The sequence below is a fragment of the Lissotriton vulgaris genome, chromosome 5 (genome assembly GCF_964263255.1).
Source record: "Lissotriton vulgaris chromosome 5, aLisVul1.2, whole genome shotgun sequence".
Lineage (NCBI taxonomy): Eukaryota > Metazoa > Chordata > Amphibia > Caudata > Salamandridae > Lissotriton > Lissotriton vulgaris.
In genome coordinates this window covers 1,320,576,708-1,321,153,423 of record NC_141693.1, presented here as the reverse complement: position 1 = coordinate 1,321,153,423, position 576,716 = coordinate 1,320,576,708, and the positions used below count along the sequence as shown (strand labels likewise).

Sequence of the window (576,716 nt, the reverse complement as noted above, 5' to 3'; positions counted from 1 at the left end):
TAGGATGGCGGACGGATTGCCTCCGCCAGGCCGGCGGTAGCCACCGCCGGCCTGGCGAAGGCAATCCGTCCGCCAACCTCACAGAAAAGACCCCCGCCACATTAGGATGGCTGGGGGGTCCGCGGCGGATGGCAAGACCGTCCGCCGCTTTTCCGCCGGTCGCCTTCGCCACCCCCCCTTCAGGGTGAAGGGGGATGGATGGTGCACATGGGTGGTACCTATGATACCCCCCTGCATTTACATGCACAAAGCGGCAGGCACCGTGCGGTGCCTGCTGCTTTGTGCTTGTAAATGTGATACATGCTTTTTTGACCTTGCGGCGGGTGCTGCTTCAAGCAGCACCCGCCGCAAGGTTAAAGATCCAGGATGTGACCGCCAGGGTGGCGGTCACATCCTAATTTGCATGGAGGGACCGCCGCTGCCCCTGCGGGTGGTCCTTCCACCTCGGGGGTGGCGGACGGACGCAGGTCCGTCCGCTATCCTAATCGGCCCCCAAGTACCAATACTAGGGTGACAAAAACATCTCATATGTAGGCAGGACGCTGTTCACGTATACTATGTAAATGGTCTAGAATATTAAGAATAACAAATACTCACAGGATATACACTTTTTCTAGGAAAACCTATATGATTGTTGCTTTTCACACGAAACTGGCATTTCAGCTGCAAGAAAACTGATTTTCTTGTTAAGTAATGTTAGTAATATTGATAAACATTTGATTGTGATTTCAGGACAGAGTCACAACCACGCTCCTCCTCACCCCATTCCATACCCCGGTTGCCGGTGGGACTGCCTATAGGCCCTATTGCCAAATTAATCCTTTACACTATTCAATAGGGTAAAGGATTAATTTGATTGCAAAAGTTATGGACCATTAAAGAATTAAGATATACGGTGGAACAAATAATACTCAATTTTTTTTAAAAATCCCCAGATCCCCTGTGCAAGCGTGCTACCAGTGGCAAATTATCAGACGTTGTAGCCTTTTACAATTAATGGAAACAGAAATGACATTCGAGTTAACATGACAAGAGCACAAGTAGAGATATTGAACTACGGTTTATGATGCAAGCGTTGGAAAATTCTTGCATAGTGCATCCAACTAATAAGGGCACATTCTGGGGGAGAGCGAAAGTTGTTACATACTTTTCCTGCTTTAGGCACTCCGTTGGACAATAAAAGTAAATGCTTTTCTGTGTGGTATCTCTATAATCGATCTAGCGCAGACATACTCCTTTCAAGTTAAAGTTTGATCAGAGCCACGACAACCCGGGGTAAAAAAAACAACAGGCTTTTACCATCTCTCACATTTTAAATGACCAAATGTTGTTGTGAAAAACGGCAAATGCTAGCAGTCAGCGATAACACATGTCACCTCCAGAGCCACCACCATTGGGGGGCCAGTTGAGCCAGGGGAGGCGGGGCAACAACTGATAGAAAGGGGCCGTCCAAGTTCTGGCAGCCCTGACCCAGCTGTGAGGGTAGGGAGGTAGCGTCAGCAGTACCAACTTATGCCAAAGATTCCAACAGACACCGAGGGGGAGGAGAGCGGGACTGAGAAAGCATATCTGGTCGGGAGAAAAAGCGATGCTGGATCTCCACCCCTCCATACACAGCATAGGTCTACTTGCCCGCGGAAAGGCGGGACACAAACAGGCAGCTGCAATGAGGGCGGTTGCCTTTGTCCTGTAACCCTAGGGGTTCACACTGCCACACAGTGCTCTAACTCCCACAGAGAAGGACTGCAATACAACAGACTCCCGGTCCCCAGAGCCACAGGAGGAGCTTACACTCCACTTGCAGCCAGGCCTCCCAGTGTTAGTTCTACAACAGAAAAATCTCTCCTGCAGTGCTACCACACACTGCAATACAAAAACACTCTGTGGATGTGGGTCTGTGCTAGCTGACCCATTAGAGTGCTGATACGGCACTACTCTTAGTACAGGCATTTTCTAGGTAAATCAACTTTTATTGAAAGAAATGTGCACAAGAAAGTTTTTTCCCCCTCTGAGTGCACAATTATGTATTTATTGAAAAGGCATTTTTTAAATTTTACTTTGATAAGGAATAACTGCTCCGGTCTAATTCGATGTGGCTTTCTCACTCTTGCCTATAGAGCGGCAGAGAGCACACACAGCGATTCCCTTACGGGAGCTAGCCTTGGGCACCATCTGTTTGAAAGTTAATTACAAACAGATGTTGCCAAAGCTCGCTCCCGCAAGGGAATCGCCAAACGTGCACGCGTTGTCATTAAAAGCAATGCAATGCGTGCACGTATTTGGCACAAAAACAAATTAATTGCTAAAGGTCTCCTTGTATGCAGCGCATGCGCTCTGCGTAGGCGAGACCTAAAACTAGCAGGTTTTACAGTGGATTTGGGGTTCTGCCTTAAGGAGGTTTAGCAGAATGAATAACAAATATTGTACTGGGTCTCTACACCTTGTAGGATGCAGAATTGTGCACTCTTTTTTTCTTTTCAAAATTGTTATTACATTTTAGAAGAGACAAATACAATGACATAAGAACAAAACAACATATCACATTTCAAGGATCTTATTACAGCATTTAAGGTAAATCATACATAGTCTGAAAAGTTTGGTTCATCAGTAGCATTGCTGGTGGTTTCAGCAATTGGAATGGAGGGGAAGAGAAGAGGTGACTGAGATAATGAGGGACAGGGCCACAGGGGATTATTATCAGCAGGGGTTTTATGTGTTGTTGTATGATGAGTTCCGTAAAAGTAGCAAACTCAGAATGAGATATGGGGAGTTATCATGGCAGATTCTTGGGGTTTGAGTATGTATAGATGTTATACATGTCTCAGGAGGTTTGGATTTTTTATATATGCAAATCCAATGTATTCCATAGTGATGATTGGAAGTGAGTATTATTGCTAGATACTGAATTGTCAGCTCTTGTAGTACAATAGACCCAAGCCCACCAAGTTTAGTACAATAAGGTATTGTACAATTTCCATTCACGTAGGATGATCTTTACCCCTACTGTAAGGAGGAGGTCCAGCAGAATATATACCCTTACAACGCATGCAAATACATCACATGCCATTACAACGCGGTCCTTACAACAACCACATTGTTAGAACGCATACCATTACATCGCAAGTCATTACTACGACTTGCTGTAGGGGGCGTGCTGGACTTAGGAATAGTATTATTTCCTATTCCTACTCCAGTTTGCGCAACAGCACGGAAGGTGTTGGATTCTAAATCCAACACCAGTGCGCCCCCTACAGCAAGTCGTAGTAATCACTTTAGATGTAATGGTATGCGTGGTAACAACCCAGTCGTTGTAACGACTGCATTGTAATGGTACCAGGTTGTGGAGACAGTGTTGTAAATGCTGTTTCCCGTCCAGGAGGCATAAATCTAGAGCGTTAAAGGTTTGAGGCAGTGATGTGTTACATGGTCCTAGTGTGATAATGGTACGATGAAGGGAGATGTGAGTGTGGAATACCTTGTTGATAGCTGTTGTATCTTTGCTAAGAAGGGTGTGACCAGTATCCAGTGAAATAACATTTGTTCAATAGATCCCAGTGATTCGTGGCCGTTCCAGCCTTGGCCAGAGTTTATGAGCCCAGTCGTAAAATGTTTGTCAGTGGTCCAGTATGACCGGTGAAGTGTCCAGATTTTACATCGCATTAGGATTGGAGACACCTTGTGCACAGTGAAGAATTTCCATATTTCCTTCCATGTCTTTTCAGATAAAATTAGTGTGGGAATGGATAAAGAGAATTCGTTCCGTTTCTTCTGGATCAATAGTGCAAGTTTTTTTATTTTAGTTGCTGGGGTTAAGTATTTTATATATTTTGCTGCTGTGCGTTGCTGCACGGAGAGCTTAATGAGAAGTTGAATAAGGTCTAAGCAGTGAGATTTATTATGCTTGTTCAGTGATACTTTAAGTTTCAGAAAATTATAGAAGTCGATGTTATTAGGTTGTGCATTTATGTAGCTCTACGAACGTTTTGGTATCAACTGTTTGGTCCAAATATTTGATAAATAGGATAACTCTGCTAGCCCAATTAGTCCACAGGAGAGACTTTCCGTTTATTTTAATGTTTGTATTTCCCCAGAGAGGTGCGGCTTCGGTATTTAGAATTTCATGTTCTGTCTCCTGCAACAAACAGGAATTAATAGTGCATTCTAGAACACACTATTCCATTAATCTCAAATTAATAGAACTTAAAACATAATGAATAAGAGCTATTCAGCACCCTCCACCCCATAAACGTTTGGCAAAATGGTGGTATGTGGCACTGCTTAAGCAAAATCCTATATGTATTGTTCTGTTCATATTGCATTTAACAGCACATGATACAAATACGTTATTTAAAAGAAAGAAATAGGTAACAGAAAAACGTGCTTTGGGTCTGGGGGACCTGCCTTAAATCGCTCAGGGTATTAAATGTGTACGCCATGGTTCTACATAATACACCGGGGTCCTCATTTATGAGAAATGACGCATCGCTGCGTGAAAGCAGCAATGTGTCACTTCTCAGTGCGCACTCCTTGCGACATACCTGATGCGTCATATTTAATGTATGACGCATCATGACGCAAGGAGTTACAGATACGTCAGTATTTCTGACATATCTGTAAGCGGAAAAGTGACGCATTGCTGGAGAGTGTCACAAAAGTGACGCAACTCCAGCAATGCGTCCTTTCACATGGGGCAAGCCCCATGTGAAAGGGCTTGCGTCAGTCTTACGCCTGCTGTGAGGCAGGCGCAAGATTTTGACGCAACAGCGTCCTTGAAGTGACGCAGTGAAATCTCATAGATTTCACTGCGTCACTTCTAAGAGGCTTTTTGCGGGGGAAAGCCCCCCCCTGCATACATTAAACCTGACGCAGGTATAATGTAGCGCAGGGGTTTACAAAGTGACGCATCTGCACAAAGTGACGCATCTTGCAAAAAAACCGATGGATTTAGGCCCAGATCTTTGTACTGGGGTGAATGTAAGACATTGTTCTGCATTTTGCCAATCAACTGTGTTTTTTGCAATTTTCACCCCGAGTGGGCTGGGTATGCTCAGACGTGAGTCCCAGGCTCTCCACATCACTGGAGTCAAGCTATCCAGGCTGAAGAAGGCTGATAGCCAGAAACCGGTCCTTGGATGCTTGATTCCGGTCTAGGAAAGACATGGCTTGGTAGTTCGGCTGGACTGTTCCCATGAGGCACAGGGTCAAGGCTGATTTGCATATAGCCAGTGTCTGACCTAGGGTGATGTGGAGTGCAAAAAAACGATGGATTTAGGCCCAGATCTTTGTACTGGGGTGAATGTAAGACATTGTTCTGCATTCTGTCCATCAACTGTGTTTTTTGCAACTTTGTAAATAATGCGCAACAGGAGGCATGTTTTACTTAACAGCTAGACTAATCCTCAATATCCCACGGCACAACCACATCACTCAACACCTCTGCGACCTCCACTGGCTCCACGTCGAAAGAAGAATAACTTTCAAGCTGCTCACGCACGCCTACAAAACCCTACACAACACCGGACCCCAATACCTCAACAACCGCATTTCCTTCCATGCCCCCAAGAGAAATCTCCACTCAGCCGACCTCTCCTTAGCCTAGGCCCCACGCTTCTACAGGACCAGAGCAGGTGGAAGGTCCTTCTCCTACCTCGCAGCCAAGACCTGGAACGATCTCCCCCTTCACCTCCAGCGAAGCCCGACACTGCACCAATTGAGGAAGGACCTCAATTGCTTGGCTTTCCGAAGGACCCCAATGGAGCTGCTCACTCCACCCCTCAGTGCCTTGAGACCCTATCGGGTGAGTAGTGCGTTCTACAAAACCTTGATTGATTGACTGATTGACAACCAGGTGTGATCAAAGAGTGTTGGAAAATCTGAGTTGCAGATTAACTCAATTCTATTGTGTTACTGCGAACAGGAACGTGTGCACACTAGATAGACCCAGCAGTCCTAATCCCAACTTCATCTAACTTTTAGAGACAGGAAACAAGTACTACGAGACAGTAAATACTTGCACTTGACACTTTCCATTTCAAGAACTACCCTTCCTGCTAATGGAACCCTCTCCTTTGCCCACCGTATACTATAAATACAAATCTGCAGTGTCTAACCCGGGTCACTCATTCTGTATCACCTCTTTCTTCCTTTGATTAACCCCCACCATTCTTTCTCCACAACTTGTTTTGTCTCTTTTTTCTGCTCTCTCTCTCTCTCTCTCTCTCTCTCTCTCTCTCTCTCTCTCTCTCTCTCCCTCTCCCTCCCTCCCCTCCCTTTCTATCTTCTGTTGAGGGAAACAAGTAAAGCCCTGTCCCTTCAGTAGGAATCATGTTGCCACCACCGTCAGCCCCACAAAGCCCCTACAGAGAGGACAGTAGTCACTCTCTCCATCAACCTCAGACTACAGAGACAAACCGACAAGGGCAGGGCCGTGTACGGGACTTTCTGTCCCAGGACTGATCTTCCTTCCTTGGAAGCTTTAACAAAACAAGCATGTTGGTCAACATTTTATCACCTGCTCTTGAGGTGACCCGATATGTAATTGTGTGATTGGTGTCTGCCAATTTCTTATGGTTAACTAGTGCCTAATTTGAACAGACAAATAAGTGCTGCTCCCCTCAATTGTTCTTGGGAAGTTTCTGCCCATTGTCACTGCTAGGGTGACCCATTCAACAGCTGGGATCATCCACTGAACCATAAAGGCCGACTTCACATTGGGGCATATTACCAAGCAATAGCGATAATTATCGCTATTGCTTGGTTAGAGACAAAAATTTACCGCAGCGCTGCGGCGATTTTTACTGCAAATAAACCTTGGTATTACCAAGGTTTAACGCAAATGCGGTAAAAATCGCCGCAAAGCATGAATATCGCTGAAAAGTCAGCGATATTCATGCATTAGCGAGCTAATGCTCTTAGCCATGTTATCCACCTCCCATTGGATAACATGGCTAAGAACTGCTCAGGGCAGGTGTTAGCTTTTGGAGATATTCCCGCTTAGCGCGAATATCTCCAAAAGTTGGTAATAGGAGATAGCGATGTTAGCGACTGTTTTCAGTCGCTAACATCTTGGCACGCCCACTTTGCATCTCATTAGTGATAAATATCACTGACATGCAAAGTGGGGCCCAAGATGGTCGCTATCTCCTACTAGCTGTTGCTAACTGGTGTTAGCAGCAGCTAGGTAATAGGGAGATAATTTTATCTCCGCTTTCTTGGCTTTTAAAGCCAAAAAAGCGGAGATAAACCCCCTTGATAAAATGCCCCTTAGTTCTCTCCTTTCTGTAACTCAACTCTCCTCTGTCCTCTCATCTCCTCTCCTCTTAGTAGCTTTCTCATCATTTTCAAGTTTGTTTTAATGCCTTACCCCGTCTACAAATCATATACAACCAAAGACGGACAAATAAGATACGCTACCAAACAGCTGCCATTTTAAAACTCTCTGCAATTTCCCATTCAAAGAGCAGGTGATAGTAACTGCACTTATGAGACATATATTCAATACAAAGGTCCCAGCCTATCCCCGTCCTCCATTTGTAACCATTATTTCCAGTGTAACAAACAACTGACAAAATAATGTAATCTTTGCTACTGTTAAAAAACAATGTAAATGCATGTAACATACAATAATGTCTGATGAATTGCTTAGTACATTAGAGAAAGTGAATGATTAGTTGGTACTCAAATATGGAGTTGTATCACTCAAAGCAGTGAATCATTTTTGTCAGCACCAAAAGGATAAAAACTGAAACAGGCCCTGCAAAAATTCAAACTGGTTATCTATACGTTGAACATCTCTGGAGGAGGTCTGCAAACCCACAGTGCTACCTCAGTGAGTTTGGAAACTGTACCCTGCCATATATACTCAACTCTCAGCAGCAGGTGCACAAACCGAGTGAGACATTTTAACGAGATGTAAAATCTGTGTGAAGAAGGCTACAGAGCTACTAGCTGTAGGTGCACTATCCCAAAGAGAGGACCTACTGTCACCAGAAATTGTGACCTGCGAATGACACTCATATCTGCAGCAGCTGCTTTATTGAATGAGCTGTTTTAAGAGAAGGCTCCATAGGAGAATGGGATTTGCGTTTATTAGGGGATTGGTGGGTTTCCAAGTCCACCTGCCCTTAGAAAAATTATATAACCCTGGGAGTGTACAAGCAGCCATGCCTGTCATCTGAGAAGAGAGAAGCCCCAGGCAGTAGATGTAGCATGGACGAGACTTTTTCAGCCCAGATGCAAATACTAGCTGACACTGCAGCCGAGAGACAGTCAGCGCAAGGAACAGCAGCAGTAATGCTCCCAGTCCTAGGAGCCCTCCCTGGAGTGGATTTCCATGCACGTCTGAACGAGGGAGAGTTGGAGGAGGTCCCCTCAGAGTGGATCATTTGTGTTCTCAGGGGTTAAGAAATCTCAAATTAAATATAATGTGCTTTTTAATTGAATAGAGTATTAGTTTAATGATTCAAGACGTCCAGTGCTTGCTGGTGAGCTGTGGGGCCATCGGCCCTTCAAGGCTTTACAGGCTAACTATGCCTTGAAGGGCCTACATGAGGATGGGACAGACAGCCTCCAGCTGGGATTCTTCCTCAGGACTGACGTCCGCAGGAGGGGTTCAAGTCCCAGTAGGCAAAAACTAAGTGCCGGTGGCACCCACCGACTGAGTGCGGTGCCAGCCACCGGCTCAATTTAACCACTGTGGTTGCCAAATTTCACTTCTGGGAGGACCTTATATAGATATGTGCAGGCTGCATCGCCTGATATGCATAACACGTAGCATCTTCTGCTCCTGGACCCAACAGACCTTTCGTTGGTTCCGTGGGGCTGCAGCATCTCATCGTTATTGGGAATGTTTCATGTTGGTTTTGTTGACATTTTCTTGAAAAGGCAAAATGCTTCTTTCTGTCATATCACTTTTGCTTAACTATGATGGTAACTCACATTCTTTGTCTTTTGTTGTGACATGCCATTCCTGCTCATTTGGATGTGACTAAGATGTGATCCTATACAATTCTAATCCTAAAGCCAGGCAGCGTTGTGTTTAGGCTTCGCCTACCAGACAGTGGAAGTTGCCTGGTTGCGAAAAACATTTTGTGGGCTTACCAAACCTTACAGTGGTCTTACGGCAGCTCATTACTTACTATTGGTTGACTTTATTATCCCTCTCATCTGCTTGCTTCTTATTTGATGGCTTGCCTTCCTCTTCTTGTGTTTGTCCCTCCCTTGGAGAACAGCCTCTTTATCATCCTTTTGATTGTCTGACTTGAATTTTTGTACTACTAACATTCAGGAAATTACTTTTGTCTTGAAGGGCCTACATGAGGATGGGACAGACAGCCTCCAGCTGGGATTGAGTGCATATATTTTCCAGCTCCTTCCCTTGTGCACATCTCCCCTGCTAAATGCCCACCCCCAACCCTCCATGTTGCTCTCTCCTTTGTGTCCTGCTTTTCCTTCCTGCCCCCATGCAGCTTTATTTTTATTGTATCCCCCACTTGCTTCCCGCTGCCTCCCCTCACCATTTCCTCCCACCTGCTCCTCTGTTGCCCCCTCTACCCAACAGGCGTTTTTAAAATATTTTATTTATTTATACTTTTGGAGAACCAGGGAGCAAAGTTCTGTTGATTCTGCCGCCTCCAAAAAATATCTTTGTTGCTGGTTAAATTTCAGGTTTAAAAATAAATAAATAAAAAAATAGTCATTAGAAAATGGCTCCTGTGTCATTTTGTAGGCGTGCATGTGCATGGTAATGCATGCATGTGTGTGATGACGCATGTGCCCCATATGTCATTATGCATGCTCTACCTATGAAATGATGCAGCCACGACATCAGAGGTTGTTTTCTTTTTCTTTGTGCAGAGGCTGCACAGCTTCGGCAAATCCAGTAGGTCCAAAAGACGAGACTTGTTAGGTTACCTTACTTGCTTATGGTGCCGATGTACCGAGAGAGAGCATGGGATGCTGGGGGGCTCTGGAGTCATGTACAGAAACAACCGAGACTTGACGAGTTGTCAATAACTTTAGAGTAGAGGTCACACAGCGAGCTAGTGAGATGGGGCTTGGCATCTTAGCTTTGAGGCTCAGCACAGCAGCCAGAACCTGACCAGGAAGGGGCTAAAGCCCTCTAAGTCCAATGGATGTGCATGCATGAGTCGTTGGGAAGGAACACAGAACCTGAGACCTAGTGGACACAGGGACACCTTCAGAACTTTGGGGGCCCTGGCCCATATGTATTTTGGGGCCCATTTTCGGAACAGCTTTGAATTTATGATCCAATGCCGGATTGTCATGCCTTCTTTTGCCAGATCACTGACACTGCACAGGCACACTGGTCCAAATTCCAGATGTGTTTCCATCTAATATTCAGGGACCGTATGTGTGTTTTCAATATTGTAATACAGCAGCAGCTCACAAATATTATTGCAAATAGCCTCTGCGACCCACTGCAATTTCTCATGTGCGAGGTCCTGTTTTGATCTAAAATGAACTTTTATTATGGATGTTGCATGACGCTGAAAAACCTAAACACAGAATTTCTCTACAAAATGCCTGTAATAGACTGCCATACATTACCTGAACAATTTAAAAAAAAAAAGAAAAGTGGTATTTAGAATCTATGTTTAAGAATCATTCAATGTCATCAGGACAGGACTGTCTGTAGAAAAGAGCAGATGGAGCAGGGGCCCCCCTGAAAGGCGGGGGCCGTAGGTCAGACCCATGTGTGAGGACCTGTTTTGATCTAAAATGAACTTTTATTATGGATGTTGCATGACGCTGAAAAGCCTAAACACACAATTTCTCTGCAAAATGCCTGTAATAGACTGCCATACATTACCTGAACGAATTGTTTTTAAAGAAAAATGGTATTTAGAATCTTTGTTTAAGAATCATTCAATGTCATCAGGACAGGACTGTCTGTAGAAAAGAGCTGACCAAGCAGGGGGCCCCCTGAAAGGCGGGGGCCCTAGGTCAGACCCACTTTGCCCATGCATTAAAACGTTTCCGAGTGGACAGGATTGTGTGGGGGGAACGGGAGGGGAGTTTGAAGCGGAGATTTACTGACAAGCAAGGCGGTATACCTAACTTAAATGGATGGTGTGACAAACATAATGCCTTGTAGCAGTAATGTATAGAATAAAATCTACTTTATAAATAAATATGGGACTCCATTAGATTGTCTATTATCTATTTGCAAAATGTAGTACAGCCAACTCTAAACATTTGTTTTATTGTGAACTAAATAACATTGGAATTGGAAACATTGTATAGTACACCAATCAGACCAATTGTGACTATGCAAATTAAGTCCATTACATATATTCTCAATGCCCTGCGATTTCCGAGCATGTACTGATATCCCAGTAAGGAGACATTGTGATCGGATGTGTAATGTTGCTCCAGTCACATTGGGGCTGCTGAGAATAAAGCTACATTGATGCCAGGCTCTAGCTCAGCTGAGGTCCTCGTGGACCTTGAGCCCAAAGTGAACCCAGCTTTCATGCAGCTTCCTTCTGCCACCATCGCTCTACCCTGATGCCCAAGAAGTAAAGCACAGCAGTAACCATTGATAAATAACGGGGTAGAGAAAGAAATACCCATATGTATAAAGCGTTTTTATGTTTGCAAAAGGTCAGATTTGCAGAATCAGATCATTTGAGGCCGTAAAAAGCTTTTTATCATGTAAGAAAAACAAATTGCAATTTGCTAGCGAATCACACTTTGGGTTTGTGACCAAATAGCAATTCAGTATATGGGAGGGGTGTGTCCTTCCAAATACCGATTCAGAAAGGTATATATTGATGTTTTGTGCCTGATATCTGGTCACAAAACAGTAATACTTAATGAGTACAAACATGTAGTGGTAACTGGGGAACCAGATGGTCACTTTGGATCAGACATCTTGATATCTATATTGCTGCATTGGGTTTCCATGATGAGAAGCATAAGAGAGACCTCCTACTAGATGGTGCAAGTTGTAATACACAGGATATTGTATTTGATGTTCCTGAATCAGACACTGGCACCTATGAGGGTCTCAAAATTATGTACTGTATATTTCACTCCATGCGGGGGTACTCTTGGGAGTGTTTTTGTTGCATGATTGAAGGTCTATGTGAAAAATTGTGATTTTGATAAGTACACTGCTTGCTAGTGAAGCCCTGAAGTTGCATTTCATCACTATTTGCAAATCTCCTGTTTTTTTGAAGAAATTGTTAGTGACGCTCAACCAGCAAGAAAACATCCTCATGACTTAACTATCACTGCATCTTGTACTTTGTGTGCACTGATGTATGCCCCGGTTACTTACCGGTAAACTTCATTACTCTGAGTCCAGGTCTTTCTCACCACAGCTACCCCATGATGTGCAAATGCTCCTGTAGACCGAACTCCAAAGCACAAAACTATGCATAGTAGTTTCAAATCCCTCATAGATAGCTGACTTCCTCTTCCTACCAATTATCCTATAAAGGAAGACGACCTTTAGCTCTCCTGTATTATATACCCTCATTCTAATGTCTGAAGCCATATCCCGGTTGGGTTGGAAGGGAAACCCTGACTGTGGTGAGGAAGACCTGGACTTATAGTAATGAACATTACCAGCAAGTAACCTCCCCGCCGGTCTTCCTCACCACAGTCATCACGTGATGAGCTGATACCAAGCAAACATCAGCTTTATGACTTTCTCAAGAAAGTACCTCAAAATCATAATATGCACTGAGCAAACATAGCTGTTTCATCTCATTACATGTAATCAGAATTTTCACAGTTAATATGTTACTTCACATAGTAGAACTCTGATAATCAAACCAACACTGAGACAGTATTTTCGCCCTGTTGCAATCTATAGTGGCCTATAGTTATATGAGAAGCCCAAGTGACTGCATTACAAATATCCTCAATCAATGTCCCTTTTTGAAAGATGCTCTAGAAGCAGATACACCTCTTGTAGATCTCCCTTCAATTTGATCCACCACCTCTCTACCCCGAGATTCATAAGCTAGCAAAATAGCTAGCTTAATCCACCTGTTCAACATAGAGTTAGAAGGTTTCAAACCAACAGGACCAAACATAACAAACAAGGTATCAACCTTCCTGAACTGTTGTGTTCTTGCAAAATAAATCAAGAGGGAGCTTTTAACATCTAAAAGATGCAACATGGATTCTTCCCCTTTCTGAGGTCTGAGGATCTAGGGCTAATTTTCTCTTTGATTCTGTCAACTGTCTGTGGTAGAGGTTGAGGGCTGTGTTTTTTTTTATTTCACAAAATTTTTATTGAGAGAGTTTGGTAGTGATATGAACAGAACAAATAATAGCAGATAAAGTCCATGGTACAAGTACATAATAAATCGAGAAGCGGTGAAGTAACATAATATGGAGTAAACATAACATGCGGGGAGGAAAAAAGTAAACAGGTAAATAAAGAAAATGACAATTAAGCATCAAGTCTGTACAACACAAAGGGATATGTCAGCAGGCAGATAGATCGGTCATATAGCACAGCAGGGTGAATCACAACCATCAAATGACATATTGAGAAATTGCTTGCCACAACAAAGTTTTAGGTGTCTCACGGAGGTTTGAAGAGATCAAAGTGAGCGTCAAGTGAGACCCATATTTTCCTGTGTTGTGGGGGCCAGGGGTGAGAGGCAAGTGCAATGGTATCGGCACCCCTGAGGTTAGAAACCCAGTTGAGCCAATGGGGGAAGGAGGCTTTGGCTGTATTTTTCCAGTTGGACGTTATGACTTTAACCGCCGCCGTCAGTAAAAGATCAAGTAGGGCTTTGTCATTTTCATTTAAAGTGACAGCTTTGGAAGAACCCATAACTAGAGTAGCAAATTCTCTCGGGAGAGAAACGTGCAGGGCTTTGTTAACAAAGTCAAATATCCTGTCCCAGTATGTGGCAACCCGGGGGCATTTAAATATTAGATGTTCAAGGTCTCCTCCCGCTTCCAAACAGTTCCAGCAGGAGTCATTGTCTTTGATGTTGTGCAGAAAAAGTCTCCTGGGGGTCCAAAAGGCTTTGTGTAGGAGCCGGAATTTAGTTTGGGATAGAGTTGGGCTAATTTTGTGTCTTGTGGTCGATTCCCAAATTCTGGCCCACTCGTTATCAGATGTGGGAGTGGAGGAATATGATTCCCAATAGGATTGTAATGCAGAGACCAGGTTAGATGTCTGTGGTTTGATCATTTTGTACATTCTGGATACCTGGTGGCCAAGTCTATTAAGGGTGGATAAAAGGCCAGGGAGTGAGGGGGATGTGTTGCCCAAGTTTGCTTTGGTTAGGGCCACCTTAACTTGTAGAAAATAGTAGAAGTCAATGTTCTCGAGTTGAAATCTATCCTGTAATTCCTTGAATGTGAGTGGTGTTTGGCCCTCGTAGAGGTGGTGAGGGAAGTGTATTCCCTTCCTGATCCAAGAAGGATTATACAGCGGTTTACCTTTGTATGTTATAGTGTTATTCCGCCAGAGAGATTCCCACTTTGAATTGCGAAATTGATGGGGTAGAGATTTACTTATATGGAGGAGGGAGTTCTTAGTGTTTTTAAATATGATATTAGAGTCGATATCGGGACGCACTTTGATGGTAAGGAGGGAGGAGGGGTCAAGGCCTTCCACTAGGGATTTTTCGATGTGTAACCACACAGGTGTGTAATCAGGCTGTGGTGTGAGCCAGATCGCACCTTGTCTGGCCAGGAAGGCGGTCTGGTAGAGTCTAAAGTCGGCCAGATTGACGCCACCCAAGGATTTATCTAGTCGTAGCTTTTTCATGCTGATCCTGGCTTTTTTCCCCTGCCAGAGGAAGGAGGTAATTACCTTATCCAGTTTTGAGTGGAAATCGTTAGAGAGCGTTAGGGGAAGCATCGAGCTCAGGTAATTGACCAATGGGGAGATCATCATTTTTATCGTCTCTATCCGACCCCACCATGTAATGAATCGCGGCGACCAACCATCCAAGATTCTTTTAATTTTCGCTAGTGTGGTCGATTCATTGTGCTTGAGTGTACTTAGTATGTTGTCGGTGAATTCTATTCCTAGGTACTTAATGACATCCGGTTGCCAGGCTAGACCTGAATTTCCAAGGACCTCTTTGGTAGTATGTACATTAAGGGGTTTAACTTCGGATTTGTCCTTGTTTAACTTATAGCCGGACAATGCCGAGTACTTACTGATGGAGGACATAAGCCCCTTAATTGATAGGGTTGGGTGTTCTGTGGCTATTAAGATGTCGTCGGCATATGCCGCTAGATTTATCTGAGTGTTTCCGAATGTGACACCTGCGATGTCCTCATTTTTCTTGATGTCGGTGAGTAGTGGCTCAAGAGCCAGCAGAAATAGAGCCGGTGAAAGTGGGCAACCCTGTCTAGTTCCTTGGAATAGGCGGAACGGGTCAGAGAGTGTTCCATTAATAGATATACGGGCAGAGGGGGCGGAGTATAAGGCCATCACCATTTTAATGAAAGAGTTACCCAGATTGAATGCGCCCATACAATGCTGAAGAAATGGCCATGAGACTTTGTCGAATGCTTTCTCAGCATCTAGGGTTATTGCAACCATCGGCATTTTGCAGTTTTTCGCTTTTTCAAGTATGTGGCATAGGAGTCTGGTGTTGTCATTCGACATCCTGTGTTTCAAAAATCCTACTTGTGACGGACTTATCAATTTGGGCAGCACGGCGTTTAGTCTAGTTGCTAAGATCTTGGCATAGATCTTGCAGTCAATATTTATGAGTGAAATGGGGCGGTAATTTTTTGTCTGGAGGGGATCTTTCCCTTCCTTGGGTATAACAATTATTGTGGCTTCACTCATCGAGGGAGAGATACTCCCACTGGTGGCGGTGGAGTTGAACACGGTTTGGAGTGTCGGGGAGAGTTGGCTGTCAAAGGCTTTGTAGAAAGAGGCAGAGAAGCCATCAGGGCCCGGGGCTTTGTTGCTTTTGAGTGTTTTTATGGCCGTCGAGATTTCTGTGATGCTGATGGTGGACCCTAGATTTAATTCGTCTATCTCTGAGAGTCTGGGGAGGTCTAGGGCCTTTAGGTAATCTATACATGTCTGTGGGTCCAGGGGCTTATCATACCTGTATAATTCTTCGTAAAATTGCTTAAAGGTATCAAGAATCTTGGACTGGTTGGTGTGCGTATTATTAGTGGGATCTTTTATAGAGGATATGGTTGTTAGTTTCTGCTTGTGTTTAAGGTAGGAGGCCAACAGCTTCCCGGCTCTGTTTCCCTCACACAGCTTCAAGGCTTTGAAGCGGTTGATCCACACGCCTGCTCTCTTGCTCACAATGGAATTATACTCGTATTTCTTTTTTATGAGTTGGTCAAGGGGTTTGGAGTCTTGAGGATTGGTTTTGTGTAAGGATTCTAGTGATCTGATCTCCTGCTCCAATTGCTCCAGTTCTTTGTTTATCGCTTTGTTGGCTCTGGTTCTTATATTAATAATAACTCCAATAATAATAACTTATAATAATAATAACTTGAGGGCTGTGTTGAAGGTGGTCTTGTCAATCGTGTTCTTGCTGGTGCACCATCTCCTTTCCAGCTATATTTATATGAATAAAAAAGACAACTTCAGACCACATCTTAAAATTTCAACACATGACCACTCAAAAAGATCCTAGGGTAATATTGCTGCTCACACAAACATTTAATGGTACAAAATGGGGTGGTGACAAAAGGGGGAGGTGATGGACAGAGCATTTGAACCAATCAAACACTCACACCCAGTCAACAGATCTGGGTTTAATTCATCACCGTTCTTTAGCCTACTCTGCCACCCCAGTTCAGACATGGCCATATGCAAATCAGTCTGACCCTGTGCCTCACGGGAACAGTCCAGCCCGAACTGCCAAGCCATGCCTTCCCTGGACCGGAAACAAGCTTCTGAGGACCGGTTTCTGGCGTTTCAACCGTCTTCAGCCCAGCTTGCTTGAATCCAGTGGCAAAGTGAGCAAGGGACTCACGTCTGAGCATACCCTGCCAACTTATGGCGAACAAAGCGGTACAAAAGGGGGTGGTGATGGACGGAGCATTTGAACCAATCAAACACTCACACTCAGTCAACAGATCTGGGTTTAATCCATCACCGTTCTTTAGCCTACTCTGCCACCCCAGTTCAGACATGGCCATATGCAAATCAGTCTGACCCTGTGCCTCATGGGAACAGTCCAGCCCGAACTGCCAAGCCATGCCTTCCCTGGACCGGAAACAAGCTTCTGAGGACCGGTTTCTGGCATTTCAACCGTCTTCAGCACGGCTTGCTTGAATCCAGTGGCAAAGTGAGCAAGGGACTCACGTCTGAGCATACCCTGCCAACTTATGGTGAACAAAGCGGTACAACACATACATATAAATAGTAGCAGCACTACCTAAATAGCTGAGGCAGTTGGAACCTTACACAAATGTCATAGATATTTCTACAGCTAATTCTAGTAACTTCATTCCACGTATAGTGGGGGGGGGGAGCGAATAGCATCATTGTTTGTACTTAATTGGTCTTGTGATACTTCAGCAGAGAAGTAATTTGGACCCACCTTCCCCATGCACATGTGACATCACTCTTTGAAGCCCGCAGTCATGGGGAGTTTAAACTCCATGGTGGGCCATTAGCTCGCCATTTTGTTCTTGGGTCGGGTGTTCCGAACCTGTTTCCATGTATCCTGAACACAGTATCTGTGGCTACGCTAAAACACTCATCCACTCATGCCTGCTTTTTTATAAGTTTTGTTATGTAGAGGGGAGGTAAATTTCAAAAAATATAACATGGCTACCTCAGACATATTACTAAATAACTTTTATTTCCCTAAATTAGGACACAATTTGCCCACATAAGGTTGGGTGGAGGGATAAGACACTACAGATGGCTTTACTTCCATGATCCTGTGAGGCGGATGTTCAATTGTGGGCATAATGTTCCTGCCCCTGCAGTGATGTGAATAGGATTCTGTGTATCTGCAATCATACAAATGTAACAATTTATACAGCAGTGTTTGAAGTGATAATTGTGTTTAATAAAAAGGTTTTTGTCATTCTGAGCTGTTTCTGCAACTGCATGAATCTCTAATTTTGCCTGTTTTACTTTACTGTTCTATTATGCATTCACTGTTTTGATTTTAGATTAAACTAAGCTACATCATGCTGGCCACACTTCATGTACCTGCTGCTCTCTGTCATGACTACCAAACCTACTTGAGGAGCGATAGGACTTAATGAGACACATTGTGATGGTACTACTTCTATCTTACATTCATCGATGGACAGTGAAGTTCCATTGCTGGCTGCCCTGTGCATCTGTTGTGTCAGTTGAAGAGATATGTCTCTTGTTTATGGAACAAAAAAGAAGAGTCTTGTTCCCCTTGACTGCAGCTCTAGATGGTCATTGGAGAATTTCAAAACAGAATTCCATAGTACTCACAAGGTTGGCACTTTGTTTTCTGATCTATCAGATTTGTTATCTACGTCGATGTACATTGCCTTACTATCAGACCTCAATGAAATGAAGGTGAAGATGGATTTATATAGTTTGAATACACCACTTGTTTTCTAAATGCCATTTTTATTTATAACATATGCAGCTAGATATCCCAATATGGATTTATAAGGACTGTCTGCTGGAATGCATATAAAATCAATGATTATGCTGATAGAGTTGAGAACTCTTTTCAGATGCATCATATGAAGGGGTACACTATAAAGCTAGACTATTAAGGGGGAAATGTATTTGTAAACATATGATTCGTACTCACTTGCTTACTTATGCCTACCCCTCTCCTGGGGTATAGGCCATCAACTAGGACTCTCCAGTCATCTCTTTTCTAGGCTTTTCTTTCAGTATGACACCAGGTGAAACCCATCTCCTTGCAGTTAGCCTTGAGGCCTCGGCACCAGGTGTTTCTTGGCCTTCGTCTTTTCCTTTTGCCTTGCGGATTCCAGGAGAGGGCTCGCCTAGTGGTGTTTGGCATGGGCTAGCGGAGGGTGAGACCTATCCCGCCACAGCATCTTTTCAGTTTTGTTCCATGAACAGGGAGCTGGAAATTCTGCTCCCATAGATCGCTGTTGCTGATGGTGTTTGGCCAGCGAATTTGGAGGCTTTCCTCAGACAGGTGTTGATGAAGGTCTGCGCTTTCTTTGGTGGTGGTCTCTGTTGTCCTCCAAGTTTCTGCTCCATACAGAAAGACCTTTTTTACTTTGGTGTTGAAAAGCCGGATTCTCTTTTTTACCGCTAAGTTCTTGGAGCTCCAAATCTGTAGCCGGATGAAGGCTGCCCTTGCTTTGCCTATTCTGGCCTTGATATCTGCATCTATGCTGCCCTGCTCGTCTATGACGCTGCCCAAGTAGGTGAACCTCATCCAGTTCATCACCTCAGGAGTGACTACAGTTATGCTGGCTGTGTTAGCTTTTAGGATCTTTCTTTTTCTTCTGCTTAAGTTGAGGCCAAGTTGTGCTGATGTGGCTGCCCCCTTGTCGGTCTTCTTTTGCATCTGTAGATGGGTATGGTAGAGTAGGACCAGGCCATCTGCAAAGATCAGGTCGTCAAGCTACATCCAAGGTGTCCACTGGATCCCATTTCTTCCTCTTGCTGTGGATGTCTTCAAGATCCAGTCCATGGCTAGCATGAAGAGAAAAGGTGAGAGCATACAACTGGTTCAGATCTTGGTTATTTTTTTTATGTCTGAAAATGTATGCCCAATCATTCAGTGCATTTATGCTTCTTATTTTTTATATGTAACCTCTAAGGTCCCAAATTTGTGGCTTATACTGTCAAATCCAGTAGGTATGCTCTACACATCAGTCAATTCTTTGCTTGTTTTCTGACAAATACGCATCTAATTTAGCTAATTCTTGACTGATATCCTGAAATGTAGGGTTGATGTATTAGTACAGCACATTCATTGCTTGTAGATTACAATTTAAATGGAAATATTTATCAAATTACAGCTGTATCTATTTTGGTAAAGCTAGTGTTGAAATCCAGACTTTTGGTATATATGTTCAGTTTAATAGATGTGTGTAGAAATGTAATGGCGGTACCTTTAAAGAATCAAATTTTGCATCTGGTCAAACACATACACCTAGTGTTCATAATTTGGGCACGGGACTTTTAACACCCTCATGACTAACAGGTCGGTGTGTACTTCACAAGTACCAGGGACATCCTCTTCAGAATCTACTGGCCTCCAACAGATAGACTAGTGATCCACTACTTCAAAAATGCCACAGCGTAGAGTACAGTGTCCCTGGTCGCTGGTCAGGGAATTAACCTCACTAATCCTGGAAGCTCTTCTTGGGCCTGAAAATGACTCATGGTAAGATAGTTCTTCACTGCCTTAGGATGTATAGTACCCCTCAGAGGATTTAAAGTCTGTGCCTCAAAGCCTGGGCATAAAAATGTGACTTGGGATTGCTGCTGGCTTCCAATCAATAAATCCTGAAGTGTGTATTCTCTTTGTAATGGAATAAACATAGCGTAGGCACTAGTGTGGCTAAGTAAATATGTGTAAACACAGACCAGAAAATTGGAATACTGCCATTCTTATCTCCTTCTCCATCGACAGGACAAACAAAAAAGATTCACCACTTGGGGAAATATTTACTCTTTCTCTAAGGTAAGTGGCATGGTTCCATATATTTCACAATACAATGTTTTGGCCTTTCTTTCAGGTCACCGTGCGGCTGATGCTTTCCCTTAACTGACAGCAGAATGAGAACATTTTGGCTCTGTAAAAGTAGAATAAAGTTGTAGAAAATATACAGGTGCCTTGTTGGAAAAGAACATGTGGCACGTGGTACCACTGATAATCTATTATAGCTTCGATATTAATACAAATCCTGAATTATTTGATGACACTGTAAGAGATAGGTGTTGTCAATTAAGAACAACAGGGGCTTGAGGAAGGAGTAACAGAGGTTTGTAAGACTAGCAACTGAAAAAGTTAGGCATTCAAATCAATATTTCAAAAACATTATCACATTTAAATAGTGTGGAATATTTCAAATAAAATGGCAGATGGTGTTTGATGTCATTAAGTTGAAGGATATATGTTTCCTGTGGTGGATAGTGGCTCAAGTAGGCAGCAGGGGTGGTGGGACACTGGTCAATGGCCATCCAGCAGCAGTGAAAATGAACAGATGAAGCATTGAAAATTGCGTTTAATTATTTTCCTTTCCAATGTAAATGGTTAAAACAGGAGCCTGGTAAACAACACTTTGACCATATGGCCAGGATATAGGAATTTAATCCATGAGAGGAACTGTGGGCTAAAGTTTATTTTTCTAAGGAAGGCCATCATATACAGTTATTTGACTATATCACATGCTATGGCTACATCAAGTGACATAATTTCCTTTGGCCTTACAAGTTTGTTGGCTTAGTCCAGATATCCAAAAAGGCACCTTAGGTTATGTCTAGTGGTCTTAGAGGGTACAAAGCCCAAATGATCACCTTATCACCACTAACTTCAGGCAGTTCACAAGTACTTTAGCCAGAATTTCTATTTCTAGGTTCAATAAGGAGATTGGTCAGTATGACTAGCTATCAGTCCTTGCTTTCCCAATTTCAAGGATCAACATAATAGCCATCGGCAGATCTTACTGGAGTCGTCCTACCTCTCTCAGGTCTGGACAATGTTTGGTTTTGCAGGTCTCTCATGAAATCAAAGAGGTCTGTGGTTTCCACCCTTTATATTACAGTGTGGAGTATCTTGAGGTATGCGCTGAACTCTTGTGACTATCCTAGCACGGTTTGTCAATAGCAATCCCTTACTGTCCCTTCCGGGTACAGATCTGTCTCTGAACCTCTTCCTCCCTTCTACTAAACCATGCAAGTAGCTTCCATAACTTGTTTCATATCTCAAAGAACCTTTTTGATGTCATCACACATTGGGTCTGGCCCTCATTATTTTAAACTAAAGTATAATTTGTCTCCTTGGGTTTCAGTGTTACATATCTGGGTCTTTCTCCTCCACATATCTCCTCTCCATTTCTAGAATTTTATTTATGTATTTATTTTATCAACTTATATGGCGCAACAGCTACCCAAAAAGGGTTTCCCGGCGCCTAACACACAGACTGGTATTGAGTGTAGACAGCATAGGTGATCGGATTACTGGTTAAACAACCAGGTTTTTATCTCCTTTCGAAACCTGAGAGGGTTTTGCTCTTTGCGTATTTGAATTGGGAGTGTATTCCAAATGACGGGACCCAGGTAGGCAAAAGATTTGCCTCCCATCCTGGCCAGCTTAAATCTGGGGACACAGAATTTATCAGCTGCTTTGGATCGTAAATTCCTATTAGGGATGTAGGGGGAAGCTAGTGCCTGCAAATATTTAGGAGCGGTACCTGCTTTAATTTTAAACATGTAGTTTAGTGCTTTAAACCTAATGCGATTCTCCACCCTCAACCAGTGCAGTTCACGCAGGTAAGGGGACACGCTGCTGTTTTTAGGTATGTCACAAAGAAGACGAGCAGCCGCATTGAGGCTCCACCTCAAGCTCTCCAACGTATTTCTTACGCTATTACCATCTCACCACTATGCTGGAGATGGCGTGCTTTCTCACAGCAGTGTTATGTGCCTTCCATTGGGACACTGCAGACTGAACTTTTTCCAGATTCTCCTTTAAGTAGTTGCCTGTAGTATCCCCTCAAATTATCCATTATTGCCCTATCCTCCATTTTCCTAGACATCTAGACACCGTCCCATCCACAAAGACAAGTGGTCCAATATTCCTGGAGCCATTAATTGGACATTCTGGAATATATGACCACTGAGTACTATTAGAATTGCTTTTCTGTGGAATTCTTTCCCGCACTATGTGCATGAAATTTAAAGCGGTGATGAACCGTTTCAACGGTGTAGCTCCTTTCTAATGTACAGGGGGAAGAGGGGAAACAAGGGAAGGAGAAATGAGGTATCTCGGTGTGATCAGGGCAGCAAGACATCGTCACTGGGAATTGTTTGTGACCCTGCAAACAGAGAACCAGAGTAAGACTGAGCAAGGCGAAGAGTGTGACAGGTTATATGAACAATTAAATATATAACTATCTTCACTACCTGATTTATTCCCCTCTTCCACTATAATCCAAAAGAATTCCCTCAGGAATCAAAATTAATCTATAGTGAAAAGATGAAATGCAAAGACAGAGATAACCCAGTGTACACATTTCCCTTATGCAATTTAAGAGTTCATGGCAACTTTCTTACCATTAATAAAGAATATGGAAAAGCAAAAATATAGCCTAAAGTAATAGGGGCAGATTTACAATAACTGGCGCATCCCCAGGGATGCACCAGTTATTGTGCGCCGCAGCTCCGTCACCCATGGTGCGCCGCATTTACAATGCTCAACGTAATCCTGTGGAGCCATCACTGTATAATTTCTTTGTCACTTTGCGCCGTTCACGCTGTTCACGTTCAGCACTTACTTGCATCTTCACTTTTCACCAATTGTATATATCACAATTCACCAAGAGCCATCGGGTTGTCTCATGATTTTTTCTGTACAGTGCTGCCTAACTGTATTTCCATGTTAAACACCCTCCTCTGAATTGGTGAATAACAAGCTTTTAAACCATTTGAGCCTCCTTGTTTCTTGTTTGTGTAATGCTGACTGCATACATCATTTAACTGCCTTAAACTGATACCTGTTGGGAATTGTTGTTTTATATATACTCTACACCCATCCCGACGTGGTCTATGGGTTTTACTCCTGTTGTTTCTGCATTTACAATGCGGCGCACCATGGGGCATAAACGGACAGATGCGTGACACATCTGAGCCTTAAAGGCGGCGCATTGCTGGAGTTGCATCGCAAGTGGCGTGGTTGGAGCACGCCCCCGCCGCGTAAAAGGGTTGTCCTAACACCCGCCCGGAAGTCCGTGCACTTCTGGGCGGGATGGGGATGCTGCCCCGCCTTCCCGCTGCAAGATAAAAGGCGCGGGAATCCAGGCAGGCGTCCTCTTGTTCGTGCGCTCCGAAGGCTGCACCACTCGTCGCTCGTGAGCCCTCAAGGGAACAAGCTGTAGTTTTTTGAACGTGTAATCGTTGTTTTTTCTGTTTCAGTCGTCAAGGCGTAGCTGGAGTTCGAGTCGCTACTGGAAAACAGGCAGAGACAAAAACAGAACGCAAATATGCCTGGTAAGAAGAGTGGAAAGAGCTCCGAGATGGAACGAATGCTGTGCACACTAGTGAACCAAGTGTCGGCGATGGACAGGAAATTCGGTAAAGTAGACCAGCTGGGTCGCGGCCTAGCGGCCCTCCGGACACAAGTGGAGGCCCAAGTGGGGCCCTCAGGGCGACCTAAGAGGATCGTGGGGCCTGCTTTGCCAAACATTACCCCAGGGGGGGATAAGGGGAAAAAGAAGAAGGGGAAAGAGGGTCCTAGCAAGGCCCCAGTCCCGATGGAGGTCCCGCTGGTCCCAGTAGCACCAGCGTCCAGCCCAGTACCTACACCGGATGGGGAATTGCCAATCCCCGTGGTTATCACACAGCTGGATAATGACCAAATGCCTCCCAAGATAGCGCTTCAGTTGGCGGCTGTGTTACCCTGGTTGAAGAAGGGAGCGGGGGGATCCACGGTTGTGGAAGACCCAGCCGAAGAAGCTAGGCAGATTATCGAGCAGCTCAGGCAGACAAGGGCGCTGGGGCAGCAAGCGTGCCTTCTATTTTTTCACAGGTGGCGACCTTGGCCGCGGTCGAAAACCGGAATAAGTCGACAGACACGACCGGAGGTACAACAGAGACCGGTAAGAGACCGCTCCCAATAATGGGGGAGGGCGCTGTACCCTCAAGGCGGGAATACTTGGCGCAACATGTCCCTATGGCAACTAAAGAAGTGGTGTGGGCAAACAAATATATCAATATGTTTTCATTGTTGACAGACAATCGTGAGTTAGAATATGCCAAGACTCAGAAGGATTTATGGCACCCCAGTGTATGGAGGGCAAAAATGGCAGAATTCAGGGTCTATGATGAACTGGATCAGGGCTTTTTCTATTTTTGTAGCAATTATGGGTGAGCGATCACCAGAACTGTTGGGAGACCTTGCTTGCTACCAGAGCAGGATCATGGGCTTCAATGAGAAGTATGGAGGATAAGAATGGAAAGGGTATGACGTGGCATTTAGAAAAGTGAAAGAGTTTAATGAAACATTGACTTGGGATTGTTTGGATACTGTATCTTGGCATGCGCAGTTCTTGCCGGGCTCAGCGGGTGGATCAGGGTCGAGTCCAAACGGCTCCAGGGCCTTTCAGCATAAGCATCCACAGCCCTTTCGACCAACCTACGGGGGAGATACTCAGTCTAGATCGGGCAGGAATGGGAATAAGCAAGGGGTATGTTGGGGTTTCAACAAAGGAACGTGTAGCAGGCCGCAGGGAACATGCAGGTTCAGGCATGCCTGCGCAGGTTGTGGTAATACCTCCCACCCCGAGACTAGCTGCCAATCCAGAGGCAATAGTACAGGAGGGAAAGGGGGTACCAAACAGGATTGACACGGTACCCCGGAGGTCCAAACAATCGCCCGTGGATATTATGGCTTTGACTCCCTGGCTGAACAAATACCCTGATCATGTGTCCGCTGAGATCCTGCGAGATGGCTTCTCGTATGGCTTCAGGATCCCGGCAGGTGATTTTCGGGGGGCCCCCTCATGCAGAAACCAATTGTCCATTAAGCACAATCCGGCGGTGGGCGCCACAAAAATCGCAAAAGAGGTTCGCTTGGGGCGGGTTGCAGGACCGTTCGGTGAACCACCAACGGCCAATTTTGTGTGTTCCCCATTAGGGGTAGTTCCCAAGAAGGAGCCGGGGAATTCAGGCTCATTCATAATTTATCTGCACCAAGGGGAGATTCAGTTAATGAGGCGATCGATGCAGACATTTGCAGTGTGAGGTATGCATCATTCGATGACGCAGTGGTAATGTTGAATTGCCTAGGCCCCGGTGCATTGTTAGCAAAATCAGACATTGAATCCGCATTTAGGTTGCTTCTGGTGCATCCCCAGGATCAGCACCTGTTGGGTTTTGCATTTCAGGGGAAGTACTACATGGATATGTGCATGCCGATGGGTTGTTCAATTTCGTGTGCCTATTTTGAAATGTTAGCTCATTTCTGGAGTGGGTATTCTCAAAGGCCTCAGGGCACCAACATGTGATGCATTATCTCGATGATTTCCTGTTTCTTGGCCCAGCGGGCTCTCGGGACTGTGCACGGGCATTGTGGGATTTCTGCGTGCTCATGCGGGGTTTCGGGGTACCATTGGCGCCAGGTAAGACGTGGGTCCGACTACCTCCCTGGAGTTTCTGGGTATCGAACTAGACTCCGTGGAGGGTTGCTTCCGTTTGCCGGCGGAGAAGATCGCCAAATTCAGGGCCTCCTTGTTGCAATGTCTCCGGAACGACAAAGTGACACTGCACCAACTACAGCAAACAGTGGGTCAGCTTAACTTTGCATTGAGGGTTATACCGATGGCTCACCCCTTCTCCCGACCAATTGCCCAGGCCATGGTGGGCCTCAACGAAGGGCACCATTGTACGAGGCTGTCGGCAGAGGTTCGCCAGGACATGCTCATTTGGCTGGCATTCCTGGTGGATTTCAACGGCCGAGTAGTCTGGAGCAAATCCCCGACCTCGTCAGCAGAATTAGGTTTATGGACTGACTCTGCGGGCAGGGTGGGGTTTGGCGCGATCCTTGGTAACAGATGGTCGGCCCAGAAATGGCCAGCATGGTGGGAAACAAGTGGTTTGACGAGCAACATTGGTTTACTAGAGTTATTCCCTATCTGGGTAGCGTTGTCGGCCTGGCCAGAAGAGTTCTGAAACCGCTCGGTGATATTTTGGTCTGATAACATGACTGTAGTCTAGTGCATTAACCAGCAGGCTGCACGCTGCACGCTGCAAGTGGATATTGCGGTTGTTGAAAGAGATTGTGTTGGAATGCTTGAGACTAAATGTACAATTCAGGGCAAAACATGTGCCGGGAGTACTGAATAATGCAGCTGATGCGCTCTCTCGTTTCAAAATGCAGGCTTTCAGGGATTGTTTACCCTCAGCGGAGCTAGTGGCAGCGCCATTTCCCGAAGCACTATGGCAAATCGGCGCCCTGGACTACAAAACCTCGTGGCAGCCAGTTTAGTGCCCAGGACAAGAAAAGCTTATGAAGGGGCGTTCCGCTAGTACTGCGCCTTTTTGGGCCCTGCATGGGAACATAGATGGGGTCAGGAGGGGTCCTTTACCCAATTTTTAGTGGCACTTCATGAGGAGGGCCGGTCGGTGGCAACCACCAGTCGGTATAAGACCGCCATATCGTTTATGGCTCAGCTCCAGGGGATTAGGGACCCGACGGATTCCTTTATAGTCAGAAAGGCGCTGCGCGGCTGGCGGCGCCTAGAGGGTCGCAAAAAGGATACCAGGCACCCGATAGGTTTTGACAGATTGACCTCCTTGTTGTCTAAACTAGAGGAGACATGCTCCTTACCTAGTGAGGTCGTCCTATTCCGGGCAGCATTTGCGTTGGCGTTCTATGGGGCCCTGCGGGTAAGCGAACTAGTGGCTGTCAACAAAAGAGATATTGATGGGGGTCTGCGCAGGGACCACATGCAAGTGAAGGGGGATTCCCTGCTGATCACGATAGCCAGGTTAAAGACAGACCAGGAGGCCCAGGGGAATAGCATTGTGTTGCAGCGCGCTCTGGGTAGTCCCTGTTGTCCAGTAAGGCATGTTGAGGCCCACCTAAAACAAAGGGTGACGACATGGGGGGGGGGGGCCTTGCTGCGGCATGCTGACGGCACCCCGTTAACAAAGTTTCAGTTCCAGAGGGTGCTGGCAATCACGATTGCAGCCGCGGTCTTGAACCCGAGTGATTTTGGGACTCATTCATTCATGATAGGAGCCGCTACAGAAGCAACGGCTGGGGGTCTGCGGGCAGACAATGTTAAACAATTAGGCCGCTGGTCATCGAATTGTTTCAAACGGTACGTGCGGCTGCACATGTTGTAAGTTACTGAAGAAGTGCGCTCACGCTTGTTGTCTTTTGTTTGGATTACAGTTTCACGAGCCTGTGACGCAGGGCGGAAATTGGGACCGGCCCAGTATCAGCTAACTACCACTTCAGGAACAAAGAATGGAAGGCGAGTGGTCTGGGTCGTGGGCCACTCATACGTGAGGCATGCCGCGGACATATTCAAGACAGGTGATGCGATCCACACATCTGAGGAATATGGTTCCAGGGTGTCCTTCCATGGGAAGGGCGGTCTATGTATTGACCGACTGCAAAGTTTTGTCGAAGAAGTGTTAGGGCGGCACAGGTCACCGCCATCAGTAGTCATAGTGCATGTTGGGGGCAATGACTTGGAAAGGTTGGGCTGACGAGCTCTAATCGAGCACATACTTTCAGCAGTTAGTTGGTTAGCATAGACGCTCCCGGGGTGCGTAATAGCGTGGTCACACATGATCCCGAGGAGGGTATGGAGGGGTGGATTGTCCACGACAGCATTGAACCATTCGGTAAAGAGGGTCAACAATAAAATGGAGAAATTGTTTCGCCCTGCTCATCTTCAAAGCATACCTCATGGGTGCATCTGGGGGGACCCCTGTTATTCAGACGATAGGGTACACCTGTCCAGGGTGGGCGATGACTTATTGATAGGGGACATGATAGCTTGGCTAGTGGGATTGAGGAGACATGACCTTTAGGAGGTGTGGGGGGGCCAGATAGTCGGTCAACTATCTGGCCTGTGGCGGTAAGGTCATGATCGGTGAGCAGTGATTTCAAGGTCCCTAGTGGGGACGCCACCCATTATGGATGGGAGCGCCCGGGGGAGGCGGCCATTGGCCCCTCCCACGGGGGGCGGCATCCATTACGAATGGGTCGCCCAGGGGGAGACGGCCATAGGTCCCTCCCAGGGGGAGATGGCTATATGCCCCTCCCACGAATTTCCCGGGGGCCGGATATCCACTCCGGCGGAAGAGAGTGCGGGGAAAGGGGGGGAGTCCACGCTGTCCTTCTTACGGATACCCCCGCACGGGAACTCGGACGACCTTAAGATGGCATCGAGTGAAAGGGGGCCCCCATGACAAGGGAAGTTACAGTTGGCTACGAGGGTAAAGCCCTCTGCGCATGCGCCACTCACACATGAGGGCGGGAATTTGGTGATAGGGATCTGACACCGGTTAAGACCTTGCCGTTGGCCCCTAACGATAGGATGTACAAAATTTGTATGCAATGCATTATGTCATGATGTTAGACTCGGTTAGGAAAATCTTTGTATTAGAGATTTGTTAAGGTTAGCCTGGATACCTGTCTTCATCAAGTTTAATGAAAGTTGAATTTTGTACATGATACATGAAACGTTTTAATTTAAATTTTTAAATTTTGTTTCATATTTTAATAAATACGGCCGGGGGGGTCGTGAGGCCCCCCTGCCTTCCAAAAGTTCAAACTGTGTCTGTCTCCTACCATTGGGATTGGTGGTGGAAGGGGTGGCGGGCATCCCTGACCATATGAGCCTTTGGCGGTCTGGATCCTCTGGGAGCCTTCAATTCGAGGTAGTCGTTGGTCCCCTCAGGTAGAGAACCGGATCTCTTTATACGCGGATGACATTCTGCTCTATTTAACCTCACCCAGAAAGTCCTTAATTGTCATCTGTGATGTTTTGGCCTGCTACGGTAGGAATTCGGGGATCACTATAAATTGGGGGAAATCCTATTTGTATGTTCTGAGTGGTGACACCCCGTTTCTACCACGAAATTGCCTGATTCAAATTGCTACTGATGGGTTTAAGTATCTGGGGATCTTTGTGTCAATGGATCCCACAGTTCGATACGAGAGAAACTTCCTTCCCCCTTTAGTTAGATTAAAAAGCGACGCAAACAGCTGGAGGAAGCTGCCTCTCTCCCTGTTGGGAAGGGCGGCCCTCTTTAAGATGATGTCCCTACCTCGTTTTCTTTACGCCCTCCAGAATACATTAGATATAGTTCCGGCCAGTTATTTCAGAGAGGTGGAGGGGGTGCTGCGTAGTCTATTATGGGAGGGTAGACCTCTTATTGCTTTGGCTAAATTGACGTTACCGTGGTTTGATGGTGGTATCGCCCTCCCTGACATCAGAAGATACTATTGGGCTTCTCAATTGGCAGCCATAAACCAGGGTACTTATGGGCCTGGCTCGGACCCTGGATATGCAATGAATAGGTGGCTACTCCCGGTGGAAACTGTAGTAGAGCTTTATATGCCTAGTCGGCAGGGAAAAGTTTGACGGGACCGACGAAGGTAGCGGTTCGGATATGGCACGACGCCACTAGCTCTTTGGGGTGGAGAGGCCGCCTTATGCTGGCCACTCTACTCTTTGACTCGGACAGACTGGGAAAGCTTTGGAACACGAAGGGCTTCGATAAGCGGGACTTGATAGGGATTGCTAAGATTGGCGATATTTGGGTCAAGGGCAGGATTAAGATGTTTGCTGAATTACAAACCAAATTTGAGTTGAATGGAGCGGAGTATTTCCGCTATGCGCAAGTTCGGCATGCGCTACAATCGGCGATACTGGCGGAGGAGGAGATACCCGAGGCTTCGCCATTAGAGGATAGAATATTGGATGGGCATTTGCCGGATAGAACTATTTCCCTCATTTATAGGAAGTTGATCAACCACAGAGCAGACCTCCTTGTAGAGTTGAGGGATAAATGGATGAGGGACGGTATTGAACTAGATGATGAAGACTGGCAATCGGCCGTGTCCTCCCGAAGGAGGTTGCGATTTCAGTGCGATTGAGGCTAGTCCAGTTGAAAATACTACATAGGGTGTATGTCACAGGTCCACGGTTGGTCCGGATGGGGCTATCTGAAGAAGGTTTGTGCAGGGGAGGATGTGAGCAGGTAGGCACGTTCCTCCATATCCTCCGGGAATGTCGCTATATGGTGGATTACTGGAGTTCGATACATGATGTTATGCGAGAGGTATTGGGGGTGACAGTGTTACCAGAGGCAAAGAGATGTCTCCTTAACCACATGGATGCTGCACTGATTCCTCTGCTGTGCTGGACAGCAATAAAAACGAGTGTGGTCATGACAAGCTTAGCTCGTCATGAGCACCTGAGAGGTGTACCTCATGACGAGCTGAGCTCGTCATGAGCATCGAAGGGGTTAATATCTGGGAACCTCTAGATGTAAATACAGCACAGACCAGGTGGGCCACTCTAGGGGCAATGATAGTGAAACGAAAGATAGCACAGCAGTGGGGATCCAAGAGACCGCCCACGCTTGAGGAATGGAAAGAGAGCATGGACTGGTGTATGTTTCGGGAGAAGACCGTCTATCTGACCAGAGGCCGACCTCGTAAATGGGTGACTGTTCGGGGGTTGTGGAATCAATACAGGGGGGAGATTTGTGTACCACCGGTTGACTCTATTTTGGATATACTTGCATCCCCGTGACCCTTGTATGTAAAAGTATTTCGCCCCCCCTCCTTTCTTTTCACATCCCCCCAAATGTTATTGATATGTTGTAATGATGTGTGGGAATGTTTAACCTCTGTTCTATGCACTCATTTGAATGCCTTGTATTAATAAAAAGAAATATAAAAAAAAGCATGTAGAATTGAGGTAAATAAAAAATGCAAAAATGTGCAGGCTAATATAATGTTTCCTTAACTGCAGGAAACTTCTCACAACAGCAATACTTAGGCACAGCCATCAACAAGCAACAAAAAGAATACAGATGCCCAACAGAGCCAAAAAGTGACATAGTTAGATAAGTATTTGTGCCTATTAAGCTTTCTGAATATTGCTGCAGTGCAAGCACGTTATCAAATCAGCATTAGCTTTGATTCTTTTCATATTTTCCTCCTTTTGTCATTTACCGGAATATCGCTGAAGTTTCACTGGAGGAACAGACACCCGCATCACCGGGGGAGGGGTGCAGCTAGTCTAAGCAGTACCAAGGGACGCTGAAACCAAAGACCGCCGTCTGAACACACCGGCGTAAGGAGCGAGGAGTAACAAGGCAGACGCTCTAAGACCAGGAAGTAGGCAAGTGAACCCTGACGCGAAGGACACTCTCGCAGAACTAAAACGCGAAGCACTCCTTGGCTTCCATCTCTTCGGGTGCTTTTAAACCAGAGCGGCTCCGCCCCAGCTGCAACCTGCGGCAGGAATGGAGCAGTCCCAACAGGTCCATTGGGGTTTGCCCTTCCCACTTGTAAACTCTCTACTTCCCCTGACATCACCAGATAACCTGCCTGCTTTCCCTAACATCCCCATATTCATTTACCCCCACCATATCCTTAAATGGTTGTAGTATTCGGGATCCCACCCTATCCAGTGTAACATGAGGCAGTCCTGGTGGTAGCTATACTGCCATGAGAGCAATGTGTTCTGTGTTCTCCAACCTAGGTACCAGTGGTTGCAACCTGAACCATGCACCCCTGTGGGATGCCCTGGCTTATGCCTATGAAACCATGTTGATATGATTCCCCTTTAATTTTTCTACATCATTCTAATCACATTCCGTGACACACATTTAAAGGATTCGCCCATCGTCTGTCTTTGCATACTAACTTTGAATCTCCGAAGGCTATAACCCGCCCGCCACGTCCCATGAAAGCCTTTCCTAGTAAACTTGAATGTAATTCCTATGCATTCCCTTCAGCTACACCTCACTGTAGGATTAGAACTACCCACATGCCAAAGTACCTGTCACTCAGATTTGGTAATAATTGGAAAATGATTCTCAGACTTATTTAAACTGTGCTGTGCAGGGTGAGGCAGTAGGCCTATCTTCTCCATGGTTCCAGCTGCATTCATTTACATACATGCCTGCCAACTCACACGGTGCCACAGTGTGACACATAATATCGGCTCCCATCACACGGTTACCCTGTGAGGAGCCAATATCACACTGTGGCAGGGATAACGAGCTGGAAACCTCTGTATATATTGGTTTTCCATCGCGTTTTTGAGAGGCTTTGAACTGCTGTTGCCATTAAGCGGTGTGAAAACACCCCAGGACATCGACACCAGCCAGGAAACAGCCTTTCGATCGCATGCTTTACATTGCATGCCATTACAACGCCGTCGTTACAATGACCGCGTTCTTACAACGCGAGCCATTACATCGCAAGTCGTTATAACGACTTGCTGTAGGGGGCGGAAAGTATTAGATTTAAAATCCAACACCTTCCCTGCTGTTGCACAAACTGGAGTAGGAATAGTAAATTATAAAATTCCTAAGTCCAGCCCGCCCCCACAGCAAGTCATTGACATGACTTGTGATGTAATGGTTTGTGTTGTAAAAACGCGGTCGTTGTAACGACCGCATTGTACTGGCATGTGATGTAAAGCATGCGTAGTAAAGATATATATTTGCACCAGCCTCAGCAAGCCTTTTTTTTTTTAGGAGGAGGGGGCTTGGGGGTGGGGTGGGGTTCAAAAGTGCCTCCTTGGTACTTCTTGGCACGAGGCCCCACCCCCTTTAAGGCCCCACTCCCTTGTCATACTGTGAGATAGTTCTTCAAGTTGGCAGGTATGCACACATCTCCCTATCAACAACATCTGGCACAGAAAAAAGTGGAATATTTTCTTTGTGACTCGTACCTTGTGGGCTTCACCAAGTCAGGAGTGGAATGAGCAGACTTCAGAAACCCACCCTCCTCCTCCGCCAGCTCCAGCTATGCATGTCTCTCTCCCTACTCTGCCTCCTTGATCATAGCGGACGGTGTCTCTCTTCTCTCTCCTGTGGCCCTTTCTTTGGTTTGTTCTTTCTTCTCTGGGCCTGGCGCACCTGTAGACCTCCCGCTCCAATGTCACCTGCCACCTTCCAGCCATTCCCAGGTATCCTCCAGTGTTACAAAGTGCCAGGATCCCCGCTATCCCTACCCGTATTCATATCTTGACTGGGAGCAACATCATGTACGTTAGGCCCTTTTTTCCATGGTTCTGTCATGACTCTATTCAACATTCTCTGTTGATATTGGACCATCTTGGTGAAGTCCGAAAGAGGAGATAGCGACTCCCTTTACTATATGGATCTCTTCACTCTTACCACTTGCAGATCAAATCTCTGTCTCTAAAAGTGAGGTAAAGAGCAAGGAGTGCCCTAGTTCCACCCTCAGGATTCAAGGAAGGAATGGACCCTAAGCACTTCCTCCACTGAGAAGAATTAGGAGATGCCCTTTACCAGAACTGTCTTTTCAATCACCCACCACCCCCACTTTCTCGAAGATTGTCCACAAATCTGGCATCAGCAAGTTGAGATTCATTGCCATGCATCTATTTTATTTTCAGAGTCTCTGCCCCTGCCAGTACCTCCTTTGATCCTGGATCTGGTTGCACACTCAACTCTGGGCCTTATTTAGAGTTTGGCTGCATGGATACCGCATCACAAACATGGTGGATATATTGTCTGCTGTAGGACAAGTGCATTATAGGCTATGGCACTTGTAATATGGCCGACGAGATAATCACTGGATTTGCGATAGAATATACTGTTTACTAAACTCTAAATTAAGGGCCTCATTTACAATATGTTGATGCACTACCGTGGGTCTAAAGAAAAGGGCAGGAGTGCGCCGCATCTACAAGATATGGCGCATTCCTGTCTTTTTCCCCTGCGCTGGCGCACAATGGACTGCCACGCGCCAACGCAGGCCCCCTTGCGCCATTATGAAAGAGTGTCTGTGTTAAAGGGGTGATTGTTTTTGTTTAGGAATGGACACCTTCCTGCACAAAAACAAGCACGAGAGGTGTTTTCCTCTTTCTATGTGTGCTGCAGATTGCAGCACACATAGAAAAAGAAAAAAAGGAGGAGAATTAAAGGTATTTCTTCTCATTGCACCTCCCTAAACCTCCCCTGGGGAGGTGTCGGAATCTGAGGCATTCCCAGGTTTACAAAACCTTGTCAATCTGGCAATGTGTCAGGTTTCATGGACGTTGCGTTGGAACACCTGTAGCAAGACCCAAGGAATGCCCCTTTCACACTTGAAAGTGGGCCATATTTACAAGGCTATGAAAACCGACACATGGTGGCTTTTCATGGCCTTGTAAATATGGCCTGGCACACTGTGCTGCTGGTGCGTCTAAAAAGGTGACACACCAGTGGCGCAATGGGCTTGTGAATAAGGCCCAAAGTGTTATGCCTCTCTGGCATCTATTGTAGTGGGCCTTTCACATTTCTCTCAGTGGGCTTACTTTTGAAAGAGATATGCACCTATTTTATTTTACTGTGCGTCTTGGCTGCTCTGTCTCAGCCCATGGTGCTCTAAGTCAAGTGTCAGGGTCACTCGGATCATGTAGGATTCGTGGCGTCTCTTACAAAAGCACACTGCGGCGTTTCCTTCACTATAGAGGAGTGTCTCCCCCCCCCATGCCCCCTCGCCAGCCTCAAAATGTGAAAAATAAAACAATAATAAAACGTGTTTATTATTGGGTTTTTTTTAGCTACTGCACAAGCTATTAGACAAAGCGATGCTATTGTATTGGGACATCATCTGATAGTCCAGGTCCCACACGCTGTAGAACTTCTGCTAAACAGAATGCAAACACAGCATCTGACAATAGCCAGACTCACCAGATATGAGATGACGCTTTTTCAGCCACATATTGAGACTAGACGATGCAACATTTTAAACCCAGCAACACTGTTGCCACTGACCTCTCCTACTGAACAACTTCACGATTGTATTGACATAATTGATTTAGTGACCAAACCCAGACCAGATTTACAAGATACTCCCCTTTCTAAGGCAGAAATGACACTTTTTGTTGATGGTTCTTGCATGAGACTCCCCACTGGAGAACTAGCAGCAGCCTATGCCGTCACAAATGGTACAAACACCTTGGAAGCACACAAGATAGAGATACTGTTGGCACAAGCAGCCAAACTCATAGCACTAACACGAGCATGTCACTTAGCAAAAGGAAAATCAGTTAACATTTACACTGATTCACAGTACGCTTTCGGGGTTGTACACAACTTCGGCACATTGTGGAAAGAGAAAGATTTCCTCACATCACATGGGTCTAAAATACAGCATGCTACACTCATCTCTGCCCTCCTAGAGGCCAGTCAGTTACCAGCGAAAGTTGCAGTATTAAAGTGTAAAGCACACACAAAAGGAACCGATGAAATATCAAAAGGAAATGATTCTGCAGACAGTGCAGCCAAATTAGCAGCAAACACAGAATTGAATATACTACACCGCCAATACGCAATACGAGACCGCTTTTCTGACATCCAGGATGTCCAAAGTCACACCACACCACAGGAACTGCTAGAATGGAAGGAAAAAGGAGGGGTCCTTACAGATCAGGGTTGGATGACACCTGAAAGAGCAGTATGGTTTCTGCCGGATGCTATGGTACAGGTTATAATAAACACCATACATGGAACAGCGCATCTGGGAGAAAAAGCAATGTTAGACAGCATACAGAACATATGGCACAACAAACATTTGAGAGCTGCAGCCAAACAAAAAGTCAAAACGTGCATGATTTGTAATCAGTTCAACCCAGGTAAAGGCACAAAGGTGGAGCAGGGTGGATTCCAACCCACTGACCATCCATTTGAAGTTCTCCAAATGGACTATATCCAGATGGAGAGATGTAGAGGTCACAAGTATGTGCTAGTTGTAGTATGTGCTCTGACCAGATGGACAGAAGCCTATCCCGTCCCAGATTACACTGCAACGACAACTGCTAAGCAACTAGTAAGAGAATATTTCCCGAGATATGGGTTGCCCCGCATCATCTACTCAGACAACGGCCAGCCCTTCTCCTCTGAACTCATAAAGCAAGTGTCTCTTCTTTTAGGGTACACTTGGAAATTTCATTGTGTAAGACATCCTCAAGCAGCAGGTCTAGTAGAGAGACACAACCTGACTTTGAAGACAAAATTGGCCAAGATATGTACAGACAAAGGCGTGGACTGGATGGTAGCCTTACCGGTTGCCCTTTTCTACATGCGTATAGTAGCACATTCCAGAACTGGTCTATCTCCGTATGAGGTGGTCTTTGGCAGACCACCAAATATGTGGGGTATGCCAATGCCTAAAAGAATTACTGATGTAGACAGCAGAATTGTGACTGATTACCTGGCTTCCTTGATGTCTGCACTCCAATCTTGTCGTTCACAGGTCGCTGCACCCTTCCCTGACAAAACCGCCCCTGGAGAACACACCATCCGACCCAGCGACTGGGTGATGATAAGAAACTTCGACAGGACCAGTCCTCTTCAGCCCAGGTGGAAGACTCCGAAGCTCGCGCTCCTAACCACGCGGACGGCGGTGAAGTTCGAAGGCAGGAAGGGCTGGCTACACGCGAGCCACTGACGGAAATATTTTGGACAAAGAGACACTGTTGCTGGCGACGCTGCCAACCCTAGTGTCATTGTAGCAGAACAATCTTTTGTGCCCTTGGAACTGACCCCACAACAAGAATATAAATCAAAGTTGAGATCTGCCATCCGGACTCTGGCTAATTAAGTCCACTGGGCGCAGGTCCAGTGGTGAAGCGGTTGGAGCATGGGGATGGATTTAAACACCTTGACTATGTGGGAAAAAGATAGAATGAAACGCAGAAACAAGAACATTAAGAACTTGCGTAGTGGTTCTATCATATGTTTAATGATATTGTTTTTCTTCATAACCATTATGACGTGTCTTGGTTGGATCCCCCACACTGTTTTTCTTCCAACACCACACACCTCTCATACACCCAACAGCACTCAGGAACACACATATCATGACCTACCCCCTCATGAACAAGCCCATAGACTAGCCTTGCAAAACAATACCTTTATACAGATGTTACACTACACTCATCAGGCCAGCAATAGCACAAATTGCTGGATATGTGGCCGCCTCCCACCCCATCAGAAAAAGGGAGGGATGCCTCTTTTCCCCTTTCCATTTTCCTACAATGGGACTTGTGAAGCCTGGTTCGCCCTAATAACAGCTGACGATACTACCCCCACCTCCTGCCCTGACGGAAATAATTCATGCAAGAATGGGTGGCCTTGGGGGGACTTAAACAAGGTACTTAATGCTGCCTGTTACCCAAATAAGGATGGAAATCCTCAGGCGACAGGTACAGTCCTAGAAAGTGAAGAATACAAGCAAGGGAACATGACCATGTCCTACAATATGTTAAATACCAAACCTAAAAAGAATGCTGGTCCCCCTTCCATCTTGGTCTCACCAGTAAAAGGACACCTGTGCATCCAGAAAAATGGCTCTGTTCCATTAGGGCACAGTGACTGTCATACCACTATAAGTTTTGAAGACAGAGGAAAGTCCTCATTTCTAGCATCTCGCCATACTTATTTCGTCAGTGGCAGCTGCCCTTGAACTGGGGGGGAACTTGCTATATAGCATTCCTGTTACCCCCTGTCTTTGTGGCCCCATCCACTTACCACCGAGACCTCCTGGTGCCCCATGTCAGACATAAAAGAACGATCGATACCTCCTTGGTTGACCAAACAGAAACCTCATGGGAACAGTATACAGATTTTAACAAAGGGTTCTTCTTCTTTGTTGGCCCTGTACAGAACAGCAAGCTTATACGCAGGTTGACAAGGACCTTAGAGGCTGTTGTAAACCAGACGGCGTCTGCCCTGGGGAGCTTAACCCAGGAGCAGTCCGCCATACGATTGGTTACTCTCCGAAATCGCCTTGTCCTTGACATCATCCTGGCTGACAGAGGCGGAGCCTGTAAAATTATAGGCTCTAGCTGCTGTATATTTATTCCTGATAATTCCCCATCTGTATACACGGCCATAACAAAATTACACAAGATAGCCGTAAGTTTACATCAAGAACCTGGCACTTGGACGTGGTCTGATTGGTTCTGGAAGATAATATCGTCCTGGGGATGGCAACTGCTGTCAGCAGCAGGTATAATATTCCTGATAATAACTGTATGCTGCCTTTGCATCCAATGTGGTCCTGCCCTGTGCGGTCTATGCGCTGCAAACTGCATTCCTAAACCACTTGTCCAGCAGAGAGAAAGGGAAAGAATTATGCTACAAGAATGTATAGATGATCTCATGCAAATTGAGATATAATGTAGGTACACTCTGGGGCAAGGAGGGAATGTGGAAATAAAATTGACAATTGTGCCCCATCATTTCCCTGTTTCTGCCTGACAGCCATTTTTTTTATTCAGACAAGCACCCATTTTGTGTGACATCCATTTTGTCTTCAGACCCACAAGCAAGACACCCTGCTTCTGGTACCCCCGTTCATTGACCACACATTTCTGTGGTTCTGCCAATTCTGGGAACCAGCAGCAGATAGTTCCTGTTTTCTTAACTGTAAGACACCCTGCACCTGGCATCTTAGTTCATTGACCACCCCTTCCTGTGCATCAGCCAATTCCCAGAACCAGCAGACAGTTCCTGTCTTAAGAAATAGTTCCTGTCCTTGACTGCAAGCCAGAGAGCAGATGGTCTCTGTTTTACACAAGATAGTTCCTCTTTTTGACTCTTGTGGTTCGGCCAATTCCCAGAACCAGCAAGATAGTTCCTGTTTTACACAAGATGGTTCCTGTTCTTGACTCTAAGCCAGAGATAAACCCCCGAATGAGTAAGGGCCTTCAACTGAAAGAGAACACATTTCCACACATCACATGCCCTCTCACGAGACACAAGACACGCCCCTACCTTGACACATCTGTTGGAAATTACTGCTTGTCACTTCCCTTTTTCTTGTCACTTCTCTTTTCTTCTTTTGCCTATTGACTGAAAACTGTATAAATATTCTGATGTGTGAATAAAGCTGCAGACCACTCCTGTACCCGCTTGGTGCTGGAGCTCTCCCCTTAACTCGAGTTACTGGACCCTTTTTTTTACTCGAGCACCACGGACTTCTCTCCTTGCTTTGACTGAAATTATGATTATTAAGTATAGAAATTCTGAGATGAGGTAATATTGAATTAATTTACCACAAGGGCAGGGCCATCGTGAGGCAAGTCACAAGGGTGAGTGGTGGGCACTGCCTTCAGTGCACATGTGGGTTTGGCCAGCTGTCTCAGGATGACCAAACTTACATGCACACTGAGGTTGTTTCCAACCCAGCTGCGTTGCTGGCTTGGAGACAGAACACACAGGATCCCAGTCTCCTTGGGAATGCAAATCGAGGGCGCTCAGGCCAATCCTGACGCTGCTTTCATGCATGAGAGCTTCATCAGGATTGGCAGGGAGCATTAGCTGAAGCTGGGAAGAAGCAGAAGAGCGCCGTTTCGACAGGCGGTGATGCAGCAGGTAAGATCTTTTTTAAAACGTTTTATTTGAGTGTTTTCTTCGTCTGTTGTCCTCCCTACCCTGCCCCCCACCACCCGGCCACTCTGCCGGTACACCAGCAGCTACTAAAAGCACATATGCCCTGGGATTCTGAAGTCCCTGCCTGGCAAACACCACACTGCGATCTCCCTCTCTGATGTCACACGGCCCAGTCCTCTAAGCAGTAGGCAGCCATCTGGCTACTGAGCCTGAACACAATCATCTCAAACTGAGAAGGTAATTAATGCTTTGCTGCTTTCACCTAAGCCCGAGATACTGCAGCAAGCATATCTGACAGCACAGGTGGCCACTTTTTTTTCTTTCCTCCCTCATGTACCAACCACCAATAGTTCCAAGGGGCCTCATGGATGCAAGTTACTATATGGCACCTGCCCTAACTATATTGTACTCTATTGCAACTCAGCCCAGCATCACCTCTATTGCAGTGGCGGCTCGCAGAGGGAGTGCTGTGTGGTGGTGGGCCGGGTGAGGGACAGGGTGGGGGGGGTAGTGGACTCGGACATACAACGGAACATAGTAAAGTAAGTAAATAAATAAAATGATTTACCTTGCGCTTGCGATGCAGCGAGCGCAAGGTAAATAGTTTTATTGATTTATTTACCTACTTTACTCTGTTCCGTTGTATGTCCGAGTCTACTACCCCCCCACCTAAACCTGCCCCTCCCCCACCCCGCCCGCAGCACTCCCTCTTTGAGCCGCCACTGCTCTATTGAGCTCGGACTTGACTGTACATTTTTGTCTACCCGGAGAGTCAAGGAGGCCATTTTTTCCATTACACTGTTGAGCTCTGGTGAGTCTACCCCTCAACCCTTTTTCTACCCCTCTACCCCTCTTCTACCCCTTTACCCCTCTACCTCTCTACTACCCCTCTACTACCCTTCTACCCCTCTTCTACCCCCTTCTTCCCCTCTTCTACCCACTTCTTCCCCTCTACCCCTCTTCTACCCTGCTACCCCTATTCTACCCTTCTACCCCTCTAACCCTCTACTAACCCTCTACTATCCCTCTACTCTTCTACCCCTCTACCCCTCAACCCCGTTTCTACCCCTCTACCCCTCTTCTACCCCCTACCCTTCTACTACCCCTCTACTACCCTTCTACCCCTCTACCCCTCTTCTACCCCTCTACTACCCCTCTACCTCTACACTACCTCTCTTCTACCCCTCTACCTCTCTTCTACCCCTCTACCGCTCATCTACCCCTCTACCTCTCATCTACCCTCTACCTCTCTTCTACCCCTCTACCTCGCTTCTACCTTTCTACCCCTCTACTCTACCCCACTACCCCTCTACACCCCTACCCCTCTACTACCCCACTTATACCCCTCTACCCCTCTTATACCCCTCTACCCCTCTACTACCCCTCTTCTACCCCTCTACTACCCCTCTACCCCTCGTGTATCCCTCTACCCCTCTACTACCCCTCTTCTACCCCTCAACTACCCTTCTACCCCTCTACTACCCCTCTACCCTTCTACTACCCTCGACCCCTGTTCTACCCCTCTACACCCCTACCCCTCTACTACCACACTCATAGCCCTCTAACACCCCTCTTTTACCCCTCTACCCCTCTTCTACCCCTCTACCCCTCTACTACCCCTCTACTGCCCTTCTACCCCTCTTCTACCCCCTTCCACCCCTCTACCACTCTTCTACGCCTCTACCCCTCTTCTACCCCTATTTTACCCCCTCTACCACTCTTCTACGCCTTTACCTCTCTTCTACCCCTATTTTACCCCTCACCCCTCTTCTATCCCTTTACCCCTCTACTACCCCTCTACCTCTACACTACCCCTCTTCTACCCCTCTACCTCTCTTCTGCCCCTCTACCTCTCTTCTACCCCACTACCTCTCTTCTACCCCTTTACCTCTCATCTACCCCTCTACTAACCCTCTTTTATCCCTCTACTACCCCTCTACCCCTCTACTACTCCTCTACCTCTCTACTACCCCACTACTCCTCTTCTACCCCTCTTCTACCCCTCTACCCCTCTTCTACCCCTCTACTCCTCTTCTACCCCTTCTACCTCTCTTCTACCTCTCGACCTCTCTACTACTCTTCTACCCCTCTACCTCTCTTCTACTCCTCTACCTCTCTACCTCTCTTCTATTCTTCTACCCCTCTACCTCTCTTCTACCCCTCTACCTCTCTTCTACCCCTCCTCTACTCTCGACCCCTCTACTACCCCTCTACCCCTCTTATATCCCTCTACCCCTCTACCACCCCTCTACTAACCCTCTTCTACCCCTCTACCCCTCTTCTACCCCTCTACCCCTCTACACCTCTACCCCTCTTCTACCCCTCTACTATCTCTCTTCTACCCTTCTACCCCTCTAACCCTCTAATATCCCTCTATTCTTCGACCCCTCTACCCCTCAACCTCTTTTCTACCCCTCTACCCCTCAACCCCCTTTATACCCCTCTACCCCTCTTCTACCCCTCTACTCACCCTCTACTACCCTTCTCCCCCTCTTCTACCCCTCTACCCCTCTTCTACCCCTCTACCCCTCTTCTCCCTCTACCTCTCTTCTACCCCTTTACACCTCTTCACCTCTACCCCTCCTCTACCCCTCTTCTACCCTTCTACCCCTCTTCTACCCTTCTACCCCTCTAACCCTCTACTATCCCTCTACTCTTCTTCCCCTCTACCCCTCAACCCCTTTAGTATCCCTCAACCCCTTTTCTACCCCTCTACCCCTCTTCTAACCCTCTACCCCTCTACTACCCTTCTATCCCTCTTCTACCCCTTCTTCCCCTCTTCTACCCCCTTCTTCCCCTCTACCCCTCTTCTACCCCTCTACCCCTCTTCTACCCCTCTAACCCTCTACTATCCCTCTACTCTTCCACCCCTCTACCTCTCAACCCCTTTTCTACCCCTCTACCCCTCTTCTACCCCTCTACCCTTCTACTACCCCTCTACTACCCTTCTACCCCTCTACCCCTCTTCTACCCCTTCTACCCCTCTACTACCGCTCTACCCCTACACTACCTCTCTTCTACCCCTCTACCTTTCTTCTACACCTCTACCTCTACTCTACCTCTCTTCTACCCCTCTACCTCTCTTCTACACCTCTTCCTCTCATCTACCCCTCTACCTCTCTTCTAACCCTCTACCTCTACTTTACCTCTTTTCTACCCCTCTACCTCTCTTCTACGCCTCTACCTCGCTTCTACCCTTCTACCCCTCTACTCTACCCCACTACCCCTCTACACCCCTACCCCTCTACTACCCCAGTTATGCCCCTCTACCCCTCTTATACCCCTCTACTACCCCTCTTCTACCCCTCTACCCCTCGTGTTCCCCTGTACCCCTCTACTACCCCTCTTCTACCCCTCTACTACTCCTCTACCCTTCTACTACCCTCTACCCCGTTCTACCCCTCTACACCTCTACCCCTCTACTACCCAACTCATACCCCTTTAACACCCCTCTTTTACCCCTCTACCCCTCGCCTACCCCTCTATTACCCGTAAAGTACCCCTCTACCCTACTACCCCTCTACTATTCCTCTACCTCTCTACTACCCCTCTTCTACCCCTCTACCCCTCTTCTACTCTCTACCACTCTACCTCTCTTCTACTCTTCTACCTCTCTACCTCCCTTCCACCCCTCTACCTCTCTTCTACTCTTCTACCCCTCTACCCCTCTACTACCCCTGTACCCCTCTTATACCCCTCTACCCCTGCTTTACTACCCCTCTTCTACCCCTCTACCCCTCTACATCTCTATCCCTCTACTACCCCTCTTCTACCCTTCTACCCCTCTAACCCTCTACTATCCCTCTACTCTTCTACCCCTCTACCCCTCTACCCCTCTTCTACCCCTCTACCCACTACTACCCCTCTACTACCCTTCTACCCCTCTACCCCATTCTACCCCATTCTACCCCTCTTCTACCCCTCTACCCCTCTACTACCCTCTACCACCCTCTACCTCTCTTCTGCCCCTCTACCTCTACACCACCTCTCTTCTACCCTTCTACCTCTCTTCTACCCCTCTACTTCTACTCTACCTCTCCTCTACTCGCTACCTCTCTTCTATCCCTCTACCTCTCTTCTACTCCTCTACCTCTCGTCTACCCCTCTTCTACCCCTCTACCTCTCTTCTACCCTTCTACCCCTCTACTCTGTCTCTCTATCCCTCTTCTACCCCTCTACTTCTCTTCTACCCCTCAACCCCTCTTCTACCCTCTACCCCTATTCTACCCCTCTACCACCCCTCTAAACCTCTACTACACCTCTACCACCCTGTACCCCTCTACCACTCTACCCCTCCTCTACCTCTCTACCCCTCTTCTACCCCTATACCCCTCTTCTACCCCTCTACCTCTCTACTACCCCTCTTCCCTTCTACTACCCCTCTACCCCTCTTCTACCCCTCTACCACCCCTATATCCTCTTCTACCCCTCTACCCTCTCTTCTACCCTTCTACTCCTCTACCCTCTTCTACCCCTCTACCCCTTCTACCCCTCTACCCCTTTTCTACCCCTCTTCTACCCCTCTTCTACCCCTCTACCCCTCTACTACCCCTCTACCCATCTTCTACCCCTCTTCTACCCACTGTAACTAGCAAAGACACTGTCACAGCAGCATCACTCAGCACCACCACAGCATCCCTCCGCACCACCACAGCATCACTCTGCACCACCACAGCAACAATCTGCACTACCACTGCATCACTCAGCGCCACCACAGCATCACTCAGCGCCACCACAGCATTACTCAGGGCCAACACAGCATAACTCCACACCACCACAGCATCACTCATCACCACCACAGCATCACTCAGTACAACCATAGCATCACTCAGCAGAGTGGAGAGGTGTGGCTCAATGGTTAGAGCGGCAGACCCTGATGCAGAGATCTGGCCCGGGACCAGGGTTCAATTCCCCGCCTTGGCGGGTCTTGGGCTCAAAATTCCACGGACCTGATAATTTTCGCCTAGGTGCCTATTCCAATCATGGAGTCCCACTCTGCAACTCTGGGCAATAGCTTGCTTAATCTCCACAACAGCCCCCACAACGCTAAGGATGCCTGGCCTCCACCTTGGGGGTGCCCAGGAGTGGACGCCTCACATGGAAAGCCAGGATGGGTTCCACACAACGGTATTCGTACAAGCGCCTTGAGACCCTTGCGGGTGAGTAGTGCGCTATACAAGTATCAATTTACATTTTACATTTACTCAGCACCACAACAGCATCACTCAGCGGCACAAAAGCATCACTCAGCACCACCGCAGCATCACTCAGCGCCACCGCAGCATCACTCAGTGCCACCACAGCAACACTCAGCACCACCACAGCAACACTCAGCGCCACCGCAGCATCAATCAGCGCCACCACAGCAACACTCAGCGCCACCACAGCAACACTCAGCATCACCACAGCTTCACTCAGCACCACCACAGCATCACTCAGGGATACCACACCATCATTAAACACAACCACAGCGTCACTCAACACAATCACAGCATCACTCAGCACCACAACAGCATCACTCAGCACCACAACGGCATCACTCGAAACCACCACAGCATCACTCAGGGTCACAACGATATCACTCAGCGCCACCACAGCATCAGCCAGCATCACTCATGACCACCACAGCATCACTCAGGGCCACCACAGCATCACTCAGCATCACCATAGCTTCATTCAGCACCACCAAAGCATCCTTCAGCATCACCACAGCATCAGTCAGCAGCACCACAACTTCACTCAGCACCACCACAGCATCACTCAGGGCCACCGCAGCATCACCCAGGGCCACCACAGCATCACTCAGCACCACCACAGCATCACTCAACGCCACCACAGCATCACTCAGGGCCAGCACAGCATCACTCAACGCCACCACAGCATCACTCAGCGCCATCACAGCATCACTCAGGGCCAATACAGCAACACTCAGCTCTACCACAGCATCACTCAGCAACACCACAGCATCACTCAGCACCACCAAAGCATCACTCATGGCCACCACAGCATCACTCACGGCCACCACAGCATCACTCGCCACCACCACAGCATCACTCATCACCACCACAGCATCACTCAGAGCCACAACAATATCACTCAGCGTCACCACAGTATCACTCGGCACCACCACAGCATCACTCAGCACCACCACATCACTCAACACCACATCAGTATCACCTTTGCAACAGTACACCACCACATCATCACTCAGCAAGACCCAAGTATCATTCAGCATCACATCAGCATCGTCTCAGCACCAGTCACCACCACTACCACCTCAACATCACTCAACACCACCTCAGCCTGCTCTCGGAATCTGCCATCTGCTGATTCTCCCCTAGCGTCTGGCCGCTGCTAATGTTATAATACAGGTACTAGTTCACAACCTTCTACCTCAGATTGTTTATGCCCACTCAAAAAGAAACTTTAACAAACAACCGTTGGAATAGGCAAAAACAAGTTGCCAGCATTGCAAGTACAAAAGAAAAATAAGGAAATTTTTTATTGTACATATATTTTTTAATTTGGCTGTTCTGTTGGACATAATGCATTCTTGGTCATATATAAGGTAACAAAAATGCTTCTGGCACTTTTTTATTACAACTTTTCAGCATGCTGCACAACAGCCACACTTCTCTACAGCACAGCTTAAACACATTGCCAAAGTCAATAGCTCTGTCTAAACAAGTATAAGGCCCCAAAGGCGAGATCTATTGGTTATGTCAATGCTTGTTTAAAAACTGAAGCCACTCCTATAATCTCAAAGTTTTTAAAAGTTACTGATAGCCCGGCTCTAGGCATTGAGGGGCTCTGCTTGCTCCCCATCATGCCCCACGTCTCTCAATGGGCCACATTTTCCTTGAATTTGTGGCCTGCTCTGTGCACCACCCATTACTTGAATAACATATTCAGCAGCCTACCAATCGGTAAAAAGGGGTGTGAGTCACTAATCAAAGCATGAACATTGCAGAACATCAAGTGTACCAGCTAGAATACTCTAGGTACTCTGGAAGGATGAGGAGAAGCAAACACAAAGAAAGGCTTCATGACCACAGACGGCCATGTAGTGAGGAGTATAGATATACTACACACGCCTAAATGCGTGCCAAACTGGAGCAGCAGTCAAAGCAGAGCTTATGCTTTCTAAACAGACAGACCATGTGAAAGGAAAGAGTATTAGCTTGCAAGGGACCAGGTGCATCCAGAGGCTTAGAGGTTCAGCTTTTCGGACAACCGCTATGTGCATTTTACCCCATGTCAGCCAAAACTCAATTCATAATGTAAGCCCAGAATTTGAGACAAATTTTATACAAGCTCAAACTATTAGTGTTTGGTTTTCAGCGAAATATTGGTGCCTTCGAGCATTTTCTTTATTTTTTCTCCTTTCACCAGTCAGTTAACTGTTCTCAACAGAGTGGCAGCCATCTTTACATTTTACCTACAGGCAGGCAATATCCTCTTGGGGATCTTGCAAAACCCTACACTGGGCCTAGAGCGCATCCATTGCTTACCCACGGTTACTTGGTAGCATTTATTCTCCCTCTCATTTTGTTTGCTTCTTGTTCAGTGGCCTGCTTTCCTCTTTTTATTTTCTTCTCACCCCTGGAGTATAGCCTCTTTACCATTATTTTAATTAGCTAATTTGTGTGCTTCCACTGTTAACTTTAGGGAAATATTTTTTGCGTTTTCAGTTAGCACTTCATGTGAGTGCATGTGTTTTGCAGCCCTCTCTCTTGTGTGCTTCTCTACTCCTCAAGATCCCTTCCCCCGCTCTTGGAGTTGCTCCCCAGCTCCCCTATGGCTTCCATCACCGCCCCGCGTCCAAAAATATGCATATAACCATTCTGCCCAACTCCTCCATTCCTTCTCCTCTTGCTGCTCGGCAGCAGTTACTTGCCCCCTACCCCAGGCCACTGTTGCTCCACTGATGCTTGTTGAAAGATGGTGCTTCGTGAGGTGGTGCCTCAATCTCTCTCAACCCAGCGGTGGCTCCTCCATTGGGGCGTGGGGATGTTGCCCCGCTGCTTTCTCGCAATGCGAGAAGAAGAAACATAAAATGGTGATAGACACTGAATTTCTGTTCTGTGGGAGACAACGCCCGGGAGGCGAAGCTAAGTGTTTCCACTGTGTCATCATCTCTCTCCCGAGCTAGCACCGCTCCTAACCCTTTTTCACTGGTGTCGGTTGTCAAGATTGTGCGACCCGCGGGGTCGTATCCATGCAGAGGTACCGCCTGACTTATGTTGAGTTTCAGTTCTTCAAATTCACTTTGGGCTTCCCCATCCCATTGGAACGTCGTCTTGTCTCTTATTAGTTGTCTGAGCCTGTGAGTCTTAGTAGCAAAATGTCTGACGAATTTACTGTAATACTCCGCCATTCCCAGGAATGACCTCACTTCATCCTTATTGACTGGAGCCCTGGCGTCACAAATGGCTTTCACATTTTGCCTTTTTGGTGTGATTCCCTGACTCCCAATCTCATGTCCAAGATAGGTGACTGCCGACATGCCCAGCTTACACTTGTTCCACTCAGCAGTGAGGCCCTTCTCTTGTAGCACCGTCAACACTTTGGTCAGTTTCTTATCGTGGTCTTCTCGGTTTGTCCCCATTATCATGATGTCGTCCTGAAAGTATTGGATGCCGTCTAGATCCTTGAACAGGCGGTGCATCAGCTTTTGGAAAACAGCCGCTGCGGACGCCAATCCGAACGGCATGCGGCGAAACTGATAACACCGAAGGGTGTGATGAAAGAGGTGAGCCTCCTGCTCGCAGGGTGCAAGTCTTTTTGATGGTACGCCGAGGTGAGGTCGATGGTGGAAAACCATGTTACCCCTCTCGTTTTTGCCAACATTTCTTCAATCCTTGGTAATGGAAATTTTTCAACTATCAGGCATTTGTTGAGTTTGCGCAGGTCAACGCATAGGCGTACCTTGTCGTTGGGTTTTCTGGCCACTACTAAGGGGGCCAACCATTCCGAGCTGTCGATTGGTTCAATTATATCTTGCTTTTCCAGTCTCTGTAGTTCCTGCTGGACGGCTTCCTTAACTGCAATGGTAATGTTTCTGACTTTGTGGGACACCGGGCTCACATTTTCTTTGAGAAGTATTTTGTGCACAAATTTCTCAAGTTTGCCGACCGTGCCTCCGAACACTTTGGGGAAGACTTGCTTCAATTTCTCCAGGACTGGCCAACCGCTTTCTTCCGTCAGTAGTATTTGTTCCTTGCCTCCTGGGTCTAATTTTATTCTGAGGTCACCCTGGTCTCTCCAACCTAGCACCGAGGGTCCCCGCTCCGCTACATATAGCTTGCATAGTGCCGATCTCCCTCTGAATTCGAATTTCAGGGTGCGGTACCCTACCATGGGGATTATGTTGTTGGTGTAGGAAATCGGTTGTATGTCCGGCGGATTTAATTGCGGGCCAAGACTGGGTCTGAATTCTTCCTCCCATACTGATCTCTGCACAATGGAGTATGGCGACCCAGAGTCTATCGCTATTCAAATTTTCACCCCTCCAATCAGCATGTCTGTTCGTGGTTTGTCTGAACGTTTGCCCGTTACCTCCAATACTTGTTCTTCGACACATAGAACCATGTCATCGTCCTCCAGATCTTCTTCAGCTGGGTCCTCTGACTGGGATTGCGCTATGCATTTCACCATGGACTTCGTCCCCTTCTTGCGGCACACCTTCTCGTAATGTCCAACCAGCCCGCAGAACGTGCATCTGGCGCGAAATGCTGGGCACCGCTTGTCCTGGGCTGTGTGTGCTGTGCTCCCACACCTGTAGCACGAGAATCTGCTGTCCGTGGACTGTTTCCCTGGCTGTCCCGGTTTGCCTGCCCATTTGGGCTCGTGTCTCCCCTCTCCAGTGGTTTTTCTCTGCCTGTCTGGGGTTCGAGCTTCATCGATTTTGTTGACCATTTGTCTTTGGGTGTTCTCCTTCTTCGCCGCTTCAGCACAACGCTTTGAGAGTTCAGCCTTCTTTACCATTGCGATCACTTCTTTAAGTGTTGCTTCTCCTTGTGCCCACAATTAGTCTTGGACTGATCTGTTTGTGGTGTGCATTACAATCTGATCCTTGATGAATTCATCTTGAAGTTGTCCATATTTACACGTGATCGCTAATAGTCGCAACGCTGCGACATAATCGTCTACCGATTCACCCTCTTCTTGCTTCCGTTGTTGGAAGTTGAACCGATCAATGGAGACGCACACTGCCGGGCGATAGTGATTATCTAGGTCTTCTAGGGCATTCTTGAAGACATCGTCGTCCGCTGCTTGTCTCGTCGCGGGTACAATGTTTGCAAACACTCTTACACCTTCCGGGCCTAGGTTGTGTAACAGTAATCGTTTCTTCCTGGCACTAGGAAATGGTTCCCCATTTTCGTCCTCCAAGGCTTCCACGTAGTTTTTGAAGTATTCCCTCCAATCCTCCCATTTCATCAGGGGTTCGCCTGGTCTTGGTAGGAATGGAATGGGTGCAGTGAGGGATGTCGCTTGGTTACTCATCTTGGGTACTACTTCTGGTCCTTCACCTCGGTTCCCGGGGCTGCCTGGTGCACTGTTGTTTTCAGCTTGGTCCGAGTTTTCTCCCTGGCTTTTGGGGCTGCCGGGTGCACTGGTATTTCCGTCTCGTGACCTGCTGGGAAGGTGTTCTTTTTCATCCCCCGTGCCACTATCTCCTTTTTCTGCCAGGGTCTCAGTTGTGTGTCGTCACAGCTCCCTTTTATTGCCTTGGAGACGCTCAGTGGTAGGCCCTGGACCACGTGGCGCCATTGTTTCTGGGGTTGTGCGCTGCTGCTGCGCTCTCTTGTGAATAGCGTGCTTGCACCTTATGGCGTGCTCTCTTTTCTAGTGCCCCTTCAACGATTTCTGACCTTGGAGCGTAGCTGGCGTCGCCGTTGCAGCAATTCCAATCGTCGTTTTTTCTGGGGTGAAGTTGGAGGGGTATCCCACTCCTCGTCGCCACTGTAATGTTGCAAGTTCACCCCCAATTGAGGACACAGAGATGCCAGGTACTTCTAACAGGTTCCTTTATTGATTTAGAACTTCGCTATGCAAGAGAGCGCCGAGCGTCTCCACACGACTGGCTCCGGTCGCTTCTGCCGTGCAGTGGCCGTTCACGCGCTTCGCCACGATCTCCTGCACAAGTGTTCCGCTCTCCCTCCGGCGCACCGCGTCATCACGCGTGAGCGTCGGAAGCTAGAGCGCAACACTACAGCATGGAGTCTACATAGAGAAAATGGCCTCCCTACAGGTGCCCGGCTTCGCACCTATCACAACACTGCCATTGCAGCGTTGTGATTGGCTTAGGGGAGGGGAAGGAGGCTGCCTAGCTAAAACTTAGACCCGGCAAGGAGCAGCAGGAGCTGAAACGGGGGCGTGTGACCCGGGGGAAGGTAAGTTTAAAAAAAGTTTTAATTACCGTGCCCGTCCTGCTTCCCCCCTTGTGCGAACCCGCACGACCCCCCGCCTCAGGAGCCCTGCTGTCCAGAACTGGCTCTACCCCTCATTCCCTTTTGTTTATTGCAGGCATTGAATGCCCTGAAACCTCGAAGGCTCAAGGTGGATGTCCATAATCACAACGTACACTTTTGTTTACCAAGAGCAGCCCAGTTCCATATACACATCCAGCCCCCTATTACTTATACATATATAATGTAACACGTAGCCTAATACAAGCAACGCAATTCTCTTTCATATACACATGTTGCCCACATTCCCATATCATCACAAACGAACCACACTACTTTTCAAAATACATATGGAGAACACCACACCAGTAGCTCTCTACAAATCTACTGTTTGATTGATTGATTGATACAGCTCTAGGTAACTATGTCCTTCCATTTCCACAGACAGTGCACAATCTCATGTACACATATGGAATAATACCCTATCCAATATACAAATGTAACACTGTATCCCATATCTAATGTACATACTCTTCAACGTGGCAGCAGAGGTGGCCATCTTGGACTGATTTTATCAAACTATAACAAAAACAGCTGCCGGTCCATGCAAATTAATGCTCATGCACGGTGGTCATTTTGCAAGTATACCTTTACAAAAAATTTCCCCAAGATGGATATCTGTGAGTCGGGCACATCTACATGGAAGGACGTCCATTTTGGAATGCTTTGGTCATACAGTATGCCTGATCAAACAATCACTGGCAAAGTGCTTTTAAGCAGTGAAGTTAAGGAAAAATAAAATGATAATTTTATTATCATTTTATTTTGTCCTGATGTCCGACAGCTTTGCAGAGCGGGTCTGCTCTCATGACAGGAGCAGGGGGAGTGGTGAGCACACTGTAAGTGCGCATGAATGTTTTTCTGGCCTTCTCGGGCCGGTCAAACATTTATGCACACTTGCATGTTCTCCATGCAGGCTGCATTACAGCCTGTGTGGAGACAGGGGCGTAACACAGACCCCCGCAACCCATGCGGTGCGGGGGGGCCTCAAGCTCCAAGGGCCCCCCTCGGCACTGCACTCTGGCCCGAGAGCTCATGATTGAGCCCCGAGGGGGCCCCTCTACGAACTGTGCAGGGAGGCCCCCTCAGTTTTCGTTACGCCAGTGCGTGGAGAACATGTCCAGGCTCCCAATCAGCGTCTGAGTGCCGAACAACGGCGCTCAGATCAATCACAACACTACATTTCAGCGTTGTGATGTGCTGAATGGTTGTCTGGGTGGGCTTTCTGTTCCGGGAGGAGCGAGTGACTACGTAAGAGAGGCGCGGCGAAAAGGTAAGATAATTCTTTTTTTTAACACCAGCTTTCCCTGGGTCCAACCCACGTCTCCATCCCTGATCCCCCACCACAGATCCGTGCTGGCCGCTCCTTGTGCCAGCATATTCAATGCAAAACCTATTGGTTTTCCTAAGGCTTGTTATTTCTTGTACTCGTGGTGGTCTACATGTTTTAGACTCCAGGAAGCTTGTGCCGCTCCGCAGACATGCAATTATTCAGACTCATGTTGCTCCAGTTGACCACTTGATATTACTTGCTGTACCTCTGTTGCCTGAATGATTAATTGTATGGTCTTTGTGTGTTTTGCTAGTGTGGTGAGACACTGATTTGTTTTTAGCTTTCACTCTGCAGTTACATTTAATGGTATTAAATGTAATGTGTTTGGTTTTTAACTGACTATTTGCTGCCTCCTGACACTTTTCTCCTTTTTGCTTTTCCATCAACCAAACTGAATGTTTAAATACCAGCCACAGGATGTGTTTTTAGGTTGAAGGCCGTCTGGTTGCAAAGACATAGTGGGTACATGCTGAATGTCTAGGTAGCAATGCATTCCACCCATTCCTTACCATTGGCTTTTTGTTTTGTCACTCACAGTTGCTTTCTTTTACTCGCATTCTCTGTTATAGACTAGCTAGCGTGTCTTTGTCCTCCCATGGAGCATAATAACCTCTTTACCACCTCTCTGATTGACTTCATCGTTTCTTCCACAAGTGCTTGCTTTTAGGGAACTCTATTTTTCTTTTTTATGAAACACACAATGAGAGTGCATGTTTTTTCCAGCTGTCTTCCTTATATGCACTTCTCCAATCTTCTAATTCTATGTTTATTCAAGAATGATGTTTCTTTTTTGGCACTTCACAGAACACATCAGAGAGAGCCCCCTGCTGCCCTCTGGTGGCCTTTATTTTTTTCAAAATAGCAGCTCAAACCAAACTTGACTACAAAGGAGTTTATAGACATGCGAATTCCTTGCTCTAGGACTAGGTAGACGACAGAAAATAATGTTCTCATGCAAGACATTCCACTTTAGTGGAACACCTATAACAACATAGGTCACCCCTTGACAAAGTGGTCCAGCGAGGCAAAGACATGTTGATATGTAGGGGCAGATTTACTACTTCTGGCCCATCTCTGCTTATCAGCAGGGATGCGCCAGAAGAGTTGCAATGCAACTGCCCACCCGTAAATACCCTGTAAATACCCCGCAGCATGGCGCTGGCTTTGCGCCACCGCTGCGTCACAAAAGTGACGCAACGGCAGCGTAAAAGAGGCACAAGGGGCTTGTAAATCTGCCGGGTAGTCTCTAATCGCTACCACATTGGGACATCCTTTGGGCGTGCCCCCTCCTGACTCATGTTTTGTTTAACCTCTTTTTTTAACTGGTGCGTTGTTTACAACACGTATAAAAACTCTGAGAGAATATTCTACATCTCACCTGCTGCATTGTTGGGCGTTTCGCTTACCATTAAGCACAGGAGTTTGCCGCTTTATGGTCTGATCGTGCAAACGCGACCTGATCCACTTGCCCAAACTGTCTGATCCTGGCCAGATCACAGTAAACCTCTGTGCCTAAGTCACCATTTCAGAAATATCAATTCTGACCACTGGAAGTGCATATAACTTTGTATTATTCATGTACACCTTAATTTAGGCTACAGACATGGAGCATCGATTGCTTTCCTTCCTGGGGGGGTTGGGGTGGATTACTTGAGTGGAAGCCCAAGGTTTTCGCAGCGACTTTCTTAAAGGCTGCTTGCAGAAGCTGCCGGCATAGGGTGTATGCTCTCCATTACCAAACTGACCAACTAACCTTCAGAAAATAACTCCAGAAGCAACTGTTCACCCAAAAGGTTAAGTAATGCCGAAACTAGAGCTAGTGCTAGTGCGGTCACATCATGGTTACTCAAGGAAAATGGTGTTGAATCAATAGAATGTTCGAGAAACCCCACACTGGAAAATATCAGTTATGAGTCAGACTCATGGACATCATTTGGGGATCACCAGGGGTCACAGCTGCGACCCCTGGCTTGCCTTGCCGCTTGAGACCCGTGGCACTGCTTTGCAACCCCGGCCTCAGAAGGGACAAAATCAAAACCTGGAACATACTGGGAGCTCGACTTAATGTACTTCCGTCCTCTCTCCCTCTTTGCTCTTATTTTTTGCATTACACTGATAGTGAATAAAAATAGAATATTTACTATTAGTGTAAACCAATTGAGTCAGTTTGCTGCAATGTAACCTGTCCTGGCAGCTGAGGTAAGTAAAATAATTGATTTTAAACGTATGTTGTGTGGGTGTTTGCGACTGAGAGTGGGTTTATGTGAGAGTATGTGCATGTCTGCATGAGGGTGTATGTGTAAGCTAGTAGATATGAATGAAAGTGAAGGTCAAACGACGTGTGATGTCACTTCTGCTACGTCCATGGTCAGACTCCTCAGTGTAAGGCCGGGTCCCACCATTTGGAGGCGGTTCCTCGTTTTAAAAGACAAGCCCTTAATTTAGAGGAGGATACGGAGGTTCCAAGGTGGCTAGACCGGGGAAGAGCTATCAATGGTGCTGCAGGTGCAAAGGCACCGAGACCCCGGGGCTCTAGGGACTGACTGCACTCAGTTATTACTGAATTTAACCACCCAACTGAGGGAGTATAGGGCCCATTTTCTTTGCATGTTTTAAAGCCATTGAAACCCTTGCTAAGCTACCTTTACTAGAGGAGAGATTTACTTGCGTCCAGTGGCACTTAATGCCTTAATTCTACATGGATCAATGTCACACTGAGTGGATATTTTACAAAAAAGTGAGGGATCGAATGCTTGAACTAATCTTAGCCACTGGTGATTTCTAAGGGCCACATCTATGCCATGATTATTTTGCACACCATGCTACCTCACGTTGGAACCAGCCATATGAAATCAGACTTGAACCTAGTCCAATGGGAACAGTCCACCCCAAACTGCCAAGCCAGGTTCTCCCTGAAAGGGAGCACAAGCAACCTACGATCAGTTCTGCCCTTGTTAGGGTTCATCAGTCAGGAATTCCTTGATCCAGTGGCAGAGTGTGCTCGGGACCCTAGTCTGGGCATACCATCAATAAGAACGCAATACCTGGATACCCCCCTGAGGTGATAAGCTGCACTAAACAAATACTGATTGATTGATACTTGGCCAACTTAGGGTATCTCACTGACGAATACTGAAAAGTGATGGATAGAATGCTTGAATTAATCTTAGCCTCAGGTAATTACTCAGGTCGCATCCTAGTCCATTGTTATTTTGCAAACCATACCACCTCGGTTTGGACCTAGCCATATGCAAATCAGTCTTGACCCTGAGACTGAGTGGATGCTGATATAGAGAGAGTAGCAGATTTGGTGGTTAGTAGATGACATTAATGTCAAGACAATGCACATATGATGTTTTGCAAGGGTGTTTTTTATGTCTCACCTAAAACAGCCCGTATGATACATGTAGTTAGCTTTCAGTGGGCTTAGAGCCCGCACATTATTTACCATTGGTTGGCTTCATTGTCACTCTCATTTGCTTGCTTCCTATTTGATACCTTCCAGAGGCTTTCCTTTTTCTTCTTGCGTTTTTCCCTGTCCTGGAACATGGATGCATTTCTTACTTATTTTTCAAGCATATTTTTATGTTTTTGTTTACGCACTCTGTCCCTGTTCCATGTTCCTGTTTCAAGCCCTCCCTTATTTGCCGTCTTTGTTTTCTATCCACTCTCCTTACCTTTCCGTTCTTGATTCCCACTATCCACTTACCCGTTTGGGGCCCCAGTCCCTCTCACCTACCCTCCATTGTGAGCTTGCTTATTCAGCCCTTTCCATCTGCCCCCGTTGTCCGCTTACTCCCCATCCACTCCTACCCGCTCTGTTGTCAGCTTGCTTTGCCATTCACTCCTCACTTCTCTCCAGTGTCAGCTTGCTTCCCCAACCGCTCAAGCCAACCCTCCATTGTTAGTTTGCTTCCCCTGTCCCTTCCGCCTACCCTCCATTGTCAGCTTACTTCCCCTGTCCCTCCTGCGAATCCGCCATTGTTTGTTTGACTCCCCAGTCCCTCCTGCGCACCTCCGTTGTCTGTGTGCTTCCTCAATGTCTCTCATGTGTCCCCTCGTCCACTCATGTCTTGTGTTGCCTCATCTCCCAACCGACTCTCCTGTCTGTTTGTTTTTTAATAACAAGTCTGCATTAGTGCTGGCCAAGTCATAACACTGTAAAAAATGTAGCCATGAGTTTGAGTTTAAATTATTTCTAAAGCGCGCGTACACCTGGCGGTTTCATGGCGCTGCAGTTACTGAAGCCTCGAAGGACGGGGAGGACCGGGGGGCATGGGAGGAATTATTGTGGGAAAGCTTGTAAAAATAGAAAGGTTTTTAGTGCCTTTCGGAAGTGAGAGTATTGGGTGGAGGATCTGAGGTGTACCGGGAGAGAATTCCAGAAGGTGGGGGCAAGTGTGGAGAATTTTGAGCCTCCCCATTTTTTACGCCGAAAACGGGGAACTGTCAGCAGGTGTTGAGAAGATGAGCGCAGTTCCCTTGCGGGGGCATAGGCTTTAATCTCCGAGGAGATAAAAGCAGGGGCGGAGCCTAGCTGAGCCTGAAAAGTGATGCAACCCATCTTGAACTGGGAGCGTTCACGGATAGGGAGCCAGTGCAAGGATTTTAGAAGTGGGGTGACGTGATGGGATTTGGCCAAGTTGTAGACTAGACGGGCGGCCTGGTTCTGAACCAGCTGTAGTCGTCGTACGTTGTATGCGGGCATGCCGCATTATAGGGCCTTGCCATAGTCTAATCGAGAGATGACCATAGCTAGTACAATAAGTTTTAGGGCAGTGAAGGCGAAGAAGCGGGAGACCTTGCGGATAGTACGGAGTGAAAGAAAGGAAGAGGACACCACTGAGCTCACCTGGGAGTGCAGAGTGAATTGATCGTTAAGCTTGATACCGAGCATTTTGACAGAGGAAGAGGGGGACGGAGGGGGACCGAGGGAGGAGGGCCAAAAGAGGGGGGACCGGGGACTGGTACAACCAGCATGGCTAAAAATCATTTCCAAATCCAATAGCTTTCATAGGTGAGACCTATTGGCTTTTCCAATGCTTGTTGTTTCTTCATATCTCACTACAATGGTTTTGCACTTCGGTGGAACCAATAGTTGCGTTCTGTGGGCGCCGCAATGACGAGCCAAAGTAAGCCTGTCTTGCCCAGCTGCTAGCGAACTCTGCATTGTGTGCTAAGCAGGAGCGCAATGCTCATAGGGCTAAACGGGCTTTAGCCCACCCCTACACTGGCGCGTGCCTTAGCCCGGGCAGCTGCAGCTTGAGCTGCTGTGGGCTCGGCTCGGCTGGGCAGTGTCTGGAGTCTTATCTCCACCACATCCGAGTTTTTCACAGATCTTTAAAAGACCATTTACATATTTACATGCCTTTGTGAAATCCTTAACCAAGCTTTGTGTTTTCTCACTGTTTCCAGGACCCCCTGGGTCCGCACTATGGCTATTCCTTACATTTGTATTTTATTTTTACTGCCACAGTGAGAGAATGCATTTAGTAAAAAAAGCATCTCAGGAGTAGGGATGCAACTTTTCCAAGAGAAAAATAGCACCCATGTGTTGTTTAAAGAGTCTGCAAAGACTTCACATTAACACTAAATAGGGCTGTAAATAAAATGGCATGTATTAATTTGTAACATGACATTTCTGTCTTTGTTTCCTTTAATTATTAGTCATGGATCATAAATGCAGCCCTCGAACACATTTAAAAGTGCCATTTACATTTTCTGTTTAAAGTATGCACAAACAAGTGCTAAAAGTACTGGCTTTATCATATTGTTGTACCGGCTGGGACAACAAAATACTGGTGGTGTCAGAATAAATCAGTTCAGCAGGCAAATCAAATCAAGGGACTAAAAGTTTATTGCAGGATAAGCACATCATTTATTTCCTCGACCCTCCATCAGGGCCGGACTGGGAACTGAAAAAGGCCCTGGCAAAGTGCTTGGCCGGCCCCCCCTGGGGGAGGAGGCGGGGGGTGTCCAGCTGAGCTAGGGCCGACAATTTTGTTACAGGGGGCCGATATTGCTGGGCCACCGGGGGAAACACCTGGTGCCTGCTACGGCCAGTCCGGCCCTGCCCTCCATCCCCGATTGATGCCAAATTAGCAATAGTTTAACTTATATCCTTAACCCTACACCAGCCATCAATACAATGCGGAGTTACTCCTGGTATCTGAGAACACATCCTGCATTCAGGCAACTCCCTCCTCATTCTCACCGCTTACCCTTCACTTTCATGTTCACTCTGCACTCACAGCGATCACACTGTACTCACACTGCTCACCATGCAGTCACGCTATTCACCCTCCTCTTACCATGCACTCACACGAGCACACCGCTCACCCTGCACGCACATGACCCTCTACTCATTTGTCACTTTCACTGCTCACCCTACACTCACAGCGATCACACTGCACTCATGCTGCAAGACTGCACTAACACCGTTCATCCTCCTCTTACCTCTGCCCTCACACGAGCTCACCACTCACCTTGCACTCACAGTGACCACACTGCACTTATGCCCCTTGCAATGAACTCACGCCATTCTCCCTCCACTTACCCTGCGATCACATGAGCACAAGGCTCACCCTGCTCTCACACTACTCACCATGCACTCACGCTTTTCACCCTCCACTTACACAAGCACACTACTCACCCTGCACTTGTGTGACACTTCACCCACCTGTCACTCTCACTGCTCACTCTGAAATCTCACTCAAACAAGCACATCACTCACTATGCATTAAGTCCCCCCACTCTGTACTTTCACCCGTAACCAAACTCATATGTCACATCCCTCACCCTGCAGTCGCTTCTCTCACCCTACTCTCACACTGTCACATTGCTCACTACTGTGTGCTCACATTGGCAATTCTGTCACTCACACAGCTCACCCTTCCTCATAGAGGCAAGCACTCACCCCTGCACTCACACCATGCAAACAGACACAGCACTCACTCTGGAGTTACATCATTCACCCTGCACTTACTCCTCTCACCCTGCACTCACATGGACAAATCTCTCAGCCTGCATTCATACGGGCACTCTGTTAATCCTACCTGCACACAGGGGCAATAGTCTACCGGGACTCATAGAGACACACTACTCACTGTGCTCTAACTCTTCTTACCATGCACTCACCAGTCACTCTTACAGATCACCCTTCACTCTCGCTGCTCACCCTGCACCACACACAGGCACACCACTCACCCTGCATTTACACCGCCCACACCACCCTGCACTCACTCTTCTCACCTGACACTCACATGGGCTCTCCTTTCACATTCCATTCATGCAGCTCCCCCAACACTCACATCGGCACATTTTTCACCCTACACTTGCACCACCCATGCTGCACTCAGTCACACTTTTCGCCATCACCCAGCACTTATATGAACATACCTCTTACTCTGCACAAATATAAATTACACAACTCTCATGAATAATCACATATTTCTACAAAAGCACCCACAGAATACCCGGCCTTACTGTAGTACTAGATGACTACTTAATTCCATCTGCAACAATGGGGCTGGTGCAAGAGGGGAGAGAAAACTGACAATGTGGGATGGCGCGTGGAGGGAGACTAGGGCTGAGACTGTGGGGTATGTTGATGGATTGAGGATAATATGACATATGACACCTTCAGCCATTCCTGGCTTTCAACTCCCCACAATGCTTCATTCCGGGACAGTTTTTGTTTTTTACATTTTAAGTTGGGTTTCATAAACCCCAAAATGCAAAGTGTTAGTGGATAAAATCAATGGTTGCTGAAAAAGTCAAGCATTTCTTGAGGTCAGTTGGATGCTGTGATATTACATGTTACAACGTGGATTAGTTCATTTCCAATACTGTAACTGCTTGATCCACAAGTGAAACCAAATATAAGCCCCCTACAGCTATTTTAAGGAAGTGTACTTTTCATTCACATCATACCTGTAACAAACATTGACATGGCAATATATTATTATTTTTTAATAGCGTATAGAGAATATGTTTTTATTAAGCTGCACTAAAAGGCAAGGTAGGTATAGCAGAAGCCGCATGGCAAGCTTTTCTATCACAATAAAAGCAGATTGACTTATGGAAGTGTGAGTGGCGGTGTGTCTGTGTGTGAGTGTGACAGAGTCCAAATGTGTGAAGGAGTGTAAGAGATATAGAGAGAACGTGTGTGTGAGAGAATGTGAGCGTCAGTTTATGTGTGCTATGCGTGCAAGTGTGCCGCTGATCTGGAATACTGGAGGTTATTCTTGCCTCAGGGACAAGAGCACTAATAGAATATGGATGGGAGGTGTCACTCATGGCAAACTGCAGGCCCTGACATGCTTCTATTAGACACCGTCATTGGCTGTAGGGACTCGAACTGTCTAACTAAAAAAGCAGTTAGCCCAGTCACACCCAGTGGCAGGGACACAGACCATGTGACACCACACCTGGCCAAAGGCCCTGATATGATGCACGTCATTCTTAGCATATTAGGTGGATCCATAGCAACCTTTGGAACTGATATTTGAGGTAACTCTTGTCATGAGATTTCCTGTACTCATTTTATAGGGGGTGTAAATGGCAAAATGCTGACCCTTGCCTGGGCCGGGTTTGGAAGATTTTGTTGTGGGGCTGATTTTGCAGCAATGCTGCAAAAATGGCCCTGTAACAAAAACGGCCCACCAGGGGCCAAAACCCTGCCCCCACCTTGGTGGCCCACCGGGAAATGCCTGGTGCCCGCTACGGCCAGTCTGGCCCGGCCCATGGCTGAAGTATCCATAGTACGTTTCCAGCACTGTCATATTGAACGTACTCCTTGGCATAAGGGGCTCACCCATGAAAAAATGATTACCTTGGTATAGTGGAAGTAATTTCAGACTCAAGACATTTGAAAAAAACGTGATCTACCCCTAGGAAAGTTTAAGATGATGTGGGTGAATAAGGGAAATTAGGCACACAAGGACATTGTAACCAAAATATTTGCAATCCCAACAGTCAGCACTGCTACAAGAGTGGGGATGTCAACCCTCATCCCCAAATAATAATAAAGACAAAAACAAATTCTCTGAGCACATGCAATATTTAAGTCCAAACAAAGAAGTACTCCAAACATCTTCCACTTTCATCAGATCTTCTTTTTAAAAATCTAATATTATGCTCCAGCCTTGCACCAGCCAACACGTGTTTCATTCTCGGGTTGAGTCAACCTACGACTTCCTCGGGCTAGTATATAAATTAACACAATGTTGCCTAAGATTATGACATCAGGAATTACTTATTTCTGATACCATACCCAGGTGCTCATTCATTACACCTAAAACAGTGCTCTCCACACTGTGATGTACCCAGAGGAAACCTCAAAAACATGTTAATGTGAAGTAATTAGGAGCTATCAGAATTACCATTGTTTGATCTTTTCAACGCCACCTAGATTATGTTGTAGATCAAAAAAGAGAAGGACAGGTTACTGCACGGGTTTGTCGCCTGGCTATCTGCCTTTTGAAATGTACTCTTGCTCATTGTACGTCTCTTTGTGGTCCATATGATGGTAATGGCCACATCCTAAGCAGGTATCTGGGAAAATTACTGGGTGGTATCCCCCTTCTTGTACAGTTTGGAATCCATGTAGTGGGCTTATGTGCATTTATACGCATTATCAAGTGGTCTCAGGACTTTTCTTAAATGTCATCAGTTGCTGGAGAAGCCAACCTGGTTGTGGTTTAATATTTTCAGCGTTCTTCCCCTTTTACACCCCTGATTTTGCAGGTAATTGACAGTCACCTTGTTGATACCTAATCTTAGTTTCACCTTTATAGTTTGAAGCTCCAACACAGAAAATTGTTTGGGCTGTATGGGTGGTTCCACCTCTTAGTAGGAATTCTAAGAGGCTGATAGATAAGTCTTGTGATGCAGCTCTGCTTTCTACTTCAGAAGGCGAGTGTGAGGGCCCGAGTATCCACTCACTGAGGGCAAGACCCTTGTGATCTGCAAAACCATTGTGTTTTAAAGCAGGGTGAAAGTATTGGCTGGTGTGAGTGTTTGGGAGTATGGAAAAAGGGAAGATGGGCTCACAAGAGCAGATAGTTATTGTAATTGTAATTGCATTTATATAGCGCTTACTACCCCTTTTTCAGTGAGTAGCATGCTACTCCGGGACCCATAGAGGATTAGTGTTGAATTAGTATAGTGAACCATGCATGTACATTTTAAGTGGTGGATAGGTTAGTCAGTTATTTGGGTTTGGAATGATAGCAGAAGGATAGAGGAGGAAAAAGGTTTGTATTTATATAGTGCTTGTTGACGCACACTATTCAGGAAGCCCATAAAGGATTAGTGGTGAATTAATATGGTGAAATATGAAGTAATTTCAGTGGTGGATATTTAGTCAGATTATTTGGAGTGAGGATAGGTTAGTCAGTTATTTGGATTTGGAATGATAGCAGAAGGAAAAAGGTTTGCATTCATATAGCACTTGTTACACTTGATGGGTGTTAAATCGCTTTTCTGGTGAGTAGCACGCCACTCTGGAACCAATAAAGGATTAGAGTTGAAAATTAGTATAGTAAAATATGAAGTAATTTGAGTAGTGGATATGTTATTCAGTTATTTGGGTAGAGAAGGGTAGGTGGCAGGATAGAAGAGGGAAAGAGGTTTGTATTTATATAGTGCTTGCTACCCCTGATGGGGTTTGAAGCGCAAGTAGCACGCTACTCTGGAACCCATCAGGATTAGTATTGAATTAGTATGGTGAAACATGAGAGTGATTTTAGTGGTGGATATGTTAGTCAGTTATTTGGATTGAGAAGGGTTGGGGAGGGGTAGAAAAGGAAAAAGGTTTGCATTTATATAGCACTTGTAACCCTGATGAGGTGTTGAGACTCTTTATTGGCGCGTAGCACAGTACTCTGGAACCCAATAAGGGATTTGTGTTGAATTAGTATAGTTGAATATGGAATTTGAGAAATGAACATATTAGTCTGTTAATCTTGATTGAAAAGGATAGTGGAGGGATAAAAGAGTGAAGGATTTTTTTTTTGGTCTTAGCAGTTGGAGGAGGCTTTTGGATGAGTAAAAAGGAGTTTTGGAGGCGAGGAGTCAGAGGGAAGAGTTTAGAAACATTTGTTTTAGGGGATCGGTATAGTAAAAAGAGGTGTCAGATGATGCAAGGAGGGGTAGAGTAGGAGAGAGTCTAGAAAGGGTTATTTTGGCAATCATAGTAGTGGTATGGGGTTTGGGATAAATGAGAGTGGATGTAGAGGATATATTGATAGATATATAGGATGGGAGATAGTGAAGTGCATTGGAAAGAGTAGTAGAAAGAAGTTTGAGATGAGTCAGAAGGTTGAGCTAGAAGATGTATTGAGCGAAGTATAGGCTGAGAAATAGGGTAGTGCATTGGACATGCTAAATTAGAAGAAAGTGATAAATATATAGCTCCATAAGTACATTGAAAGTATATAGATACATAAAGGAGGTAAGTATATGTAGATGAAAGATATTGATAGGAGGCACAGGATGAGAAATAGGGTAGTGCATTGGATATGCTTTTTCAGGAGGAAAGTAACAGACACACAGATCTAGGTACATGGAAGGTACATAGATGCACAATGGAAGTATGTACATGTAGACCAAAGATGATTTTTTTATTATTATTTTTTTTTATCTCAACAACATAATTATTTTACATGTTCATACAAAGTAATATACAAAGATAGGTACATATCTATAGTGAAAACAAATGTTTATATACAGAGGGAAATGCTGTAAATTTCTGTTTGCATATGGTGCTTATGTGGGGAAGAGCCAAATCTTGAGTAGTTGTCTGAAGATAAGGTGGTTGTTGGTGGACCTTGTGTTCGGGGGTAAAGAGTCCCATAGTTTGGCTGCTTGAACAGAGAAGGATGTGCCACCCATGTTTTTTTTCTTGTATGGTGGGATTTTGAGGCGAGATGCTCCTTTAGGGCGGAGGTTTCTTTGTTGAATGTGTTTGGTGATTTTATTCCTGATGAAGTGTGTATCGCTTTGTGGGTGATACAAAGCAGCTTGAACGTGGATCTTCTGCGACGAGTCAGAGTTTTATCAACCAGTCAGCAAACAAAACCAAATTGTAATTTGAATGCATGTAGGAATTCAAGCAAAAGAGTCAGGAAACAGGATGAAGTGAATAGAGCATTCTCCAATAGTCTGGGGGGGCAAGGCCCCGGGACCAGAGGGAGTGCCGGTTGATTTATTTAAATCTACTATCTCCCTTTGGGGTCCCATATTAACTCAAGTCATAAATGCCAGATTTAGAACTTCAATACCAAAGACTTGGGTGGAATCAATAATCATCCCAATATTTAAAAAAGGTGATCGTCACAACCCGGGGGCTATAGGCCGATTTCCCTTCTCGACTCAATGGTAAAAGTGGTGAGACGCATTGTTCTGGAGCGCTCGCAAGACTGGGGAGAATACAATCAGGTCTTGATAGACCTACAATATGGCTTCCGAGAAGGGCTAGGCACTACAGAACAAAGCCGAAACCTGTCCATTCTGATTGTCAAATATACCAGAGCAAAAAAGGGCTGTCAGTTTTTGGTGTTCCTGGACCTTACTGCGGCCTTCGACTCTGTGAGGCATGGGTGGCTATGGGAGGTTATTGTAGCAGTGGGGGTTGACCCAAATATGATAGTTATGCTGCAACAACTGTATAATGGAGCCTCTACCAGTGCTCGCTATTGCATTAGAGTGGAGCATACTGATTCATTTCCCATCAGGAGAGGAGTCAGGCAGGGTTGTCTCCTGGCCCCCTTCCTTTTTAATTTGTACATAAATGGTCTTGGCAAAACACTGATTAGGCAGGGACAAGATTTCCCACAAGCTGGAGGGCGACCTATTCCTGCCCTTCTATATGCAGATGATGCGGTTTTAATGGCGTGGACACAAAATGGCCTGAAGAGGGTCCTAGACAGTTTTAATAACTTCATGAAAGACCTGGGACTTAGCATTAACGTTTCTTACTGCAGCAGGTGGAAACTTTTTTTTTGCTGTATTTTTTGTCTGCTCCTCCCAGCATGTCCTCCTTTATTTGCCATGAGGAGCGGGGTCGATCTTTCATCTCTGATCTCATCAGATTGGAACCAGTACTCCTAAGACATAGAATCTGGACCAAGGAGCAGACAAAGTTAAATAGAGTTATTATGCAGGATAGAGTTAGTATGCAGGATAGTTTGGGTTTGCTGCAAAGATCCCTTGGATTAAGTTTATTTGTAGTTCCATTAGGGACCTAGGTCATCCGGAATATTTTATGAATCCCACCACTATGTTAGCCGTGTCGAGAAAGGCACTGAGAATGGAGGGTTTACAACTATTGGGCTCGTTCAGAATGGCAGGGGAAATGGTGAAACCTAGCGTTCTGTGCCACCAGTTTACGCTTTCCTGTAAACGAATGGAGCCTTACCTTCTATTTGTACCTGGAGCCTTTAACAGGATGCTTCTGACAAGATTTAGATTGGGTAATGTCCACAGAATACTGACAACACCAACCATGAATGATTGGTCACGAAACTTGACACTTTGCCTCTGTGACAAACACTCTGAGCAGTCCACGATTCATTGAATATTTTTCTGTAAATTTTATGTAGAGTTGAGGAAAGTGTGTATACTTCCACTTTTAAGACGTCAAGGTGTAAGGTAATGTCATCCAGCTTACGTTTTTAAAGAAGGTGATCCAGCAGCGGAAACATATGATATTTGATGTTCTGTAACCTCTGGGCACTTCCTTTCCAGTGAATAACAGGTTTTAAAGTATAGCATTTGTATCTGTATGGTTTCATGATACCCTCAACACATTGTTTAGTACTTTTAGTTCCTATCTTGTGTAACTCATAATGAAATTGTATATGAACTTTCTTGTTGTGTATGTGCTTTTATGATTAGTACAATAACAATCGAATAAATCTTTCCTTGACTTGAATAGGGAAACACAAAAAACAAAGGTAAGGAACACAAGTATGGTGAACCAACTATAGCTAATATAACAAGGAATATTGCCAGACACCTTCCCAAGTGGAGTGTGCATGTTATAAATCCCAGTTGTGTACTCAAGACCTGGAAGTGCCTACCCTTGACATTCACGAGTTTGCAATCTTGATGCTCCAACCGCTAAGGTGGTCTTCCACTTCTTCACAGGATTTCTCATTCACATTTGATTGCACCCTTTTCTTGGAAAGATACATATGTTTCTGACCAGAGGACTTGATCTGGGCACAACTGAAACATTGCTTGACATGTTTTCTCACATCCATTGTTACAGTGGCACATCCAAAATGTCTAGTAACTAAATCATCTTCCTTTCTCCTGGATGCCCTGCAATGGGAGGGTCATGGAACCAAGATAATTTTTTTTCTCTAATTCAGATGAAGGAAGTTTGTTTTCATTGAAGAATAGCCCTTCTAAACAAGCATTTACAATGCAATGGTTTCGCCTTTGGAAAAGTTAGAGTTATTGGCATTGTAAATGACAAAATTTGTATTTATGTGTTGGTTTTGAAAACAGATAAATAAATGGCATTGTCATTTACATTGCCATTAGCTTAATCTCTGCAGTCACTCTGCACTCTCTAGCACTCCCTACTCACTCTGCACTCTCTAGCACTCCCTAGCACTCCCTACTCACTCTGCACTCTCTAGCACTCCCTAGAACTCCCTACTCACTCTGCACTCTCTAGCACTCCCTATGCACCCTGCACTCCCTATGCACTCCCCATGCACTCTCCACTCCCCATGCACTCTCCACTCCCCATGCACTCTCCACTCCCCATGCACTCTCCACTCTGCACTCTACTCTCTGTCGTCAGCATGGCGTCGCCGCAATTTGCAAACACGGCCCTCAAGCACGCATTCAAAATACTTCTGATGTAAACAATCACCCGCTCACTGGTAAACTCGCCCACGAAATGTGAATTATTTAGCACCGAGCAAAGGCCGCAACTCTAAGAAGTTAGCAGATCTCCCAGAAAACAAAGGTCTGCTATTATGAAGGGGGAAGAGTGTGCGTCAGAAGGCTGCCGGAGACAGGACCACAGGGTCCCCAGACCGACAGGGGTGCGCCATCTCTCTGCCTGAGCCCGCGGAGACTCAAGTGTAAATTAAAAACAGCCGTCGCACTATCAAGAAAAGTAAAAATGTTCATGGGTGGCAAAAAGTAATGGGTAGCATAATAACCAGGACATTTGCCCTTTATTTCTATTCTGCCAAACCCCTCTCACAGTGCTACCTCCTCCTCCTACTGGCGGCAGTGGAGTTGTCCCCGCCCATTGTTTCTGTTCCCGTGAGTGCATTCTCCAGGGCTCCCGTGACTGACATAGGGGAACTAGGTATGAAGCATCCACTCAGTACACAGGGCAGGCTGCATCTGAAGCGGATGATTAAAGTCCATGAAAAAAAGACGTAAGTAAATGAGGAAGTGAATTTACACAGGGCACCAGTGCACTGCACACGAACGGTTGATGTACTCACCTCATTTTGAAGCTCTATCAATTCGCTTTGCGGTCTGTGGTTACGGTTCAAAATAATGCACAAACAGGATGTCAGGAAGCCCTTTGTCTGATGATCCCCTACGAACGGCGGTCTCGGAGCAGGGATAGTCACAGCTGGGCAGAGCAGAATTCAACCAGTAACTCGTAAGTCTTACTCAGCCCCCAGCTTGGCCTGCAACGTTCAGTATAATAATTGGAAATGTACTTCCTAGTACTTCACTTCACACACTCTCTCTCTGCAGGTACAAGTCTTATTGGACAGATCCGAGCTCGTATCTTCTCCACTGTTTAAGGACTCCCGGTCATCAAAGAAACGGGGGGTGTTCTTTTGTTGAATGAGTTTAGTGCTGCATCGCATTACCATGGTCTCACGGCGCTACTGGGATTAGGCCCCATCGCGCCCTGGTTTCGAGGATTCCGTCACAGGCCTGGCCTTGGCCTCCCTCGTGGGCGTGTCCCGTTTGCACCGCCCGTCCTTGGCCGCTTGTTGGACACTGCTGTTGTGCACATGCTAGGAGAATGATGTGAGTGCTCCACTTCACCCACCGTAAAGCGCCCAGTCATGCTGTGCAGAAAAGTGAAATATGTAAGCGTGACGCGGCGTTACACAAGAGCATCCCAGACTCTTCTTTGTGAATCCTGTGCACATACATAAAATGTGCATTCGGGGAGAGGGGCAGCTGCACTGAGAATTTGTGATACATATTCCCTTTGTGGGGCGGGCTCGTGGTGTTTTCATGCAGTTGCTCTGCATGTCTCTGCCCTACGTACACCAACGCACACGTCTCTACAGACACCACTGCAGCCCATCTCGGGTCATCACTGATGACAGGGCAGGGCGGCGCTCCCAGATCTGTCCAAAAGAAGACGCAATGAACGCTGCAAAGAAACTGCTCAATATTTTCAGCTCAACACCCAAAGTCCGCCTTCTCATCTGTGACCACAGCAAACCTTTGAACGCTAGTCAGCTGCGGTGGGGCAGCGAGCTGAGCTGCCCAAGAGCACTGCCGAGTCGTCTCTGGCGTTAGAAGCCGTGACCGCGGAACGTCTTTGTGGGGATTCAGAAACTGTAGACAGAAAGTGACAGGAGGCTACAGCACTGCCTAGTTTTGATTATAGATGCTCTCCCACAGCACAGTGAGGCGGAGACCCACAGCAGTGCCCACCGCTGGCTGCAGCAGCTCTCCCGCTTACCCCACAGCACTGCCCACCGCTGGCTGCTGCATCTCTATTGCGCACCCACTGCCCACCGCTGGCTGCAGTAGCTCTCCCGTGGGTCCTACAGCACTGCCCACCGCTGGAGGCAGAAACTCTCCCGTTGGTCCCACAGCACTGCCCACCGCTGGAGGCAGCAGCTCTCCCATGTACCCACAGCACTGCCCCCCGCTGGCTGCAGCAGCTCTCCCGCTTACCCCACAACACTGCCCACCGCTGGCTGCTACATCTCTATTGCGCACCCACCGCTGGCTGCAGCAGCTCTCCCGTGGGTCCTACAGCACTGCCCACCGCTGAAGGCACCAGCTCTCCCGTGAGTCCCACAGCACGGCCCACCGCTGGAGGCAGCAGCTCTCCCATGTACCCACAGCACTGCCCACCGCTGGAGGCAGCAGCTCTCCCGCTTACCCCACAGCACTGCCCACCGCTGGCTGCTGTATCTCTATTGCGCACCCACAGCCCACCGCTGGCTGCAGCAGCTTTCCCGTGGGTCCCACAGCACTGCCCCCCCCGCTGGAGGCAGCAGCTCTCCCATGTACCCACAGCACTGCCCACCGCTGGCTGCAGCAGCTCTCCCGTGGGTCCCACAGCACTGCCCCCCGCTGGAGGCAGCAGCTCTCCCATGTACCCACAGCACTGCCCACCGCTGGCTGCAGCAGCTCTCCCGTGGGTCCTACAGCACTGCCCCCCGCTGGAGGCAGCATCTCTCCCATGTACCCACAGCACTGCCCCCCGCTGGAGGCAGCAGCTCTCCCATGTACCCACAGCACTGCCCACCGCTGGAGGCAGCAGCTCTCTCATGTACCCACAGCACTGCCCACCGCTGGAGGCAGCAGCTCTCCCGCTTACCCCACAGCACTGCCCACCGCAGGCTGCTGTATCTCTATTGCGCACCCACTGCCCACCGCTGGCTGCAGCAGCTCTCCCGTGGGTCCCACAGCACTGCCCCCCCGCTGGAGGCAGCAGCTCTCCCATTTACCCACAGCACTGTCCACCGCTGGCTGCAGCAGCTCTCCCGTGGGTCCCAAAGCACTGCCCCCCGCTGGAGGCAGCAGCTCTCCCATGTACCCACAGCACTGCCCACCGCTGGCTGCAGCAGCTCTCCCGTGGGTCCTACAGCACTGCCCCCCGCTGGAGGCAGCAGCTCTCCCATGTACCCACAGCACTGCCCCCCGCTGGAGGCAGCAGCTCTCCCATGTACCCACAGCACTGCCCACCGCTGGCTGCAGCAGCTCTCCCGTAGGTCCTACAACACTGCCCCCCGCTGGAAGCAGCAGCTCTCCCGTGGGTCCCACAGCACTGCCCCCCGCTGGCTGCTGCAGCTCCCCCGCTCACCCCCAGCACTGCCCACCGATGGCTGCTGCAACTTTCTTGCGCACCCACCGCTGGCTGCAGCAGCTCTCTCACAGCTGCAGGCACACTGACGAAGGCACCCACAGCACTGCCCAGCGCTGACGGCAGCAGCTGTAGCACAGCTCCAGGGCATAATGAGCAGGAGAGCCTTTGGAGCAGCCGTATCGCGTTCCCAAACCAGATGCTGAACTATCCCCAGGCCCTCCACCGAACTGACCCGTCCCCAGCCCCTCCACTGTTACACGTCATCTTTAAGGTTTGGAGTGTGACGATGAGGTGATTCTGCTGTGAAGCCAAACAACCTCAGGACGATCACACTTTGGAGACAGTGGGTCAGAACGAAGGGAAACACCTCAACTCTCATTTGAAATGCAACGAAAGGAGAACTTTCAAAGAACACAGAGTACACGCACACAGAAGTCAATATAAAGTCTATGATTGGGGTGCATTTCTAAAAGATGGGTACTCGATAGATAGCGCCTGCCCATTTAGAGCACTAGTATGGTCTGATGCCAGCCTAGTGCACCCCAGCTAGACCCAAGACCAACCATCTGGGCAGGCGGCTCAGTGCGGTGGGTGAATCCGTGGCTTGTTAATGAGGAGAATAGAGCAAAAAAACAGGAGCAAAGTACAGGATGAGAACGCTGACGGATGAAAAAGAGATTCCCTCTTCCCAAACTTTCTCTTCCCGGCCGGGACCGGGCTTAAGTTATTCTCGGTGCGGTATAACTCGCCAGGGTACGCATGCCAGCTCGTATTAACATATAGGTGCCTTACCTGTCTCTGGCGCGCTCCTCACACTGCCTCGCGGCGCTGGCTGGTCCCGGGGACTGGCTTCTGAGACCGGCAGGTACTTAACAATATATAGACATTAGTCAGAAAGCACCGACTTCATGACTCAGTGGTTCTCCACAAAAGCCCTTTCAGAGCGGCTCCTTCACAATAAGAGTCCCTCCTCCTCTCGGAGCTCCTCGGCCAGCCGGGATCACAGCGCAGATGGCGCGAAACTGAAGTTAAACTCCGAGCATCCCACCCTCATCCCTTCATAACATTACTGCTGTGATGACGCGTCGTGTGATGCCAGCCACTGCCCCCAGCTACCCTCCGGCTCATCTACTGGACTGGTGTCCAGAGGCACCGAGTATTCCCCGCCTGACCCCGCGGGTGCGTCACCGCTCAACTCTACACACTTACTTTACATTCTCCTCTCGGGTTGTTTCTCTTTCAGGATGGACAGGAATCCCCGCGTCAGCCGGACTATCCAGGCTCAGAATGAAAGCATTTCTGGCCATGCAGGAGCCGGCGTGCCGTGCCCGAGCAGGAGGGCTGCTGTTTCCGTCGCCCGCCTGCCCAACGTGCACTTGGAAAATGTCCACGCCCGATGGCAGGGGAGCAGTTGTATATTACAGGTTATAACTCTAGCCAGCCGGGCACGAGGCCAGGCGGGAGAGGACACGGACGGCGGGAGGGAGGCGGGAAACGTGCACAGGACAGCGAGGAGGGGGGACAGCGGGAGGAGGGACATGGAGGAAAGTGAAACTACAAGACAACAAGCACCTACGAGGACACGCGGGCGGGAGAGGACACGGACGGCGGGAGGGAGGCGGGAAACGTGCACAGGACAGCAAGGAGGGGGGAGGGGGGACGGCGGGAGGAGGGACACGGAGGAAGGCAAGACAGCAGCAAGCACGGCCCGGCCAGACCAGATTCGGGGGCGTTCCCGGCTTTTGGCTGATGTAGCATGACGTAGCCAAAAGCCAAAAATTCTCGGGAACGCCCCCGAATCTGGTCCGGCCATGACGGACGCCTCTCTGTTCCAATGGCTAGCCTCCATTTATGGAGATAGCCAATGAAGCAGAGGGGCGTATTCAAGGCACCCATACTGGAAACTACAGATTTCTCTGGGGGCGGAGCTAAAAGCTCCGTTCCCCAGTCGAAACCTAAAAAGTGCAATAGTTTGTGTTCCTTATTACTTAAAAACAACTGAAACAATTCAGATCAAACAACAGAAAGGACCCTTTCCACTCCATAATGTATATTGCTGCCAAATGTTATGTAAATCTGTTCAGTCATTTGTCACTACATCAGTGTAAAAAGTCTCTGGAAAATGCATTGGTGGAAAAACACGTTTTGGGACCCCCCTTTTGTCTTTGCGCTGCTTAACTAATCAACATGAAACTTTGCATTTTCAGCTAATGTAGGAGAAAGAATTGGTGTGCAAAGTTTCCTGTAGATTCATCAAACGGTGACAAAGTTCTTAAAATCTGAGAAATTCCCTTCTTTCTGAATCCTAACTGTAACTACAGAGTGGCTACCGCCAAATATACTTCTCTGCCAAACAGCCACAACATTTGACTACTTAACTTGCTACTCTACTCCAGCATTTATGACTATCAATGAACATCCTGCGATGCAGAAGGAAAGTTCTGGTTCTGCATCATAGGACTCCACTGAAGTCATAAATGACCTGCCTGCCTTCCTTGCTACTTAACTATAGTGAAGTACTGTATAATAATTCTCTATTCTCTTACCTTAAAAAAGAGACACTGCTAATGCTATGCACTCTGGGAAGGTGAGCCTCCAACGTTGTTAAAGGAACAGGCTGCCTTTCTCTCTGTTCTCAATGCAAGCCTATCAGGCTGCATTTTCACCTTCACCATCACTGCTTAAAAGGGCTTTCTCTGCATTTGCAATCTGAAGTGTTATTTTGAACATTCAGGAAAAATTAGGCCTTGGTTAGGCTTTCATTTCACATAACTAAATTTGAACTCATGGACAAAGACATTCTATGATGCTGTTTCTATGGGAAAAAAATATGCAAAAAGGTGTTCTTGGGCTTGCACGCGCCACAGGGGAATATTCAAGCCTTAATGACTATGAAAATTGATATGATGCAGAACCAGGAATACAAGTACTTAACCTTTTCTTATGTATGTACTGTAGAAAAGTGAAACACTTTGTGAAAAAATGACAGACCACGGTCAGGTTCGAATTTACAAGTGTCTGTTGAAAGTAGAGCTCATTCCGGGTCAGTGGACTGTTGGGCATTACTAGATCAGGAACAGCAGGTAGTTTTATGGAATTCAAGTGGATTATCTTCATGATATTCCCACAAGAAGAAAATAAACCCCTGAACCCATCAATGGCATAGATTGGACACTGTTAACTTCAGAGGAAATGTGTGATTAGACGTCAGAGCTCGTAATTGCTGTTGATCTAGAACATTGTGAAAAGAGTTGCTTTGGTTTGATTGATACTTATTTATTTATTTATTTATTATTTTATGTAGTTTGTAGAGCGCGCAGCTACCCCCGAAGGGGTGTCCCGGCGCTAAAATCCAGAGTTACCAAGGGAAAGGGGGAATGAAACAGGGGGAGCAGTGGAGAGACTAAAGTCCGGAAAAGAGCCAGGTTTTAAGTTTGGCTCGGAAGATGGATTCAGAGGGACAGAATCTCAGCTCAATTGGAAGGGAGTTCCATAATTTGGCAGCAATGACACTGAACCCTCTGCCACCAGTTCTAGATAATCTAAAACGGGGCGAGATCAGGAGGCGGAGGTCGTTAGATCTCAGGGATCTGGTGGAGCGGGAAATCGAAACCCGTTTTTTCAGATAAGTAGGTCCGCAGTCGTTGACGGCTCGATAGGTGAGGGTGAGGACCTTGAACTGAATGCGGCTAGCCACTGGAAGCCAGTGGAGTTCCCTCCGATAAGCAGAAACAGATTGACGGTACGGGATATTACCGATCAGTCTGGCTGCAGCATTCTGGACAATCTGCAGCCGGCCTATCAGGTACTGGGGGGCACCAGCATAGAGGCTATTGGCATAGTCCAAGTGGGACGTGATGAGGGCTTGGGTGACTGTACGGCGGGAATCCAGGGGGAGATAGGGTAGGATTTTTCTTATCATGCGCAGTTTCATAAAGCAGGCGGAGGTGACTTTATTAACCTGGGTTTTGCATGACAGGGAGTCGTCAAATTGGAAACCTAGATTCCGAGCCGAGTGAACGGGGGACGGGGCGGGATCAAGCGCCGTGGGCCACCACCAGGAGGAGGGGATGGAGGTTTTCTGATTAAAAAACAGAACCTCCGTTTTATCTGCATTCAATCTGAGGTGGTTCGCGGTCATCCAGACACTGATGTTGTTAAGGCATTGGCGAAAATTGACGAATGCGGAGTCCGAGTGGTCCCTGAAGGAGAACACCAACTGTGTGTCGTCAGCGTAAGAGACCACCCTGACTCCGTAGGACTCCACAACGTCGGCCAAGGGGGCAAGATAGACGTTGAAGAACAGGGGGCTGAGGGCAGAGCCTTGTGGCACCCCACATGACAGAGGTTTTTTCTCAGACTTGAAGGGGCGCAGCAGTACCCTTTGACTTCTGGATGAGAGGAAGGACTCGATCCAGCTGAAGGCAGTGCCACCAATGCCTATCTGCTTAAGCCGGTCAAGGAGGATGGGGTGAGAGACCGTATCGAATGCTGCGGACAGGTCGAGGAGAACCAGCATGGCCTCCTCGCCCCTGTCCACGCATTCTCGAATTGTTTCGGATACTTCCAGCAGGGCCGTCTCAGTGCTGAATCCGGCTCTGAATCCGGATTGTGATCCATGCAGCAGAGAATGGTTTTCTAGGTATTCCGTGAGTTGTAGCTGCACGGCTTTTTCCAGAACTTTAGCGGGTTTAGGAAGAAGGGAAATGGGACGATAATTAGAAAAAACAGTGGGATCTGCGTCTGCTTTCTTTAAAATAGGGATCACTAAGGCCTCCTTCCAGGTGGTGGGGAAGAAGCCATGGTGAAGGGAGGCATTCCAGATGGAGAGGAAGGGGCAGGCGAGTGAAGGCGCCAGTTCTCCCATGATTTTTGCGGGGACAGGATCAGAGGGGGCACCGGATTTGCAGTGAATAAGTAGTCTGATAGCCTTGTCCTGGTTAAGTTTGTTAAATGAAAGAAAGGACGGTGACTCTGGGGGACTAGTGGGAGAAGGCAAGGTGACAGGCCCTGTAGGGAAGGAGACACAGAGTTTGTTGATCTTTTCGAGAAAGTAGTCTGAGAGTCCCTCGCAAAGAGCCTGACTCGCTGTATTCTGGGGGGCCCTGGCCGGAGGGTTAATAAAGTCTTTAACAATGCTAAAGAGCGTTTTAGATGAATTTTTAGCTTTATTGATTTGAGAGGCAAAGTGGTCTTTCATCGCGCTTTTTTTTTGTTTAAGGAATTTTTTTAGGGCCGTTCTATATAGAAGTTTGGCTTCGAGGTCGTAGTTTAATCTTTCCACGTGCATATCTTTTCGGTAAACTCTTCGTTATGACATCATAATCCGGCAAAAAATTGGAAATCTTCAGTAGTACTGTTCAATTTGCTACTTGCAAGGGACACTGTTTTTCATAGATTAGAGTCCCCCATTATATCCATTATCGAAATGTTCTAATTTGAACACAACTGAAAATGTAAAGAACAATCCAGAAACATGTGCCTTTGTTCGGGATGTGTTTAGTGAGAACGATGCAGATTCGTTACCTCTTCATGGGGAATATGACGGTAGGATAGGATAGATTCCTAAAGCCACGATTCTGCAGGGTTGGATATATCCTTTGACCATTAAAAAGAATGAACATTTATGATTCACATCTTTTTATTGAGTTTTATATCATAGTAACAACAACTGTCACCTACATCCAAAGGCCGGTGGGGAATAGCAACCATTTCGAAAGTGAAACCTAAACAGGGAGAGAGGAAGAAGAGGTGTATAGAAAGATTGGGATGAAAGCACCCGAGAGCCGAGACTGAAAGGCCCCCGTGAAGGGGTGTGTTAGACCAGCGACCATATAACATGCACATTCAAATTACTCCGCCATTTGTAGTGCTCTAGTGAGGTGGAGCACCTGTTAGTATTGCAGACATGTTAGTTTATTTTTATTTTTATTTTAATTTCTTTTATAGCGCTGGAATCAATCCCGTAAGGGTATCTCCGCGCTGAGCCAGCTATAGAGTTCTCAGTCAGTGCATCTAGGGGAATTAAGTGGACAGGAATGCTTCTTGATAAAGAAGGGTTTTTAATGTTTTCCTGAAAGATAGGTAGTTAGTAGTTGATCTAACATCAGGTGGCAAATTGTTCCATAAGGCAGGTCCAACCGATGAAAAGGCACGGTCTCCTTGTCTGGATTTCTTTGTGACCGGAGGTTTTAAAAGCGTTTGGTTGCTTGAGCGAAGAGACCTGCTCGGCTGATATAACACCAGAGATTGAGACAGGTATTTAGGACCTACACCATAAATGCACCTATGGACCGTGCAGCAGATCTTAAAATCAATGCGCTGTCGTATGGGAAGCCAATGTAATTCCTTCAGCAAGGGTTTGGAGGGGGTTCTAGCTGGTGCGCCCATGACCAGTCTTGCTGCCGTGTTCTGGACTACCTGCAAGCGACCTATTGCATCAGCATTTGCTAGTGTCAGCAGGCCGTTGCAGTAGTCCAGACGACTGGTCACTAGAGCCTGCACAAGTGTCTTTCTGTAGGTGGCAGGGAGATACGGGAAGACACGTCTAAGTAGACCAATAGTATAAAAGCACAATCCTGCAATGTAGTTGGTGTGCTCCTTCAGGGTTAGCTTTTGATCCAACTTCACCCCGAGATTCTTTACATGATGTTTAGATGTGGGTGCAGGGCCAAGATCTACCGGCCACCAGTCAGGGGACCAGAGAATGCTTGCTTTACCAAAGAGCATGACCTCAGTTTTTGTGACATTGCATTGGAGGCAGTTCGTCGCCATCCAATGTGACACCGCCCTCATACCCTCAGCAAAATTCTCTTTGACTCTAGAGTCAAGGGAATTAAAAGGGTAGAGGAGCTGGGTGTCGTCAGCGTAGGAGATCGGTGTGAACCCATACTTCCGCACAATCTCAGCAAGGGGGGCCACGTATACATTAAACAATGTTGGGCTAAGACACGAGCCCTGTGGCACCCCCTTTGTGAGCCCCCTAGAGGTGGAGCGGAAGGGGCCCAGGCTGACAGATTGTGACCTCCCGGAAAGGAAACTCTCCAACCAAGATAGTGCAGGGCCTCCGATTCCTACTCCTTGCAAACGGCTGAGAAGGATGTTATGATCCACGGTATCGAAGGCTGCAGACAGGTCCAACAGCACTAGAATCATGGAGCCACCTCTGTCCTGTGACATTTTGATCTGATCAGTCACAGAAAGAAGGGCTGATTCAGTGCTGTGGTTGGGCCTGAACCCAGATTGTGATTGGTCCAGGCCCCCTGTCGCTTCGATAAAACTGGAAAGAATGGTGTTTACATGCTTCTCTGCCAGTTTGCTGATGTAAGGACAAATTCGGTCGCTAAAATTTTTATTGTGGAGCCCCAAGTTTTGGCATAAAGTGGTAGGGTTGTGTGCAACGCTGGCAGTAAGTTTCTCCATACCCACAAGATCCCATATTTAATATAGCCAATCCAGTCAGGTCGGGATTGCGTCAGTGCCCCAAAGGGATAAAATAAGCTGTTTAGCTGCACCCAGCGCCAAGGTGATAGCTCTCCCACAGCAGGATCTAAGGGGGTGGGGCAAAGCATTCGCCAGCCCCAGTAGTATGCAACTTGGGTATCTGGGTAAGTCTGTCTCATAGATGGTGTTGATCTCGGACAGGACCGCTGTCCAGAGCTGCTGGATTTTAGGGCAGCCCCACAGTAAGTGAGTCAGGGTGCCCACTTGCCTTCAACCACGCCAGCACTGCAGGTCATAACCCGCCTTCCATCATACCACTGACACTAGGGTGTAATACCAACAATGAGCAATTTTAAGGAACAAGCTACATGAGGTGGCCCTTGCTCTATGGACAATATCCTGCCATTCTGAGAGAGAATTTGCGCTCACATTCAGCTTCCCACCAACGCTGGGCTGGAGTTTTTGTACGGTGAAGTGGTGTGGTGAAAAACAAGTATATGTCTGAGAGTAGACGTTTATCCAAATGGCGAGTGATAAACCATTCTTCAAAGGTTGTCAAGGACCGACTAGAATGTGTGACCCAGTGTAAGAGGTCAAGGTATTGCCAGTAAGATTCTTGAGGTATGCCATATCCCGTGCGGAGCTGGCCGAATTCCATCACCCCCAACATGTCAAAGAGGTCCCCATCGACTTACAGTTGGCTTCTTGTCATTTAATGAATTCCTCGCCCTTCGGTGCCGGGGGGAACTCCGGGTGGCCAATGAATAGCATCAATGGCGATGTTAGTGTGGAGAGGTCACGCACACCCTGCAACCTGCACCCAGTCCCACACCCTCACTGTGGCCCTTGTTACTGGAGAGATATACACTCCCGCCGGTCGGTTTATCTTCAGCAGCCAGGGGACTTTCCAAATATCAATCCGTGCCACAGCACGATCGATAAAGCACCAATGCTTTTCAGACTCCGTGGGATACTATTTTACCATGTAGCACAGTTGGGCTGCCTGGTACCTTTCCAGATGGGGACTCCAAGCCCTCTGTCCTTCTGTTTGAGATAGGTCTGTTGCCGGACCATGCACGGTCTTTTGCCAGACCACACAAAGTCTCCGATGAGGTGCTGCAATTTAGTGAGGATCGATTGGGGGCGGGGTTGCAATGTTAGTGTCTGTATAATATACAAGATCCAAGGAAGTAGGGACATCTTTAATGCTGCCAGGCTGCCCAGCCAGGACATAGTGTGTTTCTTCTAGACCGCAAGTTCCGATTTCGCCATGGTGAGCAAGGTGGCGTAGCTTTCCCGAGACGTACGCTCAGGCGTGGAAAAAATCCATAGTCCTAGGTAAGACACCCCCTCTGGCACCCAGGCGAAGGGAAACAGAGTTGTCAGACGTGTTTTGTCTTCGTTATAGGAATAATCAGGCTAAGAGCTTGTGTCTTATGAAGATTAACTTTAAAGCCAGACACCACCCGAACTCTGCCATGACTCGCAGCAGGGGAGGTAAAGAAAGGAACGGTTGAGTCAGAGTCAGTAGTCCGTCGTCAGCGTAAAGTGAGATTTTATGTTCCATGTCCCCATGCGGATCCCAGTGATGTCAGCATGTTGGCGAATTCGCTCTGCGAATGGCTCCATGTACAGCACAATTAACAGGGGAAATAAGGGCCACCCCTGTCGTGTTCCATGCAAGACCTGAAAGGTGATGATGATGTACCGTTCACCCAGACCCTCACCACTGGCGAAGTGTAATTACATTGTATCCACCTCCTGATTCTCTGTCCCAGCCCAAATTTAGCTAGTACTGCTTGCAGGCAGGCCAATGTACCCTCTCATAGGCTTGCTCTGTATCTTTTGACAAGAGTAGGGTCGGTAACTGGGAACGTTGTGACTTGTCAAGAAGGTGACACAGCCTCCGGGTGCCATCGCTACAGTTCCTCTTGGGAATAAACCCAGATTGGTCTGGGTCGACAAGGCCATGCATATAAGGGGTTAGGCAGGCCGCCAGGAGACTAGTAACGATTTGAAGATCTACGTTTAATAAAGGAAATAGGTTGGTACGATGCACAGCTCTTTGGATCTTTCCCTGGCTTTGGCAAGACCACAATTACTGCAATTTGCATAGAAGGGGCAAGGCTCCCAGTATTGCTAAACGAATTGTAGATGCGAGCGAGCAGGGGGGCAAGGATAAGTGTAAATGTTTTGTAAAAGTCGGCCGTAAAACCGTCTCCCCTAGGTGCCTTAGCCAAGGGGAGCCTCTGGATGGCGCAGATCACTTCTTCTGAGCTTATGTAAGTGTTTAATTTAGCAGCTTCAGCTTAGGAGAGTGGGGTGATTGGGGATTGTGCAGCATAGTCTTCCTCCGTCGCATCGTAAAGCGTCTCTGTGGAACCGTGCAGAATAAAAATGTTTGAATTCACCTGCTATCTGATCATCCGACCTCCGTTCTTCCCCTTCCAGGCCTACCAGTTCCTGAACTCTGCTTTGTGTTGTTTGCGCACGCAGCTTATGAGCCAATATTTTACCCCCCTTGTCTCCCCTTCATAATACTTCTGTCTAGTGTGCAGGAGTGCATATTTGGCCCTGTCCATATCCAAGGCCTTCAACTTAAGAGCTGTTGTCTCTCCTGCATAGAGCCTGTGTGTCGATGAACACCCTCCCACTCCCTGACCTTGTCCTCCAGTTGTACCCTCTTCTTTTCCTGTCCCCGTTAAGCTTAGCCGCAATGGCTATGAATTGCCCAAAGTGCTGCATTTAATGTGTCCCACAGCAATGCAATTGATGAGCAGCCATCAATGTTGAGGTCCAGGCCCGTATTGCTAGTACATTGGGATCGTATGAAAGTAAACTGTGGTTCAGCCGCCACAACTTGTTGGGAGGGGGACCTTTTTGAAGTGGCACCGAGATTGTGATAGGCGGGTGGTCTGGCAGTGCAGCTTCCTCAATTTTGGCCTCAACGGTAGCCCGAGTCATGCAGTGGGCTTGATCTAGCATGCCTTCAGCCCCATGTGTTTATAAACTTCAGTGTTCACCATGTTGAGGGGGGCTTTAGAAGACGTAGCCATCTCTGCACTTATAGGGGGATATATGCGTACAGCTCCTGTGACCCCTTGGGACAAGTAGACCACGCCCAATTGAGGGTTCAAAGAGCGGGCAAGTCAGTGTGAGCATCCCCTGTGTGCTCCTTGATATCACTGTGTATGTGCTCTTGTTAGCAATGTTGCGAGTCCAACTCCTAGGGTCCCTTGCTTACCTTTAGCCCACAGAGCCCCAGTCCTTCACATTATAAGCCTGGGCAGCCGGGCCCCCACCCAAGGGTTGCTTTCACCCAGTGAATTATGTCTCTCTGCCTCAGTCTTTTTCTGCCCAGGGGTCATGTACGCTGCAGCAGACCTTGCATGCCCACAATGAGATCTGCACGGTCGTCCTCCTAGCTGACAGTTGTTGGGAGGGGAGTGGACAGCTCTGTATTTGTCGGAGGCACTTCTCGGTACCTAATCCGGGCCGCATGACATGTCTAGGCACCAGCCTCACCCTTCAGAGACTGCGTACACAGGGATACCCAAGGTAAATCTTGAGCGCCACCTCAGAACCACATAGCCTCCTCCAGGCACAGTGTCAGTCCCTCCAGGCGTGGGAGCAGAGCATTGCTCCACGCCACCATCGCAAAGTCTCCAATCATCACAGGGCGGCAGGCAGGGCCCCGCCACAGCAGGGAGACCTCTGCTGCCTCCCTTTTGTACTGTACTAAGGGTGGTACTCCAAAGCATTTGCCAAGCCTTAGCCTCTGGTCAGCTCCCCGACGTCCACTCCTCACTTCACCAGGCTTCACCTATGCTTCAGGCTTGTTCCTGGCCCTCCAGCTAACTCAGCATCACATTATAATCAGCACTTGAAGGCCCCTCTATTGCCTTGGAGCCACTAGTCGGACATCTCCTCCTTCAGATGTGCGTCAATGTGCAGGATGTGGGCAAATGCTTGTCGGGCAAGGTCGTTTGCCCAGAGCTCTCAGTAATTCGACTTACACCATCACCACCTTGGACACCGGCAATCTTGTTTAGTAAATGTACGTACTGACTTCCATGTTGTGGCTATACAGATGTCAGAACTAGGGACATTTATTATCCATACTGTAGAAGTCAGGTTGCCTCTTCTGGAAAGTTTTGGGTTTTCCTGGTAGTGGCTTGATTGAAAGCTGGTTACAAAGAAATAAACAACACTATTCTTCTCGCAATGGATCATTTGGAAGTGGCAAGCAGTTATCTAATGTAGTCAAAATTTACATGTAGCTGTTTCATTTTACTAATATCTTTGGGTTTATCTTGATAAAACTGTAGCACTCTTTAAATGTCTAATGAGGCATGAGGTAAGAGCTCTCCTTGCTCCTGTAGTCAGATTAGAAAAGAAAGTTGGTAAGGGAACCGTCTCATTTACGTGGAAATCAGACACCAGAATAAAAGGTGAGTTCTTACCCTATTATAATGCAAGATAGTAAACAATTCTACTGCTGTGACTTGCTGATCTGACTAGCTGGGGTCACAACACTTAAAAAGGAAGTTTTCTATGAGACATACTGCAGAGTTGATTAAAGAATAGGTTGAAAAGATGATCTCAACAACCTTGGCAGTACTAATCTGAGTTTCCATGGTGTAGATAGGCTTTTCACTGGTGGTAAAGCCTTCTTGAGTACTTGCAAAAAATCTTTAATCATGGAAATTGTAAAGAATGTAACTTGCTGCTGTTATAGTTGCCCGGTGGGCTTGTATAGAGGAGATGTCTAGATTTGATTTGTGTAGATACAGCACATCACTTCTTCTTGGCAAGAGATAGGATCATGTCCTTTACTGTAGTACCAGATGCAGAATATCTTCCATTTTAGTGCATAGCATGGTCTTGTTGAGGGCTGCTTTGCCTCCTTAAGCATTTCAATGCATTCCTGAGGAAGAATCAGATGTCCGTACTACTTGACTTCTAAAGGAATGCCGCCAAATTCAAGGATTGTAAGCTCGGTGTTGGATTTGGCCCTGAAGTTTGGTCAGAAGATTTAAATCTAATATCTAAATTTAGTATTTGGAAAGCATGAACGTCTCACACCTAAGGGTCTCAAGACGCTGGGGGCCGTCAGGGAGATTAAGTGAGATATTACCCAGAGTCCCGTGGCGCTGAGCTGCTGCCAGGGATCGCACTTGAGCCCTGCTTTCCGGAGTCAGCTGCCCTGGCCCCTGTGCCACATCTCTCCCGCAAGAAGATTTGGTGTGGAAGGTAGACTTCTACGTTACGTGATTAACAGACCTAAAAAGTCAGGGTACCACCACCGTTTCTACCAATCTTCTGCTTTAGAAACATTTTCATTATTGATTTACATCGCTCCACAATCACTGATGGTATCGGTGGGAGCTGAAGGAAAGGTGTGCACAAACGGTATTGGCCAACTGATTAAAAGGGCATTGCCCATTGAGTCCCGTTTTGGTGCCCTAGATGTGAGAAGTGTCAGTGTTATGTTTTTTTTTGCCTTGATGAATATACCTAATGTTGGAAATCCCCATTCTCTAAACATGTTTGTCCATCTTCTTCGTTCAGGAACCATTCATAGTTTTCCTTGTTATGTTGACTGAAAAAATCCTCTTCTTGGTTCTGAGTACCTGGGATGTGTGTTCCTATCAGCATGATCCCTATGGATAAGGCCCAATGCCACGTTTTGTACTTGAAGAGAGAGCTGTCTTGATCTTGTACCCCCTTGCTTCTTGGTGTAATGCATGGTGGTGTTTGTTTGAATAGTGATGTTCTTTTATTCCAAAAAGGGTGTAATGCTTTGAGGGCAAGGTGTAATGCCTTCAGTTCAAATAGTTTATTGTAGCATGTCTTTTCCTTTGCTAACTACAGACCTTGGATCCTCAGTTGATTCGGATAGGCTCCGCATCCCGACAGAGAAGCATTTGTCACTATGGCCGATTTTGGCATTTTTTCCCGGAAGAATACCCCTTTCTGTAGATTCTGATTGTTGAACCACCATGCTAGTGATAGAGAATTAGATGGCCCTCCGAATTGTATCCCCTGTGACCACTGATCCATGAGATACTACTGCAGTGGTCTCATAAACGGTCTGGCCTTTGAAAGAATGTATAGGCAGGATGCCATAGATCCTAGGAAGGATGCGACTTTCAAGCCATAGGAGTGGTGTTTCATCTCGACTCAAAGCATTTCTTCAGGACTGATCTAGCTGTGTCCTTCTAAGGATACACTGTTTCTCTTTTTGCATCTCTTTTCACTACAAATATGTAAGACATTGGACGGCATTCAAATTGACTTTTCCATGTTGATATTCAAGGCTAGTCTCTTTAGCAGTCTGACAGTGGTTTTGAAGTCTTGAGTTGCCTTTTGCCGTGAGTCTGCTTTTATGAGCCAGTCATCTAAGTACAGGTGAACAAATATTACTTTCCTTCTTAAATGAGCTGCGACAACTGACATGCACTTTAAGAAATGCCCTGAGAGCAGATTTCAGTCCAAATGGAAGGACAGAGTATTGATAGTGAATGTCTCAAACAAAAAATCTTAACTGCAACTGGAATGTGTGAAATATGTGTCTTGAAGATCCATGGAACAAAGCCAATCATTCCTTTTCATGTGTGGAGAAATTTGAGGATGGGCCAGCATCCTGAATTTTTCTCTGAGAATGTATTTGTTGAGAAATTGGAGACCTAACATTGGGCGATATTGGTTTGTTTGACACTTTTTCAATACTAAGAACAACCTGGAGTACACTGCTTTGTTTTCTTGTTCTGATAGTACTCTTTCTACTGCTGGCTTGGCTAATAAGAGCTGAGAGTCCTCTTTCAGTACATGTAAGAAGTGATTTAACATTGGTTGTGGTGGGTAGGCAGTGAAATTGACTTGATGTGAATCAAGTAGCCTTGTCTTATGGTGTTCAATACCCATATTCCTTGTTATAAACTTTCTCTATTTCAGATGAGTCATCACCATTCCCCCTACAGGAGTGGGTAATTGGAGGAGGGGTGTTGGAACATTGTTGCCGATTATCACAGGAATTCCTTCCCCTGGAGTGTGATGTCTTAGGTGAAGACAATTTTCGTTTCTGGTATCGCTCCTGTTACTGATGTTTATGGTCTTCCTTTTGTTGCTGTTGCACCAGATAAGACCATCTTGGGGGATTGAACCCTCAAAGGACAGAAATTGCACTGTTTAAGTCTGTATTGTCTGAAGAACTTTTTTTGTTCCTGTAGCCCAACAGCCTTCAGGGATTCTGCTTTGTTCTTCATGCAAAGTATCTCTTCTTTTGTATTTTGCTTGAAGACAGCTGTTCTAGAAAAAGGCAGGTTGGCTACTTTGAGTTGGGCATCAGACTTTTGGGATGGCAGTGTCAGACACAAAGTTCTTCTCAGGGAGATACCATGACAATACTCTGTAGGGGAAGTCTGGCTGAGTCCACCTCAGTGCTAATGACAAGTTTTAAGACCAGGGAGCCTTCTTTCAGCATCTATAAAATATCCCGTTGGCAAATTCGGAGCTGACATTCTTTGAGTGAGCAGATGCTGTACCACTTATCTTTTTTCCCAGTGGAGTGGAGTTTTTCACTTTCAGGCATGGTAGCCGATTCTAGAGCTGGTGCATGCGTACGCCTCACAGTAGTTACAATAGCGGCCCAGCTTAGGATCTACCCTAGGAACTCTGGTACTTGTTGAAGTGGTCTATATTGTTTTCTGTAGGCATAGTGTTACTGCCTTCACAGTGGCTGCAGTCATACATATTTCTTTGGCTATTCCTAGTCAACCAGGCACCAAATGTAATAATGGTTTGAGAGCGGCCCTTGACTGAAGAGTGTCCGATATTATGGACACCACTGGTTGTAGAGTCCCAACAGAATATTATATTTTGCTGCTCCCCTCGCAAGTCTTCATGGAATGTGAGGATATCATCACTTGCAACACTTTAGATGAAGAATGTGCTGGAGAAATGGAAGTGTATAATGAGTGGGATACATTTGAATATGAACAAGGAGAGTGAGACCAGAAAAGTAATCTGCATCCTCTGATAGTTGGGGAATTTTGCAGTGAAGCAATTCTGCTCTTTTGAGATCCATTTTTTGTTTGAATCTATTTTATTTTTCCAGTAGAAACAGGGGTAAGGAATCAATATAACAGGAAAAATTACATTGTCAAGCATACATTAACAAAGAAGCACATTGAAGCACCTTTACGGCACCATAAATGCAGTAAACCATAGTTTCAAATGTAACAATGGATAGGCATATGGCCGTGCTCAAAGGTCAATTGGTGCTACTTTCCCAGTAATGGGGTCGCTACTCCTTTGAGATCCTTATGGAGATGATGGTTTTCCACTTTCTTATAGGAGACACAGAAGTTGCAGTTGAAGTGTTACTAGCTGGAGAAAGATCTAGGGTGTCAAAGTTGTCTGCTTTGGATCATTAAAAGGGATCATTGGCCTAATTGGGCGGTACGGTAAAGGTGCAAGGATTGGAGGTGATGCTGTCTTCGGACAGCCAAAAGGAATGGAGCTTGTCTCTTTTAAGCAGATTCTTGTTCTTACACATGTGGAGAGATCATTTCTGCATGTGGAGATGTTAAAAAGGATAGACTGGACAGATGAATGCGATACTGACCACACATTTGACATCTGTGATTTTTGTTTCTTCAACATCAACGGAGATGTAGTTGGCGGCGATTTGTGTCTCTTCAACGTTGACAGTGTCCGACTTGATGTTGATCTGTGTTTCTTCAAGGTTGATGAAATTCTCTTTGAACATGAATGTCCTGATGATGAAGGGAGTTCATGTTCTCCCTGCCGTCAGTGTGTAGCCATCTTGTAATCATGAACATGCCAGTACTCAGGCTCTCAACAGTGACGCCTGTCTTCGGTGCTGGCAGGAATGATGATGGTGTCTTTCCCTGCCATTTGATATTCTCTATCTAGAACTCCCTCTGTCGTGGTCTTTCTCATGCGGTAGTAAAGTCACTGAGGCTGACTGGGAGACTGACCTTTCTAGCCTTCTCTACTTCTTTTTCCCCTCTTCAGCCCTCATGTCTTCTAACGTACATATTAGTGTCATGCCCCCTCTATCCTTGAAGGTTCATTAGCATCCTACAGATGTCACATCCAGCCACAGAATGTGAGGCAGGAAGACAAACCACACATACTTTGTGGATATTGGTGACGGCTTTCTTTCTCATATATGAGGGGCACTTAGAGAACAGGGATGGCATTTTGACTGGCAAAGTATGGTACCATATGCCGAGTGAATAAGGTAAAAAAAAATTCTTGACAGGAAAAAGTACGATATTTTGATGTATGAAACCTCACACATGTTCTGAGGTCTTTCTCTCATGAGCTGGAAAAATGAACTGGCTCTAAGAAGCAACCACTGATACAACACACACTGAAAAGTGTAGTCTCCCAAGTACTTGAAAAAACAGGCTCCCTTTTCCCTCTGTTTTCACAGTGCGCCTATTGAGCTACTTCTGTACCTTAATGTTCACTGCTTTAAGGTTTTTCTCTGCATTTAAATGCTGCAGTACAGTTCTGTGATGTTAATTTCAAGCATTATTCAGACAATTCAGGAAAAAAGGGGACCTCTGTTAGTCTTCCACTTCACGGAACTAGATATGAACTTATGGATAAAGACATTCTATGAGGCTATTTCCATGGAAGAAAACTATGCAAAAAGGTGTTCTAGGGTCCATACATGCAGGCAGGAATTATTCAAGTATTTACGACTATCAATAACGCTCGTTCAATAGCAAAACCTGTTTTCCTTCTTCAATCTTTTATCTCTAAGGACAAAGGTTTACATCAGTTCCCAATCCGCATAGACTCTTCAGCAGAGGAAGCTTAAACAATATCTACCGGAGCTGGTGGACCTGATAGATGCCAACTTTCTTGCTTTTTTGCTTTCCTCTCGTTTTGCTGATGATCATTCTGAAGTAAAACATTCCATGTAGTTGATCTATTGGTTACCAACGAAATAGCTTCTTTATATCCTTCTCTTAACCCATGGTAAAAAGCAGTGGCCGAAGTCTCATCCGTTCAGGCTGCCTCTGGCTGTAGTTGAGTAACCTGACTTATGTAGGTGATAATATCCTTCAAACTCCGTCAGAGGCAGACTTTAAGACCATTGCTTCATAAATCTCGTCAGGGTCTCCCCTAGACCCCATTCCCTCTGAACCTAAGCCAAAGTCAAAGGAAACCACTACCATCAGCGGTGGAACTCCAGATCTTAGAACTCAGGGACTAAGCAAGAGAACAACCACAGAAACCAATACCAAATCATAATCCAGGAGCCAAGTGTTCAAGCAACTGGTCAGCAAACAAACCCAAATCGTAATGCCAAGGAGTTGAGGCAAAAGAATCAGGGAAGAGAGGACATCAAAGAGGAAAACAAAGCAACAATGTACGGAACTCGAATATGGTAAACGAAGTAGAGCAATAGCAAAGGAGCTTGTACAACATGGAAAGATGCCAGGCACCTTCTCAATTGACTCTTATGAAGCCCTTGTGCCACTCATGACCTAGAAATACCCCCTGAACTATAACCAGTTAGTAATGCTGATGCCCCAGCACTCATGGACAAACGTATAGGATTTCTCATGCAGACACTAGTGCTTTATTTCCTTGAAACAAATCCACGTCTCCTCATTACCCCTTAATGCTTGCACCAGTCCTATTCTCTCTCTTTATCAATGGAGATGAGGCACGGCTGAAGGGTGTTGACATGAACTAATGCAAGATATGGTCTAGATTAAATTATACTCTTCGTCCTCCAGGATGCCGCCGCCCTGATTTGCAAAATCCAAAATGTGATCTATACATAAGTAGCCTATGTAGACACGCTGGATATTTAAACAGGCCTAAATAAGAAGGGATCACAAGTCGTTCTCGAATACCTTTCCAAAAAGTGTGAATGTAATCACATTTACCAGGGAGGAATGCTGATGTTCGCATGAAGTGACGGCAGGTATTGCCCAAGTGACAGGCATGCTCCATAGCGCCAATGTCTCCAAGCCCAAGGAGACATTTTAGGTTTACAGTCAAGCTTAATATTAAACTATTGCACTCCAGGATTATATAATGCAAATATATTTTGTAGCTGTATGTGGCACAGGGTTTTTGTGGCTGCACAAACTCTTCTAGCCTCCAGGTGGAAACAAATAGGTTATCGTGATGCATGTTATGGTTATAGTTTTCCAACTCATCATATGTCGTCAAGTGTATGGCTGTCTCTCACCTGGGGGATATTTTGTCCTTTGCCCGGTTGTCTCTGTGGCTAACTATCTAGTTGAAGTGAACCTTAAATGATTCATTCTAATAGAAATGTTAAGGAAACATCATGTTGTTCACATACCCTAGCTAGCTTATGTAAGAGGCACATGTAATGTCTTAGGGTGCCCTTCTATGTATTCAACTTTGGTCACACTCAAGTCCATGGTTAAAATGTGCTTTAGGGAAATGTTCTCTACCTTATAAAACACCAATGGATAGCAGTAAATCTATTAATCCTCCATTGAGCGCAACCGTCCCACTGAAAATGCCTCCAGACCGTGAACTTGCGCTCTCTTGTTAATTAAGACTAACCAGTAAAATTGTTTGGCCAGATTTAGGTTGGGCATCATAAAGTACTCCATTTTCTCAAGGGTGGTTCTCAACAATGCTATGAACTTCTGCCAATGTGACAAGTAGGCTGGTCAAACTGAAATGCACTTTGACTTTTTTGACACAAATACATCTGGGGGCATATTTATTAAAAGGTCACGCAGCCCAGCAAGTTACCTCGCTGCGCTGCGTGAAAGGGCAGGAATGCACCATATTTACATAAAACTGCGCATTCCTGTCTATTTTCAGCGCTGCCGCACAATGCGCTGCCTAGCGCCAACACAAGCACCCTTGCTCTGCTTTGTAAGAAGGATTGTTATTGTGCAGGAAGGTACACCATCCTACACAAAACAGTTCCCTGAGGCATTTTCCTCTTTCTGTGTGTGCTGCAGAATGCAGTTCACATAGAAAGAGGAAGTAACGAGGAGAAATACAGATATTTCTCCTCATTACGCCTCACCTGGCAATGCATAGCATTCTGATGCATTCCAAGGTCTAACAGTAATGATACATCTAGGAATGCTTCAGAATCCATGGGTCGATGGATGCATGGTAACACCCAAGCTCCACCCATGGAACGTCTTCCCAGGGCAGAGTAACACAATGCAGTAATTTGCGCTGTGTTGCGTTGCTCTGAATTTATCAGGCCACTGAGAGCCACGCAAGGTGGCTTTGCGTGGCTTGATAAATCCTACTGAGGTTTTGTGTCACCCTTGCATCCCCTATGTTATGTTATGTTAAGTTGTTTTATATAGCGCATGGCTACCGCAGCAACGGGGCGTCCCTGCGCTTACAGACATGCGTGACAGAGCAGCTGCGAGGCTGCGTGTGGAGAGGGAGTATGATACCGGCCTCCACAGCACTGCAGGTTAGATTGACGAAAATAGCCAAGTTTTAATTAACTTACGGAAACACTGAGGATGCGTAGTGGATCGTACTTGTAGAGGGATAGAGTTCCAAAGTACTGGAGCCTTGTGCTTAAATGAGCGTCCTCCTGCTCTGCTCCTTCGTACCCTTGCAGTACAGGCCAGGTGGAGATCTGCAGAGTGAAGATCGCGCGTCGGGGCATAGAAGGTGCAAAGTCCCTTCAGGATATGAGGACCCTGTCTGTGTAAAATTTTGTGAGCTACACATAGGGTCTTAAATAGGATTCTCTGTTTTACAGGGAGCCAGTGCAACTGAACGAGAGCATGTGATGCGGAGCAGTGTTTTGGCAGGGTAAGCAAAGTGCGAGCTGCAGCATTCTGAGCCCTCTGAAGTCTTTTAATGAAAGTCAGATCGGAGCCCAGAAAGAGAACGTTACAATAGTCCAGATGTGAGAGGACCATGGACTGGACTATTATCTGCCGGCTTGGAGGTTCAAAAAATTCCAGGATGGGTCTTAGGGCACGAAGACGCCCAGGCCTGTAGCTATCCGGCCTTAAGGGGTCCAGAGTAGATTTTTTTAGCAAAGGGACAACCTTAGCTAGCTCTTCACATTGAGTATTGGATCCTATTGCACTTTCAGTGGTCTCAGGAGCTTTAGACAAATACTTTATCAAGGAAAAGATGGTTTTCGAACGATTGGTACTCGAGTTGATCAAATTGGTGTAGTAGATGGCTTTAGCCTTTTTTATCTGCTTGTAGTTTGGTAGCAGATCTATAGCTGGCTTTTGCTATGGGGTCATATGAGCGTCTCCATTTGCGCTCGAGAATTTTACATTGTTTTTTCCCAATGGCCAGTTCTTCCGAATACCATGGGTGAGCCTGGTCGCGATATGGCTTTGACAATTTCTTGGGAATAAAATGATCCAGTGCATCAGTGATCCATTTCCTATAGGCTTTATCAGCCTCCTCCAGATTGCTAGACCATTTAGGCCGTGAAAGTTTGAGTCTGGATTCAAATAGGGCACCATCAAGTTTGTGCCAGGGACGTCTCAAGAGGGGGGGGGGGGGCTTGGGCCTGGGGCCAGCTGGTATCCCTATGGAGATATGAATAAGATGGTGATCCGTCCAGATAAGTGGGAGGTGAGGGTGTGCAATGATGTCTTGGATATTGGAAAATACGAGATCCAACAAATGTCTTGCAGAGTGCGAGGTTCCCCTAACCAGCTAAATTAGTTGGCAGGCCTCCAGGTCGCCCACAAAATTCAATATGGCAGGAGAGTCAAGACACTCAAGATGAAGATTTAAATCGCCCAGGACACTAAAGTTGGCTGATTGCAGTGTTAGAGTGGAAATAGTCGCAGCCAGGGAGTCTTGAAAAGTGCCAGCTGGACCAGGGGGGCGATATATTAGGAGACCTGTAAGGGTGCAGATGTCCGAAACTCTGATCTTAAATAGGACACTTTCACAGTCAGCTATGTTAGCCAGGGAAAGGGTGCAGGCAAGACTCGATTTGAAAATAATAGTCAGTCCTCCACCCCTCCCCTTCATCCTATTCTGGGCCCGAATAGAGTAACCTGGGGGTAGAGCAAGGGCTAAAGTAGCGCCAGACTCGTCAGTTAACCACGTCTCAGTAAGATATGATATGTCAGGATTATGAGCCAGGAGGAGTTTGGAGATATCTTCGTGGTGTTTAACCATAGACCTGCAGTTTAAGCTAAAGATCTTAAGTTTTTCAGTTTTTTGTAATGTGCAACTGGGAGTCAGAGAGGTCGTAGAGGCCTCAGTGGCCTTATGACCGCAGTGCTTGCACCATAGGCTGAGAGTGCCCGGATGCCATAAATGGGGCATGCAGGAACTCTTCCTGCGAAGGGCCAATAGCTCCCCTCGCGTGTATGAGGCCATTATTGTGCTATCAGGCAGAACTCCTGGCGGCTAGCAACGGACCAGCGCGGACGGGCGCAGACGGGCTCGCCTTTGGCGACCCGCCGGCTGCGGAGATACCTAAATAGGCACCGTCCCCGCCTCTGGCGATGTGAACACCCTCAGGGGGCGGGTCCATGGTCGTGAACGCCCTCCACTGCAAACCGCGCTTGCCGCGGTGGAACGAGGTGCCGACCGGAAGATCAACAGGTAGGGGCACAGAAGTTTAAAATACACGATTCACAATTGTTTAAAAGCACTAGTTAAAGAACACAAGTATTGCCGATCAGCACACTTCTCCGACAGCACCTCAGCGCCTTGTAAATCAAGCGCGTCCGCTGCGCGGGAAAATGCGGAGATACCTAAATAGGCACCGTCCCCGCCTCTGGCAATGTGAACACCCTCAGGGGGCGGGCCCAAGGTCATGAACGCCCTCCACTGCAAACGGCACTTGCCGCGGTGGAACGAGGCGCCGACCGGAAGATCAACAGGTAGGGGCACAGAAGTTTAAAATACATGATTCACAATTGTTTAAAAGCACTAGTTTAAGAACACAAGTATTACCGATCAGCACACTTCTCCGGCAGCACCTCAGCGCCTAGTAAATCAAGCATGGCACAAGCCTACATAAAATGCCCCTGGTCTCTAGCTTGTGTGCTTGGTTTCGAGTTGTTAGACCTCTGTTTTTAAGACTCATGATGTCAGATTTCCATATACTTGCTATGGGATGATGAAATTTCTGGTGGCTGTTGTAAATATTAGGAATCCAACAGAAGTGTTTTAGTTTCTTGAACTGCTATTGCGTGTCTAATATTACCATGCTCCAGCAAACTCTTTAGAGGGCTGCTAGAGATGAGGTGATATATTGCCTACCTGCATTGTAGATCTGGATATTACTAAGAGAATTATATCATTTTCTTAGGGACACTACATATTAAAAACTCCAAAACATGTGTAGCACAACTTAAGAGCTTCAAAACTGCCTATTGATACGTGATTAAACTCAGTCGACCGAGTTGGCATGCAGATAACATGTACAACAAAGAAGGTTGCAAAGTACCTCAGACCCTTTGCAAATTTTATTCCACTTAAATATGACAGTCCCAAGAAAAAAATGTCTGGAACTCAAATTTCCCTAATGCACATGGAACTGCATAAATTATGCAAAACAAATAAAGAGAACTCTGGGATGCTAACGTTTAGGAATAGTGCATGCCTCGTAAAATTGATGCGCCACAGGTGATCGATTCAGTTTCTGAATTATACTAAAGTAATTTGTAGTGGCATTTAGAAATAAGCCAATAAAATCATGAATCTGTTAATAACACAAATATTGCTCTATGTATTGCTATTTCTGGCAGAATAAAAGTGTTTTAGGCATTACCCTACTCCGAGACATGTCTTTATAAACATGTTGTGCTGGCTCATCTTCTTTAATGTATTCTACAGGTTTAGCCCAGTAATGGTGAAATTTAAGGTGAGCGAAATCCGTACTTGGTGCTATTTTTAAATAAAAACAGTTTAAAGTAAAAAAATAAAGCTGTAAAAAACCTATCTCATCAACTTATATTTTGCTGAAAGTCATATAAATCGTTCCTTTGGCGGCCGGTGCTGGAGATATCGCTTCAGACAGTTCAGTTTGACTGTTCATGCCTCAGAAGGCCCCTTGGTTCTTTTTCCAATAACCTAAAACAGTTTGATTTTTCACGGTGCTGGGTCCAACATTTCTGCCGTGGACATGTGAGATAGAGGCTGGTTCTCATCTCTTTTCGCAGTCTCTTTGCAGTCCAAGCCGTGCAAACTGGAATCCTTCTCCTCAGTCTTCTGAACTGTTTTCACTGAGGAATTTCTTCGGTTCAGAACAGGGCCACAGAAAGAAGGGTACACACTGCTGGGGGCCAGGCGCTTTTCTGCAGAGAGAAAAGAAGGCAAAACAGTTAGCTTAACACTAAACAGATCAGAATTTGCGACATGCATCTGCAAACCTGTACTCAGTCAGTCAGTCAAAATAACTTTATTCGATTCTTAAGAATCATTAAAGTTTACATGTTTACATAGTATAGTTCTTAAAAGAAAACCTATACAAAAAACTGTCACAAAATACATGATCAGGCTTTAAAAATGTAAGATTTCAACACATATATCATCCTCCAGCATCATTCTAACTCCCCCTGCAAATATGTCATAATGAATAACATGAATTCATCATATTAGTGTTCCACACATGAATAATAAATAGATAAGGCTATAAAATCATTTAAAAGCTTAATTTCATATTGAGATTCACACTGTTTCCTAATTGATAAGGCAGTTAGAGTAAAGTTAAGCATGGCAATACAGATAGCAGTTGTAGATAAAGAACGTAAGAAATTAAAACCCTCCTGATAGAAACAGGGTCTAATATCACGCAAAGCAGGTTTGATAAAACGTGTCCTTGGATCTTTGTAGAGATTGCAGAACAATACAAAGTGCATTGTGCTTTGTTGGGCTAAATTGTTGCACAGACAGGGAGTTAGTCTCTCACACCAACTCACCTGTTTAGGGAAAGCCACAAGAAAGTGCACTGTGCAGAGTCGAAATCTGGTCATAAGGAAACGTGAATGAACTTGGAGAGTAAAGGACAGATAAAATTGCGGATAGTTTGGGCGTCCATCTACACAGTTGCGTGTTCCGCAATCCCGACTAGACATACTTAATTCAGCATAATAGGCATTTTTTATCATCAATGTTAGACCTGGCACCTTGGCGTGAGTCTCCCTCCCACTTTTTGCTGATGTGCCTCCGATGTTTTGCTGGTTTTCCGATACTCAGGGCACTGCGCCACGGCTGATCCGTGCCGCAGTGCAAGTGCTCCCTACTGTAAATTGTACATACGATTGGTATCCATGATTGGTGCATTGGATTTACTGTTAGTCCCTAGTAAAGCGCACGAGGGAGTGCCGGGGCTTGTAGATGCCAATACTGCTGGTGGGCCTGCAGCGCTGGTTGCGCCACCCACCGAAGCAGCCGTAAAGATGTGTCTGGGAACTGCGACCGCAGAACCCGCGTGCGGTCTCGTACTGTCACGCTAGCTGGGCAAGTGTCCCCACTTGCCAGCACCGACCCTTCCCTTGACTACATATTAGTCACCCCTATGGTAGGCCTGCGGGCAGGGTGTGTTGTAGGTGCAAGGTAGGACAAGCCCTGAGATGCGTGGCCTGTCCTAGTAGTGACTTACAACGAAGACCGTATTTCACTATTGAAGGCTACCTGCTCCATTAGGCCAGACTGAGCTGCGAGGATTATTACACCCTATAATCCCCGCAGGCTCAAGGAGCATGGTAGCGAGTCATGTTTAGTATGCCTGAACTCAGGATGATAAGATATTTCTTGTAGTCAAGTTTATTTTAATATCCTGGGTTTGCAAATGCTACTTTTAGAAAGTTAGCCTTTGCTTGCTTAACCATTTCAGCCGCCTCTGCTGGTATGTGTATCTGACTGTCTGGGATGTGTGAGTGACAGGGCTGGAGGGATGACAGGTGGTGAATGCGCAGATTACACCTTAGTGGGAGGTAGGAGTGCCTCTTGACTCGAACTGTCACTGTGCTCGGCCACCACAATGCTGGCTCCACCCTCCTGGGGAGCGGCGGATGACTCTGCCGGCACCTGGCCCAGGAAGGGCGAAGCCCCCATCAACAAGGTACCCTGGCCACCCCTGTCCGGACAATGCTGGCTCCACCTCCTGTGGGGCGTCTGATGCGCCTGCCCCTCACACTGAAAGCAGAAGCCGGAGTACACCCGCCGGGGTACTCCAGAACTGAGGGTGGCTATGCAAAGGCCCCCCTGACCTGCGAGAACAAAAGAATTGGCCTATAAAAGAAGGAGCCCTGCTCCTTGAAAATTAGATCCGGTTTGGGCCACAGAAGGACTCTGCCCTACGAGAAGGACCGTGAGAGACAAGGAAGGGTGCTGACTCTTGCCTGTGTCTGGTGCCTTGCTGCTGAAGGAGAGGAAGACAAAAAGACTACGAAAAGACTTTTGCTCTACTTGTGCCAAACTCTGCTAAAGAGATCTCCAAGGGCTTGCAACTGAACTTGCCCCCTGACCAGCGTCCCAGGACTAGTGGACGCTACCCCCTTGGAAGAAAGCGACTGCGGGTGCTGGCCATCGCCGCAGCACCGACGGAGGAATCTCCTCCAAGGCAACGACCTCCCGACCACCGTGACCGGGGCCCAAAGCAACAGCGGAAGCAAAGTAAGGACCAGCCGCCGCTGGCCCGAACACCGTGACCGCAACTGCACCGGGAGCCCGAGAGCAAAGCAAAGGAGGACCCGTCCGGTCCGAGCTCCCGAGGTGACTGCATAACGAGCAGCCACTCACCTGCAAAGACGGACAGTTGCCCTACGAGAATCCGCAAGGTCGGTAGCCTGCCCGACAGCCCAGCTGTGAGCCCACAGCTGCACCGACATTTGGCTGGGTACGTCCTGCACTTGGGGACCGTACTGCCACTTGTCACCACCGCACAGCCGCCACCTCCAGGGTCGGAGCGGACGACGAGGAGAGGACCCTGCCGCCACAGAACACCGCTGCCCCGGATGACCAGTGACCTGCTCGGCTGAAGAGCCGCAACGATCAGCGACCCCGGGAAGGCAACGCGACGTGGGACAGATCCCCTGGAAGCCGCCGGCTCCACAAGAACTTTGAGTAACACCGGCCTACGGGCCTCAAGAGAACTGCATAAGAACTGTGGTAACCCGAATTGAGTAACCTGCAACCGTTTTCATAAAGTATATTGACTGTATTCGCAAGCCTGCTTAAAATCTATATAAAGATATATATTTTTACAGAATACAGTCTGGTCTCGTTGTGTGGTGGGTTGGTTGTAAAGGTGTACTGTTGCAAGTATTTAACCCTATGTGCCCCAAAGATTAGCCCACGACTGCTTAAGCCACACTACCTAGAGGGTAAGCAGAGGTTGTCTGGAAGGTAACCCTCAGCCCTGACGAGGAAGAGAGAGTCCCTGCTTGTCGCTAGTGTTGCACTGCGCCAACTAGAGCCTCCCCCTTCCTACATTGGCAGCAGCGAGAGGATTTCGAATTTACACTTGCGATAGCTATACCTGAGCTTCTGACCACTACACAAGGATTACGGTCCAGTTACTTAGCCACAGACTTTGATTTTTGAATTTTGCCGAAAGAAGATTCCGAGTGCAGAAACCATGCCGGGCACAAAGAGCCTGGATGGAGCGGAGTCCACGACCTCCGAGGTGTTGGAGGTGGAGTGGGACCCCACCAAAGTGGATAAATATTCCAGGGACGAACTGAAGTTCTTTTGCAAGAAACTCAAAGTCCCGCACACTGGCTGCAAAAACAAGACCCAGCTCTCCAAGGCCCTGAAAGCCTGGATCGAGTCCCGGAAAACCCCGGAGGAGCAAGATGTCCTCGCCGAGCAGAATGCGACGGAGGAGCAGAATGCACTTGGGGATCTGATCGATCTCGAGAGGCAAGACAGCGAGCACAGCTTTGGTAAAGGCCTGTCGCCAGAGGAGCTGGCAGACAGGAAGGAAACCCGGAATCACGAGAGAAAGTTGGCAGAAATGAAAATCCAGCTGGAGCTTGAAACCAAAAGAATGGCGCTGGAAGAGCGAAAGCACCAGATGGACTACGAAATAAAAATGAGGGAGATAAGTCTCAAGGAGAGAGACTTGGATCGGCCTCCCTCTGGTGGCAGCACATCGCCAGTGCAGGTAGAGTCAAGAGTGCACATCCCGAAGGACGTAGTGAAGGAGTTCTTTAAGGGGGATGACATAGGACAGTGGTTTAGGGCATACGAGGTAGCCATGTCCTCCCACCGGGTCCCTGACAAGGATTGGGGAGCGGGGTTGTGGGGAAGGTTCCTTAGCGAAGGGAGAGATACCTTGCTAGATTTGCCCGTTGAGAATCAGAGATCCTATGCCCACATGAAAGAAGCTTTATTAAACAGGTACGGGCTTACCCCGGAAATGTATAGACAGAAGTTTAGGGGATGTACTAAGCGGCCTGGGAATACGTATGTGGAGTATGTGACTTACTTTTGCAGAGCACTGGATGGTTGGGTGAAAGGTAACAAAGTTAATGATTTTCAAGGTCTCTTTGATTTAATTGCATGGGAGCACTTGTCTGATCACTGTTTTCCTGAGTTACGCCAACACCTGATCGATAGCAAGCTGTCCAACCCGAGGAAGCTTGCTGAGGAGGCGGACCGCTGGCTCAGCACCAGGGTCCACAAGGGTCCCGTGGGAGATTCCGCCAAGAGTGGGCAGGGTCCCCAGCAGAAGAGTGGGGGTGACAAGGGGGGAAAACAGAAAGGGTTCCAAAAAGGCCCCCAAAGTAGTTCCCAAGGGAATCCGCAGCAGGGTTCTCAGCCTCCCCCACCTCCGAAGCAGAATGGGGACCCGACAGGTAAACCTGTTCCAAAGGGGCCCTTCAATTGTTTCAAATGTGGCGAGCCTGGGCACATATCCAGTGACCCCAAGTGTCGCCTATTTGGAAAACCCGCACCCACTGGTGCTCCGCCCCGACAAGTGACTAGCGTTCACCTGGGAGAAGAAATGATGGTCCCGGGGGGTGGAGATCCCGTTCACATGACCCTGGTCTCGTTAGGAGACAGCGAGATGATCCCTACAAACTACCTGCCCTCTAACACTAAAAAATATGGGCAGGTGGTGATCATCAATGGTAAGGAAGCCGAGGCTCTTAGAGACACAGGAGCCAGTGTGACTGCAGTGAGGCAGCACCTGGTGTCTCAAGAGCAGGTTGTACCCCATGCCTACTGTAGGGTTATCAACGCTGATAATTCTGAGAGTCAGTGTCCGATGGCTCAAGTTCCCTTCGAGTGGGGGGGGGTCTCTGGTACTCTGCAGGTCTGTGTGAGAAAAACCATGCCTGTTGACTGTTTGCTAGGGAACGACTTGGAGCACTCCCCTTGGGAAAAGGTGGAGAAAACGACTCACCTGCGGATGGTGGGTCTGCCTGACTGGGCGTGCGTAACCACCCGGTCAATGGCAGCCAGTAGGGGTGATCGAGAGGTCCTGGGGCCTGATGGAGAGGCCCAGGAACCGGCCTTAGGGAGAAGGCGCAGGGGGCGCGGGAAACCGGCCCCTGACGTTCCTACGGTCCAGGAGGAGGCAGACCTTGAGGGGGATGCCCTGGAGCCTACAGGGGAACAGATCGCCGAACTGGGGGACCTGCCTGAGCTGACCCATTGGCAGCAAGAAGGAGGACCCTCCAGGGAGGAATTCTGCAGGGAGAAGAAAGAATGCCCTTCTCTCATGGGTATGCGGCAGCAGGCTGCAGACCAGGCCAATGGTGTTCAGGCCAAAACACATTACGTGTACTGGGAGAACGACCTCCTGTATTCGGAGCCTAAGGCTGCTGAACCTGGGTCAGCCCGTGTGCTGGTGGTACCCCAGAAGTTCAGAGCCTTCCTACTGGGTCTGGCTCATGATGTGCCTTTAGCAGGACATTTGGGGATGGACAAGACCTATGACAGGCTTGTCACCCACTTCTACTGGCCCCAAATGCATAAAAGCTCAGACGCTTATTGCAGAACCTGTCCGACTTGCCAGGCAAGTGGGAAGACGGGAGGGAAGAACAAGGCTCCCCTCCAACCCTTCCCTGTGGTCGGTACGCCATTCCAGCGAGTGGGTATTGACATCGTTGGGCCTCTGGACCCCAAGACAGCCATGGGCAACAGGTTCATCCTGGTCTTGGCGGACCATGCCACCCGGTACCCTGAAGCCATCCCTCTGAGGACAGTGACGGCTCCCGTGGTGGGGCGTGCACTGATGGGAATTTTCTCACGAGTAGGATTCCCTCTAGAGGTGGTGAGCGACAGGGGGACCAATTTCATATCGAAATATATGAAGTCCCTTTGGCAGGAGTGTGGCGTAACGTACAAGTTCACCACACCCTACCATCCCCAAGGTAACGGGTTGGTTGAAAGATTCAACCGAACCCTCAAAGGCATGATCATGGGCCTAGAAGGTCCGATGAGGCGTAAGTGGGACGTCCTCTTGCCATGCCTGCTTTTTGCATATCGCGAGGTACCACAGAAGTCCCTAGGGTTTAGCCCCTTTGAACTGCTGTACGGCCACCCCGTGAGAGGACCACTGAGTTTGGTAAAGGAAGGCTGGGAGCAATCTCCCAGGAAACCTCCCCAGAATGTATATAGCTACATGCTGGCCTTCAGAAACCAAACCAGGCGCTTCAGACAACTTGCCGAGGCAAATCTGGAAGCGAGCCAGGAGGAAATGAAGCGGTGGTACGATCAGAATGCCACTCTGGTCGAGCTTCAGCCTGGACAGGAGGTGTATGTCTTGGCCCCAGTGGAGCCCTGTGCCCTTCAGGATAAGTGGACAGGACCATTTGAGGTTGTGGAGCGCAAGAGCCCCGTGACATACTTGGTGGACATGAAGACGCCCAGGAACCCTTTGCGGGTCCTACATGTCAACCGCCTCAAGCCCCACTTGCGAAGGTCCGAAGTGGGCATGTTGTTGGCAACCGATGACGGAATGGAGGAGGAGTCGGAGCCTCTTCCTGACCTCTTGGTGGCCTGTGAGAAGGATGGGTCAGTGGATGGAGTTAACCTCTCACCCTCCCTGACCGCCGAACAACAGGAGGACTGCCGCCAGTTGCTGGGGCAGTTTCCAGACCTGTTCTCCCTGGTTCCGAGTGTCACAGATTGGTGCGTCCATGATGTGGACACTGGAGACAGCTTACCGGTGAAGCATAAGGCTTACAGGGTAACTGACAGGGTACGGGCCTGCATCAAGGAGGAGGTCTCCAAGATGCTTGCCCTCGGGGTGGTTGAGTCTTCCAGCAGTCCTTGGTCCAGCCCCGTGGTCTTGGTGCCAAAGGCTGCTGCGCCGGGAGCCACACCCGAACTCCGGTTCTGTGTGGACTACAGGGGACTCAATTCAGTCACGAAGACTGACGCGCACCCCATCCCCAGAGCTGACGAGCTCATTGATCGGCTAGGGGCTGCCCGGTTTCTCAGCACGTTTGATTTAACGTCTGGGTACTGGCAGATCGCCTTGACCGATGGGGCAAAGGAGAGGTCGGCATTCTCTACACCAGATGGGCATTTCCAGTTCCGGGTTATGCCATTTGGAATGAAGAATGCCCCTGCCACCTTTCAGAGATTGGTCAACCAGGTGTTGGCTGGACTGGACGAGTTCAGTGCCGCCTACCTGGATGACATCGCGGTGTTCAGCGGCACCTGGCCCGAACACCTGCGACACCTCTGGGAAGTGTTGATGGCCCTGCGCAGAGCAGGCCTCACAATCAAGGCAAGCAAGTGCCAGATTGGGCAGGGTTCAGTGGTGTACTTGGGACACCAAGTTGGGAGTGGCAAGGTAGCCCCCTTGCAGCCCAAAATCGAAACCATCCTGGCTTGGGAACCCCCCAAGACCCAGACTGCAGTGAGAGCCTTCCTGGGGCTCACTGGGTATTACAGGAGGTTTGTCAAGGGCTATGGCACGATCGTGACCCCCTTGACAGAGCTGACTTCGAAAAAGCAGCCCAGGAATGTGATTTGGACTGACACCTGTCAGAAGGCTTTCGACACCCTGAAGACTGCCATGTGCACGGCGCCCGTGCTCCTGGCCCCCGATTTCTCCAAGGAGTTCATTGTGCAAACAGACGCTTCAGAGCATGGTGTAGGGGCTGTTCTTTCACAGATGACTGAGGAGGGCTTTGACCAACCCGTAGCCTTCATAAGTCGGAGGTTACTTCCACGGGAAAGTAGGTGGAGTGCAATAGAGCGTGAAGCATTTGCTGTGGTCTGGGCGCTGAAGAAGCTAAGACCCTACTTGTTTGGGTCTCACTTCCGAGTTCAGACGGACCACAGGCCCCTCAGATGGTTGATGCAAATGAGGGGTGAGAACCCGAAACTGTTGAGGTGGTCCATTTCTCTACAGAGTATGGACTTTACGGTGGAACACCGCCCTGGCACCGATCACGCCAACGCTGACGGTCTGTCCAGATTTTTCCGCCTTAGTGATGTGGAACTCCCTGGGGAAGGGTAGTTCCCCCCACATTTCAGCTGGAGGGGACACATGTTAGACCTGGCACCTTGGCGTGAGTCTCCCTCCCACTTTTTGCTGATGTGCCTCCGATGTTTTGCTGGTTTTCCGATACTCAGGGCACTGCGCCACGGCTGATCCGTGCCGCAGTGCAAGTGCTCCCTACTGTAAATTGTACATACGATTGGTATCCATGATTGGTGCATAGGATTTACTGTTAGTCCCTAGTAAAGCGCACGAGAGAGTGCCGGGGCTTGTAGATGCGCCACCCACCGAAGCAGCCGTAAAGATGTGTCTGGGAACTGCGACCGCAGAACCCGCGTGCGGTCTCGTACTGTCACGCTAGCTGGGCAAGTGTCCCCACTTGCCAGCACCGACCCTTCCCGTGACTACATATTAGTCACCCCTATGGTAGGCCTGCGGGCAGGGTGCATTGTAGGTGCAAGGTAGGACAAGCCCTGATGTGCGTGGCATGTCCTAGTAGTGACTTACAACGAAGACCGTATTTCACTATTGAAGGCTACCTGCTCCATTAGGCCAGACTGAGCTGCGAGGATTATTACACCCTATAATCCCCGCAGGCTCAAGGAGCATGGTAGCGAGTCATGTTTAGTATGCCTGAACTCAGGATGATAAGATATTTCTTGTAGTCAAGTTTATTTTAATATCCTGGGTTTGCAAATGCTACTTTTAGAAAGTTAGCCTTTGCTTGCTTAACCATTTCAGCCGCCTCTGCTGGTATGTGTATCTGACTGTCTGGGATGTGTGAGTGACAGGGCTGGAGGGATGACAGGTGGTGAATGCGCAGATTACACCTTAGTGGGAGGTAGGAGTGCCTCTTGACTCGAACTGTCACTGTGCTCGGCCACCACAATGCTGGCTCCACCCTCCTGGGGAGCGGCGGATGACTCTGCCGGCACCTGGCCCAGGAAGGGCGAAGCCCCCATCAACAAGGTACCCTGGCCACCCCTGTCCGGACAATGCTGGCTCCACCTCCTGTGGGGCGTCTGATGCGCCTGCCCCTCACACTGAAAGCAGAAGCCGGAGTACACCCGCCGGGGTACTCCAGAACTGAGGGTGGCTATGCAAAGGCCCCCCTGGCCTGCGAGAACAAAAGAATTGGCCTATAAAAGAAGGAGCCCTGCTCCTTGAAAATTAGATCCGGTTTGGGCCACAGAAGGACTCTGCCCTACGAGAAGGACCGTGAGAGACAAGGAAGGGTGCTGACTCTTGCCTTTGTCTGGTGCCTTGCTGCTGAAGGAGAGGAAGACAAAAAGACTACGAAAAGACTTTTGCTCTACTTGTGCCAAACTCTTCTAAAGAGATCTCCATGGGCTTGCAACTGAACTTGCCCCCTGACCAGCGTCCCAGGACCAGTGGACGCTACCCCCTTGGAAGAAAGCGACTGCGGGTGCTGGCCATCGCCGCAGCACCGACGGAGGAATCTCCTCCAAGGCAACGACCTCCCGACCACCGTGACCGGGGCCCAAAGCAACAGCGGAAGCAAAGTAAGGACCAGCCGCCGCTGGCCCGAACACCGTGACCGCAACTGCACCGGGAGCCCGAGAGCAAAGCAAAGGAGGACCCGTCCGGTCCGAGCTCCCGAGGTGACTGCATAACGAGCAGCCACTCACCTGCAAAGACGGACAGTTGCCCTACGAGAATCCGCAAGGTCGGTAGCCTGCCCGACAGCCCAGCTGTGAGCCCACAGCTGCACCGACATTTGGCTGGGTACGTCCTGCACTTGGGGACCGTACTGCCACTTGTCACCACCGCACAGCCGCCACCTCCAGGGTCGGAGCGGACGACGAGGAGAGGACCCTGCCGCCACAGAACACCGCTGCCCCGGATGACCAGTGACCTGCTCGGCTGAAGAGCCGCAACGATCAGCGACCCCGGGAAGGCAACGCGACGTGGGACAGATCCCCTGGAAGCCGCCGGCTCCACAAGAACTTTGAGTAACACCGGCCTACGGGCCTCAAGAGAACTGCATAAGAACTGTGGTAACCCGAATTGAGTAACCTGCAACCGTTTTCATAAAGTATATTGACTGTATTCGCAAGCCTGCTTAAAATCTATATAAAGATATATATTTTTACAGAATACAGTCTGGTCTCGTTGTGTGGTGGGTTGGTTGTAAAGGTGTACTGTTGCAAGTATTTAACCCTATGTGCCCCAAAGATTAGCCTACGACTGCTTAAGCCACACTACCTAGAGGGTAAGCAGAGGTTGTCTGGAAGGTAACCCTCAGCCCTGACGAGGAAGAGAGAGTCCCTGCTTGTCGCTAGTGTTGCACTGCGCCAACTAGAGCCTCCCCCTTCCTACAATCAATGTCATATTTTGTTGAATACAGTTGATATTATGATAATAATGCCCTAACCCGATCTTATAAAGATTTTCTTTGACATACAGGAGCCAGGGAATGGCAAGAGCCTTTTCGAGGGACATCCAGCCTCTACGAACACGCCTTGAAAATGATAAGTCCTCTGATGTCCACACTTTTCCCCAGAGGATCAACGGTACAATATTGATTCTATCACTTAAAAGTCCATTCCCACTTCTGGGTGACTAAAAACATTGGAAGAACTAACAGGGATCATTAATAATGTTTTAAAAAATGTATTTTCCATGATTTGTAGCTGGTTGCTTTTGTGATGTCCCCATACTCCTGCCCTGAAAGTGGCTACTGATAGACAATTAGATTTGTATAGGGTTAACATCTCCGCTACTGGCTTATGTCCTAGCTTACAAGCAAAGCGGAACAGTCCCTCAACTGTTCTGCTAATGTGTTGGACTCTGGCCACAATCAGTTGCTCCCAATTTAATTTGTTATTAAAAACATTCCCTAAATAAGTAAAATTGGGCATCGCCGCAAATGTCCTTGTTTTTGTTTGTTTAGGACCACACACCATAATAAAAGATTTACTAAAATTTACTTTCAAGTCTAATGCCAACATAAAGTCAGTAAAGGCATTCAAGGCTTTTTGAAGGCTATTGCCCATCATGGCCATCAGGACAGTGTCGTCTGCGTATGACAGCAGGGGTACTGATTAACCTCCTATGCTGGGAAAGTCTAGTTATTGCTCCAAAAGAAAAGCCTCCAGACCATTTGTATATAATAGGAATAAAAAAGGGGTCAAGATGCACCCTTGACTAACACCCTCCGTTGAAACAATTGGCCTGGTCTTCTCACCCCCGGACCATAACGGATAGAAACAGTAGTAGAGGTATGCAACCTGCGCAACAGGGTTATAAGGGGCTCCTCGTAGCCCCTTTTTTCCATTAAATTCCATAACTTCCCCCTGTTTACTGTATCAAATGTGCTGGATAAGTCCCTGAAGGCAAGGTGGATTGACCCCCTCCTCGCCTTCATGTATTTACCCATGATCAGGGACAGGTTGTGGCACTGTTTGTTTGTTCCCATGCCCCTTCTGAAGCCATCTTGAGTGTTGGACATGAGACTAGAGTCATTAGCCCAAGTTTCTAAGCGTGCTAGAATTACCCTCCATAAGACTTTACACGTGGCATCAATTAGGGATATGAGCCTGTAGCATGCTGGATTGTTTCTATTACCTTTTTTGTAGATCGGCACCACTACAGCCTCTTTCCATGATGAAGAGATCTGGCTCACTATTACAGCATTAAAAACATTAACCAATAATGGAGCCCATAGTTCGAGGTTGCTTTTAAATAAGTCCAGGGGCACCCCGTCCGACCTGGTGCTTTCAAGGAAATACCCTTTGTTAGAGCACCTTTAGCCTCCTATCAGTCAGGGAGGTACTAAGGTGATATGCTGTATCTAAATGAATTACTAGTCCATCACTTTGTTCATCAGGAGAGACGCAGTTTGGGTTAAAAAAAATTGTAAAATTAAGTTCCCAGGCTTCCCCTAGTATTGTTGACTCCATGCTCTTCACCTCGTTAGTGAAAAGGGGGCAATTGATAACCTCCCAGAAACTTTTAGAATCCCTGAGAGCACTAGCTCTTTCAAGATCTTCCCATGCTTGCCTTCTCAGATCATCCTTTCTCTGCTTAATTACTCGTTTATAAGTTTGCCTTGCTTTCTTGATTAAAGTTCGGTCACTAGGGATAGCATGCAAGGCATTCTTAAGATATTTATGCGCCCCGGTGCACTCAGCATTAAACCATCTTGTTTCTTGAGGGGCCCTCCTTTTCACAAGCTTGGTCAAGTCTTTAGCAACATTTTTACAAATAAATTCAAAATCCCGTATAACTACGTCTGGGTGGGAATCATGAGTTAAACATTACATAATTTGACTTAAATTGGTTTTAACAATTGTTGGAACCTAATGTTGTCAGGTCACCTAGGGTAGCCTGGCCTAGGGTAAGACAATCTCTAATTGAGGCACATGTGTAAAGTTTGCGTACAACCCAGCAGTAACGTCAAGCAATTCCACTCAAAAATGACGCTACACCAATCTTTGTGTAAAAATACGAGCTGTTTTATAAAAATATTCTTTGCTCTCTTGTCTAGTATTTATCTTCAGATAGCACAGTTCAATACATTACATTCAAACAGTGGAATTATTAATTTCTTCAAAGTTGCCAAGATATTTCACTATTCAACTTCCCAGCTTAACAACACATCACATTGGTTTTCAGGGAGCAGTATCTGCACTCCTCTAAACTTATCTAAACTTGACTCCTCTGATTGAGGTTATCACATTTACCCCCTTCCCACCTTTGACACCAAGAAAAATTGGCTAGCCCTTCTCACTCCACTTATTCTGTGTAAGCTCTTCTCTAGGGCTATCTCAAAAGGGGGGGGGGGGTTATTCACCAATGGCAAACAGTAAGCATTCAATATTAGGACTGAGATGTACTTTGTAAGAATCTCGACGGGCTTTGCCCAGTGTTAGTCTAATCCTCGTGTGGCCAACCGGAAGTCTCTGCTCCTCAGTAAGGGAATCTATGGCTTCCAACTTCCCCCACTCATTCTCTCCTTACTTCGTTTGTGTTGGGCGCCTTGGGCCTGTGTCTCTGTTCGTCAGGGGAGGAAGGAACCAGTCTCTCCAGGCACTCGACGTGGCCCCTCGTCCCTCCTCTCCTGCTCAAGACTGCTCCTCCTTGTTGGAGCTTAGGCAGGGAAAAAGGCACACTCTGGGATCTCCCGTCAGCCGGTCTACGATGTTTCCCCCGCGGAGGCACTATCGCGCATGTGCGGGAGACTAGCGGATCAGGTACGGAGACTGCCCCGGCCGCCTGACGCTGGCAGTGGCTCTCCCACGGGCCTGCTCGCTCCTAGGCCCCTCCTGTCAGGGTGGACTGAATCTACTTGGGGCATGCGCAATGGTGCCCGGCTTCTGCACAGCCAGCCCCCTTTTTCCTCAGGACAGTGGCGCTGCCACAACAACGCTGTCGATGCCCCAGGGGTCCTGCTCACGGCGGAATCAGTGAAACAACGCTGCCACCAGAAACCCGACACCCCACTCCTCTTCCTCACGAGTGGGGAGGGTGATTCACCGGTTGCACGATCAGTCACCGGTAAGGGGCCTCAGTGTCACAAGGGCAGTAGCCTGCTTCAGCACCCAAGAAAAAGGGGGTTAGAGATGGATTCTCTCACGTGTAAGCCCCCAAACCTCTATCCTCAGCAGGAACCCACTAACCCTTCATACTGGACAGGAGCCGGTGACAGGGGGGACACTCAGTTCCGTTCTCACAGCAGGGATCTCTGCAGCTCCACAGTTAGCTGGAATTAACCCCTTCACCTATCTTGAGGCAACTCTCTCTGTCCAGGGTCAGCAGGACGGGACTAACTTGGTTAGGTCAACAGGAATGGGGGGTGGTGATCCCAGACAGGAGGCAACCCTTGTGAAGCAGTCCACCCTGTGAGGACCCTACCCCTTCCAGACCTCAGCCTTCACTCTAGCTGTTCCTCTCTGACAAGACAAAATGGCTGTCCAGCATTCCGCCTTATATAGGCTGACCGGACCCTCAGAGGTCCAGAAGGGACCAGAAGGTTCTGGAATGCCCTACTCTATCCTATGGGACAAACCCCAGGTGTGACAGTTGTGTCAGTTGAAAACTACCATTTTGTAAACCTGGGTGAATTCCTGTCAGGAAAGGCACCTAGGCCTGAGGTGAAAAACTAGGAGGGCAAAAGAGCACCTATCCCCCAGGCCAACACCATAAAAACCTAGTGGACATAAAAAAAAACAAAGGCATGAGGGGCGAGAAGGGGACAAAATAAATAATAATTTGGAGGAACTACGCAAAAGGCCAGACAGGTCTAACAACAATGTTCTCCTCAAACTAAGAGGGATTTATTTTACTCCATTTTAGTCTTACTCTCTGGTTACGGTTATACTTAAGTGGACACGTATCGCCCTTGCTCTCCTGTGCCGTCACATACATAGAAATAGTGAGGGGATTGTGGACACTAGTTGGGTTTGGTTGAACCGCAAACCTCACTACGAGACTGGCAAATTTTCTAGATATTAACAAAAAAATCAATTGTACTAGTATTACCCCACCCAGGTAAGTTGGATAGTGTATTGACGGGGTACTAACCAGTATCAGCTAGACATAAATCATTAACAACAATAATAGAGTTTAACGCTTCACCCTGCGTGGTGTGTTTAAAATGTGGCAAGGCCTGATTCTCAGTATCAGTGAGCCCACAAATATCGGTTGAACTTTAGCCACATAATGTGCAATTAAAATCACCTGCCCGAATTATACATAAAGGATGGTATTTACCTGCAACCTTATCGATTTCCTCTTTGAGGGTGTTAATGGCCTCACAGTTATTTGGATCAAAAATATTATAATACCAGTGCACCAAAAGTATTGTAGCATCAATAAAATTTGAAATCAAGATGAGCTGGTACTAGAGGGAGACAATTATATTCTCTGCCGTTAGGGACCCATATTTAACAGAAATCCATGTTACCAGACCTCCCTTTGCTCTCCCTGCAATTGAAGGTGTTGCCTGGACATTGAAAGAATAGTATCCATCTATACCAATTTCATTCATACTCCAAGTGTCTTGGACACAAATTATGTCAAATGTCTTAATATATTGAAGCCATGTCCCATCAGTTAATTTTGAGGAAATACCTGCAATATTCCAAGAGATACGTCTAAGAGGGCTATAATAATTTAACTTCCCCAAAAATATCAGTAATTACTGGCACTGGTAAAGGGCATGAGCTATTAGCAGGGTCATAATCATATAAAAAAGTGGAGGCGACAACACTTGCTGCTGAATCTTGGGCTTTATCCCATTCAAGGGAATATCCGATTCCCCTACATTTCTCTGAGCGGGGATCAATCTATATCTGCAAGCCTCAAAGTGATTTGGGTGATGCCAGACAGGTTGTAGAGGATGCTTGTTTGCCCGAATAAGCCTCTCTTCCTCTACAACTTGCCATGGAAGTCTGGGAGGTTGGTAAAGGAACCCCAGGGGTAGAAGGGATATTCCCCTTGTATCTACAGACCAGTTTTCCATTCTGTCTTGTACCATCTTAACCAGAGCTGGAGATCTGAATGACAAAACTACAATCTACCGGGAGGTTCTTAGTAAATTTGCCCACCCACCCAATTCGACGCACCATCTTAAATTCTGAAAATAGCATGTTATTGGTTATCCCAGTCCTCTTATTTAAAAAGTGCAATGATTTATTCTTCAGTGATGACCAGTGTTCTGACTCATCGGGCGATAATGGGGGGATATTGGCTAATACCAGGGTATATGGAGTTGCTTCTGGGAGTAAGTGTAGATTAGTATTGGGGCCACGAACGAGTCTTTGATCAGGGATCAGACCTTCTATTACGCTTGTGAGCTGGGATCTCCCACCCTGGGTATGGCTAGGCTTATCAGTGCAGGCACTACCAGGTGCATGCGTATTCAGACCCTGCTTGGTAGTCTGACCTCTTGTTTGTTGTGTAATACCAATGCCATTTTGCAAGGTGCATGTTACCCTGGGGCTTTGTGAATCAGGGGGGTACACAGCTCCTCCCGCTGCAGTACTCTTAGAAGCAGCAACAGGGGAAATGACATCTGCTCTTTTTTGGGAATGAGCATGCAAGGGTGGACAGGTGCTATTAGTCTCGGTCTTTTCCAGTTTACTTAATCTCTCTTCAATTCCAATTAGCTTTTGCAATATTGGTTCTAATAAAACTGACATTGATAACTCTAGTTTTTTCCAAAAGTCTTCCCCCTCTTGAAGAACCCCTTTAGATGTAATTTTTTTAGGTTTGGGGTAGGCCCCGGGTTGCACTCTTTATCGGCGGGTTTACTCCTACGCCCCAACGGTTTAGGCAAGAGGTAGTTTTGTTTATTAGAGGCCTGCCCTTTCCTTTTCCTAGCCGGAGGTGCCTGGCTATTTTCCTGTGTGGATTTTGTTTTCTGACCCCGTGCCACCACGTTTAGCACATTTGGAACACAGGCTTTTACAGGATTGTTAATTACATCAACAATATCAGAGGCATTAAAGACATTTGAAGCATTGATAACTTCTAAATCCGAGACTGTTGCCCGCAGCGAGCTTGTATGCAATGAGTCCAATTCTGCATTAAGTCATTGCTCGGGGGTAGTGGGAGTGAGTCAATTATGAGGGTGTTGGGGTTCCAGGGACAGTCTGCGCTCAGTGAGCTCTATTTTATGAATGATTTCAGACTCAGCCCTGAGTAAAAAAGGATCCAAAGTCCCCATGACCTCTTGCCCATTTCCACGTCTCGGCCTGCTCCTTTTCAACACTCTACAGCTAATGTCAATGTTAGTGTCAATATCAATGATCAAATATGACTGTGTTTCAGTACCTTATCCCTAAATAGACAGGACCAGGAAGCTCCCGAACCAGGAGTTGATAAATTTCAGTGGTGGGGCCCAGCTCGGCCTCGTTCGGCCTCTGACGGCGCCGGGTGGCTGGTGGAGCTCTTATAGCGTCTCCGGGCGTGGAAGACTTCGTCAGAGGAGGTGCCGCCTGCGGGGTTGGTGGGAATTGTAGTCCAGCGCATTCCCCTCATGGCTGGAGTCGGTAATGTCAATGATGGCCGTTCACCTCACTGCAGGCTGATGACAGTGGTGGCAATGTTGACCGTTCACCTCACGGCAGCGCTATCACTGCGTCTGTCGAATAGTTAATCCCCAGTTGTTTATGGGCCAAAGGAAGACAGCTGCCGAGAGGTCAACTTTAGAAATCTTCACGTTCCAAACGTGGTTAATTCCTCAGACCAAAGTGAACAAAGTTCAGAGGCCAAGCTTCGGTAATCCAGGAGCATCAAAAAACGGCAGGCAATACAAAGAAGTCAAAACATGGAAATCCATGTGGGCCAAACTTGGGTAACTAGCTCAGAGACTCCAGTCCAGTCGCAGTGCCTCACCCCAGACCTGCGCACCCGAATTCAGCGTGAAGAGAGTCAGGTACACCTTTTGGCGATGCCCCTGGGTACAGCTGGTGTGCCTCCGAGCCCCCGTGGCGCGCGCTGCTCTTTGCCGAGGCGCTGCCTGCATGAAGCTCATCCGCGCGCCATGTTGAAACTCCGCGAGCCAGGCGATGCTCCCTCCTACTGGGCGGCGGTGATGGCGCTGCGCCTCGGTGTTCCTCCAGTCAGGGCGCTGCTCAGCTCCTCGCTTGCTTCCGGTCCCCCAGTGTGTTCAATAAACGTACAGTCCTTCCAAAATGGGGTCCAAAGGAATGCATTGAAGAGCACACAAGTCAGTCACAGGGGAAAGTCGAACCTATACTCTTTATGACCTAGTCTGTAGGCCTGACTTCAAAGGGTTGCCCAGTCTCACAGAGGTACAATCAACAAGGGCGCAAAGTTGCAATGGCGCCAGGGAGTGTAAGTCAATTTAACAGAAAGTACCAGAGATATTTTCTAGGACAAGGGCAAACGTGTGAGAATGATGTTTATTTCTGTGTATTTACCCTTAATTGTTGGTCACTAGGACAACACGCAGGGCAATAGCCCCAAGCTTTGCCGATATAAAACCATCAGTTTCTGCTATGCTCATATGCAACCTTAAAGTCATTCTGGTAAAGAGGGTTTTTCAAGAGAAGATCACAATAAGCAATGGTTGGGTCACTTTTTATGCAAAGATCCCTTAGAAAACTGTTCCACGGTTATGGTTATAATCCATGCCCTGCTTTGTGGCAGAATTTGGAAAAGTTAGGCACCAAACAGCTCTTGGTTTGGAAACAGAGGAAAGGGGCAGCGGAGATGAAAGGAGAGCCACTGACTCACTTTCTTCACCTGAGGGAAGAAAAGGAGCAGAGACTTCCCCTGATCTCTCACTGACACAAAGTTGTCCTGAGGTCTCTTCTTCACTACTCGGAGAGAAGGCCCCCATGTGCTAAACTGAGAAGATGGCCCTTGAACATCAGTATCCCTGGTTAACCGTAGATTCCTCTGTATGTTTGTCGAGGAGTAAAGGATGAACAAAATGATACCCGTATTCATGCTAGGTGGAATTCTAGAGGGAAGAAATTTAACTTTCCGTCAGGAAATAGGAGCCCTTCACTGTACTATCTGAAATGGGGGAGAAATGGCAGTCAAAGTAAGGGGGTAGCGTAGGGGGGAGCTTTGAAATATCCCAGTTAATACAACCTGTGCTTTAAATGTAACTTTAGAAATGCACATGCTTACCATCTTAGAGTATCTGTTTGCTACTGAGCAGTGTAGATATTCTTCCAATAAATTAAGAGTGCTGGTACTCACTTGCCATTTCAAATTAAAGAGGTGCAGGAACACAGCACCTTACAGTAGCTTTGAGCCATTTAAGCAACTGGTAGCATATGACTACCAGCACGTTACCCTCCTGGCAAAGGAAGGTGTGCCAAAGTAAGATAATCATGGGAAGTGCGCAACCTCTGCTCAGGGGCAGCTTCTCCGCAAAGGTGGAGGAGCGATACCCATAATAATGTTATTTTTCATTTGCCGGCTCTGAGCCAGTTTGTGCAGAGAGGGGCGCGCTAGGCATGGGGGGAAGATGGGGGGGGGGGGGAGTGCTGTGTGCACTTCTAAGTGCACATGAGTGTTTGGTCGGCCCCCTAAAGCAGGCCAAACACACAAGTGCTCATAGGTTTCTCCAGCCCGGCTGCATTGAACAGCCAGGCTGGAGAACCAGCACAAACTCTCCAGTCTGAGCTGAGCGTCTTTTCAGCCCGCTCAGGCCACTGCCCGCGCTGCTCTCATAGCATGGGGGCAGCGCGGGGATTGCACAGGGAGTCTAATGCGGCCCCAGTGCCTGCTGGGACTAAAAAGGACGAGGCATAACGTGGGAGACGGCTGGCAGCTCCAGGTAAGTGTTATCTTTTATTAATAACCCCCGCACCCTCCCCCTCCTGTGCCCCTCACCTCTTTATAGTGTTGGCCGCCACTACTTCTGCTACTTATGTAGCACTTACACAGCTCTACGAGGAGCCGTTTTTGGTTATTGTCATAGAATGCAGTTCTACACCTGACAAGTACTCCACCAAACTGATGAAGATGTAGAAGAGAGGATATAATTCTTCATTATTTTGTGGTCGCAGACAGAACAATGGGAGAGCCACAGTGGTAAGTAACCCCATCACACCCCAAAGCACAGGAAATTAGATCAGGTTCCTGCATGATGGAGGTGACCACCGGGTCCTCGAGAGTCATTGTGTAAATGCTAGACATCCCTTTGAGTTTGAATGATGGTGTGGTAGAGTTAACATGCGACAAATGGAGGGATTACCTAATTTTCCCCAGTTTAAATTAATGAAACAAGCAATGTAAGTGCCTCACAAATAATTAGAGGGCCACTGGCTTCCATTAGGGAATGATGAAATGAAATGAATTCGTACTTGTATAGCGCACTTAAACCCTGAGGCGTCTTGGCGCTGTACGCATACCGCTGTGGAACCATTCCTGGCTTTTCCCTGTGAAATGCCCACTCCTGGGCACCCCCAAGGTGAAGCCAGGCATCCCAGCACTGCTGGGTCCGTAGTGGAGATTAAGCAAGCTATTGCTCCGAGTTGCAGAGTGGGACCCATGATATGAATAGGTACCGAGGCGAGAATTATCAGGTGCAAGGAAATTGAGCCCTAGACCCGCCAAGGCAGGAATTGAACCATGGTCCCGGGCAAGACCTCTGCATCAGGGTCTGCCGCTCTAACCATTGAGCCACAGTTCTCCACGAGTGAATGATGGATCAATGTTGAAAGGAGTAGCCTACACCAAGATTTTGTGTAACTGTGACTATGATTCAACGGCTGCTCCTGAGGCCTAGAGCTGAAACAAATCACATGAGTTGGGCACAGTCAAGAGAATAATGAAATGATGACTCAAAGAAGCGTTTATGGCAGGATCAGCCAGGATCAAGGGCTCACTGAAGTAAAAGAGCAGGCTACCAGCTCCTTGGGTCATGGTGAAGGAATCATGGATTTAATCACAAACTAGCTTTTCCATATCCTCCACAGCTGCTGGGTTAACAGGGTAAAGGCCCCTGCTGTGATAACAGGGCCTGCACGTAGGCTAAACGAATAATCTAGGATTTGCAATATGACATCTGGCTACCAGAGATTTATTTATCACATTGGAATAATATTAACCCATCAGTGCAATTAATGTCACAGTGAAGCAATGATACGCAGTCAGGGGTTTTTACTCTTTTCACAGGACCGTAGCCGTGTGCATGTCACATTGAGGTATTCGATGCATGTCGTCCAGTGGGCTAGCAGACACACAGCGTCCTCCTATGTGTTTGAGTGAAGTTATCCTCACTTTGTACAAGGAGCAATAAAAGAATGTAATATTGTCCTTAATCTCCTTTACCTTCTTCTCCCTGACATATTGTAGACTGCGGCCAGTGAAGGGGAAAAGGCAAACAGTTTCAATCAGCTGGACCATGTGTGCACTGCAGAATCCTCCATGATTCTAGGCTGGAAAAGCCACATGGTGGTGAAAACCACATTGTTGTGCTGCTTGTGCCCTTTATTTGGGTGGCCAAAGCTGGGGTTGAACCACCTATATGGTTAGCTTCCTGGCACAAAACAATTATTCAAACAGCAAAAAATGTTGATGCCGGGCTAATCTGCTTCTGTCGCTGCTAAAGGTTCACCATTAAAACTGGTTGCCTAGTCCAGAAGGATCTGTGAAACAAGCACTTCCTGTGGCACTTTGTCGTTTATGACCTACTCATGATTCTCTTAGATAAACTTCCTTGGTCCTCCTCTGTATTGGAACATTTGCCTTGATGTGCAGGTCTCTGGCTACTTGTTTGTGCTTTGAGAGACAGCAGTCTGGATCTGGTCCTTCCCTGCTTGTTCAAGTAACACCTTGTTGTACTGTCCATGTAAACAAACAAGGCATTAGTACTTATTGTTGGGGAAAAAGATTTGAGAGCCAAGAGAACTGCTCTTAACTCCAATAGGTTGATATGGAGATTTGTGGGGCTCTGTCCTGTGCTGGTACATGATCAATAAGAGCTCTCAACTTTCATGAGAGGCAATCTCTGCAATTGTTTGACAGGGAATGTCTTCATAAAATGGACCGGTCTTCTTCCTTACACTAGAATGGCAGAGACTGTATTGCTGCTGTTGTTAGAGTTAGCATTCATTCCCAACTCTGGGCGAAAGGACACCACTGAACGTCCAGGCTCTTGAAAAGGCCTCATGGGAGATGAGTGTGAAATATGAGGAAAATATAGGATGCATTGGACTCCGGAAGGGAAGAGATCTCTTCAGAGGATTTCAACACTTCGGATGGACAACAAAATAGTCTCTTCACTGAAAGGTGCACTTTTCTGCCTGTGTGTCAATCGCTGCTCTGAAGTAATGAATGGACTGAACAGGCATTAAAGTGAACTTAGTATGGCTGACTTATAGATCCAGCTAGTTTAGAATTTCCAAAATTCTCTTGAAATATGACAAGACTTTATGAAGTGTTGACCTTTTCATCAGATAGTTGTCTAAGCATGCTTAGACGAAAATGTTTTGCCTTCTCAGATAGGCGGCTTCTACTGACATAGACTTGGAGAATGTCCTCATGGCAGATGTGAGGCAAATGGACGAACCTTGGATTGGTAATGTTAATTTCCGACAACAAACCTGAGGAACTTCCACTGTTTCTATAATATAAAAATACAGAAATAGGTATCCTGAATGTCTACTGTACACATCCATTCCCATTACATGGGTTAAAGGTAGATTTGTTGTAGGGCCGTTATCCTGAATTTTTCTTCTTTATCCATTTTACAACTATCTACAAGTTTGCGAATGGGTCTGAATTATTATTTTGGTCCATTTTTAAATAAAAAAGTAACAGGAATATCAGCTCTTTCTTTTTTGGGAAGATGAGATTAGTTCCACAACCTTTTTTTCCAACAGGATGTGACCTCTTATTGGAAATGAGCGGACTTCATTGGAGGAAAACTGCACAATATTCAGCATCCCACATCCTTTTGTGGTGGTTTGCCACTCATGTAGGTGTTTCATGATGCTTCTGCTGGTAGATTGATCTTTGGAAGAGGCGGAAGGAAGAGACACTTTATCTCCAGCATATGTTTCTCCAAGCCTACCAGTGGTTACTCTCCACATCTACCTCTTGAAGCTTTTTTAAGGTTGGTACGACTTCTGTTGTTGTGCCTGGTGACGTTGAGGCCATGGATTTGAGTCCACTGTGAGAATTTCCAGTAACCGTTAAGACCTGTAGTACTTCCTGTACTCCTTTTTCTTTTAAAGGCCCATGGCCTTCAAAGTTTTAATCTCAGTTTTCATCCCCTACATCTCATCAGAATGAGAGCCCACATGTGGGGGTACAAGAAAAAGGCATACTGTGTTTCACTGGCAGTTTTCTTGCCACACATCTTTCTCCCTACACAATCACTTGCTTTCTTTTTCAGTAGGAACGTTTGATGTTAGTGAAGAAGAATGGTACTTATTTGCTGCAGAAATGATTACAGAAGTTGGTTGTAAATCTGCCCTCAATAAAAGAGGTTTATTGTCTGGGGCTCGTATTTTTCTGAAGTCTTGCCGGAGCCGCCTAGGCTGAAGCTGGTATCAGGAACAGTGCTATGGCCGGTTCCAAAAGCTCAGAAACGAAAGATAGCAATGGTGAAGAAGTGTCTGAAAAAGTACAGAAGTTGATGTAACCGCAGGCACTGTTATACTGAGTTTTGCTGCTCCTTTCATTTAAACTGTTGATCTTATTGGTATATAAAAGCTAAGATTTGAATGAATCAGTTTGAGAGTATCATCCATGGGATAAAGAGAAAAAAGATGTGAAGGACATGGTCCTCAGAGTAATATGGTGTCTGTGAAAGGATCATGACTTTGGACACCGTGAATGGATGGAATAATGTATGTTCTGGAGAGTGCCACTTTCTTCCTGGCAGTAACTCCACTAATTCATGATCTAACTGGAGACGAGAGTGCCGGAACTAGGTCTGGGAGGTTCAGTGGTTGTTGTGGTGCAGCTGGCACTGGTACAGAAGGCACAAAGTCTTGTGGTGACGTGTCTGGGAAAAGATCTCTGAGGTGGTGGAGAAGATGGAAGAAATTGAGGAGGTGCCAACACTTAGATCTTTGTAAGTTATTGTTACAATATCTGTAGTATTCCACATGCAAACTAACCAAGTTCATGTAAATCAATTACACACAAGACTAAAGGTCGTGGGTGTGGTACACGTGATTCCGTATTAATTAAAAATGCTTTAGTATGTTTAGAATTCATCAGCACATAAATGAATTTAAGGTAGCAACGTCAGTATGGGTAATTCCAGAAAAGCATTCATACAAATTATTGTTAATTAGGACTCATATGCATTTCGTATAAGATTTCTTTGTGCTACACAGATGAAAGATGTAGAAGATGATAAATTCACTGGTGATACTGGAGAGTATGGATAGGAATACTGAGTCCGAAGTTGCAGGGATCAGTCTTTCAAGTATTCTGATCCATTCTCAAGGAAACTTCAGACTGCTTGAAGTCATAGGTGGCATTGAATGTTTCGAAGTTGAGATATCCTTCTACAGTAATGGACTAGGAGTCTTCGAGCGACACTGAGTGCCCCCCGGACTGCAATGTTGAGTGCCTTGAATGCCTTGACCTTGATCTTACTCTTTGTGGCGACAGGTGCAACTGTTCCTGTCCTGAATCAGGAATAATGACCTTCTTCTATATCTGGAATTCATTCGTGATCTCAAGCCAGAGGAGGCCTTATAGAAGGATAGGGAGCTGTGGTAGCAGAAGCCGCCGCTCCATGTCCCAAGACCTCCTTGTGTTGACTCGCCATGTGCGTTGGTCTCTTGAAGACATTGGAGGTGAAGCTTCTCTTTGTCCTTAGGGGTCCTCCTTGATCCCTCTCTGGGAACCATGGAGACCCATTAGGCAGCCATCATTTGCACCAGTCTGTGTCTTTTCCAAAGTAAGGATTTTCACAACTAGATAATTTTCTCTGTGCAAAAAAATATATTCTGTCAGAAAATGGAAAATAAATCACGTAGCCCAAAGATGTCGGGTGAAGAGCTTTAAGTAATGGTTTCAAAAGGTATTCCACATAAATGAAAAAAAGACAGAGCTCAGTGCACAAGGATCCAGTTGTGAGAAGCTAGAAAAAAGAACTGGAGTAACTGTCACTGACCCAGTGGTATGGGGTTGGTATGGGGTTCCTATATTCCATTGCCATGTTGTTTGTGGTTAAGGTCAAGAAGTTTCCATGCTTGTTTTGTCTACTGTACGGTTAGGCCCAACAACCTTTTTCAGTTATAGCACTTTGTCTAGCAGTTTAAAATAACATTTTAGGGATCTTTGAAAGAGTAATGCCTGGGGGCATTAAGACGAACCTTGCACCACTATTTTTAAGTTGTTCAAACCTTTATACATGATTCATTAAAGCAAAGCCTTTACTTCTATACCAATTGCTCTAAGAAAACGCAGTTATCTCTGTTTGCATTACCGACATTTGTTGCAGTTGTGCATATGTGTTTGGAACATTTAACATTTTGAAGTTACTTATAATGCCCTCCGAATGCTCAGTGACTATATGCAAGTAAAGGCAGGATTCTGAAAGCAACATTGGTAATTGTTTGCTTTCAAATTGTGCAGAAAAGAAATGTTGTGCCGATTTAATTGCTGCTTATTTTGCTGCAGTACACAAAGAGCCCACTAGATGGAACTAAATGCTGTTAAGTCCAATATTAACCACCACGAATCTGAGCGCTCTTATATAGTTTTAAAACTCTATCTCTTATGAATGATAGTAGAATTCTCAAAAGTGTATCTATGACCGAAGATATGCATGGACATTCTAAGATTTTGAGGGCCTTGGGCTAAAAGTATTTTGGGGCAATGTTCGGAACAGCTTTGTATTTATGATGTAATGTCAGCTCTTTCATGCCCTCTTTGGCCCGGCCACTGACTGCACAGGCACACTGGCCCACATTCGAAATGTGTTTCCATCTATCATTCAGGGGTAGTGATATGTGTTTTCAATATTGTACTAGAACAGCAGCTCACACATGTTATTGCGAATAAACCCGGTGACCCGCTGCCATTTCTCACATGTGAGATCCTGTTTTCATCTAAAATGAACTTTTTATGGATGTTGCATGAGGATGAAAAACCTAAAAACAACATTTCTCTGCAAATTGTCGGTAATAAACTCCCATACGCCATCTGTATTAAAAATAAATTAAAGGAAAATAGTATTTAAATTAATCTTTGTTTAAGAATCAGTCACGATTATCAGGGCAGGGCTGTGTGGAGAAACGAGGCGGATCAAACAAGGAGCCCCTGAAAGGCTGGGGCCCCTCAACCAGAGCCTACTTTGCCCATGCCTTAAAACGTTTCTGAAGACATATAGTACAGACATTCAACTTAATCAGCTGCCTACCTGTGAATGTTACACCAGTTAGGATTGACACATTTCTCAGAGAAAAGTATGGACAATTTGTTCATGTTTTAAGATTTTGCAAAGGTACGCACATTACTCTAAAGTAGAACATCACACTTGAATTCGTCTGTATTCACTTTCACCATGACCATGTCTTTGTTTACTTTAAATATCAGTTACAGGTCATTAGGGCAGCCCTTGGACACGTCTTAAAGTGTTTTCTTCTAACATTTACTTTTTAAAGGGAAGCAAGCATTACAACACGCATCCATTACCACGTATTTGCCTTTACAAAGCATTTATAACGAAATAGTAAGTATATGCTAGGTAAGTGTATATATGTATGTTTTCTAGTTATAGTCAGAAGCTAAATTCCATTGAAACCGTATTTATTGTTTTGCTAATAACTTTAGCACAGTTTGACGAATCTTCACAAAATTTTCAAAACTAGTTTGTCTCTCATTTAGCTGATGTCTGAAAAGTTTCAGGGTAATTTGTCAAGCGGTGGCCAAGAAAAATGGCGGGCCCCAAAATGTGTTTTCCCCATGCAATTTCCCACAGGGATTTTAGACATGACTACAACCCGAACTGCTGAACGAAATTACACCAAATTTGGCAGAAAGCTAGATCTTTTGCCAGAAAGAGTGCTTTTGGAAATGTGGTTTTAATCTGTTCAGTAGTTTTGGAGTTATTAAAGAACAAATATTTATGTATATCTAGAGACCCGGATCTACCACAGAGCCACAACCCAACAGCAATGCCGGGATTGGCTGCCACCACTTTAACCAGGAAGTGGCGGCAGCCATCTTGGGACTCAGACTCAGCCCATTCCAAAGAAAGAAATGCCAAAAAAACATACAAGGAGGCAGGTTAGAAATACCATGACCCTCTAGGCCTGGTGGTGGGGTTTCACAGGGACCCAGCCTTGGGCCAAAAATGTTTTTTTAAAACAAATTTGCTCCAAATTAACAGAGCATATGCAGCAATCAAAAAAAAAAAAACAAGCATGGTCTCCTACACTTGTTTTTTTAAGCCCCCCTTCCCGGGCTGGGCCAGGTCCCGGGGTGGGGTCCCGGAGTTGGGAGGAATATGTCATTATAATATGGGGATATGGGGGAGGGAGGGGGCATGTGGCCATCCTCCCCAGGTCACTTTCAACCCCGGGGACTCCATCTCCCGGGGCCCGGCCACTAAATACAAAGAGGGTGGGAAGGCGGGCACGCGCCAAACCACCAGGGCAAATTTGGGCCCCAGGGGCATCATTCCCAGAGGTCCCGCTACTGAATAAACGGACATGGGGGCACACAGACTCCTCCCCAGGCTGCTTTCGACCCCGGGCCCCCATCACCCAGCCATAATAACAAAGGGGGAGGGGGGCACGCTGCCACCCCCCGGGAAGATTTTGGCCCTAGGCACCCTATCCCCTGGGGCCCAGCCAGATATGTAAAAGGGGAGGGGGCCACGATTGGCCCGAGGTCCACATACCCCAGGGCCTGGCCCCCCAACCTGAGCTATTAATGGCCCTGAGGAACTCTTCCACCAAGGCCGTTTCAGGTTATGTACTGGGAAGCCTATCACCGGGACATAGCAATTTCCCTGCCTGCACTGGTACGAGCAGCTAAACCTGCATTTGCTCTCGTTTGGAGGGAGTAATTTCAAAACTCCTTCAAATTCACTCCCAGTGGGGAGGAGCATGAAAAATGCTCCGCCCGCTTGGAGCACACTTTTCATCTGCTTCCCTGCTCGAAATGAAGTGGGCAGGGTAACAGATTAAAAGATTGCTCCCATCCGCAGGACGCATAATTTTTTGCTGCTCCCTGAGGGCAGGAGTCATGGGGACTTCGGCTGGAAGCAGGAGGTCATACTGTGGTGAGTGCCTTGGGTAGGGAACAGGACACCCACTCTTTGTTGGCCGGGCCCGGTGGGATGGAATCCCTGGTGCTGAAATCAGCCCAGGAAGGGAAGTCACATATCCACTCACATAAAAAAACTACACCAGGCCCTCCTCCGCCTGAAATATTTTGCTATGCCCGAGGGATAGGGACCCTTAAAAAATGCACTGGGCCCTGGGGGATGGGGTCTCTGGGGCCAAAAAGGACTGAGGGTTGGGTGCCTTTACGGACAGGCCTTGCAGCCATTCCCTTGCTGCGCACGTCCAAACGATGTGCGCAGAGCGGTTGGATTAACGTATGGTAATTACATTTTACTATACGTTAAAAAACCTAGAAATTTACTGAAAAAAGTGATTAGATTATTTTTAGTACAAAAATGTGAAGGTCTCTTTTATTTGTTAGCTGAGTAATCAGTTTTAGCAGACCTGATGGCCACTCCAATTTCCTCATCGTCTCCAGAAGAAATTGTCTATTAATCGTGTCAAATGCTGTTGGCAAGTCAATATATGACACATACAAAAGGTTGCTTTTTCTTAAAGGCATATTTTTCAACTACAAGATTTAATATAACACAACCATCCATTGTTGAATAAACTTTTTGAAACCAAATTTGGACTCTCAAGATAATATTAGCTTTGCTTACCCAAACCTCCAACAGACCTAGGAGGTGTTTTGCATATATCTTATTGGGAAAATCAAGTAGCGTGATCATCACCCTAGAGATAGGTCTTACTGAACAGATTCATTTGTTACAATCCACTACTCCAGACATTCATCATAAAAGTAAGAAAGGACTAAGGAAACTGCTCAGTATGTCATAAAACAGAAGATATTAGAACTAGAAGGCAAACATCAGATAGACAGGGAGAACACGACATTGAATGCGATAGCTAACAAGAAGTATGAATATAATAAAATTGTGAGTGAGAGGGCTGGAGTATGGCTGGACAGGTCACGCAGATTTAAGCTATGTGAATCTAATAAAGTGGGCAAAAGCCTGGCCGCATACTTAAAATTTAAGGTTCAAAAGAACACAATCAGTATCATTAAGGACACATCAGGGGTTGGTCACTCAGAGCCTGACAAGATAGCCGACGCCTTTAAAAACTTTTATGAAACTCTATATGCCAAGAATACATCTGTGGAGGAGGGTAAAATTCAGGACTACCTAAATGAATGTGATTTACCTAAGCTCTCATCCAAAGAGCAATTGTGCCTTAATGAACCGATCACGATTGCTGAAATAGAACAAGCGGTCAAGACTTTAAAATGTGGTAAAGCTCCTGGACCAGATGGGTTCACAGCCAAATTTTATAAAACCTTCCCTTCCCTGCTGGTGTAACCTCTTTTCCATCTCTTTCGGGAAATAAGTGAAACAGGCGAGGTGAAAGGTACACTGGCTGAGGCTATAATCGCAGTACTACCAAAAGATGGTAAAGACCCCTCCCTTCCGAAAAATTATAGGCCCATTTCCCTAATTAACCTTGACTGCAAGCTCCTAGCCATGATCCTCTCGGCGCACCTACAACGTGTTCTGCCCAGCCTAATCCACCCCTCTCAAGCTGGGTTTCTAAAAAACAGACTATCTAGTGATAATACTAGGACATTGGCCCATGTTCTGGAGAAAGCGAAGCTCCTGGATACACCCACGGCGGCAATAACATTGGATGCCGAAAAGGCTTTCGACAAGGTCGATTGGACCTTCTTGGAAGCAGTCTTGCATAAATTTAATCTAGGCACAACATTTACAAAACTAGTAATGTCCCTATATTCCTGTCCCACCGCAAGAGTTAGAGCAGGTGGCTCTTTCTCCCCATCTTTGCGACTGCAACAAGGAACGAGACAAGGGTGCCCCCTCTCTCCGTCTTTGTTTTTGTTAGCAATCGAGCCATTCCTTTACCACATAAGGCATAATGAGGCTATTGCCGGTATTCCATTCCAAGATTGCACTGTAAAAATTACTGCATACGCGGATGATGTGCTTATTATGTCGGAGAAGGCAGATGAAGCTATCCCCGCACTCATGGCTACCATAGATGAATTCTCTAGAGTCTCGGGCTACAAGCTGAACAAGGATAAAATGGAGGTTAAACTCCTGAATAACATCGGTAATAGAGATATCCTTGGAACTTCCGGCCTTGCGTGGCAACCAAACTGTTTTAAATACTTGGGACTTGACTTTGACAAAGATCTAATCTCAACTTTAAAAATCAATGAAGAACTAACACTGGAAAAGATCTCCTCAATATAAGACAGGTGGTCACCCAAGTTCCTTTCATGGTGGGGCAGAGCGTAAACCCTTAAAATGATGTCCACACCTCTGGTAAACTATCTAGCTAGCATGCTCCCCATGACATTCACGGATGACTTAAACAAAAAGGTTGATAATCTGTTTGGCGGATTCCTATGGCGGGGGAAGAAAGCCAGGGTATCACTGAAAAAGCTTCAACTGGCAAAAGAAAAAGGCGGCCTGGGCCTTCCCTCGTTCAGAAATTACCAGACAGCATTCCTCTGTAAGCAGGGATCACAATGGTTGATAAACTCCCCATCTTATGTCCCATTGTGGTTAACCATTGAAAAGGCTATCATCGCACATGCCCCCCTACCGGCCCTCCTTACCATGGATCTATCTCACTTGCCTCACTCCAAGTACATCATGCTGAATACCAGACGAGCCTTGCTAAGGCTTGACGAGACCCATAAAACTAACTTAAGAATCAAAAAATCCACGTTTACGGGCCTCTGGAGAAACCCCCAGTTTAAATCGGAAGGCAAAACTCTCTTTTGGGAATCATGGTCCAGGAAAGGTATTAACATGGTTAAAGACCTCTATGAGGGGACACAGCCCCTTCCTTTCTCGACTCTACAAACTACATATAACCTGTCACCCATAGACTTCTATCAGTTCTTAAAACTGAAATCCATCATATCACACCGCAGCCTTACCACTAACACACCTTGGCTCGTAACCCACTTACCACGCCTCATACATGCAGGCCACTTCGTCTCTAAATTCTACAAGCTTCTACTTCCTCTTCCCAAGAAATCCCATAGATAGGTTGAAGGCAAATGGGAATCAGAACCCAACTCGACGGGGGTGGTAGTTGACTGGGATTTGATCCACAGATCCGCCCAATCCAATAAAGTATCCCCTATCCTTTGTCAAACCAAATATATGCTGTTGAACAGAACGTTCTGGACCCCAGATCAACTTTTTAAGTGCCACTTAAGAGATGCACCCACTTGTTGGAATTGCCAGACAGGGATTGGTGACTTTTCCCATATGCTCTTTCATTGCCCTCTGTTACAGACCTTCTGGGGGAAGATCTTTGATTGTATACACCATGTTTTCAACATTAATCCTGTGAGGCACTTTGTATATGTCAAATTAGGTGCACTAGAGCCGCAATTACCGGACGCAGATGATCGCCAACTTTTGGACTTAATGTTAGCACTGGCGTGTAAGGTGATCCTATACAAGTGGAAAAACACATCAGAAGTCATCTTCAAAATCTGGCGGGAATGGCTCTCCTTCCTGAGAGGAGCAGATAATCCGGTGTTACAATCTGCTGCCTGGAGACCTTCCAATAAGAGACTGTGGAAATCACTCTATATATATCGTCCTTTCACTTTGACCCCCCGTGACGGAACACTTCATGCTATGTACAGCCGTTAATGGTCCTGCGGCTACTGAGCCCTGCACCTGACCTTATTGTTTATAGCTTATTGGTTATAGCTTGAAATACTAATGGCTTAGACTGGCATGTGTATGCACATTCTTTTATTTTTTATTCAGTTTTGTGTATGTTTCGTCTAACAACGCATTTGAATCAATCTATGTAATTGAAGCCTTATTGTACTGTATTCTTTTTCTTGTTTTTCCTTATTTCCTCAATAAAAATGATTTGAATAAAAAAAAATGAATTGAAAGGCTGCATATACTGTTTTTTTAACAAGTTTAAATGAAAACTTTATTTAGGTTCTTGCTGCAACAATACAGGACACACATTAAATGTGACTTGAGGCATTACTTTAATTAAAAACAGTGCATTGTGTGATATTGAAGTGGCACATTTATACTAGAAACGTCTTAGCCATGAGTGCGGCGACATTATGTGGAAATATGCTCTGTGTAAAGCGCTACTGTTAGTGCGTTTATTTGAAGTGTTTGCATATAAGTCTGGCTAATCAGAATAGGAAACCAAATACAAAGGTTATAAAGGTTATGAATTGGTGCACTTGTCATTAGTGGGAACAACATGCAGGAAATGAACTTGCTATTTTAGCATGACGATTCATCAAGTTAATTCTTTTACTTTTTATTGCGTGTAATTATGTTTTGTTCATACCTGCAGTGATCACAAAACTGTTTATATTGTTTGACGGCTTCAAGCATTTCAGTCTGAAATTAAGGCAAGATACCTTTGAGTGTTTTTTTTATATTATGCTTTATACAGTTTTAAAATGGTGCTCATCAGGTGACAAAGGCTGTAGAGCACAGCCGAAACGCATCCTGTCTGGTGTTGTCTGATGGAATAAATGGAATTCCTTGCATTATAAGTGATGTGTCTTTCTTATATGGTGAAAGGAGTTGTGGCGATATATATATATATATCTTTTTTTTTTGCGCCGAGTTTGGTGAGTGATCCCGCATGATACCGATAAATATTACAAACCCCGAGAAAGTCACCACCCTGAGTAAAACTTTAAACAAGCAAGCTTGATATAACAAAAGATGTCAAACGCACAAGAGCTCATGAAAGAAAGGGTGTCAGCCACAGACGACATGTTTAAGTCTGTGAAAGATAAGCCCATAAGAACTGTAAATAAAGGAACATTACCTACGCCCAGCAGTAACTTAAAAATACTTTTTCAAAGATTGGAGCAACTCCAGGAGAGAGAAGTAAGGAAATGGTGGGAGGCCACTTCTCTCCAACGCTATGCAGACTGCAATCGAGTTCCAAGAGGACTGCGCATATTTACCGTTCCATCCAACGAGAACCCCGATCCAGAGCTACTAAAAGAGTGGGCTGAGTATACGGCGGAATCAGCAGGGGGAATGGTGCGTATGCTAATCAAATATGCTTGGAGCAATAGAACAAAATGTCTAAAAGAAATAGCGGATTTCGAAGAAATAATTGCAAAAGAGAAAGACACCAGAACAAGTGAAGAACTAAGAAATGCCCTGATTAAAAGATTGAAGGAATATGAACTGGGAATTAGAAAGAGGAAGCAAACGAAATTTCAACGTGACGAGCAGGATTACTTGTCAGGAAGAATTCTAACGTTTGCCAAAAAATTCGATGCCACAAGGAAACGTCTTGCACAAGGAACTCCAAATACCAGCAACATAGACACCTCGGAATCTAAGGTCGAAATGTGAGATGGAGAACACACCGCAGCCCCCAGTGTGGCTCCTACAGCAAAAGACAGAGTAAATGAGACACCTTTTTTCGACGAGTATCAAATAATCAAGGAAACTCGGCAGAGGCCACAACAACGAAACCATCCCCCCCAACAAAGTCAAAGAGGAAAATAAGGAGGGGCAAGAGGGGAAAGGCGGCCACCACTTCGCCCAGAGTGACGCGAAGCGTATCGAGACGCAAGAAATGGTGAATAATTGGGAAGACAACAACAATATTAACCTTTCAAAGAGGACATTAAACAAAGATGAAATTAATGTCCTAAAGAAGGGTTTAAGTTTTTGCCTGTCCAGCGAATAGATTTGGTTAACACGCGAATAGACCTTTTTAAGTACATTCGAAAATTAAAGTTTCAGAAGATTTTCCTGACACATCCGAACAATAGGGTTGATGCTGACAACCTAGCAATCCGTGATGAAAATACGGGAGACCCTAATGATGAAGACTTGGACACACTTTTAAACATCATAGCTCCTATTCAAGAAAATCAAGAAGCTGACATGGAGAACCAAGTGATGATAAATATTGATAACACGCAGGTTCGGGATCCGAGCAATCTCAAAAACAAATCAAAGAGGTTACCCAATGCTCCACAGAATGCCATTGATGTTTGTAATGAAGCTATTATAATGGATCTGGAAAAATTGGCAAAAGAAAAAATGGATATGAGAGTTTCTAATATAACTCGGAAAGAATGGGAGGCCATCAAGTCCCTGAAAAATGACAAAAGTATTGAAATTAAGCCGTCCAACAAAGGAGGTAATATTGTGATTTTTTCTAAAGAAAGCTATGAACAAGAGGCATTAAGGCAATGGAGAGACACTGAATGCTATATCACCATAAAAAGAACTGAGTATTTCAAAAGTACAACAGATTACCAATTGCTGTTGGAAGGATGGAAAGAGGATGGCATGCTCAACAATTATGAGTTTATTTTCTTGCAATGTGAGACGCCAGTATTACCGACTTTTTACCATCTACTGAAAGTTCACAAGAACGCCAAGAGACCACCAGGGCGACCAATCGTATCTTCGATTGGGAGCCTGCTGGAAAACACTTCATGCTTCATTGACTCATATCTGGCACCAATCGTAAAAGACTTACCCTCATATGTGAGGGATACACAGGACTTCCTCAGACTAATAGACAATATCACCTGGGAACCCAACATGCTTCTTATCACCTTGGATGTTGTTAATTTATACACATGTATAGCCCATGAGAATGGCCTAGCAGCGACCAAACGGTTCCTAGATAGAAAACCAGAGAAGTATCAAAAACACAGTCTCATGCTATTAAGCATGATGAGATTCTGCTTGTACAACAATATTTTCCTCTTCTCAGGGGAACTGTATAAGCAAATCAGGGGCACTTCGATGGGCTCGTGCTTCTCCCCCAGTTACCCGAACTTGTTCCTGGGCTGGTGGGAGAGTCACGAGGCTTGGGGTGAGGCCCATGACCACTGGACTGATAAAATACTCTTGTGGACGAGGTATATAGATGACCTTTTTGTTGTTTGGCGCAGTGATAGGGTCTCGGCCGAGGAGTACATCGCCGCGTTAAACATCAATCACTGGAATCTTAGATTCACGAGCACTATAAGTGCCACGAGCGTTTGTTTCCTAGACCTCGAGGTGTTTATTGAGAATAATATCCTCCAAACAAAACTTTACAGGAAGCCCACGGTGGGAAACGCCGTGTTGTATGCAGGAAGCCACCATCCAAAAAGCCTGATCCAAAATGTCCCCTATGGAGAACTCCTACGCCTTAAGCGTAATTGCTCGGCAGAGGGGGATTTCCAAATAGCTAAAGCAGAAGCTAGCAAAAGATTTCAAGTAAGGGGTTATTCCTGTAATATACTGAAAGAAGCGGAAGATAAGGCATCTAAGGTCAACAGGAGGAATCTCCTGATGGTTAAACCACTGCAGCGAGGTAACGAACCAACTAGAATGATCACTGATTTTAATACGAGCGCAGGAAAAGTAGTGCATATATTTAAAAAGAAGTGGTACATTCTAACCACAGACCATGTCCTCAAAAAACATCTTCCAGAGAGACCTTTGATCTCGTACCGCCACTGCCAGTCACTAGCAGATCACCTGGTCCACAGTCACTTTTCCTCCAAACCACAGCCAATCCAACTATCTAAGGCAAAGGGATTTTTCCCGTGCCTTAGGTGTAAGGCATGTAAGAGTAGTAAAAAGGTTACAGAGTACCCAGGAAGAACGAATGAGGGAAAACCCAACAGACGGATCAGGAAACTCCTGAATTGTAATTCGGAGTACACTATTTATTGCCTAGAGTGTCCCTGTAAAAAAAGATATATAGGGAGCATGATTAACCCCAAGTTGAGAATTCTGGAGCACATGCGTGCCATCACTAAGAACGATAAATCTTATCCTGTAGCACGCCAATTTGCGGAATCACATCAAAGCAACAGGGACTTGTTGCGTTTTTATTGCATAAATCAAATAGATCACCCAGAGAGGGGAGGGGATAGAGTGGAGGCACTTCATACATTGGAGTCCAAATATATCATTGATTTGAAAACCAGGGCTCCATGGGGACTTAACAATGACGAAGAGATGTGGGTACACCTCTAAGGAATGAATGGGAGCATGCATAAACAAGTACTGGGGGGGCAAATATCAATCTTGGCACAGGAGAAACAGGATACACCTAATGTAACAACACAATGAGTCTTTTTTGTGATTTGACAATGTTGAATACGGATAAACACAGAAATGTTTTGCCCATTCAGGGCTACACAACAAACAACCAATGGGAATAAGCATATTAATGAAATCTATATGTGAAACTGTCATATGTCTACAAATTATGCACATATAAATGTGAACAAGGACAGTTATAGTAAATTAATTGCTCTGGTCCCCCAAAAGTGTTGTTAAGCTGGCCTGTATTTTATAAATTGTTTGTCGTTGCAGGGTTTTTATATTAGCACTAAAGCACTTTATTATAGTCCATTTGTAACCTTATGTAAGATATTGAAGTTCATACACTCAAAGATGGCCGCTACTGACTTGTGGCAACCGATTGGTTAAAATGGCGACACTATGAGCACACAAACTGACACTGACGAAGCTGCAAAGCAAAACGCTTCTGTCGGGGGTGAGGGGTTTGTAATAAATTATTCAAGAAATGGATATCGGTGTGCTTGCCGTTCTTTTGACTCAACTAGTCAAATTGTGTTGGAACATATATATATATATATATATATACCACAGGTTTGACGACAATCAGCCTGCGCCTCCTTTGATGGCGGGCCTCGACGGGGTTTCGTCTCACCCCAATCAATCCACGAAAACACCGTCTCCAACTCTTTACAAGACAACAAGTCGAGGCCCAATTTGCATTTCAAGTGAATTTATTTATTATTGTTGCTTAAATAAATTCACTTGAAATGCAAATTGGGCCTCGAATTGTTGTCTTGTAAAGAGTTGGAGACGGCGTTTTCGTGGATATATATATATATATATATCCAAACCAGACATCAACACAGCAGACTATGTAACAATTTTCTGCACAGCTTTATTTAATCCACGCCGTTACACATTTTGGCAGTATCTCCTGCCTTGTTATATATTTATAAAAATAAAAGGGATTCCTTTACCCACGATATATTTAATTTTTCGTTGTAAAGGTATACTTGGTAAAGGCTTATGCGTGGTAAAGACTTGTGTGGTAGAGACTTGCGTGGTAAAGACTTGCGTGATAACGGCATGCGTGGTTCAGTCATACCTCTGGGTTTAACCCCTTTGCCGCGGCCGCGATTTCACGGCAGTGCGGCACTTCCGCAGAATGGGCGGGGCCGCGTCGGCCGTTGGCCGACAGCAGCACTAGCGAGGTAGTACTCCGGGGTTAAAGTATGTGCTGATAAACTGAAAAAATATCGACTTAAGGAGATTTTTTTAATTTTTGTACTGGCAGTGACATTAAAATATTGGTCACATCAGTAATAACCAGGCAGGTGGCAACCCTACGTACAATACACAACAAAGACAACTGTCATGCTGATGATGGCTCTCGCTAAGACACACTCTTTGGCGAAGCAGTGGGGCTCGGCTGACCTCTTCGCTTTACCAATGATTAGAGCCGACTGGAGGCATGTGTCATGATGCATGCACACGAAATGCTGGCAAAATTGAAATAGGTTATGTATAATCAATATCTATTACAAATTAGCAGAGGATGCACATGCATTTATCTTGAAAAACAATCTTGCATGTGTATAGGTTATGACACAGACTTTTGTTTTTATTTATATTTCTAATATGGTGGACGGCCATGTTAGACTGCTTACTTAAGATGTCAAAAGAATGCACTTGAAGTTCAAAAGAGGATATGTGTGATCTTGCAGCACTTTACAGCTGTTTGGTCCTCATAAGACAAACAAATAATATAATTTTATGGGGTGGGCGGAATGTTTCATTCCGCCTGCAGAATTGGTTGAAATCTGGTCACTCTGCATTACTCTTTTTTTATTTTTGGAAAACCTTTATTTTCAAATCAGTGCACACAGCTATTTAGCCTTACATCCCGGAGGCTAAGCAGCATATTATCGGTCAATCGGCTGGTGTACAGTAGGCATATTACCAAATCGTACAAGGTTTTTTAAAACATTTTTGAAAAATAACTAAGAGGAAAAAAAAAGGCACCAAACTAGTGCTAGGAAACAAGGCAATTAAACATTTGTGTAACAGAGCCCGATCATAGGAAAAGCTAGGCCCAATAACATAAAAACAATGTGAACAGAACCAATTGCAAGACTATGGAGGGGGGGAGGATACAGGATACATCCGCTAATAGGACGTATGTTGGAGCCATAGGCTACGGGGACATTCGTTCTTCCAGGGGGGCGGTGTCAGGCGGCAGGCAAATATCACCCCTATACTCGTTCCAGGCCCCCCATATCTTTTGCCACTTTTTGGGTTTACCCCTGGCCACGTACACCGTCTTCTCTCGGAACATGCACCAATCCATGTTGGCCTTCCACTGTACCACCTTTGGGGCTGTAACAGCACCCCACATCTGAGCAATATCTCGTTTCGCAACCATGTTCCCCAAGGTGACCCATTGTGTTTGTGCACTATTATAATCAGTAGGACCCCTCACATTCAGGAGGCAGCGCCGGGCCTCTGCCATCACGCCTACCCCAGTCACCTCGCTCATGATCATATGTACATGCCTCCAGTAGGAGGCGATCACCCGGCACTCCCAGATAATATGCATGAAGGTGGCCAATGCACCACAGCCACGCCTGTAGAGGCCGTCCACTGCATGACCCATGTGTATCAGCCTGGAACCCGTCACGTACACTCTATGGAGAATCTTTAATTGAACCAGCCGCAACCTGGCCGGGATCGCCACCTCCCTGGGGGAGGACACTGCATATTGCCAGTCTTCATCATCCAGCTCAATCCCATCACGCACCCACTGGTCTCTCACCCCAAGGAGGAGGTCCGTACGGACATTGATGAGTTTTTTGTATATTAAGGAAATGGCACTGTCCGGCATATGGCCGTCCAGCACCCTGTCCTCCAATGGGGAAGACTCAGGGATCTTCTCGCCCTCCGGCATCACTGCCAGAATGGCATGACGCAGTTGGGCGTACCGGAAAAATTCTGTTCCACCCAACTGGAACTCTGTCTGTAAAAGAGCAAAGGACTTTATCTCCCCTTTCACAATCATATCTTCCATCTTGGATATGCCTATCATGTCCCACCTGTCGAATCCCTTCGTGTGCCATAATTTGCCCAGTGTTTCAGATTCAAAGAGAGGAGTTGCCATCGTTAGCCTACCATTCCACCCCTGTGACTTTGTGATTGCCCGCCATATATGTACAGCTGTCTTCGTCGGCCCCGACATCCTACCATCCAGAGATCTCGAGTATAGCGCTCTATGATACTTCCCGTCGTCCAGGAGCCACCGATCCATGGCAAAACCTGGGCTTACTACTGGACCGTAGAGGCCGTGATTAAGGGCCGCTAGCTGAGAAGCCCAATAATATCTCCGGATGTCAGGCAATGCTATGCCTCCGTCATACCATGGGAGCGTAAGCTTCGTAATAGCGATGCGTGGCCTGCCACCCCAGAGAAGGGCCCGCTGCAAACTCTCGACCTCCCTAAAGTAACTGGATGGGACCGGATCCTGGGTATTCTGAAGAGCATACAGGAATCTGGGCAGGGACATCATTTTAAACAGTGCCGCACGCCCGGGCAGGGAAAGCGGGAGCTTCCGCCATCTCTCTACGTCACGCCGTAGACGTGCGAGAGGGGGGAGCAAGTTATTCGTGTAGCGTACCTTGGGATCCGTTGAAATGTAGATCCCCAAGTATTTGAATCCCTGCCGCGCGACCTGTATGTTGCAGTCCCTTGGAAGCTGAGGTGTCCCACCTCTCAGCACGTATAGGTGTGACTTCGACCAATTAATAACCATGCCAGAGTGCCGACCAAAAAGACGTAGCACATCACACACCACAATGAGTGACTTACAAGGAGAGGTGAGATATAGCAAGATGTCATCTGCATACAGCGACACACGGTCCTTGAATCCAGGGGACCACCGTAGCCCGTTTATATCCGGGTGGAGACACAGCCACGCCGCCAGCGGTTCAAGCGCCAATGCAAACAACAGGGGCGACAGGGGGCACCCCTGCCTGGTGCCTCTGCGGAGAGCAAAGGACGCAGATACACGACCATTCACCGTTACGTTGGCAAGCGGGCTAGGGTACAGGAGCTTGACCCATCCTATGAATTCCGGACCAAATCCGAACTTCGCCAACACTGCCCACAGATAGTTCCACTCGAGGGAGTCAAACGCCATCGTAGCATCCAAAGACGCCAAGACGGCAGATTCCCTGTGCGTGTGAACCCTCGCGAGGGCCCCATGTAGTCTCCTGAGGTTAAGGGCAGTGTTGCGGTGTGGAATAAAGCCCGACTGGTCCGGGTGAACCAAGTCGCTAATCGCTCCAACCAAACGGTTGGCAAGCAGTTTAGCCAGAATCTTGGGTTCAGCATTCAACAGAGAGATGGGACGATACGATCAACACAGGTCTCTGGGCTTCCCTTCCTTATGAATGACCACAATGGTGGCCAGTCTCTGGTCCAAGGGAAGCATGCCCGTCTCCCGCGCCTCCAGGAACATGTTCCGCAGGGGCGGGGAGATGGCATCAGGCTTAATCTTCTAAAAGCTCCACTGGTATACCATTGGGGCCGGGCGCTTTGCCAGATCTCAGGGAACGTATTGCGAGGGCGATCTCATTGGCGGAAATATCCCTATCCATGTCGTCCCGCTCCGCTTCCGACAGGCACGGGAGCTCCGCTTCTGCAAAGAGCTCCCCAGAGTCAGGCTCAGACATGTCGGAGACCGAGGTGTAAACGGTCTCGAAATAGTCTGCAAATGCCATGACAATGGCACTAGGGTCGGTGACAGTCACGCCGTCCTCCCCCAGCACCTCGGGGACCGCACGGCTGGCTCTCTCTTTTTTATCCAGCCAAGCGATGAGTTTGCCTGCCTTGTCCCCGACATCATAGATCCTACCCTGTTGCTCTCTACCCATGACCTTGGCAGCATCAGTAACAGTAGCTCGATACTCTGACTGTTTAAGTGAGAGAACATGGAGTAGGTCCGGTGTCGGGTCGACTTCCAATTGGGAGTCTAGATCTTCAATTTCAGATTCAATCCGCACCACATCCGTGTCCCTGCGTCTCCGAGCCTCAGCTATAAGGGAGAACGCCTCACCCCTTAAGACCGTCTTAAAGGCCTCCCATAGGGAGATAGCCGATGTATGACCCCGTGTTTTCAGAGAAATAAAGCTCAATAGCCTTAGCCATGAGTCCACGAGTCTTGGGGTTGTGGTAGTACCACGGATTAACTGATACCACCCTCTTGGTCGCCACGATGTCAAAGTCAAAGGACACCCAGACCGGAGAATGGCCTGAGATGCCCCTCGCCATTAGTCGGGCCTCAGAGACTGCCGATGCGTGGGCCGCTAGAGCCAGAACATAATCGATTCTGGAGAGGCTTCCGTGTGCCCCTGAGTGGAATGAGTATTGACTCTGGGTAGGGTGCATGAGCTGCCAGCAGTCAATAAGTCCCATAGTGTCCAGGAAGTCGGGAAGCCAGGATTGCGAACCTCGGAGATCTCTGGATGGATGTCTGTCTAGGGTCCCCGAACAAACTGCGTTGAAATCCCCTCCTATAATAAGCAGACCCTCAGGGAGACTTAAAATGGCGCCCTTAATGTCCTGAAACGTGTTGTTTTGCAACCCAGGGGGAACATAAACCGAAACCAGAACCAGGGACCGCCCCTCCCATCTCCCCGAGACGGCGACGTAACGCCCCCTCTCATCGGCAACACTAGAGTCAATCTCAAATGGGAGAGACGCGCGCACCATGATCCCCGTCCCCGGGGATCCCGAAGAGAACCCCGAGTGCGCCACCATCTTGAAACCCTTCCTGTTAAGCGCTTGGCACGTGTTCCCCACCAAGTGTGTCTCTTGTAGCAAAATAACGTCGGGCATACATCTTTTAAACAGTTGCAAAACCACACCTCTCTTTATGCGATCCCCCAGCCCATTGACATTCCAACACAATACTTTTAGGTTCCTACCCCCCATCGTCGAATTGTGGGCCTTCGCCAGTCCCGGCAGGCATCATAGTTACAGAACCATAAGAATTACAGTTTTTACATTGCCTTGAAGAAGAGAAAGGGAAAAAAGGAAAAAACATACAACCAACAACCAAACGACCCCCCACCCTGCACCCCTGCATCAGACTAAGTAGCCCCCCCAACCAGCAGTGTGCCTGTCGCCCCAGAAAACTACGCTACAGAAAGACCCTAGAGGAGAATGGAGCTCACGCAGGCCCCCCCGCCACCCTCCATAACCAAGTAAAGGATATTCATTATAAACTGCAGGAATGTGATACCGGTTGTCACCAGCAGTCCCATTGTCCGACAATGTTCCGAAGATAGACTCTACTCCTGTTGCTCAAGGCCTCCCGAGGCGACCTCCGATTGTTCCTCGCGTTCATCATGTCTCTGCGGCAATGTGTCCAACCACTCGCTCACCACTTCAGGCAAATCAAAGAATATGGCACGGCCATCATGCTCAATGCGCAGTTTCGCGGAGAACATCATCGAGTACTTCATCCCCAGTTCTCTTAGTCGCCTCTTCACCCCCGTGAAGCTTTGTTGCCACCGCTGTACCGACTGAGTAAAGTCCGGATAAAAGTTTATGTCCGCATTTTGGAACTTAAGCGGCCCGTCTCTCCTTGATGCCTGCAGGATAGCATCCCGATCCCTGAAGTTAAACAACCGTGCTATAATGGGCCTCGGCGGGGCACCCACTTACGGGCGTCCCCCTGGCAGTCTATGAGCTCGCTCCACTGAGAAGAAACGGCTGAGGCCCGCAGGGGCCAGATGAGTTTGTATCAGGTCTTCCACGAAGAGATCGGTGGCCGAGTCCTCTGCCCCTTCTGGTACGCCGATGATTCGGACGTTCTGTCGTCTGGCATGTCCTTCAAAATCATCCAGCCGTCTCGCGAAAAGATCGTTGGCCGATCTCAAGTCTCGGACCTCTGTTTGTAGGTCCGATACATAAGTTGTGAGGCTCGCGGTTTTAATATCCAACGATTTGACCCTATCATTGGTCTTGCCCAGATCGGCTCTAATCAAGTTGACCTCAATCGCCAGGTTGTCGACTTTATGCGTCAGGACCTCATGTTGTTTATGCATCTCCGTTTTGATGCCCGCAATGGCGCCCATGACGTCCCGGAGTGTCGGGTCCGACGTGTCTGGCGACTCATCCCGATTTGAGTCCTTAGACCGGGCAGCTGCACCAGGCGAGCTCTTCTGCTGGGCATAGCGATCCATATTGTTCGATTGGGAATACGTAGTTTTCCTACTCCCATTGACCTTCGCCTTGTCCGACTCGCCTCTGCCCGCCATGATGACTTTGGGGACCAGCACAATGGATCACACACCAGGGCCTCACCGGCTCTTCGATACGACTATCGGGCGCCGCGAACACCAGTTGCTGATCAGCACCGTCCCACTCCGGACCTCCGCGTGCTTCGTTGGGCAAGCGGAATAGTCACTCTCACACCACACCGCTTCCGTGCGACAGTGTCGCCGTCGTCAACCACCGCACGGGCAGTAGCACGTCCCTGGCACGAATCTTCTACACGGTGTAACTCCACCTAGGAGTGTCGGATTTTGAATCGGACAACGAGTCCCGCCTCAGCAACCGTTCACCCACAATATTCCACTATCGTGGATCAGGATTCTCATCAGGATTTATGTGGAGGATCGGAGGGTCTCCGGAGCTCCGAGCTTACGTGGCCATCTTGCTTGCCCGCGAAGCTCCTCCCCCCTGCATTACTCTTTAACGCAGAGTTCAGGTCAAATCCCGCCAATCACTGCGAGTTGTAATTTTTCTCCTGCGAGGCTCCAGAAAATACGAGTTGGAAAGCGCATGTGAGATCATGCGTCCCCTAGCATGATTTTCTAATATGAATGGTTGCAGGAAGTCACGGGCATTCACGATCAGAGGACTGCCTCTTGAGTAGATTTGCTGATGCTCAAATAGATTTTCCGACGCTCAAGTAGATTTGCAGTCACTCAAGTAGATTTGCAGATGCTCAAGTAGATTTGCTGACGCTCAAGTAGATTTTCTAATTGAGCTCTTGCGCAATGCCTGGTGCTGTTCGCTCTTTTTCCCTGCTGCTTTTGCTACCGGCGCTAAATTACAGTGCGAACAGTGCAAGCTGCATATTTTTGAGTTGGGGGAACTCTGTGGAATATCGCTGAGCTTTTATGTAATTCCGTGGAAAACCGTAGAGTGAAACTCAACAAGGTACGTCCACCCCAAATAATTTTAGTAAAATCAAAAGAAGGTTTTGGCTAATGAGAGACCTGAAAAGATTCCCCTCAAGGAAGCAGTGGAGGGATGCAACTCATCCAATTTGATTAGTGTGAGATAGACAATATAGACATTCAAATCATAAGCAAGGGGCTGCACCAAAGCCCACTCAATATATGCGTAGCGTATTGGAGACAACAGGTCTGGCCAAGAGGCGGCTAAAGCAGCTTGCAGTTGTGACCCAAAATTGTACTTTAACAGTTGATGGAATTGAAAAGGACAGATACAAATATACCCAAAAACTAGGCGAAGAAAAATTGTGCATCTAGAATTTCATTTTATGAGGATAACAAACTAATTATGTTTGGGCAATATAAGTACTGATTTTGAGGAAATAATAGTTATGTTTATGGCTGTAACCCCTGCAAAAGCCACAGGTCTGCATTTGCTACAAAGCCGAATGCTGAGTGTGAATGGGGACTGACAGTGTGCAGTGTTCTGCTGGATAACTGGCTGGCGGTGTCACTAAAGAGTAGTATATGAACAGTGGATGAGGGTGTCAGTAGAGAGTTGTGGGGTGGTGTGTCAGCAGAGTGTGTGGCTGGAGTGCTAAAAGAGTGTGTGGATAGGGTGCCACTAGATTGTGCGGATATGCGCCAGTAGAGTGTGGAGATATGGCATCAGTAGTGTGTGGGTAGATATTCAAGAGAATGGATGGAGTACCAGCAGAGCGCTTGAATGAAGCGTGAAGCAGAGTATGGATGGGGTGACAGTAGAAAGCCTGGATGGGCTGTCAGAGTGTGTGTGGGTGAGAAGTTCGGAGAGTTGTGGAGGGGCACAATTTTGCGCTTACCTGCAGAGGGGGGTAGTGGAATGGCACAGAAGCATGGTGTGGGAGTGCAGGTCTGGAGAATCGCTAGGGAGCAGAGTGATCAGGTGTCTGTAGAGAGATGTTGGGAGTGCGGGACTGGGGGTCTTGGTATGGAGAGATGCTGGGGCACTGGGTGTAGAGTGTTTGCAGCGAGAAGTAGCGTAGGAGCTGTGGATAGGAAGTCAATAAAGTGTGGTGTTGGGAGCGCTACATGACGGTGTCAGTAGAGTGGTCTAGGAGATCTGGGTGGGATTGGGAGTGCTGCAGACTGTTTTTAGATGTGGTGTTGGAGGAACGTGTGGAGTAGTAGACGTGTGCGGTATACTTTGCTCAGCTTACCTCCCGGAGCGATGGGGTGCATCAGCCGATTCATCTGGACGTTCCAGTGTGAGACGTTGGTGCTGGCCTGACGCACCTTCCTTTGGGCCACCTGAAACACATAATATAAAATTAAAAATCCTGAAACACTTTCCTGTAGCCTACAGGAAGCACATAGTACAGAGTGCACACATCCGTGGAACTATTTCCACCCCTTTAGAGGGCCGAATTCTTCCTACAACCTTCCGCACACTCTAACTTGTGGCAGAGCTCGCCTGCCACAAATTCCTGCCTCCCGCCTTCTTGGATCCTCAAAAGGATACAACATATTCTTGAAACACAGGCATGTGAGTGAGAACGCCAAATACAGCAGCTGGCCACCTTCTAGAGTGAGCAGCCGCCTGAAGAAACCCAGCTTCCTTTGAGCCACATCAGCATAAACACAACTGTATGACAGAGCCACATCAACATAAGCACACCTGTAAGTAAGCTGACACACCTTATAGTGGGCCCTAGAAACAGAAAACCTTCAAGCGGCTCAACTAAGTATTCTCTCGGCTACTAGAAGCAAGATATAACTACGGTGACAGGACTCGACCAAATTCCATCAGGCACTGAACATAAATACTACAGGAAAGAAGCTTGGTGCACGTTCCTTTGTGCACCCAGACACCAGAGTGTGCAAGCATGATGCATGCGAAGCTGGGACTTCTGAGCACTTACCTCAGCACCCGGCTACAGGATTCAAGATCTGGAAGGGCCATGAAGAAGCACTGATGGACGAGAAAGATATCCGATGGTTGCAACAACATGAACACAGGGGTTTAGATCTAGTGATGTAGATACTGGGAAAATAAATCCTATCTTGACTGTATGAGAAGCGAATTCAGTACCTTTGGAAAGATTGGCACTATGAGCACTCTGTGTCCCTTGCACATCCAATCGTTGAGATAGCTCTGCAGCCAGCAGGGCTGAACTGGGAACCCAAAACAGCCCTGGCAAAAATGTGCACAACAGGCCCGTGACTTTCTTTGTTCCCTTTTGTGCTTTCGTCCTAGTTCCCTTTATTCTTTCTCCTTTTATCACCCCCTCGCTCACCCCTGGTGCCTCCTGCAATAAATCCCGGAAAGCTGGAAAGTCTTCTAGAAGGCCCTGAGGCAACCCTGAACTCTTAAAAGGCGTCCATCATGGTTTCAGCCAGTGGGGAAATGCCTGATGGTTTATAAAGCCAATCTGGTCCTGGTAACCAGGCTGGAGCCTCTGATAGTTTTTAAGCCTCTGATCCTTTTTAAGGGGTTGGATGCATTCTGTGCCCAGTAGGTACAGTACGGGGTTGTGGTGTGTAGGGGGCGCAGGACTCGGGTGCAGGCTATACTCTGTGCCCAGTGCCATCTGGACATGGCAATCGGCCACGGTTCCATCCTGGTCACAGCAAAGAAGCAGGATTAACTGCCACTTGGAACAACATAAAGGCCACATCTGACTCATGCTGCGTCGCAGCATTACTCTTACTAGACTCTTTCTTTGCCTTTGATACTGCTCATGCTGCAGACACTGTAATGCAATGTTTTTCACGCTTTGTCTCTATGAGAAATCTTATTATATCACTTCCCCCTTTCTCCTCAGCAGTTTTCTCATCCACAATTGGAGTGCCTCAAAGCTCCAGGCAGTCACTCTGATCTTCATACCTTAGCCCGGTGACTGACGTCACGCCTCTCCAATCTCAGCTGCTGCAATTGCACCGACTACACAAAAAACAGACTAAAACTTAGAACCCTACCGAGATCTTGATTCGTGTGCAAAAGGCCGATGCCTCCAAGCAGTAGACCACTGGATACTAACCAACCACCTCAAGCTACACGTGTGAAAAGGAAGATATTAGCTTATGGGAAATGGACTGTGTTCCAACCACCCGCCATCTGGTCAATAGAGGTTGGTCCAACCCCAAACCTATCAAACCAAGTTAGGAATCTTGGGGGGGGCATCTTTCTATATAATGGGCTGCATATGCTTTCCCTTGCTTAGGTTTCCTTTCAAGGGTACAATGCCCCATCAACAAAGTGCTTTCCCTTCTGGCCTAAGACACCAATATTATGCGATGTGCATAGCACACCGAATCATCATGGCACCGGAGCACTCCTTCTTCAGCATAAACTCTTTAACTCCATCAAAGTAGATCACTTTGCTTTGGCTTCACCTCACTCCTGATCATCCCTTCCTTCAAAGCGTATTGTACAAGTGGAAGGTCCTCCTCATTTCAACTGGCTAAAATTTGGAGCTCAATACCTGACAAAATGAAAATATTTGACAACAACCTTGAGTTTTGGTTCGTCCTACGCATGTGATTTCTGATGCAACTGACCACCCCTAATAATAAATAAGCGTAGCTATTCACATCTGTGAATGCGTCCACATGCACATCTACATTTTATTGCAGCATCTCAAGCTTATATGCAGCTATCAATTTTGCTGCACCCTATTTAGGGCGCATTTCCGAACCTCACACATCTCAACTAGCACCTCTCATACAGGCCTATTTACAACCAACACCTCTCATACAGGCCTTTTTACAACCAACACATTTCATAAAGGCCTACTCACAGCCAACACCTCTCATACAGGCCTTTTTACAACCAACACCTCTTATAAAGTCCTACCTACAGCCAACACCTCTCATACAGGCCTTTTTACAACAAACACCTCTCATAAAGTTCTACTTACAGCCAACACCTCTCATATAGGCCTATTTACAACCAATACCTCTCCAACAGGCCTTTTTACAACCAACACTTCTCATATAGGCCTATTTACAATCAACACCTCTCACACAGACCTATTTACAACCAACACTCGACCAACCGCGCACTTAACAAATGGCACTCGCAACTTGATGTAAATCTTTGAATTAAGCAGCCTCATTAGGGCATGAAGTGATGCATAAATTCGATGTCCAATGGCTATTTTAAAACCTTTATAGGCACAAGCCATGTGCTGTGCCGAGAGTCCGCTGGGAGCAGTCATTGTCAAAGACTATTGAAGGCCATGGTGTTAGGTACAAGGAATCTCTGAAAAGTAGGGAAGGAAGGGGGGGTTATAGTAGCATATCTGATTAAAACTGGTGAAAATTAAGGTTTTTAGGTGTAGGCTCTTCCCCCAAAATGTCCTCTCAGCAGTTGTTTCAAAACTTATATTTCACAGGAATGATGTTCCTATAAATTGCAAATTTCAACCAGACGGAATGCCAAGATTTGTGCACTAATACAGTAATATGTGCCGGTGCTCTCAGTTCATGTGTGACTATTTCAAACATACATACCAAATAACATGTGAAGGAGCTGCCTCATGGTTGACTATGAAGATCCCCTCAACAGCATTATCCAATCATAATGCACAATTACCTTTCATGTATCCTCTATAAACACGAGCACATTAATATACTGGTGCTGTAATGCCACTATACTTTAGGGCAGGTAACACTTTAGTGAGTGAATTCAAACTCCGTTATTTGGCTATTGCTTTCAAAACATTTGAGTAAGATTTACTAGATCTCGAATAGCCTCCCACGATGCACACACGCTTATCGCTTATTCATTAAAGGTTTTATGAACGGTTTTATTGTTCAAAAGATGAATTTTTAAAAGACAAGTTTTTCACAACAGGCTGTTATGGGTTTCTTCATAGAGGATCTGAAAGCACATTATTCTCAAAACTGTTTGCATCAAATTTTCAACAAACTGGGCAAAGTCTACTAGGCTGGCGTTTATTTTGAAGCAGATTGGATATGTTGACCATTAGAAAAATAATATCCGACACGCTCCCAGCATCTAATGTCCCTGTGTTGTTGTGTTAAGGATTTCTTTCTTTACTCCCACAAAAGCAAAATAATCAGTTCTAAACTGTGGTTAAATTGTATTTTGTCATCACTGATTAGAAACTGATGATCTATTTGGTGCTTCTCAAAGAAATGTGCTCGACAATGTACTGAGCCCCTGTGCACATTTAAAATGCTGGACACTGCCTCAGCCATTTCAGAAGAAAATATTGTAATGAGTTTAAGGCTCATCGCGTGGAGAAAGAACTCAATAAAAACTATTACCAACGAAAACGTGGCTACTAGCCGGTCCACATGAAATGTATTTTAAATAATGAAGTAATAATGAATAATGACCAAAAGCCACTTCATTAGCCATCCGGAAAGAAGAGAGCCAAATCAAACATACACTTGCTCCAATGAAAGACATGTAAACTCCGTCTCACTAATGTACACGTGAACCAATGGAGTAACATACAAATGTCTACTTGTACCACAGCATACACATTCAGACCAATGAATGTTCTCTAAGAGAAACAAAGTGCATATTTGTACTGTCTCCACATAATGCACCACGTACAGGAATACATCAAATAGGTATGAAGTGAAGAGGCCATGTGAATTAAGGGAAAGTGCAATACTGCGTGCACACACTCTCACACACTCTCCACTAAACCCCCATGGAAGCAGTACAAACGCAGACAGGACAGTGGAGTGCTCTGTCCTACATATCTCTACCCACTCAGTCACTGTCATGGACTCAGTAAGCGTTTTCAATGGGAGTTATGGGTACAGTGGGTGCAAATGACAACACTTGAAAGCAGATATCTTTCAAGTATTGAAAAACTTCAGTTAACGTGCTTTTGGAGGAACAAAACTACATATACAAATGTCCAAACTCCTACTGATTGATGACCAATACTTCATTACGCAAAAACACACCAGGCACTATTCAGGCAAAGCAACGAAAAGTCTATGCAGCTACATTTTTTAAAGTAGCTTGACTGATATGCATCTTTGAGTTTCTTTTTCAAACACTGTGGTCATCAGTCCTTAACTCCCACTGAATAGTACAGGAAGTGGCCTAACGACTAGGGCGGTCAACCTCAAACATGGGGAAGGACGCACAACATCCTGTGATTCTGGGCAAATCACCTAATCTCCCTGTGCCTACCAAAAATAAAGGTGTCCTCATGAAACGCAATGGTGCTCGTGTAAAGCTCTCTAATACAGGATTCCACCAGGTCAAGTAGGCGCTATATAAAAAAGTCATAATTTTTTACACCTTTGTTTCATTTAGTATTACACATATATGGTAACCGTGTTTTAAGTAGTGCTTGGCACAACAAATGTTGCCATTTTGTAGCTCTATAATGAAAAACTGCCCCGCTAGTCAGCTTAGTAATACTAATTTTATCACTCTCAGAAGGATGAAAGGGTAAGGTGGCAATACGTACGAGTCATCCTGCAGGTTATCCCACATATCGCAACAGATGGCACAATTCTGGCACATACACCCAACTAAATACAAATTCATATCATGTACCTTGTGAAGTATACATGCCATGAAAAGCTTTAAGTATGCCAATATGCAAAATGTATTTTGCTATTTTTACATTTAGTTTTAATTTAGCACATCATATTTTATATGGCTTCATGGTGCCAAAAAAATAAAAGAAACAACAACTTGTTTAGTTTGTCTGGGGAAGGAAAAATTACTTTACAGACTCTGGCCTATATTTACCACACTGTCACACAAAGTAGCGCAGCAGTTGCGTTGCGTGACTGGGAGAGAACCCGAAAGCCCCATAGTTACAGAGAAATGGAACAATCCTGCTCTCTCCTTAGTGCTGGTGCACAATCAGGCTGCATAGCACCACACACACACCTTTACAACATAGTGCAAAGGTGTCTGCATGAGTTTAGACAGGTGTCTCCAACCATTCCATTGTGAGCTACCATTAGCTATGAGACACCTTTAGAGTAGCTCACGGCCTTGAGTTCATTTTTAGGTCTCACTGACGCAGCGCACATGCACTGCCGAGGAGAAACCATTAGTAATCGGTTTGCTTTTTCGCAGAAAAACGTGCACACGTTGCATTGCTTTTAATAACAATGTGTGCACGTTTGGCGATTCCCTTGCGGGAGCGAGCTTTCAAAACCATCTGTTTGTAATTAACAGATGGATCCTGCTCGCTCCCGCAAGGGAAACGCTGTGCGAGTCTTGCCCCCGTCTGAAACCTTGCTTTTCTGCCCCGTCCCACGCACGAGTACTGTAACTTTCGTGGCCGTGCATGTGTTTCAGCGCTTATTTGTTTAGAGAATCTGGTCACCCTCGCTGGTGTGAAATGTGAGGAGCTACCCCCAAAGGGAAGCACCATTTATTATCCACCTTGAAAGATCGCCCCTCACAATAGGAAAATACTATGCAAAGAACCAGATGAGTAACACCTCGGGAGAATTTTCCAGAGCACTGCGTTAAACGAAGCAGAAATGTGTTGTTTATGTTGGGATCACTGCCAGAGACATTGTATGTATACAAAGATTTTACCTTAATCATACATTTTACCTTAATCATACAGCGAACCCAAATCTTCTTGTGGCACCCACCAGGATTCCAACCAATCACGTACGAATAAACATATTCTATTAGTGGCTGGAACCTGTAGAAATCATAGATTGGTTGGAGATTGCTTGTGGCAGGATTGACCAAAACTTTTTGTTCGCGTTATTCATTGGTTGAAGTGGCTCGGAGAATGTACTCTAGCTTTGTAATGGATGGGAAAATCCTGCCAACTGCTTTTCAAGAATACTTCTTGAGTGTACGTGATCGTGCACGTCACGAGCACCGGATAAAATTGCAGTGCGTCCGTGCGAGCTCTTGGCCTCCTCCGACTCAGCTAACTCTAAGCCAGGTAGGAAGGCACAGGGAAGAATGTATCTGGATTCCAGGAATCATAGGCTCTTGTTTTTATTTTGGTTCATTAAAATGTTGACGGGCAGGAATGGTAGCTTCCTCAGTCCCCCTGCCCCAAACTCAGTTGGTTATCTGTGCCCCCCCCCCATCACCGCAGGAACTGTACTTAAAACGGAAGGTGCATATTTTTATTGTACCCTTCCCGTGGATGCGGAAACAGATGGCTAGTTTAGGCTTGTCACTGCCTTCCTTTCCTTTGAAATAGACAGTATTCTAAGTATTGTTGTGTATACTTTCATTTTGTTCTTTGTGATCCTTTCATTTGCTTCAAGCACAGTAAACAGCGTTACCGAGGCTCACTGAATAATTTATTCATGCTAATGTGCTGTGTTTGCAGTACAGTCTGTACAGGAGATGAGAACAGTGTGCTTAAATATTTTTTCTGGCACAGCAGAGTGCCCTGCAAAATGATTAACAATGTCTAATGGAGTGTGATCAGTGACCTAGAGTTACCCTAGTAGAGTACCTGGTTACTACTTACAATTCCTGCTGCTATTCAATTAAATGTGTTGCGCAATTGCGGAGTGGTGCAGGTCCGCTAAGTTAGGAAATAAATAAGTGCAGGTACTCAGTACATCTCCGGTAAAAGCGCAGAGTGTTATAGAGCAGCTCTGCCAGGTACTGCAACGGCAGACAAGGTTGAAGCGGCGATGGTCCAATATCACTGGCTTCTCTGACTGTCCTAAAGGTTGCTGTGTACCCGGCTGGCTCATGAACTGGTTAGATAGCCCCACGTCAAAAGCAGCACAGAGAAATCTATACCTGTGGGCAGGGCTTTAAGTGGGATGATAAAACGGGGGGGGGTCTTTGAATGGGTCGTGGGTGCTGTAATTAAGGGTGTGGCTTAAAACACTAAAGCTAAAAATCTGTGCTTAGTATAGTGTGCTGCCCAATTGGTATTTTGGTGCTTCTGTCTATTCATCCAGATATGACACAACAAGTATCATTACACCTGTCCAGGTAGCCCACAGGTGCGCCAAACTGCACCCAACTGTTTTTCAATCATGTGGTACAACCCGCACCCAAAGAGAGGGACTAGAGAGGGCATTCCTACTTCTCCCCTCTTCTCTTCCCTTCGACCCGTATTTCTCCCTCCCTTATTTCCATCTTCTGATTCCTCATCTTTCCTCTGTTTTCTTCTCCTTCTCTTGCCACTCTCCTCACCTTCCGAGCAACAGGAAGAAACCCGTGTAAATCTGTGAGAAGTGCAAACTGATCCAACCCAGAAACCTCTGCAAATCAAACCTCGGATGTTGAAAGAGTTGATCAGAGTTCAAAGATTACGTTGTATTTGTTGATGGTTCATAAAACTATACAAATGTCATGAAACGCTACTTATAAAGATGTCCTTCGTAACATCAAACCTATTTAGTTCTATGCTGCACACTTAAAAAAGCTTCCCTTATTATGTTCCTCATGCTATGTGTTAAAAAAATAGCGACTCCTAATACGTCCTATGGTGATATCCCTTGTCAGACAAATTACGACTTAATTGGATGAAGAAAAAACAACCTCTACTGAACAGACAACAGCCAATCAGATCGCTCCCTCTATAGTGCAAAGACATACACAGTTGTCTATTGTAACAAGGTCGCTAAAACACAAGGTCTTTCAGAATAAGGGCCCACAGAACTTGCATTCCCTTATCAAACCTTCCACTTAGGAAACTCAGATCTTCTGGTGCTAATCTGGCCAGCATCCTGAGAGTTAAGAAAGCACGCATTGGTGGTAGCTACATAGCTATCTAGCACCTAAACTCTGGAACTCCCTCCCTCTCTGAGTCCATCTTTCTGTTCTCGTAGAGCTAAAACGACTTTCCACTATTCTCCTCTGCACTAACCAAGATTTAATCCTGTTTCCTGAGGCAAGCATGTATTCCTTAATCAGACTGCATGACCCAGTGTGTAGTAATTGTATAGCTCTTCAATCCGTAACAGCACAGCACCCGTGGTAATATGCTGTATGGTTAAACACTTATATGGTCCCAAAGGCAAGACCTATTGGCTATGCCAATGCTTGTTAAATAAGCACAAGGTCATATTTTCCTTTTAAAGTTAAGGGCCTGATAATGAGCAGTGCTGGAGTCAGATGTATGACCCATGGTGAGGCTCAGAGGTGAAGAATTGAAGCACTGGGGTATTTGACTCTTGGATAAAAGTCCTTGACAACTTAATATTGGAGGTAAGAACAAAAGGATGTTTCTCAATGCTTTAACTCAGAGGAAATTTAAATACAAAGTTACCTTAATGAAAAAGTTAGATTTTCATTTTTATTTTCTCGAATTGTTTTGCAAATTGTTGCATTTACAAATAATAGGCCTCTTGTTCCCAGTGACCATAGTTATAAATGAAAAACACAGTCATTTTTTAAATGGGAGAACTTTAAAGTGCAGAAAAATGTACCCTGTTATGAAAAGAATAGTTGTATGTTCCTCCAGTATTAGGGGTGTCTTTCATAGATTCACATGCCTGAATCATTCCCCGTCGTCGGAGTGGGAGTCCAACGGTATATAAAAAAGCAATAACAAGCCTGTAATAACCAAAAAACCTTGGTAATAACCAACCAGGAAGTAAAGTAGGCTTAGCTTAAAGGAGCAAAAGCTCCCACACTCATGACTATCCTAGTCATTATGTTAGACCAAACTGCAGCCAATCAGGCGACAGCACCCACCAGAATGTTTTCCCCAGAGGCTCAGGCTCTCAGATTTTCTACCGCACGTCGTGTGAAGGGAGTCTCCCTGAGCTCTGCTCAGTTTCTTCTAACTTTGGTTGTTTTTTTCACCTTCAAAGAATGTCTACTTCTAAATCCCTTTTTAGGGCTTGTGATTCCTGTGGAAAGTTGAGGCTGTTCAAGGAGGATCCTCACAAAAAATGCATCTATTGTTTGTATCCTGATCATGAGGCGAAGGAATGTAAAATCTGTAGAACCTTCCCTCAAAAGACCCTCAGGGACAGAGAGGGTCGTCTGCTCCTGTGGCTTCAGAGGATTAAGGACAAGGATAACCCTGTTTCAGAGGTAGGGAGCATTGCCTCAGGGTCTTCTGTCTCCTCTAAGAAGATGAAATCTGAGGTGGAATTGGCTTCTCCTAGGGCTAAAACTGTGAAAAAGGCCCAATCCTCTCAGGATTCTGGCTTGCCTTCTACATCCAAAAAGGTGACTCTACCTGTGGTATCTGCGCCCTCAGGAAAATCTGGAAAGTCTACTATTTCCAAAGCACCTGCCCAAAAGGTTTCACCTCAGGCCTTGGCAGACTCAGGAGCAGCCTCTTCGTCGCCTTCTCGTCATGTGGTCACTTCTTCCACTTCAACATTGACTTTTTCTTCACCAAAACCATCTTTGGTGATGTCTTCAGCCTCCTCACCGTCGACGATGGTTTATGTCCAGGTGAGACCCATCCCGTCGACGAAGATTGTTCCGTCGATCGTCGACGCTCCACCGTCGACGGGACTACTGAAGGTACCGTCGACGACCGCAGCGACGACCACTCAGGCGTCGACAGCTCTCTTACCGTCGACGAAGAAGACTTTTCCGTCGACGACATCCTCGTCGACGAAGCTACTGTCGACGACGAAGTTACCGTCGATGACGCCCTCGACAACGAAGTTACCGTCAACGAAATTACCGTCGACGAAGAAGACTGATACGTCGACGACCCCCTCGTCGACGAAGAGATTGGAATCGTCGACGACCTCCTCGTCGACGAAGAAAATGAACCCGTCGACGACCTCCTCGTCGACGAAATTGGCAATACCGTCGACGTCGACACCGTCGACAAAGAGGAAAACATCATCGTCGACGAATTCATCGACAACGACGACCCAACCGTCGACGATGAATCTGAAGGAGACAGGCTTGTCATCAGCTTCAGTGGCTCCATCTACACCCCCACTATCGACGTGTACAGCAATGCAGGTGTGGTCGGTGTAGGAGAGTAGGGTCTGCAATCCTATGATCCCCCAGATTTTTTGCTTTTGTTTCACTGGTTTACGACTTTCTCTGGCTGTGGGCCTGCCAATCAGACCCACAGCCTGGCTGTTCTCTCTCTAAATTACAACGTGTACCCTAGGTGCATTTACCAATTGGTACTGGGCCACCTTGTCAGACCCTGTAACTCAGGGCATAGGTGTACCCAGGGCCTACCAGGGGCTGAAGCATGTATTATGCCACCCCTGGCTGGCCTCCTAAATTTGACACAACTGGCTGCATGACAGCTGGGGCAAAGTCGTGTAATCACCCTTTGCTGTAGATATAGTATACCTATATCTAACCCTAAAAATGGACACACAGATTCCTATCAGTCACTCCTATGGCAGGCCTTAACAATCCTGAAGGCAGAGTGCTTGGAATCGTGTGAGATGGTGCTCTGGCATGAGCTGAGCCTGTCTGCAGCTTGCGGAACCAAGTCCTAATAGCTGTTCCATGATAACGCATACCATATACTCTTAAGTGCATTATAATCCTCGCGGTTAAATGCTATCTTTGGTATTGCTTTATCAAAACATGTCGAGTAAGGTGTCATACGAATTGGAATACTAACCCCTCGCCAGTTCTGGCAACGGGGTTAGCATTCCACCCTTCTAGAGGGACACGACATGTATGTAACTGTGAACCCCGGTTAAAGTTAAACGAAGCCTCAGCTCCACAAAATGGATGCTGCCACCACAGACACGAGTCTGACCTCCTGCTGCTGGGAGTCCTTCCAGCGAGGAGAGCTTGGACAAAGGGTTTCCTGTCCGGGGCGGTGCTAGCACCATCCCAGACAGGGTTTTGTGTATCCTGGGTAGGCAGGGCTTTACAGCAAGGTGACTGCTGAGTGGCACCCCGGTGCTCACTACGCATAGGCCGGTCAGAACCAGTTCCAGGGGCACACCAGCCCCTGGCCTGGGGAAAGTCCGGCATGGGAGAGGGGTGTAACCACCCCCCTCCTAGTCCCACCCATAGGCAGGACCTAGTCACCGGGTCAGCCCCCTTTTTTAGTATAAAGATAGGAGCGGGCCCCCTGTTCAAATTAGATCATCTTTGGAATCAAGACACGACTTTCTGCGAAAGGACATCAAGATTTCTTCTTCAAGATTCTCCCTTGTGGCTAAGGAGTAGTCACCCTGCATCCGCAGGCACCATCCTAAGAACACTGCGGTCTGCTGCAAGTCCTTCCTCAGGAACCCGACGACACAGCTCGACGAGACCCGGCTTCCCTTGCACCTCTGACCTCTACTCACCTCTACAGCCAAGCTGAGAACCGTGAGTGCGACGAGACCTCGAGGGACCAACGATCGCCAACACTGCACAACTTCTTTGCAACAAGCCCACCGAGTGTTCCACTGGTGAGTGCTTTGGGGTCCGAGAAACCCCAACCCTGAGCAGCTCCAGCACCGAAGATCAGCCCTCCAGCATCTCCACGATCTGCGTGGGGCCCTTCTGCTTTTTGCTGCTCACCGCGTTGTTTGGCTACTAGCCGGCTGGCTTGTGGCCTTCTTCACGACGCCCGACGACATCACTGCTGCTGGTCTGGTTGCTCCAGACTGGCCCTTGCTTCCTTCCACAAGAGAAGCACCCCGGACCCTCCTGGTCCACTCCAGACGCCATTTTGAGTCCACCGCGTGGGCTTGAATTTGCCAAGGCTTTGTTGCCCAATCCTGGGTCCAGCGACGCCGACAGCTTCATCCATCGTGGGACAGCTCGCTCCTCCATCCTGGTCGCCGACAACGCCTCCTGGTCCGTGAGATCTGCAGAGCACAGCGTCACCCACTCACCTAGTCGAGGTGACTACCATCCGGTGCCCTCCTGGTGCCACCTGACTACTGGCTAGTAGTCTCGAACTTGGTCCCCTCTGCTTTCAGGTGTCATCTCTCTTCAAGATCCAGGCTTGGATCACTTCGAACTCTCTTCACTGGTCGCCTGCCAGCATCTTTCTTCCAGGCTCCTGGTCCGTCTACGAGGATTCCCGACATCTTTTGAGACATATGCAGCTGCAGCCCCTGGGCTAGGTAACTTCGGCATTTCGGTGCCCCAGCATAGCCTCACTATCCAAGGGTCAGAATCCACTTTCGCTTTCCTCCTACCAGGTCGGGTTCGCCCGAGAACACTAACTCTGTGAAATCTAGCTACCATAGACTTTGTCCTGCATCCCGCGTGAGAGTGCACACTCTGCACCCGAGTCCCCTAGGCCTCCTAGAAGTAATCTGAAGATTCTATAGTCAAGACCTAGCGATTCCAAAGCCTATTAGTACTGTACTTACCTGCTAGTAATTTCGCATTCCACTTTCAGAGTATATGGTTTTCCGTGCCCCTCGGGCATTTGTATATACTGTGCTAACTTAAGTATTTTCGTAAGAGTTTTGTTTTGTGCTTAGTACCCTGTCCTCATAAAGAGTACAGGGCTGTTGTGATTTTAATAAATACACTGTTTATTTTCATAACACTTGTGTGGTGTCCTTTCACTTGGTGTTCAAGGGGTATATGTGTGGTATAACAGCTGGCTTAACACGCCCTCTCGAGTCTTTAGCCTTAGACTGCTCGTATCCACGCTACCAGGATAGCTGGTCTATAAGGTTGACTTACAACCAATCATCAATAAGGGTTGTCTGGACTGATACATAGTGATCACTAGAATAGTGAGCACTGCATATCAGGCCAACTTCTCACAGTCGGCAGGAGCATCCACAATACCGTTGCCATCACCAGCTACCACTGCTTCGCTCCTACAAAACCGTGGTTCATCCTCCACAGCTCTGTCTCCTCTACAACTGCCAGATCAGTTGTTGGACTCTGAGGAGGAAGAATCCTACGAGGATGAGTCAATTCGGGCGGCCAGGAGCCCTTCGGACTTACTGATAAAAGTTCAGGACCTAGATCAAGAGGAGGAAGAAATTTCCCAGGAGCACGCTCATCGAGAGACTGGGTCTACACCTGGCATGCAAATGCCTGTGGAATTATTCCAAAATCTCCAGTACATGTTAAGCGATTATTATCGCATATTTCCACCTTCAGAATCGGGAGATTCTCATGTGTCTACGCCGAGGCCAAGAGCATCTACTACAACTTTAGGGCACCAAGAATCAGTTTCTCAAGGGGCAGCAGAAGATGCACGCTCTGCACCACCCTCTTCTCCAATACAATCTCATCAGGCAGAGGGTAAAAATTCGTCTGAGGACGAACGAGAGGATGGAGAATTAGACGACAAATCGGTATCGTCGGAGTGGGATGACTATCAGGCACAAACTCCTTCTCCAGCAGCTCAGCCTGCGGTGGAATCTCCTCCGGTAGACATTGCCAGCTTCCATAAGATTATGGATAGAGCCACGAAGAGATTCCTCATCTCCATGGAGGCTAAGCAGGAAGAATGTTTCCTATATGATTTTAAGGACTTGCCACAAAAACAATCTTGGTCTATTCCTATAATTGATTTTATATGGAAAGAAGGTTTAAAGATCATGAAGACGCCAAATTATCTACCCGCAGTGCTACCTAGGGTAGATAAAAAATATAGAGCACCCAGTTCATCACCGGCATGCCTGGTTGGTCAGGCTAAGACGGAGTCCGTAGTCACCCAGGCAGCACAACGAAGGGCCAAGAATCCGTCTACACAATTCACTACCCCCCCTGATAAAGACGGCAGACGTCTTGACTCAATAGGGAAAAAGGTGTCTACTATTGCGGCAACCACGGTCCGAGCCGCAAATTCACTGGCAATTCTTGGCAGGTATGATAGGCAAATGTGGTTTGACATATCACCCTATATCGAGAAGCTTCCAGAGCCGGATCGCACTGAAGCAAAAAAGATCCTGCTAGAGGGAGAGAGCGTCTCATCTGAGATAATTGATGCTGCAGTGGTCGTGGCAGCAACAGGTTTTAGGCAGCTAGCAGGAGCAGCTGTACTCCGAAGGCAAGGCTGGTTAAAGGCTACATCATTTCGTTTAGAAGTCCAGACAAAAATCGTGGACATGGCCTATGATGGAGAGTTCCTCTTTGGTCAACATGTAGACGAGGCATTACAATCAATAAATAAGGACACAGAGACGGCACGATCGTTGGGCTCTCTCCAGTTTCTGAAGTCTTCCTTTCGAGGCGCAAGAGGAAGAGGCAACTACTTGAACAGAGGAGGTTATAATAAGCAACGCTCCTACAGTAACAACCAAGGGAACCAGAGGTACCAGCCATACCGTCAGCAAACATATGGCCAAAGGAGAAGTAATTACTCTCAACCAAGAGGAAAGACCTCTTATCGAGGGAGAGACAACAAGAGCAAGTGAAAGACACATCCTGCCACCACTTTGTCCCAGCCTGAAACAAATTGGAGGAAGAATATCCCAATATTACTCAAATTGGTCCAAAATTACCACAGACAGATGGGTTCTGGATGTAGTTTCCAGAGGTTACATTCTCGAATTCGTCAAAGCCCCTCCAAATTCTCCCCCAAAAGGTCCACCACCAGCTCATCTCAAGGAGCTATTTTCCCAAATTCACTCAATGATTCGAAAAGGAGCAATAGAAAGGGTACCTCAACATCAGAGGGGAACAGGTTTTTATTCAAGATTTTTCCTGATCCGCAAGAAGTCGGGGGAATGGCGCCCCATCCTCGACCTGCGTGCCCTCAACAAGTACCTCAAGAAATTATCCTTCCCAATGTTAACACTTCAAGAAGTCCTCCAGTTTCTCTCAGTAGGGGATCACATGGCAACACTCGACCTTCAAGACGCATACTTCCATGTGCCCATTTTTTCAAGACACCGGAAGTTCTTACGGTTCAGAGTGGCTGGCAGAGACTTCCAGTTCAAAGTGCTTCCCTTTGGACTACGTTCGGCCCCCAGAGTGTTCACAAAGATGTTAGCCCCGGTGGCCGCACGCCTAAGACTAGAGGGAGTTCAAATTTATCCATATTTGGACGACTGCCTTATCAAGGCCAGTTCCATCGGCCTAGCAAAGATGCACATTCAAAGATGTCTATCACTCTTCCAGAGCCTGGGATTTTCAGTAAATTTAAAAAAATCTCACCTAACTCCATCTCAAAGGAAGTCGTTCTTGGGAGCCACACTGGACACAAAACTCGCCCAAGTGTTCATATCAAAAGAAAGACAAGTGAAGATTCGCAAGATGTCCACATCACTGCTAGAAAGAAAGTGCGTTTCTGTTCGCAAGTTCAAGTCTTTCCTCGGGATGATCTCATCCTGCATTCCGCTCACCCCCAACTGTCGCCTGCGAATGCGACCTTTGCAAGAAGAACTCAGTCGTCAGTGGGTGCAAGTGACAGGCTCGTTCGAGGACGTCATCAACATAACTCCTCGTATGAAAAACTCCATCCAGTGGTGGGGGCAAGATGTGAACCTGCAGGATGGATGTGCTTTCCTGTCAGAAGGCCCCAGATTCATCGTGACCACGGATGCTTCTCTGGAGGGCTGGGGCGCCCATCTCCAAGGGATGACAGTCAGTGGCAAATGGGACATTCACCAGAAAAAATGACACATAAACCTGCTGGAACTAAGAGCCATTTTTCTAGCCATGAAATCCTTTCAGGTGACCTTGGAGGGCTCGACAGTGTTGATACGAACGGACAACACTACCAGCATGCATTACCTGAACAAGCAAGGAGGCACAAGATCGGCCCGATTGTCCCGTCAGGCGCAGGAGATCTGGAATTGGGCCCTGAATCACAACATCAATCTGTCAGGGGTCCATGTCCCAAGGGTTGCCAATGTCCTAGCGGATTCTCTCAGCAGGACTGCAGGAAGCATTCACGAATGGGAACTCCATCAACCATCCCTGGATCAGATATTCCGAGAGTGGGGTCATCCCAACCTGGACTTGTTTGCAACAGCCCTGAACCGGAAATGCCAACGCTTTGCAAGCTGGGTTCCCCACAAGGACTCGTGCGGAGATGCCCTTTCGATGAATTGGTGTCGAATATTTGCTTACGCTTTTCCGCCAATCCCGCTAATTCCCAAGATCATCAGGAAGATGAGGAGTCAACCATGTCGACTAATCCTGATTGCTCCAAGGTGGCCCCGACAATATTGGTTCACCGAGCTTCTCCTCTCGGAGTGCGAACCAATACAACTGCCTCGAATACCGAATCTGCTCACAGTTCAGCAGGGCAGGGTGTACCATCCGGATCCAGATTTGCTAAAATTGTCAGCTTGGCTCCTCAGCACAATGAGTTCGCCCACTTAGACATTCCTCGCGACTGTCAGGAGGTATTGACTAACGCCAGAGCATCGTCAACCATCAAGACTTATAAACTCAAGTGGAAACGTTTCTATGCTTGGTGCCAGACTGTCGATCTGCACCCCTTTCACGCTACACCAGAGCATTTATTACCCTTCTTCCTACATCTGGCTAGGTCGGGTTTGGCGCATTCTACCCTGAAAGTATTTCTGGCAGCCATTTCCCGATTCCGTCAAGACGGATCAAATTCTTTGTACTCATCAAGAATAATCCAGCAATTTTTCAAGGGTTTGTTTCGCATGTTTCCTCCAATCCGTCGGCCACCTCCTGTTTGGAATTTGAATGTAGTACTCTCACAACTCATGCGTCACCCCTTTGAGCCTATACATAAGGTTGACCTTAAGTTTATCACTTGGAAAGTCTCCGTGTTATTGGCTTTAACATCTGCCAGGAGGGTCAGTGACATTCAGGCTTTCACTTCTAAATCGCCTTTTTTGCAATTTACATCTGATTCGGTGGTACTCCGTACCAATCCAAGGTACATGCCTAAGGTCCCTTCATACTTTCATTTAAATGAGCCGGTAGTCCTCAAGACATTTTTCCCAAATCCACAAACACCGGCTGAGGGAGCATTGCACTCTTTGGACATTAAGAGGTGCCTAAAATGTTATCTATCAAAGACCTCAACTTTACGCAAGACAGATCAGTTGTTTGTGGCCTATGGCAGACTGCGCCAGGGCTGTGCAGTGTCCAAACAGACTATTGCTAGATGGGTCTCGTCAACAATTGGACTCTGTCATCAACAAGCAGGAAGACCTTTACAGGCCTTACCAAGAGCGCATTCCACAAGGGCAGTTTCCTCTTCCACTGCTTTGTTCGCTGGTGTGATCTGCAGAGCTGCAAAATGGTCCAGCAGACACACTTTTACGAGGCACTACTGTCTGGACTCAGCGAGTGATGCAGATGCTTCAGTGGGAAGAGCAGTTCTTCGCAATCTTTTCCAATAAGGTGAGCCTCTGTTCTCCCGCCTCCTCTATGCTCTTTTCTAGACGCTTTATCATGTTTTGCATGTATACTGTGATACTGTTAGTGTCTAAGAGCTTTGGTTCATGTGTACTGCTATCTATTCTGATTCAGGCATGTGAATCTATGAAAAACACCCCTAATACTGGAGAAGAACAATAGTTACTTACCTGTAATCTGTGGTTCTCCAGTATTGGTGTCTTTCATAGATTCACATGCAACCCGCCCACCTTCCCCTCAGAGGCTCCCTCAGGAAATTGTGTTGGCTTCACTCCTGTGCGAGAAAATCTGAGAGCCTGAGCCTTTGGGGAGAACATTCTGGTGGGTGCTGTCGCCTGATTGGCTGCAGTTTGGTCTAACATAATGACTAGGATAGTCATGAGTGTGGGAGCTTTTGCTCCTGTAAGCTAGTCCTACTTTACTTCCTGGTTGGTTATTACCAAGGTTTTTTGGTTATTACAGGCTTGTTATTGCTTTTTTATATACCGTGGGACTCCCACTCCGACGACGGGGAATGATTCAGGCATGTGAATCTATGAAAGACACCAATACTGGAGAACCACAGATTACAGATAAGTAACTATTGTTCTTGTGTTATACATGTAAAGGTGCCACATATAGTGAAGGTATGTTCTGTGCCACAAGTCATACAACACTGTCTTTCAGACACCCATACACATATATCCAATTCATATGCACACATATTCATACATCCCAGAAGACCACGCTCTCACTGACAGACATGGCAGTCCTGTAATTGTGCACCTAGTCAAAGTATTTTGTTCAAACCATAGTATCTGGCTCAATGAACATTAGGTTTAAAGTCAATAGAGCTGGACATGGTTGTGCCTGGTAATAATGCACGAGTTGTTTAGCCTTCAGTAGCTCACAATGATTTTCATTGATCAGAAGTAGCTCCTGCTATAGAAAAGGTTGGAGACCTCTGGGTTGGAGGTTAAGGGCCCAGAAAAGCTCTGGGTGTAAAGTGACCCAGATACCTAAGTATTTGAAACTGAGTCGACGATGAAGAATACTCCTCTGCCAGTCAAAACTGTCCCTGGAAGGGGCCAAGTTAAAAAACACAGACTTATGGAGATTCATCTTGAGACCTGAGGCGGACTCAAACATCGCAACAGATGAAAACACCGGGGGGCGCTCGTAGTGGGGTCCGCCAAGTATAAGAGGACATCATCTGCTTATAGAGCTATGCGGTCCTCCTGAGCAACACTCCAATTCCATACCTGAAATTGGGCATCCACATGAACAAGCTGGTCCAAAGGCTCACTTGCGAGTGCAAAAAGGAGGAGGGTCAGGGGACAACCTTGTCTAGTCCCTTGCCCGATGGGAAAGGGAGCAGAGAGGACACTGTTAATCTAGACCCGTGTGGTGGGGTTTGGAGTACAGAGCACGGACCATGCCACAAAACCGAGGCCCAATGCGGACCCAAGAAAGCACTAATTGAAGGAAGCCCCAATCCACTGTATCAAAGGCTTTTTTAAATTCAATAAGGAGAGCCAGGTCTGGTGTTAAGCGATGACGGTGACCCACGGCCACATGAAGCAGAGGCAATGCCTTGTGCCAAGAGCTAGCATAAAGCCACACTGATCTGGATGAATCAACGTGGCCAGAACGTGCTTCAGTCGGTTAGCAAACAGGGATGCAAAGATTTTAACCTCACCATTGAGGAGTGAAATTGGATGGTACTCTGTACGGGACATAGGGGGGGGGGGGGGACTGCAACTTCGGGATCACCACTATAGTGGTAAAGTCCAATTCTGGTGGGAAGGCGTCCGTGTGGCATACAAAGGCAGCAGGTGGGGATCAATATGTAATGAAAGGCATTAGTATTCCATAGGGGAAACCATCTGGATCAGGGGTTTCCCCGGATGGGCATTTCCTACCTCCTCAACGGTAAAATACTGTAAGCTAATTTTAACATCTTTAAACAATACTTCAACGTTTTATTGTGAAGAGGAAAAAGGGCAAAACTTTAGTAATGATTTGAATACATTTATTCATACCCCAGTGTAATGGGCAGTCTTTTCTTAAATGAGAAGTACTTCTAAAAATTTTGAGGCATCTGCACAGAATGTATTAACAAAAAAGGCAGTTTAGCCCAACCTGAGAGGAAAGCATGAAAAGAAAAGCTCCTTTAGTGCCTTCTAAGCATGTTACTTCCAAGAAACATGTGGTTCCAGAGCTTGGCAAATCAATAATGCTGAATCCATTAAAAAAATATTCCTCCACTGTTTCCCGTTCAGTGAACGATGGTTCCTTTCAAATGGTTATGGGCTTAGCTCCTCCTGGATCTCCCTCTGGGGAGGGTGATAGTTTTACTGACTTAAGTAAACAATGTGTGCCAAACGTTCATGGTACACTGATGACGATTCCTCAGCAAACAATGTGGATTATGACAGCACATTTTTGTATTGTCCATCTAAAATTACACAATATCTCTCTTAATAACGTTGAGGACACAAAACCTTCCATTGCTTTGGATAATGAAGGGCATCCTATGATTGACCCAAAATTAATAAATCTTCCCGATTCCACTGAGAGCTTCCATCAGAGCATGGGTGTCAGATATGTTGAGTTTAGAATCAGACAGACAGACCAAGTCTGTACTATGAAGCCGTCCCCCCAATTTACCTAATAATAGTACATCCATTTCTGTCATTGTCCCAAACATGTAAATATTCTTTTAAGAATTTGGGAAACATCCTAGGAAATGGGTCAACAAAGTTTGGTCCAATTGTCAAGAGAAATTGTTGGACATTGTAGGACATCTAACCTGGGGTTTAGACACTGCCGAAGAGGCTTGGCTGGAGGGAACTTCTATTTATGCTGAGGAACTTTCCTTGGATTCAAAGAGCTATTTGCTTTATAAGCAATACCAACTCAGCTATAGCCCACGAAATCAGAAATAACCTTCTACTGAAAATCAATACCTAGTTGGGGACTATGTCAGCGATTGATTCAGGTAGACAGGTGATTGGAAATACATTTCAATGATTCATTATCCAAGGACTACATGAGTATGTAACATTTCAATCAGTTCAGTTCAACATTTATCATCATTTCAAGGTGGAAAATATTATTCAGCTAAGAGATTCCCTCTTACAAAGATATTGGATGTGTCAGGTTAAACATCCAAACTTTCAGTCCCAATTTATACAAAGTGCAGGAAATGTCGGTTTTAATGGCACAATCACACTTACTAGTTTACCTTTCTTCATTTAGTTCTCTCTTCAGCAAGATCGTGCGTTACAAATATTATGAAAGAACAAGTTACTTTTGGTAAGAGACATATATTAGTTATAGATTCCTTACCTTAGAATTACCGCCAGCTGTCAGACTGGATCCGGAGAATTGTTTTTGTAGCAGTACCCCTTCGTCTGGTTGTGATCGCCGGGTTTAACGTTAAAGTATCTACTTAGACGTCGCCCTCGTGGCTGACGTCAGTTCTTTACACAACATTCCACGCCAGAAGCACAGAGCCATGCAAGACACTGAACACTGTTGCGCAAAACTAGGGCCCTGAAAGGGAGTCCTTCACCTTAGAAGTCATTTTGCAGAACGGGGAGGATGGGTGGGGCAGTAAGGAATCTATAACTAATATATGTCGCTTACAGATATATCGTTACCAAAGGTAAGTAACTTGTTCATCTGAAAGAGATTATTAGTTATAGATTCCTTACCTTAGAATAGATATCCCAGCAATACCCCCCCGGGGGGTGTTGTGTTTCTATCTAGGACCCTAATTCGATATTCCCGATTTATGCCCTTATGTGGTTATAATAAATAGTATCCTTATAAAGGTATAAGAATCATATCCATATTTAGTAATAGCCCATGCAGTCCAAAGCACGGCAAGGCTACTACCATAGACTCCTAGAAAGTACAACGCGTTCTTTAAACAAACCAAGCCTCCAGTAGCACGGGAATCCCCCCTGCTTTTGTTTTGATTTGCATAAGAACTCCTGGAGTCCAGAAAGAAATGTTAGTTCTTAGTGACGTCTTATGTCCAACCTTACGTCAAACCCGGCACATTTCAGGTATAAATATACCAACGTTGCCTTAAGCAAACACACGGGGTAGGAGCAGAGCGGCTATCTACTTATCCGGAGCCCAGCTGATGCGAGAGCCAGAGGAAGCCGCACCTCCCCTTTGACGCGCTGGAGAAGTTGCATTTTCTCACGCCGAGAAAATCCAGCTCCGGTGTTCCCAAGTCACCCTCGCGGGTTGCTGGGAGATCGAGTCATGAGAAGCGAGATACAAGACCTCCTTCATTCTAGAACCAAGGTACGGAGCTGATTAAAACCTTAGAGAGAATTCTTGATTCCGATACTTGGCAAAACTTAACTTAAAAACTGCAAAATCACTTACTCCTTCCCACGTATTAGGCTTAGATCAGGTACACTGGGGTAGGCGTATCTAGAAACACCAGTTGAGTTCGTTAGTCAATGTTTTTATGTATGTATATATTTTATCCATTTTAAAGTATCATATGGCTAAGAAACCGTATCAATGCTTTTACAGTATTGTTTCATAATACTACTTTTACTGTAAGCACTTTACTTTATGATAAGTATTGCAATTGTGTCAATTCATTTCAATCAATCAATCAATCACGGCATTTGTAAAGCGCGCTACTCACCCGGAAGGGTCTCAAGGCGCTGGGGGAGAGGGGTGTGTTACTGCTCGAACAGCCAGGTCTTGAGCTGCTTCCTGAAGGTGAGATGGTCTTGGGTTCGCCGAAGGTGGGTGGGGAGGGAGTTCCAAGTCTTGGCTGCCAGGTAGGAGAAGGATCTTCCTCCGGCGGTGACTCTGCGGATGCGTGGTACGGTGGCGAGGGCGTGGCTGGTCGATCGTAGCTGGCGGGCGGGTGTGTAGAAGGTCATGCGGTCGTTGAGGTACTTGGGGCCCAGGTCGTGGAGAGCCTTGTGTGCGTGGGTGAGGAGTCTGAACGTGATTCTCTTGCTGACGGGGAGCCAGTGCAGGTCTCTCAGGTGTCCGGTGATGTGGCTTTGTCGGGGGATGTCCAGGATGAGTCGTGCGGAGGCGTTCTGGATGCGTTGGAGTCTTTTTTGAAGTTTGGCTGTGGTTCCGGCGTAGAGGGTGTTTCCGTAGTCCAGTCGGCTGGTGACGAGTGCCTGGGTCACGGTCTTCCTGGTTTATGTGGGGATCCATCTGAAGATCTTGCGGAGCATGCGCAGGGTGTTGAAGCATGATGAGGAAACGACGTTGACTTGTCTAGTCATCGAGAGGGAGGAGTCCAGGATGAAACCCAGGTTGCGTGCGTGGTCCGTTGGCTTGGGAGCGGTGCCCAGGGCAGGGGGCCACCAGGAGTCGTCCCAGGCGGAGGGAGATGATCCCAGGATGAGGACTTCCGTCTTGTCTGAGTTCAGTTTCAGGCGGCTGTTCTTCATCCAGTCAGCGACGTCTTTCATCCCTTCGTGTAGGCTGGCTCTGGCGGTGGCGGGGTCGTTGGTGAGGGAGAGGATCAGTTGGGTGTCGTCGGCGTAGGAGAAGATGTTGAGGTTGTGTTGGCGTGCAATGGCTGCGAGGGGGCTCATGTAGACGTTGAAGAGGGTGGGGCTGAGTGAGGATCCCTGTGGTACGCCGCAGATGACTTCGGTGGCCTCGGATCTGAATGGGGGGAGGCGGACTCTCTGGGTTCTTCCGGCAAGGAACGAGAGGATCCACTCCAGTGCTTTCTCTTGGATTCCGATGTTGCTGAGGCGCTGCACTAGGGTGCGGTGGCAGACAGTCTCGAACGCCGCAGAGAGGTCCAGGAAGATGAGGGCCGCTGTTTCCCCGTTGTCAATCAGATGTCGTCGGTGGCTGCGATCAGGGCTGCCTCGGTGCTGTGGTTGGCCCGAAACCCGGACTGCGAGGGGTCGAGGGATCCGTTAGTCTCGAGGAAGGCGGCGAGCTGTCTGTTGACGGTCCTCGTTGACTTTGGCAGGAAAAGGAAGGAGCGAGATGGGGCGGTAGTTCTTGAGGTCGGTGGGGTCCGCCGTTGGTTTCTTCAGGAGGGCGGTAAGCTCGGCGTGCTTCCAGCTTTCCGGGAAGGAGGCGGTGTGGAAGGAGGTGTTGGTGATGTCCCGGAGATGGGGTGCGATGATGGCGTCTGCTTTGTTTAAGACGTGGTGTGGGCAGGGGTCGGTTGGTGATCCGGAATGGATGGAGTTCATCGTGCGGGTGGTGTCTTCGGTGCTGATCGGGGTCCAGTTGCAGAGGATGGTGGTGCGGGCGTTGGTTCGGTGGTAGGGTGCGTGGTCTGTGCGTCGAAGCTGTTTAGTATGTCGGCGATCTTGCGGTGGAAGAACGAGGCGAGTGAGTTGCAGAGGTCTTGCGAGGGAGTGATGTCGTTGTTTCTGGCGCTGGGGTTGGAGAACTCTTTGACAATGCTGAAGAGTTCCTTGCCTTCGTGGGCGTTGTTGTCCAGTCGTTCTTTGAGTGCCGTCTTCTTGGTGGCGCGGATCAGCTGATGGTGTTTGCGGGTGGCGCGCTTGAGGGCGGTCCTGTTGTCTGTGGTCTGGTCGAGCCGCCAGGATTTCTCGAGGGTGTGGCAGTTCTTCCTGGAGTCCTTGAGTTCGTCTGTGAACCAGGGGTTTTTCTTGCTGCCGGGTTTGCTGGGAGGGTTCTTTAGTGGTGTGAGGTCATCCGCGCAGGCGGGCAGCCACTTGGTGAGGTTGCTGGCTGCTTCGTTGGGGTCCGTGGAGCTGGTGGGGGTGTTCTGGCTGAGGGAGGTGGTGAGCTGCTCGGCGGTGATCTTGCTCCAGCTTTGGCGGGGAACCTGTTGCGGGTGGTGGTGGGTCGTAGTTCTTCTGAAGCTGAAGTGGACGCAGCTGTGGTCGGTCCAGTGGAGTCCGGTGGAGTGGCTGAAGGAGATGTGCTTGCTGGATGAGAAGACGGGGTCAAGCGTGTGGCCGGCGTAGTGGGTGGGGGTGTTCACCAATTGCTTGAGTCCGAGGTTGGCGAGGTTGTCCAGCAGGGCGGTGGTGTTTCCGTCATTGTTGTTCTCCAGGTGGAAGGTGAGGTCCCCTAGGAGGATGTAGTCGACGGAGGGAAGGGCGTGCGGGCTGATGAAGTCTGCGATGTTGTAAAGTATGAATCCAAACGTAGAAATTAAACACAAAAGGTTTAATTGGTGAAGAGAAAGGCACAGAGCATCCAGAAAGCAGAAGAGCAGGATCAAACTGCCAAACAGGGAATCTGGAACATAGAACCAGGGAGGCTCACGCAGGAGCCAGGTTCTAGTTCCAACAAGGAAATAAATATATAATAAGGAACATCAAAGAAGGGAAATGATAGAATGCAACACATCTTCCTCCTATAAAACAAGCAGAACTGTACAGTGGAGGGAAGAGTTAGGACAGGAACCTAGAAGGTAAAACAACAGGTCTGGCATTGGTTTTGACTCTATGAGCCACAGACTGAGAATGTGGAACGTTGTTGCTGTCATGATGAGTAGGACTCTGAGCAGAACATTTGTCATGAGGAAGAATCTGAACAGGACCAGGAGGAACAGGCTTACATTTGGCAACCTTCCTAATGTTTTATTTATTTATTTATTTATTTCGATTTATATAGCGCTATATAACCCCGGGGTCTCTAAGCGCTTGCCCAGTAAACACCACAGGAACCAAAAGAAACACTACAGGCGACTTATAGCCCTCCCCAAACTTTCTGGAACAGAACCGTCTTCAGCCTCTTCCGAAAGGTCAGCAAATTGGGTTCTTTGCGCAAGTCCACCGGTAGACTGTTCCAGACCCCTGGAAGGGTATTGGAGATGGCACGACCGCCCACTGTCGCCAATCTGAACCGGGGTTGCGTGAGCATAGTTGCTTCGGCAGATCTTAACACCCTGGACGGTGTGTATGGGGTCAGGCGGGTCTTGATGTAGCTTGGTGCCTTACCATAAAGGGATTTATGTGCAATGCATAACCCTTTAAAAAGCACCCTCTGCCTTACTGGGAGCCAATGTAACTCACGCATGAGTGGGGACACATGCGTGCTCCTGGGTTTCTTGTGAATGAGCCTGGCGGCATCATTCATCACCATCTGCAGTTTGTCCAGAAGTTTTTGAGGTAAGCCCAAATAGAGCGAGTTACCATAATCCAGTCTTGCCAGGATCATAGCAGAGACCGCCCTTCGCAGGGTAGAATGGGACAGTAATGGCGCGATCTTCCTAAGTTGACGCAACATGCCAACACAAGTTCCTACCACCGTGGTGACCTGTTTCCGCATGGAGAGCTTGTCATCCACATAAATGCCAAGGCTTTTTACAGCCACTGCCGGCTCCGGGGGCGGTCCAAGTTCCCTCGGCCAGAATCCATCATGCCATGGGTTGCCGGCGATGGTAACAGGTAGAACTTCCGTTTTCTCCGGATTGATTTTTAGAGAATTCAGTGACATCCAGTTAGCTGTCTGCTTCAAGATGGCTTGCAGATTAGCTGGTGCCCCATCATCCATTTGGATAATGATTTGGGTGTCATCGGCGTAGTTATATAATGTTCCAGGCTCTGCCATCTTGAGTGATGACAGAGTTTCTGAAAACTTTAACAATCTTAATAGGATTGCTGAACTTAGAGAGACCTTTGAGAGTGAACCCAGGTTTCTTGATCTTGACCCACTCACCCACAACAAAATCAGGAACTCTCACATTCATTTTGCGGTCAAACAAAGTTTTCATATTGTTCTGCTTGGTTACAACACGATTGGCCACTTGCGAAATATCCAAGTGATCAACCTTAACATCTAGCTTCTTAACCCACCAAGGACAGATATCGGAACTAGGAGTTCTCCCTCTCAGAAGTTGGAAAGGACTGACCTCCGTGACAGCATGAGGGGTGATGCGATACATCCAGAGTCTTTCCCTTACCACATCCTTCCAAGACTCTCCCGAAGAACAAGCAAGCTCCACGGCATTTTTAAGGACACGGTTAAACCGCTCAACCTGGCCATTTTCTCTAGGTTCATACAATGAGGTAGTGTGATGCTTGATGCCACAGGAGACAAGAAAATCCTCCATGTCTTGGGAGACAAGTTGGACGCCGTTATCAGTAACTAGGATTTCAGGAGAACCCTCTCTGGCGAAAACTTCCCTGAGGAAGGAAATAATAATTGAGGTGGTGGCACAGGAGACAAACTTAACTTCAGGCCATTTGGTGTGATAGTCAACTAAAACCAAAGCAAAACGAGCACACTCAGGAAGACGATGGAAAGGACCAGAGATATCAAAAGCTAGTTTTTGCCAGGGATGATCAGGCCAAGGAACAGGACATAGGGGGGCAGAAGACACCTTAAGCATCTTATCACTATTGACACAATCCACACAGTCACGGACAGTTCTGTCTACCATCTTGTCAAGGCCAGGCCACCAAAAGTTGGTCCTAATGAGACGTTTCATAGAGGACATCCCAATATGAGTCCTATGGGCCAAAGAAAGAATCTTGTTGTACAAAGAAGCAGGAGGAATCATCTTCCCAGCCTTAAACAAGATCCTACCCACAGCCTCAATCTCAGACGAAACCTGACAAAAAGGGGCAAATTCAGGTAACACGGATTTATCCTTGGGCCAACCTCTTTCCAAACAGTTAAAAATAAATGAAAAAATAGGATCTTTCTCAGCTTCCGACATCCAGTCAATCTCAGAGATACCCCTGAAATCACTAGAAACATAGTCATTGACCACAGAAACAATATCAATCTCACGATTATCTGAGTTGGAACCAACATCAGGGCAAGGCAACCTGGAGAGGAAATCCGCCGTGACATTACTCCTACCAGGAACATACAAAACCTCAAAATCATACTCCTGCAACTTTGAAGATAAGCGTGCAATGCGAGCAGTTGAGTTCCAACCTCCCCCAGGAGACAAAATTCCAACCAAAGGCTTGTGGTCAGTTTTAAGAATGAATCTGTTGCCCCAAACATAATTGCGAAAATGCTCCACAGCCCATGTGCAGGCTAACAACTCCCTTTCGATGACCGCATACCTCCTCTCAGTGAGAGATAGGGTCCTCGAGGCAAAGGCAACACACCATTCTTCTTTGCCAGAAACCTGACCTAACACAGCTCCAAGGCCATAACAACTGGCATCCACGGTGATAATGCACTTTTTGTTAAGAGAGAAGGATCTCAAAGTGGGAGCATTGATAATATCTTCTTTGATAGAAGAAAAGGCAGACTCTTGCCTTTCAGACCACACAAAGTCTGAGGACTTCCTGGTAAGCTCCCTGAGGGGTTCCATTTTCGTGGCGAAATTACGAATGAACTTACTGTAGTACTCGCATAAGCCAGCAAAGGAAAGCAATTTCTCCTTGTTATCAGGAGAAGGGGCTTTTACAATGGCATCAACAAGGGAACGCTTGGGAACAACACCGTCAGCAGACAAGGTGTGACCCAAGTATTCGACACTCTTACAAAATAATTTACACTTGTTAAATTTGAGGGTAAGTCCAGCATCACACAACTTATTGCACACATCCTTAAGATGGACACGATGATCATCCACATTCTTAGAAAAAATGAGGATATCATCCTGGAAACACTTTACGAAGGAGCTAACCTCTTTAAAAATATGGTGCATGGCCCTCTGAAACACCGAAGCGGCGGAGGCTAGGCCAAAAGGCATCCGCTTAAATTGAAAAAGGCCAAACGGAGTGATGAAAGCGGTAAAATGCTTTGCATCATCAGTCAATTCGATTTGGTGATAAGCGGAACGCAAATCAAGGGTAGAAAAAATGCAAGCACCATCCAACAAACATACCATTTCGTTTATATTAGGGAGAGGGTGACAATCAGTGATCAAATTGGCATTGAGAGCCCTTAGGTCCACACACAACCTGATACTTTTATCGGGTTTTTGAGCCAAAACGATGGGCGAAACCCATTCAGAGGACTCCACTTCCTCAATAACACCTCCAAGGATCATGTCGTCCAATAAGATCTTGAGTTCAGCTCTTATACTGATAGGTACACCCCTCAATTTTTGTTTGACTGGGATGGCACCATTTTTAACCTTGATCCTATGGGAAAAACCTCTAAGTTTGCCAAGTTTCTCAGAAAAAACTTGAGGAAATAGCAAAGGGAGGTCTTTCTCGAGATCACAGACATTCCTGGAAGATTCAGAAACAATCATACTATCGTCAGACAGATGAGTACTAGTAGTACAGGAAGCAGTGTTGTGTAAAGGTGCAGCATCGCAAGTAATGGCAACCACAGAGATAGGGTCTTTGTTCCTGGGATTTAAGGTAATTCCAAGTCTGAATTGATCCCTCCAGCCCAGAACATTCACACCTTTGATGGCAATGTACATTTTGATCCAGGCACTATTTCCCCTAAATTCAATAAGGACTTCTTTATAACCAACAACATTAATGTAGGATTCATCAAAGTTTTGTGCAATAATATCAGGTTCACATAAGCTAGATAGATCAACAAGGCTCCCAAAAACTTCATTGCAATATAACTTGGTAATAATGGTCCAGGGAGAGCCTGAATCAGCCATAAGTTTGAGCTCCTTACCTAAAATACTAACGATACAATCTGGAGAGCTTAGAGTTTCTGCAGACTTGGTATCCGTCATATCGCGGATGGAAACAACAATACCATGTTCCAGGTCTTGGGATGACGATGTACCTTGTGACACAGTAGAAATTTTGCCTTTAGAGGAAAAGGAAGAATCCTTTCTTGTACCAGTGTCTTTGCACATTTTTGAAAAGTGACCAACACGTCCACATTTAGTGCATTCTTTTCCAATAGCAGGACAACGAGAATACGAAGCAATGTGGTTGGGATTACCACATCTAAAGCAATAATAATTTTTAGAATTAGACTGAGTTCTCGTATTAGCATTAGGCTTGCTATTGGAAAATGAGGAGGAAACAGTATTAACATTACCCTCATCAATGCTAGAAGAAGATTTGCTAACAGTACCAGAGGAGGCTTTACTTTCTAGAGTTTTCATCCAGCGCTCAGATTGTTCAAGCGCTTTGGAGGTACTTATAGTTACTTCTAAACTGGGATCACCCAGAATCCAAAGCTGTTCTTGAACTTTTTTACTTCTCACGTGTACAATAATCTGGTCCCTGAGCATTTCGTCAGTCATTAACCCAAAATTGCAATGCAGTGACAAAGCTCGAAGAGCAGTAAGAAAGTCATCAAAACTTTCACTTTCTTCTTGAGCTCTAGTATAAAATTTATACCTGTTTAATGCAACACTAGTATTGGGTTTGAACCTATTTTCAATACGTAACAATGCTTCATCATAAACATTGTGATCACCTCCAGAACGCATAGGTGGAAGAGTTCTGAATACATTTTGACCCTCTGAACCTAAACAGTGGAGAAAAATATTTTTTTTCCTTTCAGCAGACATACGTTCACCATCAATGGCTTTTAAATAGGTAATAAACTCTTCTTTCCATCGTGACCATGGAATAGATGGTTCACCTTTAGTCTGTAGAAACTTGCTAGGAGGATCAAATTGCATGGTAAAATAGTATGGTTACACTGACTAAATGCAGTAACTATATATTATAGAACAGTATAAGTAAGCCTTAAAACAGTAATGAAGAGTTTCAATAGTAACACAAATAGCAATGTTTTCCCAAAAAAAAATGTAAAATATCAAAATTGAGAAAATTTGAGAGAAGTTGATGTCCAAAAATGTGAAATGCTGTTAAAATTAAGTAGCAAGCAAGGGTTTCACAGTCTAGTAAAGTTTTGAAAACACGAGTCTTTCCTGAAGGTAGAATAAATACGAATCTTACAATGCCAAAGTACCAACCAGTTTGTAGAGGAGTTGCTGAGCGCGTTGAGATACAAAGAATAGCTGCCGTATGGTTCAGCAGCTGAAGCGTGTCCGGTATGAAACGCTCCCAGCTCAAACGCCCACAGCTTACACTAGCGCGGACTTCCTCTTGCACTTCACTGCGCAGAAAGCGATATTGGCGTCATACAGGGCCGACGCTTCGAGGCTCTGACGCTGCTTTGTGACGTGGGGCAAGAAGAAAACAAGGCGCATCAGCGTTAAAAACAAGTAGACGTGTTGGGCGCTCTGCGCTGCGTTGGCTGAAGGAACGCTGGTTGGTAGTTATGGCAACCAGATGCGCGTGAGGTCGTCGAAGAAATGGTGGCTATGGTAACAGCAGTAGCAGATCTCGGCAAAATCGAGGAAACGTAGAAAATCGATAAAATCTGTAAAGTACATACCAGGAAGCTGGCGATCGGACGCTGAAGTAGAGAACTTTTAAAATAGCAGTCCGAAAATGTAGAAAACGAAGAGGTAGGCCGGTTCGTTTTTTGAAGAGGAATATTTCGCACCTGTGCCTTGTGATGCCGCAGAAATGTTCCTCAGGTTCTCCAATCGTCGCCAATTTGTAAAGTATGAATCCAAACGTAGAAATTAAACACAAAAGGTTTAATTGGTGAAGAGAAAGGCACAGAGCATCCAGAAAGCAGAAGAGCAGGATCAAACTGCCAAACAGGGAATCTGGAACATAGAACCAGGGAGGCTCACGCAGGAGCCAGGTTCTAGTTCCAACAAGGAAATAAATATATAATAAGGAACATCAAAGAAGGGAAATGATAGAATGCAACAGATGTCTTCGCTGAATTGTGTGCGTGGTCCCGGGGGTCTGTAGATGAGGGTGCCTCGGAGGGTGGTCTTGGGGTCGGTGTGTATCTGGAAGTGGAGGTGTTCGGCGGCGGTGAAGGTTTCGTCGGAGTTGGTCGAGATGCGGATGGTGTTCGATGGTGATGCCTCCTCCCGTCTGGTTGACGCGGTCCCTCCGGGTGATCTTGTATCCGTCCGGGATGACTATGGCGATGTCGGGTGCTGAGGAGGGGTTCATCCAGGTTTCAGTGAGGAAGGCGACGTCTGGTGCTGTCGCGTTGAGCAGGTTCCAGAGTTCCACGGCGTGCCTGTGGACGGAGCGGGTGTTGAGCAGGATGCACTTGAGGTGGGTGTTGCTGGTGTCTGGCTTGGCGGTGCAGGTCCGGAGGCAGGTGAATTGGAAGGCTTGAAAGGTGAAGGGTCCGTGGGTGCGTTTCGGTTGTGGCTCGGTAGCAGGCGGGGTTCCGGCCAGCGTTGAGTGCGTTGAGGGTGGTGGGGTCGTAAGTCCGTCGTGTGGGTTGGCATTCTCGGGGGCCAGGGGTCCTGGCGCTGAGCGTGGTCCTGGCGCTGAGCGCGGTCCTGGCGCTGGACGCGGTCCAGGCGCAGACGGGCTTGCCTTCGGCGCACAATCGGCGCACCCGCTGCGCGGTCGCTCCGGGGGCGTCATATGAGGGGAGGTGGGGAGAAGGGATCAGCTGGGAGGCGGGAGGGAAGAATCCAATGGGTGTGGGGGGCGGAACCGCACGGGAGGCAGCGGCGGGAAAATGGGGCTGAGGAGCCCGGTGGGCGATTCAACTCACACGGGGGTACAAAATAGAGAATGGGGCAGGCAGGCACACGGGCACTCAGGCAGGGGTACAGAAAAAGAGAATGGGGCAGGCAGGCACACGGGGGCACTCAATCCAGGCGCAGGCAGTCCAGGCGGCGCTCGAACAGGGTAGGAGAGCGCCGATCTGGAGGGGGGAGCAGGAGGCAAGAAGACTGGCAGGCGGAGCAGCAGCGGTTGGGAAGTGACCAACCCGAGGGTCATTTCTCTTGCATGAGAAAGAAGACTGCTCAATAAAATAACACCTTTTATTGAAAACGCCCATCTCTCTATTTCTCTGCACTCTGGTGGAACTAAGCATGCACGATTGACTGAGTGAAATAGCAGTCTATTGTTTTCACACAACTCTAGAGATCCACTCTTTATTCTGAGGGAGCAAAGTTGTCATGTTTATGCGGTTGTCAGAAGCTGACTCCCTTCTTGTCTAAATCAGGGAAGTTAACCCCTCCCTATTCATTCGAGAAAGTTTCTAGTGACCTCTGAGCTAGCTGGCAAACCTAAATTAAGTCTAACATAGTCAGTAGAGACCTAGATTACCTCAGTCCTACGTCTACACTGCTGTTTATGTTATTCCAATGCGCAGAGCCTATTGGGAAAATAGGAACTACACTACATGGCGCCCAACGTTTGGTAAGGCGATAATCTAACGCAAGACACTAGAGTAACTCAGTCGTGCTTTTCACACAGACCCCTTTCTCCCGTAAAAACTCCAATAGACGTCTGGAGTGGGTGAAAGGTTAATATCCGACCGGAACTTAGTAGGATGAGAATCCTATGTATTAGTTCTAGGTTGAGTCAACGTTGAAGGATACAGTGTTCCAAAATATTGTGCACCTAATCTTTGTTTCGTTGAAACTCGCTCTGCAACAAAAAACTTTCAGTCAATATAAATGTCAGAAAGTGACGAAGAAAGGGAAAGAATTAGACTAGCAGCTCAATTGATAACGGAAGACACACTAGTCCAAGACAACGACCCGGGTGCAATACTCATCCCGGTCAATATAAGGAAAACCATAACTATTTGATATTTATTGGAATTTGTATAGCGCGACTATCGCTCGGGAAGGAGCATCTTGGCACTGAGCAAACAGAAGAAACCAGCTTGGTGAAACAGGGATCAGATGGCTGCGAGAACCGAAGAATCGGGCTGAGGGAATATCCAAGTCTTCAGGAGTTTCCTGAAAAAGCTTTCTGTGGGGGCTTGCCTGAGGTTGAAGGGGAGACCGTTCCATGCCTTAGCCGCCAGGAGTGAAAAAGTTTTTCCACCTTTCGTTTTGAGCTTGAATCTGGGTATGATAACCAGATTAGCTCCTGATGACCTCAGGCAGCGCGATGGAGTGTAGCGCTGGAAGCGTTTGGCTAGGTAGGAAGGGCCTGTGTTCCTGGTGGCTTTAAAAACCGTAACAAGGAGTTTAAAGAGGATTCTTTTGTGAAGGGGCAGCCAATGAAGAGTGTTGAGAGCTGCAGAGGCCGAGGACCTTCTTGGGAGTTTGAGAACGAGCCTGGCCGCTGCGTGTTTGACGCTCTGCAGTTTCTTAAGGGTGGACTTCTTTATTCCTGCCAGGAGGCCATTACAATAATCTAGCCGGGATAGGATCAGGGCCACGGCAACTGATTTCCTGGCAGAGATAGGGAGAAAGTCGAAAAATTTCTTCAGCTGTCTAATGAGGTTAAAACAGCACCCTGCAGTGATGCGCACATGATCGTCAAAGCTAAGGGACGAATCAAATTGGACACCCAGATTGCGGGCCGAGGAAACTGCACTCGGCGGGGCTTCAGAGTGTTGAGGCCACCAATCTTTTGGAGAAAAGAGGATGTCCTTGCCTAGGGGTATAATTTCAGTTTTGGCGCTATTGCACTTGAGATGGTTATTGTTGAGCCAAGAAAAGACTTGGGAGAGGCAATTCTGGAATCTGAGGGCAGCATCGGAGATTTTTTTGTCTATGGTGACGACAAGTTGGGTGTCGTCAGCGTAAGATGTTACGAGGATGCCATGGGATTCAATCAGGGTGAGCAGGGGGCCATATAGATATTAAAAAAGAGAGGACTGAGTATGGACCCCTGGGGCACACCTGATGTGATGGGTCTTTCGCCAGAGAGAAAGGGGCCTAGTGAGACTGTTTGTGATCTGTTGGAAAGAAATGATGTTATCCATGTTAGAGCGGTACCCGTCACACCAATCTCGCGCATTCTGTTAATAAGGATGTCATGGGAGATGGTATCAAATGCTGCGGTTAAGTCGAGCAGGATGAGTATAGCGTGTTTTCCCTCATCCTGCAAGAGCTTAATGGTGTCCGATAAAACTTATAGAAAATGGAAACATATAGAGGTGGTACAGTCAGATTTGTGGTAGAGGCACATGAATTTCGGCAGACAGAAGTATTCTATACCTGGATAAACTTTCCAGTAGCACATTCTGTAACACATGAGTTCCACTACTACAAAATAGCGGAAGCTCCAGAGGAATACTCTCCTTTCGAGGAATTTTACTAACATACCAAGAGCACCTGCTCTGGTTTAAAGGCGCCCTAAAACATCAAAATAACATCACTAGGCTCTGTCCACTAGGTAGACCAGGAGCCACGGGGCCGGTTCTAGCCAATTACTCACCACACCCAGACACTGAAGCAATGTCAGCCATAGAACTTTTAGTTCAGTTAAAACAACTAATTAAAATACATAGACAATTGGTCCAATATGTCATGCGGACTTCAACAGTCCAACCTACAATTAAACTTCCACAAACACCCCTCATCAGGGGAACACAAACAAGATTACACCACAGAACATACAGTTGTGTCTTGGTAAAACACCTGCAAAACGGGAACAAATTCCATTCTGGTTAGCTCAAAAAATCACCTAGATAGAGGCGGTATTTCCTTATACTACCCCACACGAAAAACACAGAATTCTGACTATCTGCCTCCCAATGGGAATCGCACCACATGTAGAGGGCTGTGACACTTGGGGAACAGTCTTTGCTTCTATTTACACAAAAACACATGGTGTTCTGTCTATGGCGGTTATACCAGATGTCCTAAGACAGATTCAGAATGAATACGGTCCGGAACCAGCTTTAACACTGGGTATGAAATTACTAAAAGACTTTAAACAAGTCTCGGCTATATTATTAGCCAACATAAAAGGAGAAGCAGCATGTGTGGCAATCCGCCAGAAATTGAAGGAGACAGATATAAAAGACCAACCATTTGAACTTGCTAAAATCATAAAAAAATCCTATGAAGAGCTAGGAAGAGATAGTTTGAGTGGGAAACCGGTAAAACCCCAACTAATTGAAAATCCTGAAAAAACATTTATTAGAAATAATCTAAATACTCCGAAAAAGAGTTGGGAGGGTAATAAACAATCCACTCCCAAAAAAAAAAGGTTCCAGTCCAGAGGAAGGTCTCCTCAACGGAGAGAAAGATATCCTGGCCGAGGAGGCAAGTCTCCCCAAAGGGAACCCTCTGAAAAGAGATATAATCTCAGAGATAGGGATAAATTGAGAAAACCTGATAGATATCAAGATATTGATAAACGTCCCTCTCGATCCTTCTCACTCAATCCTTCTCAATCTTCCTCACAGAAATCGGAAAGAAGAGGACGGTCAGAACACAAGGAAGAGCACGTCAAGTCCTAAGTCAAAGAACCTGCTCATCAAAGTAAAAAATCACAATTTCCCAGAAAGAAGGTAGCCAGTATTAAAATTAAACATGCCGAGGATTCTGAGGACACAACTGAAAAACGGAGAGTGGGCCCAGACAATGCTAGACAGCGCAGCAGAAGTGAGCATAACTCGCGAGATCCTGATGAATCATCTGGAGATAGTGGACACGAATGAATACATTCAGGTGGAAACTGCAGACACACGAGTTAGTGTGCCCCATAAACTATATGAAATAACATTACGTATAGAGGGGGATAAAACTAGGAAAATAAAAGGTCTCTTTTGGGAGAAACTTTCAAAAGGCTATGACATCCTGTTAGCTGAAAAAGACTGGCCACCAGAGTTTGTCAGGTAGTGCCCTCATGGCGAAGAAATGATTATGCCTTCCTTCTCAAATCACATTCCAATTCATAAAAAATACACATTGGCAAGAAAATGGGCCGTGGCCCAAGCCCCTGTTCTATACAAAAATCATGTAGGATGGGATGAGGAGTCTCCTCCCCACAAAATCCAGTTAAAAAAATCAACCCACTGCACAAAGGCAGGACCCAGTTAAACAAGAAGCTAAAAAGCAAGTCAGGGTGATCTTAGATCATCTTGAATATTAAGGGGTGATTGAAACATGCACCTCACAAATGAACAATCCTTTGTTTCCTGTCTCCAAGCCAGACGATTCATATCGCCTAGTTTTGGACTACAGACATTTAAACTCCTGCTGCAAAACTTTTGCAAGACAAAACACACAGTGCAGCACTAATGAATAACATCGTGAGCAAAAGATATAAAACGACATTAGATATCTCTAATGGATTCTTCTGTCAAAACATTGCACCTGAAAGCAGGTATTTTACCGCTTTCTCAATAATGGGGTCGCAAAAACAATTTTGCAGACTCCCACAGGGATTCAAGAATAGCCCATGATTATTCTCAGCAAGAGTAACAGAGTTACTACAAATATATGATGATGAGGCATTATAATATGTCGATGACATCTATCTTACAGATGATGACCTGGAGACTCACTTAAAGAGAGTGAACACCATAATACTTGGGTTCGCATCAGAGGGTTACAAATTCAACGTTAAAAAGTCAAGAATTGCCCATCTAACAGTCCTAGTTTTAGGTTATGAATTATCAAGTGAAGGCAAAAGCCTGGCAGATAACTTCCTAGAGAAGTGCGCAGTACTCCAAGCACCAAAAACGCTGAAAAATGTACAATCAATACTAGGCTTCCTGAATTTCGGTAGAACATACATTCTAAATTATGCAGAGAGGGTTAAACCTCTCTATGAATTAATAAGACCTGATGTCAAACCAATGAATTGGACTCAGAAACACACAGAAATTTTAAGATCACTACAAACAGACATGTTAACTAAAACAAAATTGCCAACACGCGAAAACATACGCAACCTTGTAATCAGAGTCATCCCAGGAAAATGCGGATTCACATACCTGACCTCTAATGAGGGAGAAACATTACCTATAGCTTACAAATCACATTTGTACACTCAAGCTGAAATGAAATTCAGCGCTACAGAAAAAATTCTGACAGCGGTTCAAACTGCTGTAGCAAAAGAAAGAGCCCTAGCCCAAGGCAAAAGAATAACTGTTTATACAGCGGAATCAGCCCTTGAGGCATTAACAAGTCCACGCAATCTGAATACAGTGGCATTAGATCCAAAATGGATACACTGGGAAAATTCTCTTACAGAAGACGTGAAATACTATTTTGACCCGAAACTGAAAAAACTAGATGATCTAGAATATGAACAAGAATATCCTCTGCCAATCAAAATTCTGCCTCTTGAACAATATACCTGCGTAATCTATATGGACAGATTACGCAGATTATGGACGATGTAGATAAAAAATCCTACAATGCAGCGTGCGCGATTGTTAAAAGTCGCTGGCGCTCTGCTAAATTCAAACCGATGATTAGCAAAATTGAATCACTCAGAAACTGTTCAGCTCAGCGAGCTGAAATAAGATCTTTAAAGATGGCGCTTGAAAATGCCGATCGTGAATTCCCCACACTGATAGTGTGTGATTCGCATTTCTGTGTCAAGTCATACAACAGTGACATGCAGACATGGAGTAAAACAGTTACAAAGATGACACAGGTGCCACAATAAAGCATAAAATGCTTTGGGAACAAGTAGTTCTTTTAAAGAAAGAACTACAGAAGACTCACGTGATACACGCACTGAGTCATCAACGTGATGGCGTTCACGTTGCAGGGAATTCATTGGCTAACACAGCCACAGCGGAAGCGGTTCAACCGGCTTCCGTAGCCACAAAAAGCGTTCAGAAAAACACATAGATGAGGAAACCATGCTGGCAGTAAAAGCCTCATTAAAAGGCGATTATGCAGCATTACCTCTCAACTATCCACTCAGTAATACATACATAATTGATGCAAACTCCGTTTCTTTCGCTCAAATCCCTGGAGTGGGGGATAGAGTAATTCCAAACACGAACCAGAGAGTTTTCTTGATTGAAAGTGCACACATGGGACTGGGTCCGAGGCACCAACCGATCTTGAAATCTCTAATAGAATTACTATCAGAATACTGGTGGCCGGGGATGAGCTTGCAAATCTACAAATTTGCAATGGATTGTCCAGACTGCAACAGAGATCGCAGTTGTGAATCGGACCAGACTATTGCCAGGACATCTTTGTTAGAAAGCATCAGGCTATCTATAATGCAGAAATTCAACCAGAGAAATGCGTCCCCATAATTATTAAGACAAAATTAACTTAAGAATGTAGACCACCAGCACTCGGCTGACGCCAGAACTGTCATAAAAAGATTTGCAAGTCTTTATCGGCACATATGCAATTGGCATGCTCCATTCTGATCAGGGTCCTGCGTTTAGCTCTCGAGCTTATAAAGAGGCCATGAACAGCATGGGCATTGCATTGCGGTACTCTTCTCCCGTCCATCCTGAGGGAAATGCGGTAGTGGAAAGAAAAAACCGTGACATAAAGCAATCTATAACGGCGAGGGTATTAGGTTCGGGTGATGGGTGGGTCAAACATTTAATAACTGTCCAACGTAGTCTTAATAACATGCCAAGAAATTCTCTAAAAGCTTTAAGTCCCTTGTGAAAGAGCCGCAACCCCTACCTCGTCAAAACCGCGCCTTTCCTCAAGATCCCGAGCCTCGCCATCTGATTCTGTGGCGTCCATGACAACCCGGACTCCACCCCCTCTCCTTCCTTACAGGAACAAATCGCGACAAGCAAAAACCCGGAAGGACTGTCCAGTGACCCCGGAAGTACCTCCCACAGCCCAGAGGCGGGGCACAGAAAAACCGGAACCGAGGACGACAGTGTGTTCAAGCAAGTGGACTCGTGGCAGAAGACAGCGTGCGGAGAACCGGAGGAGAAGAGCGGTGAAGGAGAAGGAGACAAAGTCTGGACCGAGGACTGGTGGAGTCCGTCGGAGGAGGCTGGAGAGCGGCCGTAACTCACAGGAGAGTTACGGCGGGGCATGTGAGTACCGAACCCTTGCTCGAGAGCATAGTAGTAGTGTAGTGTATATAGTAGTAGTCACGCCCACACCTTGCACCCGTCACTGTAGATATATTGTATATAACACCCGTGTTGTCCGTCACGAGCACGCCTGTATAGAGAACCCCTGCACTCGCCCGCCACACAGTCACCCTTCCGCCCTCCTAATCTTCCTCTTTCCAATTCTTGACCCTTCCCCTGCCTTCCTCACGCTCCTTTCCTCTCCTACACCCCCTGGTGTCGGTAGACAGCAACGCCTGCTTCTTATTAGCCAGACTAACTGCCCCTTTTCTCTCTCTCCATCCCTCCGAGGAACCATCATCCCGAGCAGCCAACCGAGGAGAGCGCAAAAGGAAGAAGACCACTACCCGACAACCGGCCAAGCACCTCTTCGGACATCTCCCTTCTGTGTGTCTCCGTTCCCGGCCCTTCTGTACTTGTCCTATTTTCTGTACCTTGACAATAAAACCGGCTCAGACATAGCCCACTATATCCGGCCTCCCCGCTTGTTATTCCGGCCTGCCTACACCCGACGATCACATCCCTATGAACTTTTGTTTGGAACTAGGATGACTATCCAGGATCTGGATCGTCAAACTTCAGTGGTAGAAGAAAAAACCTTTGATATCAAAGATCGTTTGTCTGTTTTACAGGGCTTGAATGAAACAAGAAAAAGTCTAAGTAACAGAAAGTTTAAGCCAACAACCACTGAAGAACTACCTCTCCCAGCAAGACCTGTCTGGATTCCGAAGATTGGGGATCTGGTCAGAGAAATATCGCGGTAAAGAAGGAATTTGGGCCTTCTTACAGAAAAGCAGTACCTGTCGCTTAGCTGTCAGCGGAACAAGATCAGTAGTACTACCGCCACTTGCTGGTAAAAAGGAAAACAGAATTGTTTCCATCGACCTGGTGAAACCACAATCATTTGGCCGATAATAAATAGCAGGCCCAGTGGACTACCAAGAAATAGCAGAAGACTAAACTTTGCTACAATCCAAGAGGTTCAAACTGAGAGACTAATCACATTCGATAAACCTGCAGTAAATAACAAGGGACTATGCAACAAAGCCATGGAACTTGTGCCTCTTGAAACCCAAATCGCAACAATTCATAATGATACACCAATCTATAACGATATGGCATCAGAATGTACAAATGTAACAAATGAAAATGCAAAGATCAATGGAAATCCAGAAGCAATCCCTCCAATTGACAGAACTGCATCTGGCTATTTTATCAACTTTGATGACTTTTCCGATGATCCTAGTGAACATGGAGACAAGCCAGCAACAAACACTTTCAAAGAAAAAATGACCGAGCTTTTTCACCAACTAAAAGAAACATATCTGATTTCACCATGGATTGAATTTTGGACTGTGTTAGGTGTACTTTTCCTCCTGCTTTGGCTCATCATGGTTTTGTGCTTGGGTAGATTCATTGATGGAAAATATAGTACAATGGACACAGCAAGTCAGAACATCAACTTGGTCTTAAAGTCTCACAGATCCTCTCACATCGAGAAAAGAGAACTATCATCAGTGAACATCACAGCCAATCCAATACCTGGTGGCATAGCATGGGACAGAACTGACTATGATATTTATGGCCTGATTGAGCTCTTGAAGTATCCACACCAGTTTAAGGTTTCCTTAAGTGACTTTGTGATACCAAGTTCTTTTTCTGATGATTGGGACTTTGAAAATATAAATAATATGATGTCAGATTTAGTAATGTCAGCTAAATTCGCAGAACATGATTATTTACAGGGTTCATCAAATTATGAAGAGTTATACTGTTACAATCACTATGGTCATCACTATTTGCATAAATCTGCACAAACTAGAAATGTTTTTACGTATAATCAATGGGAACATTGTCCAACTCCACCAAAAGGAAGTTCAAAGACATTTTTTGAGAAATTTCCATACTTCTCACGGTTTAACAACAGTGATCCAGAAACGTTTTATTTTAAAATGTTAAATAAGACAGGAATGAAAACAATGTTGACAAATACTAAATTGATTTATTCTGAAAAATGTTATGACAAAATGTCTACATTTGGTTTTGAGTTCTGGAAAAACAACATTGAAACAAAAACCATCTGGGGTACAAAAGATTGGCAGGTACAAGGTCTAGAATCATGCATGATCCCAGTACAAATTATGTTCCTGAATGATACCATTCAACAAACTACCTGTCTTGGCCTAGCTAAGATAAAAGACTTAAACAAACCGTCTATTCCGAAGCCCATACCAGATAGTAATAGCACTACAGATGTGGAAATAGACGTAATCCCATATTTTTCACCAAAACAGAACAAATCCTGATTGGAAAAAATGGTTGATCTGGTCCACAGACATAAACAACTGTCAAGATAGATTCCTGAACAAAAAACAGGGGTTAAAAATGACCAGGCCAGACCCAAGATATTCCCAGAGACAACATCCAGGGATAGCTACAACATACAGTGTAGGGAAATTATGCCTTGAGTGGCTACAGAAATCCACACTGGCTGAAATTAAGCAACACTTGACTTTACTTAAAGAAGGTGCTGACTTGCGAGATTTCATAATGGGACCTCGCAAACAGCGTGAAAAACGTTTCATAGCGGCCGGTATATACACTGCATACAACGAAGCTTGGAAAATAATGCAAATAGAAACAGCGGAAAAAATATCAGAAATTGATCGTATAAATTTGGAAAAATCCCTTTCTGTTGTGGACAATGGGTTAACGACTCTGTCTTCCAGAATATATTCACTGGACAGTATTGTGTCATCTGCCTTTGATATAATAGAGCAAGACTTGCTAATGCTACAACATGGTCAGTCTCAATTGCGTTCTATTGTACAGCTTGGCTGGACGTTGCAAAACCTACATTCAGGCTACGTGCCATGGCGTCTAATCAACGTAACGTCATTATTTTCTATCTTTAACCTTACTGATAAACAAATCAGTTTGGCACAAAAAGGAGCAGATTATACGATTCTGAGCATTGAAAAACTTGAGAGATTACCATTGACAATGTCAGAGAGACCTGTCATTGAATGGATAATACACGGAACCATTACAATTCCGATAACAACTTTCCAGTTTAAAAATTGCCAAGAATGTATACCAGCAGGCCAGTATGAAAGGTTGGGTAAAGAATACATCAAATCAACCTGGGATTTACCTTACACGCACAAATGTTATAGTGTAGGCAAAAAGGAGGTATTCCTTAGTGGCAATAATTGTAAAAAATCACTAGACGGTACACTTCTGTGTCAAGGTATTAACTTGCATGGAGCTTGCGAAGGGTCTTCAAATAACCTTTCATGTCACCTGCAAGGCACTCCTGCAAAACAGATAGAGGCATTCTTCAGACAACTTTCCAACCAAAGTTACGTTTTAATAAATGACCACAGCTGTTGTGGAATGGTGCCAGGAGAATGTTATCTTGTTACTGTTACTTCCAGGGTCGGTTGCTGTATGCAAGTATTGTATCCAAGCAGCAATTCAGACATGGAGGCGGCAATATGCCTCATGTGAATATTTTTTCTAATCGAATTGATACTTTAAGCAGAATGAAGTCTATTATTTTACAGACTACTGTGCCTCTGACGTCGTCCAAAGAAACGTATGATCTGCAAGTTGCAAGGACAACATCAGAGATACATACCCTTTTATCAACAAATTTCCCCGTACATTTCGTAGAAATGTTAAGACAAATTTTATAAATGTCTGATACCAGTGGCATCGCACATGTATTTAAGACAATTTTTTCGGGACTGTTAGCACCGTTTGAAACAGTTCTGGGCATCTTCCCGAATTTTGTCCATTCTGTCTTTGGCGACCTACCCTTAATCTTGGGACTCGTGGCAGGAATTTTATTTTTGTTCCTTCTGCTCCGATAATGCAAGCCAATCCACAGGCAAGACTCCAGCAATGATGGAAGAAACGATCCTAGCAATACGATACTGAGACCGTATCACTAAGGTCCTCGGATTGGCCCGGCTAAGAGATCTGAGTACAACCTGGTTTCTTTCATTCAGACCTATCTGGCAAGATTGCATTTTACCTGTGCTTCGATGTCTGCTATGGGGAGAAGAATGTGTGTTGGACGTTTGTCTTACACTACCATCAGCAGTACCAATGGATACCGACGCTTTGCTTTGTCCTGTAACGACTCATACAATGTGTTGTCCCCAGCGGCTACCTATTCTGATGACTGCATTCGTTGAGACTTCACCATTACGAGTAGGTGGCGGTGAAGTACGAGAGGAAAGCAGCACCAAACAGGTACAACCTTCTGTGAGCATTGCTGATCCAAACATCGATGATAGCAATCACGCAGAGAATTGCACAGTTGCAGTGTTTTCAAACTTGGTCGAACTTTCACCTGATGCTGTAGACCAATTTTTTGCGAGTCTGTCTGACATGATGTTCTCACCCAACAATGAGGATAACATTTAAAAACAATGATCACATAGCGTTCCCTGAACTCTGAATTCGGCCTTCAGTTTTGTTAAACAATGCTACTAAAAACATTTGGGACTCATTTTTTTTCCCTCCCTTCCCCTGAGAGCAAAATTATTTTTCTTTCACTTTAAAAATTATTACAATTTTTCTGGCACACGGTACTCTGCTTAAAGTAGAACTATTCTTAGAGAACAGAGCTTCTAGTTAGAGACAATATTTACCTCAGCCTCTAGCACATGTACAATATCGTATATATATGTGATGAAGTGGTCTCGACCTTCTTTTCTGTAAACAGAGCCATTTCATGTGTAATTTTCGCGATTCGTTCAGCTGATATATATATATGCATTTAACTGAATGATAATCCTGCTTGAAAAGCGTACAGTACCAATACTCATTTTTCGTGTATAAACCGTACACGATTTCAAATGCAAGTATGTATTTTGGGGTGGGTTGGAAAACACACATGCATCGTTATATGTTTAATATTGCTTAGTTTTTAGTAATGATGGACATTAATACATGGAGTGGGTGTTGTGTTTCTATCAAGGACCCTAATTCGATATTCCCGATTTATGCCCTTATGTGGTTATAATAAATAGTATCCTTGTAAAGGTATAAGAATCATATCCATATTTAGTAATAGCCCATGCAGTCCAAAGCACGGCAAGGCTACTCCCATAGACTCCTAGAAAGTACAACGCGTTCTTTAAACAAACCAAGCCTCCAGCAGCCCGGGAATACCCCCTGCTTTTGTTTTGACTTGCATAAGAACTCCTGGAGTCCAGAAAGAACTGTTAGTTCTTAGTGACGTCTTATGTCCAACCTTACATCAAAACCGGCACCTTTCAGGTATAAATATACCAACGTTGCCTTAAGCAAACACACAGTGGTGTGGAGCAGAGCGACTATCTACTTATCCGGAGCCCAGCTGATGCGAGAGCCAGAGGAAGCCGCCCCTCCCCTTTGACGCGCTAGAGAAGCTGCCTTTTCTCACGCCGAGAAAATCCAGCTCCGGTGTTCCCAAGTCACCCTCGCGGGTTGCTGGGAGATCGAGTCCTGAGAAGCGAGATACAAGACCTCCTTCATTCTAGAACCAAGGTACGGAGCTGATTAAAACCTTAGAGAGAATTCTTGATTCCGATACTTGGCAAAACTTAACTTAACTTAAAAACTGCAAACTCACATACTCCTTCCCACGTATTAGGCTTAGGTCAGGTACACTGGGGTAGGCGTATCTAGAAACACCAGTTGAGTTCGTTAGTCAATGTTTTTATGTATGTATATATTTTATCCATTTTAAAGTATCATATGGCTAAGAAACCGTATCAATGCTTTTACAGTATTATTTCATAATACTACTTTTACTGTACGCACTTTACTTTATGATAAGTATTGCAATTGTGGCAATTCATTTCTCTTGCATGAGAACGAAGACTGCTCAATAAAATAACACCTTTTATTGAAAACGCCAGTCTCTCAATTTCTCTGCACTCTGGTGGAACTAAGCATGCACGATTGACTGAGTGAAATAGCCGTCTATTGTTTTCACACGACTCTAGAGATACACTCTTTATTCTGAGGGAGCAAAGTTGTAATGTTTATGTGGTTGTCACAAGCTGAATCCCTTCTTGTCTAAATCAGGGAAGTTAACCCCTCCCTATTTATCCGAGAAAGTTTCTAGTGAACTCTGAGCTAGCTGGCAAACCTAAATTAAGTCTAACATAGTCAGTAGAGACCTATATGACCTCAGTCCTACGTCTACACTGCTGTTTATGTTATTCCAATGCACTGAGCTTGTTGGGAAAATAGGAACTACACTACAGAGGTGGGTCTGCGAACTAACTTCACACCAGAAAGTCCTGGAGAACTGAACAGCCAAAGAAGCCATCTCTTCAGAATTGGCTTTCCAGCAGTAGCGTTTTGTGAACGTGTGGAGGGATTCCTATGTGGCTGCCTGTCAGATGTCACTGAGGGGGACTCCAAGTCCCAAGGCAGTAGTGGCTGCTGTTGTCCTGGTGGAATGGGCGCAAAGTCCTACTGGCGGTTCGTTCTTTGCCAAGGAATAACAAATTTTGATGCAAAGAATGACCCACCGAGAGATGGTCTGTTTTTGCACGGCCCAACCTTTCTTGGCGCCCACATAGCCAACAAAGAGTAGGTCTTCCATCTGGAATTGCCTCATGTCATCCAGATAGAAAGATAGCCCACGTTTCGGATCCAGACGGTGAAGGATGCGGGAGGGGGGGCAGAAGGCGGGCAAATTGATGGTCTGTCCAATGGGGAAAGAAGTAACCACTTTGGGGAGAAAAGAAGGTCCAGTTCTAAGGACAACCTTGTCCAGTGAACAGCAATGAAAGGAGACTTAGAAGACAGTGCCTGAAGCTCACTCACTCTGCGTGCAGAGGTGATGGCACCCCGAAAAGCAGTTTTTAAAACAGAGTCTGAAAGGACAATTATGTAGCAGCTCGAAGGAGCGCACATAAGGTAAGTCAACACCAAGTTCAAGTCCCACTGGGGTATTACGAAAGGAATAGGAGGAAAGAGGTGAGTAATGCCCTTAAGAAATCTATTTACAACAGGGGACTTGAAAAGAGAAGGCTGATAAGGAAGCCACAGAAAGGCTGAAATGGCTGATAGATAGCCCTTAAGGGTGCCCAGGGCTTTAAGCTGCCATACCATACCAAAATTGCAGGCTACATAACCAGCGCTATACGTATGTAACTGCATGTTGTTATCTATAGACTGTAGTTGGCATAGTGTCAAATAGTATGAAACGCAGTATTACACACTACTATACCTCAGTATAGAAGTACAGGTGGTGACATTATGAACTTTGCACCCCGGGGTACCTATTTGATTGATCCTATTATATGAGGCTAACACATCACAAGGTGTTTTCTCGTGTCATTGATGGTATGCCATGCTCACAAACCATTAATACATCAAACATAATCTGCAAGTCACAGAACAAACATGTTATACAGATATATCAGATATAATCTGCAAGTTTCAGAACAAACATGTTATACACTATATTTGTAAAACAACAATTACAATACTACTTCAGTGGTAATTGAAACATGCAGTCCTTATCTCATAGTAGGCCATATAATCTGGTGCAAAGCGAAACAACTTTTTACATTTAAAAAAATATATGTTAGTGTATTCAGCCCCTTGACGTCCCGCCTTAATCCTGTAAATACAAGTGCAATATAAGATCACAGAGCACTTATCGGGTGTTAAGATGGCGCCCACAGGAGACTCTAAACAAAGGGCCGGCATCAGGCCGAGATCACGGAAGTAGTTACCACGTGAGCCTGCACCTGGCATAGAGAAGAGTCCCTCTAAAAGGAGGAGACTCGTCTTGCAGCCCGAGCGGAAGATTTTAAAAGAAGCGCACTCACAGATCCGGTAAGGAGAGGGGCGGGGGACGTTGACAGACATATATATATATTTTTTATGTAGGCCCTGGTTTCTACGTCTTCTCCTCTTAAATAAACGGGAGAGAGTAGAACGCTAATGGGCGCGCACCTTTCCTGAGGGTGGTGCAATCCTTCACGCAGATTAGAGCACAATCGAAACACGAATTTTGAACCGGCAACAGTGTAAAATAGCGCGAGCTAGCTCATACATTCCTTGCAATTTGGGCATTTTACAATACAAAACACAGTACAATGTTTTTATAAACAGGATACTTTCCCTGCGAGTTGTGCAAATCATCAAGCTAACCACAGCACAACCGCAATATTTATTTTAGAATACAAGGAGAATACATAACGGGTGAAATGGGGCAGCAAGGCACCACACCCGATTACAAGGTTAACATGTGTATACTCTTTTGGCAGGCTGACAGAAAGCAGCATGTGGATTTTTACCTTATGAGTGACAAAGAAGGGGGTCACCGGTATGCTACAGTCGGGCATTCAAACGGTAAATCATTGATCAGGACTACACCAGTGTTGCAAGATTAATGACCAGGGATAGGTCATTCTGGCAGGTTGTACTCATGATGTGTTTTTTTTTTTTTTAAACACATTTTTTATTGATTGCACATATAGCGCAGCAACCCGCACTCCAGAGTTAACTGCCAATCAAATACACAGCATCCAAGAATTGGCAATCTGTGCATAGTTTTAAGTCCAAAAGTAATATCAAACTTAACAATTCTACACCCCCCATCCCTCAACCCCCCCCCGTTCCCCAACTCCCCCCACCCGGATCCCACCCATCCCGGTCGCACGACATCGTCTCACAGTTCCTACAAACCAGTCTTCGTTCTGATAATGTACACACACCTTCCATTTTGACCCCTTTATGCCACCTCCAGAGCAACCTCCCGTTCCACCAGAGGCTCCAACCACAGGCCCCGATAGTCCGCCCATCACTTCCATATCCTGTAATGCTTTCGTGGGCATCCTCGGGCCACTAGGATTGTCTGTTCCAGCCCCATACAAAAGTCAAGCCCCTTCTTCCACATCAAGAACCGAGGGAGCTCGGGGATCCTTCCATGCTTGGGCTACGTCTCTTTTGGCCAACATTAGGCCCAGTAACAGTAAATGCCTCCTATACATGTTACCCCCCCCCCTCCAACACATGTAGTAGACCTAATTGCGGTGTGCGAGGGAGTTCCCACCCTTGGACCTCGGACATACAATCCCACACCCCATTCCAGAACCTAGCCTGTGAGCTACAACTCCACACCGTGTGGATCAACGTCCCCACCTCCCTGCCACACCGGACACAGTCTGGGGATGCAAATAGGCCTGCCCGCCACAATCTTTCTCTTGTAAAGTAGACCCTGTGCTGGTATTTAAATTGGATAAGCCGCAAGAGTATCACTATGGCTGCGCCCCTAGGGGCCGCCAGCGCCTCCCGCCAGTCCTCCTCCTCCAGTGCCCCCACATCCCTCTCCCAGGACACCCGGAGCTTCAGCAGTGTTGTAGAGCAATGTGTGACTAATGTCTGGTATATACGAGATATCTTTTTATCCTCTAGGTCCCCCATAAAGACCTTGGCCTCTAATGGACTAAATTCTGGGAGGGAATCAAGACCTTCCAGGCTTGGTGTAATGGCATGGTGGAATTGCAGATACTTAAAGAATTGGGACCGGGGCATATCATACTCTTCGCGTAAATCCTGGAAGGATTTAAGTGTTGTTCCTGACATTACATTTCCTAGTGTCGAGATTCCAATATCATCCCAGCCCCTGAAACCCTGGAGAGACGCCAGAGCAGGTAGACGCCCATTATGCCACAATGGGGTCTCCTCGGTCAACGTGCCCCACCATCCCATACGACGTAATGCCTGCCACCAGATCCGAAACACCACCTGGGTGGCCGGCGTCAACCTCTTCTGCAACTGTGCCGTGTTCAAAACCGTATGCAGAGTGTTAGAGCCCATAAGATGGTGTTCCAAGGCGTATGCAGGGTCCCCCCTATCCCCATACCACCATTCATTCAGGACCAGGAGATGGGAGGCTTGATAGTAGGAAAGGATATCGGAGGTCGCCAAACCACCAAAGTATGTTGACAAAAAAACAAGTGTGCAGGGCCACTCGCACCGCTCCCCCTGCCCAAAGAACCTGCCCCAGTGCCAAATCAACTTGCCGAAACCAATGGGGTGAGATCTGGTATGGGTGGTTCTGTAATTGATAGAGCAACCAGGGAAGGGCCACCATTTTAAAGATGGCCGACCTGCCATAAATAGTAAGGGGCATTCGGGACCACGTCTTCATCTCCGTCCGGACCCGATCCCAAACTGGCACCAGGTTGCGCTCTTAGGAGATCGTAGCAACCTCTGAGATAAACACTCCCTAGTACTTAATACCCCCAACCGCCACCTGTAGTGTGGATGCCCAGTCCCCCACCCCAGAACGCTCCCCCAACACCCACAGGGGTGTTGTCTGTTTTTAACTCTGTTCCCCAGGTTACATGTATATGAAATACAAGCAGTGTAGTGAACACTGACCCTCGCCCTGACGAAATTGCCAACATTCCAAAGGCAATGAAACATGTTGGCACTCTAAGTAGTTAGAAGGCAACCCAGTGTCTTTTAAAGTGACGAACCCCATGGCAAGGAATAAAGAGGTAAAGCCAGTGGAGGTATAGCTCGTTTTTTATTTCAAATAATGTGGTCCTAAGTCACAAGGTCCACTTTATTTTCGGTCAGTACTTAGTTGCACTAGGGAGGTACATCTCCGCAGCACCAGCATATTTTCTAGTGGTGCACATTTTCTTTTTCACCATCACAACACTTTCTGATCTTTCTCTTTTTTATTTTTTGATGTGGTAGTGCTAAAGATGATAAACTGAGTCCACTGGTGAGAACCAACAAGCGGACTCCCTTGGTGTTACTTCCGTGAGGTACTCCACATCTTTCCTCACATTTTTTCTCACATTTCTGGTGTATTCTTTTTGTCACACACTGCACTACACAGTAGGGTGTAAGAATAGGGAACAGAATATTAAATCTGAACAGGGATTCATGACAAGGGACGTTATATGTACTAACTGCCCAGGTAGCACACCAAAGGGTGGGAGCTACAAGAGACATTTAAATCCACACAGAATTGTTCAAAAAACAGCATCAGGTCATATAGTTGTGTTGAGCCAAGGAAAGGAGGAACAATCGAACCTCAGAAAGAAGGGCAGAAAGGGGATCCACAGCCTTTGCTGTGCACCAGGCCAGACATTTGTTCCATCTACAGGTGTATACCGTTTTATCGGAGGGACGCCTGGCTGCCAAGATAACATTACAGACTTCGGGAGGAAGGTCGAAAGCTGTCAACTGTCGCCGTTTTACTCTCCACGCAAGGTGGTGGAGGCTGGACAGGTTCGGTTGGCAGACCGTCCCCTGTTGCTGCGACAGAAGATCATCCCGAAGAGGCAGTCTGATCGGAGGACTTTCTTGTCTCTGCCCCCATTTGTCTCACAAGAGGAAGCCTAATAGACAAGAACTGTGCCGGGGCTTACCGGTTTCATAGCTGCCAAGGTTTTGGATGGCTTATGTGTGACATTCCCATGTGTTTATGTGTTTATGTGTTACATTTCAAGGCTTATGAGTGACACCTTTCTGCAAGTGAATTACACCCTTTTGTTACAGGTTATGTTTTAAAGCAGAATTGAAAGAACTGTCACAGCCTGAAACCCTGAAACAGGTGATGTGAGTAGTGGTTTATCAGACTTGATCCTGTGAACCACAGAGGATTCTTAAGTTAAACCTGGGAGCCTTCCCTGCTGCTACTAAGTCTCTCTAATAGGCCTCCCCTCCTTGCCACTCACTCCTTTCATTCCTTTTTGTTAATCTCTCCCCCTTTGCCTCAAGTCCACACTCCTTGTCTCATTCTTTACACCCCTTTACCTTGATGGACTTACTGTTTGCATATGATTGCTAGACGTGGTGCCATCAGCCTAGCTGCACAGACTGAGAAGTAGGGATTTGAAGGGGTCATGCTGAGTGGGGAGAGAGGCGTTTGACTGAACATGACCAGGAGCACCGGATTTTAGGAAATTCCAATAGAAAGGTGCAAAAACAATGCCTGAGAGGTATCAATCATAACCTCTGACCCAGCAGAAAACTGAGCTCATTGCAGTCTGTCAAGGTGTGAAGAGGAAAATAAATTGTGTCAGTGTGGAGGCTGTATTCATGTGACCGCTGAGAGCTTGAAAATTATATTGGCCACTTCTACGTGCACACAATGAGCCTCCAGCTCTTGATATTTTGCATTTTATTCTAAAACATTTAACAGTGCTAAAAAAGTGGTTACCTTTTTTAAATATGCACACAGCTAAACCAAAATCAAAACATGTACTTTCAGGTGCCTATAAGCAGGAAAAGCGTACCTTAGGGTTGGAATGCAGGTGCATGCTCAGTGAGGATAGTGACTGCATAGCCAAAGCAGGTCTCCTGATGGTACGTATCGTTTTATAACTATTCAAGTCTTGTGGTTCGTGGCCATCCTGCATTGCTCATGAATTGAAACGGTGCCTTTGTCATAAAACAAACCTGCAAGGAAGGTCAGGTTCGGCCTGGGATCATGCACGTCCGAGCTGCAGCTCAAGAAGGATGATGAGGCCTGAGAGTGTTAATGTCTCTCAGCCACGGCCACGACGGGTCTCCGACATCCGGTGCAATCACAGGGATCACAATGAGAGGCACTGGTGCCCATTTGCAGAGGCAGGATTTAAGTTACTAGTGGGCAAGCAGGTGGCAGTTATGTTTGCCAGCTCGCCTCTGCTCCAACCTCGGCAAATGGATACATGCTGCTGTCACCTGAGGCCAAGTCACTATCATGCCACCACGATACTGAAATCACTGAGCGCAGCCGAGTCCAGGCCTTCCTTGGAAGATTTCATGTTACTCTGTCCTTAAACGAGCTCGGGTCTACAGCTATCGGGAGGCGGGGCCAAAGGTCTCCTAGAAGGTGGGACATATGAAGGAAAGGTAAGAGAGCAGAACCATGGGATTGCCACTTTCAGCCTCCGCCAGGCCGCGTGCAGTCAATCTGTGCGACGTCACAGGCCTATGCAAGGTGGTGGTGTGCGTGCTTGGACGCTGCAGGCAGCAGCTGCAAGCAGCAGGTGGCAGTGCGCTTGCCCTGCAAACGGGGACGCGCGCAGCACTGGTGGCCCTTTGCTGCAGCCTTTATAATTTATTTCGGGACACTGACACTACTGTAATGACTGACAGTAGTGTCAGTGAGAGTCCTCAAATAAATTATAAAGGCCGCCACAACGGGCCACCAGTGCCGAGCATCCGCCACCCTAAAAATAGTGCCGCCTGGGGCGGACTGCCCCTCCCCACCCCCCTTAGCTATACCCCTGCCCCCACTGCTGAAAGAGACCTTGCACCACCTCAGAGTGAAGATGCCATTTGTGATCCATCATGCACCTGCTGCTGAGGTTGTCCACCCTGGCATTCAGTGAACCAGCCAGGTGTTGAACTACCAGAGATATGCCCTAAAGTTCCAGCCATGTCCAAAGGTGGACAGCCTCTTGACATTGGGTTCACAACCCCACCACGCCCTGTTTGTTGCAGTACCACATGGCGGAGGTGTTGTCTGTGAACACCTGCACTACTCTTTCCCGGATTGAGGGAAGGAATACCTTCAGTGCAAGACGAATCGCCTAGAGCTCCAGAAGGTTGATGTGGAGCCCGGACAACTCCCAGAGACCAGAGGCCTCTGATCCCCGCCTCTCCCATGTAGCCGCCCCACCCCACCCCAGAAGTGATGCATTTGTTAACACTGTGAACTCTGGTTGGGGAAGGGAGAGGGATCTGCCATTGACCCAATCCTGGTCCATTAGCCATCACTGTAATCGGTGTGCAGTGCCCTCCGAGATCTGGACACAGTCGCAAATATTTCCCTGATGCTGTGCCCACTGGAACTTCAGGTCCCAATGCAGAGCCCGCATATGCTACCTGGCATGATCCACTAGCAGGCTGCAGGAGGCCATGAGGCTCAGCAATCAGGCTGAAAGATCAGCATCATATCCCTAATATCCCGGACTCGCTGTTCGGGGGATACGTTAGAAACTGCATTGTATCCAGAACTGCTCCGATGAAAGGAGCTTCTGAGAGGGAATCAGGTGTGACTTCGGCACGTTGATAGTGAACCCCAGCGAATGCAGAAGGTTCGCAGTAGTCTGGAAGTGGGAGACGACAGCCTGGGGTGAGCCCACCTTCAACAGCCAGTCGTCGAGATAGGGGAAGACTGGAACCCCTGATCTGCATGGGAGAGAGAGGCCCGGGCCTCCTCCAGACACTGTGGCAGCACCTGCGCAACCATGTCCCACACAGAGTGGAGGTAACGGCCCAAAACACATGCGGTGTTCACCGACTGCAGTCCCAAGCTGGTGGAAGAAAAAATCTTCTTCCCAAATTAGATGATCCAGATTTTTGGATTCCCTATATGGGGGAGCAGTAGGGAATGCACCTTTAGAAGTAGACGCTTTGACCACCAAGCTCTCAGGGGTAGGGTGTTGGGAGAGGAAAATGGGTTCACCCGGGTCTGGGCGATGGCGTCCTCCAATCACTGTATCAAGAGGAGCCCTTTGCTGGGCTTCGACCAGGTGCCCAGAAGGATGTCAGTGAGGGCCTCATTGAACAGCAGCAGGGGATCCGAAGAGGCCGCTGCCTGTTGAAGCACCTCCGTCAGGAAGTTGGTCCCGACAGCCACTGTAGGAAGCTCAAGTTTAAATGTCTCAGCCTCCCTATGCATCACCACTGGGAATGATGCACCCTCCTCTGTAGCCACGGTAGAGGAGAAAGCATACCCGGTTCTGGTGAGGTGTCAAGACCACTGGCATCACTCAACTCCTCTCTTCAGTCTGGTTCACTCAACTGGTCTGCTAGAGGATCAACAGACCCCTCACAGTCCTCCTCGCCCTCATCTGGCAGCCACTCAGGGTGAAAGAGAACGCCAGGATAGAACAGGTGTACAAAAGTACCGGGCGGAGTTGGATACGACGTTGATCGATGTTGGTCCGGCTCCATGTCCAGGTAAGGGTGGATGTTATACACTCACTACAGCGGGAGGCGGGTGCCGTGTTGGATCCGCTGGACAGCCGGACAAGACCTAGAGACAGGTATGCCACAGCGTACCCAGTACTACAGAGCTGGTGGACAGGAAGACGCGGACACATGAATCTGGAAGTTAAAGGGATCGGAACTAACATCCCCAGAATCCAGTGCAGCACTTCGCATGCGCGCACAGAAAATGACGCAAGTCCACAACGCCGAGGGCTATGAAAGCTGGACGTTGAGGGATACTGGTGCAGATAGTCCTGTTCCTGAGATACGGCAGACTCATAACCTGTAAAGTATCTAGAGAACGGGTTTATACGCCCTTCTAAGTCACCTTCAGCCTCCCCACTCATTTTTATACCGAAGGCAATCAGAGAAAAACGGAATGCATCGACTTTTAGGGCCTTGAATAATGTGACGATAAAAAAACGATACCCTTTGCCATGGATACCCGTTCTTCTTGCGCAAGTTAAGGCAGCCAACATATACACACGCTTGGATCTGGGTTTTTTTAACACATTTTTTTTTTATTTTTCACCACGGTCCAACAAAGAAATATCCATACAAAGAATGATTAATTAAAACTACTCCCCCCCCCGGATCATTGACATAATATAGAATGCCAAAATATCGACCTACCAAAATATCGAGGTAAAAATATAGAATGCAAAAATATCGACCTCCTATATCCAAACAGGTAAGTACAAAAATATTGAATCAAAATTATCGATGTAAAAAATATAGTTAGTAACAATATCGAAATTTTTTAAAATGCTTTAAATTAATTAAAAATAATTAAATAATAAATATAATGAACTTAAACATACTTAAAATACTTAAATAACCTTCAAATTAATAAATAATTAATGTAAGTAAAAAAACACCATACAAATTGATTTGTTAATACATATATATATATATACATATATATATATATATATATATATATATATATATATATATATATATATATATATATATATATATATACATATATATATATATATATATATATATAAACGTAAAATTAATAAAAGAAAGTACAATATTTTTACCGTAGGATAGTGGAAAGGGTAAAATGTACTATTACCACTCCAGTGAGTGCAACAGTAGGGAAAGCGTTGGATAGCGTAGGGGTAAAAATTACTATTCCCACTCCAGAGAGTGCAACAGTAGGGAAAGTGTTGGATAGCGTAGGGGTAAAAAATACTATTCCAACTTCAGAGAGTGCAACAATAGGGAAAGCGCTGGATAGCGTAGGGGTAAAAAGTACTATTCCCACTCCAGAGAGTGCAACAGTAGGGAAAGCGTTGGATAGCGTAGGGGTAAAAATTACTATTCCCACTCCAGAGAGTGCAACAGTAGGGAAAGCGGATAGCGTAGGGGTAAAAATTACTATTCCTACTCCAGAGAGTGCAACAGTAGGGAAAGCGTTGGATAGCGTAGGGGTAAAAATTACTATTTCAACTCCAGAGAGTGCAACAGTAGGGAAAGCGCTGGATAGAGTTGGGGTAAAAATTACTATTACCACTCCAGAGAGTGCAACAGTAGGGAAAGCGTTGGATAACGTAGAGGTAAAAATTACTATTCCCACTCCAAAGGGTGCAACAGTAGGGAAAGCGTTGGATAGCGTAGGGGTAAAAATTACTATTCCAACTCCAGAGAGTGCAACAATAGGGAAAGCGCAAGATAAAATAGGGGTAAAAATTACTATTCCCACTCCACAGAGTGCAACAGTAGGGAAAGCGTTGCGTAGCGTAGGGGTAAAAATTACTATTCCAACTCCAGAGAGTGCAACAGTAGGGAAAGCGCTGGATAGCGTTGGGGTAAAAATTACAATTCCCACTCCAGAGAGTGCAACAGTAGGGAAAGCGTTGGATAGGGTAGAGGTAAAAAATTACTATTCCCAATCCAAAGAGTGCAACAGTAGGGAAAGCGTTGGATAGCGTAGGGGTAAAAATTACTACTCCAACTCCAGAGAGTGCAACAATAGGGAAAGCGCAAGATAGCGTAGGGGTAAAAATTACTATTCCCAATCCACAGAGTGCAACAGTAGGGAAAGCGTTGCATAGCGTAGGGGTAAAAATTACTATTCCAACTCAAGAGAGTGCAACAGTAGGGAAAGCGTTGGATAGAGTAGGGGTAAAAATTACTATTCCACTCCAGAGAGTGCAACAGTAGGGAAAGCATTGGATAGCGTAGGGATAAAAATTACTATTCCCACTCCAGAGAGTGCAGCAGTAGGGAAAGCGTTGGATAGCGTAGGGGTAAAAATTAATATTCCCACTCCAGTGAGTGCAACAGTAGGGAAAGCATTGGATAGCAGGAGGGTAAAAATTACTATTCCCACTCCAGTGAGTGCAACAGTAGGGAAAGTAAATGCTTTATATATAAATAAAAATAAAATAAATAATACCACCAATTAAAAATTAATTAAAATACTTAACACTTTTATATAATATATTAATCAATTAAAAATGCAAATAAAAATTAATTAATAAAATAATTACCTACTAATACAAATTATTTACCAATTAACAATAAATTAGTTAACAATTAGAAAATAATTAAAAATTTGATAAAATAAAAAATGTATTTAAAAATAGAATTACTTACAATTAAATTACTCCCCACCCTATTCCCCTATAAACCCACAACCCACTACATAAACTAAATTAATAGAATTACCATTATTATCAATTAATAAATTCATTAAAATTAATTACCCATTATATTTTAATTAATTACCAATTAATAATTAATTAACTATTATTTCACAATAAATAAATTAACATATTTAATTATTTATAATTAAATAACTTCCCACCCTATTCCCCTATAAACCCACAACCCGTTACTGAAAATAAATTACTAAAATTAACATATGTATCAATTAATCTATTCATTTTAATTAATTACCAATTATATTTTAATTAGTTACCAATTAATAATTATTTAACAATTACTTCAGAATAAATACCAATAAATAAATTAACATATTTAATTAATTATAATTAAATTACTTCCCACCCTATTCCCGTATAAACCCACAACCCGCTACAGAATTATATTACGCAAAAATTAAATACCATAAAAATAATTCATTAATATAAATAATAAAATAAATATACACTTTTCCAACATGTACTAACATAAAAACCACTTTAAAAAATGATATTAACTTACTTACCTCAAAATTGATATTTTTGTAGTCTATATTCTGTCCATTCGATATTATGTCCATTCTATATTTTTTAATTCGATATTAATGCTATCCTATTCGATATTTTTGTAGTCTATATTCTGTCCAGTCAATATTCTGTCCATTCTATATTTTTTAATCGATATTAATGCAAATCGATAATAAAAAATTCGATATTTTGACTGTATACCCCCCGCCCCCCTCATGACCAATTGAACCAGCTGTACAGACGCAAAGGAAAAGGTTTTTTAGGAAACAAATAGAGAAATGAGGAAGGAGCAAAAAGAATATCATGATTGGCAGTGACGAAAGAACATACAGTGATAAGTAAAAAAAGAAAAAGGAGAAAAAAAAGGAAAAGAAAAGAGGAACAAGGGCATAGCTTTATACCAAAAGAAGTCAAGTATACACCAAGGGGTCCCCTATAGTGCTTCCTAACCGTGTTGCCCCTGTTGCTCAATCCAGAGAGAAAAATGTTCCCAAACCTCCAAGCCTATCTTCCTTTTTCTTCATCCTCTCTTAGCGTATACAGCTCTTTCAAGATGGAAGGTAGCTACCAGCCTGGCCAGCCATTGAGAGAAGGAAGGGGGGTCAGTGTCTAACCATAAGGAGGAAACACAAATCCTCCATACTGCCATTGCAATAAAAACCAGTCCTTCCTCCTTAATTCTCGGTGAGTCGGATTGGGTCCCCAGAAGGATAGTTGTAGGATTTAAAGAGATTGGTTGGTTAGCTATTTCACTAAGTAAGTTCTGTACCTTGAGTAGTGTCGGGGCTAGTTAAGGGCAAGTTGCAAAAATATGTATCGAGTCAGCCCCCACTTCAGAGCAGGGTGGACATAGTGTTCCTTTGCCAGATCCCCATTTGATAATTTTACTGGGTGTCATAAACAGAAAAATAATAGTTTTAAAGTGTTGTGCTTGTAATTTGGCAGAAATGATTATCTGTTGTGATAAAGTTAGGGAATTATAAAAAATACTTTGGGAGGAGTTGAGTTTGATGTGCCACTTGGTAGAAATGGCCTCTAAATCATCTGAGGTTTGCCTATTGAGCATATTATATATGCCTCCGATACGAGGGGTTATGGTGTTTTACACGCAAAGCGTGTAAAAGTTCAACTTCTGCGAACCCGGTGGTTCCTCCAACTTTCCTGGAAAGATAACCATGGATGGACATATATTTAAAAGTATCTTGATTTTTTAGGTTACATTTAGACTATAGGCTTGTGAAAGATTCAATTCCCTCAGCTGTGATCAAGTCCCCGAGTTTCACTATTCCGGCCCTGTGCCAATCGGAAAGATAAGATGCGCCAAAGATAGCTGGTAGGTTATTGTTGTTAATTATGGGAGAGTAAAAGTTAAATCTACCAATTCCAAAGATTCTCCGGATGTTGCGAAAGACTTTATATGAGTTCATTAATGTCTTGAACTTTACATGATTGTAGTATCCATATGATATTTCACGGAGCAGACAGCCCCAGTGTTGTTCCCCCAGTAAGAGCTGAAAGGGTGAGGGTAACCCGGTTGTTGTGGCATGAGTAGATTCTTTTACTAGTTCTGAGCTGTACTGTAGTACTGACGCCCAGTACTATAGAGTGATATTGGGGGAAGGACCAACCTCCTCTTTCTTTTGGACGTTAAGTTGTTTCAGGGCTCGTCTGGGCTGAGCATAAGCCCAGATAAATTGAATAAAGATTTGCTGAAATCTGAGAAGGTTGTTTTTGCTGAATTCTAAGGGTATACTACGGAAAAAGTAGAGTAATTTCAGAAAGTACGTCATTTTGATGATGTTACACCTGCCAACTAGCGTTAGATGCAGATTATCAATCTGCTTTAATGCCTTCTTAGTCTGGGTGGCAAGGGGTACCAGGTTGTCTGTTACTATTTCCTCCAACTTAGGTGAGACGAGCAACCCCAAGTATTTAGCTTTAGGCACCACCCTGTCGTAGGTCCAAGCAATTTTACTATTTACTAAGATCTGTTGTTTTTTTTTTCAGGACGTATCCAGATAGTTTCCCGAAATTCTGGGCCTCCCATTCTAGTGCTAGTATGGTATCAGCAGGATCTGGGGAGGTAATGGCGAGGTCGTCAGCATAAGCCAGGATTTTGCAGTTGTTATGCTGATAGCTAGCTGGGGAGATGTTATCGTTTTTCTCTATCTGCTTGATGAAGGGATCTAGATATAAAGCGAACAATAGAGGCGAGCAGGGGCAACCCTGCCTGGTTCCCCGAGAAATGTTAAAGGGGTCGGTAAGTTGTCCATTTATAGTAACACTAGCTGTTGGATTAAGGTAGAGTGCCTGTGCTGCTTGGATGAGTTGGTCTCTGAACCCCATCCTGCACATTACACTCCACAGGAATTGCCAGGAGACTCGGTCAAAGGCCTTTTCAGCGTCGAGTAACGTGAGTGACATCGGGTCTCCGGCAACCTGTGCAGCGTCGAACAAGGTAATCACCCTCCTGATGTGTTCAGTGGTCCCTTTCTTGGGAATGAAACCATGTTGCCACTCCAAGACAAGAGATTCCACTACTTGAGAGATTCTGGAGGCTAGTACTTTAGAGAATATTCGCAATTGATGAGGGTAATGGGGCTGTAGGAGCTCATGTCCAAAGGGGATTTATTTTTTGGGGGGAAAATAGAGATTCTGGCGCTTGCCCAAGAAGCCGGAGGAGAGGCCCCGTCGAGGATAGATGTTATTACCTCAGTAAGTATAGCTTTGATTTGCGGGGCGAAGATTTTAAAGAATTCTACGGGGATGCAGTCAGGGCCTGAGGCCTTCCCATCCGGGAGACTAGTGAGGGCTTCTGATTGCGTGAATTTCACTGCTAGTAACCTGCTGTCTTGTCCGGACGGCGAGGTGGTGCCCAATGCTACCGCTACACTCATAGTTCTTTTCCCTTGTGGATGCCCACTTTCCATGAAAACAGCTCCTATCTCAGCTTTGGCCAGGACTGCTTCTTTTTGAGCAGACTGGCAGTCTAGTCCTGCATGAATCATTTGGGTTAGCTTAATTTCAACTTTTCTTAATTTATCTTGTAGTTCATTAATTAGAGTTTTTTCTCGTTTGTTTTTCTGAATAGAGAACCTTAGGGTCTCGCCTCTAATCCCCACCTTTAAAGTGTCCCAAACTATCATTTGAGATAGCACTGTCGACATCGTCGTCATCTTCTGTCCCACCTTCACCAGAGGAACTGGGAGTGCTATCGGAAACAGAATAAAAGTCCTCGTGACCCGCCTCTGGGGTCCAGGGGTTTGGTATTCCAAGAGGTATTTCCAAGTTTTGAATGGCGAGTTCCGTCCCCGCAGATTGTACCACAGGGTCGGTGGTAGCTGAGGATGTGGAAGCACCTTCGCTACTAGCTCTTTCAATTGGTTTAGGCTGTCCTAGTGCAGTGGGCAGGACTGGCAGCAGGATGTCTGGTAGAGTAAGAGGGGCGTAGGTACCGGGTGGCCCCTCGGTCTGGGGATACACGTGGTCAGGTCCCTTGATGGGTGTATGTATGGTGGAAGCTGGCTCAGAAAGACTGTCTAGGGAACAGGTAGGGCCTAAGCCTTCTGCTGTGTCCGTGCTGTTAATGACAGTTTCCTTTTGGCCTCCATTAACAGTAGCGCCATCCTGCTGTGGAAGAGCTTTAGGTGGTGTAGAGGGTTGCCTTCCTTCGCTGTTTTTCGCACTGGTGGCCTGGCTTTTGGCTACCGCAAAGATTTTGGCAGGGGGGTTGTGCAGGACCTGAATCTTTATAGTCTTTGTTGAGGGCCCCCCCTGTTTTGCCCAGGTTGAGTTTTTCACCCCACTAACCTGTTCGGGTTTGGTCTTTCCAGCGCCTTCTCCTCCCGAGGAATCTTTCCCTGGAACGGTCGTCTTCTGCTTGAGCCCCTTCCTAGCCCCACGAAAGCTCATTTCAAAGCAGGAGCAGGTGTTTAAGTCGGCGATGGCTCTAAGCCTTGCCTTTTCCGAAGTTAGAGGGCAGTACTGGGGCCCGTGTGTGAGGATCAACGCCACAGCTGTGGCGACATGTGGTTCTGGGGGTTCTGAACCTGTGTTTTAAATGTCATGATTCTGTTATGAATTTGGTATCAGTGAACCGCAAATAATGAATGCGTTATTCATGAGTATTTTCGTCATGTTACACCAATGGATTCACTGTGCATTTGAAGGTTTTGCATTGAACACTTGGGTTTCATCTTGTAAATAGCAGCCATGTTATTCGTTGCCCTTACAGTAGGCTCTCCCCATGGCAGAGTAAGCATTTAAAGGACATAACCTTAGCATGGGTTTGTGCTGACTTCTGCATGACCTGACGACAGCTGACCCTGTTGCTTGAGGCTAACCTCCCAAGCCAGTTCCTTGTTCAGCAGCTGGCGCAATAAAGTTCAAAGAGCAGGACATGTCCGATCTTTTATGGCACCATTCCCACCGCTTCTATCTCCGTCCCATCTGTTGCTGCCTTTCCTTTAAGACATGTTCATCGATCTGGTTGAAGGTTTTATGGTGGGTTTGTCCGGCCTGATGGAACAGGAAACCAAGCATGTGTGCAATTCTTTTCTTAGCCTGGACTTATCCTGAAAGTGGTGCTTTGTGTGCACGTCCTGGGAGTGACTAATAATAATAAGGAATGTGTGTGCCTAGAGCACAATTTTCTGTATAAAAGGCCTGTGCGAAGGCCATGCACCAGACTCTCTCATCCAGTTGCTTTAAGCGTGGCTGGGCGACGGAGCCTCACAATTAATGATAATAAAGATGTCTTTTCATATTTCAGATTCTGTGTTGATTTCTTTGCCACTTTTGAATGGACTACTTATTGGTAAGAACCCTGAGAAGGAGTATTGGAAATATTTGTTTCTTCAGACAGCCATAGAGAAACAAGTGCTCCAATTCCAGCACCAGACCAGGGCGGCAGCGCTCCTGTCAGTTGCCTCGCTTCTGTTCACGCAAGCCGCGTGTGAGCACCAAAGTTTGATCCCCGAAGCGATTGAGTTGAGGGCGTTGTTACCGGACCCCCCGCTCTTCTCTGCGGGTCCGATAGGTGAGCTAAGCAGTCCCGCACATCCAAGCGGCAATCGCGGCGTCCTCCGCTGTCTCGTGGTGACAGACAGTCTGCAGGCACGGCAGCCAAGTATCACCGATAATCACGCAGGGTAGCTAGCCGATCATCTCCACATCTGGTGGCTGGCGTGAACAGCCGAGCAGCACAGAACTCACGCTGACTCCATCTTGCTCTCCGCCTCCTGGAGAACCACACGCTTGGATCCGAAAGGGGCATACCACCTAGTACGTGTAAGGGAGGGCGATAAGTGGAAAACCGCCTTCCGTACTAGGTGTGGTTTATATAAGTACACAGTGATGCCCTTTGGCCTGTGCAATGCCCCTGCAGCATTTCAGTATTTGGTAAATGATGTGCTGTGGGAGTTTCGGGTCAGGTTCGTGATGGCATACATTGACAATATCTTTATATATTCCCCCACAAGCCAGGAAAAATTACATGCATGTTTGCAAAGTGTTTGAGGCACTCCGCAAAAATGGTCTCTTCAGTAAACTCAGCAAATGCAAGTTTAACGTGAGGAAAGTGGAGTTCTTGGGGGTCATGTTGTCACCCACAGAGCAACAAATTAATAAAGATGGTGCACTATATGGGGAGAGGTAGACACTTGATTCGCTGGTTGGACAATGGTATCTTCGCCCACACAAGGGACCCATTGGAAGCATTAAAAATTGCTTGGGTGGGAGATATAGGTAGGAACATTCCAGGCAAGGAATGGAAGGCCATAATAGAGCACCCCAGGAAGGTATTGAGAAACTACAAATTCAAATTTATACAAACAATGGTACTGCATCGTGCTTACTTGTCCCCAAGTAGATTGGATAAGATGTTCCCACAAACACAACATGTCTGCCCGCGATATAAGAAGGCAGGAGCAGACCTGTTACACATGATATGGGCATGCCCGGTAGTAAAAGAATACTGTTAGGAATGTCAATAGGGCGGTAACAAAACGCAAGGTAAATGATACAGTGGAAGAATGCATATTGGGGCTGCATAAACATGTTTCTAAACATAAGGTACAATACCGTTTTATAGACCTTGCATTAATATTAGCTATTAGAACACTCACCATGCGATGGAAGTCGCACAAGCCCCCCAATATATTGCATTGGAGTACAGAAATAATAAGATGGAGCAGTGCAGAGGGTGCACTTTTGCGTAGGGAAGAAATGAGAGGATTACGCAAGATACCGATATCGTTAGAATGGGAAGTCATGCTGGTTGAACTGAAAGACACAGATATGGACCGGAATAATTAAAGAACATCCTACTGTGGTGAAATGTGTCGCCCATACCTTGTGATTGACTGTCAATGACATAAATGTGTAGTTATATATAAACCCATATGATAATGAGAAACAACTGTTAAATAATGCTAAGCGTTCTGCCAATGTGTCATAGAATGGAACTACAATCAAAAGTGTGTGGTGGGGGGAGTTAAAGGGGGTTGCAAAAATGTGGGTAAATCATACTGCAATAAGTATAATTGTGCATATGCAGTGTAATATGTCATGAGATTGATATGACAGTTTGATCATTCTTACTATAAATATGTTTATTATGCACTGACAAAGGTACTGGAACAAATGTAATATGAACAAGCATTAACGCTAAAATCTAATTGTATACATGTGGCATAGGATATATGATTCAAAACCCAAAAAAAAAACAATAAAATTTGTTTCAAAAAATGTTGTCACCCACAGGCCAAGAGATGTCAGAGCGTAAAGTACAGGCAGTCAAGGAATGGCCAACCCCTACAAACGTTAGCGATACACAGTGCTTCCTCGGCTTTGCGAACTTTTATCGCAGATTCATTAGCCATTTCTCCAACACCGTGGCTCCCATCACTAGCTGGCAGATGCATCAACGTAGCCTTTTGCTATTCCTAAATAGCGATTTTTAAGGAATCGCTATTTAGGAATAGCAAAAGCCTATGCATGTAGGAATCGCTATTAAAATAGTGATTCCTAAACATTCCTTAATTGCTACTCGCAAATTGCTAGTCGCAATTAAGGAATCCTGTCCCATTCATTCCATGGGGCCTATAGGCCCATAGGAATGAATTGGAGATTGCATGAGCAATTTGAGAGTACCAGTAGGTACTCGCAAATTACTCATGCAATTTCAAGGGTGTCAAAATGACACCCTGTTGCACCCCTGAAATTCGGCCGGAGCGAGAGCGCGATCTTCTCGGCTTCTGCGCTCCACAGGTCTCAAAGGAGTAGGCGACTGCGGCCTGACCAGGATTTCGCAGCGAAGCCTGCCCAACCTGAGCGTCTGTCCTGGCATCAGTGTCCAGACAGTAATGCTTAGCAAAGGTATGGACCGACTACCAAGTGGCCGCCTTGCAGATTTCTGCAATTGGAACATTTTATAAAGCACACAGCTATTTAGCCTAACATCCCGGAGGCAAGGCAGCATAGACCAAGGAGGAAAATAGTGCAAGGCGATTTACATCAGAACATTGAAGGTTGTTTTTTTATTTTTAAATAGAAGATAACTAAACCAAGAAAAGAAACGCCAAAGGGCGCGTAAGATTGGCAATGGAACAGCGGAGACGTATAGGAGTCGGCCAAAGGCAGGGGAGGACTGGTAGAGATTCGATAAAAAGAATGAATGGTAGGATGGGGAGGGGGGGGAGGAAAGAGCAGGAGAAGTACAAACAGCATAAAACAGTTGGTGTCACAGGTTACGGTGATAGGTGTTCGTCCAAGGGGACAGGTTCCGGCGGCAAGCACACATCGCCCCTGTATGTATTCCATGCCCCCCACACTCTATTCCATGTCTGAGTCCTCCCCCTGGCAACATAAACCGTCTTTTCTCTGAACATGCACCAATCCATATTGGCTTTCCATTGTACCACCAGGGGTGCCGTAGCAGCACCCCACTTTTGAGCAATATCACGCTTGGCAATCATGTTGCCCAATGTCGCCCAACGAGTCTGCGCCGTGTTGTAATCAGTCGGTTCCCAGACGTTAAGGAGGCACCTCCGCGCCTCCGCAGCCAACACCACACCAGTCACCTCTCCCATAATCCGGTGCACTTTCGCCCAGTAAGGGGCAATGACGGGGCACTCCCACAGAATATGCAGAAAGGTTGCGAGAGCCCCACAACCACGACGACAAAGGCCGTCGGGAGAGAATCCCATATGCAAGAGCCGAGGGCCGATGACATACACCCGGTGAAGGACTTTGAATTGCACCAGTCGGAGACGTGAGGAGATTGCGACCTCCTTAGGGGAGGACACTGCGCTCTGCCATTCCTCACCGTCAAGTTCCAGGCCATCCGCCATCCATTGATCTCTCAAGCTCAGGAGGAGATCAGTTCGAACATTAATCAATTTTTTATAGGACAGGGAAATAGCACCGTCAGGCATATGGCCATCCAGAATCCTGTCCTCCAAGGGGGAGCTTTCGGGGATCTCACCCTCCGCCGGCCTGGCAGAGATCAATGCGTGCCTCAGCTGGGCGTAGCGGAAAAACTCAGAATCGCCCAGATGATATTCGGCCTGCAGTTGAGGAAAGGTCTTGACTTCGCCCTTAACAACCATGTCGTCCACCCTGGAGATACCTATGAGATCCCATTTGTCAAAGCCCTTGGTGTGCCACAGCCTGCCCAAGATATCAGAGTCGTACAGTGGGGTGAACCTAGTCAGTCTGCCCTGCCAACCCTGCGCTTTAGTAATCGTCCGCCAAATGCGAACCGCTGCCTTGGTCGGGCCTGAAAGGCGCCGATCAAAGGATCTGGAATACAGGGCACGATAGTAGTTGCCACCGCGCAAAAGCCATCTGTCCATCGCGTAGCCTGGGCTATCCACGGGGCCATAAAAACCATGGTTGATAGCAGTGAGCTGAGAGGACCAGTAGTACCGACGTACATCCGGTAGGGCGATGCCTCCGTCGTACCACGGCAATGTGAGCTTCTGGATGGCAACACGGGGTCGACCATCCCAGAGTAAGGCACGTTGCAAGCTCTCAATCTCCCGAAAATAGCAAGCCGGAACCGGGTCCTGAGTGTTCTGTAAAGCATATAGAAACCTGGGCAAGGACATCATTTTGAACAATGCTGCCCGGCCCAGGAGAGAGAGCGGGAGCTTGCGCCAACTATCCACATCTCTCCGCAACCGCTGGAGAGGGGGAAGGAGATTGTGATCGTATCGCGCCTTAGAACTACCAGAAATGTATATTCCCAGGTACTTAAAGCCCTGTCCGGCCATCTGGATATTGCAGCCTCTGGGGAGGCGCGGTGTGTCCCCCCTCAAAATATAAAGGAAAGACTTAGTCCAGTTGATGACCAGGCCAGAATGGCGTCCAAACAGCCTGAGCACGTCGCATGCCACAATGAGCGACTTGCAGGGGGAAGTAAGATAGAGCAGAATGTCATCTGCGTACAGGGAAACTCTATCCTCAAAGCCCGGGGCCCAGGTTATACCATGTAAGTCCGGGTGTACACGTAGCATGGCCGCAAGCGGCTCCAAAGCCAGAGCAAACAGGAGAGGTGACAGGGGGCAACCCTGCCTGGTACCTCGGTGAAGGGCAAAGGACGCCGACACGCGGCCATTAACTGTGACATTAGCCAGCGGACAGGCGTAAAGAAGTTGAACCCAACTCAGAAAGACCGGTCCAAATCCAAGCTTCGCTAGCACCGCCCAAAGATAACTCCACTCAAGGGAGTCAAAGGCCATCGTGGCGTTGAGAGAAGCAAGTACCGCCGGTTCCTCCAGGGTGTGAGCTCTGGCCATAACACCATGAAGCCGACGCAGGTTAAGGGCAGTGTTACGGCGGGGAATAAAACCCGACTGGTCCGGGTGCACTAAATCACCAATGACTCCAACCAACCGATTGGCAAGCAATTTGGCTAGGATCTTAGGCTCCAAATTGAGGAGAGAGATGGGGCGATAGGATCGGCACACGTCTCTCGGTTTTCCCTCTTTGTGAATAACCACGATGGTGGCCAACCGCTGATCTAAGGGGAGGAGGCCCTCTTCTTGTGCCTTCAAAAACATAGTTCGCAGGTGCGGAGATACCACATCCGGTCGAATTTTGTATAACTCGACCGGGATACCATTGGGGCCAGTCGCTTTACCCGACCTTAATGCACGGATCGCCGAGGCGACCTCGGAGCGGATATGTCTCGATCTAAGTCGGCACGGTCCTCTTCAGAAAGACAGGGAAGGTCAATCGTCGAGAGGAACGCAGCCGAGTCAGCCTCGGAGCGGTCTGAGTTGGAAGTGTAGACACCCCGGAAATAATCAGCAAAAGACTCTGCAATGGCACTTGGGTCAGTGACGGCCACACCGTCGTCGCCCAAAATCTCAGGCACCACACGGCTAGCCATCTCTCGCCTGTCCAGCCAAGCCAGCAGCTTCCCGGCTTTGTCCCCAACGTCGTATATACGACCTTGCTGTTCCTTAGCCAGGGTAAGGGCAGCATTCGTGGCGAGATCATGGTATTCCGCTTGTTTAAGGGAAAGGTCATGCAAGAGAGAGGGGTCGGGCTCGGGTCCCAAACGGGACTCGAGGCGCAAAACCTCGTCTTCAATACACGCGAGGTCGGCATCTCTGCCTCGCCTGGCCTCCGCAATGAGAGCAAGAGCCTCACCCCTCAACACAGTCTTGAATGCCTCCCACAAGGTGATAGCCGAGCCAACCGAGCCCACATTCTCCGAGAAATAGAGGTCAATGGCCTTAGCAAGGAGTGCACGAGTCTTGTGATTGCGGAAATACCATGGGTTAACCGCCACCGGACGGTCAGACAGGACGATGTTAAAATCAAACGAGACCCACAACGGGGAGTGGTCGGAAATACCCCGTGCCAGAAAACGGGCCTCAGACACGCAGACGCATGCGCGGCCAAGGTAAGAACGTAGTCTATACGGGAGAGACTACCATGGGCACTCGAAAGGAAGGAAAATTGGCGAAGCACGGGATGTAGCAGTCGCCAACTGTCCACCAAACCCATAGAGTCAAGAAAGGAAGGCAACCACAGTTGGGAGCTTGGGAGATCTCTCGGCGGTTGGCGGTCCAGGGAACCAGAGCAGACTGATTTGAAATCACCCCCCATTATCAATAGGCCAGCAGGCAGGGACAAAATGGCGCCACCAAGGTCTTGGAAGGTACTGGATTGCAGGCCTGGGGGAACATAAACCGAAAGTAGCGCTAGGGAACGCCCTTCCCATCTCCCCGCCACTGCAGCGTAGCGCCCCCTCTCATCAATCACAGTGACGTCTATCTCAAGGGGAAGGGACGCACGCACAAGGATGCCCGCCCCCCGGGAGCCCGAAGAGAACCCAGAGTGGGCCACCATTTTGTAACCTTTACGGTTAAGGGCCTTGCAAGAGTTGCCTACCAAATGCGTCTCTTGCAAAAGCACAATATCGGGCATATGTCTCTTAAGTAGTTGAATCACCACCCCTCTCTTAACACGGTCACCCAAACCATTAACATTCCAACTGATCACTTTTAATTTCCTACCCCCCCATCGTCCCGCAACCCGTCCCACCCAACCCCAGCCAACCCAAACATCAAGTAAACAGCAGTAAACACGATCCATTGCCTGAAGGAAAGATAAGAGAAAGAACGAACAAACAAATAAACTTGCATAGTTGCACCCCCCACCCTGCACCCCTGCATCAGACTAAAAAGCCCCCCCAACCAGCAGTGTGCCTGTCGCCCCAGAAACTACTCTACAAAAAGAGACCCAGAGGAGTAAGGAATCTCCGCGAACTCCTCCCGCCACCCTCCATGTACCAACAGGAAAGTCAACAGGGTCAATTAAGAAACAATACCCAACAGTCTCATGAAGCGGGGTCACCAAACGTCGGTGTCCCTACTGTAGAGCCAAGTCTCATAGATCCGGGCCACCAGCCGCACCTCCATCATGATCATCTTGGGCGTCTCGACGCGGCGACCAAGTGTCCAACCATTCACTCACATTCTCGGCAAAGTCAAAGAACAGGGCACGGCCCCCATGTTCAATCTGGAGTTTGGCAGGAAACATCATGGAATACTTATATCCCATATCTCGCAATCTCCTCTTTACCCCGGCATAGCTCTGGCGCTGCCGCTGTACCGTCCTGGTAAAGTCCGGGTAGAAATGTATTTCAGCGTTCTGGTACTTAAGCGGTCCATGCCGTCTGGATGCCTGCAGGACCGCATCCCGGTCCCGAAAGTTGAGAAGTCGTGCCACAATGGGCCTAGGCGCCACGCCCGACTTCGGCGGGCCGCCCGGCACTCGGTGGGCACGCTCCACTGAGAAGAAGTTACTAAGGCCAGACGGTGCCAAATGGGTCTTTATCAGTTCTTCCACAAAGAGGTCCGTCGCCGCTTCCTCTGAGCCCTCCGGGACCCCGACAATGCGGACATTCTGCCGCCTGGCACGTCCCTCAAAGTCCTCCAGCCTCCTCGAGAATTGGTCCGCAGTCATCCGCAGGTTCCGGACCTCGGTTTGCAGGTCCGAGACGTCGGCTGTCAGGCTGGAGGTCTTAATGTCCAATGTCTTCACTCTATCATTAGTTTTGCCCAGGTCGGCTCTAATGAGAGTCAGGTCAACGGCCATGGTGTCCACCTTATGGGTCAAGATCTCATGTTGCTGTTGCATGTCAGCCCGAAAGCTGGTGATGGCTCCCATAATGTCGCTCAGGGTAGGCTCGGAGCCGTCGGGCGAGCCCTTAGGTGGAAGGCTCTTGGCAGAGGATCCCGTGGCAGGCGGCGTCTTCGGCTGGGTATATCGCTCAATTCTGTTCTGCTGCGGCTGTGTTTTCCCGCGGACGCCTTTGTTCGATGTCTTGTCGGGGTCCCCTCTGCCCGCCATGTTGGTTCCGATGAGGACAAAGGGCTGCACCAGCCAAGCCCGAGCCCAGCGAGCCAAGTAGAGAATCCGGGCTGAATAGTTAGACCAGGCCGACGTAGGAATGCACTGTAGGCACTAGTACTCCGCCAGCAGAGACGACAAGCAATCACTCCGCAGATCAATCGTGCGGAGTGACGGAGACCGGAGAGACAATGGCACAGTACTGGCACGGAGTTCCACTCGACGTAGCTCAGCGCAGGAACCACCGATTCGAAAACGGAAAACAGTTCTCGCCTCAGTAGACCATCAGCAATAGGAATCCACCCTCGTGGAACAGGATATCAGACAGGATATATGAGGAGGATCGGAAGGTCCGCGGAGCTCCGAGCTTACGCGGCCATCTTGGTTGCCTGCGAAGCTCCTCCCCCCTGCAATTGGAACATTACGTAGCAAAGCAGTCGTGGCAGCTTTGCCCCTGGTGGAATGAGCCTTAGGTTTACACCCTAAGATCTTATTAGCCTTCTGGTAACACAATTGTATACAGGACACAATCCACCTCGAGATGGACTGTTTTGAGGTAGCAAGACCGGTCCTGACCGATCCATAATTGATAAACAATTGGTCTGAGCTACGAATATCTTTGGTTTTATCCAGATAAAATTTCAACACCCTCCTAACATCCAGGGAATGCAGAGACCTTTCCGCTGGAGATGAAGGATTCTGAAAAAACGTAGGTAAAGTTATGGTCTGGTTAACATGGAAATCAGAGATAACCTTTGGAAGAAATTTAGCTTGAGTACTCATAACAACCTTAGCAGCATGAAATACAGTATAAGGTTCTTGGCAACATAACGCCTGAATTTCACTCACTCTGTGGGCCGATGTGATGGCCACGAGGAACGCCGCCTTCCAGGACAGGTGCTGCAAAGAAGCCTTATGAATAGGTTCAAAAGGCTCCTTCATCAATCTGGACAGCACCACATTCAATTCCCATGAAGGCGAAGGAAGTCGGACAGGAGGGAACACTTTCTTCAAGCCTTCCAAAAAGTCCTTGATCGCAGGGATCTGGAAGAAGGAAGTCTGTGAAGGGCATTTCCTGTAGGCAGTCCGCGCAGCGAGATGAACCTTAATGGAACGGAAATTCAGGCCAGACTGCGCCAAATGTAGAAGATACGGAAGGATGACATCTTCCTTACATGTCGTTGGATCATAGTTATTGGACTTGCACCAGATGCAGAATCTCTTCCACTTGTAAGCATAGGAAGTCCTAGTGGAAGGTCGCTTAGCCTCCTTTAGTATGTCCATACAATCTTCTGGTAGATTCAAATGGCCATATTGAACTATCTCAGGAGCCATGCCGCCAAACTCAAAGATGAGAGGTTGGGGTGCACCATCTGCCCCCCGAACTTCATGAGAAGGTCTGGCCGGCACGTCAGCCGTATGTGAGGAAGGAGAGACCGGGGAAGCAGGTCCGTGAACCACCACTGCCTGGGCCACTGCGGGGCAATCAGGATCATCCGCGCCCTGGACTGGGACAGCTTGATGAGCCCTGCCGGAATCAGGGGAATGGGTGGAAAAGCGTACAGAAAGCTGTTCGACCAGTTGATCCAAAGCGCATTCCCCAGCGTCCCCTGCTGGTAGTACCTGGAAGCGAAGTCTCTACATTTGCTGTTTTCGGCGGTGGCAAACAGATCTACGTCTGGAGTCCCCCACCTGGCGAAGATTTCTCCTAGTACTTTGTCGTTTATGACCCATTCATTGTTTTCTTGAATCAGTCTGCTCAGTGCGTCCGCCTGAACATTCTGCACACCTGGTAGATGGGTAGCCGTTATCGTCAGTCCTCTGGCTAGAAGCCAGCGCCAGATCGCCTGCGCTTCCTGCGACAGAGTGCGTGATCTCGAGCCCCCCTGCTTGTTGAGGTAATACATCGTGGTCGTATTGTCCGTCTGTACAAGCAGAGAGTTGGTCTGGAAGGACGGCTGAAAGGCCTTCAGTGCCAAGTGAACAGCTCTGAGTTCCAGGAAATTGATGTGATACGCGGACTCCGTCGGGGACACGTTCATTGTATCTGTAAGTCTCCGGAGTGCGCCCCCCAGCCGTGGAGAGACGCATCCGTCACAATAGTCTGTGTGGGAATGTCCTTGTGGAGGGGAACCCCTCTGAGGAGATTCTCCGCTGAACACAACCACTTCAGAGACTGAAGAGCATGCAGAGACAGTCGTATCTTGTCGTCCCAAGACCCTTTCCTCTGATCCCACTGATCCTCCAAGCACTCCTGCAATGGTCTCATGTGCAGCCGTGCGTGTGGCGTGAGGAAGATACAAGATGCCATCGACCCCAGTGGAGAAGACACCGTCCTCACTGTTGTAGATGGAGCGGTCATAAGAGCCTGAGCCTTCCGAAGGAGTGATAATCGTCTCTCCTCCGAAGGAGACATGCTTGCTGACAGCGTATTGATGGAGGCTCCCAAGTACTGTATGCACTGGACCGGAGTTGGGACAGACTTGGACATGTTGATGTGCAACCCTAGCTTGTTCAAGAGAACGCACGCCTTCTGGAAGTGCGCTTGAGCTTCCGAGAAGGAGGAGGCCTTGATCAACAAATTGTCCAGGTACGGGTAGGCAAACACCTTGTTCTTCCTCAGGTGTGCAGCTACCACTGCCATGCACTTCGAGAATGTTCTGGGCGCAGACTTCAGCCCGAATGGCAGTACTGTGTACTGGTAATGATTGGTGCCGACTTGGAATCGCAGGAACTTCCTGTGTTTGTGTGCAATGGGATCATGGAAGTACGCATTCTGTAGGTCTATAGCACATAGCCAGTCTCCCTGTTGCAGCTGAGGATAAATCTGATGCAACAACAGCATGCAAAATTTCTCTCTGCGAATCCACTTGTTTGCTTGTCACAAATCCAGAATGGGCCTGAACTCGTTCTTGTCCTTCTTGCGAACCAGAAAGAACCGTGAGTACAGACCTCTTCCCCTTTGAGACAGAGGTACGTCTTCTATCGCCCTTTTCCTTAACAGGGTATTGGCCTCCGCCTGGAGCTCGCTCAGCTGAAACTGCGAGCTTACCGGTGGAATTGATGGAGGCGGGCTGGTGAACCGAAGACTGTATCCATTGCAAACAATATTCAGCACCCACTTGTCCTGAGTAATTTTTCTCCACTCTGCCAGAAAAAATTGAACGCTTCCCCCCACCGGAGTGGGTAACGGATGCAGGGGAAGTAACCGCTCAGGGCTTAGACCCAGCCGGGCCTTTGTTTGCCACTGCGGACTGCTGCCCCCCTCTGCCCTTCTGGCGCTTCTGGAAGGGCCTCCGGAACTGCTGCGGCTGTTGTTGCTGCTGTCCCGAAGCCTGCCCTCGCCCTCTGCCTTGCGCCCCAAACCGTCTCTGGAACGGGCGGTAGGTCTTCTTCTCCTTGGGCTTCTCCAGCCCGACAGCCGTCAGGGTCTGGGCCTCCGCTTTCATGCGGGCCATCTCGTCGTCCGCATGCTAGCCAAACAGGGTTTCCCCCGAGAAAGGCAGATTGGCCACCTGTTTTTGAGCCTCTGGCTTGAGAGATGTAAGGCGAAGCCAAGCGTGGTGCCGTTGGTTGACACCATGGCAGTACCCATGCGCCGCCAGAAGAGACACATCAGCAGCCGCGCTGATGAGTTGGTTCGACACTAACATCCCCTCATTCAGAATCTCCTGAAAGTCTATTTTCTTCTCTCGAGGAAGGAGCTCAGCGAATTGCTGGAGGGACTACCATAGGGCTCGATCGTATCGCCCTAGCAAAGCCGCGGCACTTGCAGCCTTCATTGCAGTAGACGTTGTCCCACAGACCTTCCTGCCTGCCGAGTCTAACCAGCGGCTCTCCTTATCAGGAGGTACTGTAGACGACGGGGTGGTGGCATGCTGCTTCCTATCCGCCGTCACTATGACCGAGTCCGGTGTCGGATCCATCCTGAGAAAAGCCGGGTCAGAATCCGGCGCCCGGAACTTTTTGAGGAGCCTGGAGGGAGCCGCCTTCATCACCGCCGGAGTGAGAAACAACTCCATGACGGGCTATACCAATCCTGGTACTAGAGGCAGCAACGGTCGAGACAGGTGCTTTTATGTAGCCTCTCGAAAATCATGGACGTCGCGGGCGTGGGCACCGTCACCGTGATGCCCAACGTAGCCGCACCCCTCAGCAGAACATCTTGGAATGAGATGATGTCATCTACTGGCGACACCCTCGTCTCAGGGGATTCCGACAAAGTCAGCGAGTAGTCCCTGGCCCCAGAAGAGTCCGTGTGGGATCTTTATCTGCGCCTCCTGTGGCGTCACCTTGATCTCGTCGACGAACGGTGACGACTCCGCGATCTCTCCCTCCAGCTGGAGCGAGAGCCCGATCTCCTCGGCTTCGGACGCTCCACAGGTCTCAAAGGAGTAGGAGACTGCGGCCTGACCGGGAGCCATGGCTGAGGAGTCCCCTTAGGCGGCGTCGGGTACCGTGGTAGAGAAGCCGTCCTCGGCAGAACCGTAGGCGGTCCATAAGGCGGAAGCAGAGGATGAGAATGAAGATGAGGCGGTGGTGGGAGCGGAGGCGGAGTGGGAGTTCGCGGCGGAGGTTCCTTGGGCAAGGGAGGAGGAGGGAAAGGCAACCTCGGCTTAGGAGGTGTATATACACCTCGGAGTACCCCGAGCCCGGTGACACCCTCTTCTTCCTAGGCGGAGGCGATGGAGAGGCAGTGTCTCCTATCGGCAAAGGTCGCTGGCGCGCCCCAGCGGACCCAGAGGGACTCCTGGTGCCAGAACTCCTTCTGGGCTTCTTTGGCGTCGAAGAACGTCGTCTCAACGAACGCCGTCTCGACGTCAACCAGCGCCATCGCCTCGACGTTGCGTCTCGCCTTGACATCGAACGTCTCCTCCTCGACGGCGACCGTCGTCCTCTCGACGTTGAACGTCTTCTGGACGCCGAGCGTCTCCTCAATGTCGAACGCCTGCGAGTCTTTGACGTCCTCCTCAACGTCGAGGATCCCCTCGACACCGACCTCCTCTTCTTCGCCGACGGCGAACGGCGGTGTCGCCTCGACGGAGAGCGCCATCGCCTGGCCGAACTCTCTCGATGTCGATGACTCGACGACGATGACGCCGTTGACGGCGATCTCGACGGCGGCTTAGTCAGTCCCCTCGACGTCGAACGTCGACGCCGCTTCGACCCAGAGCCCTGGGGAGACGGGGAACAGACTGCTGTCATCCCTCTCGACGCTGTTGTCGATGCTATCGACGCAGGCGGAGAACGGAGACGTTTGCTGGTCTTCCTGCCCCTGGGGAGCCCCCCAGAGGCCTCAGCATGGGCAGATGGAGTATGCCCAGACCCACCTTGTGCCTTCATACTCTCTCTCAGGGTCCTGGTGGAGAAGGTCTGGCAAATGTCACACTCCTCCGGGACATGATATGAGCGAAGGCAAACAATGCACACCTCGTGTGGGTCCGACTTGGCCTTCTTCCTCGAACACTCTGGGCATTTGTCAAACAAAGCAGGCATTTTGACAAATAAAAGAGTGCTCAAAGACACACACAAGGAAGAAAACACCAAAGTACTTCAAATGAAAGCAGTCAAACACTTGAAAAGTGAAAAATCTCCAAATAAACCCTTGAAAGGGAGAGCTCAATGATCCAGGGTTCTGCTTGCAGGAGCCGGAAAAAAGAACTGAAAGTAAAAGGGACCTGCTGTGCATTCTGGGATACTGGGAGAGTTCTGGAAAGTTCTCTTAAAGGCACAGTATCCTGTTCTGAGCCACATAATGGCAGCCTATGGGGCTTGTCTGTCCACTCCTTCCTCTCTATCATTCCAGAGGCTTTTGCTGGTAATGGAAAGTTTTTCTCTGTGTAGAAAACTGGACAGGCTGTGCTGTTTGTGGGTTTTTGGTGGAATTTCTAGTTGAAGTACTGGACAGTGTAGCCTGTGGATATAGGCTGCATTATCTAATTCTCTCTTAAGTGTCTGTGCAGGTCTGCATTTTTTGACGACTTAAGAGATTATTTTTGATTGCTCCGGGGTCCACGCACATGGGCGGGACTATTCACTAGATTATGACTATACACACAGATCTCCTCCTACTACAGAAGTGCCCTTCCTTTGGACACAGGAAGCTGAATCTTCCTTCCAAAGCCTTAAGAATGCCTTTGTTACGGCTTCAGTTTTAGCTCACCCTGATTCGGAAAGCCCCTACGTGGTAGAGGCTGATGCGTCGGATTTAGCCATAGGAGTCATACTTTCACAGAGGCAGAAAGATCACAGGCCAACTACACCTGTTGCCTATATGTCACGAAAACTAAATGATGCTGAGCAAAAATATACCATAGCCGAAAAGGAGTTGTTGGCAATAAAATACGCCCTTGGTGATTGGAGACATCTGCTGATGGGAGCTAAACATGTGGTGACCGTCTACACATATCACCACAACCTTCAATTTATGCGGTCCACTAGACTGCTCTCTACACGGCAACTTCGATGGATGCTTTTCTTTTCTGAATACCATTATGTGGTTACGTATAGACCCGGTACCAAAAATCGGAAAGCGGGTGCCTTATCCAGACAAGAAACCAACCAAGGGAAAAAGATTGAACAACAGAATTCTATCTTGGACCCCCTACAGGTCATAGGACTCCTACAAACAGACTCCTTTCTGCAAAAAGTGACATTTTTAAGTTGACATTTAAGTATTCCTGAAGCAGTTGCATTATGAATTCAATACTGCACATCCGACAATCATCCAACTGAACCTTATGAATTATATTTTATGTACATGTTGTGTGTTTTTGTTCGTCCTATGTAGCAAGGGAACAGTGAGAAGATTAAATGTAGAAAACATCCTTCCTCCCTTGTGAAGCGTAACCTTACACCAACATTGGTGGGTATTCATTGAAAGAGGAAAAACATCTTATGATGTTGAAAGTTGTTTCTTGATCTCAGTCTAATCTTCTGGTTTTATGTTCACAGTATGCCTGATGTAAAGGCTTAGTAACTAGTGAGAGAATTGATTAGCCTACTTGACGTCACTGCCATAAGTGTGTTTTTTCTTTACAGGTATATAGGAAGGTGGCTTACTGACTAGTGAGAATTGTAATTGTTATATGCATTATATGCAGTGTGGTAATAGGGTGCTTTCCTTTTTTCAGGCTTCCCTCCCCACAGTTCCCTTCCTTTCCTTCCCTTGATTGACCACCTTAATCTTCCGTGCTATAAAAGCATCTCGAAATTGAGGGTGTCAATAGGTGGACCTATTTAAGCAACAAACAGATCCTGAGAGGCCTCCGAGGGACTGGTGACAGTGCAGGCCGTGGTCGACGCCGGCTGGGGACGCAACCGACGTCAGAGGGGGTAGCGGTGTCGTCAGTGGATTCGACCCAGAAGGAGGTGTCATAAGGTCGACCAGCACCGATCCAGATCCAGACCTGGATCCTGAGGGGCCCAGCATCACCGGGCCGGAGCCGCTGGTTTCGAAGGCCTAGAACCCCAAGGCGAGTCCATGGGGCCGCCGGTAGAGTCGGGTTGCCCAAAGGTAGAATGAAGGGCTTCGTAGAAACTACGAACTTGGGCAGGCGTCGCTCCGGCTCCCGGAAAAGGAGAACACGAAGAGCGACGATGCTTCTTCGCCTTCTTTTTGTGCTTTGACTTACCGGAAGATGGAGACTTCAAGGATGAGTGGTGGTGAGGGCTCCGCGACCGGTCCCGCGACCTGCCTCTTGACCGAGACCTTGAGCGGCGTGGAGCGGACTGCCGGGCCTTTAGAAGCTTTTGGGACTGCTCCCGCAAAGACTTCGGGTTCATGGCTCGACAGTCGGAGCAATACTTCGGGTCGTGGTCACGCTCCAGAGGCACAACAGGTGCGGGTCCGAAACAGACTTCATTAACACAACTCGAAAAGAAGATGACAAAAGTAAAAAAATAGCAGTCAAAAAGTGACTAGAGGTACTGCTCTCTCCTTATCTGCGTCTGCTGGCGCAGAAAAAGAAATTACTGACGTCAGCGCGCGAGGGAGTCATCTAAGTAGATACCGCAACGTCATCCGGGCGATTACGACGTCGACAACGAACGGAGAGTCAACCGACGCCATCTATCGATGCGCAGGGGTAATTCTAAGGTAAGGAATCTACAACTAATAGTCTCTTATAGATCCAGTGGTTTTGGTGCGGAGATCCCGGTGAATATGATTGATCATCTATTTAGATGATGTATAATTTATTATGGCGGATGATCCATCAATTCTTCCTCAATAGGATTTGTCTTAAATACAGCAAAGTCTAGGTTGCCTTTATTTTTCAACTACGCCACTCCAATAGAAATTCCTTAAAATCTGACAGCAGTCCCATATATAAACCAACTTGGGCGTAAGAAGTCCAAACCATTAGCATAGCTTTTGGGAGATTTGTCTTCAACAGATATAAGTTTTAGCAGAATATCTCCCAGGCAAACTTAACACCACTGCAAATTGACACTCAAGGCACACATGAACATCATGTACAGGTAGCCAGGGGTCACTCCTGCGACCGCTGGCTTGCCCCTTGTGAACCCTGCCACTGCCTTGGCGACCCCTAGCTTCAGAGGTGGTTAAATCAGTGCCAGGAAAGCAGGGGCAGCTTGTCCTCCTGCACATGAGTTGGGGCCCAGCTGTCCTTGTTTTCTGGCAATCTTTTTATACAAACAGTGAATAGTGTTACATTATTCACTATTCGGGTTATAAAAATGGAGTACAAATAGCTGGCAAATTACCTTTCCTGACAGATGAGGTAAGTTGAAAAAATGCTTTTAAATGTATATTGTGTGCATGCTTGCTGGAGTGTATGTATTAATGAATGTGTGTGTATACGTGACCAGTGTGTGTATGTGTGAATATGTGTGTGTGAGTAAAAGAAAAGGTCAAAGGGCATGTGATGTCCCTTTCACTACCCGTGGCATTTTGGTGAATAGAAGATGTCCATGACTTCAAGTCATGGACATCTTCTCAAAGACTCCAGTGACTTCAGTGAGTGGAGACTTCATCTTTCTTTATAGTGAAAAAACTTTCTATCAAATCAGTTCCTTTACCTATAGATCTGTTTACCTGCCATCTTTTTTTAGTTGGAGACCAGATCCGCTGAAAGATGCAGCAGATGCTTTACTTCATGTTTAGTCTCAGGGAATCAATTATGCTTTTTATCCTTTTAATCAGCAGAGTGCTGGCCCATGCCAGATGTCTAATATCAATACTAGTTTTGGTAGTTCCCTTGTGGCTATCATACATTTGGTATCCTACCCTTCTGGATTTAGCCATAGATTTCCTACTCCTCATATCCTTCTTCCTGAAGTCCACCCTCAATCCTCAGGGTCATATTTCGATTTAACTCTGAATCGAACATTAATCTTGACTGCTTGGAAAATAACATTCTGGCCTGGAGAGTGCCAGTAATTTCGTCTGAAGCTGCAGAGTATATATGAAAGTCCTGGGCACCAAGGAGTACCCATGTATCAGACTGGAAGGTTTGGACAAGCTGGTGTTTGGGAAAATCTGCTGATCACTTTTCAGCAGATGTGACCTTAGTTGTGAATGCTTTTGCTTCTCTAGCTTCTCTAGGCAAAACGTATAGGATGGTTAATGAAGAGCGAATTCAGCAAATCTCCTACCTGTAAATGGTAAACTAGTTGGTGAACATCCATTGATTCGTCATTTATTGAAATGATTACACTTTGGTAATCCTTCTCTTCCAAAGTACAGCCAACTGTGGGATGTTAATGTTGATTTTGAGATGTTCAGCTCCTGGCCAGATAATTCAGACTTATTGATGAAGATGTTAACAGCAATATTGACTAAATTACTTTGTTTAATTCCCAATTAATGTTTGTTTGCTGTAATGGCGCTGGGGCCCAGATTTACTAAGCCCTTGCGTTGCCTTTGCATCACACAAGGTAACACAATGCAAGGGCCTAAGGGATGTTTACAAAACCATGCTATGCCACCTTGCATGGCTTAGTAACTCCAGAATAACGCAAGGCAGTGCAAATCAAAGCCTTGAATTACTTTGCATTGGGGAGGCGTTCCATGAGTAGAGTGTGGGCTTTCCCAGGAATCCACTATGGATTTTGTCACATTCCCAGATTTACGTTGTATCAAATGTCTTAAATCTGTCACCAGATCTAGACATTTTACTCCTACTGAAGTTTATTTAGCATATCTAGAACAAGCAAATTTGATACCGTTTTTTTACCCCTTTTTTCCGAATCAACGTAAGTTATGTGTGGGAAGGTGTCAGAAAGAGCATGAAGAAAAGACTGTTCATCTGAGAATGTCCTCCTCTTAATTAGCAAAAGAATACAAAGTTCCCCCGTGGACAGACGGGAACAGACTGCGGGGCCCATTAGAGATACTCTTAGGGTAAGCACTAGCCCAATCATCCGTTACTTTGTGATAGCCTCTACATTTAATCATGTGAAAAGATAAAAATGTTTTGACTCACTGTTACACTACAATGCCTTAGCTATGGACGAACTACTTTGAGTTGCCCACTATGTGTATATCCTTGTTTAATGTTATGTGTATGTGTGTTCTATGGAGTACTGTGGTGACCTATTACTGTTCAGATAATGCCTCTGTCAATGCACCTGGCTTACTTCTACACATTTCTTTTAGGTCTCCCCTCTAGAGCAGGACCACTTGGTCTGCTCCCTGATTGACCCAGTGAGGTTGTATCTATCTCCTTTATTTTATTGTGTATGTTTCCCACTGTGTAGTACCAAGCACCTGAGGTCCTGAAGAATTGCCAGTTAGGCAAGAAACATGTCGACCTATTTAGAGGGTTGAGTTAGCCCACTGTGCCCCTCACGGTTCCTATCTCCCCTCCCACCATTTTAACTAAGGGAGTCAGCCACGTGAATAAAGTCCCTTGTGGACTGACTCACCTTCTTTTAATCTCACTATTCCCTCACGACTACACCTTCACCAAACCCCTTACACGCACTCAAACCATTGGCTGGAACAAAAGATCTCCAACAAAGAACGCCTACGGCGCCCGTCGGACATTGCAGCGCCAGTCTGACGAGGAGCAGGAGACCAATGATGAAGCATGACACCTAGGTTCCTGGGTGTGTGAGGTCGTCTTGTTCCAACAAGGGAACACTCCATTCCCTGCTTCTGCTCTATTCCCATATTTACACACACAAACCTTTTTTGTTTTCCCGGGGGAACTTTGTATTCTTTTGCTAATTAATTGACTGGACAAGTACACTGGACCCCGTTAAACATTGTCCACATTTGGTTGCCATTTTTTGTACTGAATGTCCTCCTCTTCCCAGCTTCTATATCCTTCTCCTACTTCAGCAGAATGGGTAATGCTTAACACTGCGATAACTGTGTGCCCATTCTGCAATCGGAGCAATGGCTTTCATAGTTTATTGGGCACGATCGAAATTGGAGGTCATTCTCAGATCAGCAGAATGGTTGAATTATATTATTTGCATCTTTTATCAGAAACTGGTAGTTACGGCTGCTTCATTGGTTGTGAGTATTCTTCAAATAAGCCTCCGGTCTTGACATATAATGCAGATTTTCCTAGTATTTTAATGAAGCAAAGTATAAAGATGCATGTCCACCAATTGAACATGTCAGCTACTCTTCCCATCAATGGAATGTGCTGGAGCCTACACACAGACTCATGCTTAGCGTGACTTCCAGTCCGTAATTTACATGAACTGTCCATAAATTAACATTAATATCTGTTGTCCTTGATTAATGTTGCAATGGGAAGCATTTGTCCGCAATTTTAGCCTTTCCACTGACAATTGAGATGGCTCAGCTGAAGTGAGAGGGAGAGTGTCTCCTACTGTAATGTGCAGCCGAGGGAGGGACACAGAGCTGAACTATTAGGAAGCCTTCTTGTAAGGGTGCTTGCTGCCTAAAGAAAAGTAAATGTGTGCAACTGGCTAATCTGCACATGTAAAGGCTGCTTGGAAGCCAGTATAAACATTAATTGATAGAGGCACTTTACATTTTCCTGACGACAAAGATTTATCCTTTTGGAGAGGTTTGTAAGGGTGTTACCACCTGAGCTGTGGAGGCACAATCTGTGTGTTACTAAAATTTGGAAGCACTTTTTATCATTAATCTAACTTTATTTGCACATTTTGTGACAACCCACCTCATACTGTGTCTAATGCAAGTTTAAAATAACGACTTACACATTCGCAGTGCTTTTTGTGACAGATAGGAACCTCCTAGCACTAAAACTACACAAATCACTTTTTCCTGCTGCACCAAACAGAATTCTGTTCTGTGGGCCTCTTATTTATAAAGTTTTGGTCGAAGTGAGGGGGGGAGAAGTAGGGGAACTGTAGGTGGAGAATCAGACGGTGGGAATAACGTAAGGAATGGGTCAGTGGGCGGAGTCAGAGGTGTGGCCAGAAAGAGAAAGCCCTCCCAATTTTTAGAATTTGTTTGGTATTTCACTGATTAGTTACAGCTTATTACGTTATTTAATTCAACCAATGGATAAACATGTGTAGTTAAGGTTTAATATAAGTTAATAAAATTAAAATACATTCTCAAAGTGGGATATGTTTCCAATCACAGAATTACCCAAATATGCTGAAAAGTGGAATCACAAGCAATGCCATTTCTGTCATCAGGACTTCTCCCTTTTTCCATAAGAGAAGCTCAAACATGAATAGCAAATTATCCTAATTTGCAAATGTTTCCCACATAATTATTGCTCTGCCATATTTGCCACATAATATATCATCTGCTGCATAATCTGACGATGTTACCAAAACATATGTTTGTAGCTCAAATGGATCAAAAGTTACTAAAAAATGTGACTTGTGTTGTTGCAAAGGTTGACTGGTCACCTTTCTTTTTTTTGATAACCAAGTTTATTGATTTTATAGGAAACGAACAAAGAACAACAACACCAGCTTTTTGTACATACGACCATTCAAGGCAAATACAAGATGATCACCTTTCTCACTGCTGCATTTTATGTTACACTGGTACTAATGAGGCAAAATCTTTACAGAGACTGCTAGTAAATGAAAAATGTACAGCATTCCGCTGCAGCCTTTTTTTACTGCGTAATTTAGTCAACACTGCAACATAATTTTCTCCTCCATTGCGGCATAATTCCAGTGGCCCCAAAGCAGGCAGCACATGTTAAAAGTGCTTCTTTATAAAGCAGAGAGACCTGGAAGTTTGCGGAATTAGTTTGGAATGCATGCAAATTCTGCCTTGCCAGTCCCTGGTGAGTTGCACTACTACTGCTAAAACAAGGTAAATGGAGGTACCAATGGGTGCGGTGGACTGTCCTCAAGGGTCCTGTGACCTCAGTGACAGAGTTACTGTCACTCTAGGGTGTACTGCTGTAAAACAGGAGGTGAACTTCAATATGGATTGTGGTGGACAGACCTTCATGGTTAACCCACGCTTGGCAACACTAGGGTCCACCTGCTGGTGCTAAGACACCAGGGTTTCTAAGGTCTGGCTGGGCCTTCTAAGGTCTAGCATGGGAGTGTGCTCCCTCAGGAGAGTTGTCTGGTGAACTGGTCATGAAGGCTGAACCTGGTTCCCCAGTTCCAAATTTGGCAGCTCTGGCCATAGTGCCACATCCTCTCCCCACTGAACACTATACTGCCCCACTGAAAGAAACTCGCACTACCTTCAGCTATAACCCAATTGTACCCCACTATAAACACCTGGATGCGACTCAATTCAAATTATGCATTAAACAAGAGTAATATGCTGCCTAAAAAAAAGTAATAACATTTTTAGAAAAAGCAACCCCTCATAGGGGATGCATGACTTAGTAAAGCATGTGAAATGTAAAGAGGAACACCATGGTTACCTTAACACTTTTACACCCATTATTCAGAAAACATAGAGTGTTTTTGCCTGAAAAGTTAAGGACATAACTACAGGGCCTGGAAGAGACCCACTGAAATGTCCATTGTTTATATCTTTACAAAATGTAAGCAGTATTTTTTAAAAAAGGCCACAATCCTGAACACAGAGCCGCGGTCCACATTAATTTTATAAACTAACGTAAGAAAAACAGCTGATAAGGATCACATTAAACGTTTTCCACTTCACACATCAACCAGGTATTGCAGTACCTTCAGGAATGGTTCACTTCCCCACCAGGGTAAAACAATGTTGTACAAAGAAAGAGGAGAAAATCAAAGTAGCGCTTCACTGGCAAATTCTACAAAGTGGTGCTAATGTGTTTGGGTGTGAATAAAAACAATCTGGCCACTTTGCGACCACTCTGTCTTGTTTTATTGTTGTTTTTCGTATTTTTAACAATTTTTTCCCTCCGTCAAGAGGCTGCACTTTGGAATAGAAAAATGTCAGAAAAAGACGACATTTCCAGCAAAAGTGTTTCTTTATTTTATGGATCCATTTCACAGGGGAACGAATGAAGGAAAGGAGAGGAATGAGAGGGTTAGAGCGGTTTCTTGAAGTCACTGTTTTCGTTCAGCAAGTGAGGAGGAGCGAGACAGGCAGGAAGAGAGGGAATATGAGGAAGAGGAAGAAAGAGAGGGTAGGGGCAGCTGACAGCAACAGAGCAAGAGAAATGGACACTGTCCATATCTTCTCTGGGCTTCTCTGCCCACCTGCCTGTCCCTGAACGGCCGAGTCTCATTTATAGGCCTTGGCTATTTCTGCAACGCTGGGATGCATTTTTAAAATAAAAAAGTAGGGGAACAGTTTCAATTAAACTAAAAATGTAGGGACACGCCGTGCCCTCCTGATCCTGACCACTGGGTTGCACACACAGACATCTGCAGTGATCACATTAACCAAAAGAGGTTTTGTAACATACAGCAGTGCATTTCCAACTGATTCGTTTAAGTTGCATTTATTTTTTATTTAAGGTGTGTGTGACTTTATAAGTGTTACCTGATGGTGAATTATAGAATATTTTATTCTTTTTAGCCACGCCTTTCACTCGACTTACACACTCACTAGCCCCTTACCCATTGCTCAGAATCACAGTATACTTCTTTTTTTAAAGCACTTTGACAGCTGTGATGAATAGCTATTTAATATCTGAGAAAGCCAGTGATAACAGCATATGACGTCCTACATTCATTTACCTTCACTATGTAATACGTTGTTTTTAGATATTGTGTCAGATTAACCTGTGATCTGAATTTATTTAAACCATTTTACTATTCAACTGGCAGAATTAACAAAAACACTGTCCTTTGGTGTTAAATAAGATTGAGAAAAATAAATTCATCTAGACAGAGGCTTAACTGCACTATGTGTGACCAGGAACTGGGTTCAAGTCCTGCCTTCCCTACACAACTGAATTGTGTGATCTAAGTCAAATCAATTTACTTCCTGTGTTTAATTTTCTTGATGGTTACATTTGAGAGCACTTTCAATTAATTCAGTTCAAGGTGGTTCCTGTACTAAAAAACACTCTTGTAAATGCTTTAATAGCCTGTAATGTTCCACCATACATAGCAGAAATGTTGGCTCTGATATAAGGGGCACCGGTCAATTGGTTCATTTGTTTCACTCATGGCACTGTCAGTATGGAGAGTTTAAAAGTTCATCTTTAGACACTTCCACTTTAAATAAATGACACTGCAATGTTGTGATCTAATGTATTCAATTGAAACATTTCTGCACTTTCAACATTTCAAAGTCTTTATCATGTTTTTACATTTTGTTTGTTGTGTAATTTACATCTCAAATATTTTGAAGATTCTGCTGTTCTTTGGTACTTAAGGATGACCTGGGTCCCTGTTTCAGACTAGGCTGGAATTCACAGCCCTGACATGGTTAAAGTGGGCAATTGCTCAGGGCCAAACCTTACAACGGGCTCATCCTCCACAAGCAAGTCTATTGGACCATTGCACCAGCAGAATTTGCCAGGGTGGGCGGGTGCTGTTTGTTTAACCTCTTCTGTTTATGGACTCTTTGCTGAGACTATTTTCCAGGTACGCAACACTTTCTGATACTCTTGGTGGGATACTTGTCTGATTATAGGAACTGTCCCACCTTGTTCTTCTCTTTCTGTATGTGTCCAGTTCTTAGCAACAACCCTTTGTTTGTGGATCTCCCATCTCATCTAGACTTCATCCTGCTCTTTAATTCTCTTTCTCTGGTAAGTGTGGTCCCAGTTATGAGTCATGCAGACTCAATGATGCACACTATAGTGTAGCTGTCGGATCTTCATGGTGCTCTGAGACTACAGACAAGTTGTGCATACCTCACATCCTGACATTAGGTGTGAGGCTGTCAGGCACACCACCTGCTCTGCGTCATTATATTTTTTTAAAGTTTGATGTCTAGTGGAGGATTAGGTGAGGCAAATGTTTTTGTTCAACTTGTCTAAACTGGAGGAGGTGAAAAGGTCACTTACCTTATTGTTTCCCAGACTGTTTGCCATAGGTTTCAAAATGTTTAGAATCATATTCAAAATGCAGCTGTTGCTTTCTCTCCAAGAAAGATTGGGTAGATTTAGGTAGGAGTGATGCCCTTGACACCGTGTCCAAGGGCATCACCACACTATTGAACAAGGACATAATGCACCACCTGAATGTAATAAACATGGGGGAAATTCTATACAGAGCACAGTAAATAAATAGAGTCATGTAAAAATAGAACATAAATGTATCAAAAGTAGTGGGTTATGGCCTCTCCTCGGATGTGTCTGTAAAATGTACTTTTTGTCCTTAATTTTCACCCTTTGCTGAGAAGTTTTACAGTCCTGCAATAAATTTGACTCCATGCCATGTGATCAAACTACCTGTGCTGCAGAGGAAAAAGAAGGAATTGTACAAAATATACCAGCTGACACAGCCTTAATCTGTATACTCAGTATCATCCCTCCATTGAGATGCAAGCCCTCTGCCACACCCAATGTTAGTCTCCCAGTTTCTCAGGGGATTACCTATTGTGTGTCCCACCTGAAGGCAGCCCTCTGTAGGGGATATATAAATGGGCCCCGTGAAGATGGCCCTCTCTTTAAAGTGCAGGCGGCTACCACCTGAAGCTGCTCCATCTTTCACTAATGTTGTTCACTAATGTGCTGCCCCCGGGGCAGGCACGAGTTCCCAGCTGCCCTGGGGACTGCACTTTAAGGGTAGTAAAGAGCACTGGACCTGGCACCTTTTTAAATGCACGCCACGGCCCATACTGTACCTATATCTCAGGATGAGTTTAGTCCATGCAATCAAAACGAGGTTAAACCATTACATGTACCCCAAATGATAATATTCACCTTATTATTTCATCACAACCAAGACAATTAATCTCGTGATCAAATGAGCACAAAGATACATTTACTTCATATCATATTTCCAAAAATTATTTGACATTAATTTGCTTTCACCATAGCGCAGCAATCAATCATGAATTCAAAAATTATACATATACCATAAAAATCAGTGCAAGAAAAAATTAGTGCAAAGTGTGAACACCCATCACACTGTCTGGTCTAAAATGACTGTCAGCCATGCTGGAATGATAAAACAAAAAAAGCTAAACAACTATCTATTTAAATAACACGGGCGATGCATGTGGAGTTCATGTTGAACTGCAAAGGTTGTTTTAAGCAACACATCTGGTGAAGTATCTGTGTTTAACTTCAGTTAAGCTACACTTCCATGGATATTCTCAGAAAATATACAAATCAGCTTGTTAAGAGGCAAAAACATAGCTTGGACACCTTTTCTATTTTTTTACCAAGTCGGGCTTGTCTACGAGTCCTGAGTAAAACATTAAAAAAGCCTACTGCAGTGCTAAAGCAAAATAAACAAGCATTGGCATAGCCAATCGGTCTCGTCTTTGGGACCTTATAAGTGTTTAGCCATGCAGCACATTATCACCCACCGGGCAGATTTCTGTAATGGAACTAGTACTTATGTAAAGTGCTTTGATATCTTCATTGACACTACATAATGCAAAAAATAAAAAGGAATGAAAGGGGAAGTGCTTGCAGATTTCTGAGGTGGGGGAGCAAAAAGATGCACCCTGTAGAGTTACGCAGTGCCTACCTGCTGTAGATGTTTAGTTTTTCTCCACAACAGTTAGGGTAAAATGCTGATTGCTAATGTTCTTCTGTTTTGTTTAACCAGAAGCATGATCATCCGGTCAACAAATGGTTAAGCATCACAATGTAGCCATTCACTGAAACCCGACGAGCATCGTTCTCTTTCTCCCCAAGACATGAGTGGCCTTTAAGGAGCTTTAACTACTGTAACAGCTGCTTGTTGCCATCCAGGGTAGGCTTGTTGGCCAAGGTCTGCTCATTAGAGGGTGCTGACGATGCCGCTGAAAATTAAGATGTCACCATAGTTGATTTAGTTTCTGTTCCTTTGTATTTTAGAGAAAATGAAAGCGCACTCTTTTGGAGGTGGGGTGGAGGGGACGCGCTTTCTAATGAAAGCAGCAAGGTCGGGAAATTAAACCTGACCCAAAACAGATGGCAGCCTGTGCGCCACCGCTGCTGGCTCCTATTATATAATGCCAGTACCAAATCAGTAACAAATCTGAAAGCGAGCACAGTAGAGAAAATCCGAAGCCGAATTGAAAGGAGGCAAAAGCGAGTTATCCCAGTGTGCAAGTGAAGGCGGGGCTGGAGTATGCTGTATCTTGGTGCTGGATAACAGATATTTCTGCAAACCAAATGAATGTTAATTTGTTTGTCGGCCTCTAGTAGGATGAAAGACTGAGCAGACGCGCTTGGGGTTGAACCTGCGGTTGTGAGGTCAAACATAAGATTAATAGGGTGCTTGCCTTAAAGTTAAGATTGCCTTCCTCCTTCTACAAGTCAACAGCAATGGGCCTAGCATGACAGCGAATGCACAAGTTTCTCATTGCAAACAGAGCGTGTGTGTGCATGTGGCATGTAAAGGGAGGGTTGGTTAAAAAGAATTGCGTGAGAGAGAAGCGGGGGCGAATGAGCATGGCAGCGCGGTGAACGCGAACGCACTAATTAAAAACAGATAGTGACATGACCCCGAACAGATGGCACCCCAGCTCATAACCGCAAGCCGTAGGCCGTGGGCTGATACATTTACTGGGAAAGGTGGCACATGTAGCTGCCTTTACCCAATTGCGTGCTGTCTTTTTAGGAAGACACATGCAAAGACCAATTGAAATAATGCAGAAAACAAAGACACATGCACGAGCATGTGGAAAGTCCAGAGTGAATCCAAGAGGTCGTTTTCCTAGGGCAGCGCATGCGCACTGCGCTAGGCTCGACCTAAAAAGGATTCATTTCTGTATCCGATACATATAAGAGACAAATACTTTAATGTGTGAAGATGCAGTGTAATTTTGGAATTTAAAATAGTCCCTCACGCATTGCTATGCAAGCACTCTCTAAGAGGCGGAATGATATTTCAAATGCCAACACCATGAGGTGAGACCATGCGGTGAGAGGGGAATATTCCTCTGGGTGGGGTCAAAGTCTACTCTGTGTCTATTTTAAAGAACTGTTAACAATACGGGTTGAAGGCAGTTGTGCTGTCAAGCCATATCTAAAATAGATGTATCCAGCTTGGACTGGCCTTGACAGGGCCAGTAGAATACCTTGATTGTATCTGGCCTACTCCATGGAACTGGCCATGCAGAGCCCTTTCTACAAAACCAGACCCATGACTTTTAGCTTCAGGTTGGTAAAGGGCTAAAGGGGCCACCTGAGGCCCAGTAGCAAGGAACTGAGATATTACTGACTTAAGTGTATACATTCCTATTGAGGCACTTTGCAAAATGTGCCTGCCATTGGTTCTGAGAGATTAGCTACAGGAGGTGATGCACATGGGCTCTCGGAAGTGCAGCACTCAGCAGCAGACGAATGTAATTTTGGTTCACTCTTTTCCAAAACAAATCTTATAACCCCTTATACTCTGCTGTAAAGTAAGCTTCAAATCCCATGCAGATTTGAGAAATTTTACAAGCAGCACTTTAAGGTGAATGAAAAACGTGAGTATGTTGGGGTTACGGTATCTAAACAAGGGATGTGGGCAAAAAGAAAAACTAGGAATCTTCTACAAGAGGTAGGCATAGGTAATTAAGTGTATGCCCTCAAACATGTGAGCTAGAATTCTGCACTGGACTCTGTGCCATATGACCAGTATTTCGGGGCCTTTAAGTATGTTTTCTGTTAGTAAATATGAACATAGCATACAACAAACACTCACCTGAAAAAGCCAGACCTACTGGCTTTGCCAGTGCTTGTTAATGCCCTTTATTTCCTAACCTCTATGTCTGAATGTAGTCCCTCTGCAAAGCTCACACTTCATCTCCTTCCTGTTCATTCCTGTCTTTTTTTCTCTCTCCTTCTGCATGTACTACTTTTTGAATCCTCCACTTGAACATCCCTTTCTCACAAACATGGGCACACACACAAATACACATGCAAATCACTCCTCACCTGTATTCAGTGTTTTTTTTTCCTTTGGCAATGTTAATATTTCGATCACCAAGTCTGGTGACTCGGTGGACTAATGCATCCACTCCTGGGATTTACGTATGACCTCGTGGTCACAAATTCACATCCTGGTTGGTCCATTCAGTCTTTCAGACAGCCTCCCGAGGTCAATAAGACTAGTCGCATCAGTTATCATGCCTCAAGTAGTCATCATGCACTTTACAAATACACCTTATGTGACTCTGTTTCACAAAAATTTTCTTAGAATCGTAATTAAATTTAGCACACGTGAACTTCTTTACACGAGCCCTGCAAAGAAGCCATGGCATGGATGAGCTTGTAGTCTAAAACGCTTTCATGACCCTTTGAAAGGCCCATACACACCCAGAACTCAACCAGGCAGGCACCTCGAGGTGACTCAGTTCACAGTATGCGTAGTGCTAGATTCATAAGTTGCATAAAAAACAACACCACAGAAACAGGTCAACTTGGAAAAGGAAATACTCTTAGAGAATAGGGACACATATACCTTGTATACCTTAAATACAGTGCCTGGTAAGGTCCCACTTCAAAGTCAGTTTCCAGGGTTGAGCATTATTTACAGTCATACAAATGAACTACAGAACAAACTGGATTCTCCGTAAATATCCTACTAATGTTTGCAATATTTTGCCAAATTTTGCTGGCACCATTTTCCACTAAATAAATGACCAAATAAAATCCCAACTTATTTCCCCCACACCTGACCGGTGCCCAGCCCACCACTCTCTTTTAGCAGCGACTGAAGGCTTTACCCAGCTCTCTATGCTCCCTCTCACTCTACCATGGTGGGTCTCTCCTGCCACAGACACTATGGTGAGCACGCCTGAGGCGAGCTCCTTAGAAGTGCCACTGAACAGCCACTAGAGTTGTTAGGCCCGGCTATGCTTCACCTGGATCGCTACAAACGCAGACGCCAGTGTGCAGAAACGTCCTCGGATTAGCACACGACAGGAAACCACGCTGACCAGAAAGTGAAAAGGGAGCAGGAAGCCCTGCCTACGTTGCTATGGGAACCATGCCTTATGTCGGCAATGCTTGAGCGAAGAGCAGACTGGGCAGATCTGAGCCATCCTCGTTGGCCTAGTTCGCAGAAAATCGGTCTAGTTAACGTGCCTACCATTGAGGCTTGGAGTGGAGAAAAAGGCTAATGCACCTTTTAGTTGCTACATTTTCTTCAAACAAATATGAACATCTGAGCTTTAGTTAACTTTTTCAGAGACTTACTTATATTTTATCCATACAATTTTGGATGTCATTCCACTTTTTGCCCAAGTCAAAATACTTCCATGCATAGAGGCTCACATGGGCCGCTGAGCAACGGCAAAGCAATGTTCTCCCCTTTCAATGCCATTACCTGCCCCCTTGCTTTGCCTGTGTTTAAGGGTGACGCTGTTCCGAAATTGGCAAAAAGAAAAAGAAAAAAAATGCATGTTTGCTGATATGGAACAGCATCACCAAAAACGACAAAAAAACTATATAAGCTACATATGTGCACATGCTTCACCATCCATGGGCACGCTGCGTTATGATGCTACAGCTATTTTCGTTTTTTTAAAACTTTTAATTTACTTTTCCAAGGTGGCAGATGCCAAGTTTGGAGTGGTACAGTTTAAAAAATAATATGTATGGAAGCGACCTAAAAGAGAAAGGAGTGACCCTAGTGTAGTGTCTTGCAGACACCTACTTTGTATTTCAAGGAGCTTTATTCTTGTACTCCTCACTCGTCCCTATCCCTACTCTAACTGTCCTTTCCTGTCGTAGCTCCTCCTCTTCCCCCAACCCCCTAGCTCCACCCACACCCAACTACTAGACTGCTCACATCATTACATCTCCCCCTTTGTTGAAAAAAGAAATAACTGACTTGATTAAAGTTCTTCAATTAGCCTCTTGGGCTTTTGAATGTTCCTTCTAGGGCGGAGAGTCACGCCAGGATCCCCAGACGCAACTTCAGTCTGACTTTCAGGTCTCTGTATTGCAACCACCTGACCAGGTTCCTCTGATTCTCGTTGGTCTGGTGTTCTGTCAAGAACCTCTCTCACGGCAGGTGTGCACTTTTGGAAATGTGAAACATTTCGTGTGATCCGTCTTTTCTCTGACTCTGCAGTAATCATTGTACCTTTCTGCTGAGTGATTACTAAGGGTTCATCTTTGAACTTACAGTCCGTTTTCTTGAGCTGATCTTGTTTAACCACCACACAGTCTCCTTCATGAAGAGATGGAGATTTGGCTCTCCTCCGAGCGTCTGCATAGACGTTCATTTTACTCTTACCAGCTTGATCAGCCAGGAGCAATTCTTGATGGGCACGGGCTGGAGTCATGGGTCGTAGCGCTCCTTCCCATGTCGGGATCCGTGTTCGGATCGGTCGCCCCAACATGAGTGTAGCAGGACACTTTCCTGTGGAGGCATGTGGGGTAGTCCGATACGCTCTCAAAACCTAATTGAGAGCTACTTGTAAGTCCTTCTTGTCCAAGGTAGCTTGTTGAAAGGTCTTTTTCAAAGTCGCCATGAATCTGTCAATGGTGCCATTGGCCTGTGGCCACAGGGGAGTGATTTTGCGATGCCTGAAGTTGAGGTGCTTCGCGAATTCACTGAAGTCATGTCCGTTGAAAGGAGGACGATTGTCCGTCTTGAGTTCCTTGGGTACGCCCCAAGCAGCGAATACTTCGTCTAGCACAGCAATCATGCTGGAGGCATTGGTGGAAGACACAAACTGTGCTATTGGAAACCTTGAGTATTCGTCCATTATTGCCAGGACATATTTACCTGACTGGAGGGGTCCTTAAAAGTCCATGGCAAGTTCTTGCCATATCCCACTAGGTAGCTTGGTCATTTGGAGAGGAGCAGGCGGATCTCCGTGGCTGACCAATTGACACTGAGGACAGTCCTTTAAGGTGAGCTCCACCATTTGATCCAGCAGTGGAAACCACGCCCTTTCTCAGAGAGCTCGTTTCGTCGCAACCACTCCACGGTGGCCCTCGTGGGCTAAGTTGATAACGCCTTGTCGTAACTGTCTCGGGATGACAATCCGATGATCTCTCAGTAGGAGCCCCTCTGAGGTGGCAGATAACTCTTCGCTGATGTGCTTGAATGCTTGCATTTCCTGACGAACCTGAGGGTCATTCTTCTCGTCTTCACTGTCATGTCTCCAGCGGTGTGTTCGCAGTCGACGTGCTACCTCTTGAAGGATGTTATCCTGTGCAGTGGCTTCCTGTATTGCCTCTAGAGGAACCGCCGGTGGTCGGGCTACACCCACTACAAAGTGTATATACTCCTCCGCGATTGAGGGAGGTGAGACCTGGGATGCCTGAGGGTGTCGGGACATGTAATCCGCAGGGTTCGCTGACTTCCCCGGTTTGTGTATTATTGTGTAGGTGTATTCCTGCAGACGCAGACCCCACCGTTCGATTCGAGGTGGCATCTTGGCTATGGGGTTTCCAAAAATGGTAACGAGTGCCTGATGATCAGTCACCGTAGTGAAATGTTTGCCATAGATAAACACATGAAAATGTTCGCAGGCCCACACAACCGCAAGGCTTTCTTTTTCGGGTTGGGAATAGGCCTTCTCAGTGTCTGATAGACTTCGGCTCGCATAGGCCACAATGTGTTGTTGATCAGTGTCATTGTCATACTGAGCCAGTATTGCACCCAGTCCCACCGGACTGGCGTCTACCGTTATCTCCGTCTTCCTCTTGGGGTTACAATAAGCCAAATTGTCCGCTGATTCTACAGCTTGTTTAATCTCGGGAAAGGCCTGCACACACTGTGGGGTCCAAACAAACGGTTGTCCTTGCTTGGAGAGAACTCGTAGTGGGTGACTGATTGTAGCATAGTCTTTTATATATCTGGCACAATAGCTGGCCATGCCTAGAAAGGATCGGATGTCACTCACATCCTGGGGGCTCTTGGTGTCATTGAGTGCTGTCACTTTCTCTGGGTCAGGCTTCATCCCGGCTCCGGAGGACACATGTCCGAAGAACTTGTGTGGATTGATGGAACTCACACTTGTCTTTGTTAAGGGTAAGATTGGCTTCCAGGAGAGCATGGCATACTCGGTCTAGTGCTTTGTCATGTTCCTGGGTGTTTGACCCATACACCAGGATATCATCACTGTAGTTCAGCGTGTTGGGTATGTGTCTGATGGTCTGACGAATGATTTCTTGAAATATTTCCGCCGCAGAGGAGACACCAAAACTCAGCCGTTTATATCGAAACAAACCCAGATGGGTGGCGAACGTTGTTATGTATCACGACTTTTCATGTAATTCTAGCTGTTGGTACCCCTTGTTTAAGTCAAGTTTGGAGAAGACTCTTGCTCCATTCAGTGCAGATATCATGTCACTCAAATGGGGTCCTGGGTAGCGCTCTCTTTCTATGGCGTTGTTGGGGAGCCTCATGTCCACGCATAAGCGCACATTCTCAGGGGTGCCCTTCTTTGGCACAATAACAACAGGTGATACCCAGGGTGTGGGCCGTCAGTTCTTTCAATGATGTCTGCTTTTAACAGCTCCTGAATTTCATCTTCCACTGCTTGCTGAAGATGGAAAGGCACACGCCTGGGGTGCTGTGCTACCGGACGCACTTTCTCATTGATGTGCAGTCGAATCAAACATTTGTTCATTTTCCCAAGCCCTGTGAACAACTTGGGGAACTTGTGAATAATGTCCCGATCATCACTGACTCGGTATAAGATCTCAACCAACCGTAGACGCTCCGCAGTAGGCAGACTGAGGAGGCAATCAGCTTCCGGCCCCTCAATGATGTGAATGTATGCCAGCACAGAGATGGATTTGTGTCGGAGAGTCGTTGCAAATTTGCCCAGACATGGAAGAGGTTTTTTTGACATCCAGGTGAACACTCTGACATGTGCCGGACTCAAGGGGGGTGACGGCTTCATTTTATTATATTCGGTTACGGGGATGTAATTTTGTGACGCCCCGCTGTCCAACACAAATTTAGTTGCATGCGTTCCTTATATCCAATGGGGGATACTTCTTTAGCTGGTCCGGGTCCGCTACCATGCAGACATACTCGTCTGTGTATTCTGATTCCTGAGATGCTGATCTCGATTCTCTTGATGGCGACCTTCTCGGTGACCTTCTCATCCATTGGGACTTGTGAGACTCCCTGCTAGAGTGAGACGAACCAGAAGATGACTTGGCTTGATCCTGTACTGCTTGCGCATGGTGTCGGCTTGTGTCCGGGCGAGATGATCGTGTGGCTTCCCTCATTCTTTCTTTGCTGTACACTCCACACATTACTTCAAAGAGATTCTTCCGTCCACACTTTCGGCATTGTTGACCCATCGCTGGGCACGCATCTATATGCGGGAAGTCGTACCCACATCGATAGCATTTTCTGGAGCGATCTGGTTTCTTTTCTCTCCGGCTAGACTCGTACCATTGGCGTCTTGTGTATTGGTGACGGGACACTGGTCGGGACTTTCTCTGTCGTTCCTTTGATCTTCTGCGAGTGCTGTGAGCTTGCACCCTATATGCTTGATCTCTTCTTTTGCTATGCCCTGTCTCCATCCTTTTGGCATGCTCTTCCGCTTGGTCATGCACCCAGGTCATTTCCTCAATCTCATCGAGATTGTGGCTTTTCCTTAGCAGCTGCCTTCGAAGTGTTTCTGAGTGACACCCGTCAATGACTCTCAATCGGATGGCATCCTCTGTTGAAAAGGCGTAGAAGCTGCAATAACGAGACAGTCGGTGTAGCCTAGATATGAAGGTGCTCATCATCTCTTCCTTTTCTTGACGGGCCTGGTGGAATAAGTATCGCTCATAATCCACATTTTTTTTGTGTAAGAACTTCTTGTTCAGCGCATCTCGCACTTTGTCATAGGTTCCTGTATCGTCTGTCGGCAGATCTTTGATCACTTTGCATACTTCCTTTCCCACCAAATTGCGCAGTGCAATTAGCTTGTCTCTGTCTCCTGTGACTTTCAATCCTTCGATATAGTCCTCAAAATCTTCAAACCACTCTTGCCATCTGGGTCCCATGCTTCCTCCAGCGACCAGAGTCAGCAGTTCTGGGGGACGCAAATGCGAAACTCCAGTCGCAGTTGGCGCGGCTGCTGCGCCATCTCCATTTTGCTGTGGTGGATTCGACATTTCTGGACAATTGTGTCCTCGACACTTTTTCACGGACTGGTGCTAGTTTGCTTATTTCTTGCTTTTGCAAATGCTTATTTGTCTTTACCACGATCCGTTTGCTGGCTTCTTGTCTCTGCCAAGGCTTGTTTTGCATTTACCAATTCTTTGTTTTGCAGTTAACAGTGCTTGTTTTGCATTTACCAGCCCTTGTTTTGCATTTACCAATGCTTGTTTTTGCATTTACCAGTGCTTGTTTTTTGCGTTTACCAGTGCATGTTTTTGCATTTACCAGTGCTTGTTTTTGCATTTACCAATGTTCATTTGCTTGGGCCTTGTACTGCCTGACCTCAAAATGGCCGCTTACAACTTGCACAGAGGGATTGTCCTGTTGGCTGCCTGAGTCCAAGATGGCCGCCGCTAAGGAAATCTCGGCTCCCGTGAGATTTCAACTTCATTCATTCCCTCACGCCGATTCAGTCACCGGGACTCACCGGATCGCCGGTCTTGCAGGCAGCAACACGGTGGCAGCGCTCCACACACCTTCACTTGCTGGACCCTCCGGATAGGGTCGGGGTGGGCTCCCGACTCTATTGTTTCACTCGCTGGCCACTTCCGACGCCGTGCCGAGTTGCACGCATCTGGGGTAAGCTCCCAACTTTGGCGCGAAGTAGCGCTCGGCGGCAGTTTCTTCCAGCGCTCGATCACACTCGTCAGACAGGGCTCCACGCGATCAGCGAATCGCGGAGCAGGCACAATTACCGCTGGCCTGGGTCCTCAGGCGGCAATCTCTTTGGGGGCACACATGTTGCGACTGCGACCACGTTTCGTGCTGCCCAGGGACAGGACGCTTTCCTTGTTCATGTAGGGACGGCAGGTCCCTTCATCCCACTCTCGTTGCCAGCTGTAGTGTCTTGCATGCAATGAAGACAGACACCTACTTTGTATTTCAAGGAGCTTTATTCTTGTACTCCTCATTCGTCCCTATCCCTACTCTAACTGCCCCTTTCCTGTCGTAGCTCCTCCTCTTCCCCCAACCCCCTAGCTCAACCCACACCCAACTACTAGACTGCTCACATCATTACACCTAGTACCAAATTGCGGCAGTCGGACCTTCAAAAAACATACGTATTCATGGGAAAAAAAAGAATGAAAAGAACGTATTATGAAGGAAAGGGGAGCAATGAAGGCATTTGGAAAAGACTCAACATCAGAGCAGAGGAAGGGAGGGTGAGAAGAGGGAGTGCGGGAACAAGGGAGCAGTGGTAGACGTCGAGTGGTAAAAAATAAAACACTGGGAAGGGTAGAGAACCAATGGAAGAGCCGAGAAACGTGATGGGGAAGGAACAGAGAACAGTGAGTAGAGAAAGCCGGGACCGGCATCGGCCCCGCCACAAGTAAGGCGGGCGCACCGGCCCCCACCTTCTCTCGGTGTTGGGGCAAGCCTGTCACGTTACAATAACACGACAGGCGCGCTTTAATGCCGATTGGACCCCAGGTCTCCCAGTGACCCAGTAGTGATCGAATCACTTCCAGGTCACCAGGGAGCAAAGGCCAGGCCTGTTAGAACCGGTCTGGCAAGTAAGGATTTAAAAGGCCGGGGAGCACGGAAGTCTGCCTCTTTGACTCTGCACTCCACGGCCTGCCCCTCCAGCCTCTAGAGAGGCTGTAATTCTTTTTCTTTCTTTTTTGTTTCAGGAGCGGTGCTGTGGGCAGAAGAGTTCGCGGCTGTTTCTGCTTCTTCTTTGTCGTTTTTACTGCAGGTGCACGTTCGAGGCTGCGCGAAGTGAGGAGGAGCGGTGCTGAGGGCAGAGGAGATCGTGGCTGTTTCTGCTTCTTTTGGTCGTTTCTCCCGCAGGTGCACATTAAAGGCATCGCGGCGTGAGGAGGAGCTGTGCTGTGGGCAGAAGAGAGCGCTGCTGTTTCTGTTTACAGGGCTCGGCAGCACGGTCAGGCTGCGAGGTTACCCGGACTGGCCCCCGCTTAATGCGGGTGTGAGAGAGAGTCGGGTGTGTTGAGAAGCGCTCATGGCGCTTCCTTCAGCTACCGGCGGGTGGGGGAAAGAGGCGCAATGAACTCCTATGCTACCGCTTTGGTACACGCTGCATTCCATAGTGTCCTGGGGTAATTTAAAGCACCACCGCAGGCAATAGGGACTCTTCTGATACCGCTTTCACTTTGAAGACGCTTTGTACACGCTGGCAGTTTTGTTTATAAGGGGACAAGAATACATGAGCATATTGGCCGCTAGGGAGGACAGTGGATGCTTCTTTAATACGGGGATAGGCAGCACTGTGCTCCTAGGTTATCTCACGCTCTCCCACTATAGAAGTAACCGGGCAAGAAGTAGCAGGGGAACTTGGTGGTTTGCTACAGGGGGGTAATCTTGGTCTAAGTTGTTTTTTAAGCTAAGGACCAATAATATTCTGTAGTGAACTGTATTGCTTGCAATTTTGAGGACATTTCAGAAAGACACTGGTGGATGCTTTGCTTGTAAATAATCTTTTGCTTTTCATTTTATAGTGTACAAGCAAGGTGACTCACCACGGTAGCGCACCGGAGCCAGCCCAGGGACTATCGTTTGAAGAGGGCACAGACAGGCCTGCACTTCACTACTTCTGTGGGCCGCGCGGGGCTGAGATAACTCGCCCACCCCCAGGTTAGATGGGGTGGCGCGGCTCCGGTTGCGTGGTGCTTACTGCCAGTTCGTGTACCTCTGACACTGCTCAGGTAAGGACCTGGACAGGTTTCCAGGCCAGGCACATATTGTTGGGAGGCTCTCAGTGAGAGAAGATGCTTAGGTACAGATGACATTGTGTTCGCAGTGTTATTGCGTATCAGTTGATAAGTGACCTTGCAATTTTGGCTCAGGTGCTATGGCCAGTAAGCGTGGCGCGGAGTGATCCCGCATGGAGCACATGATAGAATCAATGATGCGTAGGATGGTGACTATGGATAGGAGATGGGAAAAAGTTGAAAAAATAGGGCAGAACCTTGCAGAACTCAGGGAAAGAATGGAACGGCAGAGTGAGGTGGTGGGGAGGCCTAAGCGAACCCTAGTGCCCCCAAAACCCAGAGGTGAATTGGATCCAGTCCCCAGGGGGGCTAGGCCCAGGAAGGGGAAGAATCAGGAAAAGCCTCGATGCCAGTCCATCATCTGGGTGAGGTTCCTTTGGGCAGGGGTCCCTCAGAGGGTTCCATTCACACCGGTCCCGGTGGTCCCCACATCTATCCCAGTGGTCCCCACAAGTATTCCAGTGGTCCCCACACCTATCCCGGTGGTGCCCACACCGATTCCGATAGCCCCCACACCTACCCCGGTGGTCTCCACACCTATTCCAGTGGTGCCCACACGTAGTTCAGTGATCCCTATACCTGTCCCAGTGGTCGCTACACCTGTCACACTTGTCCCGGTGGGGGTGGGCCCGTAGGGCGGTGCCCCAGCACGTACCCCAACAGACATCAATCAGGTCTCACAGGAATTAGTGGCACAGATAGCAGCAGTTCTCCCTTGGTTAGGGAGGGGAGGGATGTTGCCAACTTCAGTGGGGGCAAAGGAGGTAGGGGAGGACCCTTTGGCTGAGGCAAAAAAGATGGTGACTAAGATTATTGCAACACCAGGCGGGACGACAGGCGAAGGGCCAGGTACTCCATCTCTCCCGCAACCAACAGGGGTGGTTCCTTTAGCAGGAAACAACAAAGATGTGCCAGTGAGCAGCCGAGCAGCCGTGGGAAGGACAAGCCGATGGAGCCACCTGGAGTTGTTGCAATAGGTAAGGAAGTGACATTGCCATTACTGGGCGTGGGTGAGTCATGCACAGGAAGGGAACATTTGGCCAGGCATGTAACACGGGAAGTGAAAGAATTGGTATGGCCTGGTGCTTACATTAATATGTTCTCTCTACTCGTTGACGAAAGGGAAATGGAGTATTCAAGGAAATAGAAGGATTGGATGCTTCCTAGTGAATGGCGCAGTGAACAGTTGAAATTCAGGGTAGAGGAGAATTTAAGCAATTGGATTAGGGCATTTTCAGTATTTATAGCAATAACAGTTGTGCATTCTCCTAACATACAAGCAGAGATGGCTTATTACCAGAGTAGGATTACCATGTCTCATGACAAATATGGGGGCATAGGTGGAAGGAATATGACAGGAATTTCAGGAAGGCAAGGGCATCTGACCCATCACTGTCCAGAGACCGAGTTTAAACAATCGCATGGTTGGATCAGTTTGGGCCAGGGCAGCCTGGTAACACAGTGCAAAACTTCAAGAGGGGTCACACATTCCAAGCCTCTCAGCCCTTTCGGCCATCCTACACCACGGGCACGGCCCCTAGCCCGGGGAGAGGGTGTGAACGAAAAGGAACATGTTGGAATTTTAATAGGCGGACATGCACCAGGGCCCAAGCCACCTGTAAGTTAAGGCAAGCATGCTCTATCTGCGCTAACCCATCTCACCCAGAATCAAAATGCCTCAAAAATCAGGATATAAGGGAAAGAAGAAACAGGAGTGAGGATAGGATACAACTTGTAACACACTCACCTATTGACGTTGTGGCTATGACTCCTTGGTTAAACAAGTATCCAGATCATGCCACGGATAGGACCTTACAAGAGGGTTTTCTGTATGGCTCTAGGATTCCTGCATTTGATTACATAGGGACACCAGATTGCAAAAATCAGCTTTCTGTAAGGACCAATTCTGGGGTGGCAGCAGCAAAGATAGCAAAAGAATTACGCTTGGGCAGAATAGCTGGTCCTTTTGATCAAATCTGTGTACACAATTTTGTTTGCTCACCCCTTGGGGTGGTGACCAAGAAGGAGGAGGGATAGTTCAGGTTGATTCATAATCTGTCAGCCCATAGAGGCAATTCATTGAATGATGCCATCAATGAGGAAATCTGTAGTGTTAAATATGCTTCCTTTGACTAGGCAGTGAATATGCTAAGGGGTCTGGGCCCCGGGGCCTTGCTAGCCAAATCAGATATGGAGTCTGCCTTCCGATTGCTGCCGGTGCTCCCTTTTTATTATCACCTTCTGGGTTTTAAATTACAGGACAAATTCTGCCCATGGGATGCTCCGCTTCCTGCGCTTACTTTGAAAAATTCAGTTCATTTTTGGTATGGGTTTTTAGACAGGCGACAGGGCACCAATATGTCATGCATTATCAGGATGATTTTCCTTTTCTGGGATCGGAGGGTTCCCGGTAGTGTGCTTGGGCATTGCAGGAATTTTGCGTGCTCATGCGGCCTTCGGGGTTCCCCTGGCGCCAGGGAAGACGGTAGGTCCAGCAACTACAATAGAATTCCTGGGCATTGAGTTAGTACAGGGGTGTTTTCGTTTACCTAGGGAAAAAAATCTAAATTTAAGACAGAATTACAACAATGCCTGGCAAAAGATAAAGTACCCTTACATTAGCTACAACAGACAGTGGGTCAGTTGAATATTGCACTGAGAGTCATACCTATGGCACAACCATTCTCCCGCTCCATCTCACAGGCCATTACAGATCTCCAAGAAAAACACCAATACACAAGATTGTCGTCTGAGGTTCGCCAGGACATGCGTATTTGGATGGCATTTCTGGATGGTTTCAACGGCAGGGTGGTGTGGCCTGGTCGTCCCACTACTTCTGCAGGGTTAGGTTTATGGACTGACGCCGCAGGCGGTGTGGGATTTGGTGCCATACTTGGGAATGAATGGGTGGCACAACATTGGCCGGCATGGTGGGTGGAGAATGGTGTGACAGCCAACACTGGTTTCCTGGAACTCTTTCCCATCTGGGTGGCACTCACTGTTTGGCCTCATCATCTGTGTAATCAATCTGTGATTTTCTGGACATCAGACAACATGACGATGGTAGAATGCATCAACCAACAGGCTAGACGGTGTAAAATGATCCTCCGCCAGGAAATAGTATTGTTATGTATGAAACTGAACATACAGTTTAAGGCTAAACATGTCCCGGGGGTCTTGAATAATGCTGCTGACGCACTCTCTCGCTTCAAGATGCAGGTTTTCAGGGAACACCTACCCTCTGCGGAGGCAACACCAACACTCTTCCCGGAAGTACTTTGGCAGATTGGTGTCCCCAGCTACAGAACCTCGTGGCAGCTAGCCTAGCTCCCAAGACTAGGAAAGCTTATGAAGGGGCGTTTTGGGCTTACTAAGCTTTTTTGGGGCAGGATTGGGTAAACAGCTGGCATGAGACAGGGGTATTGCTGTGGTATTTAGATACTTTGAATAAGGAAGGGCGCTCTGCGGCGGCAGCCAGGCGACATGTGGCAGCAATCTCTTTCTTTGCACAAATCAAGGGCAGCAGGGATCCTACTAATAGTTTCATTGTTAGAAAAACACTGAAGGGGTGGCGACGCCTCCAGGGGTCAGCACCAGACACAAGGCGCCCAATTGGGATAGAACTACTGACATCTCTACTAGCAGCTCTGGATGGCATTTGCAGCTCGACAGTGGAGGCCTTGCTATTCAGAGCTGCCTTTTCAATGGCCTTTTATGGAGCTTTTAGGATAGGGGAGTTGGTGGTGCAGAATAAACAGGATGTGCAAGGAGGACTGCAGTTTGAACATGCAAAAGTACAGGGCGACACTTTATTAATATATGTTAGAAAATCCAAAACAGACCAGGAAGCCCGTGGCGAAAGGATAGTACTCCACAGCGCATTTGATAATCCTTGCTGCCCCGTGACTCAGCTAGAAACATGCCTACGACAGAGGAATAGTGCAATGGGGGGAGCGCTACTAATACATGCAGATGGGACCCCGCTCACCAGGTTCCAGTTTAAAAGGGTCATGGACATGGCAATAAACAGGGCAGGTTTGGATCCGAAGTGCTTTGGAACACACTCGTTCAGAATAGGGGCTGTCACAGAAGTGACAGCTAGACGTTTGCACAGCAACAGTGTGAAAAGGATCGGGAGGTGGTCCTCCGATTGTTAAAAGCGCTATGTGGGGCTACACATTCTGTGAATGTGGCATCTCTCACTTGTACTGATGCATGTTCCATCTCTGCTTACATTTCAGTTTCTCAAACCTGTCACGCAGGGGGGAAACTGGCATTGGCGCATCAGCAGCAAGATACAATACAAAGACGGGCACATTCACAGGAATCAGGATCACATGTTGTTTGGGTCATTGGTCACTCATATGTAAAACGTTGGAATGCAGTTTTTCTTTCAGGAAATTACAGACACAGAGTTGAGCAGACCGGTTTTAGGGTATCATTCCATGAAAAAGGGGGTCTCTGCCTAAGTCAGTTCAGGGGTTACGTTACAGATCTTTTGAGGAAACATGGGGCTCCACCCAGCATAGTTACCCTGCACTTGGGTGAGAACGATCTGGTAAATCTGGGTAGAAGAGGCTTGATGGAAGATATAATCTCAGAAGTGGGGTCGTTAGCTAAGACATGCCAGGGCTGCACCATAGTATGGTCTCAGATGTTACCCAGATTTAAATGAGGGGAGTAGATTCGGTAAAGGCGTTGAATCACTCGGTAAGGAGGATCAACAATAAAAAGGAAATGGTTCTGGTCTCCTCAGATACAGACGATCGCACACAGGTGTATCAGGGGGGTGCCGTGTTTATTAAAAGACGGGGTCCACCTGACTAGGGTAGGGAATGAAATCCTGTTAGAAAATATAATGGCTTGGCTAGTGTGTTTTTATGGACAGGGCATGACCTTTCAGTATAGGAGGGTGTGGGGGCCAGATAGTCGGTCAACTACGCTGGCCTGTGGCGGTAAGGTCATGATTCGTGAGCAGTACATTTAAGGTCCTTAGAGGGAGGTGCCATTCTTGAATGGGGTCGCCCAAGGGGAAGGACAAGTGGTCTCTCCTAGAACTCCAGGGGCAGTTACAGCCTGTTGGCTAGATGGGTGCGGGGTGGGGGGATGGAAGGGGGGGGGGGGAGTCACGCTTTCTCTAGGCTGGTTGGCCACCCCGCATGTGCAAAATGACGCCAGTAAACGGTGCAGAGATGCAAGGGACCCCTCTAATGGAGTTAATAGAGCGTACAGGGGTAACCGTGGGGGGTGTACCCTCACGGTAAATGGGCCCTCTGCGCATACGCACTCCGCACTCCACGGCCTGCCCTTCCAGCCTCTAGAGAGGCTGTAATTCTTTTTCCCTACCCACCATCCCCTGAAGCAGATGATTGGTATTGTGATTTATGAAGGTTTTTTCACAGGTTTGTTCCAAATGTAATGGATTACAGGTGTGTCGTACTAATATGGTTTTGTTCCTTAGAACTTTATCCCATTTACAGGTCATCAATCATCGTATTTAGTGCTATTCCTTGGTCAGGCGGTAAGGTCATGATTGGTGAGCAGTAAATTTAAGGTCCTTAGAGGGCGGCGCCATTCTTGAATGGGGTCGCCCAAGGGGAGGGACAAGTGGTCTCTCCTAGAACTCCAGGGGCAGTTACAGCTTGTTGGCTAGATGGGTGCGGGGGAGGGGGGAGTCACGCTTTCTCTAGGCTGGTTGTCCACCCCGCGCGTGCACAATGACGCCAGTAAATGGCGCAGAGATGCAAGGGCCCCCTTTAATGGAGTTAATAGAGAGTACGGGGGTAACCGGGGGTGGGGGAGGTGGGGAGTACCCTCACGGTAAACGGGCCCTCTGCGCATGTGCACTCTGACTGGAGGGCGTGGTTAATTGATAAGGTTCTGACACCAGTTAGTGGCCTTGCCGTAGGCCCAAATAGGATACACAGAAAAGTAATTACTGTATGATTATAGTTAATATGTTAGATTCGGATAGGAAATACCTTGTACTAGAATTATATTAAGGTTAGCCATCTGATATCTGTATATATCAATTGTAATCAATGTCATGGAAAGTTTTCTGCGTAATCATGTAAATATTGTTTATTTCAATTTTGTTTAATTTTATGTTTAATAAATACGACCGGGGGTGGTACGGCCCCCGCTTCCAAACGAAATCCCTCTCATGTCATGTTAATAATGTTTGATAAAGGAAGGGGGGGTTTATGCAGTCCCTGTCCATATAGAAAGGCGGGGCCGGCAGCTGTGAAGCACCAACAGCATGACAGAGACAACAGCAGATGGAAGGTGAGGAGAGGTGCTTGTGTGACGGCCAGCCGTAACTGAAACTCCATGGGCTGCAACTTTGCCCATACTGGCCCTTGGCGCCTGAACGTGCCATGCCTTGCAAGAATGGGTGTGTGATAGAGCTAATACGTGGACTACAAACACTGCCTCAACGTCTGGGGGGCTCCCCATGTCAGTGGATGCTGGCTGCCATAAATCTATCGCCATTTTTCTAAGAAAGATAATCCTGCTCTACTCTGAAGACACTATTAGGGACAAAAGGCCTTGGGTATGGGGAGGTGTTGTTGTGCCCTTAAACGGATGGCATATGGGCTGGACCCAAGAACTTGATTAACTTTAAACAGATATATCTTGTGACAAGCAGATGTAGCTAAAAAACAAAGCATGCACCCTTCTTTTATCACCTCAGCCAGACAGGCCTCCATTACAGGAGGCCGCTTGTTGATATCACAGTGTCAGATCATGCTGAAGGGTCAAGACCTGCTTGACAGATCTGCTGGGTTTTTCTTAACTTAACAATTTTAGGAAAGCATAAGCAGAGACAGTCAATCAATATGGTATACTGTTATTTAATCACAATGAACCCGTAAAATAAATTCTGCATATACATAACAATACTTATTTTCATATTGTTTGTGCTTCAACATGTGAGGCGGATGGGTTTGGGAGGGAGGACGGAAAATGGTGAGTTATCGTGCAAGATAGTGGGAAAAGGGTAGAGTGCTGGTCTTGTGACCCTCATAAAAAGAAATTGATAGCTGGCTTCTCATAGAGCCACATAAAATGCAACAAATGTCATGATATTTACAAAACCATGCTTAAAAGCCTTCGTAAACATATTTTGCTGAAGCGTAAGCTGGCAATTTTGGAAGTTGTCGACGTTTCGACCCCACAGTGTTCTAGGTGTTCAAAAAACCTTAAACAGGGTCTTCCTCAGGACAAAGGAGTGAGGAGGGGCAGGGGGCACCGTGAAGGAGCTTCACGGCGGGATAATCATGGCCAAGTGGGCACGTGGGCTCCACACCAATGAGAACCGAAAAGGCATGTGATTTACAAGGGAAGGAAACATCGCACGTCCCTTCAAGGAGATGATCAATCAAAGACCACCGTAGTTGGCCTGCCCAACTGCAACAGTCTGTGGGCGGAGAGCCAGTTCGTCCGATCTGTGTTGGTTGTCCCGAGATGCCGATTCCGTCCAAGGGACGTGCGATTTTTCCATGATTGGGACATGGATGTTGCCATTCATCCACCCATGGATGATTTTAGTGCAATCCTAGATTTACAATAAACCAAGGAATGCATCAAAATGCCACGCCTTCCGAGGTCAGGCGTACCAAGAAAAAATATGTTTGTTTAGCCTCATTTCTTCCACTTTCTATGTGTGCTGCACACAGAAAGAGGAAAAAGCCTAAAAGGATTGTTTTGTGCAGGAAGGTGTCTCTTCCAGCACAAACTCAATCCTGACTAAAACAGGCATCCTTGCACCAAGGGTGCCTGTGTTAGCGGTAGGCTGCACTCAGTGCGCCAGCGAAGGGAGAGAGCAGGAATGCATCATATCTTAATCGATATGGCGCATTCCTGCCTTCTCCCTGTAACACAACTCAGTGCAGCAAATTGTCTTTCCGTATAGTGTTGTTTGACTTGTTAGTAAATCTGCTCCTCGGTGTATATGCAAACTGATGATATGCTGATCTACCTCTGAGATCCAGAAGGGTCAGTTCTAATACTGATGCATATAATAGAAAGGTATGGGAACATATCTAGTTTCCACATTAACTATGAAAAATCCCAAACTTTTCCCTAAAGAGGAAAAGTAACTGGGATGCTGCGACACTGGTTAGTCAATGAGAGCTAAGTAGCTTTACGCATCTACGTATACGCGTATTTCATGGTGAAAAAAAGGCCAGATACAGGACAAAATGGGGAGAGCAATGGCTACCCTCCGAAGCACAGTAAAATTGTGACCTGTACACCCATTATCAAGCATGGGCCAAGTAACTTTGATCACAATGGTGGTTCCCCAAGATATCTTTACATACTGCAAAATACAACGGGTCCCAGTCCAATGGGTGTATTCCGAGATCTTGATACGGTTATGGGGAAACTAGTATGGGCTGGGGGAATAGCAGAGTTAAGCTGGAGATATTACATGGGAACAGAGTGGACTAGGACTACCAGATATGCTCTTATACTATGCTGCTGCCCAGCTGCAACGTGCACTACATTGATTGGATGACCAGTCTCACTGGGAGAAAACACTGTCATCTTGGACATACCTGCCATGCTTGCTGCAAACGCATTAATGATGGGTAACACCATATCAGCAGAGTATCTTTACGCAGTTCATTAGGTAGCGAATGTGTGCGAGAAAGTTATCCAGATATACCCAGGAAGCCTCCCTTTGCAGTAGACCTGACACTAGACACTATGGATTATCGGATCTTTTAAAAATATTATGAATGAGATGAGCAATCTCTACATCAGTAGCAAATTTTCTACTTTTGAAGAGGACGTTTTTGGAGGGTAATTCTTGGAACATGCCAAAACAGCCCAAGTAGCTAAAGAAATCTGTATATCCTTCCCTTTTCCAATATGCACATCAAGGAAATTATTTTAGGTCTGGGAGGAGGACGCAAATTAATCAGAAATCTAAATAAGGCATTAACAAAAGATAAAGGCATTGGTGTCGTTTATATTAACAAAGTATTGTCAGACACGCCCAGACCTGGTAACAGAGAAGGGATGGGTACAGGCCTGTGAACAGGTTATTCACAAATGCTAGGTAGAAGTTTACACAATTTGATTATTTACATAGAACACGCCTTACCCTACAAAAACTAAAATATATCCTGATAGTAAAGTGTCCTGTAACAGCTGTGGAAAGTTGGAGTTGGGATAAGTATGAGATTGTCCTGTTATCCAAAATATTCTGGATAAAGTGGTGAATGCTCTGAGAACAGTAACAGGCAATCTACTGGAAAAACAATGAAACATTGTCTGCTAAGTACTCATCCCGTTGAGAAGAAAAATAAGATGAAAAAATAATTTGAGTCATTGGATACAGTGTTGGCTAGGCATCAGGTCGCTATTCATTGGAAATGAGTACTTCAGCCAATGTATGAAAGCTGGAAAAAAGAGGTTCTGGAATTGGCAATGGCTGAGGCGCCACATATTAAATGTACATGCATTGATCAAAAAGTGATAGAAGATTTAGTAGACTGGTCAGAAAGGCTACGATGACTGACGGATCCTCCAGACACAAGTCCTTCCTGAACAGTAAGCTCCTTATGACAACAGATGTGAATTTGAACACTTCGCATGGGTGAAGTAGAGGAATACTTGACAAATGTAACCCTATTATACTGAATAGGGGTTTTATTCTATAACACTGGACATCTATGTGCCGATGTTATTTGAAAGCCGCAATCAGAGCACTGATTTATTGAGTTGCAATTTAGATTATACACTGTAAATGCCTAATCAACAGTTTAAAAAATAGGTTTAGACAGACCCAAAGCATTTATTGACATGAACAATACCTCTTTTTCTAGAACACCGAGCATTTACTATGGCCGCCCCTAAAAAGGCATATAGGTACTAAACCCCTTCCAATTGTAGTTGTCAGGCAGCTGACAAAGTAAAACCTCATTTCTATTGTATTTATCTAATAGTTCAACATTTAATACCTCTTAATAAGGTGTTTGCCATAGAGGTCACAATGTAAAACCCATTCTTACAGTACTTTAAAAAAACTGTTTTATTAAATCTTCTGTAATACAATGCATTGCATTAAGAATCCGAAAATATAGAGCCCGACACAAATGGAGCAGCCTAGTGCAATATCCACTTACAGTAATAATTAGTGTAGGCGAAGTGAGAACAGTATTGTGCCTGCCAAGCACAGTAATTTAGACACATAAACCCTCCTCCCCTGTGGTGTCTTTCCACCTCTGTGCCTCCCATCGCCCCCCCGACCCCCAAGTCTCAGCACCATGACGGTACGGTCATGCACTTGATGTGGGTAGCTTCAATCCAGCTCATGACAGTTTTGCCGTGGTCCTCAGATTTTCCTTACCTCGTTTGGGCAACCTTGGACTTCACACACAGGTGAATATTTACAATGAAATGTCTGAGCGCGGAGCTGTGCCAAATTTGAAAGCTCTGCACTCCGACAGTTCCAAAATGTAGAGATGCACCATATTTATAATAATAATAATAAAGCGCTCCCTTGAGTTTTCCTTAGCGCTGGTGCTAAAATTAGCTGCCTAGGGCCAACGTGCGCATCCTTGCAACACAGTGCAAGGGTGACTGCATCGCAGGGAAGGATTGTTTGACACCTTCCTGCACATAAACAATCCATAACGGCGATTTGTTACTTCTATGTATACTGTATTCTGCAGCACACATAGAAGTAGCAAATCGTCATTATTTAATGATTGTTTATGTGCAGGAAGGGACACCTTTCTGCACATAAACAATCATTCATGGTGTTTTGCTCTTTCTATGTTGTGCAATTCTAATGCCTGCTCTTGCATGGTGCCTCAGATTAGCACTTCCTTGTAAATCTGGGGCAGCGTCAAAAAGCAATGGGTGATGCGGTGGAACGCCCACATCAACACCCATTGCATGGCCCTTTCACAGTTAGTGTTGTGTGTAAAGGGGGCCGTATTCAAAAGACAACGTTAAGCCACAAAAAGTGCTCAATGCTGCGTTGTAAAAATAGAAAAGGGCATAGCGTCACCAGAACGTCGCTAAAGGTGACATTCTGGTGGCTCTATTTGCTTGAAAATATAACCCATAGTGTCCTCTGCCCCCATACACCAGCCCATATTTGCGGTCCAGTCCCCCTATCTCAGAACCACAGCTGAGTAATGCCCACAATTAGGGCCACATTGCAGAACAGCAGTGTATATTTCCCAACGGTCTGATCCTCCTAAATCTTCAGAGTTACCAACACAGGGCGAAGGTCCACTGCTACTCCTGGTGAGATGGTCCTCCCCACCTAGGTTCAAAATGTTTGTATGTGAGGGCAGTCCCACAATGTGTAAAGCATCATTCCCATTTGGCCGCACACTTGTAGACATTTATCATTGTCTGTTTTCCCCAAATGGAACAACCTTGTCATGGTAAATGATGTCCTTTACAGTATCTTAAACAGCACCAGAACTTTGCCCTGCTGGCTACCTCGCATGGGCATTGATTTGCCTCATCCCCTATCATCTAGGATACCCAGGTCTCTTTTCCACATCTCTCTCAATGCCTATAAGGGGTGCTGGCAATTTGATATAAGTGCTTTATAGATCTGGGAAATTGTATTTCTTTTAATGCCTTGAAGTGGGGCTTGCAATTTGATATAAGTGTTTTCTAGATCTGGGAAATTGTATGTTTATGTATGGGGGCTGCCAGCAGCCTGTATTCCATAGACATTTACTCAGCTGACTCTTGAAGCTTGTCGCTTCTTAGGACTGCGTGTTTTAGTTGTGAATTTCGGGAAATGTTGGATGTCTGTTAAATCGTACTGATGCTATAGTTTCCCGAAAGGAAGGAATACACTTGTGTCACAAACATCACCCAGTTTGGATATCCACTGCATATCCTACTGTGTCCGTCTCTCCAGGTTTTAAGTTCCGCTAGTACATCTTATTCCTACAAGGGGATGCCAGCGCCACCCTCCCTTCCCATTCCATGTATTGTGTTGCTTTCTTCCTTATTTCGGTCACTAGGTCTGTTGGAGACAAGCTCACGTGGCTCCTATTATACAATTAGCGTACGTAGACCCCTGGGTCTATTGCCCACATGGTGCCACCCCCGCCGGCTCCCACTTGGAAGCGAAAGCCCACCTATTCATCACTTGTACCTGTACTGCCCAGTAGCAGAGTTGTATCTAAGGGAGCACAATTTCTCCCTCATAATGGCCTCTGGTCAAGGTGGCCAGCTATGCTCCTGGGGTATCCCTGTTTCAATGTAGCATCTGTGTTGCCACATCCACAGAGTGAACAAAATCATAGGGCACCTTGTACATCATATTTTATAGGCCATAAAGGAACATGGGTAGAATCACCATTTTATATAGGGTAACCCTGCCCATAAGCAAAATGGGGAGTCCCGGCCAATGCTCCACGTCACTCTTGTCCGCACCAAGTTGTGTTTCTAAAATACTGCGGGGTATATTTTTACATAAATTGCTTGGTATCAATTACCCGCCTAAGCCCACAAGAAGGGGTTGTCCCTGACTGTTGATAGCACTCATGGGGTAATCAAAAGGACATTAATTTATGCCACTCCTAAATATTGCCTAATGTGTTAAGGATCTCAAGGACCCCAGGAACCCAAGTTCTGAAACGTCATCTGCAATGAGGAGATAACATCCTTGAGAGAAGTTGGCCTGGCATATGATGTCCACTATCCTAGGGGCACCTTGCACCAGTCCAAACGACCCTTATTGATGGTAGGTTTAAGACAACCTTTAGAGAAAGCTATCCTAGTGGTAGCTGTGGAGAGCAGCCTTCAGGCTAAGTCTTAAAGCAGTGTAAAGCAGCTTTTTTTTTACCAGTCTTTAATCTTGTGAATGATCAAATGAAAGAGCACCACACCAGGTATATATATAAAATATATGTATTATTCTAAAACACACCCCTCTAGTCTCTTTATGAGGCTAGAGGCAAAAGTACAATACAAGAACTTAAATAGAACACAGTAGATAGCACAGTATACGTTTTGCCCTAAGGGCCTCACAAACCATATACTAAGAAAGTGGTATAAGAACCACGTGAGGGATAGAAGTTAGGCCTAGGGCCTGTAGAACCGCTGCGGCAACCAGGAACCACCCAAGGTAGGGACTCAGGAGACCCACGGGGGACGCGTGCAGTGTCTAAACACAGCCGCAAATCACCCTTGACTTCTAAGGCAAAAGTTAAAGTTACAAAGTTAAAGTTTAGAGACACTTAGTAGTGGACTACGGTGGAACCCCTTCAGTACTGGACACTTCGAGAGTCATGACCCAAGGGAGCACTGAAGTTCTCGTGCTACCTCACCCAGGGAAGCCTGGTTCATAGGTGTCTTTTCGTGTTGGGTTTCGTCATCGTTTTCAGTGGTTAGCTGCAAAGAAGTGCTGCAGGCGACCAGAGGAAAAGTGTCCGGATGGATCCAAAGGTGGATCGGAGAGCTGAAGAACCTGAAAGCAGAGGGGACAGAGTCTGGGTCACTAGCCAGTGACCAGGATGGCGACAAGAAGATGCCAGCCGATTTCGGGTGCTTTAAGGTGAAGTAGGTGAAGCCTAACCCTTCAGCCACGAGGACCAGGAGGCATCGACGACAACCAGGAGCTGGATTCGAGCTGTCCCACGTCGGATGTCGAGTGTTGCAGCATCAGTATCTGGATTGGACCCAACAAGCCTTGGCAACAGCAACCAACGCAGAATGCAAAGATTGGCTTCGGTGGAGGAACAGCAAGGTTTGAAGGACTCACGCTTCAGAGGGGAGTCAGGGCACGTCTGGAGCAACCAGGAAAGCCCAAGAAACAAAGGATTGTCCTTCGTGGGGACCCACTAGCCAACGGACTAGGGATCGCGAAGGCGCCTCAAGCGGAAATGCTGAAAGTGGGCCCACGGAACACTCATGGAGTGTAGGCCCACAATCTTCGATGAAAAAGGTGCTTAGGGCTTGGACTACAAGTAGCCCAACGCACAACTTTGTGAAAGCTCGGGAAGTCGATGCACTACCAAATGGGCAGATGTCCAGGAGTTCCGGTCCCACCTCTCTTGTGATAGCTACAGGTCTCCGCTTCGCTGGGGACTCGCGTCAGCCTCTCAGATGTCTGGAAGTCCGTGTCATGTGTTACAGATTCTTCGGGATCCGGCGGGAGCCTCGAAAATGCAGACCAGCAAGATGCTTCTTTGGTGCCTGTTTGATCAGGGGAGTCACCCCTTGACCCAAAGGAGATTTCTTCCGTCTTCCAGTCAATATGGAATGTCGAAGGTCCAAGATTTCTTCTTCAAAGTTTCGTCCAGGGTAATCTAAAGTCCTAGGGACTGGGTTCCTATACTTATACTAAGTTTAGGGGTTGGACTAACTCTAGGGTCCCACCAATGGGAGGACATGGGGAGTGGGTGGTTACACCCCTTCCCCTTTGTCCAGTTTCATGCCAGAGCTGGGGCTGAGTGCCCCAGCAACCAGTTTGAACTGGGAAATGTATGGGACACCTTGTGTGCCCCAGGCAGTGTCTGAAAAGCATTCACTAAATGCAACCCACCCTGCCCCAATACACTAAAGCCTGTCTGGGGAGGTGCTAGCACCTCCCCAGACAGGAAACCTATTGTCCAGGCCTCCCCTGCCGGAGTTTCATCCAGCGAGGAGATTCACCATGTGGGCGATGTCAATGCCCCGCTCTCTGTGGTGCTTCCTATATCTCTTTCTCTGTAAATCACGAAGTATGACCCAGCTGCGCTTCCGAACCAGAGCAGGTTACTCAGGGAAACTATAGGAATCCAACCAAGCATTTGCAATGCAATAGGTCTCACATTTACACCAGTTTGAGCTATTGACATTGTAAATGACAATGCCTTTTATTGTTGTTTTCGTTTTTAAAACATAAATGAAAGGCATTGTCATTTATAATGCCAATAACTTAAACTCTCGTATACCGAACACGTAGGTATTCCACTCTTTCTCTGCAGAATGTGCATCAGCAGCATGTTTTGAAGCATGGGAGGTTTTGTGGTATTCGTATTTCGCAGTGCACGAAACCTGGAGTAGTTTTGATTGCACTACATTTTAAGTCTAACACTGCACACCCTCACTGTTTATTGTAGAAAAAGGAGACCACTTCAGCACCTTCTGGATATTGGAGGCCACATTGGACTGAAATGTTTCTCACCTGATTACAGTGTGCATTTTAAAAGGTCTGTGCCCAGAGCATTTTCCCAAAGAGTCCCATTCTAAAAACCCTTGCGCGAGTCCTGCTCCAAAGGTCTTTCATGCCACTCAAATAATAATGTCTTCCATGGACTTTGTGGCTGAGGGCATGTTCCACCATAAAAAATGCAAGGGCAACAATGAGGTCAGGAACACTCGCTGCTTGACTCGTTTTCTTAAAGGGTGTTTTAGACATGTAACAGGTTTGCTTTAGTAGGTCTTTTCTCTTGGTAACATGCATGCTTTCTTGTGTCTTAAAGCAATGTAGAAAGGTTATGTTGTCATAAGGATCTGCCAGCAGGTAAAGCTCCTTGTAGAAAGAAGCCAAATGTCACATGACTTCATGAAATGAGAGTGTAAAGACAGCACGGAGCAGCAGGCCTAACTTGTGTCAACGCAGTTATTCCCACCAACTGTGCATGCACTGCATATGTACATGTACAGGAAAGATCCCATCTGTACTTGTTTACAACAGAGGGGCTACGTTGAAGCATGAGTGGTTTGGGGCCTACAGCTGCCCTGCGCAAATTTTACCAGCAGGCCAGGTACTACATTAACACAGCCAAGGAAGCTTCCTGTGTCTCCATCACCAGAAACAGCCTCCCCACAGAAGCACAAATTAAAGTCACTCTGCTGGGACAAAGGGTAATACAATAGGACTCCAGTTATGGCCCAAAAAATCACGGCTATGCTTTCTTATCATATCGCATCACGGGCAAAGCATATATGAGCCCTTCCTGATCATCTGCAACAAATTAGAGGCAAGGGGCTGTTGGTGAGAAAGAAGTCAAAAGCAGAGAATCAGAAATGGAGGGAATATAGGTACTAAAGGAAGACTAGAAGAGAATGAACAAGTGCCAGAGTCTGGAATTAGTGCTGAAAGAAATTATAGGTAAGCTCCGTGTACCCATTTGAAGCAAGGTGCCCTGGGCCAGTGCCCAGCTCGCCCCTGCCTAAGACGGCACTGGCGACAACAATGTCCAAGGATGGTATGAGAGAAGCTGTTGAAATGCATTTAGGATAAAGAGAAAAAATAATAATTCACCCATGGTACCGGTAAAACACGACATTAAAATCTATTTCTATTTTATTTTCATACCTGGATTTGTAATGACTGGGTGTTTAGGCTATGTTCCTGGGGATGGAAAGACCATGCCGGAAAATGTTTCTTCAGCATTTCTTTAGAAGTCCCACATTGACGTCAAATATGGCCAAAGCGGGATGTTCTTCATAGATGCAACATGCCCACCTGCATGTGCAGCGGCTGGGAAACACATGATGTTACGTATTTCAATTCATACACAGTTACTTGCTTGTGGAACTCTCTCTGTACATCCTACCATGAGTCTCAACAACGTGTGAGCACTTCAGCCTACAAAGTGCCTATTTCTTGAGTAAATTATAATATTCTTAAGTAAACAGAAGGGGCGTAACATGGTAATCACATCAGGATAAACTGACAACTGATTATCAACCACCCACAAGGTCATTTACCTTTTGATCTTATTGAAAATGTTGATATGCAAATACTATTACACGTGTGGTGTTCTCATTTCTCTCTCTGCATTTTATTACCACTAACCTTAAAATTCTTTTTAACTAGGGAAACAATTAATATAATCAGTGTGTGTAATGATAGCGTGGTTGTTTGTATTCATGAGTTTTATTTACTGTGGATGAGCTGCAGTCAGCCATAGAACTCCTCAGCACTGATGCAATGTTCCCTCAAAAACGCACACTGATGTTTTATTCATGTGTTAATTAAAGGGTCACGGGAACGCCTCGGCAGTGACACAGCATAACAAAGGGACAGTAATTGCATTTTTTATTTCCAAAAGTTTGCAAAGAGCGGCTGCTGCCAATGTTTACACGAAAAGTGTCCATGATGGCGTTCCGTAGTGTCCTTCAGAAATGAATCAGGATTAATTTGTTTCAGTTCCGACTGTAGTAATTTCACCAAATATCACTGAGCATTTGCTGAGACTGCGGCTCTGTAATGCACTGAGCCTCACAGTGACCCGAGAGGAACCAAAGCGAGATTTTGCGTCGCTCGCTGCAAAATGCTGCATCACTCTAAAGGTTAACAAACAAGCCGTGGCCGTGGAATGTCCAAGCTCTTGAAGGGGAGGGAGGGAAAGTGAAAGTGCGCGATACGCGCTTTGTCGCCGGTTTCTCTGCAGAAGGGAGACAGGAGGTGGCACGCGCAGACAGGAGATGTGCACTGCGTACGCGTGCACATCTCCTGTCCGTGCGTGCCACCTCCTGTCTCCCTTCGCGAACGAAAGCCACAGCTATAGAGTCTTGCTAGTGAAGCAGCTGTGCTGCATTCACTAGCGAGACCTAACAAGGCACAGCTAACATGCAGAAATCGTGCACTCCGACTGTTTTCGTACACGAGGATTTTGGCTAGAAGGACCCATCGGGCTCAGATGGGGTTATTGAAACAGACAGTCGTGCGTGAAATACCTACGGGGTAACCAACATCTGAAACACTCAAAGAAGGAGAATAATAACATGTTGCTGTTTGAAAGTCAAAACAACATACTTTACAATTATATGTAATTAATGTAAAAATACAACCTACACATACTGTTTTATGGACAAATAAACATACTGCAAATGCAATACCAGTACTGTATTGCTTGGCAAAAACATTAACATGGCAACGAGTAACAGTGACTAAAAAGAAGGCAACTCTAAAACCTGCTTAGGACGTGTGCTGAAATAGCACTGACCCAGGGCTTGTTCTGCAATCCACCAAAACACCAGGCTTGCATGGCAGAGTTCAAGCGGCGTGTCTCAAACTGTCCTTATCTGGTCCATCCTGGACGCTGCGTAGACACAGCTCTGCAAAACCCAGACAGTGATTCACTGTCTTGCTCGTAAACGTGAGGGCTACAAGGAGGGTCACGCATACGGTGAACTCTAAGCAGACTTAACATAGGCAGACAAGATACGCATGCAGGCATGCTCAACACCGACAGACAAGATACACATGCAGGCATACTTAACACAGGCAGACAAGATGCACACCCAGGCATGCTTAACACAGGCAGACAAGACACACACGCAGGCATACTTAAGACAGACAGACAAGACGCACACGCAGGCAAACTTAACACAGGCAGACAAGACACACAAGCAGGCATACTTAATACAGGCAGATAAGATGCACACACAAGCATGCTTAACACAGAAAAACAAGATATACATGCAGGCATGTTTAACACAGACAGACAAGATACACAGGCACGCATACATAGCACCGACAGACAAGACGCACATGCAGGCATACTAAAGACAGGCAGACAAGACACACAAGCAGGTATACCTGACACAGACAGATAAGATACACGCGCAGGCACGCTTTACACAGGCAGACAAGACGCACACACAGGCATTGTTAGACCTGGCACCATTGGCCTGGGTCTCCCTTCCATATTTAGATGCTTTGGGCACTGTGCCACTGCTGTCCAGTGCCACAGTGCGAGTGCGGCCTACTGTAAATCGATGTATTGATTAGTGGTTCCATGATTGGATATTTGGTTTTCTTGTCAGACCCTAGTACAGTGTACTGAGTGTGCCCAGGGTGTGTAAATCCAAATGCTGCTAGTGGGCTTGCAGCATGGTTGTGCCACCCACAGAAGCGGCCTTGTAAAACGTGTCTAAGGTCTGCCATTGCAGAGCCTTCGTGCAGTCTGGTACTGTCATGCTGACTGGGCAAGTGCACCCACTTGCCAGTTCCTAAACCTTCCCTTTTCTTCATATTAGTCACCCTCTGGTAGGCCCATGGGCAGGGGGCATTGTAAGTATAAGGTAGGACAATCCATGATGTGTATGGCATGTCTTAATAGTGAATTACAGCCATTTTCGTTTTTCACTATTGCAAGGCTACAAGTGACATCATACCTATAAGAAGTCAGGACTATTTGCTTAGTCAATGTTGTTAGTTTCATAAGATAAACAAGCAGCAACTACGGCTTTTATATAATATTGAAAAAGCTTCAACTTAAAGCCCTGGAGACAGCACGACAATGTTGCTGCTTCTGAGGTTCAAACAGAGAAGGGAAATACAGAGGGAAAATTACTCTCTTTAAAGGATTTCCCTTCCCCATACAACCCTCACCTGGCATGACGTCATGCCGTCACTTCTCCATTAGTAAGAAGTGAGCAGTGTGAGGGCACGCACATCAAGGTGCCTGCTGTCACTGCAGTCCGGAAAAAAATGGACCACCTGTACCAGGGCACTAAACAGCGCCCAATAGAGTCCTTTTAAAAACTGCAGGTGTGGAGGAGGAGCCTAACCAGCGACCAAGATGGCCGCTTAGAGAGTTGATCTCCCTCGCCCTCGACATAATCCTGTGAACTATCCTGTTCCCCAACCCCACTCCCTGATGTTGGAATAGAAGAGATCTCCGCCAAGCCTCGAGCGAGTCGCCTCCGATGTCCGGGGGCGAAGATATATTGACGTACATATCGGGGCCTACTCCTGAGACCTGACCGGGACCTGGGGTTCTTGGCCAACCGAATGTGAGTGCAACAACATCAGCCGTGGAGGACCGGAAGTTCCCGACGCCCTCCGATACAATTTTGAAAATTAGCCCCAGTATACAGAATTGTCAGTGTGAGGCACTGTGGTGGCCTCTAGACAGAGGGGTTTGCTGGATGTATCCTACTGGGCCACTCGGCAGAGGTCGGACCCTTGGAAACGAGCAACGGTGTTGTGGCGCGACGGACACTGGGGTGCTCTGAGTCTGCCCTTCGCGCTCTTCGGAGCCCACAGAATCGTGGACGAGAGATATCTACACCGTTTGAGTCACTTGAGCTGGAGTGCGGAGTTGGTGGCCTATGGGAGTAGTGTTGGGTGATCGGACGTAGCGGCGAAGGCCCGGTCGATTGATTCGACGCACATCGCCTATGATACACTGGTGTGAGCCGGCAATAACGTGTAGGAGCCCCGATGGCGATGAAATCGGACCAAGATAAGACCTTGCCGCGATCCTCCAGAACATCCAGAAACATGCAATCCAACACGCTGGAGCGCTACGCCCTACCAAAAGGATCACCAGCAGATTCCAAAAAAGCGCCAGTGGCGGTGGATATGGGAGCCCCTTCAACGACGGCTCCTACTTTATCAGATCTCATGTTGGCCATCACTGGATTCCAGACGACATTGGGACAGAAGATGGAGGCCCTCGACCGCAAAATTGACACTGTGACCATCGAGGTTAGACTAATAAGAGTAGATCTCAATAAGGCGAGTGAGAAGGTGAAATCCCTGGAGGTCAAAACTGCTAGCCTCGTCGATGATGTGAATCTACTGCAACAGGAGGTGCGGGACCTCAAGACATCGAGGGCCCAGACGGATCGTAAGTTGGATGAATTCGAAGGTAGAGCACGGCACAATAATATTCGCATTTTGGGGGTGCCTTAGAGGTCGGAGGGTCCAACGCCAGACCTGTTCGTCGAAAATATTGTACTCGATCACCTACAGCCTAAAGGCCTCAGTAACTTTTTCACGATCGAACGTGCCCATAGAGTTCCGGGAGGTAGGCCCCAACCTGGGGCACCCCCTCGTCCTATGATCGCAAGAGTTCTTAACTTTCGTGACCGTGATGCGATATTGTAGGCGGTCCGTTCTGGGCCCCCGTTAAAATTTGAAAATGCGACACTATCCTTGTATCCAGACTTCACTCAAACGGTGCAGAAGCAGCGGCAGGGATTCCTAGCGGTGAAAAGGAGATTACGGGACAAAGGCATGAAGTATGCCATGATGTTTCCAGCCAGGCTGCGAGTGGAACACAATGGAAGGGCTGTGTTCTTTGACAATCCTGAAGTAGCAGTGGATTGGTTGGACAACACATGTGCTGCTGAAACCGAGGGCCAGAATAACGATGCATTGGAGGAGTATTAATTGATTGACGTTTGGAAACTATTTTGTGGGTGGTGGGGTGGTGAAATGACAATTTGCCTTATTGCAAGTCAGCCAGAATTGTACTGGGGAGCTAATCCAAAAAGATATGGTGTGCGGGGTGCGGGGGGCGAGCTTGGCTTGAGGTCCTCCTCCATTTTCTACCTTTAGTTAGCTGTAGTGTAGTTTTGGGGCGACAGGCACACTGCTAGTTGGGGATGCACGCAAGCTGCAGGCAGGGCTGCAGGGTGTGGGGTGGAGAAATGGGATGTTTGAGGGGGTTTGAAAATTCGTATTTATGTAAAATGATTGCACTTTTATAGTCAGCGTTTTCGTTTGAAGTTTGTTTCTGTTGTGTTTTACAAGCATTGGGGGACTTAGACAAGAGTTACCACCAAAATGACTTCTGGTAAACAGGCTTTGGGGATTACCGCACTAGGCTGGAATGTGAATGGACTGGGTGATAAGATAAAGTGAGGAATGGTCAACCAACTGATTAGGAGATACGCACCCGATGTAGTACTGTTGCAAGAGACACATCTCGTTGGGAACCGTTGTATGGCGTTGCATAGGGTAGGGTATAAAATGGTAGCACATGCCGGATTCACCTCGGGATCCAGAGGGGTGGGGATGTTAATGAGAAAATCCTTCCCACTGACCAACCAAGCCACTTGGACAGATAGCCGTGGCAGATATGTTGGGATCTCTGGGTTGTGGGAGGGAAGAACGGTGACTCTATTGTCTGGGTATGTCCCGCCAGCCCCCCAGTCTGAAACCTTCCGAGATCTGGCTAGAATTTTTCTGTCCCTGCCGCTCGGAACTTTGATTGTTGGCGTTGACTTTAATGCTGTTATGAATGGTGAAGTGAATAGATTCCCTCCCCGAGTTTTGCCGTTGTCCAGCCGATGGTTGATTGATTTTGTGGAAACTACTGGTTTGATTGATGGTTGGAGGCTGCAAAGCCCGCTTGATGTACACTACACTTACTCCTCGGCCGCTCATGGTTCCCTCTCTAGAATAGATTATGTCCTGGTGCAAGTGTCACAGTCAGATGGAGTCAGTGAGGTGCGGCACATAGGTAGAGGGATCTCTGATCACTCGCCAGTCTGGATTCGCATAGAGGTGGGTCGCAGGGATGTAGGTAGGGTGGTCCCCATAAACGCATGGCACTTAAAAGACCCGGCCATTAAGAAGAAAATCAGCAAGGCCACGGATCGCTACTTTCGATCTAATGTGGGGACAGTAGAGTCAAGAAGTACTCTTTGGGAGGGGGGGCATTATCACTGATCTACGGGAAGAAGAAAAAAAGTCGAGCAGAAGTGGACAGAGTAGAGGCGGAGTTGGGAGTACTGGAGGGGGAGGAATCGACGACCGGGTAACGGAGGGGGGCCACAGACTGAAACTCCTCCGAGATGAGTATAAGGGCTTGGCAAGGGAGAGGGCAGAGGCGCAGTGCGCAGACACCCAAAGTAGGATCTACGAACATGGCGATAAGGCTGGGAAGTTGATCGCTTGGCTTTCCCCGTCAACAAAAGAATCACCTTCCGCCTCCTCACCCACGCACACAAAGCCCTACACGACCAAGGCCCGAGCTACCTCAACAACCGAATCAACTTCTACGCTCCCAAACGCCACCTCCGATCAGCCAACCACGCCCTCGCCGCCGTCCCCCGCATCCGAAGAGCGACAACAGGAGGAAGGTCCTTCTCCTACCTGGCCGCCAAGACCTGGAACTCCCTCCCGACCGACCTGCGCCTGACCCAAGACCACCTCTCCTTCAGGAAGAAGCTGAAGACCTGGCTGTTCGAGCAGTAACGGCACCCCCCTCCCCCCAGTGCCTTGAGACCCTACGGGTAAGTAGTGCGCTCTATAAATGTCTTTGATTGATTGATTGATTGAAAGAGGGGAGAGGCCGACACGACTGGTGCCAGAGTTACTCACGGCGGAATTAGGCAAGATCACAGAACCGCAAGAAATCGTGGAGGAATTCTCGTCCTATTATAGTCGAGTTTACACAGCTGCGAACAAACACACAGAGACTGAGAATGCAGATATATTGCGAGATATCCAGATGCCGTCGATGTCAGAGGAAGACTGGAAATTCTTAGATATTCCCCTTACTAATGATGACGTCGTGCAGGCGATCAGAGGGGTGAAGTCTGGGAGAGCCACCGGCCCAAACGGGATCCCCATAGTGTTATATAAACCGAATGCCAACAAATTGGCACCTTTTCTACGTGATATGCATCTCGAAAGCAGGGAGGAAGGTCAGCTTCCTTATGACCAACGTATCACCAACATAGTGGTCATTTATAAAGAGGGTAAGCCTCGGGGGGAGTGCTCCTCCTACCGACCGATCTCGCTGCTTAATGCAGAGCCCAAAATTCTGGCAAAATTGTTGGCCACCAGACTGGTTAAGGTCATTACGACCCTGATATACCCGGACCAATCTGGTTTCATGCGCTGCCGGAATACAGCACTAAACATATGGAGACTACACGGAATTTTGGCTAGTGCTTCCTTTATCCACGAGCCAGTTGTTCTCTTGTCGCTAGACGCCGCTATGGCCTTTGATAGGGTTGAGTGGCCGAACTTGTTTGCTGCTTTGAGTAAAATGGGCTTTGGGCCGGGATTTGTCGGGTAGGTCCGCCTCAAGTACACGAGCCCTCTTGCTAGAGTTGTGGTGAATAATCATATATCTGCTGATTTCCCATTGGGACTGATGGAGCGAGGTGGTAATCAAAATTGTGTGCATCCCTCTCTTAAAATCAATATTCCACAACGATAAATTTTACTAATGGTGTGATGTGTTTGAATAACCAACCTTAGAGTAAATTGCATACATGAAAACATATGGGGAAACTAATTTTGCTTGCATGAAGCGAAATAATGAATTAATATGTATTGTTACAGTGATGTAAAATAATGCATAGCTTAAATATTACCAAAACGCAGCATATGTGTGCTTATTGTACGTGTTATTGTGCCAAAAGGTCATTGGATATGTAAGTATAAATGCATATATGTGGCTTATTTGCTAGGTAACAACTAATGGGAGAAACATTAGTATGGAGGGTGGTAAACAGAAGGGTTTAAGTTCTATATTTAACATGAATTTGTGTTTGTTTCTATGATAGTTCCAAAATGTGGCCTGTGAGGCCTAGTCCGAAAATGGCCGCTCTGATTTACTGCGAGCGAGTATTGGTCTGCGCATGTGCGTCCTAAGCCTACAAGCGCAAGTGAGCTGACTGCGCTCAGAGGAGAGGTTCAAGGACGAGTCGCCCCGGAACCTAGGATGGGTGCCAAGCATGGACGATGTAATGATCGGATCATGAGAAGTTTTCCCTATGTTTCAAATGAAGGAAGCACCTAGGCCATAAACTGTCTTCAACAAAGACCCTTTATTTTTCTGCTGAATCGTCGTGAAAAACCTGCTGTAATGATGAGGAAGTGCTCATCTACCCAAATTTGTCCAATCAGAACACAAATTGGTGATGATAGTTACTTTTTAGATAGATAAAGTCAGACAATTAGTGTATCAAAACCCCTGATTTTGCCTAGAGGCATCGCTCTTTTCGATTTCCTCTGGAATGGGCCCCACTGTTGAATGAATGTGTGTTCTGAGGATTAGGGGAAATGGCCATGGTAATTTAGAATTTATTTTTGGAGTCCCGCTGTAGCAGTTATATCTAGGTAGCAGAGTAGTGGTTGCTAAGGAAATTAGCTAGGATTATGTATAGAGTTTGATATACAGAATTATGACTAACATCTGTTGAGTTCGTATTCAGAAAAAGCTTCCAAGTGTTGCGAGAAGCTAGTGCCTCTGTCTGCATGCAGAGGAAGTGTGGCAAGTAAAGTCGCACAGTGCATTGGTCTGTTTCAAAGAAGTAGTATTGTCATATACTGCGGTGGTACTGTCGTATATCACTGTTTAGGGACATTAGGTGTGAAAGGATGAATGTATAGTGAAGGTAGTCTATGAAATCTCAGCTTTCAAGCATAGGGATCATTGCGTATCCTGATTAAAACTTATCGCTGAAGAAAATAGTAGGGCTTAACCTGAGCTTGGCAGAAGGGTAAAGGAGTGGCGTCTACTTTACGATAGAGGAATTTTGTGGTGGGTTAGACAGGAGTGCTGCCTACTGGTAATACAGAGTTCATGCATATTTGAGAAAGGGATTTCTGTATGAACGCGTGTAAATGAAATTGCAATATGCATTCAAGTGAAACTCTGGGATTGTCTCTGAAGAGGTGAAAAAGATCTCTGTGTGTGCTTTCCAAGAGAAACGAGTTCGTTATTGCTTGATAGAAGGGCCAGTAGTGTTGCTTTATCGGCGAGTCTAAAAATTCTGAGGAGATAAGCGTTGTCTACTCCAGTTACAGAATACTTGTGTGATTGAAAATTCTATCACTTTATTATGGAAACAGGCAAATGGTATTGTTTTGTGTAGGTTATTAATGAATTTTGTAAAATATCTTGTAAATACGGCTTCGTGAAAAACCCTGTGAAGGAGGGGTCAGTATGCGCTGCAGAAGCCGGAGCGCTGGTGACGTCAAAAGTGCCGCGCTGGGATTGGTCCTCGTGACCAAGTCAGAGTAGGAGCTGATAGGTTCATCACGAAAAAGCAGCAAAGTGATTGGTTAAGCACTCAGAAGACGTATCTTGTTGTAATTAGTGTGAACCGCGCTGTAATAGGTTGGTGTACGGAGACAGCAAACAGGGAGGTGAGCGATCTATTGAAAGACTGAGAATTACGGAAAAATGTCTTACTATTATGAAGAAGAAACCTTCATGGTTTAAGAAATTAAAGAATGTATTCTCAAAAGACAAAGAAATTGTGACTAGAGAGGGAAAATGACTTCCTCCACCAAAAACGCCCGATTCTTATATGTCATCAAAATATGGTTATCATACATGTATTTGGTTAGAGAATTGGGCAAGATATACTCAGGATGATGGTGTATTAGCTTTTCCTGAGGAAGGATCGTTTGATTTGGCAGTTTTGAGAAATTTGAGAGACAAAATGATGAAACTTGAGCCGAGACCTAGACCGACACAGTTTGAAGCTTTAGTTGAATGGGAAGAGAAGATGCACGAGCAAGAGAGTGAAAGATTATGTAAACATCTCAGACCAGAGGGTAGAGGTCAGGATTTATGGGGGGAAACACATGAGAGTAGAATGCGTCAATGGAGAAATGGTAACAAGTTTGATGGAATGTATCCAGTTAGGTTGGTGGATGAGTATGGGGGTCGGAAATGTACAGAAAAGAAAAAGAATATAGAATCTACAAATCAAAATTATGGTGATAGTGAATCAGAAGATGCTGTGTTAGAAGAAATTTTAAATAGGAGACCGCCTACATATCAGCCAAGTTCTTTATGGACTACTCCAAGTGCCCCATCTGTAAATGAGAGAAATAGTGAAACCCCGAGACAATATTCAGATTTGAAAGATGTGCTAGACAGAGTAGAAGTTAGATATGTTCCAAATATTCCTGTTGTGGAAGCCAGAATTGCAGGTACTCCTGTACAAATGAATGACTCGCACAAAGTTGTGCAAAGTAGTGAAATTCGAAATGATGTGCAACCAAGTATTTCTGATTATGAACGTTCTGCACATGAGCTGATTCAGAACCTTACTAAAAACATGGAAGCAGTAACTGTCCCTGTAACGATAGGGCCGGTAATACCAGTGTTTGAAAATCAGAGAATAAAAGAACCAAGCTTGACAATCCCGTTACAACAAGGTTTGCAAAAAGTGAGAGGAAATATTTATCCTGATTTGTCAGAAATAAAACAGACTGTTAATGTAAATCCACCTGAATTGACTTTTAACCAAAGTTTGTTATACAATTATCCGACTGGTGCAGAATCTGACTGCAACACCAGAGAAAAGTCTAGATAAAATAGATGTAATACAAACTCCTGTAGGACCGTCAGAAAAGGAATTGAGTGACTGAATTAAAACTTTAAAATTAAAAGAAAACGAACCAAAACTATTGGATCTAGCAAAGCTAAAAGTAGATATAGAAGAATTAATAATTGGAACAATTGGAACAGATAGATTTAAAACGTATCAGGATGAGTGTAAAAGAATCACATGGAAAGCAAAAACAGTGTATGACCAATTAGAGGATTTAGCAAGTGAATTGGGAGTGGAATTTTCAAAATTCAAATCGTTGCAGAAATCATACAGAGTGGACTTTGCAGAAAAAGACATTGAAAATATGAATACAGCTGGGAGAATAGCTCAGATAAAAGACTTAATTGTGTTATTGCGAAAATGGGGAGATGTGAACAAATGGAGACTTAAATGGGCGAAGAAAAGAGAAGAAAATTGTGATAAATCCACTTTAGCTTTTCCGGTCAGGGAAAAGAAGTAGTGGTAACTAAGTGTCCTATGAGAGAAATACCTAACGGAGGAATGTACATGTTCCTTGGACCAGACAAGATATATTGTCATTCACTAATGATTTCCCGAGATTGAGAGAGAAACCAGTAGAATGGTATCGACAGGTAGATAGATCTGTAAAAATGTCAAAAGTTTTATGGATTGATCTGGACGGATTGTTTGACATAGTAGTGCCAGCAGTCTTATGGACAGAATTTAAAATTGCTATAGATTGGCCAAGAGAAGAATTTGCGAGAGACAAAGTTACAGGAGCTCCATCACCAGATGTAAAGTGAAAATATGAGCAAGTAATAGTATGGTTGAAAAATAAGATACCGCCAAAAGAAACTGATTGGGTAAAAATAGACAGAACCACACAAGTGCCAAAAGAATCTGTACATTCATTTTATGAAAGATTGTTATTAGTCTTTAAACAGTACAGTGGCTATGAGGAACTGAATGAGAAGGACATGAGCCACTCTATATACAGATTTGTGTATGGGTGAAGACCAGAGATTGGAGACATGATTTAACACAACATAATAGGTTGACAGTCAGCTACTGTTGATGATGTTTTGAGAAAAGCGATATATTGTAGTGAAGAAATTGATGCAAAACAGAAAAAGCTGAAAGAGAAAGCCATGTGGGCACAAGTGAAGGTTGCAGATCAGCAGGTGGCGCATATGGAAAATAAGAGTGTAGGGAATCAAGGAAACTTTAAGGGTGAACCAAAATTAGTGGGAAATATAGATGAACTAAAAAAGAAACACCCTTGTTTTAATTGCGGCAAGTTAGGGCATTGGAAGAAAGAGTGTAAGTGTCCGCCAAGAGTTAACACAGAGCATAAATCATTGAATTTGCAGGTGCAGTTAGAGGTAAATCCACAACAGCAACAACAGCAGGTAGCAAATCAGCAAAGTCAGGTACCACAAGCGCTACTGCCAAACAGTGTAAACCAGCAGAGTTACAATGCAGAGACAGGATTCAGCAGAGGTGAGCAGGTAAAAAGACAACAAAGAGTGAATGCGTATCCTCAGTATTGGTTACAGGAAGAAGGTGGCAGTGAGTCGGATGAAAACTTATGACGGTGCATAAGAGAGGGAGAAGAGTGTGTGCTTGGAGCCACTCTTGAGGTAGATCAGTTTGGTCCATTTGTGAACGGAAAGGTGAATGATGTGGAGCTAACTTTCCTAGTGGACACTGGTGCTACCCGTTCTACTGTTAGGTCAGTGGAAATCCAAAATCTTCCTCTCTCTGGTAACAGCATCCAAGTTGTAGGTGTAGCTAATAAACAGATACAAACCCCTTTGACAGAACCAGTTGAGATAGAAATTGGAAATGACAAAGATATGCATCGATTTGTGGTGTGTGACAGTAGTCTTGTTAATTTGTTAGGAAGGGATATACTGTGTAAAATGAACTGTGCGATATATTGTTCACCAGATGGCATAGAATTACAGACCCCAGATGAAGACAGTTTGTACAAAATGACGATGCTCATGATTGAGGCAGAGCAGAGCAAGTTATTTCCTGCTTTTGATCGAGAAAAGATTCCTGTTGAATTAAAAGAAGTAGTGAAAGAGGAAGTATGGGACTTTACTGGAAAATATATAGGATTAATGAAAGGTGTTGATCCAGTAAGAGTTACGGTAAAAGAGGGTGCAAGTTATCTAAATATACCTCAGTATAAGATGACTGCAGAAACAATTGAAGGAATTTCTCCAGTGATTGACAAAATGATTGAGCAAGGAATTCTGAGAGAAATAGAAAGCAGCCCTTGTAATTCACCGATCATGGGATTGAAAAAGCCAAACGGAACATTTAGAATTGTGCAGGACCTTAGAAAGGTTAATAATGTGCATGGTCAGTGTTAATTCAGAGACATGGAAAATTGAGAAAACCAATTGCGTATTTCTCAGCTATTTTGGACCCTGTTGCAAAGGCTTTGCCAGGATGTCTGAAAGCAGTAGCAGCAACCAGTGTAAGTTTGGAACAGAGTGAAGAAGTTGTGATGGGATTTCCTGTGAGAGTGTATGTACCTCACTCGGTGGAGATTCTCCTCACAAGAGCAAAAATGCAGTACACGACCAATAGCAGATTGACTCATTATGAGAAAGTAATTTTGGGAGCTGAAAAAGTGACAATTGCCAGATGTGTGAATGTTAATCCTTCCACACTTTTACCTGATACTATTGAAGCAGAAGTGAAAGGTGAGCTTGATCACAAATGTCTGGATGTTCTGGAATACTGCACAAAACCTAGGCCAGACATTAGGGACGAACCATTACCTCATCAGATTTTGTGATGTTTGTGGATAGATCATGTCTGAGAACAGAGAATGGCATTTTAAGCGCTGCTTATGCTATTTGTACAGTAGCAGAAGTATCGGAAGCATCTTGTCTGAAAGGAATTCATTCTGCTCAAGTAGCAGAATTGATTGCTTTAATACGAGCATTTAAATTGGGAAAAGTGGTGAAAGTAACCATAGTGACCGATAGCCAGTATGGCTACGGAGTTGTTCATGATTTTGGACAGCTTTGGTCCAAAAGAGGTTATCTGACTTCTGCGGGAACACCAATCAAAAATGCAGAGTTTGTGAAAATGTTAACTGATGCAATTGATCTTCCAGATAAAAAAGCTGTGGTTAAATGTTCAGCCAATAAAAGAAATGAAGATTATATCACTCGTGGAAACAATTATGCAGATCCAATTGCCACACACTGTGCCAGAAATCAAATTTCAATTAACAGAGAAAAACAAACAGAACATGTTCTGAGTCCTTTGATGCTAACTACTGTAGTTGAGACATGGCAGGAAGTGAAACAGATGCAGGAAGAAGCAGATGTAGAGGAAAATAATATTTGGTTAACAGCAGGATGTAGACAGAGAGAAGAAGACGAAATTTGGGTTTACAAAGATGAAAGACCAGTAATGCCTGACAGCATGGTTTCAGACATGGCCCGAATGTACCATGGTCAAGCCCACATTGGAAGAGATGCTATGATTCGTCTTTTTAGACAAACTTGGTATATTCCAAAATTTAGAATGATTGCTGAGAGTTTGTGCCAGAGATGTCTAGTATGCCAACAATTCAACCCAAACAGAAAAACTGTTGTGAGCCTGGGAACCATAGGACGGGAGGGAGGTCGATTTACAAGGGTTCAGATGGATTTTGTGGAATTGACCCCATGTAACAGACTTAAATACATTCTTGTGGTAATATGTTTGTTCTCTCGATGGGTGGAGGCTTTCCCCACGAGGAGAAATGATGGTCTGACTGTCGCAAAAATGTTTTTGCGTGAGATCATACCGCGATTCGGGTTTCCGGTGTCCATTGAATTGGACCGCGGACCACATTTCCAAAATGAACTGTTACAAATGATATGTGAAGCTCTAGACATTCGCCAGAGGCTACATTGTGCTTACAGACCTGAGGCTTCAGGGGTAGTTGAGCAGGTGAATGGAACAATTAAAAATAGGATTGCAAAAATGCGTTTAGCGACAGGACTCAAGTGGCCGGATACCCTACCACTTGTATTAATGACATTGAGAAGTATTCCTGACAGGAAAACTGGAATAAGTATACATGAAATTTTGATGGGAAGAGTAATGAGGCAAGCCTATGTACCTGTTAATAAATTGTTAACAATAAATGATGACATCATATTCGAATACTGCAAAAATCTATCTGATGTAGTAACTTCTGTGCTCCACCAGGTGGGAACTGTATTGTATTGTATTGTATATTAGATTTCTATAGCGCCTTATCACCCAGGGGTTTCTAAGCGAACTGAGTCAAATCCAAAAGAGAAAAATCCAGCTCATGATTTAGTTCCTGGAGACTGGGTTCGAGTAAAAGTACACCGAAGTAGAAACTGTCTAGCACCTCGTTGGCAGAAACCACGTCAAGTCAGCTTGGTCAGCACTACTGCAGTTAAGTGTGCTGGATTAAAGAGGTGGGTGCATGCTAGCCACACCATCCGTGTGCCTGCACCTGAACACCCATACGACGGTGAAAGTACAACTGACTCTGATTATGAAGCTGAACCAGAAAAGACTCCAGATTCTGAAGATCGACAGGAACATCGACATCTGGAAGTATCAGAAGCCAGTTCTGCGTCTGAAGGTGAGGGTGAAAGAGAGATTGTGGAGATACCGGATTCTGAAGATCAACCTGAAGGTCGAGAATCGGTAAAGTTGGATACCAGTAAAGACACAGAAGTAAGTGAAGATAAGGTCATTGAAGAGAAGAAAGCTGAAGAAGTTTCTGAAAACTCTGAAGGCAGGAACGGAAATCCGGAAACTAGGGAAGAGGAAGTAACTCATGAAAAAGATGAGATTCCACGTACCAGTTATGAAGGTGTTCCTAACAGAGTGACAGAGAAGAAAGCTGAATCTGATGAAGGCAAAGACATTGTAAAGATCATAATTAACGATACTGTTGAAGACACTGAAAGTGAAACTGATGACAGTTCAGATGAAATTGCAATAAGAAAGAGTCCAAGAAAAAGAGCTTGGAGAGTGGAGCAAAACACGATAGAGCCAAAGACTAAGAAAGTCTGTAAAGGAGATAATTGGCCAAAAGAAATTGGTGGAATGAAATTCAAATTAGTGAATAAAGCAAAAGGACCAGAAGATCAAGTGAATGAAATCACTAGTCAGAGAGAAACACTGGGAAAGAAAATAGAAGTCGTGCAAAGACCAAAAAGAGTAAGACGACCAAATCAAAAGTAAAAATCGCCTGAGTGGACTTATATAGTCCTACCACCCATTGCTGAAGTCAATAGTAGTCAAGAAAACATGTACTGCCCAAAAGCAATTGGGAAAAGTGAGTAAAAGAAGTCAGCCCAAGAGAAAATTGATTGGTATTCTAAGTATATGATATTAAGTAAAAACCTGTAGTCCTGTGAGACGGATATTGTAAATATAGAAGAGGTCGGAGTTGACGTATGGTCGAAGAAAACTTGTTAGAGAAAATAACTCATAATATAGATTAGAATAGAATTGACACAAGGTCGAAGAAACTCTGTTAGCAAACTATAATTGTGAAAAATGCCTACTAATAATCATAAGACAAAATGTTCCATTGTTAGAAAATGGTGTAGGTGCTGTACATTATGAATGGGATTATTGATAATATTGTGGATAATTTTAGCCATTGTTATTCCTTTCCAAGATAATTTAACAAAACTAAAATGAAATGTAAATTCAAATAAGATAAGTGAGAAAGAAGAAGCTAATGAGAAACATGTGTATAGGCCAGAAGTGCATCAGGATCAGTCAATTAGTGATTACACACAGAACACTTTTTCAAAATTATTGCTTGAATATATTAAAACCATGAATGTTGATGATTGTTATGTTTGTGTAAAATTACCAGCGTCAGTGTCAGAAGGGGTGACCTATCACCACCTTCCTCTTACATATGGTGTAACTTGTAGTGTGATAGCAAGTTTGTTCTATCAGACTGGGAAATTGGAGTATCACTACTCAAATGTAGATGACATTTTTGCGAAACTGAAAATAGATAGTGCATTAAACAAAAAGAGGCCTGCTAAAGAAATGGGAGAGTGTTAGACCCGTCTGCTTCTGAGAGTCCCCTCACCACTATGATTTCTTTTGTTCCCCTGTACCTCCTAAAATTTGTCGCTTTTCTTTGTCTACCAGGACTTTTTATGTGCTGTTTCATTGGGCTAGATGTTCCTTGACGCCCAGTTGTTCACTAGGTTTTTGGCACCTATTTACAAGGCACCTGGCGAAACCTGTGACATTATAGACTGGGATTGGCAACCTGTATAAATGGCCTCAAAATGGTGGCCATCCTTTTTCCTCATGTGAGTGACTCCCCTTGGAGCCTCCATGAACTTTGACCTTTCAAGGTTTTGGCGCCCTTTTACCTGGCGCGCATTCCTGACAGGAATTCCTTTATTTCCCTCAGGTACATAAAATGGCTGCTCTAGAACCACAGTATGGTGGCTGTTAGGGTCCCAAATACATCTCAAAAGTGCCATGTCATTGGCCTAGCCAGAGAAAGTTCTAGAACCTTCTGGCACGAGCCAGCACCTCAGGGCACTGGCTATATAAGGTCCAGTCCCTGGCGGCCATTTTAGATGAAGAAAGAGATTGAACCAGAGTTGACCTTAAGAGGAAGAAGGAGATTCCAGACTTGACACCAGATTGACACCTGCCCTGTTGACCCCCGAGGTGGCTGGTAGCGCGGGCAGTAGAGTAGCAAGGGTCATTGGCGTTGATCCTGACTGGCGTTCCAGTCAGCTGCGTGTGCGGTGACCTTGCGCCTACAGCACCTGCCCAGCGAGTGCCTCATTACCCCAAGAGACTGTGGCCGATTTCGTGTGCCTCCCCACCCCACCGGTGGTGAATCACAACAGATTCCGCGTGTCCCGAGGCGAGAGCAAGTTCGCTGCGATCGCGATCGTCTTCTGTGCCCCTTTGCGACAGGCGCCTCCAGTGAGGAGCTCGGACGTCTCTGAGCCCCACCGGCGTAGAGTGCTTCCTGCGCAGTCTGAAGGTGAGGTGGTGCGCCGGGGCGGGGAAAGGCCGGCCTTCGTTGGGCGGGACTAGCGTCTCTGCCCCTCCCCAGTGAATTGGCAGCCGTAGCTGTGGGCGGGAACCATCCCTGTATGAGGAAGTCGGAGGGAGGTCCGTGGAGCCCCTGAGAACCTCGTCGCTGGCGTTAGAAGTGCTGTGCCCTGACTGAATCGCTTCCCGATTGCAGCCGATGTGAGGTGGGCCCGTTTCTTCAGGTGGGGAGTGACGTTGTAAAGGAACTGTGAACCGGCATTTATTTGACTGAGTGCGAAGATTGTGTGACCTCTCCGGCAGCCCGTTCGTCAGTCTAAAGACTTTGAACTGGTGCCGCCTGAGTGCTAGCGCTTAGAACCCACCGGCAAGCAGAGATCTCATCCCGGTGGCAGCCGAGTGTAAATGAAGTGTTCACTGTGTTTCCTTGCCTTTTAGATACACGCGCATACTCCCCGAGTGAATCCTTAAAGAGTCCCAACACTCCTTTTGTGCCCAGAGAAGCCTGTATACATTATCAGTGAAATCATCATAAACTGTAAGAGTTATCTTTCCAAACTGAAACGTATTGCAAGTGTAATGTTCCTGAAGTATTTAATTGGTGGCAGCGATACCAGAATGAATATGTGGTTGTTTATCTAAATGAACCAGTCTTTATTCTACAAAAGTGATATTTATTGGTGATATTTATTCCTGATATTTATTCTATTTATTGATGCTATTTATTCCCGAACTTATTTATTGTATTTATTTCAAAACCGAAACCCAGCAAATTGTGACCAAAAGAAATGTGTATGTGCTTTCCTGATTGAACCCTATTCACAACAGAGAGTTTTTATATAAAGGAATCGTATTTTTCTACAGCAGTGGTGTGGTGTCCTTCTTTTTGGTGACTGTACAGGGAGTTATTATTGGGTCAGAGCCGGCTTAGCACGAAAGCCTTCACTTGCCTTGTCACTTGAGCCAAGCTACCCCCTTTGCGCTGGGCTTGCCCATCGCAGGTCCAACAGAGAGTATTTCTTAGAAATAGATGAGTTGACATAAGTACGCTTTTAATAACAATTTAACATGTAAACTGAGGATTGAAGAGAAAACGCTTCTGAACATGGTTGAGGAAAGGAGGATTGCTTATAAACGATAATTATTTTGTGGGTGCAAGTCAATGTAAAGATACATATAGAATTCTAGGGGGTTGGGGATTCAAAGGAGGAAATGATCCTGTTTTTCCAGGTGTTTATTTTAGCTGTGGGAACAAAGCTTACTATAGGTTACCCGACCATTGATATGGGACCTGTTATGTGGGTTTGGTATTTCCTAAAATCTTTCATGTAGATAGGAGTACTAACGGAAAACATGAGATAGCTAAAGTTTTAAGTGGTAAAAAAAGAGAAAGTGTATTAGAAATTATAGGTGATGTTTTTGGAGCACTGATACCAGCAGTGGGAATTTCATTTAATGCAAATAGAATCTGAAAATTGTCTACAATAGTTGATAAATTGTCAACAGATACAGCAGGAGGTTTCCTGATGGTTGACACTGAGATGATTGCTATGAGAGCTATGGTAATGCAAAATCGACTTGCCCTTGACATAATTTTTGCAAAAGAGGGAGGAGTCTGTGGAATATTGAAAGTGCAACATTGTTGTACTTATATTCCAGATAAAAGTCAGAATTTTGAAAAATATATTATAAATATTACAGATCTACATAAACAGATTGAACCACTGGAGGTTGAAGGTGTCCTTGAAAAATTAGGTAGATGTTTTCCAGCAGTTAAGCATTGGTTTCAAGAGATAGGTAGTTCAATATTAGGTAAAATATTAATCCCAATAACAATTTTAGTAATAATGATTTTCTTGATAAGATTATGCTGTATAACGAAAATGTAGGAGGGATTTTAGAAAAACAATGAAAAAGGTCATTCAAGAGCGAAAAGCAAGGGAAAGACAAAAGAATGAAATAGAAATGGAAGATATTAGAGAAAAGATTTTTAAGGAATCAAAAGAGAAAACTACAAGAGTATAGACTGTACTAATATAAAGAATTCGAAACATGTTCTGCTAAATTTACAAAATTTTGAGATGTTTGGTGATAGGATCACCAGACGAGGGAGTTGATGGAGCGAGGTGGTAATCACAATTTTGTGCACCCCTCTCAAAATCAATATTCCATAACGATACATTTTACTAATGGTGTGATGTGTTTGAATAACCAACCTTAGAGTAAATTGCATACACGAAAACATATGGAGAAACTAATTTTGCTTGCATGAAGCGAAATAATTAATTAATATGTATTGTTACAGTGATGTGAACTAATGCATACCTTAAATATTACCAAAACTCAGCATATGTGTGCTTATTGTACGTGTTATTGTGCCAAAAGGTCGTTGGATATGTAAGTATAAATGCATATATGTGGCTTATTTACTAGGTAACAACTAATGGGAAAACATTAGTATGGTGGGTGGTAAACAGAAGGGTTTAAGTTCTATATTTAACATCAATTTATGTTTGTTTCTATGGTAGTTCCAAAATGTGGCCTGTGAGGCCTAGTCCGAAAATGGCCACTCTGATTTACAGCGCGCGAGTATTGGTCTGCGCATGTGCGTCCTAAGCCTACAAGCGCGAGTGAGCTGACTGTGCTCAGAGGAGAGGTTCAAGGACGAGTCGCCCCGGAACCTTGGATGGGTGCCAAGCATGGACGATGTAATGCTCGGATCATAAGAACTTTTCCCTATGTTTCATATGAAGGAAGCGCCTAGTCCATAAACTGTCTTAAACAAAGACCCTTTATTTTTCTGCTGAATCGTCGTGAAAAACATGCTGTAATGATGAGGAAGTGCTCATCTACCCAAATGTGTCCAATCCGAACACGAATGGGTAATGATAGTTACTTTTTAGATAGATAAAGTCAGACAATTAGTGTATAAAAACCCTTGATTTTGCCTAGAGGCATCGTTCTTTTCGATTTCCTCTGTAAATGCTGCCGGACTGAAGATCGATTCCTGGATATGTAAGAGACTCTAATAATTGAATATTTTTCTTTGCAGGACTGTAAGGATAAGATGAGGGTGTTAGTTAGGGATGTTAGGAGAGACTGAATTTGGAACTATCTGTTCTTTGCTAAAACTTTTGCTGAACTTTCTAAATAAAATGTTTATTTCTGAGCTTTAAAATAAATGTTCATTTTCTGAAATAAAGTTAAGATTTTTATTGAATAAAGAATTAATAAATGCCTAAATGTCTGACATACTAAAAGTTTGCTTTTGAATAAAAATTAGATAAATGAAGAAATAAAAGCTGGTCTTTGATTCTTCCTACGCCTAATTTTCGTTCTAGCAGATCCATTGGCATTATGGTGGTGTGTCTGAATAAAAAGGGTGTTTAAATGAAACCATGGTAACATGTTTTAAATTACAGGTGTAAATAATAAATAGATAAATAGGTTTAGACACTCCACCAATGTTATAATAGGACTCCTGGTTTGTTGGCCAAATCTTTGAAGCGGAGTCAAAATGAATAGAGCAAATGTGCAGTGCAATGGTCCCCACTGTTGAATGAATGTGTGTTCTGAGGATTAGGGGAAATGGCCATGGTAATTTAGAATTTATTTTTGGAGTCCCGCTGTAGCAGGATGAGGTACGAGGCAAGGATGCCCACTCTCCCCATTACTGTTCGCATTGGCACTTGAGCGGCTGGCGGCACCGGTGTGGGTGCGCTGGGACCGGACAATCAGAGGATTGAGATGGTCGCCTGACTGGGAGGACAAGATATCGTTATATGCAGATGATATCCTGCTCTATCTGACCACTCCCCGGGCATCATTGATTGCTTTTCTAGACATCCTTGCTATGTTTAGGAGATGCTCGGCTTTGCCATTAATTGGACAAAGTCGGTTCTCTTTGTCCTCAGCGGGGACCCACCCATTGTCCCGAACTCCTTTCCCCTCCGGATGGAGTCTATGGGCTTCAGATATCTAGGGATTTTCATTACTATGGACCAGAAGCTGAGATATGACAATAATTTGGGGCCTCCATTGGCTCGGCTTCGCCGGGATGTGGACAAATGGAAAGAGTTGCCGCTCTCCTTGCTGGGACGTGCCACACTGTTCAAAATGATGGCACTTCCCAGGTTCCTGTATGCGCTTCTAAACAGCATGGATCCTGTGCCTCCTTCATATTTCAAAGATATAGAGTCACTCCAGAGGCGGCTCCTTTGGGAGGGAAGACCACATATTGCATTTTCCAAACTCACATTGCCCTGGTACGATGGGGGAATTGGTTTGCCTGATCTCCGCAAATATTACTGGGCATCCCAGCTTGCATCAATTAATCATGCGATTTATGGATCGCCCCTTGACCCCGGCTATGCAATGGACCGGGGCCAGATGCCCGGACATGATTATATGAGAGCCCTCTACTCCAAACCGGGTAGAATTCCCCTCAATGGATTGACTGTGCACGCGGTCCGGGTGTGGCAGGCAGCTAATAGACATCTTAAGTGGGATGGGAAGATCACACTGGCCACTCCCTTGTGGAGCTCTGAAGTTCTGGGCAACTTGTGGAGATCAAGGGGCGTTGACCGGTGGGATCTCATCGGGATTTCATGGGTCAAAGATGTGTGGGGTAAAGATGGGATCCTTTCTTTCAAGGCCATGCAGCACAGCTATCAGTTAAGCGAGAGCGAGAGATTTAGGTACCTCCAATTGAGACATGCTTTATCGACCAACATACCCCGGGGTACTTCGCCTTCCGAGGCTTTCCCGCTGGAGGATCGAATACTGGACGGACACCTCTCTACTAAAATCATATCTCTGATCTACAGAAAACTGATTAATAATATGGAGGATCCTTTGGCTGTGCTCAGAGAACAATGGTGCACAGATGTTTTATTCATTGATGATGAGGATTGGAGAGAGGCTGTGTCTTCCCCCAAAATAGTGGCTATTCCTATGAGGTTGCGACTTGTGCAATTGAAAATCCTACACAGATCCTACGTGACGGGGCCTAGATTGGTACGAATGGGTTTGGCTGAAGATGGGAGGTGTCGGAGAGGATGTGGAGAGACAGGAACAATCATGCATATACTGTGGCACTGTCCGGAAATACAGCAATATTGGGTCAAGATCCATAAGAAGTTCCTGGAGGTGTTGGGTGTGGAAGTGTGCATGGAGACTAGACACTGTCTTTTGAATGTCTGGGAGCCCTCGGACCTCACAACACACGGGAAACGATGGGTGACACTGGCATGTATGGTTGCTAAACGTACCATCGCGCAATTATGGGGTGCTACTCAGGCGCCTCAAGTGGGGAAATAGATGGAAGACCTTGACTGGAATATGATCAGAGAGAGGTCGGTGTACATGGCTAGGGGTCGTCCTAAGAAGTGGGGGAAGATTTGGGGTGCCTGGAATAGCTATAGAGGAGATATTTGTACCCTTCCTACTGTGCAAACTGAAGTTGTTGTGTTGGAATCTCCGTGATCACTTTGAAAATCCGCAATACACATTGTGTTGGCTGGTAATGTACAAGTTATTTTTGTAATGAAGTGTACAGTCACCTTATGCTTGTCTTTTTACCTTTGTTTAACAATAAAAAGATTTTTTTTAAAACAAAAACCTGCAGGTGCTCAGCACCGGTGAGATCTGGACCACTTAAAGCCCTGCATGCAGGCATACTTAACACAGGCAGACAAGGCGCACATGCAGGCATACTTAACACTGACAGACAAAACACACATGCAGGCATACTTAACACAGACAATATACACATGCAGGCATGCTTAACACAGACAGACAAAATACACATTCAGGCATACTTAACACAGACAGACAAGATGCACATGCCGGCATGCTCAACACTGACAGACAAGGTACACACGCAGGCATGCTTAACACAGATAGACAAGATACACGGGCAGGCATGCTTAACACAGACAGACGATACACTTGCAGGCATATTTAACACAGACAGACAGGATACACATGCAGGCATACTTGTGCTGCAGGCAGCAGCTACTAACAACTTCAAAGGCAAGCACTAGACGTCTTAAGAGAATGAATGTAATATAAGGCTGATTTTGAGTTGCAAGATGCAAGGGTCCTGAAATGATCAGTCACTGATAAATGATAGAAATTGCACCCTTGTAACCACATGGATCTGGAATTACCAGGTTGATTTCCACATTCCTCATTCTGGGGAGTTCTCTGCTTCCACATACTACCTGCTCTGAGACTGACCCGTCCGACAAATCACAGGACACTCAAATGCAGCTATGATAAACTAAGCAATGATCCATACCATAGTTACCCACTGCACTTTATCAAACATCTTTGAAGGATCAACGTAACAATAATGGATGGATGTTAATGCCTGAAAATAGCATTTAAAAAGAAGCACATGTTCTACATGCCAAGAACAGATGCTTACTGGGTAAGTAACTTTATCCGTTCGAGGCATGTGAGCTGGAGGTCAAATGCTTTGCATAGACCATACAGCAGTAAACTCCCAAGGCGGTGGCTAACCTGTAGCTGTTGTAGTTGTTTGAAAAAGTGTTTAAGTACTGCCTGGCCTACATTAGCTTGTTTCCTCACTAACACATCTACACAACAGTGCTTGGTGAATGTGTACGTATGTTGTTGCCTTACAGATGTCAGCTAGGGGAATGTTCCCTAAGGCCATAGTAGCCCCTATTTTGCGGGTGGAATGAGATTTAGGGGGTATTGTCAAGGTTCTTTTCGCTACCACATAAAATGTTTGGATATATTTCACAATCCATCTTGCAATACCTGATTTAGAAATGGGATTGCCCTTGTGTTGTGGCAAAAAAGCAGCAAAGAGCTGTTTTGTCTTACGAAAATCTTTTGTTCTTTCCACATAAAATAGTAGAGCTCTTTTCTCACATTGCAGCCAAGACCTAGAACGAGCTAAGGGCAGACATCAGACACGCCCCTTACCTGAACACCTTCAGGAAGACTCTCAAGGCCTGGCTCTTCGGCTAAGCAGATCTGTGGACCCCCTCACGCCCCCACGCAGCGCCTCAAGACCCTCACTGTTGAGTAGCGCGCTTACAATTCCACTGATTGATTGATTGCTTCTAACATCTAGTGTGTGTAAAGCATGTTCTGCTGCAGAATCAGGTTGAGGAAAGAACACCAACTGATTGATGTGAAAAGCAGAAACCACTTTAGGAAGAAATTTGGGATTGATTCTAAGAACCACTTTGTCTTTGTGAAGTTGAACAAAAGGCTCTTATATAGTTAGTGCCTGGATTTCACCAACTCTCCTTAAGGAAGTGATTGCAATAAGAAAAGCAACCTTCAATGAGAGAAATTGCAGTTGACATTTGTGCACTGGTTCAAAAGGGTGGACCCATAAATCTCGTAAGGACTATGTTCATGTTCCATACTGGTGCAGGTGGGCTCTTGGTGGTATTACCCTTTTTAGTCCTTCCATGAAGGCTTTAATCACTGGTACTCTGAACGGAGAGAAGTGTTGTCTGTTTTCTAAGTATGCAGCTCCTGCTGATAAATACAAACAAATAGATGTGTAGGCTAATCCAGATTGCTGTAAGTGTAAGAGATAACATTGGATGTTTTGCACTGAAGCGTCAACAGTATTGATATTGTTATTGTTACAGTATATAAAAAAGTGTTTCCACATTGCTGCAGAACATGCCCTAGTAGTAGGTTTCTTAGCCTATTTTAGAATATTCATACAGTCTGGTGGTAATTGTAAATAACGAAACTCTATGACTTCAGGAGCCAAATCACTAGGTTGAGTTCTTTGGGATTTGGATGTCTGATTTCTCCATAGCTCCGAGTGAGGAGACTGGAGTTGAGATGCAGCTTTTGGCGTGGAACTACTGAGAGCTCTATCAGGGTGGGTCACCAAGATTGACGTGCCCATGTGGGAGCTATGAGAATGAATTTGAGGGAAGAATGTCTACCAGCGGAATGAGTGGGAAAGGCGGAAAAGCAAAGGCAAATCTCCCTGACCAGTTCATCCATTGGGCATTGCCTTTGGAGATCGGGTGTGGAAACCTGTAGGCGAAGCTTGGGCATTTTGCGTTTTGAGCTGTGGTGAACAGGCCTATGTGAGGAAATCCCCTTCCTGAAAGTAGGGAAGAAAAATTTAGGGATTACGTTCCCACCCATGGATTGGCTGTCTCTGTCTGCTGAGAAGGACTGCAATTTGATTGTTTACTCCTGGAAGATGTTCTGCTAGGAGATACATTTTGTGATGTATGGCCTATTTACAAATGGCTTGTGCTAGGTGTGACACTTGGAGAGAGTGTGTCCTTCCCCTGTTTTTGTATATACTACATGGCTGTCATGTTGTCTGTGTGGACCAGTACAGTTTTGCCTATTAGATGAGTTTGGAAAGCTTTGAGTGCTAGAAAGACTGCTAGTAGCTCTAGGTGATTTATATGGAGGCTCTTGTACTTAAGAGTCCATAACCTTCGGACTGTGTGACGTTGTAGGTGAGCACCCAAACCAGTGAGCGATGCGTTTGCTGTTAGGAAAGTTCGAGAGGAAAAAAAATCTTTCTTATCCTCTAAAATTGATCAGGCGGCCAACAAAAGTAGAGAACTTTTTAATATTGTAAAAAGTTTCTCGTATCCTTCATCTATTAGTCGCCCTTTCCTTACCACGAGTGACTAGACCAAGCGTATGGCCTGCTTCTTCCATGAAAAAATTCTAAGCATCCAGGACTCTTTCACTAGTTAGCCATCAGAGCACGAGGAAGCTAGAGATCTACCACTAGACGCTTGCTGTAACATGGATTTCCATCTCTAGCAATTCCCTGGGATTGCCCTTGAGCTATATCTCACACTCAAGAAAAATCTTAAGTCAGGCTCACCCTCCGATCCTTGTCCAGCAAAAGTACTGTCTTCTATAGCAGAAGTGTTCAACCTGGTTGTTAACCCGATTTTAAACACCGCACTGCGGGGGGGGGGGGCTTATGCCATAAACATGGAAACATGCTAAAATCCTCCCTCTTTTAAAAAAACGCACGGCAGTCCCCGAGGTCACCAGTAATTACAGGACTACCTCCCTCCTGCCCTTTTTCTCCAAGGTCTTGGAGAAATATGTCAATGAAGTTACCATGAAATATGCGAAGGCCAATCATCTCCTGCCCCCAAGCCAATCTGGCTTTAGTGCCAACTTCAGCATGAAAACTGTCTTGTTAGAAGTTGTTGAGACACTAAAAGCCACATTGGATAGAGGAGGTAACGTGGTCTTGGTGCTGTTAGACCTCTCCGCTGCCTTCGATACCGTTACCCACAAAAAAGTTCTGCAAAGACTTGGGGAGAGCGGATCGGAGGCACGGTATTGAAATGGTTTACGTCCTTTTTAAGTAACTGCTCACAAACAATCTGGTCACCACCTTTCAACGCAGAATTCCCCCCCCCCCCTCCCCCCCGAACGTTGGGGTTACTCAAGGCTCTATTCTGAGCCATACATTATTTAATTTGTATATGCACCCCCTTGCCCTTCTCGCCAAGAAGCACAGTGCTAAAATAGTGTCGCACGCGGACGACACTCAACAGCTGTTCACGTGCGAGAAGAATATTGAATTCAATGGGACTAGGATAAACAACTGCCTCTCGGACGTTTTTTCTTGTTTCAGTCGAAACCAATTTAAGTGTAACTCTGATAAATCAGATTTTTTTTTCAACTCTCCTCCATATGAAGCATGGCATACCTGGTGGCAGCAGGACATGCCCTCCCCCCTCATCTGCTGTTACTATCGTGAAAAACTGGGGGTTAAATTGGATGCCGTCCTTTCTATGAAGGCGCTAGTCCAATCAGTGGCTGGGGCCTGTTTTGGGACGCTGAAAATGTTGAAGAATTTTCTCCCCCTACTTCCATTCTCCCATAGGTAAACAGTTGTCCAGGCCCTTGTGGTGTCGAGAGTGGACTACGTCAACTCCATGTATTTGGGACAGATGATTCAAAACATGGCAGCCAGGGCCATCTTTTTGACTAGACCTAGGACTCGTACGTCTCATTTCCTGTTCTCACTTCATTGGCTCCCGGTGGGGAAATGAATTCATTTTCAAGCTCTAGTCCTGGTTTTGAAAGCTTTTCATAAGATTGGTGCCCCCTACCTAAGGGAAAGAGTTCAGCCTTATATATCACAGCGCACCTTGAGGTCCTCTACCCAGCGCCTGATCTCGACTCCTAAGGTCCTGTTTTCCCGGGTAGGGGGAAGATCCTTTCAAGCAGTAGCATCTCAACTTTGGAGTGGCCTCCCTCTCCCTCTGAGACAGATCCCGGACCTCCTGACTTTCAGGCGGAATATGAAAACATGGCTTTTCCAGCTCTAGGCCGATCTGATTCTGTGGCGAGGGGGGCTCTGTTTGCTGTTATGTGGTCTTTGCTCTTAGCGCCAGGACACTCTTGGGAGTAGCCGCGCGCTCTATAAATACCAGATAACATAACTTAACACTGTCTGTGTAACAGAGTCGAGAAAGGGCCGCCATTTGGATAGTTTTTGTGGGTTCCAACACTGCAGAGAACGATGGGTGCAGCCATTTACCAGCACTAGATCGGTGAACTGACCCTGCGAGTGGTTCCACTGACTTGCTAAGCTTTCTCTGGGGCCGCGCAAAGCGGGTACAAACGCCCGTTGCACCAGGTGGCACTTTATATAATATTATTATGGATCCTGGGAGCGCAAAATTGAACATTTGCAGGAGTGGCTTTGGATCAGGATCGAGTCAGGGCCCACAACTTGGAGTGGGACCGAAGTGAAGACTGCAACTACTTCTTCTGTTTGCCAGCATAGAATTTTGTTTTCCAGTCCTGGATCACTTTCAGGTGCACAAGAGCACACTTACCACACAATTGTGTCCCAAACGCAAACTCCAAAGACACCTTGTGCAGGGCTGTGACCAACATCTAGCTTTAAATCTGCCATTATTAGTGGGGGGGCAGTGTTCCTCGGCACATTGTAAATCCATTTTAGGAGATATTGGAAAACTGACAATTGTAAGCGTCGAAAGGCAAGGAAAAGAAGAAACTACTGTCAGTGCTGAGTGTTGGTGTTTATATGCAGCTCTGCTCTGCCACTTCCAGGGCAGTGTGATGCCAACACAGAGCCACACAATGCCACCTAGTGGCACGCAGGAGCACTGCTATAAAACAATCTCCAGGTCTACTCATGCTCCTTGCGGGATTTTATAAGATGAGAAATATGTGGTTAGAAGTGCCCATGAGAACCAGTTTGCCTGCAACTGTACTCATAGAAACTATTTCTAACCGATCAGGAGCAATTTTTATGAGCTGTACTAATGGTGAGCTCAGAAAAGGTGCAGATAACTGCCGGCTAGTAATTCCTCACTCAGCATAAGTAAAGCTTTGGGGAATGCTATTGCCAACAGTGCAATTTGGTCCTCTCCAGGTGATAGCACATTTTTCTGATCACTTTATCAATCCCCCATCTGCAGCATCCACAACATTCACTTCCCTACTTTAGACCCCCATTGGGCCTGGCTTAGCTCATAGCAACTCACCACAGTGACCTCTGTGGCCACTGTAGCATGCCTGGGCCCCAACACTCACCACTCTTCTGATTCAATTTTTCCCATGGGACACCGACATGCAATGCCCACTTCAATAGCAAGACCAGCCATTAGCGTTGCAAGCGACATTCAGTACTCTGACACTAATTCAACCAAACACTCCTGCTCACCTCCACGTCTTGGTCGGCTCGTGCTCTGTTCTCCCTCACTCGCTCGAGCTGTTGCTGTGCCTCATCCAGAGCTTTGGACTTGTTCTTCATCTCCTCCCAGAGCACCTGCTTCTCCCACTGCGTCCGGGCAATGTACTCCTCCTGCTCCTTTTTGAGCTTCATTAGTTGCTTCATCTTCTCCTCCTCTTCCTCTAGTAACCTGTGGGGAGATGTTGAAAATGATCACTGGACTCTCAGCAACACTATCTCTGAGTAAAGGCTATTTTACTGTCCCTCCCCACAAAGTGCTTCACCACACTTTCACCTTCCCTCCCTGCACCCTCGGAGACAAGGGTTTGCACCTTTAGTTTGATTTCCCACATCAGACCTTGGAATCCAATACTCCAAAGCCTAACAAGCAACAAGGACCTTGACCCCTTAGACTAAGTGCCCTTCCACTCTTCCTGTGGAAATACGCACAGCCACCTGCCCTACAACAGAAGTCTTGAAACCACACAGCCTTGGGGATGTGGGTCTAATACAAAGTTCAGTCAATTTGCATCTTTTTTTATTTTGGCTGTCACCTGCAAAGCCAGAACTAGTTCTAGGAACTATGTAGATACTCTCACGGCTGTATTTTAAGTGGCAAAAAAGTAATCTTTCTTAGTGGACAGGACTTGTCCCCAACTATGTGCACAAACCTGAGGTCCAGCTGACAAGGATGTGAGAATCTGACTGAGTACAAAGGACTCAAACTAGATGAGAGCTGCCTTCCTAGTAGGACCCAGAAGCAATAACACTAATGTCTGTTTGGTGATCAAGTCGCCCTGTCCTGCCAACTGATACATTAAACTCTTAAAAGTCTGGCATTTACCAAACTTCATTTTGTGCCATGGGGTGTGCAGGTGTTGACTGGAGAATGAAGCATTCCATCCTGAGCTTCAACTCCATCTCCTGTACTGAAAGCCAATCCCTCAGAATCACAAGGTCACTGTACCCCTTGTCCATGGGCTTCAGACCAACAATAGTTTACCTCCCTTGCACCCAAGCCTCTTGGGATGCAGAGCATTGTGTGGGTCAGACTGTGCTGATTTCAGTCTCTTTGAATTCACTACTTCAGTCCCAATGGTGGCATGGTATTGTGGTTACTTATGCTAAGCCCACCCTTCCCCAAATTTCAGTCCAATCTGGTTACTCCCAGTAGCCCAGGACGCTGAAGCAGCTGTAGGATCACTGCTTGGGCCATGAGCCCACATGCCTTGACCTGATCTAATTTGGAGATGTGAAAGCTTGCATTTTCTAAAAATTGGGCAAAGAAAATTGTACATAACCTTTCTTTAAAGTATATTTCATTTTTGAATTTTGAAATATCTCTTTATTGAATTGTTGTGTGGTATAGGACTTTCAAGAAAACCACATATTATGCTATGTTTACATAGTATTGGTACTTCTGTCTTTTATGAGTTGTAACAATAAACCAATTTAACAAAACAAACAAGGGTCCGGCTGTCATTTACAGTTAACATTACCTCTAACTCAAGCTGGCGGAAGTACAATATGCTATCATCCACTGTCCCATATACGTCACCCCACTGGTGTGTCTTGCTTCAGAGAGAGTACATAAGCCTTGTGAGGGTAGCACCCCGTGCATTAATGACATCTTGACTTTTAATAACTAAAACTTGCACAGTTACTCTGTAGGGTGTTAGAAAGGAATTTAGAGAGAAGCTGAATGAATTCTGGAAAAACGAACACATTTTAAAAAAACGTCTTTTTAATTGTGATGACAATGCTTTTAATATTGCACTAACCCTAGCGTGATTTGCACAGTATTTTGGTGCCTACCTGACCTGCCAGAGCGAAGGGAATAGGGCACTCGACCACGAGCACCAGCCGCCATCTTGGGGCAGGGTCGGGAAGCGGTCTAGCTCTTCTCCACTTCCGGGAGAGAGCTATTTAGTCCTCGCTCGACTAGGATCCGCAGCGGACGAGCGCAGTGGGCGCGCGCCGAAGACGCGCCTAAGACAAGCCCGTCTGCGCCCGTCCGAGCCAGATCCGGGCCCAGGGCCACTCCCCCTGGTCCTGCTGCTATCCTACATACAGCTTCCACCCTACGCTATACTTCCACACAGCTGCAGGAATGGAACACAGGACTGGGTATGTCTTGTCAAGTACTTCCGTTACTAAAACACTCATTATCCGCATGAAGCCGGACATACGCTGGATGGCCTGTTTACGAATGACCATGGCATTGAGTTGGTAGCAACACTACCTTTGATCTGGTCTGACCACCAAGCCATTATTTTTAGGATCCGGATGCTACCACTCAAACCCCCTCAGACCAAAGATAGGGCACCAGTGGGGGCGCGGATGTGGAAAAACGCAGACATACCACATCTCTCAAATCTCTTGCTGTCATCTGCTCCAGAAAGCGGAGACGATACTGAAACTATGTCCATTAAATTTCAGGAATGGATCTTAAAAGCAGCGAACGAAGTTGCTCCTGAAAAAACTTATTGCCCCAATAGAACCACTCCATCTGCCCAGTGGTATACAGAAGAGCTGCGACTCCAGCGTCAGTTCTGTAGAAATTTAGAAAGGCGCTGGAGAAAACACTATAGTCCATTGGCTAAGCAAGAATATAAAAGTGCTCTGGCTATATATAAGAAAGCTATCACCACACAAAAGAATCTTTTCTTCACTGGTCGTATTGAGCACGCCCAGAACTCAGCTAGGATGTTATTTCAGGTGGTGAACTCTCTGTCCAGTCCTCCAGCTGGCTCCACAATAGAGAACTCGCAGGAATTCTGTACCGCCCTAGCCACATTTTCTACTACTAAAGTAATGGATATTTACTCCACTTTTTCTAAAGAGCCGGTAGGAAGAACCGCTGATTTAACTATTCAACCAGCACTGAAGCACCCTTCCTTTACTCAGTTTCAGTCAGCTACCAAAGAACAGGTCAACGCACTTGTTGGCAAAATTAAATCAGGCTCTCCGTTGGACCCATGTCCTCCGACCATAATGAACCAACTACACAATGTGGTTACCCAGCCGCTGACCAACATATGCAACTCCATCTTTAGGACAGGTGTCTATCCACAGACCTGGAAGAAGGCTATTGTTAAACCTTTGATTAAGAAGCCATCTTTAGACCCTACCATCACTTCCAACTACAGGCCAATTGCCTGCCTTCCATTTCCTGCCAAAATAGTGGAGGCAATAATGAATAAACAGCTCTCTGAGTTTATTGAACAACATAAGCTCTTAGATGACACTCAGTTCGGGTTCCGGAAGGGACACGGAACTGAGACAGCATTGATAAAGGCCTCGGATGAAATTCGAGAGATCATGGATTCGGGAGGTGCTGCAGTGCTCATCTTATTGGACCTGTCAGCTGCTTTTGACACGGTCGACCACGCCATCTTGGTCGACCGTGTGGCAGCCCTTGGAATTAGTCATCTGGCTAAAGACCTTATAGCCTCCTTCCTTGTTAATCGCAAACAGGCAGTCAAACTGGGCAACTACTACTCGCCTACTTCTGAACTGCCCTGTGGAGTCCCTCAAGGATCCTCGCTAAGTCCCACGCTTTTTAATATCTATGTTGCGGACTTGGCGAGGGTTATTAAATCACATGGGATGCGATTAACTACCTACGCGGATGACACCCAGCTTGTGCTGGCGGTGCATAAGAACGGTCCAGTGGTAGCAGCTAAGTTTCAGGAGCGGTTACTGGATGTACAATCATGGATGCACAGTAACTGCCTGAAACTTAATGCAGAGAAAACCGAAGTTATGACTTTCGGTAAGATCTCCCCCGAATGGTCCCCAACTTGGTGGCCCAGTCAGATGGGCTCCCCCCCGATTCCAACTGTCAAGATTAGGAATTTGGGAGTGATCTTTGATAACAGGCTATCTTTTTGGTTATCATGTCAACAAGGTGGTCTCTGCTGCATTCTTCGTGCTGAAGAAAATAAAAAAACTCATGCCATACCTACCCGCTTCGGCAGGGAAAACACTGATCACCACCTTAGTGTTTTCGAAGCTGGACTATGGAAACGCCCTCTTCCTTGGCACTCACAAATACATCCTGAACAAACTACAGTCCGTGCAAAATATGGCAGCACGGATTCTGCTTAATATTCCTTGGCGACACTCTACTTCAGCAGCCATACGCCATCTACATTGGCTAAGAGTGGAGAGCAGAATCAAATTCAAGGCTCTCTGCATCGCCTATAAGGCCATTCATCAGACTGGACCAAAGTTCTTAAAGGAAGCTTTTCAGGTGTACATACCTGGAAAGAATCTAAGATCAGCAGCAAGCCACCTATTGCATGTTCCCCGAACAAGAACGGCCACATGGGGAGATAGACGCTTCCTGGTAGCGACCCCCATACTGTGGAACACACTCCCCTTGTATATTAAAACAGCACCAACACTCATTGCCTTCCGTAAGGCCCTGAAAACTTGGCTATTTTTTCAATAAGTTCCTGTCCTGAATTTTGTGTATCCTAGAGCATCTCATTGCGCCTAGACACCCTAGGGTATTAGTTGCGCATTAAAAATCCCATAAATAAAATAAATAAATCTTGTGATGCATTTGCCTGGAATGGATGTCTTATACATATGGGTCATTCTTTTTTCAAATGGGGTACTCCACTCCATAATGGTGGTCATTTATCTGTTTTTGCTCTCAGTGTTGTAAGAATTGGGACCCACCTGGTGTGTGCTGTACCCTTCCCGGTTGACTGCTGTTTTGACCGACTGATGGCTTGACCGCCATTCCTATGAGCCTCTTTGTGAGCATTAGAGTGAGGCCAATGAATTTATTAGTGCACTTTCGTTTTTTCGATTTTGGGAATAAACTAAATAAACATGCGAGTGGAGTCTGTTTTATGGTTTTGTTAGTGAGGTGATGAATATTTCTTCCCAATATTGAGGGATTACCAGGCATCCCCAGACCATATGGTAAAAATCCGCCCCATGTGTACGGCGTCTACCTCAATTAGTATTAGCACCTTCATATATGTTGCCTATAAGTGCGGGAGAAAGGTAAGTCTGAAGTAAATAACAGAATTGTATGTACTTAAAGTGGGGGTCCTGGATACAGTTTTCTAGTACTCTAAGCATTTTACTCAAATGTTGTCACATCTATCCACTTCTAGCTTGTTTTCCCATTTCAACTTTAGTGTTGAGTTCTTATTTAAGTACAAAGGTAGGATCGAATTGTAGAGTAACAGAATGGCTTTTTTATTGTTTCGAATTGTAAGAAGGTGATGCAACTAGTCCGAGACTTGAGAGTCATTTATGGGCTAGAAATTACTCGCATGCGCCTGCAACTGCATCAATGGTCTCTTGACATATTACCTACCTTGAGGCCTGATTTAAACGTTACCGGCTTACCGTCTGCCTTATTACAAGTGCTTTATTTCCTATTTCACTTGCAACACGACTGAAGAGCTATCCACACATCTGTGATGGAGTACTTGTCTGTCAAACTCTACGTCATACCCTTCGAGACCTAGACCTGTGGTGTGTCTGAGGAGTATAGCAGTGCTCCATTTGACAAATCGTTGGCAACTCTACCTAACTACTGTCGATAACTTCAGTAGCCTGGTAGGGCCTGTGTTGCAACTTAAAATCCAGTCAATAGGTTCCACAGTAGCCAGTGCGGCTGCACATTCTCCCTCTCAGGGTTCCTGAATGGATCCTGTTATCCATTTAATCACTCACTGTAATTGGGCTGTGAAGTAGTAGGCTTTATAATTGGTGCAAGTGACTCTAAAGTAGGGTCATTTTCAACCAGTGGAACATTCGTTCAGTATGACAGCACACCATATTTGGAGTGAACGTATAGGACCAGGACCTCTAAGTAATGCTGTCCCAACTCCCTCTCCCTGGCAGAAGTAGGAACAATATTACCTCCCCTGAACAGTCTTCCCTGGCCAGCACTTTGCTCGCATCCTCAGGCCGGCAGTTCAGGCCAAGTTCTGTTCACGGACCACCTGCCAACCATCTGGGCCCCTCTTGATCCTAAAAAGGTTGCTTCTTTATTAACTCCTAAATCCCCAGTGTCCTCTGAGCTCAGGTCCTGCCACAGTAGGAGCATCATTGACACAACAGACCCAGTGGTATTCAAAGCCTCTAAGCTATGTGGATGCTGTGCCTACCATGTTGCTCAGAGTGTGGCCCAGCCACGAGAGCAGGGGGGTGTAAGCTGCGGGGGGATACCCAGGTCCTTTCACAAGTGCGGCGAGCAATTGAGGGAGTTGAGTAAAAAAAACAGAATAATGAATGTGCAGTGTGGGCGGCCTCAGAGCTCCAACAAAATGCATGCTATGAACCCCTTGTATTTTTCATTTTAAACATGTGCAAGGCGTTCTTTACCAACATGGACATCAAATCTTACAGGGGCAGTCTGGTGGTATCACAAACAATGGGGCCTCATTACTGTCACAGACTATGTTACAACGGTACCAAGGTGCTCATTTTACTTAGTTTTTAATCCTCATTGGCCATTTAACTGTTACCTTTATAGGCTTTAGATGTTTCAAGGTTGGGTGCCTAATCTATCACAGTTCCATACGGTTCTTTTTCCTTACTGCACTAGTGATTCCTTTCTTCCTGAATATCCTTCCCCTCTCCCTATTTCTGCCTGATGTATTCCACACATTTTCAAGTTAGGTCTTCAATTACCTAAACTTTTTTGAGGTTTTTAACTGATCTTCCTCCAGTATTGTCCAGTGTATGAAATTCCAAATCCAAGTCTGTGATTGTTGTGCCTTAACCTTTGTCTTGAAATTACTTTTATTACAAATGTGCATGGAATTTCATGAAGGAAGTGGGCCTAGTAACATTTTTTGGTGGTGGGTTTAATCACATTTTGCAGCAGTGACCCTAGCTGCTGAGACCTAGACCTGATTTGGCATGGAATGTACTGTTGTAGCAACTCTGCTTTGAAGTCACTGTAGATCTGAAGCCACCGAAGTCATCTGCGGCGTTCCTCAAGGCTCCTCGCTCAGTCCAACCCTCTTCAACGTCTACATGAGCCCCCTCGCAGACATCGCTCTCCAGCACAACCTCAACATCATCTCCTACGCCGACGACACCCAGCTGATTCTCTCCCTCACCAACGACCCCGCCACTGCCAGAGCCAACCTTCACGAAGGGATGAAAGAGGTAGCCGAATGGATGAAGAACAACCGCCTGAAACTGAACTCGGACAAGACGGAAGTCCTCATCCTGGGATCCTCACCCTCCGCCTGGGACGACTCCTGGTGGCCCCCCGCCCTAGGCAGCGCACCCAAACCAACAGACCACGCACGCAACCTGGGCTTCATCCTGGACTCCTCCCTCTCCATGACCAGACAGGTCAACAAAGTCTCCTCGTCGTGCTTCAACATCCTGCGCATGCTACGTAAGATCTTCCGGTGGATCCCCACCGAGATCAGGAAGACGGTCACCCAGGCCCTCGTCACCAGCCGTCTGGACTACGGCAACTCCCTCTACGCCGGAACCACCGCCAAACTCCAGAAGAGACTCCAGCGGATCCAGAACACCTCAGCTCGACTCATCCTGGACATCCCCCGTCGCAGCCACATCTCCGGACACCTGAGAGACCTGCACTGGCTCCCGGTCAACAAGAGAATCACCTTCTGACTCCTCACCCACGCACACAAAGCCCTACACAACCAAGGCCCAGGATACCTCAACAGCCGCCTCAACTTCTACGCTCCCAAACGCCAGCTTCGATCGACCGTCCATGCCCTCGCCGCCGTCCCCCGCATCCGAAGAGCCACCACAGGGGGACGGCCCTTCTCCTACCTCGCCGCCAAGACATGGAACTCCCTCCCGACCCACCTCCGCCTGACCCAGGACCACCTCGCCTTCAGGAAGCAACTCAAGACCTGGCTGTTCGAGCAGTAGCGGACCCCCCTCCCCTAGCACCTTGAGACCCTCTGGGTGAGTAGTGCGCTATATAAATCCTTTGATTGATTGATTGATTGATTGATTGATTGACTGTTTCTATAAAACATAATTTCTGTGTTTCAGGCGGCCTGCATGGACACGAGAGAGCTCTTCTGGTCTATGAATGAACTGCTACAAGTTAGAGCCAAATCAGTAAACCAGAGGTCAGAGGCATTGCCGTTTGAGCATTGCTTGTGAGGATGTTTTTCCTATAGTTAACTTGGATCTCAGGAGTCAATATTAAAGCACTGGTAGCACCAAGAGGAAATAGGGCTCGAAAATATTTGTTGCCAACTATCTTTCCCAGAAAGTGGTAAAACGTTTTTGTTTGCTGTATTGATGTGATCCTCATGATTACTGTTCTATTACTGTAGGTTTAAATGCAGATCTATAGGTTTTTTAAACTAAATCTCCAAGACATTGACCCTTACCATGCTGTAACTTAGGGGCAGATGTATGAAACGATTTTTTTGTCGCAAACGCTACGATTAGCAAAATAGCAGCGTTTGCGACAAAAAAACTGGAAAATGCGATGTATTATTGAAATCGCATCGCAAAATTAAGGAATCGCAAAATTTCCGATTCCTTAATTTGCGTAAGCATTTAAGGAATCACAAATTGCGATTCCTTAAATACTATGCATCAAGCATTTCATTTTTGCGATTTCTCCTTAAGAAATCGCAAATTACTACCAACTTGTAGTTGGTGGTAATTTGTGATTTCTTTTACAAATGCACTTTTTTGCATTTGTAAAGGTGCAATGTGGCGCTCATATATGCCCTTGGGGCATGTACGTGCGCCATATGCGCATACATGTAAAATTCAGGGGTGCAGCAGGGTGTCCTTAAGACACCCTTGCACCCTTGAAATTATTCTCAATTTGCGATTAGCAAATTGCGAATCGCAAATTGAGAATAACTTCACATTCATTCCCATGGGCCTTCATTGCGATTCGCAATTTGCAAATCGCAATTAAGGAATTTTAAGAAATCGCTAAAAAATAGCGATTTTGTACATACATACCATTTTGCAATTCTCAAATAGCGATTCTCAGAAAATCGCTATTTCAGAATCGCAAATAGGTATTTTGATACATCTGCCCCTATGTTCCTAACCCACGAGCCACTTCATAAATAAAACTTTGACTGCTTGACCTCTCTCTGCTCTAAAACAAACAAGACCCAAGTAGAAGCTGTTGGCACGTCTAAGGAATGCATTAGTACTCTAGGACATACGACACCGATAGTAAACTACAATACATTTCTTTGAAACTGCTTAGAAAATACTGACCAACCACAAACTAGAGAAAAGACCTGTGGCGAGAATGAGAAAAGCAGGTTTCAGTTCCCACCGACCGTTGAAAAAAAGAGACAGAAAGAAAGTGCGCACCTGTGTGTTACAGGTTCTGTGGGTGCACGTGACATGAGGAATGCAGGAAAAGACTGAACATACAGAGGACTGATGGTGATGTTATTTGGCACATGCTCAGATGGAACAGATGTGACAAGGAATTATGCTGGAGTGCTAGATGAGGAAGAATGGTGCGGGACAACCAGCTATAGGAAGATAACGAGGACTGGGACAAGAACACTCCCTTTGGGTTGATGTAGGGAATACTGCAGGATTGATACTCATGGTGGGGGGGGCATTGGAAAGTTATGGAGAAGCCCTGTGATGATCAGGGAGGAGTCACTGGAAAGTTACGGAGAGTGATGGAGAAGCACTGTGATGATCAAGGAGGAGTAACTGGAAAGTTACGGAGAGTGATGGAGAAGCACTGTGATGATCAAGGAGGAGTCACTGCAAAGTTACGGAGAGTGATGGAGAAGCACTGTGATGATCAAGGAGGAGTCACTGCAAAGTTACGGAGAGTGATGGAGAAGCACTGTGATGATCAAGGAGGAGTCACTGCAAAGTTACGGAGAGTGATGGAGAAGCACTGTGATGATCAAGGAGGAGTCACTGCAAAGTTACGGAGAGTGATGGAGAAGCACTGTGATGATCAAGGAAGAGTCACAGGAAAGTTACACATTGTGATGGAGAAGCCCTGTGATGATCAAGAAGGAGTCACTGGAAAGTTACACATTGTGATGGAGAAGACCTGTGATGATCAAGGAGGAGTCACTGGAAAGTTACGGAGCGTGATGGAGAAGCATTGTGATGATCAGGGAGAAGTCACTGGAAAGTTACGGAGAGTGATGGAGAAGCACTGTGATGATCTAAGGGGCATTGGAAATGTATACATTGTGATGGAAAAGCACTGTGATGATCAAGGAGTCGTCACTGGAAAGTTACACATTGTGATAGAGAGGCACTGTGATGATCAAGGAGGAGGCACTGGAAAGTTACACATTGTGATGGAGAAGCACTGCGACGATCAAGAAGGAGTCACTGGAAAGTTACGGAGAGTGATGGAGAAGCACTCTGATGATCTAAGGGGCATTGGAAATGTATAAATTGTGATGGAGAAGCACTGTGATGATCAAGGAGGAGTCACTGGAAAGTTACACATTGTGATGGAGAAGCCCTGTGATGATCAGGGAGGAGTCACTGGAAAGTTACGGAGAGTGATGGAGAAGCACTGTGATGATCTAAGGGGCAATGGAAATTTATACATTGTGATGGAGAAGCACTGTGATGATTAAGGAGGAGTCACTGGAAAGTTACACATTGTGATGGAGAAGCACTGTGATGATCAAGGAGGAGTCACTGGAAATTTACAGAGAGTGATGGAGAAGCACTGTGATGATCTAAGGGGTATTGGAAATGTATACATTGTGATGGAGAAGCACTGTGATGATCAAGGAGGAGTCACTGGAAAGTTACATATTGTGATCGAGAAGCCCTGTGATGATCAGGGAGGAGTCACTGGAAAGTTACAGAAAGTGATGGAGAAGCACTGTGATGATCTAAGGGGCATTGGAAATGTATACATTGTGATGGAGAAGCACTGTGACGATCAAGGAGGAGTCACTAGAAAGTTACGGAGAGTGATGGAGAAGCACTGTGATGATCTAAGGGGTATTGGAAATGTATACATTGTGATGGAGAAGCACTGTGATGATCAAGGAGGAGTCACTGGAAAGTTACACATTGTGATGGAGAAGCCCTGTGATGATCAGGGAGGAGTCACCTGAAAGTTACGGAGAGTGATAGAGAAGAACTCTGATGATCTAAGGGGCATTGGAAATGTATACATTGTGATGGAGAAGCACTGTGATGATTAAGGAGGAGTCAATGGAAAGTTACGGAGAGTGATAGAGAAGCACTCTGATGATCTAAGGGGCATTGGAAATGTAAACATTGTGATCGAGAAGCACTGTGATGATCAAGGAGGAGTCACTGGAAAGTTACACATTGTGATGGAGAAGCACTGTGATGATCGAGGAGGAGTCCCTGGAAATTTACAGAGAGTGATGGAGAAGCACTGTGATGATCTAAGGGGTATTGGAAATGTATACATTGTGATGGAGAAGCCCTGTGATGATCAGGGAGGAGTCACTGGAAAGTTACGGAGAGTGATGGTGAAGCCCTGTGATGATCAAGGAGGAGTCACTGGAAAGTTACACATTGTGATGGAGAAGCACTGTGATAATCAACGAGGAGTCACTGGAAAGTTACGGAGAGTGATGGAGAAGCACTGTGATGATCTAAGGGGCAATGGAAATGTATACATTGTGATTGAGAAGCACTGTGACGATCAAGGAGAATTCACTGGAAAGTTACACGTTGTGATTGAGAAGCCCTGTGATGATCAGGGAGGAGTCACTTGAAAGTTACGGAGAGTGATGGAGAAGCACTGTGATGATCTAAGGGGCAATGGAAATGTATACATTGTGATGGAGAAGCCCTGTGATGATCAAGGAGGAGTCACTGGAAAGTTACACATTGTGATTGAGAAGCACTGTGGTGATCAAGGAGGAGGCACTGGAAAATTACTGAGAGTGATGGAGAAGCACTGTGATGATCTAAGGGGCATGGGAAATGTATACATTGTGATGGAGAAGCATTGTGATGATCTAAGGGGCATCAGAACGTTACGGAGAGTGATGGAGAAGCACTGTGATGATCAATGAGGGGGCATTGGAAAGTTGCAGCGAGAGGTGCAGACGCACTGTGAAACTGTACTCTGTTTTTTTCAGACCAAACTGTTGCCTCAAGAATCATTCACTTGGAAGTTTCTGCAGAAATTGGCTGTACCTTGTGTGCTCATATCTCATGGCTTGCTCATCCTGGCGTGCTTTTATTTCCTGGTGCAGGGCATCTTGAAGCTTCTCTTGCATTTCTTCTAGCTCCTTTATCCTTTTACGCTGCCGGTTTGCCTCCTCCTCCTTTAATGCCATTTCAGCTTTCATGGAGGCGCGCGCCTGCAACGAGCAGCAAGAACATATCAGTGGGGCAAAAACTTGACATAAAGTCTCTCTCAATTATATTCTATGTGTGCAAGGCAGCTCCGCAATGACAAGGTTGCCCTTTTGAAGGTTTTGCACTTTTCTCCAGTGAGAATAACTGCAGACATTGCATTCCTCTAGTGTTAGTGCTACCTCCAATAGTTTCACTGCAGTTTGCATTAACACACTTATCCTGTGCCTCCAGTGCAGGGGTTGTCCCTGTTTTCCAGTGCAGAGTGATGTGACTATTCAGTGCATTTGCTGCCTTTGTCTTTAGTGGACAGTTTACCTGGCCAATCTTGTTTATGTGTTTCAAGCTTATCACCTATTGTGGGAGCTAGTACAAATCCATCTCCTGTAGACGGTGTCCCCCTGGTGCAGATCTCTTCTTCCCCACCAGTGAAGATGGTGACCACACCCAGAGGGCATTTATTTCCTTATACATTAGGGAAGAGGTTACCCTTCCCCTTCCCTACTCTCCAGTCCACCAGTTGCCCCCTACTTTAATTCAGGTTTTGTTACTACATCCACCTAATAGCGGTGACTACATCCATGTAATAAAAATGTTGGTAATCCCTCACCTTCAGGTCCTATGCCTCCATACCTGTGCAGGTGACTCCCACAACTCTACAGGAAGGGTGTACTCCCCTCACGCGCAAGATCCCTCTTCTCTAGTGAAGGGTCTGACATTTCTCAATGCAAATATTGTGAGCCTCTAGTGCCTATGCTGACATCCCTGGCCATCACATTCCAGATGATGTTCTGCTACTCTTTCCAGGGAAGTGTCTCTGCTCTTAAATGCAGGTGTTAGCCAATGCGATGAGGCTCTGTTGCTCAATGCAGGCAATGACACACTTTAGAGTGCTTGTTTTGGCCCTCCTCTCTAGTACAGGTGATGTATTCCCTTTTAGTGCAGATACTAAGACGTATTCATACATTCTACATCACTGGTGTTGACCCCTCCTTTTTGGAATGCAGGTATGATTACTCTCTCCTGTGCTGGCGCTCCTCCCTCTGCTGTGGCCTAGGTCTCCAGACACACATGAAGACTTGCCTGCTCTGCTTCCTGCAGCTGAACTTCTAGGGCTCGCTGCATCTCCTCTTGCTGCAATTGCCGTCTTTTCTCCTCCTCCTGCATGAGGATCTCATTTTGCTGCTGCACTTCCTTCAGGCGCTCTATCTCCTGCTGTTGGCGCTCCCTCTCTTCCTGCAGCTGCTTCAGCCGCAACCGCTCCTCCTCCTTCGCTGCTCTCTGCTGCTCCTTCAACTCCCTCTGCTCCCGCCGCTTCTGCCTCAAGTCCTTATGGTAGGACTTCTTCCCCTCTGCCTGCAGTCGAATGGCCGTCTGTATGGCTGAAAAGGAAAGCACAAAAACCCATAAGCACCACCTCATCATCTATGTTGCCACAGCCTCATCAAAGTATCTCGCAGTCATAGTTACCATCACTGTGTCTATTCTGGCAAAGTCTCTCCGATGGCACAGCTTCATGTTACAAATTTGGTTAACAAATCTTTTGCATCTCCTCAAAATGTGCTGATGTACCTCTTTATGTATGCAGTGCCAATATACAGTGTTTACATTATACATTGCCATATCTAATAATGTATTTGAAGTCTCATCGTAAGGTAAGACAGGATCACAGTAAAAACTTTGTTTGTGAGTGGCAGTGTGAACAAACAACAGGCTCTCTTTGAAAGGTAATATTTTAACCATATATATCAAAAAGGAGGCACTTGGAGCGCATTAAGGTTCAGCATACCTGCTACCGGTAATATAGGTAAGGTATAAGGGGTATGCAGTCCCTAGTGAAGTGTTTATGTCTGTTCAGGTCAATGTGGGTTAAGTTTTGTGCATTATAAGACACTCATTCATTCACAGGGTATGCTGGGAGAGTGACTGCAGGAACAAATGCCCTCACACATCTAAATAGGTGTCATGCTTCATCATTGGGCTTTTGTTCCAAGTCGGGCCAGCACTTCAATGCCCACCTGGCACCCTCAATGGAGGCTCTTCACCTGAGTTTTTTTTGTCCACCGTTTGGTGAAGTGTGGGTGTGAGGATCTAAAAAGTAGATTGGTTTTTATTAAGTGTAGGAAGTGTGAAGTTAAAAATAGAATAAGAGGTACTTCTCAGGAAAAACTTTAATGAACAAGTTCTCCTTCCTACATTAAAATACTTGGTGTTATCTACTAGAATTTATGATCTACAATAGCTGTAGGTCAACATTTTCAAGTTGTAGTTTAGTCATATCAATGATCTGGTAGCTATTCATCAGGACCGATGTTACCTAATCTACATAGGTACATAAATCTACTCCCATTCACACATACCTTTTTTTAAAGCAATGGTTTAGAAACTTATTTTGACGATGACCCTTATTGAGTTGGCCAGCGAGCATAGGTCGTCCAGTGTCGCTCCTAAAATAAACCTCATGCAAATAGCGTGCTGGTGTGCACCACTCGAGGAGTCATTAAAATTAGCCATTTAGGGTCATTGTCAAAATAAGTTTCTAAACCATTGCCTAAAAAAAGTAATGTGTGATTGGGTGTACACTCATGAATTTATATATTGAAACTCCAGTCACAAAGTAGATTAGGTAACACCGGTCCTGAAGAATAGCTACCAGATCATGAATGAATGAATGAAGGGGGACTTTTACTGCGCAACTTAGCCCAAGGGCATAAAGGCGCCAATGTAGTCATTGATATGACTACAGCTTATCTAATTGATGTGCGGTTTTCCCTTTTAGGGAACACTACTACCCATTTGTTGTAAGACAACTTGAAAAATGTTGAACTAGAGCTATCAAAAATTGGTGAAAAGTTTAAGTAACATGCACAAATGTTCCTTTTAGTTGGATTGTGTCCAGGTTTGAAAACATATTAAATTGTCAGCATAGGCAGCCTGAGGACATCTTTGATGAAATTACCCCATCAATTTATTAATGAAAGACCTATTGCTAATCCTCAGTATAAACTCTACAACCCATGGGCCTATGGGAATTCTGTATTGTAAAATTAAGTTTGCGCAGAGATGTTTTGATGAAGACCCAGCCTATGTGATTTATAAGCAGTGGTATCTAGTATCTCCTTTTGAGGAATCCTAGATGATACAGTTCTGTTGGATTTTCTTAAACAGAAATGTCATGTAGCACCCTCTTCCAAATTCATTATTAAATGCAAAAGAACACTTCATAATCGTGTAGTCAGGACAGCTGTCTGATTTTAGTCAAACTTTGCAAAGTGTTCAAGTGTACTCCTAGTCCTGCTTCTGGTTGATCATCTGCTATCCGACTGCCTCTTCTTCATGTGTGCTTTACAAAAAAAAGAAGATTTCGTATGGGAAGCTGTGCAGGTTTAGGGTGCTAGACCCACACCAGTGCCAAAGGATTCTGAAACTATTTTAATGTTTTTAGTCATTGTTTTGCAAAGTTGGCAGCTCATAAGGATGTTCTAATAAGCCAGAGGAAGGGTGACTGTACGGTTAAGAGTACACAAATCATGAGGTAAACAATTTAAACTACTGCCACAATCATCATGATACCACTTTGTCGCACCATGAACATGTCATTAGTGAAATACCTCACCACTTATGCCAGATCTTTATTTGCTCAGCCAATACCTCCTTGTCATTCCCTGTACCATCTTGGTCTATTTACTACCTGTCGTCCACTCTTGCCTCTGCCGCGTGTCCGTAGCACTCATCTCATAGGTTCTGGATGCGGTCTTTACACAGAAAATGCACCGCTTACCATCCCGATCTGGAAGCACCTGGGGTAGGGGAGTAACACGATAAAGGTCATTGATGTTGTAAAATGCTCCAAACTTCTAATTCTGTGAATACTCCAGGAATATATATAGATGTCTGTCCACTGCCCCACAAGACAACTTTTATATATTTTTCTATAATATTTATCCAACAGTAAGTCTAGTTTCTATCATTTCATACATATGTGTAGTTATTTTCAATTCAAACAATGCACATTTTGGATGAGGGTCTGTGGTATCTCTTTGTGCTTTGTATAACATGAGTGTAGGTATTTCTCTGCTCTGTAGTTGATTATATACAGAGGGAGTCTGTTGTAATGATATCCTCCATTAACATGGCATCTTATTTAGCCCTTTCTTTATGTTGTTGTTATCTTACTCTTCTAGAAAGTCTTCTCAATTCTCATTTCTGACCTCAGCCAAGTTGTATTCCAGACTTGACAGTTAGAGTCTGGTCAGCTGGCGAGGTGGACGTTCAGTCTTTACTCTACAATAAAGCATCCACTTAATCCTACTGGATTATCATTGTAGTTATTTTGTGTACTACAAGTTGGCGACAGAGTGCTGACTAGACTGTGTGGATGTTGAGAAAACCCACCCTCTGACAACGAAATGGAAAAGAGGAGAATCAACAGAAAAACGGAAGACTGACGACACCTCTCCAAAAAAGAGAACTCATGCTGTGCCGCACAACTACGATTGAGATGAAGCTGTAAATATCGCTCATATGCTATTCTAAGAAAACAATCGGACATTTGGCGAAACGCTTACCTCATCATACCAACGGTGAGCTTTCTTCGTATTACATACAGCAGCGAACTCTGTGATGTGGTCCAGGTCTCTTAACAACCGTTGTTGCTAAGTGTGAGGGGCCTTCCCACAGTTCGCGCAAGGAAGTCAGACGTGATTCAGATGTATGTGGCAGCGTATTGGTATACTTGGGTATGACTGACGTCTTCACGTCCTACGTCCTTAAGCAATCCGCAGGCAGCCATTTTAAAAACATTGTTTTTCATTGTTACGAGTGAAGCAGTGAATGGATATACTTTCGATGACACGTTCATTTTCAACGAAAGCTGCGTGTATGCACAAGTATACGGATTGTCAGTAAGACGGTATTTAATTCGGTGAGAGACATAATTTTACAGTACAAACTGATAATCGGAATGGATGGTCTTTGGGGGCATTTTAAATTCAAACTTTTAATTCTTCTAAAGAGTAGACTTTCATAATGTTGCACTCATCGATGTAGCCTGGTGTTATGCTTAGTATTTTAGGAGTTTTATTGTTGTATTGTGTATATGTAAGTTACATTCCTAACCAGGATTCACAGTATTTTACCAGTGTTGAGCATCCTTTAGGTTACTAATTGTTTTAAATTCTTACAAACTATAAAGGCTCAACAAGTCAATGTGATACTACCTCCACCATTCCTCAGTGAACCTGGCACACCATCAATAGCTTGGGAGGATTGGATTGTCATGTTTGACAATTATATTGAAGCTTTAGATGGTCAAGACTTTTCTTCAAAAAGGAAAAAAGCATTGTTGTTAACAGCTTTAGGGAAAGAAGGACAATGTGTGTTTAAATATCTTCCTCAAGTACTACAGCCAAGTGGGCAATCTTCACTGGATGAATTTAAAGAAGCTGTTTCAAGGTTAGAAATAAGATTTGCCAAAGAAAAAAATCTGGTCATGAACAGATATAAATTCTATAAGAACAAACAACGCTCTGAGGAATCAATTGAAGATTTTGTAGCACGCTTACGTAAACTCTCAGTTAAATGCAACTTTGGTCAAATGACTGAGGAATTAATTTGTGACCGATTAATTGTTCAGTGCAACCTTAGGAAAATGGACCACTGATACTTTCAGTTCATAAGATATGGGGTTGTAATTACTGTAACAAGGTGGAATATTGTGTTGGAAACGTTATGTCATAATTGATTGATATGTGAGACTCTTAGTTATGTGAAAAAGTACGATGGATTAGGATCCTTTTGTATATTGTCTTGAAGTATTTTTGCTTAAAGGTTTTGCTCCAGTAATTTGTCTTTTTGATAGTATAAGTCACTCAAAAATAAGTTCGAATTATGTTTTATGTGCCTCATTCCGAAAAGATGCTGATGTTGTGATAACAGAGCAGGCAAAATGCAATAAAGTTTAACAGACTGCTTTGTGTTCTTATAAAAATTAACTGTCCTGATTTATGTTTAACAGAGGTTCTGTTCTGTGTTTGCTGCTTTGGCATAGGGCTTCCAGCGAGACTTTGAGTGAATGCCAGAGCTGGCTATACTTACAACCCAGGATTAGCTCTTTATTTGAAGGCCGCAGGTCGTGGAGGTTGGCAGAGCTTCTTCTCCTTCAACACAAGTTGAGGAAAAGGCTTCCAGGATGGGTGTGGCTTGGTGCAGCAGAATGCTGGAGAGGACGTCGCCTTCTCCTATCTCTGGGCGGAAGGGGTCCTAATTGCAGAAGATGTCAGTGGCCAACTGCTGGTGCTTCTTGCAGTGCACCCAACACCTTTCCCTTCAATACCGTATGGTCTTCTTTGAGCAGAAGGTGAGACAAGAGTCTCACAAGGTGATGTTGTGGTCCAGGGAGAGAAAGAGAGTTTACAAGCCTCATCATGGTCCAACAGGGGGCAATTCTGGAAGGTGTTTATTCCATCACCCACTGAGGACATACATTCTCTGGTGTCGAAGGTAGATGAAGAAGGTTTACAGCCCTGACAGGATACGAGGCCATGGAGTTCGGAGACTTGGCTGCGTGTATGCACAAGTATACGGATTGTCAGTAAGACGGTATTTAATTCGGTGAGAGACATAATTTTACAGTACAAACTGATAATCGGAATGGATGGTCTTTGGGGGCATTTTAAATTCAAACTTTTAATTCTTCTAAAGAGTAGACTTTCATAATGTTGCACTCATCGATGTAGCCTGGTGTTATGCTTAGTATTTTAGGAGTTTTATTGTTGTATTGTGTATATGTAAGTTACATTCCTAACCAGGATTCACAGTATTTTACCAGTGTTGAGCATCCTTTAGGTTACTAATTGTTTTAAATTCTTACAAACTATAAAGGCTCAACAAGTCAATGTGATACTACCTCCACCATTCCTCAGTGAACCTGGCACACCATCAATAGCTTGGGAGGATTGGATTGTCATGTTTGACAATTATATTGAAGCTTTAGATGGTCAAGACTTTTCTTCAAAAAGGAAAAAAGCATTGTTGTTAACAGCTTTAGGGAAAGAAGGACAATGTGTGTTTAAATATCTTCCTCAAGTACTACAGCCAAGTGGGCAATCTTCACTGGATGAATTTAAAGAAGCTGTTTCAAGGTTAGAAATAAGATTTGCCAAAGAAGAAAATCTGGTCATGAACAGATATAAATTCTATAAGAACAAACAACGCTCTGAGGAATCAATTGAAGATTTTGTAGCACGCTTACGTAAACTCTCAGTTAAATGCAACTTTGGTCAAATGACTGAGGAATTAATTTGTGACCGAATAATTGTTCAGTGCAACCTTAGGAAAATGGACCACTGATACTTTCAGTTCATAAGATATGGGGTTGTAATTACTGTAACAAGGTGGAATATTGTGTTGGAAACGTTATGTCATAATTGATTAATATGTGAGACTCTTAGTTATGTGAAAAAGTACGATGGATTAGGATCCTTTTGTATATTGTCTTGAAGTATTTTTGCTTAAAGGTTTTGCTCCAGTAATTTGTCTTTTTGATAGTATAAGTCACTCAAAAATAAGTTCGAATTATGTTTTATGTGCCTCATTCCGAAAAGATGCTGATGTTGTGATAACAGAGCAGGCAAAATGCGATAAAGTTTAACAGACTGCTTTGTGTTCTTATAAAAATTAACTGTCCTGATTTATGTTTAACAGAGGTTCTGTTCTGTGTTTGCTGCTTTGGCATAGGGCTTCCAGCGAGACTTTGAGCGAATGCCAGAGCTGGCTATACTTACAACCCAGGATTAGCTCTTTATTTGAAGGCCGCAGGTCGTGGAGGTTGGCAGAGCTTCTTCTCCTTCAACACAAGTTGAGGAAAAGGCTTCCAGGATGGGTGTGGCTTGGTGCAGCAGAATGCTGGAGAGGACGTCGCCTTCTCCTATCTCTGGGCGGAAGGGGTCCTAATTGCAGAAGATGTCAGTGGCCAACTGCTGGTGCTTCTTGCAGTGCACCCAACACCTTTCCCTTCAATACCGTATGGTCTTCTTTGAGCAGAAGGTGAGACAAGAGTCTCACAAGGTGATGTTGTGGTCCAGGGAGAGAAAGAGAGTTTACAAGCCTCATCATGGTCCAACAGGGGGCAATTCTGGAAGGTGTTTATTCCATCACCCACTGAGGACATACATTCTCTGGTGTCGAAGGTAGATGAAGAAGGTTTACAGCCCTGACAGGATACGAGGCCATGGAGTTCGGAGACTTGGTTGCTGGGCATGATTTTGGAGGGTATTGACAAACTGGTTTTTCTGATGATAGGTGTCAAATATTCACTATGTGGGTTCAAAAACTGTGGGGGACATGTTGAATCTTGGAGCCTTGGCTTGTACACATCCGACCACGATGGCAGAAAAAACAATCTATCATAGTGTCCGAGTCCATGCACATTGCCCACTAAGGGAGGAGTGACCATGTATCCCATGACTCAAAAGACTTCATCAAAGAAAATCAACTTGCAAACATCAAGCCCAAAACTAGATGGCAGTAGTGTAGTACCCAGAGCATGGGAATCTACAGCCACAATGCTATGAACACATTTTTACACTAGGGCTTAATAGGAAAGCATAGGAGAGTAATCGCTAGTTGGTAAGATTTTGTTGTGACCATTTGTCCAAGTTCATGAAATATTAAGCTGTTATTTTTAAGTGAAAATGAGGAGATGGGGTACAGTTGGGGGCGCGGAAGAACTTAAAAGCATTTCTGCCTCCCGGCAGCGCTGCCGATAATTCTGAGGTCCCGGGTGCTGGAGGTAATGGAGTGAGTACACGTCGCTTTGCTTTCGTGGAGGTCCGGTAAAGGGTGTTGAAACACCAACTAAAAGCGGGCTCTCAATCCTTGGATGCGTTGCCTTGGGGCGTTGCCTTGACTTAAAGAGCTTTTGTTTAATTGGCATTTTCTAATTTACAAACGAATCCCTTTCATACGTGCGGTGTCCCTCCCTGTTGGCGAGGCATACGTTTGTGTTCTCATGCAGGTAGAAGGGATACCGGCAGTATGTATATAGGATCGTAAACTAAAAGGCCGTATTTCGACTTTGCACCACTATTCTCACCCAGTTGGGGAGACATCGGTCACGTGTAGGAGAAGTGTTATTGTTTGGCTTCCTACTCTAAGAAACAACTCAAAACTATCCTGGTTGGCCTTGCAAGTGTCCTGAAGAGCAGGACACTTACAGTCACTATACGTTCTATGTTGTATTCGTCATTTGTCAGATGTGTGTTATGTAAATATTCCTGTCTACTGAATCTATGCACTGCATTATCTGTGATTCACCATTTTTCCAAACAGCGAATCATTTGCTTATATAAATCGCTTGAGGATTATTTTTCTCCAAGTTCAGGCCGCTTGAACAGGGACTGGTGGAGAGTCTTTGGTATCTCTTACCACCCTGTGACGACAGGTCTTGTGGGAAAAGGGTAGGCCAGGAGACCAGAAACACCAATAGTGAATGCTATGGTAGAAAGGATGATATAGTCATAGAGTTGTGTTGTTCACGCATACTTCTCTTTGTTCCTATTTATGTACCACGCAGCATGTCCCCTTTCCTGAACACTTTGGGTCTGATCCTATGATGATTGAATAGGAGATGTGATACCTTCCAGGGCGCATCTGACAAGTTCTAGTTATTTTCCTTTACATGTAGTCTGCCATTCGAAGCATTACTTATACCGAACTGAGTATATATAACATGCCACTAACATTGTATTGTTTGTTATCATTTCAGGTTGCCCTCCCCGCTGTCCCCTTCCTTTCCTTCCCTCGCTCAACCACTTCAATGATCTGTGATATTACAGCATACAGACTTGAAGCTGTCGAGAGATGGACCATTTTTTAGCATCGTTCCGATCCTGAGGAGTGGTGACAAGACAGAATTATCGGCCCACGTATATTACTCCTCCTGATCGGACTCTTGCTCTAACATTGCTACTTTGGAGGACGTGCTGGTCATGTTACAAGTGGTTCAACAGGAACTCGTGGCGTCTAGAGTAGAGACAGCGGCTTTACAAGCCAAGGTGGATCGCATGCAGAGAAATCCTTTTGATGTAGGATGGATGTTCACTTTTAGTTTGTCTCCTATTACGGTAGAGGAGCCCACCCCTATCCCCTTAGCTTCCCGAGAAAGATACTACAGGGGGGGCTAGTAAAACTCAAGTCTTTCTCACTCAGGTGTTGTTACATTTCAATTGTAAGGCCAACCAATCCAGGGTAGCCTTCCTTATCTCCTACCTGGCAGGGGATGCAGACTTATGGGCAGTGCTGTTAGTGCAGAAGGGATGCTTTTAAGCAGGAGTTTGAAACCATATTTGATAGGCGAACCCGCACACTATCAGCTGACAGAGAACTGTTAGAATTACGTCAGGGCAACAAGGAGCTACATTTTTATATCACTACATTTAGGAGATTAGTAGCGGTGTCTTACCGGCCTGAAGAAAAACAATTTGCTATATACTATCATGGGCTACGGGGCGAGCTAAAAGACATTATCGCTCAGATTAATCCTCAACCTAGAACTTGTACCGAATTAGTGCACCTTATGTTGAGACTGGATCATCGTTTGAGTGACAGAAAAGGGGATACTAAAAAGAAAGACAAACCCTAGTTTAGACTCGAATGACCCAGACTCGGAGAACAAACACCGAGGAACACACCAGAACCCATGGAAATAGGCACTGTCCGGGCAGCTTTAACCTCAGAAGGTAGAGACACACGAAGAAAAAACAGACTTTGTTTATATTGCGGTAAAAAGGGACAATTTGTTAGGGAGTGTCTCCTAAAACCCCAAAACAACAGAGGAGGGTTTCAACGCTCTGAAGTAACAAGCATTAAAAAAACGCAGGAAAACTAGAGAGCTCGAGAGAGATGGGAGAGGGGAATCCTCGAGCTTTAGCGCCATACCCTCATTAAACGTCATTTCAGAAGCCTATCTAAAAAGGTTTTTTGTTGTCACTATTAAGCTATTGCTAGGGAGTCTATGAGAAGAAAGGCCTGCTATGGTAGACTCCGGAGCCACCGACATATTCATGGACGAAGACATGGCCAAACAATTGGGTATAACATTAATGAGGAAATCACACCCAGAAATCACGATGGCAGTGGACGGAAGAGTATTAGAATCCGGCCCAATTACCTTAGTGTCACAACCCTTCGAAGTAATGCAGGGATCCGATCACGGTGAAGCTGTGGTCTTTTAGATAATCAAGGCTCCCTAGTATGGCATCATTTTAGGTTTACCGTGGCTACAAAACACAATCCCACCATTGATTGGGGAAAGAAAACTCTTTCGTTTGACTATTGCCGTGCAATTTATGCACTGCATTATCTGTAATTCACCATTTTTCTAAACAGCAAATCATTTACGTTTATAAATCCCTTGATGATTATTTTTCACCAAGTTCAGGCCGCTTGAACAGGGACTGGTGGAACAGTCTTTGGTATCTCTTACCACCCTGTGACGACAGGTTTTGTGGGAAAAGGGTAGGTCAGGAGACCAGAAACACCAATAGTGAATGTTATGGTACAAAGGATGCTTTAGTCATAGAGTTGTGTTGTTCACGCATACTTCTCTTTGTTCCTATTTATGTACCACGCAGCATGTGCCCTTTCCTGAACACTTTGGGTCTGATCCTATGATGATTGAAAAGGAGATGTGATACCTTCCAGGGCGCATCTGACAAGTTCTAGTTATTTTCCTTTGCAGGTAGTTTGCCATTCGAATCATTACATATACCGAATTGTGAATATATAACGTGCCACTGACATTGTATTGTTTGTTGTCATTTCAGGTCTCCCTTCCCGCTGTCCCCTTCCTTTCCTTCCCTCGCTCAACCACTTCAATGATCTTTGCTATTTCAGCATACAGACTTAAAGCTGTCGAGAGGTGGACCATTTTTTAGCATTGTTCAGATCCTGAGGAGTGGTGACACGACAGATGTAGTGTAAAGAGAGAAAAGCTGATAACGCAGAAAAGAGCTTTGATGAACACCAACAGACTCAGGAGTAAGGTGCAGAGTGATGAACACCAGGAGACAGAAAAAAAGTTGGTCAGAGTAATAACAGGAGAACCAGTTGAGTGTTCATTAGTTACATATGTTGATAAGCACAGACAGAAGAGTGGTGTGGTTGAAAGAATGAAATGCAGTCAAAATGTCTAGGAGTATTAATACTGAAGAGAGATTTTATGGTATGTATATGCAAATTAGGATGTATGACAAAGTGAAATTGCAATTGAATGTAGAGTTCTAAATTTAGATTGGAAAGTATTAAGGTATTAGGAAGTAGGAAATGAAGTGAGGCGGTCATAATGCCTATAATGATTTTATAGAAGAAAGGAAGATGTGAAACGGGACGATAGTACACATGCATAAATGGATCAACACTTGGGTGTTTGAATAAGAGTAGGAAAGTAGTTGATCTTAAAAATACCGAAGGTATTATCAGAACTGAGAGAACAGTTAAAACATGACATGAGACAGGTTAAGGTGCATCATGAGATGCCTGTAGGCTTAATTGTTTGTAGGCCAAAAGGGTTGGATGGTGTAAATTGCAAGTGTGGAGAGCGTTACTAAACTATTCCTATAAACAAACAGACATGTAGAAAGTTTTGGAACATAAACTATCAGACAGGCGTTAGTTAGGAGAGCCCCAGCATCTTTTCAGGCTATGATGAAGTTTTCAGCCCTGCACTCCTGCCCACTAACCTCCACGCAGCAGCTCTTATCCAGTGGGATGAGCCCCTTCTTGTCTTTCCGCTCCTCGCTGAAGTAGTAGCATAGGGATGTGGTCTTGAGTGTGAACCAGCGCTCCGTCCAGTTTCTGCGCAGAGTTCCTCTCTTCCACAAGTATCCCTGAGTCCAACCAGAGGCAAGAGAAAACAAACTTAATGTAACACGAGACAAGACAAATAATATATTGAGAGATGTGAAGTGATCAAGGACGGAAGCAGTGAGAAAGAAGTAACTGATGTCATACAGGAGATAATGGGATGAACATAACATGCAGACTGTAAAGATATGGATAGCAAGACATAAAAAGAAGAGAAGGAGGACGTTTAATCATAAGAGGAGAAAACGAGGAGGAAGACAGAGCGGAAGCAGAGAGCAATGGCATATGCCGAAGAAGCTGCTGAGACTAAAGTATTGCCTCTCCAGGGTGTATTTGTAGAGATTTTTACCTAATCCGCTCTACAAGCTGTACCTGGTATGTCAGTTTCTCTCTCTCTATTCTCCTAACTGCATTGCAGTGCTAGCCCCGTGGATTCTGCAATTGCCCCAAATATCATAAAGCCACCTCTACCAAGCTGTATCAAGTCACACCTGCCTGTTCAACACGGGGGAAAAGCAACTAAGCAGCACTTGCCTGTTTAGCTTCCAGATCATCTCGAACCTGCCTGTTCGGTTCTTCTGGGATCTATACAATGTTCCACACCACACCTCCCCTTTCAACTCTAACACCATAACCATCCACACATTTTAATTCACTACCTAGGCCTACCCGTTTGGCTCAACGTCAACAGGTCAGCTTGATTTCAGACTACTGATGCTATTTTATGGCTCCAGGACCATAATGTGTGCAAAGACCCTGTCCATAAATTCTAACCTACCCAAACTAACCTTAGGATTCTTCTGATATATCCAAAGATTTTCTAAGATTGCAGGATGCTGGACTACTTACCTCTGCCTTGCCACACTGTACCCTTCAAGCTAGGTTTAGGGCCAGAAAACAGCAAAGGTGGCTTGCCACGTCTGTTACCCCTGTGACCTCTCTCTGTCAAAACGAGTTCCCATATATATCCACATTGTGTGAGGTGCGCCTTAACAGAGTATAAGCCATAGAGACAAATCCCCTACTTTCCCATACAAGTGTAAGCAGCCCAGAAGTGAAGGGTTTCTCCTGTCTGGCTACTTTGCATAGCAGTACAGATATTTTCCTTAACAATAGAACACTGCCTATTAAGTTTCATTCTCATGCTACAGTACAGAGCGACTTTTGGAAATGGCAACAGGAGTCCCAGTTTTGCCCCATTAAAATTGCAGCTTCCATGCTGAGAAGCATTCCATCAGCCCTGTTAAACGTCTAGCAATCCTTGATGTCAAATGATCACGCTATACAATTGAAAATATATTATTATTGCTTAAAAAAGATCCTAGCTGTCCCATAGTGTAGAGAGCACATCTGAGAATCGCCATTACACTCCAAATGTATATGAATAAACATAATGTGCAAAGCCAGAGTCTCTCGGTCCACTTAAAGCAATGGCCTCCTTCCTTTGCTTTAAGGGAAACTTTTTTATCTACATGCTTGACCTGGTTTTAGGAGTCTCTCCCTCTAAATGTGTCCTAACAGAAAAGACATGTCTCAGATGTCTTCTGTCCATCGCCTTGATTCATTAATCCTGATATTTAAGACTGCTCTCTGTTTTGTAAGTTCTCTTACCCAGAGCAGCCTCAACAGCAGCCTGGCATCAGTATTACACAGGTACTCTAGACACTCTACTCCAAACTCACAGGCACCTGAACAGGTATAAACATTCAGCCCCCAACCTCAGACCATTCTGCACCACAGTACCACTCAGTAGCCCAGGAGTTCCTCCCTCTTGCTCATGGATTCCCTTTAACTTAGCAAAGCCACAGCAGTACTTTACAGAAATTCCGACTGAATCAAAAATCTTCTCCACCTCCATTAACCTTCACTGCTTCCTTGCAGGAATGACACCACAAATCTTCTCATCCATCTCCCACAGTGTCAATTCCCTCACATTCTACTGACACACAATTAACAACCTGCCCTTCTAATTGACACAGACTCCCCAATTATAAGACACAATATTAGGATGCATCGCTCCCGTCCTAGCACCACCCTGCCCTTCTGTCACTCAGATCACCACAGAAACACAGACCTACCTGCCACTTTACACAAATCCCACATTACCACAGCAGCGCCCTCCAACCTTCCTAAATCTCCTACAGTACCACGGTCACAACACAGTTTGGAGTAATCCCAACAGCTCAGCAGTCCAACCCACGGTACCGTAGCCCTGCCCTCCTATCCTGAAGGAATGGCTCCAATACAGCAAATCTTCAGTACAGTTTTGTTTGCAGTACACATTGCCATTCTTCATTACCTATAACGTTACCCGCTATTCTCCATACTGCCACAGTAGCCCTAATGCACATCCCTCACAGCTGACCTCCCAAAGCCTACTCTAGGCCCATGTTTCTCCCATCTGCTTTCATAACAGTATAATGGACCAAGTCCACCCACCACCTCTGTTCGATTCTCTTCCAACTTCTGTTGCCCTCTGTAATGCTTACCACCAGCCAGCTCTTCTGTGTCAGGGAAAAATCATATCAAATATTTTACAACATGTTTGTAAAGCGCGGTAAGAATGTGGGAAAAAGGGGGCTAGAATCAAGTAACAACCTGTTTGAGAACATCTTGGATTATCTCCTGATACACCTCTTCGATGGCCATGCTGATGATTTCTTTTTCGATTCCCTTAAAGAAACCTCCTGAATTAACCAGCTCCAGAAACTTCCATACTGTAAGCCCACTCTGCTGGAGGGAATCCTGTGAGAGGCTGTCATCCAAGGCGCCAGAGTTCAGCTCTAAATTCATTGCCATGTACACCTTCTTCATTAGGTACTGTACCTACGGACGGGTAACATAAAATACCAAACGTATTAATATTCTGATGATGTTCATGTCAGTAAAGTTCAAAACACTCTTCGCTTCCAGCAATTACTTCAACTCAAACGACCAACCTCATTACTATAAAGACCGTGCGCTTCTTAAACTTTTTCCTACCGCACAAAAGGTTCCTATTGATCAACTCACCCATGACGGCAACAACGACAAGTGCACTGGTCCCCTCAAGGTTGGGCTGTGCTAAAGTTGAGACATCATAACCCTGGAACACGTATTCTCTTGCAAATCAAAGACTTGTGACAATTTACAACGCTTGAAAGCCTTATGCTTCATATAGGTATTATCTAAATGAAAACGTTAATGAATGTATGATTAGCACCTACCAGTAAACTGACCTATATCTGTACAGTATTAAATGTCATCAGACCAACCAGTGCCTACAGGACTGAACCAAGAGATAAACTACCACTAGCAAGCAATGGCTGCGGGTCAGAGTAAGGAGAGAATCTACAGAAAACAGCAATGACCCGATCGCCTAGCCAGAGACATTTGTCTTTCAACAGCCAATGACCACAGGGCACAAGGAAGAGAGTGTACACCATCGCAGTCAGTGGCCATAGGGCATCCAACATTTGATAGCCATATAGCACAGAGCAGAGCGAGAACAAATTATCAGTAGCCAATGACCACAGAACACAAGAAGCCAAAAATAGAGCTCATACTTTATGAGGCAGACAGAAGAGAACCCACCATTATAATTTAATACCAACAGAGAAAGGGACAATCTACTATCGGAAACCAATGGCAGCCAAGGAATAGCAATGAGACGATCCACCATCACTAACCAACAAGAACCATATACAGCGAGGAGTAAATTCACTGTTAGTATCCATGGGACAAGGGAACAGTTTAGTGATAATCCACATCAGCAGCATATTACCATAGAGCTTGAACAGATTATGGCAGCTAAGGGATACAGTGCTGCACCACCTGAAGAAACCACTGTATTCCAAACACAAGTTGCCCACCTCAAACGACCAGCTGCTCATTGGTCATACATTAGAGATATTTTAACAATATCAAGAGGCAACAAAACAGTGTATACATGGAAAATTAATACAAGAAGCGAAGACTACAAAAATGATGGGTCCTTTTTGTTTATGTTTATTTTTTATCCGTGTTCTTCTTCAGAAGACACACACACACACACACACGCACACACACACACACACACACACACACAGCCAATGTGTTTCACCTATCCCAGGCTTCCTCAGGGCTGCAAACATGCAAGAAACACAAATATAACAATTGTGCATACTCAATAAAAGGCATAAACCACCTGATGCATATTACAATCTAACCAATATTTTAAAAACCTGCACCATCTAAACCAACAATTATACAAACACAATACAGAAACAGAACATTACAATATGCCAAAAATATAAAAAAATTGCGGAAAAAACACATATAATAAACAAAAAACATAGTGTACATAGTAAATGAGTTAAGGAAATATATCAAATGAGTGAGAAAACAAAAAAGGTGAAAAGAAATTAAAAATAAGTACAAGAGAAACATAAGATTAAAAGTTAAAAAAAACTTTCCAAAACGTCTAAAAGAAGCCACAAAAACTTACTTCCATATAGAAGTGAGATTGTGCAAGGCAGTGTATGGAGCCTAACATTAGGCATAGTGCAAAATGATCAAAGCACCCTAATAGATAATGTATATAAATTCTTAACAGCTTTACAATAAAAGCTTTGTAAGCCAATTTGAGTAAACAACGTCACAAAGGATAATCAATCGTCCGAAGTACGATAAAACATAATGCAAAAGAAGTGTAAGTAACTAAAGACTTTCAAAACACATTATCATACTAAAGAAAGAGAAATTCTATGGGGTAAAAAAATCAATGAATAACAGATGGTCAGCGACAGAGACATTAGTGCCAAAGAAACCAAAACAAACCTACCCGGTTTCCAAAAGCTCCAAACATATAGTACCCCAAATGGAGACAATTTATGACTCAGGCTCCCATAAGTACCTAGTCAGAAATTGATTTGTAGGCGTCAAGGCTTGACAAATGGATACCCTATGCTATGCTAAAAAAATACCACAGTCCTCTTGGCGGTACGTTGGTATTCTGCCAATGTCACACCAAATCGGCAGGGTCTCTTTAAAACTTCATAACTGATCTTGTCGGGCCCGGGCTCCATATGCCAAATTCAGATGAAACAAACGGAAAACCCGTTGAACCTCAGCTTAGATAACATCACGTAAAAAGCACACATGCATCCAGTCGCATATTCGTGGAAACATAGGGCCATATGTATCAAGGAACCAATTTGCGAATCTGTAATAGCGATTTTTAAGAAATCGCTATTTCAGAATCGCAAAATGGTATGTATCAAAAAAAACACATTTTTTTAGCGATTTCTTGATATTCCTTAATTGCGAATTCGCAAATTGCGAATTCGCAATTAAGGAATACTTTCCCATTGATCTCTATGGGCCGGGAGGCCCATAGGAAGGAATTGGAATTTTTTCTCAATTTGCGATTCGCAATTTGCTAATCGCAAATTGAGAATAATTTCAAGGGTGCAGGGGTGTCCAAAGGACACCCTGTTGCACCCCTGAAATAAGCATAGGTGCACATGTGGTGCACATTTATGCCCTAAGGGCATGTATGTGCGTCACATGGCACTTTGAAAAATTCAAAAATTTGCATTTTTCAAGGAATTCGCGACTTACCACCAACTAGAACTTGGTAGTAATTTGCGATTCCTTAAGGCCATTTACAATTTTTTTTGCCTTCTTACATTGCATTTGAGGAATCACAAAATTTGCTATTCCTTAAATGCAATCGCAAAATAAGGAATCGCAAATTTTGCGATTCCTTATTTTGCATTGGATTTTCCTTCATACATATCATTTTGCGAATTCGCATTCACAAAGGCTGAAATTCTGCGAATTTCGGCCTTTGCGAATGCGAATTTCAATGATACATATGGCCCTTAGATGGTCAAATCAGGCTTAATAGGCCGATGGCAGCTAGCAGCATACCATGGTCAAAAATAAAAAACCCAAATCTTTTGGAGATCACTGAGTATAGAGCAAGAGAGGTATGATCGGTTATGTACACAAGAACAACGTGGTACTAAGTGATGGAGCATGACAGCCAAACTTTCTCTGTAGTAGGGATCACATGTGGCGTATGGTAAACTGTAGTACATTGTGAACACATCATTCTCATACAGACCCGTTCCCCATAAAGGAACTGCATTGAGTGCAAGTAAAGGGCAAGAAGACTGCACATTGTTATACTGCAGGATTAGCATCAAGCCTAATAGCACACGTATGATCTTGATGTGCTGCCTCTCTAGTACATAATGCCGTACACTATACCCACAAACCATAAACCAACAACTGCATGCACGCCGTGTCACAGTTTACAAAACAACTCCCTAATAGTCCCCATAGTTAACCTTGCACGGTCTCACTTCCATAGGGTGGTAGGTTTTTTGTGGCTCCTTTTAGACGTTGTGGGAAGTTTTTTTTGTATTGTTGTGTTGTGCAAATCTCTAGACAAATGAGCGCATGTCTGACGGATTTAAATTTAGTATTTGTGTTATTGTGTCTAACGACCCTTTTCTTATCTCTGTAAAAAATCCTGTTGCTTTAATGTGTTAGTATAACAATGGGTATATATGGTAGAGGTTTTTATTAGAAAGGTTAGATTGTAATAAACAAAGGATGGATTATGCCTTTTATTGTGCATGCACATTTTTTACATTTTTGTTTCCTTCAAGTGTACTGCCCTGAGGAAGCCTGTGATGAGTGAAAGGCATTGGCTACGTGTGTGTATTCTGAGGAAGAACACGGATAAAAGACAAACATAAACAAAAAGGAACCCTCACTCTTGCACTCTTCGTTTCTTGTATTCATTTTCCTCGCATGCCCTCTGTTTTGTTGCCTCTCGATATTGTTTAGATTTTACCAGAGGGCAAGAGCTGATGAGAATCCACCATTTACAGCCCATGCCCAGAGGTCACAGTGAGCGACATTGTCCTTCACCAACCCACCATGACCACAAGCATCCATGCAAAGCAACAGAAACTAAGAGCGGCCTTTACCAAGCTTGCTATTTGTGCAAGGGAAATACTCTAATATCACATCAAACAGGGTTATTTACACACTTAGGACCTCATTACGATTTGGCTGTTAAATTCCAATATTTGTGGTCATTCCTGCTGCAGCACATACTGGAACTATGAGGATTACAGTATATTCACTGCGTCCCCCGAATACATTTTGAAAGGTGAAACCTGATGATAGTTATCAGGTGAAAAAAATCCTGGTAAATTATACCATCACATGTGTATTTTAGTACAGAAATGAGCCTGTCATTCCCCTATTGGTAATCGGTTGACACCAGATAAATTCGAACCAGTTAAGTCGGGTTTGTCTGGTTGTGATATATATTGCACCAGTTACCGGCCAACTCATAGTGAAGGCCTTCCTCGGCGCAAACTCACTTAAAGAAACCATATTTTGTTGCGTCTATTTAAAACTTGATGACGGAAATCCAGAATTCCTCTGAATCCCTTAGAAATGACTGTAATGAATAGAGGCATTCAGTGAGTGTTCAGTGTGAAATGTCTCTCTCTAGTCAGAAAAACAGTGAATTCAACAAGCGAGTCACTGTTTACAGGCAAGCTGTTTATTTAGGAACTGCGTGGCAGGTTTCTCTTGGAAGACTTTTCCCCGTCTACTGAGTAAGGCAAGCAACCAGGCCAAACTGAATACAGTTGAACAGCGTGTAGTGTATATATATATATATATATATATATATATATATATATATATATATATATATATATATATATATATATGTAACCTGCCTACTATTTTTGCTTTTCACACTTTTCTTGTCACTACAAGTATGAAATGCAGCAGTATTCCAAGACAGCAACACCCATTGCACAGACTCTGCCTGGAGGTAGTGCTATATCGCTGCCGCCTACTGTAATTTGACAATTTATTGATGAACTGCACGATTACTTAAAATCTTTACAGTATAAAATAAATAAAAACTTGATGAACGTCCCGTCTCCACCCCCACGTGTCCCATCCACTCATAAAAGTAAATATCACTTTAAGTTAAAATGCTAACAGTTAGTACTGTTTAGTTGTCCAAAACAGAGTTCTTTTAAAAAGAGTAGAGTATAGGTTGCTCCATTGTTTCACAATAGATAAGGGGAGGCACATGAAAGTTCGGTAAAATCAATTCGTACACCAAGGGAGGTTGACGATAGATGGATTCCTCATTAGACCTTTAAACCAGCCCAGGTTAGATGACTGGGGCCTAAGAATTCCAGTTACTTTGCATACACACCCGTTAAATGGGAGTCGAGTGCCATTTTTACCTGGTGTATGAATTTCCCAACTCTTGCTATCAAACAGGTCGTGGAGACAGAGAGGCACCAGTCCGAAGCCTCTCTGCAAGTTCTGTAGCCCATGTTCCGTAAAATTGGAAGCAACAAACGATGGCGGTCATTGACCAACTTTGTGCAGCAACACAACAAGTGTAGCCAGGATTCTCTGCGATAGTTGCATAGACGACAGGCTATGGCGCCATCCGTTCGTGCCCATTTGGGGTTAAAGTCCACGATCCTGAGGGCCAAAAGGCGAAAGTACAGAATTTTCTTTCTCGCGTGAGTGGATACTGGGTCTTGCAGGTATGGTTGGGGTTTACCAGGAATATATGATTTGCCCAGGACCTGAGTTAGTGGGTTTTGCCGAAGAGATGCAAGGTCAAGCCCAAAAGAGATGGACTGGACTTGGCGCTTAACAGCTTGGGCCCAGGCTGAGAATGGAATTTCGTGCAGGGGCAGGCTCCTTCTCTCAATTTTCAATGCTTCAATGGCTAGTTCTACCTTTGAGTGCCAGGGAGAGCCCACCTCACCAAAGATTGATTTTAGGAAGTGCTTTAGGGTATGTTCTGGCGCTTTCAATACTCTAATATAGAATTTTAACAGGTCCCCCAGTAGTGCCACCTCTGGTCGCTTAAGGTCTATTTCTAGCTTTAATCTGTTGTTCCTTGCATATCTGGGGGCCTGTAACACCATCTTGTAGGCTTTCACCTGGGCCGCGTTGACCACTTTATCAAATGCACCTGGGTAGGTTATATGCCCATACGAGATGGCGGGGATCAGTTTAGCCCTGAGAACTGTCAGCATTGGTTCGGCTGAGGGACTGTCCAAGCGATGACTTAGGCGTCTTAACGACAGAATGGTTTTGTCTGTTTTTGGTTTAAGCTCCTTCAGGTGTTTGACTGCAGTGGCACTCTCAGAGACCCAGGTGACCAGATAGTTGTAGGATGAGGCAGTAACGATACGGTGCTCCCCCAGGGTCCATGAAGCTTCTTTTTTGTGGGGGTATTTGCCAAAGATGATGATCTTAGTCTTGCTCACGTTGATCCGTAAGTCATTTGCCTTATTATATGAGGCAAGGCTGCTTAAGGCTCTTTTGAGCCCCACCCTAGTGAGGTCCATGATCACTGTGTCGTCTGCATACTGGAGCGTTCCCAAGACGAGCTTCCCCAATCTTGGGGGTGCTAAGTTGGCATCTTTCAGGGCTGTCCCCATGTCCACAGTATACAAGTTAAAAAGCATGGGGGCCAAGATGCACCCCTGCTTAAGGCCAGAATTGGTGTCGATTCTTGCAGTTGTTATTGTAGGACATAGCTTCACCTTGACCCAGGTACCCTCGTAGAGCGCTTTTATGGCTTTTAGCAGAGCCTGTGGTAGCCCCCAGGAATCAAGTTTTACCCAGACCCGGCCTCTGTTCACTCGATCAAAGGCTGTGGAGTAGTCAATGAAACAGCAAAACAGGGGCGGCTTATTCCTCGTATTGGCCTTCTTCGCAAGGTAGGAAAGGGCTATGATGTTATCGAGGGTGGAGCTATAAGCCCTAAAGCCGTTCTGTGTGGGCGGGAGAATGCCGTTCTTGTCACCCAGTCCTCCAGATCCCTGAGAAGAAGGAGGGCGTATATCTTTGCTTCTATGTCGAGGAAAGCTATAAGCCTGTAATTGGCCCGGTTCGTGTGATCCCCCTTTTTATGGATAGGGAATAGAATTTAACCTTTCCAAGAGGGTGGCAAAATTGCAATGGCAAAAGAGTGGTTAAATAAAGGGGTAAGTCTAGATGCAAAAAAGGCTGAGGCACTTTTCAGGGCCTGGGCCGGAATCCCGTTTGGGCCTGGAGCGCCATTGGTTCTAATGGCCTTGATGCACTTTAGCACCTCCACCTCTGTAAACTTTCCGGGCCAGGTCGAATTTAGGCCTCCTGTCGTGGAACTTTCGGGTTCGATAGTTTCCGCCACCACCTTAGACCACGCAAGGCTTCCTGGGGTGGCCCGGTTTGCCTCACAGGTGTACAGCCCCTTGGCATACTGTTCCCACACTTTCCCTGCAACACTGTTTTCCTTTTGCACTCCTCTGGGGTCAGACTGTTAATAAAGCGCCAAAGCTTACTGTTGTCATTTCCTTTAATTAAGGAGAACACGGTCAACCAATTCTGTTCGGTCTGCAGTTTTTTATGAAATTGGCAACTTCTTAGATGGTGGTTATTGCCCAGACATTCCAATAAGTCGGAGGTCAGAGTTTCCCAGAGGTAGATGATGTTCTCAGTGTGGACTGGGTTAGGTTCTTCCTCCCTTCTGGCTACATAATCTAGCAGTCTATGGTTGAGATTGGTTGACCATTTTATTCTTTTAAGGACTTTATGATGTTCTTCCCCCGTGGTAGTTCCAATGACTACTTGTGATTCTGCTTGTACCCGCGCCAGGTTGAATGTGGCGAGGAGGGACCTATGATCGCTTTCATCTCTGTCGTCCACTATAAAGTTGCAAAGATTGTAGGCCAGCCCTTCGTTGGTGAAGATGTAGTCTATGGTAGAGACATATCTAAAGGTCGGTTTGGCGGTCCATTCAGGGTGGGTCACTTTTTGTATTCTGTGGGTGGAGTGCAGCTTAAAATTTGCAAGAAATTCTGTCAATAGGGCTGACTTCTTGCGTGGTGGTGCCTCCGAGATTAGACCCAGGCCTCTGTGATTGAAGTCACCCGCGATTATTACGTCTTGGTCCTCCCGATTTATTAAAAGGTCTTCCAATGTTGTAATAAATGATTCCATGGCCTGGGAGGTTTGATACTTAATTGGGTTGAGATAGCAATTGATTAGTAGAAGGGGGCCGGATTTTTGACCCAATAACAACCCCTCGATTAAGATGGCTTGAAGGTCAGGAGACCCCAGATATAGATCAGTTGTGTTAATTTTACACGCATGACTTACATAGATGGAGAGGCCCCCTGACGGGCGACCAAAGATCGTCCTTTTGGTCGCTGGTTTAAAATGTTCGTAAAAGCCACCAATGGCGGTCCTTGCCCTTGCCCAGGTTTCCTGAATGCACAATAAGTCCCCCTGTGCAAGGTAATCAAGTGTAGTTGTGTCCCTAAAGATGTTACTCAGCCCGGCAATATTCCATGAAATAATGGTTAACTTGCGAACTAGACCCCTGAGTGGATTTGAACGGGCATTATTTACATGGCTATTTATTAGGTTAGGGACACGGTCTCCATGTGGCCTCCGGGTGATCTGATACCTGCTGAGGCCGCTGCACGCTCCGTTGCCAGTCATTTTGCTGGATTTTGATTTTTAGCGGGGTTTTTGCCCGCCTTGATTTTGCCCCCATATCTGGGCGGGTGGACCTTGTGCCTTTGAGAACGGATGTCGGTTCATGTGTGTCGTGTTGCAGCATCAGGACATGTGGGTATTTCAGTACTCTTGGCGCAACAACTTCAATGCCCCATTCAGCGAATAGTGTTGCTTCCTTAAGGACGGCCTGTTGCGCTTGCTGGCTCACAAATCCGATTTTGGTGGAGTCGTCGTGGGTGTCTGTCTCTATTCTCTTGAATTTCACCCATTCAATATTTTCTGAGGTGATTTGTGCCAGTGAGTCAATCTGGCCAAAGAGGCGGACTATATTAGACCTGTTCAAGATGTCAAATGAGCCTTTGGCTGTGTACCTTGGAGTTAACTGCAGCTCATAGGTGATGAATTTATTTTTGTGTGCGACGGAGCACCAACTCGCCCCTTCTCCCGGGAGCTTTGGCCTCTGGTTACTTAAATTTGAAGGGTTTTTGTGAGTGGTTTCTGGCTGCTGCCCAGTAGGCGCCATGCTAGAGCGGCCATCCGCACACAGCAATCCTTGCCACTCCCCCTGGTCTGGTGTCGAATTTAGGTAATTTTTGATTGCGACTCCTGGTTGCTGATTACCTTGCCCCTCAGTCAGTAGACCTACCACTCTCGGCAGTTCTGGCTGGACGCCCTGTTGTAGTTTAGGATTTGTTACAGTCTTATGTTGAAAAACCCAACCGAAAAGGCTGGGGTCACTTAATGGTGCGGCGACTGCCACCTGTGAAGGCCTTTGTTGGAGATCCTCGTTGGTTTGACCCTCCATGAGAGGGATTTGTTGTCTTTGGGCCTCACCACAAACAAGGGATGCGTCACATGGCTTGCCGATTTTGGATGCCTGCTTGGGTATAAAAATGGGAAAGAGTGGATTTGGAGGTACTTTTAGTTTCAGTGGCGCCCAGGGTTGATACCGCCGATGATATGTTTCTGCTTCTAGCTTTGGACTTCTTAAGTTGTTTTTTAAGTCTTTTTTTGGCTCTCCTTGATAACGGAGATTTAGCGCTTGCTGATGCTCCTTCGACCTTCTCCACCTGAGAGGTAATAACAGACAGGTCGTCACTTACGGTATCGAGATCCGAGACCTCGGGTCACCATTCCCTTGTTCAGCCAAAGTGAAATTATTACGGGGCCCTACTAGAAGTTCCTTTGGGGCACTGTTGCCCGCTGTGCCAAGGGATGTTGTTTCCGCATGCTCTGTCCTCAGTACTGGTAGCTTTTGTGCGGCTTGTTCTTGCGTGGTTGTCTCGCCCTGACCCTTGGCTAGTGCAAGCATCTCTTTTAGGACTTCTGGTAGACTTGCCCATTTATCAATTATGGCGGCACAGGAATTAATGCTGCCGGCATGAGCGTGTTGGACGTTAAATTGGGCTTCCAGCTTTGCCAGCTTATCACCTTGGCACGCCAAATGCTGGGCTATCGACTGCAAGAGATCGATTTGGACTTCCATCTTTGTGGACTGCCATAGCAGTGCCTTAGTCATTGTGTCCTGAACTTCTCGTATTACTGACAAGTTAAAGTCTTTGAAAGTGGGTTCTTCAATTGAGTCAGTTAGGTCTTGGTGATGAGTTAAGCTCAGCGGACTCCATCCCTCAGTTTGTGCGATTCGCGGGACTTTAGCTCTTCCTAAATTAATAGATGTTGTTTCAAGTGTGCGTTCAATTGTCTGTTCCACTTTTAATAAAAACGAAGTTGTTGGAACCTCCGTTCCCTGGGGGTTTGGCCTCTGTGTTTCCCGAGATGTCGCAATTGCATTCAGACCCTTGCCTGTGCTCTTTGGAGAGGAGGATGCGACAACCTCGCTTGGCCTCTCGGTGTCTAAGTCCGCATTCACCCCCAGAGTTGGCCTGTCGTGAATGTCAGCAGTGATCCTAATCAGGCTTTTTGTCCTGGGGACGAGCTGAAAACGTGCTTCAAGGCTCCCAGATGTCTCGAAGTTAGCAGACTCGCAGGAGTGAGAGTCCCTTTGGGCCAGGTGGATCTTTGGGGGCCCCGGTGTGGCACTGTTCACAGGACCTTGTGATGTTTCTTCCAAAGGTGAGGGGCAGTTTGAGGCCTGAAAGAATTGAGTGATGAGGCCTTGAGGGAGGGAATTGCCAGTGCCAGTGACTAGGTCCTGGGATTTTTGAGTACTTATGCTTCTGGTTACCCTTCTTTGTGCTAAACTCTCAGGGTTCACTTCCGCCTCATCCTCCGTGCAGGATTTAGTCTTCCTCAGCGTCATCTTTTTTTGCGCCGTTGGCAGGGGCTGGGGCTGGGACTAGGGCTGGGGCTGGAACTGGGGCTGGGGCCCAGTGAGCAGTGCCCAGAGTCTCTGTTTCTCTGCGGCTCTGTGTCTCTGTGTCTCTGCGTGTCTCTTCACCCCTGGGCTTGTTTGTGCCTGTTCGAGCTGTTCGTGCTGGAGGAGGGGGTACTAGTGTGAGCCCTGTATTGAGCTGTGTTCCTTGCGGGCAAAGAGGGGGGGAAGGGAGGGGTGAGCAAGCGGTGCGCGCGGGGGGGCCGCAAGCTGGAGACCTAGTCTAGCAGACCCTCAGGCCACACCCTCGGACTCTTACTTCGCGGCGGCCTCTAACGGCTGCCGCGCTCGCCACCACCTCTTACCTCTTGCCTCCCACGTCGACAGCTGCACTTGACACTCTGTGATGCTTCGGACGCCCCAGGTGCTCAAGGTGCTCTGGATACTGCTCGTTAGGTGATGGAAGACCTCCACTCAGTGAGCGCCTTCGGCTCGGCTTGGCTATGAGCAGGCACAAAACTCCGAGATTCAGGTCGTGATCGTGGACGTCAACGTGGTGCTCTGGCGGGACTATGGCTCTCTGCCTTCTGGGCACGGAGAACCTCCCGGAGGCCCAGACTCCCCGGACCCAGTCTACGGCAAATCACAGCACACCACTCGTCTCCGCCATCGCCCAAGCTCTCTATCGGCTGCTCTGCGCTCTCTTATTTGCCGTTATTCGCCGTTTGCCGTTTTACGATCTCCCGGGTCTCCCCCTCTCTCCCCGGTGCTGAGTGCTAGGCGCCGCACGCTCAGATCAGTGCCCCGTCTGTCCGGCGCAGCCTTGGGGAATCACGAGTCACGAATCAGGCCTCACCCAGGCCACGGGATATCAGGCGAGGAGAATCGGTGAATCGGCCGGCTCAACGCAGCTCACCTCAGCGCGGCTCAGCTCAGCTCAGCTAGCAGCCGCCGCGGAGCAATGGCGATCTGGCGTCCTTCGCGGTACTCTCTCTGCTGCACTCTGCAGGAGCCACAAGACCAACCCAATCTACTCTTTATCTATTGCCTGTGCTATAGTTGCTCAAATTCACTCCCTCAACCTCTATTCTACTAGAATGGTCTGTGTGCAGCTTCCAAATCCTCTCTCAAATTGCCATGCACATTTGCAGAGGCACACCGAATTTAGTCGATATTGTAACAATAGGCAATAGGAGTGGTGTGGCTCACTGGTTAGAGGCGGCAGACCCGTAAGCAGAGGACGGCCCGGGACCAGGGTTCGATTCCTGACGCAGCAGGGTCGTGGACCATGGTCAGCGGGCTCGATAATTCTCGCCTCGGTGCCTACTCCAGTCAGGGACCACACTCGGCAACTCTGGGCATTAGCTTGCCTCATCTTCACAACGGCCCCCCCAGACCGCCGGGGATGCTTGGTCGCACCTTAGGGATACCCATTAGGGACCATCTCTCATGGTGAGCCAGGACGGGTTCCCCAGCGGTCGAAGCGCGGAGATACTCCTCCGGGAGTCGATTCCTAGCGCTATATAAACCCACAATTAATTAATTAATAACCAATGCAGTAATCACAGGAAGTCAGTTAAGATATTCCTTTCTTTTTATTCTCTTTTCTTCAAACATTCATATAACAAGCATTTACAATGCAATGGTCTCGGCATTATTAAAGGTAGAGCTATTGGCATTGCTCATGACATTTTTTTTCATTTTTAAAAAAAACATAAATAAATGGTATTGTCATTTACAATGGCAATAGGTGAGCATTAGCGAGTAGTAGAGAGTATTCGCGGACACAGAGCCACACACACACACACACAGACAGAGCTGTGCACACACACACAGACAGAGCCGCGCACACACACACAGACAGAGCCACGCACACACACACTGACAGAGCCACGCACACACACACACACACACACACACACACACACACACACACACACACAGAGCCACGCACACACACACACACAGACAGAGCCACACACACAGACAGAGCCACACACACACACACACACACACACAAAGCCACGCACACACACACACACATACAGAGCCACACATACAGAGCCACGCCCACAGAGCCACGCACACACACCCACACACAGACAGAGCCACGCACACACACAGAGAGCCACACACACAGACAGAGCCACGCACAAACACACACAGAGCCACACACACACACAGACAGAGCCACGCACACACAAAGACAGAGCCACGCGCACACACACAGACAGAGCCACACGCACACACACAGACAGAGCCACGCGCACACACAGACAGAGCCACGCGCGCACACACAGACAGAGCCACGCGCGCACACACAGACAGAGCCATGCACACAGAGGCACAGAACAACCGGGATGACAAGCAGGGAACAATGGCACAGAAAAACTGGGATGACAAGCAGGGAACAGAGGCACAGAAAAAAACGGGATGACAAGTAGGGAACAGAGGCAGAGAAAAACCGGGATGACAAGCAGGGAACAGAGGCACAAGCAGGGAACAGAGGCCCAAGCAGGGAACAGAGGCCCAAGCAGGGAACAGAGGCACAAGCAGGGAACAGAGGCACGAACAGGGAACAGAGGCACGAAAACCGGATCACAAGCAGGGAACAGAGGCACGAACAGGGAACAGAGGCACGAACAGGGAACGGAGGCACGAACAGGGACCAGAGGCACGAACAGGGACCAGAGGCACGGACAGGGACCAGAGGCACGAACAGGGACCAGAGGCACGAACAGGGACCAGAGGCACGAACAGGGACCAGAGGCACGAGCAGGGACCAGAGGCACGAACAGGGAACAGAGGCAAAAACAGGGAACAGAGGCACGAACAGGGAACAGAGGCACGAACAGGGAACAGAGGCACGAACAGGGACCAGAGGTTCACTGGAGCATGCAGACAAAAATGAATCCATGCGGTGGGCACTGCCAGGCCGGGCAACGGCAGAAACCCACTTTTTACTTGCAACATTAGCATTTGGGGACTTCTACACGGGAACTCGTGCAGCAGGAGAGGGTGGCTTTTGTTTCCTTGCTATTTGTATTCAAGTGAGGATAGGAATAATACGCCGGCATCCGTGCCCTCGAAAAAAAAAGGCTGGGAACCATACCAATAGAAAAATAATAATCTGTACACATTACTCCACATTAGTCCCTTTGGAGGCAGCGAAAGAAGAGACTGCGTTTTGTTCTCGCACATCCGAGGTCCGGGCTTGATTTAAATGGCGTGTTTATCACACACAACATTTTTTTTTGGTTACATTATTCCTCAAGTCACAAACTAACAAAACACACGCCGCACTGAATTGTTACATAAAGGTGCCTGGTTTATGCTTAAACTCTGGTGAAGTCCTAGCATCCTAGGGGCCCAACGTGCTATTAAACAGGGTAATCAAAAAGTAAATTTAACTACGGAATCCTAAATTTTACATTATGTTCTCATAATAACCCCGAATACCCCTTGTGCTTTGTTTACATTCTGAAACCTGTAATTTCGGTTGCCAAATTATGAGTGGAGTCCTACAAATCCCAGAATGCAACGTAAATACCCGGCTTGTTCTGCTAGTCACTATCATGTAACAGGATGAACAGAGAGCGTGGCTGCTGTGCGCAGACAGACACGAATGACAAAACAGGACATCCTTATTGGTGTTTCTTCCGAGAGACATTTGGTCGCCTTGACCCCATCCACGCTCCCCTCCCCCCTTGGGCACGCGTCTCTTGAACAGATTGACCGCTCTTGCCTTTGTATAGCAGAAGGATAATTTCCTGCTCGAGGGTGCAGGGCCGGGCAGTGGCAGCCAGGGCAGAGTGCGCGTGCAGACAGAGCTTACTTAATCTGCCCTCCCTATCCATCAGACTCTCGACTGGGCCCACTGAATCTGTAATGCGCCGCAGATTCACTTACACCTTGTAAAACTGTTCTGTAAGCGACCTTATGCTTGAGGCATGCATGCCCCCTGTGTCCTCGGTGCAAAAGCGCCTTAAAGCCGCCAGTGCACATGGCTGTCCCGTTGCGAGTGCAGGCAGAACCTGTGCACTGTCACTGGGCCACGCATGTATAATGCACCATCTGCGGGATGGTTTACATACATTTGCAACCCATCTTATGCTGGAGGCACCCTCCTGTACACTCCATGTATAGTCGCCCGGAAGCTGCAAGTGTACATGGCTGGGCCGCTAGGACCCCGAGCCAGTGACAGAGAGCACAAGGTGTCAGTTGTACATTCTTGGGAAAAGAGTAGGTGGAGAAGTGACATGACACAGGGGCACTTCTACGTTACTTGGGTGCTTTGAACGAAGAGGGGCACTCAGCGGCAGCAGCCTGGCGGCATGTGGCATCAACCTCTTTCTTCGTGCAAACTAGAGACAGGGGCGACCCCACCAACAGCTTCACAGTTAGGAAAGCCTTAAAAGGGTGGCATCGCATCCAGGGGTCAGCACCAGACACTAAACGTCCAATAGGGGTGGAGTTGCTAACATCTTTACTGGGGGCTCTTGATATTATTTGCAGCACCCCAAAAGAAGCTCTGCTTTTCAAAGCAGCCTTTTCACTAGCCTTTTATGATGCCTTTAGGGTAGGGGAATTGGTTGCCCAAAATAAAAAGGATGTAAAAGGGGGTCTGCAGTTAGAACATGCAAAGATACAAGGCAATGCCTTATCGATATCCATTAGGAAATCCAAAACAGACCAAGAGGCCCGGGGTGAGGGGGTAGTATTACATCGGGCACATGGTAACCCTTGCTGCCCCGTAACACAGTTAGAGGCATTTTCTACAGCATAGACCAAGTACAAGAGGAGGGACATTGTTAATACATGCTGGCGGTACCCCGCTCACCAGGTTTCAGTTTAAAAGAGTCATGGATATGGCAGTGCAGAAAACAGGTTTGGATCCTAGTTGCTTTGGAACCCATTCTTTTAGAATAGGGGCTGCCACTGAGGCAACGGCAAGAGGTTTTCATAGTAGCAATGTGAAAAGGATCGTGTGGTGGTCCTCCAATTGTTATAAATTCTACGTGCGGCTGCACATGTTGTGAATAGGACATTTGCCTGGTGCTGATGAATGTTCCTTTTCTGCTTACACTTACAGTTTCTCAAGCCTGTCACACAGGGGGAACTGGCGCCGGCCCAACAGCAGCTACGATCAACACAAGGACGTGCACATCCACATAAAGCAGGACCACATGTCGTTTGGGTGATCGGCCATTCACATGTGAGACGTTTGAATACATTTTTCTTTTCATGGAATTACAAATCCAGAGCTGAGCAGGCTGGTTTTCGGGTGTCATTTCATGGAAAGGGGGGTCTCCGCTTTAGTCAGTTAAGGGGTTTTGTAATGGGCCTGTTGAGCTGGGCGGGGGGCTCTCCCTAGTATCATTATCTTGCACCTGGGAGGGAATGATCTGGTGAATCTGGGTAGAAGGGGGCTAGTGGAAGCCATAATCACGGAGGTGGGTTGGTTAGCTAAGACATGCCCAGAGTCCACAATAGTTTGGTCACAGATGGTACCCAGATTTCAATGGGGAGGGGGGGCGGGAGTCTGTGAGGGCATTGAATCACTCAGTAAGGAGGATCAATAATAAGATAGAGAGGTTGTTTAGGTCTCCTCACTTACAGACGATCGCCCAAGGATGTATCAGGGGGGAGCTGTGCTTCTTAAAAGACGGTGTCCACTTGTCAAAGGTAGGTGATGAAATCCTTTTAGTGAATCTGCTGGCATTGTTAGGAGGTTTCAGAAGCAGGATATGACCTCTTAGCTAGCACATTGGGAGTGGCCAGATAGTCGGGCAACTATGCTGGCCTGCGGTGGTAAGGTCATGATTGGTGAGCAGTAAATTTAAGGTCCTTAGAGGGCGGCGCCATTCTTGAATGGGGTCGCCCAAGGGGGAGGGACAAGTGGTCTCTCCTAGAATTCCAAGGGCAGTTGCAGACGGTTGGCTGGATGGGTGCGGGGGAGTGGGGAGTTACGCTTTACCTAGGCTGGTTGGCCACCCCGCACATGCACAAAGGCGCCAGTAAAGGGCGCAGAACTGCAAGGGACCCTTATGGAGATAGTATACAAAGTGTACGGGGGTAACCGGGGGGGAGAGGGGTTGGGGGGGAGGGGAGTACCCTCATGGTGAATGGGCCCTCCGGCGCACTACGGTCGGAGGGCGGGGTTAATTTGATAAGGATCTGACACAAGTTATTGACCTGGCCGTTGGCTCAAATAGGGATACGCAGATAAGTAACTGCTATTATGATTATTGATGTTGATATGTTTAGATTTATGTTAAGGTTAGCCATCTGACATCTGTACTTATCCGTGTAATCAATGTCAATTGTTATGTTTTCTGCGTATTGTTTGCAAATATTGAAAAATTAAGTTGGTTTTTAATTTTATGTTAATACGTCCAGGGGGTTATCTACGACCCCCTTTTCCAAAGAAACTCTTGTTTTGATACTATGTAGGTCTTAACAAGGGAGGAGTGGGTATAGGTAGTACCAGGCCATAGGGAAAAGGCGGGGCCGGCATCGGACCCACCGAAAGTATGACAGTCATGCCGGCCCCTGACGACCCTAGAGGCGGGCCTGTCGCAAACAGTAGTGACGCGCAGGCGCGCCTTAATCAGGATAGGTTGTGGGTCCCGAGTGTGACCCGAAAGTGATTAGAATCACTTCTGGGTCACGCGTTTGGACAACGCCAGGCCAGTTAGAACTGGCCTGGCTGAAAATGGCCCCTAAAAGGCTGGGGAGCAGAGGAATCGTCCTCTTTGCTCCTTGCGCTCCCCAGCCTACCAGACCAGCCTCGCTAGGAGGCTGTAATTTTATTTCCCCACCCACCGTCCCCTAAAGAGATGGTTTGTAGTGTATGCTTTGTTTGGTTTCTTATGTTATGTTCAGGCGAGGAGGTGTTTTTTCTTCTACAGGTGATCTATCGTCGTACTTAGTGCTATTCCTTGGTCAGGCGGTAAGGTCATGATTGGGGAGCAGTACATTTAAGGTCCTTAGAGGGCGGCACCATTCTTGATTGGGGTCGCCCAAAGGGAGGGACAAGTGGTCTCTCCTAGATCTCCGGAGGCAGTTACAGCCCGTTGGCTGGATGGGTTCGGGGGAGTGGGGAGTTACGCTATACCTAGGCTGGTTGGCCACCTCGTATGTGCACAATGGCGCCAGTAAAGGGCACAGAACTGCAAGGGCCACCTTATGGAGATAGAATACAGAGCGTAACCGGGGGGGGGGGGGAAGGGGGGAGTACCCTCACGGTGAACGGGCCCTCTGCGCATGTGCACTCCGGTGGGAGGGCGGGCTTAATTTGATAAGGACCTGACACCAGTTATTGACCTTGTCGTAGGCTCAAATAGGGATACGTAGAACAGTAACTGCTATTATGATTATTGATGTTGATATGTTTAGATTCGGATAGGAATAATCTGTATTAGAGTTATGTTAGGGTTAGCCATCTGACATCTGTACTTATCCATGTAACCAATGTCAATTGTTATGTTTTCTGCGTATTGTTTGCAGATGTTGAAAAACGTAAGTTTGTTTTTAATTTTATGTTAATAAAACGGCCAGGGGGTTATCTAGACCCCCTTTTCCAACAAAACTCTTGTTTTGATACAATGTGGGTCTTGACAAGGGAGGAGGGGGTTTTAAACTCAGTAGAATGGGTGGCCGCTCCTACCGGGTGCTTGCTGCGGGGCTGTGGAATTCGCTCCCGGTGCACATCCGAGCTCTGAACGACCTGTCCGCCTTCAGGCGTGCTATTAAAACTTTTTTGTTCCCTGTTTCTGAGTAGCCGCTTCCCCTCTTCTTCTTTTTGTGTGTTATGTTATAGTACCTGTCTAAGCGCCAGGACGCCCCTTTGCTGGGGCAGCTGTGCGCTATAAAAATAATATTAACATAACATAACATAACATACGTAGTACCAGGCCATAGGCATGTGCCCTCCTCACTAATGATAAAAGTATCTCATGCATTCCCATAAGCACACTCTTTCCAACACCGCCTGCTGCATTTGTCTTCAGGGCGGGGACGCCGAGGGAGCTTGTGAAGACAACCCTGTTTATCTCGGATACGGAAATGCTGAAGAGGATCTGTGACAGATGTGCAAAGTTCTGAGGACTGCATTAGATTATTTTCTATCTAAAGGTGACCCAATCGTGGCTGCGGGTGCGTGAAGGACGAGCTTGCGTACTTTTAGCGCCACAGGCAGTCGTGAAGTGGCCGAGACATGCTTGAAGTAAAGCTCTAGTGTGCGCTAGTGGCTCACTGGTTAGAGGAGGCAGACCTGGAAGCAGAGGTCAGCCCGGGACCAGGGTTCAATTCCCCGCCTCGGCGGGTCTTGGGCTCAAAATTCCACAGACTCGACAATTCTCGCTCCGGTGCCTACTCGATTCATGGGTTCACACTCTGCGACTCTGGGCAATAGCTTGCTTAATCTCCACAACGGCCCCTCGCGGTGGGATGCCTGGCTTTCACCTTGTGGATACCCTGCCGGGGTTATCTCACAGGGGAATACCAGGACGGGTTCCCTAAGCAAGCGCTTAGATACCGGGTCGGTGATTTGCGCTATATAAATACATGTACATTTACATTTACATTTACAGTGTTGGCTTTATTAAATATGATGAATTCTACATGTTGCAATGTTCTGATTAAGTAATTTGCGTGCTCTTATGTTACGCTCTCTTTCTGGGACCCCTATATATGTATTACCTAGCACCCAGGTCACAGCGACTTTTTGGGTAAAACCCCCCTTTTGTAACACAGGCGCGCTTTGGCAGCAGAGGCGCTGTGCGCGATCATCATCTTAAAGGAGCTGCTCTGGACTCCGTGCCCCCCCGCACCCCATCCCCCTCCATGGCAAGCTGTGCTGACGGACAGTGTCGACGGCCGTACATTGATATTCACCGGCGGGAGCTCAGTGCGGGCCGCGGCCTCATATAACCTCAGCCTTGATTGAGAGGCGGCAGCTCCGGCCAGAGCCAGACTGAGGCACCCTGACACCGGACCGGAGCACTGACACCAGCCATGCACCCCTGGGACCATGCTTCTTTTCAATTCTGCCTGCTACCTGTGCTTCACAATTTGGACTTGGGGCGGGGGCTCTCAAGACAAGCAGAGGAAACTCTTTCTGTAATGTTCTTACGTCACTTACAATGTGTTTACATCATATGGGAACATAGTGTTGGCATTTGCATTGCTGGCAGTTGTTGCGGGGAGGCTGCCACGGAGTTGTTCAATAAACTTCAATTGTTTCAGATCCTAAAAGTGTGATGGGTCTTATCAGTTCAGTTCATACGTCTTTATTTAAAAGTATTTCATTTTAAAGACAGACATTAAAAACTCTGCTCTAAACTTAACACAGTGATGCAATAAATACTATTATTAAAACAGTCTTCATAACATTAAGAATTTCTGAATAAAAATTAAATCCCAAGCACAATGCTTCTCAAGGTAGGTCTACTACAGACGACATACAAAGATGCATATGTACAATGGATAAAACATGATTAAATTTAAAGACGTCAGAAAATACGTAACATCAATATTAAAACAGGTGATCAACTATCTGATTGATGGGTGCTTAGCTCTGATGATCCAAGACCACCCCAGAAATGTTGCCACTGCTATGGCCACTGGGTCTGATGTATTGGTCCGTAATAGCCATAGTGCCTCCAACCCCACCCGTGTTCTCATATTTATACAAATCGGTTTTAGCCATTTTCTCTGGGGTGCTGAGTTTTCAAGGCAAACAAAGAGAACATGGCCTATTGACTCTTTTTGGTCCCTGCATCATGGGCAGAACTCATTAGACTGCCCACGCCATTTACTAGTAAAAGTTCTCAGGGGGAGCGACTCAATCCTAAATTGTGCCTTATCATGAACTGCAACACTGTGGCGACAAGTTAAACTCCCCAGTCCAAACCCACAGGTGCCTGAATGACAAACTGGATTATTCGCAGTGCATATTCACAAGTTGCTGGGGAAGTAACCGGATTTCCTTTAATAAATCTACACTGGCATTTGTGGAAAGTGTTGACGTTAAATGTCCCTATGCTTCAAAACTAAGATTTGCATGTTTTTGTGGGGCATTCACATCCCCTATTCAAGCTGACCGAGCGTTACATCGGCCGCAGGCTCACGCTCACGTCCACGGACGTTGATTGAACAAACTCATGCCAGAGGAACATGCAAGCGAGGCAGCATTTATTCAAGCCTCCAGGCTTTGGAACTCCCTGCCTCTTCCCATCTGTCAGGAAGCCAACCACCTCTCGTTCCGCAGACAACTGAAGACATGGCTTTTCCCATAAATTCCATCTGCTCCTTACCGCGCGTTTGCAGCGCTGGGATGCCTCCGGGTAGCCACGCGCTATATAAGAGAATACTCATATCATATCCTATCATATCATTTTCATGTGTGTTACCGCGTTAAAGAAGGTTGTTTTCTGGTAACTTTCAAAACAAGATGGCATTACCACCCGCGCATTCACTTACTGAGTGATAGGTTGCTCACGATTGGTGCGGCTTTGTTGTCTTCCTTGGCATCACTTCACCCAAGAGTGATCATGTGGTCAGGTCGACCGAAAAAAAATACAAATCAGTATCACTCGCCTGTCTGCAATCTTCTCTTTTATTCTTAGAACAGATTTGGATGTTAGGTCTCATGATCAGTTTCGGATCAAACACATCTTTTAGGAATAGGTCATGGTGGCCGGCAGATCTTGGTCAGCTTCCTTGTCCCGTTCAGAAATCAAACAAGCATTCACAATGCAATAGGTCTTTCATTATTAAAGTTAGAGCTATTGGCATTTTAAATGACAATGCCTTTTATTCATTTGTTTTTAAAACCTGCAATCGGTGCATAAACATGCACTTTGAACGTATAGTCCTTGCTTACGATGAGCAAGGCTGGCAGTAAAAGAGACTGCCAGCCTTGCTTCTCATAAGCATGGACTATAAGTACAAAGAGCTTGTTTACGCACTGATGCAAATGAATAAAAGGCATTGTCATTTACAATGCCAATAGCTCAAACTTTAATAATGCGAGACCTATTGCATTGTAAATGCTTGTTTTATACTAGTTTTACTCCCACCTCACCACCCCAGATGAGTGCTGGCCGCTCCTGGTGCATTTGTAGTAAGGTGTTGGAATTTCCATCCGTAGCGACTTGCTTTGAGAAATCTGTGCGCTCTGCAAAGACAGTTATGGGTGCACATGGTCCGCGAGACACTGCATCTGTTTCAGAGAGATTTGTTGTGTCTTCGTGCATGTGGAGGGAGATGACGTGTGTTTACTGCAGGGCCCTTTTAGTGTTTGCATCCACTTTCAGGGGATGCATCCACTTTCAGGGGGTGTGGTCAGCTGTAGCACAGCTCAATGCAGGGAATTTACTGTCACAACAGCACATTGATATCAGGGTTTATTCCAACCTCTCCCTGCATCATTTGTACACCTTATCACCGATCTCTGGCACAACCCTGCACACAGCACGGCTCCAAACCTCGAGCACATCTTTATTGTATCACTAATCTACAGGTCAACCATCCAGAAGTTAATGTAAATGCCCACGTGTGCCTAATATGGCATTAAAGATGTCCTCGAAATTAACAGCTACCTAAACCAAGAGCTGAACTAACATGCATCACCTCAGTCTTTCGAGAGACACACGCATGCATGCATGCATGCACACACGCACTCTCTCTGGCATCTCTTTCAGACCATAAGTCTATGGTGGCATCGCTTTGAGAATGCACTCTCTTTGCCCCCCTCCTCCCCCAGGCTTTGGTGGCATCTCTTTGTTACTCCACTCTCTCCCAGGCCAATTCACAATGTAATGCCCAAGTAATGGATGCAACAGCTCTAAAGTGCTCACCTGGAGTGCCTTGTCGTGGGACTACTGCAGTCTCTGCTGGGTGGCGCCAATTACTGAGGTGCCAAGGGGGCCAACTGCTGCACTGTCTGCTGGATGGCACCAATTCCAGTCTCCCTAAATGCAGCAGGTTCTGCTGGCACGGGTTCTTGGTGCAAGAAGTGACCAAAGCCCACTTCTTGGCCCCAGTGCCCACAGCACGCAGTAAAGGGGGCACGCAGTAGGCTCTAGTCGTGATGTCACTAGTGATGTCATCAATGATGTAATGCGTGATGTCATCTGTGACAGATGTGCAAAGTTCTGAGGACTGCATTAGATTATTTTTTATATAAAGGTGACCCAATCGTGGATGCGGGTGCGTGAAGGACGGGCTTGCGTACTTCTAGCGTCTCAGCAGTCGTGAAGTGGCCGAGAGATGCTTTAAGTAAAGCTATAGTGTGTGCTTCTCGGGGGCCCTGGTGGCAGGCTTGCCGGCGCCGGTCGATAAATAATGCATCTACCCCGCTGTATTTCCCGGCATTGTGATGTCTACGCTGCTAGCGCCAGGCGTGCTCTGCCAGCGATAGCGCCGGGCGCGCTTTGACAGCAGAGGCGCTGTGCACGATCATCATCTTAAAGGAGCTGCTCTGGACTCCGTGCCCCCCGCACCCCCTCCCCCTCCATGGCAAGCTGTGATGACGGACAGTGTCAACGGCCGTACATTGATATTCACCGGAGGGAGCTCAGTGCGGGCCGCGGCCTCATATAACCTCAGCTTTGATTGAGAGGCGGCAGCTCCGGCCAGAGCCAGACTGAGGCACCCTGGCACCGGATCGGAGCAAGGACACCAGCCATGCACCCCTGGGACCATGCTTCAGTACTGTCACCACCTCTGCACCCCCTGGCATCAGTCCTCTGCAGCCTGAACTGGAGCAGTGCGCCCCCATGCTACTTGCTTTCTCCCCCCCCCTTCCATCACCGCCCTCCGCACCGGACCATGCTCGCGGCTGAACTTAAAGCAATACTCCCCTCCGACTGCCTGAGAATAGTCCTGATTTTATATCTAGCACCTCCTTGTGCTGCCTGCGCCTCGAGGCATCTCGGGAAAACTGAGCAAGCTATTGCTTCAAGAAATCCTCATGAAAGTGGCACCCTTTGCACCAATATATGCAATATATACCCTGGCTGCCTGGCGCAAGAATGTTCCTGCAGAGGCGTCTTTCACGGGGCACGTTCACCCCGAACCGCGGGGCCTCAGGCGCAGACCAGCCCTGCAAAGGAAGCCCCGAGGAGGAAACATCGAAATATATTTACAGCGCAGAATTCTGTCACAATGTTCAAGTTGCAAGGATCGCACCCCAGGGGTTGTGTTTGGCTTGACAGGGCTCAGCAAAGTTTAACCAGCACTTCCTGAACCTTGGACACATCGGGAAGTTGACGTGATTCTGGTGCCTCTGAGGACTGCTCTGCAAGCCAGTATTGAGAGCACAAACAAAGCAGCGAGTGGTGCGCGTGCATTTCTGCCATATGCTTTCAATTATCGCGCCTGTGTCTGGGTACGATAATTGAAAGCATATGGCAGAAATGCGCGTAATAGACACCAATAGGCCAGGTGCGGAGCTATGCGCCCGCCTCTGGCCTATTGGTGTCTACTTTACAAAACGTCAAGCAGTGAAAGGCCAATAGCAGGCCGCAAATGGAAAATCACACGCACAAGCGTGTGGAAATTGCAGGTCCATTTGCAAAACCCGGACAAAAGGACTCTTGCTGCGCAGTGCAACGCAGGGCGCGAGCCCTAAAAACCTGGCAGTGCTATTCAACAATCAGTTGAGTTTTTCAGCTCAAATTAACCAGGTCACATCCACATGTTCCCATCTCCTTAGAGTTCTGAGGAAAATATATCCATTAATTCCAGCAGAGATGCATAAAATAGAGGTGGTGGCCCTGGCATTATCTATATTTGATTATTGCAACACGTATCTGGGTACTCCAAAACTCTTGCTACTGAAGCTCCAATCCTTCCAAAATGCTACGGCCTATATGCGTTTGGTAATACTCAAATTTGCTTCTGTCTCCAAGACCATTAGGAATCTTCACTGGCTACCTATTAGTGAAAGAATCAAATTCAAGACATTGTGTATAACCCACAAAGCCATGCACAGAAGTGGTCCAGCATACTTTCAAGAGATCTTTGCTTGGTATGTACCTACCTGAACTCTTAAATCTAGTTTGACAAAGCTTGCATCAGTGCAGTAAATACAAAAGGCAAGAAGTTTCTCCTTCTTAGCTTCCAAACTCTGGAACTCTATGCCGCTTGAATTGAGATCTGAATCAAATCAGTCCTCCTTTAGAAAGTCTCTAAAGACATGACTTTTTACTAACAGCATGGCCTGTTATTAATCGTTAAATGGGTACTTTATCTTGTTCTTAAAAACTGTTATCGCCAACATGCGTCAGCAATCACACACTCTACAAAACCTTTACTGACTAACTTACTTTAAGAAAGGTTTAGAGATTATTGCACACTACCTACTATTCAAGTGCAGGAGGATAGTTATAATTTATACTTGTACACCAAAACATTAAGACAAATAGACTTGTACTTTGGAAAGAAAACCAATGTCATGTAGGAACGTTATAATTTTTTTCAAGAGTACAAGTAGATGAAGAATCCATATATATTCATTTGTAATTGGATAAAGGGCGTTATTGTTGAATTTTGCATTTACGGGCAACCAGGATGAATACAATCGGGACCAGATGATAATGCAAATTTTAAACAAAGTAATTCGAAACAAAAAAATGCAGTGTCTGTAATCCCACATTGTTAGAATCTTTAGACATAGTTAGAGGAGAATAAATAGTAACTTCAAAGTGTGTGAGGATTATGAATGGAGATTAATTTAGCAATGATAAACACAGTGAGGTTGCGAAAGAAAGTGAGAACAAATTTGATCAGGCCAATTCTATAACATTAAACACTAGTGGAGGGAAAGGTATGAGTACAAAGAGCAAGAAAGATACAAAGGTGTAGCTAAAAATGGTTGCATTCAGTGTGGTAGCATGAATCATTGGGCCAATGACAAATCGTGTCCTGCGAGGAATGTTACATGTATGGGTGCAGAAAGTTAGGTCACTATGCAAGTGTTTGCAAAAGTTCTGTAGCATATCAGTTGGGGTAGTAGGTAAAAAAATATGTTGGTGAAAGACATTCAGATGATGATATTTCCTTAATTTGGTTGATGTGGACCTTAATCAGAACTCTATTGATGAATGTGTATTAACTGTTACAGACTATGATGGAGAAAGATGTTTGAATATAAACGATCCCAAGAGTATGATTGGAATTGATGGTAATGTTTTCTGAATGTTAGTGGATTCAGTGGCTTGTTACACTATAATGTCATTGGAAGATTTTAAAAGATGTTGGAAATCAAAACAGTTGAATGCACCTGATGTTAAGTTGAAAAAGTATAATAGTGAGTATGTCAATCTTCAGGGTTTCCTCATAGTCCATATTTCTTACAAAGTTAGAAGTATTAGTGGTCGCATATATGTTACTAAAAGTGGTGCGACTTTGTCAGTACTAATTGACCAAGCTGCAATGGGTATGCAACTGTATCCTGGTGCCGCTGAACACATTATCTTAGAGAATTCTACAGTTGAATCAGAACGCATCGATTATTGGTGTCAAGATGTTTTCCTCGATCAGTTGGGCAAATTGTGCAGTTTTAAAAACAGGATTGTTTTGCAATGTGGTTCTAAACCAAAAATGCATAATGTGCACAATTTGCCCTTTGCTGCTAGATATGTAGTTAAGGTGAAGATTAATAAACCTTTAAAGGCTGAAATATTAGGAGATACTGAATCTTCTGAATGGCTGGCACCCATCTTTGTGGTATGAAAACCTGATCTAACTATTAAGTCAATGTTAAAGATGAACGTTGTGTGGATGAATGGGGTGTGAGATGTGGTACGAAGATAACATCTCCAAAGTTGCTGAGGAGAAAGGTGGTGGAGTTTGGGCAAAAATCTCTTAGGCATGAGTAAAACCAAAAGTAGAATCAGGTAGTTATTCTAGTGGTCTAGTATGGATAAAGACAGAAAAGGTTGTCAAGGAGTGTTCATTATGCAACAACATTTATAGAACTTGTTGTCAACCATTACAATCTGTTAATTATCCTATGAGACCATGGATAACATTGGCTTTGGATAATATGGGACCATTGGAGATCATGGGCCCTCATAACACATTTGTTCTAGTGATGGTGGGTTATTATTCCAAGTGATTCTGGTTGGAATTTGTAGGAGAGGTGACAAGTAAGATGGTCATTTGTTTTTTTTTTTTTGTATCCTCATTTGCCTGGCCACCTCTTATTTAGCCTCCAACTGCCAACCACTCTATCCAGGTGCAGAGTTTCCTCTGCATCCTATGCTCTATTAGGTGGAATTCGGCAATAGATGGCCCGAAGAGTATCGTAGGAAAAGACTCCAAACTTGAAGTTTTATTCAGTTGAACTAGCCATTCTGAGCCGACTGGGGGGGGCCTAGTTCTTGGAGTTTCAAGGCATAATCATAGGACCGGGGGGAAAAAAAAACCCCGGTTATTGTCTCCAACGAACCAGAACGTCCCAAAAGATATGGCTACGCTCGCCGCCTGATCTCCTCAAGTCAGTTTTAGAGGTTGCGTAGAGAGACGACAGCCAGTTTGCGTGGGTTGGTGCTAAATTTTCAATCCAAACCTTGCATATCTCTCTTCTTGCAAGCAGTATGGCAAAGAACAGAAATGTCCTAGCGTGGCCCTTTATATTGTTGTCCCATCCAAATATGATCGAGGAAAGTGTGATGGAGATCGAAGTATTAAGAATGGAGTCCAGAGTTGCTTTAACTTCATTCCAAAATTGTAATATGTTGGGGCATTCTTTGAACATGTGGACGTCTGAGGCTGCGATATGGCCACATTTATTGCATTTCTTCCCTGGGATAAATTTAGAAAGTTTTAGCGGTGTAAAATATGCACGGTGAATTGTAAAAAAATGATTGCGTCTTAGCCATGCGGGTTTGACACATTTATATAATAGGGTACAGGAGTTCTGCCAGGTTTCGATGCTCTGGGCCCCCAGATCTGAGCCCCATAGTTGTTCCGGGAGGGTGAAATCTCCGTCTATCTCTTCTAGCAGGCACCAGTACCATTTCGAGACCTCTTTACCCCCTGCAGGTTGCGCTACCAATTTCTCTTCGGTGATGCTATGCTTCCCTCATGGTGCCCCAGACCTGTTTGTTGCCTTAGCCCAACTATCTAATTGTAGATACTTAAACCTCGAGAGCTCTATCCCCCGCTGCTCCCGCAAATCCTCCCAGGGCCTCAGAGAGTCACCCGTCAACACATCTCCCCATGTTAGTATCCCTCCTGATCTCAACGGAATAGTAAGCCTATCATCCCAGCAGGAAGGGAGCCCTGGGGATTCCCAGATGGGCGCAAGGTTGGAGTAGTATGACAAACCCAGGTTCCTCCTTATATGTGACCATAGCTTCGCTTGGGACATAAGAGTTTTTAATTTAACTTTCTTGAAGTATTTCTGTTCTCCAAACTTGAACATGTAGCCGTTAGTTGGTAAGCCAGCACCAATCAGCATTGCCATGAACATGAGGCCTATTGATGTATTAGATGGTACTTTTAAGAGCATTCTCGAATGGGATAGTTGGAATGCCCACGCATAGTATTGTAGATCGGGTAGGGATAGGCCCCCCTTTTCCCTCCTCCTCCTCAGCTTTTTCCAGGATATCCTTGCTGACTTGTATCCCCAAACGAAGGAGTTAAGCTCTCTCTGGCATTTCTCTAGCGCTGTTTTATCAAATGCAAGGGGGATCGTGTTAAATAAGAAGGTAAACTTGGGAAGAATTGACATCTTTAGCAGACTTACTCTGCCTAGGATAGTTAGTGGGAGATTAGACCAAGATTTTAAAGATTTTTTAATTTCCTTAAGAATTCTCTCAAGATTGACTTGGGCAATTTGTGCGATATCTTGCACTATCCGAATTCCCAAATATCTCATTGCGTTTGATGTATTTAACCGTAGGTCAGGTATGTTCCATGCCATAATATCTGTTTTAGAGGCGTTTATCTCATAGCCCGAGATACGGCCGAAATCTTCGGCTCTCTCGATGACTACTGGTAGAGCGATCTCCGGGTCTGAGGTAAAGACCAAGATGTCATCTGCGTACAAGGCTACTCGCTTTTCCCACTCCCCGAACCAAAAAGATGGAATAGAGTCTTCTCGTCTGAGAACTTCCGCAAACGATTCTATGTATAGGTTAAAGAGGAGGGGGGAAAGCGGGCAGCCCTGTCTTGTGCCTCTAGAGATCTTGAACGATTCAGACAGCTTGCCATTTATTAGAAGCCGTGCTGTTGGCGATTTATATATAAGTTTTATTGTTCGACAGAGTTTCTCCCCTAAGTTGACCTTTTCTAAAACGTCGTTTAAATAGGGCCAGTTTACCCTGTCGAAAGCTTTAGCTGCGTCCAGGGTGAGGGTTGCCAGTGGGATAGAAAAAGCTGAGGCGATGTCGATTGCCCCCACTAGATCATATGTTAGGTCAGAAAGCTGACGCCCTTTAATGAATCCCTTTTGATCTTGATGGATTATTTCCCCCATTACTGATCCCAATCTAGCTGCTAAAATAGAGGCATATATTTTGTAGTCATTATTTAACAATGATATAGGGCGGTAAGACCCACATAGTGTTGGGTCTTTTCCAGGTTTTAAGATCAAGACTATAGTTGCCTCGCTCCATGATTGAGGTGGGTCGTTACCGTCCTTCAGAATACCGTTGAAAAGGGCCGTCAGAGTAGGGACAATTGTATCGGCCAAGGCTCTATACAGTTCTCCGGGGAGTCCGTCAGGACCTGTAGCTTTGCCATGTTTTAGTGCGGATACAGTCTTTTTAACCTCTGTCTCTGAGATGTCCAATTCCAATGCCTCACTTTGCGCTTGCGATAAATGTGGAAGAGATATCTTATCCAGCCATGACTTCCTTGCCTGTTGGTCATCTATAATATCATCCCTATATATTTCCGCAAAAAACTGCGTAAAGGCAGTACTAATTCCTACATCTGATGACCTGAGCTGATTTTCCCCCGCTGCCATGATCCCTCTTATGTGGTTTTTTGCTTGGTCTGCTTTGACCCTCCAGGCTAAAATCTTACCTGCGGTTTCTCCGAATTCAAAATTGGACAGTTTGCTCGCCTCCCATTTCTTTGAGACCCTTTCTTGTAGGATATCTTCTATCTGACTTTTAAGGTCTGACATATTTTTTTGATCTTGTAGTGAGCCAGTTGTGCCCCTAAGCCTTTGTTCAATTATCTCCAGCTCCTGTTCTAGGTTTTTGATTTTGGCTAGATAGTTTTTCCTCATAAAGGAAGCTCTGTTGGTGGTGCAACCTCTCAGGTATGCCTTAAGAGTTTCCCATACTAAGGCAAGGGAGGTTGAGTGCAAATTGCTATCTAAAAACATCCTAGCTTCGGAGTTGAGGTATGTCACTACCTCCGGGACCAATAGAATAGTTCGATCAAATGCCCAGGAGGCATGTTTTTTGTGAGTTTGAAGTATTAAGGTGAAAGAGAGAGCTGAATGGTCGGATAAGTGAGAGGGTATATACTTAATACTGGCTATAGAGTTTTGGAGACAGTAGCTAAACAGGGCAAAATCTATTCGTGAAGTATGTTTATATTTTAGATTCCTATAAGATACCCCTGGTTTAGTGCCGGCTCTTTCTCTCCATAGATCTGCCAGACCCAGGTCCTCCATAATCCCTTTTAGAGTCTGTCTAGATTTTGAAGGGGGTTGACAACTATACCTGCTACTATTAGTGGTTTTATCAAGTTTTGGGTTCAAAATAACGTTAAAGTCCCCTGTCCAAATTATGGGGTCAGAGGTGGTTATTAAATCGTTCCTTATTATTTCCAAAAAAGATGGGTCATCAGAGTTAGGACCGTAATATCCGACTAAATTGTATTTCTGCCCATGTATAGAGAGGTTAACTATGAGCCATCTTCCAGATTTGTCCTCTCTGAATTCAAGAATCCGCACGTTAGCTAGTTTTTTGCAGATTAAGAGAATTCCTCTTATATTTGCTTTATGGTCAGTACTTAAGAATACGTCAATCCATTTTTGCTTTTTTAAAATTGCATCTGCCTCGTTTTTTAAGAGATGTGATTCTTGGATAATGATGATCTGCGCCGGGGAGTCGCGCAAATATTGAAAAATGCGTTCTCTTCTCCCCTGCACGCGCAAACCATTCACGTTCCAAGATAAAAAAGATATCGATGTCATTTCTCCTTCCCATTGCTCACTTCCATTCCACCCGGTTTAGTATTTATTGCTTTGTTTCTTTTAGTTATTGTATCTAAGGCGATTGGACTGTAAAAAAGAAAAATCTGTTTTAAAGGGCCAAGCTTCTGAGGATAATTTTGAATTTTTATGCTTTTGTGCCCCCCCCCCCCCCACCTCTTTGGAGAACCCATCCATACTTACTCCGGCCAGTTGATGGGCCGGTTTGCGCTGATCTGAGCTCTACTCTCAACACGGAGTTGCACTCCTTAAAAATATCTGTGAAAAAACATTGTACTGTCGTGCACATTCACCATCGCCATCACCATCACCATCCCACTTTCCCCCTATTGATTTGTTACTCACTTTCTCCAAATAGTGTGGATTTATTCATTTAATCATTTGTTTATCTACAGAAAAGGGTTGTTTATGAAATAGTGCAATTTATTTATTTATTTTAAAAAAAAAATTCCCTTTTTTTTCCCCCCTTTTTTTTCCTTTCTTTCCCCTATATTTTTTTTTATATCCTTTTTTCTCATCTTTTTATTTATATATGTATTTTTTTTTCCTCTATTCTTCATTCTTCCCCCCTCCCTCTCCCCAAAAGCTCATAAGACTCCTACTTAGTTATTACGTTATTCAGCCTGTTGAGTAAGAACAAGTACACTGAGATGAGGGGGGGGGACCTAGTCGTTCAACATTTGCCCTGCGAGTGGTTCTGAATGGACTCCAGGAGCTCATCCGCCTCGAATGGTGTTCTGACATTATACATCTTGTTATTATACATGATGCGTAAGTAGGCCGGGAATCTCATCTGGACTGTTGCACCAGCCGTTCTAAAACTATCCATCTTCTGTCCCAACTCCCACTGCCTATCAAGTGTAGCCTTGGATAGATCAGAGCGGATCTCGAAAGGGAATTCAGAGCATTTTGTAGTTTTAAGTTTAAGCGCAGTGTTAAGAATTTTCTCCTTTAAGGTATAAGTCAAGAAGTTGACAAGGATTTTCCGAGGTTTAGACCTGCCTGCGTTAAGACGGAACGGGTCACGATGGATCCTTTGGATGTCTTTCTCCAACACTTCAACTGTCTCCTCGAGATCCAAAGCTTCCTTCAAAAGATTTACAACGAAACTCTTAATGTCCCCGCCTTCTTTCCCCTCCGGTATTTTGAGAGGACGCAGGTTGTTTCTACGTGAGAAATTCTCTAAAGTTTCCATTCTTTCTTTCATCGCATCTCCCTCCTTGCGTAGGTTGTGAATTTTTAACACAGCTGCTTCCAGGTTAGCTTTTACCGCTCCCACTGTGTTCTCCAATGCATCCGTTCTTTCACCCAAGCCATCTACTTTCCTTTCCAAAGCTTCACAAGATGAGCGAATGTCGTTTTGGTTTGCTTTGGAAACCAAAAAATCACTACGAATTTCTTCTCTCATTGAAGCGATTGAAGCTGCCAAAGCTGCCAATGCCGACTCGGTCGCAGTGTGAGTTGTGATACCAGCCTCCCCTTCCTCCTCTCTCTCCCCTGAAGCCTTTGAGGAACCTGTTGGTGTCCTGTTTAGGGCCTCTCCTTCATCATCGCATGGAATGTTTGCCTCCACCAACTGTGACGGAGCGGATGGTGATGGGTCAGCCATTTCCGTTAGTGGGGGTGAATTCACTGAGGGGATATCAATACCCAGAGGAGTGTCAGGGCTCTCTTCCTGATTATTAACTGGGCTTAGATCCAGAACTTGAGGCAGGACTTTAAAAAAAGAGTGTAAAGAGGGGGTGATTTTCACAGCGCTGTTAGTTGAAACTAGAGTCTTAGCCCCTTCTTGGCTGTTTTTACTGATTCTTTTGTTTCCCCTCCCTTTGGCTTTCGTTCTTGTAGCTGTCGGTTTGGGTTTCTGACTGATTTTCTTTTTCCCTTTCTCTTTTGGTAAAGCTGGAAGACTAAAAGGGACAGGCTCGCTTGAAGGGTTGCTTACAGCGGGGACGGGAGGCAGGGCTGGAGCGGGGACAGAGGACTCAATTGCTGCTGTTGTATGAGACACTGTCTCTAAACAAGGGGATTCTGGTAGCTGTAGTAAAGACTGGCTGACCCTTTTAATTTCTTTTAGATTATTAACTACAGAGTTGAGGTTACTTGCCACCCCTAATGAGGTGCCCTTGCTACTGCCAAGACTTGATTTCCCTGATCCCTCTGAATGCAAAGACACCCCCACCCGCGGCTCCTTACTGTCACAAGTATTGTATGTTGCTAAGCCGGCACCAGCTCGCGCCTGGGACTTGCTAATGGGCTCAGACTGCTTCTGTAGCAGTTGAACCACTGTGCCTCCGGAGCCCACACATTCAAGTCTGCCTCTAAGCAGACCTCGCGCCGAGCGACCCCGGCGAAGCTCCACGGCTGCTCTGCTCCACGAACTCTGAGGGGGCGGAGAGCTGCCGGAGGGCAGGGTGAAACACATCCGAGGTGTACCGGCTGACCAGACGAGGGAGAAACAAGCCGGCAATCCCTTTCTGCACACTTCCGCTACTCCGACTCCGCTCTCCCGTTCTAGCTCCAGCGGTTTCAGTCAGCAGGCGCCGTGAGACCGGGGGGGGGGGGGCAGGGCAGCGACACCTTCAAGACCTCCGGAGCGGACCTGGACTGGCGAGGGGAATCAGCCCGGCAGCCTCCGACCTTGCTCCGCTCCGCTATCCCAATCCGATGGCAGTCAGTCCGGCGGTTTAGGTCATCGCGCCGAGTCAGGTAGGGGAAACAAAGCAGAAAACAGCGGGAACTCAAAAGTGCCCGATCATCACTCAGAGCGGAGAGGAGTGCTTCCCCATGCCAGAGGAGCTCAGATGATCAGCGCGCGCACCGCACTAGCCTGCGGCCGCCATGTTCTCCCCAACCACCAAGTAAGATGGTCATACTGTTAATGAAAAAAGTATATCTCAGTGAGGGGTATCCTGAAGAAATTGTGATGAATAATGGGCCTCAGTTTTGTTCTGAAGACGTTAAGCAGTATTTGTTAAAAAGGAATATATTGCATTCTAGGACTGCTTTATATTATCCCAGGTCCAATGGTTTGGTAGACAGAGTATTCGGATGGGAGTAGCTAATGACAGACCGGTTATTGGTTACGTTAAACAGATGATGTGGTCAATTCGGAATAGTTTGCATTATACCACTGGCCAATCACCTTTTGAATTCCTGAAAAGAAGAAAACCCGGGTTGATTATTCAGATGGGTAGAAGTAATGAATTGGCTGAAATTGATGAAACTAAATTAAAGCAAAGAGCTATGGCCAAACAGGACGAGTATGAAAATGAGTTTTGATAAAACATACAGACAAAAGGTAAGGTAAAATTAACATGGTGTGTTCGCAAAGGGAGATCTGTGTTCTCTGAGTCCAGGATTGTGAAGAAGGTGGGAAGAAATAATGAAGAATTGGATGATGTTTCAAGATGGAATAAAAAAAAGTAAGTTACTTATATTGAATGTTGAAAATGAATCTGCAATGGTTACTATGGATAAAACTAAATGTGTAAGACAGAAAAAGTCTGAGATAAAAAGAGAAATTAAATTGCCATCAAAATAAGGAGATTTTGTGTGTGAATAAAGGTATGTTCACTTAGCAATGAATAGTTACCTGTTTCTTTAAGTACAGTTTTTGAATCCACCTCCAAGTTTATTTTATCAAAGTATAGTAAAGTTGTTTTTTTCTCTTCTAGTGCAATTTAATTGTTTAAATTGTATTGTGTGATATTCCTTATTTAACCAATTTTTATTTGTTAATACTGTTTCTATTTATTATTACACTGTTTAAGAAAGGATGATATGTAATGTTCTTACATCGCTCAGAATGCATTTACATTATATGAGAATATTTAGAGTGTTAGGATTTGGATTGTTGTCAGTTGCTGCAGGGAGATTGCCATGGACGGTTGTCCCGGGGAGTTGCTCAATAAACCTAATTTGCTTCGGATCCTGAAACTGTGATGTGCCTTATCATTACCTACAACACTTTCCAACACAGTTCGTCTGAAGTTTGGGGGCACTAAAGGGGACAGTGTGATGCAGAGGCAGAAGCCTCTTTCCAATGCTGCCTTCTCGGTCTTGTGGCCAGTGGGCTTTATGGGAGCCCATGAGGATGGGAGCAGTTATCTTTCTCCAATGACGAATGTGCCATTTGTCTCGGGGTGGGAGCACCATCAGGGAACCTGCGAAGGTATGGGCAGGTTGCTCTACCCAAGGCCAGCAACAGTTACAGGCTCAGGCCGCACACAAGTTAATTTTTTTTCCCTTGAAATAGACAAGGCTTTCTCTTAGGTAAACAGATGTGACTAGTACACATCCTGGTAATGCATGTTTTATACAGGAAAAGCTACATATGCCCTCTCTATTTTCTTATTATAATTACAATGGATTTGGTCTGATGTGTTTTCTGAGCTTAATGCGGCTTCAAGTTGAACCTGACTGATAAGTCTTCAATACGACCAAACTAGGTCTGTGGCTGATTGTGTTGCTGTAGGGTGGGATGTGACATAACAGTTCAAGCTGGACTACATGTGTTTCCAGCCACTCTGTAATGGATCAGACAAGCAAAAATGGTGGACTGAATTCCTAGTGGTTAAGATGGGAAGGATACTCCTTTCTCAGGTGGCTGAAGGTAACTCAAAGATGCATCTCAGAATTTTCAGAGGTAAGCTAAGCAGCCCAGTTCTTGCAGCTCCCCACTCAAAGATCTTGACCTTAATATTTTGTTTTCAGATCATTTTTATTTATTATCAGTTTAATTTGTTAGTATTGCAAACAGTAAGGGCCTTGACAGCCCACCTGTATTGTGTTCGCTTTTGAGTACTGGTCTATGTTGATGCTTCGATTTTATGGATTCAGCTTCCAGTTCAGTTACCGTGATGCTTAGACAAGGAGCACTATGTAAGAAAAAAAGGACATATCTGTTTCAACAAGAGACCTTTTCTGCCTAGATTCTCCTGTCCCACCGGACCTTCAAAGGTATTGGTCTAAGAGAAATTCTCAATATGTTCCTCTGGGCCAATCCACCTCTGCAGGTGTGCACTTTGAAAAATAAAGCAGATGGGGTAGAATGTAGTAGGATCTCGAATGTGGTCTTTTGGCACATCTAGGGCGACCAAATTATCTGTGCCAGTGGTCAGCAAAACGCAAAGGTTTAGTGTTCTGCTTCACAATGCAGTTAGCCCGTGATCAGCTAAGCCAGCAGGCAACTGTAAACTCTAGATTGATGTTGCTACTGTGACTGTATGACACTAAAGCACCATGATAAGGAGCTATGGACCAGTCCTGCTGGTCGAGCAGGACTCAGTCCTGCACTAGTTTCGTTGATTGGGGTGATTGACATGGCTGTTGAGCAGGTGAGGGCCAAGAAAACCAAGGCGTCCTTTTACCCTCCTTAAGACAATGGATCAACCACAAGACCCTCTAAAATAACACCCCTTCACATTTGGAAACAATAGTTGAAAATCTCAAGAAAACACCAAGACACCAGAAACCAGGACATCACCGGGTTGGCAATGAAGATAGACAGGAAGGAACAGGCACCAAAGTTCTTGGACACTATTGCTGCGTTCTAGTTTAGGGGTAGAGTGTGCTCTGCCCTCGGAAAGTGTATATCTTATGACCTGAGACTCCTACTGTCACTGGGTCAACAGCTCGACAATCTTTGGAGGGAGTGCTGGTGAGAGAATGTAAGGTCTAGGTGCAGAAAGGGCAGGCAGCGTCCATTTCCAATCGAAGCCTTTCAGGTTGTTGGCCTTCACTTTCAGATGCACACTGGGTATGTTGCCAATTATCTTTCTGCACACTGATATGAATTGTTAGATCTTGTCCTTAAAATTACACGCCTTCATTCTATATTATTTAATCCTCTATTATTTAATGACTAATTCCCTATTAATTAATGATGCATTTTGTCAAAACACCATCTTTCAATTTTCTACCACTTCAGCAGTGTATCGCAGACCCAGACCCATTACCTTGATAAATCATGCAATCTGTAAATGGTGTTGCATGATAACAACCTGCTCACCCTGAGACACGCCTGTCATCTCCTTTAGTTTGTGCTGCTCTGAATAATGTTTCTGCAAAGGCTATTGTTTTCTATGATGTGTCTGCTGTAACCTTTCACAAACAAGCTAATGGAACTGACCACAGCTTATTTCCTCACAATAGTAATTAAATGTCACATAAGAACTTGTTATATCGCTTGAAGTAATTTCTTGGGATCAATGGCCAGAATGAATCCTCAACTGAGGTTAGCCACATATAATCTTGGCACATGGAATGTGTAGCAGAGATTTTTTTACCATTTGGGCTGATGCCGTGTCTACTTAGGCATCTTTGGCCGAAAGACTGCTAAACTGATGCCCTCAAGCAATGCATAGCTAGACCATGCAGCCAGGAATTCCCTGGCCATGTCATCAAGCTTGCGAGTTACAATGAACTTCAATGTTCAGCCTACAGCAGCCACTTCCTTGTTAGTTTCTAGGCAGCAGACACTAGCTCAGAAATGCCTTCTCATACAGACAGTGAGTGCTAGGCAGACGTGGAAGGCTGACTGAAACAAACCATCTCTAGGAACTACAAGGGGGCATCTGTCAACTTTCAAAAGGAATTTGAATACTTATAAACCAAAATTATTCCAATTTACATTTATTTATTAAGCACGTTGTAATCCTTGCTAGGGAGTGCCTGAGCACTTTGAGTATAATTGGCACAAGTTGTCTGTAAAGGCTATTAAGTGGAACACAATAAAGGTTGTGGTCCATAGAAGGGTCTGAGCACAGTGAACTTTGCTCAACGCAGAACTGACATCAGAATAGACAATAGGCACTGCGCAACTCAGCATAGACATCACATAAATGGAGGCTGAAATTACTTGGGGAGGGGAGGGGAGGGTCCGCAAAGCTCTCCAGGTTGTGACATTGCCTATCTACCGACAAAATTGAATTATATTAACTATGGGGGAGGAGGTGGGGGTGTAATTTCTGGATTATTAAAAATTGAATGAGATACCCACTATAGGATGGGACAAAAATGAAGGATAATGAGGGTGCCTCTGCGTCATTTTTCTCTTTTTATCTTTTAAATGTTTTAGCTTTTTGTGTGTTAGCTGTATTATGCTTGATCACAGAAATGGGGGATGGGGATTTTTCACGTTATTGGGAAAACAAGGAGGAGAGTAAGGGACTGTGTCCACCCACGGTGGACGAGGAATACTCCTGTTCCCCTGGTCACGGATATAGAAAACAAAAGAAGGAGTATCACCCGACGTTAGACTGAGGGTTTTCCAAGAGGAGGAATAATTATTCCTTTTATAAAAACCCCTCACTCACCACCTAGTGGTGAAATGCTTCATCATCGGGGTCCACCCTGGTGGCCTAGCGTCACCAGGGTGTGCTTCGACACCTGTAGTACAGTGGAGCAGGTTGTGAATGTGGGTGCAAAAAATAGATGTTAAAAATTGTCCTACAGGTGTCGAAGCACACCCTGGTGACGCTAGGCCACCAGGGTGGACCCCGATGATGAAGCATGTCACCACTAGGTGGTGAGTGAGGGGTTTTTATAAAAGGAATAATTATTCCTCCTCTTGGAAAACCCTCAGTCTAACGTCGGGTGATATGATTTTTCACGTTACACATTTATTAATTTCTCATCAAATGTATGATACACCATCATCATATCATCATCATATAAACTTTATTGGGCATCAATACAATACCATAGAAGTACCAATAAAAAACCTTCAATTACATAAATAACACAATAAAACCGATCCCGGCTAAAAATACATGTACCGGGGGGCGTGGCCAAGCAGCATGGCCGGCAGGGCATGAGCTCCTGCAGCTCCCGGCCGGCCTAGCCCATAAATCCTGATTAAATACCGATCCTGTAGCTCGACAGTGAAACTTGACTACGAGAGGCGGGGCTGCGGCCTAGATTGCGGCCTGCTGCCGGAGGACTCCAGAGGCCGCCGCAACTCCCTGGGCCGCGGCGGACTGAGGGATACGCGTCCCCGTGCCCGGGAGCTTGTGGCGTTGGTGGCTGGTTTTTCCCCCTTCCCGGGGCTCGGATCCTGGTGGGCCCTGTCACGCGGAGGGGCAGCGGAAAGCAGTGGGGCCGGGTGCAGCTGCCGGGGGAGCGCCGCATTGGCCAGGAGAGTGCGGGACAAGGCGGGGGCCCCAACTGTTATCAGGGGCTTCCCGCTGCGCTGAACGCACATTGCCCCCTGCGAGGAGTGACCGCCTGGTCCTACCTTGGTCGCTAGGAGTGTGGGGAGGCGCTGTGGGACTACGCAGCGCGCCTCGGGCATATCTGGAGCCCTCGAGGGGACGTGGCGGCCTGAAACCTGGTTAGGAGTACCTGCGGGCCCTGTCGGGCCAAAGTAGACCCTGCGCTGCGGGCCCTGAGTTCCGGACACTGGAGCAACAGAGGGAGTTTCCCTGGAGTTTCCCTGGAGCCCCGAGTCTCATTGGGCTCTGTTCAACGGAGAGATGGAGCCACCCCGGAGGTGGGCTACTTGGAGTGGGGCAGCTGCTTGGGGTCGGGCGAGGGGCGACTGGAGGCACTTATTCTGGCTTCTGGTTGTGCTGGTGGGGGAGCTACTGCCCTGGAGAGGTACCTGGGTGGTGAGTGGATTGTTTATACGTTGCCCCCGCCCCTGCATATCGGAGTCTGTGGTTGGAGGTAGCTGCCCGGGACCGGGCGCTGACCACAATTGACGCCCTGGTTTGACCATCGTGACTGGCGGGGGTCCCATTAGCCGGCGGCACCTGAGGGTGGGGAGGCAGTGGTCCTCCGTAAAGACGCTGCCAGGTGGAATTCTTTTGACCACACCCTTGCCCCAACATCGCCGTGTCCGGATTGGGGGAGGATAACTTAGCCCCACAGACCGGTCTAAACCCCGAGCGGGAGTCCTGGAGGCCTGGACGCGGTGGCGAGGGCTTCGCTGTGAGACGGACGCCAGGCATCTGGAGAGGTGGTGAGTGCAGCCCAGTGCTCTGTGGGATCCTGTGGTCCCTCTCCCTGAGCTGCGGGGGTCCCTTGTCGACTTGAGACTTGCTGGTGGGAGCGTTGCTGGGAAGGGCACCTTAGGGGGCTTTACAGGGGCATCCATGATGCAGAGGACAAGCTGGCCCGCGCCTCGCAGCCCAATACCATCACCCAATACACCACCCCACGCCTCCCTTCGCAGCGTATCACCCGTCAGACCGGCCAGGAGGACGAGAGGCATGCATCTGGTGGCGCTGCCGAACCTACCAGGGCGGAACTGCTGAAGGCCATACAGGGATCCCACATCACCCTTGAACGGCAGATTGAGACAGTGTCGATTGACGTAAATCTGCTGAGAGCGGACCTCTGCAATGTCACCGATAAAGTTACAGAGGTGGAGGGGAACATAGCTCAGTTACAAGAGGAGAAGGCTACCCTTAAGCAGACGGTGACGCGGCTCTCGGCCACCAAGGGGGAGCTGGAGCGCAGGGCAGAGGATGCCGAAGGGCGGGCGCGCCGCAGTAACATCAGAGTCCTCGGCATCCCGGAACGGGCGGAGATGGGAAATGCGGAGCGCTTTCTAGAACATTGGATCCGCTCCACGCTCTGCCTGGCTGGACTATCAGACGTCTTCGTGATCGAGCGTGCCCATAGAGCGCTGATGCCGCCACTGCAACCTGGGGCCCCACCACGAGCCCTCATCGCAAAGATTTTAAATTATCGCGACAGAGACTGTATCCTGAAGGCGGCGAGAGAAACGGCGGATCTTACGTACAAAAACTCTGAGGTGTCTGTATATCCGGACTACACCCGTCAGGTCCAGGAACAGCGCAAATTCTTCTTGGTAGTTGAGCAGAAGCTCCGAGACATGGGCCTCCAATATATGTTATTGTACCCCGCAAAACTTAAGGTCCTCTCCCAGGGCAGGGCTCACTTTTTCGAGCGACCAGAGGAGGTATGGGAGTGGCTTGAAATCAGGGGAGATGCAATCCCGCCGGAGGAAAGTGTTTGCTCCAGGAATACGTGGGGGACGCGGCCTGCGAGGAAACGACGCTCCAGACGAAGGCGATCCACTGGCGCCTCTGGCGGTGCTGAGCGGCGATTAGTCACGGTGGGGGATGACGGAGCCCTCCGCATGGAATCCGCGGAGGCCGAGGATCTGCTGGCGGCAAGTGCGGACAACCCGCAGGACGATGTGCTGGTACCAGACACATTGCCGCCCCAGCTGGACGTTCTCCCGCCTATGGTCGACACAGTACCGGAGACACTTGAAGAGGCAGCCGCTGAGGCGGGGATCCGGACCTGAAGGACATATCCTTGATTACTGGCTGGACCTTTAATCTGTATTTTTCTCTTTTTCTCTTCAGGGAATTGGGTGCTGTGTTTGGTTTGGAATGCCTGTGTGTGGGGGGGGGGGGGCCTCGGGTGGGCCTGAGGGTACGCGGGGTGCAAGTCCTTAATATTTGAGTTGCGCAGAGTATGTTCAATGGGCTGACTGTGCTGGGGGCTGTTTGGGGGGGGGAGAGGGGGTTTTCCTTAGTATTGTTGGGGTGGTTGCTACGTTTGAAGATGTGGGGTCGCTGTGTACATCCTGGCACCAGCGGGGGAAGGGCATTTCGGCATGTTTAGTTGTTGCAGGAATATTGCTCGTGGGAGGGGGAGCGGGGCGTTGGGGGCGTTGCTGAGGGGATTTGATTCAGGCATCAGTTGTATTACTGTGCGGGCATGGAATAGGAGGATTGCAGGATGTGGAGTTGGGGCCCTGGTGGGGCCGGATGACTGGTCATGGGATATAAGTTTTTAAAGTGGAATGTGAGGGGGATGGGCACGTGCGCTAAGCGGCATAGAGTCCTTTCATTCCTCCGTAGACACGGGGTCTTTATTGCATCCTTCCAGGAGACCCACTTGGATGATGAAGGTGCCTGTAAAATGGGGAGAAAGTGGCGGGCCAATTGTTTCACTCTTCCTTCTCTACCTATGCTAGGGGGGTACTTATTTGGGTGGCACCCGGGGTCCCCTTTGCTATCCAGTATATGGAGGCAGATATACAGGGTAGATATTTGCTCCTGGGAGTGACACTTGATGGGAGAGACCTCACGATCTTGAATTCCTATGATCCTAGCGTAGATGACCCTGGATTCTTCTTGACCCTTCAGGAGGTGCTTGTCCCGGATCTGGAGGCCCCTCTGTTTTGGATGGGGGACTTTAATTGAGTCCTGGATCCAGTAATGGATCGTTACCCGCCCCGTGCAGGCACGAAGCCGCGCATGACGAAGCAGCTTGGCGAGGTCATGGGGAACCTGGGGGTGATAGATATTTGGCGCCAGCGACACCCGACCCTGAAGCTCTACACGTGTTTCTCCCCCACTTATAACACACATAGCAGGCTGGACAGGATATTGGTCGCCAATATTCATGCTTCCATCTCACTGGTGGTCACTCATCAGGCGCGCTTTTTGTCTGACCACTCCCCGGTGGCGTGCACGGTAGCGTGGGAGGGGCGGCCCTCCCGCCCTCTAACCTGGCAGATGCCAGGCGAACTCTTACAGGATCCGATAGCGAGGGACCATGTCCAAAATGCGCTCAACGGCTACTTAGAATTGAATTGGCAGGAGGGGTCCATTACCTATTCCACCAAACGGGATGCCCTGAAGGCGGTCATAAGGGGTGAGTTTATAGGCCTCACCTATGGGGTCAGGAAGCAGCTGCTCCAAGACTTACGGGACGCTGAGGGTAACTTACTGCGCCAGCAAACATTGCCATACCCGGATGAGGCACAGCAAGAGATGGAACGGGCGGCCCGGGCCTGTGTACGTGACATCCTAGATCGGCTTGATAAGTACACATTAGGCCAATTCAGACAGCGGCTTCATAGGCAGGGTGATAGAGCGGGTCGGATGCTGGCCTGGGTTCTGCGGCGGGAATTCGCCCGGAGAGGATAGTAGCGCTGCGGGATGCGGCGGGACGCATGGTGCACTCTGAGGAGGCCATACTCCGGGTCCTCCAGTCACACTTGCGGACGGTGTATGCGGCCGACCCCACGGTCTCCAAAAACTCGTACCTGCTGTATTTGCAGAACTTGACCCTGCAAACCGTGTCAACGGACGTGCGGGTTGCTATGGCCGGCTTCCCTAGAGCCAAGTCTCCGGGGAGTGATTGTTTTCCACCGGAATTTTATCAGTCATACGCTAATACCGTTGCCCCTAGCTTGTTGCAGGTGTATGTCGAGGCTTTTGAGAGTGGTGTCCTGCTGCCTAGCATGAACCAGGGTGAGATCTGCATGATTTTAAAGCCGGGTGGAGACAAATGTTACCCGGCGGCGTACAGACCCATTACCATGATAAACACTGACGTCAAGATTTTGACAAAACTTTTGGCGGCCCGTTTGGCGCCGCACATGGTAAAATTGGTACACTCGGACCAATGTGGGTTTATCCCGGGACGTAATACCGCCATGAATTTGCGGCGGTTGAACCACATTCTTCATGAAGTTCGAAATCGCGAGGAACAATTGGTTATAGCATCTATCGATATCGCCAAAGCGTTCGATACGGTTGATTGGGGGTACCTCCGAGTGGTGGGCATGGGCCCCGATTTTTGTCGCTGGGTCCGCCTGTTGTATACGGCCCCCTGTGCCAGAGTGAGGTTGTGCGCAGGGCGTTCTGAGGAGTGGCAGCTAGATCGGGGGATACAACAGGGGTGTCCCCTCTCGCCGCTCCTCTTTGCGCTGGCAATTGAGCCCTTGGCGGTCCGGGTCCGCGCGGAGATGGCGCAGTGGGGTATCCCGGTGGGGGACACGTATAATGTGGTCTCTCTATATGCGGATGATGCTCTCTTCTATTTGAGGACACCAGGTGAATCGTTACCCATATTGTTGTGCCACCTCGACCGCTTCGGGGAGGCCTCGGGATTGCGGATCAATCGCGGTAAGTCCTTGATCTTTCCTCTGGCAGGCTACGACAATGGACCAGAGGCAGTCTTACCGGACCTTGGACTGCGCTGGGAACAGGAGGCCTTTCGGTATCTAGGAATTCAGGTGGCCCCGTCAGTCTCGCAGGTACTGGCTCGGAACGTCAGTCGGATAATTGCGTCCCTACAGAGCTCGGTAACCTTTTGGAATACTTTGCCGCTCTCCCCTATGGGACGGCTTGCTGTTGCAAAAATGGTGATGCTTCCCAGGACGCTATATGTCCTCCAGAATTCGCTCTGCCCTATTCCCCCGCAAATATTTTGTACGCTCAATATTTTGCTAACGTCCCTGCTTTGGGCGGGACGACGTAGCCGGGTTGCGCTACACACCTTAGTTCGGAGCTGGGAGGAAGGTCGTCTGGAAGCTCTGAGGTTTGACTTATATTACTACGCGGCACAATTGCTGCCGGCAGCGAGGTGGTTCGCGGATGTGGCCGGGTGGTAGATGCAACTATTGGCTGGGAGTGCCACCAAACGGATACTACAGGTGGCCTTGATGAAGGGGAGGGGAGCGGATGAGACCCTTCCATATGTGGTGCGGCACACGGCTGCAATCTGGCACAGGTGTGTGGAACGGGTACTGCGACGGGCCCCTTTCATAGGGAGTTGCCGGTTTGGATCCTAGCACCCATTGTGGCTATGAAGGAGCACATGTCCTTTAGGGAGTGGTGAACTGGAGGCTGCACAACCTTGGCTGACCTCTACCCGGGCGATTCGTTTGTCTCTTACGAGGAGGCTGCGGAGGCTTTTGGGCTGGGTGGGGGACAATATTTACACTATCGAGGCATTCAGGAGGTGGCGAGGGAGTTATGGCCCCAATTCCCGAAGACGCCTCAGATGTCCTATACATTGAACATCATTCTCTCCTGCGGTAAGGGTCGTAGACTGATTTCCTTGCTTTATTCCACACTGCGTCAGGATCCACCGGTCCAGCCTGCTTGGAGCGCCTGGGAAACAGATCTGGGGGCGGCTCTGGAGGCGGGGCAGTGCAAGTGCATAGGGTGTCTCACACGTAAAGTATCATGTAATGCACGGTTTAAGCTCACACACTTTAATTTTATGCACCGCACCTATATGACCCCGGTTTCCTTGTAGCGCTTTTCACCAGATAGGGAGGACACCTGTCCCAGATGCGGGCGGAAAGGGCAGGGTTCTTACACTTGGCCTGGGATTGCGCCTTGGTGAGAAGTTTCTGGGCGGATGTGGTGGGATGTATAGCCGCCGCTACCGGCCTTAGAATAGACTTGACGCCGCTCCACTGTCTGCTGGCTCTGGTTCCTAGGCCTAAGAAAAAGAACCTTCCCTACAAATTATTGCAGCTTATGTTAGTCCTGGCGCGGCGTAGGGTGTGCCATTACATGGATGGGGCGGAGGGCCCCGGAGATTGCCACGTGGCTAATGGATGTATGGGAGTGGTCTCTGGCGGAGGAGACTCAAATGCCATTCGCGCGCAGGGATGAGAGACTGCAGGAAGACTTACTGCCATGGAGAACCATGTGTGCTGCCGGTCTGACCTTGAGTGATTCTGAGGGGAATAGTGAAGAACTGTTCACGTCTGAGGGGTCGGGAGCTGAAGGGGAGGGGTGGGATAATGGGGACTGTTAGATCTGTGTTGTCGGTGGCACTCGGCTGCTACCTCACGTTCACTGTCGCTATCTCCAGATTGTAATATATGGGTTTTTAATATATTCCTCATGACCGTTTCTTGCCCAGTGATACCTGTGTCCCTACAGTGCCTTAATGAGGTTATCGTTCTGATGCAACAGTTTTTGTATGATGCCGCATTTGGGGGGGGGACTGTTTTTGTTTTATTCCATAACAAAAAATAAAGTTTAAAAAAAGAAAATACATGCACCAAACAGTCCATAAAAAGGAATTGGCATCATTAGATAACATTTTAACACTCTTGCAAAAGTTCATATTCCTGACAGGTAGGCCCAATGAGTTTGCATTTCTTTAAAAGGTGCCCTTGCCCACACAATTCATTTACAGGACTTTTGACCGAACGTTGTTGAAGTTAGTATAATTATTCCTCTCCTCTGGTATTTCTAGAACGCATTGCCGACCTCAGGAAGTTCACAGTAGAAAAAAGAGTTAACGCCTCCGAAGACAATTTCAAAAACAATAAAGCCACTAAAGGTGGGGGGCGAGCACTTTGCCAGGGCCGGTTTTGGTTCCCAGTCCGGCCCTGGTTGCGAGCCTAGGGGAGGTACTATTTGCTAAAGTGTTCCCTTTTCTTGTGGAACCCTGAGAATCTCCATCGGTAATCTGCATCATAGGCCACGCGGCCTGTGGTCGTAGTGTCCCTCCCCGCCTATATTCAGGGATGCAGCATACAGAACTCCGTCCTCCTTGGGTAATTTACTCTTTTTGCGTCTATCGATGTCATCTAAGGCTGAAACTTTTGCCAGCAGATCACATCGATTGAATAAGTGAACTGGGGTGGCACCTCGGGCATAACCTACCTGGGCAATCCTCTGGTTATCACTGGAATGTATTCCCTTCCTATCTCTATAAAATAACCCCAGTGGTAACATCTTAATAGTCAAGACGTCCTCTGCTTGAAGAGCCCCTTGCACTGAGTGAGGAGATCTTGTACCAGTCCAGGGAACCTAAAGTTTAAAATCACAGTGTCTCCTGGAAAGCACTTCCTGGTGCAACCAATCAAGAACACCCGTCTCGCCATTAGAATGTGCCTGTGATTGGCGATATTAAATTGCAGGTTCCTATTCAGCTAATGGGCCGACTTATTGATTAACATTTGCGGAGTTTCCTCTTTAGTTCCGCCAAGCGCTGGAACCCCTTTCAAGACTAGTGTGTAAGGACAGGCTGCTGGTAAAAGATCTATAACCAGCAAAGCCATAGAGCCCCTAACCCAATCATCTTGCACAGACAGACAATCCTGTCTTGCTGGTACGTTTTCTCCTGGATCCCCTCTATTTTCCAAACCCCCATGTGGTTTCAGATTCTGATCCTCAATTCCCTCTCTTGTTCGACTAGTATCTCCAATATCGCATCTTACACTTGGGACATTACCCACCCTGGATCCTGCTGGTAAATCTTTGTTAGCAAGCTCCATTATTCCCCGCTGTTGTTCACCCCATGTGTTGTGTCACTGTGTCTCTCTGGGGGCGGTGCGGCCCCTTGAAGGGCAGAAACTTCTGAAAGCCCCAAGCTATCTGCTGTATGTGCTATTACAACATTAATGTGGTTACTGGTCTGGGCAAGCAACATGGTCACTTTCTCTTCGATTAGGGTAATGTTTTTATGTAGGGGCCCTAGGTGAGTACTAAGCATGGTTTCCAACCTGGATCACATTTTTGCACCCTCCCCCGCACGTTACCTGCCTTCCTACAATTTGTACACTGGAAGTTCTCCAATTGCCCTTCTATAGTTGCAGCCCTGGCCGAGTTTAAAGCTCCTTTCCTCTTAGACTTAATATTCTCATTTTGACTCCCCACCCCTCGAGTTCGCTTGGTTTTTGCCAGTGGGTCTACTTGTGGGGTAGTAACCCGACCAATCTTTTTGTCTAGTCGTGCCCTTTTTGATCGAGTGACCACCTCCCCACCTTCCCTTGAGGTTTCTCCATTTCTATTTGAAGACGCGGCCAAGGCGGGGCTTCCCTCCGTCTGACCTGGCCCACAGGATGATACTATTTGTGGGTCACAACTCCCCTCGCTCTCCTCTCCTGCTGGTGTTATCGTGCAAAACGCCTCCTGTACTACTTCAGTTGCCTGTACTAACGATTCTGTCACTTGTGAGTCTGCGACCACAACATCTGGGCTAATGACAATATATTCGCCAGTTACAGTATCTTTGTCTACTGGGTTGTCGGCTTTAGGTGACCTGGCCAATACTATGGCCCCCATTGACGACCTCTTCTGTGATGCAAATGAGTCCAGTGAGAGTCTCTTCTCTGCCAATTGGATCTCGTGCATTAATAATGACTCCACCCTCACTAGAAATGCGTCTAGTGTCCCTTTTGCACTCCCCCCCACCATAGAGTCCCTCGCCTTCCTCCTGCTCATCCTACTAAATAACCAAATCACAAATCACAAATGACCCCAGATAACCCGATGTCCGTCCACCCAGGCCGCAGAGTCCAAAGTCTAGGAGGCACTATAAGGCTTCTACTCCACTCCTCTGTGTTTCCCCACGGGGTAAATGTCTACGATGGTAGTTTTGCTCCCCCAACTGTAATAAGACTTTAAGCTATAAACAGTCACAGCGGGGCACAATAAAGATGTCCTCACCTCACCTCATCAGATGTGTGACCAAGAAAGCCCAGCCAGTGGGGCAAATGTTCAGGGGTTCCTAGCAGTTTTCCAAAACTCAGGGAAGTTAGAGGGGTTTCCCAACCCGGTCTCTTCCGGCTTCTGATCGTCAAGGGAGGGGCCCGCCCTAGACCCAGGCAGCGCCCGGGCACGCCTGCGCGTCCCGCGCTGCGGGAGCCCTCGGATCAATTTAAGACTGTACTCACAGCAACCATGGCAGCAACCAGCAGGGCAAAATACCAGTTTTTAATGAGGATCCCGCGCTGCGGGAGCCCTCGGATGGATTTAAGGTGGTCCGGCAGTGACGCGCTGCCCTGCGTCAGTAAGCACTAGAGGACGCTGGGGGATGTAGTCTTTGTCCCCGTCGGCGGCAGGCAGAAGGATTCGGTGCAGTCCCTCCTGGGACTGTACTCACAGCAACCATGGCAGCAACCAGCTCCCAGCAGGGCAAAATACCAGTTTTTAAAGAGGGGATTTTTCACGTTACACATTTATTCATTTCTCATCAAATGTATTGATAAACCACTGATGTGGGTACTATTTATGCTACGTGTTGTTTGTGCCCTTTTAGGGAAAAAAATTATTCTGTGCCAGTTGTTTGTTTTGTGCGTATTATGTTTAAAAATTGGCTATGTCTCTTTTTTTGACATTTTTTGGTTACGTTTGTGTACTTATATATGTTGTTTACAGCCCTGACGAAGTTCTAGTGAGATACTTTGAACAAAACGCGTTAGCTGGATGTCTTAAGCGTTTGATTGAATATGAAAAAAGAGCAAAAAAGAAAATAAAGAGGTATACTCATCACAAATTGCCTTGCATACTTATTTGGACAAGGATCTTTCCGGTGCACCATTCCATATCAAGAACAATTCTCTATTCTGCTGAGCAGCTGTACTAAACAACGGCAAGTACAGAAATTGCTGTGCACGGACAATTTAATTAAGAAGCAAGAAGTGAGTTGCAGTATTTATAGTCCGCTGTTGCGGTTTTGAGTTGATGATAAAGGAATTTGTCCAGAAAAACCCTCTGATTAAACATCCAGTTATAGGCATCAGAGTGATATATCTCTCTGCAAAAGATCATAATTTATGTAACTTAGAAAAAGGACAGCCGCTCTCGGTGTGACTGGTGCGGTCTAGTGCTCCAAGGCACATGCCCAATGGCTCTAGGTAGCAAGTCGCATGCTGTATCAGCAATCAGGCCCATCGGATACAGGTGTTGGCAAGTCGTATGTGAGTAGTGGACGCTTGGGTACTGTGGCCCACACTGTTTAGAGCCTGTATTATCCTACGAAGAGGTGCAGTTCATGTCTCATAATGACGCATTTCACTAGTCAACTTGGTCAAGATGAGATGATGGGGATGCAGTAGGACTGTTCTTGTTTGAAGTTTGCAGTTTCAGCAATTTCTTGATGTAGGCGTTGGTATCATCCAGAGATGAAAATATGCCAGGTTTACCACCATGGACAAAGCGATTTGTGGGTCTGGAAGGTGGTGCGGCTCAGGAAGGATGGTGTGATACAACAAGGGTTCATGGAGAAATGCCAGCGCACAAACTTCAGGCCAGGTGGCACAACAACCCCGTAAGCAGAGCTAATATGCAAGAAATGTGCCTTGTCAACCTAGCACTCTCTCACACCACTCAGTCTTGGGAGGGTCCTGTGTTGCTGGATCTGCCTCCTGCCTTTTCTTATGCCTCTGTGTGCTCTTCCTGATGCCAGGCTCCCAGCACACACTGGAAAAGATTCCTTGTGCAATCCCCACGCTGCTCTCATGCTATGAAAGCAACATGGAGATTGACCTGAGCAGGCTGGAGAGACGCTCCACTTAGGACAGGGAGTCTGTGCAGTTTCTCCAGCCCGGCTTTACAATACAGCTGGGTTGGAGAAACCTAAGTGCGCATGTGTGTTTGGCCAGCCTGAGACGGCCGACCAAACACACATGTGCGCTTAGAAGTGCAAATAGCACTCCTCCTCCCCCCCATGTCCTAGCCCTGCCCATCCCTGCACACGCCGGCTCAGAGTCGTCAAATGAAAATCAAACAATGATAAAGCATAGTTTTATTTCTCACCTGCTGGCTCTAAGACAGTGGGACGACACACCTCCGCCACTGCGGAAGAGCCATCTCTTGGAAGTCTCACCTCTATAAAGAACACTACATCACAATGCCACTGAACTGCGCTCTGCAGCCTATGGGCTAGGTTCACATTACACAAGTACCACATACATACAGACACACATATAATATTGTCCCTGTGGTGTTAATGTAAATGCTCCAGTTGCAGAGAGGATCTCTGGGATGTTTTGTGCAGTTAGCATCCAATTTCATTTGGCAAACACCATTTGTTGCGTCAAGCAATGAATGTAAAATGGCTTCCTGTACATTCCGTCTCAGGATAGAAATCGTTTTATTTTTTTTAGTAGAGGGCGCGTTTTCTCTTATCCGAGCAGCTAACACAGCATTTTGGGCCCATTTCACAAAGATTTTCCTGGATCCTACTTTTGGAGTACTCCTGGATTACAATTACCTCTGAATTCCCGGAGTAAGCCAATAGTATTACACGCTTGCTCCCAGAATTCAGGAGGAGTACTATAGAGTAGGAGTACTATAACACAACTACTCATAAAAAAACATCTTTGGGAACCAGCCGTATAGCTTTTACCTTTCAAAGACGTTTTATTATAATTTCCATCCAGAAAAACATTGCAGCAGGAAAAAACAATTAACTTATCCCATACATTCTTTGGATAGTCACATCTTTTGAAGGCCTGGGGAGCATAAAAGATGTGTCATTGCAAAATAGGTGGACAATCGACCCTACCTTTAGCCACTTTATGCAAATGTGTAGGTAGACTGTGCCACACAGAGCAGCCAACCCACCCCCATTAGCTCGGCGATGTCAATGTTTAACACACATTAGGCACGGTTCTTGACCATACAAATAGCAGACCGATAATACCAACCGGTAAGGTCTTTACTTTAGGTTGTTGAAACCTTCTTCCTTGATGGGTGAAGGTTTCAACAATGTCACAACTGACCTGCTTGATGTTTACCAGACTGATTTTGAACTGCTATTAGCCGGCTCATCTGATGTCCTAATGTTTTCATACTTGTTAGGAGCACACTGTTCCTGTCTTTGTTGTAGGGCTGCCAGTACTATTAGAGCTAAACCTATGTCTATTATGCTGCATTAACCATATGCATGGCTATCACAATTTTGGGGAATGCTGTTATGGAGTTTTGATTGTGGGATTCGGGGGTGTAGCTATCACTGGTGCAGTAGGTGCAGAGGCACCGGGGCCCAGAGCTCTGAGGGATCTATTGAGCAAGCCCTGATAATTGATGTATTTTATTACCTCAACAGCAGCCAAATACGCAATTTTCCATACTTGCAACAATTACAGGACCCATAGCATCCTTAAAGCACTACTGATGGGATTCCCATCGTGCAACAGTGTTTTTTAGTCGATTTATGTCTGAAGATTGCACTTTTGGGGGAGTTTACTGTCAGGCTTACGTTTCCATACTGTAAGTGACTACACAGGGCACGTTCCCTAAAAAAGAAGCATCTACTACCCCTAGTGTTGATGAAATCAGGAGGACTGCGCCCTTTGCTCTAGAATAATTCTGTAAGCACTTGAATATGCAGACATGAAACAAGGGAGGGTTACACCATCCAAGAAGGAGGCTTTTAATATCCCCATAATGAAAACAGAGGCTTGCTCCTCTTTATTCGTAGCTGATTCCGCTACTTTACTAAATATACTTAGAAAAGGATAACTGAACATCATTGCGAGGTTTGAAGTATTAAGTGGTTAACTGTGAGAAAATACAAGGTAACAACTGACATTAAATTTTGGAAAACATTCTTGAACGATCGACGCCCTCCTTAACTGTACCACAAAATCCATTAGAAGTCGTGTCTCCTTCATTTGCAACACAGTTTAAATCACATAATACTACATTTATTCAATAAACAGAAGCCACATAAGATGCAGATTTGGTATTTTGTTTCAAGATGAAAATCCTCACTTGCAATCTAACTTGAAATGTTGGGCACCTTGGCAATGCTTTTATTGTATATATTTACTGGGATACATTGAACATTACTACAAAATGTAATTTGTTTTGCTTTTTCCTGGAAGAAATACTCTCAGGCGACACACAATGTTTTAGCTTGTTTGCAATATTTAAGATTTTACCTGATAATTATGAGAACATATTCTATCATTTTGGGTTCCCAAACAAACCATTTTAAGTGGGTGGGTGGGGCTTTGTCAAAGGACAGTTTAAAGATCACAGTCTTATAATAGGGCCAAATTCCAGTGGATATTTGGGCCCTATTTATATAAAGTGTTTCATCACATTATGCAAATGCTTTCACTCTGTTTATGGTTAGGGGCCATGATGTTGGCATCAAATACATCTAATTGAATAGGCTTTCCTCCCTGTCATCATGAAGGCGCGAAAGCTTGTACCAAGAGCCACACATTCGTTTCTTCTTCTGCTCCATCAATGTGCTCAAATGAAATCAATGACCGCTTCCAGTTCTTTGTAATGAGGGGATCAGAATAATAGGGAATGGGACACATTATTCATAAGGCCAATGGGTTTGCAACTGCGCATACGTAAGAGTCTGGACGCGCTGGAAGAACTAGATCTTTTTCTTTTGCTCTTTATTTATGATGTATTGAAATACGGGCCCTTTGTGACATCAGGAGCGAGCAATAAAAACACAGAAAGGCCTACCTCATCGGGTACCATCACCAAAGGGTACTTGTCTTCTGACAGGAAGTTAAAGAGACACCACAGGCGGAAGGAATCTTGCTGAGACAGGACTCGGTGGCCATTGTGGTCCGTCTTGTAGTTCTTCTTGGCAGATAAGGTCCAGCAGAGTTCGTCAAAGTTTTCCTTCACAAATGTGCCTTCAATCACCTGTAGTAGGAAGCACTGGGAGAGTCAGTAGGCTACTCACATCCAGTTGTGAGTAATAGAACTAACTGTGAGTAGCGTCCTCATATGAAAGAGAATGAAACAGGGGGCAGCACGAGACTCACATCCAGGAGGACACAATACACAGGGCACTCAGCCACAACAAAGAAGCATCAGAGAAGTGCGCAACATACAGCCAATATACCTATAACTACACACCCACCTCTGGAAACACTGCAACAGCCACACAAGAAAAGAGAGTGCGTGAAAAGAGCCACAGAAATGAATGCTGAAAGCAAGTATTAGTGAAAACATACTCGTTATAACTTAGCACCAATGCAAGGTATTAGAACAAAAGAAAAACTCACACACAACCTACAAGAGAAACCTAGAATCATTATGTTATTATTTAGCCCTTTGTAAAAGACCCAGTAAGCTGATACAAATGCCAAGAAAGATGAAGTCAGAGAGTATTCAACTGAGACAGATGGAAAGAGAGAAGCGGAAAAGATCATGAGAAAGACATCACGGGAGCTCAGGACTGCAACCGGTTATGGGGTAGAATATCCCGTAAACATTGACAATATAAAAAAAGAAATACTTTTTCATAAATTCTGAAATAAACGTAAAGTTCTGGAAACCTGATTACAATAAACAGAAAAATGATTCAAAAAGGTTAATTGAAAGTCATTTAAAACACAGATGGGGGTACCCCAAAGTTTCTCCCCAGGCCTCCTTACATCTATAAGAGTAAATCAATTCCATGTTGCTACAGCAGGAGAACCAGGAGAGCACCCCAGGTGCTCTATCATGTACAAAACTTCAGAAAAAATAAAGAAACAAAAAACAGTGAGAGATTATAGAGGGTCCCTTTAACTCTCTATTGCCTTTTAAGCATAGTCTTTACTGACTGTGATACCGAAGTGTTGTGAAAACCTTAAAAATAGGTCCAGTATGAATGATTTTGGTGATAGCATGACCTTTTTCTAACATTTTGAAATAGGAAAATTATGCTTTTACCATCAGTGTTGTTGCCACATGCTGCTATCTTGCTAGCGAGGCTTTGAGCTATGCCTGCTAGGGCATTACTATTGGCTGGTGTTGGGGCCGGCAAGGGAGCTTACCTTATCAAGGATGTACTTGTTCAGATACGGCATGTAGCCTTGGCTGGACACTGGCCCATCATCATCATCCCGGAAGTGCTCCTCCAATGCCACAGGGTCATGTGGTATACACAGCACTGTATACAAGTTGTGGGACAAAACCTGCCAGAGAGAGGATGGTCAAGGTGCTATATCATCAGAGAAGTGTTACAAACGCAACATGACGACAGAGTGCGTTCAAGATCTATTACCATCAGGCAGGTGTTCACTGTAACACATCACAAAGAGTATTGGGGAGGTAAGTGGCCAACCAACACAAACCCCAGAGCACAGAGACAAGGATAAATATAGAAACTACACAAAAATCAAATCAGATGTTGAGCGTTGATCAAAGCACGGACCTCAATGCAAAGAGAACATCAAGGAATTTAATCAGACAACAACACAGATCTGAGATAACAGTGATTGGTTCGATCAAACAATATAACAGGCAAAACACCTTAAAAGTAAACAACATAACAGGCAAAACACCTTAAAAGTATTTTTAAAAAAACACCTTGAAATTGAACTCCCTGTAACCATCAGGATTACCCAAAGCTGCTCCAATTTAGGATAGAGCTGAAGACTCACCTCTTCAAAGAACACTACATCAAATGCATTAACTGTCTACAACCCAGCTTCCTACCCTATTGCTCGTTGACATAATGTATATCTTTGAATATGTACATAGCACTGCTGCCTTTTGGCTAAGTTCACGGTATGGAAATATCATATGCATACATACCTACTAATAAAATCCCATAACACAGTGGCAAGATCACCAAAGGAAATAATGTGATCAAACAACACAACATCATTATCACACCCTGACAAAGCAATAGAATAAATGGGATGTAAGAAGACAACACCAAAGAACATAGAGAACTGTAACAACATCTGAAGCAGAAAATAATGCAGCACTCCAAACCACATAAGTACTGTAATCGAAACCTGTAATACATGATTAAGGCAATAGCGTGGATTGTGAGCAAACAAGATAGGACAACGCCAACGCACTTGGAATTTTGGAAATTCCACATGGAGACCCATTTTCTGGCTTAAAACCTAGCTACTAAGCTTCTCCAAGAAATAGACTCCTAAGATAAGAAAGGTTAGAATGAAAGACACTGCTCACAGGATCAGCTACAGTGAGAGGCACTGTGCTTTATTTTCTCACTGCTCAGCACCTCAGTAGCATATCTATTATCAGCCTGTAGTTGATATGTTCCACTGCATGTGGGATTCTGAATCCACCCTTATTCTCCAGTCACCTGGAGGAATCCAACTCCCAAATGTACAAAAAGCATTAAGAAGCACTAGTTGGCACATCCAGTGGTTATTTCTGTCTTGTTCCAAGCGGGGTAAGTGCAATGTATCAAAATGCGTTGCTCCACTCTATTACCATTTGCCTCATACACCTTCATCAGATCGTGTTATCGTAGACTTTAATACATTGTGTTAGAAATGACAGCTCAGATTTACAATGACATTAAGTCTGAGTTGCGTCACTTTTTTGATGCACCATGTTGCAAAGTCCTTTTTGGTATTTACAACGTCATGCATATGTTGATGCGTGGCTTTGTAAGAAAAACGACTGTTCCATTGCGTCAGGTAGGCATTCCATAGGTGGTGCGTGGGAGTTTCCGTGTGTCCATCCATGGATTTTGGCATTATCCCATTTTTACAGGGAGATGTAGACATGGGGTTGCGCTAAAACCGTGCTCCTGCCAGAAGCTGCCGTAACGAGGAACAATATCTTTATTACTCCTTGTTATTTCCTCTTTTGAATGTGTTGTGCATTCTACAGCACTCATACAAAGAGAAAATAACTTCAAAGAATAGTTTATGTGAATAAAATAACTCTTCTTGCACAAAAACTATTCTGACCACAACACAGACACCCCTACACTATGGCACACGGGTGCCTGCATTGGCGCTGCGCAGCCTGCAGTGCACAAACGTTTAGAGAGAGTAGAACAACACCATTTCTTTGAAGATATGACGCAGTTCTGCTTGGTCCAGGTGACGTGACGCAGCGCAAAAACTTTTCTTGCTGTCCTGCGTTGCGCCATTTCTTTGTAAATATGCTCCCACGTCTCGTACTACAAATGTGGAGTGTAGGGGAAGTGAAGCACATAATTTATATATCTCGTTTGTAACACTGCACCCTGTTCAGGCATCTAGGTACCAATCTAGTTATTTTAATATAAATTTGTCATAACCTACATTTTGTTTGAAACTCAAATATTGCTTGGTATGAAAGATAAAGAATAATTTACATCGATATATGCAGAAACATTAGCAAAGGTTGAATCCAACGAGTGTAAACTTGCGCCCCTCATGATTAAAAGTGTTTAGACGAAAACCTTAGCTATTTATTTTGAAGCCAATAAGAGACTTTCAGCAAATAAAGCTATTGTGCCAGCCAAAAGATGTATAACACAGTCTGAAATGCAAACGTCTATTTAAATTATTAACCAAATGACACATATCAAGTAAGATGTATTCGAGTAACAATCTCCCAAAAAAGCATCACAATAAAAAAATGTAATAAAAGAATGTACAGCAAAAACAGAAGAAAACAATTCGTCATACCACAGAACACCATAAAATACAAGACAATACCCATTATGTTTTATCCCTTTTTGATACCCCTTCGGCCACATAATGGCCAATAGCAACACAGATGTACACAATTCCTAGCATGAGAAAAAAACACAGCTTAGAAATAAAAATAAATAAGCTTAATATAGGTCTCTCTGGGTTTCCTATATTTGGTGCACATAAAAAAGCGCATACAGGTCTGACTGGATAGTTCACCGTACAGGCACTAAACACAGATCCAGAGCAGGCGGCCCACCAGAAACCCATGCATTTAAATAGACGAGACTAAAACAAAGTAACTAAGCCTTTACTAAATACTAGTGATCATTCTTAAGGGTCTACTACCACAATAATGAGTGCAGAATGTCGCCCAGCAACAATACTCATGGCCGACTGTATCTGTTCGCTGCCACTCTACTGCTAAGGAAAGTATACATAGTTAAGTGTCGATATACTGTCCTTAACTCCACATCCCTGTGCCTTGACAATAGCCAGATCGTCAAGTAAATCTACACTTAACAATTTATATAGTTATCTTCGCGATATAGTGGTAATCGATTTTCTGCACTTGATATTGTTAAGAATGACATTTTGTCATTCGATATTGTAACATACAACTAGCAATAAATATCGACCAAAGTCATCGCACCATTTCAAATTAAGACCAATTATAAGAAAGGGATTCATATGTTCAGAGACTGTACCTATCACAACTCTTAAGCTGCTTGCACGAGTCCAGTCCTTATAGGCCTTTCCATCTGAGAGGATTGATGAACATACTTATCAACCTAGCTCGATAATGGTTGTATGAAGAAAGGCTGCCCATGGAATCGATGGAGCATCATGCCCTCCACATGCATCCCGTATAGTGTCTATGGTTCGTGTCACTCGATAGTTTTCACGGACACTCACAATTACAAGAAGGCCATGATGTTGAATTAGCTGGTGTATGAAAGAGACAATTCCTAGTGGATCGCCAAGGTCAGTGTGATTCATATACACTCTCCTGATGAACCTATTATTTAATGCTTGTGATAGGTCAGGTTGAACATAACTTCAGATGTTTGCTGAATCTGACACACTAAATTCTACTGGAATTTGTCAGAAAATGCTTAGGACCTCATCCAAAGAAGAAAAATAGTGGAGCATCTGTCAGAAATTGACACATATTTACTGTCCTCCATCCTTCAATTCCCCTCGCCTCAAATACGAGGAGAGGAGAGAAGCGGGAGTGCCCAGTGGTAGAGCTGCACCTGGCTCTACTATATGAACTCTCTCTTAGCAGATGTGAAGGCAATGCAGACAGCATCAGAGGGGCCAATTGGCAGTTCCTACTCCCAAGACATTGCCACCATCGTCTTTTCCTTTTTGTAATATACATGTTATACTTTTAAGATATTGTATATAACATTTGCAGCAAAGCACATAGCTACATCAGTTGAAAGGTGCTCACCAACTGAGCGCTTCCTCTACAGGCTGCATCTAACATTCTGACTATCAGTGAATATGATTATTCTACACAAAGTATGATGTGAAGGCGATCTCACCAGGGCCCCCAAATCTTACGGTATTTGTTGGGGCACACTCGTGTTTGGTACATGGAGTCTCCACAATGGAGCAACCAGCCATCTGTAAGCTAATTGCAGTGGAGGGAGTCTCGTTTGAGTGTCAAAGAAGGGCAATGTCATGTTTTGCAATAATCAGACGGGCTCCCTGTGATCCCTCCCAGCCCTCCATTATGCCCAATAATGCCATTTTGCGTCTCTGGTGAGTGATATTCCAGTATCTACTTCTAGGATATCATATATATGGACCCAGTAGGACTGAATGATTGGTCTTACAATGCACAGACCCTACACAATTGTACATATGGAATTGTCTTGATGGGCCGTGCTATTCTTGCATTACTGATGCACATGTTGTTTACACTTTATCACCTGAGTGCTTCATCTTAAACATAGAGCACCAGGCATGTTTTCATGCACCCAAAATCACTACACCACTATGTCTTTCTTTTGAGAAAAAAAAGAATTTGTTTGTTCATTTATTTTTTTGACCTATTAAATTGCCATTGGGTACTTTGTATTGAACAAATTATTACTAGAGATCATTGTTTGCAATAATACAAGATCATTACTGCCTACATAGTTAGATCTCAAGCATCTTCCCATCTTCCAGAGTTTCTCAGGATTATAATAAAGTCTAAGGATGTCTGGATGATATTGTCAGCTCTCCAGCAGCCATCTTGGCTTCCATACATCATTCCTCTTACATCATCATTGCCAAATCCTGCTACCTTTGGGCTATAACTATCAAGGGGCCCGGTGTGTTCACAAACAGGGATCTATAATGTCTTGAAATGCGCTTCCTCTGAAGATGGTCCACAGTGAGCTAAGGTTTTAGTAGTGTTTAATGTCCCAAATTCTGAGGCTTCCATCATAATGGGATTGCACACTTTTACCATATGAAACACTCCCTAGGCCCACAAGTAAAAGGCAAAAGTGTATTACAGTCCGGTGAAGAAGTTGCGAGGGACAGTACACAGGAAATATGGAATATACATATAATAATCGGGGCATTAAGATTATACTGAATAAGGCATCCCTGGATAGTGGGCCTGTCCTCCAAGTGTCAAGGTCTTTTGTAACCTGGTGTAGTGGTAGAGTTAAACTTACATTCCAACATTTCTGCTGTTCTAAAGATATGTTTATGCCAAATAGTTGAAGTGGTCCCAGGCACATCATGGATATTAATTGGTGTAAGCGTTGCCAACTTTCACTAATTGGGATGAATGTAACATATGTATTTGTAAAGCACACGATCACCCAAGGGTATCTTGGAGCTGAATAATCAGATGTTTATTGTTACCCAACTCAATGGTGCTCGTTTTATTGACTTCAGAAGAATGAAAGGCTGAGGGGACCTGCCGGAATTTGAACCTTTGATCATGAGGTTGAACACAGGACCCTACAGTGGACACATTAGTCCACTAGGCCACCAGACCAAGCTGAATGTGGATTTCCCCAAGGTCTCCTCTTTAAGGCCTGTGGTGTTTCTGTAGACCTGGAGGACCTGCAATAATCTAGGTTCGGTGTGTTCAGGGCGTCAGATGTATAGGAACATATCACCTGTCTATAGTGAGACTCACTCCTCAAAATCTGAATTCTCAAATCTGAGCATTTAGTCTGACCCATTCAACTAATGGCTCTATCATGCGTGCAAACAAAAGCGGAGATAGGCGGCACCCTCTTTCCTAGTTCCATGTTCAAAGGGAAAGGGGTGGAGAGAAAGTCACTATTATGGATCTGTTCCTAAGGAATTATAATAGAATAATTAAAATGGCACCTTCAGAGTCGTGGGGAATCAAGCCAGTGCGCAGAGCCGCCTCATACAGTGAGTGCAAGTGTGGGGTCAACAGGGATAGGTTTTCAAGAAATTCTAATGGGAGCCCATTGTAAGCGAGCTTCACTGGTTGGCATTCCACTTATGGCCTTTTGTATTCCTTCTGCCAATATAAGGTCGTCTCAGGTCTGTTTATCTTCTGTGTATTTTATTGGTTATTATGTGTTTAGGTCTCAATTGCCAGTGGGTTTAATTTGGTATATAGTTGTTAATAATTTCAAATACCTTTGCAATATTATGGGAAATTGCCACTAGGCCAGCAGAGAGATTTCTTAGTTTTTTAAATATTATTGTAGACTCTATTTCACTATTGCCCTACCAGTACAGAAGTTCGGCAGCCATGACGCCAAATTCATATACCCTTTACTACAATGTCACCCAGGCCTGTTTGGCAGTGTCAAGTAAACACTGTTTTAGGAATAATCTGGCTGAGTCCAATTAGCGAAGGGTATCTTTTTCATGCATCTAGGCAAGGTTCGTCTCCAGTGTAATGACAGTAAGGTCGAGGGTGGCGACCTCCCATAATATTCTTTCGTTTAGCTGGTGAAGAAGATTGCTTTACCACAACTAACTGACTTAGACTTCCCATCATGTAAGCCTGGAGGGAACTGAATTTTATTTCAGATCAAAATGAGTTGTAATTTCTTGCAGAAGGATGTTGGAGAATTCCTCATCCAACTGCCACCAAGCGTTTAAATGCCATTGTGGTGTGAAGCCACTTCTAGGGTGGCACAGTGTTATCTCCAACGGAGCTTGGTCAGATGGTCAGATAGGCATCTGGGTAATACACACAATATATCCATTTAGGAAGTATGACTGTCCTCAGAGATGTGAAGGGGCCCATGGTATCCACTTGGGGGTCCATAACCGTATTAAAATTCCCTCCAATTATTGTCATCCCTGGCGGAAATGTAGTTAAAACATTCACTATGGTCTACAGAGTATGATCAATCAACGACAGAGAGACATAAACACCAACTAGGTCCTACAGCTGCCCTTCCATCATCCCAGTGATCATGGTGGCCCTAACTTGTCAATATGTGTCTTTTTTATGATTAATGAAAGGACTCATGAAGGAGAACAACGACCACCCAGGATCCCTAGGTAAATCCAGTATGATAAACCCTATAATACCCATATCGGTCAGGCATAAGTCCTGTAATGTCAGCATTGTATGTACCTTAAGTGCATGCTGCAGAAAACTTAATACCAGGTGAAAAATAACAAACCACTACTCATAACTTACTCTCATAGAAAGAATGACTGCTTCTATCTTATTCTCAAAAGGATAAGGTTTAGAGAGGCAAGGCTTTATTAGTTGTTCCGAATTACAAATGCTATTCAATAAATAATTCATAATTTAGTGTTTATACTGAAAGGGGACCCAGATCTTCTCCTTTGCCTCCAATTTAGTGACTCGTCCTCTGGAATCCTTGATCTTCTTTGGTGGCTGTGTCTTCTCATCTACTGTTTTTTAGGGGAAGGTTAAGCTTCCAAGTTACAATCAATCTTTGGATGATGGTGCTTCTCAGTTCCTCAAATTTGTTTTGCTGGATTTTTCATCCTTCACCCCAGTCAGTCTCAAGCATGTTAAAGAAGTATGACTTCCCCTGGTGCATCATATTCAGCTTATCTGGGAAATGCAATATGTAACTAAGATGAACCACCCTGAGCTTTTGCTTGGGTTGAGCGAAGAAGTTTCTTTGTTGCTGGACTTGTGTGGTGTAGTCCAAAAAGACCATAACTTTGAAGGATTCAAGTTTGCTCTCACGTGCAACCCTAAGGATGGCATCAAGGTAAGTATAATTTAGAATTCTGATGATCTAGGGTTTGAGGGTGGTCCCAAAGCCGACTTTTACATTAATACCCTGTGGGCCCTCTGTTTATAGCTCTGCCTCAGGTATCCATGTCTTCAGCCATGAAGTCAGTAACTGCTCAGGTCTTGTGCCTTCAAGACCCTTGTGTATATCCATGAACCTTAGATTGTGCCTGCTTGATCTTCCTTCAGCGTATTCAGCATATTTTTCTAATCTCTATGTAATTTCTCACAATTATGTAATCCCAAACCAAGAGTATGTAGTGCATCTTAGGCCGTTGTTATACAGCTCGCTGGTTCTGTCATTCGATCACCTACATTTTTGAAGTCTTGTCACAGTAGTGGCACTTATATCCCTACCCCGCCAATCTATTGTTCCAGGGCTCTTCTGGTGTCAACTATGGCTTGCAGAATTATGGCTGGGGATATCATCTCTGCATCCTTATTTGCAGATTCTGCAGTATCTGTTGCTGCAAGACTGTGGTGGATCTGGTTGAGAAGCACCCATTCCTTTATCTTTCTCCATTATCACAGACACTGCACCAAAGAGTCTTCTGGAGTGCATGCTGGTGTAGCCAAACCATAAATACAACTAGATCACTTTGGGGCTGGATTATCTTTGATATATACAGTCAACTCTCAGCTATTCTCAGTTTTTGCAAGCATAAAAGTGGTGTGGCCAGACCTTAGTTATTCGATGCAGGAATGAGCCATTAGTGTCTCGTGCCGATACATCCCACAGAGGGTCAGTTACCATTAGGAATTGCTAGTTGAGCAGAGTGTAGTGTATCCTAAAAAGGGTTGCAAGATTTGTCCTGGTCTGGCACCGTACTCCTTCTGGTGGGAGCACTATCCCTCGACCCCACTTATAACCACACCAGCCTCTAGAGATGTGTTCCCTTCCTCCAGTGATTTCATATATTCTCTGTGTCATCTACTCAGCTCTGACCATAGTACGCAGCTGTGGCATGTTTGTTCTGCTAGTCTTAGCTGTTTGGTGCCTCTTCTGCGTTCCTCTTCCTATAGAAATATGTACTTATATTATACTGAAGCTCTAAACGGTGCCACCGCCTCATGCTAAGCAGAGCCAGGGTTGCTGTAGAGCAACGCTGCCACCCAGGCTCATTCCAACTGGATCTTTAATCTTCTGGGGTCGTAAATTTAAGCTGTTGGGTGTCGTGGAGGATTAATCAGGATGATCTAGTGACTCTTGGACCAACCTTAGTAATCAGTCACGATGTTTAATGGCCAGGCCTCCCTCCCTGCCACCAACATCCTTTCTGCCCAGATCAGTTATGTAAATTATAGTTGTGCCCAATGGTGGAGCAGCAGTCTCCTCCACCACCGGGAGCTCTCTTTTAGCGGACATGGAACCAGTGGAAATGGCATCAGAGGAGCCAATTGAGGGTTCCTTGTCCCAAGCCATTGCCACCATCGTCCTTTCATTCCAGGTCAACTATGTAAATCATAGTGGACTGTTACCAAACAGAGAAAGGCCTCAAACATCCCCCACAGGCTAGCAAATCCCAATGTGAGGAGAAAAGTAGTTATGTTATGCGTGACTTGAAGTAAACAGTTTGTTCTTATATTACTTTTGTGGGCCAGTTTGACCAGATCCTTCAGACTGTTCTTGGTACCACAATTTTACTACCTTTCAGAAGGATGCAAACGTGAGTGGCTGTTAGTTCTTTCTTACCTTGAAGTAAGGCCTGTAACATGGTCTGGCCTCTGTGTTCTTGTTTGGAGTGGATTCCTGAAAGTATTCAATTTTTTTGGGTTGTGTGCCTCAATGGCTAATTGTAGATATTGGTACTTGCTTGTTTCTTCTGACATTTCTTAAGGGTTATTGTTTTTAGCAACTAAAAAGCACCCTTGCGCCATGATCCAGCACATACTACTCTGTCTGTGTTGCTGCTTGTTTAATTTCTGTAGTGGCCATGATGTAGTCACACAGCAGCAACAGTATTTTGCTGGTGTAGGTGTAAATGTTTAAACTGGTTAGCTGTAAGCATGCTGAACTATATGCATTCACTTTGGTTTGAGGGTGCACAACAAATGCCCGCAAAATGGCAGACACTGTCAACCGTTATATGCATGTGCATGAATTAGCTCCACCAGACACCAGTCCAAACTAGTTATGCCAGGTCAAGCAGGGAGGAAGGCCACAAATAGCCCCCACGTGCTCCTCTTCCTCCCCAAGGGCTCGACAAGGGCTCGACAAGCTCAAGATATGACCTGTGTAGCGTAGAGCAAGTGTTTCCTAGATAATGAACTGCATGCTGTTTTTGTCTGGAGGTCAAGATCAAGCCTGACCAGTTATGCGAGAGGCCAGGCTGCTCAGCCTACTTCCAGTGGTTGCCAGTTTCGAGAAATTGGCACCTCCAAAAGTGAAAAGCCCACCACAGCAGTCTCTCCACAATTCATCTGCACACTCCCCATGACATCCTGTGAAAGACATGTGCAGGGTGAAAGTGTACTTATCTGGACTGAGTACAACAGTAAGCTTAACAACAGTCCAAGACTTCCAAGGTGCAATGTTAAAATCTAAAGGACAGACTATCAGGCATTGATTTACACTGAAGCATCAGTAAACATAATGCCAATGGTGTTGAATGCATCAGTTTTTAGGAAACATCGTCTAAAGCAAGCAATGATGAACACCTTTAGAACACAGAGAACTGATGACCAGTGTACTTGAGCAAGCCTAGTGCTGTCCTTTCCTGGCATGCATAAACGTGGACTTCCTTACTGGAGGTCCAGTAATTCCCGGTATCTTATAGACTCTGTCCAGTACGGTGTTAAGCACAGGCCTCATCAATGCTTTTACTCAGTGTTTGGAAAAGTGTCCTGAGGTACACTGAGATCTTTCTACAGACTGCCCAGGTGAGCAGAGGTCCTGCAACTACCAGATCCGATCCAGAGTTCAACAGCGGGCAAATGTAAAAGTATCTACTGGACGATGGCTCCACTGACCCTGAATTCCGCTTTCTTAATTTGGTTAGGGAGGTCCTGGCAGCAGCAAGAGGAGTCCGTCCGGAGGACCAACTCTCCAAGGTTTAGGGACTTCCATGCAGATCAAACATCCAACTGCATTAGACTGAACAATTTGATATCAAAGAATCCATCTTACTGGGAGATCCCCGGCAGCCATTTCCCATGCCAGAGGGGGGTTTCATTTGTAATCCGGTCATGCCATTTAATTTACCTGTCAAAAACCAAAGCAGTGTTTCTTTTTGTTTTTTACAAGATCATTCCTACTAAATAAACATGACTGGTAAATCAATAAAGGCATATTACCATGTTGGCATACATTAATCAGTATTTTGTCACAGAGAGTGATACCAAAAGAATTGAACACCTATGCAAACTATTTTCACATCACAAATTAAATCACATCAGTAAACAAGATGACTTGAATCAAATAGTCAATCAGTGGTCAACCAGGTCAAAGTTGTAGGCGAGAGCGACTTCTCTTAAGGCTCTTGGTGTCAGTTATAGGTTCCAAAGACATCAAACGTGGAAAGTGAAAGAAAAAATTGCTTTTCATAGGAAGTCCTTAGTCATCCTCCATATTAGTGTTGGTTGGAAATGAAGACCCCAAAATAATCGTCTAATGGTCTACTCATTTCGAACCATAATCATTATAGGTTCTCCTCAGGACCAGGGCTGGGCGATTTCTAAAAATTAAAAAGAAAGAAAGGAGGGCATTTTCATCATATTTACAAATACTTAGAATAGAGAGAGAGGATCATAATCTAGGGAGAGCATCCTCCATTGGTAAAAATTGTGTCATACCTTCGGTACTCTCGTTTGATGCAAGAGGGAGAGCCTCTTTCAACAGTGTCCGTTATTTTGTAATTTGGATGCAGAGCTGTGTAGTAGTAGAACTGTAGTCCTAGATGACTGTGCTTCAAATCTTCATTAGAGAGTTTTTTTATTAGAACAAATCATGTTTTTGGCTTTAAACTGTTAAATGATGCAGGGCTATATTACAATGCTGCTTAAGCATGTTGGAACAAAAGCTTGTCTAATGTAAATGAGCTGTTCCGATTTGAACGCGACTGTATGAGGCAGGGGAAATGTTACATTGTTGCCGGTTCAGGTGCACAAAACGCGGGAGCTCTTCTTTTAAGCAAATAACATTGCGCGTCTACAGATCATTCTTTTTAGTTTGGATGTGACCGTAAGAGGCAGGGAAAACGTGTTACATTGTTGTCGGTTCATGTACAGGAGCCGCAGGTGCTCTTATTTTGAGTCAGTTCATAGACTAAAGCAATTTTTATCGCATCGCTTGTATCTTGGAATGGTTAACCATTTTCAAGAAATGAGACATTCAGAAAAGGATTTCCAATGGACTGTATTGAGCGTAATCCAAATGGACCTCAGAGGCGAAATGTAGAAAACATACTCATGTGTAAAGAAGCTTATTTGATCAGGAAATGTAATACTACCAGTACAAGCCTCCATGAAATGTCTGAGGTAAAAAAAGCTGTGCCACAATTGCCTATTTTCTGTTTTGCTGCCAAAAATTGAAGGCCACTATGTAGTGAGAAGGTCCAGGCAGGAAGATTGTAATTAGAGATGTTTTATTCAAACAGTTAACAAGTAATATAATTCTACAAAACAGGTAGTTAAGTTGTGAAGGAGGGCCCCACCAGGAGCAGCCTGTCAGCCCATGTCCAACTGTCACTTCACCTCTCTGTGTCCCAACATTCCGAGGCACATCATGACTCCAACATTCTATTGCGCACATAGCACAGGCACTGGCTGAGCAGAAGGTGTAAAATACATTTCATTACAAATGCAGGATACTACATATCCCAGTTCCTTCCAACAGAAGCACAAATCCAAATATGAATAAAATATAACAATAGCGAACAAAGGACAGATAGCAAGGAAGGAACAACGGAGTGACAGAGTGAATGTCAAGGAAAAGAGCAAGCCAAGCAGAGTGAGGAGATAGATGGCAGAAGACAAGTCGGAGAGGGTAAAGTGTAAGTAAGCAAATAGAATAAACCCATCCTCTACAACAATGAAATAGAAAGAAGGAGACAGTGAGGCGCAAGAGAGGAAATAAGAAACAGAGATAAACAGACGTACCAAAGACAACCCCTACCCACACCCACTGGCCAGGCAGGCAAGCAAGGAAAGAAGAACAAGGCACGACGGGAACAGAACAGAAGACATATCAAAGCACAGGGAGAAGAGAAGGAAGAGATTCCTCCTGAACAAGGAAGAACAAGAAGAACATTGCAGAAAGGGAAAGACTGAATACCAAAGAAGAATTAACAGTGAAATGTTTATGGTCCAGATTCCAAAGATAAAAAGGAAATGACATCAAGAGGAAATCTGAACAAATGATAAACAGAGAAAAAGAAGTATATACAAACCATATCACTTATCCTCCCGTTTTATCAAATAGAGAAACCAATTAAGATATCATTTATAGCGTTGCGTAATAAAGTCGACAATGTATCATAAACGATTACAAAGCGAGAAAATAACAGCCAATGGGAATGAGATCCATGGCCGTCCTCTACTCCTAGGCAGGAGGGTAAGAAGCACTGTGAATGGGACTAAAGCCCATGCCATAGCAGGCCGTGTAAAGTCTAACCCCATGTAGAGGTAAACAGTAGTGCCATGTAGAGATGGGACTATAACCCATAAGATGCCCTGAGTGAGGGTGACTGAGTAAATGTAAATGGGACTGTGACCCATGAAATGGTGCCTGTGTGAGGGTACCTTTATAAATGTAAATGGGACTGTAACCCATACAACAGTGCCCTGTGTAAGGGTAAAACGGTATGTGACCCTTGTAGGGAAATGTATGTGGGGAAATGGGGATAGACCCAAACCCATCCGTGTAGGGTAATATTGTGTAAAACATACACATGTAAATAGAACCATGAACCCAATGCAGGTAAGTACCTAGAGACAATACATGCAAGATGTAGCCCAGGTAAGCAATAGTGTAGTAAGCAAAGTGGGAGTAGTACCCTATGCCACCCCTAGGTGTATGGATATAGTGTGAACACATCAAATAATATAATAGGCTAGAATACTAATTGTAGTGGCAGTCAATAGTGATGGTGATACAAAAAGGGATGATGGACGGAGCGTTTGAACAAATCAAACACTCACCCCCAATCAACTGATCTGGGTTTAATCCATCACCATTCTTTAGTTCACTCAGCCACCCCAGTTCAGACATGGCTATATGCAAATCAGTCTGACCCTGTGCCTCATGGGAACAGTGCAGCCTGAACTGCCAAGCCATGTCTTCCCTGGACCGGAAACAAGCATCCTGGGACCGGTTTCGGATTCATAATCCTCATCAGCCAGGCTATCTTGAATCCAGTGGCCAAGTGAACAAGGGACTCACGTCTGAGCATACCCTGCCACACTTACGGCGAACAAAGCGATACAAAAAGGGATGATGGACGGAGCGTTTGAACAAATCAAACACTTACCCCCAGTCAACTGATCTGGGTTTAATCCATCACCCTTCCTTAGTTCACTCAGCCACCCCAGTTCAGACATGGCTATATGCAAATCAGTCTGACCCTGTGCCTCATGGGAACAATGCAGCCCGAACTGCCAAGCCATGTTTTCCCTGGACCGGAAACAAGCATCCTGGGACCGGTTTCGGATTCATAATCCTCATCAGCCAGGCTATCTTGAATCCAGTGGCCAAGTGAACAAGGGACTCACGTCTGAGCATACCCTGCCACACTTAGGGCGAACAAAGCGATACAAAAAAGGATGATGGACGGAGCGTTTGAACAAATTAAACACTCACCCCCAGTCAACTGATCTGGGTTTAATCCATCACCATTCTTTAGTTCACTCAGCCACCCCAGTTCAGACATGGCTATATGCAAATCAGTCTGACCCTGTGCCTCATGGGAACAGTGCAGCCGAACTGCCAAGCCATGTCTTCCCTGGACCGGAAACAAGTATCCTGGGATGCTCCGTCCATCACCACCCCCTTTTGTACCTTTGGCCGCCAAAAGTGTGGCAGGGTATGCTCAGACGTGAGTCCCTTGCTCACTTTGCCACTGGATTCAAGCAAGCCGGGCTGAAGACGGCTGGAATGCCAGAAACCTGTCCTCTGAAGCTTGTTTCCGGTCCAGGGAAGACATGGCTTGGCAGTTCGGGCTGGACTGTTCCCATGAGGCACAGGGTCAGACTGATTTGCATATAGCCATGTCTGAACTGGGGTGGCAGAGTGGGCTAAAGAACGGTGATGGATTAAACCCAGATCTTTTGACTGGGTGTGAGTGTTTGATTGATTCAGATGCTCCGTCCATCACCACCCCCTTTTGTACCGTCAATAGTGATGGTGGCACCCACAGAAGAAAATGAAGGGCAGTACACAGAAAATCTGTAGTGGGCCCGAAAGGAACAGTCACAATATAGTGCAACTGTATTCAGAATCCTTTCTTTTAAGATTAGTCATTGGAGCACTTGGGAAATGCCAGCGTCCCGAAGGGAAAGCGAAATGCACTCACCCGCATTGATGACCTCCCAAATTGATGACCTCCTGGGAAAAGATGAAAAACATCGCGAACACGGCGCTGTACAGAAGGTACAACAGAAGAGAAAACAGGGTCCTGCACTATGCGTGAAATCGCCAACCAAAATATGGTGGCACATACGGTGCGCAAGTCTGGATCGCTCACGGCACGCTGGTGCGCCAAAGAGAATCACTTAATCAGTTCTCGCGCTGTGGAATGATTCTAACTGTCACATAATGGTATTAACAGCCCAACTGTTGTGTGGTAAAAAGTGCCAAGGAACCTTGATACAGATTAAAGGTTACACCTGCGGCACGCTCCAGCTGGCAACAAAAAGACCGCAGAGCACGTAAGAAATGTAAAATATGTCCGGTGTCAGTAGCGCACACTAAGAGGTGCGCATAATGCCTAAACTAGATGAAAAGCAAAACGAAAGTCAGTCACAGAAAACCTTTGGTGACCGAAACACTTCCAAAAAGCATGGCACAAAACTCACATGCACTGTTGCCTCAGCATAACATGAGCATGGAATAAGGAATCCCAAATTTCTTGCATTGCCTGGAACGAAAATCAATCACATCTTTGCCCAATGTAACAGGCATGAACCAAAGCCATTCTTAGAAAATATATCACAGGAAATATGTTGTCTGGAGGAACACAGTAGTGGTGAAGAGACGTGAAAACACCCACACTCGTGTTTCCTCAACGTTGTTAAAGACATCCATCTCAGTAGGAGAGAGCAGCTGTGGAGCACCGCAGAGGCTGGCTGTAGGAAAACAGCAAACACTGTGTTGAAGGCAACCCCCAATGAAAGTCAGCAGAATGTGCACAAGATCACACAATGCAGGGAGCAACGTTCAACAGCGCCAGACACACAGTTCTCAGTCATACGTTGGAAACTCCAATACTGCTTAATGTAGAATGTAGACAGACCTTCCACAACCGCATACTCTTACCAAAGTTTTGAAATAGTGGTGGAATAGATAGGTTACTGAAAGTTGTAGAAGGCATTGTACAGGCTGTAGACATAACTACTGTGTCCAATTAATGTAGAGTAGATAAGCACAGCACGCCTGTGCCAGGGCTGTCCGATGATGAGGACACTGGTGGGGCTGAATGGTGTAGTGCTTCATCTTACTTGTGTTGTCTTCTTTTCTTTGAAAATGTTGTTTTTTCGTGGAACACACACATTTCTTCTTCATGTTTCTGTGGATACCATCTCGTGTACTTCTTGTGGTAGTCGCAGTGTAGTCACTGTAGTTTGCGCCATCTCCAGTTCCTCTTTTGGTAGTCAGGCTACTGAGATCATCATGTTACACGTAGGCTCTTCGCCAGCTGGTCGCCAAATGAATGTAGTGAGGAGGTCCACGCAGGAAGGTTGTAATTAAAGATGTTTTATTCAAACAGGTAACAAGTGGTATAGTTCTAGACAACAGGTAGTAAAGTTGTGAAGGAAAGCCACACCAGGAGCAGCCTGTCTGCTGCTCAGCCCATGTCCAACTGTCACTTCACCTCTCAGTGTCCCAACATTCCGAGGCACATCATGACTCCAACATTCTATTGGGCACAGAGCACAGGCACTGGCTGAGCAGAAGGTGTAAAATACATTTCATTACAAATGCAGGATCCTACACACTACAAATTCCAGAATTCTTTGGGTATGACTCTGGCATTGATTAGCATGCTTTACTTGCCAATATCCTTAGTAGCATACCGCCATTTTTCAGCCTCGCTAAAGCTGGAGAGAAGGCAAATTAAGGATCAGGTCCTTTGCATTTCAAGTACGCAAAATGCTCAAATTTAAGTTCCTTTAATGCATTACAAGCGATGCAATTGAAATTGACATTAGTCCCTTCTTGGATTAAGTTTCCCACCTTAGTAGAACCATTTGGTTGGCAACCAAGTACCGATACAAGCGATGTGATAAAAATTGCTTTAGCCTTTGAACTGACGTGAAATAAGAGCTCCAGCTGCTCCTGTACATAAACTGGCAACAATGTAACAGCGTCGCTTTAGCTTTTTGATAAAAGCTTTTATTCCAACATGCTTAAGCAACACTGTAACACAACCCTGCATCATTTCAACAGTTTCAAGGCACACGCCTGATTTATTCTAATGAAAAGACTCTCTCACGAAGATTTTCAGCACTGTCATCATCTAGGACTGCAGTTCTACGACTACACAGCTCTACATCAAAATTACAAAAAACTGACACTGTTGAAAGAGGCTCTCCCTGTTACATCATATGAGAGTACCAAAGGTATGACAACATTTTTACCAATGGGGGGTGCTCTCCTTAGATTATGATCCTCTCTCTCTATTGTAAATGTTTGTAAATATGATGAAAACCTCCTCCTTTCTTTTTAATTTTTAGAAATGGTCCTGAGGAGAACCTATAATGATTATGGTACAAAACGAGCAGACTATTAGACTATTATTTTGAGATCTCCATATCCAACCAACACTAATATGGAGAATGACCAACGACTTCTTATGAAAAGCAATTTTTCCTTTCACTTTCCATATTTGATGTCTTTGGAACCCATAACTGACACCAAGAGCGTTAAGAGAAATCACTCTGGCTTACAACTTAGAACTGGTTGACCACTGATTGACTATATGATTTGTGTTATCTTGTTTACTGATATTATTTAATTTGTGATGAGAAAATAGTTTGTATAGGTTTTCAATTCTTCTGGTATCACTCTCTGTGCCAAAATACTGAGTAATGTATGCCAACATGGTAATATGCCATAAATGGTTTACAGGTCATGTTTATTAAGTAGAATAATCTTGTGAAAAAAAGTAAAAAACAAAAAGAAACACAATCACCAACTGCTTTTGGTGTTTTTATTTTTAATAGAGGGCCATGGTTGTAGATAAGGGCCAACACCTGTTTGTTATTTAATTTACCTGAGCGCCCAGCATTCCAAAGTAATCCTAGTGACCGGAGGCGGATCCCTGGTTACTCTGTAACTATATAATTGTGAGAGCAGTAAGCGGCACTCCGGTGACCCCGACCTCCTGCCACATAGCATAGTCTACCCTGTCTGCAGACATCAATCATTTATTGTCAATAATTTAGCTGCATGATAACATTGCCTGATGTTAGGAAATCCCAATACCCGATTGTACGGAGACAGAATACATCTGATGAAGGCTACCCAAGGTGTCTTTTCTGCCCATAGTAGTTGCTGATATTAGATTGCAAGGAGGTAAATAAGTCGCCCAGAAAAACACATGGGTATTTTTGGAGAACATTTGGGGTAGCGCAATCATTTTAAATAAGGCCGGAAAGTCCATTAATGACAGCGGCAATCTGTACCAAGTCCCAAATTGCACTTTCAGTTGGTACAGCATGGGAACAATACTAAGCTCCGAGTAACTTGTCTGGTCCATGGAGACATGCTTACCGAAATATTTAAGGCTGCAGGAGCTCTTTAGAGAATCATTTGTGTCAATGACCCTCATACCGGGTGAGCCAGTTATCGGAATGACCTCTGATTTGTCCCAGCTACCATGAGACTGGAGTCTTCCTCATATGTTTTAAAGATGTGCATAAGGCAGGGAGAAAATAAGTAACTATTTTGTAAACTTTACTCAGACACGTGCGCAACAGTAATAGGAAATGCGTAGTACACAAAATCAACCACAAATACGCTCAGTTCTCTAAGTCAAGATATTTTGTACACCTAAAACAATAAATCACAACATGAATGTTCTCGAACGACAAAATACAAGGTTTCTAATAAGAAATTAGCATTGGAGGAAACACTGCAGACAGGGAGGAGCATGACTAGCCTGGGTATATTTCGCTGATGTTAGTGCAAACCTCTTTGCAGATATTCTCATCACAAACTTACAATCACAATTTACTAAAGTATATACCTATATGTTTTTTTAAACTTTGTATCTATACGTTTTTTACAGATTTAAAGCAATGGAGCTTCTGTCCTAGTAATATGCTTAAATAATTCCAACAAGTTGGTAGCAACAATGTCACAGAACTCTCTGTAGACCTCTGAAGTGAAAACTTTTCAAAATGGGGCTTTCTATTGGGACTCAACATAACCTTGAAAACAGTGAATGGGACAGAGACAATCCAACGTCACACTTCTACATTGTGGGTCCTCCTGTTGGCAATCTGTGTAAGTATGTATTTTGCTGACTCACCTCTGTGGTCTGTCACACGTGTACAGCTTCTGGTAGAAATCTCTGACCACCTCGTAAAGTTATGACTTTAATAAGCCACATACTTCGATTTGTTGTTGCCATGCCAACAATGTTTCTACTTTATTATTCCCTTTACAAATATTCTGCTTCTAGCTTTGCACACCACTGCTTCTTATTTTAAATAGTATGTCCTCATCTTGCTCTGCACCGATTATATTACTTCTTTTTTTTGTTTGAATCTCTTTGTTGCATTTTGGTGGTTATCTTTTACAGTAACAGCTCATATGACAATGCAGTAATCAACATATCATCTGCTTCTGATTTCTAAAGGGGCATTTCTCATATGTGTAATTCAGCAAATGACAATTTCAGTATGGAGCAAGGATTACCGAAGGCAATTGTCCCCTTCCCGCCTGTATCACGTTATTTGACATATATACAGTGCAGGCATCAAAACAACAGGTTGGCCTAGCTTACATTGCAAGATTCTTGATTATGTTGAGAAGAAAAACTTCAACCAAAGTGACCAACTTGAGTCCACAATTTCAGTGATACGCAAATGTGTCATTCCTTCCCACCCACAGCCAGCAGCGCCTGTGCATGTTCATGGATTTCAGAGTGGCGCCACCACCCGCATATGTGCCATCAGTAACGTGGTGATTCTAGCTCCTAACTTCTTTACTAAAAATGGGACAATCTCTTCGTCTCCCAAGTTTCAGCCCTCTCCTCAATTGTTAGTGTCCTCCTCTGGTGCCTGTGTCGATGATTGGAAATCTACCAGTATTGCGTCCCAGTTTTGAGCTACTTGATAGTTGTGCATTCCTAGGGTGTCCTCCCTGCGTAGTGCCGTGCTCTCCGCCTGCACCCACACAAGGAATTATTTAATCCAGGTCTTAAAACGGCGAGTAATAAGCAGCTTAGCAGTTACAAAGAGCCCAGGTCTAGGAATTAGGAAGTGACCCTGTGTCTTTCAGATCTGGGGAACAGATCTAGCACACACGCCTCCCAAGTGTGTAATGCAGGAAGTTCCGTGCAGGAGGATAATCAGGTCATGATATCTTGCCAGTAGGCATGTGAGGCAGGTCAGTGCAATAACATGTGGGGCAGGTCAGCCCCAACTAATGCACATCGGGGGCAAACAGCGTCTGTCTGATGAAAATATCGATTTGTGTTAGCAGGGGTTAGGTATGCTCCATGTATGATATAAAATTGTATGAGCCGGAATTTCACATTCCTTGGGATTTGTGTGGATCCTGCCAAGATCATTGTCCACTCCCTATCTGTCCAGGTACGATCATAATCTTCTTCCTAACGGGCTCACAAGCGTCTCAGTGGAGGTGTTGTGTGAATCAGCAACGAGGCAGTTAACCAATACACACTCATTCTACCTCTTGCCTGGTTTCTCCCTAGATCTCTCAAGCTCCCCCACTGCCTTTTCTATCTGACTCAGTCCCTGTGTTCTCTTACTTATAAACTTGATATAGAAGGAGGTCTTCTGCGAAGCCTCAGTGATGCCTTTTACTACAATCCCAAACCACTGTTTAGAGTTTAGGTTCCAAAATGATCTAAAATAATTCCACTATATATTCCATGGTTTCTTTTTTACAATTGTCACAAGTGACCCTGTCCCACTGAGGATCGAGTCGATATGGGTTTGGAGAGAGTCCCACAATCTCACAGAATAGAGTGCTAGGTATGAATATACACTTAAAAGTGTGGTCCTGCTTGTGGAAAATGGAAGAACAGGGTAGGGAAAGAGAACACAGATTCTGTGGTCTTCCGTTACTGTAGGCACTTCTCAGGATTTGTATATTTAATTCCTAAAAAGGCAGTACCTGGTTTATATCAGAGTCTTGTCTGCTCCTTAATGTAAAGAGGTGCAATTCACAGTTATCATAAGGATTCAATCACCACTGACAACCCCTTATTGGCAGGCGTAGAGTGTGGTTTACAAGTACCTTTAGGAAACAAAGTCCTGCAAAATTTTGGCATGGTCAACGCAGAGGAATAAATGACAAATTGACATGGGAAGGGAATTAGACGAGAATGAATGGAGGAAAGCTCTGTAGTATCCACAAGAAGGTTTGTGGAACTTCAGTTTCAAATACACACAATTTATTTTCTTATACTGCACATATCTTACAACACAGAAACTTGGTAAAATATTTATAACTGTCTCCTTGAATTGCCCTTGATGCTTGAAGTCAGAAGCAGACTTTTTCACCAATGTCTGGAATTGCCCGACGATAATGGGGTATTAGGAAGATGTCACCACTTGCATCACAGCAGTTGCCGGGAGGGACGGACTGTGTAGTCCAAGTTGATGTATACTGGGACTAGTCCCTTGCCCTCAACAAAAGAAGGCTTGTACCAATATTTACTGAGCTAGCATTAGAAATGGCAAAAGGGCAATAAGTATGACATGTAAGTCACCAGCGTCCACCAACCTGACCTGGTGGCAGAACACAGTAATTGAGTGGACGGGCTATGAAAGTGTGGCACTGCACAGAAAGGAGAAAAGGAGGATATGCAATGTGAAGACTATTGGTGAAGCGTGGGATGAAATATTACAAAACCTAGTGGCAGAGAACAGGAATGTTGACAATCCCCCTTAGGAAGATACGACTCAAAAACCTACATGATGAGTGACCCTCTAATAACCAATAAGACAAGATAACTAATAGGAAATGTATTTGCTGCAGACAGCGGAACTAAGGCATTTTAGCATCCCAAGAATAAATAAACAGATCCTTGGCACTGTTAAGGTTTTTCCAAAGTAGGTTTAATCCAGTAAAGGACTCATGACTGCTCACCGGAACAGCAACGCAACCACACAGTCAAAACCATCCCAACAATGGTAACGCCACTCATATATGACAAAGGCAAATTCCAATCACAAAAGAAACCAGTAGTAAGGCAATTAAAATGTTAACACATGTATGGATAATACAATACTATACTCATACTGCACCATTTACCTTTATTTTTATAACAACTGCAGAACAAATCAATAAGTTACATAATACCTAAACCTGAGAGAAGTTGTTCTGAACCTACAACTTCTGAGCAAATTACTTCCCTCTCCACCCTGAGTATTTCTACCACCTGTATTGTGCAGAGCAGGTCTGAAAGTAACAAAACTACCATCTCCCCTATTACCACCAGTAGCTGGAGAGACTGTGTTAGGTATAGTCTCATGTTTCTATTAGCAGAATGGGTCATCTCAGCCAGCGCAAACCAATCATTCTTTCCTTCGTCACTCTTCCCCCTCACACACTCTTGATGGCTACGATCATTAATAATACCTGCCTGTTCTTTGCTCAATTTGACAAGCGCATTCCTGTTCCACCATCATTTGTCTTCCAACAAAACAGCCATTAAGGACACTTAAAGTACTTTTGCAGGGTCAGTAAATTTAGAGTTTCCTTTCACCACTTTCATGTTTTGTTTTATAAACACTCATTCGCCAGACCTCATATCCTTCATATGTTTTCGCTTATCGTAACTTCTTTTGCAGACCACTTGCCTTTCTTCCACATGTTCAAGCACCTTCTGTAAATCCAACACACCATAGGTTTGTCCCACTCGATCATCGAATGTAGCATCCCACAAATAAATAAACAGATCCTTGGCTTAAGGTTTTTCCAAAGTACTTTTTTTCCAGTAAAAGACCCAGAACTGTGCACCGGAACATTAGCACAGCCAGAGAGTCGAAACACTCCCAACAATCTAGAACATCCCCCATACATGACATAGGCAAATTCCAATCACAAAATAAACATTCAGTAAGACATTTATAATCTTAACACGTGTATGGATATATACAACGCTATACCCATACTACAGGCATACACTTCAAAACCCTACATTAATATGAGAGATGCCAACCCCTAGGCTCTACCCACATAATCACACAATATGATAATCAAATTTCGAAGATTTATAAAGGATAAGAATGTATACACTTATGCACCATCCTCCCAGGTTATTAGGCATTTGTTTGTTCCAATTGTTCCTTTGTCCATATCGAAAACAGCACTGTACTAAAAATGTTTCATAAAATGTTAATTATGTGAGTCTGGAAATCTTGTTACAGTTCTTAATAGTGCTGACAAGGTATAACATAACTGATAAAAAAGCATGTTTAAAATAAAAAAAATACTAGTTCCTTCAGGAAGTCAGCACCACTGAGCCCACGTGGGCACAAGAATGCGTCCTGAAGGAACCAGTTCTGCAGACGCCATCGGACTACATCAACATAGCTTCAGCACTCTTACCCTATGTAGTTAAAAAGGTAAAGTAATCTCAGAAGTTATTGAAAAGATACGGAAATTACTAAATACATGACAGTTAGGAAGCCAGCCCAAAATGAGAAACGCGGAGGACATCAAGCTGATGCCAAAATGAGCAGGAGCCATAAAAAACACACACGTTGCGGTCTCTCCAGTTGTGTTTCTACCTATATGGAGCTGGAGACAGTGCACGTGCTTCTATGCTTCTGCTGGCTCTAACACAGAAGTGTATATTACTGTGGTTTCCTATATTTGTGGCCCAGTTGGTGCTATATATTATCAAACCTGCTGTGGAAACCAGACCGTTCCTCGGGCCCGACTTCTCCTCTCTAGAGTTTACCCCGGGATCAAATTCTGACAATAATCCTCTTTAACTAGATCAGACTTGTTGCAACGATTTCTGTAGCCCTGTACATACGCAGTATACACATGCATAAGGTTCGACAATTACATAAATTTCCAATCAATTCTTCCAATTCACCAGTTCCACCTTTGCCATTATAACCACTCCTACCTACAAACAACATGGAACGTTTTGATTCATTGCTCTCTGTATAATGATTAAAACCAGAAACCCCATTCTCTGCTATAAATGGTCTTATTTGAGAATCTAAATATACCCACTTGGTCAGTGAACTCTACTCTGATAAGAACCCTCTACCGTTTGCATTTCTTCAAGATAGGTTCTCCCTTTCAGATTTGGACTTTTACTAGTTATTAAATAATTGTAGCAAAAATCTCCAAATTGGGGCCTCTTCGGGTCCCAATTTGGTCAGCACCTTCTTGTACCAATATTTGTGTTTGGGTCATTCAGCTTCGAAGATTTATAAATGAATACACTCATCCATAAAAATGTCTCCCCTTTCCATTCAGTCTACCTGGATCGCATACTTCCAGACCTGAGATACAGCACCCCTGAACTTACAATCATTGAGCTCACCAACGCAAAATAAACGTATACCTGCTTTAGCACAAACAAAACTCTTTGTATCACATTTCCTTTATTGGAAACCGGACACACCCTTTAAATTACATCTGTTAGATAGAGATACTAGCTGGTTCTGAAAGCTGGATCAATGAGATCCTGAACACGTTTTTCAGGTGTAAGTGGCTAACTCCTTTCTGGGATGGAATTAGGATCATACTGTGTAAAAGTTGTAACGTGACTATTGCCTTGGAGTTCCCTTTGATAATCCTTGGCCCCTAGGCAACCACGAACCCACTATCTATGCAGGAACAGGTCATGGTTCTTCTAGATCTTTTACTGACTACTGGAATCAAAGTTATTTTCATTGATCGGAAAGCACTACACCATGTTTCATACCATACATACATGGATACCTACCTTAGGAGCACCCACCGCACTCAAATGTTGATAGTGGGCAACCCAAAAATATCTCAAACATTGTGGAACTCACTTGACTCGTTTATTCATAACTCGTCTCTCATACCCGATACCATTTCATGAACCTCTGAGTCATGACAATCAAATATGCAGCTCGACCCACAAGGTTTTATGTCCTCCTCTTACCTTTTTCCACTCTATTTCACTCTGTTCCAATCCTTGACTCCTCTCTTTACGGAGTGGTATTTATCAATATATGTATTTTCTGGCATGTTTATAATGTTATTTTCCTCTTTTGTATTTGGATACCGTGTATGATCATACTTGGAGACATTTTGTAGATCTGCCTTTACTTATGCTTGTGATGTAATTTTATTATCATGCATTACTTTATTTAGCCCTAACCGTGTATTGCCTTACTGTGTATGATTTTTTGTATGTTTTGAACCCATACCGATCCTCTACGCATTTATTGTATAGCACTCTAATATTGCTTACTCTTTGTCGTCTGTATCCTCCCTTTTTAAAATTCCATATAAATTATTCTGAAATTAAAAAATGTTTAAGTCATGCCACGCCCATGCAAGTGTAAGTTAGTTATTCCAAAACACTTTTCTTTGCACAGAAACGCTTTGTGAATGCCCCAAAGGCCTATTATTACTTTGGGAGCCTTTTTTTCTACTTTTGCATTGTATGTCTTTGACCAATCATCTGAGACATCCCTTTGTTGATGGTTACACCTCTTGGAAACACCATCCCTTCACATTCACTCACATCCTATTCATGCTAAGATAAGCAATGCTCACTCAAGGTAAGCATGTGTTGGTTAGATATTTTTTTGAATTTGTCAGTTAATAGTTAATGTACACATTTCTAGAGTGTGATGCACATCTAAGACATGGGTGGTGAAGTTCGCAAGGACATGATGTGATATCAAGGTTGAAAAGTAACCAGGAACAGGCTACGTGAGCTTCTGACAAATTAGACACATGAGTCTGCATTACAATACATTAATATATTTTGTATATAAGATCTGCAGTGTAGATAAATCCTCTGACTGTGCTCCATAAGAGTACCTAACTGACATGTGGAGCACTTGACTTTGGGTCATCAGATTTATTACACATGTACTGTACTGAATGCAGAGTTAAAAGTTGTGCGTGTCTCTGTTATGCACCTTCAAAGAGGCATCAGACAAATTCACAAAATGTATCTTAGTGTACATGAAACAAGGTGTACATATCATTGTTGTGCACACTCAAGTGTCGAGTAAAAGGTAAGACAGCTTGTTCAGTGAAAGAACAAAGAGCTCCTGTTAAGTCCATATAATTCCACATGCCTCTGGTATGTTTCTAAGAACTTATCATATAGGTTACAGACCACCAACCCATACAGGCAGCATGACCAACTGACTCATATTCAAAACTCTATCCTGGGGTTTGTGGGTGATGCTTTGTGCTGTCATCAATTACCTAAACAATGTTCTAGTCACCTAAGCAACCACTAACCTACGTGGTATTCCAGTTACAGAATGATGAAGCAAGTAAAATCATAACAGCTCTCTTACTGGTATCTTTTGGAGATCATAAAGAAACATTCTCTTTTAGTCAGATTTCCTCCCCCATCTATGGGCTGGGTTCCGATGCAGTTAGGAAATCATTCAGACTGAATCGGTTTGGCAATGGTTTCCAACCGACTCGGATCGGGAGAGTCCAACCAACCAAGTACGATGCATCCGATGCTTCCAGATATTATTTGGTTGGACTCCCATTGACTTCAATGGGAGCCTATCTTCCAACCGAATGCATAGGCTCCCATTGAAGAAAGGGGTGGCTGGGGAAAACCGGGCACCCTGTGGCGGGCACCCCCTGGTTCGTAAAGGCTGTCTGAATCCAGCATCGTAATCGGTTGTTCAGAAATGCAGCCCGTAGAGACATATGTGAGATGTGTGGCTCACTGGTTAGAGGAGGCATACCCTGAAGGAGAGGTCAGACCCGGGACCAGGGTTCAATTCCCGAAACGGCAGGGTCTTGAGCCCAATTGTCCACGGACTCGATAATTCTCGCTTCGGTGCCCACTCTAATCACGGGTTCACACTTTGCAACTCTGGGCATTAGCTTGCTTAATCTCCACAACGGCCCCCCGCGGCAGATGCCTGGCTTTCACCTTGGGGATGCCCAGTACGGGTTATCTCACAGGGAAAGGCCAGGACGGGTTCCCAAGGCAAGCGCCGAGATGCCCTAGGGTAAGTCGAGCGCTATATAAGAACATACATACATACATACATATGATTCTGCTCCATATGGCTCAGTCATTTCAAATGCCGTCGGGTTCCGATTGGAATATTCCTAACGCCTAACGCTCATCGTACTTGGTCGGTCGGAAACCTTTCCGATTCGGGCCAAAAGACACATTCCTGATCCATTACGAACGGAGCAAATGCCCTTAGGAGGCCTTCCTAACCGCATCGGAATCGGCCCCTATGTTGTTATACTTGGCTTATGGTGGTAGATCAGACATAACCCTTACATCAATTGGGTGGCGAGAATCATATCCAAGTCTGTCATAAGCATTGTTGTGCTTGGGCACCCTTTGAAGAAGAGTCTTTATCTCCATTTAGAGCAAATCTGACTTTAATTCATCTACATTAGCAAGATTATTTTCATGTTTCTGACAAACCAGCTCCATTCACTATGCTCCATGCTACAGAATCTGATTGTGCTATACCTACTAAACCTGCAGCACTTACACCTTTTAAAATAGTCCACTTATTAGGAGAAATGGAGACATAAACACTAAAGTAATAGCTACTAAACAGACTGCAAAATGGATAGTTTGTTCCTGTTCTCCTTTGGGGGCGTCTACGTTTTTTTCCCAAAGAAAACTTTGGGCCTTCGTTCCTTGTACAGAATACTGATGGTTAAATAAGGTTACCAGAAAAGATAAGTACTCTTTACCGTTGACTATAAATTTAGTGGAATGTATAAGACAAACTTTTTCAAAGCTTGCTCTATGGAGAACTTAATACCTGCTGAGAATCAAACAAGGTGACACATGAAAGGCTCCTTTTCTTACACCCATTGGGAATTTTGAATGTCAGCTAATGCCTTTCGGCAATATTATAAAGAATTATGAATCACACATTTTCGGATGTTCAAATCCATTATGTGGGTGCATTACTGGATGATACACAATTCTTTCTAGGAATATTAAAATATTATCAAGCTATGAAATCTCAGAACTTTCCAGGGTACGACAACATCACTTCTTCTGTAAGCCAAAACATGTCAGTTGGATAAGGATCAAAATGAATGCCTGGGATATATTCTCACACCTTTTGGAATTCAAATGGATCCCAAGAAAATATTCATTATTTTCAATATTCACTTGTTGCACTAGCCTCATAACCAGGGCAGTTCAGAAAGAAAATGTAAGAAATTGATTGGTTTGGGGCGACACTGCTGAGCAAATATTCCATGAGCACAAACCTTCTTTTCTTGAAGCATCACTTTTTAGCATTTCAGTCCTTCTAGAAAACTATTGCAGCAGTGGATGATTTGCAGAGAGCTGTTGGGGCAAGTACAAGATTAAGACACCCTTGAACATCCACTAAGTTATCTTTTCCAAACATTCAGTTTCTGGGAACAGAATTACTCTGTCCTTATTCTTAGCCATTAAATTTGTCTGTGCAGAGTGGAGACCCCTTATAATCAGAACTCAGGAATCTTTTGACAAAAGGACTGAAGACAGGAATTACCAATCCCTCCACAATATGCAATGCTGCAGTAGACAGGGTAGCAGGGCCTACTTCTTTTCCCAATAAGATTTCTTATCAAGTATGTTCCAGCTCAAGGAATCTTTTAGCATCTGTCTTATCTCAACGTTACCCAAAACGTTCTGATTTAGTGGAACAACACCTCATAAAACCTCATTGGATCATTGGGGTAATACAGACTTTCTTAAATAAGGTGAAAGTACAGGATAATTGAGATTTTGCCATTCTTCAAGAAATTTCAACTAAGACTCTTTTAGCTCAACAGCACCTTTATTTTTTCCAATGATCCCCACATATTCCCACAAAATAACCTCAAAGAGATGTTTTGAGGATGTGTCATGATTCAGCTATCTATGGACACAAAAGAATAAACTCCACTGTAAATGTAGTATGTTGTACCATTTGGTGGCTATCAGTCAATACAGATGTTAAAAACTTTTTGTTAATGTATGTCCAGTTTTTACTCAATACAAGACACTACACACCCTCAGTCTTTTGGTGTCTTGCATCCTCTTCCTGTTCCACTTGAGCCGTGGCGCACCATTTCTACTGATTTCATAAGTGATTTACCATCATCTACCAAATACAGTTCGATCATATTCTCACTGTGGAAATCATGACTCAACATTTAATTACTGATATAATTTGATTACATGATTTTCATTAACATATTTTCTGATAGAGGACCTCAGTATATCTCTCGATTCTGCAAAGTATTTTGTTCACTGTCTCGGTTCGGTGCTATAGTAACTCTACTCAAAACATCGGGCCCGATTCACAAAAGTCATCTGAGGCAAAATCCTAACTTTATGATTTCCGAGATTTACAAAGGGCATTTAGAAGTAGTAAAGTCTTTACTACTCCTAAATGCCCTTTTTGAATACTGAAAGTCGTAAAGTTAAGATTTTGACTCAGATTACTTTTGTGAATCGGGCCCATCCTGTCAAAGAATTTTGCACTGGCTGAATTTTCCTATAATAATGCATTACATCGTGCAACTAAGACATCACCTTTTGTCTATCTCCAAGGAAATTATCCTTGTGCTTTTCTTGAAAGTCAATTTGAAAAATGCTGCAGCAGTGAAATAAATTGACCAACTAAAAGAACAAAGACGCATAATGTCAGAGAATCTATACAAGGCTAAAGAATCTATGGCCAAAACAGCCTATTGACTCCGGAGACCCTTTTCCGATTTTGCTTCTGGAGGTCAGGTGTGGTTATTGTTGAGCAGTAAAAAATGCATTCTGTTAAGTTAGCCTCTACTCCTCTTCCATTTTGTCTACCAGCCCCCATTTTTGTGTTTCTGCTGGGACTTTCGTAAAGTCAGAAGTTACATGTTCACTGAAAGCTGGTTCTACTGATACTGCTCGCGTGCCACAGTAAGGAGTCCTGCCCTGCCGAAGGGCCAAAGTGCACCAACGCTTGTAACCTCCCTTGCCTATCTATGAAAGTGACGTGGGTAGGGGTTTATCAGAATTCAGCAGTTCAGTATGTAAGCATTTTACAAAGGTGTTGTATTAGGGGTTGTGTAAGCATTATGTAACAATGACAAAGGGGTTTTAGTGCGTGACTTACTGTACCAAAAATTTATAAATAATGTGTTTTAACCTGAACTTGTCAGCCCCCTCCCTCCGGCATTTGCAGTGTTCGGGTGACGAAACTCTTCTCATGAGATGTAATAAACTTGTGTTTTGTTCCACTCCAGTGTCAATCCTCATTTAGTGGACCCATAGACAAAGGGTGTCCCTACACCAGCTAGACAGATAAGATATCTCACTTCTAAATTATTGTCCCAATTTCTTCCAGCCCAATCCCAACTTTTCAAATGAAAACCATACTTTTTTCACAGTTTCACATACCCAAACAAATTCACAATACCACTTACTGGTTTTGAAACCCTGACTACTAAAAAATTAAGGTGTCTCAATCCGAACTGTATGTTACTGATCCATTTCAGAAGGAAGTTCCCGTTCCCCCCATTGCAATAGTACAAGCCCATCTTGAATATGAGCTCCAAGAGATATGTTGCTCTTGGAATAGGGTATACTGTTATGCTACACAGTTATCGCAGGTCTAAGAGGACTGTAAACTCCGACTGTGACCAGTGGATTGCAGCAGCCTTCCTGTTGTTGGCAGCTGCAGGAGGCAGACTCCAGTGTTTCTTACAACATGTGCGCGCTGCGCTCTCTAGAAGCCACTCTTGACACTCTTTCCACATTCTTCCACTTCTAGAGGTCATAAGTCTACATTAGTTGTTCCCTTATCTCTATTGGTCTCAAAAACCTTCTCTGAATTTCCCTTTCCTTTTCAACCCATGCCACTGTTGCGTTGGCAACACCCTCTGCATGGCAAATGGACATTCTCCGGCCATGAGTTACCCGAATGCATGTGAAATTGATATCCTGACTTTGTGTTGGCCCTGCAGACATACAAAACTAGCATGTGCACTAAAGACTAGGCCTGCCCAAAGTGAATCCAAGGTCAAGAACCTGTTATGTGACATGGAACCCTTAGTGGGCCAACCGTCCAATACCCAGACTAATTAAAACCATTTTAAAATGGTTTTAATTAGTCTGCGCATAATTCTCCCTCCCCTTTTTCAAAAGTTTGCTCCCCTCTATTCTGTTACCGAGTGCTGATGAAGACCCGCTGGTGAGGCTGTAACTGACTCCTCTCCATTTTGAAACATTAACATTTTATCAAGCCTTGATTGGATAGTTGGTCCACCAAGGGGAAATTATGATTAAAAAAATTACCCTTTTCCAATGAGATCACATTCATGTTGTACAATAATTGTAACTGACAGGCTTCCATGTATTGATTATGATATATTTATGATTCTTTCTTTTGTTCGCTATTACATTTCACCCAACGGCTTTTTGAGCACTTCCTTTTCCCTACTTTTTCTGTCTGAAGCAACCATGTGTACATTTTTGTATCGAACTGCTAAATTTGCGTATATAAAAGAAATTCATGCCTTTACTTTGTTGTTTGTGATAAAAATTGATAATGATATTTACACTTCGCTGTACTGGTAAAAATAATATATCATACCCTCTACATCAATGGAGAGGAGGCAGGTTAGGTTAATTGAAAGTAGGATAAACTGATTGGTTTAGCCTTGTCTTTTCTGTTGGTCTCTCCGATTGGACCACTGTTGTTGGGCGTCACAACCTACCCAAATCCTTTTGGGTTGTTGTTGGGTTACCACATTGTTATGTAACATATGAGACGTGGAGGGAGGTTAATTAGTGCCCTCTTTATGATTTGGTTCTGAGCTGCTGACATGAAACGGTTGGTAGCAGCATACCACTTTTTGTGGATTAATAACCCTAAGAAGATCTTTTTTCTGTCCCACAGATGGGCAAGATGATAGAGGTTTAGAAGAGGGATAGGAGTATGGTCTACCGACCCTACTCATGTAAGATTCAAATTGGATGGACAACTCAGGCCCTTGCAGTTGGAGGGTGTGTGTATAGTATGTGTAAGTATTGTTTAAATGGTAGGAATACTCAGTTTGACGAGGAGAGTCTGATTGCTGGGACCAGTGGCATCCATTTTAGACTATCCCTGATTTAGAACGACACAAGATGGCGAACGGGGCTCAGACAGTGAAGTGAGGGAGGATGGGGGCAGGGCTATTCTTAGAAGTTCTGTGAAAGATCTACAGAGGTGTGGCCCAAGCAAAGGATACACATGAAAAGACCCAATAAAGCAGGAACATGCTTTGTAACAGCACCAGTTCATTCAACAGGGGCTCCCTAAACCTCGTGCGCAAGATTGCCATGCTGTTCTCTCTGTGAAACTGAAGAACCAAAATGTGGTCGTTATGAAAACCAATAGCAATAGAAGTCTGGCAGGGCAACAACCACTGCCTTACTGAGCCTCCCATCTCCAGGCTAACAGAGAAATTAATATGGGGCGCAAGGTGGTTCTGAAAAGGCAGAACTAAGAAGCAGAGAAGGAAAGCGTGGAAGGCTAGAAAGACAGCAATGTAGTAGCAGATGAACTCAACTGCATAAGTAATCCTACATCTGCATGTACTGGAGAGGTGTAGCGGTTATTCCTCTGGCCCTATGCATAAAATATGTTCCTCCTTCCTGTGCATGAGGTACCATAGGAGTCCACAAAACACCAAGCTACCCTACGACACGCTGTGCTGAGCACCAATGTAGACGTGAATTTCATACCCCTACAGCAAGAAGGCTAGTTTGGAAGGGCAAACCAGTCTACAATGATGCAATGGGTGGTGGTAAAAAAACAAGCCAGGCTCTGGTCCATAAATGATTAATTAGACTTCACCCCTTCCCGCCAAATCACCTACAATGTAAGCCCTGAACTAAGGGCTCATTCACAGCCCTTCACTTCCTGTGAATGAAACTATAAGGAAGACGGCACAAAGCAGATGAGGACGAACGAAGCTTGAAACGGTGGCAGCCATATTCAAATATGGCAAGACAGGCTCATTAATGTGGAGGCCATGCTGTTTGTTGGGGTTCATCAGACAAGATAAGCCCACACACACAGGCCCCCAGCTCCAACGAGCCAGAGGCCCCTCACATCACATCACGCTCCTGGCATGCAGGGTTCAGAAGGATCCTGTTTTGACATTGGAAATTCTGATCGCAAAAGCTATTTTTGACCAAGGGGAACAGAAGAAGGGGAGATCTGAAATGATTTACTGTTCACTTCATTTTTGACGTTTATCTCGCCTTCACATACAGTTTCCTTCTTGGTGATTTCTAACTTTTCTCTCTAACTTGCAAGTGTTATCAACGTATCTAAAAAACACTGTCAGAAAAGGAACAAGCTGAACGATTCACCCTCCCTCCCTCCGTGTAAGTGAGGTCGACTACTTACCCACAAACCCGGCCCGCACCTCCCCCAGTGCAATCGAGAAATGTAATAAATGTGCATTTTTGTGTTCATGAGGACTATCAAAGACTGACATAAATATGAGAATACCTGGCGCAACTAGACCCGAAGTCCGAGGGGGAGAGGTTTGGGGGGGGGGGGGGGGGGGGGGGGGGCTAACACTTCCGCCAATAGGGCAGGACAAGGATTTCCAGAAATGGGTTCAGAGCTAACCTCATAGACAGTGTAAGAGAATGAAGTGACCAACTGGACAATTTAAACATAGCGGACAAGCCTGATATTATAATAAGCATGTTTTCAAAGATTTGATACTGTTCCTAGGTTACATACAATGCTCTTTAAAAAGCTTATTAACAACGCCCCTTTTACCAATTCACTGATTAATTTTGTGGCAGGACTATCTGCTTGTGAAATATTCATCATTTCAACTCCAGAAAATGCTCCTGACCCATTGTCGACTGAAGTTACGGTTTTAGTTTACACAATGGGATGTTGCAAAATACTCATGGGTGAATCTGCTTTCATTTACTGGTCTCAAAATATAAGGCTTAGTGGCTGAAAGTTGAACTGACTTGCACTCATTTTTGGTGTCCAGCACTTATTTTTCCTCATTAGACTTTGTTTCAGAATAAAGTCTGAAAAGCACAAAAGGGGGACTACAAAGATGGAAAATCGTTACAAATAGAGAAAGCAAATACAAAAAGAAACATCAAGAGTGAGATAACGATCTTTAAAGAAGAACACCTGGTATAGTGTTTGAATTTGCAGGTGGTGGGTGCTGCCATCGAGAAATAGTGCTCGTCATACTCCTATTGGGTTTTCAGAGGGGTTCGGTCATCGAAAAATACATAATTATATTGCAGTTTGCAATGGGAGGACTCCTCTACCATGCTGTAATAATATTGGCTAATAATATTTCTGAAGCGTCATGACATGCTTATTGTGTGCATTAATTACAGCATGGACTATGTTTTATTGATAGGCTAATCGCATTGACGAATAGAGCTTCTCAGTAAGGATGTTCCCCTATTCCAAATGGCTGCGGCATTCATCTTAATTCTGCAAACGCTTCTGGGCGTGTTTTTTTTCGCTACCCATTTACATCTGTGCTGAATAAGCAGTTTGTTCTGTTTTCCCATCCCAGTGCGCCAACGGACAGGCCAATTGCTGAAGCCCCAACACTCTCATACCTGTCGTTCCTCTAGTACCAACCCACTGTCTCAATATGATCTCCCCTACTGCAGCAGCCTACACACAACCAGCTCCTTTCAGCCATAGGAGCCAAACTCCTGGACCACAAGGCCCAATTTGAACTTCACATTAGGAACAATTACAGGTAAGAGAAGAGAGTGACGAGCTTAGCCACTTTTGAAATACAAGCAATTATGTCCATTTTAAGATTAGACTTTGCTGTTACTTCATTGCCAAAGTCCTGTTCCGGTCCTTTCTGCAGACATAGTGCACACTTTACTCATACACTGTCCCCTCTGCACCCTGTCAATTATGCTCATCAGTGGCATCTAAAAATCTTTGTAAGAGGTGGGGTGTGATACTTCCTCTGAATACCAGCAAGCAAAACAAGTAAACAGACTTCTTGTAGGTGGTTTTGGGGAGAGTGTGCTCCTACCCTGAGAATTTTTTGGGTCAAATTTCCTTCAACGCCTTGTAAGTTCTGGCAGACCATTGTGCCTGTATGCAGGCATAGTGAGCTGCAATCTAATGGGTAAATAGAGTGCCTGTTTGAGTTTTGAATACCCATTTGAGGAGACAGGGCTATGAAATAAGAGAACGTGGGGGAGGACGTACTATCGAGAAGATAACATATTGGAAGACCAGAAAGAGGTTCCCCCAATAGAAACAATAAGGGCAATAAAGAGGACTCTTCCTCCAATGTATCCCAGTATAGACAAACTGTGAGGATTGGCCCCACAATAAGCGGGCAGAAAAGAAAGTGAGTGTGATATCCCGCTCAAGATAACTGGGATTGTTATTAAATAAACACATACTACAATACAATAAGATCAGTATCAAAGCCAGAAGATAACCAGCGAGATCCCCACAGAACGTGAGTGATAATCACAGTGAAGGGAAAGATTTATGAGATAAGTACTTTGGTTTTAAGATATACATATTTTTTTAAATGTTATGTCCTGAAGAAGGTGTGGTGAACCAACTTAATACCACCGAAACGCCACCTCAACAACTTGTGATGAAATTTGTATTTATTGGGAGATTATTGTTATTATCAGTTCTGTGATTATATAGATCAGAGCAATTACTTTTTTTTCAACATGAATCTTGTTTTATATAATATTGAGATATTTTGGTGATGATTTTGCACATACTATGAATAATGGTGTAACATATAAAGAATAATATTGAATTATTTTTAATCAAATATTGTATACAGTAATTCTGGATATGACAAGGTTTCATTATATTGAATTAACTAGGCAGTTTTTACATTAAACAGTGTTCACTGTTAAGACAGTGTAGTGCATGAAAGAGAAGGATGGATTTTCTTTTATTAACATAAGGTATATACTAATATACGGTGTTAACAATGAGAGTATGTGACACAAAAGAGATCCTTTTTTGTTTTAATTGGTGCGTGTTTGAGTGCAGGGTGAGAGGAAGGAGTGCAGGATGAGGGGAGTGAGTGATATACCTGTTTTAGAGGTGTGAGTGCAAGGTAAGAGGTGTGCTTTATGTGAGTGACAGGATTGCGTATGTGAGTGCAGGGCGAGCGATGTGCCTGTGTGAGAGTAGGGTGAGAGGAATGAGTTCAGGGTGAGTGATGTTAGTGCAGGGGAGTGATGTGCCCATTTGAGTTAGGGTGCAGGTGACAGTGCAGAAGGGGAGGAGTGAATCCATGGTGAGCGATGTGCATGTTTGTGATTGAGTGCAGGGTGAGCAGTGAGAGTGACAGGTGAGCAGAAATGTCCTGTGAGTAGGGTGAGTGGTGTGCTCATGTGAGTGAAGAGTAAGTGCAGTGGGAACAGCGTGAGTGCAGTGTGATTCAGGGTGAGCGTGAAAGTGAAGAGTCAAAGTCAAAGTCAAAGTCAAAGAATTTATATAGCGCACTACATACCCAGAGGGTCTCAAGGCGCTTCGGGAGGGGAGGAGGATTACTTGTCAAATATCCACGTTTTAAGTTGCTTTCTGAATGCTAGGTGGTTCTGGGTAAGGCGAAGGTAAGTGGGGAGTGAGTTCCATGTTTTAGCTGCCAGGTATGAGAAGGATCTACCTCCCATGGTGGTCTTATTGACGCGAGGTACAGTGGCGAGGGCTTGGCTGGAAGAACGTAGTTGGCGGGAGGGGGTGTAGAAGGACAATCGTGAGTTGAGGCATTCTGGTCCGATATCGTAGAGTGATTTGTGTGCGTGGGTTAGAAGTCGGAAAGTGATCCTCTTATTGACGGGTAGCCAGTGGAGGTTTTTCAGGTGACCAGAGATGTGTTCGTTACGCGGGATGTCTAATATGATCCTGGCTGAGGCGTTTTGGATTCGTTGGAGTTTTTTCTGGAGTTTAGCGGTAGTACCTGCGTAGAGGGTGTTTCCGTAGTCCAGTCGGCTCGTGACCAGAGCATGGGTGACTGTTTTTCTGGTTTTGGTGGGGATCCATCGGAATGTTTTTTTGAGCATGCGAAGAATGTTGAAACAGGATGAGGAGACGGCGCTGACTTGTCTGTTCATTGAGAGTGAAGAATCCAGGATAACGCCTAGGTTCCGTGCGTGGTCTGTCGGGATGGGTGCTTTTCCAAGGGCTTCTGGCCACCAAGAGTCGTCCCATGCAGAGGGGGATGTACCTAAGATGAGGACTTCTGTTTTATCTGAGTTCAGTTTCAGACGGCTGTGTTTCATCCATTCGGCAACTTCTTTCATTCCTTCGTGTAGGTTAGTTTTGGCGGTGCTGGGGTCATTGGTGAGAGAAAGGATCAGTTGAGTGTCATCCGCGTAAGAGATGATGTTGAGGTTGTGTTGACGGGCGATGGCCGCGAGGGGGCTCATGTATACGTTGAAGAGAGTGGGACAGAGAGAGGATCCTTGTGGTACGCCACAGATGACTTCAGTGGCCTCGGACTTGAAAGGTGGAAGGCGGACTCTCTGGGTTCTTCCGGTTAGGAACGAGGTGATCCATTCAAGTGCTTTTCCTTGTATTCCGATGTTTCTGAGGCGTTGTAAAAGGGTGCTGTGGCAGACTGTGTCGAAGGCTGCGGAGAGGTCGAGGAGGATGAGGGCGACTGTGTCTCCATTGTCAAGTAGAGTTCGAATGTCGTCTGTTGCTGCGATGAGGGCGGTCTCAGTGCTGTGTTTTGCTCGGAAGCCAGACTGTGAGGAGTCGAGGGATTTGTTGGCTTCGAGGAAGGCGGCGAGCTGGTTGTTGACAGCTTTCTCGATGACTTTGGCCGGGAAAGGAAGGAGCGAGATGGGGCGGTAGTTTTTGAGTTCGTTGGGGTCCGCTGTGGGTTTTTTCAGAAGGGCGGTGAGTTCAGCGTGTTTCCAGCTTTCCGGGAAGGTGGCGGAATTGAAGGAGCAGTTGATGACGTCTCGGAGGTGCGGTGCTATGATGAAGTCTGCTTTGTTGAAGATGTGGTGAGGACATGGGTCTGTGGGGGATCCTGAGTGGATGGAGTTCATCAGGCGGATGGTGTCCTCAGTGGAGATTGGGTTCCAGTCGTAAAGGGTGTTCAGGGGGGGAGAATGTTCAGCATATGGTTGGGTGGGTTGGTCTCCGGGTTGGTTGTCGAAGCTGTTGTGGATGTCTGCAATTTTGTAGTGGAAGAATAAAGCCAGGGAGTCGCAGAGGGCTTGAGAGGGGGTGATGTCGTTGGAGTTGGCCGAGGGATTGGTAAATTCCTTGACGATGTTGAAAAGTTCCTTGCTGTTGTGGGCGTTGTTGTCTAGTCGATCCTTGAATGCTGTTTTCTTGGCCTTTCGGATTAGTTGGTGGTGTGTGCGGGTGGCGTTTTTGAAGGCGTCCTTGGTGCTAGTGGTTGGGTCTTTTTTCCAGGCCTTTTCAAGGGAGCGGCAGAGTTTCTTGGACTTCTTAAGATCATCGTTGAACCATGAGGCCTTCTTGCTGCCAGGTTTGCTTTGACGTTTTTTCAGTGGTGCTAGGATGTCGGCGGTGTTGGATAACCATAGGGTGAAGTTGGTGGCGGCTTGGTCTGGGTTAGAAGAGTGGGCTGGGGTGTTTAGAAGGAGCGATGAGGAGATCTGGTCGATGGTGATTTTGTTCCAGTTTCTTTGCAGAGTTGGTTGGGGGTGGTTGATGGGTTTCGGCTTGTTGTAGGTGAAGTGAACGCAGCTGTGGTCAGTCCAGAGGAGATCCGTAGTGTGGCTGAAGGAGACGTGATTACTGGAGGTGAAGATAGGGTCGAGTGTGTGACCTGCGATGTGGGTGGGGGAAGTGACCAGTTGTTTAAGTCCGAGGTTGGCGAGGTTGTCCAAGAGGGTGGTGGTGTTGCGATCGTTGTTCTTTTCAAGGTGAAAGTTGAGGTCTCCCAGAAGGATGTAATCTTTGGAGGGGAGCGCGTGTGGAGTGATGAAGTCCGTGATGTCTTCACTGAATTTTGCGCGGGGTCCTGGTGGTCTGTAGAGGAGGGTGCCTCTGAGTGTGGTCTTGGGGTCGATGTGGATCTGGAAGTGAAGGTGTTCAGAGTTGGCGAGATTGACGTCAGAGCTGGTTGAAATGTGGATTGATTTTTTATGGACGATGGCGATGCCTCCTCCTGTGTGGCCGGTACGGTCCTTGCGTGTGATCTTATATTCTTCAGGGATGGCAATGGTGATGTCTGGGGCGGAGGAAGCGTTCATCCATGTTTCTGTTAGGAAGGCGACGTCTGGAGAGATGGTGTCTAGTAGATTCCATAAGTCAATGGCGTGCCTGTGGACCGAGCGGGTGTTGAGAAGGATGCATTGTAGGTGGTTGGTGTTGGGAATCTGAGGTGTGATCGTAGCGGAGTGGTTGACGGAGCAGATGAATTTGCAGGAGTAGCATGAGAAAGGTCCATGGGTGTGTCCAGGAGCGGCTTGGACGCAGTTGGTGGAGCGGCCGGGGTTAAGGGCTAGGAGGGTGGAGGCATCGTAGGTAATGCGGGAGAGCTGGGAAAAGCGAGGGCCAGGGGGTATGGCGCTGGGCGCGGTCCAGGCACGGACGGGCGTAGACGGGCTTACCTTTGGCGCACCTTCGGCGCGGCTGGGGCGCGAACGCTGCGCGTGAACGCTGCACGCGGGAACAGCTGTCATATATGGATAGTGGAGGGGGAGGGGCGAGGGCGTCTCAGCTGGGAGGCGGGGCGGGCACACGAGGACGACAACAACAAACAAAATGGAGGCGGAGGGGGGAGCACAGCGGAGCGCTAGAGTCAAACGCGCTAACAGGTCTAAACAGCAGTAGGAGATTAATAAACAAAGCGCTAACGAAGCAAAGCGGTAATAAGCAACACAGCAGGCGAAATGTAATGAAATGGCACTTTTAAAAGCAATCCAAGCAATGCAGCGCTACGATACAGCAGTAGGAGATTAATAAACAAAGCGCTAACGAAGCAAAGCGGTAATAAGCACCACAGCAGGCGAAATGTAATGAAATGGCACTTTTAAAAGCAATCCAAGCAATGCAGCGCTACGATACCAGATGCCTGCAAGGGACACTGGGAGCGACCACTCAGCCCGTGAGAGAGGAGCGAGTCACGGCGCCTGCAGGGAGAGGAGCGCTATTTCTGGTCAGTGGGAGGGCGTCTCAGCTGGGAGGCGGGGCGGGCACACGAGGACGACAACAACAAACAAAATGGAGGCGGAGGGGGGAGCACAGCGGAGCGCTAGAGTCAAACGCGCTAACAGGTCTAAACAGCAGTAGGAGATTAATAAACAAAGCGCTAACGAAGCAAAGCGGTAATAAGCAACACAGCAGGCGAAATGTAATGAAATGGCACTTTTAAAAGCAATCCAAGCAATGCAGCGCTACGATACAGCAGTAGGAGATTAATAAACAAAGCGCTAACGAAGCAAAGCGGTAATAAGCAACACAGCAGGCGAAATGTAATGAAATGGCACTTTTAAAAGCAATCCAAGCAATGCAGCGCTACGATACCAGATGCCTGCAAGGGACACTGGCAGCGACCACTCAGCCCGTGAGTGAGCGGTGAAAAGGATGGGTGAGTTGCCTGCATGCAGGATGTATTCCCAGACACTCTGCGTAACTTGGCATTTTATTGACGCATTAGCCCCCGTGGCCGCACGTGCTGTGGAGGGGGCCCGAGCTCCAGGTGGCCCCCTCAGGACTGAACACTGACTGGGTCAGCAATGTGCAAGGAAAGGGGGGCCGCTCAGCCCCCACGCATGCATGGCTGGGCCCGGGCCCCCCTCCCCTCCTGATTGGTTTTGGGTCCCACCGTTGACCCGGAAGCGGTGTGAGTGCTTTCGGGTCAAGGGGAGGGACCAGGAGGGTAGAAAAGGCCTGGGGGGCGCAGGAAGAGCCCTCTTGTATCCAGGCTCCCCAGACTCGCTCCTCACACCGCTGCAGGGGCAGCAAAATGTTTGTTTAAGTTTGTTTTCTCTGCAGGTTGCGGTGGCGCTGGATATCCTCGTGGTCTCTGCGCGAGAGGCTGGAGAGGATAAGCGCGAGGAATTTCGCTGGCTCACTGGGAGATCGCCGAGGAAAGACTGCGGAATGGCTGGCGATTGATAACTTTGCGCCCCTGATCTCGGAGGCCTCGAGGGTGCTCGGCAGTGGAGAGCTATGGGAGGAGATCAGCGCTCGTGTGGGGCACAGACCAGGCCAGCAGTGGGTACTCGCATGCGTGGACGAAGAAGGTGGGCAAGTATGGGCATAGGCGTGTCCGAGGTTCCTAAGGTAAACGGGTGGAGTCCTATGATGGGATTGCGAGTGGCACAGACCCTAGATCCTAGATGCACGCTCATTCATGCAAAGACTTAATTGAACTGGGTCCGTATAGCCCGAAATTTTTGGCTGTTCGTTGGTTCGAGCCCACGTTGGGCGGTAAATATTATATTTCCACAAGTTTACTGTATTCTACGAAAGCAGCCCGCATGGGTCATTTGGTAAAGGAGGAGTCTCTTAATGTCACCGTGGTGGAGTCAAGCCCCACATCGGGCGGATGAAATTAAAGGAGGAATGAGCTCAAATGGTAGCGTGATTTCGTTTAACACTCGAGTGCTAGCAGGATCAATGCCCACATTCTTATAAATAAACATTCTGGGTGGGGTACCTTGATGCAGGGTGCTTGTAATAGGGTCCGGAGTTAGTGACCCTCATCGCTATTGTTCTATAATGGTGGCATCCCGGGCTCAAATACTGTGTCGGCACAGCTGTGGGAAAAGGTATAGTGCCGGAGGTCATGCGGGATCAGCGGGCAAACCTCGGTTCGGTTCTTAAGTGAACGGGCATTATGGTTCGGATTGCGCTGGGCCAGTGTAGAGCTGCGGTTATTTTGCTCCCAACATTGTCATGTTTTAGCCCTTCGCGTGGCACAGGGAGTTAATTGCGCTTCCAGTCGAGGGGTCACTGGTGACGCCAAACCTTTTATATTATTTGAGGGGGCGGCGGTAGGACAGGGGGTCTGACACGTCCCGCTACTCCGGAAACGGGGATGTAGGAGGCCGTTCCAATTGAAGTCAATAAAAACAAATAAGATACATGGGTCTGCAGTGGGTCTGTTTTTTTGTCAGAGCCGTAATGAGTGCATGTTGGTGGACAGCACATCATTTTCTTACTCAGTGCACAGTTTTATTATTTTAATTTGGCAGTGTGTGTTAGGGCATAAGGCCGAACGGAAGGAAGGTTTGGACTTCACGTGACTTGAATGATACCAATACTTTTTGAGGTGTTTCACTGCGAACATAGTCCTGGGTCAGAATTACTACCTTTCGCCTGCGCCATTGCTTCTGCGTACATATCTGGCTGCCCACCCCCTTTCACCGGGTGGGATACACCCATGTCCTTTCCCTCTGGTGCGGGAGTCAGTCATAAAGGTTGCTACATCCGCAGAGTGCGAGAAGGGATCAGACGACCCTGCTTGCTGAAAAGCAGAATAGAAAGATACTGTATTTTAGTGAAAAAATAATGCACCTCAAAGGGTTTTTCTTTTAAATCAGATTATTGGGAGAGGGGGTTGCTACGTCCAATTTATAACTAAGCACGGACTGCTAGAAGTGACTGTTGGCGTAACAATGCTATCGGTGGATCAGACTTTCCACACAACAGGCACGTTGCTTTGTACCATGGAGCATATGGTGAGCGTGGGGCACCTCACGCCCACAAACTGCATAGGTTTTGTTGCTGGCGGTGTGTGGGCACAGTAAGGTGAACACTGAGATTATCGTAACAGGTGTTTAGGGCTCTTCACTGGACGGGACGAGCAGGCGATGAACTTAGCTCCCTGCGAATACTTCCTCTTCAGTTGTGCCACACAATGCACAATGTATGCGGTAAAGGCGAATGCACAATGTAGTTGGTAGGGACCGATGCTCAATGTATTTTCTGCTTATGCTCTTGAAAAACGCGGGGGTATAGTTACAGTGTGGGGGTAGAAAATCGGGTCGGCGAGTTGGTTAGTTACACTGTCCGGAGGTCCTCTGGCAACACTTACAGAACAAACCTTTGTCTCGCTAAATGGAGAAAGGGAAATATTGTTTAAGATGGAAAGCAAAGCAGTTTGGAGAATGCGGGCAATAACTTATAACATTATTTAATTCAAACAATGGATAAACATGTTTATTTGAGGTTTAATTAAAAAAACACTCATAGAAGGGAGGAGCCAAGCTCGCGACCGTGATGGCCGCGTTGTAGCTCGGCTCCGTCAACCTTCTCGCCTGTTCTATTAATCCTGTGCCTTATCCTGCCCCGAGAAGACGTATTCGATGGAATATGGAAACATGACAGATTGCTGATACTTACCATCTGCTCCGGATGCTCCTGGGTGCGGCGGATCCTGAGCTGTGCCCTTGTTCGCTTCGGAGCCTGCGAGGCGGGCGGGCCTGGACTTGCCTGCGGCTCCCGACTGGAGCGAAGTTCCAGCGCCGGCCCCTGGTGGAGGAGAAGGGTCGACCGAAGAGGCCAATGTGCGGTTGGACCGGTGGCGACTGACCGGGTCCGGTCTGGTGGTCCGGGGACCTGGTGGGACCTGGTGGCGGGGCGCCGCATCCCACGGACGGGGGTTGACCACATGGGAGCCGCGTCTCCCCTTTGTCTCCTATCCGGCCATCTTGAAACCCTCCGCCCGGACTCGGCGGGCGGCGCCCATGGGCCGGAGGCGCCGGCTACCCTCAATGTTTTGGTGGCCCGCTTCCCTACATCGATGGTGAGGTTGACTGTCCCCGGCTGGCTTTCGTTGAACCTCGCTGGCAACCGGATCGGGGCTGGAGTCTGCAGTGGCCTCGCCGTGCTGACAAGATGGCGGCCAGCGCTCTGTATCTTAGACCCGTCGTTGACGGGAACACTGGCCTGTCGCACGGCACGTTTGCTGAATACTGTAGGGGTGATCCTACGATTGGCGACGTCCTCGCTGCCTTGAGTTCCTGGCATGAGTCAATGATATTGAATGCCGCTGGGCCGGATGACGATCTTCTTGACGGGCTCGCTGAGCCGCCCCCCACGTGTGCGGACCAACCGCTGAACTGTGCTGCATGGACCTTCCCGGAGGTTGATGAGACTACGGCCGTCGCTCGTTTGGAGGTCTGGATGCCCGTTGCTCTGCTTCGTCGGGAGCGCTTCCCTGGAGTGGAGATGATGGAGGGACTCCGGCCGGGGTCCGTCCGGGCCTGCCTTGCCGTGACTCCCGGCGATTGTTCGCCTCGCCCTGCTGAGCCCGGATCCGATGTTTGTCCTAGCGGGGCGAGTGCCCCTTCTTGGTCAGCGGGGCGGTGCTTGTGCTGCCTGCTGTTGTTTTCTCTTTTTCTTGCTGGTCCGATCCGAGGTCGCCATGACTGGTGCCGTGACTCGTGGCCTGGAGTTCTTGCGTTTCACTACTGGCCCGTCCTCTTCTGGTTCATTGTACATTCCGTGTCTATAACCCTGGACAGAAGGGGACAGGGTTGAGATAACTTGCATCGGCGGACTACTACTTCGTGCAATGGATAAATGGCGTGCTTTCGATTGTACAAGTGTGATCGCTTCCTCTTCATGTTCCTGGTATTTGACTTTGAAGTGACTTCCTCTTCTCGTGGGTTCCAACTGTGCTCAGGTGGGTGGTGGGAGCAGATCATTTTGATTGTATGTCTCCTCTCCCATTAGTTCTTTTTTCTCCCTTCCCCTTTCTTCTTTTTGTCTATATGGTTCCTTCTTACTTACTGACTCTTCTATATTTCGGGTTTCGATTAGGGCGACAGGCACGCTGCTGGGGGGGTAGGCCGTAGCCTTCTGCAGGGGTGCAGGGTGGTATGGGTGGGGTAGGGTCTGTATTTTCGTTTTTTCTTTCTTACTTGGTTCTATGGCTCTTATGTATCTCTCTTCCTGGACGCCGCGCCTGCATGTATGCCTCCTGGGGTTTTTGCCAGTATAGTACATATGGTCTCAATGCTATTGCTATTGCCTGCACATTTCTGTATCCTGTTTACCTTGATTCCAGGGGCGAGGCTCTTTCTTTGTGTGCTGGGTCCGACATGGGGCGTATGCCGTGTTGCCGCGTTCTTTCTTCCCTGTTTTTTCATCTTTTCCTTGATATCCTTCTTTCTTCTCCCCCCCCCTTTTTTGGGTTGATATAGCGGATGGTGCCTTTTATGTTATGACTCTGACTTCCTTAAGTTGTACTGGTGCGTACTTTCGTGGTAGCGGGTGGGCGGTTGGCAGCGGTGGGAATTGTTTGCAGTTATGGGACTTGAGCTTGCTTTATTTCACTGTAGCTGCTATTTCTAAACCTCGCTATGTCTTGTATTACTGCTTGCCAACGGCCCGTCACAGACTTTCGGTTCTCAATACTTGCAATATTCCTGCTATACTACCCATTATATTATAAAATTAACCTTCCTCCATCCTACTCATGGCGGTCTCCTTGGGATTTTATGCCTTAATTGTTTGCTCTTGATATGTCGGAGACCTGCCGGAGACCTCTCTCCTGATTTGTGCGCTCATATTGTGAGGTGGCCGGCCCGAAGGGTTGTTGGCCCGTATTTGTAAGCTTGTCATGCACAATAAAGGTTTTCAAAAATTAAAAAAAAAAAAAAAAACACTCATAGGGAATACAGGTTTATGTAAAGCGTCCAAAATATAAGCAGGAACAACACGTTACCTTAATGCTTTTATTCTCTTTGTTCAGAAATCCATGAGTATGTTTTGTCTTGATGGAGCGAGCTTCAGAAATTATTTTATTCTGACTCGCAAAGTTTATTCCCTGTAACATGAATTAATCTATTAATGAATTGTTGCATGCTTTGTTTTACTAATTCAACCTAGAGTAAAATTGCATTCACATAAACACGCGGGTTTAACCATATGTGCTCTTGTTGCATTTGCGAGTTTGTCATGTAACACACGATTAATATTGTTTTGTTTGTCCTGTTTGTCCTATTGTCTTTGTCACTATTAATGCGGCTGATTATTTTATGGCATGTGCTTTCATTATATGTACTTATATGTCTGTCTTTTGTCGTGATTGTCTGTCTGTGTATTATTCGATCATCTTTTTACTCTTTCAGATGTTTAAAGACTTCAGCTGGACATTATGAAGAATGGTAGATATTAAATGTGCTGCTTTATTTGTCTGCTTCTGCTAGATGTCATTTATTAATGGGTTAATTATTAGCAATGGTAGGGTGGGTAACAGAAGGGTTTATTTTACTTGAATTAATCATTGTTTTGTGTTTGTTTAAATACTAGCCTGAGAGAAAGGCCTGAGGCCTAGTTCTGGAGAATGTTGGTTAGCCTGTACATGAGCAGAGCCAAGCACAGTCGTATTGGAACTCTTCCATGAAAGCTATACTTTTGAATGGACTGTGGCTTAAACAAAAGAGACTTGTGCGTTATGTGCTCTGGATGTTATTTCTACAAGGCCAAGGAAGTGACAAGGGATGGTTTGGTCGAGCTTTGGAGGAAATCAGTGAAACAACTTTGGAAACTGTAACAAATCCTCGGAAGCTGGTGTCGCTTCATGTCAATGAACAATGATGAAATGACGTTGTCACTTTGGAAAGAGGTGGTTTTGGTGGTCTGACAGTCAACAACCAATCAGGGTGTTGGAAATTATTAAAACATATCGTTTAGTTAGATTAGCGAGTAAGAAAGGTATAAAAATTAGGCCTCTTGAGGGGAGCGGGCTGACTGTTTCCTGAGGGCGAAGTGCTGTCCGTTTTCCTTTGGACACGTAAGCATAATAGATAGATTGTTTTCTTTTCAGGTCAGAAAGCTAACATAGGGAATAGGTTCGATGTTTTCCTTAATTCATTATTCTGTGCAATGTTGAAGTGCCAGACCTTTTGAGCCAATGATTTAATGAATAAAACTGAATTAATAAATGCTTGAAGTTAATAAATGAGCTAATAAAGTTTTTGAAGCTTTTAAAAATTTAAAAATAAAAGACTTAAAACGTCAAGCTGGACTTGATTATTGAGTTGTTACCATTAGCTTATATCCGTTGGCCTCAGTGGTCTAATTAATGTTTCTTTGATACATTTATGAATATATATGTTATACTGCAGTTGTAAATATGTAAATATGAGTTTGATAGTGTGATTAATTAGGCCACATGATTCAGCTTCATGATTTTCTGTCTTGGTACATGGGCCTAGTTATTAATTAGTTTGGTGAGTATTAGGTAGTGAATGGTGACGCATATGAGACAGAATTTCTATAGTGACGCTGGATCAATTCTTTTGGTAGCAGATTCCGGTTACTATGGTAACATACATGTTACATGCAAATTACATAGGATACATGTCTAAAAATTGTTGTTAAGTTTGTTCACTTGTTGTATGTAGTCGTAAGGATTTTTTCCAGCAGTGTGAAAAATTCCTAGTTATTTGCCGGCAAAGAGTAGTGTGACTAGAAGAGTTATACAGTGCATTTGTTCTGTTTCAAAATTGTGGTATAGAATGTATCACGTGTTGTGGACGTACATCACAAGTTTAGGGACCTTAGATGTGACTGGTTGAATGTAATAGTGAGGATTGCCTATAAAATCGTAGCATTAAGCATAGGGACCTGGTGAGCCTGTTTTAAAACTTTTTGTGAAAAGACTAATAGGATTTATCCAAGCTTGAGAGAAGGGTGAGATAGCGTTGTCTATTCTTATTAACGTTTGACGTTTTCTGTGGTCGGTTCAAGTCCTGCCAAGATTTCGTGCGTGAATGATTAGGGTTTTCGTATGAATGCGCGTATGATCGTATAGAAATAGCGTTGTCTATTTTATGCGGAGAGAAAGTTCTGAATGTTTGTAAAACTATCACTTTGTTAGCGAAACAGACAGGTAGTTTGTTTATTTGTAGTTACTAATTAAAATTCATTGGAAAGTATGTTTAAAATGGCGCTGTGGAAAAGTTTTGTGAAGGAGGGGTGAGTTTACGGAGTAACACGCAGAGAAGCTGCAGCGGCAGCATACGTCATTTCGGTTCGCGCTGTGATTGGCTAACATACGTCACAGAAAGCGCACTGATTAGCTCACGTGACAGTGAGGAGCTGGTACCAGATTGGTCGGTTCTGAATACTGTATTTCTATTGGAGAAGCAAAGTGGTGACGTGGCTTAACCTGATTGGCTTGTTGGTGTCTTTCGCGCACGGATTGGCTGGTATAGCGGAACACCAAGAGAACATTTTGAAGCTTTCGGAATAAAAGATTTTGATTTAAAACATGAGTTATTGGAACGATAGTGAGATAAAAAAGCCTTCATGGTTTCAGAAAGTGAAAAATTTGTTTAAACCTGACAAGAAAATTGAAACGCGTGGTGGTAAATCACTTCATAAGTACAAAACACCCGCAGCTTATATGGAAGGGGAATATGGCTATCATACTGTAATTTGGTTCGATAATTGGATGCATTATACTAAAAACAACGGCGTATTAGCCTGACCGGAAGATGGGTCATTTAATATGAAAGTTTTGAGAAACTTGAGAGGAAAAATGATGGATCTTGTGCCGAAGCCTAGACCTACACAGTTTGAGGCACTGGTTGAATGGGAGGTTGAGATGATGGAACTTGAGCGTGAAAGCAAATGCTTCGCACCTAGAAATTCTAAGTATATTCTAAATAGAGAAACACATGAGGACAAACTGAGACGCTGGAGAAAGGCAGACATGTATGATGGTCTGTATCCAGTGAGAATAATGATTACTGAAGATCTAGAACAAAAGAAAGCTGGAAAAAGACTTGATGAGGAATTAGATGATGCGGTTTTAGAAGACATTTATGCTACTAAACGCAAACCACCACCTTATCAAGCAGGTTCTCAATCTACTCCGAGAGTTTCTACAGGAACTTCTCCAAGTGCGCCTCCTAGGGAAGCTGAGGAAGTTTCTCCTAGATTTTTAAAATTACCTGAAAGAGTAGGATCAGTAAATAATACACCTAGAGAAAATAGATTTCCCCAACAGGAAAACAACTTTGTGAGAAATAAGGAAAGAATACTTGCTGACATGCCAGAAATTTCCAGTTATAATAAAGCGAAGGAAGATTTAATTCAACAATTGACAAAAAGCATGGAAGCAGTAACAGTACCAGTAACTATTGGTCCTGTGATACCAGTTTACGATCAAGGAGAAAATAGACATTCTGCCTTGACAGTTCCATTAAATGCAGAGATTCAGAAAGTGGCTGAAAGATTTTATTCGGAACTTTCAGAGATTCATAGAGAAAATTCTATGATGCCAAATTTAACTTTAAATGGAAGTCTGTCAGGTTCGCAAACACCACCTGTGGCGGAATCAGATTCAGGTCTGTCAGAGAAAAGTCTAAACAGAATAGATTTAACTCAAAATGCATTGTCCCCTGAAGCTCCTGATTATAAAAAGCTTGCTGTTGCGAAATTAAAAGCTGATCTAGAAGAATTAATCATTGGCACAATTGGTACTGACAATTTGAAAGAGCTTATGTGAAGCTCCAGCTCTGGGGATGCCAGACTATGAAAAAGAATTTGAACTATACTGCAGTGAAAGGGAAGGATGTGCATTGTCCGTGTTGATTCTGAGACATGGTAAGTTGAGAAAGCCAATTGCATATTTCTCAGCTGTTTTGGATCCTGTTGCAAAAGCTTTGCCAGGTTGCTTAAAAGCAGTGGCTGCAACAAGTGTAAGTCTTGAACAAAGTGAGGGTATCATTATGGGATTTCCTGTAAAGGTATATGTACCTCATTCAGTTGAAATTCTTCTTACCAGAAGTAGAACCCAACATTTGACAAGTAGCAGATTAACAAAATATGAGAAAACAATTTTGGGATCAGATAACGTATCAATTGCGAGATGTGTGAACCTGAATCCTTCCACACTGTTGCCAGATGGAGTTATTACTGAGGTAAATAATGAAAATGACATTGATCATGAATGCCTGGATGTTGTAGATTATTGCACAAAACCACGACAGGACATAAAAGATGTTCCTTTGCCTGAATCAGACGTAGTGTACTTTGTGGATGGGTCTTGCTTGAGAACTGATGAAGGGATTCTGAGAGCAGCGTATTCTGTATGCACAGTTTCAGATGTTGTTGAAGGTTCACCTCTTGATGGAATTCGTTGTGCTCAAATTGCAGAGTTAATTGGTCTAATTCGAGCTTGTGAAAAAGCAGCTGGTAAAAGGGTAACCATAGTGACTGATAGTCAGTATGGATATGGCGTAGTTCATGACTATGGACAGCTATGGTCTCAAATGGACTCTGCGGGTATGCCAATCAGAAATGCAAAATTGATCAAGAGATTGATTGATGGCATTCAGTTACCAGAGCAGATTGCTGTTGTCAAATGTGCAGCACACAGGAAAGGTGATGATTACATCACCAAAGGAAATGCATATGCAGACGAAATTGCAAAGTACTGTGCGAAGAACAATTATTCAATCAAAAAAGTATATGAGTACAATCCTATCACACCAACCAGAATTATTAAACAAATTGGTAAATCACTATTTCAATAGACAATAATAATACACGTTGAGTTGAGAGCGTGGTTCTTTTAATTTTTGGTTTTCTCCAAGTCCAGCCAACACGTGTTTCGTCGAATGGGCAGGAACCCACGACTTCGTCAGGGCTGGGAAAACATACAATATAGAAGGTATTGGAATCCTGAGATACACTATCTCAAAATCATTATTTTTACATAGTTTAGTTGATATTACATAAAGAAGCAAGTGAGAGAAAACATAATTACATGTATATCTCTGGTCATTTGCGGAATGTACAAGGAAGGATTGAGGAGGTGGGAGAGTATAGTAGACTCTCATAGATAAAGTGTGAAAGCTCTCCCTATTCGAGAGATAGAGGTGTGCCCCACAGTAAAGTGAAATTATATAGTGCAATCGTTGTGCTTCATCCACTTGTATAGTGCTGTCCCAAGTGTCTAAATTATCACTGTTGTGCATAATTCAGTGATATATATAGGTGCCAGTGCCAGAAATCATTATTTTATCTGTAATCATAGTTGTGGATCAATTGGTGATCGTGATGTTATTAAATGCTGAGTATATATACTCAGGCTTACCTGATATCGTTAGTTCATGAGTTTTTATGCCTAAAATCAAATTGCGGTATGACATTGAGTATTATGATATAATTTCATGGTCAGAATATTGGAAAATAAACGAGTATGCCAGCTCCGGAACGTACCTTCCAGCTGGTTATAATTCCGACCCAGCCTCACAGGGCATGGGTAATGGTCTATTGTTGGATCTTGTTTTGTGCGTTCTTCAGGCTCTATAATATATATAAAAGGAATTGTCTGTCTGGAAATTAAAGAACTGAACCTCCCAGAAGCCACTGAAAAAAACTATGAAATATTGAAAGGGATATTAGAAAAACATCAGACTGAGATAAAACAACGTAAAGCTCGCAAGATTAAGAGAGATGAGATAGATTATAAACAGGGCAGGGTCTTCACTTATGCACGGAAATACGATCATCTGATAGATAAAGGCACAAAGGGACCTCAAGAACAAGCACAGAACTTAACCCCAGCTAGTTCTAGATCAACATCAATCGAGACCCTACCCAGTGAAAGTGAGGGAATCTCATCTGATGACACCGCACAATGTAATGCTTTTTTACGGGAGGTAAAAAGAAAGAAACGAGGAGACAGGGATCAATCAAGACAAAAGGCAAATACAACAAAAGGACAAGGAGGGGAAAAAGAGGAGGATCCAAACGTAGGAAGACAGGGAATGAGATTGAGATCTTGGAGGAAGTAATGGATAAGGCAAATGATAATAAGGGTGTACAAGTGGTGAATCTCAGTGACAAAACATTATCCTCTGATATGATTTCTGTACTTGAACGGGGTATGGGGTTTTGCCCTAAAGAACAAGGGGATATTCACAAATCTATGGTGGACTTGTTTAAATTTACCAGAAAATTGAAATTAAAGAAACATTTTGATTGTATGAATAATGATAATAAACGCATAGAAACAGAACCTGCAAGTGTGACTCATACAATACCAACGATTCAGGAGATTAAGGATTGTGAAATACTTTTATCTATAGTAGATGATGACAGAGACCATATGTCTATAGATGAACTGTTATATGACCATGATATTGAACCTGACACTAGCATCTCTAGCGGTTTACACAACAAGTCACGATGGACCCCGACCCTACCAAGTGGCAACAGTGTTGATATGTTTCACAAACTAGTCACTGAAGACCTATACAACCACTTAAAACACAACACCAAAAATAGGAAGATTTCGGACAACCTAAACAAAGACGAACGTCAGGCACTGTTTGAATTATGTAAATTGCCCGATGTTACCATCAAGGAGGCGGATAAGGGTGGTAACATCGTGGTAATGAATACATTAGACTACAATACTGAAATACTAACACAATTGAGAGATGAAACCTGTTATGAGAAATTGACAAAAAACCCAATTGGACAATTAGTGATTAACATCAACACACATTTGGATAAATGGTGGCGGGAGGGTCTCATAAGTAGAGAGGAGCTAATATATCTGAAAGTGGACAAACCGAGATTCCCCTGCATATACACCTTGCCCAAAATACACAAAAACACCCAATGCCCACCAGGAAGACCTATCATCTCAAGTATAGGGGGTCCGACTGAGAGATTGTCTCAATATGTAGACAATTTCCTACAACCATTGGTACGGAATCTACCAGCATATATTAAAGATACTAAGCACATTTTAAGTATCCTATCGGATGTTATATGGGAGGACGGTATGATTATGGCAAGCCTGGATGTCACCTCCCTGTATACAAACATTAGAACAGATTTGGGTCTCTTAGCAGCCAGAAAATTTCTCAATAAAAGACCGGCATCCCAGTGGGCTCACACTGAGATGCTGATCGACATGATGAACTTGATATTGCAGAATAATGTCTTTCTCTTTGAGACCACATGGTACCGACAGAAACAAGGAGTGGCCATGGGCTCCAGATTTTCTCCCTCATATGCGAACCTCTTCATGGGTAGGTTCGAGGAAGAGTGGATCTGGGGCCCTGAGGGAACTAAATGGAATGAACACATCATATATTGGGGTCGTTATATTGACGACTGTCTTTTAATTTGGGCTGGAGATATGGACAGTCTTGTGCAATTCTGTGAATATCTAAATTTGAACAAGATGGGTATACATCTAACACACTCTATAAGCACAACTCATATAGAGTTTTTAGATCTGACACTATTCATTGAGGATAATAAAATACAGAGCAAACTATATAGAAAGCCGACATCATGCAATGCTCTCCTACATGCTGGTAGTGCACATCCCAGACATCAGATCCAATCCATTCCCTTTGGTGAACTAACGCGTGCAAGAAGGAACTGTAGCAAAGACGAGGACTTTCTTGAATGCAAAAACAACATGAGATTAAGATTTAAATCTAGAGGGTACAAAACAGATATCATTACCAAAGCAGAGCACAGAATAGACAACATACTTAGAGAAGCGACTCTACTTAACAAACAGAAGAAAGATACCACAAACATGAAAATTAGATTGATAACAAACTATGATGATGCAGCAATTACACTAAGAAATAGCATGAAGAAACATTGGTGGATTTTGAATAATGATAAATCCCTAAGCCAATATATCAACAAGCATCCCCTAGTAACATACAGAAAAGGGAGAAACATAAAATCTTGGGTAAGTCCAACCTACCCAATAAAGCCCAAAACAGTTCCTGACTGGTTAACACAAAAAAGCATTGGTTTCCACAAATGTGGAACATGCAAACTATGTCCCATGGCAATGAACAAAACTAAGACTTTCCACAACTACATGGGTAGAGAATTTACAATCAAGCAATTACTTAACTGTAACAGTGGCTTCGTTATCTATATGATAACTTGTAAATGTGGCAGTTTCTACATAGGTAGTACAAAACGACCACTCAAGGAAAGGATCTTTGAACATGTGAGGGCCATAAAACATCAGGACCCTAGATACAACACAGCCACTCATATTAACCAATGTCCCAAACAAGGCAAGAACAAAACCATAGGTTTCTGCGCAATAGACCAAATAAAAAATGACCCCAGAGGGGGGAATAGGGAATTGGCCTTGAGACGCAGAGAAGCATCTTGGATACTAATCATGCGTGCGGTAGAGCACGGCATGAATTCTGACTAGGAACTGCACTATTATTTGGGAAACTGAAATGTAATATCGGATCGGATATATATCCATAGAATAAATGGGACTGTAATGATGGAATGGAACTGTAATGTACACATCTATAGAGCGATATTACAATATGTATGTACCCTGTAGATTGCTTTATAATAATACTTGAATGTACTAAATGTCTTTATAACTATATATGTTAATATTCACCCTCAATGCTGAATATGTATGAGTATTCATATATAACCTAATAATGTATGTACTGTACATCGATTTACATGTACTTGGCCCCACAGTTGAAAATTTATATCACGGGTAACGAGCACTTTCACAATGATTTATGTTAAATAGACAAAACCACTTTGGCTATCACCTGATCCAACACAACCCATTAATGTCGCTATTATCTAACGATATTAATGAAAATTAGAGCACAATAGGCACGATCACTCTAATATTCCTAAATGAGTGTATAATGGAGATTCAATCATTTTGAATGATAGTATAAATAATATGGTTCTGTAGACTATCGATAAATACTGTATATACAAAAACGGTAATACGCTTCGAACGTATATCACACCGTTCCAACATGGCCGACTCAGATACGATAAGGCATCGGGCGGTTTCCAGCGCGCGCGCAGGAAGGAGAACTTAGGTTAAATTTAATTCCGGATCAGAGACGCGGTAGCTCCACACACGGAAGGACGCGATGCGCAAAGACTGATACACTGTCCCGTGGGCTTCAAATACGGAAGGTGAGTTTTCGAACCGATTAACAATAATCGGAGGTTAAGATAGACAAGACTAGTACTCCGTGTAAATATATACGCCGCCTAAGCCTAACTAGCCTCATTTTCATTACCCTTACAGCGGGATAGAGACGGATTCCTGCAAATAATATTCTGGAGGAATACCAATTCCAGTTATCTCTAAATCGGGATCTGGGAAATTAGATTTATAACGGAAAACACGCAGTGGGCTCATTAATAGGTAAGCTTGTTACCTTGATGAATTAATTTGCTTCGATAAGATTGAAGAACTATCAATATACATAGTGTTCAAAAGGACAGAAAATTCCTTTTATATATATTATAGAGCCTGAAGAACGCACAAAACAAGATCCAACAATAGACCATTACCCATGCCCTGTGAGGCTGGGTCGGAATTATAACCAGCTGGAAGGTACGTTCCGGAGCTGGCATACTCGTTTATTTTCCAATATTCTGACCATGAAATTATATCATAATACTCAATGTCATACCGCAATTTGATTTTAGGCATAAAAACTCATGAACTAACGATATCAGGTAAGCCTGAGTATATATACTCAGCATTTAATAACATCACGATCACCAATTGATCCACAACTATGATTACAGATAAAATAATGATCACTGGCACCTATATATATCACTGAATTATGCACAACAGTGATAATTTAGACACTTGGGACAGCACTATACAAGTGGATGAAGCACAACGATTGCACTATATAATTTCACTTTACTGTGGGGCACACCTCTATCTCTCGAATAGGGAGAGCTTTCACACTTTATCTATGAGAGTCTACTATACTCTCCCACCTCCTCCATCCTTCCTTGTACATTCCGCAAATGACCAGAGATATACATGTAATTATGTTTTCTCTCACTTGCTTCTTTATGTAATATCAACTAAACTATGTAAAAATAATGATTTTGAGATAGTGTATCTCAGGATTCCAATACCTTCTATATTGTATGTTTTCCCAGCCCTGACGAAGTCGTGGGTTCCTGCCCATTCGACGAAACACGTGTTGGCTGGACTTGGAGAAAACCAAAAATTAAAAGAACCACGCTCTCAACTCAACGTGTATTATTATTGTCTATTGAAATAGTGATTTACCAATTTGTTTAATAATTCTGGTTGGTGTGATAGGATTGTACTCATATACTTTTTTCTGCGGAATATCAGTGGGTAAGGATGACAACCCACACCTAGGCACCCAACAATATATACTGATTGTGTTCTGATAAATTTGCCTATATATCGGAATAGTGCCATAAACCACCTAGAACAGTCATCGCTTCTTTCTCTATAAATTATTCAATCAATCGGGAAAAAGACAAAAGTCACACGTTGAATTCTCTCATGCTAATTTCTGTAGTTGAAACATGGCAGGAGGTGAAAGATTTACAAGATGAGGCAGAAGATGAAGAGAAAAACTCATGGTTAAAAGCAGAATGCAGACAGCGAGAGGAGGATGGAGTTTGGGTTTACAAAGATGGAAGGCCTGTAATGCCAAACTGCATGATTGCTGACATGGCACGGATGTACCATGGTCCAGGACATTTAGGAAGAGACTCAATGATTAGGTTATTCAGAGAAACATGGTTTAATCCAAAATTCAGAATCATTGCAGAGTCACTTTGCCAAAGATGTTTGACCTGCCAACAGATGAATCCAAACAGGAAAACTGTGTAAGCATGGGAACCATAGGACGGGAGGGTGGTCCTTTTACCAGGTTACAGATGGATTTAATTGAAATGCCGATGCACAACAGGCTAAAATATGTGCTTGTGTTTGTTTGTCTGTTTTCAAGATGGGTGGAAGCTTTCCCAACTCGTCACAATGACTCAGTCACTGTGGCAAAATTGCTTTTGAGGGAGATCATACCTAGGTACGGATTTCCAGTGACCATTGAAAGTGATTGCGGAACCCATTTTGAAAACAGATTGATGAAATTGATTTGTGAGGCTTTAAATATTCAGCAAAAGTTGCATTGTGCATACAGACCAGAAGCATCAGGTGTTGTTGAACAGATAAATGGAACTATCAAGAACAGGATTTCAAAAATGTGTCTAGCTACAGGAGTAAAGTGGACAGATGCTCTTCCACTTGTTCTGATGTCATTGAGAAGTACTCCTGAGAAAATGACAGGCCTTAGTCCCCATGACATTGTAATGGGTAGAATAACGAGGCAAGCATTTGTTCCAGTTGGCAAATTGTTGAGTATTAATGATAGTGCAATCATTGAATATTGCCAAAATCTTTCTGATGTAGTAAATTCTGTATTTCATCAGGTGGGAACAGATGTAATCTCAAAGGAAAAAGTGCAAGCACATGATTTGTTACCCGGAGACTGGGTAAGGACTAAAGTCCATCGGAGAAGAAACTGTTTAGTACCAAGGTGGCAGAAGGCAAGGCAAGTGATTTTGGTCACGACAAATGCTATCAAGTGCAAAGGGTTGAAAAGGTGGGTGCACGCGAGCCACACAATTCGTGTACCACCTCCTGAAAATCCTGATGAAGACAGTGAGACAACAACTGATTCAGATTCAGAAGGAGACCCAGAAGATCCTGAGTCTGATGATCAGCAAGAAAATCAACATCAAGAAAATCTAGATGAAAATCAGAACTTGAATGAAGAAGATCTGAATATTGATTCTGGAAATAAAGGTGTTGGTGAAGATGACCTGCTAGAGAAAGAATCTCAAAAGGAAAAGGGAGATTCAGGAGCAGAAAATTCTGAGCTAGACGAAAATCTAATCCAGGGAAGTATTGAAAAGCAAAGGAGTAACTCTGTATGCAGGAGCAAAAAGCCTGAAACTGGGAAGCTGAAGGTGATTCATGAAGAAGAATTACCAAGTACCAGTAAAGATATTGTTCCGAATGGAGTGAAGCTGCCGAGTAAAGAAGTTCTTAGGTACAGATTTGAAGTCTCAGATACAGATACTGATGAGATTGATGAAGAATCTGAAATAAGAAAATTCAGAAAAAGAGCTTGGAAAGCTGAATGTAATGAAAGTGTGCCAAAGAAAAAGATCCTGAGGAAAGGAGATATTTGGCCTGAAGATAATTTGAAATTCAAACTGGTGAAGAAATCAAAAGAGCAAATAAAGGAAGTTTCTAGTCAGGGAGGTGACTCTGAAAAGAAAAACGAGAATAAAAAGATTGACGTGATTTCTCGTAAGACAAAAAGAGTAATTAAGCCAAATCAAAAGTATAAGTCTCCAGAGTGGACCTATATAATAATACCACCAATTGTAGAAGTGGAAAGCAGTAGTCAGGAAGATTTGGAAGAGTTCAGTGACAAAGATTGAGGTTGTTTAGATTCTAGATAAGGGTCTTTGTTTCCTGGCATAAGGCTGAAGAAAATGTGTTAGGTGACCTTAGGTCGAAGAAATTGTGTTTAGTTGGAAGCACATTGTGACACAAGGTCGAAGAAAGGCTGTTTAGGATTTTATTCTAAAAAAAAAAAATTAAAAGGGGGGATATAGTTTATAGTTTGTTGTTTATTCACATTATTTTAAATTTTGTTTTTTTCAAATTATTTTAAATTTGGTTTTTTTCAAATCGTTTTTCAGAATGCCTAGATTAGATACTTCAAGGTGTTCAATACTAAGAAGATGTTGCAAAATGACTTCAATTTGTGTGGTTTTATTAATTCTAGTTTGGTTAATATTAGCTGTAGTTTATCCTTTTGATGTTAATAAGCAAACACTTAAGACAAACATAACAAGTAAGGTAGAGTCTAAACATGAGAAACATGCTGGCAAGTCTAGCAGAGTTATTGAGCATGATCCAGAGATTCATCAAGACAGATCTGTTGGAGATTTCTCAAGCAATTCATTTTCAAGGCTTCTGTCTGAATATGTTAAAGTAATGAATGTTAAAGACTGCTATGTCTGTGTGAAGCTGCCTGCTTCTGTCTCAGAGGGGGTTACTTATAATATGTTACCTCTCACATATGGCATTACTTGCAGTGTAATTGCTAGCCTGTTTTATCAAACTGGTCGTCTAGAATATTATTATTCAGACTTTGATGAGGTTTTTGCAAATCTCAAAGTTGTAAATAGCTTGAACAAAGTAAAACCAGCGAAACAGATGAGGGAATTCTTTTTAGTTACTAATGAACTTAATTATGAGTATGCTTATAGAAATAATTTAACATGCAAAATGAGAGCAGAAGAAAAGACTTTTCTGAACATGGTTGAGGAGAGAAGGGCTGTTTACAAGAGAAATGAGATGCTTAAACATGCCAAGTCCAAGTACTGGCAAATGGAGGATGCTAAGCTTAATGGTGTTAACACAAATGCTGCTATAAACATAGATGAACCAGTTAGTGGTAAATTTTGCATTAGGAGAGATAACACACTTTACGATAATTATTTTGTAGGTGCTAATCAGTGTGAGGATACTTATCGCATCATAGGGGGATGGGGATTTAAGGGTGGTAAGGATCCAATTTTTCCTGGAATTTATTTTATTTGTGGCAATAAAGCATATTTTAGCCTCCCAGACCATTGGTATGAGACATGCTATCTTGGCTTAGTTTTTCCCAAAAATTTTCATGTTGACAGAAATGAAAAGGGTACCTTTGAATTTGGTGAACACCTGAACCTGAATAGGTACAAAAGAGAAAGTTTTACAGAAGTCCTGGGAGATATCTTTGGTGCTGTCATTCCTATGGTAGGAATTACCATGAATTCAATCAAAATCAGAAAGGTTTCTACAATCGTAGATAGGTTATCAACAGATACTGCAAGTGGTTTTCAATTAGTCAATACAGAACTTGTTGCTACCAGAAGTATGGTTATGCAGAATCGTCTTGCATTAGACATTCTGCTTGCAAAAGAGGGAGGAGTTTGTGGGGTCTTGCATGTCCAACATTGCTGTACATATATTCCTGATACGGACAAATGGGTCCCGGACTTATGCAGTGATTTAAATATAGTTAGAAACATAGAATGAAAAAAGAATCAAAAAGGAACAAACAAATGAGGTTACGATGTTTTAATTCACAAAGTACCTATGTCAACCATTTCATGGTTACGTTATTTACTACAAAGTTGTTTACGCTTTATAAAACAATTATGCCCACATGGGTTAGGGGGGAAGGGGAAGTGCTGTGAGGGAGTTAAGTGAACGGAAATGAAAATGTATAAACATTCGTCAATTGTACATCATTGATTAATGGTTGTAATACATTCTGAAATGGTCTCCCAAAGTCGGAGCCAAGAACGGAATTAAATCACACTTTTTAGAATAAACAATATCTCCTCTTTCAGGCTGTTCAAAGAAAGAGGAGATATATATTTACTGTACCCTGCTAGGCTCAAAGTGGTTGTGAGGGGGAAAATCTGGATGTCCACTTCTGAGATTAAAGCCGAGCTTTTCTTGGAGGAAATGAGGAAGCAGAAGTGGGGTTAGGAGATATGGGTATCTGCACACATAAAAGTGTCACCCGAATACAGACAAAAGGGCTAGGGGTAAAAGGGTAACACAGCATAGTTAATGCACTTAGCGGGAGAGGGATGCGGCTTGCACAACCTAAGGCGGGCACACATAGGTCTGCTGACCTATTTGCCTGTAAAGGGGAGGGGGTGGGGGGGCAGTGCATGGGAGGAGAGGGAGGGGGTGGCTGCAGGGGGGGGGAAACAGCAACAATTTTTTCTGTTACACTATAAGATTTGGCACATTGTTACTTATTTAGGAAACATTGGATGCACACAAACTGGTTTGATGATGGTAAATAATGTTCATCTTTGGTCGCATTTACCAATACTAGTGATATGGCATGCAGGATAGCATCAATTAATGTATGCGGTCTCAATGAGTTGAGTAAGAGGATGAGAGTTGCAGCGTACCTAAAAACTATGCGATTGGACTTGATATGCCTACAAGAGACTCATATAGAATCGAGTAAGGCATATCTTTTGGAGCAATTAGGGTTCAAGGTGTTGGCAAGTACTAAACAGGGGACTAGGACCAGAGGGGTAGCAGTTTTGGGTAGGCATAGGGATGTGGTTGTAGGGAAGAAGAAGGAAGATTAATGGGGTAGATGGGTTATTCTGGAAGTATGTTTTAGGGGTCAGAAACTAACTCTTGTTACAATTTATGGATCTACGGAAGACGATCCAGATGTATTTCAGTTTCTTGATTTAGAGCTAGCCCAGTGGCCTGAGCCCATAGTATGTTGTGGAGATTTTAACATTCATGATCTAGAGAGCTCATTTACACGTCCAGATGCGATATACCGGGGTAGGAAGAGGAAAGTATTTAGGGCATTAGCTGCTATGGTCGCACACAATGCCCTGGTGGATCCATGGGTAAAGTTACATCCCTATTTAGATGGAAGCACCTTCTTCTCCGCCCCACATAAAGTAATGGTTAGGCTTGACTACTTTTTGATATCTAATTGTCTACTCCCTGGGTCACAAGTGGAGAAGCTACCTAGGGTAATTTCAGACCACAGTCCGGTGATTCTCACTTTTAAAATTAGCCAAACACCAAGAACACCCTCACAGTGGACCTTCAAGAGAGGCCTGTTAAAGGATCCTGTATATAGGGAGCACATGACAGCCTGGATCAAATGTTTTTGGGATATTAATAGGGGGACAGCAGCTCCAGGAGTGGTCTGGGACACTTTCAAGGCAGGAGCACGGGAGAAACAATTAGTTTTGTTTTGGGAAGACAAAAGAGAGAAAGAGATAAGAGAGAGCAGGTTGGGCAGAGGCTACTAAGAGAGGAAGGAAATCTAAGTAGGGCCATAGCACAAAATCTACCTTTAGAAGAATACCTGCTTAAAATCATAGCTCTAAAAGCTGAAGCAGTGGAAGGGTTGGCTAGGCAAGCTGCAGATAATTTCCTGACAAAGAAGGAAAAGACTATGAATTTAGTGAGAATGTGGGGCGAGTGCTGGCAAGTACAAAGTGCTATTGCTAACAAATATTCTAAAGTCTAAAAGTGCATATTCCTGACAGTGGTCCATGTGGCTCTGTCCCATGTATATATTCCCTGGTTAATCTGCACTAGTTCACGGCACGTCACACTATGTACCGTCCTTACGTAATCAGGGAGGGGCTATGGCATTCGCTGTGGACTATAGGTGTATTCTTGCATTAAGGTCATACTACCATTAATTTATAATGCTCCGCATGTGACACAAGCTGATGCTATGCTAGACACTTGCAGTGGCAGGTTTGATGGAAATGCATCTGGTACTGATTTGAGCTAGGGCTTAGCATGTGACAAGCAACGTAATCTAGCATGTGTATTGGAGCTTTCGTCAGGAACCGGAAACATTAATTGTTTGTGTTTGTTTTTTCAATTATGTATGACCGGACACATGATGGATACCTGGGAAGTGTTCCGCACCATAACTGCGAGAAGTGGACAGCCAAGGGGGCCAGTACACCTGGATCGGGAGTGTCAAGCAAAGGCATCAAGTGTGATGGGCGGTTCATTCAACGGCTCAAGTGGTGCCAGCGGGAGAAGGTGCTACCCATGCATTATAGTTGAAGTGTGTAATTGTCAACCATTTGTGTTGTCAGTGGGGGAACAGGAGCACAGCAATGCATTTCAGGTTGATACCGTCAGTTTGATCAGGAGCACAGATATTTGCGGAGAAGGCATCACAACAACACCCCATATGTGAAACGGTATCTGCTATGACGGCGCCTGTGCTTGCAGGCGCCTTTCATGAATAACACTGCGTGGTGTTAGGAGGCTCCATAGTAGGAAGGTAGGCCGGCACAGGGCTTAGCCTTACAATGGTATGTTGCACATTGTGTCGACAGTTGGGGGAAAGGGGCAGGGCCCTGCATTTTAGGTGTACACCGTCACAACAACACCCTTGTTGTGAGATGAACACTGCGTGGTGTTAGATGGCTACATAATAGGAAGGTAAGCTGGCACAGGGCTTAGCCTGACTATGGTATGGTGGTACCAACAGCGATTAACGTCCACGTGGGAGGTGTAAAGATCCGGTACACCATGATACTGATGTAGGAGGTCAGGTAGTGGCGCCAAGAGGGGTTGTCAAAGGGCCTATGAGTAGGACAGCCCCAGCTTTAGACTCTGCAACCTGAGCAGGATACTGAAGTAGGTTGGGTTTACATGTATAGGGCCAGGATACGCCCGGTCACAGCGATTACAGGGATTTCAAAGATGGTGTATTTCCGTCCTGAGTAGGAAGTGAGAAGTACTTGATAGACACACCACACCGCCCTCAGTTGTTATCTAACATGTGGCTGGCAACGATTTGGTTAAACTGCGCAGGAGGGGCCGGATCACAGTGATAATCCCAGCAGTGAACTGGCTAGCAAAAGTACGCCCAGGCTGCGCGGGTTGTTGGTCATTCTTATGTGAAGCGTGCTGAGCCAGTTTTCTTTTCAGGTGGTTGTAGTCGGAGGGAGGAGACTGTCTTAGCCAGCTTAGGGGCTTCATGTCAGATTTGCTTAAACACACCCCACCGCCCACAGTGGTTACCCTGCACCTGGGGGGTGAACGATTTGGTGACGCTGGGTAGAAGGGTCCTGTTGGAAGAGATTATCACAGCAGCAGGTTGGTTGGCAAAATCGCTACCGATTTGCACCATAGTTTGGTCGCATTTGATACCTAGACTTTAGTGGAGGGGAGGCGAATCAGTGAGGGCGTTGAATCACTCGGTAAAGAGGGTCAACAACGAGATCAAGAAGCTGTGTCGAACACCTCAATTGCAGAGTATCCCACATGGGGGAATCTGGGAAGATCAGTTCTACTTATGGGATGACGTCCACTTGACTGGGGGCAGGTAATGACCTATTAGTAAGGAAGATACTGGCATGGTTGGAAGGTTTTGCGAGGTAGGTATGACCTTCCTGTGTAGGCAGTTGGGGGGGGGGGGGCAGATAGTCGGTCAACTATGCTGGCCTGTGGCAGTAAGGTCATAATCGGTGAGCAGCAATTTAAGGTCCTTAGGGGACGGCACCATTCATCGGATGGGGTCGCCCAGGGGGAGGGGCCATTGGTCTCTCCCAGAACTTCAGGGGCAGGATATCCGCTTGCTTAGAAGGGTGCGGGGGAGGGAGTCACGCTTTCCTCAGGCTGGTAGCCACCCCGCACATACACTATGACGTCATCAAATGGCGTGAGTGTAAGGGCCCTCCTGTTATGGTTAAATGGAGTTCACGGTGCGTACGAGGGTGACCAGGAGAGGTACGTACTCTCCCGGTAACCGGGCCCTTGTTGCGCATGCGCACTCGTGAGGGCGCAGCTGGAAAATGATCTGACACCGGTTAGCGATCTTGCCGTAGGCCTCAGAATTTTTTAATGCAAAATGTATTAGTAGGTTGTTAGATTTGCTTAGGAACACGCTGTATTAGACATGTGTTAAGGTTAGCCCTTCATACCTGTCTACCTTGCTGTAATCCAATGTCAGAATTTTGCATTTAATAATTATGTAAATGTTTATTTTACCAATTTTTATTTTGTTTTCATATTTTAATGAATATGGCCGGGGGTCGCGAGACCCCCTGCCTTCCAAAGAAATCCCTCACCTGGTTAAATTACTACGGGGATTGTATGTGGTGTTTGCATGATAGGGAGGGGGTGGTCGGTGGTCCCAGACCATGAGGAAAGGGGGGGCCGCTCGGCCCTCACGCACGCATGGCTGGGCCCCCCCTCCCCTCCTGATAGATTTTGGGTCCCACCGTTGACCCGGAAGCGGTGTGAGTGCTTCCAAGTCAAGGGGAGGGACCAGGAGGATAGAAAAGGCCTGGGGACGCGGGAAGAGGCCTCTTGTACCCGCGCTCTCCAGGCTCGCTCCTCGCCTTGCTGCAGGGGTCACTAAATTTTTCCCACCCACCATCCCTGTTAGCAGAATTTCAGTTTGGACGTTGGTAGGTATCATCAGTGATGGTATTGAATGCTGTTGATATGTGTGTAATTTTCTTCCTTAGGCCTTTTTTCCATTTTACAGGCAATATTAGTGGAATGTGCTCAATTGGTTATGTGGATGTGTATTTACTTGTTTTTCTCCTTAGGCCTTTATTCCCTTCACAGGTTTCTTAATTGTCGTATTTATTATACTGGTCAGGCGGTAAGGTCATAATCGGTGAGCAGCAATTTAAGGTCCTTAGGGGACGGCACCATTCATCGAATGGGGTCGCCCAGGGGGAGGGTCCATTGGTCTCTCCCAGAACTTCAGGGGCAGGATATCCGCTTGCTTGGAAGGGTGCGGGGGAGGGAGTCACGCTTTCCTCAGGCTGGTGGCCACCCCGCACATACACTATGACGTCATCAAATTACGTGAGTGTAAGGGCCCTTCTGTTATGGTTAAATGGAGTTCACGGTGCGTACAAGGGTAATCAGGAGAGGTACGTATTCTCCCGGTAACCGGGCCCTTGTTGCGCATGCGCACTCGTACGTGAGGGCGCAGCTGGAAAAGAATCTGACACCGGTTAGCGACCTTGCCGTAGGCCCCAGAATTTTTTTATGCAAAATTTATAAGTAGGATGTTAGATTTGGTTAGGAACACGCTGTATTAGACATTTGTTAAGGTTAGCCCTTCATACCTGTCCACCTTGCTGTAATCTAATGTCAGAATTTTGCATTTAATAATTATGTAAATGTTTATTTTACCAATTTTTATTTTGTTTTCATATTTTTATAAATACAGCCGGGGGGTCGAGAGACCCCCTGCCTTCCAAAGAAATCCCTCACCTGGTTAAATTACTACGGGGATTGTATGTGGTGTTTGCATGATAGGGAGGGGGTGGTCGGTTGTCCCAGACCATGTGGGTGGGGGCCTCTGGTGGATGCAAATCTAGGATGTCGTCCATGAGATGGAGAGGTGTGCCAACTAGGATGAAAACACAGCACAGCCAGAAGAATGTTTGAGCAGGTTGTTTGGAAGTAGAAGGATATAAATGGAAAATGGGCAGGTTTGATCATGCAAGAGTATGTTATTGGGGCAGAGCTCTATGCATTAAGATTGAAGAATAGAAAGGCAGTTTCCTGGGGTATGGGCTGGGTTGGTGTGGATTGGCTACAATTATTTCCTCAGGCACCTGGTGTGAATGCACAGAAATGGGTGGTTTTGAGATTACTGCCTGCCAAACGGCAGAGAGCTGACAAGGGGAGCTGCATCATGCTCTATGCTCCAGTGGTTTTAATGATACTCTATGTTAACTTTGATACTCTGTGAAATGCCGCATAAAGGCAGACTGTAAAGTGCGTGATCTAAATGTGCACTCTGTTATTGACGCACATGCTGTCGAAGTGCTATTTATCACATCCTGGAAAGAAGTGGAAAGGTAAAATGCAAACTGATTAATAACTCTTTGGTTGCAGGCCAGAGTGTGCATGCCATTTTCTGAAGGATTATAGGCCGGAGGCTGCTATGGTGGAAAAAGCAATAACATTTAGAAATATAAAATATAAAACTAGAAATAAATGTACAAATACACAAAACTAAAGCATTGTCATTATCATAAGGAAGATACCCTCTATTACTATTATTCTAATGTTGACATGTTATAAATTGTCACTACATGCCATTCTCAACATTTACTACTGGCTCTCAAGGTGTAAATTTTAAGATACATGTAATGGACCAAAATCTATTTTGTGCGAAACATGGAAATTAATTTGTGATTATTGCATATACTAGCTTTGGTTACATTCTTTTTTTTAAATATATTTTTATTTTGGAGAGTTCATTTAAAGAATTGTTCACATACACTCTTGTCAAGATTAACAATCTACATAACAGTGTAAAAGTACATTAAATAAATAAATCAATTGCAGCGAAGTTGATTTACTCTTTACACATTGATAAAAGAAAATTGCTAATTAATCGGTTTTGCGAGGTAGGTATGACCTTTCTGTGTAGGCAGTTGGGGGGGGGGGCAGATAGTCGGTCAACTATGCTGGCCTGTGGCAGTAAGGTCATAATCGGTGAGCAGCAATTTAAGGTCCTTAGGGGACGGCACCATTCATCGGATGGGGTCGCCCAGGGGGAGGGGCCATTGGTCTCTCCCAGAACTTCAGGGGCAGGATATCCGCTTGCTTAGAAGGGTGCGGGGGAGGGAGTCACGCTTTCCTCAGGCTGGTAGCCACCCCGCACATACACTATGACGTCATCAAATGGCGTGAGTGTAAGGGCCCTCCTGTTATGGTTAAATGGAGTTCACGGTGCGTACGAGGGTGACCAGGAGAGGTACGTACTCTCCCGGTAACCGGGCCCTTGTTGCGCATGCGCACTCGTGAGGGCGCAGCTGGAAAAGGATCTGACACCGGTTAGCGATCTTGCCGTAGGCCTCAGAATTTTTTAATGCAAAATGTATTAGTAGGTTGTTAGATTTGCTTAGGAACACGCTGTATTAGACATGTGTTAAGGTTAGCCCTTCATACCTGTCTACCTTGCTGTAATCCAATGTCAGAATTTTGCATTTAATAATTATGTAAATGTTTATTTTACCAATTTTTATTTTGTTTTCATATTTTAATGAATATGGCCGGGGGTCGCGAGACCCCCTGCCTTCCAAAGAAATCCCTCACCTGGTTAAATTACTACGGGGATTGTATGTGGTGTTTGCATGATAGGGAGGGGGTGGTCGGTGGTCCCAGACCATGAGGAAAGGGGGGGCCGCTCGGCCCTCACGCACGCATGGCTGGGCCCCCCCTCCCCTCCTGATTGATTTTGGGTCCCACCGTTGACCCGGAAGCGGTGTGAGTGCTTCCAAGTCAAGGGGAGGGACCAGGAGGATAGAAAAGGCCTGGGGACGCGGGAAGAGGCCTCTTGTACCCGCGCTCTCCAGGCTCGCTCCTCGCCTTGCTGCAGGGGTCACTAAATTTTTCCCACCCACCATCCCTGTTAGCAGAATTTCAGTTTGGACGTTGGTAGGTATCATCAGTGATGGTATTGAATGCTGTTGATATGTGTGTAATTTTCTTCCTTAGGCCTTTTTTCCATTTTACAGGCAATATTAGTGGAATGTGCTCAATTGGTTATGTGGATGTGTATTTACTTGTTTTTCTCCTTAGGCCTTTATTCCCTTCACAGGTTTCTTAATTGTCGTATTTATTATACTGGTCAGGCGGTAAGGTCATAATCGGTGAGCAGCAATTTAAGGTCCTTAGGGGACGGCACCATTCATCGAATGGGGTTGCCCAGGGGGAGGGTCCATTGGTCTCTCCCAGAACTTCAGGGGCAGGATATCCGCTTGCTTGGAAGGGTGCGGGGGAGGGAGTCACGCTTTCCTCAGGCTGGTGGCCACCCCGCACATACACTATGACGTCATCAAATTACGTGAGTGTAAGGGCCCTTCTGTTATGGTTAAATGGAGTTCACGGTGCGTACAAGGGTAATCAGGAGAGGTACGTATTCTCCCGGTAACCGGGCCCTTGTTGCGCATGCGCACTCGTACGTGAGGGCGCAGCTGGAAAAGAATCTGACACCGGTTAGCGACCTTGCCGTAGGCCCCAGAATTTTTTAATGCAAAATTTATAAGTAGGATGTTAGATTTGGTTAGGAACACGCTGTATTAGACATTTGTTAAGGTTAGCCCTTCATACCTGTCCACCTTGCTGTAATCTAATGTCAGAATTTTGCATTTAATAATTATGTAAATGTTTATTTTACCAATTTTTATTTTGTTTTCATATTTTTATAAATACAGCCGGGGGGTCGAGAGACCCCCTGCCTTCCAAAGAAATCCCTCACCTGGTTAAATTACTACGGGGATTGTATGTGGTGTTTGCATGATAGGGAGGGGGTGGTCGGTTGTCCCAGACCATGTGGGTGGGGGCCTCTGGTGGATGCAAATCTAGGATGTCGTCCATGAGATGGAGAGGTGTGCCAACTAGGATGAAAACACAGCACAGCCAGAAGAATGTTTGAGCAGGTTGTTTGGAAGTAGAAGGATATAAATGGAAAATGGGCAGGTTTGATCATGCAAGAGTATGTTATTGGGGCAGAGCTCTATGCATTAAGATTGAAGAATAGAAAGGCAGTTTCCTGGGGTATGGGCTGGGTTGGTGTGGATTGGCTACAATTATTTCCTCAGGCACCTGGTGTGAATGCACAGAAATGGGTGGTTTTGAGATTACTGCCTGCCAAACGGCAGAGAGCTGACAAGGGGAGCTGCATCATGCTCTATGCTCCAGTGGTTTTAATGATACTCTATGTTAACTTTGATACTCTGTGAAATGCCGCATAAAGGCAGACTGTAAAGTGCGTGATCTAAATGTGCACTCTGTTATTGACGCACATGCTGTCGAAGTGCTATTTATCACATCCTGGAAAGAAGTGGAAAGGTAAAATGCAAACTGATTAATAACTCTTTGGTTGCAGGCCAGAGTGTGCATGCCATTTTCTGAAGGATTATAGGCCGGAGGCTGCTATGGTGGAAAAAGCAATAACATTTAGAAATATAAAATATAAAACTAGAAATAAATGTACAAATACACAAAACTAAAGCATTGTCATTATCATAAGGAAGATACCCTCTATTACTATTATTCTAATGTTGACATGTTATGAATTGTCACTACATGCCATTCTCAACATTTACTACTGGCTCTCAAGGTGTAAATTTTAAGATACATGTAATGGACCAAAATCTATTTTGTGCGAAACATGGAAATTAATTTGTGATTATTGCATATACTAGCTTTGGTTACATTCTTTTTTTTAAATATATTTTTATTTTGGAGAGTTCATTTAAAGAATTGTTCACATACACTCTTGTCAAGATTAACAATCTACATAACAGTGTAAAAGTACATTAAATAAATAAATCAATTGCAGCGAAGTTGATTTACTCTTTACACATTGATAAAAGAAAATTGCTAATTAATCGGTTTTGCGAGGTAGGTATGACCTTTCTGTGTAGGCAGTTGGGGGGGGGGGGGCAGATAGTCGGTCAACTATGCTGGCCTGTGGCAGTAAGGTCATAATCGGTGAGCAGCAATTTAAGGTCCTTAGGGGACGGCACCATTCATCGGATGGGGTCGCCCAGGGGGAGGGGCCATTGGTCTCTCCCAGAACTTCAGGGGCAGGATATCCGCTTGCTTAGAAGGGTGCGGGGGAGGGAGTCACGCTTTCCTCAGGCTGGTAGCCACCCCGCACATACACTATGACGTCATCAAATGGCGTGAGTGTAAGGGCCCTCCTGTTATGGTTAAATGGAGTTCACGGTGCGTACGAGGGTGACCAGGAGAGGTACGTACTCTCCCGGTAACCGGGCCCTTGTTGCGCATGCGCACTCGTGAGGGCGCAGCTGGAAAAGGATCTGACACCGGTTAGCGATCTTGCCGTAGGCCTCAGAATTTTTTAATGCAAAATGTATTAGTAGGTTGTTAGATTTGCTTAGGAACACGCTGTATTAGACATGTGTTAAGGTTAGCCCTTCATACCTGTCTACCTTGCTGTAATCCAATGTCAGAATTTTGCATTTAATAATTATGTAAATGTTTATTTTACCAATTTTTATTTTGTTTTCATATTTTAATGAATATGGCCGGGGGTCGCGAGACCCCCTGCCTTCCAAAGAAATCCCTCACCTGGTTAAATTACTACGGGGATTGTATGTGGTGTTTGCATGATAGGGAGGGGGTGGTCGGTGGTCCCAGACCATGAGGAAAGGGGGGGCCGCTCGGCCCTCACGCACGCATGGCTGGGCCCCCCCTCCCCTCCTGATTGATTTTGGGTCCCACCGTTGACCCGGAAGCGGTGTGAGTGCTTCCAAGTCAAGGGGAGGGACCAGGAGGATAGAAAAGGCCTGGGGACGCGGGAAGAGGCCTCTTGTACCCGCGCTCTCCAGGCTCGCTCCTCGCCTTGCTGCAGGGGTCACTAAATTTTTCCCACCCACCATCCCTGTTAGCAGAATTTCAGTTTGGACGTTGGTAGGTATCATCAGTGATGGTATTGAATGCTGTTGATATGTGTGTAATTTTCTTCCTTAGGCCTTTTTTCCATTTTACAGGCAATATTAGTGGAATGTGCTCAATTGGTTATGTGGATGTGTATTTACTTGTTTTTCTCCTTAGGCCTTTATTCCCTTCACAGGTTTCTTAATTGTCGTATTTATTATACTGGTCAGGCGGTAAGGTCATAATCGGTGAGCAGCAATTTAAGGTCCTTAGGGGACGGCACCATTCATCGAATGGGGTCGCCCAGGGGGAGGGTCCATTGGTCTCTCCCAGAACTTCAGGGGCAGGATATCCGCTTGCTTGGAAGGGTGCGGGGGAGGGAGTCACGCTTTCCTCAGGCTGGTGGCCACCCCGCACATACACTATGACGTCATCAAATTACGTGAGTGTAAGGGCCCTTCTGTTATGGTTAAATGGAGTTCACGGTGCGTACAAGGGTAATCAGGAGAGGTACGTATTCTCCCGGTAACCGGGCCCTTGTTGCGCATGCGCACTCGTACGTGAGGGTCCAGCTGGAAAAGAATCTGACACCGGTTAGCGACCTTGCCGTAGGCCCCAGAATTTTTTAATGCAAAATTTATAAGTAGGATGTTAGATTTGGTTAGGAACACGCTGTATTAGACATTTGTTAAGGTTAGCCCTTCATACCTGTCCACCTTGCTGTAATCTAATGTCAGAATTTTGCATTTAATAATTATGTAAATGTTTATTTTACCAATTTTTATTTTGTTTTCATATTTTTATAAATACAGCCGGGGGGTCGAGAGACCCCCTGCCTTCCAAAGAAATCCCTCACCTGGTTAAATTACTACGGGGATTGTATGTGGTGTTTGCATGATAGGGAGGGGGTGGTCGGTTGTCCCAGACCATGTGGGTGGGGGCCTCTGGTGGATGCAAATCTAGGATGTCGTCCATGAGATGGAGAGGTGTGCCAACTAGGATGAAAACACAGCACAGCCAGAAGAATGTTTGAGCAGGTTGTTTGGAAGTAGAAGGATATAAATGGAAAATGGGCAGGTTTGATCATGCAAGAGTATGTTATTGGGGCAGAGCTCTATGCATTAAGATTGAAGAATAGAAAGGCAGTTTCCTGGGGTATGGGCTGGGTTGGTGTGGATTGGCTACAATTATTTCCTCAGGCACCTGGTGTGAATGCACAGAAATGGGTGGTTTTGAGATTACTGCCTGCCAAACGGCAGAGAGCTGACAAGGGGAGCTGCATCATGCTCTATGCTCCAGTGGTTTTAATGATACTCTATGTTAACTTTGATACTCTGTGAAATGCCGCATAAAGGCAGACTGTAAAGTGCGTGATCTAAATGTGCACTCTGTTATTGACGCACATGCTGTCGAAGTGCTATTTATCACATCCTGGAAAGAAGTGGAAAGGTAAAATGCAAACTGATTAATAACTCTTTGGTTGCAGGCCAGAGTGTGCATGCCATTTTCTGAAGGATTATAGGCCGGAGGCTGCTATGGTGGAAAAAGCAATAACATTTAGAAATATAAAATATAAAACTAGAAATAAATGTACAAATACACAAAACTAAAGCATTGTCATTATCATAAGGAAGATACCCTCTATTACTATTATTCTAATGTTGACATGTTATGAATTGTCACTACATGCCATTCTCAACATTTACTACTGGCTCTCAAGGTGTAAATTTTAAGATACATGTAATGGACCAAAATCTATTTTGTGCGAAACATGGAAATTAATTTGTGATTATTGCATATACTAGCTTTGGTTACATTCTTTTTTTTAAATATATTTTTATTTTGGAGAGTTCATTTAAAGAATTGTTCACATACACTCTTGTCAAGATTAACAATCTACATAACAGTGTAAAAGTACATTAAATAAATAAATCAATTGCAGCGAAGTTGATTTACTCTTTACACATTGATAAAAGAAAATTGCTAATTAATCGGGCCATAAAACTCATTATTGCACATTCCCAGATATTCTTCCAGATTTCAGACTTTACACTCCTTTGTCCCCCCACTCCGTCCCCCCTGCATATTTCAGAGGTTTCCCATAGGATTTTGAACTTAGCGCAAGAAGTCAGTTCTTAATGCATATCGTTTTTCTAAGTTCTCGAACTCTACTCATTTTATTCAGTCATTGCTAGAAATTTGGGACATTCTCACTTCGTCAGTTCTGTAAAATTAATGATCTTGCAACTAAAGCAATATTAAATAAACATTTCTCTTGCAATTAACTAGTTGAAGTGTTTGATGAATATCTTAGGATTGCGATATGCTTGTCTATGGCTATATCCCTTCCTAGATTAGGCTTACAAAATTTCTGAATGTCTGCCCAGAATTGTTTAATCTTTGGACAATCCCATACAATATGAGACCAAGTACCTCCCTCTCCCATTGTACATAGAAAGCATATATTTTGTATCTGGGGATTTATACTATGTAAAAAGGCTGGGGTCCTGTAAAGTTGTCACTTGGTATAGAATTGCAAACTTCTATAATTGTCCCCTCTTAGTACCTTATGATTAAATGTACTGATCGTATTCCAAGCACCCATTAATTGCTGAAGACAATCTTTAGTTTGCATTTGATCCAAGCCTTTTCAAATGATTTGTTGTATGTATCGTCTCTAAGAATGGATATTCAGCCGCTAATAGATCTACGTGTGGTCAATTCCAGCAACATCTCCATCAGAAAAAAAGAGTTAAACATTGAAGGAGGTCTGTAGTTCTCCAATGATTATATGAATTGTAATACAGGTGTGGAGAGCTTTTACAAGTTCTTTATTTCGTCTAACTGGGCACCAGGGTAGCAACTGGTATCCTGAGAATACACTGTGCTGGACAAATCTATTCTAAATTACCCCAAAATTCAGGAACTCAAAAATTTCCTCGTGTTTCTTTTCTTGAGGCAGCGGCGCTCCGTTATTCAAGTCATGCCTATCCAATCTGCCACGCTGGTATTTCAGAAGCATAACACAGGCCGCTGCAGTGCATGGAGGACCTCAACCCTTCAGTGAGCTCCTGACCTTTAGGGGGGGGGGGCAGTCAGCCTAAGGTCAATGAATATAGGTGGTGCATAAGAGACTCAGGAATCCCTAATCACATTCTGCAAGTGAGCCTCATCATTTTGCATTTACGCCACTGTATTGACGGTTGGCAAGAGGGTTTCTGATTTAATAAAACTACTACTATTATGGCACTTAATCATTTGTGGAGGAACTAAATAATTTGTTGACCCTGCAAGAAACGTTCAACCTCTTGATATGCCTAATGTTAATTTTCATGAATTGAATTCTCCCACTTCTCTACCACATTGCCACTCTTTATCAACTCATCCTCAGCCTTCACCCCCCTCCGCCCCGCCTTCATGCTTCATCCCACATCCTTGCCAGCAAACATTATTTACAATTGGAATGAATATGCAGAGTGTGGACACAGGGGATAGGGAAGAAAAAAAACCTCGACTGACAAGTAAATGGTCTTTTAAAGACCAGTGAAATACTTAGATGAGGCTGAGTTAAGGTGTCGGCTGTCTGCCCAGCAGGGCCCACAGTGCTCATGAATGATGTGTGTGCCCTGGAAGCGGCATCAGCCTGGGCTGAGACACGCAACGGGCGCAGGGGGTGGTCAGGGCCGTTTCTACCATGTGTCAGGCCTAGGAGGCTGCCTAGGGCGCCGAAAGGTGGAGAGCGGCCGGCAGCAAAAAAATTAAACCTTAACAGGAAGCACTTCCAGATATAAATAAAGCAGGTACTCGTGTTGAAGCTCAAATTCAGCAATGCATTAATTAGCCCCAAAAATTTGTGAGCTCGGTTGAGGCTGGGCAGGTGTGCTTTCTCCCCATACCTACCTTCAAAAATTAGCTGTGATCCTTGATGGAGGTCTTTGCACCCATGACTTTCTCGCGTGCCATCCCCATATAGTTCCCGTGAGACCAGGTAGCGTAGCGCTTTCAATTCCACCGCCGACGTGACATGTCACGTTCGGCGCCACGGGTGGAGGCTATGTGCGCGTGGCCAGCAAGAGGCAGAGAGAGGGAGAGTTCTTGCTGCGGCCTGCAGGCCTATCCGGTTCTGGGGAGGCCGGGGTGGGATCTGGGTCGAAATATAGGGGGCTAAAGGCCTGGTCAGTTAGGTATAACCTGGCCCAGGCTAAATATTAAGTAAAGTAAGCAATCAGTAAGTTGAGCGGTCGTGTCTGGAGGCAAGGGAGGTTTGAAGTGCGTGCAGGGCCGGCTCATTCCAGGCACTAAAACCATAGCTGCCAAGGTTTCAGAATGCTATGTGTGACATTTGCATAATTTCAGTGTAATTATGAGTGACATTTGATTTCAGGGACTATGAGTGACACTTTGGCAAGCAACATAAAGATGAGGGAAGCACATAAATATCAGAAAATGTACTGATTTCAGCAACGTGAAACACTAACAAGATTTTAAACGTACTGCACAGCACCAGAAATTGAAGGGCACTAATTTAGTACTCTTTCAGATATTCGGGTGGGGGTGGCAAATCTAACTTTACTTGTTCTTGGTGATCCGATCTTCGTCCAGGCAGCCGTAGCGCTGTGTGTCTGGCCTCGGCCATTGACTCTGCAGCAGGCTAAGGGCTGCCTCGTGCCACCTCCCACGGCAATCATTTTCGGTTTGCCGCCAGTGCCGGTGAATTCAGGCAGCTTGTCCGAGTCTTCTCCTAACAGCCGCTGCAAACGAACAGACGCGTGGTAGAGGTCAACAGCTAGATGGTCTTGGTCGACATAGCTGTGGAACAGATACAGGGTGCTAGGTGCCTGCTTTGCAATAACCTAATTGTGCCTGCTGTGCAATAACCTAATTGTGCCTGAGCTAGTGCCCTGGCCAGAGGCCTGATTTCCCTGGACAATATTGCTGTCGAGATCACAGGCAGCATTTCAGATTTAGGCTGAGGTTGTCTCCACACCTGGAGGTAAAGGATCTAGAGATTGTATTGTAGTGCAAACCAGGGCAGGGTCTGAGAATATATTGTTATGGTGCCCGCTGCCTTTTGTTCCAGATATTGAGGCCACTGGGGTCACTCTTGTATTGGACTCAGGGTCATTATCGGAGCTACAGGTGGAAGTTCAAACAAACACACGAAGAGTGTCCTACTCTACTGGGCCTATGCATGGTGGTCAAAGAACAGATTGCCACTGGGGTGGTTAGCAGTCAATGCTTGGTCTGGGAGGAAGGTCTACCGTACAGCAAACCTATAGAACCAGAACAGGTGCAAGTGCCTGTTCTGATAGCTCTAGAGGCACACAGAAACGTTATCTTGTTTCTAGCTCATAAATTACTTTCAGCCAAACAGACAAAGGACAGGTTAGATCTATTGTTCTACTAGCCAGGTATGACCACCATACCCAACATTTAAAGTGAGTGGCAAGACTAGAGGCCATTCCAAGGCTCCTTCATTGCCTCTACCATTGATTGATGTCCCATTTTAGATGATGGACACAGGCCATAAGTGTGCCTAAGGTGTGGTGGACCATGCCAAAATGTACTCCTAGGTGGTGCCGCTGAGATAATGGCGAGGGCCCTTTTGCACTCATCTCCATGGTTGGATTTCCAAAGAATGTGATATCCAGCCAAGGAACAAATTTTACCTTTTCACCTTTAAGGGAATGTGAGAGCAAGCTAGAGTGATTTACTGCATCGCTGTGTGCCAACCAACACCAATGTGTTAGTGCAATGCTTCAAAAAGACCCAAGAGAGCGTAATAGAAACTCTATCAAAGCAGGAAATTATTGAGGCTTCTAGCCTGGATGACAGGGGGAGAGAGTGATGATAGTAAAAGGGAGAGGGTGGCATTTTTCAATTGTCACCTAGGACGGCAAAACACCTAGAAACGGCCCTGGGGAAGGCTAAAGCCCTTTCAGCCCAATGGATGCTGCGCACCTCCCCTTCACTGTCTTCCTTGCAGCTATACCGGTATACTACGACTTCAGGAGCTTCTATGGCACCCATGCTGAGAGCCCCACACATAGACCCCCTCACAGCTCTGGCAGTGTTCGTCACCCTTCCTTATAGTACTTGCTGCTGTTCCAGCAGCGGACCAAAGCTGCCACCTTTCCCAGAGAAAAAACACTGGACATTTGTTTACACTTAAAGATTCTGCAAAGGTGCAGACATGATACTTGAAAAACGAACTTAATATAAAATTGGTTGTATTCATTTTTGAAATTAGTCTGTTCCTGTCCCAGTGCATGATGGGAACAGGGCAAACCAAACTACAAAAGCCAATTCTTACACTGGGAAGGAAACAAGCTACCGGGGACCGGTTTCTGGCATTTCAGCCGTCTTCGGTAGTTTGGTCTGCCCTGTTCCCATGATGCACTGGGCCAGGGACAGACTGATTTGCATATAGCCAGGTTCTGAGCTGGGATGGGGCAGTGAGATAAATAACGGTGATGGATCAAGCCCTGATCTTTGGACTGGGTAAGAGTGGTCTGTTTAACTCAGACACTCTGTTCATCACCACCCCCCCTTTTTGTAAATCGTTTTTGGCCACTATAGGTGTGGCAGGGTATACTCAGACATGAGTCCCTTTCTCACTGCTCCATCAGGATTCAAGCAAGCCGGGCCGAAGAAGGCTGAAATGCCAGAAACCGGTCCCCGGTAGCTTGTCTCCTTTCTGGTGAAGAATTGGCTTGGTAGTTTAGTCTGCCCTGTTACCATGATGCACTGGGCCAGGGACAGACTGATTTGCATATAGCCAGGTTCTGAGCTGGGATGGGGCAGTGAGATAAATAACGGTGATGGATCAAGCCCTGATCTTTGGACTGGGTAAGAGTGGTCTGTTTAACTCAGACACTCTGTTCATCACCACCCCCCCTTTTTGTAAATCGTTTTTGGCCACTATAGGTGTGGCAGGGTATACTCAGACATGAGTCCCTTTCTCACTGCTCCATCAGGATTCAAGCAAGCCGGGCCGAAGAAGGCTGAAATGCCAGAAACCGGTCCCCGGTAGCTTGTCTCCTTTCTGGTGAAGAATTGGCTTGGTAGTTTAGTCTGCCCTGTTCCCATGATGTACTGGGCCAGGGACAGACTGATTTGCATATAGCCAGGTTCTGAGCTGGGATAGGGCAGTGAGATAAATAACGGTGATGGATCAAGCCCTGATCTTTGGACTGGGTAAGAGTGGTCTGTTTAACTCAGACACTCTGTTCATCACCACCCCCCCTTTTTGTAAATGATGATGTAACAAAATGGCCAGGAGGCTGCAGGCGCCTCACACATAGCTTTCTGACACACTTATCTCTGTCCTTTTGAGTAGAGTTGAGTAGAGTTGGCACTGAAAGTTCGAGCCAAACTCGGTCCTCTTCAACCCGCGAGTCCAAGATGAGCTGAGCTTTCGTGTGGCTACCACCTGTCACCCACGCTCTCTTTCATGTGGCTACCACCTGTCACCCACGCTCTAACACCAAGCGCCAAGATTTATAGAAAGAACATTAATCTATGGTATAAAATGGGAGCGGGAACAAGATATCTAGATAGTGGTTGAATTGCACAATGTGAAACCAGAAAACCTGGGACTTATCCTGGATTCCTCACTTGACCAAAATGTTGTGATCATAAGCAAATATTTTATTTTATACTGCTTCCTTTTTCCTCTTTATTGCATATGAGAGTACTGAATGCATTAGTACATGATTTTACAAAACCCTTTGTTGTATTTAATTAAAAACGATATTGTTGTTCCATGTAAGAATCTAGGCCACATGTAGGGTGCTCACAACTGACTTGCCTCTTGACTAATGGCATTGTCGTCATGGCAGGGGAGAGGAACTTTTGCTTGAAGGTAGACTGAGTTGTCTGGTTTCAGAGTAGGCCTGCACTTCATTTGTCTCCTTGAGAGCAGTCAAACTATGCATCGGGCATCCTGCTAATTAGGACCCCAGTATATCTGCTTTCTCCCTAAATTGGTGTGTTCAGTACTTGGGTACATCCCAGATTGGATACTGGGGTACCCTTGTCAGTCCCCAGTACATCATACCCATGTACCCAGGGGATAGATACCCCAGAGGTGTCCCATGGTCTGAAGCATGTATTATGCCACCCATGAGTGACCATTCAAAATGGAACGACAGGCCTGTTATTGCAGCCTGTGTAAGTTGGTGCATGCACCACTTACTAAAGATATAGGTTTACTTCATCTAAGGGTCCCTGCACTTAAAACCTATAAGCCATCCTTTCCAATCATAAACGGAGGTGGCTTGGTTATTATTATTATTATTATTATTATTATATTCTTATATAGCGCCAGAATCGACCCCTGAAGGAGTATCTCCACGCTTGCCTTGGGAACCCGTCCTGGCTTTTCCCTGTGAGATAGCCCCTACAGGGCATCCCCAAGGTGAAAGCCAGGCATCCCGCCGCGGGGGGCCGTTGTGGAGATTAAGCAAGCTTAATGCCCAGAGTTGCAGAGTGTGAACCCATGATTAGGTCAGGCACCGAAGCGAGAATTATCGAGTCCATGGACATTTGAGCTCAAGACCCTGCCGCGTCGGGAATTGAACCCTGGTCCCGGGTCTGACCTCTGCTTCAGGGTCTGCCTGCTCTAACCAGTGAGCCACACTTCTCCACTTCCAAACTTCTAAGTGAGAGGGTGCTCCTGCATCAGCAGGACAACCCTGCAGCCTACGAGTCCATTCTCCCGGTTTGTCAGTGAAGCAGCCATATACTATAAAGAGAGGCACCGCGTAATTTACGCAATGACAATCTCGAAACGTTATTTCTCGCTTTCCGTAGTTTTTTTCTCTGTCTTTTAGATAGATGTACTTCCGGGACTGCATCTATCCTTGTTGATTGTGTCGAACATAGGTTTATCACTTCTTGATCATTTGTTTTATCAACTGTTTTTTCTTTAACAACAATTCTGTCTTTATGTTTCATTGTATCTTTAGAGGGACAGTCAAACTTGCTGTGTTGAATTCCAACATTCGAAAAATTCCCTCTTACATCATCAATTATTGTTTTTAAAATATCGGGAATAGTAGCCAGTTTGTTAATTAGTGGGGCACAACTACGCTCTGCATACGTAGATATTGGTTGGCATTGTGCCCTTATTATTAAATTGTTTAGTGTTGTTATCTTCTGTTCTATTCTGGCTACCGAGGATGCCATAGCGCTCAAGAGGTCTAGTTGCACCTCCATTTTGTTGGACTGATATGTTAAAGCTTCCAGAGTTAATTGCGAGGTTTTAAAGAATAGATCCCAAATTGCTCCCGAGTTCCAACTTCCTGATACCTGAATAACTGGACTATGGTATTGCCCATTTATAGATGATTGATCCTAATACCCATCTTTTGATGGTCCTTGAAGTTCATGTCCCTCGTCACTTGAATTAATGAATTCTGGCCTACTATTCAAAACATCTTTTTGATACGGAGTACTCCAAAGCTGTAAAGTTTCTGGGTTGATGTTATATTCGTCCATATTAGTTTGAGATCTGTTATTTTGATTACATTTCGTCTGGTCCAGCTTTTGGCCAGAATTTGTTATAGACAGATTAAGATCCGTTTTTTAGTGGGGTATTGGCTTCCCTTATAATTTTAACCCCATCAGTTAGTTCTTTTGATGCTTCTTGCTCGGGTTGATTTGTTTGGACCAAATTAGCTTTTCTGATTTTTACTTGCACTTCCATTGGCATTGGCTGCCTAGTTGATAATAGTTGTTGTGTATCTCCCATCGTTTGACTCGTGCAGTTTGGGCCCCCTTGTTGTAAATGACCTGTAAGTGGAATAGTTAACATCTCTAAATCCGTTATTTGACCCCATTGGTTGACTTGGACCTTAGATGAGTTTGACGTTCGCTCAACTTCCCCATCTATCTCAGGCTGGCCTGGGTCCCTTACTCCTTGCTTAGATGACATATTTGTTCTGCTCAATGGTTTAATTGGAGTTTGAAGACCACATGAATTAGTTAGCACTGTTAGCATGGCACCAGTTGGATCGTTCATAAAGTCAAACTTTGACGGTGACTTTTCCAGTTTCCCAAATATATGGACCGTAGATGATTTAAGAGACCTTATATCACCTGCCTGTTCTATTTTGAACGTATCGAATATTGATGTTTGTTGTATTTTTCTCTTCCTTTTAATAGGAGGGAAAGGTGGCCGCTCCTTTCCTGACCTCATAATACCTCCTTTCCTGACCTTTATAAGATGAAGATAACTTTCCTCTTTTAGAGAATCAAACGGGCCAGTGAAGAGTCCAACAAGTGCTTTGGTTGAGATTGGAGACAAAGGAGTCTTGAATAATATAAAGCACATTACAAATTGAAAAAAATTGCGACTGTTATGTTGTGATGGTAATGTCAGAAGGTATCCAAAGATAAATGACTTCACAAACCAAGTAAGCTGCCCTTACCCACTGTAAGGTTCCGCCGGTGATGCTAATTGATTATTAATTCATTAATCAATTGATTGATTAATATCTGGGCTGCGGGTAGCGTTGTGGGCTGTAGGCATGCAGGGTAAAATAAGGGTAGGCGGACACTCAAAAAAGATTGAAGTCTCTTGACGCTTGCTCATTTGCAGGCTTTTTTATAGATTTTTACAGATTTCAGTGGCTGTGGGTCCGCGGCTTGTGGCTTACTGACCAATCCCAGATGAAGGGCAATTAGCCTGAACTGCATTGGACCCGCAAATGTGTTGTATTGAATTTGAACCTTAATGAACTTTACGATTGAATGGATATTGCTCCATAACTTGAACTTATGAATATAAAATAAGTTTTCTTTCAAATAATTTGCACAAATTTTCTTCTTGAATCAATCAAAATTTCCAGAGAGTGGAGCGCCAGGGGATGCTTAAAACCAATATCTATTGGAAGCACTTTCTTGATGTTTACTGACCAATCCGCCTCAACTGCCGCTCGCCACTTGCCACTCACCACTCACTATTCACTGCTGGGCTCTCTGCTGCACTCGGTCATTCACGGATCTGCAGCGGTCCGACCCCCTGTAGCAGCAGCCGCCGCACCAGCAGCACGCAGTACCTTGGCACCGCCAGCTGGATGAATCTCAGGAGTCAGAAACGCTGAGGCGCCAATATGGCAGGAAACTTAAGACGCCGGGAAAACCTTCAGGAGCAGGAGCCGATCGTACAACAAACGGTTGGCAGATCAAAGCTCCTCGGCTCTGCTAGATGTGGATGTGGAAGCTGGTACCGGAATACACCACCGTTCACTGTGTGGAGTAATGAAGCTGAGAATCAATGCTACCTCGCGTTTTAGGGTTAAATGTTGGCTTAAAATGTGGACATCTCGTCATCTGCACTTCTAGCAACTCGGGTGCAATGAATCCACTTTCAGGATGAACAGTCTTGCCACTGGTGGGTGGAAGGTAGTTGTATGCCCCATGAGCAATGTGGTGTGTGATCCACGTGCAGCAGGTACCACCAGATGTCACTAAGGTGGACCTTACAGCTGGGTACTGGAGCTTTCCACAACAGGACAGGGTCAGGCAGCATTACAACAACAGAAAGCAGTACAGTGGGAGTGTGCTTGTGAGGCTTGGGAGGGGGAGTATTTGCCAAGCAAAATCACCATCTAGTTCACCAGTACTTGTAGACAGTAGCTTCCTGGACAACCCTCATATGGTCTTTGGTGAGGAGTAGAAAGGGCTTCTCAGACTTCCACATCTGTGTCTTAGCTCCTCGGGCTAGCTACAGGTTCTCTCACATGCAAAGTCAGCAGCACCGCCAGACCAGCAAAGCTTTCATGGCAAAAGGCGTAGTCATAGCCATAAGGAAAAGAACACCCCTCACAGCTCACTCTACCCTCAGGATCCCCAGAGGAGGGTGCGTGCAGGGCTGAGTCAGTGTAGGTCTTCCCTGAGCTGGATGGGAGCTCCAGTTTACATTTGCACTGCTTGGCAGTAGGGCAGCTCCACACTACCAATCAGTGTGCCTACATTCTTAAAGCTCAAAATCCCTACTACCCATGTTTGCCAGAGTTTCTATCCGGGCAGGATCATAATTCCAAAATCCACTGAGGTTGCTGGTACCAGATGCTCTGGAGTGAAACCTTGTATATTCCCCTCAGACAGAACATGGAGACAAAGTAAGAGATAAAGAAGTGGGAGCCTGGTTGTAGTTGATGCCTTGTTTGTAAGCAGTGTCTATCGTCCACATTGCCTTCACCTTTTAAAAGTAAACCTATGCCATGCTGAGCTAACAGTAATCCCCAGGTGTATCAAACAATAGCTTTCCATTGCACGTATTCCGATATTTTCGATCGATCAATATCGTGACAATCATACAACTGGTGTTTGCAAACATTCACATCATGCAAAAAAAACACAAAGGATTGCTTTGTGCCACAGGATTTAAGTTAACATGGGGAATCCAGTAAACATCTCCTAGAGGGTGGGCACTACTGTGCCTCGAAAGCTATACATTGCAGCCACCTGCAGTACTGGGGAAAGAGAATCAGGTGTGAGTTCCACCCCAAATGCTAAGTCCCTTAGGAGCCCTAGACCTGTATTTTTAGAGGTTCATGTGATTAGGGACCCCTCAAACTGCAAAAAAGGAAAAAGGGGAACGTCCAGGACAAATGGAAAATGGCAGGGATAGAGCAGCTCTGCACAGATGGCAGGGCATTACAGCCCTTACAGGTCCACTTTCTCCTTCTCAGCAAGACTAAAGATAAATGCACTTCTAATGCTCTGTAGTACATTTTACCTTCACTGGCTAACCTTCCTTCTCTCTGCCTCCAATGTAAACAAATGCTGGCCAACCTCTGGCACTTCAAAATGGCTAATATTCACACAGTGTGCAGGACTGTGCTAGGAGCACATGGTGCCCGGGCAGAATGAGACATTTCAGTCTGCTCTTGGCCAAGTCCTGTTACCGGCCAAGTGAAAGGAATGTGAATCCTGTTACTAGCCAATATCCTTATTGAACTGCCTGAGAAATGTGATGGATTACTGGGTACAGGGAACAGAGTTTCCTTCCCTTTGCCCACAGGCAATGGAAGTGGAGTTGCGGAGGATGCTACAGCACCCCTAAAATAACCATGCTGGAGTTGAGAAGGTGAAAGGCCATTAAAGATGCTTTTCAGTTTTATTTCGATCTTGTCACATGTCTGCTTCGAAGTCAGAAGTCAAATGTCAGGTTATGTCTTCTAACAAATTGCTGATTATTCTTTTAACATGGAGATTGGAGTTTACTTACTCTGGCTGCAAAGTGAAAGAAGTTTGTAATGGGAAATATGTAACAATCCTGCTTGGGTACAGGGAGTGTGAAAGGAAAGGCTGTAGAATGTAAATACCTGTAAATGGACGGTAGAAGTATTTTTAGAATATATAGGTGAAGCACATTTTTTGTTATTTTGAACTGTGATGGGAAACAGATTTAAATGGGATCAACACAAATTAAGACATTTCACTTTGTGATGCGCAAATTCACAAACAAAAAATATCCATTACCAAAATTTTGGAAGGTTGGAGCTTTTCAAATTGTGGTTATACTTTTAAAGCTGTAGTGATATGCTAGACTCTAGCATGTCACTTATGCACTTTATCTTTTTTGCTCTGAATGCATGCTCCTTTTTTTGTCAATGACTACCAGAGCTTCAATCGAGGGCCCAAAGCAGCTGTAATACATTCAGATTGTTATACTGTTCCCATGAATTAAGCTAACGATACCAACTTAATAATTTTTAGCACCCAATTTCAACCTCCTTCACAATAGGAGACTATTTTAAAATGTCTAATGTTCCTTTTTTGTGTGTATATATACACTTTATTTAATCTTCTAATTTTATTTAGTTTTGTAATCATTCGTGGACCTCTTGAGCAGGCCTAGCGGATCCCTAGAGTTTCACGGACAAAAGGTTAAGAACCACTGTCCTACACCCTTGCTTATTGCATTTGCTTCACTTGTTCTTTGTGTGACACTTGGATTTTTCACAGTCACTATCTAACATTGATAACAGCACCCTCACTTTCGAAATTGGCAGTGGCAACACAACTTTTTTTTTCAGAGTTTTATATAGCGCAAACTTGACCCGAGGGTATCAGGTATCAGATCGCTTTACACGAGCCACCAGTTGCATTACGTAAGGACACGTTCATTTTTGTTAGGAACGGGGAGATTAAGTGATTTGTGTGTTAAGTGTTAAGCATCCTTGCCGAGACTCGAACCCAGTTCCCCAGGTTCGAGGTCTACAGCCTTATCCGTTAGGCCAACACCTCTCCCCATGAAAAGCATGGCCCTACAGTACCACTCCTACAACTCTGTCAGATCTCTTCAGGTTCTTACCATAGTGCCACCTGCCTCTCAGGCACATACCATTGCATTATGTTGTAGTGGTATGTGTGAGGTGCCAGGGTGCCTAACGTGCTGGTGTAGAGAGAGAAGAAAAAACAGTGCCATATATTAGTAGATATGTTACTGTTCTGCTCTCTCCATTTGATGCAATGCAGCTCAACAACTTTTATTGCTGTGCTGCATTGGGTCAAATGTAAATAAATCTGCCCTAGCGCCAATTGCACTGCTGTATCAGTTGGTGCAGTTTTGCACCAACACCTGCACTGTTTGCTACTGCAAAAAATAAAGTTTTACCAATTACACCTTCTGCCCTATTTAGGGTGGGCTGATAATCTATTTTCTTCATGTCCGTCACCACCTTGAAAAATCTAGTGGAGAAGGACAAAACAAAAAATACTGACTCCCTCACACCCTGGGAGTGTACTACAGCACAAGACGTATCCAGCAACCGAAACGTCATGCTCTTGAAGAGTAGGGTTATGTGTAGCCCATAAGGATTTTAGGTTTATTCCTATTGGTGTAAATGGTAGATCATAATTATTTTGACGAACCAGTGGGTGGTTGCCCTAGGAGTTACTCCCTACAGATAACACTTCTCAATAGCTGATATCGAAGAAGATACCCGACCTGGAAGACTTCGAGTCCTCAAAGGGAATATCGATAGTCTTCTTAATAAAGTTATGAAAGTGACAGTTCACAAACTGGCAAACATAATTCCGATGTACTACTTTGACAGGAAACACAATTAATCGGCACTACATGTTATAGCATGATATGGCTCCCCTGAAGTGCTGCATGCATAGTTTAGTAGGGGCTCTAGAGGAGTGGCAATACTAATCCAAAACCATGTATCTTTCAACCTAACACATCACTGACAGAAAACTATGGGGAGATATACTGCATTTACTAGTAGACTACATTGGAATCTCTTAGGCCTGAAAAGTGATTACCTCCGCCCAGACTACATGCAACCTTTCTATAGATCATTGTTAAGTTACTGCCACAAATCCCAACTGGAGACTAGATCCTAGAAGAAGATGCTATGGGTCAGGCTGACTGGGCACTGGACTGGGCTGGACAGCTACCAAATACATCTAACCAACAAGGACCCATTAGCCAAGTCAGGCATACACATACTGGCTAGGGGCCTTCCAGTCCACTCAAGGGTCCAATTAAACCTAGAAGTAGTTCCTAAGACTGGGATGGCAGCTGACTGATTTGGATTGTAAAACCGTGGAGTGGCAGAAAGGTGCTACAAGCTGTGGACCAGTGGAGTCACCTGGGGGACGATGATAAGCCTTGGCTTTTAAGGTCATGATCAGAGGGGACATTTTTTGCTTTACAACGGGCAAGAATCACCATCAGCAGGAGACTGTTGTGCAGATGGAGGCACATCTTCTGAAGTTCGAATCCCAATATCTTGTGTCACGGAGATTGGTCATACTCTAGTAAGAACATAACAAAACTGTGCTCCAGCAGACTCTTATGAGTGAAGAGAAGTCAACATGGCTTGCTTCTGAGAGTTGCATTTATCAATGGGGCAACAACGCCAGCAAAACCCTCCACTCGGTATGCTGAACTAAAAATAGATGGGGAAACAGCTCAGAAAACTGATAACAAAGGATCTATGGTGAAGAACAATCGCACTATGGCACATAGTTTTGGTTAGAGAATGGGTTTGCGTTTGGAGAGTAGGAAGTAGTGGCGCTCTGATCAGTGTGATCTTGTGGCTGAGATAGGTGTGCAGTAGGCACGTGGTGCAAAGCAGGACAAGGGAACACAAACCCTTTGGGAAAAAACACCCCTGAAATGGTGTAGGGAGGCCTAGACCAAACGGAAGGAGAACAGATCCTGTGCACACGCACGTGTGGCAAATAGTCCGGGTGTAAGGACTAAAGATTCTACTGAGATAAAGTAGTTGCTTCAAAAAAGAACGTAGGATATCGAGATTCGTGAGTGTAAAGTTTTTTTATAAGTCATATAGTGGACAGTACAGTAAGATAGTAGCCAGCTGACACGTGTTTCGTCACACCGTGTAGGAGGTGTAACTCATCAGGGCTGTAGGACTACAGAAGTGTCGAGATCTGCAGCAAAGGCACATACCTCTGCATCCTATGAATCACATTATGCACACAATCAGTCAATCAATCAATCATATAATTTGTAAAGCGTACTACTCACCCGGGAGGGTGTCAAGGCGCTGGGGTGGGGAATGCTGCTACTGCTCGAAAAGCCAGGTCTTGAGGAGTTTTCCGAAGGTCAGCGGATCTTGGGTCTGCCGTAGGTGGATGGGGAGGGTGTTCCAGGTCTTTGCGGCGAGGTGGGAGAACGATCTCCCGCCTGAAGTCACTCTTCGGAAGCGGGGGACTGTAGCGAGGGCGAGGTCGGCGGAGCGGAGCTGGCGGTGGGGGTGTAGAAGCGGAGTCGTCTGTTGAGGTACGTTGGAACGGTGTTGTGGAGTGCCTTGTGAGCGTGGGTGAGGAGCTTGAAGGTTATCCTCTTGTTGACCGGGAGCCAGTGCAGGTCTCTCAGGTGGGGTGTGATGTGGCTGTGGCGAGGGATGTCGAGGATCAGGCGTGCAGAGGCATTCTGAATGCGTTGGAGCCGTCTCATGAGTTTGGCCGAGGCTCCTGCATAGAGGGCGTTTCCATAGTCCAACCTACTGCTGACAAGGGCCTGGGTGACTGTTCTTCTCATTTTAGTGGGGATCCACTTGTAGATCCTATGGAGCATGCGGAGGGTGTTGAAGCAGGAGGAGGAGCCGGCGTTGACCTGTTTAGTCATGGAGAGGGTGGAGTCGAGGATGACCCCTAGGTTGCGTGTGTGGTCGGTGGGTGTTGGAGCAGTTCCCAGTGCGGTCGGCCACCAGGAGTCGTCCCAGGCCGAAGGGATGGATCCGAGGATGAGGACCTCCGTCTTGTCCGAGTTCAGCTTCAGTCGGCTGTTCCTCCTCCATTCAGCAACAGCCTTCATTCCTTCGTGAAGGTTGGTTTTGGCGGTGTGGGGGTACTTGGTGAGGGAGAGTATCAGCTGGGTGTCATCGGCATAGGAGAGCATGTTGAGGTCGTGCCGATGGGCGACGTGGGCGAGCGGTGCCATGAAGATGTTAAACAGAGTTGGGCTAAGGGATGAGCCCTGGGTTAAGCCGCAGATGATCTGGGTGGCTTCGGAGCGGAAGGGGGGAAGGCGGACACTCTGTGTTCTGCCGGAGAGGAAGGAGGTGGTCCAGTCCAGGGCCTTCTCTTGGCTCCCAGCGTTGTGGAGGCGTGTTCGTAGTGTGTGGTGACAGACCGTGTCGAAGGCGGCTGACAGGTCCAGAAGGATGAAGGCCACCATTTCTCCGTTGTCCAGCAGAGACTTGATGTCATCGGTGGCGGCAATGAGGGCAGTCTCGGTGCTGGGGTTGCTGCAGAACCCAGACTGGAAAGGGTCCAGGATGTTGTTCTCCTCGAGGTAGCGGGTCAGTTGTTCGTTGACGGTCTTCTCGATGACCTCTGCTGGGAACGGGAGCAGGGAGATGGGCCGGAAGTTCTTGAGGTCCTTGGGGTCCTTGGGGTCTGCTTCAGTACCTTAGGAAGAATTAGTTAGTTTTATGAAGGACTGCCTGATGAGGTATCTATCTGAGGAGGAAAGATAACTCCTTGAGAAAACCCTTAACCTGTTATTTAAACAAATCTCATCTAAAATACTAGATCCAGTCAAGGTAATGTCTGAAGATTCTGTAATCTGAGGGCAATTGCTACCTTCTTGCAAATGGTCAGGATAATAGTGATACATAAACTGGGCACAGTCGGAGTAGTGCTCCTCTTACCATCCAAACTCTTTGCAAATTGTTGAGCTAACCATCCCTGCCAAAGCTCATGCCAATGTTCATGAACGTCATCCGCTCTCTGGTCCATCCAGACCAAGATGATTTTATGCCACTAGACATAGCATCGTCTGTCAGGGCCATTGACGCTCCCTATAGATTACTTTGAAAAAGCTTTTGACTTGTTAGAGTGGGACTATCTCTTTGAATTTCTTATTACAATGAGCGTGGGACCCAGATACCTTCGCTCTATACAATTATCATATAGTCTTAGGTCCATACAATTATTATATATTCACCTGAAAGCCAAGGTCAGGGTGAGCAAATAGGTGTCAGATCAGAGGCACAACATAGGGTTGCCCACTGTTCCCCCTGTTATTGACAATTACCATAGAACCAATGGAAGAATTAATCCATAAACATGGACTTCTCAAGGAACTTGTTGAGTGCCATGTATCCTCAATAGAAAAATCCCAGTACGTAGAAGATTTACTCATATTACTTCAAGAAAGATCTGGAGCTGTCAGTCCTGAAGGTGCTTGAAATTGCTAGAATATTTAATGAATTCACAGGCCTAAGAACCAACCACACTAAATCCACAGTATACTCAGTGGGCATTAAACAAGAACTTTGATTGTCAGAAGGCATACTGGAGCATAGGGAGAGTTTTAAATACCAGACAACACATGTGGTTGAAGACATGGTCATGCCTGTATACCTCATGGGTGACAAGCAGTACTCTACAACTACACATTACTTTACATCACATGTGGCAGTAAAATATCCATTCACAAAAAGAGAGACTACAGAGTGATAATACCTTCTGGTCCCCTCTTACCTCTTCTTTCTTTAAAGGGAAGAGCAGCCCTATTCAAGAAGATCAATTTTCTACAACTACTCAACCTGCTTCAGAGTTTCTTGTTTGAAATCCTGCACAATTTCTTTGGAAGAGTTAATTCCTAAACAGGAATCTTCCCTTGGATTCAAGGGACTCCCAGATTAGCATTAGCAAAATGTTTTACGTCCAATTGTGAGGGGCGATCAGTTTAACTGATATCACCTCATACTATAGATGTACCCATTTGATAATAGGTAAAGAGTGAAGGTTTGGACAGAGAAATGGGCTTGAAAGGACACCCGGGTGATACATTTACTCTCAATCTCCTGCTTCCACACATATTCAAATGATTCCCCACCAACACTAACAGAACCATCACCAAAGTGTCATCACCAGCAAGCTGCACTAGAGCAATGTAATCTGTGCTGGAATCAACATTTAACAGGACCTGAAGACTCCAGACCATGCAAAACTCAATTGCTTGGCTCACCCTCAAACTCCTACCTCATGCTCACATCACTCCGCACCTCAAAGAGCTGCTGTATTGGCTCCCAGTCCACAAACAAGCACTCTTTAAACTCCTCACACACACATACAAAGCCTCACACAACAATGGCCTAACATACATCAACAACCTGAACATGAATAACCATATCAGCAACGTGTGAAGAGGAACAAATCACTTGATGAGGACACTTAGAAATATCAAACCATTCCTTCCACAAACTGATTTCAAGCAAGTGGTTCAAGCGCTCGTCTTACCGAGATTAGACTATGGCAGCGCTACGCTCTGTGGCCTTCCCAAATACGCCTTGGCTCCACTAAGTATAACAAAGAAAAAGTACCTGGTTTATGTGTTTCACCGCTATTTATTTTGTGCGGAGAAGAAACAACGACCATTACGTTCATATGTTCCTGGTATATGCTTTACATTGTTTTCATAATACATATTTACACTGACATTCATTTAATGCATGAGAAGCAATACAATTCACCCCAGAAATTTTAGAATTTAGATACATCTGTCGTATGGATATATAATTAACACAATATAAAATTTTGACAAAAACAAATCAATTCAACAAGACTAAAAAAATACACAAAAATACACCAGCATAACAATTTCATTACAAGATCCCCATTTGACCATTCAATAGACAAATTTTAGTGGAGAGGCTTGGGCCAAATTGGAAAATTTCTTTTGAATCCTGCGGGATGTATAGTACATTGTACACTCTTATTATGGAGCGTAGGAATTAATGATTGCCCTATGTGGTAGATAAACTGGAAAAGGCTGACACGTTTCTAATCCCTGCTGTGAATCACGGGATTGTCAGCAGGGCATTGGAGCACGGTGTAACCTAGAAGTACAATTAAATACACTAATTAAAATGTGGGAAGTCTCCTCTTCTAAACTTATTTACAATGTGCTATTTCTCAAGCTGTGTACCTGAAGTAAATGGTGTTGCTTCAAGAGCGATGCAAGTAGCTTTAAGCTGTTATGCACAGGACCTAGGACAATCAAGGACATACCTGTTATTTAAATAAACACACTCCAGTGTGAATTGTTTGCAATAATTGGACCATTTCAGATGGAAACTTACATTTAAATCCAAGGGAGGATGCAGGAAGTGATTTACTTGTCTGATCTTCAACCGGCACAAAGCCGCCACTCCTCAGTTATCTGCCACCGACTATAAAAATCTTTATATTCTGCCAAAATGAACAGCACATCCCTGGTTATAAATAAAGGTTTACAAAATTTACCAGTTAAAGGAAGAAGGTACGTTTATTCATCTGCACTTACTATCGGTAGCGTCTTATTGCTTCAATCTATCATGGCGCTCCGCTTTTTCAAAGGCTCAACAGATGCCGTTGTCCTACACGTATTGCAAACAAACAAGACGCGATCAGTGCAAGTAATCTTTTTTACATATTCGCGTATACTCCTTGTTGCATCTTCGCACTAATGTTACATGCGATTAAAAGAGCCTCCGTTCACTTACTTATTTAGACAAGTGCCGGTTCTCACTGAGGCTCCTCCTCCATTGTCACAGTTTGGGAGTCAATGACCACGCGAAATGCCACTAAAGTAAACCGATTCAGAAAAGGGGGTGGTGATGAACAGAGTGTCTGAATTAAGCAGACCACTCTTACCTAGTCCAAAGATCAGGGCTTGATCCATCACCGTTATTTAGCTCACTGCACCATCCCAGCTCAGAACCTGGCTATATGCAAATTAGTCTGTCCCTGGCCCAGTGCATCATGGGAACAGGGCAGACCAAACTACCAAGCCAATTCTTCACCGGAAAGGAGACCGGTTTCCGGCATTTCAGACGTCGTCGGCCCGGCTTGCTTGAATCCTGATGGTGCAGTGAGCAAGGGACTCGTGTCTGAGTATACCCGGCCACACCTATAGTGGCCAAAAACGATTCAGAAAAGGGGGTGGTGATGAACAGAGTGTCTGAATTAAGCAGACCACTCTTACCCAGTCCAAAGATCAGGGCTTGATCCATCACCGTTATTTAGCTCACGGGAGCTTGTTTCCTTCCCAGTGTAATAATTGGCTTGGTAGTTTGGTTTGCCCTGTTCCCATCATGCACTGGGACAGGAACAGACTAATTTGCATATAGCCAGGTTCTGAGCTGGGATGGTGCAGTGAGCTAAAAAACGGTGTTGGATCTAGCCCTGATCTCTTGACTGGGTGAGAGTATTCTGCTTAATTCAGAAACTCTGTTCATCACCACCCCTTGTTGTTAAATACTAAAGTAAACCGGCACCGGAAGCAGAAATCATGTTTGTGGCATTGAATCTTGGGGCACGTAGTTTTTTGCGGGCAATAAAGAGAAACATTATTAGACACCAATTTTGTTTTTTGTGTGGCTGTTATAGGCCGCGAGTGGTATAAGCAGGCCAATTTCAACAACTTAAGTAAAAGCAGATTGCAACATCGCGATCTTCTTTAAGGCCAAACTTCTGTTATGTGCACTTTATTTTGACAAAGCTGATACTTTAAGGGGACCTTAATTCTTAATTCAACGACAGGTGACATGTACAGTATAAGTTCAATTTGCTGATGTGATCACCATTGAATATTGGCGCAACCACATCAATGATGAATATTAACTAAAGCCACATAATTCCATTGCGTCCTCCCGATTGAGACAAGTTTGGGGTACTAAAATGCAGCGATGGTCAGCGTGTGATTGAAGGCCTATTCAGCCGTGTGTGTTTCAACAGGCGACCCAGGGCATTCGGTCAAGTTGACTATGTCAACTCATTCAGACCATCTAACACACAGTTGTATTTCATAATAAGGTATGTTTCTTTATTTCTCAAAAGTGCATCAATATCTCTACCCCTCGGGGGAATTTTCAATGCGGATAAAAAAGACCAGAAAAAATCCCTTTCAGAATGGTGCTTTTCAATGAAGTGTGCAACCATTGGCGCTGTTATAATTCTCTGTTTGATTCTTGATTTGTGTTGCGTCATTCTTTGATTAATTTGCTGTGTGGTTTTGCCAATGTATAATTTAGGACACAGGCATTTGACGGCATATATGATGTTCCTGGTTTTGCAATTTGTGAATTCAGTAAGTTTCAACTTCACATTATTGAACACAAATTCAGAACCCTACATGGTATTGTCACAAGCGGAGCATGAACCGCATTTATGGTGACCAACAATTGGAGACAAATTCCATAATGTTCGCAAGTCAGACTGTGCTTTACTCCTGCGAATGTCAGCACAAATGATTTGTTGGCCAATGCTCTTAATCCGTTTCATGGCAAATAGCGTTTTTTCCATCGGACAAGGCAAGTTCGTTAGCAAGTGCCAGTTGTTCAGAATGAATTTGTTGGTATGTGGGCCGAATGTTGACACACATACTAATTGCTGCAGTGGCTTCTTTATCTTTTTAGTCAATAGTTCCTCCCTGGGCGTGTACGATGCCCGCTTGGTTGAATGTTTAAGCATCTTCTTTGGGTATCCTCTCTTTTTGTGTTGTTCACAAAGTATATCCGCTTGAACGATAAAATCTTCATTTCGTGCACAATTCCGACGTGTTCTTAATAGTTGACTGTATGGTAGGTTGTCTTTCAAGCTTCGGGGGTGATAGCTTGAGTAGTGTAAAATTTAGTTTTTGTCCGTGGACTTACGGAGTAGGGTAGTTATTAGTTTGTTATCCTGTACCAACACCTCTACGTCCAGAAAAGTCAGTCGAGTTTTATCTTTGGTCATGTTGAATTTTATATCAGCATGCCGGTTGTTAAGCCATTCATGGAACGATTGTAGTTGTTCTTCTGTGCCTTCCCATTGACACCAGACGTCAACAAATAGCGGTAGCACAACAAGAGGTTACCGCTATATGGATTATTCCTGTAAATGAAGCGTTCCTCAAACAGTGCCATGAAGAGCACTGTCATTTCTGGGGCATAAGGATACCCCATGGCAGTGCCCTTGACCTGCATGAAGAACGTCTCTTCAAACCCGAGGTAGTTACGTTTTAACGCGATTTTTGCCAGATCCAGAATGAAATCTGTGGGAACTCTCTGTGGTTTAGGTCTTGTTTCCAAGAAATACTCCATAGACTCCAAGCCTTCGTCTTGAGGAATCTGTGTGTAAAGGGAGTTGACATCGAAGGATACCATCCACTGTTGTTGATAGTCAAATGGTTGGCCTTCTATCTTAGTAATAAGGTCAGTGGTATCTCTAAGGTATGAGGAAACATTGGCGAAAAACAGCTTGAGAAACACGTCAACATATTTGGCTAACGGTTCGAGTATCGAATCGCACCCCGATACAATCTGTCTCCCTGGTGGTTGTAGTGTATCTTTATGGATCTTCGGAAGAAAATGTATGACTGGAATTCTCGGTTGTTGTTTGATGAGATAATCAAATTCTTTAGGCCCAACTATTCCTTGTTCAAACCCCCATTTGACTTTGATACATATTTCTTGTATTTCTTTAGTGAGATCTCCTTTAAGTTTTCTATACCACAATTGATTGAGTATGTGGGTGTAGGCTTCTTCTTAGTATTTATCCTTAGACCATAAAACCAGGGCTCCCCCTTTGTCGGTAGACTTAAATACTAGAGAGTCATCGCTCTGTAGATTCTTCAGCGCGAGCTATGATGTCTGGTGATGTTCTTTTTCAGGATTGTTTTCTGTTTAGCCAATTGAGTGATGGAAGACAAGACAGCCTGCTGGAATGCTATTACCTCTTTATGTATACTGTGGGCGGGAGGAAGGAAGCTTGACTTGTTCCTTAATCCGGATGGTTCAGCATTGGAACTATCGTCTTTCTCATGGAAGAACGCCTTAAGTCAAATTTTTCGACAAAATTCAAGTGCTTCAATCTTTAAATTTACGAAGTCTGTTGTGGCACTAGGAAAACAAATCGCTTGAAGAGGACACTTAGAAATATCAAACCATTCCTTTCACAAACTGATTTCAAGCAAGTGGTTCAAGCGCTCGTCTTTCCGAGATTAGACTATGGCAGCGCTACGCTCTGTGGCCTTCCCAAATATGCATTGGCTCCACTAAGGGCATCTCTGAACGCTGCAGCCAGACTTGTTACAGGTACCAGGTACCAAACGAAATGTGCATATATCCCCAGTCCTAACATCTCTGAAATGGTTCCAACAAGAAGCTCCAATCCGGTTAAAGATTGCCGTTCTGGCGCACAAAGCCCTCCACTTGAAAACTCCCTGTTACCTAGCGCAAAAACTTTAATTATCCTGCGAGGGTAGAGCCTCAATAAGCGCTAACACTTTCCTCCTGAAACCACAAATCTTTAGGAAAAGGAGAACTTGCCAGCGAGCCTTCTCCGGCGCCGCCCCAAAGATATGGAACTCTCTTCCACCGGAAATACACAGAATCTCCACAACAATTGCTTTCAAACTGGAAGTCAAAAGATTCTTAATGAACAAATTCCTACCTTAATTGAGCTAGGTTCACCTGCTCAAGGTCATTGATCCTACAACCATTGGACCATCATTGGATGCTGCTCTTCTTTATCTCTTAGTGTGCCCCCCGTTTAGTCTGCTACATACTTACTTATTGTTTTACTCTCCTTTGACCCATGTATCTTGGAATTATGTAATTATTCTTGCTTTTATTCCTACTTAATGTCGATATTGTATCCTTCCATCCTTTTGCGCTCTGATATCCTTCAGGATCCTATTCGCGTTATATAATACTTTATAAATAAATAAAATAAACTTCCACACACCTACCAGATGCCTCCGTTCAGCCGAGCTCCTACTCACCCCCTCCCCAGCATATGCAGAACCAGATCCAGCAGTCGTGCCTTCTCCTACCTCACTCCTAAAGCATGCCTGTGACCCTGCACATTAGAGCCTACTCTGAGGTCTTGAATTCTGCAAGAAACTGGAGATCTCACTCTTCACCTACTCCCAGAAGTGGCTTGGCCCATACAGCTCCTGCTTCTGCTCCTAGGTGAGTTGTGTGCTATACAAATATACAAAACATAACATAACAAAAACCTGGACCACCCTCTCTACTGCTACCCACTCAGTGCACAAGGTATGGGGTGGGACTCTGAGGGACTTAAAGGCTGATTTTGAGTTTGTTGGCAGAAGATAATCTGTCTGGATGTGAGATAACATTGACAATGCAAACCTGAGGGACCTTCGCCAGCTCTGCGGACAACTCTAAACATTGGCAAGAGCCACCATGATAGCAGTTCCTGTCATTGTTGTAAATGTTTGTCAAATGGTGCTGTCAAATATCATGGCTTTCTGTCAAACTTTAACAAAGTTTTTCATTTTTCAAAAACAAACTTGCAAAGAGTGTTTTTGAAAAATTAAACGCTAATGACCCCAAGAACATTAAAGTTCTCTCTCATGGTGAATGTGGGTGGGGTTATTATTTTGTTTTTACTTTCCATCGCCAGGTTTTACAAGCCGGTGAAGGACAGCAAAAAAAAAAAAATAACGCCATCTACTCTAAATAGGGCGAATAGTGTTATGTGTTAATCTCCTATGGCCTGTACTCCTTTGGGCCATTTTACGAGTATGACAGTGCCAGAATATGCTCTGTTGTGGACATTCTTACACTTCACCTCCCCTCTAAACGGATTGGGCAGACCTTGAGTTTGGCAGAGAGTGTACTCTGTCGCCCCTGCAACATAGTAGCTTTTCTGCCAAACTCTAAATCAGCCCTTAGGCTAGAACAATAAATGAACTACAGAGCCCCAATTGTGCTGTGGGAAGAGGCTTGATCAAGTGTTGAGGCTACAAGGTTTCTTTTGGTGGGACACCATTGGCATATCTAGATTGGGAGATGTAATATCAGGACAAGTTTTATGGTGTTTTACAGACGTTAGGAGGAGTATGAGCTCCATAACATCCAGTTCTTTTGGTACCTCCGGCTGTGCAACAGAATCACTCCATATGTTGTGCATGTATCTAAACTGGAAATCAACCCACTAGAGGCTAAGTTGTTGATCGGAGAACGAACTGAGCATAGAAATATCCCAGGTAACCAACACCCTGGAGTTCAATGACAGGCTGAGGCGGAAAGGGAGAAAGATGTAGGGGGCGTGACAGATGATGACTGGCAATAAGCAGGATTGGCCCTGTACAAATAAGTTATAGAGGCACAGTTTAGATTGATCCAATGTACTGTGTATACCTCAGGTGCCAAGTTTTGGAGATATGGTTAGATCACCACCCTATTATGTCTCAGCTGTAAATGAGAAATGGTAGACCTCATGCACACAATATGGCACTGTTGCAACATAAAGCCCTTTGAGAAAAAGGTGTAAAGCACACTAGGCGAGGTATTGATCACAGATGACCCAAAACTTACATTGACACACAACAGTTGATATTGATTTGACCGCAATAAATTGGCATTGCTGTTGATTGATCTGTTGCAAAAAAGGAGACGCTGCCTAGAATTGGAGTAAAACAAATATCCCTTTCCTAGAAGTATGGTGAAAGGGGATGGGCCACAGTATGACCTTATAAAGTCCAGAGAATAGAGTGAGAGGTTGTATATGTAAACTCATGAAAATAATGGGGTGGGGAGAACAGACCCAATTGAGGGAAACTGTCCTTGACTTCTTCTCTGTCTCAACAAGAAGTGATGTTAATGATGATCCAACAGAATTGTCATAGTGGTGATGAGTTTATCTTTCTCTTGGATCCAATTGTCTCTTAACAAAATAATAATCTTTATTGGCATTTATAATGAAAAACACATGACAAGTGTCACAACTGTAGAAGTGCCAGAGCCAGCAGCCGAGGTTTGTGGGAAAGGTGATGGTGTGAGCATGTATTAAATGGGATAAAGTACCCCTGAACTTGCATGATTTGGATACTGCAAGTCACCTCAGAGTTCTATATCTTTATAAAGGAACTCAGTGGCATATTTACAAGAAGAGTGACAGAGTGCAGTGTTAGCCTTCTTGACTTAACGCTGTGCTCCGCCACTTTTGAAACGCAGGGCTACACCGTATCTAAAACAATACTGTGCAGCCCTGCGTTTACCCCTGCACTTGCTCTAATTAAAGTAGCTTACAGCCAACGCAGGGACACCTTTGCACCATAGTGCAAGGGTGCCTGCATTGCAGAAATGATTGTTTATGTAAAGGAAGGTGACCTTCCTGCACATAAACAATCTAAAATGGTGATTTGTAACTTCTATGTGCGCTGCTTTGTGCGGCGCACATAGAAGTTGCAATTCGTCATTTTTAAAATGTTTGCTTATGTGCAGGAAGGGACACCTTCTGCACATAAACAATCATGCTTGGCGTTTTGCTGCTTTTATGTGTGCTGCACAATGCCACACACATAGAAACAGCAAAAACGAGAAGCAATAAAGCATTTCTCTTTGTTTCGCCATGTTAAGACCAGATTCCTTTTGGTCTTAATTTTGGTGCTGCCCCATATTTAATGCAAAAACAATTGATGGACAGAATGCAGAACAATGTCATACATTCACCCCAGTACAGAGATCTGGGCCTAAATCCATCGTTTTTTTGCACTCCACACCACCCCAATTCAGACATGGCCATATGCAAATCAGTCTTGACCCTGTGCCTCATGGGAACAGTCCAGCCCGAACTGCAAAGCCATGTCTTTCCTGGACCGGAATCAAGCATCCTAGGACCGGTTTCTGGCTATCAGCCATCTTCAGCCAGGATAGCTTGACTCCAGTGGTGTGGAGAGCATGGGACTCACGTCTGAGCATACCCATCCCACTCGGGGTGACAAACGCAAAAACAATTGATGGTCAGAATGCAGAACAATGTCATACATTCACCCCACTACAGAGATCTGGGCCTAAATCCATCGTTTTTTTGCACTCCACACCACCCCAGTTCAGACATGGCCATATGCAAATCAGTCTTGACCCTGTGCCTCATGGGAACAGTCCAGCCCGAACTGCCAAGCCATGTCTTTCCTGGACCGGAATCAAGCATTCTAGGACCGGTTTCTGGCTATCAGCCGTCTTTAGCCAGGATAGCTTGACTCCAGTGGTTTGGAGAGCATGGGACTCACGTCTGAGCATACCGATCCCACTCGGGGTGACAAATGCAAAAACAACACCTTCTGCACATAAACAATCATGCTTGGCGTTTTGCTGCTTTTATGTGTGCTGCACAATGCCACACACATAGAAACAGCAAAAACGAGAAGCAATAAAGCATTTCTCTTTGTTTCGCCTTGTTAAGACCAGATTTCTTTTGGTCTTAATTTTGGGGCCGCCCCATATTTAAGCCACCCTTGTAAATATGGGGCAGCGTCAAAAATCAATGGGTGTTGCAGTGGAACACCCATTGTCCACTCCTTTCATGCAAAGTATAGTATGGAAGGGTGCTTTATTTACAAGGCAGCGTTAAGCCATGTTAGGTGGCTTAACACTGCCTTGTAAATAAGGCGAAGCCTGTATCGCCACAGAAACGTTGAAAAAAGTGACGTTCCTGTAGCGATAGGGGCTTGTAAATATGCCCCTCAGTCTTCGGTCTCGTACCCCTATGGAACTCCTCTGTGACTTGCTATAGCCTTCTAATGTATGGCAGGGGGATCTTTATCCATTATACAATACACAGGATTCTGCAATCCCTGTATAAATGCCCATCTCTTATTTCTTTTAATTGGCAACTAGTGACGCACTCAGTTGCCAATTAAAATGAAAAGACGTCAGAAAACGGCTATTATAAGTTATTACAGTTGAGTTCTGACATAAGCATGCCTGCTGCCAGCAGCCGAGGTTTGTGGGAAAGGTGATGGTGTGATCATGTATTAAATGGGATAAAGTACGCCAGATCGTACATGATTAGGATACTGCAAGTCACCTCAGAGTTCCATAACCGCATACACAAACTCAGTCTTCAGCCTTGTTCCTTATGGAACTCCTCGGTGACTTGCAATATCCCCATACTGTACGGTAGGGGGTACTTTACCCTTTGTATAATACTTGGGATTCTACAATCCCTGTATAACCGCCTGTCTCTAATTTCTTCGTATTCGACAACTTGTGATGCACCCTGTCACCGACTATTAAGAAAAGACATCTGAGCTCAACTGTAACAAGTTATTACAATCTAATACTGATGTCACAATGCCTACTGCCAAAGCCAGCAGCCAAGGTAAAAGGTGGGTCAGGTCACAAAGCAGCTGTTTAAAGCAACGAAAGAGAAACATTGCTTTTCTTACTTCTGCTGTATTTTTCTAGCTTACAGTGACAGGCAGAAGGAACATGTTTATGTTTTGCACTCCTTAGAAAATTAAAGAAAGGACAGAATCTTTATGCATGTTTCTACACATTCTGACCTACTGCAGCTTTTTTTTTTACTTACTTGTATTGAACTGTTTCTAACATCTTCTTCATACAAATATCAAACATGTTTTTGATGTGCTTAATTTTGCACTTGAGGTTCTACTCTTTGCACCAAGGTTTTAAGTATTCTGTGGGAAAGGTGATGGTGTGATCATGTATTAAATGGGATAAAGTACCAGATGTACAAGATTAGGATTTTGCAAGTCACCTCTGAGTTCCATCGCCTTATAAAGTAACTCATACTTCGGCCTTGTTCCTCTATATGGTTATGGAACCCCTAGGTGACTTGCAATATTATTATTATATACAGCAGGGTGTACATTAGCCCTTATATTATCCAAGATGCTGACTGGGAATCCTGCATATTGCATCCAATAAGATCTTGAATGTAAACACTGGTCATAAAAATACTTTCTATGATTTGGTGAATCAATAGTCTATTCTTCCTTCCTCAAAACTTTTTGTGTTAAGAAGGGATGAACAATCTTTTTCAAATTCGTTTTGGTATATAAACAATACAAAAAATATAAAACTAAAGATCTGAAATACATACTTCAGATTCTAACTGATGCAATAGTGTGGTAGGATTCTTGTGGCCTGATAAACCAGAAGGCCAAAGGCCGGAGGGATAATGTAAAGTAGGACAATATAATGCTACTGAAACTTGCCTAGACAATATTAAGGTAGGCGACCTAGTATACTCCATATATAGGTATGGCGATGTTAGGGAAGCAATATAGTTACACAAAATCCCCAATTGAGGATATTCTACACTAAGCCGAATAGTGACACTGGTGTTTATTATCATTCGGTGGGACAAATTCAAAGTGTTATAATGTTGCTGCATATTTAAAAAGCCATATCAGTTTGCAATTGTTTAGAATGATGTAGAATGTCCCTGACTTGTAATAAACAGGTTAGTTTTTAGTGTATCAATAGCTTATAAACATGAAATACTGTTAGTTTCCCAGTAATATGTGGGCTGTAATGGTTATTTTAATGTAGGCGATTGATGTATAGATTGTCTGTTATGTGCTTTGTGTAGCCTAGAGGCTCTCTATTAACCACACATCTATGTGAATTAAATGGTAACATTCAGAGCAGGATCCCAAGTTGTCATTCCGTATTGCTGTTCAAAATACCCACTATAGCATGCTGTTCTTACATTCAAGAAGATTTTAACTCACCCCCACACCACTGGTCTGGGACATTCATCCATCACTGTTCTGAATCTCTCCAGATCAAGCGTGGTACATGTGCATAGAGTGTTGTATCCTCCAGGGGGCATTGCTGACATCAGTTCTCATATCAACAGCTTGTTGGTTAAGAAATGAGTGCCTCTGTGTGGTTTCCTGTGAGCTATCATGTAGCACTCTGTGGTCACACAGCCCTGTTCAAGTCTGAAGTGCTGACTGTTCTATATCTGGAGGCAAACACACAAAACACAGGCTCACTTTATTCTCAAAGTGCATCCATCTTATGCTCAGAATATCAGACACTTCATCACTATCAGGAAGACCTTTTAGTACAATGCGAACCCTTTGAGGCAAAGGTGCATATTACTGCTGAATGCCATAGGTTTCTTCAGTAGTATTTACTGTGTAGAATAATATAGGTAATCACCCCACTCACAGGAGCGCAATGCTCCACTCCACAGCAGAACTCCAACTGACTTTCTAACTGTTAATTACAACGATCTCTAGAATCTGCCTCACATGGAGCCTCGAGGCATCACCGTGCCAACCGGATGGTCCACGCGATACAGACTACCAGCGCAAGGCAGATTACTACAAACTTATTAGACTGCGTTGTATACATTTATATTGTTTGTTTTGTTTCCCATGGAATCCAGTCTAAATCCACAATGTAACCACCATTTGAGGAAGTTTTCAAATGGACCTCTTTGACCCTTGCCATAAACTCCTAGTTTTTCAATCTCAAAACTAGTTATATGCATATGCAATGCCTCCTGCTGCACCTTCTGAGGAACCTAGCCACTGCCCTAAGTAAAGCCGCTCCCGCCTGTGATGTAGCTCACTCATCTACTCCCTAGAAGAACCTCTCTACCCTGCATTTCCGGAATCCAGCATTACTGAACCTAAAGCATTTTAAAGAATGGATTTGTACTTGAGGGGCGCACAGCTCCGATAGGAATATGCTGCACACTAGCAATGAAAGAAATAGCAAGACGCTAACTCACCACTGGCTCCCCAATGTATGGTTGGCTGAGGAATGGGTCACTGCTCCTATCTGAAAGAAGGAACATATCAAAGCAGGGGCTGCCTTAGAAAACATGAGAAAATAGGAGGACCATGGTGAAATCCTTTCAACAACCTCAGACTTCGAATAGCAGTCGACCAAAAGTCACCCTGGGGTTAAAATTCGGAATCAGAATCTGCGTAATGGTACAATACAGACAGCCATACTCCATGATCACTGCTGTACAACAAACTCTACTGCTGTATGCCATGATTCGATTTGCACAAAAATCATAAAATCATAAATTCAAAGTGAAGATCGGTGGAAATGTTCACCTGCACTTCAAAATAATTTGTTGATATAGAATAATAGAACACAAAGTTCTAACATTATTATGACTGCCACTCAAATTATAATGTTAAACCAGTTTGTATACCATCAGAACAACCAACGTTTGCTCATGAGGCTTTGTAGTATATCCCAGCAAAACCCAGAGAGATCTCTCAAGGTGAATCAAAAAACAATCCAAGGAATATTCAGCCAAATATGAAGGAGACCAAGAGAAAAAGAACAGTTGTCGACTACCACTGTAGTCCATCATTATTTTTTACGGTTAGCCTATCCATCTGCTGGGATGCTCCATCTTCCCAATTCAAAGTCAACACCACGTCTAATTCTAAGGATGTCACTAGGTAAACGCCCCTGAGTTTGTCTGGCTATTTTTCAGTCACACTCCCAAGCTCTACCAGAAGGGTCAACCCATCTATCCCCTGTACAGTCCCACAGTGGTCTTTAGTGTAAAGCGCATCTATTACCTCTGTTAATTCGTATAGTAGCCCAGGGCTTAATACCAAGGACATCCATCACCAGTAACAGTCCACAGTTTTGCAAGGGAGTTTTCTTGTCATTTGACTAAGGGAGTTTTTCTTGATATTTGTCTAAATTCCAACATCTAAAAGGACATTATCACATTTTTTGAAAACATTTTTATTTACTTTACACTCCATCCTTTGTCCTTGCCACGCCTTTCCTTCAGTTTAGAATCCACTAGAACATCCAACCTTCTTTCTCCTGTTTCTCTTCTAATAGGGGCCATTAGTGATGATACTCTTGCCACCTTACATAATTTTTGTGTGAAAAACATAGTTTTCCAAGGGTCTTTTTGTTGATCCTCATATATAGTTTTTATAAATAAAAAAATAATCAAGGTTGTGAGCCTTAATATAAGCTAAAGGAAACTCTACCACATCTCTAAGACAATCCTCTGTAATCTAAAAGAACCTCATCATACCTGTCCCAAGATGCCCCACCATAATGCAAGGATGGCTCGAAAATATTCCAAGGCTTACTGTTTGCAAATTATATAGATTTATTCTTTGACACTATATTTCCTACTCGATGGTAATTCCCACAATTTTTAAGTGTACCCATCACAATATTTCAATGATAAATGATAACCATTGGCAAACAACGGAGCCTTCTACATTAACATAAGGATTTCCCATTATATGGAAATGCCCTGTGCCCCCCCCCTGCAATATTTTAAGCACACAACTACCAAATCCCAAGGACACTCTTAATATATAAAGATAATTGGGTTATTAGCTGAGGGGTTAAGTACCATTCTCAATTAAGAGTCACAATCCGTGTCAGGATGAACCCTTACATTCACTAAATCACCCTGACATCAACCCTCAGGTAGCTATGGCACCAAGCAGACACACTTAACTTAGAGACAATGTGTAAAGTATTTCTGCAACATTAAAACAGTGATAAAGTTAAAATGCAAAACAATAACAATCCCCAAACTCTTAGAAAATAGAGTTAAAATAATAAATAGTATCTAATTGAATATTGCAAACCTGTGTTTTCCATTGGAACAGCCAAACTTCCTACAAATAGCTTTGAGATGATATTCACTGTAAGGACATGTTTAACATTTAAATTTTACATGTTCCATTTTTGAATACAATGCACACTGCCTTACATAAGACCTACTTAGGGGTAACTTTTAAATATTTACAGGGTAGGTTTAGGCCAGTCAAGAGACGTTATTTTGACAGGTCAAATTTGCAATTAAAATCTGAACAGCCAGGCTACTGGTGGCAGTCCAGCAGTCACATTTACATTTTCACTGTAGTTGATAGCACAATGGGTGCTACAGTCCACTTGGGACATTTAACTTACAGACCCGGAGTACAACTTGGTACCATATACTAGGGACTTTGAAGATTCAGAAGTATACCAATGTTACCATGTTGAAAGGAGGAGCACATACACTTTACCACTGGTTAGCAGGGGTAAAGTGAACAGACTTCTATATCCAGCAAAAATTAAATTCTGCAAAAATGCAAAAAAATCAGGATGACCCAGCAGTAAGGGCAAATTTCTAGCAAAGCCAGCTCACTATCCAGCAAAAGGATAGGGTAGTTCTATCAATACCTTGATGGACTTCCCTGCTCAGATGATAGAACATCGACAATTTGCCTCTTCAGCTGTGGCACTTGTCTTTTTCTATGCACCTCTGAACCTATATGTACCCACCTCTGTCACCATCCTCCTGGGCCACTGAGCTAGCTCATGGGGAGGGCTTCTCTTCATTGGCAACCCCAATTTGTTAGGCTACCAACCTTAGCTTGCTCACAGATGCATCCCAGTATGCAGCTAGTACTACTATGCTCTACAAGGAGATGAGGTCCACTCTGTCCCCTACGCCAGTCTGTCCCCAACCTAGGAAAACCTCTGCCACAAGTTCAGGAACCAAATATTTGGTCACTGACAGCTGTCAGTGTCAAGAGCTAGGCCCCTGGCCATCGACTGCCAGGAGGAGGTTCCAGTTGTGGATCTTTGGCAGGCCTCACATCCAGAGTGGATTCCTTAGAGGTGATAAGACACACACCTTCCATTCTTCTGCCACTTCAAGGGAGGTATCCTAACACTGGAGTCTTAGTTCAGGGTTGGTACCCTGAGAATGAAGAGATGCCTGGCAGTCCAGGGCTTTCAGGGGGGTACCACAACCACTCTCAAGGGTAGCACACTCTGACTCTGTCATGTTGGGGTCTGTCTGGGGTAAGTCTCCTGCCCTCTGTCTCTGTGACATTATAGACGGGCCCTCCAGGTCCGAAGTGGGCTAGCCAGGGTCAGACTCAGTGTGTTTTTCTCTCAGAGCAGGTAACCACTGGCCTTCTGATCCTCCCACTGTGGATAGCCTCCACCTCCTACCCCTTAATCTCCATCTGAGCCGCCAGACTCTTACTCAGCCATTTTGAAGGCATGCCCCTTGAAATCTGTGTTTTTAGGGTATCTGTCTCACCCAGCTCTTTTCTCACCAGTGACAGCTCATTGCCAAGGATGTAGTCAATGGGCATCTGGGGACTGACAATGACCTTCCTGTGGGGCCGCTCCCTCCCTTTACAACATAGAGTCGGCTATTAAAACTATTGGTTTATATTAAACTGCCTATCAACATTTACATACCTGCCTGCATAATGGTTGTTCTTTTCATTCAGTGATGTATTGAACATGATTCCATCCAGTTGAAATTACTATCATACGGCAGGCATCAAAATAGGTGTACTCCTTTCTGTTTTGTGTAAGTAATTACTATTAATCTATGTGTCAGTATAACATAGCTATAATTACAGGCTTACTTTTAGTTGGGGCTATAAGACCACAATTAATATTACATCTAACTTGTATATACCAGTGTAACAACTGTCCAAGTCTTTCTCTTTTATCCTCTTATTCTTTTATTTCTCCTCTTGTCTTTCTCTGGCTATAAGTTCCTTCTACATAGCTCTTCCAGGACATGCCTTTTGATAATTTCTGACATCATGAGGTCACAGAGATGTTCGATGGAATATGGGTTTCAACTATGTTAAGCTAAAATATGCAGGGACATTTGGCATTATATGGAATACAAACTTAGCTTTTAACTACCCCGACCTAAAAATGTCCAGTAAACAGATATATCAGATAATACATCAGTTCTAGATAGAGGAAATAAAATGTTTTTCTGTAAATAAGCAACTGCTCTGTGAAATAGCACTAGTAAATGTTAAATAAACTTGAATTGAGGCAATTTTTGTCTAGCATATATGTATATAAATGAGACCTAGGCCCAAGATTCCTTTTATGTCTATATAATCATAGTGAGATATCATTTTTGTATTACTTTATGTGACATGCTTCTTTATATGTTTTTCAGTGTTATATTTTTGTCCTACTGCAAATGACGGACTCCTGAAGAAGGCAAATGCCGAAACGCGCGTAGAGTCTCCATCCACCGCTTTGCTTACTCCACTAGCCCGAATTACCACCATAGTCATTTGTGTTGTTTTGCATTCTTTCCCCCCCCCCTCTTTCCTTCTTCTATGTTTGATTATGTTTAGATATTTTTCTAAAATCACTAAATGTATGTCATTGATTTTTTAATGATTTATAGGTATTTTTATAAAAGAAAATCTTAACAAAAATGAAGAAAATATTTAAATAAATCACAAATACTATTTTGAATATAAACAGTAAGACTGGTTTCGACTAATTTTGTTTACATGTCACAATATTCATTTTATGTATTTATAGTTGTTCTTGGGTTTCTTGGCTTAATGACCATGTTCACTACTGTTCGTTCTTTCAAAAAATAGTTTAATTTATTCCCTACTAGTAGTGACGACATTAGAAGTAGGGGTCCCCTTCCTTTCCAAATTGTGTTACTCATGGACCTTCCATGAGGGGTTTAGCCTTAGTTTAATCACTCAATGTTTATAAGAGCAGTTCGATGGTTATGTAAAGGACACTTTATAAATTAAGTGCCTTGATTAATATCCTTATATATCACTTGGATTAGTTTTGACTATTTTTGTTCAATTTTTATTCGAATATCTCTCCTCCTCTAGTCTATTCTTCCCCCTTTTCTCCTTCTTTTTCCTTCCAAACAATTTTCTCTTTTCCATAAATAGAGACTCTTGACCCAATCACTAAATTTAACATTTTTTCTGTCCTATATCAATTCTTCCCCATTTTGAAACACTATGGCCAACATGCAATCTTTTGGCTTTTCAGAAGAAGACTTTGTATCTATGGTAGGTGCAGCAATAAATTTTGATAATATTACCACAGCTAATGCCAGCCATAATGAAGAATTACAAAAATTACTAGAACTTAAGAAAAAGACCAGATGTATTGAGTTACATGGCAAATTTATCCTTGATTACCTAAAGGCAGGAGTTATTCCGCAAGGCTTACAAATTAAAAACATCCCGGGCCTATTTATACAAGTAAAACATTTTCTAGAAAAATGGTCCCTTATTGCAAATAGGTGTTCAAGAGATATGATGATGCTGATAGTTGAGACAGCTAAAACAGTTTTGTTGGAATTATTACAAGAAATACAAGATTTAGAAAATAAAATAAAATCATTAGATAACATACCAGGTATCAAAAAAAGACTTGAAGAAGTAGAAACTGAATTAAACTCCTATACTGACTATCTTTCAAAAAGAAAACTAGACAAATTTCAAAAAGATCTGAAATATTACAACAAAGAAAAAGTATACCCCTACTTAGTAGATGGATACTATTCCTATATGGACCCCAATCCATCAGATCCTCAATGAACCAATAGAAATGAGAAGGAGAAAAGTAACAACTTTTTCGAACTCGTCAGATTCAGATAGCGTTGGTAGTTCCTCACCATACCAAAACCAGGGCTATCAATTTAATCAAAGAACTAGATCCTCTTTTTTAGGACAGCGCCCACAGAGCAGAGGCAATTGGCGACCTCAATACCGTCCACAATACAACCTCACCATACAACCTCACCAATCCTACCAACAGAGGGGACAATATCAACCCCAACACCAACCACAATATCAACCTCATTACCAGGAACATCAGCCTCAATATCAGGAACATCAAGCAATGAACTCAAACAGATATCTAGAAACCCGCAATGCACGCTACTGGAGAGAATGACAACGATACCTATATTCAATCTCAGTAGCCAGACACCAGATCAAGGAATATATTCACTTCTATATAAAGGACTCAGCTATATACCACACTCTGGCCTAAACAAATTTGAACTGTTTAATGATATGATGGTTTTCTTCAGAAAAATTTGGCTGATGGATTTTTTCCATAATACTGAATCGATCACAAGGAAAACCAACAAATCAGGGCTAGCACCAAAGTCCATTTTTACTCCCACTCTAGACCAAGTGACCCCAGAGATCCCCATCTTTGAAAAAATAGTTATGAAAAAACTGATAGCAGCGACTAAATACATACCTCACACTCCCTATAACCTCACAGTGGAAGAGTATAAAGCACTCAAGTCATTGAAGGAATCTACCTCTATCACTGTGAAGGGATGCGATAAAGGAGGAGGCATTGCTATCCTTGACACCTCTAATTACATAACTAAAGTAGAGAATATGCTCAACGATAACAATTTCTACAATACAATATCCAAAGATCCAACCGCTAGAATCAAACAAAAGATACAGAGACTGACAACTAAAGCCTTAAACAATGGAGATATATGCCAAAAAGAATATGATTACTTAAATGTATCATCACCCAGAATGGCCTATCTGTATGGAACTCCGAAGGTCCACAAAAACGAACTAGATCCCCCTTACCGTCCAATTGTCAACACCATAGGGAGCGTCACTGAACCCCTTTCAAAATACCTGGATGCCATTTTGCGACCATACATATTCAAAATACCTGGATATGTCAAAGATACTGGTCACATAATCAATCTGCTAGAGGGTACAGTTTTTAATGAAAAAAGACAATGGATGGTGACGCTGGATGTGGAGAGTTTATACTCTAACATCCCAATCGATGGTGCCATTACAGCAACAGAATGGTTCATTAACACGTATGAAGTCGACTGCAACATGATTTTCATCCTAGACTGCCTTAAGATCGTTCTAGAAGAGAATGTCTTCGAATTTCGAGGCAATCTATACAAACAAACCAAAGGAGTCAGTATGGGCGCATCTTGCGCCCCTACTATTGCAAATATCTATATGTCACTATTCGAAAACATCCACATTTTCAATGAAATAGCTCCCTTTTTTGAAACAATTCTTCACTGGTCGAGATATATCGACGATGTGATATTCATATGGGATGACAACGAAGACACTCTTAACGAATTCATAACATGGCTTACTGCCTGTGACCACAATCTCAGATTCACATCCCATACCAGTAACATCGAAATGGAATTTCTGGATCTAACCATTAAGCATGACCAAGGCCAACTCTATGTAGATCTATTTATAAAACCTACGGCTCGAAACACCTTGCTCCATTATAAAAGCTTTTACCCTGCACACCAAAAAAAAAACATTCCTTTCAGTCAATTTTTGAGACTTCGGCGCAATTGCTCCAAATTACAGGACTATGATGAACGCTCTATAGTCATGAAAAGGAAATTCGAAGATCGTGGCTACCCGCACAGGCTTGTCCGGGAATCATTCAAAAGAGCCCGATATTTTGACCGCAAATCCATCCTACAAGAAAAGGTTACTAAACAAAATGATCAGCTGGTTTTTGTCACTAGACATTCTTTACTGAATGAGAAGATACAACAAATTATCTACTCCAACTGGCATCTTCTCAATGTCAACAAATCTAAAGAAGTTTTGATATCTAAACCAGTTTTTGCTTACAAAAGGAACAAAAACATTAAAGATCTAGTGGTTAGATCTAGATTGCCAGTGAAAACCACTTTCACACAAAGAAGCATAACCAGTGATAACCCTGTCATAGGCAACTACAAATGCGGTAGCTGTAAGACCTGCCCCCAAGCAATCGAAGGTAAGGACCTTACATTCAACAATATAACAATCCCTTGCAAAACAATGACAAATTGCAAAACCCAAAATGTAGTATACCTTTTAGTATGTCCATGCCAAAAAGGATATGTGGGTGAAACCTCTAGAGCCATAAACAAAAGAGTAACAGAACATAAGTCTGCAGTTCGTACGAAGAAAATCAATGCTCCCTTGGTGGCACATTTCCTGGAATATGATCACTCACCTGAAGATATAAGGTGGTTTATTCTCGAAAATGTGCAACCTAGGCCAGGACTATGCCCTGACAAAATTCGAAAAAAGAGAGAGGTATATTGGATCTTCTCTCTTAATACAGCAACCACGGGGCTTAATTCTGAAATTCCATGTTGGACAGTTTAAGTAGGAAATTGTTGCAGATGCCTTGCTTAGTCTTTGATCGATTATTTGGAATCACCTTAGCACTCTTAAACAATACCTAATTTATTTATTTATTTATTTTTATTTTATGTAGCTTGTAAAGCGCACAGCTACCCCCGGAGGGGTGTCCCGGCGCTAGAACCTGAGTCTCAGAGGGGAAAAAGGGAACAAACAGGGGAAATGACATGATAGATCAGAGTCTAGAAAAGAGCCAGGTTTTGAGTCTGGCCCGGAAGACAGATTCAGAGGAGCAGAATCTGAGATCGACTGGCAGGGAGTTCCATAGTTTTGCAGCAATGACGCTGAATCCTCTGCCACCCATTCTGGAAAGTCTAAAGCGGGGGGAGATCAGGAGGCATAGGTCATTGGATCTTAAAGATCTGATGGACCGGGATATTAAAACTCGTTTTTTTAGATAGTTTGGTCCGCGATCATTAATGGCTCGATGAGTCAGAGTGAGGATCTTAAACTGAATTCGGCTAGCCACAGGAAGCCAGTGCAGTTCCCTACGATATGCGGCAACTGACTGACGATAAGAAATGTTACCAATCAGCCTCGCTGCCGCATTCTGGACAATCTGAAGCCGGTCAGTCAGGTATTGGGGAGCTCCGGCATAGAGACTATTAGCATAGTCCAGGTGGGACGTGATGAGAGCGTGGGTGACTGTCCGGCGGGAATCCAAAGGGAGATAGGGAAGGATTTTCCGGATCATGCGTAGCTTTAGGAAGCAAGCCGAGGTCACTTTTTGAATCTGGGTCTTACAAGATAGAGAGTCATTGAAATGGAAGCCCAGGTTGCGGGCCGAATGGACCGGAGAGGGAGCGGGATCCAATGCCGTGGGCCACCACCAGGAGGAGGGGATGGAATTTTTCTGGTTAAAAAACAACACCTCTGTTTTGTCAGCGTTGAGTCTTAGGTGGTTTTCAGACATCCAATCACTGATGTTGTTAAGACATCGGCGGAAGTTGGAGAACGCGGAGTCAGAGTGGCCCCTAAAGGAGAACACTAGCTGAGTGTCATCAGCATAAGAGACCACCCTGACTCCATAGGACTCCACCACGCCGGCCAGAGGGGCAAGATATATGTTAAAAAACAGAGGGCTGAGAGCCGAGCCCTGTGGCACACCGCAGGATAAGGGTTTTTCCTCCGATCTGAAGGGTCGCAACAGCACCCTTTGACTTCTTCCAGAGAGGAAGGACTCGATCCAACTGATGGCAGTGCCGCCAATGCCCATCTGCCGTAGTCGGTCAAGGAGGATGGAGTGGGATACCGTATCGAATGCCGCGGACAGGTCGAGGAGGACCAGCATGGCCTCCTCGCCTCTGTCCACGCACTCTCGAATGGTCTCCGAGACCTCTAGCAGAGCCGTCTCCGTACTGTATCCTGCCCGAAATCCAGATTGCGAGTCGTGCAGTAGTAAGTTGTTCTCCAGGTACTCCGTGAGTTGCAACTGCACGGCTTTTTCCAGAACCTTAGCAGGTTTGGGGAGGAGGGATATAGGGCGGTAGTTGGAGAATACAGTGGGATCGGCATCTGCCTTTTTTAGAATTGGGATCACCAAGGCTTCCTTCCAGGTGGTAGGGAAAAAGCCATGGTGCAGAGAGGCATTCCAGATGGAGAGGAACGGGTCGGCTAGCAGGGGAGCCAATTCACCCATAGTTTTGGCCGGAACGGGGTCAGTGGGTGCGCCAGACTTGCAGTGAATGAGTAGTCTGAGAGCATCCTCCTGGGCAAGTTTATTGAAAGCATGAAGGGACGGAGAGTTAGGGGGATCGGTAGACGGAGTCCGAGGCATTGGCTCTTTAGGGAAGGAGACGCAGAGTTTATCGATCTTTTCGAGAAAAAAGTCCGAGAGTCCTTCACATAGTTTACACCACAGGTCTAGCCTAACATCGATATTATTACACATATGCATCTATCTAATATGTGTCTTTTACACTATGGCAAGATACCATCTTTGCATTATTATCCTAGAACCACTATCGCTAGCCTATAAATTCACGTAGCTAGCTTACATGACACCATTATGTGTGGCATCACCACGCGTCTGATGTGCTGTCGCGTCTGTACAGTTTCAGAATCTGAACTGCCAGCGCATGCGTATTGCTTCATATGATCTTCTCGTAGCATAGCAACGCGTCTGATAACACTACTCGTCAGTCACCACGTCACTATTCCATCAGACACTACGGTTCTTATAGTAAGGGGCTATATCATTGACGCAGTTCGTCTACAGTACTTTTACGTTGCGCTCATCGGCTCATTGAATTATGATACATGACATCATCCTCATCATGCACCCGATGCGCGGCATCGTCTATGTAGTTCGACAATGTGAACTACCAGCGCATGCGTGCTACCCTACGTACTCTCCCCGCACCATAGCAACGCGTCCTCTACCTCATCTCGATTAACACCACGCCCCCAACCCATTTGACACACCGGCTCGTAATTTAGAGTTAATGGTGAGAGACAGAGATATAAATAGCGCTAAACAACTAGGCTTCAGTTCCTTCAGTTCGATCGACGACGCAGGACATCCGGAACCCCATTACATCTTGATGCACCATTCTGCTTCGGTAAGTAGCGGCTTTTAGCTTAGGAAGCATATCACCAAAAGCGCATTTAAAACTAGCTTTCAACGACACTGACACTCTTTTATCTTCTGGTGTTGTTGGTGTACCAACTTGGGTTCTATTTGTTTATTTAGATTTGCAATTGCTCCGAGGCCCCACGCTACTAAAGAAGGATACATGTCATCATTATAACCCCAATTATACCTCGGACGCAGACCATCTATAAGGTATGCGGCGCTATTTAACCCTATAACTTCAATAATAGCACTGTACAGAAAGCCACTTGCCAACATATAATTGCATAGGCTTTCCATTAAATAAACCCCTTTTAATAACCATTCCCCTCTCTATCTGTGCAATATCTTTAGACTACCACCGAATGGGGCTCCGTTTACCCTCAAGTAAAGTGTCGCCAGATACCAAGGCAGTATTGGACTGTCATCAAATGCTACTTTTATCTCTTTACTGAGTAACAATCACCAATTAAGAAGGTAAATATCCTAAAATGTCACATGGGATAATATCCTACCACATGCTCTATCTCTCCCCTTTACCTGCAAGTATTACACATAAATTCTTCTTTATTACAGTGGTGTATATCTACAGATACACATTGGATACCTCTGATAGGATCCCGAGAATATTACAAATACTGGATAATATGGACCACAGCAAGGTATATATATTGGGATCCTCTCTAACATGTTGGCACAATTTGACCTAGATAATAACCATGCCCTATAATAGCTATCCTTAACCACCCCTACTTGTGTGTAGCCTTAGATAAATTAGTTCAACATAGAAAAGAGAGCATTAATACCCAGTGTCTCCAATTTACAACAGAGAGTCGGCTATTAAAACTATTGGTTTATACTAAACTGCCTATCAACATTTACATACCTGCCTGCATAATGGTTGTTCTTTTCATTCAGTGATGTATTGAACATGATTCCATCCAGTTGAAATTACTATCATACGGCAGGCATCAAAATAGGTGTACTCCTTTCTGTTTTGTGTAAGTAATTACTATTAATCTATGTGTCAGTATAACATAGCTATAATTACAGGCTTACTTTTAGTTGGGGCTATAAGACCACAAATAATATTACATCTAACTTGTATATACCAGTGTAACAACTGTCCAAGTCTTTCTCTTTTATCCTCTTATTCTTTTATTTCTCCTCTTGTCTTTCTCTGGCTATAAGTTCCTTCTACATAGCTCTTCCAGTAGCGAGGTGTGGCTCACTGGTTAGAGGCGGCAGACCCGGAGGCTGAGAACGGCCCGGGACCAGGGTTCGATTCCCGACGCGGCAGGGTCGAGGACCAGGGTCAGCGGACTGATAATTCTCGCCTCGGTGCCCACTTTGGGCAGTGATCACACTCAGTAACTCTGGGCATTAAGCTTGCCTCATCGCTACAACGGCCCCCCACAGACGCCGGGGATGCCTGGCTTCACCTTGGAGATACCCAGGATGGGACCATCTCACAGGGAAAGCCAGGACGGGTTTCCCAGCGGTCATTCGCGCCAGGATACTCCGGTAGTAATTGAGCGCGCTACAAAACACCTTACATTTACATTTACATTTCTTCCAGGACATGCCTTTTGTTAATTTCTGACATCATGAGGTCACAGAGATGTTCGATGAAATATGGGTTTCAACTATGTTAAGCTAAAATATGCAGGGACATTTGGCATTATATGGAATACAAACTTAGCATTTAACTACCCCGACCTAAAAATGTCCAGTAAACAGATATATCAGATAATACATCAGTTCTAGATAGAGGAAATAAAATGTTTTTCTGTAAATAAGCAACTGCTCTGTGAAATAGCACTAGTAAATGTTAAATAAACTTGAATTGAGGCAATTTTTGTCTAGCATATATGTATATAAATGAGACCTAGGCCCAAGATTCCTTTTATGTCTATATAATCATAGTGAGATATCATTTTTGTATTACTTTATGTGACATGCTTCTTTATATGTTTTTCAGTGTTATATTTTTGTCCTATTGCAAATGACGGACTCCTGAAGAAGGCAAATGCCGAAACGCGCGTAGAGTCTCCATCCACCGCTTTGCTTACTCCACTAGCCCGAATTACCACCATAGTCATTTGTGTTGTTTTGCATTCTTTTCCCCCCCTCTTTCCTTCTTCTATGTTTGATTATGTTTAGATATTTTTCTAAAATCACTAAATGTATGTCATTGATTTTTTAATGATTTATAGGTATTTTTATAAAAGAAAATCTTAACAAAAATGAAGAAAATATTTAAATAAATCACAAATACTATTTTGAATATAAACAGTAAGACTGGTTTCGACTAATTTTGTTTACATGTCACAATATTCATTTTATGTATTTATAGTTGTTCTTGGGTTTCTTGGCTTAATGACCATGTTCACTACTGTTCGTTCTTTCAAAAAATAGCCGCTCCCTCCCTTTCCAGGGATACCAGGGACATAGGTAGAAAAACATCCAGCCAAGGGCTCGAGTTACTCTAAATACCTGCCCTGGCTGGGAATAAAAGCTTTTCCAAAACCATGCTCGGGCTTCCACAGGTATCCCTCACAGCAGTGAAAGATTGGATACCTTGTCAGTCCCTAGTACATGGTACCCATGTACCCAGGGCATAGGTACCCCAGAGACCTGCCATGGGCTGTAGCATGAAGCATGTATTATGCCACCCCTGAGAGGCCATGCAAAATGGATCTACAGGCCTGCCATTGCACCACTTAATTAAGATATAGGTTTACTATATCTAAGGGTCACTACACTAAAAACCTATAAGTTACTTCTATAGCAGGCCCTGACAATCCTGAAGGCAGGGTGCTTGGTTCTAAGTGAGAGGGTGCCCCTTCATGAGCAGGACACCCCTGCAGCCTACGAAGTCCATTCTCCCGGGCTGTTAGTGCTGCAGCCATTTGCGACATATAGAGTGGAATTACATGACCGCGTGATGACCAAAAGTAACCCTATTATCTTTGGTATCAAACATTGTGGAATCCTACCCCCACACCGGTAACCGGTGGGGGAGGTATGATTCCACCCCTCAGAAACAAGCTTTGTGAGGTCCTTGGTGTTCCCAGTACCACCCTTCTAGTCCGGGGCAGCCCAAAATGGTTGCTGCCGAACAGAGACCCTCCTGCTGCTGAGCCAAGCTTGAGCAGGGGAAGACAGAACAATAGGCATCCTGTCACAGGGAGGTGTGACTACCTCCCAGACAGGATTTAGTGTATTACGCCTTGGTGGGTGCACTTGCCCGCGACAGAGAGTCTGTATGAGGGGCACATTTGGTGTCCCTGTGCATAGTCCAGTTCACACCAGTCCTGGGAGCCGGTGGCTCCTGCTTTGGCACCAAACTGGACAAATGACAAAGGACATGTTAGTAACCTCTCCATTGTCATGACCCTCCCTATGGATGGTCCCTTGAATCTGTCCAACACTCTCCCATGGGTACAAAAGGGCTTACCAGGCTGTAGGACCCTAGATTCGACATGGACAAGATTCTGAACCAGAAACCACTGATCTTCGACTGTCTAAACACCCTGGACTTCGCTAGACTTCGTTTGGGTCCGACTTCGTCTTCCACTCCGTCCAAAGCATCGTCTGTGCCTGTGCATCATACAGGCTCCGTGCAGGACCTGTGGAGCATCAAGGACAACCGAAGACATCTTCCTTGGAGTGAAGGAGTCACTACCCTGCAACCGCAGGCACCACACCACGATTTACCAGTCTGCTGCTCCCGAGCTCCTACGGACTTCGAAAAACTCTAGCAACACAGGTGGTGGGTTTCCAAGTCCTTCGAGATTCGAGCTGCCCTCTCACCAAGTTTGAGGTCAGAATCCCTTGTGGGGGCTGCATTACCCGTACCCTGGTGCACTGCATACTTTTGCAAGTACATATGATAGTTCGTGTTCCTAAAATAAGTGCACTGGGCTCTGAGTGGCCCCAACCTCTGGCACCATTTCCACCAAAGAACTTTGACCTCTTCACACCGACTGGTCCGTGGGCAGCTGATTTGTAAATCTGCTTCAGGTCTTCTTGTGACTCCTGTGCCTCTGGCCTGTGGGTCCTCTGGGGAGTCATCGTTGCTTTTCTTGGGCTCCTGAGGTTGTTCCAGTCTTGCCCTGACTCTCCTGTGTTTGGTTACTCTCCTGGTACTTGCTGGTCCAAGCCGTAATCTTTCTTAACCATCTTCATGGGTTGCCACTGCCAAGGCTTGCTGGTGCTCCAGCCAGACACCGACCCTTCAGCACTCGACATCCTTCGTGGGTCAGCCCATATCCGGCTCCTGGTTCTCCTCAACGTCTCCTGGTCAATTTGGCTGCAGAGTCAAGAACCCCCTTACCGCACCTGATGCACCAGACATCAGTGGGCATTCGTCTACCGAGCCCCTGGTCATTCCTGAGTGACCCAGACTCTGTCCCCTCTGCTTTCAGGTACGCTTCAACTAGAATCCATCCTTGGATTCCAGCGGACACTTTTCTTCTTTCCCGCAGTGGCATTTCCTTGAAGTCCTCCATTGAGATCGACTATGGTTTCCGACACCACTTCAGCACTATGCACCCAGCTTACCTGGGATAGGTGACTCTGGTACTATGGCATCCACAGGTGGGGTGGCACTTCAACCTCCTCTGATCCAAAGGGCTTCCTTATAATCTACTGGGCAGGGTCCGTAAACTTTAAAGCCGCAACCGTGACTCTCCCATAGAACTGTACAGCACACGCGGTCGTGTTCTCACACTGCACCCGTCCTACATGGGGTCCCTACTTATTTACCTTGGGTGGTTTCTTGGGGTCCCAGCAATTCTACATCCTTTAGACACTGTTTTGACTCGAGTTGTGGTGCTTATACCACTATTTTAGTCTATGGTTTGGTCTCCCCCTGGAGCACACTGTGTATTAGTGCTACTTACAACTGTTTCAATGCTACAGTATTGTGTGCTTTGTGTTTATCTGCTTGTAGCGGATACTGTGAGGTATTTAGAGGGTGTTATAATAATAAATACATATTTTAATAACTACTGTGTGGTTCTTTCATTTAACCAATACAATAAGGTTACATTCTGGTAAAACAAGCTGCTTAACATTCCTTCAAGTCTAAGCCTGAAGGCTGCTCTCCACAGCTACCACTTAGATATCTTTCTAAGGTTATCATTGACCTCTTAAATCACCATAAAGGTGGTTTGGACTGGTACAGGATGCCCACTTAAAATAGTGGACAGCATATACCAGGCCAACCTCTCACAAGGTGGGTGCGTTGTATTCACACCACCCACCTGGAGCCCTGCACCCTTCGCTTCCCCGCCCGAGCCACCCCAAGGAGTTTTATGCACGGAAGCTGTTCCCGGCACCAAACGGAGCCGCTTACCGGGACAAACTGTGGGCAACTGCAGTGGCTGTAATCAGCCACTGCTGAGTGTGTGCCCCAGACCTCACAGAAGCAGCCCAGCTAGGAGTGGGTGAAGCTTGCAGGATTCTGGTGATCCTTGCTCAACCCAAGGAACAGCAAACGGATACCAGTAGCCCGCCCATAACCCTGCAAGTAATTCTGAAAAGCGGGGAAAAAAACCCAACATCACATCAAAAGCCTCATGCACATTCTAACATTCCTCAGTGTCCACGGCGGGTGGCACATGCCCTTGGAGACCCATTGACAGCAGAGCACATTGGAGCCTACGGAAGATCTCTGGGGATCGTTTAAGGTCGGAGGTAGGGTGACAGGGCAGTAGTGCAGCAGCACACTCCCTTTCTGCCTCCTTGCCTTCCAGTCTCCTGGCCCTGCTTTTATTTTAATTTTATTTTATTTATTACATTTATAAGGCGCAACAGCTACCCAAGAAGGGTTTCCCAGAGCCATGGCAGATCATAGACTGTGTGAAACGGCTTACAGGTTATTGGTTAAAGAGCCAAGTCTTCAATGATTTGCGAAATGGGACGTACTCCGTTTCATTTCAAAGAGCTATGAGCAGGGCATTCCAAAGTTAGGGACCAAGATATGCAAATGACCCTCCGCCCATCCTAATTTTAGGAACGAAGAATTTCCCCTGAGTGGATGAGGGGAGATCTCAAGGAGGGACATATGGGCGGACCAGAGATTGAAAGTACTGAGGGGCAACCCCTATTTAATTTTAAACATGTAGCTCAGGGCTTTGAACTTGATTCGGTTCTCCACCCTGAGCCAATGCAAATCTCGTAGATGGCCAGAGATAGAGGTGGCTCTAGGAATCCTGCAAAGTAAACTTTCAGCGGAGTTCTGAACCATCTGCAGCCTACGAGTCACCTCCTTGTTTGAACCCAGGTAGAGAACATTTCGGTAGTCCAGCCTACTGGTGATCAATGCCTGGACTACCGTTCTCTGAGTGAACTCTGGTAGCATCCAGATGATCTTTTTTAGCCAGTTCAGGATGGTAAAACATGTGGCAGCTACTTTAACAGCTTGATGATGCATACTGAGCGAGTCATCGACAATGACGCCCAGGTTGCAAACTCGACAGGAAGGTAAAGGAAGTGCACCCATCTCACAGGGCCAATGTTGAGGCCGCCAGAGATCCTTATTTTTCCCAAGTATCAAAACCTTTGTTTTCTCATCGTTGAGTTTGAGGTAATTTGATTGCATCCATGACGCAATTTTGTTCAGGCCCAACGGAAGGGGTGATGGCCCGGCAGTACCCTTCATGGAGAGAGAGAAGATGATCTGGGAGTCGTCTGCCGTCCAGCTAATCCTTGCCCTCTGTCTTTTTGTAACCACCACCATATGGCAGCAAGACTGCCTCCTGAATCTACGCCCTCTTGTTCACTCCCCCTCATATCATACCACTGCTTATCCCCTTGTGTAACGCAAGAAAGTAAGCCAGCATGCAACTAAGCTACTGAGTCTTCGTCTGTAAGCCCTATCTGAAAGCAGGACCCTGCCACATCAGCTGACTCTAGTTAACCCAGATTGTTCCCCCAGCCCTGAAAAATTACTATTCAGCAGACAAAAGTGCAAAGCTGCAAAAATACTGACATCAAATAAAACAAGAAAGCAGTTAATTACCTAGTTCAGTGAATTCACGCCGCAAAAAGAAACTAAAGCCAAGCCAACATACTCCTCTTGCTTCGAGCGATCAAAGGCAAGCGTGGTAATGGTATTGAAACCATAACTCTAGGGCAGAGTAGGAGTAGTGCAGTGGCAGCCATGCTAGATCCCGGTCTGGCTTGCTTCACTCCGTGTGCTCCCCCGCCACTCCATCCCGTACTTGCTTGGTGTTTTCCAGGGAGACCTTCGCTGGGCATATGTTGCTGCAACCCTACGTTCCTCTCCGGAGACCCATCAGCACTGGCGATCCACCTATCCACCAACTTACTACGTTCTTGCTCCCTCTCCCCTTATTACTCCAAAGGCATTGGAATATCAATCATAACAATTTCCTGAGGCTCCCATTGACGTTTCTTCTCTTCACTGCCTAATACACCGATCTGTTCAGTTGGCAACTTTCACCAACAATGAGGTCAGGTTGACTCAGGGGCGACCCCTCTGTGATTCAGTGCAAAAACAAGGGTCAAAAACCATCTGATTACACTCCCTAACAGCCCAAGCAAAGCCTTCAATTATCTCCATCTCCACCTCCACTTTCAATGGATTAGCTATTAGTATCACCTTCCACTGCACAGTCGACCAGTATATTTGCCATATGGCCCAAGGTTGCTATTCTCTATCCAACTCTGGAGGAGGTTTGAGAGGTGCTTCCAGAGTTACAGTAGCCCATTGCTCCTCAACCCGGCATATTGGAAAGGATGCCGGTCTCGTTGCACAAATATAAGCTGACAATTTGACTGACCAGCAGGCTTCGCCCATTCCCTCTCTCTCCAATCCAAGAGTATCTCTTGCGCAGCAACTGCTTCGAACCCCACCTGTTTTCTCAACTAAAGCAATAAATACTCAACAAGCTTCTCCAGCCGAGCACCAAAATCAACACTCAACCTCAGATCGGTTTTGCTCAAACCTCAGATGAATCAGTGCACAGCACTAAATATGACGCATCTGATGTCTATCCACTATCTCAATTTCAACTCCTGCAACCCAAAGGGGACTTTTCACATCTTATTTTGGGCTCTTCCATATAGCCTAAAACGTCTTCAAATATCATATATGAGCAGGGAAACCTCGCCATCGCCTCTCCCTCACATAAACCAACATTGTTTGGTAACTTTCACGTTGACTCCCCGATTCAAAATTGTAGTTTAAATTCACCCATCAACATAAGTACCTGGCAACAACTAATCAATACTCTTGATACTACTACCAAGGCATTATAATGTCAATCAAACAAGTTTGACATTCAAATCTCTTTGCTAGAGAGACTAGCTCAGTGCACATCATCTATTGATTCTCCCTTTGAACAGCTCAATGCCGCTGTCAGTAGCTTGGTATCAAATGCCCACAATTCTTCAGGCCCAAAGCCACCAACCTTCACTGTCTAGCTCACAAGAATGTGTTTGTGCAACCCTGATGGCCAAGTTACCATCAAGAGGCGCAATTAGTCAGATTTCATGGGGAGGGAAGGGGGTGGGGTCGCTAATAAAAATTTCGGGGGGGGGGGGCTAATTCTTCCAGCAATGGGCAGAGTGAAGAAGCAGGGACGCTCAGAAGGGGTGAAAGAATAAAGCCTCCTTAAAATGTAAATGGTCTTTTAAAGACCTGTGAAGTACTCGGTGCGGCTGCAGTAAGACGGACGCCAGACCACAACAGCTCAAAAACTGTCTGTGTGTGTGCCCGGGAAGCTGTCTCAGCCTGGGCTGACAAGCACGACAGGGGGGCTGAAGCCCACTGAGCCCAATGGGTGTTGTGGGCCTGTTAACATCTATAGTCAGCGATTTATTTCAGGAAGTCAAACTTATTGGAAAAGCTCAGACTCCCCAGTTCAACACTCGAAAACTTTTAGTCACAACAGTCAAGCACTGACACCAAACCAGCAACAGTGGCGCTTTCTCTACAAACACTAGCCTCAAATAAAGTAGTAGGAGTCAGTGTGAAAGTTCACCTGATTCTGCTGCTTCTCGAAATATTAGACAATGACATCATGTTGATAACCAATGTAGATACAGATTGCGCCATTAAACACTGCATCTAATCCACCAATAACTGCAGACAGCACCATTACAAGTGCTCCTAGCACCCCTTCTTCCCAACTAACGAAGCACAAGAGAAAGCATATCAGGAAACAAAATAAAAACAGGAAAAAATCCTGAGAGCGTCAGATCAGGCCTCTAAGATCAGAAATTCCCTCCAGCCTCTAGGGAAAGAGTCCCACGCGGAACTGGTTGAAAACACACTGAGTAGGGATAACGAAACAGTTACTCATCTCTCCGGTAACCCAACAATGCCGCAAGAAACTGCTAGAACACTACCTACTTTGAAGCCAGAGACCCGCACTTTAGCCACAACTATCTCACAAGCATCTATGGGCCAAGAAACTCAGCCCAAAAGTGACATTCCATTAAGAAGAGCAGGCACTGAGTTTTTCTCCTCTACTCACCCCTCTCAAACTCTAAATGAGAATGACCTCTCCATTAAAGCTATTGGTCATGCCAACAACTGACAACAGAGAGGTGGGGCCTCTAATGAACAACTGCATGCCCTACCAACCATCTTTGATCCACTCTGGTACTGCTTCTGCTCAAAACAACTCACACCAAGTCCCCAGCACGCAAACAACAATTTTGCATCCGGAGTACACTTCCCGAGACATTACTTACATACTGAATCAGGAAATACTGTCAAACTTCTCGCCTCACATCCAAATCTTTGCCATTTACTTAGCAGCAAAATTGGGAGTATGCAGTTTATTACTTCAAATTTATTCCCCAAAAGGAAAGAACAGCCATGACTTGGCCTACTCATTCAGCAGTCAGCACAAAATGTGAAAACCGTAAACCCTTAGAAGAATAGGGGATTCTGATAACAGTACCCCTAAAGACCCGCTATCCTCATGCTCTCACTTACAAGACCCCAGGCATGCTCCTTGCAAGTTCCCTACGCCAGAACAAAATTAGAAAATCCTGTTGGCCAGTTATAACACCAGGAACTTCATCTTTACTTAGAAGCGCAATAGGCCCCCTTTATTCAAGAGCCGTCAACAATAGGTAAGCACTATCCATCTCTACTCACAATCAAGCAATAACATTTTTTTTTTTAAAAAGAAGCTTTATGAACGTCCCGACTCCCCCCTCACAAGTCCCATCCACACATAAAAGTGAAAGTCACTTTAAGTTAAAATATTAACATATTAGTCCTGATTAGCTGTCCAAAACAGAGTTCTTTTAAAAGGAGTGATGTATAGATTGTACCAGTGTTTCCCAACTGATAAGGGGAGGCACATGAAAGTTCAGTAGAGTCAGTTCATGTACCAAGGGCTGTTGACGAAAGATGGATTCTTCGTGGGTCTTTAAACCAGTCCAGGTTGGATAACTGGGACGGAAGGCTTCCAGTTACTTTGCAGACAATGCCGTTAAGTGGGAGTCGAGTGCCATTTTTACCTGGTGTATAAATTTCCCAACTCTGGCTATCAAACAGGTCGTGGAGACACCTTCAATAGAAAATCAACAAGAGGATTGGGGCTGGCTGCCACCCTGGCCGGTCCCTAATCAAACAGACTCACACCTAAAGGGCACTCCACCTCAATCCCAAGTTCTAAAGAAGAGCCTGAGTTTTTGAGTATACTTTCCTGGAATGTGGCAGGCCAAGTCTTTTTTAACATCGAATGACAATATATGCTACCAGGAAACAAGGAGTGAAGAGGAAACCCCACTAGAACGCTACCACAAGTTCTTCATCCCTGCCACCAGGCAATACAACAAAAGCCATGCAATGGGTGGCCAATCTATCTTGTTATCATCACGCTGGGACTTCGTGGCCTCTGTCTGTGCCACTGGTCAACACAATCTCCTATGTGTGGAAGTCAAGAATTTGAATTAGAATGCTTTAATGGGCAGACTATTCCTACTAAATGTGTACATTCGTCTGGAGCTCCTAATGTCGGTCATCAGCGTCACCCACCCTAAAGATCACCTCCTCCTAACTGGTGATTTCAATCTAAATCTACTTCACAACCCTTACCGAAACCTTTCTATTGAAATAGCGAAGCATCAGTGGCTGATCCCATCGCCGGTAACAACCTCACACAGAACCGGACTCCACAGAACCGACTTTGATTGCTGCTCTAGAGGGAAATGTCACTGCACACATTGAATGGACATTGCCCAGAAAATCAACCATCCTGGCACACACACTTTTCCCCAAAAAGACCTGCAGTCTTAGACTACACGTTCTGCTCAATACTATTGATCAATGCGGTCAAGTCTTTCTCCATTACTCTATGCTGTCAAAGCGACTACATGGCCTGGAGCTTGACTATACATCATTGGAATAAGACATATAACACCCTACGGACTGCCTGCTCAAGTGTCATGCACCAAAACTGGAAGCAAATCAAATGTTCATCGGAAATTGCTGCAAAACATTTCAGCTGGAAATCTACTTTGGTTAATCAGAGACTCCAGCTGTGGCATGCACCTCATACCTGGGAAGCCTTTGTGCAACACCTCCTTTCCGCACTCATCAGCATCCGGCAAGCTTATCCAAAATCAAGGTCTCCTGGATCTACTCTGTCATGCCCTTGGTTTACAAAATCTCTTAATATCCAGAAAAGCTTAAATCTGGGTCTAACACCACTTCCCTAAAGGGAATACGCAACCTCTGTGGGCGCTACAAAAAAGCATATTCGGAAAGCAAAACAGAGATACGAGAAAGTACTTCAGCAAGAGCTGTTTATGGCTTGTTGAACCAAAAAACTCCAAGAAATTCTGGATTATCATTTTTCGCCTAAACAGAGAAACTGTATCTGTCAAACTAGATGAAAACAATGGCACGGCTGAAAATTGGACCACACACATCAGCACCCTTTACAAAACCAAACCTTATAGCTCCAAATCACAAATCTATTATCGCAAACCTAACCAGGCACAGGGAAGGTCTGAGGCTGCGCTCCTCTAGGAGATGACCTTTTGGAATCGGTTTGCACTTTTCAAACACTCGTGCTTGTGGCGGCATCCACCTTGGGGGAGCGAGCAGCGGCGCGTTTGGGCCATCTATCTCCAATTAGTATGGCCACGCGCGCTTGTTTACGTTTGCCTGCTCGCGGTCGGTTTCACTTTCTTACCGGTGTTCCGTCGTTTCCAGCTCCGCGTCTGTATGTGCTCCTCCTCGCATGTGCACATGCATATCATTGCACACATGCGATACGCAGTCACACTGTGCACTTTGTCTTATTGCATGTATTTTTGAGCTCCCCGGTGTTCTACCGTTTTAGTTTGCATGCGTGTAACTATAAGCATGCACATTATGTGATTTTTGACCTACTCCTCCTGATTATGCCTGTCAGTCACCCATGTTCTGGCCAACCTAAAAGCACCAATATATGATGTATATGTCACCCAACTTTGGCAATGCTGTGCTATCGACGCCCATGCTGCCCTTTGAAAGCATCATTCGAAACCTTGCAGCAAGATCATGTTTGACTCAGGAGCGGAGCAGGAATGAAAAGGGTCCCTGGCAAATCCCGTACCAGACTGAACTCATAAATGGAAAAGCTGATCCTTCAGGCTCAAGCAGCGTTTATGCACAGAAGAGCCACTACCAACAATGTAGGCACACTACAAGCCCTGATGCATTGGACCCATCCAGAGGTGCGGCCTGCCTCTGTATTTTTGGATAGAGGGAAAGCATTCATTTTACTTGAGAGGCCGTTTCTGCTGACAGTAATCTGTAGCTATGTTTTGCAGCTTGTCAGCTGCTATATACGGATCCCTTTCTAATAGGCACGGGACTGGGTAAACATACTTCTGCCCCTAGTGTTGGAATTGGCAGAAGGCAAGGATGCCCCCTGTCATCTTAACACTTTGCTACAGCTATAGAACCGTTGGATTCTCAGCTCTACAAAAAGAAAAGAATATAACTAAGTTTTTCTTGTCGTTATATGTCGATGACATCCTCTAGTTCGTTAAGAACCCTATAGGGAATCTGGGACACATAATTCGTGACATAGCGAGATTTGGGAGGCTGATTGGGTACCCAAATAAACTGAAGTAAGACATTTGTGCTGACTGAAAGGAACTCCAAAACAGTATTAAAATAACCTATGTCCTGTCAGAGGTCTCTGTCATATATTTAGGAAAGTAGTGAGATGTATTTGATTGCCTCTATCTACCGCTGGCTGAATTGCCAAGTTGCCAAGATGCTAGTGCTACCCACATTCCTTAATCTATTCACAAACAAACCAATACTGCCTGGGAATCATATGTGCTAGACTACTCACATTATTAACCAGGTTAGTGTGGGGTGGAAGAACCCCAGGTTGCGATGGGAAAGGCTGACTCTACCGTTTGGTGGCTTTGCAGTGCCTGATTTTGAAGGATATTGAACTGTCCCATAAAACACGACCCACATTTGGCTATTAAGCGGCATCAAATAGAGACAGGGACTCTAAGACCTGTATTTGCCACTAGAATGCCAAGACCCTATAAATTCAAACAGGGTGTCAGATACACACACTAGGCACAAAGGAGAGCTCTGGCATGGTGTTAGACCTGGCATCTTTTAGCATGATTTCCCCTGTTCTGACTGTGTGCTGGATTCCATTTTTGCTGGTATTAGGACTCTGAGCACTTATCACTGCTAACCAGTGATGGAGTGCAAGTGCTCTATGTCTACAATGTACTGACAATTGTTTTCTCCATGATTGGCAATTTAATGTACTTTGTATGTCCGTACTACAGTGCACTCTGGGTACCCTGAGCCTCTAAATTAAATGTTACGAGTGGGCCTACAGCACTGATTGTGTCACCCACTCAGTAGCCCTTAAAACTTGTTTCAGGCTTGACACTGCACAGCCTGTGTGTGCAGGTATTAACTGCCATTTCGACATGGCAAGTGCACACACTTGCCAGGCCCAAACCTTTCCTTTTATCACATGTAAGGCACCCCTAAAGTAGGCAGACTGCAACCCCATAGACAGGATGAAGTGTATTAAAAAGGTAGGACATGTAGGGTTGTGTTTTACATGTCTTGGTAGTGAAATACTCTTATATCTGTATTTCACTACTGCACGACCTCTCTCTCCCAAAGGCTTACATGGGGATTGCCTTAAAACCTCTTTCAAGTGTAATTTCACTTTAGGAGCGGATAGAAAATTGGAATTAGATTTCTCTGGATTCACAATTTAAAAATACATCTTTAGTGAAGTTGTTTTTTAAATTGCAAGTCTGAAAATGGCACTTTTAGAAAGATGTCATTTCTTGCTTAACCATTCTTTCCCTCTGCCTGTCTGTAGAATAAATGTCTGGGTTGACTGACAATTGGCTTTGTGCGCATTCACTCTAGACAGTCACACAAAAGGTGTGCCGTGCATATACTGCTGACCCATTACAGGCTGATGGGTCTTCCTGAGCTAGAGTGGAGGGATGAGCTGTCACTGACACCTGAATAGGGCTGTGCCTGTCCTCACATAAATAAGTCCCCACACACTGTAGGTTGTCTGGGGCCAGAGTAGGGAAAGGCAAGGTCTTGTGCACTACAAAGACTTACCTTTGAAGTTTGCCTACTTGAAAGGCTGGAATGGGTATAAGTATGGACCACTGACCCCATATTTTAAGTTCACTTTAGGGTTCGGAGGAGACTCTTCAACTAAGGGGAGCAACGTTGACAGGAGGAACTTACACTCTGCCACTTTTCTGTTGTGTTGGCCGGCTACAAGCTGATTGCTGTGTTATCAGGAGGGGCTTCCTCTTTACGTAGTGCACTGCTGTGTTGGCCTGCGCCCTGCTGCCTCTGCCTTGCGGAAGAAAGAGTCCTGCCCTCTAAATCCACTTGCACCCAAGGAACTCCAAGAGCTTGCCAAGCTTGCCTCCGGTTTTCATAGAGGTCGCTGGGACATCAAGGACCTTGTACTACAAGTACCTTTGATCATGGTGCTCTGAGCTACAAGAGTGTGCCTGGTCCCCACCAAGGCCTCGAGTGTGGCGCTTCCTTCGAGCCCTGGCCGCACTAGTTGCATTGTGCCTGCTTCATCGTTAGGGTGACCAAAATTTTGAAGCCAAAAAAGGGACATTTCCAAAAAATAGAAGGACTACAAGTTTACTGCAACCTAGCGCACAGAATGACAGTGCTCCTTAACACAGAATTACAGAGGTGGAAGTAAGAACATACAAAAAAATGCCATTTTTAAACCCAGTAGCTTGCCTGTTAATTACATTGCTTTCTTATAACAGCTGCTAACTATCCCTGCTTTGCAAAACATAAAAAGCACCTCCCGCCGTTTTCAGCCGACCCTCTCTAAAAACCGGGACATCAGCTTAATTTCCCAAATCTGCTGGGACAGCTGATAAAAAACCGGGACCGTCTGGGCAAATCCGGGACGCCTCACCCTACTCATCGTGGGGCTGTGGGTTCAATGCCCCTGCTCTGTGAGGATTAAAGCTCTGCAGGTGTTGTGGCAAATCAGTGCTTCCCGATCATTAGCCGGGCCAACGCGCTGTGGAGCGAACGCCCCCTCCGTGAGAATCAAAGCCGTTTGTGGCAATTGAAAAGCCGCCTGCACCTTCCTGCCAACCAGTGGTAGAAGTGGGCGGGATCTGAAGGGCACGGTGTGCCCCTACTTTTAAAAAATATTTCAGTCCGTTCCCCTACTTTTTTCTTTCAAAAAAGCATCCCGGAACCGCAACAATAGTCCTACTTTAAAGCAATAACTTTTTCATTCAGCTTCCAGGGGCTGACTCTGTTGAACTCCAGAGGTTGCAGCAACCCCCCCCCCCCCCCCCCCTCCCCCCCCCCCCCCCCCCCTGAGCTCTCAGAGACTGTGGGCAGGCCCATTGTCATTCTGATTGAGGCAGATTATCTCCTTTTGAATGACAATGGGCCGCTGTCTGCCTTTAGCATATCATGTGCCAGTGAGATCGGAGTTAGTGATTACAGAGCAGCTTTCCCCAAACAGAGGACTGTGGGGAACGTACCCCTTGTGTAGTTTGTCAATGTTTATACACAGAGTGAACAGGGCAGGAACAGTGATGGGATAGAAGAGGCGACAGGAAAGGAGAGGTTATGGGGCAGGAGTGGTGACCTGGCAGGGGAGGTGACCGGGCAGGAGAAGTAATGGGCAATAGAAGTGACGGGGCAGGAGCTGTGACGGGACAGGAGAGGAGACAGGAAAGGAGAAGTGACGGGGCAGGAGAAGTTACAGGGCAGGAGTAGTGCGGGGCAGGAGAAGTGATGCGGCAGGAGCGGTGATCAGGCAAGAGCAGTGAACGGGCAGGAGCAGTGAACGGGCAAGGAGCAGTGAACGGGCAAGGAGCAGTGAACGGGCAAGAAGCAGTGATGGGGCAAGAAAAGTGACGGGGCAGGAAAAGTGAAGGGTCAGGAAAAGTGATGGGGCAGGAAAAGTGATAGGGCAGGGGCAGTGACATGGCAGGAGCAGTGACGGGGCAGGAGAGGCAACAGGAAAGGAGATGTGAATGGGCAGGAGAGGAGACTGGGCAGGAGAGGTGACTGGGCAGGAGTGGTGACCGGGCAGGAATGGTGACCGGGCAGGAGAAGTGACCAGGCAGGGGAAGTGACGGGGCAGGGGAAGTGACGGGGCAGGAAAAGTGACAGGGCAGGAGAGGTGACGGGGCAGGAGAGGTGACGGGGCAGGAGAGGTGACGGGGCAGGAGAAGTGACGGGGCAGGAGAAGTGACGCGGCAGGGGTGGTAACCGGGCGAGAGCTGTGAAAGGACAAGAGCAGTAAATGGAACAGGAGCAGTAAACGGGGCAGAAGCAGTGAACGGGGCAGAAGCAGTGAACGGGGCAGGAGCAGTGAACGGGGCAGGAGCAGTGAACGGGGCAGGAGCAGTGAATGGGGCAGGAGAAGTGACAGGGCAGGAGAAGTGACAGGGCAGGAGAGGCTACAGGGCAGGAGAGGTGACCGGGCAGTAAAAGTGACCGGGCAGGAGAAGTGACGGGCAGGAGAGGCGACCGGGCAGGAGAAGAGACGGGCAGGAGGAGAAGAGACGGGCAGGAGGAGAAGTGACGGGCAGGAGAGGCGACCAGGCAGGAGAAGTGACGGGCAGGAGAAGTGACAGGGCAGGAGAAGTGACAGGGCAGGAGAAGTGACAGGGCAGGAGAAGTGATGGGGCAGGAGAAGTGACTGGGCAGGAGAAGTGACAGGGCAGGAGAGGTGACGGGGCAGGAGTAGTGACGGATCAGGAGTGGTGATTAGGCATGAGAGGCAGCGGTAACCGGGCAGGAGCAGTGAAAGGACAGGAGCAGTGAATTGGGCAGGAGCAGTGAACGGGGCAGGAGCAGTGAACGGGGCAGGAGCAGTGAACGGGGCAGGAGCCGTAAAAGGGCCCTGCCCGCTGCGCCACACCTCTCACCATGGCCGCTGCACCACATCTCCCGAGTGGGACGGGTATGCCCAGACGTGGATCCTGTGCTCTCCATGCCACTGGAATCAAGCTGTTCTGACTGATGTGGGCTGAAAGCCCGAAACAGGTCCTAGGATGCTTGTTTCCAGTTCAGTGAGGACCTGGCCTGGCAGTTCGGGCTGGACTGTTCCCATTGGGCGCAGGATCAAGCCTGATTTGCATATGGCTGGGTCCAAACTGGAATGCCATGGTGAGCAAAAAAACGATGGATTTAGGCCCAGATCTCTGTACTGGGGTGAATTTATGACATTGTTCTGCATTCTGTCCACCAGTTGTTCTTTTTGCTATATCATGATTGAACAGCTAGCTGGCTGACACGAATATGAAGGAGCCCTTGTGGGTTTCCTTGAGTCTAAATTCTCCTGAAGGGTCCCTTTCTCTTCTGAGCCCTGCTTAACACATGTGTACAGGAGGAGCCCTGTATTTATGTCCTCAATGTTTGAGACAAAAAATACTCATGGATTTCTGAACAATGAGAGTAAAGGCATTAAGGTAACATGTTGTTCTTGCTTATATTTTGCACGCTTTCCATAAACCTGTATTCCCTATGAGTGTTTGCTTTTTCCTGAATTAAACCTCAAAGACACGTTTATCCATTGTTTGAATTAAATAACGTTATTAGCCGTAACTGGTCAGTGAAATGCTAAACGTACTAAAAATTGGTATGTTTTGCTATTTCTAGCCACACCCCTAACTCCGCCCACTGATCCAATCTGCGGTTATTCCCCCCCTGATTCTCCACTTACAGTTCCCCTACTTTTTTCCCCACTTCGACCACTGCTGCCAACGTGTGCCGATCTCGTGGCATTGTTCCTAATTTGGCCACCACACCTCGGAAACCTCCCTCTGGGCAGGCCCTCTTAACATCTGTGGCTGTCACCTCGCTGTTGCACCTTCCTACCCCCCTCAGAGCAGCCCTTCTTTCATGGAATGCTGACCGACAGCTGCCGGAGGTGCGTACACCCTTAGGACACCTCATCCCGAGGGGCCTCAGCACGACACCGGTGACAGCCTGACATGGACAAACTGCTCCGTCCCTAAATTACAAGACTGTCGTAAAGATATAGTTTCCATTATATATTCAAAGACAAGATTGACAAGATTGAGACTTTTGCTGAGCAGCAGACTATACATGCAAGGCCTAAAGACATAAGGAAACCCTTTAAGGAATATATGAGGGGCATTGGTGTGGCGATGGATGCAGGCCCGGACTGGCCGTTGAGGGCACCGGGCAATTCCCCGGTGGGCCGCATGGTTGGGGGCCGGTTTTCGGCCCCTGGGGCCGTTTTTGTTACAGGGCCGTTATGCTGCAAAAACGGCCCTGTAACAAAAACGGCCGAAAACCGGCCCTGTCACAGATCGCGGTTGCACCTCTCCCCCCTCCCCTCTCCTCCCGGAGGGGGGGAGGGGGGCCGGCCAAGCACTTTGCCAGGGCCGGTTCTGGTTCCCAGTCCGGCCCTGGATGGATGCAACCACGGGATCCATAATGGCTTCAAAGACTTGTCAGTGCTGTGTTAGACATGTATGTTCAGGTGTAGATAAACCACTGCCAAACATGACTAGGGCTTCCAGTTTTATGATATTTATTTTTCTGACATTTTTGTATTGCATCAGTATTTATCCATATTTATTTTGTGCTTATAAAACAATTAAGCTGAAACTAGTATATTAAAAAAAAATATATTGTTTATTTCAAAGTATTTTAAATGTGCACTCATACTCAAATGCCTGACAGATTTCAATTATATAAACACCTACAGATGATAAATCAGTGCACTTATATGAAAACACGCACATTTCAGTATCACCACTGTGCACATCTTCTGCTGTTTAAGCCTCATTGCTAAAATTCCTTTCTTCAATCCATGCAATTATTGGTCTGGCAATCGTGAATGACAGCATATAGAATCACTCAAAAAAACAACCTAATTTAACTTTTTACCCACATTCAAAAATAAATACACACAAAAATAAATGTCTTTCTGTCTAATTTTAACTCTAAAAGCAGGGATGTGGACCTGCAGAGCCTGCCTACTTGAATACTGCCTGTTGTAGATACAGATAATTTGAATCTGCCACCTTGGGAGCTGCCCTACTGTGTTGTATTTGTTGTTAACAAATCAATAAACATATCATTATTTAAACAATAAATACCAACATCAGAGCAGGCATTTCGGAAACAGCTAAAGACCCTCCTGTTCCCAAAAGACTAGGACTAAGGTGACACCGGACTAGCTGACAAAGATCTTGGCGGAACGAGTTAATTGGGGCCAGTTATAGTGCGGGAACACACTAGTTAGTGTAACCAGGCGCTCTATAAATGTAATATTAATAATAAGGCCCTTCTCATGGGACGTAGTCACAAGCAGACAACAATGTGCCTCCTCTCCTTACCTCGGTGGGAGGGGACTCTGCTTACAAGTAACAGCAGAACCAGAGGTCCAGTCTGCCTCCTGGAACACAACAAACACAGACCCACAATCAGGGCTCAAGTCGGGGTACCACGCGGGTGGATGGCGTCCCCCAACATATTTTACAGGGTTTGTACTGGGTGGACGCCGCCCCCCCCCCCCCGCACAAAAGCTGGACTTCACTCTTTGGCCCCTCTGGGGCGAGATTGGGGCTCATTCAGAAGGTCTGTCTACCTGTATTCACTGTCGGGGGAGGGGGGAGGGGCAGGGTGCAGACCAGCTTTCATCTAAAGGCATATGAATACCCATGAGATTCCTGTTGTGACGTCACTTCCGGTGACAGCGTCCCCCCCACCTCTTGTGTTAGGACTTGTGCCCTGCCCACAATCAGAAGTATTCCACCTCAAACTGCTAAAAAAAACACCACCATCACTCTACGGGATAACCTTTACAACATGGCTTGTACTTCAATCTATGAACAACAACAATACTGTAGCACTTTAAACAAGCTCTTTACTGGAAAAGCCACACAACCATCCCTTAGCCAAGGTTAACACCTCCATGAGAAGGGAATATTACAAGAGTGTTTTTAAAGGCACTTGTCCTCAAACAGCTGTCTGCCTCACAACCTGGGAAAAGCAATGGTTTCCCATGGGGGTTCGAGGTTGTGACAAGAAGTCATTACACTTTGCCATCCCCTTTATGAGTGCTTCTGAAGACCAACAGCCTTTTCCAAAAGCACTGTGCTTTTAAAATGGGAAACAGAGCCTCACTGCAAAGGTTAAAATATAAAAAAATAATTGTAAGAAAATGTTCTTGGACAGTATATACTTCCTGCTTGCGCCTTTTCCCCAAAGTCCCGCAGACCTTCCAGCTGCCTCGCTTACACCATATTTGTAATTCCATTCACTTGTTTTATTGTTGTGAGACCCTGCTGGGGGACCATGAGGCAAACAGGGGCTACTGGGCCTGTTTGCCTCTGTTGTCCCGGGGGTCCACCCTACTATGGCTCTGCAAATTAGGCCAAGTCCAACCCCTTCAGCACTTGGCTCCCAGTAGTAGCAACAGCAAAAAGTCACAGGCGTCTGAGGGAGGTAGTGCGCGGGTGCTCGAGCTCAGAGTTCAGCCATGACACAGCTCAGCCCTGTGCTTACCTTTACAGAAACAAAAGCACTTCAATACATATCACAATGGAATACAACACACTATTCAAACTGGATCCGTTTAGTGTTTCTAGGCGCTATTCAGGCAGCGCTCCATCTTTCCCCACTTTCTCCCTACTCCACTACCCCTAATCCGGGTTTTACGCCTAGTCTCCGTGCATCTCACCCGCTATGAGGCACAAGATAGAAGTGTGATTAAAGTTCTGCAATAGCCTGTGTCACTCTCAAACAGGTGTGCGCAGTTCTCACAGTTCAGTCTTACTGCTCAGTAATGGATAGCCCTAATGGACTGGTTCCACTGCCCAGCTATCGGGCATGCTCACACTCTCGTGGGAGAGGTTGTGTGGCAGCAGAGTCCTACTTTCCTGGGTTTTCACCTTTGTCCGCTGGGCCACACTCAATAGTGCGCTAGAAAGAAATGGACACAAACCAATGGCGAGTGACTAAAAAGACACTAAAAGTTGGCAGACTCCTTCCCTCTCTCAGCAGACAGGCTTCGAGGTGCTTCAGAACAGACACAGTTCAACCAGCAAGAGATCCAGACTCCAATGGCGCCAACTCTAGCTGCACAAGCGTTCAGTGGGCATTCTGTGGAACACTCCCTTCTTTGGCCACAGAGAACTTGAAACTGGAACATGTGTGGTAGTGGGGTCCTTGTTGTATACACCAAAGTCAGATAGGGGATGTGTATCCACTGTCTCCAACTGCAGAACCAGGTTGAGGTGATAACTTTCCAGGTTGTTATACAAACATAGCCTTTGTGTACTGGGATCCTACTCACAGTCAGGTAGTCTCCAAACCTGGAGCCAAGATGTATGACATTTCTGTACCTGGCTGTCATCATCCAAACTGCAGGAGTAATCAGAGAAAGACAAAATGTTAGCCATCACTAAAAGGTGTCCTCACAACAGGGACCGCAGTCCTACCCATCTCTCCTACCATGCACCAAATGGCAGTGTTTTAGAAGACTAATCAGCAGTTATTTGCTAGCAAAAGGCTAATCAAATTGCTAAAGGAGCCATGTCTTCACTCACTTTGCTTCACTGTCTAGGGCTCCTCTCTTCAGTTTCAGGAATAGAAATGTGAGTAATACCCTTGCACTGTCTGGGAAAACAACCTCACCTCCATCTTGTGCAAAAGCTAGGCCAGGTATATCCAAAATAGGTGCCACAGCCCTCCGTTGCTCTGGCTCACTCACACTCCCTGCATGTACCACGCAGACTACACACATAAACAAGCGTGAAGGATGATTATGACTTTTTTAAACATATGTGCCTATTGTTATGAAACATTTTACATGAAACCAAAAAAAATGCATCTTGTAAAACTGTACTTTGCTGTGCTTGGCTGAACACGGCCCACTAGGCTTAACCTCCATTTTAAATCCTAATACAATCATGATGGGCGTTTTCATTTCTTCTCACATCGCAAATTTTGTACACTGAAATGCTCTTTGTTGACATGCTGTTCTTGAAGAGCACCTTGGGCGGCCTGCTACTTTCAAGGTACTTCATTGCGTGAGACTGTCACGGTTTTGTACGCAACTAGATTTGTACTGTCCTATCCAATGACATTAGGTCAAAAGGGGTTGTATTAATATTCAATTAGGAGATGGTGTTCGATTATACTGTGTTTGTTACATTTTTCTAGTCTGGTTTGTCAATTTGTCAATTTGTCAATTTGTGCTATCACTGGAATCACCTTATGGTGACATAGTCATTTTTGGTGGATACTGACCCGGAATCTGGAAGTGAGATATTTCTTTTTTGTGTCAAGTATGCCCTGACTTTAGAAAGAAGACCCTTGTCAGTCAGTCTCTTGATTAGGACTTAGAAAATGTTTCCTTGAGGCAGTACAAGCGCTATATGTAAACCCTGCGGCTTCGGTTAGGGTGAACGCGGGGGTCACCACACAGTTTGCGATAAGGAGAGGCACAAGACAGGGCTGTCCTTGCTCCCCATTGTTATTCGCAATGTATATGGATCCTTTAATCCGAAAAATAGAAGCAAGTCTCTTAATAAAACCCTTACCTACCCGGATGGGCCATTGTAAAATATTGGCATATGCCGATGATGTTGCAGTTATTACACCAGACCCAACGGAGGCTATACCCCAAGTAGAAGCGGAAGCCATGAAATTTGGAAGAATTTCAGGTTATAAACTCAACATTACTAAGACGCAGATTATTAAGAACTCCCACACCCCATGTATAGATGGGCGAGTAATTAAGTCTGGAGTATATTTAGGGGTGACCATATCGGCGGAATTAGATACCTTAGTAGAAACAAATATAAATCCTTTAATAAATAAGGTGCGAAAGGACTTAGACAGGATAGACAATTGCACTTAACAATCTTGGGGCGGACTAATGTGATAAAAATGTTGGTGTTGCCAAAATTTTTGTATTTTTTTAGAGCTATCCCTTTACTCTTTGAGAGCAATATCTTTAAGAGAATAGAAAATATGATTAATAGGTTTATATGGTCAAAGGGGAAAACCAGGAGAGCACTCAGATTTATGGTTTTGCCAAGGGAAAGGGGTGGATGGGCATTGCCAGATTTAAGGTTTTATTACTGGGCAGCAGCTTTTCAGAATATGTTGGGTTTGGTGGGTGGGGGAGAATATGAAGTAGGGAATGAGCTAGGATCACTGGCAATATATGGTTTGTTGTTAGGACCAGAAGCGGAAAATGCCTTGTTGAGGTACACTGAACCCAGTTACTACAAGAGAACGCGATTCAAGACACTCACTGCCGCATATACAGTATGGAAAGCTTTTACAAAAAAATTTGGGTTAGGCCGATATAATGCCTATACAAGATTGAAAGGAAATCCGAATTTGTCTGAGGAAATTACTTCGGGGAGTATATTGAGAGAATGGGAACGAAAAGGACTTAGAAAGGTTGGTGATATCATGGGACAACAGGGAGTCTACCAGTTTTCGGAATTACAAACTAAATTTGCATTGGATAGAAGGCAATTTTTTAAATATTTACAAATTAGGAGCTTTTTGCATGATAAGAAGGGCGGCCTGCTAGGATTTAATAAAAATGAAATTATGGAAGTGATACAGGCAGGGGAGGAATGTACTATCAAGAGATTGTATGCAGAATTATTGGCTTCAAGAGAGGACGATATAGAGAAATGGTCAAGCAGGTGGAAACTTAGCTTGAACATTAGTGAGGAAACTTTTGATACCTCATTAGAAATGGGGTGCACACTGTTGTGTTCAGCGTCCCTACAGGCACAGCACTATAAAACATTATTTCACTTATACCATACACCTGCAAAAATTGCTCAGTGGGGAGGTATAACGGGAACTAATTGTTTCAGGTGTGGGGACTCCGATGCAGATTTACTACATATTTTTGCAACATGCGCTCATTTACAACCACTGACAAAAAGCATTGAGGGTTTTTTTCAAAATCTAGGAATAGATCTGAATATTACAACTTCAATTATACTCTTGGGGGTAAAAGAAGACGGGGAGGAACAACAACAGAGTAGCTGCAGACCTGGTGAGATATGGGAATATTTTTTGTTTATGGCTATGGCAGTATTAAGACTCACTATTGCATCGGCATGGCTGGATCCTAAAGTTCCATCATACCACCAATGGCTGGCAAAATTGCTTTCAATCTATAACTTGGAGATAGAAATTTATGCAAGAAAGGGGAAAAGACGTAGGAAAACTGGTAAACAGATTTGGGGGCCTCTTATGCGATGGAAAGAGGAGAGTCTGGATTGAAGAACGTAGTCAGACACCTTTGTTAGAAGGAATAGGATTAAAGAAATGCTACGAATCTCTGTTATTTACTGAATGTACAAACATTGTATTCTTTGCCTAATTTTTCTATTATATTTTTTTTTATTATTGCTTTCGTTTATTTTTTTCCTTTTTCTTTGTTATGATTAGATACTTGTAAAGTAAATGCCATTGTCGTGTCCTGTTTGTAATGTAAAATATGGGAAAAACTTGCTAATAAAGAGAATTAAAAAAAAAAAAAAAAGGACTTAGAAAATGTTTGACTTGAGACTTGACTTTATTTCAGACTCTTTCCTGCATGTGGCTGAACCTTATTCTAATTCCCTATATTGAGTATTGTAGTGTAGTTCCTATTTTCCCAATAGGCCCTGCGCATTGGAATAACATAAACAGTAGTATGGACGTAGAAGTGCGGATCTTCCAGGTCTCCACTGACTATGCTAAACTTAATTGGGTTTGTTACCAACTAGCTCAGAGGTCACTGGAAACTTTCTTCTCTGAATAGGAAATGATCAGCTTCCCTGGTACAGACAAGAAGGGATTCAGTTTTCCAACAACCGCATAAACATGACAACTTTGCTCCTTAGAATAAGAGTCAATCTCTAGAGTCGTGTGAAACAATAGACAGTTATTTTACTCAGTCAGTTTTGTGCAGATTACTTTCACCAATATGCAGAGAATAGAGAGACGGGCGTTTTCAATAAAAGGTATTATTTATTGAACAGTCTTTCTTCTCGTACAAGAGAAATGAATTGCCACAATTGCAAGACTAGTTATTATAAAAAGTGTGTACAGTAAAATGAGGATTGCGAAATAATACTGTAAAAGCATTGATATGGTTTCTTAGCCATACAATGGTTTTAAAATGAATAAAACATATATACATTCATATATACATTAGGCTAACGTACTCAACTGGTGCTTCTAACTACGCCTATCCCAGTGTACCTGACCTAAGCCTAATACTTGGGAGGGGAGTAAGTAAGTAGCTTTAGTTAAGTTGGTTTTGCCAAGGTTTGCTTCAAGAATTCTCTCCAAGGGTTTAGTCAACACCATACCTCTGGAATAGAATGTTGGAGGTCTGGTATCTCCTTCCAGGGACTCGATATCCCAGTCACTCGCAAGAGTAGGCTGGAAACGCCAGAGCTGGATTTCTCGGCAGGAGAAAAGACAGCGTCTCTCTCAGCGCGTCGAGGAAGAGGAGGAGGGGCAGCGTCTGCGGGCAGCTTGCATCTGCTGGGCTCTTGCAGGGGACAGCTGTTCAGCTCCTATGTTCACCACACCATCGTTCGCTCGTTAGCAGCGATAGCAGTAGCGATAGTAGCAGCCGTGTTAGGATCAGCTGCATCAGCATTTGCTTACGGCAATGTTGGTAATATTTATACCTGAAAGGTGCCTGGTATGACGTACGTTTTTGGACATAAGACGTCAATAAAGATGTCACTAGGAAGTGATCGTCTCTCAGTGCTCATTAGAGTTCTATTACTAATCAAAACATAGCAAGCGGGGCTTTCCCAGGTTGCTGAGTTTTTATCTTGTTGAAGAACTCGGAGTGTCATCTAGGAATCTTAGATAGTGGCTTCTGCTGTGTCATTTGCACTAATGAGCTGCAAAGGAAGTTGCAGAGGAAGAGATTCTGAAATGTGGCTCTGATCGTGTGAGGCCAGAGACGAGTTTCTGAATATTGCATTTGATTGGTTATGCCAATATAGGGGTACAAAGGGATTATAGCCGTATAGGGGCATAAGGTCACAGTATCGATCAGGGTCCTAGATTAGAACGCGACAGTATATCATATATTTTGTTTATTGCCTTTGCCTTCTGTATTGCATTTAAAAATGTTTATGAACATTAACTTTTTTTTCAAATAAGCCTTTTTGATGTTTATTTAATTGACTATGCTGATTTATTTTCCTGCTAAACTGTTATCTGTTAGGGCACACTGCCTCATATGTTCTTGAGGTAAAAACTCTGTAGGCACTCTGTCGTTGATTATCTCATAAGATAGTGTCAGTATAACACACACTTGGGATGTTAGGGCTATGAGCTGGGTACGCTCACAGAAGCAGAAGTGTACACAAGTGAGCCAACAGGCCTCCACTCCAGTGTCAGAGAAAAAAGTCTTATAACAACTATAGATATTCACAAAACACGACCCTCTGTCAAGAGCACTCAATGCACTAGACCGGTGTCGGGACAATAGTCTACTGTCAATGAGAATATATTGGTGACCATCCAAGGGAAGTCGAAGATCATACAAGTCAAGGGACAGGCCTAGGCCTTTGTGTATACACTAGATAAGCATGCCCCTAGTGTCATAATTAAAATTCTGTATGCAGATTTACTATATTCGGGCCCTCAGGGCAGTCTCTAGATCTTGGACAGCCACCGAAAAGGAACAAGGAGATATGAACTGTAGTGAAACTGAACCAAAGGAGAACTTAGCACTAACGTACTGAGGGAGAGGCAATTGGCAATTGAACCTTGATACATGCCTGATGTGTGTAGTTTAAATTACTTTTCTCTTACACAGCAAAACACTGTGTTGGCCAAGGTGTCATTGCACTGCTGGGCACCTTTTGAGTTTGTATTCTACTCCAGCCACCCATCATGGGCCAAGCTCACAGCCGGCACATCTCCTCCCAAACGTGGGAGACCATAGAGGGATGGTGCAGGTCCTTGACTACTAGTGGCAGTCAAGTGCTGAGGCAGTTGTGCTTGCCCCAGTTTGAAGAGTAATGGTAGAATGGACCCCAAAACATCAAGGAAACAACCCCAAGACACTGATTGCACCATAGCCCCCTAACGGGGCCTGACAATGGCACTGTTCAGATAGGATTCAATATAATCAGATTAGACACTAAACAAGTTAGTAAAGTCCACATTAATGACATCAACCAATTTGATCCTTCTTTGACTTGCTTAATGGAGATCCGAACGTTGACCTCTTTGCAAACTTTGAAAAAAAAATGCAGCTCCGGTTCCCAAAAAGAAAATATGAGGCCCACGACTATTGATACGGTCACACTTAGTGCACTGCACTGAGAAAAACATGCCTGCAAATTTTTTTTTGTATTGATGATAAACCGATATGGATAACTCAAATAAAGTTCTAGTTCTGGCATGAGACTAATAATGTGGAAACCATTCTTTTCAAAGGTCTCTTACCTACCTTTATCTCCCTCCTTCACAATGGGAGTGGCTGTGTCATAAACTTTGTGTAATAATATTGTCGATTATTTTATAGATATGGTGTCCACAATCATGTAAAGCATGCCAGTGAATTACATACTGCATGTTATGTCAATGTGTCGCCTCCAGGACATTCCTTTCCCCTTTATGTATTCCTTTTTCACACTTTTACTTCACTTTAAAAACATGACATTAAACGAAAATAAAACTTCAGACCATCCCAACCATCGTGTTCATACTCATAGTTGACTTCTGATCGCTTTGAGCATGTAAGGCACTCAGTGTATCAAAGCAATGAGATCTTGGCCTAGTTTGGTTTGAACATTCCACCACTGCGCCATTATTAACAAGCATTTGCAATGCAATAGGTCTCACATTTGTGAAAGTTAGAGCTATTGGCGTTGTAAATGTCAGGGTGTTTCACTTTGTCTTTTTACATTGGAGTTAATATTTAAAGAAAAAAAGTGCACGTTGTCCTTTGGTGTTTATGTAGTGATATTGTACACTAACTATGGAATGACTATGTTTGCCATATTATCAGGACAAAATCTATTTATTTACCCTATTTGTTAACCAATCTGCACCACTCATAGTTATTATGCTGCTAAAACACTAGGTGCGGGAAATATGTTTTAGCTCGTGTTGTTTTGGAAGAAACACATTGGGGGCACTGAACGTTGCAGTAAGCATGGCACCATTGCACATGGCAGCACTCATTTTACTTTAACCTTAGCAAAGAACATACATATTCAAACAATGGTTTGTCAAGTTCAGTGACATTCCAACACCCGCAGGAAACAGCGCCAATTAACAGAATGTGCTGGAACACAATAACATGGCTGATGCTATACAAAGGCAAAAAACACAACACACATTGTTATATTTGTAGGACAGGTACATTCCAGTCCTGAGCTTTCATTTGACAACCTAATTATTACATTCTTCAATGTGGAGTATCTGTTTCTTCACATCAACTCAACTCCACTAGCAACTTTCCTGAATGGTAAGTGCCTCCGATCCTGTGTGAACCCTCAGTCAGCCTGGCATCACAGCCAAGCGCACACACTATGCTTGGAATTTTGAACACACAACCACTTGGGGCATGAGTACGAGTTGCGCGGCATTTACCCCACCCTGTAAATAACATAATAAAAGAAAATCCAGGACTGGAGTCCTACCAACATGGCGTCAGGTGACAGTCCTAGCAAGTTATGAAAGTGGAACCAGCAGCATCGGCTTTCACCAGGCCCTACTGCGAGCCCTGCGCGTGCTCTGCTAGTTTATAGTACTTGGCGAGTGGTAAGTAGATAAGGGCAGCATTCATTCAACCATAGAGATGAGGGAGCTCCTCCCAAGCACAGTATCTCGAACTGCACACCTAACTTAGACTGATAGTTAATTACATGCCATTGGGGACCGCAAGTGCTGAGTCTCATTTAACCAACCATGCATTCTGGGAGTTGTAGTCCATCAACGTCTAAAATGAAACAACTGGGCAACAGCTCTAGGTGTCATCCTTCATGCAGAACTGGAGCTGGACTCGCAGCTCCTCTGACTAGAAGAGAATTGGGGGTGGAGAGAGTAGACCCAGGCGGAAGTGTGAGGCGCTCTCTTACCTCACTGGCCCATCTCCAGAGGCCTGGAGATTGGGCTGTATCCGGTGGTGGCGGACAGAGCGGTGCCTGCAGCTCCTAGCAGGGGGATGCCTAGTACTCTGCACTCTCTGTGGCTTATCTGGTCCCACCTCTCCCTCCTACGCCCCCACACCCCACAGGATGAGGGTGGGCTGCCGGGTGATCCAGCGGTCTTATGCATCTGCGCTTGCTGATGCTGTCTCCTTCTGTGTGTCTCTCTCTGCTAATGCACAGGGAGCTACTGGCATGGGAGGGTGAGAAGGGGAGTTTGGGGGGCAGCCGAGCCACGAGGTCTGCCCCCGGGCAGATTTGGGAGGGGGAAGGGGGGAGAACAAGCGAGCGGCCATTTTGCCGCGTTGGGATGGCCGGGGATAGCCCAAAAGCAGCCCAAAAGGAATTTTGCAGCCCAATGTATAAATCGCGTTCCCGAGTGGTCCCAGCCACCATTTTAGGTACTGAGACCTGGAGGCTGGGAACGTTTTAGTCAGGAGCTTTTTGTCAGGCTTTTCTTGGGCGGCTTTTGCTAGTGTTAGGTCGGGGGGTTGGCGAGGGGCGAGTCCTCGAGGCACTACCCGGCTGGGCGAGGCGGGCGCCCGGCGCGGCGTGCCTTCATGGCGTGGCGGCGCACATTGCCTGCGTGCCGCCACGGAAGTTTGCATGTTCCCAGGTAGGTGTCACAGGGCTGCACGGATGTCAGGAGCGCGCCCTGTTTGTGACAGGCGGTGCGGGAAAAAATGATGCAGGGAGGGCGGACAAGGCGCACTGCCAGTGGCGCCTTGCCGTCCTTAGGAATGGAATCGTCGGGGAGGGCGGGGCGGCAGGAGACCATGGGCGGGCAGCAAGGCGGAGGGTTGTTGCGGCCGCCCTGGCGCGGCTGGCGAGGTCGTGGAGGCTCTGCCGGTGAGCGGGGCCTCCCGGGCGTTTGGTGCACCGGGCGGGAAAGGGGGCGGGAGGGGTGGGAGCACACGCCTCAGGATCGGGGGCGGGAGGGAGAGCATGCAGGGAACTGGGGCGGGTAGGGGGAAAAAGGGGATGTCGACAAGGGGAGGCAGCCCACCACAGAAGGGGAGTCAGGAGAGCCCCTCACCTGCCTGGCAAGAGAGGGGGACAGGAAGGCTGGCAAGGAGGGTGCATAGGGGGGCGCAAGGTGGGATGGTCCTGGGGGGCCGGGAAAGAGGGGGGGGGGTGTTCCCACGTGGTCGGGTGGGGGGAGGGGAACCGTAGGGCGGTGATGGGGGGCATGCGGGGGGGTTCTCCCCAGCAATGATGCATTGAGAAGACTCAAGAGGGCAGGGAAAGGGAGCAGGAAGGGTTTAGAGGGTTCGAGTCATGGGGTGCTGGTGGAGGGAATGGGTAGGTGGGGGGGAGCTCGCCGGGGGAGGGGCCCGGGGGTAGCGGGGTTAATATGTAAAGGGTACGAGGAGGTCGGGGGGATAAAGGGGGGTGGGTGAGGGGGGGCACGCGGTTCAGGGTCCTAGTACACCAGCAGTACCTTTTCTTTGGCAGGGGGTCGGCCGGCGTGGGGCTTCAGACTTGGTATGGCTTGGGGCGGCCCGGCGGCACCAAGGAGAAGGGAGGGCTGTGCTTCCTGCAGAAGGCCCGGAGTACGCGAGGGTCTCGACGCGGCTGGTTACGAAGGCCCCAGGCGGGCTCGCCAGTCCCTCCATACCACAGGGCCCCCAGCGGCTTGGGGATTAAGAAGGCCCCAGGCGGGCTCGCCAGTCCCTCACACCCACAGGGCCCCCAGCGGCTTGGGGATCGTCAGCAGCCATGGAGCAACGGCACGGAGGAATACTTGACTAGTCTTGGTATCAAAGATAAAATAGTGGTCCGCAAATGCAATTTTTGCACATTTACCAATCAACTCAGCTGGGGATTTGGTGAGGGCTTCGCCTCTTTTTATAAGACAATGCGGATGACATTGGGGGCTACAATTGTGGAATGCTCTCGTGCAAGCGTTACATGTCCCTGGGGCCAAGGATATTCATTTCATTGTCATGTGCTTTTCCTTATACACGCTTAATCACACTTGTACTATCTCTAGCATAGGAGTTTTTCATTACCACATCAGGCTTTCTGGGAACCTCAACGTATTCGGCCAGTAGGTTAAGATAGATTGGCAACCTGCAACAAGCAGTCCGCCGGGAGGATTGGGTGGTCCTTACGCAGGCAGCAATGGTAAGCTTAAGTCGCTCTTAGATAGAACGGGTTGGTTGTGTTAGCTGAGACAATATTATGTCTAGTTATGGGAATAATGGAGGAGTCCTGTGGTTATGCAAAGCTATGGTCGGATGTTGAACTACATTGGACAGGAGTTTGTGGCATATTTCTTTCCTGACACATTAGTTCCAATATATACAAGAATAAGCTATCACAAGATTTACAGATGGAGGACGCGGCGTTATGGTTAGTGTTCTTTTTCGACAAGCGGACATTAAGGGACAGAACAAGCATTGGAAATGCAATAGGTCTCGCAGCATTAGAGTTAGTGCTTTTAGAATTGTTTATGGTTTTTTTTTGTAAATCTTTAGCATTTTTGTTTCCTGTAGCCAATGCTAAAGAATTACAAAATAAAAGCCATAAACATTTCTAAAAGCTCTAACTCAAATGCTCCGAGACCTATTGCACTGTGTGAGGGTGAGGGGTTGAGGGTGAGTGAGGGTGAGGGTGGGTGAGGGTGAGTGAGGGTGAGTGAGGGGTTGAGGGTGAGTGAGGGTGAGGGGTTGAGGGTGAGTGAGAGTGAGGGTGAGTGAGGGTGAGGGTGAGTGAGGGTGAGGGTGAGTGAGGGTGAGGGGTTGATGTTGAGGGTGAGGGGTTGAGGGTGAGTGAGGGTGAGTGAGGGTGAGTGAGGGGTTGAGGGTGAGTGAGGGTGAGGGTGAGTTAGGGTGAGGGGTTGAGGGCGAGTTAGGGTGAGGGGTTGAGGGTGAGTGAGGGTGAGGGTGAGGGGTTGAGGGTGAGTGAGGATGAGTGAGAGTGAGGGTGAGTGAGGGGTTGAGGGTGAGAGGTTGAGGGTGAGTGAGGGTGAGTGAGGGTGAGGGTGAGTGAGGGTGAGTGAGGGTGAGTGAGGGTGAGTGATGGTGAGGGTGAGGGGTTGAGGGTGAGTGAGGGAGGGTGAGTGAGGGTGAGGGGTTGAGGGTGAGTGAGGGTGAGAGGGTGAGGGTGAGTGAGGGTGAGGGGTTGAGGGTGAGTGAGGGTGAGGGGTTGAGGGTGAGTGAGGGTGAGGGGTTGAGGGTGAGTGAGGGCGAGGGGTTGAGGGTGAGTGAGGGTGAGGGTGAGGGGGTGAGGGTGAGTGAGGAGTGAGAGTGAGGGTGAGTGAGGGGTTGAGGGTGAGGGGTTGAGGGTGAGTGAGGGTGAGGGGTTGAGGGTGAGTGAGGAGTTGAGGGTGAGTGAGGGTGAGGGTGAGTGAGGGTGAGGGGTTGAGGGTGAGTGAGGGTGAGTGAGGGTGAGTGAGGGTTCAAATCGGTTTTTGGGGGGTAGCTTTGAAATCAGTAGTCTTCGATCTGAACCGGGAGGGTTGGAATGTAAGGTGTCTGGCAGTGGATTAATGAGTCATGACCTGTATTTAAGTCCATCCGCCTCGATATCAGGCGAGACGAGATTTACTCGTACAACCGTGGGCTTCTGAGCAGAGCTTCGGGCATAGACACTTTGTTTTTAAAATAAATTAAACACTGCTCTTAGTCCCAAGTCAGACACTCTATCACTGACGCTTTGGGAGCTTACGGGATTATTGCCCCAGCTACCATGTCAGCGAGGGAACGAGAGAAGCACCGGGAAGCCAACAGCTCCCAGTGCACTACAGGAGGCCTCGCTGCGGTGAGTTAATCGACCTCTATACAAGAACGCCCAATGCCCTCCCGCATGCCAGAGTCCACAGGGCCATTCGTCAGGAAGTGGTGCGTGGCAGAGCAGACCTCAGCGTGCGCCGGCCCTGTGCGGCTGGGTCGTTCTTTCCTGATAATCAAGGGTCAGTTCCGGGGCAGCTAGAGAGAGACCTCTTCCGCTGCAGAAAGGTTGGCTGGCCCACCTTTCTTGGGGCGGGTTATGTGTTTTCTAACCAATGGCAGGGTAAACTGGAAAATACAGCCACAAAGACTCTCCAAGCTCCGCCTATCATCCTGTCAATCTGTTTAACACCAGTTTTCCGATAATCTTCTCTTGTTTTGTAAATTGAAGTTTAATAGAAATGGACTTAAAGTAGAGACGCCCGGATGTTTGTGATCTTCATTTGGAAGTTTTCAGGTAAGGCTTACATGCAGGAACATTCCGCCTGGATCCGGAAAGTTAATGCGTAGGATGTTATCGCTAACCGATTGAGTAAACGGAGGGTAAGTGAGGTACAGGAGAGCTAGGGATTTAGAAATACCGAAGACAAACGTCGGATAGAAAAGTGTGCCAATTTGGAACAGGAGGCAGAGTTGCAGCAGAGGTTGGGGAGGCGTTGTAGAGAAGTCACGGCAGAGAGAGCAATACAGGGCACATGTATACTTAATGTGGCAGGGAGGAAAGAGGCACTGATTCAGGTCTGTGATTCGGAAAGAGTGACTGACTGCAACAAGATCGTAAATGTTGATGTTAGGCAGGTGGCAAACATGGTAGCTTAGGGCAGGGGAGAGGGCGGAGCGGGGAGAGGGAACAGATGGAGCGAAGGCTGATAAGGGGAGGGGGGAGGAGAAATGCGACACGGCGGGCAGGGGAGGGGGCGGAGCGGGGAGAGGGAACAGACGGAGGGAAGGCAGATAAGGGGAGGAGAAATGCGACACAGCGGGCAGGGGAGGGGGCGGAGCGGGGGCCTAGTGCGGCTGAGGGAACTGATGTGCACGTGCTTTTAAGCTCAATGCGCATGCGCATTGAGCTTAAAAGTCACGGGCATTGCAAGGAATCGCCACGATTCCTTGCAAGTTGGATAAAGAGTGGATAAGCCCCCATAGTCTCGCTTGCTCGATGCGCATGCGCATCGACAGGCGAGACCTAAAAAGGGGTTTTTGGGGGATCATGAGTACCCCTGAGTGGGTAGCAGTGGGTAGTTTGTTATACCAAGGTGGTGGCTCGCAAGGTCGGGCAGGAGTGTGTGTTAATCGCCTGTGCGAGGTTTGGTCATGTAGCCACATAAGCCACATAAGAGATCTCTATTTCGGGTGTGAATAGAGACATTAGACGGGGTAAACGGCAACAATAATTCTATGCCTTTAAGGTGGTCCAAAGTTGTCGCAGAGAAGTTGGGGATATTGGGGCTATTAGCCGTGTGCCCGTTTTGTTAGAGGCAAAGTCAGGCATGAGACTCCATACCATTATGGCCGACACGTTTGCTGTGCAGTTGGGTCACGTAATCGCAGGAGCGACCATAGCGTAGCTGCACCGCACCAGCGAAGCACTCGACGGTTGAAGCGAGTTTGGTGAGAGGAGGACTGATTTAGGCAACCATGCGTCTGTAAGTTTCTACAGTGGCTGGGGGTTTTTCTGTTGGGTTGTACAGCGCTTTGCACGGAACTCGGTCATTACTTTAGTTTGTCACGTTATGTTTCCTTGCGAGGTTGCACGGGCAAAGTACAGGGGATGTAGGTACAGTTGGATTCGTTCATGGGGCGCTAAGGTCTCATAACACGATAGAATATCGGTACTGTTGAGTGCATGTGTTCAATTTTAGTTTCTGCTAAAAGAGAGGCGGAAGGTAAGATATACGGAGTGGTGCATGGTTACACAGTAGTAGGAGGTTACATATAATTTCATGTGGTTGCGGTGACGGACTTTGGTTCCTTTTTAGGAACAGATGTTTTAGGTTTTAGATACGAGGGTATCGGAGATAATGGTGTGTGAGACCGAAACATAGACGCTATGACCCTCTTCCATGTACAAGACTACTGAGCATGGTATTGGGATTAGGTATATAAGGGAGGAATAATGTTATATGGCGAATGTGCACATATTGACCATATAGTGTGGGGAAAAGGGTCAAACAACACAGCACATGGTAAACCTGGGTAGCTGTGGATATTTGAGTCGCCAGACATGCATGAAATATGGCTTAACATTGGTGATGTACGTAAGATATGCTCTTAGGTAGCTTATGAAAACTGCAACATTTTGATTTGATAATAATCCCGGGAGCGTAAAGGAATGTTGTTCACTATGGTGCCAGAGATATGCTCATAGGTATCTTATGCAAACTGCAACATTTTGATTTGATAATAATCCCTGGAGCGTTATGGAATGTTGTTCACTTTGGTGACACAGTTGAAGGTAAAAATAAATTTAAAGTAATTCCCTAAGGACCACTTTTTATTATGGTTTTTGACTAGGCCCAGTTCCTGGGGAATATTGTTTTGCCATATGTCTGTTCATTAGGTAGGTGGACACAGCATTGCCGATGGGCTGCGCGAGGTCCTGCGCGTTGTTGAAGGTTTCGTAGGTTCCAGCAATGGTTTTACGGAACGAACGGGTCACTGGGGAGTTTCAGCCCTACCTGGATGACTCTTTTTCGTGGCGGGGCCCCGGACTCCACGAACTGCCAGGTGGTGCTGGACAGGTTTCAGGAGATCACGGAGGTCCTTGTGGTGCCATGGGCGCCGGATAAGGCAGTGGGGCCAAGCACGGCGCTGTCACCTTTGTGTAAGGAGCTGGTCTCGGGGTTGCTGGAGGCACGGTTGCCGGCAAGCGAGCAGCGACGGATGTTGAGGCGGCTCGAGGTGATGGAGCCAAACCACAAAGTGCCAGTGTGGGAAATTCAAAAGACAAGTGGGGCCAGGCACGGCGCTGTCAATTTTGGGTATTGAGCTGGGCTCAGTTTTGCTGGAGACACGTTTGGCAGCGGCGGATGTGGAGGCTGCTAGGGGTGAGGGAAGCAAGGAACAAGGTGCCAGTGTTGGAACTTCAAATGACAAGTGGGGCCAGGCACGGCGCTGTCAATTTTGGATTTGAGCTGGTCTCGGTGCTTACTGGAGGTGATGGAGGCAAGGCACAAAGTGCCAGTGTTGGAAAGTCAAAAGACAGTGGGGACAGCATGGCACTGTCAAATTTGGGTATTGAGCTGGGCTTGGTGTTGCTGGAGACACGGTTGCTGGCAGACAAGCGGCGGCGGATGTTGAGGCGTCTCGAGGGGATGGAGGCAAGGCACGAGGTGCCAATGTTGGAACGTCAAAAGACAGTGGGGCCAGGCACGGCGCTGTCAATTCTGGGTATTGAGCTGGTATCGGTGTTTACTAGAAGCACGGTTGACGGCAGGCAAGCAGCGGTAGATGTTGAGGCGGCTCGAGGTGATTGAGGCATGGCACAAAGTGCCAGTGTTGGAAATTCAAAGACAGTGGGGCCGGCATGGCGCGGTCAATATTTGGGTATTGGTTGGATGCGGGTTTTGCTGGAGGCATGGTTGCCGGCAGACAAGCAGCAGCGGATATCGGGGCTGCTAGAGTTTCTGGTGGCAAAGAACATGGGGGTAGTGTCGGAAATTCATGTGCTGGGGGGACACCGCGGTTTTTGCGGGCTGGGTGGTACGTGTCGGGGAAGTTAGCGGGGTGGAAGCATCAGGCAAGGGCGGGGGGCGGATAGCAGTTGGTAGGGCACGCGCCGGTTTCGGAGTGGGGCAGCGTCGGAAGCGCATTGACGGTGGTGCGGCCGGGGGGACATTACGCGTCGGTGGCGATGATCCGCAGTGGTATCGGCGTTAAGTGCGCAGCGTAGTGCTTTTGAACGCGCAAGGGGACGTTGAGGGGGCATAGTTATTGACAATTGTTGCTCGTGCAGGTCGGGAATGGTTTCTTAGCCCGGGACGTGTTGATGTGGATGGCGGAGCATTCGTTTGTAAAGAGGGCCAAGTGGCAAGCACGGGATAGCTTATTTGGTGGTAAGCTGAGTCTCAATCCTGAATGGTTTCAGGTTGCATGGGTCAGGGAGGCCCGTTTATTGGGGGGTGCGCCGTGAGTGGGGGCAGGCGGTTGGCGTCTAAATTTCTGCATCAAAAAAGGGGGGGTGGGGGAGCAGGAAAAGGGGAGGCGCTGTAATCACCTAACCTCCGCCTTTCCCTGGGTGGCGGAGTTGTTTTTGATGTTGGCCAAGTTTGGCTGGAGTTCGGTACTTTCTCGTGAAGTTTGGGGAGTTGGGAAACGGGAGCGGGGAAAGCGTAACCAGTTTGGGAGTTGACATTAGAGGGTAGTTAGTTACAGTTGCAAGAAGGCAAATAGGACTGTAGGTCTTGGGAGGTTTTGGAGTTAGGAGGTAGGGGATAAAACTGGATAGTATTATGATGTAATTGAGTTATATGTTTGTATATTGCAGGGTGGGAGATTTTATCATGTGGGGCTCGTAGGGGTGGGGGGAGTAAAACAAAAAGGGGTCAGGTAACTCGATGTTTAGAGAGGTTTCAGTTTTGTAAGGCAGTTTGCCAGTTTAATAAATGTGATGTGCACCTGTTTCAATAAAGCGGCCTTTTACACACACAAAATGGTAGTCGGTGTGCTTGCCCCCCTTTTTCCCTCCCAAGAAGCCTGTGGGGCTCGGAGTGTGAGAGAGGGAGAGGGTGTGCTGACTCCACGCAGGACAGCTTCCCCTAAATGTACGCAGCTATCAAGTGCTGCAAATTCATAATGTAGCATTATGTTTTGTTTTGTTTTTGCGTTACGTGTTTTGTAAAAACTTTGGTAAAATGTTGCCTTCTAATGAAATTCAAAGCGATTTGATTTTTTTAAATTGTAAATGCGTGAAGAGGGGGCAAGGAGCGGGAGGGGTTCTGGGGCGTGGGGCGGCACCAGAGGGATATGAGAAAATAGGCTATTGTTTTGCACTTGTAGAATGCAGAGGAATGAGAAATAAAAAATAAGAAGTACAAACTTTTGCTTTTAGTAACACAGGTGGCGTGCTACGCTGCTTATGAAAAATTTACAATATTGAAAAAACAGTTCGGCAAGCCGTGCCAGAGTAAACAAAGCGCGGCTCGTCAATTTCTATTTTCTCAATATTGTAAGTTTTCCTTTAGCAGCGCATCACAGAGTGCAGTGTCCCGGAAGTGGACTCTGCGAAGTAAAGAAATGTGAAATATAAAATAATAAAGTGAGTGCGGTGTCCCTAGCAGGCGCCGCGCTCAATACATTAAAAACATACAATTTTGAGAGCATAGTGCTGCATCCGCCATTGTCCCCATCAGTGTGCAAGTTAAAAATAGTGCTCACTCACCATATAAAGCCCACCGTGTAACGCTGCAAGCAACCAATGCAGTCCGGATGGGCTGTCCAAAAAGAGACAGTGCGGTAACAAAGAAGCCTTATTTTGAATCACAAGCCAGTGTTTAGCATAAACGAAGACGCCAGCCAATAAGTTTGATGGGCGGGCTTCACCTCCACTTCTGAAATCTCCTCGATTACAATAAGCCTCACAGAGCGAGCAACGCATGCACGCTGCAATGCAGGTCTGCAAGACCTTAAAATGAATGATCTATTGACCTATAGATGGCTGAGGGTAAATCATCTGAAAGAACAAGGGTGGCACAGGATCATTTACGTTATCATGGGCAGTTAGATGTCTCTCAGTCTTTCTTCACCTTCTAGGATGGAGACTACCTTAAAAGACATAACTGATGATATCACAGAGGTAGCCAATGGACACCTGGCTCTTGGTGTTGATAGGCCAGACAGTGGCATTCAACACAGTAGAGCACCTCATTCAGCTAGACAGGTTAGAACTAGTAGCTGAGATTTGTGAATCTGAAAAAAAGTGTTCCAGTCAATTCTGGCCAACCATCTCTTTTCCATAAGCTACCATATAATGTTGTCTCTGATAGTTACCTGATGATTCAGAATTATGCTAATGATATCCTGATTGCAGTTCACCGGAGAATCTCCCCAAACCAATTTGGGGAAAACCAGGTATAGATTCACTTAGGCACAGAGAAATGAAACTGGCTGAAAATAAAGCTACAGCAGACCATCAGCCAAAAGACAGAGATTATGGTTCTGTGCATCCAACCTTTATTTAGGAGTCCTAAAGTGTTTCCAATTATTCTCACATTGCTAGGATAATTTCCAGAGCCCCTAACAAAAGTACACACCTTAATGGTTACAATGTATTGTGCCTCTCATGAAGTTGCAAATCAATTTAGGTCTTAGCAGCATCTTTTTCTCAATATCAGTATGAAAATAGCACACCCATTGCAATCGTTCTGTCAGGTTTTGTGACTGAAGCACTCGTCAACTTCAGGCTATGCTACTTTTACGTCTATGCTGGGAGTGTACATAAGTGGTACAATCCACAATTGGTCCCAACAGGAATATTTTTCTCTATTACCCAAAGATTAATAACAAATACTCAAAAATACAAAAAATGTCATAGCTTTATCATAAATTAAATAATTAATACATGTTTATGCATATATTTTATACATAATGAAGTTGCTCAATGGTGAATACGAAAAAGTAAAGTGATTAGAAAAAGTGCCTGTGAAGAGATCAAAAAAGAAGCTAAAGTTGTGTGACAATATACAATATATACAACAAAATACACAGATTCATACACAAAAAAGCCTGACAGGAACTCCCTTGTATTGCTATCATCGACAGTCTTAAGAGATACCTTCTAGTTTTAGAGGGAAAAAAGTTGTTGACGTAGATAGAATCGCCAGTACAGGTAATTATGACTGTCGACGTTTTGACCCCAAATGGAAGACAGGCCGATTATCCCTTAACACAGGGTCTACATCAGGACAGAGAGGAGCAACCTGCAGAGAGATGGAGGTAGGGGAGATCTAATCATTTCCCAGGGCATTAGAGGTCATTGAGGTATTTGGGTCAGATGTTGTTGAGTGATTTGTAGGCGTGGGTGAGGAGTTTGAAGGTGATCCTCTTCTCGACGGGGATCCAGTGGAGGTCTCGTAGGTGTTGGGTCATGTGTTCGTGACGGTGTCCTGAGGATGAGTCTGGCTGCGGCGTTCTGGAGGGTTTGGAGGTTGTGCAGAAGGGTTCTGTTGATACCGGCGTAAAGGGCGTTGCCGTAGTCCAGTCTGCTGGTTATGAGTGAGTGAGTAAAGGTTCTCCTGCAGTCGGGGGGATCCATTTGAAAATCTTGCGGAGGATGCGTAGGCAGTTTAAACTGGTGGAGCAGACAGCATTGATCTGGCGGTTCATGGAGAGAGATGAGTTGAGGATGATGCCGAGGTTTTGTGCATGGTCTGTGGGGGTGGGCAGGGTCCGGAGGGCGGCGGGCCACCAGGTGTTGTCCCAGGCGAAGGTGCAGGGTCCGAGGATGAGGACCTCGGTCTTCTCAGAGTTGAGCTTTAAACAGCTGTCTTTCATCTAGGGTGCCACATTCTTCATTCCTTCCTGGTGTTTTCGGGCTCCTTCTTGAGTGAAAGGAAGAGCTGGGTGTCGTCGGCATAGGATACAATGCTGAGCTCATGCTGTCTGACGATGGCGGGGAGGGGGGCCATGTAGATGTTGAAGAGCGTGAGGTACTGAGCGATGATCCTTGGGGAACTCCTCAGTTGGTATTGGTGGGTTAGAACAGGAAGGGAGGGAGTCTGATCCTCTGGGTTTGGGCCGGAGAGGAAGGATTGTATCCAGTCGAGGGCGGTTCCTTGTATACCCACGTTGTGATGTCTGGCTGCGCGTGTGCGAAGTGAAACTGTGTCAAAGGCTGCGCAGAGGTCCAGAAGGATGAGAGCTGCGGTGTGTCCCTGGTCGAGTAGCATGCGGATGGCGTCGGTGGCGACGAGGAGGGCAGTCTCAGTGCTGTGGTTGCTGCGGAATCCAGACTAGGAAGTGTACAGGATGGAGTTCTCTTCGATTAAGGCGGTCAGTTGGGCGTTTACGAGTCTCTCAGTGACTTTGGCAGTGAAGGGGAGGAGAGAGATGAGCTGGTAGTTTTTCAGGTCCGTTGGGTCGGCCGTTATTTTTTTTAGGAGGGTTTTATTCTCTGCTTGCTTCCAAGCTTCTGGGAAGATTCCAGACCTGAAGGAGGCGTTGATGGTCCGTCCTAGTTCGGGGACGATGGTAGCAGCAACCCTGTGGAATATGAGTGGTGGGCAGGGGTCCGATGGGGCTCCTGAATGGGTTTTCTTCATGGTCGCGGTGATGTGTTCTATGGTGGCGGGATTCCAGGTCATGATGGATGGCTTATCAGCGGCGAGGGGGGGGTGGTATCCGGCGTCTGTACTTTGAAGTTATCGTAGAGAACGTTGAACTTCAGATGGAAGTAGGAGCTGTGCTTGTCGCAGAGTTCTTGGGAGAGTGTGATGTCCGTTGCTTCGGTGGGTGGTTTTTCGAGCTGCTGTATGATGTTGAACAGATCCTTGGCATTGGTTGCCTTGGTCTTTGTCTGTTATGAAGGTTCGTTTGGTGTCTCTTATGCCCTGGTGGTATTCCTTCAGGGTGCTCCTGTGATTGTTCTTTGCTTCCGTGGTTTTCTGGTTTCGCCCTTCATGGGGAGGCAGGCTTGGGTGCGGCGGTGGTGTTGAAGGTGAAATGGACTCAGTGGTCGTCCGTCCAGAAGGGCAAAGTGGTGTGGCTGAAGCGGATGTTGGTCCCACTGGCGAAGATTTGGTCGAGGGTGTGTCCAGGGCGTGGCCGTGTTGACCAGCTGCTTCAGTCCGAGGTTGGTGAGGGTGGCGAGGAGATTGGTGGAATCAGGGCCAATGCGGTTATCGAGGTGGAAATTCAGGTCCCCGAGTAGGATGTAGGCCGTGGAGGTGATGGCGTGGGGTGCGGCGAGTTCGGCGATGGTAGTTTCGGACTGGGTGTGAGGTCCCAGTGGTCTATAGATGAGGGTGTCGCATAGTGTGGTCCTGGGGCTGGTCTGGATCTGGAGGTGGAGGTGGTCTGTGTTGGAGCGGAGGTTACTCGTGATGGATGTGGAGAGCCGGAGGAGGGTCTTGTGTGCGATGGCGAGTCCTCGCCCTGGGCGGTCAGGCTGGTCCTTTCTCTGGATCTTGTAGCCGTCGGGGATGGCAATGGTGATGTCGGGGCTGGAAGAGGCATTGGTCCAGGTTTCCGTGAAGAAGGCAACGTTGGGCGAGAGGATGTCGATCAAGTCCCAGATCTCTACAGCGTGTCGGTGGAGGGAGCGCACGTTGAGGAGAATGCACATTAGGGTTTTGGTGGTGCCTGCATCATGCGGGCCTTTGGCGGTTGAGATGGTTTCGTCGACAGTGAAAGAATTACGGCAGAGTCTACATGAGAACTGTCCATGGGTGGTGATGGCCGAGGATCTTTCGCAGTCAGTGAGTCTTCCAGGGTTGAGTGCGGGAGTGCTGCTGAGTCGTATTGTCGGGGTTCCAGAGATTTAGGGTTCCTGGCGCTGGCTGCATTCGGGTCGTGGGCAGGCGCAGATGTGCTTGCCTTAGGCGCGCCACCATTATGTAGGGGAGGGCGGAAGGAGGCGTGGCCAAACAGTCTACAATGGTGGACGTGCACTGCTGAGGCTCCGCAGCAGACGGGCACTTTTAGCGCTTTCCAGCGCCGGTCCCAGTCAATAATTGGGACTCCTGCAGTCGGAACCTGAGGGGCACCAGGCTGCGTTGGGCCGCCACCGAAACGATAACGCCATCAGGGCGAATCGGAACCGACGAGACACCTGTTGGAAGGCGACAAGATGGCGACGGCCCGGGGAGCTGCCTGACACCCGGAGGCCGGAACGCGCAGCGAATGGCGTGACCCAAGAAGCCAGAGCGGCAGGAACCTGCAGCAGCCTCCGAACCTGTAGGTGGCTCTCTGGACTTGAGCCACAGCCGCAAACCCCCATGGGGCGAGCGGATTTTGAGAACCCCGACCGCATCAGCATTAGCGACTAGAAGCAGGGAGGCGTACCAGAAGCCCTACGGGGCACGAGAAAGAGCCGCACTAAGAGACAGCAGATTCGTGATACCGGACTGACCTCTTCCCCGGCACCGCGTGGTGAGGCGGCAGATTGGTGGCGCCAGGCCGATCCCTTCTCCTCCACCGCGGGACACCGGAGCCGCCTGACTGTAACATGGCATCTGCTGATACCATCGACTTAGCCCCCATGAGGACGAGGGTACAGAGCTGAGTGGAGGCGGCCTTGGACATGGCGAGTGGGGAGGGGAGCCACCCCCGGGGTTGCCTGATACCGGGGAGGGCATGCAACACCCCCCCCCCCACTGCCGAGGCCCCACGGATCGCTTGCCTGACCTTAAGATGGCAGAGTAGGACTGCATCAACCGGCAGGCAGCCCTGAGACCAGACTCACGCAATTTGGGAGGGCCAGGCCGGTCTAGACCCTGGGGAACGTGCAGCCCACCCTGTGGCAGAACCCTTAGGCGGGGCGGAAAGGACGGTGCAGCATCCACCCACGTCGGCCCAGACCCGCAATGCGTCCCACTCAAAGCCCGCCGCGGCACGGCGGCAGCGAGAGGCACCCCCCGGATCGCGCAGCAGAAGCTTGCGTCCCATCCGGTGGCGAGGACAGTAAACACTGAAACACTGCGGCCCTGTGGGCGGTGGGTGGCGGGGGAGCCCCTCACCCTCAGGGCAGCCTGATAGCAGGAGGGGGTGTTGGTAACCCCCCCCGCCGCTTGGCACCCGGAACGGTGCTTCCCCCCTTGCCGGCTGGTCGGGCGCACCACCAGCGGCCCGGCGCATATTTTTGGGCAACATACAGGTGTGGACCCAAGGGGACGTGTGACCCACTCACCAGTGGATCTAGTGGATGAAGAACCAGGAGGAATATAGCTCCGGCGCCGGTTCGGCCCCCACCGGGACTCACTCGGGCCCAGCACCAAATACGGACGAGGGGGGTGACCCCCCCCGGGCCTCCCTGGACCCAGCGGCTGGAACACACGCCTCCACCAGTAGCCCAGATAGAGGGAAAAGACTATTCGACACCCATACCGGGGGGCAAGGAACCTGCGGCGATGCCCGCTGGGCCTCAGTATCGCGGCACACGGCCCCTAGCAATTTAGGAGACACAATGGGGAAACCTTGCAACACGCAAACCACCATGGTGCCGGAGACGGTACCAGAACATATGCCGCACCCCAAGACGGGAACTAAGTTGCCATCGACCCCTTCGGACCAGTCTATCTCGGATAAGCTGGACCGCGTTCTGGGAGCCAATGAACAATCTAGAGTGTCTATGGAAGAAAGGCTGGGCACTCTTACGACCGACATCAGCCTCGTCAAGGACGACCACCGGAAGTTAGCAAACAAGGTCAATGAAGGGGGAAATATCATAGCAGACCTGCAACCCACGGTAAAGGACCAACAAAAGGCGATCTGTGATGTCCTGACCCGCCTGTCTACAATAGAGGAGCGTATGGTCGACCTAGAGGGGCGCTCAAGGTGCTGTAATATACGGGTGCTCGGCCTGCTGGAAGGTATCAAGGGACAGGATCCTGTGGGCCACATGGAGACATGGGCGAAATCCTTCACCCCGGACGCCGACCGCTCGGCCTTCTTTTCCATTGAGCGCGCCCACAGAGTTCCAGGGCGCAGGCCCCTGCCGGGGGCGCCGCCCCACCCGATGCTGGCGAAATTCCTGCATTTCAAAAACAGGGATGCAGTGCTCAGTGCTCAGAGCCACAAGGTGATCTGGCCTCCTCCGGGTTAAAGACAAGCAGGTGATGGTCTTCCCAGACTATGCCCGGGCGGTACAGCAACAGAGATCGCTCTTCCTGGAGGTGAAACGAAGGCTTAGAGCAAATGATATCCAATACTCCCTGTTATTCCCCGCCAGACTGAGAATTATTTACAAGGACTCTACCCTATTCTTCACGTGCACGGAGGAGGCGAGAGACTGGGCGGACCTGCACTGTCCGCGACCACCAGAGTTCGGACCCGGACTTGGGCAGATACGCAGAGCATTACGACCCAGGAAGCGCAACCCAAGCAGTGAACAAATTGGCGGGAACACTATAGCACGGAACTACACATTCAAATCCCCAGATCTGGAACAAATTATGCAGGAACGCCGGGAAGTCCTGCAAGCCGTCTCCTCGCTGCGGGCCTCACCACCCTCGGACAACCTGGACGAGGCCCCACGGCTGTTCTCCTCCACGGGAGAAGATGACCGTGACAAAACATCATCCAAAGGAGACTCAGTCACTGTGCGGCGAGTCACTCCCCAGACTGTTGATCTCATGCGCTATTGGAAGGATCATTAGATGGGCAGACCATGCTTGTGGGCAGCATCTATGCACTGAACATTCTGGGGGACCCTCACGAGCACCTTAGCAGAATTCACACAATCCCCGTGGATATTGGGATGGGATTACAACCGCTCCTTAGACCTGGCATTGGATAGGTCCCACTCCCCCACCAAACACTCCCAGACCACGCGCACACAACCGCATTCCGGGCCTGGGCTGCACACTGGTCCCTCACAGACGCATGGAGACATATCCACCCCACCACCAAAATATATTCAATCCACTCGATACCACACAACTTGCGAATCCGCTTAGATCGTTTTTTTTTTTACCCGATCCCTCCTGCCACGCCTCCGACACTCAGATGACTTAGGCAGAGTTGTTTCGGATCATGATGCGCATACAGCGTCACTCGCATGGCGAGCACCCAAACCGCCGATCCATACATGGCGCCTCCCCAAAGACTGCCTTCTGGACCCTGTGTTCAAAAGCGAGCAAACCGAAACCATCCAACACTACTTGCACAGAACAGGGGCACTGCAGCAACAAGCTCCCTAGAATGGGACGCTTTCAAAGTAGTCCTAAATAGAGCATGCAGCAGACAAATTCACGGGGGTGAAACAGACCTTGGAGAGGGCGGTGCAAACTGCAGAATAGCAAGTAGCGCAGTTATCCAAAGTGCTTGATCAGCGAGAACTCCCCCCCCGCGCAGCTAGCGAAGGCCAAAACCAATTATGAGGAGGCGTTCGCCGATTTACGACGCTATAACTTTCGCACCTACACTACTAGAGCCCACAATGAAGGGAACCGTGCCGGCACCTTGCTAGCTTGGCTCATCCGCCAGGACGCTGAAACACAACCGGTCACCGGCATTCGCAACAACGTGGGGGAGATAGTCTACGCGCAAGCCGACATACTACTTGCCTTCGATGACTAGTACACTATGCTTTACAGTGAACCAACCCCAGACAGGGAGGACAATATCCAACACATACTACATATGAACACCTTAGCCCAAATCACGGACGAGGAACGCACTGCACTAGATGTTCCAGAGATCAAACTCGCCATCCGCCGTTTGGCTAAAAACAAGGCTCCGGGACACAATGGTTTCCCGATGGAGCTCTACACCAAATTCTCCCAGCAGCTGGCCCCACAGCTTGACACGGTCTTCCGAGAGGCATTGGAGGTGGGCCTACTTCCCCAATCGATGCGAGCATCTACACTGGTGGCGTTTCCCAAGCCCGACCGCGATTCTTTGCTCCGCACTTCCTACTGACCCATCACCCTGCTGACCACGGATTGAAACATTCTCGGGCGAATCCTAGCAGACAGACTCGCGGAACTCCTCCCCAGGCTGATACACCCGGATCAGAGTGGATTTGTCCCAGGGTGAAACACCTCCCAGAATCTGCGCCGACTGTTCCAGGTCCAGGACGGGGTACGAGGCAGGTTCCCACGAGCAGCGTGCCTCGTGCTGGACCTCGAGAAGGCGTTTGACACCTTGGCGTGGCAATATCTCTTTGAGGTCCTTAGGAAGGTGGGCGTAGGACCCCAATTTATCGCATACACACAGCTGTCATATACAGACATCACCACAAGGATGCGAATAGGCCCCTCGGTCTCCTCTCCCATCCCGATCCTGCGCAGTTCAGGCCAGGGGTGCCCCCTGTCCCCAGTCATTTTTGCCATTGCTATGGAGCCGCTGGCAGCGCGGCTGCGAGAAGTGGGCACACAATGGGGTAACCCATTTGGGGGCTGCACGCACTGTGTCTCCCTCTACGCGGATGACCTCCTTATTTACGTCCGGGACTTTACCGCAGACCTCACCACCATCTGGACCACAGTCACAGATTTCAAGAGTGCTGCGGAGCTACGGGTGAATTGGGAGAAATCCTCTGTCTACCCCCTGCACCCTAATACCCCACACAGGGAAATTCTTCTAGGCGATGCCTCACTAGCATGGACGGGGGACCCCTGCGCTATTTAGGAATCAGGCTCTGCCATGCGCCCCGGGATCTCTTGGAGGGTAATCACTACCGAGCCCTCCGGGGTCTCAAGAGCCAGATCGGCTTCTGGCAGGCCCTACCCTTGGATCCTATTGGGAGGGTAGCCTTGTCCAAAATGATCATGGTGCCCAGGCTCCTCTACTACTTTGCAAATATCCCAGTCGTTCCTCCGCTGGCCTTCTTTCAAGAGATGAACTCATTACTAATCTCCCTGATTTGGGGAAAGGCCGCTGCAGAGTTGCCCTGTCGGCCCTGCATGAAAGCCTCACGATAAGGGAGGGATGGGCGCCCCATCATTTGAAGCCTATTTTTTAGCGGCGCAGCTGCAGTGGCTGTCACGCTGTACCACGCAGCGTGACCTGAGAGAAACTGAGACTCAAGACGGGCAACTGACGGTTCCGGAGCTGACCCGACTGCTCCTCCCGAGCACAAGGCCCAACTCGCTCCTCCGCTGTTGGTCAAGGTGGCCAGATCCTGCACAATGCGGATTCACGGCATGTCTAAGGGGACCCCAGTGTATTCCCCATTGCTGCCCTCGTACGCAGACCTGACCGAGGAGAGAGGGCTCCCGGCTGGCCAATTCCTGATGCATCGGCAACTGGTGGCGGATTGTAGGCGGACCTGGGATCTCAGCGACGGAGAGCCGGCCACTCACTCGGTGTTACACACACTACTTCATATGGGAGCGGGCAGACATCATGTCACATAGATCTATAAATCCATTATTGAACTCAATCAATTGTTGAGACTGCGGCTTCGCTGGGAGGAGGATTTAGGCTGTAACCTTCATGATAGGGAGTGGCTGACGGCCCTAGAGCATCACAAAAAAGTGTTCCGCAACCAACGATTCAAAAATGTCCAGTTCAACATACTACACCGAGCTTACCCAACACCGGCACGGCTTAAGCGTTTCTACCTGACATCCCAATTTGAATGCCCCCGTTGTCGTACACCGGACGCCCCATTTCTTCATATGTTTTGGACATGCCCCGGTCTACAGACCCTCTGGACGACGGTACACACTACACTGCTAACAGTCACCGGCCTAACAGAGTTCCACACATGGCAGACATGCGCCCTAGGCATCTTTAAGCCTAATAAAAGAAAGAAGGTGTAGACCAAATTTGAATTGCTGGCCTTATTGTTAGTATAGCAATGCACTGGCGCGCGACTGAAGGTCCCCCAATGGCAGCTGGTGGGGGGTGATAAAGAAATGGGCCGCAGCCGAGGAAGACCTTATCGGCCAGGAGGAAGCCCGTGACATGCTACGGCGCCCTATCTCCTTAGAATGGGCGACGCTCCTACATAATTTTAAGCAAGCGCACACTGCCGGTGCGGACCCCACGCAGGACTCGCAGGCGACACCAGGATCACACGTCTCCTTACCTGTCCACGCGTGATACCCTAACCTACCCTACCCTACCCTAAGCTACTTTCTTGGATTCACACCATTGGCCAGGATAGAACAAAGTATCTGAAGTTAGTGGATTGACACGGAGAATCACCACTCTGGCTCTTACCTTATGCGACCACAAGCCCCTCTCCCCTCCCCCCCTGACCCCTTACTCCCCAAGTTATAAGTTCCCTAGTTCAGTTTAGCACCTGGATTACCATTCCACAATACCCCTTACAAGGGACTTTGGACTAGAGACGCCAATACGGGTCGGAGTACTGAGGTGCTTCTACCACCGACCATTTCTTCACTGCCTCCCGGCATCCCCGGCTGCGGTGACAGGGAAGTTCCCCCTCCGTCAGCTAGGGAGCCCGGTACTTGATGAATTACTACACTACCGCTAGTCATATTAACGGGACTGAATAAATGTAAAATTACAGCAACTGGGAATGATTATTGTATGACATGTATGAAATGGAAAATCCAATAAAAAGGTTTACAAAAAAAATGTAGGGGAGGGCAGAGGGAAGAATAGCTGGGAGGTGGGAGCAGGGCGGTCAGGGGGAGGGGTCACTGTTGAAAGCGGCAGAGGGAATGGGGGAAACGGTGGGAAAACGAGTGGAAAAAGGGGAAAAGAAGCAACAAAAGTGAGACGCAATACCAAAGTATAAACAGTAGTCAGGCACTAAACATATGGAAAATGGGGGGGGGGGGGGGGGGGGGGACGAACAGCAAAAGTGAAGCACAATACCAAAGTTTAAACCGCAGTCAGGCACAATACAGTTAAATTAGGAGGAACAGAGAGGAGAAAGAAAAGACAAGACCGGAATCAGGGTAGATTCGAACCCTTCAACGGTGTGGCTGGCAGAGAAAAGCACAGCTGCAGGGGGAAGTGTGATCCTGGGACCGAGGTCGGAGGTCTCACTCCTAGTTTGATCACATCAGCCTTCCGAGAATGAGGGAAATTACCAGGTTTTGCGTTCCATTTAAATGAGGAGGAAATAGGGTTAAGCCACCACATTAAGTTATCTTTTAGTAATATAGCTTGAAGATTATCTGGGCCAGCTGCTCTTGTGAGACGTAATAGTTTCATAGTATTTTCAATTATGTTTATGGAAAAGAGATTTACTGATAAATTATTTTGTATTGAAAAGACTGTTAGATGAGGTTTATTATTAGAGCAACCCTTTCTAACAAGGTTCAAAAATGTATTTGGGTCCTGTGAGAATTGGGCTTCAGCCATGAAGGACCAACGTTTATGCATGTAAGGATGTTTTTTATCTCTTCAGAATTATTTATAAACATTAAGGTGAAATATATATATTTTTCCTGGCGCCCCACTTTTAGGTCTGGTGTTAGCCAAGACCTTCTCATTTTATAAAAATTCTATGTATCAAATACTTATAGGGGCATGCAGCCAGCCCGCTTCATGTGTTGGTCTGTTAGTGTGTCATACACATTTTTCTTCCACCCTCTACAACAGAGAGCATGGGTCAGTAGTCCAGCCTACTTCAGCCATTATCTATCTTCACTGTGAGCATTCTTTCATAAGGAACACACCCCCACACAAAATAGTTCCCAAATACCACGTACCATTATGGGAATGTGTGCTTTTTGAAACCAAAAATTATTTTTTCTTTTAGCTAGTATTTTTGATTGAAGAAAACCACGACAAAACAAACCAAGCATTGATAAATCAAAAAGGCTGGCACCCAACACTAGATCGATTGACTTTGCCAATGTTTGTTCAATTATGTTTCTTTTCTTTCTTACTTTTTTCTTTTCAATTTAACAAGCTCTATCAAACCAGTCAATCTTGTGGCAATCTATTGCAGAATTAACCTTATGTAGGCAAGGATCCTCAAGAGTAAACCTTCATACGGTCAACAACATATTGAATTAATATATGATACTGTAAAACAATATGTCCTTTTCATTTAGAATCCAAAGTATATGGAGAAGAAAGCAGCTAGGTCCCCTCAATCCTTCCACGCACCTCCGATCCTCCAACCTCGCACTGGCAGAGGTCCCCCGCATACGCAGAAACAGAACAGGCGAAAGAGCCCTCTCCCGCATCACAGCCAAGATCTGGAACAAGCTCCCTGTGAACCTCAGAAGCTCCCCTACCCTGCACACGTTCAGGAAGGACCTCAAGACCTGGCTCTTCAACTGATACAGAGTTGCCCCGTCCCCCCCCCCACAAGCGCTTTGAGACCCTCACAGGTGAGTAGCGCGCTATACAAAACCCTGATTGATTGAATTGTCAAAAAAGGTGATTTTTCTTTCTATTAAACATACAAACATCTAAACATCCCATCATTACAATTATATGACACATTATACATTGTTTGTAGTACAGGTTGGGGTACAGTGTTACATGTCATATTCATGGGGTAAGTGCCAATCCCTCCTTCAGTTGTTTACTATGTTGCACCATTAGTTCCCTTCGGCCGTGTCTATTATTTGTGTCAAGGATCTATACTTGTCCCATGTGTTTCATATCTTCTCCCATTTTTGGGGCATCCCCTACTCTGATAGACAGATTTCTAGCTAGGCAGCAGCTGTTGAGGTCTCGCTTCCAAGCATCGAGCATTCCGATTTCTTGTGCACCCCACAGTCTAACAATATTACGTTTTGCCACGCCAGAGGCTAGGACTAGCCATTAAAAAAAAGGTGATTTAGTACTTCTGCAAATTATGGATTGGTCAATTTGAAAGATATTTAGGTGAAGTGTATGCTAAGCTCTTATAACACCTCTAACCCCTTCAGCGCGGCGTAAATTTCATCGCGGTGCTGGGGAATTAATTTGTGAGCGTATTTCGGATGGCCCCAGTCCGTCCATCGCACACGCCCACTGTGACGTCAGACGGCTGGGGGCCGTCCGACGCACGCAACGGGTGAAAAGACTGGATTGAAGAAAATAAACATATACAATTCAACAAGGAAGATTTATAGCAGCACACTCAACTTTATATCACTGTCTAGCCTTGTGGGCTTTAGCCAGGAAATCAAATTTGCACTATTGCTTCATCAAATGTTTATTTAGTGGGCAGATAAATCTTATAACCAATGCTTGAGAGAATGAAAATTCCTTACTCTCTTTATTAGGGCCCTGCATACTGAAATATGGAACCAGGTGGAAGTTGGCTTCCATGGTTTGATACTAGTTAAAAATGGCTATGCTCTTGCTTCACTTCTTTCCGCCATGTATTTAGCAGATCTCCTATCTATTTAAGGAGCAATACCTTCTTTTTCACCGAAGATAGGTGGGTTCACAATCCTTGCCTTCTTTATGCAAATAATCTGGTTCTTTTAGATATGACCCATGCAGGCCTGCTGAGAAAATGATCTGCCCAGCCTGACTACTGTGGCAACGTATTTCTAACTTTAAAGACAAAACTAAGATACTTATGTTTGGCAAGAAGCTCAAGCTTTTTTGTGTGGTATTTAGCTCCGACACAATATATTAGTTTAAAGTTTTCAACTTGAAAGAAGAGCCAGCATATTAATAAGTGGTGTAAAGAAATTACTCAACTCACTTTAGAAGGCATTTCAAAGACAAATGCCACCTCAGGATTTATATGGAGCTGAACTTTTCGTTTTGGATCCCAGTGTTTATGTTTGTCCTTGCGTACCATGATTTAGGCTATTAGATTAAAGCTCGCATCCAGCCCTGGTGGTTTGTAGCAGCAGAAAAGCCTATTTAATATCTACACTGCCTATCACAGTGTGATCACCATAAAATATTAGCATTGAGCAGGAAGGAACTGAATGACAGTGACATTAAATAGGTGAGTGAAAACAGAAAACAAATTGCTCTAATCAAGGTGTCTTTTAATAATGAGAATACCTCTATCACAATGGAGCTTATCAAAGGTTGAAATGACAGATAGCCTTAAATGCTTTAACGAAAGTTCATAAATTATATATTGAAAACATGTTCAGTGAATTTAACAATGAGCACACTAGGAAATAATACTTTGTTTAATTATATTTCATTTCTCCTAGATCAGAGCACGCGTTGTCAAATCTTCAAGTTTAAAAATGGACTAAATGCCCTTTATCTCATTCCCTGGGGCTGCAGCTAAATTGAAATTTGCAGGTGGTTTATGCTGGTACACACTTCAGTCGAAGTGTAGTTGTACTCACTTTTTATTGCATTGTTTCCATTTTATCGCCTGTCATCATCGCTTCTTGAAGCCTATTTTGATCAAATACGATACTTTGATTCACCTTTGTGGCAAAATATTATTATCCAAAATGAGATGTATAGGTGTTGCAATTGCCCTTTGGCTATGCAAAAGGAATGTGCATTATGATATATTTTTTTCCCAGTATTATGTATACTTTTAATACTTTTATGAGGTAAATATAGATATTTTATAATATTTTGTCTAAAAAATTGAATAATAAATAATCAAACTACTACCATAATGATGGCAATTATGTCCTATATTTGTTCCGAATAACAACCATTAAGACAAAACATAATATTCAGTACACCGCCTCACAGCAGAGCTGTTTGGGATAGGCCAGACTCAATTTCTACAAAATGCAAAACTGGCACACATGACAAGAGAAATCTGAATGTGCTTCCAGATATGCCACGGATATTATGTTACCAATATTGAATTGAATAAGACAAGTGGCAGTAAATTGTTTATTCACCTACATACAGTATTAATGCAGAATAAAAGAGGCAAAACACTGCAAGGAAGAGAGCAATAGGAAACTGGTTGCCCTGAGCCATTACCTGAAGCAAATTGGAATACTGCTTGCAAACAGGAAAAACCGTTCTTGACAAATGCAAGATTCAAATTGATGAAATTTAACTACCTCTATAAAACATACATCACACCATAAAACAAGAGCAACACGGGTTCAAAAATGTTTCTAGCTGTATTAGATGTGACAAACCAGAAAGTGATCTTTCAAAATATAGTATGGATTTGGCCCATCATTTCAAAATGTTGTGACACTGTACTGCAGAGAATTCATAACGAGGCAGGTATTAGATCTAAAACATCCATTAAATAGCGCCTTTCAGGCATCACACTACTAAAAAAGGGCGACAAACTCACTGGGTGGCTCGTCTCTCTGGGTATGGTGCTTGCCAAAAGACATACTGCTATAAACTGGGTTGTGTCCTAAAATCACGATATAAGCAATGGGAGGGGGAAATGGATGGCAGCCGAGAAATAACAAAGGAGGGCAAACCAGGAAGGACCAAAAAAAGACCAGCAGAATATCTAATACAATGGGCAGGAATGTTATAGAGTATGCTGCCAGAAACTAGACCTCCTTGAGCGATGAAAAAGGTGCAAACCTGAACCGAATGAAATAAACTTCGGAAAGGGGCAGGGGCTATACACCACTACAACGAGAGAGACAGAACGCCAAATGGTTGATGTGTGTAATGGCTTTAAAAAGGAGAGAAGAGCCAATTATCTTTTTGCTGAAAGGCAAAATACAAATTTCCAGCGCGGCATGGACGGTGACAACCATGCAGTGCTGGAACTTTGTGGGAATGCAGACAGGGGCCCTAACTCCCTTTGCCACTGGATTCAAGCTAGCCTGACTGATGAGGGGTGTTACCCCAAACCTGTCCCAGGATGTTTGTTTACAGTTCAGGGAAGACCCGGCTTGGCAGTTCGGGCTGGACTGTTCCCATGAGATACAGGGTCAAGATTGATTTGCATATGGCTGGGTCTTGACCTGAGGTGGTGAAGTGAGCTAAAAAACAATGAAGATAAGAAAAGACAACGGGAGGAGAAAGATGAAGGTGATGATGCCAGATCAGGGAGCAGTATAACTTCGGCATCATCCTGTAGCACAACATCGAATGTGACAACTGAGATCCCTTTAGGCGAGGGGGCCACTTCTTTTCAAAATGAGTTGGCCAAGTTAAGAATCAGCAGCAGGCTGCAACAAAAAAGGGGACTAGTGAAACCTCAAAGAGAGCAAATAAGACCAGGAGGGGTGGAAGGAGGACAAAGGGCAAGTACAGGAAAGAACCAGGTGAACAACCCTTCAAACAAATCCAATACTGGGACAAAACCAAAACAATGAATGCCAACTGTCTTGATACTGAATTGAATGTTACTGATTCTAATTCTGACTTGAAAGTTATCAATTTATCTAATAAAACTTTGGACAAAGATGACATTTCTGTGTTGAGTAAAGGTCTAAATTTCTGCCCAACTCAAGGTGGGGACATTACTGATATCCACATTGACTTGTTCAAGTTTGTCAGATTATTAAAATTGAGGGACTTTTTTTCAACCCAAATGCCTAGAATAGATGAATGTAGGACAGGTCAGGAGATCGTAACACATACGGTGTCTGATGTTAGAAATATACAGTTGTTACTTAACCTTGATGAGGAGGACACATATGGAATGCAAACTCTTTTAAAGGAAATGGGTATTCAACAAGATTATGGTACTGGTAGTAATCTAAAACCCAAGTAAAAAATTCATCCCTTCCTATAATTACCATCCCAGTATTGATGTTTTTTATGATCAGGTATCAAATGACTTGTACAAATTAGAAACAACTGATGGCCATATAAAACCTGTCAATCATAACATTACCGCTAAGGAAAGACTTGCCCTGGAGAGACTTAAGACTGATAACACCATAGTCATCAAGGGAGCCGATAAGGGCGGCAATGTGGTCGTAATGAACCACTATAATTACATGACCGAAATCAAGAGACAATTGAATGATACTAAGTGTTACCAATGTATCCCTGCTAATCCCATAAAATATTTCACTAGCATGATAACTGCCAAATTAATTGAGTGGAGGGAGATTTGTCTTTTAAGTGAAGATGAATACAGATATCTGAAGGTGGACAAACCAAAATACCCCTATATATATATACTACCAAAAATTCATAAGGGAGGCTCTTTTCCACCGGGACGTCCCATTATTTCTGGGATTGGTTCACCGACCGAAAAACTCTCTGAATTTGTCGATCTCAATCTACAAAAATACGTTACCAATCTTTCCTCCTTTATCCGGGACAGCAAAGACATTTTAGTCAAATTTAAAGATTTACAGTGGTCAGAAGAACTCTCTTTCGTAACATTTGATGTGGAGAGTCTATACACGTGTATTCACAAAGAATTTGGCATACCTGCTGTACGATCATTTCTAGACAAGGAAAGAGCTGAACAACATGATTTTAATGAAATGCTTTTGGAAATGATCGATATTATTCTGGGCAATAACTACTTCTTACACAACACCACTTGGTATCATCAAATCTGTGGGATGGCCATGGGTTCTAAATTTGCCCCCTCGTAAGCCTACCTCTTTATGGGGTGGTACGAGAGGGAGCACGCATGGTGCAGTCATGCCTCCCCCTGGACTGAGTACATCGTGTTCTGCGGGAAGTACATAGACAATATTATCGTCCTATGGTTAGGAACTGATGAACAACTTAATTCATTTCATTCCTACCTTAATGATAACACCTGTAACGTTAAACTTACCATGACACAAGGCAGGGACAGTATTGATTTCTTGGACATTCATTTTTTTGTCAAAGATGATGTTGTTCAAAGTACACTGTTTAGGAAAGAAACAGCCTGCAATGCTGTATTGCACGCAGAAAGTGCACATCCACATACGGTAATTAATAACATCCCGTATGGAGAGATGACAAGGATAAGGAGAAATTGCAGTAATGACAAAACTTTTATTGAAAATATCAAAAAAGCGAGCAACAGATTCTTGAAGCGAGGTTACAGAAAAAATGTTGTACATACAGCTATACAGAGGGCCACCAAACTAAAAAGGGGCGATACACTGTGTACAAAATATCGGGATCATAAATCCAAACAGAGAAATGATTATCCACCGAGATTTGTAACACAATATAATACTAACAGCAGTAGAGTTTATGGCATCCTCAAAAAGAATTGGACTATCTTGAAGGGTATCCAGGGGTTATACGAATGTGGTAACAGACAAGCCTCTTATCACCTACCGCAAAGGAAGGTCCCTGCGGGACACCCTCTGCAACAGCAACGTTACCACCTCACGTGACACATGGTTACCACCAAAACCATTGGGTTATTTCAATTGCGGTTCTTGTAATATATGCCCTTATGGCCGCAATAAGACCTTTGAATTTGCATTTAATTCCACCAAAACGTACAAGATTAATGAATTTGTCAACTGTAACACTGCATATGTGATATATGTTTTAGGTTGTAAATGCAATTTAATCTATGTGGGCAGTACAGTCCGCCCACTGAAGGCCAGAATTCAGGAACATCGCAGAGCAATTATCAACAGGGACATTCGATACTCGGTCAGTACACATTATAATGACGTCCATCCTAATGATTTAACCTTTTGGTTCCATGGCATTGATCACATCCCACGGGATGTTTGGGGTGGCGATCGAGAATTAGCACTTAGACAAAGGGAAGCTAAATGGATTATCCGCTTAAAGGCAACCCAGATGGGACATAACACGGATAGAGAGCTCCATTACTTTCTTTGCTAAATTTGCCAACCATACACTAAAAAGACTCTTAAACTAATCTGCATGGGAACAAACATATAACATCTGATGGTGCTTACCCCTGATGGTACTCTGTAATGTATAGACAACTATCAATTGCACACAGAGGTCCTGGAAGCATATACTGTCGCAATGTCCAATTTGTATATAATATGTTGTTTATTGTGTCATTCATGTTTTTATATGGATATTTTTGTATATAATCTTATTTCTTCAAAACTTCGTTCTATCTAATTTTTTGCCAACTACACAGGTTGGGACATAATTTTCATCTCTTTGTCTTTCCATACAGAATATCGATTGTGATTCTTACCCTGAGTGTTAAAAAATGTTGTACAAGTGTTGGGTGATTGTCTTTTTCCTTCTCTCTTTTTTCTTTACTTTCTAATTTCTCATTCACTCTGAATAATGGCTTCTACAAAGGAATTTTTGCCTGTGGCTGGTTACACCCTAGTCACGTGATGGGTGACTGGTGTACTGCCACCCGCTACGAGCCGCTATGTTGTGCGGGAGAACTTGATATGATATTGGCACTCAGTGGGCACATTAGGCACAAAGGCACCTAATTTTTCGGTGCAATCGACGTTTTCGCTATCATTTTTACCCCTTAACAATGGCGTCGACTTTTTGTGGAAGCAAGGCACACTCAGGTCACCTGACAGGTGACCTGAGTGCAAGTCGCGTACTGACGCACTAAACTGCTACAAGCTACGAGCCGCTATCAATTAACGGGAATAGTCGTGCAGGATAATTCAATGTAATATTGGCACTCAGTGAGCATATCAAGCACAAAGGCACCTAATATTTCGGTGCAAACGACGTTTTCGGCACAATGCTTACCCCTTAATAATGGCGTCGACCTCTCGTTGAAGCATGGCACACTCAGGTCACTTGACAGGTGACCTGAGTGCGATTTACGTACTGACGCAATACACATGCATAGGTTTAAAAACAATGGCGCCTAAGATCGGTTGCTGGACGCCTTTCCTGACGGGAATTTCTGATGCTGGCGCCTCATTACAGGTATGGACGCTTTCTTAAATAGGGTGGGCTGAGTAGCCTTAGCTTTCTGGGTGACTACAAGGCCCATCGCTATTTCACTGGGAGGACTTCTTTTCTTAAACTAACGACGACCGTTGCTATATCCTTTACTTAGGTACAGCACTCGTGGTTCCTGTTTGGTTTAGGTCGTATTTGGACCTACGTTCACTACCTGGGATACGGATTGGTTATTACTGGTCACACCATCGCCATATTTAGCGAGGTACGTGTAATGTTTTAATAGTCCTTTACAAGTGCCATTACCACCATAATTCCTAGTAGGTGGGATCATAACAATGAGTTTGCCTAAGTCGCATATCGATACACGATATTGATTAACTACTAGTAGACCTTTCATGTTTATTACGTTTGACATTCCCCCTTCTCCCCTCTTTTTTTGTAGATACATTAACGGGGACTTATTGGCCTATTTTTATCTAGTTTCTTCATTTTGGATCTTGACGACTTGAATAGGTAAGAATTGGCTCTATAGATAACAGTGTGACAATTTGCCCCTACATGTCAAAATAGGACCTATCATGTTGTCGATAATTTTTGAATAAATAGCAGGGGGTTTATTATTATTCTCTGTCTAGGTCTCCCCTTTTAGCCCACATTGAAGCTCAAGGAGCGTCTCAGGATCTTACTAAGAATCCCTTTCTCACTGAATATCCGGTATGTACAATTGGCAATATTGGGTATTATGGATCAGCTTGACACTTTTGTGCACTTTGTAGGCACTGCTGTATACCTTTAATTTCTAGCTGTCACCTGTTTATTACTTCCTTTGTAGTACCCGGACTACAAGTGATTACCTTATAGTGTGGAGCCCGTAGTACACTCAAACGAGGTGCCACTTTGACTTAAGCTAAGGTATACATGAGACCATCATATTTAAGATCTCTTACTGTCTATGCCAATATTCAAACTAATCCTGTGTGCAGTGTATCTCTACAAGAAATTCCTTATCTTGGGGCTTGATTTTTTTCGAGCCATTTCAGATCCAAATATTGGACTATGGTCGTTGTAATTGATATTTCATAATATATTGAATCTCTCTTATATTATCTAATTAGCATTTGTTCGTAATTAAATAATAATCCTATTAATATCATGTTTCGCTTCCTTCCGGTTGCCAATTTGGGTAACCAGGGACGCTTACAACTGGTCCTTCAATTCCTATCGGCCACATGACTGTCCCCGCTTCGTGAAAAATACTGTTGGTAAGCCCTAGTATGCCATATCATGAATTTCTCTTTTATAGAGTTTGCCTATTGGTCTTTTAGACTTTCGGTTACGGCTCTCTATTTCTTAGCACTTGCGTTTTAACTTTGTTTCTTCCACTGGGCAAATAATATTCACTTTTTCGGTGGAGACACCTGTTTCTTCATTTTACTTCCCCTTTTTTCCTTCTTCCTTCTCTGCTTCTCCCCTGCGATTTTCTTGCTTTCTTTCCTTCTTTTCTGCTCACTTCTTTTTGGGACATTGATGCAGACACACCAAATCTGTAATTAGACTTAATGCTGATTGTTTTTTTCTTCGGTACTTTCAACTTTTTAATGTTGCTTTTCATCTGAATTATCCTGTGGTCTCATCTCAGGGATACTCAGTATGATTTTTAGATAATTGTATTCATTATGACTTTTTATCTCGTGTGGTTTAGATTCACCTATTAGTGTAATGTGTAAAGAAAACTGGACTTATTGTGATTTTCCTTTCTGTGGGGTGTATACTTTATGTATCTTTGAGTATGTTGTCCTTTGGGTTAGTGAATTTTAGTATGTTACTTATTTGTGTTTGTATGTAATGAGAATACTCACTTGTGTGTTTGTTTTTTCATTTTTGTATATTTATGTATATATATGTTGTAATTTTTACAGCCCTGACGAAGTCCCCACGGCACAAAGGGAACTAAACGCGTTGGCTGTGCCCTTGCTTACTGAAAAATATTCTGAATAAAGAAGATATTTACAAAATACTTTTCTCTACTGACTTCATTCGAGTGCACCTTCCCTTTTGGTTTTTCATGTTGTTGTAATGTACACATCCTTAAGCAGCGGATGTTGGAAGTGGCTGCACCACCTAATATTGTGAATACTTGGAACCATTGTGCTTGACCTTTGTCTGCTGCTGTATGCCTTTTTGTTTCAAGACTCAGAAGTATGTTATCAGTTTCAAGGCATTGACTGCACTGAGCATTGCCATTTTCGCGCATTTTTGCACTTTAAGTACCCTCTTTTGTGTCAGCAACATGTCATGTGATCAAGCTTCGTGGAAGAAGCGAAGCGCATCATGGCGGATTTGCGGGGCGAGCATTTTTGCACAATAAAGCACTGAGATAATAGCATCAGTAAAACGGGTCTGCTCATTGTCATTTACCCGTGAAGGGTGGTGTCTCCGTGTGGCTAGAACTTTTATATATATATAAGATGATACATTTATTTTTTGATTAAAAAGGTTATTAAAATAATTTAACTGTTTTTTAAATGGATTAATGAAAATAAAGTATATACATATATTTTTGTAATATGTAAAATAATAAGTACATATGAACATTTTACTGTAAGTGTGATTTTTTGTGCAATACATCTTTAAAATAATTTAATATATTTAAATTAATTAAATATTGAGTTAACTATTAAGTTAGTAGTGCTGTAGCATTGTGTACATTGCTTCAAAATTTAAAATACATAATGAAAATTAATTTACATTGATATTTAGCATGAAAATACTTTTACTAATTTCTTTAAGAGTTTAATAAGCTTTAAAAATGGTCCCTAAACTTTAACATAGGGAGATCTCTGCCCTAGGGGTAGAGAAACCGGACTACGTATGAAAAGTTAATAATAGTAATTTAGTGCTCTTTAAAGAAATATTTATTTCAACTGAGCATATTAAATTAAGTTAGCTTTCTTTTTTTACAGATTTTAAAAATCCCACCTAACATCAAATATTTGTATTTACTCATGATTGTATTAAAAATTACAAAACGTTAAAGGTGTAGAATTAATAGGATTTAATTAATTAAACACAGTTATGTTTATTTTTAAAGTATAAAGTTAACATGGAATTTGATATTAAAATAATATTTACTTTCATTTATAATATTTTACATAATTTAACAATAAATTAAACTTATATTTTTTTATAAGGCAAAATAAATTATTCAATGTAATAGCATTCGCTAAGGAGTCCCTGCCTCCATTATTTTCGACGGGAAGGTGCTACATTACCAGTGGGCAGACATACACACAACTGTTTTAGTTCCTTTCTGACTGCAGTAACTTTATACTCGTAAATCTTGCTGTACCCCATGCTTCTTAGGGCAGAGACAGGCAAGTCTAGTCTTTGCTGCAACTTTGCACACGGAAATGGCGAATAGCAAAAAAAGAACCTAATTTACTACAAAGTGTAAGAGTAAAGTTGGACATGTATATTTACTTATGTGTAAATTTACTTTTGGGAATAGGTACCTGTGTATAAGGTGCATGGTTTAGTCATTATTTTCTTTAATAATTTGTGATGGAAAGGGTATAACCTGTTTTGAGATGACGAAAACTAATATGAATTACTTCTTGAAAGACTGTGAAAACACTTTTTCAGAGCTTGCAGATTAAAAAATAGTTTTCAATGAGCTAGTATCTAATGTGTAGTTATCGACACATTTAGGGGCAGGCTGTACAAAAGGCCAAAACAGACACATCTATGTGCGGAAAACAAAATACATATTGTTACCAATGTACATTTCTTATGCTCTAATATCCACAAAGTATATTACATTGGCCAATTGTGTATGATGTTCAGATCTCTCAGCATGCCCAGAGAGAGGTGCTCACTTTGAAAACAAGCCCAATTAGAAAACCCCTCTTTGGGTTCATGCGTCAGAATGGGCATTTACACATAAGGTTGTATTTTATTTCAAAATCTTTTTTATTGGTTCTTTACAATAATACAAAACCAATGTAGTTCAAACGAGCACAGTGTAAGTGCCAAGATGCACAGATATCTAAAATTGAACAACAGCATTTCCACGAGTTCTCAGCATACAATGCATCTATAGGCAAAACTCAGATAAAGTAAGGACGTCTCCATAATGCTTCAGGTATACCGTCTATAGGGCTCCATTGTTTTCTGTGTTCAAGGGCCAGCAGTGGGGAGGCGAATACCAGAAAAAACATAACCCTAAAGAAATACATAAACAAAGCAAAAAGAAAGAAAAACTAACACCATAAAACACTTCTGTGCAGTCTTGCACTATTATCCCTAGTGAAACTGGGAGTGATGCAGTTCAGGAGCCACCCATGGGCTAGGGTCTCCTGTGTCAGTCCGGGGAGAAGGGGGGGTCGACCTTGAGGAACATGCTGTTGGCCCTAGGGGCCTCCTCCAGCCAGTAGGATCTCGGGGTCCGAGCCTATTATATCTGAAAGAAATGGAGAGCACGTAATCTGGGACCAGAGGCAAAAAGTGGCAACCCCGCTGACAAGTATTCTACCAAGGGACTCCAGATGTAATCGAAACCCTTGTATGTGTCCTCGATCACATCCGTCATCCGTTCAAGGGCCAGAGCCCTCCACAGCCAGGCATGCCATTGAGTGAGGGAGGGGGCCTCTGGTTTCTTCCATGATGCAGCAATTCCCATCTTGGCCGCCCCTACACAAAGCCACAAAATGGAGCGGTCCCCCTGGGATTGATGCTTCAGACTATGGTCCCGGGTCCCCCAGAAGATTGTGCTCTATGCTTTCAGGGACTGGGTAACCAAAGATCTGCTCGATTTGTGCCAGGATTTCCTTCCAGAAAGGTCATATGGTGGGGCAGTCCCACCAAATATGACGGAAGTCCCAAGATGCCCAAAGCCCCGCCAACAATTGTCTGAGGTGTTTGGGAATATGGTATGCAAATTGTAGGTACCACTCATACATGATCTTGTAGTGGGCTTCTATAAGATGCATGGTGCAGTTATACTTGGTGATATCTTTGTACAAGGAACCCCATTGCTTTTCCCCTATGGGCGAGGGCAGCTTGGTATCCCAGAACTTTCTATGTCCTGGAGTCGGCCGGGGCCCATTGTTAAAAGCAGGGAATACAGGAATGAACTGCGGCCCTTTCTCATAGTGCCAGACTGCACGAATTTCTCAAGTGGGAGCAGTTCCCTTGTTGCGGCTAAACGCTCCCTGGGCTGCACTGCCGAATGTCTAAGTTGAGTGTAGTGATATTCTTCTGTGGGCAGTAGCTTGAAGAGGGCTGCGCAATCCGCAAAGGTTCGCAGCTCTCCTCGCTTAAACAGATCCAATAACATGAGGCAACCTCCCTTCCTCCATTTGTCAAATGGGCCCCTCAGCAGTGCAGAGTTGAAGTGGATGGGGTATATGGTGAAGGAAAGGTAGTTAGAGGTAACTCCCTGGTGACTATCGCACATGTGGAGAGTGGTTGCTGTGGGGGTGCTGAGATATACATTAGGTAACCTATGTTGTTCTTGTCTCCATGGCAGGTCCCATATAATCCTACCTGCAATCTGTCTGTCCTTATGGAGCCAGTGTTTATCGGAGGCTTTAAGAGACCATTCAGCAAGGACCCTAAGCTGGGCTGCATTGTAGTATGCATGGAAATCGGGATGAAATAGCCCCCCCTCTAGCTGGGGCCTCATCAGTGGGCGGTAGGAATGAGGTTGTATTTTCACAGACTCTCGGAGGAAATCTCTCTGTGGAAGCACTTGTGCCTTGCTGGTCCAGTCATAATAAGCATACATATTCATTTTAGAGCCGTAAAAAACCTGAAACTGATTTTCCTGGGGCCCATTTAGATAGTAAGGGTTTAAGGATCCTGGTATGGAATATCCCTGTAGCAGATCAAATCAGAATGAACTGTGATATATGGCGATAAGGCTTTCCTGCTTGTAAATCAGAATGAATCTACATATTTGCACTTCAGATAATACACAGAACATAGGCCATCCATTTTATCAAACTGCTCAGTCTAATTTGTGACAGCAGGAAGTCTCTGCCCATTCCCTATTAACGTTAAGCTGGCAGAGTAGAGGCCCTGCGTCTGAAACAAACTGACGTGGAAAAATGCATGTGGTATATTATTCTGAACACCAGATAGGTGTGTGTCCTGGTATTCAGTTATCCTGTCACACTCTTGTTCTTTTCAAAACAGTTCGGAGTACTGAACCTTGATTATGAACAAGTTAGACCTCCCCTGAAAATCTTTCAGCCTGACACATGGAAAGAGAAATGTAGTACTATGAATCCAACAGCACTATAGCCAGAATTAGAAAAGGCATAACACAGCTGGGCAAACTGTTAGTTTTGCTCCATCATGTAGGCAATGATGTCACTACGGCATTTTACTCTAGACAGCTCCGTGGCTTGAAGGAGGATGGTTTGAGTTCAAGTTTACACGGAAAACAACAATGTCAATTACACAATACCAAAAAGAAAACAAGCTTATGACCTCACATATTACATCACGCATGACATGGTCAGTGTCATGTGTTCAAATTTCAAATTTCAAAAAGCTTTATTCGGTTTGCATAGCACAACCATGTAAGCAAAACATAAAATTAAAACAATATCGTTAATTCTTCCTTGGTATAATATTTCAATACTCCTCATCTATACAGGCATTCTATACACATCTTCATAAACAGCCTCATATAAGCATGCTTAATTATTGACTTGAGCTTAAAAAAAGGGCAGTCAAAAATTATCATCCACAGTATATATTATTCAGACACTTCCTCGAAAAATATGTTAGTATCTATAAATAATCTGTGCAAATTTAGCTTTAAAGAGTTGTGTGCTGGAGATCCAAATCCTGACTGTGCAAACACTCGATTAGTAGCAGAAATAGTACACGATATTGTGCAAATCTTGCAATAATAAAGTGTCTTGTGCCATAAAGTGCAAAACCGTCTCAGTTCTAGAGTAGAAAATGTGCAAAAAGACACAATTTAGCAATTACAGTCCACAATTAATGTTCCATACAGGTATTTAAAAAAAGAAGAAGAATGACTCCCTCAAAGGGCTATCCAAAATGTGCTATGATATCATATGCCAACATAAAATATCAGATACTTTGAATATTTATCAAATTACTTTCCAACGCTAATAAAACAGTCGTCTTGTGGAGTACAGTGCAATAATACATTAGAAGCTGGCACTTCGGTACAAAAACAGTTCATAATACTATTGATTTCCTGGCCGCTATGCATTTGGTTATATATGTTGCTACATAAAAACATATATTTGGGTTATCCAAGGAGCATAATAATTTCATGGCATTTATAGTGGATCGAATGTTAAACTTTAAAAGGATAGGCTTTAAGTAAAATTTCCTTAAAAAAGTGTAACATTTGCAGAACAGTAAAAAGTGGCAGCAGCTTTGTTTAGAAACATTATCACATGAACACGCCAGTTTACTACTTTTTTTCATTTCGGGGAAGGCTACCAAGTGGTGGACTATTCCCAGCCTAAGGCGTGTTAACACAAAGCGATGGGACGGACTTGCCACTTTTACCAAATGGGCCTGAAGGCCATATGTAAGATCCAATTGTTGGTAAAACACAAGTGTTTTGTGGGACCCAATAAGTTTACCGTGGTCCTCCCTTCTATAGGCCAAGAAGGTGTTTTTTATCTCTTTTTTGGATATTTGGGTTACACATTCAGGCTCCTGAAAGATGTTAATGTCAAATAGAAGTTTGTACCATTGGTTAATATAGCTTAACCAAGGAATACGGGAGCAATGGTCCAGCCTAGTACAGTCTTTAATTATGGACTAGGTAAACTCCGTTTCGCTTTTGGACAAGATAGAACGCCATAAAAGTAAGGGACGTAATGCAGCCAGATCGGATATATAATTAATACCAGTTTCCAGATGAATTAATTCGGTTGAGGCTGACGCTGGTACACTCAGCAAACGCTTGAGAAAGTTGTTTTCATCTTGCTGGGTTGATTTATCAGCACAGTATCCCCACACTACAGCCCCTATAGAGCAGAGGAAACACATCTGGCATTATTTATAGTTATCATATCTTTTATCCTGCGATCCCCTAGTTTGGCGGCAAATTTAAAAATACTGTTGGAATTCCTGACAATTTTGTATCTTATGTTTTCATGCTCGCTAACCCAATTACCATTACCTGAGAAAGTAACACCTAAATAACACAATGACTTTACTGTGTACATTTTTGAGCCTTCTAGGAAGAAGGACCTGGTTGTGTATGTTTTCTTGCCACAGGACATAATGAATGTTTCTGCTTTAATAATTAAAAGTTTCCTGCCTTTAATAAATTCTGTAAAAGTATTAATAAGTCGTTGAAGGCCAATTGGGGTACGGGAAATTAAAACAGCATCATCAGCGTATAATAAGACTTGTACCACCTTATTATCTATCATTGGGGCATCTGCTGGGGTCTGACTTAAAACCATACCTATTTGATTAATAAATAATGAAAATAAAAGAGGAGCCAAAACACATCCCTGCCGAATGCCCCTTTTTACACTAAAAAAAGGGGTTCGTTCGCCTGACGGCCCATATCGTATGCTGCATGATAATCTTTCATATACCCGTGCCAGGAAGAATACTATCTCTCTTGGAGCCCCAGATTCGAGCAGTATTGACCATAAAAGTGAGTGGTCCACAAGATCGAAGGCGCTGCTCAAATCCGCAAAACATAAAACAAATTACCCCCCTTCACTGATGTGTATTTGCGAATGAGCAAGTCAAGGTTCACACATTGTTCTAATTTGCCTAGGCCCTTCCTGAATCCATATTGGACGGGGGATAGAATCTTGTAATCCAGGGCCCAGGTTTCCAACCTTTTTAAAAGAATCCTGTGCATAACTTTTATGGATGAATCCAGCAGAGATATCGAGCGATAATTACAGGCTTCAGAACGTGAACTCTTTTTGTGTAAGGGGACGATTAACGATTGTCCCCATGATGCAGGAAAGTCCCCCATTGCTGCCATATTAAAAATTCTAGCTAAAATCGGGGCCCAGAGATCCATTTAATTTTTATATAAATCAATTGGGACCCCATCGGGGCCTGGGGCTTTGCACCCTTTACTATTAGCTAGTCCCTCCTGGACCTCTTCAACGCTAATTAGCAGGGGTAATGTGGGCCACGTAAAATCATCATTTAAAAATAGGGTTAAAAACACCCTATCCGGATTAAAAATATTAGTAAAATGTTCGACCCATGCTGAGCAATTTACGTATGATGTTAGTTCGGGCGTACAATTATTTTTTTTAAAAGGACTGTTTACAGCTACCCAGAACAATTTGCTATTCTTTGTGCCAGCTGCCATGCTTAATTTGTACCATGCTTCATCTTGGATCTCTTTTTTTTCGGGCCAATATGGTTTGTCTGTATGCAAGTCGTAGTTCATGAATGAGGGGCTGGTTTCGGGGTTTAGTTCCCAAGGCAGATTTTAAATTTCTCAGTGCCTAGGTACATTTTTATCAAACCACCCAGATTTAACTTGTTTAGGTACTCTAATACTTCTGGTTAATATACCTTTGATGGATTGGTTTATCTCCATGAATGCGTTGGGCATTGTTTTTGGAGGAGCCTCTTCGGTAAGGCAAAGATCAATTTCATTCCTACATTTAGTGACCACCTCCTGTTGGATTTTATCTGGAACTACTCCATCCCATTTAATTCTCATCCCATTTGGCCTGATAGGAATTATATCAGAGATACGTTCCTCAGTAACAGGTGGTTTGTTTCCCCAACATAAAAGTACTATAGAGATGCTATTATGATCACTGACCACCGGCTCAGATATCCATAAATCTGAATAAAAACTGTTTTTGGAAATTAAAAAGTGATCTATGTTACTATTGGCATTCCGACCTGTGAAAGTTGGGCATTTAATATTGCCCTTTCTCATAGAGCAATCAAGTAACTCAAGAGCAAATTTAGCCATCATCGAGTTCAAAATCAATTCATAATCACAATGCGGAAAGTGTAAGAAGTCATCATTATTTCTATTGGTGTTGGTATAGGCATTCATAAACCCATATGAATTGGTTTGAACCATTGGGCAAATTAGAGTATTAAAATCACCAGCCCATAAAATGATGGCTAATTTGCCAGAAAGTGCCAGTGTCCTATCGATCCCCTTTTTTTTTTTTATTGGATTTTTTACAGAAAAAAGACGATACAACACATAAGACAACACCCCCGCCCCCTCCGATCGGGCATGTTAAATGTGAAACAAATAGCATTTCAAAGACATATATGCATAATGAAAGAAAAAAGTAAGTATATGAATTAACACATGATTATTCAAGGACAATAAACGTTGGATTAAATAGGTACACGTTAAGACTAGACAATTGTAGCCAGGTTATCATAATATAAGTCACTAGGATTCCGACCATTCTATTAGGGGTGACCACATTTTTAAAACCTTTTATTCTACGTTTCCTACCTTTAGTTTTATATATTGCCATTTCTAGATTAAAAATTGCTAACAATCTTGAAAACCACTGTTGATATGAGGGGGCAATAGGATCTAGCCAAGCTGACGCTATACAGATTCTTAATACGGCCATTGAGATAAAGATCAATTCATGACCAAAGTTCTGATTAGTACAATTTCCGAAACCCAAAGCAACTGTTTGATCAGATAAAGTAACCGCGGTTTTAAGAATCAATGAAAGGAAATGTTCGATTTTTGATTTGAGAAGAGTTAAAGATGGACAAGATGAAAAAATATGAATACAGTCCGCATCTTGTAAGTTACATCGAAAACAGCATGTTCCTTTCCCACTACCACATTTGGCGATTTTATCTGGAGTATAATACATAAAAAACACATTTTATTAAATTGTGTTTGCAGTTTAGTTGACCTAAGTGCAGATTGTGATAGCCCATATACATATTCAAATTCTTCTGTGGAGATTATAAATGTATTTTGCCATTTCTGAATAATCTTCTGCCTGTCATCTGATAAATGTATCAATAATATCTGGTATAGCCCCCCAATTCGTATTTTTTCCTGGTAGCGGGTGAGAATTTCAGCTAAAGTATTTTTGTTTATAGTGTCCTCTCCCCTCACTCGTCGTGATAGAAAGTCTCTTATTTGGAGAAATTTAAAAAAATCTCTCCATTCTAAATGATATTTGTCTTTCAAAAATTCAAAAGAATATAGCCCTTCTGAGGAAAAGAAACATCCTATATGAGCAATTCCGGCTATGATCCATCTGTCGATATAGGAGTCTTTAAATATGTCTGGTAAGAGGGGATTATTTTGTATGGGTGTATAGAAAGATAATCGTCCCAAACCGATCGTTTTTCTAACAGATTTCCAAACTTTAAACGCTGCTATACGTGTTTTTAATCTTACTTTTTTATGGTAACTATCGAAGAGATATCTCCAAACATAGCCCGTGCTTCTGTCAACTAATATTATTTGATGAATTGTAGGAGCGTCTTTATCCCCAGTTGTCCCTGTTCCATCGAGAAGAAAAAGTTCATGGTTATATAACAAGACTGTTGCCCAATAATATAGCCTAAGGTTTGGAAGGGATAATCCTCCTCTTTCTTTAGGAAGTGTCATCAGTTTATACGCGTGACAGGGCTGTGTATATGACCAGATAAAATCCACAACTATGTGTTCCATTCTTTTAAACCACTGGTCTGAGATTTCTAGATTGATGGCTCTGAATATATACAAGAGTTTTGGAAAATAAACCATTTTTAAAGCATTGACCCGTCAGATTAAAGAGAGATGTAGAATATTGATACAGCCAAGATCTTTTTGCATTTTATTTAATATAGGTTTTAAGTTCAGGTCAACTAGATTCTCTAATTCAGATGTCATTGTAACCCCTAGATAGGTGGCTGAGCTTGTTATGCGTGGATCTGTCATAACACATTTGTTGTTGATGATTATTTGAGTTTTCCCTCGATTAAGAGCATAGCCTGAAATGTTGCCAAAACTTAAAGCCTCCTGCTCTATAATTGGCATAGCTTGGTTTGGATTAGCAGTAACGATGGCGATATCGTCTGCGCAAGCAAGAATTTTTGTTGAATATTTATTTATCAAAATGGCAGTTATGTTCCTATTATTTTGCAATCTCCTGGGTCAATATAAAGAGCGAACAGCAGCGGGGAGCAGGGGCATCCCTGCCTAGTTCCTCTCGAGATTTTTAGTTTTTTTTATCTCCGTTAATCATCACCGTAGCCTGAGGATTAATATAGAGTTTTTGTTTGGCCTGTATAAAGGCTTGGTTGAAACCGACCCTGGACATTCGCCTGCCACAAGAATGGCCAGGAGACCCGATCAAAAGCTTTCTCGGCATCGAGTAGTATTAATGCCATCGGGTCTCCTGCCACCTGGGTATGATCAAATAAGCTAATTACCCTCCGTGTATGATTGGTAGTGTCTCTCCCGGGGAGAAAGTCATGCTGAAATTTGGATGTAACTTTATGAATTATTGATGAGATACGGTTGGCAAGTAATTTGGAGTAGATTTTATAATCTACATTTATTAATGTGATGGGTCGATAGGAGCCCATCTGGTCTGGGGGTTTATTTTTCTTAGGGAATATCACGATTTTTGCCATAGACCATACCATGAGTTGGGGGGTTGCCCTCCTCTAAATAAATGCAAGCATAAATTCAACAAGATTTCTTGTAGTTGATCCAGAAATACTATGTAAAATTCAAGAGGGATAGCATCTACTCCAGTTGCCTTCCTGCGGGAGAGATCTTTTACCGTTTTTCTTATTTCTTCAATGTCGGGGGTCTTTTCCCAGATTAAATGGTCTTCAGGGTTGAGTTTATCACAGGTATCTATATCTAAATATTCAGTAATTTTCTCTTGGTCTATTTCTCCCTCTTCAGTATAGAGAGCACTGTAAAAACGCCAGAATGCTTCTCGGATCTTCTCTGAGTCAGATAGTCTGCCAATTATAGGGTCTTGGATTTCCTGTATTACATTTTGTGTAGTCTGTTGTCTCATCCGAATTGCTAATTGTTGACCAACTGATTCACTAACCTCGTAAATTTTTTCACGGTGAGCAGTAGCTTTTTTTACTGCCTTATTGATATATATATTTGTCATTGCCGCCTTAGCTATTGCAACCTGAGTTTGTGCATTAGTTATCTCTTCTGTGGTATAAGAGCTTCTTGTTACCCTTATAATATCTACCTCCACCCTCTGTAAGGTTTCTTGTAAAAGTCTTAATGTTTCTTTTGCACACTTATTAGTCCTGAGTGAGTATTGTATAGTTTCACCCCTAATGCCTGCTTTTAAGGCGTCCCAGACGAAATCTATTGTTGTGCTACCGTTATTAACCAGTAAAAAGTTTGAAATCCAGCTTTGCATGTGTGTGCAATATTCACTCTCAAGGAGCAAAGACCTCTCAAATGTCCAAGCTTGTGGTGTCTGTGTTAGAGATGTTGTCTGCACTGTGAGTATCAAAGGATTATGATCGGACATAATACGGGGTAGTTTTTCTATTTTGGAAGAGGTTTTAATTGAACTAGAAATCAAGAAGTAATCCAGTCTTGCATGTGTATGGTGTGGATTGGAGTAGTATGTATACCCTGGATCATCGAAATTTCTTTTGGAAATCTGCCACGCATCAATTTCCCCGTGGGTGATACATAGTTCCTTGATTGCTTTAAAAACTTTTGATTTCCGTCCACAATACAGCCAGTCATCTTTTATTGACCAGTCATAAGAAAGATTTATATTAAGATCACCACAAATTATAAGAGGTAGCGGCCAATTAGTTAGTTTGTTAGAAACAATATTGATTACCAAGGGATCATCGTTATTACTCCCGTAGATTGTACAGATGGTCATTGATGAAAATTGATCTGAATGAAATTCTGGGATCACCCATCTGCCCAATTTATCAGATTTAGTTCTAATAAAATTAAACCCTCTTCCTTTGGCTAAAAGTGCCACCCCTCTTTCCCGCATACTTTGTGTAGTTGCACCAATCAGATTATATCCTAGTGAATCTAACATTTGTGATTGTGACCCTTCAATATGGGTTTCCTGTAAACATACAATGTTAGCACCAATAGTCTGTAGGCCTACTGCCACCATTTGTCTCTTTTTGATGTCATTTAAACTACATATATTTAATGATAATATTTTTAGTGGACCCATCTATCAATCCATTTTTTTATGTCGATATAGTGATGCTTTTCTTTCAATTCCCTGGTGAATTTGTCCATTTTCTGCCCCTTCTGCCCGATCACCCCCCCTCTTGCCCACCCACCACCATCTTTAAAGGTTACCTGATCTTGTTGCGACCAGGGATGTGACATCAATGTAAGCGAGCCCAGCGGGCTGGGCTGGTTTATTGATGTATATGACATATTTATCATTTCTCAAATAAACTAAGATCTAGCAAATTCAATAACATTTCATTTATCACAGTTAGGTAGGCTTATTTTCCAGCCTGCGCAACCGATAAGCTAATTTTCCATAATGTCTCGAATTTTGTACTTGAATAAGAGGTGGGATAGATAATTCAGTTTATCATATCCTCTTATAAGTCCTAATATAAAATGTATATTATTTTCCTGAGTTTCGTGAAATGGACTCTGTAATTTCTCGAAGATAATCCTCCGCTTGTATTTCGCTGTTGAAGCTTCTTGTTGAGCCCTTGTATATGATTTTCAAGCGAGATGGATTTTGCAAGAATACTTTCGCTCCAAGTTTTTCAAAAGGATCAAATAGTTGGCACATTTTCCATCTACGCTCCACTGTAGAGTGAGCAAAATCCGGTCTCGCGAAGAACTTGAATCCCTTGTGTTCTCTCTGTGTGGTTGGTCTTGCAAGATCATAAATTGTTTCTCGGAGGAGAAAGTTACCAAAGTAAACTAACATTGATCCCCTTTTCTAAAGCGAGTAATGATGTTCCCCTGCCCTTATTGAAGATATTATTATAGTAGTTAATTAAAACCAAGTCCTCCCCCTTATTAAAGTCAAGCCTCATCACTTGGCTATGGTTATCAATTGATGAATAGCTTTTAATTTTACATCCTACTAAAGTATTGGATACAAGTAGAAGGAGGCCACCTTTAGCTCTACCTGCTGCGGATGGTATCGCAGTTAGCGATACAAAAGGGGATGATGGACGGAGCGTTTGAGCAAATCAAACACTCACCCCCAGTCAACTGATCTGGGTTTATCCATCACCATTCTTTAGCTCACTCAGCCACCCCAGTTCATACATGGCATATGCAAATCAGTCTGACCCTGTGCCTCATGGGAACAGTCCAGCCCGAACTGCCAAGCCATGTCTTCCCTGGACCGGAAACAAGCATCCTGGGACCGGTTTCGGATTCATAATCCTCATCAGCCAGGCTATCTTGAATCCAGTGGCCAAGTGAGCAAGGGACTCACGTCTGAGCATACCCTGCCAACTTAGGGCGAACAAAGCGATACAAAAGGGGATGATGGACGGAGCGTTTAAGCAAATCAAACACTCACCCCCAGTCAACTGATCTGGGTTTAATCCATCACCATTCTTTAGCTCACTTAGCCACCCCAGTTCAGACATGGCCATAAGCAAATCAGTCTGACCCTGTGTCTCATGGGAACAGTCCAGCCCGAACTGCCAAGCCATGTCTTCCCTGGACCGGAAACAAGAATCCTGGGACCGGTTTCGGAATCATAATCCTCATCAGCCAGGCTATCTTGAATCCAGTGGCCAAGTGAGCAAGGGACTCACGTCTGAGCATACCCTGTCAACTTAAGGCGAACAAAGCGATACAAAAGCGGATGATGGACAGAGCGTTTGAGCAAATTAAACACTCACCCCCGGTCAACTGATCTGGGTTTAATCCATCACCATTCTTTAGCTCCCTCAGCCACACCAGTTCTGACATGGCCAAATGCACATCAGTGTGACCCTGTGCCTCATGGGAACAGTCCATATCTCAAAAACTACAGAACAGATTTACACCAAATAACAAAAGGTGTTCTTTCTGGAGCAGGAGCTACCTTTCCACCACATTTGCTGTAATTCTATCCAGCAGTTTGAGCTGTAGTCACAACTAAAATCTGTAAGGGAATTAACATAGGAAACACACTTTTCTTGCCCCAGATCTTTCAAAGAGCAACAAGAATAACCAGGGCACTTTTAAAAAGTTTTTATGACTAAAGTTGAGACTGTTTTTAATGTTTTTTGGGCTTAACGATGAGGTGCCCACGAGCACACAATCAGAGCCCTGAAGGGGAAGATCATCGGAAAGACAAACTAGAAGAGTTTACATCTGTAAGCATGGAAGAGACTAAAACAAATGTTTTATGGGTTAAAATCAGGGTCACCATATTACCCATGTCCGGTAACGGTAGCCAAGTTGGCGCCTGTACCTATTGCCGCAGCATTAACAACAATTTTTAACAATATGTTCGCAACCGGACAGTTTCCTGCATGTTGGAAACGTGCATCGATCCTTCCATTGCTGAAAAAGCCAAATCTAGATACAATGGATCCCAACAACTCTCTTCCCATCTCAAGGCTCTCACACCCAGCCAAACTAATTGAAAAGATGATGAATCATCAACTCAGTGTGTTTTTGCGGACAACTCGCGCCCTGGACCCCTCCCAACAGGGGTTCAGAGTGGGCCCTAGCACTGAGTCTGCCCTATTAAAAGCAACTGAGGAAATTAGAGGAGTAATGGACCTGGGGGCAGAGCTGCATCAGTCCTTTTAGACCTCTCCGCAGCCTTCGCCAGGGTGCATCATAGAATTTTGATGGACCGGTTGAAGGACTGTGAGGTGCAGGGGAAAGCAGGGGATCTCTTGAATGCGTTTCTGACTAATAGAGAACAGAGTGTGGTAATGGGAGAGTACGTATCAAAATCTTTCGTTCTACCATGTGGGGTCCCTCAGGGCACCTCCCTAAGCCCCACTCTGTTCAATATATATGTCACCTCCCTGGCACCGATTATTAAGTCTTTCGGCTTTAATCTAACCTCCTACGCAGACGATACACAAATTGTGGTATCAGTGCTGCCAGGGAGGGAAGATGGAGTGGCCTTACAATTTCAGGAATGTATGTTGGCTGTGGGTAGGTGGATGGGCGAAAACTGCCTGAAGCTGAACACAGCTAAAACTGAAGTCATTGTATTTGGTGTAAGTAATGACTTTTGGAGCCCGCAATTGTGGCCAGAAGAGATGGGTGTTCCCTCCCTTCCTGTGGCAAAGGTGAAGAACTTAGGGGTTCTAATAGATGACCAACTCACATTTAGGCCCCAGGTCAATGCCTTAACATCCTCAATTTATTTTCTTTTGAAAATGTTGCGGAAGATACTTCCTTTCCTCCCCGAAAGCAGTAAAAAGACAGTTGTTACTGCCCTGGTCTTACCCCGGCTGGATTACTGCAATAGCCTGCTGCTGAATACCCAACAGGGGCTTCTTAACAAGATGCAGGTGCTGCAAAATGCAGCAGCCAGACTCCTTACGGGCATTCCAAAGTATGCATCTGTGTCGTGTGAACTCACGAAATTACACTGGCTGCCAGTGCGGAAGCAGATTGCTTTTAAGGCCTTGTGTCTGGTTTTTAAGGCCCTCCAAGGCTTTGGACCGGCCTGTCTGAAAGAACATTTTCAATGGTACAACCCCCTCAGACAGTTAAGATCATAGTTATAGTCCCTCGCTTAGGGAAAGCGAGCCAGGACACCTCCGGGTAACAGCTCTATAAATGTCAAAAATAAATAAATAAATAAATAAATGAAGATTCGTCATCCGGCGCCAAAGATATAGGCAATTCAAAAGACGCTCTTCTTATGGAAACTAGGTCCAAACTATAATTACCTTCTGCCGACCGCAATAACAGAAAGATCACAGAAGCACTAAAGTAATGGTCAAGTGGCACACTATGAAAATCACTGAAATGTATTTCAAGTGTTTAAGCCACCGCCTAATTACATAGACTACACAACTTTTAGAGACCCCCCCCCCACCCCACACACACACACACTTGTTCATCCCACTTAAAACCCTGCAGATAAGCAAGGGTGACATCAGAACAATGAACAAACAAGATTCTTAACAAAACAGAAGAAACCAAAATATAACCAAAGTGAGGGTCTGGCCACACCCCTACGCCACTTATTGAAAAGGGGCGCCAGCCATGTTAGTTTCAAAAGCGGCGAATGCATCCCAGTTACTAGAGTCAGGTCAGTGCCAAAGCACAGCATTCCACGAATCTTGGACTCAGTTGCCTAACCATCTGCAGAGCTTAGAAAAAGGCCAGACCCCAGTATTAAGGGCCATGTAAAAACTCGACAACATTCGCATTCTCAGATGAGCTTTAAAGATATATTAAATATGTTAAGAGCTCTGCCTGTGTGCACGCTTGTGTTTTGGACTCGAACTTTCGGCGACATCAGCAGGGGGTGTGCGGCTTTAAATGTCTGATCTTGTGCACAGTAAGCGAGGACTAGAAAGAACGATGATGAACCTCCTGTGAAATCTGTATCCCAAAGAGCACAAAACACGTGCGCGTCTGCTGCGAATGGGCCTTTCAGACTATTTGCTGATGAGCATACCACGGAGATGACCCAAGCTTCCTACGCCCTTAACTTCTGGGAGCTCCGGGCTAAAAATAACCACTTTCATTCCGGTTAAAGCAACACGACCTGTGAAATGAGCTCGAAACGTTAACAAAAACGCACATTGTAGTAACTAAGCGTCGAGGAACCCGGGGCATCTCACAAATTACTATAAAAGTACATAGATGAGCACAGCTCGGCCACACTCGACCCAGCCTGCCTGCTCTAACAAACATTCATGTGGACAGTGGAACAGATAACATGTGTGTCCTGCACCTGGGTTCAGGCACGTGTCCCAAGTGGAAAGGATGAGCCCTGCCCAGAGCACAACACGTAAAGCGTAGGGGGTCTGGATGGGGATAGTAAATTGGGAGTGGAAGCAGAGCTACACCCAGCGCGTGAGGTTGTCTTGCCGTGAAAACAAACCCGACCACCTGAGGTGTTGCGGAATAACTGTGGGAAGCGTGTGCTTGACAGAAAGACTGGGGGCCAATCTTGTGAAATAAAGCATATATAGAGCTTTCTTTCATGTTGACATTTGTAAAGTGCATAGAATGCCATCAGCGCGGCCCTCTAGTGCAGGCAGCTGCCCGGGGCGCCTCGCACACAAATCCTGGGTTTCCAGCCCGGGCTGGGATCCTCTGGGTGTCACTAGTTGGGGAAAGAAAAGAGGGCATTGAAGAACATAAATTTAATTACCAAAAGCATTGTCTGCAGTATTGTACACATGCAGGTCACTTGCACAGGCTTCCTCCCCAACTTCATCAGGATCAGCAGACGTGACCTCACAGGATTGCCAAGCAGTGTTTGAAGACCTTGAGAGTTGCAGGTGACCGTCTCCCAATCTTTGATCATGATCATGGAGCCTTTAATGCCAGTAATCACAAAAAGCGGTGTCATGACTCGGTGTCATCTTTGAGGGTACCTTTGGATTTGACAAGCTCTAGGCTTCCTTTGCTTAGATGCGATGGGCGCGCCTGCGCACTTTGCTTGCGTATCATCCTATTCCCTGTCTCATATTTGCACTTCCAGTGTTACTTGATCAGGTTCAGCAGCAAGGTGTGGAATCTTTGCCCCGATTTTTTTTTCCAAAGATGAGTTTCGTTGGGGAAACACCTGTCATACTGTGAGGTGTCCCCCCATAATTACACAGGGGTTGACATAGGATTTCAGGAATGGACCTGCTTGTGGCTTTGGCCAGCTAAGCTGTATTTTAAGCATCCTCGTGGCACATATGCCCACACATACAGCTTGAGGCCAAAGTGGATGCACTTTCTGGTCTTGAAGCCCAATGTAGTTGTAAATTAATTGAATGTTTCTTTATAAAGAGGGACCACAGTCAGAGACACTGCTGGCAGCAGCCTCGACCTCGGGAAAACATTAGTGCCCAACAGCAGGTGTTATTCAGTAGCAATAGGACTAAATAAATCAATTGCAAGTTCCACCCCTAAGCTTGTCTCAGTTTGGGATGTTCGAAAAAAAATCCTTAGCGTTGCCTTTACCTAGACTCTGGCACACTTGACATTCACCAATTTTCTTTTCCACTAGTTCATCGAGAAAAGCCAGACTTTCTGTTGAAACATTCAAATACTGTTTTATTTTTAAAGTATTTATCTAATGTGATATTATTTATTCTTTTTGGCATCGGCCATTCAGCTTTTTACTGGTTGTAGTTCTATTGTTTTAGGTAGTGTGATGAGATTTGTGTTATGGCTTCTAACCAGTGTAGGACTTGATTGTATTTAAAAAGTTGAGCTTTTGCAAGCGGCATGTTGTGCATTTGCATAGTTTATGGAGTGTAGTTTTCGGGTTACGGATTATTTTGGCGCAAATCATGTTAACTGTGTTCCTTTCTTTAAAATTTCAATAAACTGACACAGGGTAAGGTGACTCCTTCTAACTGTCCATTTCCTATGGATCGGCAAAATAATCGCTGAACGCCATGAAGGGGGTACAGCATTTCCAGCAAGTGCCAAATTGAACACTTTAGTAAGGATGCTGCCCCACAAGTATAGCTCTCCACAATATATATTAATAGGCACCATATTGGCGCCTGGGGATTTGTCTTTCTTTGAGTCAGTCAGGGCTCTCACCACCTATGGTACTAAGTTATCAATAACACAAGGCCCAGAGCAGAAGTTCTCTCGGGCTGACAGGCGGGTTATGGGGTTGACACTATATAAATTACTAAAGGGACTAGGCCCAATGGAAGTTTCTATAATTTGTACTGAGCACCTCTCAGCCCGTGATACCAATTCCTAGAATTGTTTGGAGATTTTTTCCTGTGCAGCCTCCTTTAATTCCTCCCAGAGCGTCATTTGATGCAGCAGTTTCTTGATTCTCAGAAGGCGTTTATAATCGACCCTACACTCCCTAAATAGTAATTTGCTTTGTGGGCTATAGTGTTGTTGTACTAGGGCGGAGGATACAACTCCTTTCATTCTATAGCATTCTTCATCATACCAAGTAACCTCTGTGCTCTTTTTCCCACCAACCAACAGGGTGTCAGTAGGCAAAATTGGCTTAGACCACAGGGCCTTCAGCTCCTCTACCATCTGCTTGTAGGCTGCTAGGGTTGTACCATTGTCACAGCAAGGACAGTTCAAAATGACAGAACCTTCCATCTTATTATCTGCCTATACCAAGTTCATGTAACAAACCTCCTTTCCACTGGGCTATTTTTGACAGCTCCCTCCCTTAGGCACAATTCTAGGCAAAGTAGCACAGGATCATGATCACTCTCTCGAAAACTGTCATATCTAACACACATTCCCAGCCCTCTATATTAATTAAGATAGTCAATTATTGATGCACTTTTCCCATTATTAAAGGTTACCCTAACAGCGCTATCGGGGGTGGTACGACAAGCAATAAAGCGCAGGTGGTAGGGTATTGGATATGCTGAATTAGAAGAAAAGTAATAAATAAATAGATACATAGGTACATGGAAGGTGTAAATAAATATATATATATATATATATATATATATATATATATATATATATATATATATATATATTCACTGAAAAAACCATAGGTTATAGACCATATATAGTTAGGAATTCGCATTTACAAAACCTTATTTTACTCACACAAAACCATTGAAATTCCATATATAGTTAGTTGCACTAACTATATATCGCGCACCCGCAACCCACTGCTGATGATGTCACATATTACATCATTCATGACATGGTCAGTGACATCACTGATGACATCTCAAATGACATCACTGATGACATCTCAAATGACATCACTGATGACATCACTGATGACATCTCATTTGACATTACTGATCACATCACTGATGATATCATTCATGTGATAATACGATGAACCTCTTCAGACTCTAATATAACCTTAGATACAATCAGTGTAAACAGACACTCACAGACTGTCACTCATCCATGGAGTTACTCACACACCTAGTCAGTCATGCAAAGAATCAATCACACCTCCATTTCCTCAACTATACAGTTATACAAACTTTACTTATTCAAACATATACTAACACATATTTACTCTCTTATACAATCCCTGATACAAGTTCACAATGATCCATACAGCCACTCACACATTCACTGGCTCTTATGCACAGTTATTTATATATGTCAACTCTCACATGTACTGTGTTTTACATATGTACTTACTTTGACATGTAGCACTGAGATATCCATTCACTCACCAATACACTCATGCACACAGTCAACCGGCCATACAGCTGTTTCCACATGCACTTTTGAAACCATACATCTAGTGAATCAACTGCTCACACATCTATGCACAGAGTCATACACCTCCCAGCCACCCACACACACACTCAGTCTCCCATACAAATACTTGGGCAACCAATCAATAACCCATATAGTTACTCATATAGCTACTTATCAACACATGCAACAGTTTACAGAACAACAGACATAATGATGCACAAATTAAGACAGTTTAGTCACTAACCCATGCACTCAGTGAGACACATTTAATCACTCACTCATACAGTCAGTCATGCACCTACTAAATCCTTCATCCAGACACTTATACATCCACTCATTCTTCAATATGTAAGACATATTTTAACTTTACAGAAACATACAGTCACTGGATGTTGTCATCAGTGATGTCATCAGTGATGTCATTTGAGATGTCATCAGTGATGTCATCAGTGATGTCACTGACCATGTCATGAATGATGTAATATGTGACATCATCAGCAGTGGATTGCGGGTGCGCGATATATAGTTAGTGCAACTAACTATATATGGAATTTCAATGGTTTTGTGTGAGTAAAATAAGGTTTTGTAAATGCGAATTCCTAACTATATATGGTCTATAACCTATGGTTTTTTCAGTGAATTTTCAAGGTTTTGTAAATGCTAATTCCTAACTATATATGGTCTATAACCTATGGTTTTTTCAGTGAATTTTCAAGGGTCTGTAAATGCTAATTCCTAACTATATATGGTCTATAACCTATGTTTTTTTCAGTGAATATATATATATACATACATATATAAACATATATCATCTGTATATCTATATAAATACAAACATAAATGCATGCATACATATACTTATATGCATACAGATGCATGTTATTTACATGAAAGTTGAAAAAACACTAATAAAAGCAAAGCTAAAAAGCCACCTCATTACAAACAGAATGGCTTTAACTTAAACGAGGGCGAGATCTATTGCATTTTCAATGCTTGTTTACTTTGGTTCCATCAAGAAGGCATTCAAATGTGTCACACATTTGCCATAAATTCTGAATGTTAGCACTCTAGTTGCACATTAGATCACTGTAGTAAAGCTACTGCTCACCAGGGACGTCTGCTGCTGGTATTCAAAGTGCATGTTTCAGTCTGCATGTCAGAATTGTTTTAATGAAATAGAAGAGGATTTGAGAAGTCACTCAAAATGATCCCTAATTTTTCTTTCTGAAGCACTAATCATACTTTCTATGGCAAAATTAACCCCCTCATGTTGTTCCTTTTTAAATTGAGTGTTTTCAGACTTACCACTTCATTCCAATCAAGATGGCTTCTGGTGTGCCATACTTTTGTCATAAGTAAGACTGTTAGCGCTCTAGTTGTTCTTTAGAACACTCTGGGACATTCTGTCATTGGGCTATACTTGGGGTACATCTGGGTGATATTTGGGCTACATTTAGGCTCTTTTGTCTCTGGTGGCCATCTTGGGAGACTGTATGTCAGAATGTTTTAATGAAATTGAAGAGGGTTTGAGAAGTCACTCAAAATGTGCCCTAATTTTTCTTTCTGCAGCACTAATCATAATTCATATGGCAAAATATACCCCCTCATTTTGTTCCTTTTTAAATTAAATGGTTTAAGAGTTACCACTTTATTCCAATCAAGATGGCTTCAGGTGTGCCATACCTTTGTAATAAGTAGGACTGTTAGCGCTCTAGTAGTTCTTTAGAACACTCTGCGACATTCTGTCATTGGGCTATACTTGGGCTACATCTGGGTGATATTTGGGCTACATTTGGGCTCTTTTGTCTCTGGTGGCCATTTTGGGAGACTGCATATCAGAATTTTTTAATGAAATAGAAGAGGATTTGAAAGGTCACTCAAAATGTGCCCTAATTTTTCTTTCTGCAGCACTAATAATACCTTCTATTGCATAATATACCCCCTCATTTTGTTCCTTTTTACATTAAATGTTTTAAGAGTTACCACTTTATTCCCATCACGATGGCTCCAGGTGTGCTATACCTTTGTAATAAGTAGGACTGTTAGCGCTCTAGTTGTTCTTTAGAACACTCTGGGACATTCTGTCATTGGGCTATACTTGGGCTACATCTGGGTGATATTTGGGCTACATTTGGGCTCTTTTGTCTCTGGTGGCCATTTTGGGAGACTGCATGTCAGAATGTTTTAATGAAATAGAAAAGGATTTGAGAAGTCACTCAAAATGTGCCCTAATTTTTGATTCTGCAGCACTAATCATACTTTCTATGGCAAAATATACCCCCTCATGTTGTTTCTTTTTAAATTAAATGTTTTAAGAGTTTCCAATTTATTCCAATCAAGATGGCTTCAGGTGTGCCATACCTTTGTAATAAGTAGGACTGTTAGCGCTCTAGTTGTTCTTTAGAACACTCTGGGACATTCTGTCATTGGGCTATACTTGGGCTACATCTGGGTGATATTTGGGCTACATTTGGGCTCTTTTGTCTCTGGTGGCCATTTTGGGAGACTGCATGTCAGAATGTTTTAATGAAATAGAAAAGGATTTGAGAAGTCACTCAAAATGTGCCCTAATTTTTCATTCTGCAGCACTAATCATACTTTACATGGCAAAATATACCCCCTCATGTTGTTTCTTTTTAAATTAAATGTTTTAAGAGTTACCACTTTATTCCAATCAAGATGGCTTCAGGTGTGCCATACCTTTGTAATAAGTAGGACTGTTAGCGATCTAGTTGTTCTTTAGAACACTCTAGGAGGCTGCAGTAGAACACAAAGGAATCAACTGACAGTCTCTGTCCTTGTTGGATGTACATGTTTTACTGAGAATGTCAGACTTCATTTTCACATGACTGAGAAAGATAATGTGAATTTACAGAAAATATGCTTTCAGTTTAGCTTATAGATCCCCTTCCAAACCACTATGGGAAAATCATGAGATATTAGTTTTCTTTCAAACAATATTCATGATATCACAGCAGAAGGTTTATTCACATGGTAAAATCACCTTAGAACCCACCACAATTCCTAAAACGAGTATGGTACCATCAACAAATGATTTATAATGTAACTAAAGTCCTAAAACCCTCTATTAACTACAATGCTTTTTAATGAGGTGCTATCATGTATATTGGTCCCAAGATGGCTGCCAACACTTCTTGGATGAAGTGCTGACAGCCAATCAGATCAGATGTGTGGTTAGGCTCCGCCCAGATATATATCTTTTTTTGAACCTAAATTACTCAAAATCCACTGGAGCACATATATTGAGACCTAGCAAAGGCACATCGGGCTAACAGTCCCTACAATTTTGCCAAGTTTCGTGCAAATCCATTCAGCCGTTCGAGCTAAAAGTGAGGCCAACCGCCCTATGGAAATTAACATGGGAAAAATGCGTTTTGGGACCCCCCTTTTTTCTAGGCCCCCCCTTGATGAAACCCCCCCAAATTGTCAGGGGCTGCTCAGAAACAAAATGTTCCATTTTCCTGAAAATTTCAGCCAATTCCGTCCACAAACGCCAAAGTTATTAGACATAGAATTTTCAAAAATCCCATAGAGAAAAAATCCTAACTATATATACCTACTGGCGACCGCCAGTAGGTAATATATATATATATATATATATATATATATATATATATATATATATATATGCAAAGTGGTTCTTATCCGGAGAGAAGAAACAAAGACCACGAGGGGAGTTCAGAAAAACGCCAGCTTTATTTCAGGGGTCCCAGCGCAGGCGGATGCATTTCGGCGAGTGAGCCTTCTTCGGCGCCCCATGCTGTTAGGAAGCCGTCCATAATTACCTCCTCCTGTTAAAAGTCCATGCTCGCACCTGACTCTCCTCCCCCTGGCAATTGGCTGACCATTCAGAGTTCGTGTAAAAAGTGGCGAACTCCAAGTCCCAGCATGCACTGTAGTTGCATAGATGAGAAGGTCGCATGAAGGAGTAAGTGAGCGTGGGCTCGGTGCAAGCTTCGCAGGTGAGTGGTACGGATCGAGGAACAGATGAAATGGCCGTGTTTACTCTTAGTCCCCTCTGACTGTAGCGACCAGCTTCATCAGGATTCAAGCAGGGTAGGGGCAGTCAAATGTGAGACAGTTTGCCCGATTGAGATGAAATATCTCGTTCCTCTCTTTTCTCTTCTTGATGTTGCTGGCAGAACACCGGAAATTCCAGTAACCTGGATCCAAAGTAGCTGCAAGCAGCGGGTTTGCCACAGTTTATTCCGGGTCTTTTTGGTGCTGCAGGGTCTTTGGACTGAGCCTTGGCAATCTCAGAAAATATGCAAAGTGGTTCTTATCCGGAGAGAAGAAACAAAGACCACGAGGGGAGTTCAGAAAAACGCCAGCTTTATTTCAGGGGTCCCAGCGCAGGCGGATGCATTTCGGCGAGTGAGCCTTCTTCGGCGCCCCATACTGTTAGGAAGCCGTCCATAATTACCTCCTCCTGTTAAAAGTCCATGCTCGCACCTGACTCTCCTCCCCCTGGCAATTGGCTGACCATTCAGAGTTCGTGTAAAAAGTGGCGAACTCCAAGTCCCAGCATGCACTGTAGTTGCATAGATGAGAAGGTCGCATGAAGGAGTAAGTGAGCGTGGGCTCGGTGCAAGCTTCGCAGGTGAGTGGTACGGATCGAGGAACAGATGAAATGGCCGTGTTTACTCTTAGTCCCCTCTGACTGTAGCGACCAGCTTCATCAGGATTCAAGCAGGGTGGGGGCAGTCAAATGTGAGACAGTTTGCCCGATTGAGATGAAATATCTCGTTCCTCTCTTTTCTCTTCTTGATGTTGCTGGCAGAACACCGGAAATTCCAGTAACCTGGATCCAAAGTAGCTGCAAGCAGCGGGTTTGCCACAGTTTATTCCGGGTCTTTTTGGTGCTGCAGGGTCTTTGGACTGAGCCTTGGCAATCTCAGAAAATATGCAAAGTGGTTCTTATCCGGAGAGAAGAAACAAAGACCACGAGGGGAGTTCAGAAAAACGCCAGCTTTATTTCAGGGGTCCCAGCGCAGGCGGATGCATTTCGGCGAGTGAGCCTTCTTCGGCGCCCCATGCTGTTAGGAAGCCGTCCATAATTACCTCCTCCTGTTAAAAGTCCATGCTCGCACCTGACTCTCCTCCCCCTGGCAATTGGCTGACCATTCAGAGTTCGTGTAAAAAGTGGCGAACTCCAAGTCCCAGCATGCACTGTAGTTGCATAGATGAGAAGGTCGCATGAAGGAGTAAGTGAGCGTGGGCTCGGTGCAAGCTTCGCAGGTGAGTGGTACGGATCGAGGAACAGATGAAATGGCCGTGTTTACTCTTAGTCCCCTCTGACTGTAGCGACCAGCTTCATCAGGATTCAAGCAGGGTGGGGGCAGTCAAATGTGAGACAGTTTGCCCGATTGAGATGAAATATCTCGTTCCTCTCTTTTCTCTTCTTGATGTTGCTGGCAGAACACCGGAAATTCCAGTAACCTGGATCCAAAGTAGCTGCAAGCAGCGGGTTTGCCACAGTTTATTCCGGGTCTTTTTGGTGCTGCAGGGTCTTTGGACTGAGCCTTGGCAATCTCAGAAAATATGCAAAGTGGTTCTTATCCGGAGAGAAGAAATAAAGACCACGAGGGGAGTTCAGAAAAACGCCAGCTTTATTTCAGGGGTCCCAGCGCAGGCGGATGCATTTCGGCGAGTGAGCCTTCTTCGGCGCCCCATGCTGTTAGGAAGCCGTCCATAATTACCTCCTCCTGTTAAAAGTCCATGCTCGCACCTGACTCTCCTCCCCCTGGCAATTGGCTGACCATTCAGAGTTCGTGTAAAAAGTGGCGAACTATATATATATTCCAAACATAAGTGCCCCCTTAAACAGGATCCGGACCCATGGGAGGTGGTGCACTCCCCGGGGGAGCACCCGGGAAAAATATACCAACCCAGTTCCACGCCTCAGCGAAGTTAGTGCACTCTCAGGACACGTTCACGAATATCCAAATGAGGTTTATTCTACTCCAACGCAACGTGTTTCGGCTGTTACGCCTTGCTCACACGTATGAGCAAGGCGTAACAGCCGAAACGTGTTGCGTTGGAGTAGAATAAATCTCATCACACACACACACACACACACATAAGGAAGGTAGTATATGTAGATTAAAGATGCATTTAATAAACTCCGGCTTTCAAGTGTTATTGTACTTAAATTTGTATTTTATTTTTGTAATTCAATAGTGAAGCACTTGTAGATAGTTATGATAAAAGATTTACTAATTTATGTAGTCACTTATATATATGTTAAAAAAACATTGAATAATGTAACTATCAGTAATATGTACATTTGTTAAGCAGAACTAATAAATCTATTTTTAAAAACATAATCGTTATACACGTTTCTACAAGAATACACATATATAGGTACAGATCTATAGTCCAAATAAATGCTTGTATACAGAAGGATATGCTGTAAACTTCTGTTTGTGTATGGTGGTTTTGTGGGGTTGAGCCAATTCTCGATTTTGTATTTTTAAAACTTTAGAAAAATTGTGTTTATTGAATTTAATACATTTCCATTAAAGTTTTAATTCAAAATTAATGTAATAGTGCTGCAGCATTTTTTTTTAATCTACATTAAAATACATATTTACAATTATTTTTTATTAATGTTTATCAGAAAGTATTTTTTATGTTTATTTTGGAGTTAAATACATTTTGTATTCGTCCCTTTACATTACAATAGGAAGACTCTGCAGTTGGGGCTGAGATCGTTGCATGTTAAAATATAGGGAAAAAACTACAGTTCAGCCTGTCAAACTAAAGGATGGGAATAGAAACATGGAACCTGATGTCGTAAAGGAAGGTTTCAAACATAACAAGCTCTCAATTTTGGGGTTCATTGGGAGAGCAAATGAGAAGTGTAAAAGTGACGCCTTCATCTCTGTAGATTTTGAGCGCTAGGTCAGAGGTACTTGAATTTTGTTCTCTGGAAGAGAGCGTCTGCAGGTGCAATTAAAGGTGCAATTAAAGGAGGGAGACCAGACTACAACAACAGGAAAATTTAAAGACAGACCTATGCCTCCACAATGAAAGGAGCACAGGTCACGCCTAAACCACCACAGCAAGCAGCAGCAACTCAAATGTTTTCAGCATTGTGACTGGCAGTGCTGGGGGTCGGGGTGGGGGTGCTAAGATGCACAATGTACTCAAAGTTTTTAATTTTAGAAAAACGGTTCCTCTACTTTTTGTGAAAAGACAACAGTCCCGAAAAAGTTAATTCCGAGAGTTGAAATACTTCAGCTGAAGTGTAAGGCAGAGAATCTCCTAGCTGTGAAACTGAGGGAGGGTTAGACAGCTAAACAAGCTTTATTGCCAGGGTGCCTGAAAGAAATGTAAATGTGCACAAATTGTCAATCTGCAAATGTGAAGGGTGCTTGGAAGCCAGTGTTGGCTTTAATTGATGGAATCACTTGAAGCTTCTTGATGGCATACATGTATTCTGTATTGTAAGGGCGCTACCAGCTAAGCTGTGAAGTGTGTACTTTTAAAAGACAGTTATTAAGTACAGTCTGAGTAGCATTAACATTGAAATGTTAGAAGCACTATATCTTAAACCTTTTAGTGTATTTTTTAGCAGTATACCTTATATACTGTATGTACTGCAAGTTCAAATAATGAGTTACAAGTTCACAGTGCTTTCTCCAACAGACTGGGACCTTATAGCCCTAAACATACACAGGTTACTAGTCTCCACTGCTCCAAGACGGATTCAATTCTGTGGCTCCCTGGTGAAGTTCATTAACTAATAGAGGTTCATAATGTATGACCGTGCCTTTCCCACTGAAGAATATAACTTGTATTTCATTTCAATTTAATTTAAGCTGTGCGTTGCTTTATATTTAGGTATCTGAAGGTTAAAGACCAAAAAAAGGTACATGATATTGTTTTTTTGTCACGCCTTCGACCACGCCCCCATTGCGCGCAGCATCACAGTTCCCATACTGTTTTTAACGCACTTCGAGTGCTGGTCACTAGCAGGGACATCCACGGGAAGACTGGACTACTGGTAATGCAGGTGACTTGTTGACAGGGTGGTGCGTCCAAAATTCGAGCAGAGTCAGCCTGAAGCCAGGACCAGGCACCTGCCTGTCAGGAAGCCGTTAATTGCTCGGACTCCCAGAAAGAATCACACTGTCAAAGAACACTCCGTGCGCCTAAAATCTACCAGTCTTGCCAGGAGTGCCCACTCCGTTCGAGCCGCACCACCTCATACACAAGACAGTACTTCTCACAGAAGACCTGCTGCGACCGGGGCTCCAGGGAAGACTCTTCCCCAGGACCCGTCCCGAGCTTCTTTCCCCGATAATCTTATACCTGGCGCTGCATCGGAAACGACAGCTCATGCGCTGCACTTAACACGCAGGTGTGCAGCGCAGCCCCCCCCCCCCCCCCCCCCCCCCCCACACACACGTCGCCCGGTGCAGGGCGCCCCATCCTCTGAATATAATGTTGGTTCCGCCGCCACGGGCACGCGCAGGGAGACCTCTGGGCTGGAAACACCACACCTCGCAGTGACATCTGCTGCTGACCCCTGAGCTGCGAACCCAAGGACCCGGTGCTCCGCTGCACCAGCCAGGCAGGACCTGTGGTACCCAGGACCGCTCCGACCACTCACCTTAAGTTGAGACTTGGAAACTTTGCCACTTTTCTCGACGTCCAGCGCGGTGAAGGCGTACCAGATGGACTTCAGCAGCTCGCCCCGCAGGTCCATGGCTGCTGCATCGCTCACAGCTTCGAGTGTCGAGCAACGGGACAGATCCGGTGGCAGGAAACGAGCATCGGCGCTGGCAAGCCTCGCTCGGAAACCGCACGAGGGGAGCAGCGTGCGCACCGCGCCCTCTGCCGGACGCGGGCTGAAGAGCACACGCACCAAGGGAAATAGGCTGCTTGGACATGTTGCATTCTGCATTAGTGCACGTTGGGATAGAGTAATTGCATTGGTGTGTATATTTATTTATAGAGCGCTTTACATAAGGTTTCACATAGTTGCAAACTTACATCAGTTACAAGTTACCAAAGATATAAATAAAAACATTTTAGGAGCATAGAAGAAAAGGAAAATGCGGTGGGGATGGGAGAGGGGGTAGGGGAAATAGGAGTAGGGTATAGGTACAACGGCGAGACAAGGGGGGAAGGTGAAGGCCGAATTGGAATCCACAGCTCATCTCCTCTTTAGCTTTCAGGTAGCTCCACCGGGCATTGTGAAATAGCTAGGTCTCAATAGGCTAGAAGACCAGAGGAAGGGAGCGTAGAGGGGTGAGGGAGTAAGAGGGGGGTACGACAGACAAAGGAACGTCTGCCCAAAGTCCAGCTGGGTAGGTGACGGCCGAGGGGAAATCCACAGCCCATCTCCTCTTCAGCTAACAGGTAGCTCCTCCGGGCATCGGTCAAATACCAGGGTCTCCACGGTCGAGGGAAAGTTCCAAGAGAACATGTCCTGGAGAGAGAGCAGGATCCAGTTCAGGTGAGGGATGTGGTTAAGATCAGGTAGATGACCAGTTCTATTGTCCAGGAGTGATATAGCATTATGGAGAGACCAACTGAGGCAGCCAACTTGAGGTCAGGCTTGGGTGTTGTGGCCTTGGTGTTAAGTACAGTCTTGAAACCCATCAGGGATGCAAACAGGTCTTTCATAGTGAAATTGGAGTTAATTTGAGCGATGGTAAGGGCTTCGAAGCCTCGTCCAGGGCCGTAAGCGCTATAACAATGCAACTACAATACAATACATGTGAGTTTTTTTGTGGGGGGGAGGTTTATATAGCGCAAACTCGGTGAGAAGGTATCTGAGATCTTTACATGAGCACCAGTTGCATTAGACAGGGGAGATTAAGTGATTTGCCCAGAATTACAGGATGTTGAATGCCCCTGACAAGACTGTACACATTCCCCAGCTTTGAGGTCTACCGCTCTAGCCCTTTGGCCACATCCTTTCCTCTTACTAGTTGTATTGAAAAGGATAATGGGGGATAGAAGAAGGAAGAGTCTAGAAGGTGTTTCTTGGGAGATCATAGTAGTACAATGAGGTTTGGGATAAGGAGAGATGGAGGAAGGAAGAATCTCTAGAAATGGATTAGGTCGATCATTGCAGTAAAATGAGTTTTGGGATGAGTCGAAGGAGGGATAGGTAAGGGAAGATTTTAGAAGGGTTGTTTGGGAGATCATCGTATTAGATGCTGTGTCCAAATTACAAAGTGTTGGATTCATATCAGGCCAAGAAAATGGACTGCACCGTGTCACCACATCAATTACGTGACTCATCACTCAACTATGATGCACGGTGGAGGAGGGAGGGGGAGAAAGAGAGAGAGGGGAAGAGAGAGAGATAGACACGTGCATCCCCTCCCCGTGTCCTGGAACTGAACAGGAGTGATCTGTGTTATATGTTGTTGTTTGTAATGACGCGCGTGGTCACAGTTGCGTCATTACAAACAATAATATTCATGTTGTGTTTTGAAAGTGTAGACCGCGTGTGCTTCCCGCGTGCTGTGTGTTGTGCGAGTGCATCTGGATCCGCGTGGTGTTATTTGAAAAGAGCGTGGGGAAGTGTTATGGGTGGAAATGACGGTTTCTATTCATTCAGTTGTTTCCCGTACTAGTGAAGACTTGAGGAATAAAGTACCCGTGCTTCATCTTTACCTGGATTTTGTTGTTTCTTCTTCTTTGGATGTTTACTGGCATTTACAACACTGGCGACGAGGATGGGAACGTAATTCTGCGTGAAATGGTTGCCGATTTTTGAGCTGTTTCCAAGATTTATGCCAACCTGCTTTTTCATTGGCCATTTACACGGAAAGTTTTCATGTCAACTGTCAACAGAGGGAAGAGAGTTCACAGGCGGTTTGATGAGTTATCATAAATTAAAGATGAGCTTGCTGTAGAAAATGGGATTTTATTGAGAGGTGATAAGTTTATTCCACCTTTTGGTCTTAGGAAGAAATTTCTTGATTTAGCTCATGAAGGGCATTTTGGTATATCAATCACCAGGAGATGTTTGAAAAACAATTTTTGGTGGCCTGGAATTGATTATTTTGTGGAACATCAAGTGAAGTTATGAGAGTTATATGCCAATAGTGACAAAACTGCAAAGGCCTTGCCTAGTGTTCCACAACCAGTGGAGCTACCTGTATCACCTTGGAATAAAATTGGCATTGACATTATTGGACCGTTTAGTGTACTACCACAACAACATGCTTTTGGCACAGTGATGATAGATTATTTTTCGAAAAGGCTGGAAATAAAAATGGTTAGGGAGGTTACTAGTGATGCTGTCGTTCAATTTATGGATGATGTTTTTTGTAGAGAGGGCATTCCTCAAGAAGTGGTAACAGACAATGGTCCACAATTTGTCAGTAAACAAATAGAAAATTATTTTAGTAGATGTGGAATTTCTCACAAAAGAATAGCAGTATTCCATCCAGAGGCCAACGGCCAAATAGAAAGATTTAATAGAGTGGTCAAGGAAGCTATTCAGTTGGCTGTGAAAGGTGGTTTATGTTGGAATAAAGCAATCCAGTCTAAGTTGTTGTCATACAGAACTGCTCCTAATGCGATTACTTTGTTGTCTCCTTTTGAATTATTGAGAGGGCGGAAACCTAGCACTAATCTTGTACCTTGGTGGTTGAAGAACAAGGATAGTGGTCGTATTGATTTTGCTGAGGTTGATTTTACAGAAATTCGCAAGAAAGTTGATGCATATAAGGAGAAAATGAGGAATGATTTGTTAAAAAAGGGGACAAAGAGTTGTGTTTCTATACAAGTAGGGGACCTTGTGAGATTAAAAAAAGGTAGTTTTGTACATAAGGGATTGGCCAAATGGTCTAATCCAACCAGGGTTGTAGAGGTATTTAAAAATGCTCTGAGAGTGTTGGATGTAGTGTTTGGCATTTTAGTAGAGTCTCAAAATTTAATAGTGACAAACACATTTCAGAGGATGATTCATCAAATGTATTTTTGGATGTCACTGCTGATGGATTGGTGGTACCAGGTTCTGTACCTGGTTCTTCTGTAGTTTCGGGTAGTTCCTGTGATTCTGCTTCGCAAGAATTATTGAGGAGTTCAAGGAATCGCAGGATTCCAGATAGGTTCAGGGATTTTGTTCTTGTTTAAAAAAAAAAAAAGGGGGGGGGGAGGTGTGTCATATGTTGTTGTTTGTAATGACGCACGTGGTCACAGGTGCGTCATTACAAACAATAATATTCATGTTGTGTTTTGAAAGTGTAGATCGCGTGTGTTTCCCGAGTGCTGTGTGTTGTGTGAGTGCATCTGGATCCGCGTGGTGTTATTATTTGAAAAGAGCGTGGGGAAGTGTTATGGGTGGAAATGAAGGTTTCTATTCATTCAGTTGTTTCCCGTACTAGTGAAGGCTTGAGGAATAGAGTACCCGTGCTTCATCTTTACCTGAATTTTGTTGTTTCTTCTTCTTTGGATGTTTACTGGCATTTACAACAATCTGCCTCACCTTTTATTTAACAGCTCAGCGGTGCCCGTCTGAGGCAGTGCATGATAACATCCGGAACGTCCGTGCACTGCCCAGTGGCTCAGTACATCCCATCCAACCTCAGATAACTGAACCCACCTCACTTACGCACACACAAGGTGCTTTAGTCTCCCACTGGGTGTCGAATTCGGTCTCAGTCCGTGTGGATGCATTTTCCCACCTGTGACACCCTTGCGGCTTCTGGAATGGGTTTAATTGTCCCTTCGCTAACCCTCTGAGTTGCAATGTCTTCTTCTGTCTCTGCCGGAAGTTTCTCGACTTTTTGGCATGTCCTCCCAGGGGTCCTGCTCTTCCAGTGGCGGGTTGCCTCTCTTCTCCTCATTGCTCTCATACCTCGAACCCCCGAGAATCAGTAGATGTTTCGCATAGCAGTCTTGTGCCCCGCTGCCGTGTGATCATGGTCCCTCAAACCGTCGTGACCACCCAGGTGCCTCACTCCAATGGGTTTCGGAATTTCTACCATGGGTGCAGGTGTTCACCAGCATTGAAGTACCGGGTTTTTAAGAACCCAGCGGTGCCAGGGAACACACCCTAAGACTTCGAGTCCTTCCTGTTTCAGACTACAGAAACACAGAGTCTTCTTGGTGAAGTCAAAGATCGTATTTATTGGCTGCAGCCAGTAACAGGTATCCTAGAAGTACAACACGGTGTATATTCTCAGGAGACTGCTCAATCTTACAAAGCCAGCCTTCCCTTTTTATACAAAATATTATGCTTTAGGCAAACATTCCTTATTTTACAGTTGACCATTCACATATTTTCACTACAAAGAGAAAGCAGAGTCATGATGACAAGCCCATATTTTAGTTTGTCCAGCCCACAATAAATTACCCGGCAAGGCCCAGTATTTTCATC

The 576,716-nt window shown here is 45.4% G+C and overlaps 1 protein-coding gene across 1 annotated transcript; it reads right to left on the bottom strand.

Annotated features, from left to right (window-relative positions):
- Positions 1–94,017: 94,017 nt before the first annotated feature.
- DEF6 (DEF6 guanine nucleotide exchange factor) lies at positions 94,018–572,134 on the bottom strand. The gene is made up of 11 exons (XM_086923236.1): positions 571,980–572,134; positions 368,362–368,502; positions 367,055–367,240; positions 313,681–313,908; positions 310,959–311,105; positions 301,910–302,018; positions 299,302–299,600; positions 298,057–298,223; positions 285,910–286,108; positions 140,232–140,322; positions 94,018–94,864 (listed from the first exon to the last, which is right to left on the bottom strand). Exons 1-11 carry the CDS (start codon positions 572,073–572,075, stop codon positions 94,659–94,661), a joined length of 1,869 nt encoding a protein of 622 aa, XP_086779362.1. The 5' UTR covers positions 572,076–572,134; the 3' UTR covers positions 94,018–94,658.
- Positions 572,135–576,716: the final 4,582 nt, after the last annotated feature.

Excerpts from the sequence above, each read along its gene's own strand:
- DEF6 (XM_086923236.1), bottom strand. The coding sequence starts at position 572,075 with ATGGACCTGCGGGGCGAGCTGCTGAAGTCCATCTGGTACGCCTTCACC. Across the intron at positions 311,106-313,680 it reads TCCAAGATGTTCTCAAACAG|GGATACTTGTGGAAGAGAGG; the intron begins GTTGTTACTTGA and ends GGTTGGACTCAG. Across the intron at positions 302,019-310,958 it reads ATAAGAGCTGCTGCGTGGAG|GTGCTTCCAGATCGGGATGG; the intron begins GTTAGTGGGCAG and ends CCCCTACCCCAG.